This window comes from Euprymna scolopes, chromosome 11 (assembly GCF_053919585.1).
Source record: "Euprymna scolopes isolate OS-2025 chromosome 11, ASM5391958v1, whole genome shotgun sequence".
In the NCBI taxonomy this organism is placed as follows: Eukaryota; Metazoa; Mollusca; class Cephalopoda; order Sepiida; family Sepiolidae; genus Euprymna; species Euprymna scolopes.
Window position 1 is genome coordinate 151,435,470 of NC_136492.1, and position 490,683 is coordinate 151,926,152.

Below are 490,683 nucleotides of genomic sequence, written 5' to 3' on the forward strand. Positions count from 1 at the left end.
ACATACAAGCCTTAATGTATTTTAAAGGTTTTAACGGTATAAATGATCAAAAGAGTCTGCAGAATTAGTACTGTGTGTGAAATTTAGTTACGAACGTACAAACATAAGTGTATGTTAACGTTATAACGTACGTAAGATAAACAATTGATTTAATACGTGATTATTTACGTCAGGAAATAAACGTGTGTGAAAGGTGATAAAATACGCCTGGACAGAAATGTGTGTTTAGGTCATAACTTACCTATAAGAATAAATGTATGACATAGGTTATAACGTATGCAACGAAAAATTGCTGAAAGCTGATAATGTACAAACATCATGTATGTGAAAAATGAAAAACTACAGACACTAACGTGTGTAAACAATGATGACGCACATACAATCATGTGAACGAAGTGTGAGAACTATGTACGAACCGAAATATATAAAATGTGGTAACGTACGTGCAAGCATAAATATGTGTGAACGGGTATGATATACGTACGATCAGAAATATGTGTGAAAACCAATAATGTACGTAGAAATATAGTGTGTGAATAAGATAACGTTATTAGATAAATAAATATGTATGAAAGTTGATAATGTATGTACGAACAATTGTGTGTATGAAATGTGATTACGTATTACAAACATAAATGTATGTGAAAGGCGATAACTTTCTCATAATTAAAATGCATGTGAAAGGTGATAGTTGATATACAAACATGTATAAAAAAAGTCAGTGAAAAGTGATCACATACTTACAAATGCAAATGTGTCTGAAAGGTGATTATATACGTAAGAATATGAATGTATTAAAGGTGAAAACTTACGTACAAACATGACAGTATATAAATGATGATGACGTAACTTAAAATAAATATGTGTGAAAGGTGATAACGTACAGACGAACGACAATGTATGTGAAAAGTGATAATTTACATGCAAAAAATAGGAGTGAAATGTGATTCCGGTATACAGCATGAATGTGTGTGAAGAGTGATAAGATACGTACGAACATAAACATATAAAAAGATAATAACGTACGTACGGGTATAAATGTGTGAAAGGGCACAGCGTGTGTACAAACATAAAATAGTGTTAAACGTGATAACGTACGTACAGCTTTAAACGTGTCTTTAAAAGCGTTACGTATGTACGGACATATATTTGTGTGAAAGGAGTTTTAATACTTACAAAAACTGGGTGTGGAAAATTATAACATACGTAAACATATAAATGTGTGCCAAAGGAAATATTGTAGCTATATAAATGTCTGGAAGATTATAACTTACGTTCAAATATCTATCTATCTTACGGTTATGTTATATTCCCGTGGATGTGTGTATATATTCTGTACATATATACCCGTGTATGTAACGAGAGTTTATTGTGTTGAAAAAGCAGTACATATTAGTGACGACGAGGGTTCATATTGGAGACACATATAACGAGGACTAAGAACAGCGGGATCATAATGCCATTTATAACAGATTGAGAAAGATGCAAATTCGTTATTAAAGAAATGCGTAATACAGTTCTTTTACATCAGAGGTGAGATACTTCACTTATGATGGAGGAGGAACATTACTTGGAAGGGCTTATACAAGAGTTTGTTTATAGATGAATATACAAAACACATTTACATTTCGGTTGGTGAAATGCCGACACGAAAACAAACAGTTACAAAACATTAGATGGTTTCTTTATTCCTCAGCAAGCCGATTGATGATGTCAGGAATTTAAACTTGTATTGCTACATGGTTTCTCTTCTACCATTCGCCTCTAAGGGCATTACCTCCTTAACTGACCCTTTCTCTCTCTGGCTGTGTGTGACTCTCTGATTATATCCGATTATCTGATCCTTACTTCGAATCCCATTTCAATATATTAAGAATCTACTTAGTTCATGACTTCAGAAATGTGATGTTAACCAACGTGACTAAATTTCACGTGGATTTTACACATGTCTATACAAACACATTTTTGGCAAACAAAGAATTCCCAATATTAATTGTTCAATACCTAACATATTTTTAATCATATCTTATAAACTCACATTGTCCATGCTTTTAACTGACATGAATAATATTCAAGAATAATATTCAAGAATAATATTTTAACTGACATGAATAATATTCATGAATAATATTCAATTATTTCAAGAAGAATAAGCAATCGAATGCATTCCTAAGATTTCAATTATCCATTTTTAACACTTGCCTACTGGGTTCGATTCTAGCCTTTTCCTAATATCATTTCCACTTATCTAGTCTGGCTGCGTACGTGCATGAGAAAGAGACCCCCCTTCTTATGTAACAATTGGATATGCGTTTGTTCATTTTAAATGTATTTACACATGATCGCCTGGTTTTCAAAATGTCGCAAAGCAACTTATCCGATATATGGTCACATATAACTGCAAATAAGGGACAGAATAAACACATTTGTCTTTGCCAAACAAAGGAAAACATACCTTGAACAAAAGGGGCGAATACTATTCTAAGGGATTACATGTGGCTAGTTATGAAACACGCTTAGCCCAACTTTGATCTTGTTGACGGAAAGTTGCAACGAAAATTCAACAATGAAGAAAAGACTACGGGTTTCTTTTCGGAAAACTTTATTCCAGCATCTTGGAAAGTGTAATCGCTATTCTGCCTACATCTTGATTATAGATCATGTTTTATTCAATTTTCACCCCAAACAAGGCACAGTGCCACTTTGAAGTAAGGGGTTACTATCAGGAACATAAGTTGCAGGGATATTATGAAGGATGGTAAGTAGCAAGATGTCTGTTGACATTACACTTGAACTTCTGCATGTCAGTACAGTTTGGAAAGCAGAATCCCGGAGGAGAGTTCCAAAGTCACGCAGTTTTGGGGAAGAAACTATTGGAGTAAAAGACCTTCTTACACCTAGAGATCTATACTGTGAATGGGTGGGATTAAGCTGCTTGTTGGATTTGTCGGGGGTATTAACATCGAAGAGGTACAAGTGCTTGTAGTTCGTCAGAACATTCACCATTAAAGTACTTGTAGAACAGGCAGAGGTATGCAACATTTCTCGATAGGAGAGGCTGAAGGACGTATCAGGTTGGCGACTCTGTTTTGAACACTGTTCAGGAGTGAGAGACAAGCAGCAGATGCACCAGCTCAAATGTGACAACAGTACTCATATATATATATATATATATATATATATATATATATATATATATATATATATATTAATCCTCATGCAATCTTTCGACTAAACGATTTTAATCTATTTATCATTATTTAATATTTTAAAATTTATTATCATTCTAATTAAATATGTTTCCATACCGTTACTAAAAAAACAACTGTGAAGGGAGATAATCCAATTACGTTGTTAATTGCTAATAGTTAATTCTGTTGGAAAAGAGATCAACATTTGTAATTGTCTGTATTAATGCTGGAGTCCCTCAGAGGTCCATACTGGGCCCAACTCTCTTCCTGATCTACATCAATGATCTCCCAAAACACATACTAAAATCTTTCGTTGATATCTATGCTGATGACACGACCATCTATGGCAACACATCAAAGGCCGTAAATGATGATGTTCTCTCTGATTCTCTCTCCTTTTATCTTCAGCGCGTGATACAGTGGGGAAAGAGGTGGTTGGTTACCTTTAATGCATCTACGACCAAGCTCCTATCTCTACATCATAAACGCTCTGATCCCCATCTGGCATCAATTGAAATGGATGGCTCTCGTCTAAGGGAGGCCCCAGGCTTTGATAAACTCCTGGGTTTGACCTTTACACCTGATCTTAAATGGAACACATACATCAAGTCTGTGGCCAAGGTCTCTGGGAAAATGGTGGGATCCTTCTACCGCTCCAGAAGATATCTCACTAATGATGCAATTCTCTATCTATATAAGAACCAAGCACGTCCAAAGATGGAGTACTGCTGCCACATCTGGGCGGGGGCTGCAAAAAACAGCCTATCCTGCCTTGACATAGTACAAAATAGACTCCGTGGCTTGGTGGGGGATGCCCTTTTCTCTACCCTGCAACCTCTCTCCCACAGAAGAGACGTAGCGAGCCTGTCATTGTTCTATCGTTATTTCCATGGCAGGTGCTCGTCTGAGCTCCATTCTCTGGTCCACCTTCGCCAATCTTTCTAAAAAAACACCCGACTAGCTGAAACCACCGTCAATAATTTTCCCCACTCCCTATCTGTGCCTAAATCAAAACGTAGATACCATGAACAAAGCTTCTTTCTTAGAACTGCACGCCTGTGGAACTCTGTTCCGTTTGCCTGTTTCCCTCCCGACTTCAACCTGGATGTCTTCAAGTCCAACACAAAGTCCTGATGAACCGCCCCCCTAAGCAATGGCACCTTACCAATTCTCCAATACTATTGCTACACTATCCCTTTGATTACTGTACACACAATAACCCTTATCCCTGAGTAGCCATTGGGCCTTGATAGTGTGAACTCCATGTAAAAAAATTTTTTTAAAAAATGAGGTGTTTTCATTTATTGAGATTGTCGGACTGACTTCCTCATCTTGGTTGTTATAGTCACAACGTTTCGGCCGTTTTGCCCTCCGTTTTATTTTTAATATTTAATTTTTAATCAGTTAATATGCGTGTCACGTTGGTACAGTGGTAACATCTCCAGCTTTGGATACTACAGCTTTACTTCCGGTTACGATTCTAGCATTTTTTTTTTACTTTTGGAATCACGACTCAATAATAATAAATACGAAATGTGGACGAATTATAATATAATAGTGACATATGGCCGAGTGGTCCTAGACGTTGTAGCAAAGTTTACAGTTGCCCAAAGGTGCTGAGTTCCATCCTGAACGAAGGCAGTGAAAAGTAACATTCAAAACAGAGAATCAGCAACTATGTCCCAGAGCCTAGCTGGAGTCCGAACACGGTACCCCCATAATAATAATTAAGGGTTGGGTTCGAGACCCCTAACAAACGGTTCCCCAGTTCGATACAAAACATCTGATTAAGGCCGGGGCAAAACGGCCGAAACGTTGTGAGTATAACAACCAAGATGAGGAAGTCAGTCCGACAATCTCAATAAAAGGTCAATATTAGTTCCCATAACAGCTAAAGGGAGATAATTAAGGCCGTTTGATGTTTTCGGTCTAGTGATTACTAGAAAGCGTCTATGATTTAATAATTTAATTAAACATACCCAGAAATTGCTACGATAGCTTATTTAACAAATTGAAAATATAAATTATATTTTTAATCTTAAAAGCTGTTTTTTTTGCCCATGGATTTAACCTACACCTGTTATTTATCCAATAACAACTTGGGTTACTCATGTCTTCAAAGCCAAAACTACAATTCTTGTTTTGTATTATTGGGTATCTAAACAAAATAGTATATATCCTCTAATTATTATTCTGACAGCAAAACCACCCAATAGCTACAAATGTGTTTCACTCCGATGAGAAGATATCTACCCCTGCATTTATGGGTAAAAACCTTTAGAACAAAGGGTCAAGTAAATAAATAAACCAGCATGGATTCTACACACTTTAGATGCCAGATGACAAAACAAATTAAATTTATTTTCCGTTCACAAATTGCTAATTTAATTTTTTTAATAGTAATTGCTAGTTTATTGTTGTTTTATTGATTTGAAGAGGGTATCACTTATTTCTCCATCAATACTGCTACAACTAAATAAAAAAAATGCTCACCGTTATAGAACAAATTTTCCATTCTTAGATGAATTATTTATATTTATTTGATTATTCATATTTTTACCCAGTTTAGAATAATAGAAACTATATTTGCTTATTAGATTTGGACCCTTCATTTACATTACATCATTCCCAGCTATTTAACTCTACATTAGAATTTAATCCTTGCATCTGAGGATCCTTATTGTTGTAAAAAGTTATACCACAGTTACATTTAAGACGTGATAGCAGAAACCTATTCCTGTGAAAACATCCCTGTATGACATCTAGTCTTTTATTCCAAATTTGCTCTTTAGAAGTCACTATGTAAAAAGCTTCCAATAAACATATATTACACCTTTTTGATTTCCCAGGGTTATACTTCTTCCCCTATCCACTACCGACCATTTTAATTTAAAATCCTCATTATTTCTATTAAGTTCCCTAACCCAATCAGTTGTATCCCTCTTTTTATTTTTAACGCTAATTCTTGTACCCTCCCCCTGCTATCGTTAACGCCATCTCTATTAGTTTCCATCTCAGGTTCCTTTTTAAAGGATACTACGTGGTTTCTATATCTATCCTTAAACACGGTTTCCGTGGTCCCAATATATATATCCTTAATATTGCCGGTTTTTATCTCGCATTTATACACTATTTCCGAGGTTAGAAATTTCCAACCCAACGGACACTTCCTAGGTATTCTGCAATTACATTTTCTGTCTAAGGTACTTTGATTTGATGCTAGTTCTAGCTGATTATAGTGTTAGTTAAGTTACTAGATGTTGAGAAAGATAATTCTACCGAGTTTCTATTTATTATTTTGCTTAATTTATTCTCCGGGGGAAAGTTTTTATCTGTTATTCCATAGAATTCCCTAGGTATATTATTTTTTATATGCTCGCTGAATAGTGGATTGAACCAAACTGTCTCTTGCATCTATTTCTCTTATTAATGGTAACACTATCATCCTTACCTGTTCTACTGTTATTATTACCCCCACCGTTATTATTCTTTTGATCACTTTCAACGTTTCCCTTATTGCTCTTCTAGCTCTCATTGCCATGTTATACGAGATTGTGCATTTAGGTTTTTGTTCTTACTATTATTGGTCCTATTATACTCAATTTTTCCGTTGAATCCCGATCTCATAAGGGCATCATTGTAATAGTCTTTGTTTTTATCAAAAAGACTCTCATTCTTAGAAAGTTCTGAAACTCTTTTGGAAATGTTGGGGATCAACGCCTTCTTCATACATTCCGGATGATTCGATCGGTAATCTATGTAGAATATTTTCTGGTTGGGTTTGTGATATAGTTCATATATGTTATCGTTTAAGTTGGTTTTGTGAAAATTTTCAAACACCATAATGTTTGAAATTGTCGATCTGGCATGGAAACAATTGTAACGTAAAATGAAATACACTTTTTGTTGCTATTAACACCTTTTTTGGAGTCTTGATTTTGCATATACAGCATATATATATATATATATATATATATATATATATATATATATATATAGTTATAAAACTCAAATGAGCTTCTAACGGGTATTTTAACCCAACATCTGGTTTACGACTTCCGGTTGCGTATGCGTACATAATCATAAACCCATAACGTAATACGGAAATGAATAATGTAAAAGAAAAGCAGAAAGTATTAACAAATGTTTATTTGGATAATTTAAATGCAAAAAAAAATTGGACGCTGAAAACGTCCACAGTGAAGTAATATGTTTTATTGTCGCGTTGATTATTTATTTGTAACGCAAATAAAAATATTTTTAGAAATAATTATTTAACGCGACAATAAAACGTATTGTTTTACTGTGCACGTTTTTAGCGTCCCTATTTTTTCGCGTTTGAATTATCCAAATAAACAATTGTTAATACTTTCTGGATTTTTTTACATCGTTCATTTCCGTATTACGTTTAAGTTATTTTAACGCAATTTTCTTATAAATAAATCTTCTTTAACCCGTTGAAAACCATAAGAGCATTTTACAACGGCGATTTACGTACAGCCTTCTTTTTTTTAAAGTTATCCTCCATTTTTTTTATATAGTTTCTTCTAAAACGTATTGTTTTACTGTGCACTTTTTCAGCGTCCCAATTGTTTTAAAGCGTTTAAATTAAGAGATATCAAAATTTATATTATACTTTATATATTTATTTCAGTGCACATTTTCCTATAAGTATGACAAACCACTTATAATTCAATAGCTGTAAGTTTTTTTTTCAAAAAATAAACAATTATAAACAGAACGACTCATAGAAATCTATCTATATGCTTTTTTCATTTTAATATACTTTAATAGAATTGTTTCTGTTATGTCACAAAATCTATTTTCTTTATGTCACAAGTGTCACGCTCATTCCATAGCTAATATAACATACTGGCCCAAAGGGTCACTGGTATTCAAGTATATATATATATATATATATATATATATATATATATATATATATACATATATATATATATATATATATATATTAGTTTCGTATTTGCTCATTAGTGGCAAGTGATGTTTACAAATTATCGATTGTTTTAATACTTAGATTTAAGACAATTTAATTGAATATGAGAAAAAAGAAAAAGACAGCATTATATATATATATATATTAATCCTCAATCGTGTATGTGTGTATGTGTGTGTGTGTGTGTGTGTGTGTGTGTGTGTGTGTGTGTGTGTGTGTGTGTGTGTGTGTGTGACACAGAACGGAGTTCTTCATAACCGGAAACGTCTTTTGCCAATCCATCAGGGGCGAACGATTGCATTTTGATTTTTATAAAGACATCGATAATTGAATTTGAAATTATTTAAGTGGGGCGTATTTTACTAGAACAGTAGGTTGTGTTAATGTGTGGTTGGGGAGTTTTACTGAATATCGAGTTTTCTTAAGCTAATTTTTGTGTGCCGAGAAAAGGGTTTGCAAATGAATTCGTTAACACATTAGTCGCGTGTTAGAACAAATTGAAAGGTTAGGGAGAGTTATAACGAATTGAATGTGGCAGGAAAGCAGGAAAAAGAACTGGAGTCAGAACAGTACGATGAGAAATAAAACGCTAAGCGTTTATAGACTCAAATATACATATTCACAACGAGACATATAACTATATGCATACATATACATATGAACACATATATACATAAATAAACATCGAACACAAAGATATATATATATATTTAAGTAAATAATATTCAAAAATTAAACTTATAAAATTAGCTTATTACTTAATGAATTATATCATATAATCCCTCCCTAACCCTTCACCTTTTTTCTGACACGCGAATTATGTGTCAAGGAATACATTAGCAAACCCTTTTGCGACACACAAAAATTTGCTTATAAACAGACACTGGTAATGAAACGCGATGTTCAGTTTAACTCCAACCCACCCAGTATCACAACCTACTATTCTGGTAAAATACGCCCCACTTTAATAATTGCAAATTTATATTGTCTATAAACCCAGCTGTGGTAATTCTTGAACGATTTTCGAAACAGATTGTAATACGGCATATCTCCATTTTCATTCTTGTTTTTTTTTTAGATCTCGCAACTTTTAAAGTTTTTTTTAAGAGCTCAGTTTTTTTTCCTTTTTTTATTCTATAGTATCGAATAGTCTGCTGAAGTCTTATTGACTGAAACAGGTGGCTGTTTTAGCGATCAAATATAATTGTTTACCTTCGATAAATAGTAATAATATATATATATATATATATATAGTAATTTATAAAATATATATGGCGATTAAGCTACACTGAATATTCGGCGTTTCATCCAACTATAGGATTCGTCAGGCTTATGCCCGAATTCTGTCGTTGCTGTTTTAGAACTAGGTTAGTGGGTTTAGGTGGTCGTTCTCCTTTTTTTTTATACATATAAATATACCTATGTGCACACAACAATGCACATACATATACATATATATACATATATATATATGCATACATACACATATATGTATGTGATCTTTTATGTATATTCATGTTTATTTAATTTATTTATTTGTTTTTATCCTATTGTTATTGTTAGTTTTAAAGCTATTTTGTATCGCTATCCTAGAGTAAGTTTTATTTTGTGAACACAGTTGTTTGCTATTTCCCGCATACAGTTTAATAGATTTTGAGGTTCTTTAAAGTACAGGATAGAAAATTTTTCATGGAGGCATAATTTACATGGGTCGTCTAAATGTCTGCATGTGGTAGCTTGTCTCATTATTTCTTGTTATTTCATATATTAAATTTATGCGAATAAATGAAGTAGTTATACTTAGCTCCTAAAACAGTCGAGCACTTTCAAAAGAATTTATTTCACCACATTAAAAATAGATATGGAAAGAGTTAATTTCGAAACATCGCTAAAAAACATCCCCACACCCAGCAAGCATAGCTATATTATTAAATTAATCCAAAAAACAGATGAACTAATACGCCGAATGCGATGGCGAGCAAATTTCTTCCTTAAAAATGAAAACGTAAACAAAAAAGAATCCTATGGTTTTAAAACCCTTAAAAATGCAAAAACAGTAGACCTCTTGATAAACTTTGAAAATGACCTTTTAAAGGTAATTAAAAACCTAGAATTCCACAATCAACCTAACAATTTCTAACGGAAACTACACAAAATCGTTAGAAACATAAACAACTCTAATAAAATCTTTGTAAAAGCAGATAAAACAAGAAACTTTTATAAAATAGATAAGCAAGAATATAACAAACTAATCACAGAAAACATTACAAAAAACTACAAAAAACTAGACACAAACAAATGCGATTACATAGATATACTAAATACTGAAAGTAAACAAATCACCGATAAACAAAAAATTAGCGATAAAGTTGGCAAATTGAAACCTAGAGAGTCATACATTCTGCTTAAAGACCACAAATGGGACTTTAATAATAATCCCAGCACCCGCCTGATAAACCCAACTAAACCAGAAATAGGTAGAATTAGCAAAACTATACTTTCTAGAGTAAACAAACAAATCAAACAGGACCTAGAACTAAACCAGTGGGCAAATACTACCGAAGCAATCACCTGGTTTAAAAATATAGAAAACAAAGATAAATGTACGTTCATACAGTTTGACATCATAGACTTTTATCCCTCGATATCCGAAGAACTTTTTAACATTGCCCTAGAATTTGCCGAGGTATACACTGATATATCCTCAGAAGAAATCAACATAATTACAAAATGTAGAAAATCAGTTCTAATAAATAACAATAACCAATGGATAAAAAATAAAATGAAAAATTCATTCGATTTGGCGATGGGTGCCAGAGACTCTGCAGAGGCATCAGATCTTGTGGGATTATTCATTCTATATACCCTATATAAATTATGCGTCCATGAAAATTTTCTATCCTGTACGTTAAAGAACCTCAAAATCTATTAAACTGTAGGCGGGAAATAGCAAACAACTGTGTTCACAAAATAAAACTTACTCTAGGATAGCGATACAAAATAGCTTTAACACTAACAATAACAATAGGAAAAAACAAATAAATAAATTAAATAAACATGAATATACATAAACGATCACATACATATATGTATATGTATGTATATATATATATGTATATGTATATATGTATATGTATGTGCATTGTTGTGTGCACATAGGTATATTTATATGTATAAAAAAAAGGAGAACGACCACCTAAACCCACTAACCTAGTTCTAAAACAGATCCTTTGTTTGATAAAATGCATGCCCATTGGCTGGTAGGAAGGGGCGCGGTGGATACTAGAAAGCTGATTGGCCGACTAGAAATCCTCAACATATATAAAAACAAGAAGCAACGACAGAATTCGCGCATAAGCCTGACGAATCCTATAGTTGGATGAAACGCAGAATATTCAGTGTAGCTTAATCGCCATATATATTTTATAAATTACTAACTAGCTCTACCTACGTATTGAGCACTTTTGAAGTAAATACTTAAAGTTTACGCATAAATCTATACTTTCATATATTAAATTTATGCGAATAAATGAAGTAGTTATATATATATATATATATATATATATATATATATATATATAATTATTAACTCATACTGTGAGTTTTTTCTATGATTTTGAATAGATTTCTTCCATTTCCGGGAAATATATATGGGTATTTACTTTGTTTTTACTTCTCTTTTTTCATTGATCTGGGAACCCTAATATCTACCTTGTGCATGAAACATTTTGGACTAATATTGCGCTACTATGAAACTAGTTTAAAACCCGCTTTTATATGCATTAATATGCATTTGACGTATAAAGAACGTTGATTCACGTTTCTCCGGCGAGAATATCCCTGTTCGTGGACGCGAATCTTGGTTACTTCTTCGGATTATTCCTCCGTTGCGTTTCAAGATTAAATAATGACATTTAAATATTTCCTCCGCGAGTACACTGGATATTTGTGTCTCTCATTTTATTCTGGGATACACCTTATTCCAAATGGCCTTCCTTCCAAGAACTGGAGTTTATTTACTTTTCAATATTTTTCTAGTTTTTCATTTTTTACTCTTTTCTGGATTATTTGTACTTTAATTGCCATGATTTATTTAAATTGTGGAACTTTTATTGCGATATTTTTTCATAATTTATCATAATATTATTAGTTTTTATATTCAAGTTAATTTGATAGTTTAATTATATTCTTGGTATTTTATGCTCTTATATACTGTTTAGTATATTATTTTAGCGATTAGTTTTCTTTTCTGAATTTTCTTTCTTTTAACCCTATTACATTGCCTCCCCCTAAATGTGTTTCTAATTTTCATGTGAGAAATTTTTCCATTTCCAATCTGTACTTTTGTATAATGCCATCCTTTTCTTATCTTCTTTTTGTACAATGTCGGCTTTTTTTCTAGCGAGAACCATTTAGCATTAAAATATCATGGCTTAAAGACGTTTCTCCGTTATTCCTTTTACTAGAATACTCACTGTCTTGATAATGTAATGAAGTTTCTATGTAACTTTACGCTATATTTTTAGTAACGTATCTCGAATCCACTTATTAATACTACTATCTGCGCTGGAAAACAAAAAAAATTATTTTATTCGCTGAACTGGAAATCACTAAAGTATACCAAAAAGTGAAGAATAAAACTTCTAAGGATTTATATCATTTTGATATTTTTTCGTTTCATATAAATAAACAATCGTTTACTGATATTGTCTGTTCATATAACATTAGCGAAAACACCTCTTTTATTTAAAACATAGTCTATAGTTATCTTTATTTATTAGATGAGAGATGATTGTTTGTATTAATTGAATTATCAGAAATAATTTTTGTCATCTTGAGTATCATTTCATAATGTTTCGATCGATACTCTCTCCAACCTTATTCAGGAGTGTGTCGTCATGTTTAGCAATTGAAACGGAATGAGATATAGCTCTACACGTCTGATGCATCATATTTAGTTTAATGTAATTACAAATTTACTAATAATTATCCAGTCAACCTATTCTTTTTAAACACACAAACAATTTACCGGCCAAATAACTTCAGTTTAGAAACTTTCCAGCATAAAAAATATTGTGTGTCTTACCTTTCAGCGTTAAGAAGCAGGAAACAAACGTGATGTTTTCTCTAGGATCGAACTATAGCATACAGAGGTAATATTTGCGAGAATATATTATTTTATTGTATGTTGCCTGAAGCACTATCAATTTGGAGACAGTATATGCATGTATTAGTTTTTCTATTTTGAGGTACCTCTTTGACAAACCTAATTTCCACACGCGTTTGTTTTGCGTTTATCATCGATGAGACAATTCTATAGGAACAAATTATGTTTTTATCATGAGTTTTGATGGCGGACAACAATCTTCCCAGTCGTTACCACCTAAATTTGACAGAATGTTTATTTATTTCCTGTTGCCTGGGGAGGTTTCGTTGTAAAAATAATAGTTTTTGAATTATTTTATACTATTTGAAGTACCTCCATTTCTGAAGAAACAAACTTCTGTCTAATATATTTCCAGAGACAAACAAGTAATAATTACATAGAAGGATTCGAGCATAAAAAGGAATATGGTAGAGATTAAGTTTAGAAAAGTAAAAGAACTAGTTGTAAAAACTGGAAAAGAAAAAGAAAAGCTATTATAGTAAAAAATATAATAAATTTATAACTTAAAATATTGTAGCGTAAAGAATCTTTTAAAAAATTCAACGTAACATCTCCATATAAAATATATTTTGATTGGATAAAATTACCGTAGGTTTGAAACAGCAAATTCCACATACAAATTTATTATTTCTAGACTATTAACCACTATCTTATGTAATGTTGGAACGACATTGTAGACATATTTAGTCGTTATAATAAAATCCTACATTTCCTCCTAGAAGTCACCTTATCATAATCGTAGGATCGTTAGAGGAAGTAAACTCATAAACAAAAAATTAAATACTGATAATATTGCTACCTAATTGACCTAAGGAAACGTTTTGCTCCCCATTCGGAGGATCAGACTTCCCAGGGATTTGAGGAGGACCGGATAACTATGCTGAGATAGCTTTAATAGATCCCGGGCATCGGCGGATATCCCAAGACTTGAATTGAAATAAATAGATATATTTTGCTTTATTGTTTGAAAATCGGAGATATATTGTTGTTTGAGAGGTGAACAATAGGAAATGTGAGAATGTTAGAATAATCGATTGTACTTGTCGACCCAGAGAATCCTTCAGACTATAGCTGTCTGAATGAGGGGGCGTGGCCTTTTGAGGTGATGGGAATTGAGTGTTGATTTTGGTCTCCAGATTTCAAAGCTCTAGACTATAGTCGAGCTGCACACAAGTAATCCGCACCTGCGTGTCGTAATTTGATTGGCTTAGGAGACTTTCCACTCCGACCCCCCCCACACTATATAATGTTAACACACTCGAAGATTAAGCAGATTCCCGTTTGATTCCAAGGGACACAGATTGCGTGTAAACTCGCCGTTCCAACACAACTCTCCCCCGATCCGTCTGAGTGTCGTCTGTGAAGACTAAAGATTTGAGACTTTTAAAACTTGCTAAGAACAAAACATATTGTAAAAAGTCCGTCATATAATTTGTGAAATAAGCCTTCATTAGAATAAAATTCAAGCGTCTGTTGTCTTTCTTGCCTGCGTGAGTTTTTTTATTCGTGATCAGCATACCAAGAATCTGATATTACCACATCTCAGAGATTTAACGACACGAGCCGGGGGGTGACCTTAGAGACAGAGAGAGGTGGTCAAAATATTACACTAACCTATGCACGCCAATATGTACGGGTACCATTGTTTATTTTTCGTTTTCTTAACGGTTTGGCGAAGTTTACACAAGGGTAATTTTTTACGTTTTCTCCATCTTCGCACTTTTCTTTCAAATCTTTCAGCTCTAGATATATCTAAGGCTTTTGACAGAGTATGGCATGAAGGTCTCTCAGGAAAATTATGTCATACGGTATCACTGGAAGAATACTCAACATAATTAAATCCTTCTTAGATAAGAGAAAAATCCATGTTGTCCTTCACGGTCGTACATCTAAACAGTATGATATAAATGCGCGAGTGCCTCAAGAGTCTATCCTTGGACTTCTAATGTTCCTAATATTCATAAATGACCTCCCTGACAAAATTGTCTGTGAGATGGGTATATATGCTGATGACACCACGCTCTATAACAGACACGACAGGAAAACAAATAAGCAAATATCTAAAGAAATGGCAGACACATTAGAGGTTGACTTCCGATCTGTAGTGGAATGGGGGCACAAATACATGGTCACATTCAATGCTGCCAAGACAAAACTGGTTTCCTTCAACAATTACAAGAAACGTTCTTTACAACTAATAGCAATGACCAAAGACTCTTTATCTGAGAGTACATCTTTTAAACTCCTCGGCGTAACGTTCACATGAAACATGAGTTGGAACGTATTACCAGGACCGCTGCGGAGAAGGTAGTTTTTTTCTACCGTGCTAGAAAGCTACTAACGCCCGAAAGTATTCTGTACCTCTATAAGGCCATCATTCGTCCATGTATGGTGTATTGTCATATTTGGGCTGGTACATCTGCTTCCTGTTTTTCGCTCTAAGACAAGGATCAAAAGAGAGTCGCCAACCTAATAGGTTTCGAACTGTCATCTAAGCTTCAGCCTCTGTCCCATCGACGAAATGTTGCATTTCTCTGCCTGTTCTACAAGTACTTTAACGGTGAATGCTCCGACGAACTGCAAGCATTTGTACCCCCTCGACGTAAATACGCACGAGAAATTCGACGAGCAGGTAAATCCCACTAATTCACAGTAGAGATCCCTAGATGTAAGAGAGCCTTCTATTCCAGTAGTTTCTTCACCAGAACCGCTAAACTTTGTAATTCCCTTCCGGGTCCCTGCTTCTTCAACTGTACTGACATGCAGTAGTTCCAGTGTAACGTGAACCGACATCTTCCTGGCTAACCGCCTACATAGTACCCCTGTAGGTTATGTCCCTGATAGTAGCCCTCTAAATCCAAGTGGCAATGTAATAATAAAAAATGTTTGAAACGACTTTTACATGTTTTAGACTATGCTGATAAAGAAAATCTATTTTATATTTGGCAGACACAAGTAGTTTTCCAAATATAAAGACATGTATTATGCACATTAAATCAGTGACCGCTTGATTTGTACGCACGCGCGAGTAACAAATCTATTTCCACCAGATTGATACTGCACCCCCCACCCAATTTTTGTTGGTTTATAGTATTTTTGAGTGGGTATCCTCACAACGATTATCAATATTAAATTTGGGGCACATATTTTTACAATCTCCCTCACAAAATGGGGCGTCTATTTCCGTAGCCATTCTTAACATAGAGAGGTTGGGGTGTCTATTCCGAAAGCCGCTCTTAACATGGAGTGTCAATTCTGAAAGCCGGACAACATGAGAATGTCCGGATCTCTTTCGAAAGCCGTTCTTAACATGAGGATGTTGGGGATTGAGCAATAATAACAATAAACCTCCTTTATTGTTTACGGGGGGTTTACGAAGCCTATTTATATACAGTCTTAATGCAACAATATTTTAAGTTATAAATTTATTATATTTTTACTATAGCGTTTTCTCTTTTTCTTTTTTAATTTTAACAACTAGTCCCTTTACTTTTCTAGGCTTAATCTCAACCATATTACTCAGATTTTTCTATGTAATTAACGATTTTCGATGCTTTCCTTCGGAATAATATTTTTGTGTGTTCAATATTATACGCATTCTTAACAATCTATAAAAAATCATTACCAACTTCTTCGATTGACTAAATAAAAATCAAATAAAATACGCAATTAAGTAAATAAACAGAAAGAACGGACAAAAAGAGAGAATTATGATTATAGGGCGACATCGTAAGCGAAATATTATAAGCCCTAGCACAGCAAAGAGCATCACTTTTGTAAACTCTCTCTATAAAATCCAATGGCATGCGAGCGACATTCTCGCTGTTTTATAAAGGTGTCGACAGCGAAAATTTTGCTATGGTAACCAACAGCCAATCAGAAGAAATCGTCTCTAAAACGTCAATGTTGAAAAAGTTGCTATGTTTATTAACATCTAATTAGACAAAACATTCTCTCACGTTTCTTACTAATTCTGAGGACTTTTGAACACCAGTAGTTTTATTATAACTTTCGTTTTAATAAACATGAATTGACAATTTAATTTTTAAATATAGCGGAGAAGGCGACCTCTGAATTGTAAAAATTATTTGAAATTTGGTCACAAAATGATTGAGCTGTGAAGATTTGAAGCCGTTCTAAATGCGTAAAACTAACACTTTACCATATTTTCAACAACGGTAGTGTTTATATGATACATATAAAAAAAAACTGATACAGCGAATACTGATTCACGCAATCTAGTCATACAAATAGGCGCTTCTCCTGCTCTACCCTTCTTTATTGCAATTAGACTAATTGTTGCCAAGTCTCGATGGAACCTACAATCATTTGGGTGAGACTATGCGACTCCAACCCCTTGACTACAGGGCGGTCGTTGTTTTAAAATTACATCTAAATACTTAATATAAATACAGACAACGGATAAGCGTATGCTCCATTTAATTAGAATGAACAATGCAGTTTTACTATCAGTAATTTGCAATGTCACTAGCCACAATGCTTTGCGCAAAATAGGAAATTATATAGGCATTTAAGTAGACTGTGTCGCTCTATAATAGTTCTCTACTGGGACTAACACCCGCAGCAGGTTACGATTAATCTTATTGAGCCGATGACTTAGTTAATATTTTAAACAGGGAAAAATATAATTCATTAGTCCCTACTTACTGGCTTGTCCATTAAAACAACAAAAGCCTTAACGAATTTTGCTTCCTTGATTGCTGCAAAACTGCTTATGTAGTACCAGTTTTCAAGAATTCTGGCGAAATAACTCACTAATTATCTCCCCATTAGCCCCATTCCGCCTTTTGTCAAAATATTTGAGTCAATATTTAATCAAACTCTAGTCCATTATCTTACAGCTGCTAAATTTCTTACCGACAAACAATATGGATTTAGAAATATTCGTTCCACAGCAGATATTCTAACTTTGAACGTATATACCATTCACTGGACAAAACAAGGGAGGGAAGAGCGGTAGCCCTAGATGTATCTAAGACATTTGACAGAGTATGTCACGATTGCCTTCTCTGGCAAATCAGATTATATGGTATCACTGGAAAACTACTGTACATAATTAAATTCTTCTTAAGTAAGAGAAGAATCCAGGTTGTCTTCGACGTTCGTACATCTAAACAATATGATATAAATGCAGGAGTATCTCAGCTCTCTAGCCTTGGATGTTTATTATTTCTAATATCCATAAATGTCCTTTCTGATAAATTGTCTCTGAGATGGGTATATTTGCTGATGACACCACGCTCTATAATAGGTACAGAGGAAACAAATGAGCACATATCTAAGGAAATGGCACAAACACTAGAGGAAGACCTCCTGTCTGTAGTGGAATGGGGACAAAATGGATGGTCACATTCAAAGCTATCAGGACTGAACTTATTTCCTTCAATATCTACAATAAACCTTTTCTGCCACCAATAGCAATGGCCAAAGACACATAACCTTAAAGTATTTCTTTTTATCTCCTCGGCCTAACATGAGTTAGAACAGATACATTGAGAGCATTGTCAAGGCCGCTGCGAAGAAAGTGAGCTCTCTCTACTATGCTGGTAAACTACTTACGCCTAAAAGTATTCTGTACCTCTATACGGCCACCATTCGCCCATGTATGGAGTATTATTGTCACATTAAGACTGGTGCATCTGTTACTTATATCTCATTACTGGACAGGATTAAAAAAGAATCGCCAACCTGATAGATCCTGAAATGTCATCTAAGCTTCAACTTCTTTCCTATCGACGAAATGCTGCATCCCTCTGCCTGTTCTACAATTATTTTAATGATGAATGCTCTGACGAACTACAATCACTTGTGTCCCCTCGACATTTATACCCCCTACAAACCTGACTAGCAACTAAATCCAACCTCTACATATTAGAAGTGTTTAGGTATAAGAAAGCCTTCTACTCCAATAGTTTATTCCCTACAACTGCCTTTGGAACTCCCTTTCGTGATTCTGCTTTTCCAAATGTACTGACATACATAAGTTCGAGTGTAATGAGAACAGACATCTTGCTGCTTATTTCCCTTCATAATATCCCTGCAACTTATGTCCCTGATAGTTACCCCGTTCTTCAAAGTGACACTGCCTTGTTTAGGGTGAAAATTAAAAAAAAAGAAAGCATACTACACTTTGAATCTTACCCTGTGGTTCGTATACTTTGCGTCAGCTCAATTTTCTAGTATGTCCCCTCACAGGAAAATATGCGTAAGATAGATTTTTGTACGTGAAATTTCCAGCTATAAACTAAAGGTAACTTTAAATGGATTAAAAATGAAATAAATGCCTTACTCTTTAAGAATATTTCCTTAATAGACCGAAGACTCAAGAAAAATAAGTACTGTATCAGAACACTAAATCTACTAGAAATCATAGGCTTACATACTCGTGTCTTAATTAATATATAATAAATTGTGAAATATAAAACTTTTAGTGAGAGAAATCAATTTTTTTTTAAATTCAATTTTCACCCCAAACAAGGCACAGTGCCACTTTGAAGCAGGGGACTACTATTAGGGACTTAATTAGCGGGGTATTATGAAGGGAAATGAGTAGAAAGATGTTTGTTAACATTACACTTGCACTTCTGCACATCATTGCAGTTGGGAAAGCAGAATCCCGGAAGGGAGTTCCAAAGACCCGCAGTTCTGGGGAAGAAACTATTGGAGTAAAAGGCTTTCTTGCACCTAGGGATCTCTACTGTAAAGGGATGAGACTTAGTAGCTTGTCGGGTTTGTCGGGGGTAGTTACGTCGGGGAGGTACAAGTGTTTGCAGTTCGTCAGAGCATTCACCATTAAAGTATTTTTAGAACAGGCAGAGGGATGCAACATCTCGTCGATGGGACAGAGGCTGAAGCCTAGATGACAGTTCAGGACCTGTCAGGTTGGCGACTCTCTTTTGAACCCTGCCCAGGAACGAGAGACAAGCAGCAGATGCACCAGCCCAGATGTGACAACAGTACTCCATACATGGGCGAATGGTTGCCTTATAGAGGTATAGGATACTCTCAGGCGTACGTAGTTTTCTAGCACGGTAGAGGGAGCCAACCTTCCTTGCAGCAGCCTTGACAATGCTCTCAATGTATCTATTCCAGTTCATATTCCCTGTAAACGTTAGGCCGAGGAGTTTAAAAGAAGTACTTTCAAGCAATGTGTTCTTGGCCATTGCTATTGGTGGTAGAGAAGGTTTCTTGTAGTTATTGAAGGAAACAAGCTTAGTCTTAGCAGCATTGAATGTGACCAACCATTTTGTCCCCATTCTACTACGGATTGAAGGTCATCTAGAGTTTCTGCCATTTCCTTGGATATGTGTTCATTTGTTTTCCCCTCATATCTGTTATAGAGGGTGGTGTCATCGGCAAATATACCCATCTCCGAAACAATTTTATCAGGGAGGTCATTTATGAATATCAGGAATAATAGAGGCCCAAGGATAGACCCCTGAGGTACTCCCGCATTTATGTCATATTGTTTGGATGTACGACCATCTTTGATTTTTCTATTACTTAAGAAGGATTTAATTACATTATGAATTCTTCCAGTGATTCCATATGATCTAATTTTCCTTAGAAGACCATCGTGCCATACCCTGTCAAAAGCCTTAGATATATCAAGGGCCACCGCTCTACCCTCCCCTGTTTTATCCAATGAACGGTATATACGTTCAGAAACTACAGTTAAGATATCTGCTGTTGAACGGGCTTGCCTGAATCCATATTGTTTGTCAGTCAGGAGTTTAGCAGCTGTTAGGTGCTGGATTAGGGCTTGATTAACTAAGGACTCAAATATTTTGGCGAAAAGCGGGAGGAGGCTAATGGGGCGATAATTTAGTGGGTCAGTTCTTTCACCAGAATTCTTGAAGACTGGTACCACAGAGGCGGTTTTCCAGCAGTCGGGAAAACAAGATTCGTTAAGGCATTTATGGTAAAGTTTGGACAGAACTGGAGCAACCTCGGCAGAGCATTTTTTTAATAGCACAGCCGGGATGAGATCTGGTCCACATGCTTTTGAGGTGTCTAGGTTTTTTATAATAGCATGTACCTGAGAAGGGGTGATTTTCAAATCGTCTAGTGTGGCGTCTGTTCGCAGAGGAACATCAGGGAGTGAGTGGTGTACCGAGTTCAGTGTGGAGTTTGAGGCAAACCGACTGGCAAGCAGATTAGCCTTGTCAGTTACCGTGCAAGCAACCTCATGATTGTTTGATAGTGGGGGGAATAGTTGACTGTCCATTATTTACTACGCTGTTGTAGATTTTCCAAAAATCCCGGGTTCCTAATTTCTGTGCTTCGATGCGTTTTGTGGTGGTTTCAGAGTAATCTGTCTTAGCTGTCTCTATCACTCTCTTACAATTATTTCTAGCTTCTATAAACTTCTGTTTATTTGAGCTGGACTTATGTCGGTTGAATCTGCGGAACGCATGCTGCCTTTGACAAATGGCAGCTGCACAAGCAGAAGTAAACCATTGGGGAGAGTGGGGCTTGCTATAGAATTTCCGTGCAGGAACATGTGCTTTGGTCTTTAAGATTTTAAGGAATTGTTCCAAATCATTTGCCAATTAAGAAGACCAAAATAGGACAAGAAATTAGTTTCGAAGATTATCTATACTTTATCTCATGATATATCCTATTTAATAATAGCAATTTATTCTTTCATAGATGTTTTCATTAGACAGTTTACAATTTTATAGAATAAACACTTACATAACAAAAGAATGAAAAAATCGCAGGTGTAAGATATTAGTATGACAGGTTATCTTTATTTCTTACGGGATTTGTGTATGATTACATATAAATCACACAAAAAGAGGTGCATCTAAGCATTTATAAGGCAAATATAACCTGATTTCGCTAAGCACAAAATGATAAAATGCTTACAAGGTAATTACCGACGTAGAATATAGAACAAGCAAGCCGGGTTCGAATCCTGTCGATACCCCTTTTCACTAATTAATTAATTATCAAGTCCAAAATTAACTAGAAGATAAAATTACTAAGAATGATAAATTGTCAGTTTTATTATAAAAATACTATCAGAGAGAATGGAATATAATGAATTGAATGAAAAATGTACGGCTAGTATTTTCTCCTATTGAGAACGACAACACTGTAGCATGTAAGCTTAGTGGTTATGTTTTACATCGATGGGAAATATTCGGATATTTTTTACATTTATCTACACAAAGGCAGAAAGGATTTATTTTGTGGTGATATAGCGATTAGTCCTTGTTGTATATTTCTTAAAGTAACATTATTGGGAAATGTGTGATGAACTTAATATACTCAATAAGTAGTAGGTTATATACGTAGATTATAGATGAATACATGTATTACACGGCCATGTTTGAAAATAAATTATGATACGCTTAAAAATTAGGCTTAACTAGGTTTATCCGCTTTGCAAATACAGAGTATAGATCTATAAAAATATAAGGACAAAAACATAGGTTTTCCCTAGATATTTTCATAAAACCAAGTATATAATAAAGTTTCGTAAATTGTTAGTGAGTGAGTTATGTTTCGAAAATAGTATTTTAGTTTTTCTAATATAAAATACTTCAGTTTTATTTATGCTTTTATATATCTATAATATTGTACATCTCAAATGTTTAAGGACTTAAAAACAGAAAGCTGGGAAATAGTAATTAATTATAAAATTATACATATAGAAAAAAAATCTCACAACAGAGGATCAGCTTTTTTCTTTTGCATTAAACTTAATCAAACGCAATAGTCCACGTTATCTTTCATCTGCTATCCGAAAATTATAATTATATTTTAATTTATTTATAGTGAATTATACAATATATGCATATATATATATACATATATATATATATATAGAGAGAGAGAGAGAGAGAGAGAGAAAGAGAGAGAGACTTGGAAGTTTTTATAATTTTTTATCATTCGTTAGAAAACTATTTAGTCGGTAAGTCATTTAATAACCTGCAATCACTACATCAACTTACTCTCTCAAATTCACTATAGTACCAATGTAAATTAAGGGATTATCAGTTGTTTACCATGAAATACTGTTTCGGGGATTTAAAAACATATATTACATCAGTATATTACATCATGGCTCCCCAGTAATGTTGATCAAATACCACCTCCCTTAATCTTAAGAAGAAGGAGAAAAAGACATGTTACAAATATTAGATATAGTTTCCTATTCTTAATTAATTTATCTAACCTATTCATGTTATAAAAATGGATTTCTTACCTGTGAGATTCATCTGTTTCCAAATTCAGAATGGATATGTTTTTTTTAAATTTACCAGTCTTATATTTATAATATTAGGATTAATAATTAGACTACTTATCACCACTATTATGATTAGTATTTTGGATATTTACATTCTTATTTATTGCAAATTTAATATATATAAAGGTTAAACATATTTATAAATATATACATTTTTTAAAATACATTTTATACATTACTAATATAGTTTTGAAATTCCTTTATTAATATATTCTGGTTAATTTTATACGATTCAAAAACATCACGATAACGAACAAATGCTTTATTTAACTGTTTACGTATTTTAGTTTTATCCCTCTCTTGTTTTATCATCCTTATTACTAAGCTAGAATTTATTAATTTTAAATTAACGCGAGCTATTCTCAAAAACTCTGACATAATGGTTCCATAAAACATAAAAACAGGGCAGTTACTATCTTTATGCGGCATACGAACTAGTTGAAAGGGAAAAGAGTTTCTTTTATCAAATATTTTATAAAGAAAAATATCATCCTCAATTTTATATCTAAATCCAGAAATTTAGTCTGTTGTTCTCTATGTTCACAATTCACTTCTAATTCCTTTGGATATATAAAATGTTTATTTTTTTTCGAATTAATCGGTATCGTTTATGCATATAAGATCATCTATCAATCTCCTACACCCATGACAATTATATGCTTTAGATATATCATTTTTTATTTGAGATTATATATATATATATATATATATATATATATATATATATACATATATATATATACTCGAGTCTATGTAAATACAGATTTGTCCAAAATGGTGCAGGATCCAATCCCATTGGGATACCTATCGTTTGAAGTAATATTTTATTTCCTATTTGAAAATAACATTCTTTAATAAGATGACTTATAAGTATTTTAAAAAATACCTTATGATGTATATGGTTAGAAAAGAAGAAGAACAAAAAAAAAAAGAAAAAAAGAAACTACCGGGCGTATCTGCATCGCTCTTTGGGAAAGAAGAAGGAAAGGATGGCCAGCGCATTTGTATACGAGAAGGGCATCTTGGGAAGGCAGGGCATGATGGGAGGAAGCTATTTTTTTCCTGTCTCTCCCTTTTTTTTCTAGATAGAAGGATATAAAAGCTGGGAAAAATTCCCTGAAGCAGAAAAGAGTTTCATATTGCTGGCGTTCAGATTGTGCGGTGTGACATTGGTGGCGAGAAGCCAGGTGTGGTCGATTGGAAAAGAAGAGGGCAGAAACGTGCTGTTGTCGAGAAAGTGACTCACTCCTTCCCGAACCCCAGAACCGAATCCTGATTATAACCCTATACCTTTAGAAACACTAGTTTTGCTATTTTTATTTTTACACCAGAAAGCGTTAGAGTTTGAAAAATCTATATATTTACCATTGCCACCTTCAAAAGCTAAATCCACAGTATCATTGTTTTATAAGTTTTTCATGCGGAATTTTAGTATATAGCGTACTAAAATAATAAGTCGCTATAGATTTTGCTTTTATTCTGAAGTGTATTTTATTTAATTTTTCTTTTACTGATTGTGAATTATTTACCACCCAAAATAGATAAATATTACTATAGAATTTTCTTTTCTGTTGGAAATTATTTATTTGATGTATAATCAATTTAAATATTTTAGCTATAGCTTTACTTAAAGGTTTAGTAATGCACGTCTTTGAACCTACAATAAACCTAGCGCTAACTGGATTATTGTGCATTTTACCTATCCGATACATACATGAAAGTTCTTTGTTGTTTTCTTCTAACTTAAATACTACTTTGTGTCCCAATATTATTTTTCAACAAAGGTTTTTCATTACGGATAATTTAGTGGTTTTTATCGGAGACGTCATTAAATAGTAAGTTCAGCAAACAATAACCACTTAATTATGAAGGCAATGACGCATTTATCATTGTTACTCTGCCGGTGAGGGGACAAAATACAATCTGTTGTTTTTTTACTAAGCTTTCTTTGATATAATTTTCTGAGCTCCCGATATCAAACAGAGCATTTTTAGATCTCCCGTTAATTTTCACTTTTACAATAGATTTTGAAAGGCAGTCAGGGGAGGCGATTAAAGTTATAGTTGTATTATGACCAGTGGCTTTGTATCGGGTTTTAGAAGACTTGCATACCTTGAAGAAATGACCAATTGTTCCACATTTATGACAACGAGTATATGTGGCAGGGCATGAAACTCGTAGGTGCTTAGATAATGCAGAAAAAGTAGGTGTACTTTTTAAAAGCAGCAGTGACCGATTGTACTTGAAGCTTTGTCGGATTATGTCATGAGGAGGGGCATTAGAAACAGCTGGGTTTAACGCGGCGCCCACCGTATCTGGCTGTAAATAAGAATTACACTGCTGTATATCACATTCGCCAGTATAGGTTTGCTCGTAAGCTTTTTTTTTTTTTTTTTTTTTTTTACACAGTGATCACCACTTATCAAGGCCCGGAAGCCACTCAGGGATAAGGGTTATTGCAAGTACATCACGTTAGTGAGGAGATTTTATGAAGTGTTTAATTAGGGGGGCGGTTCATTAGGAATTTGTTAACATTAGACTTGAAGACATCCAAGTTGTAGTCCGGAGGGAAGCAGGCAGACGGAACAGAGTTCCACAGGCGTGCAGTTCTAAGAAAGAAGCTTTGCTCATGAAATCCGCGTTTTGATTTAGGCACAGATATAGAGTGGGGGAAATTTTTCACAGTGGATTCAGCTAGACGGGTGTTTTTCGTGAAAGTTTTTGCGAGGGGGGACCAGGGATTGGAGTTCAGACGAGCACCTGCCATGAAAATAACGATAAAACAAGGATAGGCTCGCAACGTCTCTTCTGTGGGAGAGGGGTTGCAGGGTAGAGAAAAGGGCATCCCCCACTAAACCACGAAGTCTATTTTGTACTCTGTCAAGGCATGATAGGCTGTTTTTGGCAGCTCCTGCCCAGATATGGCAACAGTATTCCATCCTTGGCCGTACTTGGCTTTTATATAGATAGAGAATTGCATCAGTAGTGAGATATCTTCTGGAGCGGTAGAAGGATCTCACCATCTTTCCTACGACCTTGGCAACAGACGTGATGTACGTGTTCCATTTCAGATCAGGAGTAAAGGTCAAACCCAGAAGCTTGTCAAAACACGGGGCCTCACCCAGACGAGAGCCATCCATCACAATTGATGCCAGCTGGGGATCAGAGCGTTGATGATGTAAGGATAGGAGTTTGATTTTAGCTATACTAAATGTAAGGGTCTTATTCTCAAGAAGATGCTCTTACCTGGGCATAAGCCGGTAAGCTATACTAAATGTAAGGGTCTTATTCTCAAGAAGATGCTCTTACCTGGGCATAAGCCGGTAATGAAGGCGTCTGAAATTTGTTGCTTTTAGGCCTCATGCTGTTATTTGGCAGAAGTTGCAAGTTTGCAAAGTATCTGAAGGCTCTTAAGGAAATGGTTCAATCTTTCGCCTAATCCTTATCGGAGAGTTGCAAGTAGGTGTCTAAAAAATATCTCATTTTGGGGCTTAAAATATGTAGCGTTAAGTACATCGATTGCTTCTTAGTAGGTAACGCCATCCGAGATAATTTCGCTGACTGCGTGAGAACGGTAGTTGGTTCGGAGCTCAGTCTTTCTGAATATAGAACATCGATAAAATTTATAAATGTTTCCTGTCAATGTTTTCAGCACTTTGTTGGATCGCTTTCTGGATCTGTTGTAAATCGCTCCGGCCGCATAAATTATTCCATTCTTTATTGAATAAACTGATATGAATACAGCACAGGAGATTCCGTCTAATAATTGTTTATTCAATTAAGAATCACACTACTCGTTTACTTGACAAGTGAAAATGTACGGCTTTTATATCTTGGATCATCAAAGAGGAAATAATCCATAGTCGCAACAATTACGTTATTGTTTTAGCACAGACCGAACATTTAAGAAGTACACTCCGTTTTTGTACTTGGGCTGTTCAAGGACCATTTTAATTTTATAAGATTTTCTAAGTTAAAGTAATTTTTATGCTATCTTCTCTTTTAGTTAATTGTTAGGTAAAAAGTTCAGAACAGTACAATGTTAAAAAGAGGGTTTAAAATAATAACTTTATTTTTAATTAGTGCCGGTCAACTGCAGAAACACCGAAATGTAATTGCATAAAATAACCGACAACATAGTTATATAGGGGGTCTCATTAAAAGAGAGTCTTAGAGATAAAGAGATGTTGTTGTAAGAGACTTAGAGAGATTGTTCGTTTATAAAGATTCCTATATATTAAATGTTCATTCCTTAATTGTGTTATGGAAGAAGAAGACGGGGAAGCTCTTTGAGTGAAGGGGATAGTGTTCACTGTTCAGACATTGTGTAGACATGATATATTGATTCACATTGTGGATATGAGATGTCGAGACGTGTATATAATGACATTTTATAACACAGATATATATTACAATTTTCACTTTACCTTTTTGTAAGAATCACAAACACAAAGATGAGCTGTATCACAAAACACATGATGAATTTATTTCTTCACGACCGGCCGTGGTTTCCATCATCAATAATTCAAAGCTTCACATTTTAGTTTCAAAGAGATCGTCTCGCTTCCTAGACGTTCGAATTCCCAGACCCTCTCTGAGTTTCTCACTGACTGTCTCTAACTGACCAACTTTCACTTCCTATATTGAGAAATCCATGCATGTCCGGCCAACGTGACTAAAATTCACGTGCCCTCAACATGCGTGGACTTGCACGTTTCCAACATTCTGATTTCCCAATAACCTATTTTTCTTTTGTTGTTTTCACAAAAGAATTCAACCTACATATCTATTTTATTTAACCCCTATTTTATTATCCAGATTCTTTCTGACAATTGAATAGTTTATTTATTATTTATTTCATCAGAATTAACAATTTACTGGACATTCCATTTAAAGCTATTGTTCTTTAAAACTTATGCCCAGGGTTCGATTTCTGCTTTCTCTCATTTTATTTTCATTTTAACCTATCTCTCTATTTTTATACTTACATGAAAAGGGAACACCCCTTATCATGTAACAATAGTCCCCACAATTTATGTGCAAATAATATGTTTAAACGGTACGTCTACAGTTTAGTTATTATTTAGCACACACATTTTTACTGCAGAAATAGAAAATAATACATCAAAACCAAGCGTGTTATTGCCCTATTTGTAAATATGCATGCGGAACTAAACTTTGGTCCTTTTGCAGTTAACGAAAACAAAAAAACAGTTCATTTTTATAAGTAATGTGGGATAACAAAAAAGCTAACTTAATTACTTTCTTAAATGGACGCTAAACAAATTAAAGATAATATATCTTATGTACACCGTAACTAGTAGATTACTGCGGTGTTAGTCCGTAGCGCCATCAAGTTAAGTGATGTTCTTACTTTCAACGTGCTTATGTCTGTACGTACGTGATAGATCGAGGAAAATAATTCAAGGTAAAACAGAATATTGTACTGTGATAATTTATACGTATTACATTGTAAATTAGTAGTTGTACGTATAGTATTTCGTTTCTTTTAATAAGGGAAACTTTATCAAAGTTGCCAGGTATGTTTTTGTGCGCATATTCTACAAGATAACACTTGTGTATGAAAAGAAATTACTAGTGGTGGTCGATTAAGTTTCAAGTGAATTTTAGCAGTGTGAAAAGAGACAGAAAATACATTTTGGGGCGTTATATCTAAAGACCTAGATAATAGTGATTGAAAATATATCCGACTCGAAAAAAAGAATTATATTATGTCACAGCATTTACCCTGAAAATGTTGTTTTATCCTCTGTAACTGCCTAATAAATTCCGCATCGTTGCTCAACAACAGTTTTTACATTCTGCCTATATTTGTGGTTAAGATCTAGTATGTATAGGTCTAGTATGTGTGTAGTATCTCTTCAGATATTGAACCTTATCTGTTCTGCTGTCAGTCAGTGAAGTAAAAATCATTCTTAACTGAAATATTTTTTCTACTTGATAAAAATAATATTTTCCTCATATTACGAGTGTTAATAACCATCCTCTGATAGGGAGCAGTTACAGTGCAACTTAAGAAAAAATAGAGATTTCACAATCGTGAATTTCAATTTCGACCCGGCATTATTTACAAGAAGAAATTACTAATTAGAAACGATACATTGAAAAGAAGATATGTTACTACGATTTCATTTTTTTTCATTTAGTATATTTTCCTAGATTACTGTGACAGAAATGTTCTAGATTGAAGCATTTTGTAAGGAAACGGATTTCACCCACATTTAAAGTTATCATTGTGCCCTACTGTGTCCTCGTTGGAAGGCAAGTAGAATGAATTTATCAGATTTATTCACATCAAAATCCACATGCACACGCATTTACACGGACAAATAACCACACGTCGTTTCTCGTGTGTTAATAAAAGAGTGCGAAACCGCCTATACAATACACTAAGAAGAAAAACAATTGCCGTAAAAGTTTTCTTATAAATACGCGGCTTGTTTATCAAAGCCTGATCGAATAATGACCTTATCTGTTCATTATAGAGCCAAGGTTCCCATACAATTGATAACAGCTCCATTAAATTCGAAACAATAAAGAATATTTGCGCCATGACGTTTTTATTTATTTGTTGTTTTCTTGAAAGGGTTTGAAAGAAAGGCTCAATTCAGCAATTTGTAGAAACAAAAAATATTGAATAGAAGAGCAAATACAATAAATAAAGTATAAAAATCGAACATAATCGCTGAAACAAAAATCCATTCAGTTTTTATAGGGAATGGAATTTTTATAGTGAATGGAATAATATTACTTGCAACACTCCTCTCGCATCGTTTCTTCTTTAGATTTAATTTAATCATGATAAAATTCCGCAATTTTCGTTTTTTGCTTGAGCGCCGTTGTTTTTACTCTGTTGGGGTATTTCTAGATCAAATGTGTGGAAAATGTTATCAATCACGCCAAAGTCGCCTGGTGTGTTGTCATTGACTTGCTGATTTGATAAGGATTTATAGGATAAATAACAGTATGCATGATTAGCACGGGTATCATTCGCTTAGGGGAAAAAAGAGAGAGAAAAGTCTTTAATCCGAAACCTTATCGACACGAGACACAAGCGTGTCTTATGCAAATTGAGACAGGGTCGGGTTTGACAATATAAGAAGACACAATTTCTACAGTCGGGGACGATTTGGGGGGGGGTCTTTTTTTGGCACGACGTCGGCATAGGGTGCTTGGCAATCTGGTGTCAGTTGAAGAAAGCTTGCTTGCAATAACGTCGAAAAGAGAATAGAATATTTGTTATGTGTGCTTCTGTGACACTATTTTAGTACCACTGATCGTGTGGTTCCCCACCGCCTAGCCGAGGTGTGAATTAGTTGCGCGGAGAGATACACTGCAAAAGAGAACTATAATGCAAATTCACGTTTCCCTTTCTCTTCGTTCCTGCCAGCCATGGTATGATACTATCGCTTTCCCGGGAAGAGTTACTTGGTTGAAAAACGTCCTAGGAACACAACCAGTTCCCCGGGAGTTTGAAACAATATCGAAACGATAGGCACATGTTGGAAACATCAACCAAAACGGGTCGAAGTGTCGTCGGCTATAACCGGCTGGCATGGGTCGCTTCTTGTCTTCATTACGTCGTTACAGGCATCTTCCCATCAAACTTATACAAAAATATAAACAAATGCATTTTTATAAAAATATATATAATTTATTTAAGATTTAACAACGAGGATCATATTTTTATAAAGACCAGTTGAAACCAGACGCATGCTATGTCGTTCGCCGACTCCAGAATGCAAGCGTCAACTGTTTACAATAATAGAATAATATTTAATTCTCTCTTTCAATTAAGAAAGAGAGAGAAGGGGTGTGAAAGAGAGAAAGAGAGAGAGAAAGGGGGTGAGAGACATTCATACATAACTTTTAAACATTGTTTTGTTTTTGTATCCATGAGTTTGACCTTTCAAATTCTAAGGTCTTATATCGTTTTGCCTTGGTTCAATATTACAAACAAACTGTCATTCTTTGCTTGAGTCATAACAGAACATTTTGAAAATCACAAACACCTGCTTACTACATCTGCACCTCACAAGTACAAGCCAAGTAAGGCACAAGGTTTATTAATGTAGAAGCCCCCAGATCCCTCAAAAGGAGCAACGCCATTGTGCCACAATGGAATAAGGATGCATATTTTATCTCTCTGTAAAGCAGAGAAGGGGTTTCCCTCTCTCCTTTAGCGCTAGTTAAAAAGAAGGTAGGTAATTAGCTTAAAGTTTCATAATTAAAAATGTAATTGTTAGTTGTTCTTATTTTTTTATAAATTATAAAATATTTGGTATATAATGTATAAAATAAAATAGTTAAAATTTCACACACACACACACACACACACACACATACATATATATATATATATATATATATATATATATATATATATATATATATATATATACGAGGGGCGTGCAATAAGTAATGCGCCTGATCCACTTCCCATAGCAGTAGAGCAACGAAACTTCGCACAGTTATTAGGCTTTCTCTACATAGGAACCAGCCAGAGTTATGCATTCTTTTTTTTATTACATTTTCACCCCAAACAAGGCAAATTGCCACTTTAGTGTAGGGGGCTACTATCAGGGGCAACAACTACTGGGGTACTATGTAGGGATTTGGGCAGCAAGGTGTCGGTTCTCCCATCGTTTGATGCAGCCCCGGAGACCGTTTTTGTACAAAACCCCAGGTTGGTCCTCCAATCACGACGTGACTTCAGAAATCAAGGTTGCATCATCTGGGAAACGCTATCCTTTCAAAAAAAACTTAATGGGTGGGAAGAGGTGAAAGTCAAAGGGTGCGAGGTCAGGAGAGTAGGGAGGATTTCCTAACCACACGCCTGTGCTTCTGATCTGGCGACATGCGAGTTGTGGACTGGAGCGTTGTCCTGCAAGAGGGGGTACCTTTGCTGATCTTGCCCCGCCTCTTGATTTTGATAGCTTCCCTTAATTTGAGGCCAGACGCGAACGCAGACCCCCCAATTTTATTATACCATCCATATTTAAGTGAAAACATATTTATCAAAGTATTATTAGGTACATCTTTATCAAAAACGTTTTTTTTTTTAATTTTTAAATTTTTTTATTTCAATAGTTTTTGGACCAGGGGCGTACGCAGACCCCACAATTTTAATGATTCATCATTATACCAGCTCAAACATACCCATTCATCTGTCTTGATACATCTTCTACCATTATATGTGATCAGTTTCTATAATAGTCAATCATATAGGAGCCTATTCGTGACCAGACACACACACAGACGTTCAGTTTATATTATATTATATTATATTATATGTATATATATATATATATGTATATATATATATATATATATATATATATATATAAAGTTATACGACACATGCTACATTAGTATTTTTAAGAATAAATTAGTTTTTTATCATTCTTTTGAATTTCAAGACTCAGAATTTGTTTATATTAGACATCTGAAGTAATCCTTGTTTAATCATCTATATATTAGATTCATTATTTCTTATATAATACTATGTTCAACATGTATATAACAACGTACGTTCACATATACACAAACCACATGTATACATGCAGACATACAAATATATCTTACTATATTAAGAATAATATTTCCGTTGGTACTTTTCTGAATAAATTTATTGTAACTTGCTCATAAAAATTTATGGAGGATTTAGAACTACATATCTATAGTATATCTGATGTTATACGAAGTTACTTATGCATATCCATAGCTACCCATACAATATTGCCTGCATATATATATATATATATATATATATATATATATATGCATGTATGTATTAATTTAAAGTAATGATGGATTTTTAAAGCATGAAAACAATGTTGTGTTATATATGTAATATTTCGATTTTTTATAATTCAAGTGGCAACCGCTTCGTTCACAAAATGTATAGAACATAGAACAAATGAAAAATCTATCAAATATTTATTAGTAAAATATATTAAAAAAGAGTATTAACGATATCAGGTTTTAATTAAGTTAACATTATTTAAGTAAAATTAATTAAATGAAATTAAATATATTCAACACGAATTAATAAAACTAGGGACAGCGGGGATAGAAAATGTACTATTCTATGTTTTTTTGGTATCAACAGCTATGGGCAATCCTAAAAATAAAAGTTCTAAACATTTCTTTTTACAATGCTGGTAAAAATATAACAATCTGTGACGGTGTAAACCTCATCGCCCGTTATGGATTGCCTTATATGCATATATTTGAACATTAAAAAAACTTTTCATTTGTATTATACCATTCTTCATTGCATTGGATTTTACAATTATGCACTAAATTTTTCATTAAGCCTTACTCCATCATGGAATATCCATTTGGAACTTTGGCCTTTTATAAACTATTTATACAATTTTTTTCTGGTTCAATCTAAGTGCTAAATAAAAATAATATCACACGATATGGACATTCTTTTGCTAAAAATACTTCCTCTGATAATATAAGGGATTAATTGAAAATACATGGATACAGGAAGAACTTGGAATTTTTGTATCCATTGTCGAATAAAACATTTGTCATGATGTTTTTTGAATTTGCTGAATATCATTCCAAATGTCCATTTATATATATATATATATATATATATATATATATATATATTTATATATATATATATATATATATATATATATATAGATGGGAATACATAATTTATGATAGTAAAGTATAGACCAGATTGTTACATAATGAATTTAGCAGAAGTAACTATAACTGTAATTACGGTTACTGTGTTTTATAAGAATAGAGATGGTTCGGCCATACACTAAGGCCTTAAAAACAAATGTGTTTGTTCGTCCAGGTCCAGGGCAGATTTGTTCTCCATTCTGAAAAAGGTGCAGCCTTTATTTCATTTGACAATTCTAGAAATCATTCATGTCTATTCCATTTAGGATTTAAGGTGGTTTCTATTAAAGTATTTACCAACTTTTTTTTCATTCACTTTTTTTGTATCCCGAAAAATATTTCTATTTAAAATAATTTTTAATTGCAATTATATCTGGATGTAGTTTTGTTGAGCGAGGTACAAGACGATCAGTTAGCTGTTTCACTTTTTATTATTAAATACATTACGTTAAAATTTAATCTATACTTTGCTTTAATATATATATGTACTTATAAAAAAAGTTTTTAAATTTTTTTTTCATAATATTATTTTGTATTCCTGCACGTCACCAATTGAAAACAAATAAAGAAAAGTTATAACCTTTTATACTTTTCGTATTCTTTTTTATACATTTCCATTCATATATATATATATATATATATATATATATATATATATATAGATGAATGTCTGTGTGTGTGTGTCTGGCCACAAATAGGCCCCTATATGGTTGATTATTTTAAAAAAAACTGATTACATATAATGATAGAAGATGTATCAAGGATCAGGGATGGGTATGTTTGATGTGGTAGAACGGTGGTTCATAAAATTGTGGTGTCTGCGTTCGCGCCTGGCTCCCAAAATATGGAAATAAAAAATTTAAAAAAAAACGTTTACAACGGTTTTTGATATATATGTAATAAGAATATTTTGATAAGTATATTTCAACTTAAATAAGGATGGCATAATAAAATTGTAGGGTCTGCGTTCGCGCCTGTACTCTATTGAAATATGGAACAAACTTTAACGAATTTTTTTCATATCTATTTGCGTAAGTGTACTTTGATAATTATATTTCAGTTTGAAGCAATATGGTATAATAAAATTATTGGGTGTTCGTTCCCGCCTGACTTCCATAGAGTGTAAATATGTCACAAAGTTTAACAATGGGTTTTAAAAGGGGTAAGGGTCCACACTAATACCTTAACTTTAATCTTAATTCACGTCAGCTTTTAGTTATTTTTTTAAGTTGAATCATATTATGTCGAATAAATTCACCTCATAAATTCACGTCCTAATTAAAGTTAAAGCCAAAAAAAATGTCGGAACTTTAGACAATTCTCGACACAAATTTTGCATAACTTTGTTTTTTCCTTCTCCACTTGCACGTGGCACTCTTTCGAAAATAGATAAATAATAAAAAATAAGAACGTTACTTGTTATCGTGTCAAAAGAAGGAAAAATCCTGCTCACGTGCTTACGTGTCTTTGTAAAAATATTTATATAACCTTTTAATTTTATTTATATACCTGTTTAAGCTTTTTTGTCAGTGTACTAGATTGAATTCCGTTGATTACAACCCTTTCTGCGTGTTCTTTACAGTACAATAGTACAACCCTGAATCCGACGGCGCATTCTACACCGTTCAATACTGTAAATCTGAAACGAAGCTGTTCTGCTTGAAAAGGGCGTCATTTGCTTCTTATCTATATTTATATCGATGTTTTTCTTTAAAAAACTAAAGTAATTACGTGTTTACTTTTTCAACATCCCATTTTGCTGTTTCGGATTATTTTACTAAAGTAAGTAAAGCTTCCTTATTATTCAAAACTGTTTTTGTTTCTTTGTTTTTCGATATTTCGTCGATATTATTTAGTAAAAGTGTTTAGCAGAAAAGCCAACAAACGACTATCCGAAAAAATAAATATACAAGAAATAAATGTTACCATACTCAATAAAATTTCAGTTCATGTTTTTTGTTGTTTGAAATAGTTTTTAATGCTCTTTACTTGAAATAATTTAAGCGAACCGAAATTAAAACGAAATTTTAGGCGATAACTACTTAAATGTATTTTTATATAAACTATACATGCCATAATCGAATATTCCTCAAGCAAAAAATAACGGAAAACATTAAAATATATTTATAAATATTCCTTACGTTGACGGAACACTCTCAAATTGTTAAAACAGAATGCTCGGGTACCTATTCCTCAAATTGAAAACACGGCTCTCCATTTCAAAGTCGCTGCCATTTTGATTTTTTTAACCGGTTCGTGAATTAAAAACAGATTTTTTTTCAAACTATTAAAAAATACAAACCAATGAACTTTTCTACCATAACAGTAACTTTTATTGACTATGGTAACATTTATTTCTTGTATATTTGTATTATTATATATATAACATTTTCTCTTTGTAAGGAAAAACATTTTGCTGGTCATTCCTGGCTACGAATGGAAACAAAGTTATATAAAAAAATATATACATTCGCCAAAATTATCTTTATTTTCATCATATTTTTCTTAGGGAAAAATTTTTGAATATCCAAACCTATATATATATATATATATATATATATATATATATATATATATATATATATATATATATATATAAACGCCGAGGCTCCTCCAGTCTGTAACCGAATATGGATACGATACCCACCATAGGAGTGTATGCGCGTGGATTTTGTTTTTGTGGCCGGAGGTGCGCAATCTACAACCGCACATCTCCTGAGTCGACATTATTAAGTACCAGTGGCAAATGGAGTGTATGTTTAAAACGACTGGAAACAAATGCCGAGATAAACGGAGAGCATATACAGTGCTTAGAGTTCGGTATGCGTTCATGCACTTGTCTTTATAATGTTCATTAATAAACTGATCATTACAACTTTTGTTATAAGCTCGGCGTCAAAGAGAAACACTTAGTTTAATTGTGATTTAATTTAGTTTCTTGGAAAATAGTATATTTGTGATTTTTTACACTATTAGGTAGCCATCACTAATAAATATTTAAAGAATTGCATTTATTGATTGAAAAACTGTAAAAGAGAAATAAAAAATGCAAGAGAGCTATATGCTCAATCCGTTAAATCCAAAGTAGCTGTTCTGACAAATAGCAAATAGGATCCTAAACAGAAACGTACGTTCTATCACAACCATTATCAATGGACCAGAGGTCATCTCGGCAGCATCCGACAAGGCCAAACTATTTGCCAAAAACTTTGCGGCAAATTCAACCCTGTGTGACGAAGGCCATCAACTCCCCATATTCCTTCCTATAACAGACAACACGCTATGCAACATACAAATATCTGTGCGTGAGATCGCCAAGCTAATCAAGAACCTTGACTCCGACGGTATTCCAACTATAGTGTTAAAAACATTACAACCAGAACTTGCCCCCATACTTACAAAACTGTTTAAGCGTTGCTTAAGAAGTGCTTTCCAACAACCTGGAAAATCTCATCAGCATGCCCTGTATTTAAGAATTCAGGTGATAAGTCATCCCCCTTTCAGTACAGACCAATAAGTCTCCTGTGTTTCATGAGTATGTTGCTGGAATCCACAATAAATAGAGAAGTAGTCAACCACCCTAGCAGAAATAACCTTCTTAGCGACACTCAATATGGTTTCCGTTCTGCTAGATCTACAGCAGATGTACTAACGGTTATATCTCATAGGATTCGCGAATCTCTTGACAAAGGCTTCATTTCTAGGGCAATTGCTCTCGACATATCAAAGGCCTTCGATAAGGTTTGGCATAAAGGCCTAATACATAAGATTTTCAGCTACGGTATAACTGGAAATGTTTTCTCGATCATTAAATCATTTCTCTCAGATGAGCTCATAAAAATAGTGGTTGATGGGAAGAAATCAGAGGCCCACAGTATTAATGCTGAAGTCCCTCAGAGGTCCATACTGGGCCCAACTCTCTTCCTGATCTACATCGATGATCTCCCAAAACACATACTAAAGTCTTTCGTTGACATCTATGCTGATGACACAACCATCTATGGCACCACATTAAAGGCCGTTCTCTCTGATTCTCTCTCCTCTGATCATGAGCGGGTGCTACAGTGGGGAAAGAGGTGGTTGGTTACCTCTAATGTATCTCAGACCAAGCTCCTATATCTACATCATAAACGCTCTGATCCCCATCTGGCATCAATTGAAATGGATGGCTCTCGTCTAAGGGAGGCCCCAGGTGTTGTGTTTGACCTTTACTCCTGATCTTAAATGGAACACATACATCAAGTATGTGGCCAAGGTCATTGGAAAGATGGTGGGATCCTTCTACCGCTGCAGAAGATATCTCACTAATGGTGCAATTCTCTATCTATATAAGAGCCAAGTACATCCAGAGATGGAGTACTGCTGCCATATCTGGACGGGAGCTGCTAAAAACAGCCTATCCTGCCTTGACATAGTACAAAATAGACTTTGTGGCTTGGTGGGGGATGCCCTTTTCTCTACCCTGCAACCTCTCTCCCACAGAAGAGACGTTGCGAGCCTGTCGTTGTTCTATCGTTTTTTCCATGGCAAGTGCTCGTCTGAGCTACATTCTCTGGTCCCCCCTCGCCAATCTTTTTGAAAAAAACACCTAGCTGAAACCACCGTCAATAATTTTCCCCCACTCCCTATCTGTGCCTAAATCAAAACGTATATTCCATGAACAAAGCTTCTTTCTTAGATCTGCACGCCTGTGGAACTTTGTTCCGTTTGCCTGTTTCCTTCCCGACTTCAACCTGGATGTCTTCAATTCCAACACAAACAAATTCCTGATGAACAGCCGCCCTAAGTAATGACCCCTTACTAATTCTCCAATACTATTTCTACAATATCCCTTTGATTACTGTACACACAATAACCATTATCCCCGAGTGGCCATTAAGCCTTGATAAGTGGTGAACTCCATGTAAAAAAACTTAAAGAGCTTTTAGAGGTAAAGTATGATCCCATCTCTATTTGAAATTACTGATATCTTTTAATAATTCATAATTCAAAAATTGTTCATAATTATTAGAAAGTAAATAATAGAGATTTCCTTAAAATATACTTCCTCATAAGCTTGAGAAATTTTTGGAATTCAAACAATGGAATGAAATTTGATGAAAATAAATATCAATATTCTAGACATAAATGTATATAACATTATTATTTTAATACTGATTTTTTCATACAGAGTGCATAGAAACTGAGTCGAACTGTTAAGTTAGATAAAATAATGTATCCGGTATTCTGGTAGTATATTCTATAATATATTGAGTGGTGATATGTATAAGTGTGTGCTTATGTTTCTCCTGATGTGTGTGCGTGTGTCCTTATTTTCTGAAGGTTTATTCGCGTGCGAGTGCGGACGTGATACGGGCGCCGAAAGTATCCACCAATTTCCTCACCTCTTATTAATCAGTGTCTGTCTCGCCAATTCTTTGTGACATTTCAAACCAATTTTACAACGATTAAAGAAAGTTAAAATTAATAATTTATAATCATAGAAACCAAATAAAAAACATATCGCTGTGAAGGGCAAGGATGGATGATATATAGATTTTTCTTTCTTTGTAATATGTTGAAATAACACATTATGTGTAAATGAAAATTGATAAAATATATTATTTGGCTTAATCGGACTCATCTTGTGCGTCATTCTCCCAACGTTGCAGTCGGCGTAACTGTGTGCCCTTTACAAGTACATTAATGGAATGTGCTGCACTTAACTGTTAACACTTGTCTCTTCGATGTACATACTCTCACTATCTAGAATAAACATTACCCCTACATTGTTGCGGTTCCTAAATCCCGAAAGCATTCTACTCTGATAGTTTCCTATCTCAAAATGCAAAGCTTTGGAATTTCCTACCTGTTTCCTGCCTCCAATATTGCAATAACCCGCTTAAGTTGAAACGTAATGTGGACCGATATTTCATTGCTCAGTTTTCCACAGTGTTAATTCAGATACGATCCTAAATAATAGTCCCTTACGTTGCATGTGGTAATAGCATTGTTCGGTACAATTCCAGTTATTTCGAGCTGAAAGCTGTACAGAACTTAAAACAGAATGCTTTATTATTTAATGCATGGCGATAACTTGATCTCGTACAGCATCTAATCAAAGTATTAAATTATAATAATTTCTAAGTGATGTTTAAACCTCTGCATGGTGGTTACTATGAATATAATGCCGAATTTCTTAAGACTTCTACAGTTATTTCTGGATAACAAGAAGGAAAGTAAAATCTGTGATTTATTAATGTTTTCCGTCCTAAGTGCCGTATAGATGGGCGAGTTAGTTCGAGTAGGCATAACAAAACTTTATCAGAATACGACCACATATGCGAACAGTCGTTCAAATAATATATATATATATATATATATATATATATATATATATACATATATATATGCTTTTTAAATGTTTTATTATTATTATTATTATTATTATTATTATTATTATTATTATTATTATTATAATAACTCATTAAGGTTTCAAACAGGCCATCCTCAAAACCTTCCTTTCAGAACAACCTGTGGTTTTCCTTCGAGTCTGAGTGGCACCAAGTTTACCCATATTTCCAGTAAGCACCACTACTTTTGATAAGCTTTGCAAATAAGTTGGCATTATCGCAATAGCCGTTAAACATTGATTTCTCATTAGTAGAGACTGTTGGCTTTCAGTTGAATTTGAGTGGCCGTCAGGCTCACTAAGAATGCAATTTATTTCACACTCATTCTTTGGAGGTCTGAGTGTTTACTCCCCTCAGTTTTTCCCATCCTCCTTAAATTTCTCGATTATTTCATGTGGCGGGGGTGAGAAAGCAAACGAGCGGGGGATTAATTTACCATTGTGCAGTTTCCGTTTTCATGCTCCATCTAATATTTCTTGGTGTTGATCTTTCTATGTGGCCTTTTAACGTTTGTATCTTATGTACATTACTCTTCGCATGCCAGGGCTTTCCTTAATATTTCAGTCGCTTACACTATCGCCATCTGTTGTATTTTCACAGCCATCTCCATGTTGCGATTTCTGTAATTTAATGTTCGAAGTCATTGTTATTATTATAATTATTATTATTATTATTATTATTATCATCATCATCATCATCATCATCATCATCATCATCATCATCATGCATATACCCATGTACCATGATTGCTCCAATATATGGCGAATATATTTTCAGTGTTTGCTTCAACATTGCTGCTTAAATAAATATAACTTGTTCGTAATAGTCTGAAAATACCTCCATGTTAATTTACCTATAAAACATTTTCCTGCTTAATTCCAGTCGAACATCATCAGATCACACACACACACACACACAGACATACACGCAAACACATATATATACATACATATATATATATGTATGTGTGTATGCGTATGTATGTGCCTCTCTATACATACATATAATAAAATTCAAATAGTATTGTACATGCATATATATATATATATATATATATATATATATATATACAACGTTCGAATACGTTTATACAAAACGGAAACAAATATTTCTTTTCAAAATGTTCTTTACAAAAGAGAGTTTTATAAATAAAATATATACTAATATTAAAACAGCCTACATTAATTAATTTTTGTTCTTTTCCAAGCGTACATCATTTGGAGCAGTCTGCTTCGGAATACATTTAAAATTGATATAATTTTTATTTTAAATACTTTAAAAAAAAAATATATATATATATTATTATTATTATCATTATTATTATTATTATTATTATTATTATTATTTTTATTAAAAATTAGAAATCGATTTATTCCAGGTAGTATTTAATAAACACGTGAATGTAGTACGCTTAATATGTGATTGTTTAGATAGCGTTTATCATTCAAACAACGCATCACCTAGAAATATGTGTTCGTCGAAAAAACAGGTGGAAGTGTGTTTTTCCTACGGGTAAATACGATTATAGTAAAGGAGAAATGTTTTTAAAATAATAAAATTTAGATTTTATTAGTTAACAAAATCATAAGAATAATAGAATAATAAAAAAAAAAAATCTTACTGGTTATAAAGTATATAGGCACTCTTTTGAACATAAAAAAAACATTGGATTCATTACTCAACAATAGACTTTTTCACCGCTATATATATATATATATATATATATATATATATATATATATATATATATATATATATTATTGATTATGTTTTTGAACTTATTTTGTTATTTCATATTGTTATTTTTAATTGTTTAATTATTTAGATCATCGTAATAATTTTTTGAAGACATTGAAATAATTTTTAACGTGTTTCGGACGTTTTGTGATTCGTCGTCTTCCAAAAGTATTCAATATGTAAAATATTTTAAGTGTATTTAAAATGTATAAAAGCATTTTTCTGGACTTTTGTTGACAGGTTTTCAAGAGGTGGACATATCCGTATGTGTACAGATATTCCCACCTCTCTCTCTACATATATATGTATGTGTGCGTCTGCTTGTGTGTGCGTGTGTGTGTGTGCGTGTGTGTGTGTGTGTGTGTGTGTGTTTGCATGTAGAAAATTACTTTTACACATCGGTTCTCGTCAGATCACACACGTTAAGCAACAGTAAACCTGTCTAGTGCACGCCGGGGGACAATTTCGGAGTTCTAAGCGCTGTAACGTGGTCTTCGCTTATCATGGCATTGTTTTCAGTTGTCATGAACCTTCACTTTCCTTTTGTTTTTAACAATGCCGACTTAGAAGCGTGTGGTTAAAGATGTCGCAAGATTGTCGAGAAAAAATCCATGCGCGGACACCCTTATAGGATTTATCCATAGTCTGTCAAGAATGAAGGAAGTTACTATGCATAAAACGCAGGCATACACATAAATGTTATAAGCATATATATATATATACATATATATATATATATATATATATATATATATATATATATATACATATATATATATTATGACGCATTTTTTAGCGTTTGTTTTCACAGAACCGAATACGTGACTAAAGATAGGTAAAAAAAACATTGAGGATAAATTCATAGAAAATAAGCTCCACATCAACTCTCGGTCGGAAATCTTCGTCCGAAAAACGCTTTATGTTGGCGATTCCATAAGCGGATTAAACGCGGTAGCTTGTTTGGCATAATTGATCGTCATAATAAATAAAACGAACAATGTAAGCAGGAATTAGAACATATATACATAAATAGTAGTTAAAAATATATAAAAGAAAATGACGAAAACTTATAATAGTATGAATACGTAACCACTATTTAAAAAAAAATACATAGTAATACAAAAAATTAATAATAAAAGCTATAATTTACACTTTAATAACAAAATCCGAATGAAAAAAATCAAATCAAAAACGAAAAAAACTAAACCACTCGACATGATAAAATAATATGCAAAAAAGTTTGAGAAAGATAGAATGGAAGAAAACAACAGAATAATAGAGGAATATACATATATATATATATATATATATATACATACATATATATATATATATATATATATATATATATATATATATATATATATATATATATATATATATATATCGGAGGTCGCCCAGCTTTGTCCGGTCCAAAAATATGCTTAAATATGATATTTTCATCCGTTCAGATTTCGTATATCCTATTATAGAGCCGTGATTTCAAACGTAAAAAAAGTACTTGGGCGCTATCAGCTAGAATTGAAACCGAAAGCAACCCTATAACATTCAAAATTGGTGACGTTACCACTGCACTAATGTGGCACGCATATATACTGATTAAATATTAAAAAAAAATAGGATGAATATACAAAATGAATAACGATTTTTAAAAAACTTTTGCCCTACTTTTTATTCTTAAAAACTATTTTATCCGGCTAAGGACCTATCTAAGAACTGTCCATAAAAAAATCCAATCATTTGAAGCCCCTAACCCTGCTGTGCGACGTTTAGTTTCAGTAGAGATAGAGTTTTAAAATATGGAGGCAGACAGAGGGCAGACAGAGATATAGCCTTTTATATATTAGATATTTTTTAAAGTTGCTTTTCACGATGTCACCGTCGCAAATCATATCATAATGACGTCATTTCTGGGAAAGTTTTCATTTTAAAATGAAGTTAAAAACTATATTGTGTTGATTAATGTTATGTGTTTAACTACAAATAAAGAAGGGAGATACTTCGATTATCATTACTCGAGAGGAGCCGTTGCTTATATTTAGTGCATTTAGTAGCACTCTTCAAACCTACTGTTTTCTATTTTATTCACTAATAACTTAAATAACTTTTCTTTTAAAGGATGGATTAGAAAATTGATTTTACTAGTAATCTGGAGGTTTACTTTCCTACAAGGTGCCCAATATTCTAAATATAGTCAGAATACAAATTGGTTTATATTCTAGATAGATCAGAATATACAAAAATAGAGTTTTTTCTTAATCCTCAGAAAACGAGGAGTGTCTATTCTGTAAGGGTATACGTCCACATACATATGTGTTTATACGTACGTTCTCGCCTTTCACGTACATTTATATTCTTACGGAACATTAAAAACTTTTGCATACATTTACCTTCGTACGTATGTCATCACCTTTATCACACGTTTGTTTGTACGTCCGTTATCACCGGCAATCGAGAATCACGTCACTCTGTCTAAAAACATGTAAGATATTAGCTGCTCCACAGTCGAGAGTCAAAATAATGAAAATAGTATTCTCTTGCTATAGCCCTAGTTATTACCTTGCACACATTTACGATCGCAGTAAGTTATAACCTTTAACACGTATTTATGTTTGTACAGACGTTATAACTTTTCACTAACCATATTGTGTGTATATAAATTATCACCTTTCACATGCACTTTTGTTCGTACAAGCGTTATCATCTCTAACTCATGTTTATGATCATATATACCATATCTCCTTTACATATCTTTATATGTTTGTACATGATCTTTTACACATGTATATCCGTACCTACCTTATCACTTTTCACACACATTCATGTTTGTACATACGTTATCACCTTTCACACATTTATGTTTGTACATACGTCTCATGTTTCAAACATCTATGTACGTACGTACGTTTTCACCGTTCACGGCTATTTTTTTTCTATGTACATTATCACCTTTCAGATATCATGTTCGTACGTGGGCCATCACCTTTCGCACACATTTGTTGAGTTTTTTTTCACGTAATTTATCAACTTTCACATAGCTTTCTGTTAGTAAATTATCAGCGTCCATACATATGTTTGTATTAATATGCAGTTTGTCACTTTTCATACACAATTCCAATCGTCTATACGGTATCACCTTTCACATACATTTTCGTTTGTACATACGTAATCGTATTTTACATAGTTTATATATTCCTACGTATTTTACATATTCGTACGTACGTTATCACCTTTCACATGAACATATGTATTAAACGTATGTTATCAGCTTTGACACATATTTTGTGCTAATTTGCCTATTGTTTTAAATTAACGTTTATTAAATCACATTTGTTTTTTTTTTCTGTTTTGTCATTTAGATGATTAGTTTCATTTCATTATTCCGGGCAGTTTTATTTGTGTATATTTCTACATACTGCATAAATGCATGTCAGTTAAGCTGCAGTTAGAGTAAATATATATCTTTATATCGAAATTGTCTCTACTAAAAACTTTGTCAAGTTCTGGTCTACATATTTGAATGTTGATATATTGGGTATTCAGGCCTACAGAATAATATAGATTAGATTTAAACCAATAAATTTGGACTATTAAAAAATCAACATAGAAAAATTCGAAACTTGACATGCGTAGTTCAACGTAATATTTAAGCTCTACATATGCGCAATTATACATTTCTACGTTTAACACCGTCACTTTTAATGTTTTGATTGGTTGGTTGGTTGTTTTTGTTTTACGGTATTTCAACCCTTTTCAGGTTATTTAATGCCGAATCCAGTGATTTTGAAGAACAATTTTTTTAATAGATTATATATATATATATATATATATATATATATATATATATATATATATATATATATATATATATATATATATATTTTAAGTAGGTTTCTATTTAACCCATAGTTTGGAGCCTAACAGGTACTACCAGTCTGGGTCAGAGTGGACTTATGAGCAATGGCAATTAAAGGGTTGCTCCACACTCCCCAAAGCCCGCAAGCTGGGGTCTCACCATCGGATATAGTTTAAGGCCATATCCAGGACCTTAATGTTTTGATATGCATATGGTTCAGATGGTAACGAAGAACGCTGGAGAGCTATGATTAGAGATGATAACGCATGTATGAACAAAAGAGATATGTTATGGCTTCGAGTCTAACTGATCGCACTCAAATAATATATTTTTTAAACTTTTGAAACCACTACTATATATTGGGTACAATATAATTATTTCTAACAATAGGCTCTATCATAATAAATACGAAATATGCATCATATCATATTTTAGCGTATTTTACAACAACAAAAAAAACGCAGGGCGGTAAGCTAGTAATTTATAAACAAAATGTAAAATTGATCTACATAGGATATGTGAATGGTGATAATCATATAAGCGAAAATAATATTACCAATCATATTTATATGAGCAATTTTGTATATTCCTCCTTAATTAATAGGAAATCCTACCCAGGAAAAAATTCGGCCCATAAGAATAAAAACAAAAAATCTTATATTGAGGGTTGATTTTTTATTTACTTGGGAGTTACTATTTGTCAAGGCCTGAAGACAACTCGAGGATTAGTGTTAATGGATGTAAGATGGTAGTTTAGTAATCGTATATTGTATAAATTGGGAAGAATTTGATTATTTATGAAGACGGTTCAACAAGAAATTGTTTACATTGGATTTGAAGGCTACTACGTTGTATTCAAGTCGGAAGTAGGCCAGCGGAACAGTGTTCCACAGACGAGCAGTTCTGAAAAAAGTTAATTACATTGGTCAATCTGCTTATTTCTATAGTCTGTAAATTTCATCTAATTTTATTTAAAATGTTTCCCTATTTACAAGTGCGTTTGCGTGTTTGCAGATATTAGGTATTTCAATTGAAAACCAAAATGAGGAAAATTCCGGATTTAGATAACTGTCATCATTGTACACCCTTGTGGGATGTGTTCGTCTCCACGCCACACTAAACACATATTTTTATGCTTACTATATTTCCCTACACGATTCCTACTCTGTTTCATCTGCAACCGTCCTAGATATGATAGAAACCTTCACCAAGTAGTGAATCACCAAAAGCGGATCTTTTGGAAATAAAGTCGGCATTTATTTACCTGTACTTAATGTCCATTCTCACTTATAATAGTTGCAGATGTTTTGATTTCATCCATGGGTTAAATATACACTTTACAGCTTTTTCATTCTGAAAACCTAGACCGGCACAAAAAAAAAGTCAATTGTATATATAAAAAAAACAAAAAAAAAAAACATGTGTACCGTTTTGTTTTAAATGACTAAACTATGCTTGATATGCAGGTAAAGTCAAAAATGAAACTAATTCTTACAACAATCAATATGAATGAAAAATTACAGAAAACGACAGAACATAAAAACAACCAGAGATAAAAGAGGAGATTACCATTTTATGCGTTCCGAACGAAGTCCTTGAAGTTTTCCCGCATATGGAAAGATCGATTTCTGAACAGCAAATAAAACTGGCCCGTTATTCCGATCGAGGGATTTGAATTTTACTTTTTACCAAATATTACCACAATATTTTTGACGTTTTCGTTATATATATATATATATATATATATATATATATATATATATATATATATATATATGTGTGTGTGTGTGTGTGTGTGTGTGAAGTTTTTCTTTTTTTTTCTTTCTTGTACTTTATTTTTTAACTATTTTCACAGTTAACTTTATTTTGTTTATGTATCTGTTTTGCTATTATCTGTATATTGTTATTCCTTTTTGATTTGTTTTGTTTCATTCGTTTTTTTGTTATTGAAATAATAAGTATTTCAAGTTTTGTTATTATGTTTTGTTTATTAATTTATATTATTATGATTGTTCTTTATACTGGGTCTTTTATTTGCTCTTTTTTATGTATATATTTTCCAGTTATGTTTTTCTTTCTTGGCTTTTATTTCTTTGGGTGTTGTTTCACGGAAAATATCCCGACGCTATCCGGCTGTTTAAAACAGGCAGTTATTTATTTTTGAAAACATGAACAGTATCGCTAACGATCAAAAAGTCTCTGGTTTATTATTTATCGGAATTTGTTGAACGCTTTTAATATCACTTTTAAAGGTTATTTAATTATCTTTGACATAAAAATCATCAGCGTTTTTTTAAGAAACAATTATGAAAAATACCTTGATTATATGTATCAAAATGTATTATTTCCTATTAAATAATTCATAGTTTGGTTGTTTTATCTTTGCGCCTTCATCTTAGTATTCAGAGCCGTGTTGTGTATGTGTGTGCGCGTACGTTGTGTCGCTCAACTCTTAAACTGAACCGCTTTCATCATCTGTGTGCAGAAGCGCCCGGTTCATGCTACCTGCTTATACAATTCTCCGCTGCTATAGACTCTCGCAGATTCTGATGATCCTGCTGCTCCTGCTGCTACAATTCCTAAACTCGGCGCGCCAATTCGTTTATTTTCAAGGGAAAACTAGTCAAAAAGGCCGTGAGTCACATACATAAGTAAATGTGCCAAAGCAGATCTACACGGGGATATATCCGTGGGTGTGGCTATCGTATTAATATTTACAGTAGTATTCCCATTAGTTTGCCAAATTAACATTGACATACCACTTTGCTTGTATATTTCGCCAGATTTAAAAGTACAGATGAGTTCCCCTGCTAAAGTGAAGTAAAATTGTGTTCTATCTGTCACGCTTATATTTGAAATTGCACTTTTAAAAACAGCTACACTTCACTGATATTATGAAACAGCATTTCCTACCATTTGTCACACTGGAGATAATATACCCTATAATCTAAAGGATAAAACATATTTTTCGTCGAACTTAAGTTCATAACAATTTTCCTCGGTCCGCAAGGATTACGTTCGAAATACATTTTACTCGATCGGTCGGGTTAAATTAATTAAATAGATTTTTCCCCTGTTTGTCGGGATTAAATTTAAAATTCATTTTTGTTGATCACTTCGAGCTTAAGTTTGAAATACAATTTTCGTCAGTTCATTAGACTTACGTTTGAATTTTATATTCATATATTCGTTGGGCTTAATTTATCAATACAATCTTCCTTGGTATGATGGCTTTAAATTTGAAATTTGTTCTGTCGGAACGTATACTTTAAACTTATTTACTTTTCGTTGGTTGGTCGAGCTGTAGTTTAAAAGTTATTTTCGTCAATCCGTTTAGGTAAATTTAGAAGAAAAAAAACAGTATTTTATGTCTGCCAGACTTAAGTTTTAATACTATTACCGATTCGTCGAGCTCAATTTTGAAATACAATTTCGTCGTCCGTCGGCCTTTAGTATGAAATGCAATTTGTGTCAGGTGATAACGCCAATGATTTAAATACAACTCGAGGTGCATCTCGTTTGGCGCTGGGTAGGTGCATCGTGTTTATGTTGCAAATAACTGTTTCGTCAAGTATTCTTTAAAATGCATTCGAATGATATGTCTGTATGTCTGTAACGCTGAGCACGGAATTATATTAATGTCAGTTTACCAGGCTTAAGTTTTGAATAGGAATTTCGTTTGTCAATCACAGCTGAGGTTTAAATAGCATTTTGAAGTTATTAATCTTTGTACGGACCTCTCTGTATATATTGTTCCTTTGTTGCTATCTAATATTATTTTAATCAGATCTCCCACTCTTACTGGAAATATTTTTAGATACATAAACATGTTTTATTTAGAGTAATGTCAAGCGAAAATCGATTCGCCATGCTTAAAAAAGAATTTGAAATCATCTCCATTGTAGGATGCTTTGTTAAACGTACAAAATATTTAAACACTGACATTCGTATCTCTCTGAAAGATAGAGAGCTCAGTTTATATAAAACGCATTAAAATAAATTTCCCTACTCAATCCTCATAGCATGAACGTATGAAAATGGTGTATTAATGTGAGTATTCTGTTTCTCTTATGAATTGCTTGAACATCTTATAACAAAGCGTTTTCTTCAATTATATTTAGTTTAGGAATTCTGAGTTGAATTAAGTTGTACATTTTACGTTTAAAACGCTAACAAATTTATTTCAAACGATTAAACGATATAAGTTTGATAGGATACTTAATTCTAATACGTTTTATATACATATATTGTTTCCTTTTTTTGTATACAAGTAAACCAGTGCTAACTTATTTACTTTAACCAACTCATTGTACTTTTCAGACATATGTCCAATAACTATAATCCTGACTTAAGTCGACTTTTGCAGGATGGACATAACTTTTCCAAAATTACACTGTGCAACAGATTTGAATTGAAAAAAAAAGTACAAGACATATAAGACCTGTTTCGGTGTAAGAAAAGTATGCTGATTCCAAATCTGACATTTATTTCTCTGGATTAGGTACCATTCTCATGTATTTTATTATTCATTATTTTGAAAAAAAAACACCGAATTCACCAGTTTAAACAACATTTGTCCTCTTAACTCTCTTGTGTAGAGTGTCATCATCCTTTTTTAAATTCCAGCAGTAGTCGGCCAACATACCAGTGTTCCATTTTCCTTTAAAACGTTTTTCTATTAATGAAATATCTTGATGGAACCTTTCGCCATGTTCATCACTCACATGGCCAAGATTCTCAGCAAAAAAATCCAAATGAGAGTGGAGCACATGAACTTTTAGAGACATGTTACATCCCATATCATGAAAATGATGCAATAGATCATTCACAACTTGCACATAGTCTTCTGAACGATGTTTTCCCAGGAAGTTATCACAAACTTTCTTGAATGACTCAAAGGGACATTTTTCTTTTCTCGTGAGATGTGTGTTAAAAGTTTCATCAAGAACAATTTTTCGAATTTGGGGACCTATGAAGATACCTTCTTTTATTTTAGCTCGACTTAATGAAGGAAACTTTTCTGCAAGATATGCAAATGCCAAGAGATCCTTGTCTAGTGCTTTCACAAACTGCTTGAACAAACCGAGTTTAATATGCAAAGGTGGTAAATGGATTCTATCACTTTGCAGAAGTGGTTTATGTTTGATGTTATGTTTTCCTTACTCAATTTCATCTCTAGCAGGCCAGTGCTTGCGTACATAGTGTTCAGCTCTTGCTCTAGAGTCCCATAAGCACAAGAAGCAACAAAATTTAGTATAGCCTGGCTGAAGGCCAGTGAGCATGGCTATAACCTTGAAATCTGCACAAACATGCCATTTATGGACTTCATAATGTATGTTTGCTAAAATTGTTTTTTAAATTTTCATATAATTCTTTCATGGTTGTGATGTAAGCTATAGGAACAGATGGCAGGGTGTTCCCATTGTGAAGCAAAACAGCTTTTATGCTTTCCTTGGATGCATCTAAGAAAAGTCGCCAGTTGGTGTTATCATATTGTATTTCCAGCTGTTCAAAAAGTCCAACAATGGCATTGCAGAAGCATAAATCATCTGCCAAAGTGAACAAAACATGCAAGTTTTGTGCACGTTTTCTGTACAATGTTATTTTCACACCTTTTCTAAGAAGATTTCGTTCTTTAAGCCTTGATGCAAGAAGTTCATGTTTGTCTTTGGTTAAATAAAGATCTCTGCATAAGTCATTTAGAGCATCTTGAGAAAATAGTATTGGTTTATAATTGCTTTCTGAATTAGAAAATTCTACTGTTTCATCACTGTAATGTTCATCCCCACTGCTTGAACTCCACATTTCCTGATCAGGGGTTTTAGTACAGGTAATTCTTTTGAGTGCTCAACTGGGCGCATTGCTGATTGCAAATTTGTGTAAACAATGTGTTTCTTTTTTTCTTTTTTTGCTGTTGTACAGCCCGTATAGCCTTGCTGACAAAAATAGCAATCATTAGAATGATCTTTCTGCTCTCGCCAAATCATTGGCACACCAAACTTCATGTGAACATTCTTTTTTGCATACCATGCGCTCAATGTTTTCACACATGTAAGGCAACAGGCATGAGGAGCCCATGACTTGTCTTGGTCTCCTATATCAAAATGAAAGTACGCCTTGTACAATTTCTTGATATGGCTGGTAATGCTGCGCCTTTCTTTAGCAAATGTTAATTTGCCACATATGTAGCAGAATTTGCTTGGATCATTTTTTGCACTGTCTTGAAGTCATCGTCAAAGCCTATACTGCATCTGAAGAATAAAGACAAGAAAAAAAGTAAATTGTTTTATAAAGAAAAATAAGGATTCCATAATGTGAACATTTAAGCCATTATAAACGCCTACTAGCAAGTTATTAGATTCTTTCATACATAAAGTAAGGGGTTGATAAAATTTCATTTCTATTTTTTGCATTTAATTTAGTAAATCTTTAGAAAAGAATGTATAAAATGCCCCTTTATGTTTAAAACATTAAAATACACAAAAATCCGGTCTTTATTGTAGTTTTTAGTTAAAAAATACTTTATTAAATGGATATCTATTTTTAACCCTCAGATTTTTTCCCGTGCCCTACAAATAAGGTTCTGAGGCAGGTTTTAGCTTCTTTTCCTTGATTTTTTTAGCCTACATTAAAAAATGTCTTTCTTGACGAATACCATGGCTTTTCGGAAGGTGGGGAACACCAAACCATGTGCTACAGCATTATGTTTTTACTTTTGAAAAAATTAGCCCTTGGTCTAGAAAATATTATGCTAACCAAGCTAGCTCTGTCATCTAGCTCTCTTAAATCTGGAAAAATAGCTCATTTCGGCTGACTTTAGCAAATAAATGATTCAAATAAATGATTTAACAAATAATGTACATAATATGTGTATATTAAACTGTGTTTTTCTCTTAAGAGTTATAATTTAATACACATAATATGTGACTGCAAAGTCGTCAGTAACCCATTTTTGACGTTTTTACTGAAATTTACGACTGTGGCAATTTTGCACAAATTATACCTAATTCAACAAAAAGAAAGCCAAAAATAAAATTTCCACGTTACTAGGTATACAAAAATTGCTGCAGATATCCTGTACTTTTTTTAGTGTTGTACAGTGTTATTGGAATGAAGTTCATTTGGTCAAATTGTAATCATAAAAGCTGGGAACAAGACCCTACCGGAAAACATACAATTTGATGAAAATATTGAGATCAAATTACCTAGAAGAGCAGGAAAAGCAAATAGTTTAGCAAGGAAAGTGAGGGATTCGATTAAGCATAGCGGATACATGTTTGGCATATAGTAGGATGCCCCATCCCTAAATTAAACAAACTGATAAGAAAATCATATATATATATATATATATATATACTAAACAGACGCAATTTTTAATTTTGCTCAAATGTCAAGCATATACATCTATGTGTTCATAAAAGAGAAATAATTTATTTTTATTTTTACCTAAAAAGGGGATGGGCATGTGAAAAAAGGAGTCATTTCTTAAATATGATTATGCAGCTTTGTTCAAAAACATATACATATAAATGAATATACATATTAATATACATGCAATATGTACCGTTTTTTGTTTGTTAATTAAAACAATGCAAAAAATAGGACATTTTTGATAAGAGCACTAATGTTCATAAAATAAAAGCCAATTATAATTTATGCACGCCTTAAAATACACAATGCAAAAAGTATTTGTCAAAAAAAATGCAAAGAAAATGTTTGCACAAAAGACTTATTTATTTTTATTATTTCAGTATAAGTATTAGTTACGCATTAGCATGTTAAAGTGTTAATACAAACAAAATGGATGCAGCTTTACGTCTTTCTCGGGACTTTTAGTTAATTCTGGCTCTAAAATTGTAATTAGGATATTTTTAAGAAAGAGTGCTTCCTGGGTCGTGTGTGTGATCGCGATAAATTCTGCTTCACACGTAGAGATACAATCCGTTGCTTTTTAGATTTCCATGAAAGAATAGGCCTATTTTCTGATAGTCTGAAACACTATCGAAATATACTTTTTCGATCTTCGTTGTTTCCCCAATCTAAATCTGAAAATCCTTCAAATTTTAGGGGATTTGATTTTCTAAATACTAACTTCTGTTCTTTAGTCCCTTTTAAATAACGAAGGATTTTTTTAGCTATGTTTAAATTCTTCATTGTCGGTTTTGATAATTTTTGTGACAGTTTCGTTAAAGCACCTGTTTCGTGTATAAGTACTATGTCCGGAGGCGTTTGGGGAGATTTGATTCAATGAGTAGACATCTTGCTATTTCAAAAAGTGTCTGCCATGCTCTTTCCGCAGTCCTGTTTTAATGTGGCGATCTAGGGGTCGATTTTTCATTCTTGATATGATGGTTACTAAGTAAAAGTTTAAAGTCTTTATTAGAGAATTCCGTACCGTTGTCAGAGCGAATACACTTTACTTCATCGCAGTGAACCATATCTTTTAGTTGCTAGCAGGGTATCAGATTTGTTCTTTAAAAAGTAAACCATTATAAGCCTAAATAGTAATCTACGAAATTCAACACATCTATAATGTTCTCTGGCCATCGGTTCCACGGGACCATTCAAGTCACAATGCACGAGTGAAGGAATTTTCTTTGCCTTCTTGTCTGGTATCTTGTTTTGATAGTTTGTCATTTTTCCTGCGTACATTCATTCCATTAACTACAGTCGGAAATTTTTTGATATCAGGAACATTGCAGTGTCCAAGATTTTTATGCTATGTCTGTAAATCATGGCAGGCGGTTTTCGATGGGATTAAGCTATTTAAATAATATAGTCTTCCATTTTCTTTAATGTCGAATACAGTTCCATTCGGGTACACCAGTTTTAATTTATTGGGGCTAAAGTTTATATTTGCACCTTGTTTAATGGCAGCTTGCACAGAAAATATATTTTGTTTAAATTTCGGGATTGGAAGAGCATTTTCTAAAATACAGAAATATACTTCATCTTTATTGTTCCTTAACGAGATTTTAACATCACCTCTTTTCAAAACGATATCATTTACTCGACTGCCGTCAGCAAGTTCTACAAAATGATTTTATGGCTAAAAGTTGGGATCAAAATTGATAAAATCAGATTCCTTTGTAATCACATGTGCCGTTGCACCACAATCGACAAGAAAATTATTGTTTGCATAAGCTTTAAACGTACATGAAAATAAGAATGTATGTTCGCTAACGAAGCTGTCCACATTTTTAATGGAGTCACCCTTTAGAGTCCTGTATCTACATTGAAAACTCTTTGGATTAGGTCATCCACAATAATAGCAAATGAGTTTTGTACTTTTCTTAGGAAAAAATTGTTTTTGGCAAAGTTACGATTTGCATTCCCGGTATTGGTAAAATTTAATGTTTGATGTTTTTATGTGAGCATTTTAAAATTTCATGACATTGTATATTCGTTTTTTTTCTGGCCATTTTTTACAGTTTCCTCGTAACTTCTTAGTGCTTGCTTGAATTGACTAAAAGTCATGGGTATTATTCTGGGGTATCACGGTGGTAAATGGCTTAAAATCACTCGGTAAACCCTTGATGACCAATGGCTAATAGCTTCAGACATTTTTAAAGAATTTGCAGTAGTTTCGGCTCTTATAATACAATCGGTAATGGTTTCGGCTTCAATTTGTTTTAGAGGTCAGTTCAGTATATAAAGAAATAATTTGGGGGTTTCCTTTCGATAAATAATACTCACAATATGTTCAATGCTTTACAGCTATCGTCCAGGGTTTCTCTCCTTACCAGTGATAGACTTTGGTCATCTAAGCACTGTATTAAGCCCTCAAAAACAGTTGTGTTCTTTCCAATGTGGTCGGGGTCGTTTTTGGTTTAAGGTTGTGTTTGAAGTACTTTGTGTAGCTTTTTAATTCGTAGAAATCCTAGAAGTTTCACTTGCCAAAATTTGAATATTGATTCGGATGCATCGAAATAAAGACGCACGTTGGGTCCATAATCTCAGGAAGTGTAAGCCATGTTTAGTTTGGGAACAGTTTCCAATGGTTCGTTGTTCTAAACAAGTCCTGGGAAGTGACTGGTTCGCAGTAGACAGTTCTCGAGTTGGAATACACAGAGCAAAATGTTCTTGCCGTGTTGACACGAAAAAACATATGCGAAATTGCTACAGAAAGATTTAATATTTATGGAGAAATTCTGGTTTCTGAATGAATCGTAGCAGAAGGTTTTTTGGGGTTTTTTTTACACAGTGATCACCACTTATCAAGGCCCGGAAGCCACTCAGGGATAAGGGTCATTGCAAGTACATTACTTTAGTGTGGAGATGTGATTAAGTGTTTACTTCACGGGGCGGTTCATTCGGAATTTGTTAACGTTGGACTTGAAGACATCCAAGTTGTAGTCCGATGGGAAGCAGGCAGACGGAACATAGTTCCACAGGCGTGCAGTTCTAAGATAAAAGCTTTGTTCATGGAATCCACGTTTTGATTTAGGCACAGATATAGAGTGGGGGAAATTTTTCACAGTGGATTCAGCTAGACAGGTGTTTTTCGTGAACGATTGGCGAGGGGGGGCCAGAGATTGGAGTTCAGACGAGCACCTGCCATGGAAATAACGATAAAACAAGGATAGGCTCGCAACGTCTCTGCTGTGGGAGAGAGGTTGCAGGGTAGAGAAAAGAGAATCCCCCACTAAGCCACGAAGTCTATTTTGTACTCTGTTAAGGCAGGATAGGCTGTTTTTAGCAGCTCCTGCCCAGATATGGCAACAGTATTCCATCCTTGGACGTATTTGGCTTTTATATAGATAGAGAATTGCATCAGTAGTGAGATATCTTCTGGAGCGGTAGAAGGATCCCACCATCTTTCCAGCGATCTTGGCAACAGACTTGATGTACGTGTTCCATTTCAGATCAAGAGTAAAGGTCAAACCCAGAAGCTTGTCAAAACACGGGGCCTCACCCAGACGAGAGCCATCCATCACAATTGATGCCAGATGGGGATCAGAGCGTTGATGATGTAAGGATAAGAGTTTATGTTTTGGATGAATTAAAGGTAACCAGCCACATCTTCCCCCACTGAACCACGTGCTCGAGATCAGAGGAGAGAGAATCAGAGAGAACTTTGTCATTTACAGCCTTTGATGTGTTGCCGTAGATGGTCGTGTCATCAGCATAGATGTCAACGAATGATTTGTATGTGTTTAGGGAGGTCATTGATGTAGATCAGGAAGAGTGTTGGGCCCAGGATTGACCCCTGAGGGACTCCAGCATTTATATTGTAGGCCTCCGATTTCTGCCCATCAACCACTATTTTTATGAGCTCATCTGAGAGAAATGATTTAATGATTGAGAAAACGTTTCCAGTTATACCGTAGCTGTAAATCTTGTGAAGTAGACCCTTATGCCATACCTTGTCGAAGGCCTTTGGTATGTCAAGAGCAATTGCCCTAGAAAGGAAGCCTTTGTCAAGAGATTCACTAATCCTGTGGGATATAACCGTCAGTACATCTGCGGTAGATCTTGCAGAGCGGACACCATATTGTGTGTCACTAAGAAGGTTGTTTCTGCTGAGGTGGTTGACTATTTCTCTATTTAATATGGATTCCAGCAACTTACTCATAACACACAGGAGACTTATTGGTCTGTACTGAGAAGGAGATGACATCACCTGAATTCTTAAATACAGGGCAAACTGATGAGGTCTTCCAGGGAGTCGGAGAGCACTTCTTCTTAAGGCAGCGCTTAAATAGTTTCGTAAGTATGGGAGCAAGTTCTGATTGAAGCTTTTTTAACACTATAATTGGGATTCCATCAAGGCTAGTTGCTTTACTGGAATCAAGGTTCTTGATTAGCTTGGCGACTACATGCACCGATATTTGCATGTTACCTAGCTTGTTCTGTGTTATAGGAGGAAATATGGGGAGTTGATGACCTTCGTCGCATAGGGTAGAATTAGCTGCAAAGTTCTTTGCAAATAGTTTGGCCTTGTCTGACGCTGACGAGATGACCTCTGGTCGATTGATAATGGTTGGGATAGAACCCACACTTCTGTTCAAGATCCTATTTGTTATTTGCCAAAACTGGTGGGAACCAAGCCGCTGATCAGCTACCTTGGATTTAACAGACTGGGCATATAGCTCTCTTGCATTTCTTATTACTCTTTTACAGTGGATTCGTCAATTCCTAGCTCGTTACTTCTTGACAGAGAAAGACCATCTTTTCTTTGCTTTATTGTTAATTATTTATCTAGTTTCATGTAATTCTTTAATGCTTTTGTTTTTGTTATTTCATTTAATATGTTTTAAAATTTGTTTTTATTTGATATTTTTATATATACATTCATACAAACATACATATATACATGTGGAGATGTGATCAAGATGTATTATATATCTTCTGTGGGAACAGAGGTGCCTCTTCAGATCAGCCCTACTGTTACACAGTTTATTGCAGATGTCACACTTTAGCTGAGATTGAGGAGCGCCAACCGGTACTGCTTTACTATTGACATGCACATGACTCTTCAGACCCTCACTTGATTTGCATACCATAGAGTAAATATAACATCTGTGCTCCGGGGTGTTTTCCCCGTCAAAGAAAGACTGATTTCCATACGATAGCTTGCAGATAGTAAGACCGGCATAGGATAAATCATTTTACCGCTTCAATCACACTCTGACAGACCTGACATCTCTGTCATTTTTGCATGCTCATATGTTTTCTTCTCAAAACTATCACAGCCATGGTAAACCATGGACACCACTTTTTATGCACTTGGAAGCAATCTCCCAGCTAGATACGTAAAGCACGAGAGTCTTCCGATTATCCTTGATGTTGTTCTTAAAGTATTTCCTTGGTTTATGTTGTGGACGCTTTCCTTATATAATTTCACTATAAACAGTCGCTTCGGCATCTCTCGTCATCCATCCTTATCAGATGTCCAGCCTACCCAACCTGGTGTCGTCTCGCTAGATGGTACGTCCGCTCGCATGAAGACATCCGTGCACTCTCTCTATGACTTTTATGTCTACAGTAAGTTGTCTAGGCTTCAAAAGCGTAAAGCAAAGATTGTAAAATACAAGATTGATAGATACTGATCTTTGTACGAAGTGTTATACTTCTGTCGGACCATACTCGCTTCTCTAAGCCACCAAAAGCCTTAGTTGCACGTTGTATCCTATAGTTGACCTCAGCATCCAGGATGCCGTCTCTAGCAAGAGTGCTACCCAAATACACGAATGCTTCAACTACGGCAAGCCTCTGGTTGTTGACAAAAATATTTGGTTCCACATAAAAACTACCGGGTGGAGGTATGAACCTCACCTTAGTCTTCTAAAGGCTAATAGTAAGCCTCAAAAGCACAGACCCCTGACTACAGATCCATGATACGCTACATATCTCGCTCGCCATGGCCCCAAGATCAGCGTCATCTGTATAGAGCAATTCACGAACCATGTGCTGAAAGATTCTTGTAGAAGCATCAAAAAGACGAAGATTAAAGACTTTAGGTGTAGTTCTGAAACGCAAATAAACACACAGAAAGCAATCTTTAAATGCATAGGAAAACATAGTTGCAAAATAAATAGAAAAAGTGTAAGTGCTGGTATAACACCCTGCTTTACGCCCTTGTAAACTGAGATCGGTTCTGATAGACATCCAGTGACATTTAGGTGAGCCTTCATATTAGTGTGCAGCTCCCTGAGTAATCGCAGTAACAGCGGTGGGCATCCCAATTTTCCCAGAATTATCCATGGGGCATTTCTGTTCATCGTCTCAAATGCTTGGGTCAATTAACCTGATAAAGCGGAACACAGCGGTCAGTATATTTCTCCTGCAACTGCCGGGTAGACAGGATCATGTCCATGGTTCCTCTCCTCGGACGAAAGCCACTTTGACTTTCTGGAATGACAGATGGACAAATATACTTCAACAATCTATTGAGTAAAAATTTGAAAAATTCATTGCCAACTGCTTTCAATAAACCTATCAAACAATAACTCTGACAGTCGACCTTGGACCCCTTTCCCTTGTACAATAATATAAGAATGCATCAACCCAGTCCTGATGAAGAATTTCATGAACAAGCTTATCAAGACACAGAAATACCATAAAGTCCTTGGGCATTCCCAATATTTACTTCCTTGATTTTTTACATAGGCATCACAACTTAGCAAGGCCCAGAGGCCCCTCAAGGATAAGAGTTAAAGAGTCACAGTAGTTAATTGGACAATATAGTAAACGTTAGTAATGCAAATTCGGTAAATTTGTTAACTCAAGTGGAACGGCTCATCAAGAACTTGTTTACGTTGGAGTTGAAGACAACCATATTTGTATTCAGCTGGAAAGCAGGTAAACGGAAGACAGTTCTACAGGCGTGCAGTTCTAAGAAAGAAACTTTATTCATAGAATGTATGTTTAGAATTAGGCACAGATAAAGGATGGGGAAATAATTGTTAATGTTATCAGCTAGACGAGTGTTTTCTTGAAAGTTTGACGAGGGGGAACCATAGATTGGATCTCAGGCGAGCTCTTACCATGAAAATGACGATAAAGCTGAGAGAGAGCCGCGACATCTCTTCTGTGCGAAAGAGGTTGCAGGGAAGAAAAAAGCGCATACCCTACTAGCTACGAAATCTATTTTGAAATCTGTCAACGCAGGATATGTCCTTTCTTGCAGCTCGTATCCGGATGTGGATACAGTACTCAATCTTTGGACGTATCTGGCTCTTATACATATATAGAAAATTGCATCAAAAGAGAGATCAGGAGTAAAAGTCGAGCCCAGAAGCTAATCAAAGCATGAAGCCTCTCTAAGACGAGAGCCATTCATTTCAATTGATGCCAGATGGGCATCAGAGTGTTCATGATGTAAAGATAGAAGTTTTGTTTTAGATGCATTAAAAGTAACCAGCCACCTTTTATCCTCGTTGTACCACGCGCTCAAGATCAGAGGCGACAGAATCAGAGAAAACTTGGTCGTTTACGGTCTTAGATGTGCTACCATAGATCGTAGTGTAATCTACGAATGATGTAAAGATATTGTTTGGAAGATCATTAATGTAGAGGTCCTGGATATGACCTTAAACTATATCCAGTGGTGAGGCCCCAGCTTGCAGGCTTTGGGGAGTGTGGAGCCACCCTTTAATTGGCATTGCTCCCAGGTCCAGTCTGACCCGAACTGGTAGTACCTGTTAGGGTCCCAACTATAGGTTAAATAGAAACCCACTTGAAAACAACAAATATATTCTATTAAAAAAGTGTTCTTCAAAATCTTTGGATTCGGCATTAAATAACCTCAAAACAAAAACAACAAAAACCAACCAAATTAATGTAGATTAGGGAGGAAGTTGAATCCAGGATAGACCCCCGAAGGCCTCCAGCATAAATACTGTGAGCTTTTAATTTCGGCCCATCTACCACTACTCTTATGAACCAAGCAAAGAGAAATGATTTAATAATTGAAAAGACATTTACAGCTATACCGTAGCTGGAGATCTTGTGAAGTAAACTTTTATGACATACCCTATCAAAGGCATTTGATATGCCAAAAGTTATTTCCTTAGAAAAAAAGCCTTCCTCGAGAGATTCGCTAATCTTATGAGATATAACTGTAATTGCATCTGCTGTAGATCTAGCAGAACGGAAACTATGTTGCATGTCACTAAGAAGGTTATTTTTGCTGAGGTGGTTAACAACGTCTCTATTTAACAGATTCCTGCAATTTAATCACGACGCACAGAAGTCTTATTGGCCTTTACTGAGGTGGAAATGACCAATCACCTGAATTCTTTTATACAGGGAATACTGATGAGATTTTCCATAGTGTTTGGAAGCATTCTCCTTATGACAACACTTAAACAGCTTTGTAATATGGGCGCTAGTTCTGGTTAAAGTGTTTTTAGCACTATAAGTGGAATGACGTCAAGGGCAGTTGCTTTATTAGAATCAAGGTTTTTGATTAGCTAGGCAACATTACGTACAGATATTTGTACGTCGCATATAATGTTTCCTGATACAGTAGGAAATATTGGGGTTGGCAGCCTCGATGGCAAAGAGTAGAATTAACTCCAAAGTTCTTGGCAAAGAGTTTGGCTTTGATGTTGACGAGATTACCTCAGGTCAATTGATGATTGTGAACATTGAAGTCCCCAGAGACGTGAATGTTAGCTGAAGGATAAGCAGACAGGACGTGGTCAATTTTCTCAAATATGCTTTTAAAGATGGTAACTCCGCTGTTGTGGCGGCGATATACATATATGGCATTGCTTAAAGGCGCGGTTCATCAGGGATTTGTTTATGTTGAACTTGAAGACATCTAGGTTGTAGTCAGGTGAGAAACAGGCAAACGGAGCAGAGTTCCACGGGACTGGTATTTCTAAGAAAGAAGCGTTGTTCATGGAATCTACGTTTTGGTTTTGGCACAGATAAAGATAAATTCGAATTTTATGGTGAAACTATGCGTTTCTGGGACTATTTCGTTCTGTCTGCTTCTCGTGCTTTAGAATTTTTTCTTAAAAATAGCATACTTGCTGTTTTAAACAATTTTAAGAATAAGTATTTTTCACTCTCTTCGTAACTTCTGCTTAAGCTTATTATTAATCGTGGAATGTTTATGTGGTGGAATATTTCTATTAAAAGCTCTATACGTCTGGCAGTCGGTCGATCTGTTTAGAAGTCTTAAAGTTTAGATATTAAATCGATCGTTAAAATTACTTTATTAATTCAGTATCTACTTTATACTTGCGTCGGCAGAAGTCGTTGCATGCAGATTGAGTCAACTTCTTTCTAAATTTTAAGCTATTAGAAGATATGAAATTCAAAGCGTTGTCCACTCACGTGTATATTTGCGTCAAGGGAAATGCCAAATTTCATGTTTACAGAGAGTTTCTTATTTTTTTCGATGATTACTATTGTCGTCATTCCACATACAGGATATGTTATTCACAAACTGTTCCACATGTCGTACTTACCAGGCTCTACTTTGCTAAACCTGGCTGATTTCACAAGCATCCGTGTAAAAACGTCGTTCTGTAGGTGTCAATTAATTTATTCTATTGATTAGATACATCCAAACATTACTATAGGAATATACCTTCGTTTTTTCTCGATTTTCCGATCTGTAACATTTAAGTTTTAAACATGTCTACAAATAAACGCGCTTACTAAATAACTTTCTTTTTAAAATACTCATTTTTATTTTGTTTACGTATGTTTAGAAATGTTCAATTGCGATGGAAATATAAAAAGTAGAAAAGACGCATTATAATTTGGTTCGAATTAAAACGTTTGAAAACAGGCATTACTTCATGAAATAAATATCCAAATCTGTTCTAATTAAATTAAGCCTATTTCCTCAATAATTAATTAATATATCTGTTAATAAAAATGTTAATCGAACTCGTCTGCACATCCGGTCCTATTTGTTACTTCTATCTCAAAACATCTTGCTTCGTCCCAGTTCCCTGTACTTTCTATCTCTCTCAGTATTTTATCCTCTTACTAAAAATAAAGCTATCATTTCCTCTCTCTTGAGTTATCGAAACATTTTTACCCTCACTATCTACCTTTATTTTACTGTTTCGTTCTACGTATCAAATATGCTCTTTCTCGTTCTCTCGCGACCTTCAAAAATAAACACACACACACACACACACACACACACACACACATACATATATATATATATAATGGGTTAAGAAATTCCAACGAAAGAAAGATGTATATTAAAATAAGGGAGTAGTCACCAACAATGTGTATTTTTTAACATTATTTTATTATTCCGTGTCTTGGTTTTTCATTGAGAATTATGTTTGGATCATTGTAATAATGTTTTTAAGTCTTTGAAATTGTTTTTACGCACATTTCAGACGGTCTGTTATGCGTCCTCGTAAGAGATAATCTCTGACGAGGACGCATCACAGACCGTCTGAAACGCGCGTAAAAACGATTTCAGTGACTTAAAAACATCATTACAATGATCCAAACATAATTCTCAATGAAAAACTAAGACACGGAATAATAAAATAACGTTAAAAAATACACATTGTTGGTGACTACTCCCTTATTTAAATATATATATATATATATATATATATATATATATATATATACACTAAAAATGAGACTCCTTCGGTAAATACGATGAGTCTTGGTTAGATTCTTTGAATCAAAACAGTGAGACTGTGCACAGCCATTGGTATAAACGTAAACCACAATAAAAATATAAGTAGTTTCATTTGTTATATCCTTGTTTATCTCATCACTCTCTCATTTTCTAGCTTTCGGTTTTATCTATATTTTCTCTCAATTTATAGATAAAAGAGTGATTTACTGTAGTAATATCATTCATTAGTTATAATGTACAAGTTTAGTTTTGTTTTATAGTTTGTTCTATTGGATTTCATCCGAAGCTATATATATATTATTCCTTATTGGAATTTTAATTTTTTTTTTTAATTTTTTTTTTTTTTTCATCCGAAGCTGTTTCCTTTTTTCTTTTACACTGTGTCTATATGTGTGTTTCTCGTTTTTTCTTTTTCTCTTACTTGCTATATGTGTTTTATTTATTTATTTATTATTTTTCCTTTACAGTAGTTTTACTTGATCAATGAATTTCTTTTTTCCATTCTTTGTGCACGAGTGTGTGTCTTGTAACGTTGTATTATCTCCTCTCTTTTTCTAGTTCCTTCCCTTTCCTTACTGTTTTTTTTATTCTAACTACTACGGACCACAATATTTTTTAAACGTTGTGTATAGTCTTTTTTTTTCAATTTTAATTCCACCAATGATCACCTCCATTCTTTCACTTTGCGTTGTCTGTGCGGCGGTTCAGGTTCATTACACGCATATGCATGGACATTCAGGGTTTCGATACTTATCGATGTATAGCGCATCAAACCGGACACCGTTTTTTTTTGTTTGTTTTTTGTTTCTTAGAGAAAAAAAAGATCCAATGCTGTCCACATACTTTTATATACAGGAGTTGGAAACGTTGGTAGATATATTTGTGTGTGTATAAATAGCTAAATATATCTTTATATTGATCTCCAATAGTATTCTTAACGTTTATATAACATTTAAGGGCCTGTTCACAAGACATATACAGATTGCAAAACATTTAAATGGGCAATACCTTTTCGCCCGATAGGTTTCATTCAGCCTGCTCTTGGTTTATCTGTTGGGACGATCGGACCTGGAATAAAATCTTCAACTTCTCCAATGACAAAGACTAGGACAGACATTATGGATAGACTAATATTTATACTTCTTTATACCGGTCGTCCCTTTTTCCTGGAAGTTTAAAACGCCGTTATTATTCATATATCTAATCTGTTGAGTTCTACCCGACTATTAGTCCTTCGGAGAAACTAACTTCTTTTGTCAGTTCCAAAATCCCAACTAAACTCACTCAGTCTTCACATCTCATTAACATATCTACGTTATCTTACTTGGCCTCTACGTTATACTGCTATTTTAAAATTATTGTTATTAACTTAATCGTTCTAAAACCCATTATCTTTTACTATTTCTCTAAGAATTATCGTTCAGGTTTATATCTATATAAGTGTTATATAGTTATTATTATTATTTTTAGACGAAAGTACCACTTGTGCGCGTATGTTATGTGAGTTCTTATTTAGTGTTCTTGTTTGTAAAGATAAACGTCTTAAGACTGTTCCTGGAAGTAACAGATCTTTGAAGTTCATGTGTGTGATCATGTTGTGAGATATTAACAGGTGTATATAAAGAGAGAGAGAGTGTACATATAAATAAACTTTGAGATGTGATTCGCTATCTAGATAGACAGACCGATAATTGAGAAGTTTGCATTTATGCCGATGGATTGACAGATTGGCATTTATGCTTTGACAGTTCGCATGAACGGGAGTGTTTGTATAACATAAATAGACACATATACTTTCTAACACATATATTTTTAGATGATGAATTTCAAATAGATTGTACACATAAATAGACAATACCTTTTTCATGTAATGATGGACACAGGAGACGGAGTTATAAAAACACATTAACATTTATTCTTCTTCCACTTGAACCGGTTGGTGGTTTTGGTGGAATTCAAAGGTTCACATATTAAGTTTCAAAATGTGATCGACTCGCTTCTAGACGATTGAAACCCATGTCTGTCGATCTCAAACTCCCTCTGAGTTTCTCACTAACTAACTCCTAACTAACTCTCACTTCCTATATTGAGAAATCCATGCATGTCCAACCAACGTGACCAAACTCATGTGCCACCAACATGCGCGACTTGCACGTTTCCGACATTCTGATTTCCGAATAACCTATTTTTCTTTTGTTGTTTTTACAAAGGAATTCAACCTGCATATCTAATTCATTTAACCCATATTTTATTATCCACATGCTTTTAACAATGAATAGTTTATTTATTATTTATTTCATCAGAATTAACCATTTACTGGACATTCCATTTAAACCTATTGTTCTTTAAAACTTATATCCAAGGTTCGATTTCTGCTTTCTCTCATTTTATTTTCATTTTAATTAATCTCTCTATTTTTATACTTACATGAAAAGGGGACAGCCCTTATCATGTAACATAAGCATTTATTTTAACGAGAATTTAATTTCAAACAATCGATTTATCCTAGACTAGCAAAGTTATCTGGAATCGTTAGGTATTGCTTATGCTACAATAAATAGAAATTTGATTGCACTAATATGGATTCATAATGTTACATGTATTATGCCTGATATCATTATTATGGAAATGGCCCTAGACAAGGCTTAAAGGCACTTGATCTTAGGAGCTTACAAGAACAAAATATTATCAAAAATGGAGATGTCTACTCATTTAAGTTATGAAAAAATCTATAGGAAAAACAAAAAAAAAACAATCAACAGTAATACAGTTTAACAATCTTCCAGTTCTCGAAAAGAAACTACTGGAATAAAAGCTATACAAAAATTGGGTATTAAAATTCTGAATTAATCGAGATCAATAGGCCAATCTCATAATTAGGGAATTTTTAGCAATAAAAGCGATTTTTATATTTTTTAATTCAATTCATAGAGTTGTCTTTGTTTAACTGCTTTTTGTATTGTTTAGTAAGGTTCTAAAACGGTTATTTTGTAGCGATGTATATTTTCCTATTTGTAGTTCAAGAGACTAAATATTACTTTGGTCGATTTTTTTATACAAAATGTTAAGCGTATTACACGAGGTATGAATATAAACACCGACGATTTTGATCTTATGAGTTACCTGAGATCCAAATAGAATTTGGGGACTTAATCTTTCTTTATCGTCTGTTTTCTTCTTTTTTTATTTATTTTTTTTTTTTTTTAGTATTTGTTCTGTATTTTCGGTGAGATAAAAAATATCACCAACATGTAAAAAACGCATTTTAAAGATTTATTAGAAAATGTGTTTTTAAATGTTTCTATATAAATGTCAGCCCGAAAACTGAGCATATCGGATTTCTGTCAATTTGCGTAAAATATCTCTTTGTAAATGAAAAGAAAGTTAGTTTAATGATGCTAATAATTAGTAAACTTATTTTTTCTTCAACTAGCATGGGTGCCCGGCGTTGACTGGGAGTTTGGAGGTGAGTGTTGAGTAAAAAAAGTGGTAGTAGGAAGGAAGACTCGAATCCGTGCCATGAAGGAGGAAAAGAATAGGAAAAACGTGACGTCTTTGCTGTTATGACCACCGCCAAACTGGAAGTGACGTAGGTTTTAATTTAGGCTAGACAATCGAAAATGAGGGGATGACTTTCGAAAATCTCGGTGAAAAAAGTGACCACTCCCTATAGAAAAGTACACAGTTGAGTGGGAAGAAATTAATGCTTTTAGCCAATTTTTCAGTATTTGTCGTCTGAAGGGTCGAGCTTAAACCGGTACTAATCTTTTTAAAATCTGTCGCCTCTGTCGAAAGTTTTGGGCAGACATGAAAACAAAATGCATACATTTATATATTGGTAGCTTCAAATTCCGACCTAAACCGATTAAAAAGCTTGTCCTATCTCTGGATACCCTCTATGTAAAATTTCAAATATTTAGACAAGAAATTGTATGAGTAACTTGGTAGAAACCGCAGAGGTAAAGTTTTTTTTTAAAATTTTGACCCCTATTATGAACTCTTAACATTTATTGTTTTCGGCTCAAAACAAATTATTAAGTTAGACCCATGTCCAAGGTACCTATATCTAAAAATTCAATTATTTATACCCAAAATTAGCGAAGGAGTTTGGAAGAGTTCTCAAAGGTCAAATCCTTAAATTTTGACCCTTTAACAGCCAAATTTCTAGTCGAAAACTGATTACAAAGATTTTCTCAATCTCACTACCCTGTATATAAAATTTCGAGTCTGTAGACTGAAATTTGACAGAGTCATTGCGTAGGGAAATGTACACAGAAACACAGACGCACTGTCACACAAACACACAGACAGACACGTTCACCTTTATAGATATACTAGCCTTTCAGATGGCGTTTCCCGGGTGTATGGACGTGTATGTTGAGCAAAAAAAAATGGTACTAGGAAGGCAGACTCGAACCCGTACCGTGAAGGAGAAAAAGAACAGAAAAATGTAACGACTTTGCTGTTACGCCCTCCGTCAAACCGGGAATGACGTAGGTTTTAATTAAGGCTAGACAATCGAAACGAGGGGATGACTGTCGAAAATATAGACGAAAAAATAGGACCCCTCCATGTAGAAAAGTGTCCAGTTGAGGGTGAAGAATTTAATGTTTTTAGCAAATTTTTCGGTAATTTTCGTCTGAAGGGTTGAGCCTCAAACTATATTGATCTTGTGAAAATCCGTTGCATCTACCGAAAGTTTTAGGCAGACATGCAAACATACATACATACATTTATATATTGATAGCTAATTTTTTTTACACAAACCGATTAAAAAGCTTGTCCTATATCTGAATACCCTTTATAAAAAATTTCAAATTTTTAGACCAGAAATTGTCCGAGTAATTTGGTACAGACCGCAGAGGTCAATTTTTTTTTATTTGACCCCACTCCCACATTTATGACCCCTTAACATTTATTGTTTTGGGCTAATATCAAGTTATTAAGTTAGATCCATGTCCAACAAAACTATAACTAAAATTTCAATTGTTTATAACAACAATAGGCGGAGGAGTTTGGTAGAGTTCTCAAAGGTTACATCGTGGAATTTTGACCCCTAAACACTCACATTTCTGGCCGAAAACTGATTACAAAGATATTTCAAATATCACTACCCTGTATATCAAATTTCGAGTTTGTAGACTAAAAATTGACAGAGTTATTGCGTAGGAAATGTACATAGACACACAGACAGACGGACACACACAGGCAGACAGACACATTCACTTTTATAGATATACTAGCATGGGTGCTCGGCGTTGCCCGGGTATTTGGAGGTGTATGCTGAGCAAAAAATAAATAAATAAATAAAAAAACGGTCATTTTTTTTTTAATTTGACCCCTATTACGACCCCTTAAAATTTATTGTTTTGGGTTCAAATCGAGTTATTTAGTTAGATCCATGTCCAATGAACCTATATTTAAATTTCAAGTTTTTAGACCCAAAATTTTCGTAGGAGATTGGTAGAGTTCTCAAAGGTCAAATAGTTGAAATTTGACCCCTTAACAGCAAAATTTCACGCCGAAATCCGATCACATATATTTTCTTTAATCTCAATACACTGTATATCAATTTTAGAGTCTGTAGACTAAAAATTGACAGAGTTATTGCGTAGGGAAATGTACAAAGACAGACACACAGACACACAGGCACGTTCACTGTAATAGATATACTAGCATGGGTGTCCGGCTTTTCCCGGGAGTTTGGAGGTGTATGTTTAGCTAAAAAAACAATAAATAAAAACAAGCGGTCAATTTTTTAAACTTTAACCCCTATTATAACTCCTTTAAATGTATTGTTTTGGGCTCAAATCAAGTTATTAAGTTAGATCCATATCCAAGGAACCTATATCTAAAATTAAAAGTTTATAGACCCCAAATTATCGGAGGAATTTGGTAGAGCTCTCAAAGGTCAAATTGTTGAACTTTGATCCTTTAAAAGTCAACTTTCTGGCCGAAAACCGATCACATCGATTTCCTCAAATTTCAGTACCCTGTATATAAAACTTGGAGTCTGCAGACTGAAAATTAACAGAGTTATTGCGAAGGAAAATATACATAGTCACACAGACAGACACACAGACACGTTCACTTTTAGAGATATACTGGCATTTCAGCCCGACGTTGCCCGGGTGTTTGGAGGTGTATGCTCAGAAAAAACAACTGTCAATTTTTTAAATATTGTTTTGGGTTCAAATCCAGTTATTAAGTTAAATCCATGCCCAAGGAACTTATATCTAAAATTTCCAGTGTTTAGACCCCGAAATTGTAAGAGGAGTTTGGTAGAGTTCTCAAAGGTCAAATCTTTGAATGTTAACCCATTTACAGCCAAATTTCTGGCCGAAAACCAATCACATAGATTTTTCCAAATCTCAGTACCCTGCATATCAAATTCCAGGTCTGTAGACTGAAAATTGACAGAGTTATTGCGAAGGAAAATGTACACAGACAGACAGACAGACCCACACACACGCAGAACCGTTCAGTTTTATAGATAAACAAGCATTTAAGCCCGGCGTTGCCCGGGTGTTTGGAGGTATATGCTGAGCAAAAAAAAAACGGTCAATTTTTTAAACTTTGACCCCTATTATGACCCCTTTTAAATTTATTATTTTTGATTCAAATCGAGTTATTAAGGTAGATCCATGTCCAAGGTACCTATATCTAAAATTTCAAGGGTTTAGACAACAAATTGTAAGAGGAGTTTGTTAGAGTTCTCAAACGTCAAATCTTTGTATTTTGACACCTTAACAGCCAAATTTCTGGCTGAAAATCGATCACATAGATTTTCGGAAATCTCAATACCCTGTATATAAAATTTCAAGTCTGCAGTCTGAGAATTGGCAGAGTTATTGCAAAAAAAATGTACACAGACACTCAGACACACAGACACGTTCAATTTTAAAGATATATAGACTAGCATGGGTTGCAGGCGCTGCCCGGGTGTTTGGAGGTGTATGTTGAGCAAAAAACCCAAAAAAAACAAACAAACGAAAAAGGGTCATTGTTTTTTAATTTGACCCCTATTATGACCCCTTTAAATTTATTATATTAGGCTCAAATCAAGTTATTAAGTTAGATCCATGTCCAAGTAACCTATATCTAAAATTTCAAGTGTGTAGACCCCAAGTTCTTGGAGGAGTTTGGTAGAGTTCTCAAAGGTCGAATCGTTGAACTTTGAGCCCTTAACAGCCAAATTTATGGCCGAAAATCGTTTACATAAACTTTCTTAAATCTCAGTACACTGTATATGAAATTTCGAGTCTGTAGACTGAAAATTAACAGAGTTATTGCGAAAGAAAATGTACACAGACACACAGACACAGACATAGGCACACAGACACGTCCACTTAAATCGATATACTAGCATGAGTGCCTGGCGTTGCCCGGGTATCAGGTATTTGGAAGTGTATGCAGAGCATAAAAAACAAACAAAAAACAAAAACGGTAATTTTTTTAAATTTGCCCCCTATTATGACTCCTTGACATTTATTGTTTTAGGTGCAAATCCAGTTATTAAGTCAGATCCCTGTCCAATGAACCTATATCTAAAATTTACAGTGTTTGGACCGAAAATTGGGGGAGTAGTTTGATAGAATAATCAAAGGTAAAATCTTCGAATTTTTACCGCTTAACAACCAAATTTCTGGCCGAAAACCGATCACATAGATTTTGCCAAATCTCAGTACTCTGTATATCAAATTTCGAGTCTGTAGACAAAAAATTGACAGAGTTATTGCGTAGGGAAATGTACACAGACAGACAGATACACAGACACACAGACAGACACACAGACGCGTTCATTTTTATAGATATACTAGCATCGGTGCCCGGCGTTGCCCGGGTATTTGGAGATGTATGTTTAGCAAAAAAAAAAAAGTGGTCATTTTTTTTACATTTGACCCCTATTATGACCTCTTAAAATTTATTGCTTTGGGTTCAAATCGAGTTATTAAGTTAGATCCATGTCCAAGTAATCTATATCTAAAATATCAAGTATTTTGACCCAAAATTGTCGGAGGAATTTGGTAGAGATCTGAAAATTCAAATCGTTGAACTTTGACCCCTTAATCGCAAATGTTATGGCCGACAACGGATCACATCGATTTTTTCTAAATTTCAGTACCCTGTATATCAAATTTTAAGTCTGTAGACTAAAAATTGACAGAGTTATTGCGTAGGGAAATGTAGACACACAGGCACTTAGATACACAGATATACAGGTACACACACAGACAGACATTTTCACTTTTATAGATAGATAGATAGATAGATAGATAGATAGATAGATAGATAGATAGATAGATAGACTAGTATTTCAGCCCGGCGTTGCCCAGGTGTTTGGAGTGGTGTTGAGCAAAAAACAAAAGTTTCATGTCTGGCACCAAACACTCTAGAAGGCGTATGGCAAGTAATTTTTTTAAACAAAAATATATACGTACTAGCATTTCAGCCCGGCGTTGCCCAGGTGTTTGGAGGTGTATGTTTAGCAAAAAAAAAAGGTCTATTTTTTTAATTTGACCCCTATTATGACCCCTTAACATTTATTGTTTTGGGATCAAATCAAGTTATTAAGTTAGATCCATGTCCAAGGAATCTATAAAACTTCAAGTGTTTAGACCCAAAATTGTCGGAGGAGATTGGTAGAGATCTCAAAAGTCAAATTGTTGAACATTGACCTCTTAACAGGCAAATTGCTGGGCGAAAACGGATTAAAAAGATTTTCCTGAATATCAAATTTGGAGTCTGTAGACTAAAAATTGACAGAGTTATTGCGCAGGGAAATGTAGACACACACACTTAGATACACAGATATACAGATACACACACACACACACACACACACACATTTTCACTTTTATAGATAGATCGATAGATAGATACATAGATAGATAAATAGACAGACTATACAGACACAGACAGACCCCCTCCCGTTTTTTAAAATAATTTTACAAGGTGGTCACCACATATCAGGGCCGGGAAGCCACTCATGGATAAGGGTACAGTACGTTAGTGTGGAGATTTAATAAAGTGTTTACTTAAGGGGGCGGTTCATTAGGAATTTGTTTACGTTGGACTTGAAGACATCCAGGTTGTAGTCAGTTGGGATACAGGCAAATGAAACATAGTTCCACAGGCATGCAGTTCTTTTTTTTATTACATTTTCACCCAAAAAACAAGGCACATTGCCACTTTGATGTAGGTGGGTACTATCAGGGGCAGCAGCTACTGGGGCACTATGTTGGGATTTTGGCAGCAAGATGTCGGTTCACGTTACACTTGAACTTCTGCATGTCAGTACAGTTGGGGAAGCAGGGACCTGGAATGGAATTCCGGAGTCTAGCGGTTCTGGGGAAGAAACTATTGGAGTAGAAATATCTTCTAGATCTAGAGATCTCTACTTTGTGGAGGTGGGATTTAGCTGCTTGTCAGGTTTGTCGAGGGTGTCTACGTCGTAGGGGCACAAGTGTCTGCAGTTCGTCAGAGCATTCACCATTAAAATACTTGTAGGACAGGCAGAGGGATGCAACGTTTCGTCGATGGGACAGAGGCTGAAGCTTAGATGCCAGTTCAGGGCCTATCAGATTTGCGACTCTTTTGAACCTTGTCAAGGAGCGAGAGACTAGCAGCAGATGCACCAGCCCAAATGTGACAACAATACTCCATACATGGGCAAATGGTGGCTTTATAGAGGTACAGGATACTTTCAGGTGTCAGTAGTTTTCTAGCACGGTATAGAGAGCCTATCTTCTTCGCAGCGGCCCTGGCAATGTTTTCAATATAGCTGTTCCAACTCATCTTTCCTGCGAACGTTAGGCAAAGCAGTTTGAAAGATGTACTCTCAGACAGGGAGTCACTGGTCATTGCTATTGGTGGCAGTGAAGATTTCTTGTAATTATTGAAGGAAAGCAGTTTAGTCTTGGCAGCATTGAATGTGATCATCCATTTTTGTCCCCATTCCACTACAGATTGGAGGTCATCCTCTAGTGTTTCTGCCATTTCTTTAGTTATGAATGTACGGAATCTATCCTAGTCCGCCATGGAGTATCGGTATATAGTACGGTGGAGGGATACGTCTGGGGACTTACTTATTACATTTCATTTTTATCTTAACTGATACGACGGAGTGGTCGGAGGGTCCTAGAGGAGAAAGAACGGAACATGAACATAGTTCAGGGGAAGTTTAGAGAAAAAGTTATTGAAGGCTTGCATACTGACCTGTAGTATCGGGCACACGGGTGGGCTCGCGAACAATCTAAGTGACGACATAAGCAACGGCAAAATCATGACAGATCTGCCCCTCATCATCTGTCTTATTTGAGTGGGTCAGCCATTCCACGTTATGGACGTTGAAGTCACCACAGATGTGAATGTAAGCCGAGGGATGTGCAGACAGGATATGGTCTATTTTCTCAGATATACTCTTAAAGATAGTCTCTCCGCTGTTATGGGGCCGATAGAGGGCAAATATAAATGCAGTGGTGTAAGCAAGTACAACCCGTAAGGACATATAAGGTAAATTAGAATCTCTAGAGATATCCCTGCCACAGGGGAAGCCATCTTTAATGAAGGCACATATTCAATGTGCATGGCGATCTTGGGGGTCATATTTAGATGTTAATTTAGAGTATCCTTTTATTATGAACTCATCTATGGAAGTGGTCTGTGACCTTGAAACGTGGTCTTACACGACCTTGAACCTCTGATCGCGGCCCAGTTATGATCTGCACCCTGGTCGGTACAGTTATGATATGTCGACTGGGCAACCAGGTCTGCCAACCGTTAGTACGTCGCGTCACCCAGTGAGTTCTTCGTTAAGGCGTTGGGGATTCTTCTCGGATGCTCGGTCCTCAAGGCCTGTTCTCCGTGGATCGTCTAGTTATTCTTTGTGTCTGTTTACGGATACGGTGTCACAAATGGCAAATAAAGAAATATACACATATAGGGATCAACGCACATCAGCAACAAAACTCCGGAGGTTGGTTAATATAATATATATTTCGGAAATTCATAAAAGAAGTATTTACAGCATATACATATAGTTGACAATTAATTCAAGCAAGCAGTTAGTTCTACAACTGAGCTTCTGTTGTTGAAATACCTGGTCGGTATCGCGGACTTTGCGTAATTATCGTTAAGTGATCGACACGTTATAAGCGTTGAGTTATCAGGCAACAAGCGAGGGGGAGAGAGAGGAGAGGTGATTCTGCCGAGACGGAACAACTCGACTTAGCTCTCTTTGACTCTGATTCCCAATCTCAGACGCGGACTCTCACTTAATCTCTGATTTTTCATTTCTTTTATAATACAATTATGGAATGATGACGACACCCATGTTCGTCATCGACCAATCAAATTGCTTGATTATAATTCGACGGGGCCTTTTCTCATTGGTTGATTATACTTCGACAGGGCCCTTTTTCATTGGTCCATTTCCAAAATTGGATTGACTCCTCCTTTAATTAACGCCCAACTTACACGTTGTATTATTTAACTCCTCCCTGGCTTACTAATGGAATTTTTCAATATCCAGGAAAATTATTTTTCCTTTGACTTAAAGTAAATCACGCGATTTTATTTGTTTTAAAATTATCTATTGATCTCATTTTTCGCTTCGATAATTCAAACGAATTTTAGTTTATCTTTGAATTAAGTTCTTCCATTATATCAGGCATTTTGATTACGTCAAAAGGTCAAGAATGCATTTGTCGCTTTGAACTTATCGGACAACACATTTTCCCATCCGAGCAAAAATATTTCATAACTTCAATTTTCATTCGACCTGATTCACCAAATGACAATTCTCGATACGTCATAAAAATATGTATTATTGTTTTGAAATTTCGGACAATTCATTATTTTCCTATTCTTTGTTCTAAAACACAATGCCGAGTCACTGCGTGTGTTTCTCGCAGATCAAAAACAACCCGACTTTTTAACTGTCAAATTCACAGATCAAACTTGTCTCATAGTTTTGCCAATTGCGGGTGTGCAATCCCCAATTCTCTAATTATGATTTCGGCTATTTCAGATCAAACGCCTGTGTATTTTGGCCAAAATATTTTATGCATTCTTTTTCGCTTTTGAAGTTTAGAATGTGATTTAACTTTTCGCTACAAAGGCACTTTTGCCGCCGCCATCTCAACAACAGACTTAGCTCAGAATTTATTGACAAAAAAAATTAATAATAATTTTTATTCCTTCAAAACGCGATCATCGTCCGGGAACAAAAAATTATTTTTAACCAAAAGAAACGTCACGTCAACCCTGATGCGGCCTCTCTTCAGGGCCACAGTCGGCCCTATTCCAGTTTCGCTTAGAAAGAATATATCCGATTTCGTCTCCTGTAATTGGGTTTTGACCTCTGGAAGGTTGGAACGTAGACCCCTGATGTTGAAGAAGGAGTCATGGTAATAGGGGTCTACGTTGGAAGATGGGGTTCTAGATTTATTCGAGTTTTTTTTCTGGAGATATTTCATGTTGAGGTTTTGGGATTTGTGGAACAGGTCGGCATACTTGGTTAGAGCAGGATAGAGAGAGAAACTAAGAAAGAAAAGAACATGATTTTTTTATGTAGCACATGATAAGGTAAAGCCGTAACAATTACCCACTAGTATGGCATCGAGTGACTCCACCAGACACTACTGCATTGTCCAAAACTATTCACCAAATGGCAATACAGCAGCCCCAGTACTTTGCACCTGCTGATAGGACAGCCTCCTTAGTGGTTAATCCAAGGATCAGGTCCCTGACTATCAGACGAAACGTTTACCTCCAGCACCCTTACTAGTGAGATGGCCACAAGGATAGACATAGAGACATAAACATTTCTGACATCTCAGACTACTGTTCACCAAGTACTACAGACCTGGAAAGCAGCTTTTTCTTCACCCCTTTCGTAAGAAAAATCACTCATTTGAATGAGGGCTGAGGGACAAAGAAGGAGAAGCGAGAGTTACTGGAGCTGCCAATAACACATTTTTTTACACAGTGGTCACCACTTATCAAGGCCCGGAAGCCACTCAGGGATAAGGGTTATTGCTAGTGCGTACATTACGTTAGTGTGGAGATTTGATGAAGTGTTTACTTAAGGGGGCGGTTCATTAGGAATTTGTTAACGTTGGACTTGAACAAATCCAAGTTGTAGTCAGGTGGGAAGCAGGAAGACGGAACAGAGTTCCACAGGCGTGCAGTTCTAAGAAAAAAAGCTTTGTTCATGGAATCCACGTTTTTATTTAGGCACAGATATAGAGTGTGGGAATTTTTTCACAGTGGATTCGGCTAGACGGGTGTTTTTCGTGAAAGATTGGCGAGGGGGACCAGAGATTGGAGTTCAGACGAGCACCTGCCATTGAAATAACGATAAAACAAGGATAGGCTCGCAACGTCTCTTTTGTGGGAGAGAGGTTGCAGGGTAGAGGAAAGTGAATCCCCCACTAAGCCACAAAGTCTATTTTGTACTCTGTCAAGGCAGGATAGGCTGTTTTTAGCACCCCCTGCCCAGATATGGCAACAGTAATCCCACACTAATCCACTGCATTATCTACTCTCCATTAAAAAAAGGGAATAGATACGAGGGACTTATTAATATCTACTTAGTATAAGTCCAGTACTCAATTATTAATTCAGGACGCTGTTTGAAGATAATCTACCCTCCCATATTAATGTGGGGATGTTTTTGGCATTATCTATCTCGAGTTTGAATCATTCGAGCTTCACCTTATAATTAAAATCCAATAATGAACTTTTATCAATTTGTGAAGTCTGCTTAATTTTGAATTAATTTACATTTCAGTTTAGATAATAGTTCAAGGTTTTAATTTGGAAGGTTCCCGTTTTCATTGGGGACTTTTTTCTTTTCGTTTTACATGTAACAAGACAATATCAATATGTAACTTTAAGCTAAGTACATTTTTATGCTCACTTTCTTAAAAAGCCAAACAAACCTTACCCTCTTTTTTCGTGTGCGCTAATATCATTCTATATAATTTTATTTTTAACTCTCAGACACATCTTAACCATTCTTAATTCACTTATTTGAAAACAATTTCCTGACTAATTTTTCTTTATTTTTACCATGTCACATCGAGGTAGTAGTGGGGAGGGGAAATCCCTATAAGCTTATTTAGATGACAGAAGAACTTTATTTAAGTACGATACTTAATATTAACAGCCATGGTAAGACGCAAAAAAAAATATAAGTAAAAGATTAGAAAAATTAAAAAATAAGTGCCCCCCCCCCCAATTTAACTTCACTATATTCGTAACTGAAATATGCGGTATCTTAGCTGTGGTACTAGGGCTATTTTTCCTGAGTGGATGTTATGCTCTGTGCCTGATCTTTATGTCTGCCTATAAATACATAATACGAATTCCGAATCGCCATGAACTAGTTCTTCGTGTAACTGGAAAAAACACCTAACGGCTAGCTACGAAATCCCAATATACATTTTACCTCCAATCCGACTACCTCTGTCTAACCTGCATGCGCAAAAAACAAAAAAAAATTTTTTTCTTCAAACTAAACCTTACCTGAAACTCTAAATCTTAATGGAGATCTGTTACTTGTAAGTAAATAACCCATGTCTCTTGAAGGCTAACAATCTGATCCTTCTCACCAAGCCGCCACTTAACTCTTACATTGCACAGCACTGGAGTGGAATCTTTAACTTCCAGCCCCTAACCCTCACATGCTAACTGCTTAGTCATCACTAAACATCACTGGGCAAAGCGGGGAGGGCAGAGCGGTAGATCTAGATATATCTAAGACATTTGACAGGGTATGGCATGAGGGTCTCCTCAGGAAAATTAGATCATACGGTATCACTGGTAGAATACTTAACATAATTAAATCTTTCTTAGATAAGAGAAAAATCCAGGTTGCCCTCGACGATCGTACATCTAAACAATATGATATAAATGCGGGAGTGCCCCAGGGGTCTATCCTTGGACTTCTACTGTTCCTGATATTCATAAATGACCTCCCCGACAAAATTGCCTCAGAGATGGGTATATATGACCTCCCATCTGTAGTATAATGGGCATAAAAATTGATGGTCACGTTCAATGCTGCCAAGACTAAACTAGTTTCATTCAATAATTACAAGAAACCTTCTCCACCACCTGTAGAAATGGCCAACGACTCTTTATCTGAGAGTACATCTTTCAACCTCCTTGGCCTAACGTTCACAGGAAACATGAGTAGGAACAATTACATTGAAGGCATTGCCAGAGCCACTGCAAGGAAGGTGAGCTCTCTCTATCGTGCTAGAAAACTAACCCGAAAGTATCCTGTACCTCTATAAGGCCACCATTCGTCATGTATGGAGTATTGCTGTCATATTTGGGCTGGTGCATCGGCAACTAGTCTCTTGCTCCTTGACAAGGTTCAAAAGAGAGTCGCAAATCTGATAGACCCTGAACTGGCATCTAAGCTTAAGCCTCCGTCCCATCGACGAAACGTTGCATCCCTCTGCCTTTTCTACAAGTATTTTAATGGTGAATGCTCTAACGAACTGCAAGCACTTGTGCCCCCACGACGTGAACACCCTCGACAGACCCGGCAGGCTGGAAAATCCCACCCCACACAGTAGAGATCCCTAAATGTAAACGATCTTTATACTGCAGTAGTCTCTTCCCCAGAACCGCTAGACTTTGGAATTCCATTCCCAGTCCCTGCTTCTCCAACTCTACTGACGTGCAGACGTTCAAGTGCAACGTGAACTGACATCTTGCTACCCAAATTCCTTCATAATATCCCAGTAGTTGTTGCCCCTGATAGTAGCCCCCTACATCAAAGTGGCAATGTGTCTTATTTGGGGTGAAAATGTAATAAAAAAAAACCTTCGTCAGAGGCGACGGAGTTTCACAAGATCAGTATACTTTGGAACATAACACTTTCGACGACAAATACCGAAAACATTGCTAAAAACATTAAATTCTTCCCCCTCAATTGGGCACTTTTCTACAGGGAGGGTCGTTATTTTCGCCGATATTTTCGAAAGTCATCCTCTTTATTCGATTGTCTAGCATTAATTTGTACCTATGTCACTTCCGGTTTGACGGTGGTCGTAACAGCAAGGACATCAGGTTATTTTCCAGTTATTTTCCTCCCTCACGGTACGGGTTCGAGCATACCTTTCTACTACGACTTTTTTTTTTGTTTTTGCTCAACACACACCTCTAAACACCCGGGAAATTCCGGGCACCCATGCTAGTATATGTATGAAAGTGAAAGTGTCTGGCTGTGTGTTTTCCTGTGTGTCTTTCTGTGTACATTTCTCTACACAGTAACTCTGTCAATTCTCAGTCTACAGACTCGAAATTTTATATACAGGGTATGGAAATTTAGGAAAATCTTTTTAAGTCGTTTTTTGCCAGAAATGTGGGTGTTAAGGGGTCGAAATTCAACGATTTGACCTTTGAGAACTCTACCAAACTCCTTCGCCAATTTTGGGTCTAAGCAATTTAAATTTTAGGTATAGGTTCCTTGGACATGGATTAAACTTAATAACTTGCTTTTAACCCAAAACAATAAATGTTAAGAGGTCATAATAAGGGTCAAAGTTGTAAAAATTGACCTTTTTTTTTGCTTAATATACACCTTCAAACCCCTGGTCAACGGATTTTTACAAAATGAGTATCGTTTTAAATTTCCACTTTTTAGACGACAAATATCGAACAATCAGCTAAAAAATATGTTGTTCTCCGACTGGACACTTTTCTACAGGGGGTCGCTTTTTTCGCCGATATTTTCGAAAGTCATCCTCTCCTTTCTATTGTCTAGCCTTCATTACAACCTACGTCACTTTTTTTTGTTTATTCATTTTTACCCCAAACAAGGCACATTGGCAATTTGTTATAGTGGGCTACTATAAGGGATATAAGCCACAGGGTTACTATGCCCTATCAAAAGCCTTAGATATCTCTAGAGCTACCGCTCTACACTCCCCTGCTTTGTCAATTGAATGGTTTATGCGCTCTGAGATTTAAGTTATGATGTCTACTGTGGAACGGGCTTGAATAAATACATATTGTTGGTAAGTCATAAGTTTAGCATCTGTAAGGTGATGGACTAGACCTTGATAAATTATGGACTCAAATATTTTGGCGAAAAATGGGAGAAGGCTAATGGGGCGGTAATTTACTGGGTCGGGTCTTTCGCCAGAATTCTTTAAAACTGGTACCACAGAAGCAGTTTTCCAGCAGTCAGGAAAGCGAGATTTATTAAGGCATTTGTTGTAAAGTTTGGAGAGAACTGGAGCTACTTTTTGGGAGCACTGTTTTAATAGCACAGTTGGGATGAGATCAGGCTTTTTTTTTTTACACAGTGATCACCACTTCTCAAGGCCGGAAACCACTCGGGGATAAGGGTTATTACAAGCACATTACTTTAGTGTGGAGATTTGATGAAGCGTTTATTTAAAGGGGCGGTTCATTAGGAATTTGTTAACGTTGGACTTGAATACATCCAGGTTGTAGTCCGGTGGGAAGCAGGCAAACGGAGCAGAGTTCCACAGGCGTGCAGTTCTAAGAATGAAGCTTGTTCATGGAATCCGCGTTTTGATTTAGGCACAGATATAGAGTAGGGGAAATTTTTCACAGTGGATTCAGCTAGACGGGTGTTTTTCGTGAAAGATCGGCGAGGGGGGGGCAGACATTGGAGTTCAGACGAGCACCTTCAAGGGAAATAACGATAAAACAAGGATAGGCTCGCAACGTCTCTTCTGTGGGAGAGAGGTTGCATGGTAGAGAAAAGGGCATCCCCCACTAAGCCACGAAGTCTATTTTGTACTCTGTCAAGGCAGGATAGGCTGTTTTTAGAAGCTCTTGCCCAGATATGGCAACAGTATTCCATCCTTGGACGTACTTGGCTTTTATATAAATAGAGAATTGCATCAGTAGTGAGATATCTTCTAGAGCGGTAGAAGGATCCCACCATTTTCCCAGCGTCCTTGGCAACATCTTGATGTATGTGTTTCATTTCAGATCAGGAGTAAAGGTCAAACCCAGAAGCCTGTCAAAACATGGGGCCTCACTCAGACGAGAGCCATCCATCACAATTGATGCCAGATGGGGATCAGAGCGTTGATGATGTAAGGATAGGAGTTTGGTTTTGGATGCATTAAAGGTAACCAGCCACATCTTCCCCCACTGAACCATGCGCTCGAGATCAGAGGAGAGAGAATCAGAGAGAACTTTGTCATTTACAGCCTTTGATGTGTTGCCGTAGATGGTCGTGTCATCAGCATAGATGTCAACGAATGATTAAAGTATGTGTTTAGGGAGGTTATTGATGTAGATCAGGAAGAGAGTTGGGCCCAGGATTGACCCCTGAGGGACTCCAGCATTTATATTGCAAGCCTCCGATTTTTGTCCATTTACCACTACTCTTATGAGCCTAGCGGAGAGAAATGATTTAATGATTGAGAAAACATTCCCCGTTATACCGTAGCTGGAAATCTTGTGAAGTAGACCCTTATGCCATCTCTTGTCGAAGGCCTTAGATATGTCAAGAGCAATTGCACTAGAAAGGAGGAAGCCTTTGTCAAGATATTCACTAATTCTGTGGGATATAACCGTCAGCACATCTTCTGTAGATCTTGCAGAGCGGAAACTATATTGTGTGTCACTAAGAATGTTATTCCTGCTGAGATGGTATGACTATTTCTCTATTTAATATGGATTCCAGCAACTTACTCATAACACACATTAGACTTATTGGTCTGTACTTAGAGGGAGATGACTTATCACCTGAATTCTTAAATACAGGGCAAACTGATGAGGGAGTCGGAAAGCACTTCTCTTTAAGGCAGTGCTTAAATAGTTTTGTAAGTATGGGAGCAAGTTCTGGTTGAAGCTTTTTTAACACTATAATTGGGATGCCATCAGGGGCAGTTGCTTTACTGGAATCTTGGTTCTTGATTAGCTTGGCGACCTCATGCACGGATATTTGTATGTTACCTAGCTTGTTCTGTGTTACAGGAGGAAATATGGGGAGTTGATGGCCTTCGTCGCATAGGGTAGAATGAGCTGCAAAGTTATTTGCAAATAGTTTGGCCTTGTCTGACGCTGACGAGATGACCTCTGGTCAATTGATAGTCCACATGCTTTTGTAAGTGTCAACATTTCTTACAATAGCATGCACCTGAGAAGGGGTGATTTTCAGATCGTATAGTGTGGTGTTCGTCCGCAAAGGAAAGTCAAGGAAGGGTTGGTTAGCAGGGTCCAGTGTAGAGTTGGAGGCAAACAGACTGGCAAGCATGTTAGCCTTCTCGGTTGCTGAGCAAACAACATCATGATTGCTGGATGTTGGGGGAATTGTTGATTGCTCATTATTTACTACACTGTTGTAGATTTTCCAGAAGTCACGGGTTTCTAACTTCTCTGCTTCGATACGTTTTTTGGTGGTCTCATTAAATTCTCTCTTAGCCGTCGCTATTTCTTTCTTACAGTTATTTGTGGCTTCTGTATACTTCTGTCTATTTGAACAGGACTTATTTCCGTTAAATATGCGGTACACATGCTGCCTTTTCGCGATAGCAGCTGCACAAGTAGAAGTAAACCATTGGGGAGAGTGGGGCTTGCTATAAAATTTCCGCGTGGGAACATGTGCTTCAATTGCTGTTTTGAACCATTCAGTGGTCTCAATTGCGCACTGTTCAGCAGGAAGTGAAAAGATATTTTGCAATGGGGCGTATCTGATGAGATACCTGATGGCTTCGCAGTCAGCCTTTTTATAATATTACGTTGTCTTGAGCAATGGCTCTTCCGTTTTTGGCTCTTAAGTTTAGGGCGATTTCAACTATTACCACTACATGATCAGCATTCCCAAGTGGGCTGTGGGCATTCGTAACACAATCATCGGGAACTTTTGTCAGAAACAGATCTAAAAGTGATGCGTGTTGTTCTTGCTTGTCAGAGAAACGAGTTGGAAATGTAACCATCTGTGATAGGGAATGGTATATAGAGAAGCTATGTGTTGTGCTACCAGCTGCGTCTTTGTAAGTAGAAGATCCAAGCCATCCGTTGTGGTGGACATTGAAGTCACCAAATACATGTACTCGTGCGCTTGTGTCGAGGGAAAGTGCTGTATCTATGCTTTCAGAGACTTTGTTTATTATGGTGCAGTCCTGGGTCGAGGGAGAGCGGTAGAGAAAATAAAACTAATGTTGTGTGTCATGATTAGTCTAAAGCACATAAAGACTTGACCTTCAGATTCTAGTTTTGTTTCTCTAGTCAAGAGGAGGGTGTTTCGAATATAGACTCCAAACCCGTGCATATGTCTGTCAGAGTCCTTACGGCAGAGTGGGAGATATCCAGGCTGGTTAAAGTAGTTAGAGGGAATGGAGGAGTGTAGGTTAGTCTCACTTAGTGCTAATATATACGGGGTGTTTTTTGGGAGAAATGCTTCAACATCATTTAAATTAGTTCTAAGCCCACGGATGTTCGTAAATGCAAGTTTCAATGGAGGAGGCAATTTGTTTTTGTTTGAGTTTTATCCTGGTTTAAGCGTAATTTTAGATTGTACTATCATCATTTTTTAAGAGTAAGGGCGCTGAACAAGTTATTATGCAGAATACCAGACATGCAACACAAGTAGACCTTCGGGGCACCTTCCACCTACTAGGATTGTTGCCTCAGGAAAGCCCACCGGGGATGAGTTCAGGGTCCCTTTCCATGCGCGACATGACACTACAAACGATATTATTCACCTATTGATAGAGCAGCCGCTCTAAGCGCTACCAAAGAGTAAGGGTCTTGTACTACCAGTCGCAAACCGCAGTCAGGAACTATCAATCTGGTACACTCTGTGGAGAAATGCGTGACTTACCTGGATAGACCACGTGCGGGTCGGTCACCAAAAATAAATGAAAAGAAAGAAAAGAAATGGTCAAGACTCTTATTTATAGAGTAGTGATCACGTGAGTTAGAAGAATATGCAAATAGAGGTGAACGATTTTGCGATATAAAAAGCCTGTGTTGTTAAGAGGAGGGGCAGACTGTTGGCAGAAGTCAGTGCTGTCAGACGTGCTTTAGAGTTTTGTTATTATATGCTGTGTTCGATTGTTGGGAGAGAGAAAAGAGAAGAGGAGGAACCAAGAAGACATTCTGCAGATACTTGACTTTGTGTTGGTTTTAAGCTATTTCGGCGCTTGGTGTGCGGTTACTAACAATGGACAGATTCGACATTCGCTTAATACCCGAGTTCGACGGATCTACCACGTGACCGGCTGTCGTTGAATGGATTGAAAAGGCAGAGAAAATCTGTAAACTGTGCAAAATTAAAGAACCAGCCACAGTTATCCCTTTGAGGCTAACCGGAGGGGCCTATGCAGTCTACCAACAACTCGGGGATGAACCAGACTGGGATGAAATCAAGCAGAGCCTGTATACAGCGTTTGGTACAGATCCATTTGTTGCGTGGCAACAGTTCACGAGCCGGACACTTCAACCCAAGGAAACAGTCGACGTGTACCTAGCCGACCTGCGAAAATTATCTGTACCGTTTGGTGGGGTCAACGATAAAATATTAAGCTGTGCTTTTTTGGTAGGCCTACCCGAGGAGGTCAGTAAACTGTTGCGGGCATCATCAAGAATCGATGAATTGTCAACTGATGAGTTATTGGCCCGAGCTCGAAACATCTGTAAGGAACAGGAACCAATTGCAGCAGCAGCTCGTTTTCGACATGGAGGCAATGTGGACTCTCTTCCAGATAGTAATAAGCATGCCACCCCAGTGTGCTATAAATGTGGGGAGGCCAATCATTTTGCTAAAGAGTGCCGGAGTGATAGGAGAGGTGTATATCCACAATCAAAGAGACCAGTGCAATGCTATCGCTGCAATAAGTTTGGGCACATATCTCGCAACTGTTCGGGAAACGAAGTTGGGGGCAAGGTACTATCGCTACCCTTGCCCCCTGCCAACCAATAAACACAGGATTGCCTGTCATTAGCGTTAAACTTGATGATGTGCAGTGTTCAGCACTTATAGACACGGGGTGTTCCCGGTCTATAGTTAGTGCCCATTGCTGTCCGGTGTGGCGGAGGAACCCAGTTGGCGTTATGACCATCAATGGCTTATCACGGGTATGTTGTGGTGAAGGGACAGTCACAATCTGCACTGAGAAGGGTGACACAGCTAAAGTTGACGTTCTGGTGATGCAGGAGAAACCCCTTGGCTACGACATGTTGCTTGGAATTGATGCAATACAAGCACTAGGAGGCGTTACAATCACAGCAGCTAGAGGTATCAGGCTTGGAGAAGGGAAAGACGTCTGTGCAGCCATGTCGATTGAAGAAAAGGACTTCTGTGCTACATTTGATGACAACGAAAGGGTGTGGACTGCAAAGTGGAAATGGGCCATGGGCCAGGAACCAGATCGGCTGTGCAACACGATTCCAGAGTATGCAGTTTCTACCAAGAATAGGGCCGCATATGAAGAAGAACTTCAGATGTGGATTGACAACGGTTGGTTAATACCATACCCCCAGGAACGTCTGGGACCACCCAAGGGATTAATTCCGTTCATGGCTGTTGAACAACCTACCAAAGAAAAAATTCGTCCCGTAATGGATTACCGAGAGTTGAATCGGCATGTTGATGCGTTTACCGGAAACGCAGATGTGTGCGCTGCTAAACTGAGAGAGTGGCGTCAAAAAGGGAGCAATGTAGCACTTCTGGATCTAAAGAGGGCCTACCTGCAGATACGTGTCCATGAGTCATTATGGCCGTTTTAGACAGTACTACTCAAGGGAAAACTATATTGTTTGACACGTTTGGGTTTTGGCCTAAACGTAGCACCCTTGATTATGACAACCATTATTAAAACTGTTTTGATGCAGGATGAGACCACAGCAAAAGCTGCTTCAGCCTACATAGATGACATCTATGTTAATGAGGACATAATGTCTGCGGATGCAGTTCGAATAAAACTGAAAGCGTTTGGGTTAATAAGCAAAGACCCTAAGCGCCTAAAGGATGGAGTGCCCGTGCTAGGCCTCGAGGTCTGGGAGGAGGGCAATACGTCGCGATGGAAACGAGGGAGCCCACTTCCAAAGTTACCCAATGTATTAACAAGACGTACCGTGTTTTCTATCTGTGGTAAATTGGTAGGACATCTACCTGTCTGTGGATGGCTCCGATCGGCAACAGGAGTGGTGAAAAGACGAGTGACTACAGTAACAAAAGGATGGGACGATGTTGCGGATGATGATTCTCTCCAACAAATGATGGCTGAAATGTTGTCCAGAGTGCATAGGAATGACCCTGCCCGGGGTGAGTGGCAAGTGTCTGGAAACGAACTAAATGCATGGGTTGACGCAAGTTCGTTGGCTACAGGTGTCGTGTTGGAGCAACTAGGTGTTGTTGTGGAAGATGCATGCTGGCTTCGTCCGAAAAATGATGCCCAACATATAAATTTGGCAGAACTTGATGCCACGTTAAAAGGTCTTAATCTCGCATTGCAATGGCAGACGAATGTTGTGCATCTCCACACTGACTCATTGTGTGTTTACACATGGTTAACCGACACCTTGACTGGAAAGGCTCGAGTTAAGACTAGAGCTGCAAGTGAAATGCTAGTACGAAGGAGACTAGCAATAATTAAGCGTCTAGTTGACGAATACAGCTTGCAGGTAGACATTACGTTAGTCTCGTCGATGCAGAATTTGGCTGATAGCTTGACTCGAGTACCAAAGAGGTGGATCGATGCAATGAGGCAGGGATCCGATCTTCAACAACAAACATGCGCGACTGTAACGGATCAATTAACACCTGACCAGATCCGTATGATACACCAGCAGATTGGACATCCTGGAATTCAGAGGACTGCATATTTTGTCCGAAGAGTATGCCCTGCAACTACAAAAGCATCAGTGAAAGCAGCCATACGTTCGTGTGAAGAGTGTCAGAGAATTGATCCGGCACCATCCCAATGGCAAAAAGGGAAGCTCGAGGTGGAGGGCAACTGGCAGCGAGTAGGGATGGACATAACACATTATGGGGGCAAACATTTTTTGACCATGACGGATTGTGGCCCGACGCGTTTCACAATATGGCGCCTGTTGACACGACAGGATGCAGCCAGCATTATACAACAGTTGAGAGCCGTCTTTTTTGAACGTGGTGCCCCGATTGAAATTCTGACTGATAATGCCGCCACATTTCGATGTCAAGAATTTCAGAAATTCGTGCACGAATGGGGGATTAAAATGCATTATCGGTGTGCATATTATCCCGAGGGTAATGGTATAGCAGAACGGTGTCACCGCACCATCAAAAGAATTGCAGCCAGGACGCAGTGCTCTATTCCAGAAGCTGTGTACTGGTATAATATAACACCCAAGGACAATGCAACACCAGCAACTGCACCAGCCAATGGGATTTACCAATATGAACAGCGTGTGAAAGGAGTTGATGCCATACCATCAGTGGTGAGTGTTGTCAATACACCATATCAGGTGGGAGACCTTGTTTGGATAAAACCCCCAAATGCTGGGTGCACTACGAAATTTTTCCGGGGAAAAATAGATGAAATCATAAGTCCTCAGACCATGTTGATTGGTGGCATACCACGTCACGTAAAAGATATCCGCCCTTGTTATACCTCTTCTGATTCTGAGGACGATGAGGAGGATCACACACCGTTCAGAGATGATCCTGATCACTTACTGCCCCTTCAGGTGAGCATAGAAACACCACCAACAGAACCAGATGAGGGAATGATGGGACATACTGATGACAATAGTGAGGAGAGCGATGGACACAAGGAAGTAATGCCTCATCGAAATACTCGACAGAGACGAATACTGCCCACCCCCCGTGATTGCGAAACCCAGCGAGAAGGGATGATGGAGCATACCGAGGAGATGACGCCTCCGATTCTTCGGAGAAGTACCCGACAAAGACGGATACTGCCCCCCTGCCCTGATTGTGAGACACCGCCTATGGAACCACGAGACGGGATAATGGAACAGACTGGTAGTAATGATGGTGGTAATGAAGAAAACAGCAATGAGGAAGTGCTTCTTCGAAGGAGTACCCGCCAACGACGATTGCCCGCATGTCCTGTTTGTGATCATGAGATCAGGGGGGAGTGTGGAGAAATGCGTGACTTACCTGGATAGACCACGTGCGGGTCGGTCACCAAAAATAAATGAAAAGAAAGAAAAGAAATGGTCAAGACTCTTATTTATAGAGTAGTGATCACGTGAGTTAGAAGAATATGCAAATAGAGGTGAACGATTTTGCGATATAAAAAGCCTGTGTTGTTAAGAGGAGGGGCAGACTGTTGGCAGAAGTCAGTGCTGTCAGACGTGCTTTAGAGTTTTGTTATTATATGCTGTGTTCGATTGTTGGGAGAGAGAAAAGAGAAGAGGAGGAACCAAGAAGACATTCTGCAGATACTTGACTTTGTGTTGGTTTTAAGGAAAGCCCACCGGGGATGAGTTCAGGGTCCCTTTCCATGCGCGACATGACACTACAAACGATATTATTCACCTATTGATAGAGCAGCCGCTCTAAGCGCTACCAAAGAGTAAGGGTCTTGTACTACCAGTCGCAAACCGCAGTCAGGAACTATCAATCTGGTACACTCAACCCATCAGATGATGGTCAATCCAATCTACTTGTACTGGCATTATGGAAAGCAAGCACTCTCGCGTGACCAGTTTAGAGGGATGGGATGTGTCGGAAGAAGGGGAAAACGGCGTTTATTGCCCTAGTCAGGAACCAAGATCGACCACTGAGTGTTTCTATCGAATCCCTGTGGTTCAACCTCTCTGTCTGGCTAATAGGCAAAGAAAGAATCAGAGCGATAGCCAGTGCCTATCTACTTCTTAAGCAGTTTAGGTTTGCATACCGGTAATAGGTTTGAGTCACTAGCTCTAGGAAGGTTGTCATCCAAGACTGGAGAGACCTCCCTTCCCTTAGGTTTAGCTTCAGACTTTTCCTTCTCCTAGACGGATGAACTGGGAAGATCTACGGGTCCATCACTACCGAGAGGGTTTGTCCCGCGCCTGGGTCCTAATCCAGGTATTTTAGCGACCCCGTGTTGTTAGTTAATATTGCTTGGTTAGTATGTAAATGTTATATATCTACTGAAAAATTACACTCCTCAAAGTGATTAAGAGACATTAGTATTTCATTGTTATTGGAGGAGGGAGTGAGTAAAAGTTCATGCAGTGGAAGCAGTTGTATTTGCAAGCGGTTTGTCGGAAGCAGTTAGTATATGGTTTAATATTTTTCCTTTAAATTTAGAAAACATACTTTTCTTATTTTTATGTTGGCTTAGGGATAGGATAACGCATTACAGAATGGTTTGATATTAAGAATTTACTAAAAGTGTGTTGCCCAGGCTCTGGGTATTTTAGATGGCACGAGGATTGAGATGTATCTTCAATGTAGATACAAGTCACGTCACTTCTTATATGGAGTACAATACAGTAGAGGTATAATTGGAAGTAAAATTATAAGCTATGTTGTTTTCAGTATGTATAATAAAATAGATATATGGGCAGATTTCCAGCAGATGCGAATATATTTAGGTTGTAGGTATTAAGTTATTTTCCACTTCTAATGAAGATGTCTTCAGCTTTCGTTTAAAAATCATGAAGTTGTATTTTACATTGCAGGATATCGGTTCTGTTTTTTTGTATTTATCATTGTAAAACTAAGGATGCGACAGCTATTGCTATGTAATGTAGATAGCTGTAAATCTAAGTACAGACAAGTGAATAAATGGTAAGAATAAACTAATGTATACCTTAGATTCGTATACATTAATGTTCTCATAGTTTAAAACACAAGCCGATATTCTAAGTCGAATATGTGGGAGCCATTTCTAGTCTCACACAAATACACGCGTTCACATCTCAAGCTATATTACTTGTTATATACATACGCGCACACAAATATACCCGCACACGTCCACACACATACATATATTCACGTTCGCGTACATACACTCACATTCACGTTTATACCCTTACGTACACACATGTACTCATACACGCGCACACGTACGCACACAAGGGCAACGTCATTTCCCTTTTCAAAGGAAATCCATACATGCACAAAAGACCACCGGAAACAAGTATAAAAGCAAGACCAATAAGCAGCATTTTCTTTTTCGGACGAGCTTCCGAGGTGAGTGGTGAGCGCACAAAGCGCCGCCGTTTCGGCAGGCTACCATGTGGGGCAAATAGCTGACAGACCGTACGTACACCTTATATGCTTCTCGCTCCTGGCCTGGATTTACTTTTACTCATTCTCTCTCTATACTACAATAGACTTTCCTCCTCACCAGCTAACAGCGAGACACGCGCACCAAACTGGATTGACTTTCTCTCTTTCTCTCTCTCTATGACAATAGGCTTTCCTTATCACCAGCTAATAGCGAGAGACGCACACTAAACTGGATTGACTTTTTCTCATTTTCTCTCTATATATACTACAATAGACTTTCCTCCTCGCCAGTAAACAGCGAGAGAAGCACGCCAAACTAAACATGTGTAGTACCCTTTTGTTCCAGTTGTTTCTTCACGAAATAAATCCTAGTTCGTTTAATTCAATTTAACAACTAGTTCGTCTCTTTGTCAATTCAATTCATTTACACTAATTTGCACCACCTCAACAAATTGGTGACTGACGTGAAACGAACACGCATGGTGACCCTACTTTTTTGGAAAGGAGTTGTTTTGAGCGAGACGCGCGTTTTGTTTAATAAAAAAAAAATAAAACGAACTTTTCAACAAAGAAAAAGAAGTGAACTTCTACCGACAAAACCCTCAGCGAATTACAATGACGAAATCCCTCGTCAGACTCGACAGAAAAATAAACACGGAGCTGTCGACTTCATACCGAATTTAAAAAAAAATCGAGCTCGACAAACATTTTTCACGGTTTCCTGATATTACCCTGCAACAAACGCGAGGAGCAAAATCACATAGGGCTATGCAATTTTCTCCCGCACAGCAGACGCAACAACAAAGAAATAATTACAGGACATCCCTATCAACACATAGGAAGTAGCTGAATTAACAATGAGTTGAGATGCACCACGCACACGGATAAACTCACAACTTGAAGTTTCGTTGACACCGGCAACTGGAAACCCATTCAACACGAAGGAATGCACAACAAACGCCCGTACAGACAATGTACACGCACTACCACAGACTCACATGCGAAGACAATGGCAACTGGAAACTCGTTCAACACAAACGAATTTTTTCCAATATTTGTTAAATGTTCATTTTCAAATCTAGACATGCCGACAACATAACATAAAAGTTTACAGTAACAATCTGTTTGTACATTTTCTCCATAAAATACCTCGTCAAATTAACAATTTTACATGTATTAATAGACACTTATCATTCATTTAAATTTTTTCACCTCCTCCCCTAAATAAAAACTTGAAAATCCAACTATAACATATTCAGTTCACTTTGTTTTTGTAGAAAACTACAACAAAAAAGTGTTCTGTAATAAACACTGGAACACAACATTTTTATGTCATCACAGGACATCCACATAAACCCAACGTTCAATATTGTCTTTTATTTAAATAAAAACAAACAGAAAGCTGAAAAATTCAACAGTAACCACAAGAATTACTTTCAATTATTTATTTGCATTTTAACAATCTGTTGTAGTAGGATAAACCTAATTAGCATACGTGTAGTGTCAACTATATAAATATTGTTGGTACTGTAAAGACGGAAGAGACCCAACGAGAGACTTAGCAAGAGACTCAGAGAGACACGAGATCGACAACATCTCAGGGGTCGGTCTCCCCACGATTATACCAATGGATTCTATGTAAATATTGTATATACTTTCTTGCTTTCAATAAATCTGTTCTACTCTACTTTAATGTTGTAGTTATTTATTCCATATATTTAGTCGAGCTTAAACAATGGCGACGAAAGATTCAGAACTTTATGATATTTAGAAGTCGTAAAATGACGACTAATAATTAAGGATTTTTCATACGGAAAAAATTAAAATATGCCGTTACACTAACAACCGTGAATTTAAATTGAAAAAAGCCATCTGCAACGATACACGTTAAAACTGGTTCGATAACTAAAACATACATGAAATTGAAGTACGCACACTTACATCGTGTGAGCTTGAAAATGTAACGAACTTTTAAAAATGTGATTTCTGTTTGTGGCATTCTATAGTGACGAATTTACCTCTGATAATAAATTAAAATTGGAAGTGTTCTTGTTAAAATACGAGAACAGAAGTACAATGAACAAATAAAGAACGGACAATGAACAATTTTTAAATAGAATTTATAAAAACTCGTTTTGTTTTCGTTGCAAGTAAAACAATTAATAATGGCAGAGAGATAATAAAAATTTTCACCGACAGACTCTGTTCACAAAATATAAAAGAATATTAAAAGTTGATTATCACGGATTTATGGATGTCAAATCATGTCATGAAATAATAGAGACGTAAGTGTGTTCAATTTTTTCAACTGATATTATATTTGTGGTTTACACAAATTAAAAGTATATTCAGTGTGACATACACATTACTACCTAAACATGAATGAATACTCCAAAATGTTAACAGAATTATTCAAATCACAACAAGAAAGTCAACAGCGTCAAAATGAACAGCTGACCTTAATTATAAGAGAACAACAGATAACACGGCAAAATATCAAGAAAAACAAAATGAACATATTGCTTTAATGTTGCAGAAATAAGATGACAGAGAGCAAAAATAGTTTTAAAAACAATTTTTAGAAAAACAGGAAGGACGTTTCGCACTCCTGCAATTAGAGAAGGAAAAATATATTTAAAAATTCCACAAAGAGCAAAGGTAATTTCAAACCGAATTACATAAAGAAGCAATTTCAAGTTCCGAAGAAATGTAGAACAAGCATTTAGAAATTCAAAGCTTTACCCTTAAGAAAGTACGCAACAATCACGCAAATGAAGGAAACTCTACATATTCTAATAACACCATATGTAATTCGCTGGAAATTTTTCAACTACGTACCAGAAGAAGAGAAAACTTTTGGATCATATTATACACGTTATAAGGATATTTTCTCCACAGACAGTGAAAGCTGTTCGAACTCAAGAAAAGTATATTCCTAAGAAAACTAGGCTCAGCGGAACATAGCAAATTTGTAGATTTTATTCTAGCGATGAAAACAAATGAGTTGGAATTATCTGAGGCAGTTATATTGCTTAAGGAGCTTTTTTGACCAAATATGTCGATTTGGTATAAGCGATGGTTATGCATGAATGCCTTTAAATCCGATGATCAGGATTACTTAACATATGCATCTATAGTAAATAGACACTGTGACAAGTTTAGATTGGCAGAGATTACGGTTGACGATTTCAAGCGCTTAATTTTTGCTCAAGTAATAATTCCGAAATAAGACGTAGAGTTTAGTCTAAACTCGAATCTGAACAGAACCTTACCTTGCAGAAATTTACAAAGGATAGCCAGCAAGTTGTAAGTTGAAGGAAAGAGTCTCGAAAATTCGAAGAAGCTTACATTGCTTGTATTTAAAAATTTAAAAAAAACAGTCAAAATACCCATCAGCCAGAAATTAGGGTAAAAATTCGGCGTATTATAAAAATAGAAAATAAATAAATAAATAAAAAGAATAAGGATGAACAAAATGTCTCATCATATAATTGCAGACGTTGCAACGAAAGACACTAGGAAGTAAATTGCTCATTTAGAAATAAGACATGTTTCGTTTACAAAAAGATGGACACAAAATTTGTGTTGAAAAACAAGAAAAATCAATAGCCCAATTAGACAAACAAGTTCGAATATCAAATAACACAGAAATTTGAGGAAATATGTGACGACTAAAACATTGCGACAACATATCAAATTTCAGCTCCATTCAGGATCAGGACTGACAACAATAATGAACTAAAATCATGGACATTTTTAAAGAAATCTACTTTAATGAAGTCAACGAAACTCGCGCGCACGGTAACTGGCAAGGTTGCACTTCCCATGAAGCTAAACGGGATCGTTAAAAATATAAAGGTTTATTCTGAAAATGGAGGAAACTTATTGGGTACGGATTTCATCGAAACATTCAAATAGTGGGATAAACCTTTTTAACTTGTTCTGCAGAAAATAAAAAGTAACTCGCAAACAAGACAGGACATTAAATAAGAATTAAAAATAAATTTTCGGAAATTTTCTCATTTTGTCTTGGAGGATGTAGCAAGATTGAAGCCAAATTTGAGCTCAAGGAAAATACTATGCCAATTTTAAAAAAGAAACGTAACGTTCCGTTCGAAGGAGTAGAAAAAAAATAACGAAGAACTTGATAGATTGGAAAAATTGAGAATTATATCAAAAGTAGAAACTAATTCATCTGCTGCCTCGATTGTGTGCATTAAAAAGAAATCAAACCAAATCATAGTCTGCGTTAATTTTTCGACAGGTTTGAACTCGGTGATTAAGGATTACTATTACCCGTTGCCGAGTCTAGAGGAGATTTTCAACAAGTTAAATGTCGGATATATATTTTCAGAAATCGATTTATTGGACGCCTACTTCCACATTTCCGTCGAAGAGGAATGTTCGAAGTTACAATGGATAAATACTCATAGAGTTATTAAAATTCAACGGGCTTCTGTTTGGCAATAAGGTGGCACCTGCCATTTCCAATAAGCGATGAACGTCATGTTGAATGCACCTACTAAGACGATATCATAGTAAGGAGCGCAACAGTCAACAAACATCTATAACATCTCATTCACGTATTCCCAAAAAATCCAAACTTTAGATTTAAGTCAAAGTGTGAATGTGGTTTGGGGAAAATTAAATATTTTGGATTCATAATCAACAAAAATAGCAGACTTCCAGATCCGGACAGGTCCATTGCAATTAGAGACATGCCAACGCTCACTAACGGGGCGACACTACAAAGTTTTCTCGGGCTCGCTAATTACTATCTAGTGTTCATTAAAGGAATGCACAATCTAAGAGCTCCGTTGAAGGCATGGGAATGGACAGTAGAATATCAGAAAGCCTTTGAAGAAATCAAGAAAATGCTTAAAACCAACATCTTTTTAACCCATTAAAATCCAAAACTAGATACTGTAGTGGCAAGTCACGCCAGTTCATACGGTGTAAGAGAGTGTATCCAACACATAATCCCAGATGGTTCAAGGAAACCGATTGCAAACATATCTGGAACACTAGTTCTAGCAGAGAGAAATTATTCACAGATCGAGAAAGAGGCTCTGAATATGATTTTCGCCATAATGAAATGTCATAAATACATCTACAACAGGAACTTTATGCTAAATATGGATTATAAAACTCTGATCACAATCTTTGGGTCGAATAAAGGTGTATCCTTTATACGGTAAATCAATTGTTGAGACGGGGCACCATTCTTCTCAATTATTACTTTCACATAAAGCATCTATCATCTAAAAACATAAGTCATGCGGACAGTGTATCAAACCTCATACCGAATCAAGGAAGAAAATTCGAAAAATCAATTATTACAATAATCAGATCAGATTATGAGGTAAAAAGCATGATAAACGACATTGTAAGGGAACTACCACTTACACTAACTTAAATAAAAAATGAAGCCGAAAATAATTATTTCATTTTAGACATAAAAACAAAGTTTTAACAAATAGTCAAAAGTGCAGAAGATCTATTGAATATGTGACGGAGTTTTATTATATAGTGAGAAAGTAGTAGTTCCGAAAAGGTTGCAGAAAAGAATACTGCGGGATTTTCACATGGGTCACCTAGGTATCAATAGAACAAAATGCTTAATGTGAAGCTTTGTATATTGGAAAGGCATGTATGTGGATATCGCAGACATGAGTCATTGATGTGAAGTGTGTGCGATAGCAGCAAAGGAAATACCAATAGTACACAAGCCAGGGAACAAGACGGATTATCCGTGGATTATACATTGATTTCGCTGGTCCAGTAAAACAATATTACTACTTAATAGTAGTAAATAGTTTAACAAAATCTCTAGAAGTGCTACGTCGCAAGAAGTCTAGGACCAATACCATAACAACCTTTCTACATGATATATTTGCTCGGTTCGGTGTGCCAGAGTGTAGTGTGTATGACAATGGGACGCATTTCATTTCTGGAGAGTTTAAGGATTTCTGTGAGTTATACCAATTTAACCACATAACAAGGCCGTCGTATCATCTGAGGTCCATTAGGCTCGCGGAAAGATTTGTCGACACCTTAAAGCGCGCTTTGAAAAAGTCTCAGGAGTTCCAACGGACAAGGCGCTTCAGCAGTTCTTATAAGTGTACAGGATGAGGCTGAACAAGAGAATACCCACAAATATATCACTTGCTGAAATAATGCTCGCCAGAAAAGTTAAGTCAGTGAAAAACTCTTGCTGAAACAGAATATAGTAAAGAATGTGAGGCGTACATCTAGAAAAGGGATTCATCTCCAGAGAGAAAGTATTTTTCAAGTGCTACAAAAATAATGTTGCGTTCTGGGAGCAAGGCATAGTGGATAAGAAAATCGGTGACCTGATTGGCATAATGAAAGGGCCGTACATTACTCATAAAAGGCATCAGAACCAACTAAAAACGTTACTTACAAGAGCATGAAGAGAGTATACCGGATGAAGAGGAAGATCCTATAGAATGAATTTATTGAACTTTTTAAGTGAAACCTCCGCAAAATACTTCTGAACCGAGAAGATCTGGTAGGAAAGAAATGTTCACGGACCCAGTGGACGTGAATCTTAAACGTAAACGATTCAAAAATACCACTGATTACATATTCATATAAAGTATGTTAATAGGACCCACGACAAAAATACCCAATAATCATCATTCCATATATTAACCCATTTGAAATCCAAAAGGGCCTCCAAGGCTTTGGAGGGGGTGTTGGGGTAGGATCCACCTAATTAGCATACGTGGAGTGTCAACTATATAAATATGGTCAGTACCGTAAAGACGGAAGAGACCCAACGAGAGACTCAGCGAGAAACTCAGAGAGACACGGATCAAGAGTCGACAGCCATCCAGCCGATACCTTCTTCAGAGACGGGTCCCATGACTATATCAATGGACTCTCTGTAAATAGTGTATATACTTTCCTGCGTTCAATATATCTGTTCTACTTTACTTTTGTGTTGTAGTTATTAATTCAATGTGTTCAGTCGAGCTTCAACACAATCACAAGTGTATTCATTTCCAACAATAATAACACGCTGTAAAAGTACATTTTAAGCAGATAGTTACCGTTAAGAATTTAGTTGACAGATGAAATTAAAAAATCTTGGCATTTGATACAATTTTCCAAAATAATAACGATTCTAACAGGAATGCCATTGTGTTTTATCAATAAAATTACGCAAATGAATTCGTTCAAATTTTTATCATGCGTGATTTGATTTGGTTGTTTTCGTGTTTATTTTTCTTATTTTTTCTTTAGTATATTTTCTATATATGTATTATTTTTCGCTGTGTGAGCGTAGGCTTTATTCATTTATTGTCTTTGTCAAATCTGTAAAAAATGTTTTTCGGAAACACTCAAATATACGAACGTGAATAAACTAACGGCAACATTTCCCGACAATATCAACTGTAAACAGAAATTAAATGGGCAGACTTGAAAAAAATCTTTAAGTTAGATTTTTTGCTTCAGTGGAAAGTGCTCTGACGAACTCTAAGCGCTAGTACCCCCTTCGACGTAGATACGCAAGACAAATACGACAAGCAGCAGAAAACAACCCATGTATTGCATTAATATATAGATACTGTATAGCCTTCTACTCAAACAGCTTCTTCCGCCGAACTGGTAGATTTTGAAATTTCCTCCCGGACCCCTACTTCCCTGACTGTACTTACATGCAGAAGTTCAAGTGTAATTTGATCATATATCTTCCTGCCCAACTCCTTACATAGTATTCCTACAAATCTTGTCCCAAAAACGTCGACCCTTATAACTTCGTAGCAATGTGTGGGATGAAATTACAAAACAATATATATGAGAAAAATCCGTCAGAAACCAACTCTCCTTCAGAACAAGTGAAATCAAAAGAAGATTTGTTTCATTCTCCTACGAAAAATATGAAACAACTAAAAAAATCTGCCTAGCCTCGCTTTCCGTTGTGTATTCTATTGTTTAAAGATGTCATTATCGCTTCAAAATCCGTCTAAATTGTGAAATGTTGGTAATAAGTGTTCATACTGCAGAACGAAAAAAAAAAGAAAGAAATGTCGGGTTAAATCCGCGAGAAAAGACAATAATGACAGCAAAATATGAAAATCTACGTACAGGAAGAATCTTGAAATAAATATCAAATTAAAATAACACTGGATTTGACTTTTCCATAATAAACTTGCTTACATAAAAAAGCTTTAATAAATCAGCCATTCTAAAATTAACAAAATAGTCGGATCGCTTACAGATGCAGATATTAAATTAGAGAGTGAAAGCATTGCCAATATAACCTTAAACGAAACAAACAAATAATGGAAAACGTAAGTGTTATGAACACAAACAATACATAATTGGCATAGTATATAGGAGTTATCAATAAATACTATTTTTTCAAGAAAATTAAATGTCTGACGACCGAGCCGGAAAGACTAGAAAATGGAAAGAATTAAACATTTTTGGTGTTTTATTCCGAGCGGGCATTTACCATCCTAAAATATGTCAGCCAATTTGCAACTGAAAAAGAATGTTCAATCAGTAAGAATAATGTGCATTTTGGTTTGTTGGAACGAATAAATGAAAAATTGGACGGATTGGTAAGGAGCAGTATTTTAAATAAACTAGATTACATCAAATAGAAATAAAATCTAAAGACATTCACGGTATGCCGAGCCTCAAATAAGTCTAAATAAACACTCGCATACCACTATCCTGTTTCAAGACCCCAAAAATGTATTACCAAAGTAAAATAAAGAGCATCTGGGAAACAAGACATACATTGCAGAAGTTAAGGACACATGTAATGAACATAATTTTATGATGAATATATTCTCTCGACAAAAACATATTATGATTATTGGATTTTCAAGATTGGTTTCGGAACATAAACAGTCATTACAAGTTTTATTGATTACTTTGGTACCATATTTTGAGGAAATAAAACGTCTGTGTGCAAAACAATAAGAGAACTATCTGTTTAATTACTATGAAATAAAACAAAAAGTACTCAACAAGTGTTATGTATCCTTTAAAAAACACTACAGATAAATATGAAAATAACAGAGACGGGCCCATATGCTTCAGACAATATTTCTTTGTAAAACGAGGTAGTTATCTCAAGCGAGAAAGTCGTGATTCTAAAATATTTACAGTTGAAAATCCTGAAGGATTTTATGTCGACCATCCGGGGATAAGTATTATAAATGTGTACTGAGAAACGTATATTGATGTAAACTGGATAAGGGCGTTGATAATACCGTAAATGCACGATAAAAAGTATACTATATGTAAGAATACCCAAAACCGATAGTCTAGTGTCAGGAATTCCTGTAGACATTGTGAAACTACTAGAGGATTTCTTGTTTTCTATAATACTAGATAGTCTGTCACCTACCAAACAGCTTTACAAAATGATCAGGTGTTTAGTTGTAAAACATCTACTAAAGAGGAAACTATGGATTTATATATAACGGATGTATAAAAGTACGAATCCAAAAGTCATAATTACATTTTCCATTGATCTATTTGAAATACGAAAATATGAACTGACATGAGTGATATTTTGACCAAGTAAATTAAGTTGAGGTATAGGAAAATGATACTGCGGAAATTATAGTGCTACATACGCAATAGGGAAAGACATTGAAGGAAATTGACGATTACTGTTTACAAAGGGATCAACTGTCTATATTAATACTTTCAAAAGGACTATATTGAGAATCAGTCGAGACAAAACTGATAGAAACAAAAGGAAATTATAAAACTTTGTTCCACATTACAAATATATAGCGTGAACGCAGAGAGAGAGAGAGAAAGAGAGAGAGAGAGAGAGAGAGAGAGAGAGATGATAACAACTGTTTAATCACATCTCATAGCACATTTCAATTTAACCTGTATAAAGATATGGTATTGTCATGGAACTGAGAATACTCCGTGTCTTTCTTTTTAATCATAAATTGCCACATTAGTATTTTCTAATCTACACAGTTTGCTACACTTCATATGGTGTTCAGCAAGTTCGCCTCGACTGAACTAGAATTTCTGTTTTTAAACTACCAAGTCCTCATACTATTAAGTTTACTCGCCAAATATTCGAGATTTAAACTTATCTCGTACCCTTTCAGTTTTGGTACAGGTAGAATTGGTTTAATATTTACTGTTGAAGTTCCACAGTAGACTCATTAATGTGCAATATGTTGATGCTGGCATTCTGTAGATGGTCAGCGTATATGGAGACGCTCTGATATTATTGTAGCTTTTTTTGTTAAAACTGCAAAAATTATCTAAGATAGAAGTGACGCCCGGCGTAGCCCGGTCGTGAACTACGCTTTAATATGATTACGTATATATTAATATAGTGTTAATGTTCTATCGATTTTTATATATTACAAAGTTGCGATTTAAAAAAAATATAACAATATATCCATACAACATGGCGCATCAGCTTAAATCGAAACCAACACTTATAAAATATATATATATATATATATATATATATAAGGTTCTTTCAACCATAATCGAAACCGAAACCAAAACTTATGATGAATGCTTGATAAAATTATTTATAAAAAAATTAGAATACTGGTGTGCCATGAGCTATAATTTAAACACAACCGAAATTCATAAAGAATGCTTACTAAAATTATTTATAAAAAATAAATAGTGCTATAATCGAAATCAAAAATCGAAACCAAAACTTTTGAAGAATACTTCAAAAAAATTATTTATTACATGAGATGAACGTCTATAACTATTAAATGATAGTCACCGGGATGTAAGTGTGGCAAAAATAAATAAATTACGCACACACTATCCTATTAATATATAGATTTACTTTGTTAAAATATATTTCTAAAACATCACTACATAAATAAATATGAATTGTAATTTACGGCGCATTATTTCCAATTCACGTTTCTCAACTCTTCTCTATTTTCTATCAAGCATACTTTCTCTCTATGTTACTCGCTCTCTGTCTCTTTATTTCAGGTTTAGTGAAAATGTACTGACGTCAAAACGTGATCAGATATTTTTGCATGCAATTTTTCGAAATGTTTTATGCTATTGGTTTTTATCCGGAAGATTATTTTGTTAAGGACTAATTTTGGAGATAAGGAAAATATAAATGTCGATCAAAATATATAAAAACTATTTTATCTTTTAGCTATTCCAAGAGCCTATAAATATAACCTTAAATTCGTATTTTGAAATCTAAGCCAAATATTAGCAAAACTATTTTAGTGTAAGAATATATATCTACACATGAATGGCTTGCAACTATATATATATATATATATATATATATATATGTATATATATGAGAACAAAGAATTAATAAAACATATTAAAACACTCTAAGAAGTTAACTGAAACCTGCATATTTATTTTTCAAGGAGACACAAATTAAGGAGAGTGTCCTTAATCCGCGGAATAAAATTAATAAATAATACTTAACTCAATAAGCATTTCAATTAATTAAATGTATCCAATAACTTATACATTTATATTTCTATATATGTGTTTACTTATACTTAGCTATATTCATCTACATACACACTTCCGTAAATATATATTTATTTTTGGACAGTTCTCAGTTTTTGTTTTCTCGCGCAGCTTCTGGATGTCAGCCAATTTCTACCCCGTTACTGCTCTTTTGTCTCTTTAAATCATTTTATTTATTTATATTTATTACAACTTTAAATACCCTTCCCAATCTATTAGATATTGACTTTTCCACATTCGATTCGCAGCCCCTAACTTAGAAACAATATATAATTTATGACTACTCATTCCACGCAATGGATTTGCTTCATTCTTGTGAGTCCTGCTGATAATTTAATTTCAAAGTCATTGCTTGTCTCTATCATTTGACTCCTTTTTTCTGCCTTAAATCTTGCACCACCTCAACGTTATTTTGTATAAATCGTTGTGACATTGCTTTTTCTATTCTAAAAATAAATCAGTGACCGCTCATCGTTTCTGTTTCTGTATTCGTATTCAGAAACGCGGCATCGGCAGAAGCGCTTGGAATCTCCCCATTTTTCATTCTACGCATAATTCATCTATCTTTTTATAATAATATATTAAACTTACGTATTTCTGCGTGTACCCGTTTGTAAATTATTTATCGGAATTTTGCGTTTTTGATGACATCGAAATATCTTCCAGTAACGCGATTCTTTTGGATTTTTACTTCTTGATATTGAAATTTTACCTTTTCTTAAATTTTACTGTGATTAGATATTTCACTCTTCGCTGGACAATCTACCAAAGCCCACTGCTCGAAATTATTTGCATTACTTGATTGTGAATATAAAGATAAATATGAGTAATGAAGTGAAATGATTAATCGAAATTAAGTGCTTATGGAATTGGTTTATGAAAAGCATTTATTTAAATTGGATTTAAAGATCATATTGTCATCTAATAAGAAAATGTTCTGTAGTAATATATTCCCCAGGCATTGTATCTTGCTAGACCGATTTTGTTTTAAAATTGAATCACGAACATTTTTTGCGTTTGCATGTACATTTGGTATACTTAATGTACGTTATTTAGGTGCATTGACTAAATGTTTTATTCATATTTTCGTCGTCTCATGACAGGAATGACAAATAATCGTACAATATAAATATATTTCCTCCTACATGATGAAACATAAGATAACTAGTCCCGAGTTTTCCGTAATATGAATAAGAAGACCACTAGTTTCTAAGCAAAAAGTAAAACTTATCAATAGTATTTTAATATGCAGAAAATATTCGTTTTCGTTGTCTGTATTTATTCCTTTATTAGGTAATTGTCAAATGTTCGGATAAATATTTTACTGCTAGAACCATTTGTTTTTCATTGTCTGTAAACTTCTTATTCAGCATCCATCATAAACTAAGGTAATTATAAATTTATCTGAAGTAATATAGTAAGTGTATGTTAAATCGTAAACTTAGTCAGTTTTCGGTAATTTCAATCTTTCATTGGTTGAGAATGTCTTATAAGCAAATACAAATAGTAATTTGATTGAAATAAGTATTTTAAAATACTGAAACTGTTTTTGATATTTCTAATATTAATTTGTTTGTAAATTCTGGTTTGACTAAGAATATAAATTTGTTTGAAATACGTATTTTACAATGATAAAACTGTTTTTCTGTGTTATGACTTATCTTTCTCCGTTTGATAATTCCTCTTAGACGGGAAATATAAGTTTGCCCCAAATAAGTATTTTAACTTGCTGAAAATATTTGTTTTTATTATCTGTTTTTTTTTCGTTTTTTTGAGAGTTCATTTCTTACTGAGACAATTATAAATCTTATTGAATTATTTATTCTAAATTTTTGCAGAGAAAAAAATGGAAATTTGAGTCTAATATAGTCTTCATATCATCAACGCATTCTCATAGCGATTTTAAATTAAATATGTAACTGTGTTGCTAATAAATCTAGTAGAAATCAACTAATAGTTAGATTTAAACGGATTTTTCTATAATTATTACCATACTATCGGAATTGGCTAGTCGTAGTATCCGTTTAAATATAATATCATGATTTATGCATATTTCATATTTATTATCATTATATTATATTAGAGACAATGCATTGTAATGATTTATAAATTAACAAAAAGACTCGTGCGCCACCACTAAGAATCGAAACCAAACCGTTTAGCTTACGATTTCCTTTTTCCTTTTACGTTTATGTGTGGCACTATATCTCACTGACACGGTTGTTAACACACTCTTCAACATGGCCAGGTAGTGATTTAGTCATAAGCGCGGGGATACACAGAAAGCCCCATAATTCCTTTTCTTGATCGACCTGTTTCTGTCTGGACCGTCATGAGCTGAGCACACATATTTCTGCCTCTCCGTAAATGGGAAGGGGAAGGGGTGCCTCTTCCATCACCACTAGTTAGGTTAGCTAGTTTAGTTTTAAAGAAGTAATGGCGAAAAATCAATTGTAGGATATGTAAATTGCATATTGTATTGCAATATATATTTTTGTAACATAAATATTTAAGATTATATATTTTTGCAATTTTGTCGCGTGTCGTTTTCTTTCTTGTGTCTGTTATAAATGTCTTCATTAAACAACGAAGCGGTCCGGAGGACGAAGAAAAAAGATTCCAACCAGAATGCCACCAGGGTGAAGTCATCTTGAGAGAATGACGAAGCCACACACCCACATCCAACATCACAGGTATGCTTTTCTTCTTGATACACAGACCCCAATGACTGGCCCATCTTCACATCTTCATGAGGCAGTTTCTAAGACATTTAATGCAACAGGTGACGCCGGTCGCACGCAAGTGACCGGCTGAGAGTGTTATAAATGTTGCCTTTAGACGAAGGATTGACTCTTAAAAATAGTCCACGGCATAACCAAAAATAATAGCCACCGACATCTCGACTCATTTTTGTTGATGTTTCCATGTGCTTATCTGTGGATATCGTTTATTCCCCCGGGGAGCTGGTTGCGTTCCCAGAACATTTCTCAACCAAGTCACTTTCGCCGGGGAAGCGATAGTAGCATAAATGACTGTACTATGAAGACATGTTTACGGCAAAGCTAAAAATTGAAATATGAACTAATAGCTATTACGTTACGCATGCATATTCATAATACCGTTATTCGACATTAACCTGCTAAATTTCATTTTCTTTTTAAATTTTCACACTTTTGCGCCGATTTCCTCGGCTAAAACGAAAATATAAAGTTTCGCATGGAGGAAAATAATCTATGTATGAAGTTTCATGTCTGTAGATCAAAAACTGACAGAGGAGTTTGGTAGGCAAAATTTTGAAACAAAAATATGTACGCATACATAAATATATATGGAAAAGGTTTTGTGATTACTATAAACTTTTACGCAAATATTACGCACGTATATATCATATACAATATCTGCAGGAATATAATGACACGTAATATTTCACTAAATATCATTACCCCATAAGAAAACAGAAAAAAACTAATAGTGAATCAATTAAAATGAATTTTTAAATACATGTGAAAATAAGGTAGATATTTTGTAGATAAATGCAATTCAACGACACATATATAACAAAGTTGTATTTACTTTTTAAATAAATAGAAACGGGGTTTTTAATATGAATTTCAATGCACAAAAAAAAATTTATAAGAGTATAGATTAACTTTTCGATGAATTCATATTTAAAATACAGTGTCGTAAAATATTTATGTGGAAATATTTTTGGTAAGTGAATCCTATATCTTTAATATCACAAATTGCGAACAAAGTGTATCATAATTGTATTGAAATGTTAATATTTTATTAAGCTGAAGACTGTAAAAGCCCACATAATATTTATCTTTTTATGTTTAATCAAGCAGTTATTTTGTTCTTTACCGTGAATTCTTAAAAAATAAAATGAATTTACTATTATGTTTGTGAAAGTAATAATGTTATCTCTATTATATATCTGGTATATTTAAAAAAAAAAGCAATTTAAAGCAATTTTACAACGAAAAATCATTTAAATAAAGTTTTATCTCTGATCATGTATATTTACGTAAGCTGATATTTGTGCTTGACTTCAAATGATAAATATATATATATATATATATATATATATATATATATATATATATATATATGTATATATATATATATATATATATATATATATATATACTGCATGTCAAATTATTAACGAGATAATATTTTTTAAAATTTTCATGGATTTTTATTCACTCGTTCCTTAAATATTTAAATAAATATATATATATATATATATATATATATATATATATATATATATATATATATATATATATACGCGCATATTTGTTTCCTTGGTATTTTGCTCGCTGGTCACTAGAATCTGCAAGTTGGTACTCACATGCCTTGTCGTTTATGCCGGAAAGAAAGTAATCTGTGTGACAATATAGTAATCTAAAGATTATAATTTAGAAATACAGCAATAGGAAAAAACAATTGTGTTTAACGTTCTAACGAAATAAATAAATAAATAGAGATGTGTAACAGAGACGGGAGTAAGTGTCAGTAGAAGAGGGTCTACGCGACAATGTATTCTCGGGTGTCTGTGGATGAATAAATTGTAGGGAAACGTGCGACTTACCTAACTAGCACGTTGGCATAATTCAACGGGTCGGTCGTGGAATGAAATGAATAAAGAAGAAGGAAACAAAAATGGCTACCTTATCTCTTTATATCCCTGCAATGTGACCACCCGATATGCAGATGAGATTCTCCTGGTTGGAGATAAAAGAGTGTTGATTTTTTAGAGGGGCATTTATTTTGAAGTTGGATTTCGAATAAATAAGTTGAATTAGCAGAAGTTCGTTTGGAGTTGAGAGAAGGTGCGTTACGTATACAGAAGTTTGGAAGTTGGAAGTTTGGACAACAGTGTGAACCTTACCCAGGAAATTATTGGTGTGACGGGCGGTAGAAATAACACTCAAGTTATTGAATTATAAGCTATTTCGGCTCTCAGTGTGCAGTGACTCGAAAGGCATAAAATGGACGGATTCGACTTTTGCTTGATACCTGAGTTTGATGGATCTACCACTGGACCGTCTCTCGTCGAATGAGTGGAAAAGGCTGAGAAGATCTGTACACTGTGCAGACTTAAAGAACCAGCCACAGTCATTCCTTTGAGGTTAACCGGGGGGCCTATGCAGTCTATCAGCAAATCGGGGATGAACCAGAGTGGGATACAATCAAACACAGTCTGTATACAACGTTTGATACAGATCCTTTTGTTACATGGCAACAGTTTACGAGCCGGCGACTTCACCCCAAGGAAACAGTTGATGTGTACCTAGCCGACCTACGAAAATTGTCGGTACCATTTGGTGGGGTTAACGATAAGATATTAAGATGTGCCTTTTTAGTAGGCTTACCTGAGGAGGTCAGCAAACTGTTGTGGGCATCGTCACGAATTAATGAATTGACAACAGACGAGTTATTAGCCCGAGCTCAAAACATCTGTAAGGAACAGGAGCCAATTGCAGTAGCAACTAGTATTCAACATGCAACAGTCAAACCCCATGGAAGCAATGTAGATTCTCTCCCAGGTAGTAATAAGCGTGTAGGCTCAGTGTGCTATAAATGTGGGTAATCCAATCATTTTGCTAAGGATTGCCAGAGTGAAAGGAGGCGTGTATATACACGAGCACAAAGAACAGTACAATGCTATTGCTGCAATAAGTATGAGCACATATCTCGCAACTGTTCGAAAAATGACGTTGGGGCAAAGTGCTATCGCCACCCTTGCCCCTTGTCAACCAATAAACACAGGATTACTGGTCATTGGCGTTAAAATTAACGATATGCAGTGTTCAGTACTCATAGACACGGAGTGTTTCCGGTCTATAGTTACTGCATATTACTGTCAGATGTGGCGGGAGCAACCAGTCGGTATTATGACGATTAATGGTTTATCCCGAGCATGTTGTGGTGAAGGGACAGTCACGATCTGTACTGAGAAGGGTGACACAGCCAAAGTTGATGTTCTGGTGATGCAAGAAAACCCCCTTGGTTATGACATGTTGATTGGAATTGATGCAATACAAGCACTAGGAGGCGTCATAATCACAGCGACTGGAGGTGTAATGCTTGGAGAAGGAAAAGAAGTCTGTGCAGTCATGTATATTGAAGAAAAGGACTTTTGTGCTACGTTTGACGATAACTAAAAGGCGTGGACTGCAAAGTGGAAATGGACTATGAGCCAGACACCAGATCGGCTGTGCAACACCATTCCAGAGTATGCAGTTTACACAAAGAATAGAGCCGCATATGAAGAAGAACTTCAGAGGTGGATTGATAACGGATGGTTAATACTGTACCCACAGGAACGTATGGGACCACCCAAAGGATTAATTCCGCTCATGGCTGTTGAACAACCTACTAAAGACAAAATTCGGCCCATAATGGATTACCGAGAATTGAATCAACGTGTTGATGCTTTCATTGGTAACGCAGATGTGTGCTGTGCTAATCTAAGAGAGTGGCGTCAGAAAAGGAGTAATGTATCACTGCTGGATTTGAAGAGAGCCTACCTGCAGATACGTGTCCATGAGTCATTATGGCCATTTCAGACAGTGATAATCAAGGCAAAACGATATTGTTTGACACGTTTAGGTTTTGGCCTAAACGTACCACCTTTAATAATGACAACTATTATTAAAAATGTTTTGAAAAGGATGAGACCACAGCAAAAGCTGCTTCAGCTTAGATTGACGACATCTACGTTAATGAGGATATAATGTCTACAGATGTGGTTCGGGCAAAACTGGAATCGTTTTGGTTAATAAGCAAAGACCCTAAGCGCCTAAAGGACGGTCTACCCGTGTTAGGCCTAGAGGTCTTTGAGAAGGGCAATACTCTGCGATGGAAGCGAGGGAGCGCGATTCCAGAGTTACCCAATGTATTGACAAGACGCATTGTGTTTTCTATTTGCGGTAAATTAGTAGGACATCTACCTGTCTGTGGATGGCTCCGATCGGCAACAGGAGTGTTAAAAAGACGAGTAACTGCAGTAACCAAAGGATGGGACGACATGGTGGATGATGATTCTCTCCAGCAAATGATGCCTGAAATGTTGTCCAGAGTACATAGAAACGACCCTGCCCAGGGTGAGTGGCAAGTATCTGGAAACGAACTGAATGCATGGGTTGACGCAAGTTCACTGGCTACAGCTGTCGTGTTGGAACAGTTGGGTGCTGTTTTTGAAGATGCGTGCTGGCTTCGTCCGAAAAATGATGCCCAGCATATAAATTTGGCAGAACTTGATGGCACGTTAAAAGGGCTTAATCTTGCATTGCAATGGCAGGCTAAGGTTGTGCATCTCCACACTGACTCATTGTGTGTTTACGACTGGTTGACCGACACTTTGACTGGAAAGGCTCGAGTTAAGACTAGAGCTGCAAGTGAGATATTAGTACGAAGGAGACTGGCAATAATAAAGCGTATAGTTGACGAATACAGCTTGCAGGTGGACATTACCTAAGTTTCGTCGATGCAACATTTGACTGATAGCTTGACTAGAGTACCAAAGAGGTGGATTGATGTAATGAGGCAGGAATCTGATCCTCCACAACAGACATGCGTGACCGTAACAGATCAATTAACACCTGACCAGATCCGTACAATACATCAGCAGAGTGGACATCCCGGAATTCGGAGGGCAACATATTTTGTACGAAGAATGTGTCCTTCCACTACAAGAGCATCAATCAAGGCAGCTATACGCTCGTGTGAAGAATGTCAGCGAATTGATCCGGCACCGTCCCAATGGCAAAAAGGGAAGCTTGAGGTGAAGGAAATCTGGTATCGAGTAGGAATAGATGTAACGCATTATGAGGGCAAGCATTTTTTGACCTTGACAGATTGTGATCCGACACGTTTCACGATATGGCGCCTGTTGACACGACAGGATGCATCTAGCATTATACGACAGTTGACAACTGTCTTTTTTTAACGTGGTGCCCCGCTGGAAATTCTGACTGATAACACCACTACGTTTCGAGGTCAAGAATTTCAGAAATTTACGCAGGGATGGGGGATTAGAATGCGTTACCGATGTGCATATTTTCTAGAAGGTAACGGTATAGCGGAGCGGTGTCACCGCACCATTAAAAGAATTGCGGCTAGGACACAGTGGCCTATCCAGAAGCTGTGTACTGGTATAATGTGACACCAAAGGACACTACAACACCAGAAACTGCACCAGCTAATGGGATTTACCGCGTATAAAAGGAATTAATGTCACACCATCAATGGTTAGCGTTGTCAATTCACCATATCAAGTGGGAGACCGTGTTTGGATACCCCCCCCCAAATGTTGGGTGCACTGTAAAATTTTGCAGAGGATAAATAGACCATCCTCAGACCAAGTTAATTAATAGTGTACCACGTCATGTAAAAGATATTCACCCCTGTTATACCTCTTCTGATTCTGATGATAATGAGGAAGATCACATACAGTTCAGAGATGATCCTGATCGCCTACTGCCACTACAGGTGAGCATAGACACACTACCTACAGAACAAGATGAGGGAATGATGGAACATACTAGTGGCAATAGTGATGAGAACGATGGACATGAGGAAGTAATACCACCAGTTCCTCATCGAAGTACCCGAGAAAGACGAACACTGCACGCCTGTCGTGATTGTGAAACACCGCCTATAGCACCACGAGAAGGGATTATGGAACACTGAGGAAAATGGAACGGAGGAAGTGATGCCTCCAATTCTTCGAAGGAGTACCCAGCAAAGACGGATACTGCCCCCTTGCCCTGATTGTGAAACACCGCATAGGGAACCACAAGAGGGATAATGGAACAGACTGGTGGCAATAACGGTGGTAATTAGGAAGATGGCAATGAGGAAGTGCTTCCCCGATTCTCCGAAGAAGTACCCGACAAAGACGACTGCCCCCCCTGCCCTGTGTGTGATTATGAGATCAGGGGGGAGTGTAGGGACACGTGCGACTTACCTAACTAGCACGTTGGCATAATTCAACGGGTCGGTCGTGGAAGGAAATGAATGAAGAAGAAAGAAATTAAAATGGCTTCCTTATCTCTTTATATCCCAGCAATGTGACTACCCAATATGAAAATGAGATGCTCCTGGTTGGAGATAAAAGAGAGTTGATCTTTTAGAGGGACGTTCATTTTGAAGTTGGATTTCGAATAAATAAGTTGAATTAGCAGAAGTTCGTTTGAAGTTGAGAGAAGGTGCGTTACGTATACAGAAGTTTGGATGTTGGAAGTTTGGACAACAGTGTGAACCTTACCCAGGAAATTATTGGTGTGACGGGCGGAAGAAATAACACTCAAGTTATTGAATTATATAAATATAATAGCATTATCAATGATTTAATTTAATGTCGGAAACGCCCAGAAATACAAAGTTAATGTAAATAATGAAGAAATAATAAATCTAGAGCAATTTTTTTGTAAAAGATGAATAGTTATGTAAAAAATGGCGGTGTGTTTGTAAGTAGCGAACCGCCCGTTTAATGGTGGAAGATACGAATATCAGAATATGAGAATGTCTACCGTACAGCCAATCAACTTGTGTCGGTTTTCGGAAAGGGAAAAATTATTATCTATATATAGAAATATGTTATAGTTATGGTATGTGTCAATTAATTTGTTAAGAGCAGTTATAACCGAGCCGAGTAGGATTATGTAGAAATGGTGCTGATGTATAATGAGAATGATGGAAACACAGAATAGATAGAGAGAAAAAGTAAGAACTACTTCCTTTAAAGCTGGTCAGATTGTGATTGTAGCGCTCCTCGGAACTAACATAAAAGTTTATTATAAGGCCTAAATGTGTATATCATGTGGTTCTAAAGTAACATAAGATAGTGGCTAATAGTGTAGACATAATAAATTTGTATATAACATCTGTTGTTGTAAACCTATAGTATTTTGATCTATGCGGGGAAAACTGCGACGTTTTTATTATATATAGGGAGGATACCTGACAAAATTGCATCCCAAACAAATGTCACGATCAAACCAGACAACCATATCAACAAGCTTTCATTTAGAAATATTCCTGGGCCTAGAAGTAACTTTGATCATGTAAGATTTTATCTCCCTGTAAACTCCCCAAATATATTAGCATCAAGTGAAACTAACCTCCACTCCGCAATCCTATCAAACTACTTTTTTCTTTTTTTTTACACAGTGATCACCACTTATCAAGGCCCGGAAGCCACTCAGGGATATGGTTATTGCAAGTACATTACGTTAGTGTGGAGATTTGATGAAGTGTTTACTTAAGGGGGCGGTTCATTAGGAATTTGTTAACATTGGACTTGAACACATCCAGGTTGTAGTCCGGTGGGAAGCAGGCAGACGGAACAGAGTTCCACAGGCGTGCAGTTCTAAGAAAGAAGCTTTGTTCATGGAATCCGCGTTTTGATTTAGGCAGAGATAAAGAGTGGGGGAAACTTTTGACAGTGGATTCAGCTAGACGGGTGTTTTTCGTGAAAGATTGGCGAGTGGGGACCAGAGATTGGAGTTCAGACGAGCACCTGCAATGGAAATAACGATAAAACAAGGATAGGCTCGCAACGTCTCTTCTGTGGGAGAGAGATTGCAGGGTAGAGAAAAGGGCATCCCCCACTAAGCCACGAAGTCTATTTTGTACTCTGTCAAGGCAGGATAGGCTGTTTTTAGCAGCTCCTTCCCAGATATGGCAACAGTATTCCATCCTTGGACGTATTCGGCTTTTATATAGATAGAGAATTGCATCAGTAGTGAGATATCTTCTGGAGCGGTAGAAGGATCCCACCATCTTTCCAGCGACCTTGGCAACAGACTTGATGTACGTGTTCCATTTCAGATCAGGAGTAAAGATCAAACCCAGAAGCTTGTCAAAACACGGGGCCTTACCCAGACGAGAGCCATCCATCACAATTGATGCCAGCTGGGGATCGGAGCTTTAAAATGAAAGGATACCAGCGTCTCTGTTGTCAGAATTCGGACAGCTATATGCTCTGACTTGGAACTTATATGCGTAGAGAGCTTCCTATTGACTATGAGCAAACTCTTGAATCAGATTATCAGCCCTTCACATGCTTTCACATAATCTTTTAACACTGCGTTAGTTATTTAAATTTTCTCTACCGTTCTCAATCGAATCCAGATTGTACCCTAATCGATCATATCTCTGATGATATAGATACAACAGTGTCCAAAAATACTAATGCCAAAGATTTGGTGATTTTAATGTCCACCATTCATACTGGCTCTTCAAGTTACACAGATGCAGGTAGACGCGATCTCATAGTTTCTCTATAGATCATACCCTTACACAGACAATTATGTTTCCGTCCAGTCTCTAAAATCGTAAAGATCATCAAGCTAAATATATTGATCTATTCTTTACTACAGTATTTGAGAGTTATGTGACAAAAGCCTATGATCAACACAGAAACACAGAAAACTTTGCGATATCGGTCGACGTTCAATTTAAATCTCAATGCTAAGATGAAGGAGACGTTGTTCAAAATAAAACAATATTATTTTTAAAAAAGGCTGACTTTGAGGCCGTGAGAAAACATAGATGTTTTATCAGCAATATCTGTCCTCTTTCTACTGAACAATGTACCAATTACATAACCAAATAAGTAATCAGTGATTTCTCCGTTATCCAAAAAACAGAATGTTGCATGCATGCGTGGACACCCAGAAGATTGAGCTGTTTGCCCAGTGATTTGCGTCCAACTTTACATTAAAAACAACAAGCCACTCTCTCTGAAATTTCCTGATGCAGACTGAAGCTATACTTGATGATCTGAAAGCTACTACTCTTCATGTACACGATATCATAAAACACACACTTCTAAGGTGTGTGCATATGATTTCACCGCTGCTATACTAATTAACTATTCTTATTAAGAAATGCCTAGTTAAACTGACCTCCGTACATTCGAAACCTTACAACAAATGAATGCATATACAACAGACAGGGTAATGCGGGGCAAGGCCAGGGCTGTAGCGTTGGATATATCCAAAGCATCTGAGTAAGTTTGGCATGAGAGGCTTGTAATGGAAGTTAAACCCGTCGATATTACTGAACGAATACTTTGTAAATTAGATGCGTCATACAAACGATGCCAGTAGATATTGATCTTGGTGTATGTACATCAAGGTAGCATAATATTATTGCCAAAACCTCTCAGGGGTCGATCCTTGTACTTTTATTTTTATTTATTTATTTATTTATTTTTGTTATTAATAAATGAACTACCTGATAATATTATGCCTGGTATAGATATATTTGGCGATATTACAACTCTTTATGCTAGGTACGAAAGTTTAAATGGCGAAACTCTTAGAAAACAACATGTAGCCTGTAGTAGGATGAGACTGTAAATGGGTTGTAATATTTAATGCTACTAAGACTAAGCGGTTGGCCTTTAACAGTAACAAGAAAAATTTTCAACCTTCGATACCCATAACTAATCATACATTCTGTAAAGTTCTTCTGCTTAACATTTACACGAACAAATATTGATACCAACTATTGAGAGTTGTAATATCGGCAAATATACCAATCTCAAATATGTTATTTTCAAGGTGGTCGTTTATGAATATATTTTCGAATTCCCGATATGACACCTGTTAGTTTTAGCGCTGTGGTACCCGACAACAGGATACTGTTCAGCAGCATGGACTCGTTGCAAAGGCCAATGTCGAGCTCAACAACGCATGCAGGACGATGATCATCAACCTGAAACCGACTAATCGGCCATATGTCTTTAGAATGTCCGAAATCGTTCCACCGCAGATCCGTCTTGAGGAGATAGCATGGAAAACGGACAATAAGCAGAGCAAAGACAATGGTTATCGCCTATTAGAACACCGTTTATTTCTATTTCTATTTGTTTCAACGTTGTGTCTGTGGTAACTCAGTTCTTTCTTTATTCTTGGAAGAATAAAATTGGTTACGAGCACCAACTAGTGTTATGTTATGTTGTTGGCTATCAACAAGGCATATGTTATATATATTTTACTATTTGAAAACGTACATGTGTATATATTGCTTTTGTGACATATTTGGGTGTGTGATGTGTATATACTTGAGCAGTCGTAGTGTTGATGCGTGCGTATGTCGCCATACCTTTTACAATTTTAAACTGCGTCGTTGTCCTCTATCTTTTGGTCTACCTAGGAATTTCATCTGTTCTCTGTGGTCGAAAACGTTTCCAAAAATACAAGGCGAGAATTGATTTTACATAGTTTTTTTTTCTTCCCATCTATCAATTGCAAAATAATAGAATAGAATATCTGGCCTCGTGGTTTTCTCTTAGTCTCTATTTTTAGACACATCGGATTATAGGTTAACGGATCGTCTCCCCCTCTCAAGTGGGAAGGGAGGGAATTCGTTAACCTATAAGCTATGTCGGGCGTATGAATTCCAACTCAACCGATATATGCAGCAAACCGGAACACGTGACAAACGACACATCACCGGTCAGCTGTTCAGAGCTTTCGATGCAACTTAACCAGTTTACCGAGTTTGACTTGTTTTGATGTTTTAATATGTTTGATAACCTTCTCAAAACATAGATTCACATCTTTTGTTTACCTCTTCCAGTAACTTAGTAGGAAAGGTAGATAGATAGATATACAAGGACACAGATAAATAGCTAGCTAGAGAGCTTGATAAGTAGATATATAGATGGAGACACAGAAATTAAATAAACTTCTTTCTTAGAACTGCACGCATGTGGAACTCTGTTCCGTCTGCCCGCTTCCCATCGGACTACAACTTGGATGTCTTCAAGTCCAACGTTAACAAATTCCTAATTAACCGCCCTCTTAAGTAAACAATTCATCAAATCTCCACACTAACGTAATGTACTTGGAATAACCCTTATCCCTGAGTGGCTTCCGGGCCTTGATAAGTGGTGATTACTGTGTAAAAAAAAACTGATAGATTATTTACTTTTCTTCTCGCCAATTACATAACAGTAACACTTAAGCAGGCTCAGTGAAGGTAGCCAAAACACGGAACAACCTTCACAATAGCGACGATGTACATGGTATTGATGTCCCTGCTGCGCCGACTTGCAGACTATTGTAGACTATTCTCACGGACTGTTTGTGCTTGTTTTACAAGTGTTTTAACGGAAGGTGTCTTGATGAACTTATTGAATTTGTGCCTCGTCGATGTCCAAAACCATGGACAAACTCATTTCACAACAGAATCACACTCTTTTAGAATAAAGGTTCATTGATGCTGGAAAGCCTTAAACTTAAATACTTTGTCTCCTAGAACTGTGGAATTTGGGAATATAAGATAAGTTTTCGATAACTCATGAGGGCAACTGAATTTTCAAATACTTGTGTTTCCAGAACTGGAAATAAGGATTCGAAAACACAAGTTTGACGCAATATATATATATATATATATATATATATATATATATATATATATGTGTGTGTGTATATATATATATATATATATATTATGATAGGTCGATTTTACACTTTAAAAAATCAACTTGACTAGACCAAGGAAATTATATATTGGTATAATAAATACTTATATCAAAATAATTCTCTTACTTTCACCGTTATTGGAGGAAGTGACATTAAGATTCATCTACATAGACGAATTGAAAAATCTTTGCTTTTATATATTTACTCATATAAATTATTTAGAAAAATTATTAATTTCAATACTAAAACTAAAAAATGTTATTTGTTTCATTAAAATAACACGAATAAGGTAAAACAGATAACCGATAACTAGAATTAAGATTTTCCCCGACTAAAAGCGACAACTGCCCTTTCAACACTTTGAGAATATGAGGGCGAATCTGGCAACTTCAATTTAATTCAATTCATTACTAAATGTAAAAGTACATTTTCAGAAAATGTTATTGTACATGTCAGTTCGCAACCCCCACTTTGTCAAAGGTGAATTAACTCAGATCAATGATTGACATAGTTTATTTGTGTTATTCTTTTAAAAATATGTATTTTCTGTCGATTCCTCAGCCCTGAAAGAATATAAAAATGACTTTGCTGCGCTTATTTAAAAATGTACGCTGTTCTATTTTGATGATGAAATTCGAACAGAAATTTTAAATGTCTCGATAAGTCGACACGAGCAATTTAATCAATATTATATTCATGACATAACTTGTTTTTTCCCTCGCATCTAGCTATCTGATTTTACCATGGCATACATTACAGTTTTGGGCAGTTAAACAAAAGCACTATGCTGTAATATTTGTTAAGTAATATGTTGAATATAAGCTGGTTGTTTTTATTCCATTGATCATATTGAAAATATGCAGCGGTTTGTTATGAAACTTATTATCCCTTTTTATTTCAAACCAGCTAACTGCATATACTTCTACTATGAATCTAAATAGGTTGTTATATTTGCCAGATATTTCTTGTGGATAATCACCTCATGTCTATAAAAACATTAGTTTGATGACCAAAGTTTACTATCTTGTTTGCTATATACGTCCAATTTTCCAGACAGCAAATGTTTCGTCAATTATCATCTAGAAATGTCAAACGCATATTCGAAGAAATGTTTGTGGTCAGAGGTTATTTCACTCATTTCCTTAGTAGTAAAATACACATCCTGAGGACAACCAACAGGCGTAAATACTACTTGGGGAAAATTATTATAATCATTACCAAATAATATAACTAGAGGACCAACAAAACTTGTAGGGTATTTTGTGTTTCCATCGAGGACAGAACTTTGGATTTAAAAAAATAAAAAGCAATAGCCATAAAATAAAAATGTACAATCTCTTTTTGTAAAGTAATAACGTTACTATTTATTTGCCTCCCCAAGAGGTAAAATTTAGAAAAGGTCAGTTTTTTTTCATGTGGATAAAAGCTGAGTCGCTGCATTGCGGAGATTCTTTTAAATGTCTTAGACTAGAAGGATCTACCGTGGACAGAATTTTGAATTTTAAACAATGAAAAACAATAACATTGAAATATTTACAAACTTACAACAGAATTTAATACAAAGATTTTTTTTTAAATTAAGTCCATTTAAAATCAAGAAAAATAGATGTAATTAAAATATATATCTTGTATATAAACAAGAAACTGAATAATTCCACGTGTAAGGCGCTGCGGATTAAAGTAACAGTTATTAAAAAGTGTCTTCATTTACTGACGTTTCCACAAGGTAAAGTCAGATGCAAAGTCTCTTTTAATGTAGCAAAAAGCGAAAGAGAAACTTTGGATATTCCTTTTCATTTGAGGATGACATCCAAGTTATTATTAAATATGTATATAAAATAATTTTTTTCATTAATTTTTTTAATGAAGTATATTTCATTTGTTTTGCATTATTTAATTACGTGCTTTAATTCTCAATATTTAACGAAATAAACAATATCAAAAGGAGACAATTACGTTTCTCTGATGACTGCCTTCCTCAATTAAAATTCGTGTTTTGGAAATAAATATTTTATAGTATATAATTTTTTTTAATGATTACTTGATTTATTGAAGAACAGCATTAATATTTATCATAAAAATATAGTATTGCATATATTTACTTAATTTATTTGCTTCAATGCCTTGCCTCAATTTTATAGTCTGGAACCGTTCGGTAACACGCAGTATCCTAAACTATTTCACAATTTAAAGTTATTTCCTCAAATATTGGCAAAATTAAACGGAAAAATATATAATGTAGTCATTTTTCCAGTAATTTGCGACTTCCCACTACCTTGTTCTGTTTCCATTCCCATATTGACCTACTCTCATATGCATATACGTTGATGCACAAGGTTTTTAATCATACTGACAAAATGTCCAAAGTTTCCCTAAAACCGTAGGTATAGATGGACAGTATTTGACATCAATTTTTCTAATAAACATTCTGAGGAGCAATACCTATACATAGATTTGTTGAGTTATGCTATAACATAAAGAAATTAGCAATAAAAAAATGCTAGCGAAGACATTTTCCATGCATCTGATTACTACATTTTCATATTAATATACAGTTGAAATAACCGATTAGGAATGCTTTTACCTCCCAGATTTTTCACCGTTGTTGTATTTGGTAAAAAGAAAAACACATCGAATATAATGTAAAATTTCCGGAAAACATTTCTAGGTGGTTATTTTTTATTATGTCCAAATATAAATACAACGAAAGTAAACAATGAATTTTAAATATTACTAATGTTGATGTAATACTTATAAATGGGTTAGTTGAACTTCATAATACCAGTCTTATAATAAGGTTATGAATAATAAATATAATTAGAACAAATTATCTCATTTAACATAAATATTTGTACGTAACGTGATTCGCCGACATGTTGAAAGGCATAGACAATCATATGAAGACGTGCATTGGATGGGTGAGAACAAATATCAGATGGCATAATTGTCAGCATAATCAAGTTAATAGCCCTTCAGATTTATGACAGAATATTATTACAGGCCTACATCAATTCAATATATCAATTTCCCTTCATTCCTTTCATTGTTATACATACATCTAAATGTGTGTATATATATATATATATATATATATATATATATATATATATATATATATATATATATATATATAGTATTTATGAAGCATATTTTATTTACACAATTCTTGTTTAAAATGATAAGATTTTACATTATTTTCCTTTTCGTTTAGAATTTTCCAGATATGCTTTGCTTTAAAAATAAAAATTATATATATATATATATATATATATATATATATATATATATATATATATATATATATATATATAGTTAATGTAGTTTTAATATCTATTATGTGAATAGAGTATACACCTTTTGAAATAACGGTTGTCGTTTAATGTTGAGCAACGTTGCGATTAGTCAGTAACAGACGGTTTACTAATCGGATAACCGACATTTTATCTAGTGGGATGACTAAAACTGTTATATACTTACTTTAAATAAGAATACAGCAAGAAACACGGGTTATGGGTGAAAGACAAAGAGGTTTATTTACAAGGGAATACATGTGAAACATGAGTTACTCGACCTTTTATTTTCTTCCTATCTTTTTTCCTTCTTTCTCAGTCACGTGAAATGGTCAATATATCTATAGTTCATTTCATCTCTGAAGGGATGTTAGGTTATTTCATTACATCACCTTCCTCCCAAGCTAAATTCCTCCATAGAATTTTGCTTCTGCCATTTTTTTCTTTTTAAACTTTCTCCAAATCATTCGATCATTTCCCTTTTCCTTTCACTTCTCCTCACATTTGTGTTTGCCGATTTTTTTTACTTTTTGAGAGTGATTGGATTTCTGAGTTACTGGTACTTCCTTGTTCGGAGGTTGTATATGGAAAGTGTCATATAGCACTTCCATTGGTAACTCTTGGTTTCTGACTGTTTCTATGTATCGGGGTCTCAATTGGTTAATATTTTTTTTGTGGAAAAAAGTCTGCCCTTTTATAATCTAAACCATTCACCCCATTCTTCTTGAGATTATGCCTTCTTCCCAAAAACTCTTCCCTGCCCGGTAATTTTTGAAGAAAACTTTATCCCCGTCATTGTAAGTCTTGTACCTTACATTATCCTTGATACGTTTTTTTTTTTTTTACTTTTTCTCTTGGGATTCACCGGTCGAACACCGAACGTACCTTCCTGGCAAACATAATTTCAGATGGGGATAATTTAGCATCTGGATTTTGATTTGGTGTTATCCTATATATTGCTAATGATTTTTTAATTTATTTTCTTCCGTGTCGATGTCATTATTCTTTTATAAAGCTCGTTTAAAAGTATCGAAAATATTTCCGCCTGTCCGTTTGATCGAGGGCTAAAAGTTGGTGTTGTAATGTGTTCAATGTCTAGTGCCTCACAGTAGTGCTTGAATTCTTGACCTGTGAACATAGTGCCATTATCACAAACAATTGTTTTCGGAACTCCGAACCGACTAAATATCCCGTCCAGCGTTTTTATTGTGTTTGCCGCTGTAGGGTGTTTGTATTTAAAAATTTTCGGCCATTTTTACATACTATCTACGATTACTAGGGAATAATATCCCTTCAGAGGTCCTGCGTAATCGATATGGATGCGTGTCCAGGGTACGTCTGTTTTAGGCCAAAGTTGCGTCCATATGGGGGAGATATTGCGGCTAGTGAGCAACCTTTACATAATTTCACCATTTTCTCAATGTCCTGATCCATTTCAGCCAGTATGTGAATCCTCTCATTAGGGCCTTCATTCTGGAGATTCCAGGATGTCCCATGTGGAATTCTTTTAGGATTTTCTTTTGTAAAACTTGCGATATTACCACTCTGTCTGCGTACATCAGAGTTTCATCAGAAATAGAAAATGGAAACATCTTTAATCTTTTTCTATTCTTTTCGTCTTGCCCCACTTGTTTTTTATCTTATTAATATATTTATCTATTTTCGCTGCTTTCTTTATTTCCGCAAGTGTAACAGGAAGTTCCCTAACAGTATTTATTAATATATCTGTTAGTTCATTTTCTTCTTTTAGTGCTGCTATAACAGTTTCTTCAAATTCAGTTTTACTGGGGATCAATCTCGACAAACCATATGCATGTGCAATTTTACTAGATGCTAGGTGTTTCATTTTGAAATCATAATTGAGCAAAATAATACCCCATCTCTGTAATCTATTTGCCATATGAGTAGGAATCCTTTTTTTCGAACCAAAAATCTATAGTAATGGTTTATGGTATGTTTCCAAGACGAAAGATCTTCCATGAATGAATCTATGAAACTTTCTCACGGCATAAACAATCGCCAGACCCTCTTTTTCGCTCTGACTGTACTTTCTTTCAGCGGGTAATAAAAACCTCGGGGCGTGAGAAATTGGTTTAGTAGATCCATCTTCTATTCTGTGTAGAAGCACCGCTCCTAAACCGTATTCGCTCGCTACGATTAAATCCTTTTTCGGATCGTACTGTGCTAACGCTAGATCCGAAAACAAACATCTTTAACTTTTTGGAATGCTTCCTCACATTCTTTTGTCCAGAGTCATTTTTTATTCTTCTTCAATAATTCATTTAATGGTGCTCTTAGTTTTTGCATATTTGGGATATAAGAATTATAGTAGTTTGCTAGATCCAAGCATGACTGTAACTTCATTACATTGTCTAGTCTAGGCATGTCTCTAATTGCTTTTGTCCTATTTGGGTTAGGTCTTCTACCTTTCCAATTAATTATTTGTCCCAAATATTCACTCTTGTTCATACCAAAATGACATTTTTCGAGAACCACTATAAATCTGTAGTCTTCCATTTTCTCGAATACCTTCCGAATATGGTTTTTATGTTCTTCAACATTTTTTCTTCTTTTCTAAATGCCGTCTCAATAATACATTGCAAAATCTAAGCCTGCTAGCATGGCATCCATAATTTGTTGGAATAAATTTGGTGCTACTTTCAACCCAAACAGTAATCGTTTTAGAGAAAATAATCCTTTATGAGTATTCATTGTCAGGTATTTAGAACAATCTTCGTGGACTTTGACCTGCAAATATGCTTCTGAAAAGTAAATTTTTGTGAAAATTTTTCCTCCATTAAACTTAGGAAATATTTCCTCATGGGTAAGGAGTGAATAGTTATGATCCTTTAAGGAATCATTCAGTCCCGTCGAAAAATCTCCACATACTCTGATTTTTTTTTCATTTTTCATATAAACTGTGGGTGATGCCCATTCAGAGTAGTCCACTTTTTTATGACTCGGATTTCTTCAAGTCTGCTAATTCTTTCTCGATTGTTTCTAATACCGAATACAGGATCTTCCTTTTGGGTATAAGCACCGGTTTCGCTCATCTTTCGGTTCAAATTTCACTTCCGTTTTAGTGAAGCAACCCACACCTTCAGAAAATACATCTTTAAAATCCTTCTTCAAATCCCCAACAAATTTTCCTGGCAGTTTAAGACTTTCAGATCCTGTCACATTTACTCTTTTGCAAAATGAGTTTATTGGTTTCTCCAATAAATTGAAAAGTATCATCAAATCTATACCGAATAGATTATAATTTGTTCCAGATATCACATACATTTTAGTTTTTAACGTCTTTTAATTCAGGGTCACTTTGGTATAAAATTCACCCTTCTCTTTTTTACAAGGTAGTAACCACTTATCAAGGCCCGGAAGCCACTCGGGGATAAGTGTTATTGTGTGTACAGTACGTTAGTTTTGGAGATTTGATGAAGTGCCTTACTTAAGGGGACGGTTCATCAGGAACTTGTTTACATTGGACTTGAACACATCCAGGTTGTAGTCAGGTGGAAATTAGGCAACCGGAACAGAGTTCTACAGGCGTGCACTTCTAAGAAAGAAGCTTTGTTCATGGAATCTACGTTTGGATTTTGGCACAGATAAGGAGTGGGGAAAATTTTTGACAGTGGTTTCAGCAGGGCAGGTGTTTATCGTGAAAGATTGGCGAGGGGGGACCAGAGATTGGAGTTCAGAGGAGCACCTGCCATAGTAGTAACGATAAAACAAAGACAGGCTCGCAACGTCTCTCCTGTGAGAGAGAGGTCGCAGGGAAGGAAAAGGGGCATCATAAACTAGGCCAGGAAGCCTATTTTGTACTCTGTCAAGGCAGGATAGGCTGTTTTTAGCAGCTCCCGCACAGATGTGGCAGCAGTACTCTATCCTTGGGCGTACTTGGCTTTTATACAGATAGAGAATTGCATCAGGGGTGATATATCTTCTGAAGCGGTAGAAGGATCCCACCATTTTTCCAGCGACTTCAGCAACTGACGATGTACGTGTTCCATTTCAGCTCAGGAGTAAAGGTCGATCACAGATGCTTATCAAAAAATGGAGCTTCCTATACGAGAGCCACCAATTTCAATTGATGCCAGATGTGGGTCAGAGCGTTGATGATGTAAATATAGGAGCTTGGTTTTAGATGCATTAAAAGTAACCAGCCACCTCCTCCCCCAATGAACCACGCGCTCAAGATCAAAGGAGAGAGAATCTGAGAGAACTTTGTTAGTTACGGCTTTTGATGGTTTGCCATAGATGGTCGTGTCATCAGCATAGATGTCAATGAATGATTTAAGTATGTGTTTTGGGAGATCATTGATGTATATCAGGAAGAGAGTTTGGCCTAGGATGGACCCCTGAGGGACTCCAGAATTAGTATTGAGGGACTATGTTTTCTGCCATCAACCACTACTCTTATGATCCTATCGGAGAGAAATGATTTAATGATCGAGAAAACATTTCCAGTTATACTATAGCTGGAAATCTTGTGAAGTAGACCCTTATGCCATACCTTATCGATATGTTAAGAGGAATCGTCCTAGAGAGGAAACCTTTGTCGAGAGATTCGCTAATCCTATGAGAATAACAGTTAGCACATCTGATGTAGATCTGGGAGAACGGAAACCATATAGCATGTCACTAAGAAGGTTATTTCTGCTGAGGTGGTTGACTACTTCTCTATTTAATATGGATTTCAGCATCTTACTCATGACACACACGAGACTTATTGGTACATTCCTCTGGCAATTTTCTTTGTTGTTTCATCAATTAAGGATATGTCACTTCAAGTATCCAAGAGACAGTTTACTTTCCGGCCATTTATTCTAAATTCAATATATTTCCTTTTTTTACCATACATGGACTCTTTTTTAGAATCAATGGTCTTTATTTTAGGCTTACAGTATTTCTCCTTTTTGCGTATTGTTGACTTGTGACCTTTACGCTCGCACTTATAGCCTATTTTGCTTTTGAAGTAGCACTCTTTTGTGAAGTGATTCTTTCCTCCACACGTCTTACCCTATTTTTTTTAAATAGTGGTCACCTTGCTTTACCCTTTGTATTTTGTCAACATTTTTCTCTTCGATACTAGTATTATGCTGTTTTAAATTTAACAGTTTCTTGCATTCCTCAGTAACTTTCTGTAAGGTTATTTCTGTGTCTTGGTTCATAATGGATAATATCCTAGAACGAATCTCTTTATTCTTCGTGGATGTTAACCCTTCCACAAATATAAAGCATTTAAACATGTCCTCTTTTAGGTCTTTCAACTTAAATAACTCGCATTGGGCATTTACCCTCCCAGCATAGGCGATAAAATCTTCATCATCTTGTTGCCAAATATTTAAAAACCTATAGTGAGTATAAAATAAGCTCTCCCGTTCCCCGAAAATGTTCGATAACATTTCTATATTCTCTTCAAAAGAAATATCTTCGGGTTTCCTTGGGAGTATTAAATTGGTATTTTCATGGGAACCCAATTTTAGCAACAGTAAAATAATTTTTCTTCATCCGACCGGGCTTGACATCGTTTGGAAAAATTTTTTTCGTATCTACGATAATATGCTGGAAACGTTAAGCCATTAGTTGGTTCATATAAAAATTCTGTCAGCGAATTTGCAATTCTTTCCGGAGTGAACCAACAATCCTTTATTTTCTTCTTGTTTTATTAATCTTATTTTTAATACTTCATTTTGTCTGAACTGTTCTTTTTGTAAAAATGGTATCTGGCTTTGTTGAGCTGCCAGTGCTAATTGTATAGTCTTTGTAAACTCGGCTAATTTTTCCATGTTGAAGAATCTTTTTTAAAACACAGTAATAAAACAAAAGGTTAACAATACTTGCACAAAGCATTAAATAAATTCACTGAATAGTTTGTTGTTTTCAAACCACAAAAAAAAATGCTTGCACAAAGCATTAAATAAATTCACTGAATAGTTTGTTGTTTTCAAACCACAAAAAGATTATTTTGTAGATTAGATTTTTTGCAACACACACTAAATTGACACTGAACTAACAGCACGCAACTATTCTTTTCCGCCGTATTTTTTTCTTCTTATAAAACAAACAAAATTTGAAATGGACAACTTTCAAAAATTGTTCTTTTCAATGCTTCCTAAAATGTCACGTGTGGGTATGTGTAAAAGACAAAGGGGTTTATTTACAAGGGATACATGTGAAATAAGAATTACTAGACCTCTTTTCTTATTCTCTTTCTGTTTTTTTTTTCGTCTCCCTAAGTCACGTGAGAGGATCAATATATCTATAGTTCATTTAATCTATAAAGGATTAGGTTATCCCATTACATCAAAAACTTAGGAGGCCTCTTCTTTACAACTGGCTTCTGTTTCGACCCAGTCTTACTACTGAATCAAGCGGCATAGGTCGATAAATTATGATGCTTCTTCACGCAAACAAATGTATTTAAAAAAATCCTACCAAATTTTCTTATTATTCAATTCTCACTTAAAAACAAGACACAGTGCCAATTTGAAGTAGGGGGCTACTATCGGGGACATTAGTTGCAGGGAGTATTATGAAGCGAGATGAGTTGCAAGATGTATGTTCACATTACACTTGAACTCCCGCATGTCAGTATAGTTGGGAAAGCCGAATCCCGGAACCGAGTTCAAAGTTTAGCAGTTACGGAGAAGAAACCATTGCAGTAGGAGGCTTTCTTACATCTAGGATCTCTACTGTGAAAGGGTGGGATTTAGCTGCTTGTCGGGTTTGTCGCGGGTGTTCACGTCTAGGGGGTACAAGTGATTGTTATTCGTCAGAGCATTCAACATTAAAGTACTTGTAGAACAGGCAGAGGGATGCAACATTCCGTCGATGGAACAGAGGCTGAAGCCTAGATGACAGTTCAGGACCTATCAGGTTAGCAGCTCTTTTTTAACCCTGTCAAGAAGTGAGAGACAAGTAGAAGATGCACCAGTCCAAATGTGACAACAGTACTCCATACATGGGCGAATGATGGTCTTGTAGAGGTACAGAATACTTTTAGGCGTAAGTAGTTTTCTAGCACGGTGGAGAGAGCCCGCCTTCTCCGCAGCAACTTTGGCAATGCTCTCAATGTATCTATTCCAGTTTATATTCCCTGTAAACGTTAGGCTGAGGAGTTTAAAGGAAGTATTTTCTAGTAATGTATTATTGGCCATTGATATTGGTGATAGAGAAGGTTTCTTGTAATTATTGAAGGAAACAAGCTTAGTCCTGCATCATTGAATTTTGTTCCCATTACACTACAGATTTGAGTTTATCCTCTAGTGTTTCTGCCATTTCCTTAGATATGTGTTCATTTGTTTTCCCCTCGTGCCCACTATTCTCTTAACTAGGAGAGGAAAAATAAACTGGGAAAATAGCGAATTCATCAAATTAGCCTAAGATATCTTCATGAGACGAATGCGTTTGGCGGTCATTATTTTGAACGTTTGCATTTTGAACATGCATCCAAATTGTACAAATGTAAACCTAGGCCGATATGTAAAAATGAAGATCGTTTAATAACCAATCAAAAATCTCACCGCTTCAGCATTTGAGAGTAATGGGACTGAAACGAAACAAAAGGTGAAAAATAATGATATATATATATATATATATATATATATATATATATATATATATATATAATACATTCGTAATTGACGATACTGGTTCTGTAGCTGGCTATGAGAGGAAAACAATATACTTTTTTGTATGAATCAGCTTACATTGTATACGAATTCTGGCTGCCACTAAAGCATCAATTCTATGCGGATGTTGCTATAACGCAAAATGTGTTGTAATACCTATCGGAGAGGTAGGGGAGTACTGAAAATCGGAGAGATAGGGGGATACTGAAAATCTAGACGGGCTTAATGTCGCTACTTCTTATTTTCTATGTTCCTAACAGACAAGTATTACTGTATAAATTTTAGTCAATAATAATAAGAAGGAGACTGGAACCTGAAAATCAACCAGTCATCATGACACGTGCGAATACGTAAATAGAATAATAAGAAAATCGTGAGTAAAATTTGCATGATTTTATTTGTTAAGGATATATTAAAATCTAGCAACCTTCGTTTCACAAACAATTTAAATAACTGCCATTGATGTCTTCTTCTGAAGCAGAGACAGACGACAGATGTACAAGAATTAATAAACTGGGCGCACCTCGGGAGACAAATCTCTTGATCGTAGAATTGCTAATAACTTTGAATTTTGCTTCGATTGACCTCCGACAAACTATGTAAACGAATCAGCAAACTTCTTTAAAGTCCATACAAAACGTCATCTGATTCCGAAATAAGTAATTAATAAAATTTCCTTAAATTGGTTTTCATTATTTTTAGACAATCTTAACTTCTAAATGGATACAATTATTAAGAAAAGAGACGAGAAAAATTTAATATTTATTTCTGTTCTAGATCAATTTAATTTCTATATCTTTTTAATTTACAGTTTATCTCGTATTGTCCGTTCTATTGTATGAAAAAATGTGTCACGCCAGAGAGTGAACAGGATCACTAGATAGAGAAAAACTGAATTCGTTGTAGAACTACCTATCTCCCTTTAACAAAGTAAGCATCGACAAAAGTATCTAAGTTTATGTATCCAATCCCATGGAAAGAATTAATGTTTTTTTTTTATAAAACTTTGATAATTGTTAATCCGATTAAGCGAACCATTTGCAAGACTGATTTTGGTATAAAAGAGGAAACGCAGCAGTTGAGATCTCGTAGAAATGGTGAGATTGATCCAACTTTTTAGGTCAAATAAGACAGTCGTAAAACAAATAGAAACAGGCCTCTGCAAAAAATTCACATAAACTGCTAATGTCATAAACGAAGTCCCATGGTCACAAACGCACAGTACTGATTTTTACGAATTATGCCTATATTTTGTTTCAAGTCTAAAATAAATTACAGTAAGGTTCATAACGCTGGTTCAAAAGTTACTGTATTTTACATTCCATGAGACAAAACTGATTTTCTATTTAAACACTTGCAATTAAGTATAAGTATATTTCAAAAGAAAATTGTGTACTTTTATACTTTTAAAGTGTATTTAATTACTAATAAACACGTACTGTTATTTCTGTTAAGAGTTGACCAAATCTCAAATGAGTTTTTAAGAATCTTTAATAATTTTTCTGTAAAATACAACTTACATAATTTTGCCTTATTCTTTTACCTGCATATTTTCTCATTATAGTAATTATCACGTAAATATGATATAATATAGATATAAAGTGAATTTTCGATGGGAAAGCTGAAAGATAATGGTTCTTTTGTAGTTTTTACACTTGTTTAAACAATATTTTTACGTGAAATTTGTCCAGTTTATTCTCTTAATAATAAATGATTGGTTTCACAGTATCACTTATGTATTTGAGAATTTTTGAACACTCGTAAGTATGTAAACGTACTAAACATCATGTATATCTTTTAAATAAATTAAATCCAATTAAACATTTTTTATATATTAAAAGTATTTTATTTTTATGTCTGCCATTTTATAATGATGCTTTAAATAAAGTAATTTCTCGTTCAAATGTATGAGTCAAGATACACAAATATGTTTACTAAAAATCTGTAAACTAAAACTGTTTATATATTCATTCCCAAATAGTTTTAAAAGTTTTGCATCAACAATTTTTTCATGCTAGATCAAGTGGTTAAATAGTTTTTAGCATTTATCTAGAATATGAACCATGTTGAAATTATTACGTTATTATTTTGAAACCAATTTTTTCTAAAATATTTAACAGATATTTCTATAAGTTTTATTTAAAAAGAATAATTATGCATTATTAACTTTTTATTTAAATTATTTTGGGAGTTTACATTGATTTCATTTAAAACATTATTCATTGTTCGCTTACGCATTTTACTATTACTTATCGTTCAATTTTTATTTGTCTGTTTATATATTATTTTTATTCCTTACATGCATGATTCGTGCTTGTGGCATTATACTTTATTCCAAAATATTATTCGTAATTTTATAAACAGAATTCTTGATTTTCGTTTAAATTGTATTGAATAAAGTCTAGTTGAATTGTGTTTTCGTTTTTACTGAATTTACTACGTGATTATTTAATGAATTTAATCTTAAAAATCTATATAACTACACAATATTGCTTTGCAGAAACAACGCACTTTTTTCTTTTTAAATTTATTATCGTATTTTTTACTTCATATTGTATAAGTTCAGTTATCCGCCTGATAGTCAGGGACCCGAACCTTGGATTAACCACTAACGAGGCTTTCCTATCAGCAGGCGCAAAGTACTGGGACTGCTGTGTTGCCATTTGGTGAGTGGATCTGGACCATGCAGTAGTATCTGGTGGGGCCTCTCGATGTCATACTAGTGGGTAATTGTTACGGCTTTACCTTTTCGTGTGCCACAAAAAAATATTTTCCTGTCTTTTTCTCTCTTACTTTCCCTCTCTGTACTGCTCTGACCAAGTATGCCGCTCTATTCCACAAATCCCAAAACCTCAACATGAAATATCTCCAGAATAAAAACTCGATTAAACCTAGAACCCCATCTTCCAACGTAGACCCCTACTACCAGGTCTCCTTCTCCAACATCAAGAGTCTGCGTTCCAACCTTCCAGAGGTTGAACCCCAATTATAGGAGACGAAACCGGACATATTATATAAAAGCCAAGTACGTCCAAGGATGGAATACTGTTGCCATATCTGGGCAGGAGCTGCTAAAATTAGCCTATCCTGCCTTGACAGAGTACAAAATAGACTTCGTGGCTTAGTGGGAGATGCCCTTTTCTATACCCTGCAACCTCTCTCCCACAGAATAGACGTTGCGAGCCTAACTCCAATCTCTGGTCCCCCCTCGGCAATCTTTCACGAAAAACACCCGTCTAGCTGAATCCACTGTGAAAAATTTCCCCCACTCTATATCTGTGCCTAAATCAAAACGCGGATTCCATGAACAAAGCTTCTTTCTTAGAACTGCACGCCTGTGGAACTCTGTTCCGTCTGCCTGCTTCCCTCCGGACTACAACTTCGATGTCTTCAAGTCCAATGTCAACAAATTCCTAATGAACCGCCCCCTTAAGTAAACACTTCAGCAAATCTCCTCACTAACGTAATGTACTTGCAATAACCCTTATCTCTGAGTGGCTTCCGGGCCTTGATAAGTGGTTATCACTGTGCAAAAAAAATAATAAAAAACAATAAACTAAAGATAGTATTCTCAGAATAGTGCCATTGCCTTAGATTTGTGTACAATGGTTTTAGGTTTATGCTTATCATCAATCGTTGTATTATTGACAAATATACCCATCTTAAACATTATGTTATGAAGGAAAGAATTTATTAATATGAAAATATGTGAGGCTCTCATACTATGGTCTTTGGATGCACGTCCATTGAGTACAAACTTGCATTTTATCTTGTCTTTAAAGATCTTATTATAATTGACATTTGACCAGTAATATCGTATGATTTTTTTCATCTGGCTTGGATTCTCTACGTACACAGACACAGCTGGTAGCACAACATATATCTTCTCTATATCTCATTCCCTATCACAGATAGTTATGTTTCCAACCCGTTTCCTAGACCAGCAACAACAACATGCATCACTTCTAGATCTGTTTCTAACCACAGTTCCCGATGATTGTGTTACGAATGCCCACAGCCCTTTGGGAACGCTGATCATGCAGTGATAATGGTTGACATCGCCTTTAACTCTAGAGCCAAAACTGAAGAGACATCGCTCAAAACAACGAGATATTATAAAAAGTCTGACTCGGAAGTCATCGGGGATCTCATCAGAGATGCCCCATGGCGAAATATCTTTTCTCTTTCTGCTGAAAAGTGCACACAAATAAGACATCTGAATTGTTCTAAACGGCAATTGAAGCACATGTTCCTACGCGGAAATTTTATAGCAATCCCAACTCTCCCCAATGGTTTACTTCTACTTATGCAGCTGCAATTGCAAAAACTCAGCATGCGTAGCGCAGATTTAACCGATATAAGTCTAGTTAAAACAGACAGAAGTATACAGAAGCAAGAAGTAACTGTCAGAATGAAATAGCGACATCTAAGAGAGAATTTACTGAAATACCAAAAAACGCATCAAAGCACAGAAATAAGGAACCCGTGACTTCTGGAAAATCTACAACAGTGTAGTAAATAATTCACTATCAATAATTCCCCCACAATCCTACAATCAAGAGGTTGTTTGCTCAGCAACCGAGAAGGCCAACCTGCTTGCCAGTCGGTTTGCTTCCAACTCCATACTTGACCCTGCTTACCACCTCTTCCCTGACTTTCCTTTGCGGAAAGACGCCACACTAGACGATCTGATAATCCCCCCTTCTCAGATGCATGCTATCATAAAAAATCTTGTCACTTCAAAAGCATGTGGACCTGCTCTTATCCCGGCTCTGTTATTAAAAAAGTGCACTGTCGGAGTAGCTCCAGTTTTCCCCAAACTTTACAGCAAATCTTTCTTTCCTAACTGCTGGAAAACTGCTTCTGTGGTACCAGGTTTCAAGAATTCTGGCGAAAGAACTGACCCTGTAAATTATCGCCCCATTAGCCTCCTCCCACTTTTCGCCAAAATATTTGAGTCCATAATAAACCAAGCTCTGGTCCATCACCTTACAGATGCTGAACCTATGACCGACCAACGATATGGATTTAGGTAAGCCACAGCAGACATCCAAACTGTAATCTCTGAACGTATATACCATTCACTGGACAAAGCAGGGGAGAGTAGAGCGGTAGCTCTAGATATATATGTCTTTTGATAGGGTATGGAATGAATGGCTTCTCAGGAAAATCAGATCATACAGTATCACTAGACGAATGCTTAACATAATTATATCCTTTTTAGATAAGAGAACCCCCCAGGTTGTCCTCGGCGGTCGTATATCTAAACAATATGACATAAATGCGGGAGTGCCTCATGGATCTATCCTTGGACCTCTATTATTCCTAATATTCATAAATTATCTCCCTGACAAAATTGTCTGTGAGATGTGTATATATACTGATGACACCACGCTCTATAACAGGCACGACAAAAAATTAAAAGGGAACACATATCTAAGGAAACGGCAGAAACACTAAAGGATGACCTCCAATCCGCAGTGGAATGGGGACAAAAATGACTGTTCACATTTAATGGTGCCAAAACTAAACTTGATTCCTTCAATAATTACAAGAAACCTTCTCTGCCACAAATAGCAATGCTCAAAGACTCTTTATCTGAAAGTAATTCTTTTAAACTGCTCGGTCTACCGTTCGCATGAAATATGAGTTGGAACAATTACATTGAGAGAATCGCTGCGAAAAAGGTAGGTTCTCTCTACCGTGCTAGAAAGTTACTAACGCCCGAAAGTATCTTGTACCTCTATAGGGACACCATTCACCCATGTATGAAATATTGCTGTAATATTTGAGCTGGTGCATCTGCTTATAGTCTCTTGCTTCTAGACAAGGTGTTACTTTGTCGTACTATAAAATGAGCGTTTGTTGTATATTGGTTGAAATTGTAATGGAGATGAAACGTGTCTATTTATAAAAGATTGTGTGTTTGATTATCTTATCAGAGTTAATGTCGTTTGTGTGTGATCATCTAGTGATCTTTCTATTACATATGTTCATATGCTGTTAAGTGTGAATATGTGTGACATGTCATTTGAACATACCTTCTGCCATTTTGTTGGTCCATCTGGAAATTCTCGTCTGAGAGGGAGACTTGATATCTGTTTTTGGGACGAAGATTTATTTCATACCAAGATAAGAATTTAGTTCTATAGTTTCTTCCACTTTCCAAGATGTCTTGCAGAAGGTGGAAAGTGAATTTGGCCTGTGTTGTTTTTTTCTTCTAGATCTTATTTCTACCACGCCAGCGTTAGTTCCCCACCCCCAGCGAAGGGGAGGAGACAACGGCGAAGCCGTCTGCTCTCTTCCATATCTCAACCAAATCTCCACGATTCAGCTAACCTGATCACATGACTCACACGCAATCAAATCTGCTGATCTTAACTTCCGGTCAAAGTGTCTACACTATAATTCACACATCTCCCTCTTCCTCTCTCTCTCTCTCTTTCTCTCTAACATTCCTTCCCCCATTATTTATTAAAATGTATGACGAAGACATATATTTTTTTTTACTACCCACTTTTTCTAAGGGAATCCTAAGCTCACCCCACTGGCAAAGGAACTGTCATACCATTATTCAATAAACCATAATTCAAATAAAGAAAATTACATCAACAAATAATACCATGTGGCGCGAATCCTTGCGCCCTCGAAGGTCAACAACTCTGTGACCCCATGGCCTCCATCTCGCATCTTAGGATCATGCAGAGATCACTATATCTTTTGTCACGCTATAACGCGTTTCCACAAGCACATGCCTCATACGAGATAAAAGATTTTTCTTATAATATTATGAGAGCATTTTCCTATGGCTCCCGCCGAATTACGCATCCGGAGAAAAATCCCACGAAAAAACGACACAAAAAAATTCTACAACCATTTCGAAAATTAGAATAAATATTAACTGAACCTTTGACTCTTCCAAACTTAAGAACAAGTTGACCCCTTATTCAACTCAGTAGTGTATCTTTTTTCTCCTCCACTGCTTAAATCTTATTTCTTTCTATTTTCTAACATTTTATCATTATTATTACTATCATTATTAATTAATTAACAACATGTTCTTACTTATAAATTAATCATCATCTCAATAATCCCCACAAGTAAAAATTAACTCCTCCTCCATTCTGCGAAAAAAATACATGTCCAAGAACAAGAAAAAAACCTGCACAATTCTGATGTGAGAAAACATCAATCGCATGCAAATAAAAATTGAAAAAAAATTCTTATAATCATTCACAAAGTCTCATCTCACCAATAAAAAGTTACAAATAACAAAACATAGATTCGTGGAAACCCAAAATTGTCCACGTCAGCAAATTTTGAGGTCGGTTACATCACTTTTACCACCTCACAGAATCTCAAAAATATTTTTTTTTAAATCACAGTCGTTTACAAAAAAATACATAGACATTTACAATTAAAATACATAGTCGTTTCCAAAAACAAAAAAAAAACGACTCACTTATAACTTTCAGACAATCCTCCATAAAACAAAATTCAACACAAAATAACAATCGATGAAAACTAAAATTGTCCATGTCACCCAACACTGGGGTTTTCTGAAAAAGAAAAAAAAAATATCACCTTTTACTTATCCGAGTGATGTTTATCATGGCCTCTTCTGCTATTTTCTCTTCTGCCACTTACGCCACGTCAGGGGAACTCAATTTGCTCCCTGATGTTGGACAGAAATATATTTCGCTCTGCTATATCGGAAAAACTTTTTGCCAGGTCGGTAACTGCGACTGCCTTTCAAGGCATATAGCCCAGCGAAAAATATCGGGACTTCCACCTATGGATTTTTCCATGTTGATCCTACTCGAAATCACAGAATCCCATCACCCAAAGACAACGCTTGTGTTTTTTCTCTTTTTTTTCTTAATCTAAATAAAACGTGCATTTTAACATTTCATTAAACAGTTTACATACAATGAATAACATTTTTCCACACCAGAAAAAAAAAATTCTTACGAAAAAAAAAACGTACAATTAGAGAAAAAACAATTTCACATTAGCAAGAAATGTCCCTGTCTTCTTAACAGAACAAAAAACATACACATTGTTTTTCCTAAAAGTACGCAAAGCTTTTACAATTTAACCACATTTTAACTGTATATAATTGGTTAACCTATAAATTCATAACAAATATTTGATTGGCGTCTTTCTCGTAATTGTGATAAGTCTCTTCATTCACACTCTGTAACTAAAGTTTATATTTCTTTTCTATTTCTTTTTTTTCTTTCCGTTTTACACATTGACTGCATATTCAAAATTAACAATTTATTATCAGTATGTAGATTGATATATATTTCTTTTTCAATTTCCTTTTTATTTTTCTACACCGTAACATAGCATTTTTTCTTTCTGTTTTCCTATTTAAAATCAACAATTCGTTATTGTATGTCGATTCAGCTATCTGTTTTTTTCCTTATTTCTCTTAATTTAGCATAATATATAACTATACATAATTTTAATGTGTTTTTTCCGTTGCGTCTATTTTTTTTCACCGTTGTTCAATGAAAGGACCCTACGTTGTTTTCTTTTTGTCTTTAATTTTCTTTATCTTTTCATTTTTATGTGTAGTGTACAATATTTTTTTCTTTTCGTTGCTTCTATATAATATTTTTTATGGTAACCACCAGGTTCGAAGTTTTTTTCCACACTCTTGTCTGAGTGTTCTGGTTCAAGAACGACACAAAATGTGTGTTGTTAAATATACGGCGCAAACATATGTTTTTTGTGTCTCCCGTCTTAAATAATTTATTCGGCCGGACCCTTTTTCACGGCCCATATGGTATCGTTCAGGGATGTGGGTAAAGTAACCTCATGTTCGTTAACAGCTGTCTGCCAGCCATCTCATGCCAATTCCAATATCAAGGCGCCTCCCGTGTTATCTAAAAAAAAAAATTGCCGACATCTCATCCGACAGATCTCTGACTTCTAAAGTTCTTACGTATCAGCGGCATATATTCTATCTTTTTTTCCTCCTACTTCAGATTCACTACATAGTGGTCACGTCACCACTACACGCCCGCTCTTGCGTTGGAAGTTCTGTTACTCCAAAGATTGGGCATTTTCAATCAGCCGAAGCTCACAAGCGGCCCTATCTGCAAGCTTAATCTATGTGGGTGCACCCTCGTTGCAGCTACAACAAGCCTTTTAAGCCCATAGGCCTGCAGTACTCCCATCTTTATTGTATGCGAAGAATATGATCTTTCAACCGTAACACCGGTCAACTTAATCAAGCTACATACAGACGGCGAAAATAGCATTTCTCATAATCGAAAAGCCTATTAAAAAATCCCCATTGCAGGGTCCTGTGAATCTCTTCCAAAAAAAATAGTTTACCGCCTACGTAAATTTAATCCTGTCCCCTTTTTAAAATCCTAATTTTACTAGACCGACCATTTTATCTTAATCTAATCTTCTGATTATTTTATTTCTTTTTTTATTTTAATTACTATTTTGCAGACCCCTGGAAAACAACAATTATACATTATATAATACAATATCAAATCATCAAAACGCATTTTTTCTAACAATGAACATTAACTTCTAAGTAATTACATAAAACAACCTTCTTCAGTCCTTAAAATAAATGTTCAAAAATGCCGTTAAAACTGTTCACGATTTACAGAAACAGGGCATTGCTTCTGACCTGAAAAGAGCATCAATTCTTTTTCTTTTTTCTTTTCTTTTTTTTAACCCGTTCAAAACAACGATGGCCATTTCCTCTATAAACTTCTGAAACGGTGTAAATATTTTAAATCATGATTGACACATTCAAAACAATTTCATCTGTGCATGTTCCCATTACATTTTCTTCATTTTGTCTCATCGGTCCATTGCTTTAAACAGAATGACGTAATTCTTTGTTTTTCCTTTCTAATTTTTACATTAAGTGATATTTTTCTTCGGTTCATAACGAGCTAATTCCTAATACAATAAACATTTTTTAACTATTTTCTATATATGAAGTTTTACATATGTGTGTCTGTATGTCTTTCTTTTCTTTCTTCGTAAAAAGGTTGTACGTGTGTATTGCTTTTTTCTATTGTTCTTTCTTTTTTCTTATTTTCCAGACATTTTATTGTGTTTCATGTGCTTTTCTTGTCTTTTTTTTTCTTGACACGTAATCTCATTCCAATTTCAGGACCTACTTCCACGTTGTATTTTTCACCCAAGGTTCGATATCGCATCGTCGATGCGAACTAGTCAACGGACACCAAATGAGTGTTTTTTACGTTGTCGTATCATAAAATGGGCGTTTGTTGTATATTGGTTGAAATGAGAATGATATGATATATTAAACATGACTCACACGCAATCAAATCAGCTGATCTTAACTTCCGGTCAAAGTGTCTACACTATAATTCACGCATCTCTCTCTCTCTCTCTCTCTCTCTCTCTCTCTCTCTCTCTCTCTCTCTAACAAAGGTTCAAAAGAGAGTCGTCAACCTGATAGGTCCTGAACTGTCATCTAAGATTCAACCTCTATCCTATCCCTATGCCTAATCTACAAGTATTTTAACGGTACCCCCTCGACGTAAATACGTCCGACAAACCCGACAAGCAGCTGAATTCCACCCCTGTACAGAAGAGATCCCTAGATGTAAGAGAGCCTTCTAATCCAGTAGTTTCTTTCCCAGAACCGCTAGACTTTGGAATTCCACTCCGGGTCCCTGCTTCTACAACTGTATTACATGCAAAAGTTCAAGTGTTCCGTGAACCGATATCTTACTGCCTTGGGGTGAAAATGTAATAAATAAATAAATAAGAACTCATATATATATATATATATATATATATATATATATATATATATATATATATATATATATATATATATTAGCAAATATACCCGTCGTTTACTGGGTTCATAAACAGCCTACAGAAAATGGACTCTGATTTATTAAAGTATGATAGGCTATGAAAAGGAAGGGTTGTAAAGAGATAGCTTCGAATTTGGGGGTATTCAAACCAAAGCAAAATATGATGAAATTAAACTAAAATAGATAAACCAAAAAATTTATTATACCATACATATTCACACTGAAACACGTATCACAATATTCTGTGGATCTATATTAAAAAACCTTGCTAAACTTTGTGACATATTTCAATTCTATTGGAGGTAAGGCGCGAACGAACACCCAATAATTTTATTATACCATATTTCTTCAAACTGAAACATAATTATCAAAGTATACTTACGCAGATAGATATGAAAAGTCTTTATTAAAGTTTGTGTCTATTTGCATTCTATAAAGGCCAGGCGCGAACGCAGATCCCATGATTTTATTATACCATCCGTATTTAAGTTAAAACATACTTATCAAAGTATTATTATGTACATCTATATCAAAAACTCTTGTAAACGTTTTTTTTTATTTTTTTATTTTTTATTTCCATACTTTGTGGACCAGGCGCGTACTCAGACCCCACAATTTTAATGGATCATCATTATTCCAGATACATTCCTGTGTCTCGATACATCTATCATTATATGGGATCAGATTTCTATAATAGTCAACCATATAGGAGTCTATTCATGACCAGACAACACACAGACGTTCAACTTTATATTATAATATATATATATATATATATATACATATATATATATATATATAAATAAGGGAGTAGTCACCAACAATGTGTATTTTTTAACATTATTTTACTATTCCGTGTCTTGGTTTTTCATTGAGAATTATGTTTGGATCATTGTAATAATGTTTTTTAGTCATTGAAATCGTTTTTACGCGCGTTTCAGACGTTCTGTGAAGCGTCTTTGTCAGAAATTATTTTCAAATGTCTCTACACACAACACAAACAACCCAGAACTATTCACACAGATAACAAAAAAACCTTATCCTCCTCAATCAGAACGACAAACTAAACAACATACTTAAAACAACAAAAATAATAAAAAGCAAACGCCAACCCAAAAACTTGAAACACATTCTAACTTCCTCAAAACTCGTCCCACATACTACAAAAGGGGTTACAAAATGCAACAAACCGCGATGTGGAGTATGTGACATAATAATAGAAGGTAACACATACACATTCAAAAACCCAGCACAAACATTCAAAATAAAAAAGGATCTAAATTGCACCTCCAGAAATGTAGTATATGCACTAAGATGCACAACATTCAACAAATCCTACATAGGCGCCACCAAAAATTTCAGCAATAGAGTGGCCTTACCTAAGAGCAACATCAAAATTGCAGATAACAGACACTTCTATGCTTTAAAACACGTACACACATGCAGTGGAAACAGCTTCAAAATAATGCCAATCTTCCAAACAGACAATTATTTTTATTTACTTACACAGGAAAAAAACTTCATCACCAGATTCACTCCTGAACTGAACAGAGCCTAATATCATCACACAAAAACATGAAATGCAAGGTACACTCGCATGCATATCCATACACATACACACATACACACCCACACATAAATCAGAACCGACACATTAAAACACACACACGTGCGCGCATACAACCACACACAGACATAACACCCCTATCTCTAATACAACACACTGAACAATACCAACCCTACTTAACTTCGAAACCAACAACACTAGAAAACACCTAGAACCATAGTATAATATCTGTTCCAACACCTCGCTCCCTCCTCAGTCAGTGGAGGAGAACCCCCTCATGACTGAAACAACTATCATCCCTTCTATCATCCCCCTCCCATACTTATACCCCCTCCAATTGCCCCCCCTCTGGGGAACAATATCTTCCCACACTAGGAACCGATCCTGGGTCTGGCCATACCCACATGGGGAGACAAATAAATAGAAACATTAAAAAATCACCTATACATATTTTAAATACACAAAAAAAAAAATCACAATATAAAAATCCAAGAATCCAAAAAATAAATATCAAAATAGAATGAAAGCACCCCTACCCTTATTTCAGAAGAGCTGGTCCCCCCTCCTCACACATACACATTAGTAACGACCTCGGATCACAGTCACCTTCCTAAGGAAGCAAATAACCTCATAATACTATTAAACAGTATAGACATTCTCAAACCAATAAAAGCAAACACAAACACGCACACACACGCACACAAGCGCGCACACACACACAAACACACACACACACACACCCTACCCCACCCTAAAGGAAATGAAAAAACACTAGCAGAAAGAGAGAGTGACTACAAAAATTGCCATTTTTACATCTCCAACACATTTTAAAATAATTTTTGACGAGGACGCTTCACAGAACGTCTGAAACGCGCGTAAAAACGATTTCAATGACTTAAAAACATTATTACAATGATCCAAACATAATTCTCAATGAAAAACCAAGACACGGAATAATAAAATAATGTTAAAAATACACATTGTTGGTGACTGTTCCCTTATTTACATATACATCTTTTTTTCGTGGGAATTTCTTAACCCATTATATATATATATATATATATATATATATATATATATAAGTGAAAGTGTCTGTGTATCTGTGTGTCTGTGTGTCTGTGTACATTTCCCTACGCAATAACTCTGTCAATTTTGAGTCTACAGACTCGAAATTTGATATACAGGTTACTGAGATTTGGGAAAATCGATGTGATAGGTTTTTGGCCAGAAATTTTGCGATTAAGTGGTCAAAGTTCAACGATTTGACCTTTGAAAACTCTACCAAACTCCTCCGACAATTTTGGGTCTACTCACTTGAAATTTTAGATATAGGTTCCTTGGACATGGATCTAACTTAACTGGATTTGAGTCCAAAACAATAAATTTTAAGGGGGCATAATAGGGTTAAAGTTTTTTTAAAAATTGACCTCTGCGGTCTCTTTCAAATTACTCAGACAATTTCTGGTCTAAATATTGTAAATTTTACATAAAGGGTATTCAGAGATAGGGCAAGCTTTTTCATCAGTTTGGGTCGAAAATCTTTAGTTACCAATATATAAATGCATGTATGTATGTCTGTTTGCACGTCTGCCTTAAACTTTAAATAGAAGCGACAGATTTTAAAGTACGATCTTTCATACGACAAATATCGAAAAATTAGCTAGAAACATTAATATCTTCCCCTTCAACTGGGCACTTTTCTACAGGGGGGGTCTTTTTTTAGCCGATATTTTTGAAAGCTATCCTCTCCTTTAGAACGTCTAGCCCAACTTTTAAAAAATGTCGCTTCCGGTTTGGCGGTGGTCGTAACAGCAAAAATGTTAGGTTTTTACCCCATTCTTTTCCTCCTTTGCGGTACGGGTTCGAGACTGCCTTCCTACTACCACTTTTTAAAATTTTTTTTGATCAACATACACATCCAAACACCCGGGCAACGCTGGGCGTCCATGCTAGTATATATATATAAAAGTGAAAGTGTATGTGTGTGTATGTGTATCTGTGTGTCTGTGTACATTTTCCTTACGCAATAACCGCATGGATTTATTGGAAATACGCAGAGATAAATACAAAGCAAAACACACATGGAACAATTATCTTTTTTTACAAGCGACCCACCATATATTAAGACTCCGAGACTCCTCAATGATAAGGATTAATGAATTACGGTGGTTAATAGCATAAAATAGTTTGCATTTGAATTATTTAGGGGGCCAGCTCAACACAAACGTGTTTACATTGGACTTGAAGGAAATCGTATTGTAATAAGATCGCTGGAATAGTGCCACAGGCGGGCAGATTAAGGAAAAAGCTTTGTTTATCTTTTTTTTTTACACTTTGGTCACCACTTATCAAGGCCCGGAAGACACTCAGGGATAAGGGTCCTTGCAAGTACAGTACGTTAGTGTGGAGATTTAATGAAGTGTTTACTTAAGGGGGCGGTTCATTAGGAATTTGTTAATGTTGGACTTGAAGACATCAAGGTTGTAGTCAGGTGGGAAGCAGGCAGACGGAACAGAGTTCCACAGGCGTGCAGCTCTAAGAAAGAAGCTTTGTTCATGGAATCTACGTTTTGATTTAGGCACAGATATTCCATGCCCATCGCGATCTTGGGGGGGTAGATTTAACTGTTAAGTTAGAGTATCCGTTAATTATGAACTAATCTAGGGAAGTAGTCGGCCCTATTCTAGTTTCGCTTAGAAATAATATGTCCGGTTTCGTCTCCTGTAATTGGGTTTCAACCTCTGGATTGTTGGAACGTAGACCCTTGATGTTGGAGAAGGAGACATGGTAGTAGGGGTCTACGTTGGAAGATGGGGTTCTAGGTTTATTCGAGTTTTCTTTTTTTCTGGAGATATTTCATGTTGAGGTTTGGGGATTTGTGGAACAGGTCGGCATACTTGGTTAGAGCAGGATAGAGAGGGAAAGTAAGAGAGAAAAAGACAGGAATTTTTTTTGTAGCACATGAAAAGGTAAAGCCATAACAATTACCCACTAGTATGGCATCGAGAGGCCCCACCAGAGACTACTGCATGGTCTAGAATCCATTCACGAAATAGCAATACAGCAGTCCCAGTACTTTGCGTCTGCTGATAGGACAGCCTCCTTAGTGGTTAATCCAAGGTTCGGGTCCCTGACTATCAGGCGGATAACGTCAGCCCAGATAAAACGTTTACCTCCAGCACCCTTACTAGTGACATGGCCACAAGGATAGACATAAAGACAGAAAAATTTCCGACATTTTATTTATTTTTTTTATTTTATTTTATTTATTTATTGTTATTTTTTTAAGCCAAACAAATCTAACCCTTTTTTTTTCTCGTTTGTGCTCATATCATTCTATGTAATTTTATTTTTATTTCTCACACATCTTGACCATTCTTGATTCACTTATTTTAAAACAATTTCCTGGCAATTTTTTCTTTTTTTTTTACCATGTCACATCGACGTAGTAGTGGGGAGGGAGAATCCCTATTTAGCTTATTTAGATGACAGAAGAACTTTTTTAAAACCTCAATTCTCTATCCAAGCACTGAATTTAGGCATATCTACTCTCATTGAAATAGATTAATTTAAATATGAAGTCGACCGCTTGAAATATAAACACCCGAATTGTTAACCATGTGCCGCTAAAAATGCTTCGTAGGCGATAAAAGAACAGACGCACGGACTTTCCTAACTGGTAAATATCTCCGGCAAGAAATTGTCGATTTCAGATTGCGTATTGCTTCTATATTTCTTTTCAGCCTAATCGCTCAGTTTTTAATTTAATTCATGCCTGGCCAAGTAACTGTTGTAAAATCTAAATGTGACGACGTTCAAAATCTATTCAAAATATATAAGCAGAATATTGGTTTCTTTCCTTCTCCTTAAAAAAAAGAGAAAGCTCCTACTAGACTCCAAATGTAAAGTGAACCCCCCACTCCAATGACTGCGGACAGAAAGGGTAGAATTCCTTAGCGTTATTTGGACGGTGGCCGAAGAGAGCCACACACCTCGAAGATGTAATTTTAGCTAAGTACATTTCTTCTTTGCACACTTTATTTTATTTTATATTCTTTATTTTATTTTATTTTATTTTATTTATTTATTTTTTAAGCCAAACAAATCTAACCCTTTTTTTCGTTTGTGCTCATATCATTCTATGTAATTTTATTTTTATTTCTCACACATCTTGACCATTCTTGATTCACTTATTTTAAAACAATTTCCTGGCAAATTTTTCTTTCTTTTTACCATGTCACATCGACGTAGTAGTGGGGAGGGGGAATCCCTATTTAGCTTATTTAGATGACAGAAGAACTTTATTTAAGTACGATACTTAATATTAACAGCCATAGTAAGGTGCAAAAAAAAAGTGCCGCCCAATTTAACTTTCACTATTCGTAACTGAAATATGCAGTATCTTAGCTGTGATACTAGGGCTATTCTTCCTGAGTGGATGCTATGCTCTGTGCGTGACCTTAATGTCTGCCTATAAATACAAAATACGAATTTCCGATTCGCCATGAACTAGTTCTTGTAACTGGAAAAAACACCTAACTGCTAGCTACGAAATCCCAATATACATTTAACCTCCAAGACGATTACTTCTGTCTTACCTGCATGCGCAAAAAAAAAACCTTACCTGTCACTCTAAATCCTTATGTAGATCTCTTTTCTTGTAAATGAATAACCCCTGTCTCTTGAAGGCTAACAATTTGCTCCTTCCCACCAAACCGCCACTTAACTCCTACATTTCACACCGTTTGTAATGGAATCCTTAACTTCCAGCCCTTAACCCTCACACGCTAACTGCTTAGTCATCACTAAACATCTATACAATTCTACCCTTTAGACATGCATTGGAGTTCATTCCTATTCCAGTTAGGTATTTAACAGCCAAAGTATGTACTCGGAAGCAAAGCACACCGCACTGCATTACACAACTATATCTCCTCTTAGATAGCTTTGCAACGCTAATACGAAACTGAACCAATGCTCCTTGCTATGCTAAATGTCCATAACTCTTACTTGAAAGCTGATCTTCTCTTAATAATAGAAACTCACTTTGTACCTTCAACTTTATTCGCACCTACTAAAACCTGTCCATATATCTATTTACCAAATTACACATGACTCAAAACTTACTGTTTTATCCGTACTATATTCCACTCGCATCTCGTGCCCTGCTGTCATCTAAAATATAGTTTGGGCACAACTCGTAGTTCAAATCTTAACACCTACTCACACTTAAATGTTATCCTAGACCCAAGCTAACATGAATAAATAAAACAAAATATACATATATAAAGGGAAAGCCTCAAACCACATTATCTCCTCCTAACAAGCCTCGTTACAATAATAGTTGCTTACACTGCATGCGCTCTACTCAACCCCTTTATCCAGTAACAATGAAATAACAATGTCCCTAATTCACTTTGAGGAGTGTAACTATTTAGCAGATATATAACCTCTACAAACTAACCCAGTAACATTAACTAACCGAGCGGGGTCGCAGAAATACCTGGATTAGAACCCAGGCGCGGAAGACCACTCTCGCAGTGGTGACGGACCCAGTAGATCTTTCCAGATCATCCGTCTAGGAGAAGGAAAACTCTGAAACTAAACCAAAAGGGAGGGAGGCCTCTTCAGTCTTGGATGACAACCTTCCTAGAGCTGGTGACTCAAACAAATTACCGGTTTGCAAACCTAAATTGCTTAAGGAGTAGATAGGTTCTGTCTATCGCCCGGCTTCCATACTCCTTCTTTGCCTATTAGTCAGGCGCAGAGATACTATCACAGTGATTCGACAGAAACACCCAGTGGTAGATCTTGTTTCTTGTCTAGGGCAATGAACGCCGTTTCCCCACTCCCGACACACCCCACCCCTAAAGCTGGGCACTTGAGAATGCTTGAGTACCATATATGCCTGAGCAATTAGATTGGGTTGAGCTTCCTCTGATGGGTTGAGGGTACCGGATTGACAGTTACTGGCTGCTGTTTCCGACTGGTAGTACAGGAGCCCTAACTCTTTGGTAGCGCTTAGAGCGGCTGCTCCATCAACAGTTGTATAATATCGGGATGTTTGCAGTGCCATAGCGCGCATAGAAAGGGGCCCTGCACTCATCCCCGGTGAGCTTTCCTGAGGCCACAGTCCTAGTTGATGGAGGGTCAGCTGATGGTCTACTTGTAATGCATGTGTGATACTCTGCATAACCTCCTGTTCGGCTTCCCAAAACTTAACTGAAACTCGTTAAAAAATATGATGACAGTACAATCTAAAAATAAGCTTAAACGAGGCTTAGGGTCAAACAAATCCAACTTGCCTTCTACCTTGAGGCTTGCATTCACAAATATCCGTGGGCTTAGAACTAATTTAAATCATGTTGAAGCATTTCTCCAAAAAAAACACCCCGTATATCTTAGCACTAAGTGAGACTAACCTACACTTCTCCATCCCCTCTAACTACTTTAACATGCCTGGATATCTCACACTCTGCCGTAAGGATTCTGACAGACATATGCACGGACTTGGAGTTTACATTCGTAATACCCTTCCCTTGACTAGAGAAACAAACCTAGAAACGGATGATCAAGCCTTTATGTGCTTTAGACTAATCATGCAACACAACAACCCAGACTGCACCATAATAAACAAAGTATCTGACAGCATAGACACAGCACTCTCCTTCGACACTAGCGCCCAAGTACATGTATTTGATGGCTTTAATGTCCATCACAAAAACTGGCTTGGATTCTCTACTTACACAGATGCAGCGGGCAGCGCAACTCATAGCTTCTCTGTATCTCACTCCCTATCGCAAATTGTTACTTTTCCAACCCGTTTCCCTGATCAGGAAGAACAACACGCATCACTTTTAGATCTGTTTTTGACCACAGTTCCTGATGATTGTGTAACGAAAGCCGACAGCCCACTTGGGAACGCTGATCATGCAGTGATAATGGTTGAAATCGCCCTAAACTCTAGAGCCAAAACTGAAGAGCCAGTGCTCAAAACAACGAGATATTATAAAAAGGCGGACTGGGAAGCCATCAGAAATCTTATCAGAGACGCCCCATGGAGAAATATTTTTTCTCTTCCTGCTGAACAGTGTGCAAGCGAGACCACTGAATGGTTCAAAACTGCAATCGAAGCGCATGTTCCCATGCGGAAATTCTATAGCAAGCCCCACTCTCCCCAATGGTTTACTTCGACCTGCGCAACTGCCATTGCTCAAAGGCAGCATGCATTCCGCAGGTTTAACCGACATAAGTCCAGTTCAAACAGACAGAAGTATATAGAAGCTAGAAGTAACGTTAAGAAAGAAATAGCGACAGATGAGAGGGAATTTTCGGAAACCACTAAAAAACGCATCGAAGCAAAAAAACTAGGAACTCGTGACTTCTGGAAAATCTACAACAGTGTAGTAAATAATGGGCAATCAACAATTCCCCCACTAACCAACAATCACGAGGTTGTTTGCTCAGCAACCGAAAAGGCTAACATGCTTGCCAGTCGGTTCGCCTCAAACTCTACACTGGACCCTCCCAACCACCCTCTACCTCAATTTCCTATGCGGACAGACGCCACGCTAGACGATCTGAAAATCACCCCTGCTCAGGTGCATGTTATCATAAAAAAACCTTGACACTTCAAAAGCATGTGGACTCGATCTTATCCCAGCTGTGCTATTAAAAAGTGCTCAGCCGAAGTAGCTCCAGTTCTCTCCAAACTCTACAACAAATGTCTTAATGAATCTTGCTTTCCGGGCTGTTGGAAAACTGCTTCTGTGGTACCAGTATTCAAGAATTCTGGCGAAAGAACTGACCCATTAAATTATCGCCCTATTAGCCTCCTCCCACTTTTTGCCAAAATAGTTGAGACCTTAATCAACCATGCTCTAGTCCGTCACCTTACAGATACTAAGCTTTTGACAGACAAACAATATGGATTTAGACAAGCCCGTTCCACGGCAGACATCCTCACTGTAATCTCTGAACGCATATACCATTCACTGGACAAAGCGGGGGAAGGCAGAGCGGTAGCTCTAGATATATCTAAGGCTTTTGACAGGGTATGGCATGAGGGTCTCCTCAGGAAGATTAGATCATACGGTATCACTGGTAGAATACTTAACATTATTAAATCCTTCTTAGATAAGAGAAAAATCCAGGTTGTCCTCGACGGTCGTACATCTAAACAATATGATATAAATACCGGAGTGCCCCAGTGATCTATCCTTGGACCTCTGCTGTTCCTGATATTCATAAATGACCTCCCCGACAAAATTGCCTCTGAGATGGGTATATATGCTGATGACACCACACTCTATAGCAGGCACGACAGGAAAACAAATGAACATATATCTAAAGTAATGGCAGAAACACTAGAGGATGACCTCCAATTAGTAGTGCAATGGAGACAAAAATGGATGGTAACGTTCAATGCCGCCAAGACTAAACTGGTTTCATTCAATAATTACAAGAAACCTTCTCTACCACCTATAACAATGGCCAACGACTCTTTATCTGAGAGTACGTCTTTCAAGCTTCTTGGCCTTACGTTCACAGGAAACATGAGTTGGAACAATTACATCGAGGGCATTGCCAGGGCCGCTGCAAGGAAGGTGGGCTCTCTCTACCGTGCTAGAAAACTTCTAACACCCGAAAGTATCCTGTACCTCTATAAGGCAACCATTCGCCCATGTATAGAGTATTGCTGTCATATTTGGGCTGGTGCATCGGCTACTAGTCTCTGACTCCTTGACAGGTTTCAAAAGAGAGTCGCAAATCTGATAGGCCCTAAACTGGCATCTACGCTTCAGCCTCTGTCCCATCGACGAAACGTTGCATCCCTTGCCTGTTCTACAAGTATTTTAATGGTGAATGCTCTGAAGAACTGCAAGCACTTGTGCCCCCACGACGTGAACACCCTCGACAGACCCGACAAGCTGCAAAATCCCACCCCCACACTGTAGAGATCCCTAGATGTAAAAGATCTTTCTACTCCGGTAGGTTCTTCCCCAGAACTGCTAGACTTTGGAATTCCATTCCAGGTCACTGCTTCCCCAACTGTACTGACATGCATAAGTTCAAGTGCAACGTGAACCAACATCTTGCTTCCCAAATCCCTACATAGTACCCCAGTAGTTGTTTCCCCTGATAGTAGCCCCCTACACCAAAGTGGCAATGTGCCTTGTTTGGGGTGAAAATGTAATTAAAAAAAACATCTCAGACTACTGTTCACCAAGTACTACCGACCTTTACAGCAGCTTTTTCTTCATCCTTTGTTAGAAAAATCACTCATTTGAATGAGGACTGATGGACAAAAAAGGAGAAGCGAGAGTTACTGGAGCTGCCGATAACACATCCGCTGTATTATCTGCTCTCCATATCTGCGTTTAGATTTAGGCACATATAGGACACATGAGGAAAATTGTTCATGGTGGTTATAGCTAGACGAGTGTTACTTATAAAAGTTTTGCAAAGGTGGGGAGAAAGATTGGAGCTCAGACGAACACTTGCCATGAAAATAACGATAGAAGTTCAGCACTGTAACAACTTCTCTTCTTTTTTAAATAAGTTGCAGGGAAGAGATAAGTGAATCACCTTTTGAAGCTGTTTTTTACGCTATCAACGCGAGATAGCGCACGTTAGTAGCTCCTATTTAGTTGTGGAAACACTACTTCGTTTTAGGACGTACTTTTCTCTTATACAGATAGAGAATTGTATCGGCAGTGAGATGACTACTTAGGCGGTGGAATGATGCTACTATTTTTCCAGGGATCTTCGCAACATATTTGATGAGTGTTCTATTTCAGATCAGGAGTGAGGTTAGCCACAGAAGCTTGTCAATACATCATGCTGCCTCAAGATGAGACCCATTCATTCTAATTGGAAAAAATAGAGATCAGAGCGATTATGATAAATGATATCACTTGCGTTTTAAAGACGTTAAATTGGTGATTGTAATTATAATTTTTAAGCGTTTTAAGTTTTAAGAGTTTTGTTTTGGGAAAAATAAAGTAGGTTGAATTTGTTTCGAGTAATGTTGTTGCTAATTAGTAATTGAATAAAGTAAGAATGGGTGCTCAGGCGCGAACAATGGTTGTCGATAGTGCCTGAAAGAGTCGGATGGATCGTTGCAAGCGGTCAGTGAGAGACAGATTGTTTTGGGGACGTATGCGCCTGCGGACGGACAGGTGTCACGGTTTCTCGAGTGGAAACTTAAGGAGAATCCTTGATAGTCCTGGAAGGACCTGCAGTCATCACTAATAAAAGAGTTCCCTGGTGATAAGACTGATTTGGGTGCGGTCAGGGTGTTATTCACTCGGGCAGCGTGTTAGAGATGAGATGACCGAATTAGCGGCGAGTATATTGATTTTGACGGTGATAGCCCTTTCTTACTTTGGAAAAGCATTGGTGGATGGAGATATTAGGGCAGATGTCGCCAAAAGCATTCCGCTGAAATTGCAGAAGGCTCTAGATTTTTACTTGGATCCTGGGAATTTTGTGAAAGGTCGCCAACGCGCTAAAAAGTTCCAAACTATTATTGAACTAAACGTTAACCCCAGATCAAGCTAGGAAATTGTCCAAGAGGAAATAATGTGGAAAATGTAAGTAGAAGGCGAGTTATCGCCTTTGGTTAAAACTGAACTTTTGTCTAACTAATGAATTATACAAAGATACATATATATTTTGTTATTGCATGGACATATAAAAACATTTGCCTGATTAGTGAGTGTTACATCAACTTCAATTATTTTGCATATGGACTGATAATCGAAAAAAAATATCCAGTACAAACATGTTGACGTTGCTAAGCGATAGTGGTATCGATAGACGTTGTCCGTCAACGACTAAGACGTTATGAGGCTGGCTTAGGACAATTCAGTGACGAGTGAAAAACGTATAGACGGGTTTGACTGAACCATTTCCTTTGGAAGCTGGGTATGCTAAGGAGGGTCAATGTGACACAATCGCTAGTGATGGTCGAAAATTGCATGTTAAAATAGAGCTGTACTAAAGTTTTTTTTTTTTTTATTATGTGAACAATGCCGGGGAAACCCCGCTTGTATTGCTGATTCCATTTGTTGGTGTCAGGTACTCAAACTAAAAGGAGAAGATAACTTCAGCGGAGCGAATTAGATATAAATTAAAATATCTTGATATTAATAATGTTTCGCTTATCAAATCATGTATTTCGAGTAATGGTAGTGAATTATTGTAATAGGTTTTTTATCAAGGCAGATGTGATTGGGAGGTCTACGGACCACCGGTGAACACTTCTGTCTTCATTCTATTACACATAGATTGTGGTGACATCTGCATAAATGTCTACTCTACGAATGGTCTCAGAATGTGATTTGGTACATCATTGATGAAGATCAAGAGGAGTGTTTGGCCCAGGATATGATCCTGAGGGCCGCCAACGTTGATACTTTGAGCTACTGGTTTCTGCCCATCTACGACTACTCCAATAAGCCCATCCGAGAAAAAGAACTTAATAAGTGAGAGAACATTTTCAGCTATTCCATAGCTGGAAATTTTGTGAAGTAGATTTTTATGGTAGTTATTGATATTGTGGAACAGCAATCTTGTAGTATGAAGAAAATTTTAAAATCTGTGAAACAGTCTTCGTTTGCCTGCTTTCCAGCTGACTACAATGTGGTTGTCTTCAAGTCCGACGTAAACAAGTTCTTGATGAGCCGTTTCACTTATGTAAACAAATCTACCGAATTTTCATTACAAACAATTACTATATTGTCCAATTGACTATTGTACACGTTTTAACCGTCATTCTCGGGTGTCCTCTAGGCCTTGATCAGTGATTATGTCTATGTAAAAATAAACTACACAGTATATTACTGAATAAATATTACGATCAAGATTAATAAATATTTTATATTAGCTTTTTAAATTGGTTTTAATAAACTATGTAAAACAATTCCTAATAATAACCACTTTTGCAACAGATACAATTTGAATTTAAATTCAAGTGGAATTAGAAACTATAGAGTATTAGACAAATTATCACGAGAAAAGTTTACAGTGGATTTGTTTATGTAAAACAAATCTAACGTCATAAAATTATACAAAACACTTAATAAGATCTCTAATATAATTAGAGTGATAGTTTCAGGTGTATTTAAGAGGAAAATACACTCTTAATGAGTGTGCAAGTAACTGAGTAGAAATTTGACTAAATGCAATTACATAGGGGGTTCAAAGGAACACTTAACTTTTTCAGTTCTTATAATTTAATGTTTGATACGATGACAAGTACAATATAGAGAGAAAATTCGAAACTGTGATCATGTATTTAAAGTTGATAAACACAGATATCAACGATAAACATATAATTTGAGGACCGGGGATATAACGTGAATGACACATAGAGATAAAAGTTTCTCAGCTTGTGTTGGTTTCATAAAATTGCCCCAACCTCGTGCCTATCATATTTATATTGTGCAACGTTTTGCATCAATAGAGGTTTCAATAAAGAAACTGGAATGTCTGGAGAATGCGAACGCTTAGGAGTATTCAGTCTCATCAAACAATACTAGATATGTGTCTACGCTGTCTAGATCAAAATCGACACACATTCCATTAACGATTATATCGATTTGTTTGCATTATATTATATCAAACAAGCACACACATATATATATGCACATACACACACACATATATATATAAATATATATATATATATATAAATATATATATATATATTTATATATAAATATATATATATATATATATATACACACATATAACTTTTTTAAGTTAACACAATATTTATATAAAACTGAATAGCGTATAAAATGTCTATAGCTCTATAGCTATATAAAATATAACTTTTGGTAGGAAACATCGGTTCCCGGGTTTAGTTGCGGGACAGGATAAGAGATTTTTTTCGACATAAACATTGATGTTTTTTAACTGATATATTACTTTTTCGACTATTCAGATATGCTGTATGCTGTAAAACTAACGCATATAAATATATTATTTGCGTTATTTGTTATGTCAGAAAAATGTTTTATATATTTAAATAAAATATATATTGGCGCAACACTACTGAAATTAAGTTCATGCATATTTAAGAGATGAAAAGTTAATATACACTCCGATATATCTTCATTTATTTAGTATGGCTATAGAGAGAGGGTTTTCTTATAAATACGTATTCACTTATATTTTGCTATTTAAACAAATAAGGACAATATATTCTTTGTTTTTATTTTAATCATTTTCACACCACCCCCTAAAAAAACATATGTGACGGGACACCGGACAATGTTTATGTAGCTAATCATTTTCTGAAAACAAATTAGTACAATTTACAGATATGTGTCGCCTTTGTTGGAACAAACGATACTGGCTCCGTGGAACAATAAAAAAAACTAACGTTCCCATATAGAAAAATGCATAGCAACGTAATATGAGAATTTAAAAGAATAGAATCTAAATAACTCAAATTGAGTCTTTTTTCAGTTGTTGGAGTTTTTTTTTTTTAATGGCTGTTTAATATAGGTATTGATCTTGTATTAATAAAATCTTCGAATGAGCATAAATGTATTTCAATTATTAAAACCTTTCTACCATAACGGATCCTGGACATGGGTTCGAAAGACAATAGATCCCCCCCTGTAGGGGTAGTTGCGCGTACAATTGTAAGGAAAGGGTTACGCAACCCGAACCAAACTAATTTGCACTGATTTAGTCCAGTGGCAATCAGATGTCCATAATGACGGGAAACAATGCTGAGATATGCCAAGAGCACATACAGCACCTGCAATTCCCAAACGTCTACCCATTTTTGTACTGACCAGGCTCAATGTTGCTTAACTTCAATTATCTAATGAGAACGGTGTGTCAACGTGATATTGCTGTAAATATCCTGTGTATATCTCTTTACTTATTGCTCGAGTTAAATATTATACAATCCACATTTTGCTCGTTCAGGGGGCGTTACTCTGCATGAAAATAGGTTTTTCACACTGAATTTCGAAGTATTCGGATGACATGATCTTTCAACAACTTCTTGTATATTGTTCTATTAACTCTGGTGTTTAGACGGACCAGATCAGTCGTTCCTTCCCAAGAAACCATCCGAAACACCATTACTTTACCCCACAAAACTTAACCGTTTTCTTCGTGTATTTCTTATCAAATCTTTCGCCATAAATCTCCTTATAAATTTCTTCCTGTCAGATTCACATACATTAAACTTACTTTCATGAGAAAATAATACATTTCGTAACTCATCATCCGTCCACAACACATGTTCTTGAGCAAATCTGAGTTTCTTGTTCTTCTTGTTTGTCAACGGTTTCTTAGCTGGTGGTCTCGCAAACAGACCAATTTCATTCAGGCGTTTTGATACTGTTTTACGAGACGCTTTGGTGTCACGATAGGCGTGTAGTTCACAAGAAATGCTGGCAGCTGTCTGAAACGTATCGTTCAGTGCCATATTCTTAATCAATCGATCTTGTCGCGGATAAATTATTCGAGGTCTGCAATTTTTCTTTGGTGATAGAATTTTCCCAGTATTCTTGAAATCATTTATAACTCTCTCAACGGTACTTTTTGAGAGCCTCAAGTCGTCAGCTATCTTCCGTATTGAATGGTTTTCCCCATGAAGTTTAATAATCGATTCTGTGACGGAAGCATCAATTTTAGGTGTAAAAATGATGGTGGAACCGGCTGTAATTAAAACAAAGTGACGTAATCAACTTATTTGTCAAGTGAAAAAACTGACTACACATTCAGAATTAATTATTTTCCTTGATTTGTCTCACAGTTTTGGTCACTTTAATTTTAATTTTTTTCATAGGCGTCACCGCTTATCAAGGTCGAGAGGCCACTCAAGGATAAGTGTTAAAGAGTGTACAGTAGTAAAAAGGACAATATAGTAATCGATAGTAATGGAAGTTCGGTAAATTTGTTAACTTTAGTGTAACGGCTCATCAGAAACTTGTTCACGTTGGACATGAAGACAACTATATTATAGACATCTAGAAAGCAGGAAAACGGAAGACAATTCCACAGGCGTGCAGTTCTAAGAAAAAAGCTTTGATCATGGAATCTACGTTTAGGTTTGGGCACAGATAAAGAGTGAGGGGAATTATTGGTAGTGTTTTCAGCTAGACGAGTGTTTCTTGTGAAAGTTTGGCGAGGGGGGACCATAGATTGCAGCTCAGTCGAACACTTTCCATGAAAAATAACGATAAAGCAGAGACAAACTCGCAACATCTCTTCTGTGAGAAATAGGTTGCAGCGAAGAGAAAAGGACATCTCCTACGAGGCCACGAAGTCTATTTTGAACTCTATCAAGGCAAGACAAGTCCTTCCTAGCAGCTCCTGCCCGGATGTGGCAACAGTATTCCATCCTTGGACGTACCTGGCTCTTATAAAGATAGTGAATTGCATCAGCAGTGAGATATCTACTAGATCGATAGAAGGATCCAAACATTTTTCCAGTGGCCTTGGCAACAGATTTGATGTACGTATTCCAATTAAGATCAGGAGAAAAGGTCAAGCCCAGAAGCTTGTCAAAACTTGAGCCCTCCCCAAGACGAGAGCCATTCATTTTAATTGATGCCAGATGGGGATTAGATCGTTGATGATGTAAAGATAGAAGCTTGGTTTTAGATGCATTAAAAGTATCCAGCCACTCCTTTCCCCATTGTACAAAGTAATCAAGATCAGAGGAGAGAGAATCAGAGAGAACTTGGTCGTTTACTGTCTTAGACATGCTACCATAAATGGTAGTGTCATCAGCAAAAATGTCTACAAATGATGTAAGGATGTGATTTGGAAGATTATTAATGTAGATCAGGAAAAGAGTTGGGCCTAGGCTGGATCCCTGAGGTACTCCAGCATTAATACTGTGAGCTAATTTTTGCCCATCAACTACTAATCTTATGAACCTATCAGAGAAAAGTGGTTTAATAACTGAGAAGACATTTCCAGCTATACCATAGCTGGAGATCTTGTGAAGTAAACCTTTTATGCCATACCATATGAAAGGCCTTTGATATGCCAAGAGCAATTGCCCTAGAAGGGTTGCCTCTGTCGGGAGATTAGCTAATCCTATGAGATATAACTGTAAGCACATCTGCTGTAGATATAGCAGAACGGAAACCGGAGGGTCTCACAAAGAAGGTAATTTTTGCTGAGATGGTTGATTACTTCTGTATTTAACACATATTCCAGCAACTTACTCATGATACACAGGAGATTATTGGCCTGTTCTGAGTTTTTAAATACAGGGACTATTGATGAGATTTTCCAGGGTGATGAGAAGCAATTCTCCTTAAGACAACGTTTAAATAGGTTTGTAAGTATGGGCGCTAGTTCAGGTTGAAGTTTTTGAGTACTATAAATGGAATACCGTCAGCGCCGGTTGCTTTACTGGAATCAAGGTTTTTGATTAGCTTGGCAACATCACGTACAGATATCTGTATATCAGATAGCGTGTTTTCTGATAAGGAGGAAATATTGGGGGTTGGCGGCCTTGGTCGCAAAGGGTTGAATTAGCTGCAAAGTTCTTGGCAAAAAGTTTTGATTTGTTTGATGCTAACGAGATTAACTCAGGTCTATTGATGATAGTTGGGAGAGAGCACGCGCTTCTGTTCAGGATTTTGTTTGCTATTTGCCAAAACTTGTGGGAACTAAGCTGCTGTTCAGCTATTTTGGACTTGACGGACTGAGCATACAACTCTCTTACGTTCTTTATTACTTCCTTACAATGGTTTCCGGCAGTCCTGAAAGCGGCTTTAGTTTCCATACATCTATTACGTTGGAAGCAGTGAAAAAAGTGATTTCTGTGCGCAATAGCAGCAGCACATTCTGGAGAACACCATGGCTGGCTGTTAAGTTTTTGCTGGAACTTTTTCCAGGGTATGAAACGGTCTATACCTACAATTAACCATTTCGTAAGGTCTGATACTATAGAGGACACATCCTTTTTAAACATGGAACGCAGAGGTAGAGCCGATATAAATGTACGTAAGATATCCCAGTCAGCCTTAGTGTATCGATATTCTGTACGATGGAGAAGTACGTCTGAGGACTTATTACATTTCATTTTTATCTTAATTGTTATAACTGAGTGGTCGGATGATTCAAGAGGAGACAGAACGGAAACTGAACATAGTTCAGGGCAAGTTGTGAGAAAAAGGTCTAGAAGACTGGCATACTGGCCTCATTGTCGGACACATGGGTGGGTTCGTGAACAATCTTAGTGAGGTCATAAGCAATGGAGAAATCATGACAGAACCTCCCCTCATCATCGGTTTTGTTTGAGTGTGTCAACCATTCCACATTGTGAACATTGAAGTCTCCACATGCGTGAATGTTAGCTGAAGGATAAGCTGATAGAACTTGGTCAATTTTCTAAGATATGCTTTTAAAGATAGTAACTCCGCTGTTATGGGGGCGATAGAGAGTAAATATAAATGCAGTAGTGTGAGCTAGTGCAACCCGGAAGCATATATAGGGTAAGTTAGGATCTTCTATGGAAATGTCCCTACCACATGGAAAGGCATCTTTAATATATGCACAATGCCCATGGCGATCTTGGGGGTCAGATTTAGAAGTTAAGTTAGAGTATCCTTTAATTGCGCACTCTTCTAATGTCCAATGCCAGTTTCACTTAAAAATAAAAGGTCTGGTTTAGTCTCCTGTAATTGGGTTTCAACCTCTGGAAGATTAGAACGTAGACTCCTGATGTTGGAGAAGGAGACATGGTAGAAGGGGTCTACGTTGGAAATTGGAAAACCGGGTTTAATCGTGTATTTTTTCTTGAAACTTGTCATGATGAAATTTTGGAATTTGTGGACTAGGTCGTCAGATTTACTTAGAGCAGGACAGAGAGGGGAAACTAAGAGAGAAAAAGAAACGAAGAATTTTTTTTGTAGCTAATGATAAGGTAAAGCCGTAACAATTACCCAATAGTATGGCATCGAGAGGTCCCACACGAAGCTACTGCCTGGTCCAGAATCCTTTCAAGAAATGGCAATACAGCAGCCCCAGTACTTTGCACCAGCTGATAGGACAGTCTCCTTAGTGGTTAATCCAAGGTTCGGGTCCCTGTCTATCAGGCGGATAACGTAAGCCCAGATAAAACGTTTATCTCCAGCATCCTTACTAGTGACATGGCTACAAGAATAGACATAGAAACAGAACATTTCCACTATCTCAGTCGACTGCTCACGCAAATTACTGCCAACCTAAATACAGCTTTTCTTCTCCCTTTGTCAGAAAAATCACTCATTAAAAAAATGAGGACTGGAGGACAAATAAAGAGAAGCGAGACTAATTGAAATACTCATAAGTTTTTCCTATCTTTATAATGAAGTGCAATTAATACATAGGTATCAACATAAGAGATATGTTAAATGTGTATTAGTTTAGTTGTAATCCCCAGAATGTTCTTCACAAATTATTAAAAGAAACTGTCCTTTATATATATATATATATATATATATATATAGCAAAACTGATAATTAGTAAAAACCTGCAGAGAGTACTCAATACTATTACAGAGCAAATATATGTTTAATTTTTTTATTACCGTTTTATCTGTTTGGTTACATATGTTTCGGATGTTGGACCATGTTTACGATCCAACAGGCTTGTCAGACCTTATAGAAATGGTTGTTAGTATTTAGAAGAAGTGTTTTAGAGGAAATACGAGAAAAAGGGGGGTAAGAGATAATAAGGGGAAGAAGGACATGTATCGACAATATTTAAGTTCCGAAGTTTCAAATACATTAGATTGTAATGTGTGTGGGGTAGCAGATTCAGGTAGGCGTGGGGGGAGATATATGGATATATAGAGGGTGGAAAAATGGGGATTAAGAAGAGGAGAGGGAGAGACATTTCAATTTTTAGGTTTTTAAAGTGTTGGCTGCTCTTGTATTGTATGTATTGGTTTTTAAAGTTTTGACTGCTCTTGTATATATATATATATATATATATATATATATATATATATATATATATATATATATATATATATATATATATATATATACGTATAGGTATATGAAATAGATGATTATTTATTTATTTCATTTCCGTATTACGTTTAAGTTATTTTAACGCAATTTTCTTACAAATAAATCTACTATTTTAAAATATATTGTTTTACAGTGCACGTTTTCAATGACCCAATTTTAAAAAGTTTCTTGACGTTTAAATTAAAAGATATTTCAAAAGTTGATCTTAACTGTAAGTATTATGGTATCTGTTCAGTGCACATTTACCTATAAGTATGGCAAACCACTTATAATTCAATGGCTGTAAGTTTGGGGGTTTTCAAGAATAAACAATTATAAACAGAACGACTCATAGAAATCTATCTATATTCTTTTTTCATTTTAATATACTTTCGTAGAAATGTTTCTGTTATCTAATAAAAAACTATTTTCTTTACGTCACAAGTGTCATGCTCATACATTAATTCCATAGCGAATATAACGTACTGACCCCTTAGGAGATATTTTGCAACTATTCTGTATTACAACTATACTGTCGCAATTTTCTTACAAATAAATCAACTTTGACCTGTTGACAATGTATATTTTTTACTGTGTACGTTTTCAGCGGCCTAATTTTTTTTTTGCGTTTTAAATTATCCAAATAAACAATTGTTAATACTTTCAGCATTTTTCTACATCGTTCACTTCCGTATTACGTTTAAGTTATTTTACGCAATTTTCTTACAAATAAATCTATTATTTTACAATGTATTGTTTTACTGTGCACGTTTTCAGCGACCCAATTCTTTTTTTTCACGTGACAATATTAATGTTTTTAACCAATTTTTCGATATTTGTCGTCTGAAGGGTCAAGCTTCAAAATGATAGTGATCTTTTGGAAATCTGTGGCCTCTGTCCAATATATAAATAGATTTATATATTGGTAACAAAAATTTTTCGACCCAAACCGATTAAAAAGCTTGCCCTATCTCTGAATACTTTTTATGTAAAATTTCAAATGTTTAGACCAGAAATTGTCTGAGTAATTTGGTAGAGACCGCACAGGTTAATTTTTTTTAAACTTTGATCCCTATTATGACTCCTTAACATTTATTGTTTTGGACTCAAATCAAGTTATTAAGTTAGATCCATGTCGAAGGAACCTATATCTAAAATTTCAATTGTTTATACAAAAAATTGTCGGAGGAGTTTGGTAGATTTCTCAAAGGTCAAATCGTTGAACTTTGGCTCCTTAACAGTCAAATTTCTGGCCAAAAACCGATGACAAAGATTTTTCCAAATCGCAATATCCTGTATATCATGTTTTGAGTCTGTGGACTGAAAATTGACAGTTATTGCCTAGGGAAATGTACACAGACAGACACACACATACACACACACAGACACGTTCACTTTTATAGATATACTAGCATTCTAGCCCGGCGTTGCCCGAGTATTTTGAGGTGTATGTTGAGCAAAAAAGTGGTAATAGAAAGGCAGACTCAAACCTGTACCGTGAAGGAGGAAAAGAAGGGCGGAAAACGTGACGTCTTTGCTGTTACGACGACCGCCAAACCGGGAGTGACGTAGGTTTTTATTAAGGCTAGACAATTGAAAAGAGGGCATTACTTTCGACAATATCGGTGAAAAATGCGACCCCCTGTAGAAAAGTGCCCAGTTGAGGTTGAAGGAATTAATGTTTTTAGCCAATTTTTCGGTATTTTTCGTCTGAATGGTCAAGCTTCAAACTATACTGATATTTTGAATATCCGTCGCCTCTGTCCAAAGTTTTTGGCTGACATGCAACCATACATACATGCATTTATATATTGGTAGCGGAAATTTTCGACCCAAACCGATTAAAATGCTTGCCCCATCTCTGCATATTCTTTATGTAAAATTCCAAATGTTTAGACCAGAAATTGTCTGAGTAATTTGGTAGAGACCGCAGAGGTCAATTATTTTTTAATTTAGCCCCTATTATGACCCCTTAACATTTATTGTTTTGGGCTCAAATAAAGTTATTAAGTTAGATCCATGTCCAAGAAAGCTATATCTAAAATTTCAAATGTTTATACCCAAAATTGTCGGAGGAGTTCGGTAGATTTTTCAAAACTAAAATCGTTGAAGTTTGGCCCCTTAACAGCCAAATTTCGGTCGAAAACAGATTGCAAAGATTTTCCCAAATCTTAGTATGGTGTATATCTAAATTCGAGGCTGTAGACTGAAAATTGGCAGAGTTATTTCCTAGGGAAATATACACAGACATACCGACAAACACACACACACGTTCACTTTTATAGATAGATAGATAGATAGATAGATAGATAGATAGATAGATAGATATAAAATTGATTTTAACTAACATATAATGTTCCCATTCAGTCTGCTCAGTCGGCAATAAAAATGATATTTTAAACGGAAATCTTATAAAGCGACGCATATGACTTTTATTGTTATGTGACAAAACACATCTTAAAACTTGCGTTAATGGCATTATTTCTGTCAAAAGAATGGTCATTAACCTTTCAAAACGCATTGCATGGAAATATATCAGTTCACACTCAAATGGACACACGAGCCAATGTATACATTGTACTATTGAGAATGCAAGATAAATATTAACAAACAATTATACCGTACAAATAGAACCGTCTAATCCTAAGCAACCAGAGTAAATATTTCCAGCCCGATTCCCTTGTTTCTTTCCAAGAAGAAATGCTTTAACCACATAAGTTTACATCGCCTCACATATTCAGAGTTATTCATACTATAACATCTGTTTAGATTATTTGAGAAGCACACTTAATAAGAAGTTGTTTTTTTAACTTGCTTAGCTTCTAAAACTAATCTATATATCTATAAAAGTCAAAGTGTGTCTGCCTGTCTTTGTACATTTCCCTATACAATATCTCTGTCAATTTTCAGGCTACAAACTCGAAATTTAATATACAGGTTACTGAGATTTGGGAAATATATACACATATACACACACACGCATATATATATATATATATATATATATATATATATATATATAACTACTTCATTTATTCGCATAAATTTAATATACGAAAGTATAGATTTATGCGTAAACTTTAAGTATTTACTTCAAAAGTGCGCAATACGTAGGTAGAGCTAGTTAGTAATTTATAAAATATATATGGAGATTAATCGCCATATATATTTTATAAATTACTATATATATATATATATATATATATATATATATATATATATATATATATATATATATATATATATATATTACATTCTTTCTACTGATGTCAATGGAGAAATGTAAAATGATTTGAGAAAACTGTTAGATTTTCTGTTATTAAAGAACCCATTTCACTCTAAGTAATTAAGGAAATTAAATTGAGTTTAGCCATGCTTTAACGTTAGCAAGTAAACTATAAGACAACTAGTTAATTCAATACGAAGTAAAATTAGTGTACTACGTAAGTAAAAATAGAAAAGAAATAATTTAACAGGGGTCTACAGCGCATTGTCTGAATTGTTGTTTAATAATATAATCATGAAATACTGTATTCCAACACTGAGCACTCTGCTTTAGACCATATGCTGACTTGTTAAGTCGCCATACGATATTTTTATTTTTCATTATGAATCCGTCTGGAGGGGTAATATAAATTTCACAGTCTATTGGGGCATTCAAATAAGCATTTTTTACGTCCATTTGATGGATGTTTAGGTCATTTTGCGATGTGATTTACAGTAAAATTCTGATTGTCGTTAGGTTTGTGGTCGGTGAAAATTGCTCCATCAATATTAAACCTTTTCTGTAGCAATTTCGCCTGTTTTTCCGTCTCGACAAGGTAAGTATATTTTGTTCTGTGGAACTGTCTACTGCAAACCAGTCACCTCTCAAGACTTGTTTAGAACAACGAACCATCGGAAATTGTTCTGTCTACTGCAAACCAGTCACCTCTCAAACTTGTTTAGGACAACGAACCATCGGAAACTGTTCTGAAACTAAACAAGCGTTGAGAGGTGACTGGTTTGCAGTAGACAGAACAGTTTCTGATGGTTCGTTGTCTAAACAAGTCTTGAGAGGTGACTGGTTTGCAGTAGACAATTCCACAGAGCAAAAATATTCTTACCGTGTCGAGACGGAAAACAGAAAAGATTTAATATTTATGGAGCAATTCTGGTTTCTGATTGGTTGGTAACAGAACGTGAATTAATTCGATTTGTCAGTTCCTAGCAGCATCGTTTATAAATAGAATCGCCCGACTGTGTGGGATCATACCCCATTACACATCTTGTGTGATGGGATGTGTCTCCTAGCGGTTTCGGCTGCAGGGAGACAGGGTAGTAGTATTCGTCAAGGATTCGTCACTTGACACTCAGCCCAACAGGTGAGGGGCCGGGAACCGGCCCAGCACCTGTTGGACTGAGGTACACCGCCTGGGTAACACCTAGGAGGTCCACCCTCCCAGGCCATGCCACCGGGCTTTCCGGTGGGGCAAGTTTATTGCTTGCTGCCTGAGGCGCCCCGACCGGGGAATGCCGACGGGGTTATTCAGGCAATTTTTAAAATTGCAGGAGTGCCCCTTCTTTAGGGGAGCCTGCGGGGTTCCCACTATCCGGCCTTGTGCCACATTTTGCTGATGTGGGCAGCAAATAAATATCTACCCCATTACATATCTTGTGTGATGGGATGTGTCTCCTAGCGGTTTCGGCTGCAGGGAGACAGGGTAGTAGTATTCGTCAAGGATTCGTCACTTGACACTCAGCCCAACAGGTGAGGGGCCGGGAACCGGCCCAGCACATGTTGGACTGTGGTACGCCGCCTGGGTACTAACTAGGAGGTCCACCCTCCCAGGCCTTGCCACCGGGCTTTCCAGTGGGGCAATTTAATTGCTTGTCGTCTGAGGCGCCCCTACCGGGGAATGCCGACGGGGGTGCCCATGCAATTTTTGATGAGGCAAGAGTGCCCTTCCTTTAGGGGAGCTTGCCTATTTCCACCTTCCGGCCTTGCGTCACATTTTGATGTGGTGGACACCAAATAAACAGCTACCCGATTATACATCAGTCCTTTCTGTCAGCTTGGTTCGTATTTTGCGCTCTGTTATTTCTATTGTTATTATACGTTATCTTTTATTGTTAAATTTCTTACTATATTTGTTAATCCTTGTTATTGCTTTTTGAATCCAAACTTCTTCTTCTATTGGAGTTGGAATTATCACTCGTCGACAATGGCGTCAGCCAGTTATTCGACGCCGGAGGATGACACCAAGAAAAATATGGAGCAACCAAAAGGAAAGTCAGAATGGGCTAAGCCACCTACTGTCACTATTAACGTGGCAGAATTCATTGCTAAAGCCAAAGAATGTACGGAGTTTGTTACCGAAAAGGAAATTATACTCGAGCAATCAAGAATCGAGGAATTCTCGAAAAAAAAAAAACAATCCTGTTATTCGTCATTGATCGAAAAACAAACAACTTAATAAGATCCACCAAAGAACAAGTCACAAAACTGATAACAACCGTTTATATGAGACCAGAAATGATCACAAAATGCAAAGTGTACAACACTTGGAGCGCATTGTTCAAAACACCTGAAGACTGCCTAACTTTATCCAAAAAAGAAATCATCACAAAAGACTTTATTCTCAGAATGAAGTACATGGGTCGCAGAAAGACCACAGTTTCAATTTTCGAAGTCCCCGGTGTTATGCCGGGAGAATTCCTATGTGCCTTTTTTCTTCAATACGGAGACATAACCAACGTAACAGGACAAATTTAACGGAGCATGGTCCTTTGACATCCTGTTACATGAGAACGCGTTTTTAAAAATACCTTACTACCTGGAAGCAGGCCTGTAAAAACTAAACTTCGTGGCTTAGTGGGGGATGCCCTTTTCTCTACCCTGCAACCTCTCTCCCACAGAAGAGACGTTGCGAGCCTGTCCTTGTTTTATCGTTATTTCCATGGCAGATGCTCGTCTGAACTCCAATCTCTGGTCCCCCCTCGCCAATCTTTCACGAAAAACACCCGTCTAGCTGAATCCACTGTGAAAAATTTCCCCCACTCTATATCTGTGCCTAAATCAAAACGCAGATTCCATGAACAAAGCTTCTTTCTTAGAACTGCACGCCTGTGGAACTCTGTTCCGTCTGCCTGCTTCCCTCCGGACTACAACTTGGATGTCTTCAAGTCCAATGTTAACAAATTCCTAATGAACCGCCCCCTTAAGTAAACATTTCAGCAAATCTCCTCACTAACGTAATGTACTTGCAATAACCCTTATCCCTGAGTGGCTTCCGGGCCTTGATAAGTGGTGATCACTGTGTAAAAAAAAAAAGCATCGTGGTAGCAGGTCGTAGACGGGCATGTAGGATATGTGGGGAGGTAGGGCACCTTACTTTTACTTGCCCTTCCAGAAAGCCGACTGAAGCAAACCCTAAAAATAGGGTTCCGGAACACATTAAACCTCCCAAGATAGGAGAAGTCATCAGAGACGACACCGAACCCTCACCTTTCCCACAAAAAGATACAGAAGCAAAGATACTAACTCCCGACGAGTTTGAGACCAACTTTAATACCCCTAATAAATCCCCTCAAAAAGATGGTTTGACACTTGTACAGAAAAATAATTCTTTCCCCAAAAAAACTTATGCAAAATCCTTAACAGAAGCTGAAAAACTCGAAGCAATCTCTAGTAACGACCCAGGAGGGAAAAAATTTAAAGAACTAATTAACCTAAAAAAAAAAACTTGACAAAGAGAAATCTAAAGAGAATAAGTCTCAGTTCCCAGATTCACTATTCCCCGAATCCTGTTTATTAACTAAACCTACCTCCTCCTCTAAAGAAAATCACTCCCCAGTGGTAAAAACACCGGCCCCTGTTAATTTCCCAACAACAGACCCTCAAAAAACTATGACAATATTAAGATTCTTAAAGAAAAAACAAACATCTCCCAAACCTTCTCCTTTGACTACCCCCTGTAATACGCCCCAAAATACACACCCTGCCTCCCCAAAGAAATCGGGCATGCCGCCGCCATCTCACCCGCCTACCCCGTCCCACGTTCCGAGAAAAAATACAAAGGAATCCTTCCGTCGAAAGAGAAACACGCAAAAAAATATTGTTTTTACACCGGAAAGGACGTTTGTAAAATAACACCTGATAGAGAACTCGTAATGAAGTCACATAATAAGAAAGAGTATAGGGCCGTCCATTCTTTCAAAATATTAGGAAAGAAAGATATCACCATTCTTGAAAATTTCCCTAAAGGTAAAAGACTTTTGACTGTGGTGAGAAACAGAGAAGATGCTAAAGGCGTATGGACAATGATGGAGGAGGCGAATAGTGCTTTTAACTTTTACCCTCCCCCAGCCTTCTTTAATGACAACGACTTAAAACAAATTAAAAATCAATGTGTTGAACGAGTCCCCATCAAACTTCATCCCTCACTATAAAGGGTGATCAAATTAACTTTCCCTTTGGACATCGATTAGCTAGTATAAATATCCTAGGGTTGAGGGACGCCTCTCGTAAACTTCGAGTTGCACGCGACCTTCAACGCCTCGGTTGTGGATATTGGGTATTTACAGGAGACTCACTTTATTCCAAGTGTTCTCCTTAGAGACTTTCAGCTCTATTTAGCACATTATTATATCCACGCAAGGCGGGTTACCTGGCTAGTTAAGCGCACTCTTGATGCGTCATGTGACCCTATTTATGCAGATCCGGAGGGAGGATTGCTCGTTCTGGATGTTACCGTAAAGGATGTGGCATTTCGTTTTATTGGGGTTTATGCGCCCAATAACCGTACTGAGCTAGTTTCCTTTTTTCGGCGGATCGAGCCCTTCGTGAATTCGTCTTGTCGGTTAGTTTTAGCGGGAGACTGGAACGCGGTCCTGGATCACGAGCTAGATCGATGGGTTAATACCACAAGAGCTACTAACCAGAACCGAGATGCTAAGGCGTTTCGAGACTTTGTCGACAAGTTTGATCTTATCGATAAATTTCGAAACGAAAAACCCGGGGATTTAGCATGGACTTGGACAGGTAGACGCGGCTCTGATCCGGTGCAACTTTCGAGTTACATCGATCGGTTCTTAGTTAGGAGAGTCGACCTAGGGATTTTGACTGTCCAAGTTTTCATAATATACTTTATTCGGACCCTAGGCTTGTCCGGGTTCCAATAAACTTAGATAGTGTTAAACCTGGGATGGCTAGTTACTGGAAGTTCAACACGTCGTTGTTCGATGTGAAGGACTTCCGGGAACAGCTTCTACTAACAATACAGAGGGAATTGACGGGGGCTATTATCGGGAATAAGTGGTGAGGTAACCTATAAAAAAGTTATTAGGTCCTTTGCTGCTGATTTTAGTCGCCGGCTCAACCTTAGTTCTAGAGCAGCGAAAGCGGCACTAGAAGATAGATTAGAAAGGGTGGTGGAGGAGGGGGACAGTGCTAGTTATACTATAGTTAAAGCGGAACTAGACTCCTTGGATAACAGGGAAGACCAGGAATTACTTGTAAGGGTTCGATTAAAAAGAGCGCCAAACGAGGCAACAAATATGGCCGCGTCACTTCGTGCGGAGGAGTTTCGACGTTCTGCTGATCGACACATCACCAGTGTCACATTGCCTGACGGATGAACCGTAACTTCGAATGACGGAATTTTGGAGGGTCGAACTCATTTTCAGGAACGTTTTAACAAGGAGCCCGGTCTGACTATTGAACAGTTTTATACCTATTTAGCCGGCTTTTCCCGACTTGAGGCGGCCGAAGCGCCGGGGTGTGAAGGTAGCATAAAAGAGGAAGAAGTCATTGAGGCCTTGAAACAGGTCGGGCTAGACAGGACCCCTGGGATTGATGATCTACTCTCCGAAATGTATTTGAGGCTGTCGCCCATTTTTATTCCTTTGCTGCCGTACTTTTTAACTCCTGGTTTAGAAACGGGTGCATACGTCAGTATTTTACCAGGAGGATCATTAAATTGTTACGCAAAGATAAAAATGGAGGGGATGGGATAGGTAATTTCTGGCCCTTAACGATGTTAAATACAGAGTTAAAGATTTTGGCCAAGATCTTAGCAACTCGTCTGCAGATTGTCTTACACCGGCTAATAAGTCCTGAAGAGACTTGCTCTGTTAAGGGCCGGACGATTCAAGATAATTTGCAAACGATACGCTTGATTGTAGAAGAAGTCGACACAGAAGCCGCGCTGATACATTTAGATCAGTCCAAAGCATTCGACAGAGTAGACCATCATTATCTAGAAGCTGTTCTTCGCTCGGCTGGGTTTGTATGTGCTGGCACTTGAGTCATATTTGCGCCAGCTTCGGGGGAATGCGGTCCTTCGCGGAATTACTTTGCCAGGTGGCTCTACCCCGGTAAAGTATACCACCTATGCCGACGACGTGACCGTGCTTGTAACGAGCAATGCCGAGATTAGAGTCGTCGATATAAAACAAGTCGGTATACCAAGGTCACAGGGGCCATAATTAACTACGTTAAGTCTATAGGCTTACGTATCGGTGCCTGGAAATGTATGCCCTTCAGGGACCCTTTGGTTGGACTGATAGGCCTTGAAAGCTACTCGGCGCTTGGTTTGGCCCCCGACCTCCAGCTGGAGAAAAATTGGTCGGAGGTATTGGAAGCGGTCAAGGTCGCATCTCATTTGTGGGCCTTGAGAAACCTGTCTTTGAAGGGTCGGGCGGAGGTATGCAATTCTCATATCTAACCCCTGATCCTATACCGTCTATCAGTACTTCCACTCCCGGAGGCCACACTAGTTGATCTGGTGCGTGCTCTTTTCGCGTTCTTATGGCGCGGAAATCAAGCCATGGTTACCTGGGAGGTCTGTTACCTGCATCCGTTTGAAGGCGGTCTGGGTATGCCTATTGTGGAAATACGCAGACACACTATTAGGCTAATAGACCTAGATCGAATGTGTACACCTAGTGAGGGAAAGGGTGTCTTCTGGATAGAAGACACTAAGAAAGCCATTCAGGCTTTGGAGAGTGTGCATTTGGCTGAGGGGGAGGCACACCAGTTGCCCCGAAACGAGTGCCCTTTCTATCGCGAGTGTCGGCACGCCTTGAGATTCCTTCTACGAGTGAAAGAAAGCCTCTCTGACACCCAGCTGTTGTCTCGCAAGGCGCTATATCGGGCCTTAGTGAGGGGATCCGTTTGCGATGAAAAGATTGAGGAGTTCGGTTTTACGAAGGAGGAGCGCCGCTTAATATCGCCTTGGGCGCCTGGATCGAGCTGCTTCGATAATTACGAGGAATCACACCTGGCTGGTAATTCGAAATGCCTTCTGGGTCGGCAAAAGACTCTACGCAGCGGGTTTTATGGAGACACCTAATTGTGTCCGATGCGGAAATTGGGAGGAAGACCTTTATCATGCTTTCTTCCACTGTGCCATCGTTCGACCGCTGTGTGAGTTAGTTGAAGGCTTCACGGTTCGCATGCTGAGCGGGAGTTTTGTTGTGCTGGATTCGGTTTCCCCGTGCTGCAACTGGTCACCGACCATGAAGAAAGAAGAATGCTACGTTTTGCTGTGTTTGCTAGCAGTTATGAGAGGCGTGATTTGGACGTGGCGACAGAAGGAGGTTTACGGAGATGAGACCTTCACTGCTTCCCAGCTTGTTCTCATTTTCAAATATCGACTGAAAATGCGAATGGGGCTGGAGAAGGTGAAACTCGCTCCGGCAAATTTCAACGACAGGTGGGTGAAAGTTTTGCGACTGTGTAGATTGAATGAAGCTATTCTTGAGTTCTATTTTTGAGTTTGCTTAGATTTCAAGGATTTTGGGTGACCTGAACAAACATAGACATGCATCGGACCACCTAGAATAGGCTACTTAGGCATTTTTTTTCGAATTTTTACTTAGCTAGAATATGCATGTCTCAATTCCTTTTTATTTTCTCCGGTCCCATCGCCCCCCCCCGTTTTTTTTTAATACCCCTCTTTTGGTTCGATAATCCCCACTCCCGGTCCCATTAGATGACGGATAGACTGTTTTGTCAGTGATGTAGGCCATTTTTGTGGTGTTTTCAATAAAGTCAGTTTTCAAGGGACCTACATCTTTTCAACTGAAAAAACTTTCTACCTGCCACTATTAGTAGTGAGGTGGTTCTTTTTACTAACCCATTTTTGCATTGTAAATTTCTTTCATTCGTTTTTGTATATAAAATGTTTATCCCCCCCACATCATATATATATATATATATATTTGTAATTTTCGGGTTTTTAAATAGGATGTCCACAGAGTGATTCTGGTATTTTGGTGAAAGAGTCTAGTTAAGTTAACGTTATGTTAGTTAGGTCAACATTAACCCCTACCCATTTTTCGGCCTTGTGCCACATTTTTATTCTGCAAATATTATTTTGCAAAATAAAATAAATATTTACCCCATTATACATCCAAAATATTGCGAAAGTATACTTACGCCAGTAGATATGAAAAGTCTTTATTAAAGTTTGTGCCTATTTCCATTCTATGGAGGCCAGGCGCGAACGCAGACCCCACAATTTTATTATACCATCCCTAGTTAAGTTAAAACATACTTATCAAGGTATTATTATAAGAAATTGGTTACTGAAAAACAGTTATTGATAAACTAAGAGCCTGTTCATCGACTGTTGTAACTATCAGAAAGGGAAACTTGATTCGATATGCCCAATTAACCGCATAAATGGCGTTACAATTTTTTTTTGTTTTAACAGACAGTACTGGTGTTGTGTATGAGTTTTTAATTTATACAAGAGAAAATATCCCAGTGAATAGTTCATAAGTGTTTGACATTAGTCCTTGCTCAAATTTTGTGTTGCACCTGGTAGAATACATTTCCAATGACACAAATTTTAAGTTGTATTCTGACAATTGGTTTAAATTACTGAAATCCATTTATCATTTTGCCTTACAACATATCTGGTGTTGTAGCATTATACAAATAGAAGACTCCAGGGACCGTCAGTCAAAAGTGAAAAATAATTTTCTGTATCAGGTCATGAATATTTTAAGGAGTTTGAGACTCAAGTTAAAAAGCTACTCGCTTTCAGTTAAGAAATGTAAACGATTTAATAAAAAGCAAACCCGCTATGGCGATATAAATATTCAGAACATAGTGCACATATATAATTAGCACATTGGTGGAGGGGATATTCATGATCAAATTATGGCCTACTAGAGAGTGACCTCCGTTCAAGAAAGTATTATCTTTGTTTAATGTTGCACATGATAGACATGTGTGTAATAAACATCTGGATTAGCTACAGACATTCATAGGAAAAAATAAACGTCAAGGCATCAATTAAATTATTCAAGTGAATTCAAGTTAAGATTATAAACTTCATTTGATTGTAGCGAAAGTAATGTAAAAACGGGACTTACAAAGGCGACGTTGTTTCTGTCTATCCTCTCACGTGACGGAATCAAGAAAGGAAATAGAAAAGAGAAATTGTCATCTATAGACGCCATACCAATATATATATATATATATATATATATATATATATATATATATATATATTAGTAATTAGCATATGACTACTATGGCTGCTGTAAAAAGGAATTGAGGAGAAATCACAAGGAAGTCCTCTTTTGGGGGACCATTGGGAGAATTAAAGAGAGAGAGAGAGAGAGAGAGAGGGCAGTTGGTGAGCATTCCCGTTAAAGTCAAGAGTTTGCAAGAATGAGTTTGGACGAATAATTATTATTAATATTTTTATTTTTCAACGCTTGGCTTATATCAAGCTATTTCGGCGCATAACCTTTATTTATTTATTGATCGATTGTTCTATTTCGTTTTCTGACGCTGTCTGGACATGAAAAAAGCACAGCTCAGCAGTGATAGATTAAAGCATTTTTACAGCGATTGGTCCAGCGGTGGATTGGATAATAATGTTTCGACTTGTTGCAAAACTACAGCAAATAGATTATGTGGCAATCGTTCAACCGTTATATTTTGAGGGAGATGCGTACTATTTTTTCAGAAAATAGAATTATTATTATACATTACACGATTTAGAAACCTCTGCTTACTATGATAATGAATGTACCAATCTAGTATAGCATATGAGAATCTAATTATGAAATGATATTCAGAAATAAATTTTATTAAAACGAACTTTTTCGCACATAACATCACCCTAACTAAATATATATAGTATTTCTTTAATTTCTTTTGTTTCCTTCCTCATCTATTTTGGACCGGGATTTATCTCATAATAATTTCTATTTTTTATGAATGCTATCCTATTTTTAAGATGAGCAATATTTGTTACTCGATTCGCTGTTTATACCCCTAGGAATGTTTCTTTGATCATATCATTTCTCTAACTTTGATAAAATTCTTTTTATTCATTTTGATGTTTATTGAAAATGGATAAAAATGCGTTAATAAAATAGGCCGGTTTTCTACTGACAATTGACTTGTTCGTGTTTGAATATATTGTTTTTGCATTTTTATGGCTTTCGACAGTTGAATCCTGTTTGATCAATAAGTTCAGTTAGTCCTAGCAACTTTGGCTGAGTATAATATCTATAGATCTGGTGAACAGTTTCATTACATGTAAAAACATTCATTTTTTAGCGCGACTAACTATCGAGCTATGTAGTCCTAAATTGTTTAAAATCTGTAACCATCCAAAGAATATGGAGAATCCCCATTGAGGCCTAAAACATTGTACAAAGAGGATACTTTGTCAACGGAGAAAGGTGGAGGAATAAAACCGATCATTCTTTAATAAGTTGCATAAACAAAATATTCTGGTATTTTTTATTTATGTATGGATGTCCGAATCTACGCGAAACTATTGTAGGAGTTACAGTGATTGTTTTGATTTGACACGTGAAAACATAAAAACAGACTTAATCATTGGATCATATAGATTCATAGGACTACTGTTATTACCAAAACATTGTGAAAATAACACTCAATATGAAAATAGTACACTGCTGAATCCAAATAATACAAATAACTAATCCTAATCTAAAAAAATCAGCAACGTTAATCATTGGAATTTAAAATAATGTTCTGTACGGTAGCAAAAAAAAAATTGTAACACTCTATTCATTAATTTCTCCACTCACTCTACATCACCTCTAGAAGATTTTAAAGTATATCTTTACAGCAAAGTTTCCTATATATATATATATATATATATATATATATATATATATATATATATATATATATATACTAACAAAAGTACCCGTCGTTGGCTGGGTTCAAAAACAAGAACAGCGTACAGAAAATAGACTCTGCTATATGAAAGTATGATAGGTTATGAAAGAAAGGGTTGTAATCAGATAGCTTCGAATTTGGGGGTAGCAAAACCAAAACAAAATATGATGAAAGTAAAAAGAAAATAGATAAACCCTATAATTTTTTATACCATACTTGTTCACACTGAAACACTTATCACAATATTCTGTGGATTTATATCAAAAAAACCTTGTTAAACTTTGTGACATACTTCTATTCTAGGGAGGTCAGGCGTGAACGAACACCCAATAATTTTATTATACCATATTTCTTCAAACTGAAAAATAATTATCAAATTATACTTACGCAGATACATATAAAAAGTCTTTATTAAAGTTTGTACCTATTTCCATTCTATGGAGGCCAGGTGCGAACGCAGACCCCACAATTTTATTATACCATCTCTTTTTTAAGTTAAAACATACTTATCAAAGTATTATTATGCACATCTATATCAAAAACACTTGTAAACGTTTTTGTTGATTTTTAATTTTTTTTATTTCCATACTTTGTGGACCAGGCGCGAACGCAGACCCCACAATTTTAATGAACCACTGTTCTGCAAGATCAAACATACCCATTCCTGTGTCTCGATACATCTTCAATCATTATATGTAATCAGTTTTTTTAAAATAGTTCACCATATAGGAGCCTATTCGTGACCAGACACACACACACACAAATACATATATATATATACATATATATACAGATGTTCAGCTTTATATTATATATGTATATATATATATATATATATATATATATATATATATATAAGTGAACCTGTCTATGTGTCTGTGTGTCTGTGTACATTTTCCTCCGCAATAACTCTGTTAATTTTCAGTCTACAGATTCGAAATTTGATATACAGGGTACTGAGATTTGTGAAAATTGATGTGATCAGTTTTCGGCCATATATATATATATATATATATATATATATATATATATATATATATATATATATATATATATTTGAGATGTGGTAGAGTAAGTAAACATTTATCATCCGAATATTTTTTTAATTTGTAAACTGCAAATGGGCATATAACATTTACTCAGCAGTGTGACCTTCTATGATTATATTAACTTGGACAAATACATAAAAGATACTGTCAAGCCTTTTAAATATAAATTAGGCTCTCTCTATAAAATAGAGAAATTATCGCATCTGTAAGTATCCTATATATCTACAAAACCATATCCCAGCCAATCGATCAAGCACTACTCTCTCATTGTTCGACAGGGCACATTTTATCTAATAGGTCTACACACAGCAACCCCTTTTCTATCGCTGAAATTTTTCACCTTGTGCATTTTTACAAGTACTTCAATGAAATCTTCTCCGATGAAGTTTGTGCACCTGTGTCTTTTTGACATAAATATTCTCAATAAATCCGACAATCAACCAAATCTTATCAATTTCAAGGTCATCGAATATATGAAAGCTTTCTACTCTTATAGTATGTTTTCGAACTGTATGCCTATTGAATTTTCCTTCTGCTCTTTGTTTTTTACAACAGACAAAAAATAAATTTTATGTGAGAAAATACCACTATGAATTTTACCCATCATTCTCAGTAGCCTGTTACGTCTGAATGGCAATGTGTCTTGTAACTAGTAAGTACTTAAAATATTTTTATTATTATTTCGCAAACGCAACGAGAGCTGTGTTATTACGATTGTCCGTGCTGTGTAAAAATTAAACACGATGATTTTGTTTTGCAATCATTATTTATTGTTTTTGTATTTTAAGCAGTTGCTCACTATTAGTCAAGAAATGATACAAGATAAATAAAATTGCTAGAGTTGAAATGGTAATAAGTTTCAATTTTGTACGGTGTTCATTCTTTCTCTTAACTTGGAAGCTAATTAAAGTTAAATCTTTCTACTGATTGGGAAAACAATCCGTTGTCTTTTTTTTTAATAAATATAAATGCGTTCATGTCGTCATGTCAAGAATCATTATTCCAATTTTGATTAAAATTAATTACATAATCTTGATACTAAAGAATGTATAAAATTAATAATTTTAGCTTAAGGGGTTTTCAGAATAAATTGTCATACAAGGAATCTTACTTTTTAGGTATATAATGATAAATGCAAATCTAACTTAAATTATCAAATAGAGAGCTGTACCAATATCGTGTCTAATAAAAAAAATTTAAATACTAATCGAACCCTACAATTATTGAAATATTTATTATTTAATGTTTAATACGTATTGTAACAGGTATCTTAATCAGCATGCCTTTGATCTCGATAAATTCTAATTTACTTTTGTTTGGAGGAATAGTGTAGACTTAATTTAAAATGGCATTGGGCATCACTGTCTTTTTCCAGCTTATTGTTGTGGGCTTTCACTAGTTAACAACATATGACCTCTTCTTAACTGTATAATTACATGAATAGATACAAACTCAGTATGTGACGAATGTACTTTCCATAGTATGTCATCTTGGAAGTATGTGCTACGACTATAACTCTCTGTATGTTCGGTTTTCGTTTAATACAAATTACATTTTCCAAAGCATATCGATGTCCGTGTTATCATTCAATGCCACAAAAACTTGGTGACAATGAACTCGACTCACAAAAGTGATACTCACAAAACAAGCGACGAATAACTCAAAATAAAAAAGACCATCAACGAAAATATTCAGTTTGAGCACGAATGAAAAAAAGAATAAAATTACACCAGTAAAAACACACTGTAAGAACGCAGTAGCATTCTCAACAAATAAGAGAAACCAATTAAAAATGTCAACAAATACGAAAAACAGAAAAGATCGTTTTGTCGGATACCAACAAAAGTTTACAGAACTGTACTTGTAGGTATCCTTATTTATAACTAAAGGGAATAAAACGGTAAACATATTTTTCTTCAGCTAACGGAAAAAAGTAAACTGTAGCAAGTATTAGCGATAAACTGTAATCGGTAAAATTACAGCTCTTTTGCACAAGTTAGAAATTTTCGCTCTTGAGTAAAAATTGTATACGATTTGTATGATTGTATAGAGCTTATTTTAAGTATATTACAACAACATCGACAGTAACAGAAACTAGGGAAACCATAGATGCTTTAACAACAGAAAATGAAGGAAAAGCTATCCCAGCAATAATATGAACTATAAAAACCAACAGATGATAGATGTAAGATGGTGAAGAAAGGCAACAATAATCACAAAAACAGCAGAAAAACATAGAAGAACGTCTACAAAAACTTATAAGCTTAAGCAATAAAACTACCACGGACAGTAACACAGCATTTTCACAATACATTATATGAAACACCATAGAGATATTTATCTACATTCTCATCTAAGACCAAACATTCATCGCTTTTTTAAATGGTATGAAAACTTTATAACGCCTATTGCGAGGATTTACCTGATCCGACAAAAATCGTCTGCTTTTACAAAAGCTAGGAACTTTTGAACACATTAGGTTTGTGGACTACATACTGCTTATAAAGACTATGGATCTGGAATTCGCGGAAACCATTAAGTTACTATCAGAACTTTTAGTCAAAGCACATCATTGTTTCATAAACAAATAGAGATGTTTTATTTTTGCTAGGCGGGACCAGAAAAGTGATTCAACATTTGCCTGTTTCAGAATAAGAATTGTCAAATGTGTGGCAACTTTATCATGAAATGTCGCATTGTCGAATTCGATGAAAAGAAAAAAAAGAAAATCAGACAGAGAAAATTTAACGAAAGGACGGCAAAAATTTACGAAAATATGTAATAGTCAATATTATTACTAAGACCATGAAATTAAAGTTGGAGACTGAGGCAGACCTTTCAATTATACATTTACATAGAATGAACAAACGTAACAAACCGACTTTCAATGTAAACATTAGTCAGCTAGCACAGTGACTTGCAATAAGATCATTTTATTGGAGAATTATATCTATCAATAAAATTGAAGGTAGCTATTAAAAATTGGAGGCGAATATTCTACAAAAATCTGAAAACATATTCGGGTTTTACTAGCTCCAGTGTTATAAACTTGGAATTAATCAGCCAACACTTAAGATCAGCGAATATATGAGCTGAGGAAAGCTAAAGAAACGAAGGAAGTGAGGCAAATAATTTCCGTCTACACGATGTGGTACGGTCACGAAAAATTATTTCGACTTTATCCGACAATATCTTGAACAACTCCTCCGAAACCCCGGCCACCTTCCTTTAAACGAGCACGTACGACCCCGAACAAGTCCGTCGATACGACATGACGATCTCGAACAATTCCTTCGAAACGACACGATACGATCCCGAATAACGCAATCGAAACGACACGATACCTACCGAATAACGCAATCAGAACGACACGGTACGATCCCGAATAACGCAATCAGAACGACACGGTACGATCCCGAACAACTCCGTAAAAACGAGACGGTACAATCCCGAAAAACGCAATCGAAACGGCACTGTACGATACCGAATAACGCAATTAGAGCGATAATGTACGAACCCGAATTTAAAAAAAAATCGAAACGACACGGTACGATCCGAACAACGTCTTCGAAACGACCCGGTACGATCTCGAATAACACAATCAGAACAACACAATGCGATCCTGAAAAATACAATCAGAATTACACAGTACGATTCCGAATAACACGCTCGAAACGACACGGCACGATCCTGAACAACTCTGTAGAAGCGACCCGGTAACAGTGCAACATCTGCAGTTACTTCCTGGACGAATTTGGCGTCGCCTTTTATAGTCTTTGGACGATCTCATATTCGCCGTAGCTAGATTGACTAAGGCACTGACACACCACTTTTAAGCACTTCCGCGCATGGCCGTCAAACTTTTCTTTGATCTTCAGATCACACAAATAGTAATAGTAGGTAGGCCATTTTTTCCTGGTGCTTCGCTTGGATAACACAGGTTAAGAAACTTTCTTCAATAGTGCTTTTGTCTGTCGTATCATGTCATTACTCTTACTCTAGATTCCTGCAATCTTTTAGCATTACTCTTTTATGAGATTTCCTTATGTGATCCTCTGTAGAGCACTGGGGCAATTTCTGAGAAGGTAATGTCATACTTCAGGGCAATTATTTTGGCACATTGGACGCGCATGTTATATGTGGTATGCTATTTCATTAACTAACCCTGAGTGTTGGCTATTGATCTTTGTCATTGTACCCATTCTGAACTACGTATTGCATCTTCCCTGCAGATTCCTTACTCAAAGAGTATCTGCCTTCTTATACGGTCAAGCGACTGCATTGTCGGGCACCACCTCTTTATCGATAACCTTTACATGTAACCTATTACGTTCGCGTGTGCAGTCGTAGCCGTCTTGTCGTCTTTAAGCTTAACGCTGTGCCAATACAGTGCCTCCAAAATAGTGCACCGTATTCTTACCGAAGTACGTGTTATTGTGCGATAGGATATCAATTATTCCGTTTCTCGGTGGTAAGTGGGCGCACTGAAATAGTATGTGTACGCGAGCACAGTAAATCTCTTTCCGTAAAACCTCGCGTTTTTGATCGTAAAAATGCAATTTTTGTCCCTCTTTCAAAGATCACACTTTCCAACTGCTTGATAATGCGAGCAGAATCTTGTCCTTGTAACTGCTTCCAGGTAGCAAAACGCTAAAAGCCACAGTCTATCAACGTACGACGCTGTGAAAGGATTCCTTTTCAAGTTACCCTTGTCACGTAAGAATGAATCCTCGGTCAGGGAACTGAAGTGTGACTTCTGATCTCGCCCAAGTCAAGTATTCTGATTAAAAGTGACCAGATATGATCTTTTCATGCAGCAGAACCTCGTTGGTAGCACTGGCTAGTTTTCACTTCGCGGCCGGGTGCTTGTCAATTTTTCTCGCGTCAGGGTTTATATGCCGTCGCTTCATCTGTCGGTTGTATGCTAAGAAAAAGAAACAGTAATTCACAATCTGCCCTCCGTTTCTTACTAGTCTACTGATTAAATTTTAAACATGTATATATGTATATATATATATTAGAATTCAGGTGAAAGAACTGACCCACTAAATTATCGCCCTATTAGCCTCCTCCCGCTTTTCGCCAAAATATTTGAGTCCTTAGTTAATCAAGCCCTAGTCCAGCACCTAACAGCTGCTAAACTCCTGACTGACAAACAATATGGATTCAGGCAAGCCCGTTCAACAGCAGATATCTTAACTGTAGTTTCTGAACGTATATACCGTTCATTGGATAAAACAGGGGAGGGTAGAGCGGTGGCCCTTGATATATCTAAGGCTTTTGACAGGGTATGGCACGATGGTCTTCTAAGGAAAATTAGATCATATGGAATCACTGGAAGAATTCATAATGTAATTAAATCCTTCTTAAGTAATAGAAAAATCAAAGTTGTCCTCGACGGACATACATCCAAACAATATGACATAAATGCGGGAGTACCTCAGGGGTCTATCCTTGGACCTCTATTATTCCTGATATTCATAAACAACCTCCCTGATAATATTGTTTCGGAGGTGGGTATATTTGCCGATGACACCACTCTCTATAACAGATATGAGGGGAAAACAAATGAACACATATCCAAGGAAATGGCAGAAACACTAGAGGACGACCTCCAATCCGTAGTGGAATGGGGACAAAAATGGTTGGTCACATTCAATGCTGCTAAGAGTAAGCTTGTTTCCTTCAATAACTACAAGAAACCTTCTCTATCACCAATAGCAATGGCCAAGAACACATTACCTGAAAGTACTTCTTTTAAACTCCTCGGCCTAACGTTTACAGGGAATATCAACTGGAATAGATACATTGAGAGCATTGCCAAGGCTGCTGCAAGGAAGGTTGGCTCCCTCTACCGTGCTAGAAAACTACTTACGCCTGCCAGTATCCTCTACCTCTATAAGGCAACCATTCGCCCATGTATGGAGTACTGTTGTCACATCTTGGCTGGTGCATCTGCTGCTTGTCTCTCGCTCCTGGACAGGGTTCAAAAAAGAGTCGCCAACCTGATAGGTCCTGAACTGTCATCTAGGCTTCAGCCTCTGTCCCATCGACGAGATGTTGCATCCCTCTGCCTGTTCTACAAATACTTTAATGGTGAATGCTCTGACGAACTGCAAACACTTGTACCTCCCCGACGTAACTACCCCCGACAAACCCGACAAGCTACTAAGTCTCATCCCTTTACAGTAGAGATCCCTAGGTGCAAGAAAGCCTTTTACTCCAATAGTTTCTTCCCCAGAACTGCGGGTCTTTGGAACTCCCTTCCGGGATTCTGCTTTCCCAACTGCAATGATATGCAGAAGTTCAAGTGTAATGTTAACAAACATCTTTCTACTCTTCTCCCTTCATAATGACCCCGCTAATTAATTCCCTAATAGTAGCCCCCTGCTTCAAAGTGGCACTGTGCCTTGTTTGGGGTGAAAATTGAATAATATATATATATATATATATTTATTTATATGTATAATTGTCTTTTACAGTAAAATAGTAATGAGTCCATAGCAAGTCGACATATAATCTTTACGCTTTCTCTCTCCCTTGTATTAGTGAGATGTCAGCGAAATGGATCGTCGTGGAGAGGGAAGGAACGATAATTCTGCTTTCATGCTCGATCAATCTAAAATCTCAGAAAAATCCTCTCTCTCTCTATCTTATCTCATTATTTCTGCCGTTCCTTGGTCTGCACTAAGTCACCGCCGCACCGCACTATGCCGCGGTGAGGTGTAGCGGGGTGGTTCCTTCAACCACTCTACCACGACATGGCATGTTCCAATTGGTTTCCTGTGTTAACTAGGGATTCCCACACTAGTTGCACCTGCAAGCCTGGCGCGCGGTTTCTAATGCCTCCGGGGTCACGCTCGTGATCCTTGGGTCAGGTGAGCTGTTATTGAGGTGTAAACATTCATTCTCCAAAACATGACTCGTTACTTAATTGCACCGGCTCAGAGAATATGTTTTCGCTCAACTTTTAAAATGACATTATTGGTTATGGATTAAACAAAGGCATCTATTGAATGATTTTTTTTTACTCAGCAGGGATTTTTGCTATCGCCCGGACACACCAATATTTAATAAAGAATCATGCCTTCCTTTTTTCTCTAGTGAATTTTAAGTTTTCGCCCCTTTTGGGATGAGCCCAACCGCCCACTTGGACGGTCATGTCACAATACAGTTGAGTGCTGAATTTCGGTTATATCTATAGCAACGCTGCTCCAGTTTCCTATGACATCAAGCATAGCTAGCTACCAATGCATTGGGCTGGATATTCGGAGTTGAACTATTTGCAATCGCCAATTACTGTCCATACTTTGGTTTTAGCTTTTACTTGGTTGATTACACCGGGATGTCCACTAGACCGATGAATCGCCTGTACTGAAGAAACCGTATGTTATGCAGCCACGGCACACCCAGGTTCTCTGGGTTATTTCATTTTACGGATTTCAGTTAACCATAGCTCTGATACCCGACTAAGTTGGTCAGCTTGATTATCGTGATTTAATGAGCCCCACATTCAGTGCATATTCCGACGGTAATTCTCCTAGCGTACTGAGCCGACGCCTTATTAAAATTTCAGGGCTTGCTTTTGTGTGCACTCTCGTCTGTACGGACACTGTATCAGTCATCCACCGATATACACATGCATACTCTATTGTAAATTAATGTTTTGGCTTTCAACTATAATGCAAGTTTGACAACTCGCAGTATAGCATCAAGATGAGTCAAGTTTATATGCTTGCCTTCATCCGCCAAGGAAGCATTGCTTTCAACACATACGAGCGTTCTAAATACACTTTAACATTAACTTTTAAACAACTTCCATAATATATAGATTTTCCAGCAATATTTTATACTTACAATCAAACAAATAATTATAACCAAGCATCTCAATTTAACACTTAATATAAAAGCCTGATTAATTGTACCATTAAATTAATAAATGTACATAGTGTCTAAAAATATACTATTTGGTAGTAATCTCTCTATCAACAAAATGCTATAATCAGTTTCAGATCGTATACTCGAGACGTGCCTTCAAACTTTTTTTAGTTTTCTCCAATTTGAGTAACCACATTTGTGCACTTATGGCGTCGACTTCTTTATATCCATGTATAAAGAACCTGGTCAAATATGGAACGAATAACAAGATAAGAATTAAACAAAAATGAAAAATGTGACAACTGTTTTCTCAGATAAAACGAAAAATTTATATAGAATGGAAAAAGAACAAAGAAACAGCTTGTACTAAACTCCACAACGGAAAAATACCAATTATCGGAAAAGTATACTTATAAATCTATCAACCAAGAGGCTACAGAAGTAGCGACAAAGTTAGGCATAGAATATAGAGTTAATAGGTTAGCAAAGACAAATGTGTTCATAATTTTAAAAGACCACAAGGGTGATTATATTAATAAGCCAACTTGCAGGCTAATAAACCCGGCTAAAAGCCAGATCGGCCTAGCTAGCAAGTCTATAATTAGATAAATAGTAAAAGAGATAAAAGGAAAATCAAACCTTAATTTGTGGCCAGACACAAGCGCGGTACTGGACTGGTTTAAAAGCATAACTGAGCCACACAGATGTAAATTCACACAACTGGATATCGTGGATTTTTACACCTCAGTTACTAAGTAAACTCTGGAGAAATCATTACTTTTTGCATCAAAATATAAAAAGATAAGTGAGCTGGATGAAGAAATCATTATGCAAGCAAGGAAAACGCTCTTATTTTTTAAGGAAAAACATGGGTCAAAAAATCATATCCAGAAGACCTCTTATGAAAAACAAATTTCCAGGCCAATTTTTTGGGGTTATATAGAGATGATGGACACTGCCTATCGCGAAATTGCAATGGACGTACACTAGACAGGCTTAGAAAAGATTTAGCTGATTTTTTTTAAGGAACTAGGTTTTACAATAGGTATAAAGACAAATTTATATAAAGTATTTTTTAGATGCAACTCTAGATCTGGAGACAAAAATACATAAACCCTTCCATAAACTAAATGAAAAACTCATGTACATAAATAAGGGTACATGCCACCCACGCACAGTGTTTAAAAATATGTTAGCTAATATTAGCAAAAGAATATCAAGACTTTCTTCGAATGCTGAAAAATTCGATCAAGCAGCGCCATATAATAATGAGGCACTACATAAAAGTGTATTCAGTGAAAATAGAAAATTCCAACAGACCCAAGATCAAAATGAAAATAAAAAAAACAATAGGAGACGAAATATAATTTGGTTCTTACCTGAGTTCTCACTTAGTATAAAAAACTAGAGCAGGACATCTTTGTCTTTGACATCTAGATAAGCATTTTCCAGAAAAGTACAGACTTCACAAACTCTTTAATAGAAATACTGTGAAAGTAAGTTACTCGACAGCACCATCGATCAAGTCTATAATATCTAAGGAACCAGAAAAGAGAGTTAACGCAGGCTGCTCCAGCAGGATCAAAAATAAGTGCACATTGGAGGTCAACTGTAAAGCTGAATCCCTTGTTTACGAAGCTACAATAATGGACCAATCGACAGGCATACGGGAAAATATATAGCTATGACCCAAGGCCTATTTAAACAAAGATATTATGCGCATATGAGCTCGTTATTATTTATCTATTTTCGAAAGAGTGGCACGTGCAAATGGAGAAGAACAAAAAACAGAGTTATGGAAAATTTGTGTCGAGAATTGTCTAAAGTTCCGACTTTTTTTTTTTTTTTTGCTTTCACTTTAATGAGAACGTGAATTTTTCAGGTGAATTTATTCGACACAATATGATTTAACTAAAAAATAAAAAAGATTAATATTTAGGTGGTATTGTGGACTCTCACTCCTTTAAAAAAAAACCTTGTACAACTGTGTGACATATTTACATTCTATGGAGGTCAGGCGCGAACGAACACCCAATAATTTTATTATACTATATTTCTTCAAATTGAAACATAATTTTCATAGTATACTTACGCAAATAGATCTGAAAAGTATTTGTTAAAGTTTGTGCCATATTTTCATGGAGTACAGGCGAGAATGCAGACCCCACAATTTTATTATACCATCCCTATTTAAATTGAAACATCCTTATCAAAGTAGTCTTATGTACATCTATATCAAACCCCCTTATAAACGTTTTTTTTTCATTTTTTATTTCCATACTTTGGGGGCCAGGCGCGAACGCAGACCCCACAATTTTTATTAACCACCGTTATGCCAGATCAAACATACCAATTCCTGATCCTCGATACATCTTCTATCATTATATGTAATCAGTTTCTTTTAAATAGTCAATCATATAGGAGCCTATTCGTGACCACACACACACACACACACACACACACACACACACAGCTTATATTATAGAAGAGTTATATATATATATATATATATATATATATATATATATATGTGTGTGTGTGAGTGTGTGTGTGTGTGTTGGAAAAAATATATAATTAATTTTGGGGGAATATATATATATATGCATATATATATATATATATATATATATATAACTCATCTTCTATAATATAAACTGAAAGTCTCTGTGTGTGTGTGTGTGTGTGTGTGTGTGTGTGTGTGTGTGTGTCTGGTCATGAATAGGCTCCCATATGGTTGACTATTTTAAAAAACTGATTACAGATAATGATAGAAGATGTATCGAGGATCAGGAACATATATATATATATATATATATATATATATATATATATATATATATACAAGTTTGGTTTTGCTAATTGTCGGATGTTTCGGTGTATTTACGTCAAAGGGGATGCAAGGCCTTTTAGTTCGCCAGAGCCATTAAAATTATTGTAGAACAGGCAAAAGACGCAACATTTCGTCGATGAGACAAAGTTTAAAGCCTGGATGACAGTTCATGGCCAGTCAGGTTGGTGATTGTCTTTTGAATCTTTTCAAGGGGCCAGAGACAAGTAGCAAATGCACTAGTCAAGATGTGACAACAAAACTCCATACATGTGCGAATTGTGACCTTGTAGAAGTACAGGATACTTTAAGGCGTAAGTAACTTTCTGGCGCGTTAGAGAGAGCCTACTTTTCTCGCAGCAGCCCTGGCAATACTCTCAATGTATCTGTTCCAACTCACCAAGAACAAAGTTAGACCGGTACTGGATTTCAGAGAATTAAACAGGCATGCAGCCTGCAACATTGGAAAGAAGATTGACGTATGCTGAGAGGTTATGAGGCAATGAAGGAGGATGAGGCGGGTCACTAAGATTGTCGATCTAAAGTCGGCTTATCTCCAGATCCATGTAGATGAAACACTCTGGCAACACCAATTGGTCCGGGGCAAGGGGAAGATGTATTGCCTGAAGAGGTTAGGCTTTGGGTTGAGTTCAGCCCCCAAATTTATGACTGCCGTGCTGAAGACGGGGTTAAGTAAAGACTGTACAGTGGACAAGGCCACTAGTTCGTACATTGACGACATTCTCGTGGAGAAAGCAGAGGTGACAGCGAAGAAAGTGAGAGGCTATGTCGAGAGGTATGGGTTGACTGCAACACCGGCAGAGTCCCTGAAAGGAGGAGCGACGTTGGAATTATATTAGTTGAGTTATATTACAGCAGAATAATGTAGGAAAATTGATGTTTGCACAGTATAAATGATTTCCCTGAAGTCAAGGATGACCTTACCAAGCGAGATTTTTCCCGGTGTGTGGAAGATTGGTTTGCCATTACCATTTGGCCAGATGGTTGCCGACTGCATGCAGCTTTATTAAAAAGCAAGTTGGCGCGGACAGCTGGGAAGATGCAATTGACCAAGAAGCCAGGCGCATGATAAAAGAGTTCACTGTAGAAGTGAAATGCTTAGACCTAGTAAGAGGGAAATGGCACATAAATGGAGCTCTTAAAAGGTAATATGGAATAATTCTAGCAGCCTGGCATTAGAGGCTCTGTAAGAAATAAGATGAATAATCACTGAAAATGTTGCGTGGCTACGAAGTAAGGATAATAGTTTAAACATCAATGTTGCATCCATAGTGTAAACATCAATGGATCTCGATGTTATAAAGAATCACTTTGTAACGTGATCTACAAACAGTAGACCTGCGACCAGACTCAGCAATTGTGGTGTATATGGTTAGAAAAAAACGTACCGGGCGTATCTGCATCGCTCTTTGGGAAGGAAAAAAGAAAGGATGACTAGTTCTTTTATATACACAAAGGGCATCTTGGGAAAGCAGGGCATGATGGAAGAAGCTATTTTTCCCTATCTCTTCCTTTTTTTCTAGATAGGAGGATATAAAAGCCGGGAAAAATTTCCTGACAGTTGCAAAAAGAAAAGAGTTGTGAACATCTACTCTTGAAAAGTATGTCGTGTTGCTGACATTCGGATTGTGCGGTGTGACATTGGTGGCGAAAGACCAGGTGTGGTCGATTAGAAAAAGAAGAGGGAAGAAACGTGCTGTTGTCGAGCGAGTGGCACAATCCTTCCCGAACCCCAAGACTCAATCCTGATTATAACCCTAGATCAAATCAGAAGTGTCAGGACGTAAGCGAATCAAAGGCGGAAGCTGAAAAGCTTAGCAAGCCTCGACTTAGAGCACTAGGCGACCTTAATTAGGGAAGTCGGTCTAAAGGTAAAGGTTGATTCAATCACAATGTGGTAGAATATATTAAGTGTTTCAATAATATGTTTCTTTTTGGAAGAAAGAATCGTGTAAGACTGGCTGAAACGAAATATCAGTGCCACATCAATCTGTTGTCATGCACGAATGGCGACATCATTTAGCCATAGTAGAGATAGCGGAATAAGAGCAAGTGGAGATCAAAGTGGGTAAGGAGGGGTGGATGCAACCAACCAATCCTCATTGTACAACCCGATGGATATTAGGGACAGTATCTGCAGTACTCCTCCGGTACACATTCGCAGTTGATGGATTTCCACGTCACAACTTAGTGTTATGTAAAAAGGGACAGACCCCAGTAAGTAAAAGAGCAAACTAGATAAGTTGAAAATGATGTTTGGAAAAGGTTGGAATCGAACCAAGTAAGAAAAGTTTAAAAAAAAGAATACACATTGAAATCCTAGGAATGCAGAACGATTGTTATTGTTCTTGAAAATAAATATTTTTTATGTAATAGATAAATATTTAATAAATAAATATTTTTTTATGTCATAGATAAATATTTAATTTAGGAATGCATTCGAGTGTTCATTCTTTTAGAAATAATTGGATATTAAATGTGTAAGTTAAAAGAATAGAAAATACGTGTTTAGAAATAATGATTAACAAAATAGGTTAAAAACGATACAATTAATTTAGGAATTTCTTTGTTACTAGACGTGTGAACGCATGTGTAAAGCGCACATGTAATTTGAAACGTGAGGGAGTCACATTGTTTTACCGCGCCTCTGAGTTAATCAAGTAAGGAGATTTCTAATATATTGAGGCAGGGTTCGAAGGAAGACACAGCAGAGTGCGACTTAGTCGAATCCGCCACATTAGGAGCTGAAGCTCTCTTGGGGGCGAGAGGGGGCGAAAAGACCATGTAGTTGTAAAGGCTTGAATCCGTGACGATTGTCCTCTCCAGCTGATATGAATAAAGAATCGTCTGTATTTGTAAACTGTTGTCTTCGTTTGTCGTCATTCTACCAAAAGGAAAAGATAAATGTGTTTTGTCTATCATCATGTAAACGAACTTTCTGTAACTCCCTCAAAGTATAATGTGTCCCCACCATTATCATTAAGTAATGAGTCTCCCCTCTATTGATGTAAAAAGCATTGTACACATCACATCACTCAGTCTCTGTCATAAATGGTCTTGTTATAAAATGTATCCCATCATCTATAAACAGAAGAATCTACACACTCGACGATATATACACTCCTCAATATATGTACACCCCACACACACACAATAAGATACGATTCCCGTTATGAACCTCCACTACACAACACTTAGACATAGGCAGAGTTTACTTTCCTGCAGAATCGAAAGTCAATGAAGTCCCTCAAGAAGAACCCCTGCGGCGGTTTCATCGCGAACGAACACGCCTGTCTTGTATGATGAAATACTAGACTAATAATAGGTCTTTAAGGTCATGATGCCTGTGATAAAATACTGTGACAGGAAATTGACACACACCAGTTATTCTGAAGCCTCTAGTGTTTTTTGAAGGCAAAAAGAAAAAAAATGATTGCTACTTCTCTTTATATATGTGCTATCGTGTTACCTGGTATGCAAATGGAATGCTTCTGTTTTTTAATAAAAAGGCTTCTTTTTAAGAGACTTGTGCAATTGTGATTTGGATGTTAAAGTAGCAAGTTTTGAATGCAGTTAAAAGTTTCGGAGTAGTGAGTTTTGACAGCATTGCGTCATTTTAACCCGGTTACTTAGGAAGTGTGGAATAGTTAATTATTTGCTATTAAATTTAAAAAGGGAATAGTGTGACAAGCATGCGCGGAAGCGCTCAGAAATTTTATGTCGCTGTTTTAGGAATGCCTATCTACAGCGAAAGTGAGTTCGTGCAAGGGCTATAAATGGTCGAGGCCAAAATTATTCGAAGAGTAACGGCCGAGGTTGTTCTAGTAACATGTCGTGTTGAGTCGTTCTGGATCGTGTTGTCTCGAATCTGCGGAAGTGTTCGGGTTCTGATTAACGAAGTTGTTTAGGATCGTGTATGGAATCGACGGAGGTGTTGGAATTTGAATCGACAGCTTTGTTCAGGATCGTATCGAGTCGCGTGGACAAAATTGTTCGGGACTGCGCCGGAGCATGTGGACTGAATTGTTCAAGATTATCTTAAGTCGTGTGTAGGACATTGTTCGTTTTCCGTTTATTAACCAGCTTAATTTACGGTTGTCGGAGTCGTTCTTTTGCATGTGACAATAAGTTTTATTTTGTCTCCCTTGTCGCGTGAATCAACTAATTCCTGTTTAATTTGAGCGTTATAAAAGTTATCTGTGATTTGATTGGCTCCGCCCTTTAGGTTCCTCTGCAACCTCCCTCTTTTAGACGCGATGTTGCCAGTCTCACACTAAAATAAATATTATTATGACATATATTTTGTATAACTATCTAATCTAGCCCCTTCTACTTTTTTCGACTTATTTTGACTCTTTTGTTTAAATATCTTTATCAATTTCCTGTACTTAAAACGTTGCAATACAGAGGTTTATCTCCGTACCTTTTTTTCCAATAACTGAAAGCTTGTGGAACTTTTTTTTCTGTTGCCATTTTCCTCTTCACTATATCAACACTTAGGGCAGTAGGCATCTCATATATTTGTCATATTTTTTATTCTTGTTACTACTGATTAACACGACAAAGATGGAAATATGGATTATACAAACAATTATGACATGTGAAGCAAGGCAATCACGTTTTTTTAGAAAGGGTAAACGATTTGAAAACTAAAACGAATGAAATAAATTAATTCCGGGGCAATAGGAATATTTGAAGATTATGACACTTATGCAAAATGACTGAAAAATATGTAAACTGACGAGTGGAGATAAAACTAATAGATAAATAATTGCTGAATATTTGTTGGAAAAAAATAATAAACACCACGGAATATTTGTTTGAAAATATAATAAACACGAAGAAATAAATGCATTCTTGGTTTGAAAGATTCACGATTTTAACTGAAACATTATCACCTAAGAATGCGTATACACTAATGAATATGCCAGATTGTATAACAAATCAAAAATTACCAAAAGTATGAAGTAGACTATTCTATACAGAATGATTGCATCCCTCAAAAATCGGTGGAAAATACTAACGGCAAATCTGAATTAACTTGTTTACTAATTGAAAAACAGTTTAATTTCTCTAGATAATGCTTGGAAATGACTCCCCGTCGCCCACAAAGGCAATGATATAAATATAGTATGGATGGTGGTATAATCAGCTGTGAGTTGCGGAGCGAACCAAAAAATCTGAATATAGGATTTATGATCGTAAACCCAATATATTTGGGAATTTTACGTTAGTTTACGACGTTTTGCAGTTTGCAGCAATTGATGACTTTTTCCTGGCTCGCAGCGGATCGGGAGTCGTTTTAACCGAAAAATTACTGAAATCATAAAACGACCGAAAAAGATAACTCGACAGCCAGCTATCAACAAAGTTTTGCGTTCTTTACCATACACACCAAGACAGAAAGTACATACATAGCCAAGACGCGACTAGAGCACTTTATGTGTTACGTGGGAGACACAATAAGGTATATGAGAACGAAAGGGAGTAATAGAATGGAATATTTGGTAAAAACAAACTATAAGGAATGTTATTCTATTGTAGAGAAAACAACTAACCATAATGACTATAATACTACTCCAAAGTTTTCATGCTATATAGAGCGTTCTGCAACGTCCGCATTCTTATGTCATGTGAAGGAAAACAGTTTGCGAACAGTCGAAAGAAAAGATATTAGAATATCTCAAAATCAATTTTTAACGCAACAACAAAGAAGTCATTTTAACTGTTTTATTTGCTGTTTCATGCATACACAAATACACATATATATATATATATATATATATATATATATATATTATTGTTTATTTTTATTTTCATGTATCTATACAAACTTAGAGGTATAAGTGGTAAACAAACAGGCTAAAAAGTGCTCAATACGTAAGTAGAGCTAAATATGTTTTTTTTTTTTTTGTTTTTTTACAACTTTAAAATATTAACTTAGTTCATCACAATTGTTTCCGCAGGCAGAGGAATTTAATGTCTGTTTCTTCAGATGGTAAATTTCAAAATGAGAATGGAAGAGGATATGTTTGGGGGGGGCGTGTGGATATTACGACTAAAAGAGAACTATACATAGAGATAAATATAATTATAAAAAATCAATTATATAAAGGAAGAAGAGATAGAAAAAAGGGAAAAGGAAAAGAAGGAAACAAAAAACGTATATATATGTACCATGGACATAATCAGTTGAACATAAAAGTGATAGGTGTGAGTTAACGTATTTGAAATGACATAAAAACGACTTTTGGGAATTTTAATATTTAAAAGGAGAGGAATATTGTTTGGGGTCGTATTGTATGTGGAAGGAGTGGGTTTTGTAAATCAATGGGCTTAGAGGTATACACACAAAAACTAAAAATTAGTGATATTTATAAAAACTAACTAAAATAAAAAAAGTACAATATATTATGAATAATACAATATAGAACGGTATTAAATGATATAAAAGATGTAAAATATGAGGAACGTAGAAGCAATTGATGATTGTATGTAAATGTTTGTATTTTGTTTGTTAGTCATAAACTAAAGTGGGTAAGTACTAATATTAAAGTGTGTTGTAAGTAGATTAAGAGGGTTATTTTAGATGGACTTTTCAAGAGTGTTAAATTGCTACATATCTTGAGTTGTAGTATTTACAAATAGTTAATGTTTAAACTTCAAAAGTTTAATGATTTATCTTGAAAATCATTAGTAAAGAATTTTCTGTATAAATATAGGCAATAGAAGGAGTTTAAAGATAAACATTTACTCATTTTTTTAGGAATGTCTCAATTAGTAATAAGTAATTGTGAGATAAAATGTATAAGAATAACAGAGGGAGTCTCCAAAAAAATTAAAGCGTGAAATAATATAATGAAATGATGTGTAGCTCAGTAATACCGGCGCTTAGATGTAGGGATGTTTGGTTATACTGTGATATGAATAATAAAATATAGAGCGATGTAAAAGATGAGGAGCAATTTATGGTGTAGTGGTCTATGGTTGTAAAATATTTTATCGTAACAAGCTACAATGGGTAGAGAAATAATGTTAAAGAGTACAATTATTAGAATGAATTAGTTATATTGCATGAACTTTAGTCAAGCGTAAAGATGCTGAGGATGTGAGATTTGTAGTGTCTACAAATAATTGACGTTTCACTTCTTATGTATGATAATTAATCTATATCTTTGATATTAATAATAAAGAATTTTTCGTATAGACAGATGAAACAGGGTGAGTTTAAAGATTTATAGGTACTAGATTTTGTAAAAAGTATTAGTTTAATAGTAGGTGTACGTTTATTTTGAATAAGGTTTAGATGGTGGGTAGTTACCGAGGTTTTGTTGGGGTTGTTGGGGTTGTTGGAGTTATTAAAGTGGCATTTATGAACCTTAAATCGGTATCTAAATGAAGTTTCAGCGAGTCCGATGTAGTACTTTTTATCATTGTTTTTTTCTATAGGGGAGATTGCACCTTTGTAGACTACTTCTGTCTTAGCCATTGCTGTTTTAGTTGACATTCTGATTTATTTATGCAGTTAGTTTTTGTATTATTGTTATTATTGTGATTATTGTTGTTGTTAAGTATTCTATTATCATGTTTTTAATTATTCTTTCTAGGTTGTCACTTCAACTGTAGCTGAGTTTTATTGTGTTTTTATTAAATATTATTTGAAAAATGTTATTTAGGGAGAAGTGATTGTTAATAAATTTGAAGAATTTTTTCCTGGTTTAGTCTTAATTATTGTCTTAAAATTTATTACACCCACTTTAAATACAATTATTAAATCTAAACTATGTAATTCTTATTTAACTTCACATCATTTTATAACGTCACTTTTATAGTTTAGTTAGTTTTCATAAATATCCTCATTCTTTTTTAGGTTTTTGTCTGTATGTCTCTCAACCCACTAATTTTTGATTTTTCCCTCAGCCACATCAAATACTCATCCAACAAAATAACCCATTTTTTAAAAGTCGAACCACCGAAATTCTCTCATTTTCCCTTATTAATTACTTATATTCTTTTTGCTTATTAATTACCTATATTCTTCTAACTATTCTTAATTTTAACTTGAATCACCCAGTCGTCGCAAACACTATATAAATAATAGGACGTATTTTAAATGTAATTAACTTGATGTATGTAAAGTATCTACCATATAATAGCTTTCCTATTCAAAACTTCTAGAGCTTTTGTATAAGTTATATAAGATGTAGGTTAAAATGCAATTATCTAGACGTATATTTCATTGTAGCATTGAAAAAATTCCCGAAAAAATGTTCACTTTATATAAACCCCTACTACACCAAGCTACGTAGGCCTTGTTGACGCGTTTTTATATAATTTCAAATACGTAAACCCCCACGCCTATCACTTTTATATTTATCTGATTTTGTTTCTGGTATATTTCTATGCTACGTTGTTTCCTTCTTTTTGTTGTTATAAACTCTGCCTTTGTCTAAGTGTTGTTTCTTTATATAAATATGTTTTAGGATTATACTTACTCTCTTAATATATATATATATATATATATATATATATATATTTATTTATTTCCTTGTTTCGTAATATCTAAAAATGTCGATATAAATCACATCCTCTTACATTCCCATTTTGAAATTTAGCATCTGAAGAAACAGATATGGAATTCCTCTCTCTGTTGAAACAATTGTAATGGACTAAGTTAATATTTTGAAGTTGTAAACTAAATATTTTGTGTATATATATATATATATATATATATATATATATATATTACCTAGTGTGTACCGCTCTGAATATATATATATATATATATATAGTAATTTATAAAATATATATGTCGATTAAGCTACACTGAATATTCAGCGTTTCATCTATTCCAGAATTCCTCAGGCTTATGCGTGAATTCTGTGGTTGTTTATCGTTTTTATATGGTCCTCTTCTATTGAGGATTTAGTTAGTCAATCAGCTTTCTAGTATCTACCGCACCCCTTCCTATCAGCCAATGGGCATGCATTTTATCGAACAAAGGATCTGTTTTAAAACTAGGTTAGTGGTTTTAGGCAGACATTATTTTCTTTTTTTTTGTTAGTTTATATATGAATATACATATGTGTACACACATATATGCACACATATATATATACATATATATATATATATACATGAATATATGTGTGATGGTTTCTGTATATTAATGTTTATTTAATTTATTTATTTGTTTATTTTCTATTGTTTTTGTTAGTTTTAAGACGATTTTGTATCGCTATCCTAGAGTAAATTTTATTTTGTGAACACAGTTATTTGCTATTTCTCTTCTACAGTTAAATAGATGCTGGGGTTCTTTAAAGTACAGGATAGCAAATTTTTCATGAAGGCATAAGCTTGTCTTATTATTTTACATTCAACTACCGGCGAATGTCCGCTTTCTTTGAGTTCCCAGTATTTATTCACTAGTGTTGTTTTTATACGGTGTTTTTTATTGCTGAATGTACTTTTGTGATCATAGTATCGGGTTTTGAAATCTAAAGAAGTCATGTCTACGTAATATTTCTTGTTATTCGGGTTTTCTTTCGCAAACATTGTTGCCTTTTGTTAAACATTTATTTTGAAGTGGGCAAATGTGCGGTGTCTACAGTTGCATTTATCTTGTTCGTTATTAGTATTTTTATTTATAGTATGGTTGTTCTTGTCCGGGGTTGGTTTGTTGTTATTATTATTATTATTATTATTATTGTTATTATCTAGATCTATTGTTATTATCTAGATCTAAAAAATAGTGGATACAAAAATATCGATATCAAATATAAGCAACAAAACACCAATAACTATAATAAAATAAAAATAGAAGAGAAAGAACTATAATTTGGTATACGGCCCCATATAACCAAATGCTAAAAAACAAAACTTGGCAAGAAATTTCTAGATCTTATTGAAAAACACTTTCCCGCAACCAACCCCTTACACAAAATCTTCAATAAAAATAACTTAAAGTTATCCTACAGTTGTTGCGAAAATTTAGAGATGATAATTAAATCACATAATAACAAAATACTAAATAAAAACAATGTAAACAACAAAAAATAAACAATAAAAAAGTAAACACCATGAGAAAAATAAAACTAACACTAGCAGAAATAATAATAATAATAATAATAATAATAATAATAATAATTATTATTATTATTATTATTATTATTATTATTATTATTATTATTATTTCTGCTAGTGTTAGTTTTATTTTTCTCATGGTGTTTACTTTTTTATTGTTTATTTTTTGTTGTTTACATTGTTTTTATTTAGTATTTTGTTATTATGTGATTTAATTATCATCTCTAAATTTTCGCAACAACTGTAGGATAACTTTAAGTTATTTTTATTGAAGATTTTGTGTAAGGGGTTGGTTGCGGGAAAGTGTTTTTCAATAAGATCTAGAAATTTCTTGCCAAGTTTTGTTTTTTAGCATTTGGTTATATGGGGCCGTATACCAAATTATAGTTCTTTCTCTTCTATTTTTATTTTATTATAGTTATTGGTGTTTTGTTGCTTATATTTGATATCGATATTTTTGTATCCACTATTTTTTAGATCTGTTTCGTAGATATTGGTTGACCTGGTAAATGCATTTTCATCGCTTGAGTTATTACTGAGCCTACTTACGATCGAGTTAGGAATGTATTTTATAATTGATGGTGGGTGATTGGACTTAGGGTTTACGTAAATTGGAGTAGCGTTATCTTTTAAGTAGGGTTCATGTGTGTTTTTATCTAAGTTTAACGTGACGTCCAGGAAGTTTGTTATTTTTATGTTAGCTGATACGTCTGCTTTTAGGCCCTTTTTTCATTTCCTTGTGTATGATTTTCTTAAAATTTTCTCCCTTAACTTTGTTGAAGTTTTTTTATTATAGCTAGTCCGTCATCACTATATAGGCCGATATCCGTAGTATCGAATATGCTTGTGAGGGTATATAGAATGATGCCTCTGCAGAATCCCTGGCACCCATCGGCAAATCAAACGAACTTTTCATTTTAGTTTTTATCCATTGGTTATTGTTATTTATTAGAACTGATTTACTACATTGTTTAATGATGTTGATTTCTTCCGAGGATATATCAGTGTATGCCTCGGCAAATTCTAGGGCAATGTTAAAAAGTTCTCCGGATATTGAGGGATAAAAGTCTATGATGTCAAACTGTATAAACGTACATTTATCTTTGTTTTCTATATTTTTAAACCAGGTGATTGCTTCGGTAGTATTTGCCCACTGGTTTAGTTCTAGGTCTTGTTTGATCTGTTTGTTTACTCTATAAAGTATTGTTTTGCTAATTCTACCTATTTCTGGTTTAGTTGGGTTTATCAGGCGGGTGATGGGATTATTATTAAAGTCCCATTTGTGGTCTTTAAGCAGAATGTAGGCCCCTCTAGGTGTCAATTTGCAAACGTTATCGCTAATACTTAATTTATCAGTAATTTGTTTACTTTCAGTATTTATTATATCTATGTAGTCGCATTCGTTTGTGTTTTGTTTTTGTAGTTTTTTGTAATGTTTTCTGTGATTAGTTTGTTATATTCTTGCTTATCTATTTTATAAAAGTTTCTAGTTTTATCTGCTTTTACAAACAAATACATAAATTAAATAAACATGAATATACATACACAATCACACATATATGTATATATATATGTGCATATATGTGTGTACAGATATGTATATTTATATATAAACGAACAAAAAAAAGAAAGAAACTGTCTGCCTTAAACAACTAACCTAGTTTTAAAACATATCCTTTGTTCGATAAAACGCATGACCATTGGCTGATAGGAAGGGGCGCGGTGGATACTAGAAAGCTGATTGACTAACTAAATCCTCAATAGAAGAGGACCATATAAAAACGATAAACAACCACAGAATTCGCGCATAAGCCCGAGGAATCCTAGAATGGACGAAACGCCGAATAATCAGTGTAGCTTAATCGCCATATATATTTTATAAATGACTAACTAGCTGTTGGAAAACTGCTTCTGTTGTACCAGTATTCAATAATTCTGGCGAAAGGCTTCACCCATCAAATTATCGCCCCATTAGCCTCCTCCAACTTTTTGCCAAAATATTTGAGACCATAATTAACCATGCTCTAGTCCATCATCTTACAGATGCTAAACTACTGACTGACAAACAATATGGATTTAGACAAGCCCGTTCCACAGCAGACATCCTAACTGTGATCTCTGAACGTATATACCATTCACTGGACAAAGCGGGGGAGGGCAGCGCGGTAGCTCTAGATATATCTAAGGCTTTTGACAGGGTATGGCATGAGGGTCTCCTCAGGAAAATCAGATCATACGGTATCACTGGTAGAATACTTAACATAATTCAATCCTTCTTAGATAAGAGAAAAATCCAGGTTGTCCTCGACGGTCGTACATCAAAACAATATGATATAAATGCGGGGGGGGCCCAGGGTTCTATCCTTGGACCTCTATTGTTCCTGATATTCATAAATGACCTCCCCGACAAAATTGCCTCTGAGATGGGTATATATGCTGATGACACTACACTCTATGGCAGGCACGACAGGAAGACGAATGAACACATTTCTAAAGAAATGGCAGAAACACTAGAGGAAGACCTCCAATCTGTAGTGGCATGGGGACAAAAGTGATTGGTCGCGTTCAATGCTGCCAAGACTAAACTAGATCATTCAATAATTACAAGAAACCCTCTCTACCACCCATAGCAATGGCCAACGACTCTTTATCTGAGGGTCCATCTTTCAAACTCCTTGGCCTAACGTTCACAGGAAACATGAGGTGGAACAATTACATTGAAGGCATTGCCAGGGCCGCTGCAAGAAAGGTGGTCTCTCTCTACCGTGCTAGAAAACTACTAACACCCGAAAGTATCCTGTACCTCTATAAGGCCACCATTCTCCCATGTATGGAGTATTCCTGCCACATCTGGGCTGGTGCATCTGCTACTAGTCTCTCGCTCCTTGACAAGGTTCAAAAGAGAGTCGCAAACCTGATAGGCCCTGAACTGGCATCTAAGCTTCAGACTCTGTCCCATCGACGAAATGTTGCATCCCTCTGCCTTTTCTACAAGTATTTTAGTGATGAATGCTCTGACGAACTGCAATCATTTGTGCCCCCACGACGTGAGCACCCTCGACAAACCCGACAGGCTGCTAAATCCCACCCCGCACTGTAGAGATCCCTAGGTGTAAAATATCTTTTTACTCCAATAGTTTCTTCCCCAGAACCGCTAGACTCTGGAATTCCATTCCAGGTCCCTGCTTCCCCAACAGCACTGACGTGCAGAAGTTCAAGTGTAACGTGAACCGACATCTTGCTGCCCAAATCCCTAGATAGTACCCCAGTAGTTGTTGCCCCTGATAGTAGCCCCCTACACCAAAGTGGCAATTTGCCTTGTTTGGGGTGAAAATGTAAAAAAAAAAAAGCTCTATCTACGTATTGAGCACTTTTGAAGTAAATACTTAGTTTACGCATAAATCTATACTTTCGTATATTAATTTATGTGAGTAAATGAAGGAGTTATATATATATATATATATATATATATATATATATATATGTGTGTGTGTGTGTGTGTGTGTGTGTGTGTATATATATATATTTAAAACGGAACACACAGGGCAAAACCATCGAATGTCACTTACCTCCCTGAATTTGTTTTACTTTGCCTATATTCTTTTCCTTTGTGCGTATTAAAATCATTGCTTTCCATATTGTTTTACGTAGGAAACTGTTTCTTAATTTTCTTGCTTGAACATAATTGTCACGGTTACCAAATATGACGACAAAGTATACAAGAGATAAGGGTTGATGTCATATACTCGTGCAAATTACGGGTACTGTATATAAAAATAAGAAATGGCTGAACGGAAAATGCTCAATAAGCTGGAGGAATTAATTAAATAAACTGCCAAGTTAAATTAATTATGCTATACAAATTTCATTGACTGAAACTGACGAGGCCGGAAACGTGTACATATAATCATTTAAGACTGCATTAATGATGTGATAAAAGACCGGAAATATAGGCGATATTGGATTATCTTACATAGATGCCGTTATCCTACATTTGCTATATCTAGCCGCCATTTATAGACGGTTTCCCTGCAGCAAATGTTTATCTTTTTGAAAAATCTACATAAAATTGTTTTAGGCATAATTTACTGATAAAAACATTTTTAGAATAATTTTTTACATGAAAATCGAATAGCAGGTAAAAATCAAATATATCCCTGATTAATGTATACCATCAAATATTTAAATACAAAAATGACATTTAAATTTAATTATACAATTGACTAAAATAAAAGTAAAACTTTGTTTGTAACAAATTGGTACGAAAGGAATAATTCACTAATGGAAGATCGCCAAAATACATAATACAAAGTTGATAAAGATTGATTACCATAACTGTAAATATATATCCAAATAACCAAAACAATGTACAGTAAAAAATCATCAAGAAGTTGAGAAAAGCACTGCGAAACGAAATCGGTAAAGACACGGAACAAATCGACTTGGTTCGAAAAAGTTGTATAAAATCCAAAGTAGAAAAAACATGTGAAAAGAAAAATTGCAAACTCTATGTGTCAAGACATGAAACAAAAAAATCATGTAAATAAAATCAGCGAACAAACTTTAAAAAATTATTACTAAAGCAGATCCGATGCTGTGAGAAAGGTGATCCACTCGGAACTGTGTCACTTTCTTTATGTTGTAGAAACATAAAAATGATACATTTTTTTACACAGTGGTCACCACTTATCAAGGCCCGGAAGCCATTCAGGGATAAGGGTTAATTCAAGTACGTACATTACGTTAGTGTGGAGATTTGATGAAGTGTTTACTTAAGGGGGCGGTTCATTAGGAATTTGTTAACGTTGGACTTGAACACATCCGATTGCGCGAGACCAATTAGATTTTAAATTTTTTGATTATGTCTTAGAGTGAAAGATTAGTTATAGATGCTCCAGGCTAGATGTTGAAACAGTACACTACACATAAGCGAATTGTTTTGTCATTATATAAAATTCTCTCTAGTATGAGTAATTTTCTTGCACTGTGGAGCCCAATCTTTTCAACAGCCTTGGATACATCCTTAATCCATTAGTTCTAATCCATGTTACCTGAGAATGTACGGGCGAGGAGTTTGAAAGATGGGCTTTCAGAAAGGATTTTATTTGTCATGTCGATCGATAATTGTAACATTCTTTGTTGTTCTTTACAGAAAGAACTTAGTCATAGTAAAATTAAAGTATAACATCCACTTACCTCACCTTCCACTCTCTACTAAAAGTTTGCTTGCGAAGGTTCATGCAATTGCCTTGTATATGTGTACATAAGTCTACTATAATGCATAGTATCATCAGTAAAATTACCCAACTGAGGCATCACTATCAGGGAGATCATTTATGAATATCAGAAATAATAAACGTGTAAAGATCGATTCCTGTGGCATACCTGTATTAATATATTTTGATTCATAAGACGCCCATTCAGAACAGACTGGATCCTTATCTTGTCTAGGAAAAAGTTGATTATGTTTGGTAATCGTCCAGAAATCCCATGGGATTTATGTTTCCTGAGAAACACTTTATGTTATACTTTGCAAAAGAAGTTGGATATATCAGGGACTACAGCTGTAGCTTCATTTGTCTTATTCGGTACATGGTATATGCATTCAGTTATGAGAGTTAAAATATCTGCAGTAGGACAGGCTTGCTAAAATCTATATTGTTGGTCAGAAAGCGGTTTAGCATTTTCAAGATAACAGACCAGTGCTTGATAGATAAATTGCTCAATGATTTTCGCGAACAGAGGACAAGAGATTAATGATGCGATAATTGACTGGGTCAGTTCTTCCACAAGAATCCTTTAATTCTGGTACAATAGAGGCAATTTGGTAATTATTGGGGTAGTAACACTCCGAAAAATATTTGTTGAAAAGTTTGGAGACGATAGCGGCTAGTTCAGTGGAGCATCTCCTAATTTGTATAGCAAAAATGAGATCAGTCCCACACGTCAAGGAAGTGTCTAGGTTTTTACGATATCACAGACATGAGGTGTGATTTCTAGATCTACAAGTGTAACTTCTGATTGAGAGTAGCTTGAGAGTTTTAAGTTGAACTTGAATGCAAACCTTTGTGTAATCGGGACAGCTGCATTTTTTTGCTATGCAAGAAACTTCATGGTGTTTATTTAGTGGATGACACTTTCAATAAAGTTAGAGTATTTAGAGTGGCAACTCTCCATATATCTAAACACTATGCTAGCTTTGGAGGTATCTGGTTCTTATGCTGATAAAGGATTTTATCAAGAGTTAGATACTTCTATGGGTTGTAGAATCATCTGCTTTACTACCGTGTGTATTTGTTTCGTGTTTTAACGACGATGAGAGCTGTACAAGTATTGATACAAGTAGGTTATAAGGATAAGGTTGCGATGGTCTTCTATATGGAAATACTGTGGTTGTGATGTTATTCTATATGGAACTAAAGATGTAGTTGTCTTGGGGGCATACTTGTCTTTGTGTCAGATTACGTGCAAAAGCAACACTTTCGAATTTAGTTTAACTTATTATTAAACCCATAGCCCCAAATGATACATCAGACAGAAGTATATAGAAGCCAGAAATAATTGTAAGAGAGTAATAGCGACAGCTAAGACAGATTACACTGAAACTACCAGGAAACGCATTGAAGCACAGAAATTAGGAACCCGTGATTTTTGGAAAATCTACAACAGTGTAGTAAATAATGTGCAGTCAACGATTCCTCCACTGTCAAACAATCATGAGTTTGCTTGCACGACAACCGACAATGCAAATCTGCTTGCCCGTCGGTATTCCTCAAACTCAACACTGGACCCGGTACACCACTCCCTCCACAACTTTCCTTTGCGGACAGACGCCACACTAGACGATTTGAAAAGCACCCCTTCTCAGGTGCATGGTATCATAAAAAACCTAGACACCTCAAAAGCATGTGGACCAGATCTCATCCCGGCTATGCTAATAAAATATTCTCTGCTGAGATTACTTCAGTTCTCTCTAAACTTTACAATAAATGCCTTAATGAATCTTGTTTTCCCGACTATTGGAAAACCGCTTCTGTGGTACCAGTCTTCAATAATTCTGGTGAAAGAACTGATCCACTAAATTATCCCCCTATTAGCCTCCTCCCACTTTTCGCCAAAATATTTGAGTTCTTAGTTAATCAACAAACAATATGGATTCAGGCAAGCCCGTTCAACAGCAGATATCTTAACTGTAGTTTCTGAACGTATATACCGTTCACTGGACAAAACAGGGAAGGTAGGGCGGTAGCCATTGATATATCTAAGGCTTTTGACAGGGTATGGCACGATGGTCCTCTAAGGAAAATTAGATCGTATGGTATCACTGGAAGAATACACAATGTAATTAAATCTTTCTTAAGTAAGAGAAAAATCCAAGTTGTCCTCGACTGACGTACATCCAAACAATATGATATAAATGCGGGAGTACCCCAGGTTTCTATCCTTGGACCTTTATTGTTCCTGATATTCATAAATGACCTCCTTGATAAAATTTTTTCGGAGATGGGTATATTTGCCGATGACACCACCCTCTATAAAAGGCGTGAGGGGAAAACAAATGAACACATATCTAAGGAAATGGCAGAAACACGAGAGGATGACCTCCTATCTGTAATGGAATGGGGACAAAAATAGATGGTCACATTCAATGCTGCCAAGACTAATCTTGTTTCCTTCAATAACAACAATAAACCTTTTCTACCACCAATAGCAATGGCTAAGAATACACTGCCTGAAAGTATTTCCTTTAAACTCCGCGGCCTAACGTTTACAGGAAACATGAACTGGACTATATACATTGAGAGCATTGTCAAGGCTGTTGCAAAGAAGGTGGGCTCTCTCTACCGTGCTAGAAAATTATTTACGCCTGAAAGTATTAATGATTTTCTGTTTCTATAATTCGCGAAATATTTCGACATATTAAAGCCAGGCATTACTTTTAACAAACGGCGTATGTGTCTGCAACTGCGTATTATGTTTTGGCGTTGGGTCAGTGCTAGACATGCGTTGTTGTGTTGCCGTGTGCTAATCGTCTATTAAATTCTCTACCTATTCACTTGGAATAAAATCATGACTGAGTTAACATACGATAATCACTAGACGGAAGCGTATTAGATAAATACCAGCGTCATACTCTTGTAACTTGCGCTGACGGAAAAAACTCACAGTGAAATCAGTCAATTGAGCCATAACATAATGCATAGAATTAAGTTACAACAAATCAGTAATATTCTGAAATGTAAATCTCACCTGTCTGTTTAAATATATGTATGTATGTATGTATGTATGTATGTATGCATGTATTGATAGATGGATTGATAGATATTCGTATGTCTGCCTTAAACTTTCGATAGAGGCAACGGATTTTTACGAGATCGGTATCATTTTGAAGCCCGATCGTTCGGACGACAGATATCGAAAAGTTGGCTAAAACATTAATTCCGTCACCCTCAACTGGGCACTTTTCTACAGGAAGGGGTCGCTTTTGTTCGCCGATGTTTTCGAAAATTATCCTCTCTTTTCGATTGCCTAGCCTTAATTTAAGCCTACGTCACTTACGGTTTGGTGATGGGTGAAGCAGCAAAGTTATCACTTTTTTTTCACGTTTTTCCTTCTTCTTCACGAGTTTAAGCTTGCCTGCCTACTACCATTTTTTCTCAACACACACCTCCAAATACCCAGGCAACGCCGGGCACCCAGGCTAGTCTATAATATAAAGCTCACCTGTCTTTAAATGTATGTATGTATGTATGTATGTCTGATTAAATCTTTACATAGAGGCGACGGATTTTCACGAGATCGGTATCGTTTTGAAGCGCGACCCTTCGGGCGACAAATATTTAAAAATTGTCGAAAACCATTAATTCCTTCACTCTCAACTGGGAAATTTCTACAAGTAGGGGGTAGCTTTTTTCACCGATATTTTCGAAGGTCAGCCCCTCTTTTCGATTTACCAGCCTTAAATTAACCCTAGATCACTCCCGGTTTGGCAAGTGGCGAAACAGAATAGACATCACGTTTTTTCACTTTTTTTTCTCTTTCGCGGTACTACCACTTTATTTTTTTTGTTCAACACACACCTCTAAACACTAGGCAAAAGATATATCGCGCCTGCCTGTTTAAATGTATATATGTATGCATGTATTTTTATGTATGTTTGGATGTATGCATGAATGTTTGTATGATTGCCTAAAACGTTTGGCAGAGGCGACAGATTTTCACGTGATTTGTATTGTTTCGAAGCTCGACCATTTGAACGACAAATATTAAAAAATTGGCTAAAAACATTACTTCCTTCGCTCTTAACTGGAAAATTTCTACAAGGAGGGGTCGCTTTTTTCGCCTATATTTTCGAAAGTCATCCCCTCTGTTCGATTGCCTAGACTTTATGTAAACCTATTCCACTTCTGGTTTTGGCGATAGACGCAACGGCAAAGACATCACGTTTTTCCTTAAATTCACTTTGTTTTCATCCTTCGCTGTAAGGGTTCCAGCCTGCCTACCTACTACCACGTTTTTTTTTGTTTTTTTTTTGTTTTGTTTTGTTTTTTGTTTTTTGTTTTTGCTAAAAACACACCTCAAAACACCCGGGGAACGCCGAGAATACAGGCTAGTAATATTTAAAAGATAAATCTGTGCCAATGTAGTTAATGTCTGTGATTTAATCTGCCTCGTTACTGTTTAAACAGTATTTTAGTTTGTCTGTCACATTTAAGTTTCAAATAGTACATAAATTAATTTTAATAATATTTCTTCGTTTGCTTTATTTAATACATACAATCATGATTTTTTTTCTTTTCCTTTTTTCATTTAATTTATTAAATGATCAAAATTGTTTCTTTCCATATACTATTAGCGAGTAAATTTTACGCGACATAAAGTAGGACTAACGAAACAGAAAAAATATATCTTAACGACAAAGATATACGCCAAAAATCCGATTTCCTTACAAATAAAGATTGTATTTAAAATTTAAAGTAAGAGAATGGCAGATTGATAGAACTATATGTAAATATGGCATATGAAAGGCGAGGGAATGGAAAAGAAAACTGATAGAGATGATATTGTATGACAAGATGGCGGATATAAATAGGCACTTGTAGAAATTATAGTGTATGACGCACAGATTAAAATAAGCGTGTAAGGATACGGTTGTATACAAGATTGCCGAAACTAGAGAACCCCTTATGTATAGATTATAGTGTATTGCAGTCCTTCCGACTTAGAAAAACTCTTGTTAAGATGAAGTATGACAGATTGGCGAGCTGAACATCCCTTTCTACAGTTTATAAGGTCTGAATGATAAGATAATGTAGAGAGACATTTTTAGATATTATATGGCATGACTGATTGGCGAAAATCATATGTAAATTGCAGTGAGACAGACTGACGAACATGTAGATCGATGGGCATAGATGTGATTTGTGGCGTATGCAATAAGGTTCACTAAATTTGTATTCTAGCGATATAAATACAATATCAAACAGTCATCACATTTTTAAAACATCTTCAACGCGTATTAAAATGACGATTAGACATAAATGTGGAACGTTATTAACCTAATAGCAGAGTATAAAGGCTGAAAAATGTTAAATACAGTTGAATCCAATAAATGCAGGGGTGATTCCAAGATTATCATTTCCAACAATGAATAAAATAGGAACTCTCGTTAAATCAGTTGAAAATTATTTTTTTTAATGATAAAAAGAATATCTATTAACAAATGAGTGTTCGCTTAAAATACCTTTGCAAACGATAAAATGGTGTATGTTGCATTCAAATCCAATAAGTTACTAAAAACATTTCCACAATACTGCTGCTTGGGAATTAATGAATCCGTACTTTCCTGTCAACTATACGTAAAATAGTAAACTTTTGCTTAATTGATCGCACACAACGCTTAGACTCTAATAACGACTTCGCTAAATACAATAATTATTTCATTTTAAATGAAGACCAAAAACTGCAAAGAATGTAGACGTAAATCTATGGACATAAAATAAACATTTTAAATATTCTTCTTCATTGTTGGGTTAACGTCATGCAACTATTTCCTGCATAAGATTCATTTACTAGATTTTATTTTTTTTTATTTTTTATAGCTTGATTTATGAAGAATATCTCATGAGTGACGATAGTGACTGTTTAGTTGCTACTTCTTAAATCTTAAAGAATAAGTATTCTCCTTTTCTGGAACACAATATATCTAAGATAATTGAGATGATTAAACTAGATGTAAGGAAATATTTTTTTTAACAGAAGCGCTATTAAGGTTATTCTATTAGTTTTGTTACTTTTAGTATACCGTTGTGGTAAGGAAAGGGGCACGTATAAGTGTAAGAGTTGAATGGAGATATAGTAACCGGCAAAGTGTTACAACTGTTGACTAAAGGAATACTATTCGGCATGTCTAAGATGTCTTCTAATGCACACAAATAAAACCTAGTAAGTGAGTGTTAAGGATATTAGTCATCTGATAAGAACTTATTTTAGAATTATATAATGCTGTATAGTGTGAGTTATTAAAAGGGATATAGATCTGATAACCAGATATGAATATTAAGCATTAATAGTATAAGCATATGTGAAGATATGAACACGTTAAAAAATTGATAGCTATTCTACAAATGTAAAATAATTGTGGAAACAGAGTCAGTGCTTAAACGAATGTCAACATAGGTGAACGCGACAAAGATGGACTTGAAAAGAAAGTATAAAACGTAAAACAGATGTCATATCGATGATGATGATGATGATGATGATGAATTAATCGCACATTTTTCATTTCGCTGATTACATATTAGTGAAAGTTTCAGTTCTACTTTAATATTTTTAATTTACTATTAAATATGTTGCTCTCATAGCTTAGCACTTCATTGTGATAAGCTCTGTGCACAAATATAACGTTTGCAAATGTTTGTTTTAAGGATAATGTAAGTAGGATAAAGCGATTGCGGGTATCATGATATTTGAGCATCATATATAACGAGTGTTGTTATTTGAATACTCCTATTAAGCACCGTTGCTTAGCAACTAATGTATATTTACAGTTATGTCCTTTCACTACATACAATAATCGTGACATTCTCTCTTTGAACATATAGTTCGTCATTTATTTTCATCTTATTTATTTTCGTTCTTTCATTTGTGTTTTCGTGTAGTTGCTGTTTAGTAAATTGAAGACTAGATTTACGTGCAATCAAGATATAGTATACTATTCTTCACTGGCTATGATATCTTTGTCTGGCCCGTATTTTCATATGCCGAATGGAAGATATTTATATGCGTGGACGCTTTCATAAAGTTTCAATTACTAACGCGTTTGTCCGAAGAAACTTCATATTATTTTTTAAAGCTCCAACAAAAAGTCGTGTCATTGTACCTGTAGATACATTTATTACTATGTCTGAATGTGAATGGTTCTGTAATTTTAAATAAATATTTCAAATTAAGTTGACAATTATCTACTAATAGTTTTATTAAATAATCTTTTTGACAAGGTAAACACGTGTTCGTTCGTTTTTAGCTTCTGCTAGTGACTTCATTTCGATGCTTTTTTAACCCTCGACAAGCCATTTTTTCGCTGTATTTTCATTACAGCAATTTGCTGTGGCTACGGCACACCAATGTTAATGATTTTGAGCTGCATCGATAATATGGCGTTTCATATCAATTGATGCTGTTTTATATTTACCCTGTTTCACGTCTTTCTTTACTCCTTGTTTTCTCATGATTGTAAAAAATTGTTTAAAAAATTAAAAACTTGATATTAAATTTATTGGCTTGGTTTTAAATTGAATGCGGTATTCCTTTTTATTTAAATGCGTTGGTTTTTAAAGTGATTGTTTTATTTTTTATTGAATATTTTAGTTTTTAAATTGACTGACTTATTTTTATTTTTTCTTGCCTTTTTTAAATTTAATATAAAAGAAAATGGTATAGAAGTACCGTGATCCGAAACCCGTACTTATGTGATCGACGTCCGGTGATGTTCCACTGATCCAAGAACCTTTTTCGGCAAGATGCTAGTAATTAAGCTTATTGAATTATCTTTAAGGAAACCCATCTAAATCCTTTTAAAAAGTTTCTTAACCGTAAAGTTTAATAATTAATAAAAACATTAAACAGCATGTATTATTAGTAAGTGTTTGTCTTAATGTAGTTGAGTTCAATTTATTTTATAATTAAGTGTTTTAATTACGTTGATATCTGTACGCGACAATACGTACGTCACAAGATAGTATAGCTGACCTATATCCTTAGAATGAGAGATATACCAAAGGGATTTTAATGAAACGGAAGAGTAATGTGTATACTACATCAGTGATATCAAAAAACATTTCTGGAACAATTATAAGATGTTTAATAGTCACGTCAAAAGTTTTGAATGCAGTGTATTTAAATTAAGTTAAGGCGCTTGTGCTGTTCGGCTGCTGTAAAATATAATGTATGCTCTTTTTCATTTGCTTAATAGCTTAGGTGCATTTTTCGTATCTTTTAATATCGTAATTCGTTTCCTTATGTATGTTGCTTTGTGTATATATATATATATATATATATATATATATATATATATATATATATATATATATAAGATGAAGAAGAAACACAAGTACATGAACCCAACAATGGGAAAAATCAATAATACCTTTAAAAATATTAAAGACAATCCGAACTTCATGATTCCAGCAGACAAAACAATGAATGTACAGCATGGATTTTGGAACCTACAACAACCTAATTATGAAGGAACTCAATAAAAACTATAGAGTAGCAAGCAATGAAGGACTGAATATTATAAATTCTGAAACCTTAAAAATAAGTGAAAAAATGAACATGCGGGATAGATAGAGGGATATACACCACTGTGCCCACCTTTTACCCTAAAAGATCATAAACCAGAATTCAACAATAATCCTAGCATTATACTGATTTCTCCATGTATTTCAGATTTGGAAAACATTAGCAAAAAAAATACTAGACGAAATCCTACCTAAATTAAAAAAACAAAATTTACCATAACCTGTGGAAATCATCGAAAGAGGTAATTGAATGGTTCGGCACACTACCCCAATGAATAGAAAATTCCTTATGTTTTATATATATTCATATCACCCCTCTATCTCACCAAATCTCTTCGAGGAAACACTAGAACTAGCTAGAAAACTAACAATGATAACAAATTTAGAATTAGACATTATAAGACCAGCAAGAAGAACTCTAATTAAATACGATAACAAACTATGGACCAGAAAGAACAGAAACCTCAACTTTGACGTCACAATGGGGAACGGATAGTGCACAAGTAGCAGACCTTTATATACTAAATGAAGTATATAAAAAGATTCCAGGACTAAGAGGAGGACTATACTGGGATGATGCATTATTATATTTTACTTGAACTCAACAAATAGTTTATTTGAAAAAGCAAACAAAAATTAAACAATTCTTCAGTAAACTGAACCCAGATATAATAATAGACCCAAATCACATATGTGTAAACTTCTTAGACATAACTCTGAATCTAGACAACAGCTCCTATGAACCTTGCCATAAACCCAACCAAACGCTATTCTACATAGTCCAACCATCTGAATAGTATGAAAAAAGCACTTATACCTAGCATATCAAAGAGAATATCCAAAATATCACTGACTTATGAAAATGAAGAATTATTCAATAAAAACAAGAACTATTATAACCAAGCCGTAGCTAGATCAGGATATAAAGAACAAATTAAATTTGTTAAGGAAACTCAAAACAATAACAGGTATAGAAAGAACAATAAACAATGCAAATGTAATATCGATGAGGAAATATAAAAAGGAAAAAAAGAGCAAAAGCAAATGAAAAATAAAACATACAATAAACACGAAAAAGAAAAATGAAAAGATAGACCATAATAAAACTGAAAGAGAAGTTAAAAAGAAAAATAGAAGCGAGAGCCAGATGTGCTTCAATCCACCGTTCGGCCACCATATAAAAAATAACATCCCAAGGGAATTTTACCAAATTATAGAAAATAATTTCCCGTAAGATAGTAAACTAAGTAAGATAATTAATAACAACACTGTTAAGCTATCCTTCTCAATGTCTGCTAACTTAACAAATACAATAATTGGCTCAAATAACACAAAATTTAACAATTTTTTTGAAAATCAGAGATAGGACAGAAAATGAATCTAACAATGTAAAAGAATGTAACTGCTGGGACCCTAATGAATGTCCAATGAGGGGTAACTGTTTAACTTCAAACGTAGTATACAAATGTGAAGTTATAACAAATAATGAAACTAAAGTATATCTGAGGAGTACCGGACTTGCTTTAAGGAGAGATATCGTAATCACCTAGTATCGTTTAAAAATGAAACCGATAAAGAAAAGAACACCACAAATAACGAAAACAACAACAATGTGAATTAAAATGAAAACAACGGTAGAAAATAATCATAACAATAGTAACAACCACAACTTAAATAACGAAAATAGAAACAGAACCAATAGTAATAACGAAAACAACCAAAAAAAACGAAGAAAAACTAAACCCCTTTAGCAGTATGGATTAAGGAATTAAAGGAAAATAAAACTGAATATAAATTAAGATGGTCAATAATTGATAAGGGGAAAAATATAAACCTAGCAAATCGAAAGGATGCAACCTATTTATATTAGAATCTTATTATATACTAATATGAAAAGGAAAATTTTATTAAACAAAATGCTAGATGTAATCCACGAAACAGAAACAGATATTTAATTTCACGCACTAGAGCAGATTAGGAAAAAATGCAAGGGATGTAATCCTAGATATAAAAAATGATACCACGAGAGTGACCTCCCCTGCATCGGGTAATATAATATGAATTCAAACACAAAACAAAAAACAATATTAAAATAAACACGCATAATATAGGAATAAAATTATATAAAATTATATGATAATTGGAAAAAAACAAATAGGAAAAAAAGGGAAAATTAAAACAAAAATAAATAATTAATAAATAAAAATACGAAAGTACGGGTTAAAATGAAAAACTATCTTTACATAACGCTAAAAGATGGAGGAAGTGAGGAAGCATGGCTGTGGAAATCCTTTTGCCCGAATACGATGTCCAGCATGTAAAAAATATACCTTTTGTTGTAAAAATTTAATGGATAAACATCTGAAGAAGTTGGTGGGGACAGGATTTTTTATGAAAACATAAATCGTAAAATTGCCAACTCTTCAATGAAACAGCTCTAATGGAAAACATCCAGAAAATAAACGAATGTTATAAAAAGGAAAACGTGAGTCTTTGAATTTTCAACAAAATCTTGCACTATATATATATAAATATATATAAATATATATATATATATATATGTATATATACATATATATATATATGTATATATATATATATATATATATATATATATATATATATATATATATATATATATATATATATATATGAGTCTCTGCTTTATTTACAGACTTAATTATTGGATAAATCTAGAAATGGTATGTTATGCTAATATGGAATTCAGTGGTGAACTTCAGTTTTCTTCGACGGGTACCAGAAAATTGAGTACACACCTCACATTTTCTCAAATATTTAAGTATATCTCTTCATGTGACAACACTGAAAAAATGATTTTTGCACCATGGAAAGTTTTCTGTCTGCAGGATATATAACCGAGTTAATTTATTTTCCCCTTAAAATTACTTAAAATATAGCCATTAAAGGCTAAATTCTTGGCCACATAAGTGAGTACACGTCTAAGAAACTACATTCTTAAAATTTAGTACAATCCCAAAAACTACACTCCCAAATGTCTAAATTAAGTACTGCTATTTTCCACTCCAAAATGTCACGTGACTCATGAGCATAACTATGCAGTGTGTTTATAGGGAGTAGATTTACTAAAATTTTAATTGCAGCTCTCACACTTTCTCTTACCAGTTACTGAAAGTTTCAACATGGTACAACAAAACAAAAAACTCTCTGAAGATGTTTAAAAAACCTATTGTTTCGCTACATAATGATGATTAAGCGTACAAGAAGATTGCTAACACCTTGAAACTTAGCTACAGCACAATGGTTAAGATCATCCAGCATTTTAAAAGAGCAGGGTCCCGTCAGAACAGACCTCGGGTACCTCGTCCAAAGAAGCTGAGCAGACGTGCTGAGCATCACATCCAAATGCTTTCTTTTAAAGATCGGCGTAGGAAAACAGTTAACTTTCCTGCAGAGATTAAAGCGGTTGGGGCTCAGTACTCAGACTATATGCCACACACTACATCAGATTCATGCGCATGACTGTCACCCAAGGAGGAAGCCTCTTCTGAAGGCAAAACACAAGAAAGCGCACAAACGTTTTGCTGAAAGACGTGTTAACAAAACCCATAGATTACTGAGACCATGTCCTATGGTCTGAGGAGACAAAATTTAATTTGTTTAGTTCTGATTGCCGTAAGAATGTGTGGTGGCGACCAAGTGAGGAATACAAAGATAAGTGTGTCATGCCTACAGTAAAGAATGGTGGTGGGAATGTCATAGTCTGGGGCTACATGAGTGCTGCAGGTATTGGAAAATTACATTTGATAGCGGGAAACATGAACTCCAACATGCACTGTCAAATACTGCAGCAGGACATGATCCCTTGCCTTCGGAAACTGGGCCACAGAGCAGTATTCCGCATGACACTGACCCAAAAAACACATCCAAGACAACTACTGCTTTACTGAAGACGCTCATGTTAAAGGTGATGAACTGATCAAGAATGTCTCCAATTAAAGATCTCTGGGGCATCCTTAAGCAGAAGGTGGATGGGCGCAAAGTCTCAAATATTCGCCAGCTCTGCGATGTTGTAATTGAAGAGTGGAAGAGCATTTCAGTGGCTATATGTGAAGCTCTGGTAAACTCCATACCTAGGAAAGTAAAGACAGTTTTGGATAATGATGGCGAGCACACAAAATATTGAGAGTTAACCTGTTGTATTTTCATATTGACAACTTTTCGTAAGGGGTGTAATCACTTCTGTTGGCAGTGATTTAGCTTTTAATGGCTATATTTTGTTATATTTTGAGTTGAAAATAAATTAGTTCTGTTATATGTGCTGCACGAAGACTACTTTTTATTGTGTCAAAATCTCATTTTTCAGTGTTGTCTTTCCATGAAGAGATATACTTAAATATTTGGAGAAATGTAAGGCATGTGATACACGATATATATGTATATATAAATATATATATATATATATATATATATTTATATATATATGTGTGTGGGGGTGTATATATAGTGTTACACCTTATTTCAGCCTTACTAGGTGACGTAACGAAATATATAAAAAAGAAATTTCCCAAGTACCATAGTAATGTCTTTATATGGAAAAGAGAATCAGTCTCGAAGAGATCAATAAAATTAAATATACTGGACAAAGAAATTGTATAAGAAATAAGGAAGCCAAATACTGATAAAAATTAACAAACTTTTTTATATAAAATAGATAAAATTCAAGAATAGAAAAGAAAAGCATAATTATATAATTAAGTGAAATAGTCATATGTCATTCAAATTTTACCAAAATTATATATATATATATATATATATATATATATATATATATATATATATATTACCAACATGTAACAGTTTATTCATATATAAAACAAATCGTCTGCTTTGTTGAAATGGTTGAAAAGTTATATGAGAGAGATACAAGAAAGATAAAATGTTTTTTTTAGAAGGTGGTCACCACTTATCAACGCCTGGAAGTCACTACGTTAGTGTGGATATTTTGGAGTGTCTACTTAAGGGGCGGTCAATCAGGAATTTGTTTACGTTGGACTTGAAGACATCCAAGTTGTAGTAAGGAGGGAAGCAGGCAGACGGAACAGAGTTCCACAGGCGTGCAGTTCTATGAGAGAAGCTTTGTTCATGGAATCTACGTTTTGTATTTAGGCATAGATAAAGAGTGGGGAAAGTTTTTGACAATGGATTCAGCTAGACGGGTGTTTTTTGTGAAAGATTGGCGAGTGGAGACCAGAGATTGGAGTTCAGACGAGCACCCGCCATGGAAATAACGATAAAGCAATGATAGGCTTGCAACGTCTCTTCTGTGGGAGAGAGGTTGCAGGGAAGAGAAAAGGGCATCCGCCACTAAGCCACGAAGTCTATTTTGTACTCTATCAAGGCAGGATAGGCTGTTTTTAGCAGCTCCTGTCCAGATATGGCAGCAGTACTCATTCCTTGGACGTACTTGGCTTTTATATAGATAGAGAATTGCATCAGTAGTGAGATATCTTCTGGAGCGGTAGAAGGATCCCACCATCTTTCCAACGACCTTGACAAAAGACCTGATGTACGTGTTCCATTTCAGATCAGGAGTGAAGGTCAAGCCCAGAAGCTTGTCAAAACATGGAGTTTCTCCTAGACGAGAGCCATCCATTTCAATTCATGCCAGATGGGGATCAGAGCGTTGATGATTTAAAGATAGAAGTTTGGTTTTAGATGCATTAAAAGTAACCAGCCACGTCTTCCCCCACTGAACTACTCGTTCGAGATCAGAGGAGAGAGAATCAGAGAGAGCTTTGATGTTGCTGTAGATGGTCGTGTCATCAGCATAGATGTCAACGAATGATTTAAGTATGTGTTTAGGGAGGTCATTGATGTAAATCAGGAAGAGAGTTGGGCCCAGGATGGACCCTTGAGAGACTCCAGCATTAATACTGCAAGCCTCTGATTTTTGTCCATCGACCACTACTCGTATGAGCCTGTCAGAGAGAAATTATTTAATGATAGAGAGAATATTTCCGGTTATACCGTAGCTGGAGATCTTGTGAGGTAGGCCTTTATGCCATACCTTATCGAAGGCCTTTGATATGTCAAGAGCAATTGCCCTGGAAAGGCAGCCTTTGTCAAGAGATTCACTAATCCTATGAGATATAACCGTTAGCACATCTGCGGTAGATCTTCCAGAACGGAAACCATATTACGTGTCACTAAGAAGGTTATTTCTGTCGAGGTGGTTGACTTTTGATGAATAACTCACGGATTTTCTTTTAAAATGTTTCTGCAGTTAAATGGGTATGTAAACAGCAACTACAGCAACTAAATAAATAAAATAAACAAAAGTTTAGCTAGAATTCGTCACTGTCAACTTTCTCCCGTAACTTTCAGCACGTGGTCTCCCCATCAGCTCTGCAGACAGGCATTTTATAAAAAACTGACTACATTCAATTTGCATATGTGTGCAGTGTGCGATGAGACTACACAATATAAATTCACGGCCGCCATCTTTAATCTCGCCCTCTCCCAGATACTATCTGAAAGTAAGTCGCATAGCCACATAATGCACACACACGTGAGCGCTTTCTTCTTTGCTTATTACATTCAACTCTACACTCCCCCCTGTCTCTAGATAACACATGTGGCATTGTGGATGTGGTCGTTTGTTGCGGGCACTCCTATGAAGGGGGATTGGCTAGACTACTTCATCTTTATTTGATCTCTCAGAAGAGGCTTCGAAACTATTTGTATCAGCGTTAGGGTAAGCACTCATGTCTCAGGTTGGACTTCTCCATTTTCATCTGATCTCTCAGTAGGGGGTAGTGGAACTATTGGCATTAGCGATGGGATTCACAGTCATATCATCACGTGGAATAGGTCGGATCCAGAGGTGATCGTTAGCTGATTCACCATTACCGCTACTCACCAACTGGTTCGTATTTAGGGCGGGCCACATATCCTTCACATGGCGTGGGATACCATCGACTAGCACGGCTGATTCACTGATGATGCCAGTGATTCGTCCTCTTTGAAAGCTGATGGTAGATCGGTTATTGGGAGGCTTCACCCAGACAGTGTCCCCTAACTCATACGGCCCTCGGGTATCCTGTGGATAAGGCAGATGCACGTAATGTCCTTGATGCGCGTTTGATAGTAATAATGTTGCATTATATCTATATCTCGCCTCTGCGATCGTGCATTGTTTTCTTGCCGCAATCCTCTTCACCCTTCGGTGGCAACGCTCTGCTATGGCATTGTCTCTCGGCAAATATGCACATCGGTGTCTGAGCTGGATCCCCGCCCGTCTACGAAACGCCTGAACTCCCCACTGCGGATCGTTGTCCATGAGGATTTCGTCAGCCGGCCCCCTTTCTTAAAATATGGACTCTAATTCACTATGACACTGGGCGCCAGATTGCGAACTTTGTCGGTCCACAATCGATCAGGGTGAGGAAGTGCTGACTGCCGTAGTGAGTTATGTCGATACACAGTCGGCTCCAAGTCATGTCTAATCCCAGCCTATATTTCCGCCATCTGGCCGGGGCAGGGTCGATTGACTGGCATGTTTAGCATTCTTTGACTACCACGTTCACTGCACTTTCGGACACTGACAGATTGAAAAACTGCTACAAAATAACGTCCGTCTCACTCCAGTGTGCCCACCGAGGTGGTGTATCTTCCTGATTCCGTCAGCCACCTCAATAAATGCGGCACATTATAATGGTACTGGCTCGGCTCCCTTCTTTATGGTGTCATACCGTCTCTGTGACACCCAAGTGGGTCTATCAGCAAGGTTGCAATTTGAAGTGACCTTGTTGCATAGTGATGGGGTCATATATTGGAGAGATGACGGGGATGTATAACGGGTACATGTAATACAGGATTGACGATGATGAGAGAGGAAAAAATTTATTACAGAGTGAGAGAGAATTCATTATTGAATGAATTGTGTTCTTTTACACAGAGGGGAGTTAATCATTACTTATGATGGAGGAGGACACATTATTGGAAGGGGGTTATACAATGTTTATAATAAGATGATTAGCACATTACATTCAGTTGTTGAAAGATAACACGAAGACAACAGTTACAAAAATCGATGATGTCATTTATTTCATCTAACCGGTCGAAATGATGATGCCGTCAGGAATTCAACTTCGTTTCTACATTGTTAAATGTCATCCCTTCGCTTCTAAAGTGACCCTCCTCTGAACATGTCAACTCTTTCCGACCGACTTTGCTGACTGCTCGAACCTGTCTACCCGACTCCTAGATCTGACTAAAAACTGGCTCATATATTGAGAAATTCCCTTTCTGCTATGACGTCAGATGTGTGCTTTCAAACGTGACCAACTCACGTGGCTCAGCACACGTTCTCCAAACACACTTTCGACAACAAAGAATTCTCAACTAACCTATTTTTAACCTAACCTATTTTTTCAATATATTTTTAATTTTATTGTTCATTCTGACCTTTTTAATTCAGTTTTTATAAAAGAATGAACAATTAAAATTCTTTTTACAATACAAACAATATCTAACTATTTCCAAAACAATAGCTAAATTCTAACATTCCAATTTCTGAGTCTATGATTAAATCTTGCTTACAATCTCATCCTAATCTTATTTTTCACATATCTAATGTTTTTCTTATTTATAGGAAAAGGGACGGTCTTTTATTGTAACAACCAGTTCCGCATTCACATATAATAAGCAACTCAAAAATAATAAAAGTATGGCTATAATGGCGTTAAATAAAATAGTGACCTCATCAGAAATACGAATTCAACATTAGATGTTGATAAGCTTGATTTTATAATAAAATATTTAATTGCTTTGTTTACTCTCTCTTATGATACATTAACACCTATGTAATAGGATCACAAATGCTTTTAGAAAATGAGTGCGGAATAACCTGCGATTTAATATATATATATATATATATATATATATATATATATATATATATATATATGTATATATATATATATTCAGTGCAGAAATTCCCCTCCGGACTAAATTATTATCCGCCATCTTATGCTATTGTAGAACGCCGTTTCATATATATTTATTTGTTGTAATAAAATCCTACAATCCATCCTGAAGTGCCATCAACACTATTGTCAAGACCTACAGAGGAAGTAGTTCATATTTTCCCCTCTATTATAAAAGTCCTTTCAGGGGTCTAACTTAACACCGGGAAATATTATATACATTACACATGTACCGTCCAGTTGTAACTGACTCAGGAACTAATACACATAGCATTACCTTTCCTTTCCCCGTTAAAAAAATAATAATTTCTCCGAAAAACATGCGCAAATCTCATTTACTAAGAGTAAACAAATCACCTATTCCGGAATACGACTATTCGTAAATAAACGAACACCCTACTCTTTTTACAAAAAATGTCCGCGCGCTTATGACCCTGCAATTCTTTTAACGTGAAATAGACCAATATTATCTTCTTCTGCACAACAGCAAACACAGTTAAACACACACGCACACACACGCACGCACGCACACGCACGAACACATCTACACAGAGAGCTACGGAGACAGAGACAGAGAGAGAGAAAGAAAGAGATCGATCGAGAGAGAGAGAGAGAGAGAGAGAGAGAGAGAGAGACAGACAGACAGACAGACAGACAGAGATAAAACAAGATTTTAAACGCCCGGACATTGTTCAGAAATCAAACACACGCACACACAGCGATAATTATTATAGTAAAAAAGAATAAATATATATATATATATATATATATATATAATGAAAATTACAATTAAATTTACCAAAATGATCCAAGATGGTAAAATTAAAGTAAATCATAAATATTAAAGAATCAATGTTTATATAATTATCTCAGCCAGATATAAACGCTCTGTTAACTGTTTGCTCATATATATATATATATATATATATATATATATATATATATATATATATATATATATATATAAAATGTATATGGCGATTAAGCTACACTGAATATTCCGCTTTTCATCCACCAATTCATACCATCTAAACAATTCCAACAAAAACCTAACAGACAGCCATGGTTCTCCCCAGAATGTGCTGCTGCCATCGCGCACAGAAATCACTTTTTCCATAGCTACCAACGTAATAGATGCACTGAGAATAAAGCTGCTTTCAGGACTGCCAGCAACCACTGTAAAAGAGTAATAAAAAATGCAAGAGAGCTATATGCCCAGTCTGTTAAATCCAAGGTAGCTGATCAGCGGCTTGGTTCCCACTAGTTTTGGCAAATAACAAATACGATCCTGAACAGAAGTGTGCGTTCTATCCCAACAATTATCAATGGACCAGAGGTCATCTCCTCAGCGTCAGACAAGGCCAAACTGTTTGCAAAGAACTTTGCAGCTAATTCTACCCTATGCGACGCAGGCCATCGACTCCCCATATTTCCTCCTATAACACAGAACAAGCAAGGTAACATACACATATCCGTGCATGAGGTCGCCAAACTAATCAAGAACCTAGATTCCAGTAAAGCAACTGGCCCTGATGGCATCGACATTATAGTGTTAAAGAAGCTTCAACCAGAACTTGCTTCCATACTTACGAAACTATTTAAGCGCTGCCTTAAGGAGAAGTGCTTTCCGACTCCCTGGAAGACCTCATCAGTTTGCCCTGTATTAAGAATTCAGGTGATAAGTCATCTCCCTCTCAGTACAGACCAATAAGTCTCCTGTGTGTTATGAGTAAGTTGCTGGAATCCATATTAAATAGAGAAATAGTCAACCACCTCAGCAGGAATAACCTTCTTAGTGACACACAATAGTTTCCACTCTGTAAGATCTACCGCAGATGTGCTAACGGTTATATCCCACATGATTAGTGAATCTCTTGACAAAGTCTTCCTTTCTATGGCAATTGATCTTGACATATCAAAGGCCTCCGACAAGGTATGGCACAAGGGTCTACTTCAAAATATTACCAGCTACGGTATAAGAGGAAATGTTTTCTCAATCATTAAATCATTTCTCTCCGATAGGCTCATAAGAGTAGTGGTAGATAGATAAAAATCGGAGGCCTGCAATATAAATGCTGGAGTCCCTCAGGGGTCAATCCTGGGCCCAACTCTCTTCCTGATCTACATCAATGACCTCCCTAAACACATACTTAAATCATTCGTTGACATCTATGCTGATGACACGACCATCTACGGCAACACATCAAAGGCTGTAAATGACAAAGTTCTCTCTGATTCTCTCTCCTCTGATCTCGAGCGCGTGGTTCAGTGGGAGATGTGGCTGGTTACCTTTAATGCATCTAAAACCACACTCCTATCCTTACATCATCAACGCTCTGATCCCCATCTAGCATCAATTGTGATGGATGGCTTTTGTCTGGGAGAGGCCCTGTGTTTTGACAAGCTTCTGGGTTTTATCTTTACTCCTGATCTGAAGTGGAACACATACATCAAGTCTGTTGCCAAGGTCGCTGGAAAGATGGTGGGATCCTTCTACCGCTCCAGAAGATATCTCAATACTGATCCAATTCTCTATCTATTATAAAAGCCAAGTACGTCCAAGGATGGAATACTGTTGCCATATCTGGGCAGGAGCTGCTAAAAACAGCCTATCCTGCCTTTACAGAGTACAAAATAGACTTCATGGCTTAGTGTGAGATGCCCTTTTCTCTACCCTGCAACCTCTCTCCCCCAGAAGAGACGTTGCGAGCCTATCCTTGTTTTATCGTTATTTCCATGGCGGGTGCTCGTCTGAACTCAAATCTCTGCCCCCCACGAAAAACACTCGTCTAGCTGAATCCACTGTGAAAAATTTCCCCCACTCTATATCTGTGCCTAAATCAAAACGTGGATTCCATGAATAAAGCTTATTTCTTAGAACTGCACGCCTGTGGAACTCTGTTCCGTCTGCCTGCTTCCCTCCGGACTACAACTTTAATGTCTTCAAGTCCAACGTTAACAAATTCCTAATGAACCGCCCCCTTAAGTAAACACTTTATCAAATCTCCACACTAATGTAATGTACTTGCAATAACTCTTATTCCTCAGTGGCTTCCGAGCCTTGATAAGTGGTGATCACTGTGTAAAAAAAAACTAGGATTCTTCAGGCTTATGCGCATAAGCCTGAAGAATCCTAGAGTGGATGAAACGCGGAATATTCAGTGTAGCTTAATCGCCATATACATTTTATTACTAACTAGCTCTACCTACGTATTGAGCACTTTTGAAGTAAATACTTAAAGTTTACGCAAAAATCTATACTTTCGTATATCAATTTTATGTGAGTAAATTAAGTAGTTATATATATATATATATATATATATATATATATATATAGAGAGAGAGAGAGAGACAGAGTCAGAGACAGAGACAGAGACAGAGACAGAGAGAGAGAGGAAATGAAAGACTGGCCGAGTGTAGCAGAATTAACAATAACTGAAATGAAGGGGAATAGAGAGCGTACTTCGGATACGTCTGTTGTGTTTCAGGCTGAGAAGAAGAGAGATTTCCAAGATATCCTCCATGGTTTTTTATTAGCATTGACCTCATGCAATTCTCGTAGAATCGGGTCTACTCTCACGTGATTATGCAAATGGACAATTCCCCGCCGCTATACAGGTAGGGCGCTAGACCCTCTAAACCACCCCCTACCTCAATTTCATATGCGGGCAGACGCCACGCTAGACGATCTGAAAATCACCCCTGCTCAGGTGCATGCTATCATAAAAAACCTTGACACTTCCAAAGCATGTGGACCCGACCTCATCCCAGCTGTGCTATTAAAAACGTGCTCAGCCGAAGTAGCTCCAGTTCTCTCCAAACTCTACAACAAATGCCTTGATGAAACTTGCTTTCCGAGCTGTTGGAAAACTGCTTCTGTAGTACCAGTATTCAAGAATTCTGGCGAAAGAAGTGACCCATTAAATTATCGCCCTATTAGCCTCCTCCCACTTTTTGCCAAAATATTTGAGACCTTAATTAACCATGCTCTAGTCCAGCACCTTACAGATGCTAAACTTCTGACCGACCATCAATATGGATTTAGACAAGCCCGTTCCACGGCAGACATCCTCACTGTAATCTCTGAACGCATATGCAATTCACTGGACAAAGCGGGAGAGGGCAGAGCGGTAGCTCTAGATATATCTAAGGCTTTTGACAGGGTATGGCATGAGGGTCTCCTCAGGAAGATTAGATCTTACGGTATCACTGGTAGAATACTTAACATAAGTAAATCCTTCTTAGATAAGAGAAAAATCCAGGTTGTCCTCGACGGTCGTACATCTAAACAATATGATATAAATGCGGGAGTGCCCCAAGGATCTATCCTTGGACCTCTGCTGTTCATGATATTCATAAATGACCTCCCCGACAAGATTGCCTCTGAGATGGGTATATATGCTGATGACACCACAGTCTATAGCAGGCACGACAGGAAAACAAACGAACATATATCTAAAGTAATGGCAGAAACACTAGAGGATGACCTCCAATCAGTAGTGGAATGGGGACAAAAATGGATGGTAACGTTCAATGCCACGAAGACAAAACTGGTTTCATTCAATAATTACAAGAAACCTTCTCTACCACCTATAGCAATGGCCAACGACTCTTTATCTGAGAGTACGTCTCTCAAGCTCCTTGGCCTAACGTTCACAGGAAACATGAGTTGGAACAATTACATCGAGGGCATTGCCAGGGCCGCTGCAAGGAAGGTGGGCTCTCTCTACCGTGCTAGAAAACTTTTAACACCCGAAAGTATCCTGTACCTCTATAAGGCCACTATTCGCCTATGTATGGAGTATTGCTGTCATATTTGGGTCGGTGCATCGGCTACTAGTCTCTCGCTCCTTGACAGGGTTCAAAAGAGAGTCGCAAATCTGATAGGCCCTAAACTGGCATCTAAACTTCAGCCTCTGTCCCATCGTCGAAACGTTGCATCCCTCTGCCTGTTCTACAAGTATTATAATGTTGAATGCTCTGAAGAACTGCAAGCACTTGTGCCCCCACGACCTGAACACCCTCGACAGACCCGACAAGCTGCAAAATCCCACCCCCACACTGTAGAGATCCCTAGATGTAAAAGATCTTTCTACTCCAGTAGTTTCTTCCCCAGAACTGCTAGACTTTGGAATTCCATTCCAGGTCACTGCTTCCCCAACTGTACTGACATGCATAAGTTCAAGTGCAACGTGAACCAACATCTCGCTGCCCTAATCCCTACATAGTACCCCAGTAGATATTTCCCCTGATAGTAGCCCCCTACACCAAAGTGGCAATTTGCTTTGTTTGAGGTGAAAATGTAATAAAAAAATAAATAAATAAATAAAAACATTGTGTGTAGGTGGTTATGGCGATTGGATTGTTCTTTGTGACGAATACGTGTCTGCGAGAAGCGAGTTTTTTTTTTACTGCTCCTTTTTTCTCTACGGCTATTACAGTCAAGAAATGCCTCTCTTCTAGAGATGGGCGATACTTACTGTTTTTTGCCCACTACATTTTCCTTTAACGAGACAGAGAGCAATTGAGACAGATATAGAGAAAGATCGATAGATAGAGAGGGGGAGAGAGGGAGAGAGAGAGCTTTGATCTCATTTTATTCACGCCTTATGTCACCTTTAAATCTCGTTATTTTGAATGCCTAATGTCATACGTTCGCAATGGCCCACTCGATTTACATGTCTTTTTATTTTTTTCTACATCTACTTTGTCTTCTGGCGTCATATGTTCGCGCCTCGCTAATTCAGGTATTTTTTCTCCTTTTTTGCGCTCGAATCGGTAATCGCTGCTATTTGTATTTTTTCATAGGGTTTCACTTAATTTTTATAATTTTTTCTTTCTGGAGGTTTCACACAGAGATTAACTATTATAAAATGTTTCCTTTTTTATTTTTACATACAAATATGTACTAATGCAAAATACCATTGACGTTTAAAAGTATTTGCGCCGACTTTGGTCTATTATAACTAATGTTGAATGTTTTGTTTTTAATTTTTTACGCAAATAGGATACAAAGCTAAATAAATTATTTTTGATTATTACATTCCCGGCTACACACCCACACTCATACAATAGTGCGTTTATTCCAAAAGCTGTTCTTAACATAGGTAGGTTGCGGGTGTCAATTTAGAATGCCGTTCTTAACATGAGGAGGTTGGTATTTGGCTACAACAACAAAACCAACTGGGGTGGGGGTTGCTACCACCGGCAACACAGGATAACAGGTTCTGCTAGTATATATATATGAGCTGTGAAACAGCGAAACAGTTCTGTATGTGGATGACTATATATATATATATATATATATATATATATATATGTGTGTGTGTGTGTGTGTGTGTGTCTATGTTTGTGTATGTATATAAGTATATTATTTTATATATAAGATATATATATATATATATATATATATTTGTTGTTGTTTGTTTGTTGTTTTGGGGGGGCACGCGACTTTTTGCTTATTTATTTTAGAAAGTCGCCCATAATTTGTTTGGACGTATATATAACATTTATTTATTTATTTATTTTTATCATTTTAAAACAGTAATCTACGTACACGCGTGTTTCGAGTTAATTAATTCTCATCAGCGTATCTCAACTGTTTCTAGGGATCGAACTTCAGACCATGTTTCCACTGTCCGACGCTTTAACCGTTAGGCCACGAACCCTAGATAAATTTACTGTTTATTTTTGTCGCTTAAGCGCCGGACTGTGGAAACATGGTCTGAAGTTCGATCCCTAGAAACAGTTGAGCTACGCTGATGAGAGTTACTTGACTCGAAACACGCGTGTACGTAGATTACTGTTTTTAAACTAATAAAAATACATAAAAAAATGTTATATATACGTTCAAATATATTATGGGCGACTTTCTAAAATAACGCCAAACTTTCACAAGAAACACTCGTCTAGCTGAAAACACTATCAATAATTCCCCCACTCTTCATCTGTGCCTAAACCTAAACGTAGATTCCATGAACAAAGCTTCTTTCTTAGAACTGCACGCCTGTGGAATTGTCTTCTGTTTTCCTGCTTTCCGGCTGACTACAATATGATTGTCATCAAGTCTAACGTAAACAAGTTCTTGATGAGCCGTTCCATATAAGTTAACAAATTTACCGAATTGATTACTATATTGTCAAATTTCTACTGTACACTCTTTAACCCTTATCCTCGAGTGGCCTCTTGGCTTTGATAATGTGGTGATGCCTGTGTAAAAAAAAAATACTCGCGATCTTTATATCACATAAAAGGAATCAAGTCGCCCTAATCATTGTTATGTTCTTATGCAAAACTATTTAAACAATAATATCGGTGTTTCAGAAGTTAACAGTTTTAAATAAGCAAAACTTTTTCTCAAAAATTTACAATAAAAACAACATTTTAAAAATAATGGACATTTTTTTAATAATATATACAGAAATTTGTACATTTTATACACTATAAATAGAACGTTTTTATAATTTGAAACAATATAAACCTGTTCTTATTTTTATTTTAAACAATATCAATAGAACTTTTTACAAGGGGAATAGGGGGAAGGAATTAAGACATATCTAATGCAATGGTAGAAAATCTAGACTAAAATCTTCATTCAGTAGTGGAATAGGCTCAAAAATGGATGGTAACGTTCAATGCTGCCAAGACTAAGCTTGTTTCCTTTAATAATTACAAGAAACATTCTCAACCATCAAGAACTATGGCTAAAGACACATTACTAAAACCTACTCTGTTCAAACTCCTCGGCTTAACATTCACAGAAAGAGATACATTGAGAGCATTGCCAAGGCTACTGCGAAGAAGGTGGGCTTTCTATACCGTGCTAAAAAATTATTTACGCCTGAAAGTATCCTGTACCTCTACAAAGATCACAATTCGCTCATGTACAGATGATGGTTGTCACAGGTTTCGGCTATCCCAGCGATACTGAAATGCATAAGTTTAAGTGTAATGGGAACAGGCATTAACTCCATACATAGTATCCCTGCAACTTATGTTACTGATAGTAGCCACTTACATCAAGATGGCACTTTGCCTCATTCGTGGCGAAAATGTAATAAAAAAAATTACATAAACTACGAGATGAGAAATATCGTGATATTAGCGAGACTGAAAATTGTCTAACTTATCGCAACTTTTCTTTGTATATCACTTTCTTGTACAATATATTACTTTTACTTAACCATATTGTTCATATGCTCCATTTAGACCTACTTTTAGGGTCACATCAACTGATGAGGAGGTTTCGAAAACTCAGGAGTGAAAACCGAACTTCCAAGTATTGCAAGGCTCCCACAACAACTGGCAATTAGGATTCGATAACGTACGTTTAAAATATCTTCACAACAACTTTATTCGCACTAACATACTGATATTCTAAATGATTCATTTAAACAACACTGACCTTACGACGAATATAGTGTTCCAAAAACGAATCATTCAGAGAACCACAACTTTTAAGGATTAGGAAGCAATTCCGGAAGTTGCATTGAAGTCTACAAGATTCTAAAGAGTTATTTCCAGGCATTACCAACTATCATTTCACTGCACCAACTAAAAAAAGATAATTTAAGATATAAAATCTATGAATAAAAAGTCATTCTAACTAAAATGTATCTCGGTTTTTCATTTTTCTCCTTAAATTTCTTCTCTATATTTTTTTTCATTCTGTAAAGAGAGGAAAGGTGAACCTTAATTGAGATAAGTGTATTTTTACCTGAAGACATATATTGTGTTGAGCGTTTAGAAAAAGTAGGTTATGTGGAAAATAGTAAACCGTTTTAGACGTTCAAAACTATATAATGTTTTTATATCCTCTTCTTAAAGACAATTGAGCATAAATGGAACATACAAAATCTACTTTCACAAATCTGTAGAGATTTCAAATTGATTTGCATGAAAAACAAAGAAAACAGGCTGAAATGGTTAAATAGCAGCTATTACATCATAAGCAGAGTGAAAAACAATATAAAAGTAAAAAAAAGATTACAAATATTGGCACTGAGACAGCAAAAAACAAAAAGTCTATGCTACTGGACCAAAAAGAAAAAAATCAGAGATATTGCTAAAATCTTAAAAATAAAAAACTAAGACATAGCGTGCTCTGGAACACTATAGAGAATTTTCATTACGCTACAAATTAATACCACGTTTTCGTCACGTTCTTTATAAGGTATGAATAAATGTATAACATAGATTGTACCAATTAAGTGGATTCTAATAATGTTCGTTTATTGCTTGAGAAATCGGGAACCACAGAACACAACAAATCAGTGGATTACTTTTTACCGCGAAAAACGTGTGATATAATATATTCTGAAACCGTAAAATTTCTTATAGAACTATTTAGCTCGAAAATATCGTTTTTCTTATACGTTGGAAATGCCTGAATGTAACCTAGAAATATGACAAGGACCATTTAACACTTGCATCAATAGTCCACAAACGTTACGACCATTTAAAACTAAGGGAACTAAGTGCTGAGAATTTGATATGCCTGATATACGTACAACGATTGGTTTTGGAAATAAACTCTGAGACTCGCCGCAAAGTTCTAACATAAATACGAAAAGAAACAAGCATTGCATTATAAAAGTTGACCGTATATTAAATACGAGTGATTAGCGAACAATATGGTGTCGCGTACGTGTGAAAATATATAAAAATCGAAACATTTTTCTTCAGAATAAAAAAGGATATTATCACCCCCGCAGAGAGAAAAAAATCTTTAAATCAAAATATTCACCACGTTTCCTATGTTATCACTGCGAGGGACTGCATTGGGTTACAAAATGCCTATACAGTACAAAAAAATTCCTTAATTTGCGACAGAATTAGGCATAATTGTTCCTGTGGAGAAATGCGTGACTTACCTGGATAGACCACGTGCGGGTCGGTCACCAAAAATAAATAAAAAGAAAGAAAAGAAATGGTCAAGACTCTTATTTATAGAGTAGTGATCACGTGAGTTAGAAGAATATGCAAATAGAGGTGAACGATTTTGCGATATAAAAAGCCTGTGTTGTTAAGAGGAGGGGCAGACTGTTGGCAGAAGTCAGTGCTGTCAGACGTGCTTTAGAGTTTTGTTATTATATGCTGTGTTCGATTGTTGGGAGAGAGAAAAGAGAAGAGGAGGAACCAAGAAGACATTCTGCAGATACTTGACTTTGTGTTGGTTTTAAGCTATTTCGGCGCTTGGTGTGCAGTCTACCAACAAATGGATCTGTACCAAACGCTGTATATAGGCTCTGCTTGATTTCATCCCAGTCTGGTTCATCATGCAGAATTTGGCTGATAGCTTGACTCGAGTACCAAAGAGGTGGATCGATGCAATGAGGCAGGGATCCGATCTTCAACAACAAACATGCGCGACTGTAACGGATCAATTAACACCTGACCAGATCCGTATGATACACCAGCAGATTGGACATCCTGGAATTCAGAGGACTGCATATTTTGTCCGAAGAGTATGCCCTGCAACTACAAAAGCATCAGTGAAAGCAGCCATACGTTCGTGTGAAGAGTGTCAGAGAATTGATCCGGCACCATCCCAATGGCAAAAAGGGAAGCTCGAGGTGGAGGGCAACTGGCAGCGAGTAGGGATGGACATAACACATTATGGGGGCAAACATTTTTTGACCATGACGGATTGTGGCCCGACGCGTTTCACAATATGGCGCCTGTTGACACGACAGGATGCAGCCAGCATTATACAACAGTTGAGAGCCGTCTTTTTTGAACGTGGTGCCCCGATTGAAATTCTGACTGATAATGCCGCCACATTTCGATGTCAAGAATTTCAGAAATTCGTGCACGAATGGGGGATTAAAATGCATTATCGGTGTGCATATTATCCCGAGGGTAATGGTATAGCAGAACGGTGTCACCGCACCATCAAAAGAATTGCAGCCAGGACGCAGTGCTCTATTCCAGAAGCTGTGTACTGGTATAATATAACACCCAAGGACAATGCAGCACCAGCAACTGCACCAGCCAATGGGATTTACCAATATGAACAGCGTGTGAAAGGAGTTGATGCCATACCATCAGTGGTGAGTGTTGTCAATACACCATATCAGGTGGGAGACCTTGTTTGGATAAAAACCCCAAATGCTGGGTGCACTACGAAATTTTTCCGGGGAAAAATAGATGAAATCATAAGTCCTCAGACCATGTTGATTGGTGGCATACCACGTCAGGTAAAAGATATCCGCCCTTGTTATACCTCTTCTGATTCTGAGGACGATGAGGAGGATCACACACCGTTCAGAGATGATCCTGATCACTTACTGCCCCTTCAGGTGAGCATAGAAACACCACCAACAGAACCAGATGAGGGAATGATGGGACATACTGATGACAATAGTGAGGAGAGCGATGGACACAAGGAAGTAATGCCTCATCGAAATACTCGACAGAGACGAATACTGCCCACCCCCCGTGATTGCGAAACCCAGCGAGAAGGGATGATGGAGCATACCGAGGAGATGACGCCTCCGATTCTTCGGAGAAGTACCCGACAAAGACGGATACTGCCCCCCTGCCCTGATTGTGAGACACCGCCTATGGAACCACGAGACGGGATAATGGAACAGACTGGTAGTAATGATGGTGGTAATGAAGAAAACAGCAATGAGGAAGTGCTTCTTCGAAGGAGTACCCGCCAACGACGATTGCCCGCATGTCCTGTTTGTGATCATGAGATCAGGGGGGAGTGTGGAGAAATGCGTGACTTACCTGGATAGACCACGTGCGGGTCGGTCACCAAAAATAAATAAAAAGAAAGAAAAGAAATGGTCAAGACTCTTATTTATAGAGTAGTGATCACGTGAGTTAGAAGAATATGCAAATAGAGGTGAACGATTTTGCGATATAAAAAGCCTGTGTTGTTAAGAGGAGGGGCAGACTGTTGGCAGAAGTCAGTGCTGTCAGACGTGCTTTAGAGTTTTGTTATTATATGCTGTGTTCGATTGTTGGGAGAGAGAAAAGAGAAGAGGAGGAACCAAGAAGACATTCTGCAGATACTTGACTTTGTGTTGGTTTTAGTTCCTATTGTAGAACAAATAACAAAAGTAAAGATCAAGTACGACACATTATAACTCATGGAAAAGAAGATAACAATTGACAGACATGTGTGCTAGCGAAAATATTAATTAAAATCAAAACGATTCAGTAATATTCAGTATCAGATTTATCGATAATAAATTTGCATACAGTAAGAAGATTAAATAAACCTACCATGCTAAAGTCTTGTGAAATATCCAGAACAGTAACTGAGTAAAATATGGATTTTGAAAGTGAAATAGTCACTAATGTTATTTTTAACTGTAGGACAAAGAAATTAAATATCTTCGTGTTAATAAACACGGAAAACTTGTATGGTGATTTTATGCAACAATTCAAGTTGTTTTATTTGCTCATGAATACGTTTTATCAAAAAATAGAAACTGTAACGACTAACAACGAAAATCTTATTAAAAGAAAGTTTCCCTGGAGTTTTCTCACCAGTAGCAAGCAAGGATGATATAGCACCATTCCCCCCCCCCAAAAAAAAACAGAATGTGTCTGACTGAGTCTAAAAACATCTTGCACAGGGGGATAGAGTCACGGCCATCGAGAGTGAGAAGAAGCCCTGTTAACTGAAAAATGCCACCAGGCAATGTAGATAAAATTTGTAAGACTGTCAGTATTATGTGAGGGCCATTTGAAAAAAAGCAATAAAACATTTTTAAAAAGAAAAAGGAGCACAGTTCGATTATTACAAAAACTGAACTTTATTTATATAATTCAATAACTCGAGTGTTATTTCTTCCGCCCGTCACACGAATAATTTCCTGGGTAAGGTTGACACTGTTATCCAAACTTCCAACTTCCAAACTTCTGTATACGTAACGCACCTTCTCTCAACTGCAAACGAACTTCTGCTAATTCAACTTATTTCTTCGAAATCCAACTTCAAAATGAACGTCCCTCTAAAATCAACCCTCTTTTATCTCCAACCAGGAGCATCTCATTTGCATATTGGGTGGTCACATTGCAGGCATATAAAGAGATAAGGCAGCCATTTTTGTTTCTTTCTTCTGGATTCATTTCATTCCACGACCGACCCGTTGAATTATGCACACGTGCTAGTTAGGTAAGTCGCACGTTTCCCTACAATTTAATATAAAATATAAATATTATCTATGTAAAATTAAGTAATTTTAAAACAATATACAATTTAATACTGAAGAAACTAAATTATAAATTTAGGAAACAAAGAATTAAAAGACATATTAAACACCAACGATGAATAATTTTAAAAGTGAAAACCATCAATAAATCATTTTAAGAATGAAAACAAACGATAAAATAAAAAAAATTGAAATAAAACAATTATTTAAATACAAACAAGCAATAAAAGTTACTAGTGCAGAAATATTTTTTGGATTTTTGGAACTTTAGAGATTATTGGGACTAATGTTCTCATCTTGAGTGTTTATTTCACAACGTTTTATCATCGAACTTAGAGTTCTCCTTTATTACATCCTCAGGTCGAAAATGATGGTCACATACCTAAAAACATAATTAAAGAAAACATTCATACCATAATGTAAACTATTGTTAAAATATAAGAAAAGATAGTAAACAAACATTTACAATAATAATAATCACAGTGTAGTATCAGTTCTGATGCTACTCTTTTTTGTTCAGTCCTCGGTCAGTGGAGGAGAAATTCTTCATGACTGAGACAATTTTATTTTTGTTCCTATCCAGAGTGCCCCTTTTTGGGAGCTAGATTTTCCCACATTAAAAACCGACATTGTGTCTAACTGCGCCCTCATGGGGAGGCAAGTAAATAAATTTGAAAAAAAAAATTTTTGATAAATATTCTCATGTAAAAATTATTTGTTTGTAATTCTAAAAAGAAACAATCAATTTTATTATATAACGTTCAGTCACAGTTAATTTCATTAATAGCCACGGTGTGAATAATTTTCAAACCGACTTTAGAAAAAAAATATAGAACTTAAAAATATTTGGAAATACTCAATATAAGGTTTTATTCATTATTTAAAAGACATTATGACAATTATTCTCATGTAAAAATTATTTGTTTATAATTTTAAAAACTAAAACGAGAATAAATTAAATTTTCAATCTTCCTGATAGACGTTTTAGTCTTATAAGAAAATAAACAGTTAAAAATATTAACATAATATTTGCTGTATTAGCAATAAATAGTATTGTTTCTTTAATTTATATTAACAATGTTATCAAACGTTATGAAAGTATTTTAATCTATATAATATTTATTTTTTTATTACATTTTCACCCCAAATAAGGCACATTGTCACTTTATTGTAGGGGGCTACTATCAGGGACATAAGCATTAGGGATACTGTGTAGGGAGTTGGACAGCAAGATGTCGGTTCACGTTACACTTGAACTTATGCATATCAGCACAGTTGGGAAAGCAGGGGCCCGGAAGGGAATTCAAAAGTCTAGCTGTTCTGGGGAAGAAACTACTGGAGTACAAGGCTCTCTTACATCTAAGGATCTCTACTGTAAAGGGGTGGGATTTAGCTGCTTTTCGGGTTTGTCGGGGGTATTTACGTTGAAGAGGCACAAGTGCTTGCAGTTCGTCAGAGCATTCACCGTTAAAGTACTTGGAGAACAGACAGAAGGATGCAACATTTCGTCGATGGGACAGAGCCTTAAGTTTAGATGACAGATCAGGACCTATTAGATTGGCGACTCTTTTTTGAACATTGTCTAGGAGCGAGAGACTAGTAGCAGATGCACCAGCCCAAATATGACAGCAATACTCCATACATGGGCGAATAGTGGTCTTGTAGAGGTATAGGATACTTTCGGGCGTTAGAAGATTTATAGCACGGCAGAGAGAACCTACCTTCTTCGCAGCAGTCTTGGTAATACTCTCAATGTAATTATTCCAACTTATGTTTCCTGTGAACGTTAGGCCGATGAGCTTAAAAGATGTACTTTCAGATAAAGAGTCTTTGGCCGTTGATATTGGTGGTAGAGAAGATTTCTTGTAATTATTGAAGGAAACAAGTTTAGTCTTGGCAGCATTGAATGTGACCATCTATTTTTGTCCCCATTCCATTACAGATCGGAGGTCATCCTCTAGTGTTTCGGCCATTTCTTGAGATATGTACTCATTTGTTTTCCTGTCATGTCTTTTATAGAGCGTGGTGTCATTAGCATATATACCCATCTCACAGACAATTTTGATAGGGAGGTCATTTATGAATATTAGGAATAACAGATGTCCAAGGATAGACCCTTGAGGCACTCCCACATTTATATCATATTGTTTTGATGTAAGACCGTCGAGGACAATATGGCTTTTTCTTTTATCTAAGAAGGATTTAATTATGTTAAGTATTCTTCCAGTGACCTCGTATGATCTGATTTTCTTGAAAACACCTTCATGTCATACCCTGTCAAAAGCCTTAGATATATCTAAAGCTACCGCTCTACCCTCCCCTGCTTTATCCAGTGAATGGTATATACGTTCTGAGATTACAGTTAAGATGTCTGCTGTGGAACGGGCTTGTCTAAATCCATATTGTTGGTCAGTCAGAAGTTTAACATCTCTAAGGTGATGGACTAGAGCTTGGTTAATTTGGTCTCAAATATTTCGCAAAAAATGGGAGGAGGCTAATGGGGCAATAATATACTGGGTCAGTTTTTTCGCGAGAATTCTTGAAAACTGGTACTACAGAAGCAGTTTTCCAGCAGGTAGGAAAACAAGATTCATTAAGGCATTCGTTGTAAAGTTTGGAGAGAACTGGAGCTACTTTGGCAGCGCACTTTTCGAATAGCACAGTAAGAATGAGATCAGTTTCACATGCTTGTGTAGTGTAAAGATTTCTTATGAAACTTGAGAAGGGGTTGATTTTCAGATCGTCTAATGTGGCGTCTGTCCGCAAAGGAAAGTCATGGAGGGGGTGATTAGCAGGGCTCAGTGTGGAGTTGGAGACAAACTGCCTGAAAAGCATGTTAGTCTTCTCAGTTGCAGAGAGAACAACCTCATGATTGTTGGATAGTGGGGGAATTGTTGATTGCCAATTATTTACTACACTGTTGTAGAGTTTCCAGAAGTCACGGGTTTCTAATTTTTTTACGTCGCTGCATTTATTGGTGGTTTCAGTAAATTCTCATTGGCTGTCGCTATTTATTTCTTACAGTTACTTCTGGCTTCTATATACTTTTGTCTGTTTGATCTGAACTTATGTCGGTTAAATTTGCGGTATGCATGCTGCCTTTGTTCGATGGCAGCTGCATAAATAGATGTAAACCTTTGGGGAGAGTGAGGCTTGCTATAAAATTTGCACGTGGGAATAAGTGCTTAAATTTCCGTTTAGAACAATTCAGTGGTCTCATTTGCGCAATGTTCAGCAGGAAGTAAAAAGATATTTTTCCATGGGGCGTCCCTGATGAGATCCCTGATGTTTTGAGCAGTGGCTCTTCAGTTTTGTCTCTAGAGTTTAGGGCGATTTCAACCATTACCACTGCACGAGCAGCGTTCCCAAGTGGGCTGCAGGCATTTGTTACACAATCATAGGGAACTGTGGTCAGAAACAGATCTAGAAGTGATGCATGTTGTTCTTACTGGTCTGGGAAACGTGTTGGAAACGTAACCATCTGTGATAGGGAATGATATATAGAGAATTTATGTGTTTGGTACCAGCTGCGTCTGCGTAAGTAAAGAATCCAAGCCAGTTGCTGTGGTGGACGTTGAAGTCACCAAATACATGCACTTGCGCACTAGTGTCGTGGAAAGTGCTGTGTCTATGCTATCAGAGACTTCGTTTATTAGGGTACAGTCCTGGGTAAAGGGAGAGTGGTAGAGAAAATAAAAGTAGCTAATGTTATGTTGCATGTTATGTCTAAAGCACATAAAGGCTTGATCGTCCGATTCTAGTTTAGCTTCTTTAGTCAAGGGGAGGGTGTTTCGAATGTAAACTCCAAGCCCGTGCATATGTCTGTCAGAGTCCTTAGTGCAGAGTGGGATATATCCATGCATGTTAAAGTAGTTAGAGGGGATAGAGGAGTGTAGGTTAGTCTCACTTAGTGCTAGGATATCCGGGGTGTTTGTTAGGAGAAATGCCTCAGCATCATTTAAATTAGTTTCCACGGGTGTTCGTAAATGCAAGCCTCAAGGGAGAAGGAATGTTGGTTTTGTTTGGGTTTTGGCCTGGTTTTAGCGTGATTTTTTAATATACTGTCATTTTTATTTTTAAGAGTTTCAGTTTAGGTAAGGCGTGCTGAGCAAGTGGTTATGCAGAATACCAGACATGCAACACAAGCAGACCATCAGCTGTCCCTCCATCTACTAGTATTGTGGCCTCAAGATAGCCCACCGAGGATGAGTGCCGGGTCTCTTTCTATGCTCGACATGGCACTACAAACATCCCGATATTATACAACTGTTGATGGAGCAGCCGCTCTAAGCACTACCAACGAGTTAGGGCCCCTGTACTACCAGTCGGGAACAGCAGCCAGGAACTTTCTATTCGTTACCCTCAACCCAACAGACGATGGTCACAAGCACTCCTAAGTGCTGGCATTACGGCATTCAAGCACTCCTAAGTACACAGTTTAAATATTAACAATGTTATCAAACGTTATGAAAGTACTTGAATACAGTTCTAATTAAATACACGTTTAATTATTAGCAGATACCATTACTTACTTTACTATATTTGGTTAGAATAAAATTTTTCCTTCTAATGGCGCGTATCCAAATTGAGAAAATTTAGGAAAAGAAAATATATGTACTTTGGGACCTTTTGAATAATTTCCCCGGCTATTTGGAACAACGCAAGAATACACCATATTAAACAGCAAACTGAAAACTAGACGAAACTGCTGCTGATAGCCTAGACCATATACCTACTAGTGGATATGATATCTCTCATGTGCATCGGCCTTCTTTACTCTTGATAGCCACGATAGAGTACAATGTAAAATATACTTATACCGCACAACAGAAGAGATACAGAGAAGGTCAACACCCCTCTGACAACAGACACAGGCAGCTACCCTGTGCTCAGAGAAGAACTGGAATAAGCAATCAAGTCCCTGAAGAAAGGGAAATCAGCAGGCATTGATGACATCCTAGAAGAACGATTGCATACAGAGGGTGAGGTTATGATCGTTGCGCTTCATGCAATCTGCCAAATCTGGGAGACAGCAGACTGGCCAACAAAAGAAATTCAGTCTTAATGATCATCCGACCAAGGCAACATACAACAGTGCAACGACTGCCGCACTATTAACTATTATGCCATTTTAACAAAGTGATGCTCAGGATCGTATTGAATAGGTTAAGACCACAAACCAAAGAAATTATAGCTGAAAATTAGGCAAGATTTAGAGCAGAACCAAACACAACTTTTCAACCTCAGAATTCTATGTGAGAGACAACACCAACAAGAATTTTACTACGTATTCCTAGATTTAAGAAGACGACAGAGGGTGGCATACGACACACTGGACGACCATAAAGTACTACAACGCTAACCTCATACGCGTCATACAGAACCTCTTCAACAAGACTAACACTGTTGTCTACCTTAACAGGGATATTGGAAACTGGTTCTGAACCACAGTTTGAGTGCGATAGGTATGTTTGCTCTCGCCGACACTCTTCAGTGTTTTTTCCTGTAAGAATTATTACAGATTCACTTCAAAACCATCAGAAACAGTAGCATCAGTAGCAGAACAAACACAAATGTGCGTTTTGCTGATGATATAGATGGACTCGCAGGCTCAGAACAAGATCTAGAGAACCTGGTAAAGCAACTAAACAGATCCTCTACAGCTTACGACATGAAAACTAGTGCAAATCAAACAAAACTGATGGCAAATAGTGACAAGGAAATCACAACTGCCATCACCACCAACAGAGAAAAGTTTGAAAACGTGAATAATTTCAAATATCTTGAAGTAATAGTTTAAGATAAAGGGTCTTAACCTGAAGCATTGGCCAGAATTGCAATGATAGCTGAAACACTGGCTAAATTGAACATGATTTGGAAGGACAAGACAACAAAGCCCAAGTCAAAGATAAAACTCATGGGTTCCCTTGTCGACTCAGTTTCCCTGTATGCTTGTAAAACATGGACCCTTACAGCAGAATTAGAGAAGAGGATTCAGTCCTCAAAAATAAGATGCATCAGAAAATAGCTTAGCGTCTCTTACAAGTACCACATAACCAATGTGGAAAGCGAGGAAAACAGAAGAGATAGAATGAAATCACAGAATGGACATAATTAAAGCTGATCGAAAGGGTCCAACGTGAGGAGGAGAGGAAAGAATAGATAGGTCTTGTTGACATGCATCTGTAGCACCCCAATATCAAGTGAAGGTGAAGGTGAATTTATAATTTAGTTTACACAAACAAGTTTTCATAAATAATCATTTTTATATCTTCCGATAGATAAAGCAAGTATTTTATTGTTTATAGTCGACAAGGTAATGTTCTTTTTAGTTGTCCCTTGCCACGTTTTGAACTACTGCGAGAGATACGCCTGTTGTGAATAGTTGGTTCGTCTTTGTACCAAGAAAAGGTATGATATTTTCAAAACTGCCGTTTTTCGTATAGTTCTAGCAAATAAATTATACGGCATATGAATTGTTCTTTTGTTTATTTATATTTGCACTTATTTATATCATTGTTTACATTATAATATGTTTATATGTACGCATGTATATATATATATTTTTTTCACTTTGTTTTTATATAAGCAGTAATGTGTTGCTAAACAGTCATGAGCATGTTTCAGCCATCTCATATTTAGTAACTAGAGATCTCTTGAGGCAATCAGGCCTATATGAAAGCAAAGTTAGCTATGAAAAATCAAAATTCATCTTACAGTAAAAAGATTTTTTTTAAATAGGGGGTGAGGTCCAACTGTGCTTAAAACAAGATTAAGTGAGTGTAGATGTTCCTTTGTGTTGGGGTGAGAGAATAAGACAGGTAGGGTTGAGGTTTAAGAAGTCAGCTTGGAGACGGCAAAATATGGGAGAGAGCTGTTATCTTCGCAAGTGTATGCCAATCTTTAAATCTAAATTAATGTGTGTATATTAGGTAAGTTAATGGGTGAGTATAACTTTTTATTAGAATTTTGGTATCTTCGTTCGAGAAGATTTAGATTTCACTGTCCATTATCGCTACACTTCTATTGAACTCATAAGGATCCGTTAAGGGAGGGATAAGGAAAAGAAAATGACAGAAACGTAAGAGAAAAGGGCAGAGAAGGAGAGAGGAGAAGAGACAAAGGAGGATAAGAGAAAAGGAAGGAGAAGATGAAGGAGAAGGAAGAAGAGGAAAAGGGGTAGATAAAAGAAAAAGGACGGAGAAAATAGGGGAAGCCCATAATTTGTTTATTGGTGGTAGTTGTAAACTATTTGTTGTTCGTTTTCTCTCGCTCTATCATATCCGTTTACTCCTACCACCTTCAATATTATTTACTATTATATTCGATATTTTTATAGTTGTTTATCTATTTGTATATGTATTAATACGCTATTCATAGTTTTAACAATTTGGATATAATACTAATGGAAAAATGTATATCTTTACTAAGCCTTTTATGTTCAGATATAATCATTTGTTATGACAGCGATAATAATCATAAAAACCGGAGGGTAGTCGCGGATTGTGCCGGGTTATTTGCTACGGTGTTGATAATAACTAACAATTTTTTTTTTATTATTCAGTTTTCACCCCAAACAAGGCACAGTGCCACTTTGAAGCAGGGGGATACTATTAGGGAATTAATTAGCGGGGTCATTATGAAGGGAGAAGAGTAGAAAGATGTTTGTTAACATTACACTTGAACTTCTGCATATCATTGCAGTTGGGAAAGCAGAATCCCGGAAGGGAGTTCCAAAGACCCGCAGTTCTGGGGAAGAAACTATTGGAGTAAAAGGCTTTCTTGCACCTAGGGATCTCCACTGTAAAGGGATGAGACTTAGTAGCTTGTCGGGTTTGTCGGGGGTAGTTACGTCGGGGAGGTACAAGTGTTTGCAGTTCGTCAGAGCATTCACCATTAAAGTATTTGTAGAACAGGCAGAGGGATGCAACATCTCGTCGATGGGACAGAGGTTGAAGCCTAGATGACAGTTCAGGACCTATCAGGTTTGCGACTCTTTTTTGAACCCTGTCCAGGAGCGAGAGACAAGCAGCAGATGCACCAGCCCAGATGTGACAACAGTACTCCATACATGGGCGAATGGTTGCCTTATAGAGGTATAGGATACTGGCAGGCGTAAGTAGTTTTCTAGCACGGTAGAGGGAGCCAACCTTCCTTGCAGCAGCCTTGGCAATGCTCTCAATGTATCTATTCCAGTTCATATTCCCTGTAAACGTTAGGCCGAGGAGTTTAAAAGAAGTACTTTCAGGCAATGTGTTCTTGGCCATTGCTATTGGTGGTAGAGAAGGTTTCTTGTAGTTATTGAAGGAAACAAGCTTAGTCTTAGCAGCATTGAATGAGACCAACCATTTTTGTCCCTATTCCACTACGGATTGGAGGTCATCCTCTAGTGTTTCTGCCATTTTCTTGGATATGTGTTCATTTGTTTTCCCCTCATATCTGTTATAGAGAGTGGTGTCATCTGCAAATATACCCATCTCCGAAACAATATTATCAGGGAGGTCGTTTATGAATATCAGGAACAATAGAGGTCCAAGGATAGACCCCTGAGGCACTCCCGCATTTATGTCATATTGTTTGGATGTACGTCCGTCGAGGACAACTTTGATTTTTCTATTACTTAAGAAGGATTTAATTACGTTATGAATTCTTCCAGTGATTCCATATGATCTAATTTTCCTTAGAAGACCATCGTGCCATACCCTGTCAAAAGCCTTAGATATATCAAGGGCCACCGCTCTACCCTCCCCTGTTTTATCCAATGAACGGTATATACGTTCAGAAACTACAGTTAAGATATCTGCTGTTGAACGGGCTTGCCTGAATCCATATTGTTTTTCAGTCAAGAGTTTAGCAGCTGTTAGGTGCTGGACTAGGGCTTTATTAACTAAGGACTCAAATATTTTGGCGAAAAGCGGGAGGAGGCTAATGGGGCGATAATTTAGTGGGTCAGTTCTTTCACCAGAATTCTTGAAGACTGGTACCACAGAGGCGGTTTTCCAGCAGTCGGGAAAACAAGATTCGTTAAGGCATTTATTGTAAAGTTTGGACAGAACTGGAGCAACCTCGGCAGAGCATTTTTTTAATAGCACAGCCGGGATGAGATCTGGTCCACATGCTTTAGAGGTGTCTAGGTTTTTTATAATAGCATGTACCTGAGAAGGGGTGATTTTCAAGTCGTCAAGTGTGGCGTCTGTTCGCAGAGGAAAATCAGGGAGTGAGTGGTGTACCGAGTTCAGTGTGGAGTTTGAGGCAAACCGACTGGCAAGCAGATTAGCCTTGTCAGTTGCCGTGCAAGCAACCTCATGATTGTTTGTTAGTGGGGGAATAATTGACTGTCCATTATTAACTACGCTGTTGTAGATTTTCCAAAAATCCCGGGTTCCTAATTTCTGTGCTTCGATGCGCTTTCTGGTGGTTTCAGAGTAATCTGACTTAGCTGTGTCTATCACTCTCTTACAATTATTTCTAGCTTCTATAAACTTCTGTTTATTTGAGCTGGACTAATGTCGGTTGAATCTGCGGAACGCATGCTGCCTTTGACAAATGGCAGCTGCACAAGCAGAAGTAAGCCATTGGGGGGAGTGGGGCTTGCTATAGTATTTCCGTGCGGGAACATGTGCTTCAATAGCAGTTTTGAACCATTCAGTTGTCTCATTTGCACACTGTTCCGCTGGAAGAGTAAAGATATTTTGCCATGGGGCATCTCTGATGAGCTCCCTGATGGCTTCCCAATCAGCCTTTTTGTAATACCTCGTTGTTTTGAGTAGTGGGTCTTCAGTTTTAGGGCGAGAATTTAGGCTGATTTCTACCATTATCACAGCGTGATCAGCATTCCCGAGTGGGCTATGGGCATTTGTTGTACAGTCATTGGGAACTGTTATCAGAAAGAGATCTAGAAGTGAGGCATGTTGATCGTGCTGGTCTGGGAAACGTGTCGGAAATGTAACCATCTGAGATAGGGAATGAGATATAGAGAAGCTATATGTGGCGCTACCAGCTACGTCTGTGTGATTTGAGAATCCTAGCCAGTTACTGTGGTGGACATTGAAGTCACCAAATACATGTATTTGTGCGCTAGTATCGAGGGAGAGTGCTATATCTATGGTGTCTGAGACTTTGTTTATTAGGGTACAGTCTTGGTTTGAGGGAGAGCGGTAGAGAAAATATAAGTAGCTAATATTGTGTTGCATATTTAGTCTGAAGCACATAAAGGCCTGGCCCTCTGATTCCAGTTTTATTTCTCTAGTTAGGGGGAGGGTGTTTCGAATATAGACTCCAAGTCCATGCATATGTCTGTCCGAGTCCTTACGGTAGAGTGGGAGATAACCAGGCATGTTAAAGTGGTTAGAGGGTATGGAGGAGTGAAGGTTAGTTTCACTTAATGCTAAGATATCCGGGGTGTTTACAAGGAGAAATGACTCAACATCATCTAAGTTAGTTCTAAGCCCGCGGATATTAGTAAATGCAAGCCTCAAGGGAGGAGGCAGGTTGGTTTTCTTTGAGTTTGGTCCTGGTTTAAACGTAACTTTTGCTTGAGCTGTCATTTCATTTTATTTTATTTAAAAGTTTCAGTTAGGGTGGATGAGTGAGGGGGTGCTGGACAAGTAGTTGTGCAGAATACCAGACATGCAATACAAGTAGACCATCAGCTGTCCTCACCCACAGGATTGTGGCCTCAGGAAAGCCCACCGGGGATGAGTGCAGGGTCCCTTTCCATGCGCGACATGGCACTACAAACATCCCGATATTTTACAACTGTTGATGGAGCAGCCGCTCTAAGTGCTACCAAAGAGTTAGGGCTCCTGTACTATCAGTCGGAAACAGCAGCCAGGAACTGTCAATCTGGTACCCTCAATCCATTAGGCAAAGCCAGCCCAGTCCAACTGCACTGACATATATGGCACTGACGCACCCCACTGTGTCCAGTTTAGGGGGATGGGATGTGGCAGGAGTGGGGAAAAGCGGCGTTCATTACCCTAGTCAGGAAACAAGGTCAACCACTGGGTGATTCAAGCGAGTCCCTGTGATAGTACCTCTACGCCTGGCCAATAGGCAAAGAAGGAGTATGAAAGCCGAGCGATAGACAGAGTCTATCTCCTCCTTAAGCAGTTTAGGTTTGCCAACCGGTGATTTGTTTGAGTCACCAGCTCTAGGAAGGTTGTCGTCCAGGACTGAAGAGACCTCCCTCCCCTAGGTTTAGTTTCAGAGTTTTCCTTCTCCTAGACGGATGGCCTGGGAAGACCTACGGGCCCATCAGCTCCGAGGGGGTTCGCCCCGCGCCTGGGTCCTAATCCAGGTATTTCTGCGACCCCGCATGGGTAGTTAATATTTATTGGTTATTTAGGTTAATATCCCCTGGAAAAATCGGGCATTTAGGTTAGCTTCTACAGAAGATTTTCACTCCTCAAGTGTGGTTTAAAAAGGGCATTATTATGCTGTCCATTTTCATTTTTACTTTATTGAATAATATGTTAAGTAATCACCGTGGGTAGATGTAAACAGGTATTATTTGGAGATAGTCTTTAAATTTACGTCATATAACGTTGTGCATCCGTTATTGTTTATATTAAGACAGTACTTAGTGGTTGCGGGGTATAAAAGATATGCCAAGATTAATATTAGCAGATTTAAAAACATTTATTAAATCGTTTTATTGTATTACGTTTTTGAATTTTTGAGATAAGGATATGTTATATGTATTATTATTCATCGGACTACTGTTCTCATCTTGAGTGTGATTTTTACGTTTCAGTCGATGTAACCTTTTACCTTCTTCAGGTGTATCTTGTCGAACTTGAGAATGTTTCTGTCGCACTCGGGAATTTGGACGGAATTTCGAGCGGAACCCGTTATTTACTTTATAGGGGTAGCGTGATATTGTTTCGTCAGTCATGACTGGATAAAGGTCCTAAGTAATTCGCAAATGTATTTTTTCCGTCGCCCACACTGAGGATTGAACCTTCAACCTTCAGGAGAATATCAATTTTACAATTGATTTTTCAAACACTGCGCCACGAGTCTCTGCACAGTGGTTAGAGTACTTAGACCCCCCCTCGTCTCCTTATAAAAAGTTCTATTGATATTGTTTAAAATAAAATAAGAATAGGTTTAGGTTACTTGATAATTGTGATATCTTATTGTTTGGGTATAGCTGTATCAGATGTAATCACATATCTACAGTATCAGAGTTACAGAATGGACCGCAAGCAACACGCACACATATAGGCTGAATTTAGTTTGATATTTATGTTACGGGTAAACACTGTTAACAAATTTTTTAAAAAAAGTTTTGGGAATATAACATACATGTACATGGTAAATATTAATCCTTAGTGGATGGATTGAGAAGAACATTTAAATATTTAGAGTGTGTGGAGGAATTGTTTGTAAGTGATGAGTGTGACCAAATAGAATGATTTTCGTGTGTTGTCTCGACAAATACGATGTAGATTTGGATTTAGTGACTTAAACTTTAAAGTGATTTAGGTGAACAGACGTTTCTGTAAGATATTACATGTAGGTAATTTTGGAATCGTATTAATTAAGATTTAGGAGAGAGTAGTTAGTAAAGGAGAAATGAGGTTTGATTAGTAATGCCTACAAGTTATTGATGTTTCTGTTTTTTATTTTTTTCATTTAAGAGTTTATCCCTATCCTTAAATTTCGTTATAAAGACCTTTCCATTTAAACAAAGAAAGCAAGGTAATTTTAGTAATTGGCTAGTTATTTTTGTTGTTTTTTTAAGATTTCCCAGTTAAATATTGTCGTTAAGTTTTTCTTGTTAGTTTGTTGTAATATCCTGCTAATGATGTTTTATCATTATAATTGGAGTTTAGGAAGGAACTTTTATGGCCTGTATATCTCTGTTTAAAAGTATTGCTAGTTTGACTGGTGTAGAATTTGTTGATAGTGGGGCCCCCCTTAGCTCTAAAACTAGCTAGATAAATTACAGAGGTTGTAAGGCAGTGTTGTTTAAGGGGGCATTTACATTCATCCATACAGTTGCGTGTTTATATTATTTTATTCTCCTGATAATATTCTGTGTCACTGGTTAAAAGTTTGTTATTATCTTTTTTATTATTTTTTCTAAGTTATTTCTGCAACTATAGCTTAATTTAATACTGTTTTTATTAAATATTTTGTGGAGTATGTTGTTGGAGGGATGTAGCTTAATTAAATTGATGAATTTTCTACCAAGATTGGTTTTAACCATTTGATTGAAACCAAATAATTTTTCTTTTGCAGGTTTTTCTAGATGTGGGTGTTTTACTTGAGGGCTCTGTATATTCTAACTTAGTTTCTTTTATAACCACTGTTTACTAGGGCCTTGTTGTGAAAATCTTTATATTTATTGAAAATTTCTAGATTCACACTGTATAATATGCTAATTAATTGATCTAATGCCGCAAGGGTGTGTTCTGTTCTTGCTCCTATCAGTGTGCTCCGATGCACTTGCTGCATTGTGTAACCTTAACTTTAATACTTTCACACAAGCCGTCAATCAGTAACACTTGTCTACGTCACTTATGAAGTTCACATATGCTGTTGATATTAATATTGTAGGGGTTTTTTTTCTCGGACTGCTTAACTTGTTAATTCCTTCCGCACCTTCTGTGGCCCGCTTGTATAATAATATGGAGAAACTTAAATATAATGTCAATAAGCAACTCCTTGCTCAACTCTGCAGTAGGGGTTTCCTTATTTTTCTGGCGTAAGTATAGAAATATTCCAATAGTTGATGTGAATTAAATATTCTATATCATGTGTTAATTTCTCCATATGATCTGTGTAAGTTACATATGAGCTTTATAACAGACAAAAATAAATATGATGAATATAATGTATTATTAACTCTTAAATGACAAAATACAAAATAGTCTATGGAAGTTTTAATAACCAAAAAAAACAACAGAATTTAAAATTAAATATATGGACATCAATTAACTGTATATTAAATAAATTTTGTTTTTCAATATGACTGATGCGTTTAATAATAATGAAGCAGTTTGGTTAATGTTTTTTTATGGGACCATCTTTTATAAACTATTACGTGTAATCATATTCATGCAGATATTCTACATGATTTATACTGGCGTAATATTTACATAAAAGGTTATAATAAACACAAATCTCTTTCTATATACATTTATGTAAACGTATGTATATTTGTTTACAAAATTTGCCTAACAAACTCCTCTGTCAATTTTTTTGTTTACAGACATGAAGCTTAATATGTATGGTATTTAAGCCCATGCAAAACTTTATATATTGGTTTTAGCCTGGGGAACATCGGCGCAAAGGTGTGAAAATTAAAGAAATGCAATTTGCCAGGTGAAGGTCGAAAGACGGCATTACAGATATGCATGTGAAACATATTAGGTATTGGATTCTGTTTTAATTTTGAGCCGTAGAGCAAACATGTCTTCATAGCTTAGGCATTAAAGTCAAAGGAACAAGTAAATCGTAAGCTAAACTTTTTGGTTTCAATTCTTGTTCAAAACCCACGAGTCATTTTTTTAAAATTTTTAAATGATTACTATATATTGGGCCAAATGTAATACGAAATCTGCATTAATAAAAAATATTATATATATATATATATATATATATATATATATATATATATATATATATATATATATATCGTCTTTGTACCTTTACAACGTTTTGAGTTAAGTAATATAGGACCTTATTTTTTGAACGGATTTTCTCTCTCTCTCTCTCTCTCTTTCTCTCTTCCTCATCCTCTCCTTCTTTACATATATATATATATATATATATATATATATATATATATATATATATATATATATATATATATATATATATACATGCGTATGTATTTGCCAATGTTGCTATATGAGCAACTTTGAAAATGTTGCAAATAATGTTTCATTTTAAATATCAGTCTGTGTGTGTTAAACTTGATTAAACACATTATTTTAGCAAATCGAGGAGACATGTCATTAATATATAAATAAAAAAAATCTGAGTTATAAAGACAGGATGCCGAGAACATGTCTGCTTAATTTCCGGTATATCATTTTTTCTTCTTTCTAATTTATTTACACACATTTGTAACCTTTTTTTTGAAAATATTTCTAAAGAAAAGTATGAATCAGAACATATTTTCTGAAAAGTCTTGGAAATTTTTGTTGGTCTTCATTGTGGTTTTTATATAGAAAATACAAGAAAACCAACACTTTAAGAAGAAGTCACGTTTTAAAAATCATCCTAAATGGAAAATGATGATTATATCTCTATAAGGTTTTAGATTATGCAATCACTTTTACTTTAGTAAGATCCACACTAAAAGTTATGCAGAAATAAGGAGTATTACATACATGTTTGAATAAGCAAATCCACACGACAGCTGGTCAAATTAAACCATTCTTTATTTTGATTTTGCTTTATCACATAATGTTGGCACATGCAATCATGTTTTCTCAAGATTACCTGCGTTGTACTAAATAGATGTTAAATCAAAAGAATTCCTTACTCAATATTATATGGAAGAAAAACAAAAACATAAAACCATTTTCAGCACATACGAAATTTTTCTCACATACTGCTGTGGTCGCAAATCGCGACCTTTAACGATTAGTCTTCTTAACGGATGACCTGAGAAGATATATGGGTCCATCAGTACCGTGCGAGTTCGCCCGTGCATGGGTCCTAAACCAGGTATTTCTGCGACCTCGCATGAGTAGTTAATATTAATCGGGTATTTAGGTTATATATCTACTGAAATCTTACGATTTGCACAAATAAAAACTATATTGCTTAAAAGATTGAACGTTAGTAGTAGAAAATATTAACGTTGCACCCGTATGTTTTCCTATCGCTTTAGCCCTGCGTGATAGTAGTTATTGTTAGATAGTTTTATAATAACTACAATAGGTCTGGCATTGTAACACTTTTATAATCCTGATTGACGAATTTGCTAAATCTACGTTCCAAATTTGACTCATTTCTGCACTATATAAGGTTGCAATTAATTAGAAAATTAAAGCGATAGAAATTTGTTTTTTTCTCTCATCTGTCTCTCTTTGTACTCATCTGTTTACTAACGCATATATATTAGAACTTCTAGATACGAATTTAATTCGTTTCGGCTAATTTTTCGTATCTTGAAATTTTTGTATAATACACGTACATCATTTAATCGCTTGCAAGCTTAATGAAAACACTCATTTAATTTTATAATAAAGGGAAAAGCAGAATGAAATGAAAGCCAAATAGTAATTAACCCAACTGTTAATACTTCCACGTGCTTTTTTTTATTTTCCTTCAGCATCCGAATATATAATTCTATTAAAAACTCGACTGAAAGAGTTGAGATGATGTTCTAATAATTTATTTTTATCATTTCTCACATTTAAGTGCAAGCAAGGGCGCGAAGAAAAAGAATACAAAGTGAAATAGATTATTTATTTTGTTACAGTTAATCTGCGATTACTAAGAAAAGTTCTCCTTATAAAAAATTTTGAAAGTGTACGATAAAAATTAAAACAGAAATTCTTTCTTCAAACAATAAATATAGTAAATAATGGGCAATAAACTATTCCCCTACTATCCAACAGCCAAGAATTTGTTTGTATGGCAACCGAGAAAGCTAGCATGCTTGTCCGTCTGTTTGCCTCAAACTACTTATGACCCAGCAAATGACTCCTTCCCTGATTTTTCTTTGCGGACAGAAACCATACTAGATAATCTGAAAATTCCCTTTCTCAAGTACATAATATCATAAAAAATTAGACACTGCAAATACATATGAACCTGATCTCATCTTAGCTGTACTATTAAAAAAATGCTCGGCTGATGTTGCTCCAGTTCTCTCCAAACTCTTCAACAAAAGCCTTAACGAATCATGATTTCTTGACTGCTGGATAACTGCTTGTATGGTACAAGTTTACAAGAATTCTGTTAAAAGAACTGACCAATTACATAATCGCCCCATTAGCCTCTTCTTTTTTTGCCAAAATATTTGAGTTCATTATTAATCAAGTTCTAGGTCACACTCTTACATTTGCTAAACTTCTGTCCGACTATCAATATGGATTTTTTTTTACATCGAGGTCACCACTTATCAAGGCCCGGAAGCCACTCGGGGATAAGGGTTATTGTGTGTCAATGGGATAGTATCGTAGTAATCATTAGTATTGGAGATTTGATAGAGTGTCTTACTTAAAGGGACGGTTTGTAAGGAATGTGTTTATGTTGGACTTGAAGACATCCAAGTTGTAGTCAAGTGAGAAACAGGCAAACGGTAGAGAGTTCCACAAGTGTGCACTTCTAAGAAAGAAGCTCTGCTCATGGAATCTACTTTGGATTTAGGCACAGATAAAAAGTGGGGAAAATTAATGACAGTAGTTTCAGCGAGACGGGTGTTTTTCGTGAAAAATTGACAAGAGATTGGAGCTCAGACAAGCACTTACCATGGAAATATCGATAAAACAAAGACAGGATCACACAGGCCCTCGTACTCCAATCGACATAAATACCCCCAACAAACCCTACAACCAGCAAAGCTCCACCCTTACACAGTAGAGTTCCCTAAATATAAGAAAAACGTTTTAGTTCTCCAGAACAGCTAAACTTTAGAATTCTGATCCGGGATTCTGCTTCCCTAACTGTACTGACATGCGGAAATTCAAGTGTAATGTGAGCTGAAAGCTTGGTGCTTCACTTCCTACGTAGTATCCCTGCAGCTTATGTCTTTGATAGTAGCTTCCTACATTAAAGTATCACTGTGCTTTGTTTTGGGGTGAAAAGGTAATAAAAAGAAATATTCTTCTAGACGTGGAAAAATTGTAACGCATACATTATTTGGTACTCCTGCAGTATTTTACCCACCGATTTCACGATCTTAGCCGAGCGTTGACGAACGCTTTCGGCGTTAACGCCGACGAAAGCCGAGAATTCGGAGCTACGGTGCAAGAACGCTAAAAGTATGTGAATAGCAACAACATTACAAGGAAAAGATATTACACACACACACACACAACAAAATGGATAAAATAAATACAAAAAATTTGGATAAAATAAATCACAAACACTTACCGTAAGTTTTTTTAAAGTAGAATAAATTTATTTTGTTGAATATTTTTTTTTTTGGTTCATTTTGTTTTCCGATAGCTTTTTTTTGGGGGGGGGGTAAGCAACAGGAATAAACACTTCAATGTTTTTTTTTTGTGTGTTTTTAACAAAACGTTATTAAACAGTAACAACAATGTTTGTTTTTTTTGTTTGTTTTTTTTCAGTAATGTTTGTAAGGGGGGGGGACAACAATTACTGTTTATCTTTAGTTCCGACTGGAAGATTTTCTACTGACTGTAGAGAGGCAAAGTAGGGAGCAAAGGGTTTTCAGAGGATGTGGAAAGAAGCTCCTTCCCAAACCGGGTAGCCTTCCGCGATTTGATTTATTATGGAGACAAAAGGGTTGTGTCCAAATTTTTGTCTCCACATAAATTCGCATAAATATGTTTCCAACAGCTCCCGTTTTTTTTTTTTTTATATCGCTAAATTAAATAGCTGAAATGAAAGGCTGTGTATTTTTACTTTGAACAATAAAATAACTGAAATGAAACGCTATGTGTGTAATTTCAATGAAAATTATTCGTCTGCTGCGCGTTCGTTTGAAGCGCCCTGATTGGCTGATAGAGTATCGTACCGCTCGCCATGTTCCGGCGTTTTCCGACGGATGTCGATCAACGCTCGGCTAAGATCGTGAAATCGGTGGGTAAAATACTGCAGGAGTACCCATTATTTTATCAATGTTTAAAATAGTTTTTATTTATAGGGAGTATAGTAGAAAAATACAGTCAAGTCGAAGAAAAAATGTTTTTCATTTGAAAGCCGATACAAGTATTTCTGGAAAATTACTAAATTTTAACATCGAATAAAACCTCGATATTTTATAAGATTTTCGAATAATTAGATGCCTGAAAAATAATTTTTCTGTCACTCGTATATTTCGCATCCTTAAAATGTTTTCTTCTGCAGTGATAAATTTTTTTCCTAACACATTTAATAAGCGGAAAATTTCATAGATAGACTCTTTCGTATCTCGGAAAGCATAGTAATGTCCTTTTTAATCACTTCGAGGAGTGTAATTTTTCAGTAGATATATAACCTAAATACCCGATTAATATTAACTACTCATGCGAGGTCGCAGAAATACCTGGTTCAGGACGCATGCACGGGCGAACTCGCACGGTGCTGATGGACCCATATATCTTCTCAGGTCATCCGTCTAAGAGAAGGACAACTCTGAAGCTAAACCTAGGAGAGGGAGGCCTCTTCAGTCCCAACGACAAACTTCCTAGAGCTGGTGACTCGGCCTAACGTTTACAGGGAATATGAACTGGAATAGATACACTGAGAGCATTCCCAAGGCTGCTGCAAAGAAGGTGGGTTCTCTCTACCGTACTAGAAAACTACTTACGCCTGAAAGGATCCCGTAATCCTATAAGGCCACCATTCGCTCATGTATGGAGTATTGTTGTCACATTGGGGCTGGTGCATCTGCTGCTTATCTTTAACTCCTGGACAGGGTTCAAAAGAGAGTCGCCAACCTGATAGGTCTTGAACTGTAATCTAAGCTTCAGCCTCTGTCCCACGACGAAATGTTGCATCCCCCTGCCTGTTCTAAAAGTACTTTAATGGTGAATGCTTTGACGAACTACAAGCAGGTGTGTCCACTCGACGTAACTACCCCTGACAAACACAGAAGCAGCTATGTCCCAACCCTTCACAATAGAGATCCCTAGGTGTAAGAAAGCATTTTACTCCAATAGTTTCTTCCCCAGAACTACTAGACTTTGGAACTTCCTTCCGGGATTCTGTTTTCTCAACTGTACTGACATGCAAAGGTTCAAGTTTAATGTGAATAAACATTTTGCTACTCATCTCCGTTCATAATGCCCCTGCAACTTAAGGACCCAATACTAGGCCCCTATATGAAAGTGGAACGGTGCCTTATTTTGGGTGAAAATGTAATTAAAAATAAATAAAAATATCTAAGGGATCCACACACTTTTTTCTCTAATAATCTAGGTCGGCTCTATCTGATGTATACCAACGCTTATATATCTAGTATACTAGGGTGTATTCATACATTTTACAACATTTTAGTGAAAATGGTGCTCGGATTTTTTATTCATTAACCATTGCATTGATTGTTCAATATATCCAGAAGTTGTATTCACTATTTAATTGTACTTATTATTTCTTAGAATAACTAAAAAACGTACAGTAAATCGTAAACCAAAATAAAATATTTAAACATCTGGTTAAAAAAAAACTTATTCAAAACCTTTGCTGTTTAGAAAAGGTCTAACTGTTGTATAAAATATCATGAAAAGCTACGATCCTATAAAGCATGCTGTTTGATATATTGATGTCTTGAAGTAATGATACAATTCGGTCATTGTGTTGTGTCTTACTATGAACTGTAGCGATTGCCGATTGGCGGATAACCATAAAAATATCAATCTTTTCGTAAATGCGTCCTCTCATCTGTGAAAATCTTGGTCACAGTTCAGTTTCTCATAATAATTTAATTTAGCATAACGTTTTAGAAACGTCCATCTAATACTATAGAAACATATGTCCGTCGCTAGATGTGACAAGCTTTTATTTAAAGTAGAGTGTACTTACTCTGTCATACAGAAGTTTACCATAGAATTTTCAGCAGTTTTTTGTTTTTTTTTTGCAGTCAACTATAAAATTATAAATACACAGATTGAATGGATATATCTAATTTTATATATGTTATATATTTTAGAGTAGCAGGGCCTACAAAAATTCCATGGAATTACAATAATATTCAATGACAAAATATGTTTGGATATTGTTTTTAAATAGCACAAAATTAGTTTGTTGCAAACAAAAACTAATAATACGCAGAAAATATAAGTTTAGTAACACTTCTATGAAAATAGTGACAATTATCATTTAAATATAGAACTGACCAAAATAAGAAAATTAACAATTTGTAATAAATACTCTGAAAGTAATAATGTGTTACATAATTCAATAAAATAATAAAATCACATTGTAAAGAATTCTTCTTTAATTTACTCTTTCAGTCTATTACCCCATGTAAGAAAAAAAATTTTCGGAGCCGTGTCGGATCGTGTGGACAGAATTTTGCGAGAGTGTGTTGGATCGTGTGGGCGGAATTCATTTAGACCGTGTCGTGTTGTGTCAATAAAAGTGTTTGGTACTGTCGGGTCTTATCGACGATAATTTTCGTGTTGAATTGTATAGAGGAATGCCTTCGTTTTACATTTATTGTTCAGTTTACTTGACGATTGTCGCAGTCATACTGCCACATGTGATAAAATTTTCTCCGTCTCTCTTCCTTTTGTGAAGTAACAAGCTATTTCAGCCATTATGACCATTGACCCAAAGCTTATACCAGTGTTTCATGGCAGTTGCTCCAGACAGTCAATAGTGGAATACCCAGGAAAAGCTGAGTTTATATGTTAATTGAATGAATTGAAATGTACTCGTCATCCTAATGTGCTTGTAAGGCGGCACGTAATGATGAATACCAGTGTAAGACTCCGCTTCAGGTCAGCAGATAAGGCCTCTGACCCTATCGAAACCGGAATGGGCGTGATCGTCCTCTTTCAGGAGTACTCTACAGGGTTCTCTCGTGTCGTAGGCTTCGTTGTCGGTTCCTGATGTCGGCGTCCGCTGAAAATCAATTAGCTTCTCATGCAGATCAAAGGAAAACAAACTCAGAGGGTGCTAGTCTACTAAAAGTTAATTCACGAAAATTACAGGTGCTTTACATATATACAATTGTTCAGTTCGATTACACCAGAAAACAATCCAAAATCTTATTCTTCGTTCTCCACGATGGCGACCATGATGGAAAGGGGGATGGGTGGCATTTTCTTGGGTGTGTGTATTTATCTCGAGATTCAGCTCTGATCTGATCTCCTCTGTGCCGGGCATTTGCTTATATTGGAAGGTGATGTGTAGGGTAAGCTGTTTCCCGGGCCAATCTGAATCCAACACGTTATTCAGGGAATTCCCGAATCCTTGTGTGTGTGCAAACCTAACAGAACTTTCATAGGCCTGCGAATCTGTGATCAAAACTCAAATTTATTCACACGCTCAAAAGGTTAACACTTTGACCTCTCGCACACAGAAAGCCAGACATCCTGAGCACAGGTTCGTCAGGCCAAGAACGAATGTATGATTTCATTCTAACTTTAATCTGACATCTCTTGTCACTTTTCTCACATGATAAAATATATATCTGTTTGACAAAACACAATAAATTCATTCCTTCAGATAGGTTACCTGCCGAGGGTCGGAGGCGTCACCTTTTCGATTAGACAATTTCCGGTCGGATCCATAATCGAAAACTATCCAAGAAACATTACAGCGGTATACACCCCCTCCCACTGTTACATTAAAAAGGGCTGTCCCCTTTCCATCTAAATAAGAAGCATATTAGATAAGTGAAAATGAGATTAGGATAAGCCTAGAATCAAACCCTGTAGGCAAAGTTAAGAAATGGAATGTTAGAAATAAGGTTTATTGTTAATTCTTTCAGAAATCTGAATATTAAATATGTCAGTAAAAGAATGAACAATGCAAATTAAATTATATTGTTTGAAATAGGTTAGATTAGAATTAAGGATTCTTTTGTTTGTCAAAAGGATGTTGGACAAACATATGTTAAGCAATGTGAAATTAGTTTGAAAAACACACTTCTGACCTCATATACAAAAGACATTTTTCCATAATAGGATACTATGGGTTCGGATTTTAGTCAGTCAGCAAGAGCGCCAGTCAGGCAGTTGAGAGTTGAGAGTCAGAGAGTTGAGAGTCAGTTAGTTGGTCAGTTGAACCCTTGGAAATGAAAGGAGAACATTTAGAATATGTAGATCAAAATTTGAATTCCTGACGAAGTAAAATATCGAAAAAAAAAAGCCTAGGTAAAGTAAATCCCAGAATTTATCACAAACCTGGATTTATTTTTCTTACATTAGAAGAAGATAGGACTTTATTTAAGTAATATACTTAATATCTACAATTACAATAAGCTCGCTTGTATTGAAAATGTGGCTTCCTTGCTATCTATAGCTAACTACTGAATATAGCTTGTCTTACTTTCAATTATATTTGTACCTGAAATATGCAGTGATCTTAGATACGTCACTAAGACTATTTTTTAACTGATTTTTTTATACAAGGAAAGTACCGGAGACCACTCGAGGATAAGGGTTATTGCGTGTACAGTAATCAATGGGATAATATCGTAGTAATCGCTCGTATTGGAGATCTGATAAAGTGTCTTACTTAAGGAGGCGGTTCATCAGTAACTTGTTTATGTTGGACTTGAAGACATCCAAGTTGTAGTCATGTGGTAAACAGGCAAACGGAGGAGTATTCCACAGGCGTGCACTTTTAAGAAAAAAGCTTTTTTCATGAAATCTGTTTTGATTTAAGCACAGATTTTTTTTTAATTACATTTTCACCCCAAAAAAGGCACATTGCCACTTTGGTGTAGGGGGCTACTATCAAGGGCAACAACTACTGGGGTACCATGTAGGGATTTGGGCAGCAAGATGTGTGTTCACGTTGCACTTGAACTTCTGCACGTCAGTACAGTTGGAGAAGCAGGGACCTGGAATGGAAGCCGATTAGAGACTAGTAGCCGATGCACCAGCCCAAATATGACAGCAATACTCCATACATGGGCGAATGGTTGCCGTATATAGGTACAGGATACTTTCGGGTGTTAGTAGTTTTCTAGCACGGTAGAGAGAGCCCACCTTCCTTGCAGCGGCCCTGGCAATGCCCTCGATGTAATTTTTTCAACTCATGTTTCCTGTGAACGTTTGGCCAAGGAGCTTGAAAGACGTACTCTTGGATAAAGAGTCGTTGGCCATTGCTATAGGTGGTAGAGAAGGTTTCTTGTAATTATTGAATGAAACAAGTTTAGTCTTGGCAGCATTGAACGTGACAATCCATTTTTGTCCCCATTCCACTACAGATTGGAGGTCATCATCTAGTGTTTCTGCCATTTCTTTACCTACTATATGTGTTTATTTGTTTTCCTGTCGTGCCTGTTATAGAGTGTGGTGTCATCAGCATATATACCCATCTTAGAGGAAATTTTGTCAGGGAGGTAATTTATGAATATCAGGAACAGTAGAGGTCCAAGGATAGACCCCTGGGGCACTCCCACATTTATATCATATTGTTTAGATGTACGACCGTCGAGGACAACCTGGATTTTTCTCTTATCTAAGAAGGATTTAAATATGTTAAGTATTCTACCAGTGATACCGTATGATCTAATTTTCCTGAGGATACCCTCGTGCCATACCCTGTCAAAAGCCTTAGATATATCTAGAGCTACCACTCTGCCCTCCCCCGTTTTGTCCAGTGAATGGTATATACGTTCAGAGATTACAGTGAGGATGTCTGCTGTGGAAAGGGCTCGTCTAAATCCGTATTTTAGTCAGTCAGAAGTTTAGCATCTGTAAGGTGATAGACTAGAGCATGGTTAATTAAGGTCTCAAATATTTTGGCGAAAAGTGGGAGGAGGCTAATGGGGCGATAATTTAAAGGATCAGTTCTTTTGCCAGAATTCTTGCATACTGGTACTACAGAAGCAGTTTTCCAACAGCCCGGAAAGCAAGATTCATCAAGGCATTTGTTGTAGAGTTTGGAGAGAACTGGAGCTACTTCGGCTGAGCACATTTTCATAGCACAGCTGGGATGAGATCGGGTCCACATGCTTTTGAAGTGTCAAGGTTTATTATGATAGCATGCACCTGAGCAGGGGTGATTTTCAGATCGTCTAGCATGGCGTCTGTCCGCATAGAAAATTCAGGTAGGGGGTGGTTGGAAGGGTCCAGTGTGGAGTTTGAGGCAAACCGACTGGCACGCATGTTAGCCTTTTCGGTTGCTGAGCAAACAACCTCGTGAGATAAAGATTGGGGAAAATTACTGACAGAAGTTTCAGCTAGACGGGTGTTTTTTGTGAAAGATTAGCGAGGTGGACCCGAGATTGTAGCTCAGACGAGCATTTGCCATGGAAATAACGATAAACCAACGACAGGCTCGCAATGTCCCTTCAGTGGGAGAGGTTGCAGAGAAGAGAAAAGGGCACCCCCACTATGCTACATACACAATACTTTGGGCCTGACCTAATTGACTGTCTTAATTACGAATTCCGATGCGCCATGTACTAATAGTTTCCTTCATTACAGTACAAATACCCCTGCTAGCTTGCTACATATATCCAATATATACTTTACCTTCCAGACAACTGCCTTTGCCTGATTTGCATATTAAATTAAAAAAAATGTTTTTCTTTCTCTAAGTAAACTTTAATTGACATTCTAAATTCTAATAAATAATTCTACTGTTTTCGGTAAGATTAATCCTCCCCTTAAAACGAACAATCTGCTCTACTCTCCAATCTGCCACTAACACTCATAAATTACACACTCCTTTGGAGGGGGATCCTTAGCTTTCAGCCCTTAACCTTCGCATTCTGACCGATTGGAATTCATTATCACTAAACATCTATCCATTTCTACTTCTAAGGCATGCATTAGTTTATTCTTATCCAGGTGGATAACTACTAGCTATAGTCTGTACTTAGATTTACACCTATCTGCATTACATAGCAATAGCTGTCTCTTCCTTAGATTTGCAATGATAAATACAAAAACTGAACCGATACTCTGTAATGCAAAACACAACTTCCTGATTCCGAAACGAAAGCTGAAGATATCTGCATTAGAAAACATATTTAATACCTACAACTTCCATATATTCGCATCTACTGGAAATCTGCCCATATATCTATTTACTTTATTATGCATACTGAATATGCCATGGCTTATAATGTTCTTCAAATTATACCTGTACTGTATTGTACACCATATCAAAAATGACGTTACTTGTATCTACATTGAATATACATCTTAACCCTCCTGCCATCTAAAATATCCAAAGCGTGGGCAACAAAAATGTTTAGTTAATTCTTAATATCAAGCCACCCTGTACTGCATTATCCTATTCCTAAGCTCCTACCCCAAATTTTAATTATAAATTTAGTGGAAAAATATTAAACCATATATTAATTCCTTCCAACAAACCTGTTGCAAATATAGCTGCTTCCAATACATGAACTTTACTCACTCCCTACTCCAGTAACAATGAAATAGCAATGTCTCATAATAACTTTTAGGAGTGTAATTTTTCAGGAGATATATAACATTTACAAACTAACTCAGTAAAATTAACTACCCACGCGGAGTCGCAGAAATACCTGGTGCGGGGCCAACCTTCTCGGGGCTGATGGACCAGTAGATCTTCCCAGATTATCCGACTAGGAGAAAGCAAACTCTGAAGCTAAACCTAAGGATGACAACCTTCCTAGAGCTGATGACTCAAAGAAATTACCGGTCTGAAAACCTACACTGCTTATGGAGTAGATAGGCACTGTCTATCGCCCGGCTTCCATACTCCTTTGCCTATTAGCCAGGCATAGAGGTCGAATACAGGGATTCGACAGAAACACTCAATGGGCGATCTTGTTTCCTGACTAAGGCAATGAACGCCGTTTTCCCTACTCCGACACATCCGTATATCTCCCACTCTGCCATAAGGACTCTGACAGACATATGCGCAGGCTTGGAGTCTATATTCGTAACACCCTCCCTTTGACTAGAGAAACAAAACTAGAATCAGATGATAAAGCCTTTATGTGCTTTAGACTTGACATGCAACATAATATTATTTACTTTTATTTTCTTTACTGCTCTCCCTCGACCGAGGACTGTACCCTAATAAACAAAGTCTCTAACAGTATAGATACAGTAATTTCCATCGACACCAGCGCACAAGTGCATATATATGGTGACTCTAATGCCCAACACAGCAACTGGCTTGGATTCTCTACTTCCACAGATGTAGCTCATTCCCTATCACAGATGGTTACGTTTCCAACCTGCTTCCAAAACCAGCAAGAACAGCACGCATCACTTCTAGATCTGTTCCTGACCACAGTTCCCGATGATTGTATAACAAATGCCCACATCCCTCTTGGAAATGCTGATCATGCAGTGATAATGGTTGAAATCACCCTTAACTCTTGAGCTAAAACTGAGGAACCATTGCTCAAAACAACGAGATATTATAAAAAGGCTGACTGGGAAGCCATCAGAGATCTCCTCAGAGACGCCCCATAGCGAAATATCTTTTCACTTCCTGCTGAACAGTGCGCAACTGAGACCACTGCATGGTTCAAAACGGCTATTGAAGTACATGTTTCAACGCGGAAATTTATAGCAAGCCACACTCTCCCCAATGGTTTACTTCTACTAGTTCAGCTGCTATTGCACAAAGGCAGCATGCATACCGCAGATTTAACCAACATAAGTCCAGTTCAAACAAACAGAAGTATATAGAAGCTAGAAGTAACTGTAAGAAAGAAATAGAGACAGCTAAGAGAGAATTTACTGAAACCACCAAAAAACGCAACGAAGCACAGAAATTAGGAACCTGTGACTTCTGAAAATCTACAACAGTGTAGTAAATAATGGGCAATCAACAATTCCCCCACAATCCAACAATCATGTGGTTGTTTGCTCAGCAACCGAGAAGGCTAACATGCTTGCCAGTCGGTTTGCCTCCATCTCCACACTGGACCCTACTAACCACCCCTCCCTGACATTCCTTTGTGGACAGGCGCTACACTAAACGATCTGAAAAGCACCTCTTCCCAGGAGCATGCTATTATGAAAAATCTTGGCACTTCAAAAACATGTCAAGCTGATCTCATCCCGGCTATACTATTAAAAAAGTGATCCGCCAAAGTAGCTCCAGTTCTCTACAAACTCTACAGCAAATGCCTTAATGAATCTTGCTTTCCGGTTTGTTGGAAAACTGCTTCTGTGGTACCAGTTTTCAAGAAAGAACTGACCCAGTAAATTATAGCCCCATTACCCTCCTCCCTCTTTTCGCCAAAATATTTGAGTCCACAATTAACTAAGCTCTAGTCTATCACCTTACAGATGCTAAACTTCTGATCGACCAACAATATGGATTTAGGTAACCCCTTTCGACAGCAGACATCCTAACTGTAATCTCTGAACGTATATACTATTCACTAGACAAAGCAGGGTAGGGTAGAGCGGAAGGTCTAGATATCTCTGAGGCTTTTGACAGGGTATGGCATGAAAGTCTTCTAAGGAAAATCAGATCATACGGTACCACTGGAAGAATACTTAACATATTTAAATCCTTCTTAGATAAGAGAAAAATCCAGGTTGTCCTCGACGGTCATAGATCTAAACAATATGATATAAATGCAGGAGTGCCTCAAGGGTCTATCCTTGGACCTCTATTATTCCTAATATTCATAAATATCTCCCTGTCAAAATTGTCTGTTAGATGGGTATATATGCTGATGACACCATGCTCTATAAAAGACACAATAGGAAAACAAGTGAACACATATCTAAGAAAATGGCAGAAACATTAGAGGATGACTTCAAATCTGTAGTGGAATGGGGACAAAAATGGATTGTCACATTCAATGCTGCCAAGACTAATCTTGTTTCCTTCAATAACTACAAGAAACCTTCTCTACCACCAATAGCAATGGCCAAAGACTCTTTATCTGAAAGTACATCTTTCAAACTCCTCGGCCTAATGTTTACACGAAACATGAGTTGGAACAATTACATAGATAGCATTGCTAAGATTGCTGCGAAGAAGATAGGCTCTCTCTACCGTGTTAGAAAGCTACTAATGCCCGGAAGTATCCTGTACCTCTATAAGGCCACCATTCGTCCATGTATGGAGTATTGTTGTCATATTTGGGCTGGTGTATCTGCTACTAGTCTCTCACTCCTAGACAAGGTTCAAAAGAGTGTCGCCAACATGATAAGTCCTGAACTGTCGGTCCTGGATATGACCTTAAACTATATCCAGTGGTTAGGCCCCAACTTGCGGGCTTTGAGGAGTGTGGAGCCACCCTTTAATTGCCATTGCTCCCAGGTCCACTCTGACCCGGAGTGGTAGTACTTGGTAAGGTCCAAACTATGGGTTAAATAGAAACCGACTTGAAAACAACAAATATATTCTATTAAAAAATCTTTCTTCAAAATCTTTTGATTCGGCATTACATAACCCGAAACGGGTTGATATGCCACAAAACAAAAACAACCAATCAACGTGAACTGTCATTTAATCTTCAGCCACTGTCCCATCGACGAAATGTTGCATTTCTCTGCCTGTTCTACAAGTACTTTAACGATGAATGCTCCAACGAACTGTGAGCACTTGTAACAGCTTGACGTAAATACCCCCGACAAACCCGAAAAGCAGCTAAATCCCACCCCTTCACAGTAGAGATCCCTAGATGTAAGAAAGCCTTCTACTCCAGTAGTTTCTTCCCCAGAACTGCTAAACTTTCAAATTCCCTTCTGGGTCCCTGCTTCCCCAACTGTACTGACAGGCAGAAGTTTGAGTGTAACATGAACCGACACCTTGCTGCCCAACTCCTCACATAGAACTCTTGTAGATTATGTCCCCGACAGTAGCCCCCTACGTCAAAGTGGCACTGTGCCTTGTTTGGGGTAAAAATGTAATTAATATTTTTTTAATGATATTGTAAAGATATATATGCGTCATTTTATCATTCAAACACCACCATGTTTGAATATATGGTTAAGTGACAGTTTTAGTCATTTAGGACTGCTTTTAAGCTTCACCGTTCACTCATTTTTACTTTCAAATTCATCTATTCATTCTTGAATGTTATATTAAAGTAAAATTTAAAAGGAGAAAGTGTGCATCAAAATCTAACTTAAAAAGTTTTTAGCAGATCCCCACCCCCATCAGAGTGTATTAATTATTGGATTAACTTTTTCTTATAGATATTCGAGCCTAAACTAAGTAAGGTTCGTTCTGATATTACGGTCTATGTTTCTGACGTTTTTAATGAGGATTGATAATTCGACTATTTTGCATTATTCCGAAGTGTTCCCATTCTGAGTTTTATTTGCATAGTGTTTCCACTGATATATCATCCGACCAACTTTCGATATATTATATCGAATACGGCAATCTTTTTGTCAAACTCTGAAATCTGTACGAAATATCGACCAAAATACTTCTTTTATCCACGCGGGTAGGATATTATTGTTTCGTAATTCCAAACCATATAGTAGGAGATAAAAGGAGGAAGTGAAGGTGTTTATTACATTATTCTTTCACAGGATAATGTCCAGCTAATCCTTATTGCATTTATATAAAAGTGATCAATAGAACATCGAGTTGGTTATTAGGTATTAAACGTTTTTTCTTTAGCCAAACATTTTTAAGCTACCAATTCCAAACATTCGGGCACATGTAAAAATTAGCAAGATTTTGTCAGGCCAAATCTTACCCCTAAGATCATCATGGGCATAAAATATGTACCAACATTAAAGATGTCTTTCCATGTGGAAGGGAAATCTCAAGAAAAGATTCTAAATCGCCTTATATGTGCTTTCATTACTGCGGGGTTTTTCCCTCTATCGCCTCGACAACAGCGGAGTTACTATCTTTAAGAGCATATCTGAGAAAATTGACCACATTTTGTGTGCTAATTCACGTCTATGAAGACTTCAATGTTCACAATAAAAGAAGACAAATAATGAGGGGACTTTCTGTCACTATTTCTTCATTACTTATGACCTAACTCAGATTGTTTATGAACACACTCGTGCGACCGACACTGACGGTCAGTATGCAAGTCTCCTTAACCTGATTTCCACAACTTGTTTTGAGCTATGTTCATTCTCCATTCTGTCTCTCCTGGGATCTCCTGACGACTCGTTTTTTTCTGTTAATTTAAAAACAAAATTTAATAAGTCCTTTGATGTACATTTGCATCGTACAGTATATCGATACTATAACTGGCTGAAATAGCTTCGGTTCTTTTATATCAGATCTACTCTGCATTCCATGTTTAAAAAGAAGGTATCTTCTATATTATCAGATCTTATGGAATGTATTATTGTAGATATATACCACCTCATACCCTTCAAAAGTTTCCATTCCTTAATGTAATAAAGTACTCACCGTAATTAATGTTCTGAGACTGAAGCCGCCTTCAGGACTGTAAGCAAGCACTGTAAAAGAGTAATAAAGAATACGAGAGAGTTGTATACTCAGTCTTTCAAGTAGTTGAGCAGCGGCTGGTTCCCACCAATTTTGGCAAATTACAAACAGGGTCCTTAATACAAGCGTGTGCTCGAGTTTTACTATCATCACTGGCCTTGAATTAATCTCTACAGCATCGGACAAAGCAAAACACTTTACCAAGAACTTTGCAGTTAATTTTACCCTATGCGATCAAAGCCGCCAACCCTCTATATTTCTTCCTGTTTTTAAAAATACGCTATACAACATACAAATATTTGTTCGTAATGTTTCCAAAAAATATCCAAAACCTCGATTCCAAAAAATAACTGACGGCATCCCTATTTCAGTGCTGACAAAATGGCAACCAGAACTAGCTTTCATAAGTTCAAAGCTTTTTAAGCGTTGTCTTAAGCTGAATTGCTTCCTTTCCTGTGTGCCATGAGTAAATTGCTAGAATATGTGTTAAATAGAAAATTAGGCACCTCAGCAAAAAATAACCTCTTTGATGACATGCGATAGGGTTTCCGTTCTGGTAGAGTTACATCAGATGTGCTCAAATTAATATCTCATAGGATTAGCGAATCTATCGACGAGGCTTCTTTTCTAGGGCAATTGTCCTTGACATATCACGTGCGTTTGATAGCGTGTGGCATAAAGGTCTACTCCAAAGAAATATCCAGCGACCGTCTAGCTGGAAATGTCTTTTCAATTATAAAATTTTTTTCTCTCTGAGAAGAAGTGGTTTATGGACAGAGATCAGACGCTTACATTCTTGATGCCGGAGTCCCTCAGGGTTCAATCCTAGGCCCATCTCTCTTTCTAATCAACATCAATGATTTCCCAAATCATATCCTAAGATTATTCGTAAACATTTATGCTGACGAGACTACCATTAAAAGCCCTGATACTCTCTCCTTTGATCTTGAGCACATAGTGCAAATGGGAAATAGGTGGCTGGTTAATTTTAGTGCATCTAACACCAAGCTGCTATCTGTATACCATCAACGCTCTAATAACTGTCTGTCATCAGTTGAAATGCATGGTTCTTGTCTTGCGGAAGCTCAATATTTTGACTTTTACTCCTGATCTGAGAAGAAGCAGATACCACAAATCAGTTGCCAAGGCTGCTAAAAACATTTTTGGTCGTTCTACACTGCAGTAGATATCTCACTGCTGATACAATTCTCTACCTGTATAAGAGCCAAATACGTCCAAGGATGGAGTACTGTTGTCACACCTGGGTAGGAGCTGCTAGAAACATCTTATATAGCCTTAACAGTTCGAAATAGTCTTCGTAGCTTAGTGGAGGAATCCCTTTTCTCTTCCCTGCAACCTCTTTTCCATAGAAGAGATTTTGCAAGCCTGTCTCTGTTTTATCGTTATTTTGATGGCAAGTGATCGTCTGAGCTCCAATCCATGGTACCCTCTGGCCTGACTTTCACAAAAAATAGTCGTCTATTTAAACCACTATCAATAATGTCTCCAACTCTTTATCTGTGCCTAAACTCGAACGTAGATTGCATGAACAAAGCGTCATTCTTAGAACTTCACACCTGTGGAACGCTCTTCTGTTTGCCTGCTTTCAAACTGACTACAATATTGTCGTCCTAAAGTCAAACGTGATAAAGTTATTGATTAGCCGTCCTCTTAAGTAATCCAAATGACCAAATTTTTATTTACTCAATATTACTACGATATTTTCCCATTGACTACTGTACACTTATTAACCTTTATCCTAGAGTGGCCTCCGGGTCTTGATATGCGGTGAATTATTTGTACAAAATAAATAACTAAAGATAAATTTTAAAAAGAAAGATATCTGGATTCATTTTAGTTCTCAAGATATGTCCACAAGCGTAGTTGTTAACATGAAGAATATGAAAAAGAATGTATTACTGAATATTTATATATTAGCATAAAAATCATTTATTTTCTTAGCTAATTTAAACATCGAGATTATATAACTTATTTAGTTTTCCTACTTTTCATATAATTTTCGAATTTTTCGGTGCACCGAATTTAAAAATTAGTCAAAGGACAAAACATATTAAGATCTAATGTGAACAGAAAAAAAGAAGACATTTTAATAAAAATCATAAATGTTCGATGCATTTTTCATTTAGAGGAACGGAAGTTAGAGAAACCAGGTACAAAAAGGACTATGTCATATCATCCGAAATCTGTGGGAAGTACTGGTCTCCTGAGGATAGCTATTGCCAAATCATTGAGAAACTAATGGACGAGAAAAAAAGGAAAGAAGAATAGGAAGAACAGTGTAGTAAATAATAGGCAGTCAACGATTCCACCACTATCAAACAATCATGAGGCTGTTTGCACGGCAAACGGGAAGGCAAACCTGCTTGCTAGTTGACACACCATTCCCTCCCTGACTTTCCTTTGCGGATAGACGCTACACAAGATGATTTGAAAATCACTCCTTATCAGGTACATAGTACCATAAAAAAAACTTAGACACCTGAAAAGCATGTGGACCCGATCTCATTCTGGCTGTGCTATTAAAAAAAGGCTCTGCTTTGGTTGCTCCAGTTCTCTCCAAAGTTTACAACAAATGCTTCAACGAAAACTGCTTCTGTGGTACCAGTTTCCAGGAATTCTTGTGAAAGAACTGACCCATTAAATTATCGCCCCATTAGCCTTCTCCCGCTTTTCGCCAAAATATTTAATTAATCAAGCTCTAGTCCATCACCTTAAAGCTGCTAAACTCCTGACTGACAATCAATATGGATTTAGGCAACCTCGTTCCACAACAGTTATCTTAACTGTAATCTCTGAATGTATAAACTGTTCACTGGACAAAACAGGGGAGGGTAGAGTGGTAGCCCTCGATATATCTAAGGCTTTTGATAGGGTATGGCACGATGATCTTTTAAAAAAAATTAGATCATATGGTATCACTGGAGCAATTTATAATGTAATTAAATCCTTCTTAAGTAAGAGAAAATTCGAGGTTGTCCTCGACGGTCGTACATCTAACGATAATGGTGTAAATGCGAGAGTACCTCGGGGTCTATCCTTGGACCTTTATTATTCTTGATATTCATAAATGACATCCATGATAAAATTGTTTCTGAGATGGGTATATTTGCTGATGACACCACACTTTATAGCTGGTACGAGGGGAAAACAAATGAAAACATATCTAAGGAAATAGAAGAAACACTAGAGGATTACTCCCAGTCTGTAGTGGAATAGGGACAAAAATGGATGGTCACATTCAATGCTGCAAAGACTAAACTTGTTTCCTTCAATAATTACAAGACATTTTCTCTACCACCAATAGCACGCGCCAAGAATACATTACCAGAAAGTACTTCCTTTAAACTGCTCGACCTAACGTTTACAGGGAACACGAACGGGAATAGATACATTGAGAGCATTGCCATGTGCTATGCTAGAAATCTACTTATGCCTAAAAGTATCCTGTACCTCTATAAGGCCACCATTCGCCCGTGTCTGGAGTACTGTTGTCACATTTTGGCTGGTGTATCTACTACTTGTCTCTCACTTCTTGACAGGGTTCAAAAGAGAGCCGCCAACCTGATAGGTCCTGAACTGTCATCTAAGCTTCAGCCTCTGTCCCATCGACAAAATGTTGCATCCCTCTGCCTGTTCTACAAGTACTTTAATGGTGAATGTTCTGACGAACTATAAACACGTGTATTCCCTCGACGTGAACACCTCGACAAAACCGACAAGCAGCTAAATCCCACCCCTTCACAGTAAAGATCCCTAGGTGTAAGAAAGCCGTCTACTCCAATAGTTTCTCCCCCAGAACTGCTAGACTTTGGAACTCCTTTCAGGGATTCTACTTTCCCAACTGTACTGACATGTAAAAGTTCAAGAATTTGAGTTCTCTAGCCAGTTCCGTGTATTTGCTCCGCTTTTTAGTTTCCTTGATCTTCACTCTGTGGCTGCTGGAACGGCAAAATCTAGAATTTGATATGACTTTTCCTTCTTGTAAACTATTATGACATCTGGTCTTCTTGCTTGGATGGGTTTATCAGTTTTTCCCACAGGATCTTGTGACTTTGATTTTCTAGTACTGCTGTCAGTTTGTGTTTTTACCATACGTCCGTGTTTTAAAGATGCAAGTATTTGCATAATTGCCAATGTACTGCATTCTCCACTTGATCGTCTCTATTTTCATACCCTTTTTAGATAGTTTGGTATATTCACATATTATATGGTTTAATGTTTCGTCTTTTTGTCCTCAGAGTCTGCATTTTCTGTTTCCTTGTGTCTTGTCGATCCTTGCTTTAATGTGGTTGCTTCTAATTTTGTTATTTTGTGCAGCTGTTACTAGTGATTCTGTTTCTCTGTTAGTTTTCTTTTTTGTAGCCATTTTCAAGTATTTTCGTTGGTCTCTCCTTTTGTCATCCTTATGAATCGTCTATGTAGCTGTTTCTCTTTCTATTTTCTTTTCCTTGTCTTATTCATCATCTTTTTTATCTATCTTGTTTGCTTCTTTTTTTTCTTCTTCTTCTTCTTCTTCTTCTTCTTATTATTATTATTATTATTTTGTTGTTATTGTTGTTGTTGTTGTTGCATATTGAAGGAAACAGCTCCCAGTAAATAGAGAAACGAAGTAAGTAGGATTGAAAATAATATTTATTAAATGAGAATGCTTTTATCGAATTCAGTGATCAAAATTTAAAAATTACATCTTGCTATTAAGATACGATTATAGAAATGCAGAGAATTGTCCATAATATTGAAATAACTATACAATTAGTATAATCAGAGTTAGGACAATGGAAATTAAGCCATATATTTTTGTTGTGATGAACGCGTTGGAGGCATATGTAATATGTAAAATCCACGTGAAAAACATTCACATGTTTGAGCACATTCTGAAGTCACAAAGAAATGGTAGATCAATATATTCCAGAACATTCGGGTTATAAATGAGTCAGATCAGAGTCGAGTTAAGGATTTAGGTTCGGAAGGGTAAGAGGAGGAGAGTTAGCCCAAGCCCCTTTAGGAAGTAAGGCAGAAAATGGAAAACAAAATGTAGGAATCTAACGTCAAATACCTGACCATTCTAATCAGCGGCTGGTATAAATGTCTTAATTTTAATTGTGAGCGTTTGTCCTCGTTGTCTTTTCAACCGCAAGGTAATGCTGTTTGTCCTCGTCTGTGAAAAGAACATTATAATAACCCCCTTTCAATGTGTTTCATACCCTCATAAATAATGTATTCACCCCTTTGTTTAAAAAATCATCCATTACATACATCTTCACATTTATATCCCAGTTTATTAATGATATGAACTAAACAAGAAATTGTCTTATCGTCGTTCTCCGTCATATGTCTCGTCCCCATAATGTAAATCCCTGTACACAACGGAGATCGATTTGCACCTTAATATTCAAAAAAGGCAATTTAGTGCCGCCGTCCACCATAGACTTCTGCATCGGATCGTGAAAGAACTTGCGTTACCACAAACAAAAATAAGACCACGTGAAAAATAGGGTATTTAAATAAACAGAAAAAATGCTAGGCGAATCATACAAAAAGACAAAAGTTCCAAATTAAATTAAATGACTTGAAAATAATATTAAGTAGCAGCAAAGACAATGGATAAATGAGCACATACACTCACATACGGAAAAATGAAAATAAGAAGGGAACGATATGGCGCAAAATAAAAAGAGAGAGTCGTAGAAAAAAGAATATAAATCAAACGAGTTAGGAAATACAGTCGAGAAAGTAAACACGAAATCAACAATAGTGCATTTGCGTATTTCATTGATAAATAGACCGGCATTCGGTTTATAAATAGTTATTGTTTGGGGTAAGGGTTTTTTGATTTTGTTTTAAAATGTCAATAAAAATTGACAGTGTCTAAAGTTTGCACATTTAAAAGACTATGAAATTGTACAAACGATTTATTTACTTTTGGTGAGAAGGAACTCTACGTAAACTTTTGTTGCTTTTCGTGTAATTGGAATTGAAAATGCACTTTTAACAAATATTGTTGAAAAAATTTGTTTTCTATGTGTAGTGCATTATATTTTTGTTACCAGGAATTCAATGCCGAGATGAAATAAATAGTAAATTTAAAAACATGCTAGTATGATATTATTATATGTAGCAGAAGTAGTTTTTAATTGAAAATACATTATAGAAAAGTGCATTTAAATTTGAGTTGAAAGAAAATCATTACTAAAAAAATATTTTTTGCATCGAACAATGAAACAATGAAAACAGTCGAGAAATGGAATTGAGAAGGAAAGAAATGGAAGGCTTTAAATAAAATGTGATGACATGGTATTTGAATAATGATTTATACAAGAAGCAATATAGAAGACGAATGCATTAACTATGAAATGAACTAAGCCTATTTTAATTGATAGAAAAAATGCGAGACTATATCAGGTGATAAAAACGAAGGAATTGTTATCTGCTATTGCAATTGAAGAGGAAAATTTATAAAGAAGTCTTAAATGAGAATGTGAACATCAATCGAGTTGATGGAGTTGACAGAGTGTCCAAAGTACCAGTAAAACTAAATTTCTAAACGAAAATAATCTAACTTACGGCAATAAGACTATTCCACCAGAAACAATCATGAAACATGATTACACATGGGATGACAAAAAATATTGATAGTTGCATATTGTTAGACAACAGGCTCAGAGCTGACGAAATTAGAACAGCCAAAGAAACTCCGATTTGTTCATAGGGCAATACCTTAATCTGTCAATACCAAAGTAAATGATGTCTTTCTATTTTTATCAGTAAGTAATGTAGATAAATGCATAAAACTTATTAAATATGTTGCTAATAATATGTTAATGCTACTCAAAATAAAAAGTGGAAAGAAGTAATGAAAGTGATCTGGTGGCGGAAATGTTTAAATAGACAAACAAACAACTTAGAATGTTTTGTTTTTTTTACACAGTGATCACCACTTATCAAGGCCCGGAAGCCACTCAGGGATAAGGGTTATTGCAAGTACATTATGTTAGTGTGGAGATTTGATGAAGTGTTTACTTAAGGGGGCGGTTCATTAGGAATTTGTTAACATTGGACTTGAAGACATCCAAGTTGTAGTTCGGTGGGAAGCAGGCAGACGGAACAGAGTTCCACAGATGTGCAGTTCTAAGAAAGAAGCTTTGTTCATGGAATCCGCGTTTTGATTTAGGCACAGATATAGAGTGGGGGAAATTTTTCACAGTGGATTCAGCTAGACGGGTGTTTTTCGTGACAGATTGGCGAGGGGGGCCCAGAGATTGGAGTTCAGACGAGCATCTGCCATGGAAATAACGATAAAACAAGGACAGGCTCGCAACGTCTCTTCTGTGGGAGAGAGGTTGCAGGGTAGAGAAAAGGGCATCCCACACTAAGCCACAAAGTCTATTTTGTACTCTGTCAAGGCAGGATGGACTGTTTTTAGCAGCTCCTGTCCAGATATGGCAACAGTATTCCATCCTTGGACGTACTTGGCTTTTATATAGATAGAGAATTGCATCAGTAGTGAGATATCTTCTGGAGCGGTAGAAGGATCCCACCATCTTTCCAGCGACCTTGGCAACAGACTTGATGTACGTGTTCCATTTCAGATCAGGAGTAAAGGTCAAACCCAGAAGCTTGTCAAAACACGGAGCCTCACCCAGACGAGAGCCATCCATCACAATTGATGCCAGCTGGGGATCAGAGCGTTGATGATGTAAGGATAGGAGTTTGGTTTTGGATGCATTAAAGGTAACCAGCCACATCTTCCCCCACTGAACCAAGCACTCGAGATCAGAGGAGAGAGAATCAGAGAGAACTTTGTCATTTACAGCCTTTGATGTGTTGCCGTAGATGGTCGTGTCATCAGCATAGATGTCAACGAATGATTTAAGTATGTATTTAGGGAGGTCATTGATGTAGATCAGGAAGAGAGTTGGGCCCAGGATTGACCCCTGAGGGACTCCAGCATTTATATTGCAGGCCTCCGATTTTTGTCCATCTACCACTACTCTTATGAGCCTATCGGAGAGAAATGATTTAATGATTGAGAAAACATTTCCCGTTATACTGTAGCTGGAAATCTTGTGAAGTAGACCCTTATGCCATACCTTGTCAAAGGCCTTTGATATGTCAGGATCAATTGCCCTAGAAAGGAAGCCTTTGTCAAGAGATTCACTAATCCTGTGGGATATAACCGTCAGCACATCTGCGGTAGATCTTGCAGAGCAGAAACCGTATTGTGTGTCACTAAGAAGGTTATTCCTGCTGAGGTGGTTGACTATTTCTCTATTTAGTATGGATTCCAGCAACTTACTCATAACACACAGGAGACTTATAGGTCTGTATTGAGAGGGAGATGACTTATCACCTGAATTCTTAAATATAGGGCAAACTGAAGAGGTCTTCCAGGTAGTCGGAAAGCACTTCTCCTTAAGGCAGCGCTTAAATAGTTTCGTAAGTATGGGAGCAAGTTCTGGTTGAAGCTTTTTTAACACTATAATTGGGATGCCATCAGGGCCAGTTGCTTTACTGGAATCTAGGTTTTTGATTAGCTTGGCAACCTCATGCACGGATATTTGTATGTTACCTAGCTTGTTCTGTGTTATAGGAGGAAATATGGGGAGTTGATGGCCTTCGTCGCATAGGGTAGAATTAGCTGCAAAGTTCTTTGCAAATAGTTTGGCCTTGTTTGACGCTGAGGAGATGACCTCTGGTCCATTGATAATGGTTGGGATAGAACGCACATTTTTGTTCAGGATCCTATTTGTTATTTGCCAAAACTGGTGGGATCCAAGCCGCTGATCAGCTACCTTGGATTTAACAGACTGGGCATATAGCTCTCTTGCATTTTTTATTACTCTTTTACAGTGGTTGCTGGCAGACTTGAAAGCAGCTTTAGTCTCAGTGCATCTATTACGTTGGTAGCTATGGAAAAAGTGATTTCTGTGCGCGATAGCAGCAGCACACTCTGGGGAGAACCATGGGTGGCTGTTAGGTTTTTCTTGATATTTTTTAGATGGTATGAATTGGTCTCTGCCTACAATTAACCATTCGGTCAGATCTGATACTATAGAGGACACATACTTTTTAAACATGGAGTGCAGAGGTAAATCAGATATGAATGTACGGAAGCTATCCCAGTCAGCCATAGAGTATCGGTATACAGTATGGTGGAGGGGTACGTCTGGGGGCTTCTTACATTTCGTTTTTATCTTAACTGATACGACGGAGTGGTCGGAGGATCCTAGAGGAGAATGAACGGAACATGAACATAGCTCAGGGGAAGTTGAGAGAAAAAGGTCTAAGAGGCTTGCATATTAATCGGGTGTATTGGGCACACGGGTGGGTTCGCGAACAATCTGAGTGAGGTCATAAGCAATGGCAAAATCATGACAAAACCTTCCCTCATCATCTGTCTTATTTGAATGGGTCAGCCATTCCACGTTATGGACGTTGAAATCACCACATATGTGGATGTTAGCCGAGGGATGTGAAGACAGTATGTGGTCAATTTTCTCAGATATGCTCTTAAAGATAGTAACTCTGCTGTTGTGGGGCCTATAGAGGGCAAATATAAATGCAGTGGTGTTAGCAAGTGCAACCCTGAAGCACATATAGGGTAAATTAGGAAATTCTCTAGAGATATCCCTGCCACACGGGAAGCCATCCTTAATGTAGGCACATATTCCATGTCCATGGCGATCTTGGGGGTCAGATTTAGCTGTTAAATTTGAGTATCCGTTAATTATGAACTCGTCTAGGGAAGTGGTCGGCCCGATTCCAGTTTCACTTAGAAATAATATGTCCGGTTTCGTCTCCTGTAATTTGGTTTCACCCTCTGGAAGGTTGGAACGTAGACCCCTGATGTTGGAGAAGGAGACCTGGTAGTAGGGGTCTACGTTGGAAGATGGGGTTCTAGGTTTAATCGAGTTTTTATTCTGGAGATATTTCATGTTGAGGTTTGGGGATTTGTGGAATAGGTCGGCATACTTGTTTAGAGCAGTACAGAGAGGGAAAGAAAGAGAGAAAAAGAGAGGTAATTTTTTTGTAGCACACGAAAAGGTAAAGCTGTAACAATTACCCACTAGTATGGCATCGAGAGGCCCCACCAGATACTACTGCATGGTCCAGATCCACTCACCAAATGGCAATACAGCAGTCCCAGTACGTTGCGCCTGTTGATAGGACAGCCTCCTTAGTGGTTAATCCAAGGTTCAGGTCCTGACTATCAGGCGGATAACGTCAGCCCAGACAAACGTTTACCTCCAGCACCCTTACTAGTGACATGGCCACAAGGACAAACATAGAGACAGAAAAATTTCCGACATCTCAGACTACTGGTCACCAAGTACTACCGACTGTTATATAATTATTCAGAGAGAGAGTCTTTGAGTCTTATTAGTCTTAGAGAGAGTTTTAGAGAGAGATGTTGAAAGAGAGACTGTTCGTTCCGTGTTCGTGTTATGAAGAATGTCGTTGTTTCTGTTATGAAGCGATTCATATATTAAAATGTTCATTACTTAGACCTGTAGAAGAAGAAAGCTCTTAGACGGAGGAGATAGTGTTCAGACAAGTCTTAGTGTAGATATGAGATGTAGAGTTCACATTGTCGATATGAGATGTCGAGACGTGTATGAAAAGACATTTTATAACACTGGACATATAGACATATAATAACAATTCAATTTACCTTTTTGTAGAATCACAACACAAGACCACGTTTTACAAAAACACATGATGGTTTTATTACTTCACGCCCGGCCGTGGTTTTCTCATCAAGAATTCAAAGCTTCACATATTAAGTTTCAAAATGTGATCGTCTCCCTTCTAGACGATTGGAACCCATGTCTGGACCCAGACTATCGCCTGACTCTGACTCCCTCTCAGTTTCTCACTGACTAACCCTCCCTAACTAACTAACTCTCACTTCCTATATTGAGAAATCCATACATCTCCGGCCAATGTGACTAAACTCACGTGCCACCACATACGCGACTTGCACGTTTCCGACATTCTGATTTCCCAATAACCTATTTTTCTTGTGTTGTTTCCACAAAGGAATTCAACCTACATATCTAATTCATTTAACCCATATTTTATTATCCACATTCTTTCTAACAATTGAATAGTTTATTTATTATTTATTTCATCAGAATTAACAATTTACTGGACATTCTATTTAAACCTATTGCTCTTTAAAACTTATATCCAAGGTTCGATTTCTGCTTCCTCTCATTTTATTTTCATTGTAAGTAATCTCTCTATTTTTATACTTACATGAAAAGGGGACAACACTTATAATGTAACACGGCCTTTAAGCAGCTTTTTCTTCACCCTTTGTCAGAAAAATCACTCATTGAATGAGGACTGAATGACAAAATAGGAGAAGCGAGAGTTTCTGGAGCTCCCGATAATACATCCACTGTATTATGTACTCTCCATTAAAAAAAATGGGGAGGGAGGAGGGGAATGGGGACAAGTTATTTATATGTAAGTAGTAAGTCCGGTGCTAAGTTAACAGTTCAGAACACTTTTGATGATAATCTCCCCTCCCATATTGATGGGTGGAAGTTTGTCGTTATCTATCGAGTTTGAATCATTAGAGTTTCACCTTATAAGTAATTAAAATCCAATAATTTACTATTATCAATTTGTAAAGTCGGTTAATATTAATTTACATTCGAGTTTAGATAATTATTCAAGGTTTTACTTTAGGAGGTTCGTTTTCATGGGTAACTTTTTCTTTGCACTGTATTATATTTCGAATGTACTTGATCATAAGGCTAACTATATTAGATGGTTTGATTGGCCAGCAAGGAAGCAAACATTTTCAATACAGGCAAGCTTGCAGTAATAGTATATATTAAGTATACTACTTAAATAAAGTCCTAAGTTTATCTACTCTAATAGAGAATACTTTCCGGCATTTTTTATCGTTAGTTTCCGGCATTTTGTTTGTTTTTATCGTTTACTTTATAGCAAGGGGGTGACGGATAAGACAGGAGAATACAGACAAATTACATAAATAAAACAAGAAAAACAAGTTTAAAAACAAGGTAACATAAAAACATTTAGGGTTAGTTTTTAAAAAACACTTAACGTTTTTGCCATAGTGTTCCGTCCGCCGTCTTTTTGTCAACTGGTAGCTGGCATATCATGTCATTCTAGAGCGTAAGAAGATTTCTATTTCCGGATAACTTGGTCGAGTGCCTATCTATTTATAGAATAAAAGTCGTTACGTTCGGATGTGTAAAATATTTAAGTTACATTTTTTTTATTGTTAAAAAAGTTCTAACTTTTTTTTTTTTAATAAAGTCCTAACTTTATCTACTCTAATAGAGAATAATGTCCGGCATTTTTTTTTCTTTTTTTATCGTTAGTTTCCGGCATTTTGTTTGTTTTTATCGTTTACTTTGTAGCAAGGGGGTGACGGATAAGACAGGAAAATACAGACAAAATACATAAATAAAACAAGAAAAACAAATTTAAAAACACGGTAACATAAAAAAACATTTAGGATTAGTTTTAAAAAAATACTTAACGTTTTTGCCATAGTGTTCCGTTACTGTTACTAGAAAGAGAGAGAGAGAGAGAGAGAGAGAGGGGGATGAGAAATAGAGAAGAGAGAGGGAAGAGAGATAGACCGGCGTTATTTGGAGAGGAACTATACAGTATATTTTTCTACATACTAAATTAAGAGATAATGACAACTGGAATTGGTTTGTCAGTAGATATCTTCAAAAGTAAACTCAAGGCATGTAAATGGCAGCTAACTAAAATTCGACTTGTCAAACACTACATCGACAAACTGCAGAATCACCGATGTACAGATTATGTAATAAAAGTGAAGAAACATTGTGATTTTATATCAGAATGTTCTATTCTAGCTTGACATGATGAACATGGAGAAATGTAAAAACACCTTAAATGCTGAAATCAATCCACTTAACTAGCGACATCCAAATAACTGCATGTATTTTGAATAGTAATAAAACCTGAAATTTAAAAAAATCATAAGATCCAACAGGAAACTCTAATAAACAGTTACATTAAATTACATATGCTGTTTACATTCATAAACGTTCTATGCCAAAATATATGTTCCGTGTGCATATTCGGATCTGTTTCTATTTTGATGTTTCTATTTTGATGTTGATTTTAGACAGAAATAAAAGAAGTAAATTGACATCTCTTATTATGAATAAAAGTAAAAACTGCTAACAGAATATCTTTATATGAGCCCAAGATAATCTATATTATTTTCAACAACTCACTCAACAGTGAAAAATGTAATCCCGATGTCTGCTGCGATTTGCAGATCATAAAGTCCACTTTCAAAATAATCTATGATAAAGCTCCTCTGAGATTAAGGATTTGATGCTGGTTAAAATTGTAAACCATACGAAACCAACACTTTGTTCAGCAACTCTCAGTCATTTAAATAACCAGCTGAGAGATTCCAAAGCGTTTAGTATTCTCAAAGAGCCTGTAAACATAATAACTCTTAACATCTATGTCAAGCTAAATGAACTAGAGAAAAACTTAATTTTTTACACTTACCCAAATCAAATCTTTACTCTAACTTAAACTTTAACTCAGCCCTAACCTAACGCTAATCGAATGGGTCTTTTTTAATTTGAAAAGCCGTAACACTACAAAAAATAAAACTCAGAAGACTATTTGAAAATCATATGTGCATTGTTTATGTCAAAACAAAAAAACAGTAACTTTCTTATAGCAAAATCCAGTAATCTTCTTCCGTCTGGAAATAAATGAATTGTCATAAAAATCATATAGTGAGTACTTTTCTATTATTATCTTTTCATCTTACAATGTCGGCAAAGGTTGATTTTGCTTTGTTTGAAAGTGTTATCAGTAGCGAGTCGTCTTTATCCAGTGCCATAATTAATTGCGAATATATGAAAGTCATGTCATTATCTGAAGCAGAAATAAATGAAAATTCGTGTAAAAGTGCAAATTTCGAAATTTACTACGACAAAGGAAGAAAATTGAAACATGTATTTATTATTTCTGTGGGCTGTCTATTTACTTGTTTCATATATCTTCGGAAAATGTGAAATCATTATTGTCTTTATTTTATTTTGCTGTTTTAGATGTGCTTTTTCTGTATGATGTAATTTCTTTAATGTTAATCGTGTCATTTTGTCTCGCATGATTATCTCGCTTGGAATTTTACGTTGAATAATAGCGTTAAGTTTATGAATATCTTTGTATTGAGCTGCAAGAATAGCTCGTTCACTCAGTCAAGTGGAATTCGTATGATTAATTTGAATATCTGCAAAACCCTTTTAAACCAACTCTTCTTTTGGTGCAATAAATTTACAGAAGTTAAGAGTCAAAGGATTTCGCCCTTTACTTGGATCAGCTGGCACTTTTCCGTACCCAATTTCCCACAAGTGATGCAAACATTTCTGTGCGGATCCAGCAGTCTGCAACACGCATATTTTGAGTTAAGTTTAATGTTTTCACATGGCACCAATAAGTAGAGTATTTGAGTCAAGCATTTATTTTATCTACTGTTGTTCATTGAAGAATTACAGGTAACATTTGTATGAAATCTCCTGCAAGCAATATTAATGCATTCCCAAATGGTTTGACATTGCCAAACAAATCTTGCAAGGATCAACCAAGAGCCTCAAGTGATTTTTCATGTTCCATTGTGCATTCATCCCAAACAATAAGTTTGCATTTCTGCAATATTTATACCCATACTGGATGTTTTGGAGATGTCGAACAAAATATTTTTGAAAAATTGAATGTTTCAAAGTAGAATAAATAGTTCTTCTACTTGGTAACAAGGCCGCAGGTATTCCACATGCAGCAAGGACTAAGGCTATGTCATTTTGTCACCAAATGACTGCCAAAATTAATTTACTTAGAAGGGTTTTACCAGTTACTCCTGGTGCTGTTCAAGGTAGCAGTAATTTCCAAATAATTTCTATTCTCACAGTAAGTAAATTAGGTGACTAAAATAGGATTTATCCATGGCTTGACAATGCCTTATTCACTGTAATTAATTGAGGAGACTAAAATAGGATGAGGGATTAAAGATGGACAGACAGAGAGGAAGATATATAGATAGAAAAGAAAAAGATAGAGGGAAATAGAGAAAGAGAAGGAGATAGAGAGAGAAAGGGGGAGAGTTAGAAAGAGAGGGAGCGAGGCAGAGGAAATGAGAGAGGGGAGAGAGATAGAGAAAGTTAGAGAGAAAAGGGGCTCAAAAAGAGATTGAGAGGGTGATATATAGAGAAAGAGCGATTGAGAGATAAAGGGAGAGGAGAGGGAGAGATGGATGGAGAAAGATATTAAGAGAGGAATAGAGAGAGAGAGAGAAAGTGAACTACACACCACCGTATTTTTTCCTCGATGAGTAGAGGAGAAATCCTTCGAGACTGAGCCAATTTTTATTTTTGTTATTACCAGAGTTCCCTTTTTTTCGGGAGCTAGATTTTTCAAACATTAGAAACCGATCGGGTTATCTATACTTTCACCTAACAATATAATAAATAAAGGTAAAACTAAAATTTAAATTTTAAACTTAAATTTAACGTGAAAATACTACTTTAAAAAATAGTACGGTAACATAAGTCGATAAGCGCCACTTTATTTTAAATATTTATTTTCAAAAGGACTGTTTGAATAAATCCACAATGAATTAAATTTTAAGTGTTGTGTAATTATTTTCTCAGCAATCGGCTCGGCTTTCACCGGCGCATGACGTAAACAGCGGGATAAAGTCGAGCGTTGCCGATGAAATAATAACAATGTTAAAAAACTAAAGTAAAAGTTTAAATGTAAAAACGTCAACAGAAAAAAAAACAGGAAAACCAAAAAAAAAACAAAAAAAAAATACCGTTCATTTGTATTTCTTATTAAATATTTGTAGAAAATGTCATTTTTATTTCAAATAAATAAATTTTAAGCAATTTCGCCAGAAATAATAGCAACCTCGTTAATTTTTACGACTTGTCCCAGCGTATTATAAACACCCAAACCTCCGTATGTTAAAAACGGCTTTCGGAATAAACACCCCGCAACCTCTCCATGTAAAGAACTGCTTTCGAGGTTTGGAGGGGTTTTAATCCGAAAGCCGTTTTTAACATGGGGTGTTTTGGGCGAGGTTTTTTTTACAAGGAAGTCACCACTTATCAAGGCACGGGGGCCACTCGGAGATAAGGGTTATTGCGTGTACAGTAATCAATGGGATAATATCGTAGTAATCGCTAGTAATGAAGATCTGATAACTAGTCTTACTTAAGGGGCGGTTAAACAGGAACTTGTTTATGTCGGACTTGAAGACGTGTAAGTTGTAGTCAGGTGGGAAACAGGCAAACGGAAGGGAGTTCCACAGGCGTGCTCTTCTAAGAAAGAAGCTTTGTTCATAGAATCTACGTTTGGATTTAGAATGGGGAAAATAACTGACAGTGATTTCAGCGAGATGGGTGTTTTTCGTGAAAGATTGGTGAAGGGGGACCAGAGATTGGAGCTCAGACAAGCACTTTCCATGGAAATAACGATAACGGTTCGCAACAACTCTTCTGTGGGAGAGAGGTTGCAGGCAAGAGAAATGGGCATCCTCCACTAGGCTACGAAGTCTATTTTGTATTCTGTCAAGGCAGGATAGGCTGTTTTTAGCATATCCTGCCCAGATATGGCAGCAGTACCCAATCCTTAGACGTACTTGGCTGTTATATAGATAGAGAATTGCATCAGCACTGAGATATCTACTGGAGCAGTAGAAGGATCCCACCATTTTTCCAGCGACCTTGGCAACAGATTTGATGTACGTGTTCCATTTCAGATCAGGAGTAAAGGTCAATCCCATAAGTTTGTCAAAACATTGAGCCTTCCCAAGACGAGAGCCATCCATTTCAATTGATGCCAGTTGGGGATCAGAGCGTTGATGATGTAAAGGTAGAAGCTTGGTTTTTAGATGCATTAAAAGTAACCAGGCACATCTTCTCCCATTGTACCACGCGCTCAAGATCAGGGGAGAGAGAATCAGAGAGAACTTTGTCATTTACAGCCTTTAATGTGTTGCCATAGATGGTCGTGTTATTAGGATATGTGTCAACGAATGATTACAGTATGTGTTTTAGGAGATCATTGATGTAGATCAGGAAGAGAGCTGGGCCCAGGATGGACCCTTGAGGGACACCATCATTAATACTGTGGGCTTCTGATTTCTGCCCATCAACCACTACTCTTATGAGCCTATCAGAGAGAAATGATTAATAATTGAGAAAACATTTCCAGTTATACCGTAGCGGAGGTCTTGTGAAGTAGGTCTTTATTGAAGGCCATTGATATGTCAAGATCAATTGCCCCAGAAAGGAAGACTTTGTCAAGAGATTTACTAATCATATGAGATATAACCGTTAGCACATCTGCTGTAGATCTAGCAGGCAGACACCATATTGCATGACATTAAGAAGGTTGTTTCTGTTGAGGTGGTTGACTACTTCTTTATTTAATATCGCTTCCAGCAACTTACTCATGACACACAGGAGACTGATTTGTCTTTACTGAGAGGGAGGTGACCTGTCATCTGAATTCTTAAATACAGGGCATACTGATGAGGTTTTCCATGGTGCTGGGAAGTAATTTTCCTTAAGACAACGCTTAAATTGTTGTGTAATTATGGAGGCAAATTCTGGTTGAAGGTTTTTCAACACTATAATTGGAATGCCGTCAGGGCCAGTTGCTTTACTGGAATCAAGGTTCTTGATTAGCTTGGCGACCTCACACACAGATATTTGTATGTTGCGTAGCGTGTTGTCTGTTATAGGAGGAAATACGGGGAGTTGATGGCCTTCGTCGCATAGGGTAGAATTAGCTGCAAAGTTCTTGGCAAATAGTTTGGCTTTGCGTGATGATGACAAGATGGCCTCAGATCCATCTGTTCAGGATTCTGTTTGCTATTTGCTAAAACTGGTGATAATCAAGCCGTTTCTCAGCTACTTTAGATTTAACGGACTGAGCATATAGCTCTCTTGCATTTTTATTACTCTTTTACGGTAGTTGCTGGCAGTCCTGAAAGCAGCTTTAGTCTCAGTATATCTATTACATTTGTAGCTATGGAAAAAGTGATTTCTGTGCGCGATGGCAGAAGCACATTCTGGAGAGAACCATGGCTGGCTGTTAGGTTTTTGTTGGAATTTTTTGGATGGTATGAATCGGTCTAGACTTACAATTAACAATTCGGTCAGGTCTGATACTATAGAGGACACACCCTTTTAAACATGGAATGCAGAGGTAGATTAGATATAAATGTACGGAAGCTATGCAAGTCATCCATAGAGTATCGATACACAGTACGGTGGAGAGGTACGTCTGAAGACTTGTTGCATTTCATTTTTATCTTAACTGATACAACCGAGTGTTTGGAAGATCCCAGAGGAGATAGAATGAAACATGAATATAGCTCAGGGGAATTTGTGAGAAAAAGGTCTAGAAGGTGTTGTGAGTTTTAGAGCGCTAGTGCGCATGCGCACCAGATGTTTACAAATAGAACGAAATTGGCGCTTTTCCCAGCTTAGTCGTTCGTTACCGACCATGTTGTTGTACCTGCTGAATTTTATGTTTAATAAAACCTTTCTAATATCTTAAAAGGTCTTTATTTTTCATTACAATTTATTCAACATAAAATTAAAAATTAACAGCAACAATGGATGCTATACTGAGACCTGGTAAATTCGAAGGATCGTCAGATACAACCGCTGACGAATGGAATCATTGGTTTTTTACCCTCATTAACTGCATCGACTCTCTCACAGTCGCTCATCCTCAAAATCCTCCGAATAAGTTAGGTATTCTGATTAATTTCATTTCACCGAAGGTCTATTCTTTTATATCTCACTGTTCAACTTTCGAGAGGGCTATTAGCATCCTTCAAGCAACCTATGTAAAACCGGTAAATTCTGTGTTTGCTCGTCACCTTCTCGCCACTAGGAAACAAAATCAAGGTGAATCTATTGATCAGTTTCTCCTAAAACTAAAGAATCTTTCTAAGGATTGTAAATTTGAAGATGTTACTGCCTCTCAACATGCGGAGCTAGCGATACGTGACGCATTTATCACAGGTCTCACTTCCTCAACTATTAGGCAGAGATTACTTGAAAGTTTTGAAATTAACCTAGATCATGCCGTAGCAACTGCACGAAGTCTAGAAATGGCCCAACATAACGCAGCAGCTTATGACACATCAATTGTAGCAAAGGCATCTATTCATGCAGATGAATCTGAAAATAACTCTAGTTTGGAACTAACTAATGAATGTGCTGCTGTTTCCAGAAATAATCAGGCGACTCACTTTGCCAGATGCCAATTCTGTGGACGAGAAAATCATTCTCGAAATATTTGCCCAGCTCGGAATGCTGACTGCCTTAAATGTGGAAAGAGGGGCCACTTCTCTAAAGTCTGCCGATCTAAAATAAAACAAACAACTTATAATACCAGGACTAGTTCTGCATATATTGCCCTCACTGCGTCATCCCAATGCACTCCATGCACACAATATTCTGTAGTAAATGCAACAATTAATAGTACCTGTTTGAAAGCTATGGTAGACAGTGGAAGCACTCATAACTTTATACGAATGAACATCGTGAGATCACTCGGCCTTAGTATATTACCTTCTAATGATACGGTAAGCATGGCTTCCTCGAATCTCACGAGCAAAACCTTAGGACACTGTGTTGCGTCCATCGCTGTTAATGGACAAATTTACACTAATATGCGTCTATCTATCCTTCCCAACTTGTGTGCTCCAATTATACTAGGACAAGAGTTCATGCAATTGCATAACCGGGTGGAATTCCGTTATAATGGAAAGATACCATCTTTACAGATTTGTAACGTCACTCAGATGAAAATCGAGCCACCGTCTCTTTTTGCTAATTTAGCAAAGAACTGTAAACCCATCGCAACAAAAAGCAGAAACTACTCAGCATCGGACTGCGAATTTATCCGGAATGAGATATAAAAATTATTAAAAGAAGGTATCATAATCAAATCCAATTCCCCATGGAGAGCCCAAGTACTAGTAACTAGAAATTAAAGACATAAGCGTCGCATGGTCGTTGACGATTCTGCAACTATAAATCGGTTTACACTTTTGGATGCTTTTCCGCTTCCCAAAATTTCGGATATCATACGCCAACTATCACAGTACAAAATTTTCAATAAGTTGGACCTGAAGTCTGCATATTATCAATGCCCTATACGTAGAGACGAGAGAATTTACACAGCATTTGAAGCTGACGGAGGACTATACGAGTTTTCTAGGTTACCTTTTGGGCTAACGAACTCAGTAGCTGTGTTTCAACGTATTATGCATAATCTGATTTAAGAACATGAACTCCAAGGTACATTTGCCTACATTGATGACATTGTCATCGGAGGAAAAACTAATAAAGAATTAAACGAAAATATGGAAGCTTTTAGAAAGGTTATCAACCGTCTTAACTTGCAACTAAACCCTGTAAAATGTGAATATGGTATAACCAAACTAAAGTTTCTAGGGCACTTATTGGAAAATGGAACAATCAGTCCTGATCCAGACAGACTTACACCACTAAAAGAATTACCGATTCCGAACTGCAGTAAGTCACTCAGGCGGGCTCTAGGTCTCTTCTCATACTATTCACCATGGATAGAGAATTTCTCAGATCGGAGTTCACCTTTATTAAACATTACGTCCTTTCCTATCACTGAGAAACTCAAAAATCAATTTCAAGCCATGAAAGATGAAATTTGCAAGGCTTCGGTTGCAGCCATTGAGGATGAAGTTCCTTTTACGATAGAAACTGATGCATCTGCGACAGCATAAGCAGCCTGTCTTTCCTAGAATGGACGTCCAGTAGCATATTTTTCCAGAACCCTAATGCAGTCAGAGCGTCAACATTCAGCAGTGGAACATGAATCGGCAGCCATTGTAGAATCTGTGCGTAAATGGCGTGACCTCTTACTCGGTCGACACTTTACCATTATTACTGACCAACAGGCTGCATCATTTATGTTCAACACGCAGACACCACATCGTATTAAAAACGATAAGCTGCTTCGGTGGAGACTTGAACTTTCAAACTATTTTTATGAGATAGTATATAGACCAGGTTCTCTTAATAACTCTGCAGATACCCTTTCTCGATCATGCTCTGCTTCGCGCTCATTATCACTAAAGAACCTGCACGCAGCACTTTGTCATCCTGGAGTAGCGACACTCTATTACTTTGTGAGGCAGAAAAATCTACCATTCTCCATGGAAGATGCTAAGCGCACCTGCGCTGAATGTCAAATATGTGCTGAACTAAAACCAAGGTTCTTCAAACCTCCATCAGGTCGATTAATCCATTCTCTATCCCCCTTTGAACGTCTTTCAATAGATTTCATGGGACCGAAACCATCTACGAATAATCTCAAATACCTACTCGTGATTGTAGATGAATATTCACGCTATCCTTTTGTCTATCCATGTCAGGACATATCAACAAAAACTGTTATAAATTGTCTCCAGAATTTATTTACCTTTTTTAGCTGCCCAGATTCCATCCATAGTGATCGAGGTAGTCAGTTTATTTCATGTGAACAAAAATAGTTTCTCTGGCATGGAGTTGTGATTACTCACTCAACTCCATACCATCCAATCGGCAATGGACAATGCGAGAGAGTAAATGGCACAATTTGGAAAACGATCAAACTTGCACTCAAAACCAGGCAATTGGACGAACGTCACTGGCATGAAGTACTCGACATAGCTTTGCACTCTATTCGATCGCTACTTTGTACAGCAACTAACTCAACCCCACACGAGAGAATGTTTAACTTTTCCAGAAGGTCGGGCACCGGATATACCTTACCCGAGTGGCTGCAAGGAGGACCGGCACTCCTTAGGAAGTTTGTCCGTCAACACAAGTCAGATCCCCTAGTGGAACCAGTAGATATAATATCTGCAACTCCCAACTTTGCAAGAATTCGTTTCCCTGACGGCCGGCAGTCAACAGTCTCAATAGAAGACCTAGCCCCCACTCCTGTCACTGACCCCTCCTCTACAAACTTGGAATCTCCTGTCTCCCCTGATCATGGTACATCACCAGATTCTACTACTCCATCAAACATCCGCGAACCAGAGTTGATTGATCAACAGGAGACCCCAAAGAATAATACCTCACCAAATGGAGAATCTTTCTCTCCAGTCAACAAAACAAAGTGTTTAGAAATAGAAGAGCAGCAACAACAGTCTGACTCGAGGAAGGGCGTTTTCAAATTTCTTCCAGATGCAACAAAAAGGGGAAGGAAGATCACCTGCAACCCGAAATATAAATAAAATGTGGTGGAGAGTGTTGTGAGTTTTAGAGCGCTAGTGCGCATGCGCACCAGATGTTTACAAATAGAACGAAATTGGCGCCTTTTCCCAGCTTCGTCGTTCGTTACCGACCATGTTGTTGTACCTGCTGAATTTTATGTTGAATAAAACCTTTCTAATACCTTAAAGGTCTTTATTTTTCATTACAGAAGGCTTGCATACTGACCGATAGTATCGGGCTCACGGGGAGGTTAGTGAAAAATCTGAGTGAGGTCATAGGCAATGGAGAAATCATGACAGAACTCCCCTCATCATCTGTCTTGTTTGAATGGGTTAGCTATTCCACATTGTGAACATTGAAGTCACCACAGATGTGAATGTTAGCCGAAGGATGAGCAGACAGGATGTGGTCCATTTTCTCAGAGAAGCTCTTAAAGATAGTAACTTCGCTGTCGTGGAGGCGATGGAAGGTAAATATAAATGCAGTGGTGTAAGCAACTGCAACCCGGAAGCACATATAAGGAAAATTAGGGTCTTCTCTGGAGATATCCCTACCACATGGAAAGCCATCTTAAATTTAGGCACATATTCCATGCCCATGGCGATCTTGGAGGTCAGATTTAAATGTTAAGTTAGAGTATCCATTAATTATGAACTCATCTAGGTGTTACATGATAAGGGCTGTCCCCTGTTCATGTAAGTATAAAAATAGAGAGATTAGTTAAAATGGAAATAAGAGAAAGCAGAAATCGAACCCTGGACATAAGTTTTAAAGAACAATAGGTTTAAATGGAATGTCCAGTAAATTGTTAATTCGGATGAAATAAATAATAAATAAACTATTCAATTGTTAAAAGAATGTGGATAATAAGATATGAGTTAAATAAATTAGATATGTAGGTTAAATTCCTTTGTGGAAACAACACAAGGAAAATAGGTTATTGGGAAATCAATGTCGAAAACGTGCAAAGTCGCGCATGTTGAGACACGTGAATTTTGCTCACGTGGCCGGGATGCATGGAGTTCTCAATATAGCAGGTGGGAGTTAGTTGGTCGAGAGAGAGTCGGAGAGAGTCGGAGAGAGTCAGAGACAGTCAGTGAGAAAACTCAGAGACAGGCGGACGTCTGAAGCGAGACGTTACTTCAGAAACTAAAATGTGAAACTTTGAGTTCTTAATGAGGAAGTCACGACCGGTCGTCAGAAAATAAATTCACCATGTGTTTTGGATAAAGCTCATCTTTGTGTTGTGATTTCTACAAAAAGGTAAATTGTATCGTTATTATATGTCTGTGTTATAAAATGTCATTACAACAACATCTCTCTCTCTCTCTAAGATACAACATCATATGTAATAAGACAAGAACTCTCACTAAGACTCATATCATTACTAATAAGAACTCTCACAAGAAAAAGCATCACTTATAATAGTCTCTCTCTAAGACTCTTTAATGAAACAACTATATAACATAGGGAAGTTGTCGGTCCTATGCCAGTTTCTCTTATGAACAATATGTCCGATTTCGTTTCCTGCAATTGGGTTTCAACCTCTGGAAGGTTGGCACGTAGACCCCTCATGTTAAAGAAGGAGACATGGTAGTAGGGGTCTATTTGGAGGATGGGGTTCTAAGTTAGCGAGTTTATAATACGCTGGGGCAAGTCGTTAAAATTAATCAGCAACTTTCTTATATTTTTATAGTTTAGAAAAGGTGAAACAAACTTTTTTGTGTATTTTTCCCAAGTATTTATGTAAATTAAATAAAATTTGAGATGTCGTTAGATGCCGTGAAAGAAACTAAACAATTTAAACGTAATGTTTGATTGAGGAAACGCCTTAACATAAACAAATGAATTTCGAATTAAAAAATTAGGAAGATAAGCAAATGAATTTAAATTTTAAAAAGTAGGGGATTTTTTTTTACTTATCGATTAAACAGAAAATGAAACTTGTAATTCGAATTTCGTCAAATCGTGGTGTATTAATTGACCGGAAGTAAAACTGAGAAGAGTCTCGCAGTATCGACTCACGAAAATATTTGCATCATATTTAATTTTATAATTTGCAATTTTTATTTATTTTAATAACATAAAAACCTTCCTCGACTCTAAGGATAGGCTGTCTGAAAATTTCGATTAAATTGGTAATGTGGAAATATCGTTTCATTAATAACTAACGAACCAAGAATTAGATTTATATATATATATATATATATATATATATATATATATATATATATATATATATATGATATCTACATACAACCAACTTAAACTTACAACTGATCCATAGCAAGAAAGTGTCACCCCTTTGTCAGAAATATTGTTCCAGAAATCTGAGGATTATAAGACAAAATAAGGACTAGTATTTCAAGTTTTCCAAAAGTTAACCTGTTTGCGATCTTCGGACTTACTTATTCGTATTTTACATTAAAAGTTTAAAAAAGTCGAGACGTAACAAAGCTGCAGAAATTAAAGCCTAAACTACTCGAACAGAATGTGCTCTGATTAACTAATAGCACCTGTGCCCCCTCGACATACATACTCCTAACTAACCTGAAAATCAATAAAAATCCACCTTTACAATTGAAATTTCTAGATGCTGGAAATTTATCTACTTAAACACTTTCCTCTCTCGGACTACTATACTTTTGAATTCTTTATTTCCTGTTTACCTACTGTACTAACCTCCAGAAGTTTAAACGTAATGTGAACAGTCATTTCCCTACTCATCCTCACAATTACTTTCCAAATGACAAAATGCATTGTTGGGGGGGGGGAGAGAAAGAGTATAAAAACATGACTAATATTTTGCTACATTCTCTTTCGAATGATTTTATAAAACTCTTGCACAAAAATACATTTTTGGCACAGATTTCATTTGGAAATCTTTAAATAAAGGTTGCTAATTATTAATATAAACAGGGTTTTAATAATAATAAAAATATAAGATTCTCACTAATGAGAGATTAATAATGTCATTCATTTAAAATGATCCATTCGAAATTTATTAACTGGATTACGAGAGAAAAGATTTATATTAAGAATAAATCTATCCTATAAAATGTTCGTTGTAAAATTTTATTTACAACAAGCATCTATATCTTGTCATTGAATAAGTAAGCGTACGATGCTTGGAAAACGATTATCGAAAAATGATTAAAGTTTACCAATTTTCCGAGCTTAAGAGAAATTGAAGCAAAATACATGGTCTAAGAAAAATAAGGGAATCTGTCTATTTACAATAAAATATGGGCGTTTTAGGGTATGAGCTCTTGTTAATAAACTTCGTTTAATACATGATATAAACAGTAAAGAAATCAATTTCATGTTTGGATTGTTTGTTAGATTATAAGTTTAATAAGTTAATAAATTATTTATATTTTTAAATTACGTGTACAGTTAGTCTTGATAGTATTATTCTATGGAGTTTTTAAATTTATGGAGTTTTTAAATTTATTAGTTTTATAGTTAGGTTCGAGATCACTCATATACGTTGAAATGTATATAACATGTGTTTAAATACATTAGAAATCTAAATTTAGAAAATCTATAAGTTGAATCTTTTGTCAAGTTCGAAAATTTAAAATTATTTAGGAACGACACACATCGCAATGAAAATAATATCTTTCTTGTCAAGTTCGAAAATTTAAAATTATTTAGGAACGACACACATCGCAATGAAAAAAATATCTTTCTTGTGAAAGATGCTGGAATAACTAATTTCAGTTATACTGAACCAATAAGAGGAGATAAGTGGTTTTAATGAACTTGCATTATATCCGAGAGATCCGAGAATGCAGCCATGAATAACTGGAAGAAATTCACAAAGCGAAAATCAGCACATATTCCATTAAGATCACTTTGAATAGCTGCAATTATCTTAGCCAGTAGCAAAAGTCTTTTTTTACGCAAGTGAATAGCGGAAAAAGTAAATTTTAATATGAGGGCCTAGTATAATTATGTAGCCTTTTCCCTTATCACTATGCGTAAGATAGCACAAGATTGCAGGTGTTGTTCGATCCTCTTAGCTTATAAAACGGTTTAAGAAATATATAATGTTGATTTTAGCTTGTGAAGAAACGAATGCGCTGTCAAGCCAATCTGAGATGCCTGAACACTAGTATATGTTACAATATTTTTTACTACAATGGGGTTAATATTTATTTTCACAATTTTACAGCGTAAAAAATAGACAAATTTGGCACGAGGCCGAACACGGGGGGGGGACGGTTTTCTCTGTCTAATGCTAACTAATCTAACGGAATAATAGAGGTCCAAGGATAAACCCTTGAGGCAATCCCGCATTTATATCATATTGTTTACATGTACGACCGTCCAGGACAACCTGGATATTTTTCTTATCCAAGAAGGATTTAATTATGTTAAGTATTCTTCCAGTGATACAGTATGATCTGATTTTCCTGAGAAGAACTTCATACAATATACTGTCAAAAGCCTTATATATATATATATATATATATATATATATATATAGAGAGAGAGAGAGAGAGAGAGAGAGAGAGTTACCGCTCTATCCTCCCCTGCTTACAGCGGAATCAGATTTGATCAATTTGGATCCCAACTTAAAGCCTCAAAATCATTTTGTAGAACTGGCTGACGACAGTCAAATAACCGATATCGTTTTTAAAAGAGGCTATGCTAAAATCTCGCTAAGGAACAATAAAGGTGAACTATGTCTTTGTATTCTAGAAAACTCTCTTCTAATCCTGAATTTTAAACAAAATATATTTTCTGTACAACCTGCCATTAAACAAGATTTAAATATAAACTTTAGCCTCAATAAATCAAAACTGGTGTACCCGAATGGAACTGTATTCGACATTAAAGAAAATGGAACACTATATTATTTAAATAGCGTAGTCCCATCGAAAACCGCTTACCATGATCTACAGACAGGGCATAAAATTCTTGGACACTGCAATATTCCTGATATTAAAAAGTTGCCGACTATAGTTGATGGAATGAAAATACAAAAATACAAAAACTTCAATTGCGACGTCTGTGTGTGAAAATGATAAACTATCAAAACAAGATACCAGACAAGAAGGCCAAGAAAATCCTATTAATGGTCATTGCGACTTGAACGGTCTCGTGGAACCGATGTCCAGAGAACATTATAGATATATGTTGAATTTCGTAAATGACCATTCAGGTTTAATAATGGTTTACTTTTTAAAGAACAAATCTGATACCCTGCTAGCAACTAAAAAATATTTAGCTTACATGGCTCCCTACGGTGAAGTAAAGGGTATTCGCTCTGACAACAGTACGGAATTCACTAATAAAGACTTTGAACTTTTACTAATTAACCATCGTATCAAGCATAGAAAATCAGCTCCTAGATCGCCACACCAAAACGGGACTACGGAACGAGCATGGCGGACACTTTTTGAAATGGCAAGATGTTTACTCATTAAATCAAAACTCCCCAAAAACCATTGGACGCACGCACTTATGGCGGCTGCCTATATATGCAACAGGTGCTTTAATAAAACACTATCTAAAACCCCATATGAAGCTTTCTGTGGTAAAAAAAAAAACAAATATAAGCCGAATGCATATATTTAGTGCAACTTGCTTCGCATATATAGATAAAAAGAGAAAAATAAATATTAAAATCGATAGAGGTATATTTCTTGGATACGATAAAAAAATTCTAGCTAATTTAGTATTTTTTCCAGAGAAAAATAAAATAAAAAGAATCCGATGTGTAAAATTCACAGACACGTTTAATTTTAAAGACGAACCCCCGTCATATGAAGAGGATGAAATTATATTTCCTCAAATTATTAAAACAAACGAAGATGACGGAGACTAGAGTATCGATGATGATGATGATGATGATGATGATGATGATGATGATGATGATGATGATGATGATGATGATGAAGTCGAAAGATATCCCAAAAGAAATAGAAGGCGACCCGATTTTTTGTGGTCGACAATATAAAAGATTATCAAATCGATTATTGCTATTCCATGGAAAATACGCCAAAAAGCTTTAACGAAGCAATTAATTCAGAATATTGTGATGGATGAAAAATAGCCATGAAAAAAAAAATAGATGCTTTAACCGAAAATAATACCAATATGGTAGTACCTCTCCCAAAAGATAAACATGTTATTTCTACAAGATGGGTCTTTATAAAAACGACTATAGCATCAGGCGCTGAACAGTACAAAGCTAGATTTGTTTCTAAAGGATACTCTCAGATTTACGGTATAGAATATTTTTCTACGTTTTCACCGACCACAAACCTAACGACAATCAGAATTTTACTGCAAATCGAATCGTTATATGCCATAAAATTTGGAATGGGAGAGTGCAAGAAACGCTCTACACCGCTCGAAAATGATATTAATAAAAATATACACACAGAATCTGGAATAATAGACGGCAAATTATACCGAGAAATCATAGGCAGTCTTGTATATTTAATGACTGCGACCAAACCCGACGTATGCTATACAGTAAAAAAACTGTCATAAAATTATCAAGACCGACAATGAAGGATTTAAACAGAGCTAAACAAGTCCGTCTTTATTTAAAAGGAACTAAAGAACAGAAGTTAGTATTTAGAAAATCAAAAAATACCCTAAAATTAGAAGGATTTTCAGTAATCAGATTGTGGAAAAGACGAGGATCGGAAAAGTATATCTGGATATTGTTTCAGACTATCAGAAAATGGGACTATTATTTCATGGAAATTGTATCTCTCTCTACGTGTGAAGCACAATTTATCGCGATCACAAACACGACTAAGGAAGCACTCTACCTTAAAAATATCCTAAAGACTATTTTAGAGCCAGAATTAACTAAAAGCCCCGTAATAATTAATTGTGATTGTCTAGCCAGTATAGTCTTGGCACAAAACACGATAATCAACCAAAGATCTGAGCATATAGATATAAACTACCATTTCATAAAAAACGAGGTGAAGAAGGAATCCATTATTTTTAATTGCATATCATCAGAAAAGAATATTGCTGATGTATTCACGAAACCCGCAACAAAAATAAAATTAAAGCGTTTTGCTTCAAAATTGTTGGTGGATTCGACTGAATAATTTTACACGGGTCTGTATGTATATAAATTTCTATATATTAAAAAAATAGTCCTGGGTAAGACGTTAAAATGCATCCATTTTGTTTGTATTAACACTTTATCCTACATTACCCTAAAATACTGAAGTTAAAAAACAAATGAAATAAAATAAAAATAAAAAATTTTAAGTCACTTTTTTGTCACACCTTTTCTTTGTTAATTTCCTTTTTGACAAATATTTTTTGTATCATTTTTTGGCAAACATTTTCCGTGCGAATTTTTTTTTCGACAAATACTTTTTGCATGCTTATTTTAAGGCACGCATAAATTACAATTGACTTTTATTTTTTGTGCACATTAGTTTTCTTTCTTATTTATTAAAAGTATCCTATTCTTGCATTGTGTTAATTAACAAAAAAACACACTCTTTTTACACGGGTACATATTGTATGTATGTTTATAAATATGTATATTTACTTACATGTATATATATGTATGTTTTTTTAACAAAACCGCATAATCAAATTTAAGAAATGGCTTCTTTTTCACATACCATTCCCTTTTAATGCAAAAATATATTCCATTTTTCTGTTTAACATTTGAACACAATTAAAAATGGCGTTTTTTTTACATGCTAAAGTTTTAAGATCCAAATGATTTCTAATTTTGCTATGTATAAATAAATAAAAATATATATTTATTTTTTAGCAGAATGAGCCAAAGGAGCTTCCTCATTATAAAACAATAGGGAAGATGTTACAATATTTTTTACTACAATGGGGTATGCAACCGAAAAAATTAGGAGATTCTATTTATAAACGATTTTGCTAGGAACTGAGGAATCGAATTAATTCACGTTCTACTACCAACCAAGACCGCTCAGAAATGATATCCAGAAAAATCGGGAAAAAAAAACAATAACACTGCCTTGTTCAATCAGACGTGCTTGAGTAATGACTTGCTGGTAAAATATACAAACATATATCTATATAAGCATTCTAAGAGTAAATAAGTTCGCCTTATATTTCAATTATTTATATCTTTTTATCCTTTTTAAATGCTGGAGTCCATCAGGGGTCAATCCTGGGCCCAACTCTCTTCCTGATCTACATCAATGACCTCCCTAAAAACATACTTAAATCATTCGTTGACATCTATGCTGATGACACGACCATCTACGGCAACACATCAAAGGCTGTAAATGACAAAGCTCTCTCTGATTCTCTCTCCTCTGATCTCGAGCGCGCGGTTCAGTGGGGGAAGACGTGGCTGGTTACCTTTAATGCATCCAAAACCAAACTCCTATCCTTACATCATCAACGCTCTGATCCCCAGCTGGCATCATTGTGATGGATGGCTCTCGTCTGGGTGCGGCCCCGTGTTTTGACAAGCTTCTCGGTTTGACCTTTACTCCTGATCTGAAATGGAACACGTACATCAAGTCTGTTGCCAAGGTCGCTGGAAAGATGGTGGGATCCTTCTACCGGCCAAAAGATATCTCACTACTGATGCAATTCTCTATCTATATAAAAGCCAAGTACGTCCAAGGATGGAATACTGTTGCCATATCTTGGCAGGAGCTGCTAAAAACAGCCTATACTGCCTTGACAGAATACAAAATAGACTTCGTGGCTTAGTGGGGGATGCCCTTTTTCTTTACCCTGCAACCTCTCGCCCACAGAAGAGACGTTGCGAGCCTATCCTTGTTTTATCGTTATTTCTATGGCAGGTGCTCGTCTGAACTCCAATCTCTGGTCTCCCCTCGCCAATCTTTCACGAAAAACACCCGTCTAACTGAATCCACTGTGAAAAATTTCCCCCAATCTATATCTGTGCCTAAATCAAAACGCGGATTCCATGAACAAAGCTTCTTTCTTTGAACTGCACGCCTGTGGAACTCTGTTCCGTCTGCCTGCTTCCCTCCGGACTACAACTTCGATGTCTTCAAGTCCAATGTTAACAAATTTCTAATGAACCGCCCCCTTAAGTAAACACTTCATCAAATCTCCACACTAACGTAATGTACTTGCAATAACCCTTATCCCTGAGTGGCTTCCGGGCCTTGATAAGTGGTGATCCCTGCTTATAAACAAATATCCTAAATTCCTCTAGCAGAATTTTCAACTTACTTCCTCATAAAATCATAGGATAATCTTTAAATTAGGTCTATGGATAAACCTACCAGGAATAAACTTACAGATTTTACTAATTTGAAAACAGTTTCATTGATTGAATCTTGTTATCATTTAACTACATTTCCATACTTGAATATCAATATGAATATCCTTTTTTGCATTTGTGTACACCCACACACACACGAATTTAATCAAACATATCAAAACACTCATGCGCACGTACCACGCCCACACAAACACGTACGCGCACACACATGCACACACACCCTATCTTTCCCTCTACCGTTAACTCTCTCTTTCTCTGTTACAGACACAGACCCATATACACGAGCACATGCGCACACGCACATGCCCGCACACATGTAAAAAGAAAAGAAGAAAAAAATCACAAATTTTAACCCATACACACGCGCAACACACGACTACTCACCTTCACACACGCTCATACACGCACTGATACACACACATAAAAAATCACAAAAATAAATAAATATAACCATCACTTAGCTACTACTAACACTGATGTCGCTAAATAGACTTACCACTGATTTCAGAAAATAAACCTTTAGCAAGACCCATTGCAGACATCTAGTTTCAATTTCACGAGCACACCTATGCTGTGCCAGCCGGACTATAATGATATACAAAAGAAATTTCTATAAACCTATCACTATGAAAAAACTTTAAACTAAAATACTTCATACAAAAAAACGTTTAACTACAAGTCATTGAACTAAAAAATCATCTCAAAAGAACTAATATAAGCTTTAAACGAATTATGTAAACATTTACAAATATTAAAAAATAATAAAAATCTCAAAAATCCATCAATGTTGGCAGCTACACTATTTTATGTATATATATATATATATATATATATATATATATATATATATATATATATATATATATATTACATATATACTTCAGAATAAAATTATCTAACAATCAACTGGTATGGAAACCTGTGATTATAGGTCTTACTTAATATTATTGGCATTAATGTTCTATAAGGACTATCCCATTTAAATAAAGATTGCTCGATATACAAGATAGAGCAAATAAATCAAATTTTAGTAATTCAATAAAAGTAAAAATTTATGACGTGAAATGGTTAAATTTCAAATTAAAAAAATGTTAATTATTCTATGTAAGACAAAGAATGCATTGGGAATATTATAACTCCTAATCCTATAGGATTTCGATGTCTACCATCTCTTCAGAGGAGAAAATATTAGCAAATGATTATAATGGTTTATACCTCATTTGCTAAAGTCAGTAAGACATGGAAAATCACAATTAAAAGTTTTTTTAAGTATTTAAATAGCATAGAGTAATAGAAGTCAATGAAAAGGATATAGAAATTCACATCTTAATTGCATGGTAGAATCCGAAGTGAGTGTCTTTGATAGCAGTGGGGTAATGTGATCTAATCTGTATTTTGAGTAATCCACATTACAAGGTAATTGTACGAAGTAGGCATTTTCCTGGAAATTTTCTTTGTTTACATAATGAGCCCGGTAAATAAATAATTATATAAGTCCGGTGTATCTGTTTAATAATAAACATATAATTTGATATATTTAATATTTATATATAATTATAGAACATGAGCTTAAAATTCCACTCCAAAATAACCTCAAATTGTGAATGAAATAAAATTAAACCGCTTTCTATAGAAATGAAGAGAAACTGAACTGATATGAAAAATGAAAAAAATCGAGAAAATGAAAAATGAAAAGAATAAATAAATAAATAATATAATAAAAGAATAAATAAATCTATAATATAAAGCTGAATGTGTGTGTATGTGTGTATGTGTGTGTGTGTGTATGTGTGTGTATGTATGTGTGTGTGTGTGTGTGGTCACGAATAGGCTCCTATACAGTTGACTATTTATAAAAAACTGAGTACATATAATGATAGAAGATGTATCGAGACACAGGAATGGGTATGTTTGATCTAGCAGAACGGTGGTTCATTAAAATTGTGGGGTCTGCGTTCGCGCCTGGTCCACAAAGTATGGAAATAAAAACTTTAAAAATTAAAAAAAAAACGTTTACTAGTGTTTTTGATATAGATGTGCATGATAATACATTGATAAGTATGTTTTAACTTAAATAGGGATGGTGTGAAAAAATTGTGGGGTCTGCGTTCGCGCCTGGCCTCCTTAGAATGGAAATAGGCACAAGCTTTAATAAAGTCTTTTCATATCTATCTGCGTAAGTATACTCTGATAATTATGTTTCAGTTTGAAGAAATATGGTATAATAAAATTATGGAGTGTTCGTTCGCACCTGGTCTCCATAGAATGAAAATATGTCACAAAGTTTAACAAGTTTTTTTTTTTTTTTAATATAGATCCACAGAATATTGTGATAAATATTTCATTGTGTACAGGTATGGTATAATAAATTATGAGGTTTATCTACTTTTTTTTTTTTTTTTTACTTTCATCATATTTTGCTTTGGTTTTGATACCCCCAAATTCAACCCAAATTTACAACCCTTCCTTTTCATAATGTATCATACTTTCATAAATCAGAGTCCATTTTCTGTAGGCTGTTTTTGAACCCAGTCAACGACGGGTACTTTTGCTAGTAAATATATAAAATAAAATGCTTATGCATAATAAATTAGCGAATAGAAGAGGAGATAAAAAGAGGAAAGGAAGGGAAAAAGATTAAGGAACAGGGAGAGATAGAAAATAATAATGAAAAAAATTAGAAGGGGGGGAGAAAAGAAGAAAAGTGTTCGAGGAAGATGAACTAAAAAAACGCAATCATTAAACTTTTACAAGATAAACTGACGGGCCACGAAATCAGGTCAGGTCGGCTCGTCTAGACAGACCCAAAGTGTATGAAAGAAACACAAAAGGAAAGAAAGAAAGCAAAAAACGCAAAAATCAGCCAATGTCATGCAGAGACTACCCACTTAAACTTAAATTAATTAAAAATTAACTTAAATTTTACTGTAAATAAATATACAGTAAAATTCTCGCTAATTTTATACGTATAGATTATAACCTTTATATGACAATATTAAACCGAAATAATAAATAAATAAATAAATAATAATAATAATAATAATAATAATAATAATAATAAATAAGTGATATTAATAATAATGATAATATTAGCCAACATAAAATGAAATAACATTGATTTTCCGTAAACCTGTAAATGTGTAAAAACATAAGACTAAATACATATTACTTTTTAACAAAAAACTAAATTATAAGTCATGTTGATTTTTTCCTTTAAATAGTTTTAGAGCCTTCCATTTAACCTATATACTAATATATTCCTATTTCCATATTAAATAGCAACTCACCATACACGCATTTACTTACTATAATTTAAATCCCAGCACATAACTGACACTTCTAGGATTTTATTTGAATACTATTTTCAATTTGTTTTTAGCTACTCTTAATTAAGAAGTTTATAAATATTTTTTATTTTTATTTTTCTTACCCACAAGTAGCGAAAGTATTTTCCCGGTGCACATATATGAATATGAACCCATAATGCTAAAAAAATGCGTCATCTTGATAATATAGCAACCTTGGTTTATAGGCGTAGTTCCGTTGCCCTGTTCTCTTAGTCTTACTAATTTAGCAGTTTTAATTTTATTTTAGCAGTTACATCAATTTTAGCAGTTACATTGATTATTATTATTATTATTTATTTATTTATTTATGTATTTTTTTCGGTTAATATTGCCATATAAAGGATATTATATATACGTATAAAATTAGCGAGAATTTTACTGCATATTATAGATGAATTTTTTTTTTTTTTTTTTTACACAGCGATCACAACTTATCAAGGCCCGGAAGCCACTCAGGGATAAGGGTTATTGCAAGTACATTACGTTAGTGTGGAGATTTGATGAAGTGTTTACTTAAGGGGGCGGTTCATTAGAAATTTGTTAACATTGGACTTGAAGACATCGAAGTTGTAGTCCGGAGGGAAGCAGGCAGACGGAACAGAGTTCCACAGGCGTGCAGTTCTAAGAAAGAAGCTTTGTTCATGGAATCCGCGTTTTGATTTAGGCACAGATATAGAGTGGGGGTAATTTTTCACAGTGGATTCAGTTAGATGGGTGTTGTTCGTGAAAGATTGGCGAGGGGGGACCAGAGATTGGAGTTCAGACGAGCATCTGCCATGGAAATAACGATAAAACAAGGACAGGCTCGCAACGTCTCTTCTGTGGGAGAGAGGTTGCAGGGTAGAGAAAAGGGCATCTCCCACTAAACCACGAAGTCTATTTTGTATTCTGTCAAGGCAGGATAGGCTGTTTTTAGCAGCTCCTGCCAAGATATAGCAACAGTATTCCATCCTTGGACGTACTTGGCTTTTATATAGATAGAGAATTGCATCAGTAGTGAGATATCTTCTGGAGCGGTAGAAGGATCCCACCATCTTTCCAGCGACCTTGGCAACAGACTTAATGTACGTGTTTCATTTCAGATCAGGAGTAAAGGTCAAACCCAGAAGCTTGTCAAAACACTGAGCCTCACCCAGACGAGAGCCATCCATCACAATTGATGCCAGCTGGGGATCAGAGCGTTGATGATGCAAGGATAGGAGTTTGGTTTTGAATGCATTAAAGGAAACCAGCCACATCTTCCCCCACTGAACCACGCGCTCGAGATCAGAGGAGAGAGAATCAGAGAGAGCTTTGTCATTTACAGCCTTTGATGTGTTGCCATAGATGATTGTGTCATCAGTAATTTATTTAATTTATTTTTAGTTAATTTGAGTTTAACTTATTTCTTATTTAAGCAGGAAGTCTTTACATGACATGGTGTGATTTTTGCTTTTTTGCTTTCTTTCTTTCCTTCTCTGTTTTTTTCACGCATTATCAGTTTTTCTTGTAAAAGTTTAATGATGTCCCTGATGAATATAAGTGACTCAATGACCTACCTCTGTATCACTCACACATTAATAGTATACTACTTGATGTACATTCATACAAGGACAACCTGGATTGTTCTCCTGTCTATAAAGGACCTAATTATGTTATATACTGGGTGATATGGTGGTGACGTCTATTTTATTAGCACCAAGCCTGTATTTTTACTATCCGAGATTTTTTAATATCTCGATAGATATAGAGATAGTTCTTTTGACATTTATGCATATATGTTTGTTGTAAGTCGTCTAGTGAATGGAATGACCGTTGTTCATTTATCAATGAATAACGAGACGCTTTGTTATAAAACAACTTGGTTTATTTAATAAACATTCATATACACATAATACGGCGGTGGAGGTGGTGGTGGAAATAGTGTAGGTAGATAATACTACGGACATCAATTCCTGGAAGACCCCGGGGGCGTTCGCAAGTCCGAACGGCATTACATTTAAATGGAACAACACCTTCTGGCAGGTGAATGCAGTTTTTTCCTTATCGTTCTCATTCAATTTAACCTGCCAGTACCCTGACTTCAAATCTAACTTTGAGAAGTACTTTGCCGACCCAAGCGAGTCTAAAATATCATCAATAACTGGTAACGCTCGGGAATACTTCTTTGTTATTTTATTTAGTGCCCTAAAATCTACACAGAACCTTTTAGTTTCGTCTTTCTTGTCTACTAAACTATCGGAAAACTTCACAGGCTGTTTGATCTTTCGATTACTCCAGCCGGCATCATTTCCCCTATTGCAGACTCTACTTCTTTTCTTTGCTTAAGCGGTGTCCGGTACGGGCATTTCCGTATGGGCTCATGCGTTCCAGTATCAATACGCATCTCTACCGTATCGGTACTGCCCAAGTTCTTATCTCCCGTAACGAACAAGTCCTTATTCCGCTTAAGCACCTTATTGATCTCTAACTTGAATTCTTCGGGCACTTTTATCCCTTTCAAGTTTTCTTCAGAGATCTTATCACTATGTTTCTTTGGCAGAGATCTTATCACTATGTTTTCTTATCACTATGTTTCTTTGGCATCTTATCACTATGTTTCTTTTAATCTCCATTATTTTACCAGCCGCTCTACGCCTAGCTGTCTTACACCCTCTTCTTAAGGTAACCGTCTGGTTGGTGTTGTTCATTATTAAAAGCGGAAAACTTTTTGATCCTATAATTTTTACTACGGTATTCACTACTGAAATACCACTAAGATCACTAAGAAATCCTCTATCTATTTGCTCCACCTCATACTCTAGGCCTTGACCGTTTTTAATACCCGAACGAGCTGTGCACGTATGCAAGAGCTGGGGTTTTAATGTTATTTTCCCCCCAGTCTTACTATAGGTTCTTCTAACGCTATATATTCATTTCCTATTTTTATCGCCCCTAAGTCAAAGTACATCCTAACCCCATATTTCCTAAGCCAGTCCCGGCCTAGTATTATATTTCTATTGAGGTTTTTCGCCACAACGAAATCATGGTGGATGAATTGACTTCCTATCCTTATCCTTAATCGGGCGATGCCTTCTACGATTAATGGGGACCCATTAGCTGTCCTTAAATTCGTTGATTTACTATGTAGCTCAGGTCTCTGTATAAGTGTTTTAAAAACGCTACTTTTTATGACAGAAACCTCTGCGCCTGTATCTACTAAAGCCCTGGGTCTATTTCTATCTATTCTAATAGAAACGGAATTTGAAGCGCCCATGTTACCGATTACATGCGTTGGTATACCTTCGCTTCGTCCGTCGGGCGTTGTACGAACGGTGCGCCTCCGTTTCCCTGCCTATGGTGTCTGCAATCTCTCCATATGTGGCCCACCTTACCACAATTGAAACACCTTATACCCTGTCTAGTTTTTTCCTTTTCTCTAGTTTTATATACAGGCCCCCTATTCTCTAATCTTTTCCACCTATCCTGTTTTGGGAATTTTGCTGGACCTACAGCTTCGACTCTAACCTGTCATCTCGCATGACAAACCTCCATGGGTTCATCATCGTATTCACGGTTTGCGTTGAGCCGAATTTTCCATCTTACTTCTGCTAAAGCTTTCTCATAAGCTGCATGGAGATCCGTAGGTTCATCCCTCATTACGGCCATTTTCACGTCCTTATCTCTGAGGCCTTCTATAAAAAATCCTAGAACTTGTTTTTTTACTAATTCATTACTTGCCTCTATGGCACTGTATGCTCCTTCTGCTAGTCTCACTATTCTCTGCATATAGTCTTGAATACGTTCGTCTCTACCTTGTCTTATATTAGCTAATTCTATTATGTTCTTGTTAGGATTTGCGACTATTCCATAATAATCTTCTAAGGCCCGTTTCAATTATAGCCAAGTTAACCTTTCATTATTTGCCATTAATCCGTTAATGAAGAGTCCAACCTGGCCCATAGTAGTCAATAGTGCTGCCTGGCATTTTTCTTCGTCCCCAGCACCGACTATTCTAAAATATGTTTTTAACTCTTGCAACCACACCCTATATCTACCCTCTCTTTTATTTTCTAAAGTTCTTTAGAAGGGACTTACCTCGTAAAGTTTTTGAGATGGCCCCCACAGCGTTCCTAAGTTTCATCGTTAAGCCCTGTATGAAATTTGAAAAGATTTGCTGTTCCATCATTTTTTTTCAACTTAACCAAAAAAACAAACAAAAACAACGTCAGATGAGAAAACAAAAGTACAACAAAAAAAAAATTTTAAGACCAAAAAGAAAAAAAACAAAATTATTATCTTTTTTTTTCTGTTTGATTAATTTTGTCAAACAATCACGAATTTATTTCTTTTCTTTTTCTTTCACTTTACCGAACGATTGAAATGTGTGTGTTTTTTTTAAATTTGTTATGTATATATGTATATATATATAACTTTAGAGCAGAAACAAGCAAAGAAAGAATCGAATTCGACTTACCTCGTTTGTATTTTGTTCATGTTTTTTTTTTCTTTCTTGTTCCCCTATTTTTTTTTTAATTTGACAGTCTTGTTTTCTGGATTTTGAGAGTTTTTTTTTTTTCAATAATTTGTCCGTGGTAATAAGTTGTTTTTTTTAAAGGACCCTTCTTTTTTCGTTGTGTTTTAGTGGTATTGTTCGTTTTTGTGGTTCCTCTTTTTTTCTTTTATTTTATTCTTGTAGAATAAAAATTGATCACGGCACCAAATCGTATATATGTTATATACTGGGTGGTATGGCGGTGACGTCTATTTTATTAGCACCAAGCCTGTATTTTAACTATCCGAGATTTTTGAATAGAGATAGTTCGTTTGACATTTATGCATATATGTTTGTTGTAAGTCGTCTAGTGAATGGAATGACCGCTGTTCATTTATCAATGAATAACGAGACGCTTTGTTATAAAACAACTTGGTTTATTTAATAAACATTCATATACACATAATACGGCGGTGGAGGTGGTGGTGGAGATAGTGTAGGTGGAGATGGTGTGGTTGCGACCGTGACAGGCAGTTGAGCGTCGTCTGTCCTCCCCTCTCTGCTGTCACTCTCTGACTGACTCGTTCTTTTGTTTATCATTTGACTTTTATGAATTTTCGACCTTGTAATCCGTTAACCAATTTAAGTCATCGACCCACATACTGACCCTCTCGCTGTTTACTTTTGGTCTTACTTGCGACCGAATTACGTCATCTTATTCCCGGGTTTCATTTTTGTCGGTCAGGGTTTAAGTTCATTCGAACTTTGCTCCATTCAACGGTCTGATCCATAAACCGACTTGCGTCATAGGACCAGGTCATCCAATTCCAGGTTCCATTTTTGATGGCCCGGATTTCAAGTTCATTCGCACCACTCTTCTCTCTATAACAATTATATTTTGTATTCATCCAGTTATACTGTGGGATTTCATTTGCATTAAGAACCTTTTATGCCAAACCATTTATGCCAAACGTTGTCAAGTGCTACAGATCTGGCTTCCTCTGCATTATCTCTTGTATAATACAAAGTGATGGAATAGGTTGGTAATTTGGTGGTTCAGTTTTTTCACTATTATTCTTGTACACTGGTACCACTGAGGCTAGGTGCGTGTGTATTAATTAAGCAGTACCTGTATCCATACGTGCATGTACATTCTAGATGAGTGCGTTGATATACATGTGAGTTCGTTTGTCTCTAACGTAATAAAACTGAAACGATTTTACCCTCTTAAAAAAACAAACATTATCAGAATACATACACAGATACCATACATAAATTCAGTATTCCACACTTCCTGCCAATACTTGGTGCATGTTTTCCAGCTATTATCATTCGATTTTCTCTATTTCTCTTATATTCTAAACTATATTTGGTCGAAATTACTCTCCTCAAATAGTCAAACATTGATAAGTTGGGAAGTGATTTCACACTTTTTAAAATATCTATACGAACGTTTCAAGCGGAGAGCGGTAACTTCGCTTAATTAAGTCTATATACCAGTGTTTGTTTTCATTTCGTATGTTTAACCATTATCTATTGTACCAACGATATGTAAATATTAATAGCTTCATTACACTCTGACAATTAAACTCAGAGCAATTTGATTGGCTGCTCCTGGCATATAACGTAATAATGGAATGCATTTAAAAATGTTTAGTGATAGCGCACCCAAACCAAATATGGCGTCAATCATTATGTGCCGCATAAACACATTCTCGTATATAAAAACGATAGTGCATTTTATTTATATAATTTTATACTTACATATATTCACGTACTCTAAGAAACACCAAATAACCATAAAACATCTCTAGCTAGCCTAATGATTAGTTCGTTTACTTCAACGATCACGAACATATATGTTCCGGAATGGATATAAAAATCATTAAAAAACGCTCTATCGTGCTCCAAGTTATTACGTCTTCATCTTCGCAACCTACTTCACTTCACCGCCGCCGTTGTAATGTATTTCTTTTCGCTGCCGGCCACATTTTAAATACTTAAATACTTGCTCCTTGTTTTTGTGCTTTTTAAATTGCAAATAGATTTTTAATAATGTGTACATTGTTATATTTCTGTGGAGTAATAAGCGTCAGTCGATATTTTCGGCTTTTAATAATAATAAATAAGCAAACAACTAAATCGTTTCTTTTTCTTTCAAGATTTTCATAACCATCAATATTTTTCTTTACTGTCGATTTATAACAAAAATATCAAAAGTAAAATATAGTTGTAAATGTAACAAGCTTAAATATTATGTTAAAAAGTGCTTTACTTGCTGTTCGATTTTTGACAATTATCGAGGCTAAATTATGGATCGTTTTACACCATATTAGTTAATTTCGTTATTTAATGACAGGGTATAAACTACTCATATGTTTAATTAAAAAAAATATTTTAACCTTGAGTATAAGTAAACTCTTATTACAATTATAACGTTCTGGTGAAAGAAAATATATGTGATAGCTTCTTTTTACTTTATTCTTAACCTGATAAATATTTACATATTTCGGTTACCTAAATTTTTACTTTGGTATATCAATATTTTTCATGATAATTATAAGCTAGGTCCAATATATATATATATATATATATATATATATATATATATATATATATATATATATATATATATATATATATATATTGGACCTAGCTTATAATTATCATGAAAAATATTGATATACCAAAGTAAAAATTTAGGTAACCGAAATATGTAAATATTTATCAGGTTAAGAATAAAGTAAAAAGATATATATATTGAACCTAGCTTATAATTACCCTGCATCGGGTAATATAATACGAATTCAAACACCAGGAAGAAAAAAAAAACAATATTAAAATAAACACGCATAAATATGAGAATAAAATTATATAAAATTATATGATAATTGGCAAAAACAAATAGGTAAAAAGAAAAATTAAAACAAAAATAAATAATTAAAAATAAAAAATGAAAAATACGTAAGTATGGGTTAAAACGGAAAACTATCTTTACATAACGCCAAAAGATGGAGGAAGAGAGGAAGCATTGCTATGGAAATCCTTTTACCTGAATACGACGTCCAGCATGTTAAAAATATACCTATTGTTGTAAAAATCTAATGGATAAACATCTGAAGAAGTTGGTGGGGACAGGATATTTTTATTTAAACATAAATCGTAAAATTGCCACTCATCAATGAAACAGCTGTAATGGAAAAAATCCAGGAAATAAACGAAAGTTATAAAAAAGAAAACGTGAGTGTTTGAATTTTCAACAAAATTTTCCACTATATATATATATATATATATATATATATATATATATATATATATATATATATATAAGAAAACGTGAGTGTTTGAATTTTACACAAAATTTTACACTATATATATATATATATATATATATATATATATATACTATAAAATTTTGTTGAAAATTCAAACACTCACGTTTTCTTTTTTATAACTTTCGTTTATTTCCTGGATTTTTTCCATTACAGCTGTTTAATTGATAAGTGGAAATCTTCCGGTTCGTTGACTGTCATGGCTCTTGTGAGCTGTGACGTTGTTTGGCTGTGGAATTTATTATTATATATATATATATATGTGTGTGTGTGTGTGTGTGTGTGTGTGTGTGTGTGTGTGTGTGTGTGTGTGTGTGTGTGTGTGTGTGTGTGTAAAAGAGATTTAGAAGGCTGTCACAATGCGAGGAATGAATTATAGTCGCTATTGGTAAGAGGAGACGAGAACAAGTGGCGATTTACAAATCAATAAGTACATACGTATATATATATATATGTATATATATATATATATATTATTATTATTATTAATATATATATATATTTATTTAGTTGTATGGTAAAATGTCTTACTTGTAATGCCTATGCGACGTATTCCATTATTCATTTCGGAAAAATTTTCCCTTTTCAAATGGTGTGCGTAATCGACCTGTTACGCACACCATTTGAAAAGGGAAAATTTTTCCGAAATTAATAATGGAATACGTCGCATAGGCATTACAAGTAAGACATTTTACCATACAACTGAATAAATATATATATATATATATATATATATATATATATATATATATATACGCATGTACTTATTGATTTGTAAATCGCCACTTGTTCTCGTCTCCTCTTACCGACAGCGACTATAATTCATTCCTCGCATTGTGACAGCCTTCTAAATCTCTTTTACACACCTATCCCACACAATGCTTCAAGCAAACTACATATCAATCATATATATATATATATATATATATATATATATATATATATATATATATATATCATATATATATATATAATATCTTCGAAAAATATAATGTTCTAGAATGTCTAATGTTCGATTTTTTTACTTATTTCACACTTCCGACACTATAGTTTTCATCATTTCAAATTGTTTTAATTGCAATTTGACCCTAGGCAAGACTCAGTGCAACTTTCATGCTAGTTGATGTATTATCTGGAACATACTTTGCAGGGGTACTATGTAGGGAGTTGAGCAGCAAGATGTCTGTATGAATTGCATTACATTATAACGGGGATATGTATAACTATGGTGATGACACTGCTGGTGCGAAGACAGTTATATATATATATATATATATATATTACAGTTCTTTTAACACACATGAGAGGAGTGGGAGGAGATACTTCACTTATGACGATGGTGGTGAGGGCACATAACTTTTGGAAGGGTTTACATAAAGTTCGTTATAGGATGATAAACCACATTTACGTTTTTTGGTTGGTATAAATGACGACACGAGACAAACAGTTACAAATTATTAATGGTGATTGCTTTATTCATCTAACCGGTCGATCGATGAAGTCAGGAATTCAGCTTGGATCTACATGGTAATCTTCTACCCCTCGCCTCTAAGGGGCTCTCACTCCACTGACTATCTCTCATTAACTGTTGACCTTCAACTGACGACTGATCAACTTACCGCCTGACACCGAACCCATAGAATCCTATATTGAGAAATGTCCTTTGCTAATCACACCAAAAGTGTGTTATCAAACGTGACTAATTTTCACGTGGCTTTATATATGTTTGTCCAAACACACTTTTAGCAAAGGAAAGAATCCTCAATTATAATTCTAACCTATCTTTTAAATAATACATTTTTAATTTGCATTATCCATTCTTTTACTGACATAATTAATATTCAGATTTCTAAAAGAATTAACAATAGACTTGATTTCTAACAGTACATTTCTTAACCTTGCCTACAGGGTTCGATTCTAGGCTTATCCTAATCTCATTTTCACTTATTTAGTATTCTTCTTATTTATATGAGAAGGGGAAACCCTTTCCATGTAATAGGAAGAGAGAGCCCAACTTTTCGCACCAGCCTCGGCAATGCCCTAAATGTATTTGCTCCAACTCATGTTCTCTTTAAACGTTAAGGCAAGGAGTTTGAACGAATTACTTTCAGGTAATGTATAATTTGCTATGGCTATTAGTGGTTGAGCAAGTTCCTTGCAGCTATTAAAGGAAACAAGCTTAGTTTTGGCAGTATTGAATGCGACTATCAATTTTCCCCCATTTCACTGAAGACCGTAGGTCTTTCTCTTGGGTTTCCGCCATATCCTTAGACATGTGTGTCCTCGTTTTCTTTTCTTGCCTTTTTTACATGGAGGTCACCACTTATCAAGGCCCGAAGGCCACTCAGGGATAAGGGTTATTGTGTGTACAGTAATCAATGAGATAGTATTGTAGTAATCATTAGTATTGGAGATTTGATGAAGTGTCTTACTTAAGAGGACGGTTTGTAAGGAATTTGTTTATGTTGGACTTGAAGACATCCAAGTTGTAGTCAGGTGGGAAACAGGCAAACAGAAGAGAGTTCCACAGTCGTGCACGTCTGAGAAAAAAGCTATGCTCGTGGAATCTACGTTCAGATTTAGGCACGGATAAAGAGTGGGGAAAATTATTGACAGTAGTTTCAGCCGGATGGGTGTTTCTTGTGAAAGATTTGCGAGGGGTGACCAGAGATTGGAGTTCAGACAAGCACTTGCCATGGCAATAACGATAAAACAAAGACAGGCTCGCAACGTCTCTTCTGTGAGACAGAGGCTGCATCCCCCACTAAGCTACGAAGTCTATTTTGTACTCTGTCAAGGCAGGATAGGCTATTTTTAGCAGCTCCTGCCCAGATGTTGCAGAACTCCATCCTTGGACGTACTTGACTTTTATACAGATATAGACTTCCATCAGTAGTTAGATATCTCTTGGAGCGGTAGAAGGATCCCACCATTTTCCCGGCGTCCTTGGCAATAGACTTGATTACGTGTTCCATTTTAGATCAGGAGTAAAGGTCAATCCCAAAAGCTTGTCAAAACATGGAGCCTTCCCAAGAAGAGAGCCATCCATTTTAATAGATGCCAAATGGGGATCAGAGCGTTGATGATGTAAAGATAGAAGCTTGGTTTTAGATGCATTAAAAGTGACCAGCCACCTCTTCCCCCACTGTACCACGCGCTACAGATCAGAAGAGAGAGAATTAGAGATAACTTTGTCATTTACGGGCTTTGATGTGTTGCCATAGGTGGTCTTGCCATCAGCATAGATGTCAACGAATGGTTTAAGCATGCGTTTTGGGAGATCATTGATGTAGATCAGGAAGAGAGTTGGGCCGAGATTGGACCCCTGAGGGACTCCAGCATTAATATTGTGGGACTCTGATTTCTGCCCATCAACCACTACTCTTATGAACCTATCGGAGAGAAATGATTTAATGATTGAGAAAACATTACCAGTGATATCATAGCTGGAAATCTTGTGAAGTAGGCCCGTGTGCCATACTTTGTCAAGCGATTCACTAATCCTATGAGATATAACCGTTAGCACATCTGCTGCGGAGTGGAAACCATATTGCATGTCACTAAGAAGGTTATTTCTGCTGAGGTGGTTGACTACTTCTTTATTTAATATGGATTCCAACAACTTACTCATGACACACAGGAGACATATTTTTCTTTACTGAAAGGGAGATGACTTTTCACCTGAATTCTTAAATACAGGGCATACTGATGAGGTTTTCCAGGGTGTTGGAAAGCACTTCTCCTTAAGGCAACGCTTAAACAGTTTTGTAAGTACGGGGGCAAGTTCTGGTTGGAGCTTTTTCAGCACTATAACTGGAACGCCGTCAGGGTCAGTTGATGTACTGGTGTGGAAGGTTCTTAATTAGCTTGTCGACCTCACGCACAGATATTTGTATGTTGCATAGCGTGTTATCTGTTATAGTAGGAAATACGGAGAGTTGATGGCCTTCGTCGCATAGAGTAGAATTAGCTGCAAAGTTCTTGGCAAATAGTTTGGCCTTGTCTGATGCTGACGAGATAACCTCAGGTCCATTGATGATGGTTGGGATAGAACGCACGGTTCTGTTCAGGATCCTGTTTGGTATTTGCCAAAACTGGTGGGAATTTAACAGACTGAGCATATAGCTTTCTTTCATTTTTGCATATTTTGCCTGTAATATATCATTGTGCCATCAGCTAATATACCCATCTCACAGACAATTTTATCAGGGAGGTAATTTATGAATATCAGAAATAGTAAAGTTCCAAGGATCGACCTGTGAGTTATACCGGGATTCCTATCATAATATATTATATTGTTTTTACGTACGCCCATCGAGAAAAAAATGGACTATTTTCTGATTAGAAAATTTCCTTATGTTAACTATTAATCCAGTAATTCAATAGGACCTGATTTTCATGCGGAGATTTTCGTGTAATACCTTGGTAAAGGCCTTGTGTTACACGAATGACCCGGTCTGATCCGGGTTGACATGCTAGTATATATATATGTGTATAGGTGTATATACATATATGTATGTTCATGAATTAAAATGTGGCACGCGTCTGCCGATGAAATGTCAGAAATCGACAAGCTAAACGGGAATTGTTTCAATATTTCTCACAAATGTAAACAGACCTTGTTATTCTTATGAAAAATGTAACAGAAAGGAATCTGGTTACGTGGATGTTTCGAAAAGATTGACAGGAAAAATTCACATAAGGAAAAAGATTGCAATTGGAGATTTGATTGTCAACCGAGTAGAAGCCACGATAATTCTCTCTGTCGCTCTCCCACTCTCTGCCTCTCTATCTACCATAAGCAAGAACAACAGGAGAAATAAAAAACGGACTGTTGCTTACACCAATGGTTGTTGTGTTTTGAATTCTTAGAAAAAGGGTTTATAATATAACAACTCAATTTTGGTTGCCGTGACCTCTGCTTTTAAAGAAAAAAGCAAGATCGAACCAGCACCACAGACAACGTGAAATGGGTCCTTAAAAGAAAAACAAACAGAAGAAAACAAAAAAAAAAAGAAAACAAAAAAAGAACAAAGCGAGGTAAGTGACGTTCGATATTTTCCTGTGTGTTTCTGCTCTAAAAACATATATAGGAATATAAAAACTAACACAGACACAAACAAGCTTATATATGTATATATGTGGATGACACGTATTTTGTATGCATTGAGTAACAAGAAAAAAAAAAACCCTCGTTAAAAATTCATGATTGTTTTTTTTTTTTTACTGTTTCGTTAAAAACTTGATTGTGATTTTTTCCAGTGTTACATTGATTTCTTTCGTTTAATTGTATACTGTTGAATACGTAGGTTAAGAAAATAAATAAAATAAGCATAAAAAAATGGAGCAGGAAAGTTTTAGAAGTTTCATTCAGGGTTTGACAACGGAGTTAAGGAATGCTGTTAGTTCGGTGTCGAACACAATTAGGGGAGAATCCCTGCTTAAAAACATAAAACCATTAGAGAGGAGAGAAAATGGCGGATACAAAAGATGGAGGGACGACTTAAAGAGATATTTTAGGGTGGTAGGAGCAAGGATGAAGAGAACTGTCAAGCAGCTCTTCTAACAACAAGGGGCTTGGTTGGACAATACATTAGTACCCTGGTAGTTAGCAATGCGTATATAACATGGGAAGGGTTGAAGAGCTCCTTAGAAGAATACTATGGAATTGTCACAAACCCCAACGCGCATATAGTTGAGTTAGTTAATGTAAGACAGGGTAGTTCGGAGGGTATCCAAAACTATATGCAGAGGATATTAAAGCTACTAGAAGGAGCCTATAGTGGGATAGATTCAAAAAATGAGATAGTTACCAAACAGGTAGTAGGGTTTTTTATAGAAGGCCTTCGAGACCGAGATGTAAAGATGGTAGTAATGAGGCACGAGCCGAGGGATCTTCAGGCGGCTTATCAAAAAGCCGTAAGAGAAGTACAATGGAAGATCCGGCTTGATACAAGCCATGAATATGAAGACGAACCCATGGAGGTTTGTCACACTAGACGGCGAATTCAAGTTAACGTCATGGGTCCAGCTAAATTCCCAAAACACGACGATAGATGGAAAAACGGGAACCAAGTAAGAAATAGGGGCCCAGCATATACAATAGGGAAAGTGAAAGAGCTAGACATAGTGTAAGGTGTTTCTATTGTGGTAGAGAAGGTCACATGTGGAGACAATATAGAGAACGTATCCAGGGAAACGGAGGCGCCCCGTTCGTAGGACGCCCGACGAACGGAAGAGGAAATTACCGACGCACATAATCGGTAGAATGGACGCAACAAACTCCATTACGGTTAGATTAGAAGGGAAAAATTATAGAGCTCTAGTGGATACGGGAGCAGAAGTTTCGGTAGTGAAGAGTAGTGTTTTTAATGCATTGAGACAGGGTCCTGAGTTAAGAAAAAAAGCAGTCAATTTAAGGACAGCAAATGGGTCTCCATAAAGTGTGGAAGGTATCGCACGATTAAGAATAGGAATAGGAAGCCAGTCCACACAGCATGCATTTTTTGTGGTCGAAAATCTCACCAGAAGTGTAATATTAGGCCGTGATTGGCTTAGGCAAAATGGGGTGAGAATGTATTTTGATTTAGGAGCCATAAGGTTAGGAAGTAAGTATATAGCTTTAGAGGAAGATGCTCATATTTCAACGATAGTTAGACTGGCCGAGAAAATAACGTTAAAACCACAGCATCTACATACATGCAACGCGCGTGCAGGTTTTAATAACGGTCAGGGATTGGAATATGAGATAGAGCAAATAAGCAACGGATTTGTTAGTAAACTGAGAGGAATTTTAGTGGCTAATGCTATAGTAAAAATTGATAAGTCTAGTAAGATTCCATTGCTTATAATGAATAATACAAACCAGACAGTCACTTTAAAAAGGGGCTGTCCGATAGCTAAGTGTAGTTTGGCTGGTCGCATTACTGAGATTACCATGCCAGATAAACAAAATAATAAGATCTTGGGTGAAAACTTGGAAGGAATAAATGTACCTGAGGAATTCAAGTTAGAGATCGCTAGGTTGCTAAAGCGGAATAGGGATTTGTTCGTTACGGAGGACAAGGATTTGGACAGAACCAATACAGTAGAGATGCGTATCGACACAGGTACGCATGAGCCCATACGTAAATGCCCGTATCGAACACCGCTAAAGCAAAGAAAGATGGTACATTCAGCAGTAGATGAAATGATGCGGGCAGGAGTAATAGAAAGATCAAATAGTCCGTGGAGTTTTCCTATAGTATTAGTAGAAAAGAAAGATGGTAGTAAGAGATTTTGTGTAGACTTTAGAGCATTAAATAAAGTCAAGAGGAAGTATACCCGAGCATTACCAGTAATTGACGATATTTTAGCATCGCTTGGGTCAGCAAAATACTTCTCGAAATTAGATTTACAATCAGGGTACTGGCAGGTTAAGTTGAATGAGAACGATAAGGAGAAAACAGTGTTCACCTGCCACCGGGGTTTATTTCATTTTAATGTGATGCCGTTCGGACTAGCGAATGCTCCTGGGGTCTTCCAAGAATTAATGTCCAAAGTTTTACAGAGACAGGATGAATTTGCATTACCGTATTTGGATGACATACTAATATTCTCTAATACGAAGGAAGACCATTTAATGCACATAGATAAGGTGTTAGGTAGCTTACGCAAACATAATCTCAGGTTAAAAGCCACAAAGTGTGAGTTCTTTAGAAAAGAAATACAGTATCTGGGGTTCAAGGTTAGTGAGAGGGCTATACAGCCAGACCTGGACAAAGTCAAATCTATAAAATCGATTTCGACTCCAACCACTGTGAGACAAGTAAGGGCTTTCATCGGTATGACGTCATACTATCGGCGATTTATACAAAATTTTTCCGATATCGCTGAGCCGTTAGTTCGGTTGACGAGGAAGTATGCGCGTTTTCAATGGGATGACGCATACCAGTCTGCCTTTGATACCCTAAAAACGAAGCTCGCAGACATGGTAATACTGGCATATCCCGATCCTGATAGGGACTATAGACTGTATACAGACGTCTCCGATCATTCGATTGGAGCATGTTTGTCACATATGGTCTATGATCAGAGAGCGGGTAAAGAGGTAGAAAAGCCAATTTATTTTTTATCTCATCGGCTGAGTAACACCCAGACCAGATGGTCAAAAATAGAGAAGGAAGCATATGCGATACACTATGCCCTTAATAAGTTAAACCACTACTTGCATAGTGCAACGTTCACCATCTATACAGATCATAGACCCCTAGAATATCTGTTAAACTCACCGATACAAAATAGGAAGATAAAAATATGGGCTTTAAGTATGGCTGAATATAATTGTACCATACAATACCTGAAGGGAAAAAATAATGTTTTGCGGATCTCTTGTCAGGACAGTGATGATCCTCCGGTAGAGATAGATAGTAGAAACTATCTAGTGAGTGCGATAAACTCGAATCTCTTCGAGCCGAAAGAGTATGCTTCATATAAGAATGCTGAGGACTCATCGGCTAAGCACAAACGACCTACGTTATCGGGTATAGATCTAATTAGGGAACAGGAGTTAGATAAAGATATATTCGAATTGAAAATGCGAATAAAGAATGGTAAAGCGTCCAAAGTAGAACAGAAGGCATATATAGTAATGGACAAAGTCTTGTATTATTTGTCGCAACCTGACAACGAACCATTGATTAGATTATATATACCGTCACACCTTAGGAAAAGGGTGTTAGTACAATATCACGACGATAATGGTCACATGGGCGTGGAAAAGACGTATAACGCCATTAAACAAAAATATTTCTGGCCTGGTTTATTTAAAGAGATAAACGAATACATAGGTAAATGTATTCCATGCCAGACCAGAAATTTGAAGAAACAACAACCTCAAATGCAGGAGTGCGATCTGCCCCACTTTCCTTTTGCAAAGTTGGCATTAGATGTTTCTGGGCCCTACCCAAAGACACTTTCGGGTAACCAGTACATAGTAACTTTCATAGATATGTATAGTGGTAGGCCGGAGGCTTTTGCGGTCCCCAATAAGAAGGCAGAAACTGTGGTGCATCTGTTAATTGACGAGATTTTTCCAAGATTCGGGGCACCACTTCAGCTTTTAACAGATAATTGGCCCGAAAATATAAATAAGGTAATGAAGACGGCATTGGAGGACCTTAATGTAGATCATGTGACCACATCGTTTTATCACCTGCAGAGTAATGGAAAAGTTGAAAGATTGCACAGAACGATGCATGACGTGTTAGCAAAGAAGATAGGAGACAACAAACAGTCATGGGACATTTATATAAATCAAATGTTAGCGGCTGTCAAGTTTCATGTGAGCGAAACAACAAAGTTCTCACCATATTATTTACTTTAAAACAGGGACGTTATTCTGCCACTAGATAATATATTGAGACCACGTAGAGTATACTATGGTGATGAACATCACGAGATCACTCTACAGGAAATGCATCGCACATTTACGTTAGTTAGAAATAATATTAAAAAAGCTAGGAAAAAGATGATAAAACGTTCAGAGAGAAAAACAAAATCAGTAGAATTTAAGATTGGTGACTTAGTTTATTACAAAAACCATCAAAAAAAGGGGAAAACTAGACGTACGTTGGAATCCGTATTATGTAGTTATAGAAAAAACAGGTCCTGTCTCTTATAGAATTGGGAATCAATTAACGGGCTCTGTGACTAAGGCGCATACAGAACATCTCAGGGCAACATCTATTGAGGAGTGGGAGATCCCCCACTACAGAGAGGCCGTTAAGGAAAACTGCATTGGCCGCTCCCGAGGTATCAAGTGATTCAGAGAGTTAGTCAGAACCAGAAGATACTGATTTTCCGATGCAGAAGTGTCGACATCGGCGGGAGAATTCCGATGAAGAATCTGACGTCCCGTTGATGGAGCGCCGTATCTTGCAACGTATGTCGGCAGATAGTGTAAATGGCCTAACGGCGAGATTCGAAAATGTTGCGGACGTAAGTGTCTATGAAGATAGTAAATTTCGTCCGGCAAAAGGAATCAAAATCGACATAGAAATGAATAGGAATAGTGCATAAGCTATGAGGAAGAATAGTGGACGAAAGAACGGGGGATGTTAAGGATGGATTAAAGAAATATTATGTTTATAAAGGAGGATGTAGGGTGGATGAAAACGGGGAGCTGTAAAGCAACCAGGCACCGCTAGAAAAGAAAATAAGTTGGTCCTCAAAATGGGACACGCCACCTTCTCACCATCCTAATTAAAAAAAAAATAATAATAATTAAATGAAAAGAAAATAAATAACCCTTTCCTCCGTGTATCAGACGTTGGATGACACTTTGGGAAGATAGTAGCTGCTTCTCATTTCAATCAGAGTATGTTGAAATTTTAAAGAGAGTTTAAAGAAAAGAAATAAAACTAGAGCAGAAGCATACTATCGGGTGTCATTTACCGATGTTAATTTTAAATTACGATGCGGTTACCGGCGATGATCAAAGATCATGCATCGGAAAGAGACAATTAAAAGGATTAATGACATTTAAAGTAATATAAAAATTTGGAAATATAAAAATGTATTGTATGTGGACTCGAAGAAGAAGAGTCAGAGAAAACAGAATGAAAGATAAGTGTTTTCTATGGAAAGACTTGGAAAAGAGTCATATAAAAAAAGTGGATAAGAGAGATAATTTACTTTGTTCTGTTAGTAATAAAAAAGAGGAAGAAAAAAAGAAGAAAAAAAACGATGTCTCGTATAAATGTTGAAATACTTTGTCCATGTTATTGTTAAAAATTGTTAAGAGTTTGTTGAAAAATGTTACATTGTTGATAAATGTTATATTGTTGATAAATGTTATATTGTTTGTTATATTGTTGATAAATGTTATATTGTAAGCTATGGTGGAGGAGAGAGGGGAGTGAAATGTATGATGTTATGTATACATTTTTTAAATACAAAGGGAGGAATGTTACACGAATGACCCGGTCGTAGCCGGGTTGACATGCTAGTATATATATATGTGTATGTTCATGAATTAAAATGTGGCACGCGTCTGCCGATGAAATGTCAGAAATCGACAAGCTAAACGGGAATTGTTTCAATATTTCTCACAAATATAAACAGACCTTGTTATTGTTATGAAAAATATAACAGAAAAGAATCGGGTTACGTGGAAGTTTGGAAAAGATTGACAGGAAAAATTCACAGAAGGAAAAAGATTGCAGTTGGAGATTTGATTGTCAACCGAGTAGAAGCCACGATAATTCTCTCTGTCGCTCTCCCACTCTCTCTCTCTCTCTCTCTCTCTCTCTCTCTCTCTCTCTCTCTCTATCTATCTATCTATCTATCTATCATAAGCAAGAACAACAGGAGAAATAAAAAACGGACTGTTGCTTACACCAATGGATGTTGTTTTGGAATTCTTAGAAAAAGGGTTTATAATATAACACTTGGATATATGTAGGGCTACTGTCCTAGCCTCTTCTGCTTTATCCAGTGCATGATATATATATTCAGAGATTACAGTAAGGATATGTGCAGTAGAACAGGCTTTCTTAAATCTATACTTTTGATCAGACAGAAGTTTAGCAAATGTGAAGTGGTGGGCTAGAGCTTGATTAATTATGGACCCAAATATTTTGGCGAAAAGAGGGAGAATGCTAATGGAGCAAAAATTTAATGAGTCAGTTTGTTACCAAGAATTCTTGTAAACTGGTACCACAGAAGCAGTTTTCTAGCAGTCAGAAAATCGAGATTCGTTAAGGCATTTATTGAAAAGTTTGCAAAGATCCAGAGCGACCACAGCGGAGAGTTTTTTAATAGTACAGCCAGGATGAGTTTAGCTCCACATACATTTGACGTGTCTAGGTTTTTTCTGATATGATTTACTTGAGAAGTGGGGATATTCAGATCCTTTCCTGTGGTTTCACTCTGGAGAAAAAAATCTAGGAGGGAGTGGTTTGCTAGGTCAAAAGTAGAGTTTTCGACAAACCGATAGGCAAATAATTTAGCCTCCTGGATTGCCATTTAAACAACTTCAAGAGCGTTGGATTATGATGGATAGTTTATTTTCCATTATTTACTTATTTAGTACATATATTTCTCTAGATTTTCCAGAAGTCACGAGTTCCCAATTTCTGCACTTCAATGCGTTTTCTGGGAGTTTCAGTGTATTCTTACTTGGCCCCCTTCCCAACGTTAGCCCCTACCTTTAATCAATTAATGCTACAATGCGTACTGCTAAAGGACCTCCGCAAGCTGAGCAAAAAAAAAATTATGAAAAATAATCCATCTAAAAATATATGAATCGCTTTTCGCGCTAAATTGGGTGCACTACAATTAATTTACTACTTTGCTCAGTGATACTAATAATAATTTTCAATTTGTCTCATTCAAATAGCGGCCTCTTGACTCTTATTTCTCAATTAAGAAATCCTTCCTGACTGAGGTAAAATTCTATTTCTTTCCAAAAGTGGATTTAATCGCTGAAATTAATGCCTTTAATTATTTCCAACTGAATTCAACTAACATCTGTTCAAATTCATGAGAGAAATCCTTCCAGACCGAGGAGGAAGAGAAAAAAATAATTTTCCAAAAATCAATTCAATTCTCAAATTAATATCTCTGCCAATCATGTTAGAATAATACTCTCATTCCCTTCAATTTCTCTTTCTTCAATTATTATTACATCTATCTATTTTTTTTTATTATTATTTTTAGATTGACTCGTCCAAACTTGAAATTCGTAATTTCACAATTAGGAATGCCTGTTCCATATCATCTAAAAAAAAAACGAAGTCTCAGCTAATAATAGTGTCTAAATTTGTGATCATAGCGTAGTATCTGTTAACTGTGGCAAGCGGGGTCAATGGTCAAAATATTATTATTATTATTAATTGATTTGAGCGACGGATGGTCGTTAGATCAGTTATTATGATTAGAAGAATAAACAATTAAATTGGGGAAGAAATGATTGACGTGTGAATCGCAAAAGGAATGTGAAAATAGAAAATAGATGTAAGCATTATTTTGGTTTTTTGAATAAACAAATAACTAGTTGTGGACATTAGGTTGGTCTGAGACACGTAATTAGGTGACGTAAGAGAACACGTGATGTAGTTAGTTTTGGAAAGATTCAGAGAGTTGAGAATTGACCACCAGATCGGACAGACATCTAGACAGGGGTGGACAGACAGCTAGGGAGCGAGCTGTAAGAATAGAACATGTAGACGAACTGCAGATCCTGTGAAAACCATTTGAGACAACTGTAATAAATTTATATTATAAAAATATAAAGAGTTGTTTTATGGTTTCACAAATAAGAACAAAGGTCTCAATTGGGTGGTGCTGGTTGTTTCATGGTTCGTCACGGAGCAGCGGAAAGATACAGAAGAACTCTTCAAGAAAAAGGTATGAAGCATATATTATTTTTTTTACATACGAACTGTAAAAATATCCCGTGCGATAAGTCTGATACTACATGATTGAGGTTACACGTTAATATCATGTCCTCCTGGCTACGATTTATACGTTTATTATCTGTCTGTTAAAAGAACAATATCTCACATCCACTAGATAACTCATGACACATTTTAATATATCATCTCCTCCAATATAAATCAATATACAACATAAATATTAACTGATAAGTTTTTTCGATCCCTAAGTGTCCTGCCTTCTGTTGCGGACCAGGATATAATAATACCCTAACTCGCTACAAGAGAAAATAATGAAACGAATGGAATTGAAGGAAACAAAGACTCGATTGATGGATAAGATAAACGTGTCGTTTATTTACTGTTGAAAGAAATGAAAGTTTTAGATATAACATGTGTTCAAGTCCGCGCGGGTGTAACCATCGTTTGTTGTGGGACTGGTGTTGTAGAAAGAAAAGGAAATGTGTGTTCGTCTCACTATCGTTTGTTAGCGCATGGGAATAGAAGTGAGTAGTAAAAATGAGAATGATAGTCCAGCGTGTAGACAAAGAAAAGGATAGAGGGTTAAAATCAGTTAAACTGCGCGCCATGTTAGCCGTCAGCTACACGGTGGTGTTCTCAGGGACAAGTTGTATATATATATAGAGAGAGAAGTAGTGTATGAAGAGTACGTAGAGTCTGTTAGCTTTTTGTCTCACATAATAGCAAGTGGTGTGAGGCACGCGGTCGGTCCGTACCGACCAGCTCGAAAGCTGGTCCTAAAAAAAGGAAGAAGCCGCTTATTGCTCTTTCTTTTATAGGTGTTTCCGGTAGTCTTTTGCGCATGTGGATTTCCTTTGAAAGGGGAAGTGACGTTGTCCATGCGTGCGTGTAGGTGAGTGCATGTGTGTACATTAGCGTGTGTGTATATACACGTGAGTGTGAGTGTATGTACGCGAACGTGAATATATGTGCGTGTGTGGACGTGCACACGTATGTTTGTGTGCGCGTATGTATGCGACAAGTAATATAGCTTGAAATGTGAACGTGTTTTTGTGTGAGAAAAGGATCGTTCACTTCTCATGGGCTTGTTCCAGGACTTCTCTCCGGAATTGGGTTGGTACCACCATTTTTAATCCCATTTCTCCGTCCCCACCAGCGATATAATACAGCCAGTCGTAGTAGAGGGTGTACTTTTGGGTTTGACCTTCCTCCACCTGGGCGCTTAACCCTGCTAATTCTTTATCTTCTTGACCTGCCTCGATCATTTCGACCCGATGTGGGTCGTCTATAGGTTCAGCTTCAGTTACATCTGTTTCATTTCAGTCCGGTCTTTCCTTTACGGTGTGGGTATGACGTTACAAAGAACAAAAAGGAGCACATAAAACTTCAGCTCACTGCAGCAGCGCCGTTCGTCAGTACTTTCTGTAGACTCGTTTTCACATCTGTCTCATCTGCTTCAGTGGTCTGTTTTTATAAAAGACAGAGTCTTCTAAATTTGCATATCTGCAGATAAGGACGTCTTTATTTTCAGTTGATGTTGGTATACCCTCTCATATACTTCCGTCAAATGCGCAAAGTGCTCCTAAGGTGTTCGTGAGAAGATTAGAATATCGTCCAAGTATGCCACTGCAAACCCCTCCAACCCCCGTAAGACTATCGACATCAATTGTGAGAAGACCCCCCTGGTGCATTACAGAAGCCAAACGGCATAACACCGAAGTTAAATAGTCCCGCATGACATGCAAACGCCTCTTTCTCTTGATCCTATCTATCGAAGGCTACTTGCCAGACACCTGATCCTAAGTCTAGGGTGGTAAAGCACCTCGCTTTACCAAACAGTCATCTATTAGGAGCAGAGGCACTGCTAAGGGTTTGGTAATAGCATTCAGCTTCCGGTAATCCACACAAAATCTGTGTCCCCCCGTCTTTCTTTTCCACGATCACCACGGGGAAACTCACCAGTGAAGTGAGGAGGTGGAGTGTTCAATTATCCCCGCCCCCAACATCTTAGACACTGCCTCCTCTACAATTTTTCTTTTATGAATCGGGGTTCGGGAGGGTTTCAATCTTCATCGTTACTGTGCTTGTACATTTCAATTCCCGATTGCTGGAAGCGATAATATCTCGATTGTGCTCTAGCAGTTTTATTACCTCCCTTTGGTACTCAGGCTGCGCTATCACTTCCACTGTTTTTATCCTTGATCGTTCCCTCCAAGTCGATGTCTGCTCTCTATCTCAGGTCCCTATTCTGTAAACTCTCTTAACAGGATAGGCTTGTCCCACCTGGTTCCACGTTAATCCTCTTTGCTTCTCTGACTTTACTACTATGGCAGTTCGCACACACACACACACACACACACCTCTTTTCTTCTTTCTCTCTCTCTCTCTTTCTCGCTCTCCCTCTCTCTCTCTTTTGCTAATAAACAGGACAAGCTACGCACAGATGAACAAGCAGAGATAAAAAAAAAACAATCAATTTCTCTTACCGTCACTCACTGTTGCTACTGTCTTTGTTTCTCTTTGTCTTCCTCTTCTTCGTCGCGCTGTTTGTCATGCGCACGTGTTTTCAAAAGAAGAGGGGGAAAAGTTCTTTTTCTTTCTTTTTCCCCTCTCTTTCACTGTCTCTGTGTTTTACGTTTCTCTTTGTTTTTCTGTCTTTGATTTTGTTTTTCGGGGCTTTCTTTTGTTTTTCTTTTCTCAATCGTCTCCGAGAGTCTTTTTTTTGTTGTTATTTTTTTTTTCTGTCTTTGAGGTGGTTTTTCGGTTTTCTTTTCTTTTCTCAGCCGTCTCCGAGATTTTTTTCTTTTTTCTTCTGTCTTTGATTTTGTTTTTCGGTTTTTGTTTTTCTCTTTTTCCTTGTCTCAACGTTTCCCTCCGTCTGTCTATCTCTTTCTATTATTAAAGTTTTTTGTGTTCGTCTTTGAAAAATATTTTTTTTTGTTTTTTGTTCTTTTTCTGTGGCAACAAACACAGGGTTATCCTAAGTCACTGGCAACCACTTGTGGTCTGACTCTCGTGCTTAGGTCAAGCAATTGACCCTTAACTTCCTTCGAAAACTGCGGCTCGTGATGTCTAGTTGTTCGGGAGTTCTCCACATTGAATACTAAACGCCTCTGTGTAGAATTCTACTGAAAGCAAAAAGCGAAGCTGCATACGCCAGAAAGACAGACAAATCAGGTTTCTATCTACTAAAAATTAATTTCACAAGAATTACAGTTCTTTTTACATATATACAACTTCCAATTACTAATACATTTTTTTAAGTTTCACAAGTCTCGTTAGGATGGCGAAGAGAGGGAGAGGGGGGACAAACGTCGAGAGCTGTTCTTCTCTCGAGATTTCGGCGACAAAAATCTGTCTGTTTTCGAGCAGGTATTGGCTTTTATTGAAAGGTCACGGGTCGAGGTTGACGATCAACCCAACCAATCAAAGCAAACTGGTATCTGGGGAAACCCAGACCCGAATTCCGTGTTGTAGAGAATAGGAACGGATATTAAGACGGGACACACAAAAGAGTGACACCGTCGTCTGATTAGTAGTATATATAGAGCACGATAGTCGACTCGGAAACCTTACATGGCGCTGCGAACAGGATTTATTTTTCAACATAATTTCTTTTGCACGATTTTTGGAGTATAATGGCGTCAGGACAACACAAGGACGGCCAATACATGCAGTTGATTCAACAACTAATAAATCTGCAAAGAGAAAACAATGAGCTTCGCGGAGGGAGTGCCTCGAGTCGGTCTAACACCAAGAAACCAGACCGGCCACGTATCGAACATGGATTCACCAACGCGGACTGGGCGCTTTTCATCGACTCGTGGGCCCGATACAAACAAATGTGCGGCCTTACCGACCCCGTGGAAATCCGCAATGAACTAAGGGCAGCCTGCTCAAATGAGGTAAATAGACTTTTATTTGACTTAGTTGGGCCTGGAACCCTAAATTCTGTCACAGAGGAACAACTCTTAAGGCATATACAGTTCATTGCGGTGAAAGGTCTACACCCGGAGGGGCATAGACATAAATTTCATAACATCAGACAACAGACAGGGGAGGGACCCGCACAGTTCTTGGCAAAGCTTCGGTCCCAGGCACGGTTTTGCAATTTCACGGTTCTGTGCCCCAACGAGAACTGCCGGCAAGCCGTAAACTATTTGGAGGGCATGGTAGCTGGCCAACTCGTAGCTGGTCTGGCAAATGCGGAGTACCAGTGTAAATTGCTGGCCGAAGCAAATATTCTAACCACTGTGGAGCAGAAGCTTCACAGGCTGGTTAGTTTAGAAACTACAGAGACGTCTGCTCCTCAGTTGCAACGAGGCTCAGAGGGACACTCGACTTTTGGCCTACTAACAACCGAGAAAAAACCATCTCGGAAGGAGCAGCCGCTCAAAACCCGTCAGAATAGTCCTTGTGAAGGGTGTGGGAGGACCTCACACCCCAGTGGGTTAAAAGGGCAGAAGAACTCCCCGGCGAGGGGGCTAAAATGTTTTAATTGTGGCGTCACAGGCCACTTACAAAGAGTGTGCCGGAAACAGGAGAGGTCGACGGCAGAGTCAACAAACGATGCCACACGTCAATCGAATATTTTCGGCAGCAGAATGGAGGGGGCACCGGCATGTTACAATCAAAAAGGTAGAATAGCAGCAGTGCCACACCTTGCATGGAGCAGTGGTGGGTTCAGGAGAAGTCCCCCTGAGCCACCACCCTCATTAATGGTCGATATGTCCCTGATACCAGAGTCCCAGGCTAAATTCGGGTGCGCTTTGGATAAGGGAGTAAGCCGTCGAAAACACCGCATCCAGGCCATTGCAGATACCGGTGCCCAGACGTGTTCGAGTGGCCCCGAAATATTGAAAATATTAGGGTGCACCAGCAGGATCCTGATACCTACAACCCACAGGATACGGGGAATCACAGACGAACCCCTAGATATCAAGGGGTGGTCCTGACTCAGATTAAGCTCGGTCAGAAGGAAACGCGACAAGTGGTCTACGTTTCAGAAAACACGTCAGGATTCTACTTGTCAGAATCGGCCCTCAAAGGCCTAGGAGTAATCAATCGCGACTTCCCGCATCGAGTATCAAAGGCCGATTTATCGGCTTCAGAAAGTGGGACAGCACCGTGTGTATGTCCGAAAAGAGAATCCGTCCCGGACAAGCCAGCGAGGATCCCGTTTACCCCCACTGGAGATAATAGGGAACGGTTAGAGAAGTGGTTACGTGAACACTTTAAGTCCAGCGCATTCAACACCTGCCCCCATCAACCGTTACAAGTCATGGTAGGGAGGCCGCTGGATATAACTTTTACCCCGGGGGCGAAACCATCGGCCATACACACACCCATTCCAGTCCCTCATCACTGGAAGAAAAGGGTAAAGGATGATTTGGAACGAGATGTTGCGTTGGGTATTATCGAACCGGTACCAGCAGGCACACCTACGATCTGGTGTTCGAGGATGGTAGTCGCTCCAAAGAAAGACGGGTCACCAAGAAGGACGGTAGACCTACAAAAACTGAATGCAGCAACGATGAGAGAGACTCATCACACACCGTCCCCTTTTAATCAGGTGTCCGTGGTGCCTGCCCAAACCAAAAAGACTGTCTTGGACGCATGGAATGGGTACCATAGTCTGCCACTCTCCCCAAAAGCCCGGGACGCGACCACGTTCATAACGGAATGGGGTCGTTATCGGTATCTCAGGGCTCCCCAGGGTTTTCACGCATCCGGGGACGGGTACACGCGCCGGTTCGATGACATCACAGTTGACATGCCTCGAAAGACCCGGTGCATAGACGACACACTCCTATGGGACAGATCCTTAGAATTGGCTTTCTGGCATACTGTGGACTATATTACCCATTGTGGTAAAAGTGGGATAGTCTTTAACCCTGACAAATTTCAATTTGCTGACGATGAAGTTGAATTTGCCGGCTTTGTGATAACCTCGGACGGCGTGAAGCCAACTAAAAAAATGACGGAGGCTATTCTCAATTTCCCGACCCCAACGAGCATTACTGGTATCAGGTCCTGGTTTGGTTTAGTTAACCAGGTGTCGTATACATTTGCACAGGCTGATATAATGGCCCCTTTTCGAGAGTTGCTGCGGACAAAGAACCGTAAATTTTACTGGGATGACACATTGAATAGACTTTTCGAAGAGTCGAAGAGGAATATCGTTCAGAAAATCGAAGAAGGGGTGAAAACCTTCGATATGAACAGAGCGACCTACCTTTCAACCGACTTCAGTAAGGTTGGCATTGGGTATTTTCTGTTCCAGAAGCATTGCCAATGCCCAACGGAATTAGGTCCCAACTGTGGTAAGGACCACTGGAAGATTATTTTGGCCGGGTCTCGCTTCACGAAAGATGCAGAATCTCGTTATTCCCCTATAGAGGGGGAGGCTCTAGCGCTGATTTATGGCTTGGAGTCTTGTAGGATGTTCATCCTGGGATCCCCAGACCTATTGGTCACCGTGGACCACCAGCCCCTAGTGAAAATTTTCTCGGATCAGATCCTGGAGAATATAAAAAATCCCCGCCTGTTCTCATTCAAGGAGCGGTCGTTGATGTACAGGTTCCAGATTAAGCATGTTCCAGGGAAACTCAACGCAGCACTGGACTGCACATCCCGATACCCGGCGCCGTCAAGACACAGCAGACTAAAGGGCACTGACACTTCCCAGCAAATCGAGGGGAGTATACAAGCATCCATCATAGCTGCATACGCACACGACCCCAAGTTCCGAGCGATCACCTGGGATAGGATAGTCGCAGCTGCAGCCACCGATGATGAGTGCCGAACGTTGGCGTCATACATTCAAGACGGGTTCCCAAGGTCACGCCACGAACTACCACCAGAAATCCGGCAATTCTAGCCGATGGCAGACCAACTATATTGTCTGGAAGGGGTACCCATAAAAGGGGACAAAATTTTGATACCAAAACGGCTTAGAGCCGAGGTGTTAGAGGCATTACACTCCGCCCATCAAGGGGCGAATGGTACGTTGGCTAACGCCAGACAACGGTTATTTTGGCCTGGTTTAGACGCCAGCATCCGACAAACAAGGGCGCAATGTCGGAGTTGCAATTCGATCGCCTCATCCCAGCCTAGGGAACCACTAATGCCACCCATAAACCAGGAGTTCGCATTTCAAAAGACAGTCACTGACTTGCTAGATATGCACGGGAAAAGTTACATGGTATACGCGGACCAGTATACCGCTTGGATTGAGGTCGCACCACTACCATCAGGAAGGGCTGCAGCGGTGTGTAACGCCCTGAGGGTTTGGTTTTGCACGTATGGTGCGCCGGAGGAAATATCATCCGATGGAGGGCCACCATTCGATTCACTAGAATACAAATCGTTTCTAGTAGACAGGGGCATAAAAAGGCGCATATCATCTGCACATTACCCCCAGAGTAATGGCCGAGCTGAACTGGCCGTAAAAACGGCCAAAAGAATGCTGATGGACTGCGTTGATGGCTACGGACACCTACATCATGATCGGGCAGCACGGGCGATGATGACTCATAGGAATACGCCCAGTCAGGACCTTGGATTGTCGCCGGCGGAAATACTATATGGTCGAACAGTAAGGGGCCATCTCCCCGCACTTCGCAAAAAATACTGCATCCACAAGCGTTGGACGGAGACCAGAGATTTGAGAGAGAGGGCGATGGCGAAAAGGCACGTACTTAACAAAGAACAGTACGACATACACAGCCGCCCCCTCCAACAGCTCCGAGTCGGCGAGTCTGTACAGGTGCAGAATCAGGAGGGACCAAATCCACGACGATGGGCGAAAAATGGGAGAGTCGTCGAGACAATGGGTAACAGGCAGTACAGGATACGGTTGGATGGTAGCGGCAGGATCACATTACGCAATCGCCGTTTCCTCAAGAAAATCAAACCGGTCATGGATACGCCGGAGTATCCACCCACTCAACAACCCCGTCAACCATCTCCCCAAACACCAAGAAGGGAGGACAGCAAACCACCGTGCAACATGCATGAGATGATGGAGGTGGAAGAAGCTGATTGTGACACATCAGAAACAGATATGGAGGTGGACCAAGATCCGATCAACCACAAGCCAATGCAGATGAGTCCGGTCCCACGACGCAGCATGAGGGTAACACGAGCACCAAGGCCACTTTCCCCTCAAATGCAAGGACCAACTCACTACTACACGGAATTCTCCAGTCACATGACCACAAAACGATGGTAGTGTGGTCACATGGTGGGGGGAGGGCATGTAGAGAATAGGAATGACCATTAAGACGGGACACACAAAAGAGTGACACCGTCGTCTGATTAGTAGTATATATAGAGCACGCACGCACCAAAAAAAGAACGACGACTACAACGATAGTTGACTCGGAAACCTTACACGTGTGTGCAATTCTGTAATATTACTAGGGTTTTTTTTTAAATCTGAGACCAAAATGAGATCATCTTCACACGACCCGGGTGCCAATACCCACCATTCAGAAAGTCTTCGTCTGAAAACAGGTGTCCTCGAGTTTAACCAATACAATTCTCATTCAACAATAAAATATATATCTGGCTTTAACAATAAAAGAACTATATATCTATATATTTTAATTCAAGTATTTTTGATATTTGCCGTTGTCCGGGATTCAATTAGACAATCTTAGCATATTTACCCGATCGTTCTCAGGTCCCAGGGGGGGGGGATCTTAACCTCCTCAATGGGGAGCAAATCGCTCCCTCAAGTTAATCATGTTACAACGACACCACGTTCATATCTTCCTTCTACTGACCCTATGACAGCATAATTACTATCATTGAGAGTATCTCAGGGAAAACTGGCCACATTGTCTGCTCATTCCTCTGCGAACATTCACATCTGAAGAGAAGTCAATATTCACAATGCTGAATAGCTGAACAACTCAAAAAAGATGGATGACGAGGGGAGTTGCTTTCATGATTTCTCGATTGCTTATTGATTAAAACTAATTGTTCGCGAACCAATCAGTATGCCTGTCACTGACGAACAGTTTTCACATCTCCTTGACTTTTTTCTTGCAGATCTCCCAGAATTGTGTTCATCATCCGTTCTATCTCCATTAGGCTGTTCTGATCACTCGGTTGTCCCTGTTGATATAAAAACAAAATGTAATGTCCTCATTTGTTTCTGTCCGCCGTACTGTATATCGATACTGCATAACTCATAATGATAAATTTCGAACATTTATAGCAGGTATACTTTTGTGTTTCAAGTTTAAAAAGAAGGTGTCCGCTATAGTGTCTAACTTGAAGGAGACGTAAAGTGTCGGTATATACCGCCTCACAACCTCCTGGAAATACCAGCAAAAGCCTAATAGCTATCTGAGGTTCACTCTAGGATGTGCTGCTGCTATTGCACAGAGAAACCAACAATTCTATTGCTTTCAACGAAACAGATATTATGAAACTAAAGCAACCTTTAGGACTACTAGCAACCACTGTAAAAGAGTAATAAGAAATGCAAGAGATTTGTATGTGCTGTACGTTAAGTTTAAAGAAGCTGAGCAGCCGCTTGATTTTCTAGAAACAGGATCCTGAAAATAAATGTCCTCTACCCCAGCCCTCATTAATGTGTCCTATGTAATTTCATCAGCATCTCATAAAGCAAGATTTTTGCCAAGAACTTTGCAGCAAATTCTATTCTTTCCAACTATGGCCGCCTATACGCTATGCAACATAGAAACATCTGTGCATGATATTGCCAAGCGTATCAAAGATCCTGATTTCAGTAAAGCAACTGACACCGATAGCATGCCAATCAAAGTGCTCAAAAACATCAGATTGTATAAGCTGTTAAACGTTGCCTTAACAAGAAATATTTCTCAACATACTGGAAACTCCATCAGTCTGCCCGTATTTAAAAATGTTGGATGTCGGTCATCGTTGTCTCAGTACAGACCTATCGACTCCTGTGTGCAATGAGTAAGTTGTTGGAATCCGTTATAAATAGAGAAGATGGTCGTGTCATCAGCATAGATGTCAACGAATGATTTAAGTATGTGTTTTGGGAGATCATTGATGTATATCAGGAAGACCATAATGACCTCCCTAAACACATACTTAAATCATTCGTTGACATCTATGCGGATGACACGACTATCTACGGCAACACATCAAAGGCTGTAAATGACAAAGTTCTCTCTGATTCTCTCTCCTCTGATCTCGAGCGCGTGGTTCAGTAGGGGAGGGGGTGGCTGGTTACTTTTAATGCATCTAAAACCAAGCTACTATCTTTATATCATCAAACCTCTGATCCCCATCTGGCATCAATTGAGATGGATGGCTCTCGTCTGGGTGAGGTCCGTGTTTTGACAAGCTTCTGGGTTTGACCTTTACTCCTGATCTGAAATGACACACGTACATCAAATCTGTTGCCAAGGTCGCTGGAAAAATTGCGGGATCCTTCTACCGCTCTAGAAGATATTTCACTATTGATGCAATTCGCTATCGGTATAAAAGCCAAGTACGTCCAAGGATGGAGTACTGCTGCCATATCTGGGCAGGAGCTGCTAAAAACAGCCTATCCTACCTTGACAGAGTACAAAATAGACTTCGTGGAGGATGCCCTTTTCTCTACCCTGCAACCTCTCTCCCACAGAAGAGATGTTGGCCTGGTTTCTTGCCGATTATAATACGGTAGCCTTCAAGTGCAATGTAAACAAGTTCTTGTTGAGCCGTTCCCTTCAATTATCGAAAGTCTACTAACTCAACACCATTAACGATTACTAAACTACCACGCAACTTTCATTAACCCTTGTCCTCGAGTGGTCTTCGAGCCTTGATAAGTGATGACTTCCTTGTAAAAAGCGGTGCTGTGAATAGGTGTTACTTTTATGTACACATAATGTAGATTTGGGTCTTCGTTGGAGATATCCATGCTGCAGTTGAAGGCATCTTTAATGTAAGCACATATTATATGTCCGTTGCGGTCATGGTGGTTAGGGTTGGAGGTTAAAAAATCTTTGATAGAGAAATCGCTTAAGGCAATACTTCAGTCAAAGTCAATCCAGCAAAGGCACAGAAAACCAGGTCTTGTCTTCCGTAATTAGTAATTACACCAAGTTGAACAAATAAACAAATAGACGGGTATGTCTATTTGTTTATTTGTTTTCCTTTTCTTTATTTTTGTGATTCCGGTCTTTTCCGCATTGCCTTTGGTTTTTAAAACTTCCATATATATATGGATAGATAGATAGATAGATAGATAAATAGATGACAAAACATACATTGATACGGCCAGTATGTAAAATGGAATTATTCAAATGGTTATCCATTGATACATTTTATACATACTATTTATAACATATCCTTATTTTCACAAATTACACATTTTGTAAAATATATCACAATATTCTGACGAGTTTTCTAAAAAGTGAATAGGTTTTATTCATGGGAGATGTGAAAGCCTGACAAATCTTTCATAAAACAATTTGTATCATTTTTATTAAAGATGTGTGTCATGTTTGGACACATTTTCAAAATATATGCAGCATTCTTAAGTAAAGAAATATATTGGATTCTGAGACGTATTCAAAAGGAAAATTTCAGAATTTTATTTCTTAAAGAAATATGTTAAATTCGCACTCATTTTCTTAAATATATATGACATGTATTCTAGACTGGAAGGAATTTTTGTCATTGCAGAAATATACACAAATCGGTGATGTATTCTAAAGAAAATTGCAGCATTTTTTATTTAAAGAGATATGTGGGATCCTAATACGTATACTAAAAGTAAAAAACAATTTATTATTAAAGAGTATTACATAGTTAGCCAGGTCTTCAAAATGTAACATTTTATAATGGACCAAACGTTGTACGTAAAGATTCACAAAGAAAAAACTTTGACACGAACTTCTTAGGTGAAAATATAAGGTAATCATTTCGTTCTATTACACACGTAAATCACCGACACGTATTTACAACACGATACTATATGTTCTCCCTTTTTCTTTTTCCTGTCAGGTTGCAGCCCTTTATTTTTAGCTACAAGTATCCTCTGTGTTGCAGTAATTCTATATAGAAACCAAAGGTCGGCTGACTCGCTTTGCAAAGAAAGTGATAATATTTTTGTTATTAAAGAAGTATATCAAATTCTGACACGCATTTTAAAAAAGGATAGCATTTTTATTATTAATAAATATTCGAAATTTATGCGCATCTTTTAGATGTAAATGTCAACAATGTTGTTATGAAAAGAATGCGTCAAATTCTGAAACGTCTTCTAAATGAGAATAGCAGTATTTTTATTAAAGAAATATATCAAATTTCGACACGTTTTCTAAATAGAAACTTTCAGCACTTTTTTATTAGAATAATGTGTCAAATTATGGCTTGTCTTCTAAGGGAAAATGGTAGCATTTTAGTAAATAAGTATGTGAAATATAAACGCGTCATTTAAACGAAAGTGACGTCATTGTTGATATTAAAAACATATATCAAAAAGGAAAAAATAATATCATCTTAAAAACACATGTTAAATTCTTATACGTCTAAAATGAACATGATATTTTTTTATTTAAAGAAATGCTAAGGTCAGACACTAATTAAAAAGAAACTTATAACATCTTTATTAATAACGGAATATTTTGAATTTTGACACGTTTTTTAAAAGAAAATTCAAGCATTTTGCAATTAAATAACTATATAAAATTTAGACGTCTTTTTGATGAAAATTGTAGCATATTTGTTATCAAAATAAATATCAAGCTCTGTAACGTCTTCCAAAAGTGAATGGCAACATATTTGTTATTTAAAAAATATATAGAATATTAAGATCTCTTCTGGGATATTGTGGCAAAATGTTTCTATTTACAAAATTGGGCAAATGCTTACACATCTTTCAAAAAAACAAATATTTTTATTTTTAGGAGATTATGTCAAGTTTTCAAATCATTTTTTAAATATGAGAACATTTTATGTTATTAAAGAAATATTAAAAAATCAGACACATATCTTAAATATGGCAACACTTTTGTTATTAAATATGTGTCAATCCTGACACGTCTTATAAGAGAAAATCGACAACATTTCTTATTAAAGTAAATAGAGCAAATTCTGACGCGTCTCCTAAAAGATAGGCACTGTTTTATTAAGGAAGTCTATAAAATGTATATATGTATTCTAAAAGGAAATGACAAAACTTGGTTAGTGCGGAAGTATATTAAAATCAAACATGTCTTCTAAAAGAGAATTACTATAGTATTGCAATTAAAGAAATATTTCTCACGAAGTTACATCTTCTAAAAAAAAGTATTCTTGTTTTTAAAGGAATGTGTTAAATTCTTGTGGAAAACTGAAAACAGGTGTGTTATTTAAGAAATAGGAAATTCTTACATGTGCTATAAATTTATATGTCAGTCCTTTATTTAAAAATAAATCAAATTCAGACACGTGTACTACACAAAAATAATATTTTGTCATTAAAGAAGTGTGTGAAATTCTGAGACGTTTTCTGAAGGAACATGTCCTCATTTTTAATTATCAAATTTTAAGGGGTAATCAACGAAAAATGGCAACATTATTTTTAATTACTAAATTCATATCTTCACATCATTTTAGCGTTTTTGCTTTATTTTTAGGAAACAAATATATAAAATTCTGGCACATTTTCCAACAGTAAATGCCATATACATATTTAAAAAATATATACAATTCTGACAAGTCTAATAAAACCAAAGTGTAAATTTATTAAAGTTACCTATCAACTTTTACACCTCATCTGCAATAAAATAGTTGTCTCAAAGAATATGACAGTTCCTTAACTTACTAATATTAACGGACAACTTCTCAAGTTAAAGTACACGATTGTTGACTGTAATAATCCCATGCATGCGTGGCGCCAGATAAACGGATATGCCTTGCGTTACGCTGGTTCTTTTGTTACATTGTTGCATTAAAGACGTTGAAATAAAGATCCTTTTAACTTGGTTGCCTGCCCGGTCTAACTTTCCGATTTCTGTTACTATATCTACAATCTCCTTCAATCTTTTAATCTACAACTTCGACTCCCTCGATAGATCTATTGGCTTATATTGTTGTTTCGAAACTCCAATTACATGATCTTTGATGTTTGCCAATGAGGTAAAGGTTATTGTTTATTGTTTCAAATTCTTGGCAAATATAATTTTTTTCTGTTCCGACACTGGCATTTAAACATTTCTTTTCTTAATCTGTGATAACTGCATATATAATCTAGCTAATCTACTCGATTCTTCGTTATGACAGAGCCCTAATCTTTACACAATTTATATAAAAGAAATCGATTTTATAGTATTATTTATTACGCTCTTTATTTTATTTTTTCTATAAATAAAATGTGATATTTTTTATTGTTGTACCCTCCACAGCAACATCACCATCACATCCTACTTTGTGGGTCATTATGCACGAAAACCCCTTGACGTTAGGAAAATTAGAAGTTGTAAAAGGTCATTACCTGACAAAACACACTTCGTTAAATTATTAAAACTAACTGATGAGCCAGTATATATAAAACCTTTTAACGGCGAAATATTCCCCATTAAATTTTATTGTAATCAAACAGTTTTGGGAATATAATTACATCAATTCTTAAATGAGTAGGATATTACAAAAATTTCCATTTATTTTACTTATTTAGTAGGTTTTAAACGTGATAAAAAGATTAAAAAATAACTCACTTGCAAAAATGATATTATGTATAAAAAATAAACGATTATAGTTCTTTCGACTTTTAGAAATATTTCGGCATAAACAAAAAATAATAAAAATCATCAGTAATAAATACTAGTTTAGCACTGGACATATATGCCCTGATTTAACTGATGTTTGTAGAGAGTGTAGATGTCAAACAGAAATTTTAACTTTGTTATTCTTATTGAATTTACTATAGAATATTTTAAAACATAATTTTGAAAATCAACACCTACGTTCGTATCATGAAGAAATACATATTTTCATTGTTTTCTGTAAAACAACTTCTAAGAAAATCATAAATTTAGTAAAATATATTAGACTTGTTTCTATGGACATTATTATGCTTAAAACGTATTTAATTTTGTAAAATGCTTAACATTTTCTGATAATTATATTTCTGATGATTATATTTATATAATCAATTACTCATTATAAGCAAATTGACATATGAATTTTGAAATATCTAAATATCTTAAATTCATGATGAGTAATATGACTTTTCTATTTTTATTCTTTGTATTTACATTTGATTTTATGGAAATAACTCAATCTTAGTAAGCTAATATGAAACAAAGTTGTTAATTAAGTAATTGTTGTAAATTACTAAGAACTTATAAAAAAATGTTCTCAATAATTCCTAATTTAGTGCTGTCTAATGTCCACTACAGATCCTGAATCTTTGCTGCATGTTTGATAGACCTAGTATAAGTGACATTATGATTATATATATAAACGCAATTAAAGACTAAATTATATTTACAAAAAGTTATTGTTCGACATGCTACTAAAAAAGAAATATAATGATTTCCTTTTTTAAAGAATGTATTCTTTCATCATAGGAAATATATTAGCAAAACATTATAGCGAAGCTATGAATTTACTGGTACTGCCAGAAATTGAAACTGCATTATATGCAAAAAGAAACTATGTAAAAAGTTAATGAAATTGAAAAAAGAAATGCTAGATAAAGAAAAGTGAAAAAAATGTTTTTGAATAAAATGAAAGGATATGCAGTAGTTAGGTAGTTGCAAAATGCGAAATAGTCATTAGATACAATATGTGAAATAGTCATTAGATATAATATGTATATGATTTTTCAATCATAAACACATAACAAGATTATATCTTTAATCACACGTTTCTCAACTATTTCAATCCAGGCTAGTTTTATAAAGCAATAAAATGTATTTACAATTACACCGATATATGAAATGACGCGGTATAGTATTTTGTTTAATATTTGTATTTATGGTATGGCTACCAGTCGTGGTTTTTCTTTAGATGTGCTTAAAATGTACCATTCCTTGCGCGTAAAAAATTTATTATATTTTTCCTAATATTTTTTGTTAGGTCTTTTAGATTGAAATAAAAACAAAGACATTTACTGAAAGTGAAACAAAAATTAAAGCAAAAAAGACTTCCTGGTAATATCAGTTTTTATGTCTAGTACAAGGAATTGGCATAGCTATTCCCGAAGAAATGTATGCAACAAATATATATAAAAAAAAAGGCATGCAACAAATGATGAAAATTTAAAATTTGGAATTTGTCCTCTGTTGTAATTAAAATCGCTTATTTTTTGGCTCACGGAAGAAAAATGATAGAACACAACCTGAAATGAAAGAAGCGTAGTCTTTAGTAAATTACTACCATGATAGTATCGACAGCAATTATGCAAATTATTTTGAAAGGTGGGATATGATCATTATGGCAATAATTCATACAAATGTTTAGGCAATAACAAGTTTCCTCAATCTCACTCTGATCGCTTTAATAGGACTGCATAACCTGCACTTTGTCGTAAGGATTCAGATATGTATGTGAACAGACTTGGGGTAATACACTCTCTTTGTCTAGAGAATACAACTTTAAATCAGATAAACTTGAAATGCCCGAGATGGGGAGAGTATCTATTTGAAGGTAGGTCGTTGCTCTAGGGTACATGGAGATGTGCTGACACACTATGTAGGTATGGATGTTAGCATTGAGAGGGTCACTGCTGTCACGCATACGCCCAGAGAGCAACTGATATTTTCAGAATATTGTAGCGTTTGTGTTTGCTTTTGTTTCTCTGCCATTTTTTTATTTTTATATTTGTGACCCAATGTGAGAGACACAACAACACGGCCATAATAAGAAAAGAATACGAAGGAAAAAAAATTCATGGCACATAGGGTTGGATTGGCATTTGTTACCGCGCAGGTAGCACGTGGTCTCACAATAGCCTACTCAGTAACGCTGGTCACTTTGTTATGTTGGTAGACACCACTCTTAACTCTTCGCCACAAACCCAGCAGTCATTGATAAAAATGACAGGATACTTCAAAAATGATTATTGGGAACCAATCAGAGATTATACTAAAGATATCCAATGGAGCAATAACAATGTGCAAATGAGACAAGTGAATGGTGCAACGCAGGCATTAAAGGAAATGCCTCTACACAGAAGATCTGTAGATATGGTACACTTCAATCTGTGCAATAGCCATTGCGCAAGAAAGATATGCATTATGCCGATTCATTAGTCCCATTCGGCAAAAATTTATAGATGCTGGAAATCATTGTAATAGTGAAAAAGCTGTAACCAAAATAAGACATAACGAAATGACCAAAATCGCATCAAGTCGCAAAAGATAAGAACTCACGATTTCAAAAAAGCAATAAAGAATTTACTTACCATACATTAACTAGGCAATCACTCGCCCAGCAACCGCTAAGGCTGAACTGCTTGCATCTGATATTAACTGAAACATTATGTCACACATAGTAGGCAAAACAAGCAAGATCTGTTGAGCAGTCAGACTGTCGATAATGACGGATAGTTTTTTAACAGAAAGAAACACCATTTAAATATATTGAAAAAAAAAAAGAAAAATAACGAACACAATTCACACTAAAAATTAAATCAATTAAATATTAATTTAAGAGAAATAATTTTTTTTAAAAGTTTGTACGTTCCCCTACGTTAAAAGATAACATCGGATTTTTATCATAAATTCCTAATACTAAAATCTAGTTATTTATTTTTATTGTGAATACTTTAAAACACTTTTTACATATTTATTCAAATAGTAAAAAATAGAAATCAATCAATAAATGCCAATTATATATATATGTATATATATATATATATATATATATATATATATATATACTAGCATTTCAGCTTGGAGTTCTCGGGTGTTTGGTAGTGTGTGTTGAGCAAAAATAAAAAGTGGTAGGAGGAAGGCAGGCTCGAAGCCGTATCGCGAAAGACGAAAAGAATGGGAAATACTTGACTTCTTTGCTGTTACGACCACTGCCAAATTAGAAGTGACGCAGGTGTAAATTAAGGCTAGACAATCGAAAAGATGGGATGACTTTCGAAAATATCGATGAAAAAAGCGACCCTTTGCTGTAGAAAAGTGCCGAATTGAGGGTGAATAAATTAATGTTTTTAGCCAAGTATGTCCAAGGATGGAATACTGCTGCCATATCTGGGCAGGAGCTGCTAAAAATAGCCTATCCTGCCTTGACAGAGTACAAAATAGACTTCGTGGCTTAGTGGGGGATACCCTTTTCTCTACCCTGCAACCTCTCTCCTATCCTTGTTTTATCGTTATTTCCATGGCAGGTGCTCGTCTGAACTCCAATTTCTGGTGTCCCCTCGCCAATCTTTCACGAAAAACACCCGTCTAGCTGAATCCACTATGAAAAATTTCCCCCACTCTTTATCTGTGCCTAAATCAAAACGTGGATTCCATGAACAAAGCTTCTTTCTTAGAACTGCACCCCTGTGAATCTCTGTTCCGTCTGCCTGCTTCCCACCTGACTACAACCTGGATGTCTTCAAGTCCAACGTTAACAAATTCCTAATGAACCGCCCCCTTAAGTAAACAGTTCATCAAATCTCCACACTAACGTAATGTACTTGCAATAACCCTTATCCCTGAGTGGCTTCCGGGCCTTGATAAGTGGTGACCACTGTGGGAAAAAAGCCAATTTTTCGGTACTTGTCGTCTGAAAGGGCGAGCTTCAAAACTATACTGTAAAAAATTCATCGCCTCTGTTGAAAAGTTTTAGGCAGATATGCAAACATACATACATACATTTGTGGTGACTTCAATGTGGCATGGCTGACCCACTCTAACAAGACAGGCGTTGAGGGGAGGTTCTGTCAAGATTTTGCGATTGCCTATGACCTCACCCACATTGTTCACAAACTCACCCGAGTGCCCGATACTTCCGGTCAGTATGCAAGCCTTCTAGACCTTTTTCTCACAACGTCCCCTGAGCTATGTTCAAGTTCCGTTCTGTCTCCTCTGGGATCTTCCGACAACTCGGTTGTATAAGTTAAGATAAAAACGAAATGCAATAAGTCTTCAGATGTACCTCTCCACCATACTGTATACTCTACCGATACTCTACCGCTGAATGGGATAGCTTCCGTCACACTTGTATCCGATCTACCCCTGCATTCTATGTTTAAAAAGGATGTGTCCTTCATAGTATCAGACCTAACCGAATGGCTAATTGTAGGCATAGACCGATTAATACCATAAAAAAAATTACAAGAAAAACCTAACAGCCAGTCATGGTTCTCCCCTGAATGTGCTGCTGCCATTGCGCATAGAAATCACTTTTTCCATAGCTACCAACGTAATATATGCACTTAGACTAAAGCTGCCTTCATGACTGCCAGCAACCACTGCAAAAGAGTAATAAAAAATGCAAGAGATCTATATGGTCAGTCCGTTAAATCCAAAGTATCTGAGCAGCGGCTTAGTTCCCACCAGTTTTAGCAAATAGAAAACAGAATCCTGAACAGAAGCGTGCTTTCTATCCCAACCATCATCAATGGACTTTAGGTACTCTCGTCAGCATCAAATAAGGTCAAACTATTTGCCAAGAGCTTTTCAGCTAATTCTACACCATGCGACGAAGGCCATCAACTCCCCGTATTTCCTCCTATAACAGACAACACGCAATGCAACATACAAATATCTGTGCGTGAGGTCGCCAAGATAATCAAGAACCTTGATTCCAGTAAAGCAACTGGTCCTGACGGCATTCTAATCATTGTGCTGAAAAAGCTTCAACCAGAATGTGCCCACATACTTACAAAACATTTTAAGTGTTGCCTTGTTGAGAAGTGCTTACCAACATCCTGGAAAACCTCATCAGTATGCCCTGTATTTAAGAATTCAGATGATAAGTCATTTTCCTCTCGTACTTACCAATAAATCTCCTGCGTGTCATGAGTAAGCTGCTGGAATCCATATTAAATAGAGAAGTAGTCAACCAACTCAGCAGAAATAACCTTCTTAGTGATATGCAATATGGTTTTCCTTCTGTCAGATCTACAGCAGATGTGCTAACTGTTATATCTCATAGGATGAGCGAATCTCTTGACAAAGGCTTTCTCTCTAGAGCAATTGCTCTTGACATATCAAAGGCCTTCGATAAGGTATGGCATAAGGGGCTACTTCACAAGATTTCCAGCTACGGTATAACTGGATATGATTTCTCGATCATTAACTCATTTCTCTCCGATAGGATCATAAGAGTAGTGGTTGATGAGCAGAAATCAGAGACCCTCAATATTAATGCTGGAGTCCCTCAGGAATCCGTCCTGGGTCCAACTGTCTTCCTGATACACATCAATGATCTCCCAAAACACATACTTAAATCATTCGTTGATATCTATGCTGATGACACGACCATCTTTTGCAACACATCAAAGGTTGTAAATGACAAAGGTCTCTCATTCTCTCTCCTCTGATCTTGAATGCGTGGTACAGTGGGGGAAGAGGTGGCTAGTTCCTTTTAATGCATCTAAAACCAAGCTCTTATCTTTATGTCATCAACGCTTTGATCCGCATCTGGTATCAATTGAAATTGGTGGCTCTCGTCTAGGGGAAACTATGTTTTGATAAGCTTCTGGGATTGACCTTTACTCCTGACCTGAAATGGAACACGTACATAAAGTCAGTTGCCAAGGTCGCTGGAAAAATGGTAGGATCTTTCTACTGCTCCAGAAGATATCTCACCCCTGATGCAATTCTTTATATGTATAAAAGCCAAGTGCGTCCAAGGATAGAGTACTGCTGCCACATCTGGGCAGGAGCTGCTAAAAACAGCCTATCCTGCCTTGACAGAGTACAAAATAGGCTTCGTAGCCTAGTGGGAGATGACCTTTTCTCTTCCCTGCAACCTCTCTCCAACATGATACGAGCCTGCCTTTGTTTTATAATTACTAACATGGCAGGTGCTCGTCTGAACTCCAATCTATGGTTCTCCCTCGCCAATCTTTTACGATAAACACCCGCCTAGCTGAAAACAACTGTCCAAAATCTTCCCCACTCCTTATCTGTGCCAAAATCAAGACGTGGATTCCACGAACAGAGCTTCTTTCTTAGAAGTGCACGCCCGTGGAACTCCGTTCTGGTTGCCTGTTTCCCACCTAACTACAACCTGGAAGTCCAATGTAGATAGGTTCTTGATGAACCGCCCCCTTAAGTAAAACACTTTATCAAATCTCGAACACTAACGTACTGTACTCACAATAACCCTTATCCCCGAGTTGCTTCCGGGCCTGGATAAGTGGTGATTACCTTGTAAAAAAGAAATACTGAAATTAAGAGAGAAGAGTTGTGTTTGTTGAAAATTGAAAATAATTACGTATATAAATGAATATGTTTTGAAAGCTGAAAACAACGAATTATCTTTTAAAATATAAACAAATTTATTTGTTTATATCAGATATATTTCAATGCTAGACATCCTTGTCAATGAAGTGTCTGTTTTTTCCGTTTTTTTTTCTTTTTTTATTTTTCTTGACCGCATGGTTGAATTCTGCTTGCGAGAGGTGGTAGTAGTAAAATAGAATAAAAACAGTTATCAGAAGGCGTGTCGCGTCAGCCGCACAAATTGAAATTAAGAGAGAAAAGGGTTTTTTCTTCTCTCTTTCCTCCATTTAAAGCGTTGTGTCAATTGAAAATAATTACCTATATAAATTAATACGTTTTGAACGCTGAAAACCACGCATTTTCTTTTTAAAGTATAAACAAATTTATTTCCTTATATCAGATATATTTCGATATTTAAAATAAAATAAATGAAAACAATGTTTACATGGTAGTTGTTATACTTTCATTAAAGAAAACAATAAAATGGTGTTATAATTCTTGCTCACATGATTACATTATTTTCCTATTTAAATTTTTTCCATTTGTTTTATATATATATATATATATATATATATATATATATATATATATATATATTCAGTAAAAAGGTAAAAATAAAGTCCGCACTTGTAATTTTTAAAAAAACTGAAAATTTAAGCTAAATTTAATGCAACTGCTTAAACAACCTATACCTCATTTGATTCGCCTTTTATTCCTCTATGATTTACCTGTTCATATTTGACATTTAATTGAAATATTCTAGTGTCCACGGCAATTAAATAAAATAACTTCAAATTGAGGAGACAAAAAGAAAGTCCTCAGCAACAAATTCGCTAATAACCTGATTAAATTATTGCCCCAAATCAGTTAAAATATCCACCAACAGGCAATAAAGCATCTCTAATCGTAATTGTTGTTTATCCAGGTTATACAACCTAACATTTAGTCCATATTCCACGACTTTCTCTTAGTGATAATCAGGAACTTATTAATCTCCACCTTTCTGGTTTATCCAATCGGGAAATCAGCCGCAGATTACAATCTAATGAGAAAACGGTATAAAAGACTATGCAAAAGCACCAAAACACCGGCAGTATCCGTGATGCCCCTAAATCTGGTCTGACTAGGGTTACTTCTAACAGAGAAGGCAATGCTATCAAGATGCGCAGCCTAAGAAACAGATTTCAAACGGCTACCTAAATCCAACAACAGTGCAGTCTTGTTAGAAAGTGCTCTCTTTCTACTGTCAAGAACAGATAAAAGCCATTCAATTTGCGAGGATATGTTGCAAGACATAAGCCAATTATTTCTGTACAGAATAGAAAGCGTTGCCTGGACTTCGTCAGATGCAATGAAGATCATGACTCTACATATTAGTCAAAAGTGCTTTTTAGCTACGAAAGCAAGTTCAATAGGCTAGGCAGTTATAGTAGGTAGTACGTCCGTTGGAGGAAAGACGAAGAATCTAATCGTAGGTGCTCAGTTTTAACGCTGCAAGGTGGTGGACGTTCAGTTTTTTTTTGTGGAGCATTATTTGTACCAATGATCTAGGGCCTATAGTTTTCTTGCAAGGTCGAATTAATTCGACCAAGTACATTAATATGTTGACTGAGCATTTTCATCCTACTTTGGTCGGAATTTGGATGATAATCCTATCTTCATGCAGAAAAATGCTTCCATTCACACAGCTGGCAATGTCAAGACATTCCTAGAAGAGCATGATCTTCCGTGTTTGGATTGGCATGCGCAATCTCCAGACCTCAATCCTATCGGAAACCTATGGCATTACATCAAGCAACAGATAAGCAATGATAACATTTCAAATATGGAAGAACTTTAAACAAAAATTAATGAAAAGTTTGATGCCCTTTCCTTGGAGTATTGCTGCAGTCTAATTCAAGAAATTCCCAAAAGATGTCAGGCTGTCAAATTGCAGAAGGGCTCTGCTACTATATATTAACTAGTCCATTGTGTTCCTCTTGTATTTGTTTGGCATTAACGTCCTAAAGTTACCTTTAAATAACAATTTTCAATTTGCGCGGACTTTCTTTTGGCCGCCTCAATTTGAAGTTATTTTTTTTAAATTGACGTGAATACTAGAATATTTCAATTAAAACACAAATATGAACAAGAAAATTATAGAAGAATAAAATGAGGTATAATTTGTTTAAAGAGTTTTCTTAAATTTGGCTTAAATTTGCAGTTTTTGAAAAACGTCAATGCGGACTTTCTTTTGGCCGCCTCAATTTGAAGTTATTTTTTTTTAAATTGACGTGAATACTAGAATTTGTCAATTAAAACACAAATATGAACAAGAAAATTATAGAAGAATAAAATGAGGTATAATTTGTTTAAAGAGTTTTCTTAAATTTGGCTTAAATTTGCAGTTTTTGAAAAACGTCAATGCGGACTTTCTTTTCGCCGCCTGTGTATTGTTTACTAATTTACTTTGGGGGGTATATGAAGCTTCCTCCCGGTGCCCCGTAATTGGTCCCCAAAGAAAGTGGGCAATAATTCGATTTGATTGAAAAATAGGCGATTTCACCGAATTTGATGACAATAAATATGTGGAAATGTGAAACATTTATTGATCATCATTCAGTCCTGGTCAATGTCGGATCTTACTTCTATTACTATATATATATATATATATATATATATATATATATATATATATATATATATATATATATATATATATCAACCAAGAAGGCTAACATGCTTGCTACTCGGTTTGCCTCCAACTTCACATTGGACCCTAGACGATCTGAAAATTACCTCTATTGAGGTGCATGCTATTATAAAAAATGTTGACACTTTAAAAGCATGTGGACCTGATCTCATCTCGGCTGTGCTATTAAAAAAATGCTCTGCCGAAGTCGCTCCAGTTCTCTCCAAACTTTACAACAAATTCCTTAATAAATCTTGTTTTGCTGACTGCTGGAAAACTGCTTCTGTGGTACCAGCTTTCAAGAATTCTGGCGAAAGAACTAACCCAGTAAATTATCGCCCCATTAGCCTCCTCCCACTTTTCGCAAAATATTTGGGTCCATAATTAACCAAGCTCTAGTCCATCACCTTACAGATACTAAACTTCTGACTGACCAAAGTATAAATTTTCAACTTTACCCGATAGATATATGTGAAAATCTGGGGATTTAGCAGATGTGGCATTAAACGAAAAAGCGTCAAAAATTAAAATACATAACGAATAAATGTCACCAAAGAAAATATAAGATACTCTTCTACCTACCTGGATAGTTTTGTATGTTTTAGCATATTTTAACGCTTATATACGGTTTGATAAAGAAGTAGTGGAGACTTAGTAAGTTAAACCGACATCAACATGACCTATTACGAAGCTTCCAGTTGTCTCAACTATTGCTTACTAGCCACTACCTGAATGTGACGTCGTAAATCAGTTAATCGGCTTTGCCTCTCGATGGTAGCGCACTGACTCAATGTTAGAGCGCACAAAGAACTTCATTTATAAGTTCTTAACTGAACTAAATTATATTTTTATTTCTTTAATGTTGTGTGTTTCATTACATTGTTAACTCTGTTAACACAAACAGGCTCCTTCAGTTTTGACAGACTATGGATATCCACGTAAAGATGTCTGCGCATGAAATTTTTGTGGCAGGGGTGTGCAATCTTCAACCGCACCTCTCCGTAGTCGACATTGTAAAATACCAGTGGCAAGTGAAGTTGTTACATGATAAGGGCTGTCCCCTTTTCATGTAAGTATAAACATGGAGAATTTAGTTTAAAATGAAAATGAAATAGCAATAGACAAATTCGAACCTCGTAATTTAGTTTAGAAATAGATTACGTGTGAGAATTTAAAAATGTAAAACAAACATTTGTTTAGAATATAGATAAATATTTCAAGGAAAGAATGTGAACTATCAAGTTTGTTATGAAATTTTAAATTGAAAGAATGCAGCTTATAAGATAATGTTTTTAACATATTGAATATAGGTTAAAATTCCTTTTGTAGAAATAGGAAAAGTTTTGGACACGTATGTCCATAACACGTGAAAGAAGGCACATGTTTTAACATGTGTATGACGCCACGGAAAATAGAAAGTTCTAGGAATAGAGAAAAAACTTTAGAGTAAGTCAGTCAGTGAGAAAACTCAGAGAGAGTCAGACGTCTAGAAACGAGACGTCACTTCAAGAAAGAAATGTGAGACTTTGAATTCTGTGTGATGGAAACACGGCCGTGTGACGAAATAAACCATCAAGTGTTTTTTGTTAAGCTCGTCTTGTGTCTTATGATTCTTACAAAAAGGTAAAGTGGAATTGTATTATATATTTGTGTTATATGTCTTTACATACACGTCTCAACATCATAATGTCCGAACTGTCTGAACACTATCCCTTCACTCCAAGATTTTTTTCTTCTACACAATTAAGGAATGAACTTTTAATATATAAGAATCTCTTATAACATGAACAATATCTCTCTAAGTCTCTTATAAACGAACAATCTCTCTCGGAGTCTTTCGACATCCCTCACTGTAATAAGACTCCTTCTAAGCATCTCTTTCTAAGACTCATCTTTTAATAAAACTCTCTCAATGAAACCCCTATATAACAAACAGTATTTTGGTGCCCGTGGGCCAGTTTGCATCAGCGATGCAGAAACCGAACCTGGGGTCGATACCACGAAAAAAAATTAAAAACACAACGTTTTAAAAGGGTCCAACATAATTTAAAAAATAAATAAATAAATAATACCACGGAAAAAAAACTACACGATCACAGAAATGCGAAAAAAAAAGAACAAAAAAAATTGAATACACACGCACACAGAGAACAAAAGATACAAGAAATATTAAAAAGAAAAAGAAGAAAAGGCCGATATGCCGTAAAAGAAATCCGTAGTAATGAATGGAAATATAGTACACAAGTCATCATGCGTAATTCATTGATAAATGAATTGGTTTGATAAAAAAACACACACACACATACACGCAAATGCAGAGATTGGGGGTCACCCATTATTGTTTTGAAAATTGTATGGAGTGTCAATTAGAAATTTGTGGCAATATGAAATCGTTTGGACGAATTGTTGAATTTAATCTGTCAATCAAATAGGAATTTTTCAAAGGTCGCATGTAGTCTTTGAAACAGCGTGTAAATTCTATTTGGAAATGCATTTTTGTGTTCATAGTTGCACTTTTCGGCTTTTTATTTTTTTTGTGTGTTTCATTTGTTTTGTTTTTAAAAAAAAGGGACAATTGTTTTGGACAGACTGTTGAATTGTTGTTTGTTACAGAGGATTTTTTTGTTGTTGTTGAAAAAAGTTATAACTGTTGCAAGATGTTTAAATGTATTCAGGTATTTTTTTAAAATGTTTTTATGATGTTGAACAAATATTGTAAATTGTCTTATGTATGTGACATGTTATTGATTTTCACAGCAAGAATTATAAGTCAGCAGTAAAAATACATTAGATTTTAACAGTCTAGGAGAAAATAAAACTAGTTAAGACGTATGGTTGGCTTACGGATTCAGTTAGAATTTTAGAAGGGGGACAAGAATTAAAATTACGTAAACGGGTATTTGGAGAGTTTTTAGATGTGATACGCCGTAAGAAAGATGTTTTGTTTTAGCATTTGGTTTTGTTGTCTTTTTTTTTAGAGATCCTAAAAATTTTTCTCCAAGAAAAGTGACTTGGTAGGGATTGATAAGCACGAGATGTGCCCCTATACGAAAAATTTGGGAACCTGGTTAATTAAGTGCTTAAAATAAGCTGGTTGCACGTAACGACTCCAAGCAAAGTGGTAAGTCTTGGCTTAATTAATAAACAGGCGTTGGAAAGAATACGAAAATTCTTAAGGGGACCAGTAAACTGAGGATAGGTAGTCCCGAGGCAATCACATATAGCTTAATGAAGTAAGAGACATGCAAAAATATGCCGTAGATTACGTAAGAAAGATATAACCCTGTATTTTTTAGAGATGCATGAATGTGGGATATATCTGCTGGATCTTAGAAGCTGTGAGAGAAAAGAAAAATCACAAAAAAATCGGGCTATTAGATAGTATTTAGAGCGCTATTAAGGTGTTGGGCGCGAAATGTGTTAGTTAGTTAGGGGTGATATTTCTAAATCCTCGTCGAAGTTTCAAGAATCCAAGCAAGGAAATACGAGTGAATCCGTATGAGAGAAAAAAAGGTATATCTTAAACTTCTGAAGCCAACCACAAAGATTTAAGTATATGAGCTTTGGTATGTCCCGTATAAGATAGTTATAGAAAAAAAACAAAGCCATACTTGATAAGACTAACCATGCGGAAAGAGAGATCAGGACACTAGGGACGCAGGAAGTCGTCCATTTCGAGAAAGGTGAAAACCTCTAGTTTGCGGCATATGGGTGGCTGGAAAATAGCTGATGTGAATCATAGGTAAAGAACCTACACCCAAAAAGTAAATGCAACGAAGATCAGAAAGGTTCTGATCTTATAAATAAATAAATAATTGTGAAGACGGCCGTGAAGGGCTGACTGAAAGAGATCTTTTTTTCGTTTGTTTTTTAGCCTGATCTTTCTAGCCGTGCGGTTGTGTAGATGTAAAAATAAAAAAATGTACTAAGTTTAAAAATGCATACATTTTTTTGTGAAATATGGAAGGGAGGGATGTTACATGATAAGGGCTGTCCCCTTTTCATGTAAGTATAAACATGGAGAATTTAGTTTAAAATGAAAATGAAATAGCAATAGACAAATTCGAACCTCGTAATTTAGTTTAGAAACAGATTACGTGTGAGAATTTAAAAATGTAAAACAAACATTTGTTTAGAATATAGATAATATTTCAAGGAAAGAATGTGAACTATCAAGTTTGTTATGAAATTTTAAATTGAAAGAATGCAGCTTATAAGATAATGTTTTTAACATATTGAATATAGGTTAAAATTCCTTTTGTAGAAATAGGAAAAGTTTTGGACACGTATGTCCATAACACGTGAAGGAAGGCACATGTTTTAACATGTGTATGACGTCACGGAAAATAGAAAGTTCTAGGAATAGAGAAAAAACTTTAGAGTAAGTCAGTCAGTGAGAAAACTCAGAGAGAGTCAGACGTCTAGAAACGAGACGTCACTTCAAGAAAAAATGTGAGACTTTGAATTCTGTGTGATGGAAACACGGTCGTGTGACGAAATAAACCATCAAGTGTTTTTGTAAAGCTCGTCTTGTGTCTTATGATTCTTACAAAAAGATAAAGTGGAATAGTATTATATATTTGTGTTATATGTCTTTACATACACGTCTCAACATCATAATGTCCGAACTGTCTGAACACTATCCCTTCACTCCAAGATTTTTTTCTTCTACACAATTAAGGAATGAACTTTTAATATATAAGAATCTCTTATAACATGAACAATATCTCTCTAAGTCTCTTATAAACGAACAATCTCTCTCTCGGAGTCTTTCGACATCCCTCACTGTAATAAGACTCCTTCTAAGCATCTCTTTCTAAGACTCATCTTTTAATAAAACTCTCGCAATGAAACCCCTATATGTAACAAAGTGTGTGTACAGGACGACTGGAAACCAATGTCGAGATAAGCGGAGAGCATATATAGTGCCTAGAATTCCCAATTGGTCATCCCTCAGGTACTTAACAGGCTCAGCGTTGCTTGACATCGGTGATTTGACGAGAACCGGTGTGTCAACGCAATTATGCCGTATATAAACTTAGTTATGAATTTAGTAGCACAACCATTGGTTACTGATAATTTTCTCGTTATTTTTGTGTCGATTGAATGTATTTATACTGCTGGAATTATTGAAAAATCTATAGCTAAATGTTTGCCATTTTTGTTTAAGAATTAGCAGATGATTTGACTGTTTATTTATATATAATGGAATATTGATTGGTTTATCATAAGGTGTGTATGCTTCATTATTTCAAGTTGAAGGCTTTATTTTATGTTTAAAACTTGACACATTCAGGATTCAATTTTTATCTTTATCAAAACTTATTTTTTAATTTTTTAATTGTTTTGTTTTCAGATTGACTTTTCTATTTTATATTTTAGACCATTATCATTTAAAATACTAATAATTATATCATATATGTCGCTGTTGTATTTTCAAATAAATTATTATTTCTTTTTATCATAAGTATGTCACGAATATTAAGAACTCTAAAACATGTTTTAAACCGTAAAGTTGTCTTTGTAAAATATCCAAATTATGTATTTATTTGTCTCAAAATGATTCCTATTAACAGTAGTGTTTTCCTTATATATGTATTCACTTCAGGAAGAGTAATATAAGCAGAAGTATCTTACCAATAAAGCCAGTTCCAGCAGCAACAAAGAAAAGTCCGTGATAGCCGATTTTTGGGAAGAGGAATTGTAACATAAATGAAGCAGACATAGTCGAAGCAGCCTAAAAAAAATGAAAACAATGTTTACATGGTAGTTGTTATACTTTCATTAAAGAAAACAATAAAATGGTGTTATAATTCTTGCTCACATGATTACATTATTTTCCTATTTAAAATGCTTTCCATTTGTTTTATTATATATATATATATATATATATATATATATATATATATATATACCGCCGATAAAAAGAAGCTCCACACATGTAATTTAAAGAAAACTGAAAATTTAAGCTAAATTTAATGCAACTGCTTAAATAGCCTATACCTCATTTGATTCGCCTTTTATTCCTCTATGATTTTACCTGTTCATATTTGACTTTTAATTGAATTATTCTAGTGTTCACGGCCACTTAAAAAAATAACTACAAATTGAGGAGACAAAAAGAAAGTCCGCAGCAACAAATTCGCTAATAACCTAATTAAATCAGTTAAAATATCCACCAACGGGCAATAAAGCATCCCTAATCGTAATTGTTATTGATCAAGGTTATACAACCTAATATTTAGTCCATATTCCACGACTTTCTCCTAGTGATAATCAGGAACTTATTAATCTCCACCTTTCTGGTTTATCCAATCGGGAAATCAGCCGCAGATTACAATCTAATGAGAAAACGGTATAAAAGACTATGCAAAAGCACCAAAACACCGGCAGTATCCGTGATGCCCCTAAATCTGGTCTGACTAGGGTTACTTCTAACAGAGAAGGCAATGCTATCAAGATGCGCAGCCTAAGAAACAGATTTCAAACGGCTACCCAAATCCAACGACAGTGCAGTCTAGTTAGAAAGTGCCTTCTTTCTACTGTCAAGAACAGATTAAAGCCATTCAATTTGCGAGGATATGTTGCAAGACATAAGCCAATTATTTCTGTACAGAATAGAAAGCGTTGCCTGGACTTCGTCAGATGCAATGAAGATCATGACTCTACATATTAGTCAAAAGTGCTTTTTAGCTACGAAAGCAAGTTCAATAGGCTAGGCAGTTATGGTAGGTAGTACGTCCGTTGGAGGAAAGACGAAGAATCTAATCGTAGGTGCTCAGTTTCAACGCTGCAAGGTGGTGGACGTTCAGTTTTTTTTGTGGAGCATTATTTGTACCAATGATCTAGGGCCTATAGTTTTCTTGCAAGGTCGAATTAATTCGACCAAGTACATTAATATGTTGACTGAGCATTTTCATCCTACTTTGGTCGGAATTTGGATGATAATCCTATCTTCATGCAGAAAAATGCTTCCATTCACACAGCTGGCAATGTCAAGACATTCCTAGAAGAGCATGATCTTCCGTGTTTGGATTGGCATGCGCAATCTCCAGACCTCAATCCTATCGGAAACCTATGGCATTACATCAAGCAACAGATAAGCAATGATAACATTTCAAATTTGGAAGAACTTTGAACAAAAATTAATGAAAAGTTTGATGCCCTTTCCTTGGAGTATTGCTGCAGTCTAATTCAAGAAATTCCCAAAAGATTGCAGGCTGTCAAATTGCAGAAGAGCTCTGCTACTATATATTAACTAGTCCATTCTGTTCTTGTTGTATTTGTTTGGCATTAATGTCCTAAAGTTACATTTAAATAACAATTTTCAATTGTTCGGACTTTCTTTTTGCCTGCTCAAATTGAAGTTATTTTTTTAAATTGACGTGAACACAAAAATATTTTTATTAAAAATCAAATATGAACTAGTAAAATCATAGAGGAATTAAAGGCGAATTAAATGAGGTATAGTTTGTTTAAACAGTTACATTTAATTTAGCTTAAATTTGCAGTTTTTGAAAAATTACACGTGCAGACTTTTTGCCGGATATATATATACATATATACATATATATATATATATATATATATATATATATATATATATATATATATATATATATATTGTGGTGTTTTATCATGGAACGGAATACAGAGCAAACCCTCTTTACTAGGCTTTACCGAACTAATTTTACGGCCAATAATGAACGTAAGAGCAAATAGTAAACGTAAGAGCAAATAGTAAAGAGCAGATAGCAGCAGTAAACTCAAAAGCTGTTAGCAACGAAATGTTGAAGAAGAAAAAACTCGGCCCTTTTAAAAAAGAAAAGGAACGTGTGCAAAATCACGTACCATAGAAACTTTTATTTTAACGGAAATATAACAATCTATCCCCCCACTCACTTGTAAAAGAGATTGTAAGGTGTAGATTTTTTTTTTTCAAAGTACAGAGTTATCTTTGCAAGTAGCGATGTGTTTTATTTATAAGTCCAGTCGCTGGACTGGTGTACTGATTCGGTTAGACCGGCGTGGAAGCAGTTCAATATTCAAAGGACTGGCAGGTCTCTGCGAATTCTCTATATTTTCTGTATTAGGTGTATTGCCAACTGGACTTGTTTCAATCAAATGGGCCGGATCTGCATTTGCAATGTCGGGTCGAGTATTCTCAGCAGAACCCTGAGGTCCATCAGAGCGCGGAAAACGAGCCAAATGTCTTTGCGCCACTGAATCCCCCCGGCCAACATTATGCCGTATTCTCGCATGCGTAGGTTGGGTCTCGAGGAGTTCCACTACCTCGACGATCGGGTCGTACTTGCTCCTGTTGCCAAACCGTTTCAATAGTATCTCCCCAGGTTCGCACAGCCAAACAGGTAAGGCAGTAGCAGTAGAAGAGCGTCTTTCAAATTTGAACAATCGTTCGTGGGGAGTTGCATTCGTACTAGTGCATAGTAAGGATCGAATAGAATTTAAAACATCAGGCAGAACGTCCTGCCAAGCACTAAGGGGTAACTGTTTAGATTCCAGGGCCAATAATATTGAGTGCCAAATAACGCCATTATAGCGCTCGCACTGACTGTTTCCTCTTGGGTTGTATGCAGTAGTGTTACTGCACCCAACCCCAAGTCGCGTCAGGAAATTTCTGAACTCCTCCGACACGAACGATGTTCCTCTCTCAGAATGGATGAAAGCGGGGAGTCCAAAAATAGAAAAAATATTCGTCAGGCACTTGATTGCAGTCTGCGAAGAACAATCACGACAAGGGAACGCAAAGGGAAATCGACTGTACTCATCCACGATAGTAAATAGATAACGACATCCTTTTGAAGATGTCGGGACAGACCCCTTGAAGTCTACGGAGAGGAGCTGAAAGCGAGCAGTAGTGCGGATCAGTGTATTGTTAGTAGTATATATATATATATATATATATATATATATATATATATATATATATATATATATATATATATATATCTTCTTTTTTTAAAAAACAGTAATCTACACAACATAGCGGAGTGGATTAGGAGTAGAGCTCCGAAATACGCGTGTCCGTAGATTACTGGGTTTTTTTTTTTAAATAATATATAAATAAAGAAAAATACGTCCAACTAAAAAATGGGCGACTTTCTAAGAAAAACGCCGGTTCTCTGAGGTGGAGGCATAAACATTAATATCGTTTAAAAAATCAAAACAAACCCACTTAAACAGATAAACGATAAAAACGAAGCAGTGGATTAGTTCGTTGAACTGCAATACATAAGATTCAAGGTTCGAATCCTACCAACAGTCAAGCTACGCTGATGAGGAGTAGGACTCCGAAACACTCATGCCCGTAGACTAGTTTGTTTATTTTTAAATAATAAAAAATTAAAAATAAATATAAAAAATAAGTTTTAAAAATTAACAAAAAAATAATAAATAAAAATACGTCCAAATAAAAAATGGGCGACTTTCTAAGAAAAACACCGGTTCTCCGAGACGGAGCTATAAACGTTAATATCGTTTAAAAAATCAAAGCAAAACCACTTATATATATATATATATATATATATATATATATATATATATATATATATATATATGTGTGTGTGTGTGTGTGTGTGTGTGTGTGTGTGTGTGTGCGTGTGTGTGTGTGCGTGCGTGCGTGCGTTTGGCCTATTGCCTTGAATGGTTATTACTGTAAAAATGCAATTGAATAAAGCCTTGATAATTTTTTCCTGTTTGTTTTCGTTACACTACACTTATCAATGTTTTCAAGTAACATACAAGTACAATTACAAAAAGTTCGCAGAACAAGTTATTTTAATGTACTATTTATTTAATAAAGCTTAAATATTATACCAAATTTTTATAACCGAAACTCACTAATCAACTGAAAATAATGATCCTAACAATCCTGACTAAGGTACTATTTTTATATAGCTTTTCCATTAGGCTCATCATCAAACGAGATCATCCTTACCTGCATGACCTCTACTATTCGCAGAATGGGTGTTTTTGCCTGTTGTGCAAGCTATCTTAATTTTTTTTAGCTATGCTGATGACACTATATACTTATTTTCTACCCAGATAAGCTGCCACTTTTCCCAGAGTCTGCCTCTCCACTTTAAATCTGAATTCGTCCATAACTTTTTAGTCGGAGCATGTAGATAGGAGAGGATCACTCACAATCCATACCTTTCTCCTCAAACCACGCAATAGAATCATTATAATAGTTTGTACTTTTCATATAAACAAAAAACATACGTCAAGATTGTTTTCATTTATATAAATTATTGTATATTCTTCACATTTTAAAATAAAAATTTGACTTTTTTTTAATGTTTCAAACTGTTAGATGTATGCTGAAATATTATATGAGATATATAATTCCTATACTGAAATTATAAATTGTTCAAATGTATTTAAACGATAGAATATCTCTGTTTGATCCGTGTAGCTAAAGCAATCGCTTTCATTTTAGGGTTCGCAGCTCACACTGGACGGTACTCTTGCAAAATTTGACCCGAATTCTCGTGATTTCCCGTCAAGCATGGATCGAGCGAGACCGGCAATTATCGGTGTCAGCCGAGCGGGAGCGTCTAACTTATTAGAAAGTTCAAGAGTTTGGCTTTGTCTGATGCTGACGAGATTACCTCAGGTCCATTGATAATAGTAGGGATAGAGCATACGCTTCTGTTCAGGATCCTGTTCGCTATTTGCCAAAACTGGTGGGAACCAAGTCGCTACTCAGCTACTTTTGACTTGACAGACTGAGCATACAACACTCTTGCGTTCTTTATTATTATTTTACAGTGGCTGCTGGCAGTCCTGAAAGCGGCTTTAGTCTCAGTACATCTATTACTTTGGAAGCAATGAAAAAAGTAATTTCTGTACGTAATGGCAGCAAAGTTCTCTCTAATTCTCTCTCCTCTGATATTGAGCACGTGGTACAATGGGGGAAGAGGTGGCTGGTCACTTTTAATGCATCCAAAACCAAGCTTCTATCTTTACATCATCAATGCCCTGAACCCCATCTGGCATCAACTGAAATGGATGGCTCTCGTCTTGGAGAGGCTCCATGTTTTGACAAGCTTCTGGGTTTGACCTTTACTCCTGATCGGAAATGGAACACGTACATCAAATCTGTTTCCAGGGACGCTGGGAAAATGGTGGGATCCTTCTACCGCTCCAGAAGATATCTCACTACGCAGACCCCACAATTTTATTATTCCATCCCTATTTAAGTTAAAACATACTTATCAAAGTATTCTTATGTGTATCTATATCAAAAACATTTGCAAACGTTTTTTTTTTTTAATTTTTAATTTTTTTATTTCCATACTTCCATCTAAGGTGATAGAGTGAATAAAATTTAATTTAATTGATTCGAGTAATGAATTAGCATAGTGCCTAGGTTCCAGAAAGGGTTTAAAAAAGACACTGTTCCAGGTGCTTAAAAGGATTAGAATCTATTATAGATGTGAACGAAGAGAATTAGGCAACATATGTTAATTCAAGCGATTAAAAATATTATGGGAGATTGTTATAAAAGTTAAAACATTAGAAACATTTAAAGTTTAAAGTCCTGGTTAAAATCATAAGACCACTTAAGAAAGTAAGCGCTTACACATATACTCGAGTTTTTAATCAAACATTGGCTGAACCATTGCCAAAAGGGAAAATATGATGGAAAAAATGAAATCTGCTTAAGTCGAAACGTTAACCCTGATCTAATACTTATTTTTTAAAAAACATACATTTTCACATGGTCAAAATGATAAGACCTCTGATAATTTATCTAACAAGAGGCAATTATAAATTACCTAAAAAGGGTCTCAGTATTTAGTATAGCCTCCATTATTACGAATTACTTCAAAAATTCTCTTCGGCATGCTTGCGACTAAGGTTTTTATCAGTTGCAAAGGAATTTTATCCCATGTACTGAAAACTGAATCAGAAAGCTCCTTTATCGAATCATACTGGGTTCCATCCTTGAACACTTCTTTTGCCATACATCCCCAAATATTTTCAATGAGATTGAGGTCCGGAGAACATGCTGGATGATCTAACAATTCTATATTGAAGAAAAGTATTCTCGTGCTTGTCGAGAAGTGTGTATCACAGCGTTGTCTTTCTTCCACACAGACGTGGACATTCAGTCCTGATAGAAGCATTTTTAAGCATTGAAATGTACTTCAATGATGTTTGCCGGCATTTCACTACTTGCAACTTTAGGGTCCCAGCTGACGAGAAAGCACCCCAGATCATTAAAGACCCTCCTCCACTATGCCGAGTTGAAAAGGTCTCTTTGGGCAAATTTTATCGTGCCAATAATGTTGAAATCCATCTGGGCCATCTAGATTTAACTTTTTCTCATCGGAGAAAATTACATTTTCCCACTTCTCTTAATCCCAAGTCTGGTATTTGGCGGCATATTTAAGTCGGTTAGTTTTGTGCTGTTCAAGAAGACGTGGTTTCTGCAGTCGCTTTAAATGATTGAAACCCTTCATTTTCAGATGCGTTCTGATGGTTTTAGGACTACATTCTGCTGCTGTTTGGCTTTTCAATCGACCTGAGCTCATACTGGAGTTTTTTTTTAACTTCTTTTGATACGGCAATCCAGTGATGGTGTTATTTTTTGGGGGTCGACCTGGACTCTTTTTGTGCCCATATTTATCTGGATTTCTTAAAAAATTTGTGATGACCGTTTTGCGACGATTCACTTCGTTTGCAATGGATCTATGGGAGAGTCCACCCCTATTAAGCTCAAAGATCATTCGTCTCTCAAACTCTGATAATTGTTTCCCTTTTGCCATTTATAATTTAGTAAGATGTTTTTTATCCATTAACAAGTTGCTTTTAGTAACATAGAAAGCTTTTCGTATTATTTTTTTCAAAACTAGCCGATTTTATTAAAGTGGTCTTATCATTTTGACCAGGTGAAAATGTTTGAGTTTTTTTTTTAAATAATTATTAGATCAGGGTTAAGGTTTCGACTGAAGTAGATTTCATTTTTTTTCCATCATATTTTCCCTTTATTTTATTTTCAACCATTTGTTTGATTAAAAATTCGATAATATGCGTAAACGCTTACTTTCTTAAGTGGTCTTATGATTTTGACCAGGACTGTATATATATATATATATATATATATATATATATATGTGCGTGTGTGTGTGTGTGTGTGTGTGTGTGCATGAAGAGAAAAAGTCGTACGTACCGAGAGAAGTCTATTAGAGTGAAAAATTAGGTGACGTTTAATGTAGAGGCACTTAGGAAACAGAGTACTCTTTAGCATCGTAATAGTTCCTCTGTCTCAATGTCGCTCAAAAGAAACAATGTTTACTCGAGCATTTAATATGTTTAATGTTTTGGAGTTGTTTCTATTAGTCGACAAAAAGTACTACAGTAAGTTATTTTTAAAAATGTATTTAAATAAAATTTAATACCATTAAATAGTTATTTCATACTATTAATAAAAACATTGTCAAAATCGAAATTTAAAAATTTCATGTTATTTTGTTTTTAGTATTTAAAATTGTAAAACAAGTATCTTTTAAATGATAATTTTAAAAGTCAGTTTTTTTAATAATTAATAAAACTTTTCAGTCGGTATTTCGAAAGAGTGTAATTTATAGATACGGAACGTTCACATTAACACACACAGGCATACATGTATATATATATATATATATATATATATATATATATATATATATATATATATATATATATATACATAAGTGTGGGTGTGTGCATATATACATGTACACATATATACGCGCATTATACATATATACATATATATACACATATATACACATGTACACACATATATTCATATGTATGTATATATACACACACACACATATATATATATACATATTTAAAATCTTTAAAAAATGTGAGATAGATGAAGGACCTTGCGGGGAGGTGTTTGCAAGTTTGAGGCAGATCAAAGCCAGTATGAGCGGCTGAAGCGCGATATCCGGAAAGGGAGGGTGAAGGAGCCGTGGATGGGCGGGGGCACCAAATTGGTCTGGAGTGTGAGGTGTGCGGAAGATTATGTCTGAGCAGAGTTGGGCTGATGAGCCACCAGACTACTCATCGGCGCAGTGGGCCACAAAGAAGTCTTGTGTTGCCAGAGCTAACCTGTGTCAATTGCGGGCGGACGTACAAAACAGCAGGTGGTTTTAAGCGGCATTTGATTATACAGAGAAGAGAACATCAAGAACGTGCTGCTAGTGGCGCACATGTCTGCACAATGTGTGCCAAGTAATGCCAGAGTTTGGCAGGGCTAAAAAGCCACCTTCGTGCGGCTCATAACTGAATGTGTTCGTGTTTCTGTATACCTTTTTTGTGCTATATCAAGTAATGGCAATGTTCGAAAACGAATTTGTTGCCATCATATATGCATATATATACACATATATATGCATATATAAGCATAGTTATACATATAAATACACATATATGTACACCCATATATACAAACACACACACATGTATATATATATATAACTACTTCATTTACTCACATAAATTTAATATACGAAAGTTATACATATAAATACACATATATGTACACACACATATACAAACACACACACATGTATATATATATAACTACTTCATTTACTCACATAAATTTAATATACGAAAGTATAGATTTATGCGTAAACTTTAAGTATTTACTTCAAAAGTGCTCAATATGTAGGTAGAGCTAGTTAGTAATTAATAAAATATATATGGCGATTAAGCTACACTGAATATTCTGCGTTTTATCCACTATAGGATTCGTCAGGCTTATGTATTATATATATATATATATATATATATATATATATATATATATATATATATAAGAAATTTATTACTGTGAGTTCAGAATGAGTTTACATATTGTTTCAACTAGAGGAAGATCCCCAAAGAGAGGAAATGTCCAACTAGCATTGTCAGAATTCATAGATGGACTAAGTTATAAAATCAAATAAGAATGGAAAAATCGTAGATGAAGGGGAGTTAGAAAAGAAGGAGGAGTGGAGGGGAGAGGATGTTGGAATTTAAAATAGTATGAGTGTATACGATAAGAGAGGGGTTTATAATTAAATATTGATTGTGTTAATTCTTATAAACGTTTTTTTAGTTTATAACGGTTTAAAATAAAAAGACGCTATTCATATTCATAACGGCATAAGTAACAGTTAATTTAAAGGATCACCATGGCAACAGATTGGAGAGTTAATGTTAGTGGGCATGGTGTGGTGGGAAGAGGAAGGAACGGGTTGAAAATGGGGTTTAAATTGATTTAGCCGGGCGGGGAGAGATTGAAAGATATTTTTTTTTAAAAAGAAAAGAAAAAGAAACGGAAAAACAGAATGATAAATTAATGAATTATACGTTACAGGTTTATTTTGATAGTATAATGATACGTGAGAATATCAGTAAGTAAATAAAATAAATTAAAAATAAATTAAAAATTAAAATATTAATAAATAATTGTTAATGATAAGTAAATAAAACACACACGCGCGCATACACTTGTACAACGGACGGAGGCACATCAATGGGGGGGAGAACACATGCCTAAGTATATAAAAAAAACAGATACGTAAATATAAAAAATATAAATATACATATATACATACATATACATGCACACATATATATATATAAAATACACATACATACACGCAAATACATATATATACATACATACATACATACATACATACATGTATGTATATATAAATAAATAAATTAGCCGGGCAGGTAGAAATTATACGTTACGGGTTTATTTTAATAAAATAAAATAGGTGAAAATTTCAGTAAGTAATTTAAATAATAGATTAATAAAATTAAGGAAAAATTATGATAATAAATAACACACATAAACAGATACAGACACACGCATACATATGTACAGCATATGCATATACGGTAAATAAATATATATATATATATATATATATGTGTGTGTGTGTGTGTGTGTGTGTGTGTGTGTGTGTGTGTGTGTGTGTGTACAAGGTGATTGGAAAGTAACTCCTTTTTTAATATATACAATTTATTTCGGAAATATAATTTACAAAATTAATGAATATGAGAAAATGTATAATCATGGACTTTTATTTTAAATTCAATAAAGGCAGCTTTATTTCCTCACCAGCTGTTTCACGTGTCGCATTAACAGATTTCACAAAAAAAATTGCGGAATTAAAGTCATGACCTCATGTATTCGCCCATCAAGTTCTAAATTTCTTGGTTTGGATGAGGAGACTTGCTCTTTCAGCCACCTCCTGATAAAAAAATGTCACAGGGTGCAAAGTCAGAACTTTGGTCGACCATTCGTACGAAACATAATGACTCATCTACTTTCAATAGAATTGGGTATTCAACCAGTCAGGAATAACAATAACAATCTGTAGATGTATTTCACTATGTTTAAAGAGAAAATTTGGTCATTTATTTGTTCTTGAAACAATACTGAATATTTGATTTCAATGCAATATGGAGCTTTCTCAAACTTTGTCGTTCGCGAATGGCTAAAACCCCATTTTTATAGAAAACAAATAGGTTTTTGTGGTTCGCATAACTTTAAATAAAATTTCAGGCATTATAGTTCCTTCTCATATTCATTAATTGTATAAATTATATTAAAAAATAATTGTATGTATTTTAAAATTAGAAGTTACCTTTGATCACCCTACATATACAAATACATATATACACACACACATGCACATATATATACATCTGGCATCAATTGAAATGTATGGCTCTCGTCTAGGAGAAGCCCCATTTTTTGACAAGCTTGACCTTTACTCCTGATCTGAAATGGAACACGTACATCAAGTCTGTTGCCAAGGTCGTTGGAAAGATGGTGGGATCCTTCTACCGCTCCAGAAGATATCTCACTACTGATGCAATTCTCTATCTATGTAAAACCCAAGTACGTCCAAGGATGGAATACTGCTGCCATATCTGGGCAGCAGCTGCTAAAAACAGCCTATCCTGCCCTGACAGAGTACAAAATAGACTTCGTGGCTTAGTGGGGGATGCCCTTTTCTCTCCCTTGTAACTTCTCTCCAACAGAAGAGACGTTGTGAGCCTATTTTTGTTTTATCGTTATTTCCATGGCAGGTGCTCGTCTGAGCTCCAATCTCTGGCCCCCCTTGCTAATCTTTTACGAAAAACACTCGTCTAGCTGAAACCACTGTCAAAAATTTTCCCCACTCATTATCTGTGCCTAAATCAAAGCGTAGATTCCATGAACAGGGCTTCTTTCTTAGAACTACACGCCTTTGGAACTCTGCTCCGTCTGCCTGCTTCCCACCTGACTACAATATGGATGTCTTCAAGTCCAACGTAAACAAATTCCTGATAAACCGCCCCCTTAAGTAGACACTTTATTAAATCTCCACACTAACGTACTGTACATGCAATAACCCTTATCCCTGAGTGGCTTCCGGGCCTTGATAAGTGGTGACCTCCTTGTAAAAAAATGTATATAAACACATATATACACATATATTTACGCATATATATACTCATATATATGCATACATACATATATACACATATATATTTACATATATACACATATATACATACATATACATATATATATACACATACACACATATATCTATGTATATAATTGCTATTGTTTTATTTCTTCTTTTTATTTGAAACAATATGTTAAAAAATATTTCAAATTATTCACAATCAAACTAATAAGCAAATTTTGGTTTTTGGAATCCATGATAAACTGCGATGTGGATATCATAACGCAGGAAAAACGTTGAACTTTTTTTTTTAGAATTTATCCTTGTTTTTCTTTTTTATTAATATTGAAAAAAAAGTTTAAGTATAAATCGTGTTTCTTATGTTTATCTTTTTCAATATATATTTTGAAGTTTTTCAACTTATTTTCAAAAAGCTCTCATTCATTATCGTCAGTCTGACCGTTCGATAGATCTTGTTTGCTTTGTCTATTTTGCGTGACCTCATTTTTCAGTTAACATACTTTGTCCCTCGGTGGTGCCGATAAGATACTCACAAGAGATGTGCATAGTAGTCCATAATTTGCCGTGTAATGCTTGGATCCAAAGCATTTCATTGATATTGGCGGGAAGACGGAGAAAGTTCCGGAGATTGAGAAAAATAGAAGACAGACGAAAATGGAGAAGACAACTTTTCCGCCCAGTTCGCTGATGTTAAACAAACTGAAGAGGCAGCTGATGCTCGCTGTCATAAACATCTCTGAAATCTGAATACAGAAACATGTCACAAAAATAAATAATTGAATCAAGTAAAATTTTTACGCCATCACGAATTTGAGATAAGCAAAAATATGTTATAATAACAAAAGTTTAAAACGTACGAAATTACGTAAGCAGGAAGATGTTTTGTGATATCTAAGGAGAGTGTTTTACAGATTGGGAGTTGAGTTCGGATCTAGAGGGTCGCTTGGCTACATGCCACTTGCCTTCGTAGGCAGTAAGACAGGCGGTCTTTCTAATGATGTAATCAATGACAGTGTGTAAACTGGCTCTTTCAGGAAAACAATGGGTCAGATCGACTCTGAATAAATACAGCCGAGGAAAGAAAGCTATTTACTAGAAATTTCTCTCAGAATTACTATTCATATGGAAGCATTTTTCGCAGATTTCCGGGCTTGTCCAAACCTCCAAAAAACAAAGGAACGGCAACAGAAGTTACGCAGACTATTTGCTATGAATCTCTTTATTGAACTGCATACTTTAATATGTTAAACATCTATATAGACACGCACTCTTGCAATGATAATGAAATATGTATTTTATACATATAATAAAAAACACTACTAGAAGCCATTACGCTGCGCGCATCACATACATACCTGAATTAGATTGCATATACATTTGTACACAGCATGATTGTATTTCACTTATATATTCAAAGAGATGGAGAGACGTTTCGAATGTATACACGTTTTCAGAATGCAATATAAAATCCGCTATTAGTTTCCATAATGCACATTTCATTTGTATTCTAGTATATTGTTGTTCAAATATCTGAATATTTTATATAATATTTTTTCTAAGTTTTTATCGATCTTTCTCTCGTAACGTGTATTTTTGAATTTCCTTCTACTTAGTTCACTGCCCCTATTATAGCAAAGGTGCATACAAAATTCCAGTTTGACAGACACCTTTCGTTATGCAGAAACAAACGTTTATTACTATGTCAATACAGTCTCATTTCGTGCATATACTCTTCAGAAGAAAATCAAAGATTATATGCTTAGGTAGAAAAAATGAATGGCAATATTATGCTGCAAGAATGAATGAGTTCATAGAAGACTCAAAATCTTGTGTTTGTACCGGGAGCTATCCTTGTTCATATTATTAAATCTTCTATGAACTTTTTTCTTCTTTCAGAATATTATCATGCATTTTTCTATCTAAGCAAATGATGTCTTATTTTTATGAAAGATATATGCACGAAACACAAAACAAAATAATAATTGTTTGTTTTTGCAGAACGAAACATGTCTTTTTTTTTAAATTTTTTTTATTTATTATATTTTCACCTCCAGACATTGCCACTTTGGTGAAGGGGGATACTATCAGGGGCAACAACTACTGGAGTACTATGTAGGGATTTGGGCAGCAAGATGTCGGTTCACGTTGCACTTGAACTTCTGCACGTCAGTACAGTTGGGAATGGAATTCCAAAGTCTAGCAGTTCTGGGGAAAAAACTACTGGATTAGAAAGATCTTTTACATCTAGGGATCTCTACAGTGTGGGGGTGGGATTTAGCAGTCTGTCGGGTTTATCGAGAGTGTTCACGTCGTGGGGGCACAAGTGATTGCAGTTCGTCAGAGCATTCACCATTAAAATACTTGTAGAACAGGCAGCGGGATGCAACGTTATACCACAATCAGCCGGTCACTGGGGTGTGACCGACAGACGTGTTATAGTAAATGTCTTAAAGCGGTCCCATGAAGACATGAAGATGGGCCAGTCATTAGGGTCTGAGTAACAAGAAGAAAATCATACCTGAGATGTTGGATCTGGGTGTGGCTCCTTTCTTTTCTCAAGATGATCTCTTCACCCTGATGGCATTCTGGTGGGAATCTTCATCTCTTTGTCCTCAGGGCCGCCTTTCGACTTCAGACATTTATGAAGGTCTTCATGGCAGACACAAGAAAAATGACACGCGACACAATTGTAATATACAAAGGTATAACTAACTATTTTATTTTACATTAGAGATACAATATATATTACAAAAAAAACAATTTGCAATTAATTTTTACAATAGGCTTTTCAAAGCTAACTAACCTACCCTAACTAGTGTTGAGGGAGGGGGTGGCCCCCCTCATTTACGGAGAGACAGTCTATGCGTCCTCACATCATGGTGGTCGTGCAGGAAAGAGACAGAAAGATAGTAAGGGGATTATGGGAAGGGGTTTCTCTGTATCTCTACGCTCATGGACAATTTACCACCCGTCCATGCTGCAGAGTGTGTTAGAAACAGTGGCACAAGGAAATAGTGCCACATCCCTCCCTATGCTATCCGAAATTTATGAGCATTCATAAATTTCAGAAGTCCCTAATTTTCCGTGAATGGTGCGTCAACCGGCCGTCAGCAATCAATGTCTCCATGCTCTACGTTCCATCAGGAACTCAGTGAAGCAAGTTATCTTTTCCACCAGGCTCATGGTAGGCTGGTATACTGCTTCAAATACCAGAGAGGGTAATCATCCTCGCCCTCCATCGAGGCAATGGCATCACGATTTCAGTTACTGGATTTACACTTTGTTAAGCAACCAGTATAATATTTTTTTAACAAAGCCGGATTTTACGTGAGTTCATCACGCCGACCTATACGTAGTTGACTAAGCCGGATTCTACGTGAGTTTATCACGCCGACCTATACGTATTTCACTAAGCCGGATTGTACGTGAGTTTATCATGCCGACCTATACGTATTTCACTAAGCCGGATTCTACGTGAGTTTATCACGCCGACCTATACGTATTTCACTAAGCCGGATTCTACGTGAGTCTATCACGCCGACCTATACGTATTTCACTAAGCCGGATTGTACGTGAGTTTATCACGCCGACCTATACGTATTTGACTAAGCCGGATTCTACGTGAGTTTATCACGCCGACCTATACGTATTTGACTAAGCCGGATTCTACGTGAGTTTATCACGCCGACCTATACGTATTTGACTAAGCCGGATTCTACGTGAGTTTATCACGCCGACTTATACGTATTTGACTAAGCCGGATTCTACGTGAGTTTATCACGCCGACCTATACGTATTTGACTAAGCCGGATTCTACGTGAGTTTATCACGCCGACCTATACATATTTCACTAAGCCGGATTCTACGTGAGTTTATCACGCCGACCTATACGTATTTCACTAAGCCGGATTCTACGTGAGTTTATCACGCCGACCTATACGTATTTGACTAAGCCGGATTCTACGTGAGTTTATCACGCCGACCTATACGTATTTGACTAAGCCGGATTCTACGTGAGTTTATCACGCCGACCTATACGTTTTTTAATTTAGTCTGCATAACATTATTTTCGTAACTGGATTTACGCTCCCTTCAGCAACCAGTATAATGTATTTTAACCAAGTCGGAGTTACGTGACCTCATCACGCCGACCTATATGTATTCCAAGTTATTACTTCAGTTACTGGACTTACGCTCTCTTCAGCAACCAGTATAATGTATTTTAGATAAGTCGGGGTTACGTGACCTCATCACGCCGACCTATATGGATTTAGTAAAACCTTGGTCTTCAGAGGTTCTAATCCAATTAATTCTGTTAGAGCAAGGAGTCTGCCGCCGAGCGACCAATAAAAACTATCCACCACGGAATATTTATTAATTATATAAAGAATTAACTAAGAAGGGCACTCAGCCTTCATGAGTTAGAATACTCAATTAGGGGGAAAAAATTTCCAAAAATAAACAATTCAGAAACCTGGTATACATTAAATCAATGAAATAGGGTGTTAACAATTTTTTTTCTTAAAAAGAAAACATTTTTAAAAAATCATTTCAGAGCACCTCGGTCACAATTAGAATTTGTTTACACAATGCAAACGCATTTCAGTTATTACATTCATAATTAACTTTTTCCCAAATTTCAGGGTACATTTAAAAAGTATATGTATTTTTTCAAAACTTGATTTACAAAAGATCATTAAAATTTAATTCCAAAATTTAAAAATTATTTTAAGTATTTTGGTTCATCGTTAAAATCAATTTATGTTAGTTAACTTCTTTCCAAAGTAATTCATTTATTATTATAAAAACCAATCTTCTCAAAAGGTCATAAACTTCGAATAGACCCATTTTTCATAATACAATTCAAAAATTATTCCAAACATTTGGTTCATTATTAAAATTAATCTTCCGAAAAGATCATAGACAATTCATTTTGAATCAATTCACCCTTCACAATGAGATTCAGAAACATCCCAAATTTTTCATTTCGTAATTATTATTTTTAAAATTCAGTGTACATTTAAAGTTATTTAATTGATTCTTAAAAAACATTTCTTCTTATAGGTCATTATCAAGGTCATTTCGAATTCAGAAACATTTCACGTTAATTAACTTTATTTTCCAAAGTAATTATTTTATCATTTAAAAGCAATTCTTTTCCTAAACTCACTCACAAGGATTATTTCGAATTAATAAACTCCCGCCACACCTGGGAGTCACATTAGTTAACGACCAGTTCTGTATAGTTAACAGCTCGAAAAAATTAAAGTTTCAATTAAAGAGAGATCTTTCTAGACTGAGGAAATCTTTTTTTTTCTTAATAATTAATTCAATTTTATGTATATACTCCTCAGTCAATATTTCAGGGACCCCTATCATACGGTCCAATTTCAAATAAACCTTCAATTAAAGAATTTGCTCGAATAATTCTTCCTTAAAATCATCTAGAATTCAGGAAAATTTCTTTCGTTAGTCAAATAATATTTCCTTATAAATTATTAAAAATTCAGAGAATATTCGAAATGTAATAGCGTAATTTTTCTTGAAAAAAAACTATGAACATTTCAGAGAACTCTTAACAAATTAACGTAATCATGTAACAGTTGGCTTTTCCAAACACTCGAAGATTTCAAAAAAGTACTTTAAGTGCTGTTTGAATAATTGTCTCAGTTTTTATTTTTAATAAAAACCAATTGAAGACATCATTTAATGTAATTTAACGAAGCATAAATATTTTCTTCTTTAGACTTGGTAGAAAATTAAAAAAAAACTCAAGTTAATTCGTTATTATATGCCCTCCTGCAATCAGCCATGGGGGTTTAGCTATACACTCATTAAAACGCAAGAGTAGAGAGAGAGAATGTTGGGGAAAGAAGGGGATAGAGACAGAGCGATGCCATTACACACCCTACCACCCTCATAACACTATTACGTAATCTCACAAAAAAAACTCTTCGATTTTAAAAGTCACTCTCTCGTCCCCAAAAAAGCTTGCAGAGGGTGAAAGAATGGTAGACAACACGAGAGGTGGAGAAAGAGAGGAAGAGAAACAGAGGCAGGTCGGATTGTTCCACCACCCATCCCTCAACACCCTCACAAACACCATGACGAGGTCATCTTCGCTTCCTTCCTATGTGCGGCCATTGTTTCAAACAAATGAGTGACAGGTAGACATTAAACATTTCTACGAGTTTAAAACAAATAACTAAATAGAAAAACAATCTTATTTTGAACAATTTTTTAAAAGGCATTCTCACACAAAAAAAAAACGTTCACATTATGTAATCCAAATTTTTAGCAATCCATTTTTTCTTTCCTTTTTTTTAAACAGACAAATCAAAATTAATAAAAAAAAAACATAATCAAATCAAAAAACCACATATGTTTCGGCATTAACTGCTAATCTAACCCGAAAAAAAAAACACATCAACTGTTCATGGAATAAAATGTAATGTAAAAGTTCTATTTTTTTCAAATCTGAATCTAACACTTGCAAAGTCAAAAGCAATTTTTTAAAAAGTCCTATATCTTTATAAACCTGAAATAAAGATCAGATAAAAAATGTTAGGTATCCTTTATTTTCTTTCCTTTTTTTTTTTTTTAAATTTATTTTTCGAGCTTCGTGTTTGAAGGATTTTTTTCTTTTTTTTTCTTTCATGTAATAACAAGATGCATAGATATACACACATATCGATATATATCCGGAGAGAGACAGAAAGAGAGAAAGCGTGAGAGAGAAAGAGATATTGCATATTTTAGAGACAATTTCTTTTTGTCTCTGTTTTTTTTTTTTTTGTGTAGGACACATTTCTTACTTTTTTTTCGAAGGGTTACTTTCAATACTCTTTTTTTTTTTAAATCGATCTTTTGTAAACTGTTTTTTTTTTTTTTTGTAGGTGCAAGACAATTTTTTGTTCAGGTTCTGAATTTTCTTTTTGAGTGCGTTTTTTTTTTTTTTGTGCGCGTGTGTACTGGTCTGCCATTTTTTTAAAATTTTGCCAGAAATAATAGTTTTTTCCGTTTTTAAAGACCGTGGACCATTTTTTTTTATTCGATTCGTCTAGTGGTCATTATTTTTGGTTGTGCCGTGGGTTTAAGAGTCGAAATTATTTCCATGCTGGGAAACAATATGTCTTGGTCATAGTGCATCATTTATACTGCGACACAGATGCGTTGAGATCCGTCTGGTAATTAACCAGGGTCAATCCTGCGTCTTAAGGCAACATTTATACCACAATCAGCCGGTCACTGGGGTGTGACCGACAGACGTGTTATAGTAAATGTCTTAAAGCGGTCCCATGAAGACATGAAGATGGGCCAGTCATTAGGGTCTGAGTAACAAGAAGAAAATCATACCTGAGATGTTGGATCTGGGTGTGGCTCCTTTCTTTTCTCAAGATGATCTCTTCACCCTGATGGCATTCTGGTGGGAATCTTCATCTCTTTGTCCTCAGGGCCGCCTTTCGACTTCAGACATTTATGAAGGTCTTCATGGCAGACACAAGAAAAATGACACGCGACACAATTGTAATATACAAAGGTATAACTAACTATTTTATTTTACATTAGAGATACAATATATATTACAAAAAAAACAATTTGCAATTAATTTTTACAATAGGCTTTTCAAAGCTAACTAACCTACCCTAACTAGTGTTGAGGGAGGGGGTGGCCCCCCTCATTTACGGAGAGACAGTCTATGCGTCCTCACATCATGGTGGTCGTGCAGGAAAGAGACAGAAAGATAGTAAGGGGATTATGGGAAGGGGTTTCTCTGTATCTCTACGCTCATGGACAATTTACCACCCGTCCATGCTGCAGAGTGTGTTAGAAACAGTGGCACAAGGAAATAGATGGGACAGAGGCTGAAGCTTAGATGCCAGTTCAGGGCCTATCAGATTTGCGACTCTCTTTTGAACCTTGTCAAGGAGCGAGAGAATAGTAGCAGATGCACCAGCCCAAATATGACAGCAATACTCCATACATGGGCGAATGGTGGCCTTATAGAGATACTAGATATTTCGAGTGTTAGTAGTTTTCTAGCATGGTAGAGAGAGCCCACCTTCCTTGCAGCGGCTCTGGCGATGCCTTTAATGTAATTGTTCATACTCATGTTTTCTGTGAACGTTAGGCCAAGGAGTTTGAAAGATGTACTCTCAGATAAAGAGTCGTTGGCCATTACTATAGGTAGTAGAGAAGGTTTCTTTTAATTATTGAATGAAACTAGTTTAGTCTTGGCAGCATTTAACGTGATCATCCATTTTTGTCCCCATTCCACTACAGATTGGAGGTAATCATCTAGGGTTTTCTGCCATTTCTTTAGAAATGTGTTCATTCGTCTTCCTGTCGAGCCTGCCATAGAGTGTAGTGTCATCAGCATATATACCCATCTCAGAGACAATGTTGTCGGGGAGGTCATTTATGAATATAAGGAACAATAGAGGTCCAAGGATAGACATATATCAGATTGTTTCGATGTACGACCATCGAGGACAATCTGGATTTTCTCTTATCTAAAAAGGATTTAATTATGTTAAGTATTCTACCAGTGATACCGTATGATCTAATTTTCCTGAGGAGACCCTCATGCCATACCATGTCAAAAGCCTTAGATATATCTAGAGCTACCCCTCTGCTCTTCCCCGCTTTGTCCAGTGAATGGTATATACGTTCAGAGATTACAGTGTCTGCTGTGGAACGGGCTTGTCTTAATCCATATTGTTGGTCAGTCAGAAGTTTTAAAAAAAACTAAAATTTCTTGTCTTTTTCTCTCTTATTTTCCCTCTCTGTCCTGCTCCAACCAAGTCTACCGACCTGCTCCACAAACCCCAAAACCTCAATCATGACAAATCTCCAAAAAAGAAACACGAATAAACCTAGAACCCCATCCACCAACGTAGACCTCTACTACCAGGTCTCCTTCTCCAACATCAGAGGTCTACGTTCCAACCTTCCAGAGATTGAAACGCAATTACAGGAGACGAAACTGAACATATTATTTCTAAGTGAAACTGGCATAGGGCCAATCATAATTAAATGGTACTCCAACTTAACATCTAAATCTGACCCCCAAAATCGCCATGGACATGGAATATGTGCTGACATCAAAGATGGCTTTCCATATGGTAGGGATATCTCCAGAGAACACCCTAATTTACCTTATATGTGCTTTCAGGTTGAACTAGCTTATACCACTGCATTTATATTTGCCCTCTATCGCCCCCACAACAGTGGGGTTACTATCTTTAAGATCATATCTGAGAAAATTGACCACATCCTGTCTGCTCATCCTTCGGCTAACATTCACATTTGCGGAGACCTCAATGTCCATAATGTGGAATGTCTGACCCACTCAAATAAAACCGATGACGAGGGGAAGTTTTGTCATGATTTTGCCAGTTCCTATGACCTCACTCAGATTGTTCACGAACCCACCCGTGTGCCCGATACACCTGCTCAATATGTAAGCCTTCTAGACCTTTTCCTTACAAATTCCCCTGAGCTGTGTTCATGTTCCGTTCTACCTCCTCTGGGATCCTCTGACCACTCTGTTGTAGCAGTTAAGATAAAAATGAAATGTAATAAGTCTTCAGACGGACCTCTGCACCGTACTGTATATCGATACTCTATGGCTGACTGGGATAGCTTCCGTACATTCATATCTGACCTACCTCTGCATTTCATGTTAAAAAAGATTTGTCCTCTATAGTATCAGACCTGATCGAATGGTTAATTCTAGGCATAGACCGATTAATACCATCCAAAAAATTCCAACAAAAATCTAGCAGCCAGGTATGGTTCTCCCCTGAATGTGCTGCTTCCATCGTGCACAGAAATCACTTTTTCCATAGCTACCAACGTAATAGATGTACTGAGACTAAAGCTGCTTTCAAGACTGCCAGCAACCACTGTAAAAGAGTAATAAAAAATGCAAGAGAGCTATATGCCCAGTCTGTTAAATCCAAAGTAGCTGAGCAGGGCTTGGTTCCTACCAGTTCTGGCAAATAGCAAACAGGATCTTGAACAGAAGCGTGCGTTCTATCCCAACTAACATCAATGGACCTGAGGTCATCTTGTCAGCATCAGACAAGGTCAGACTATTTGCCAAGAACTTTGCAGCTAATTCTACCCCATGCGACAGTGACCATCAACTCCCTGTATTTGCTCCTATAACAGACAACACGCTATGCAATATACAAATATCTGTGCATGAGGTCGCCAAGCTAAACAAGAACCTTGATTCCAGTAAAGCAACTGACCCTGATGACATTCCAGTTATAGTGCTGAAAAAGCTCCAACCAGAAGTTGCCCCCATACTTACAAAACTATTTAAGCGTTGCCTTAAGAAGAAGTGCTTTCCAATACGCTGGAAAACCTCATCAGTATGCCCTGTATTTAAGAATTCAGGTGAACATTTCTTCCTCTCAGTACAGACCAATAAGTCTCCTGTGTGTCATGAGTAAGTTGATGGAATCCATATTAAAGAAGTAGTCAACCACCTCAACAGAAACAACCTTCTTAGTGGCATGCAATATGGTTTCTGCTCGGCAAGATCTACAGCATATTTGCTAACGGTTATATCACATAGGATTAGTGAATCTTTTGACAAAGGTTTCCTTTCTAGGGCAATTGCTCTTGACATATCAAAGGTCTTCGACAAGGTATGGTATAAGGGCCTACTTCACAAGATTTCCAGCTACGGTATAACTGGAAATGTTTTCTCAATCATTAAATCATTTCTCTCCGATAGGTTCATAAGAGTAGTGGTTGATGGGCAGAAATCAGAGGTCCAGAGTATGAATGTTGGAGTCCCTCAGGGGTCCATTCTGGGCCCAACTCTCTTTCTGATCTACATCAATGATCTCCCAAAACACAAGCTTAAATCATTCGTTGACATCTATGCGGATGACACGACCATCTATGGCAACATAGCAAAGGCCATAAATGACAAAGTTCTCTCTAATTCTCTCTCCTCTGATCTTGAGCACATGGTACAGTGGGGGAAGAGGTGGCTGGTCACTTTTAATGCATCCAAAACCAAGCGTCTATCTTTACATCATCCACGGTCTGATCCCCATCTGGCAGCAATCGAAATGGATGGCTCTCGTCTTGGAGAGGCTCCATGTTTTGACAAGCTTCTGGGCTTGACCTTTACTCCTGATCGGAAATAGAACACGTACATCAAGTCTGTTGCCAGGGACGCTGGGAAAATGGTAGGATCCTTCTACCGCTCCAGAAGATTTCTCACTACTGATGCAATGCTCTATCTGTATAAAAGCCAAGTACGTCCAAGGATGGAGTACTGCTGCCACATCTGTGCAGGAGCTGCTAAAAACAGCCCATCCTGCGTTGACAGAGTACAAAATAGACTTCGTGGTTTAGTGGGGGATGCACTTTTCTCTTCTCTGCAACCTCTCTCCACAGAAGAGCCGTTGCGAGCCTGTCTTTGTTTTATCGTTATTTCCATGGCAGGTGCACATCTGAGCTTCAATCCCTCGTCCCCCCCTCGCCAATCTTTCACAAGAAACACCCGTCTGGTTAAAACTACTGTCAATAATTTTCCACACTCTATCTGTGCCTAAATCCAAACGTAGATTCCATGAGCAAAGCTTCTTTCTCAGAACTGCACGCCAGTGGAACTCTCTGCCACTTGCCTGTTTCCCACCTGACTACAACTTGGACGTCTTCAAGTTCAACATAAACAAACTGTTGATAAATCGCCCTCCATAAGTAAGACACTCTATCAAACCCCCCAATACTAATGATTACTACAACACTATCTCATTGATTATTGTACATGCAATAACCCTTATCCCTGAATGGCCTTCGGGCCTTGATAAGTGGTGACGCCCATTTAAAAAAAAAATCTGTAAGGTGATGGACTAGAGCATTCTTAATTAAGGTTTCAAATGTTTTGGCAAAAAGTGGGAGGAGGCTAATGGGGTTATAATTTAATGGGTCAGTTTTTTCACCAGAATTCTTGAATACTGGTACCACAGAAGCAGTTTTCCAACAGCACAGAAAGCAAGATTCATTAAGGCATTTGTTGTAGAGTTTGGAGAGAACTGGAGCTACTTCGGCTGAGCAGTTTTTTAATAGCACAGCTGGGATGAGATCGGGTCCACATGCTTTTGAAGTGTCAAGGTTTTTTATGATAGCATGCACCTGAGCAGGGGTGATTTTCAGATCGTCTAGTGTGGCGTCTGTCCGCATAGGAAATTCAGGTATGGGGTGGTTGGAGGGTCCAGTATGGAGTTAGAGACAAACCGACCGGCAAGCATGTTAGCTTTCTCGGTTGCTGAGCAAACAATCTCGTGATTTTTGGTTAGTGGGGGAATTGTTGATTGCCCATTATTTACTACACTGTTGTAGATTTTCCAGAAGTCACGAGTTCCTAGTTTATGTGCTTAGATACGTTTTTTAGTGGTTTCCGTGAATTCTCTTTTAGCTGTCGCTATTTCTTTCTTAACATTACTTCTAGCTTCTATGTACTTCTGTCTGTTTGAACTGGACTTATGTCGGTTTAATCTGCGGTATGCATGCTGACTTTGAGCAATGGCAGTAGCGCATGTTGAAGTAAACCATTGGAGAGAGCAGGAGTTGCTGTAAATTTTCCGCATGGGAGCATGCGCTTCGATACCAGTTTTGAACCAATCAGTAGTCTCGTTTGCGCACTCTTTAGCAGGAAGAGAAATAATATTTCCTCATGGGGCATCTATGATAAGATCTCTGATGGCTTCCCAATCAGCCTTTTTATAATATCTCGTTGGTTTGAGCACTGGCTCTTCAGTTTTGGCTCTAGAGTTTAGGGCGATTGCAACCATTATCACTGCCTCATCAGCGTTCTCAAGTGGACTGTCGGCATTCGTTATACAATCATCGGGAACTGTGCTCAAGAACAGATCTGAAAGTGATGCATGTTGTTCTTCCTAGTCAAGGAAACGGGTTGGAAACGTAACAGTTTGTGATAGGGAATGAGATCTCTAAAAATGTATCGAAATTTAACCATACTGGGAGAGTTGTTTTGCATGAAAGTAAATATTGGGATCTAGGAATGTAACTACACTATTATTCTTTTATATATGCTTTTTTGTTGTATTTAACATACATTTAGCGTCTAAAAAAGATGGCTATACATAAAGAATGAAACATAATTAAAAATAACATTTTACCAAAAACACTTATATATATATATATATATATATATATATATATATATATATATATATATATATATATATATATAAGCGGTCTTAATTTTATTTTAATTCTAATTTATTAACAATTTGAAATTATTTTGTAGTGGAATTTGAAACTCATATTCTATAATTATGAAAAGATATTAAATATATCAACTTATATGTTTATTAATAAACAGATCCATCGGGTCTACATATATATAAAAAGAAATTTACCGGACCAATTATATAAACATTTTCTAATATTTTCTCATCTGAAGAGATGGTAGACATCAAAATCCTATAGGATAAGGAGTTATAATATTTCAATCGTATTCCTTGTCTTACATAGAATAATAAAAATCTTTTGATTTGAAATTCAAACATTTCACGTCATGAATTTTTAAATCAATTGAATGACTAAAATGTATATATATATATATATATATATATATATATATATATATATATATATATATATATATATATATACACACACATATATACATACACACAGTGCCGACAAAAAAGATTCAGGAAGGAAATTTTTTCTAAAACTGCAAATGTAAGCTAAATTTAATGTAACTGTTTAAACAACATATACCTTATTTTTGCCTTTTATTCCTCTATACTTTTACCTATTCATATTTGACTTTTAATTGAAATATTCTAGTGTTGGCGTCAATTTTTAAAAAATGCAAATTGAGGAGACAAAAAGAAAGTCCGCAACGACAAAATCGCTTAAAACCAGCTTAAATTATCGCTCCTAAATCAGTTTAAAATACCCACCAACAGGCAACAAAGCATCTCTAATCGTAAATGTTGTTGTCCCAGCTTATACAACATAACATTTAGTCCACATATCATGACTTTCTCTTAGTGATCGTCTGGAGCTCATTAATCATCCCTTTCTGGTTTATTGCAGATTGAAATGTAATCAGAAAACGGTAGAAAAGACTGTGCAAAAGCACCAAAACACCGGCAGTGTTCGTGATGCTCCTAAATCTGGTCGGATTAGGGTTACTTCTAACAGGGAAGGCAATGCTATCCAGATCTACAGCCAAAGAAACAGATTTGAAACAGCTCGCAAATCCAACAATAGTACAATCTTGTTAAAAAGTGCTTTCTTTCAACTGTCAAGACATATTAAAGGAATTTAATTTGCGAGGATATGTTGCCAGACGTAAGCCAATGATTTCTCTAAAGAACAGAAAGCGCCGTTTGGACTTTATCAGATGCAATGGAGATCATGACTCTTCATATTAGTCAAAAGTGCTTTTTAGTGACAAAGGCAAGTTCAATAGGCTAGGCAGTTATGGTAGATAGAATTTCCGTCGGAGGAAAGACGAAGAATTTAATTGTAGGTGCTCAGTTTCAACGCTACAAGATGGTGGAAGTTCAGTTTTCGTGTGGGGCATTATTTGTACCAATGGTTCAGGGGCTATAGTTCACTTGCAAGGTCGAATTAATTCGACCAAGTACATTAATATGTTGACATTTTCTACCCTTCTTTGATCGGAATTTGGATAATGATCCCATCTTCATGCAGGATAATGGTCTGATCACACAGCTGGCAATGTCAAGAGGTTCCTGGAAGCGCATGATCTTCCGTGTTTGGATTGGCCTGCACAATCTTTAGACCTCAATCCTACCGAAAACGTATGGCATTACATCAAGCAGAAGCTACACAATTATGAAATATAAAATTTGGAAGAACTTTGAACAAAGATTTACAGAAAAGTGGGATGCTCTTTCCCCGGAGTATTGCTGCAGTCTAATTCAAGGAATTCCCAAAAGATTGCAGGCTGTCAAATTGCAGAAGGGCTATGCTACTATATATTTACTAGTCCATTACGTTCCTGTTGTATTTGTATTGCATTAAAGTCCTAAAGTTATATTTAAATAACAATCTTTCATTGTTCGGATTTTTTTTTTCCTGCTCAATTTGAAGTTATTTTTTTAAATTGACGTAAACACTAGAATATTTCAATTAAAAGTCAAATATGAATAGGTAAAATTATAGAAGAATAAAAGGCGAATCAAATGAGATATAGTTGTTTTAAACAGTTACATTAAATTTAGCTTAAATTTGCAGTCTTTGAAAAAAATTGAGAAAAAATATATATCACGACAATATCTAAGCTCATCCTCTGTTGTACAATTTCTGTATTCTGTATATAAGGGACGTTATGCAGTTTACACTTTTTAACCTTCCCTAATCCTTTCTATTTTATAATAATTTCTAACGTAAATTTTCATGAGCTGTATCGTGATTTTTTCCCTATTTTCGAAACATATTCCCTTCAGAACAATAAATTCTGGATTTTGACTTACTGATGTCTCGACATAGGAGCGTTTATCTTTTCGATTTCTATCCTAAATTAAGAAAACTTTTTAGTTAGAGATTTTTCTTTTTATGCGCATGTTAAAATCGGACACGTTTGTCTGAGTTTGTAATTATGTGTCCTCTTTTGCCGGTGTCAATGTTGTTACATTTCAATTATTCTGTTTGTCAAGCTTAAGATTTAAATATACTGTCAGATGTATCTCCGTTGGTCACTCTGTTGTGCTATACTTATGAGTAATTGCGCAAAACAAATAAAGTGTTCAGGATTACATTGGCTCTTAAAGTTTAACTTTTTTATTGGAGTTAAAGCTATACTATGGCTCTTTTCCTCCTGAATTATCATTTGCTTAAACTGTTTATTTTATATTGGTCGAGGATTTTTATTTCTGTTGCATGTTTGACAACATCATATCTTTGTCAGTTAATCATACCTTTATCAGTTTTAAAATAAATATTTAATTTAGTTTACTTGAAGGATGAATTAATTGAACAAAAAAGAATAAGAAACATAGCTTACTTGAAAAGAGGTGCGATCAGCAAGCAGACCCCATATGACACGACCAAAAACACTGATAATGGAAGCAAAGGCTCCTACCATTGAAAGAAAGTAATCATCATGAATAAAGGTCTGTCCATAAGGCTGGAAACGAAGAAAATAACGAACTGAAGAAACAAGAAACTAAAAATACTATTGTAGAACCATCCGTCCCTCTTGATATGTCTACCTTAATGCGGTTTAGTGATTTTTTATTCGTCTTCATCTTTTCTAATTATTCTGGCTAAGTCGTCTTGGCGACTGCTGAGAGTGCAAGCACTGGTTCACGAGTATAAAAATTTAAACTCACAAAAACACAACATCTGATATAGTGTGTATATATAGTTCTCTCGCTGCAGAAACGTTAACGTCGACATCTTATAAAATTTTAGTGTATTTACTCTGAGACAATCTAAATATTCTGGTTGTCGAAGATATCACTTTTGTTCGGTTGAAGTAAGTACATCCGCAGCCTCTTCAGTCTGATTCGCGCTGCAACTTCTGTAGTAAGAACGCAGTGTGATTTGTAATGGTTATCAAGAGACTTCTTGTCAGCCAGGTGTTAAATAGTAATGGGAGACGCATAACAGAGACGCCACATATAATGGGTTACACGGCGAAGACGACGATGATGAGACAATTGCTTGGAGAGTTATTTTTATGATAGGAAGCTGAGAGAGATGTGAGGAAAGATACATATAATAGACAGTTCTTTTAAACACAGGAAAGACGATACATTATTGATTGGGACGAACAGTTAACACTTTTATAAGGGGTTTCCTATAAAGTTCTTAGACGAAGACAACAACGCATTACCTTGCAGTTGAAATAACGACGAAGACAAAGGCTTGCAACAACATGCAGATATTTATTCCAGCTGGTGATGAGAATGTCCGAAAGGGACTTAGGCTAACTCAACTTTCCTCTCTAAACTGCTATCTCTCCCAATTCTGACTGCTCTAAACTTAACTCAACTTATTAAAAACCCTAACTAAACTGAATATATTGATCTATCTGTTGTTGTGACGTCAGAACGTGCTCAAACAGTGAATTATTTTTCACGTGGATTTTGTCAAACACTTTTTTGGCAACACAAAGACATTCTTTAATTGTCCTATTCTACTTCACTGATGTAACTTTGTTTTTTTTTATAGTTTTTTAACTACAATGACAAATTCTATACATTCCTAAAATCACATCTAAATAGCAATATATATTCTTTTTAACTTTTACTCACTGTGTTCGATTCTAGCTGACTGGCAGGACGTATCGACTGTCACGTGTTCCGGGTTGATGGAACAAAGTGTTAAGTTGGATTGAAGACTTCAAGGACAGAAGATGATCTTAAATGGGTCTCCTCTCGAGGGGGGATGTCTCAGACGTGACACGTAGAAGAACCACCAAGCCAAGATCGGCGATTACTCCTCTCTTGGACGTAATGTGAGGGAGTGAAATAAAATATGTATGAAACCAATCATCATCTTTGGTCGTTGAAAACGTCTTGTTATAAAAGATTTTCAGCTCTCATCCAAAAGAACGGGTTCAAAATTCCGCAGGACATAGACGGCCGCCAGCAGAAAACAGGTATGTCGTCAAATGCATATGTTATATGTGAATACATGTCTTCAACACACGTCTTCATCAACACACCTTAACGAGGCTACTCCGGGCCATAAAATAGAGTGTTATATATATATATATATATATATATATATATATATATATATATATATATATATATATGTGTGTGTGTGTGTGTGTGGTTATGTATAGATAGATAGATAGATAGATAGATAGATAGATAGATAGATAGATAAGAATCCAAATAGTGTAGAACAAACAGACATTTTAGTGAAACGTTTATACATTCAAACACCCCGGTTCAACAAGTATGTAAACATCACAAATGCAAATAGGTCTCAAAGACACTATATACACATGTACGTTTAAATAGTAAAATATATACCCTTTTGGGGTTATACACACATTCCCCTATTTTGATAACCCGCTATACAACAAACACGATATGAGCGAGTTCGAAAATAGATATAGTGAAAAGGTCAGATTCACCTAGATAACACCGGACATCTTTAAATATTCAATATTACTACAATACTTAACGTCAGCATCATACAAAGAAATAAGAACCCGGTTACTAGCAAAAATGGAGCAGAATCAAAATATTATTCCTCAAAATTTAACAGGAAAATGCCAAAAAGATTTAAAACTTCAGAGTAGACAACAAAATCAAAAAGCATCATATACCAAATATTCACTCGATAAGGAACAAGGTACAAATAACAAAAAATTGTTTTACAATTAATCCGAATTACGGCTGTTAAGAATTAGATAGATATCATTACTGCCCATTTAAAATAAAACTAACATTCTTGTAAATTCAAATTGTATAAAATACCCCATTGCAGCTGTGAAGCAAAAATATAAACACTGCGAAGAGAATACAAATAAAAAGCTAACACATCGTATGGAACACGTTTGAAGAGACAACAACTGAGAAAATTCAAAAGAAAATATCTCAATATTGATCTCAATAATTAAGAACATTAAATTCCATATAAACACAGAGTTGGATATAACCATAAACGTAGACAGTATGTTCCCGCCATGTGTCCCAGAGCTTCAGGACCAGCAAGATTCACTTCTGGACCTATTTCTGACAACAGTTCCTGAGGATTGTGTAACAAATACCTGTTGCCCACTCGGGAATGCTGATCACGCTGTGATAATGATAGACATCACTCTAAACTCTCGCCCCAAAGTTGAAGAGCCATTGCTCAAAACGACAAGGCACTACAATAAGGCTGACTGGGAAGCCATCAGAGATCACATCAGAGATGCTGGATGAGGAAATACATTTTCTCTTTCTGCCGAACAGTGCGCAAATGACACAACTGAATCGTTCAAAGCGGCAATCAAAGCACATTTTCTCACAGGTAAGTTCATATTTTAAGAAACCCGTTGCATCACTTAGTAAATAAAAGTGTTATATGGAGTTGGATAAACGACTATCGAAATGGATTCGATGAACAAAAAACTGAGTTAACGTAAAACTCAGTGTGATGCATTACATTCGGAGTAAAAAAAATATACGCTGTAAGTGACACACATAATTTTGATTTGAGAGCGGTTTTACTTACAGAAAGAAGATGCTGGTAAACTAATATCGATCCAATATGATTTAAGGAATCAACTCCCGATGGCAAAGGATCATTTACAAATAGAGAAGTACGAATTGGGCATAATATTTGCGAAAACAAACTTTTATAAATACTTGCACTATAGTGAATTAATATAACAAAAGGAATATCGATCATTTTAAGCAATATTCAGTTTAGAAAAGTAAGTACCAACGCACACTACGAATCATTTGTATATATGGGCAACGATGTTGCTAAACTATTCTTTCAAAATGAAACATTTTTCGTCAAAACAGTAATCACTAATGACGGTTTATCCGCATTAATATCAAAAAATTGTAAACCATTATATGGAAGGGCCAATGCGTCTTTAACGTTCGACCTGAACGCAAATTTCATTCTATATAATACAGTAAAAGGACTGCCAGTTACTTTTAGGGAATAAAATTCAAAATATAATCAAATAGTTAGTAGATGAAACAAGAAAGCACTTAAGGTATCTAAAAATTAAAGGGAACAGTATATTCTCATTATGTAATAACATATTGATTGACGGAGATCGAGTAGTCGTACCCGCAGTGTTAAGATAATTTTTTTTAAATTCTCATATTGTACGTCTGGGAATTTAGAAAATGAATGCACTGTTGCGGAGTTTCCTGTACTGATCAGAGGTAGATAAAGATATTTCAAATACGATGAAAACAGGTCAAAGATACATCGGCAAAACTGCAGATTCACGGATGTGCAGACTGTGTCATGAAAGAGAAGAAACATTAGTGCATATTATATTGGAATTACTTAAGCTTTCACTACAACAATATGGAAATGAAACAAAAATGTAGTAGGCAAAAAAAAAAAAAATAATAAATAAATGTTCTGTCAGCAACAGTACAACTTCAAAATAGTCAATATCGCCCACCTCCAGAAGAGAGGGAATTCCTGTCCGTGATAACCGTGGTAAAAGAAGACACACTCCAATCGCCAGAAACACCCACACACACAGTTTGCAGGACACTGCCGACTCGTCTCTAGCCTCCTGCTTTTATAGTGGCCGGGAATTATCCATTTGCATAATCACATGAGACAGAAACGTGATTTTCCGAGAGTTGCATGGGGTAAATGCTAATAAAAAACCCCGGACGCCATCTTGGAATTCTCTTTTTCCCCCCAACTGGTGACACAACAGACATACCCGAGGTAAGCTCTTTTTCCCCTCATTTTAGTTATTGCTGCTTCTGCTACACTCCCCCCTGATCTCATGATCACAAATGGGGCAGGGGGGCAGTCGTCTCTGTCTGGTACTTCTCCGAAGAACTGGAGGCAGCACTTCCTCCCTGCCATCCTCCTCATCGCCATTATTGCCACCAGTCTGCTCCATAGGCGGTGTTTCACAATCAGGGCAGGGGGGCAGTATTCGTTTCTGTCGGGTACTCCTTCGTAGAGGCAAGACGGGTGGTCCTTCCTCCGCTTTTTCAGTATGTACATTATATGGCTCAAAATCCTCTTCGTCGTCCTGCATCATACTCTCTGTCTTTTCAGAAGACATCATACTGTCTGAGTCTCCCTCTTCCTCCGATGTAACAACATAATGGCGAGGGCGCAAATCCTTCACGTGACGAGGCACACCGTCCACCAAAATTGACTGAGGGCTGATCACCTTGGTCACCTCACCCTTGCCGAACCTCGTGGTACATCGATTTTGCGGTCTTTTGACCCATACGCGATGGTAAAAGCTATTCTTGGGACCTGGGGACGCAGTTGCGAGATTGGTCTCCTTTACTCGAACTTCGTATTGATAAATCCTATTGGCAGGCGCAGTGGAGGGAGATGTGTCGTCTCTTGGTGTGATGTTATACCAGTAGACAGCCTCCTGTATGGGACAACACATTCTAGCCGCTATTCGTTTCACTGTACGATGACATCGCTCCGCTATGCCATTCCCGGCTGGAGCGTATGCACAGCGGAATCGCAAGTGAACTCCCCATTTACATGCAAATGCTTGGAACATATTGCTGCAGAAAGCTGTGTCATTGTCTAAAAGGAGTTCATGCGGCGCGCCACGTTCGAGGAACACTGCCTCCAACTGATGAATCACGCTTGCCGATTCCTGCCTTGCCAATTTCCTCCAAATGGAGAAACGCGATGGACCACAGTCTGTTAAAGTTAAAAAATGGAAGGTGCCATAATGCGTGATATCCATTCCAATTCTCTGCCAATTCTCGTTAACTTCCAGCTTTCCCTTTTCCCACCTGACTGGCGCTGGATCAATGGACTGACATTCCTCGCATTTCTGTATGACCGTTCTGACAGTTGCTTTTGTCGTGGTTGGACATCTTCTCCTGACAAAGTAGGTAGTGCGTCGCACCCCCGGATGTCCACTATCTTTGTGAATAGCCATGATTTGACTCTCATCCAGCTCGTCTGTGTGGACCGCGCCTATCACTGGGTCAAGACCGTTTTTCTTTTTCATTGCCTCAAACCACCGCTGTGGCACTCGTGTCAGTCGGTCAGCAATGTTTCGTGCTGATGGAACCAGCGTCACATCCACTGTCAGCCCGTACTCTTTCACGAGCTCCTTAAGAGTGCTTAATCGCCTCCTAATAAGCATCTCGCTTGCTGCTTTGGTGCGTACTCGCGCCTTTCCAGTTAGCGTGTCCGAGACCCAATGGTATACGCAAACAGAATCTGTCTTTATGTGTAGCACCTTGCTCTGCCACTGGAGAGCCAAATTGATGCCTTTCAATACGGCATCCAGTTCAGCCAAGTTGATATGTTGAGAGTCATCTTCAGGTCGCAGCCAACATGCATCTTCCAGCACAGTTTCACACATCTCCAAGGCTGCCCCAATTGCTAGGGAGCTAGCATCGACCCATACATTCAGCTCTTTGCCGTCCACACACCAATTTCCCTGTGCCGGATCATTCTGCTGTGCAGATTTTAAGGTTTCGAACATCATACGATGTAGTACGGCGTCCCTTGCTTCATCATCCCAGTGGCTTGCCATGCACCACCAACACATCGACTCTGGCAGACACACCTTCATCAGTGGATACAGAGACCGTTCCAACACCGCAGCACGCATGGGACATTCCACCAATTGTGTTGACATTTACGTTTGTTTTTCTCCAAGACCGGCACCGGTCTGCATGTAAAATTGTCCTGGAGCATCCTGTATCAATAAGCGCCAAACATCGCGTCCCGTCAACATGGATGCTTATCCGCACCTTCGCCATATTCGGGCCGAAATAGCTTGAAACAAAAATGTAGTAGGCAAAAAAACAAAATAAATAAATAAATGTTCTGTCAGCAACAGTACAACTTCAAAATAGTCAATATCGCCCACTTCCAGAAGAGAGGAAATTCCTGTCCGTGATAACCGTGGTAAAAGAAGACACACTCCAATCGCCAGAAACACCCACACACACAGTTTGCAGGACACTGCCGACTCGTCTCTAGCCTCCTGCTTTTATAGTGGCCGGGAATTATCCATTTGCATAATCACATGAGACAGAAACGTGATTTTCCGAGAGTTGCATGGGTAAATGCTAATAAAAACCCCCGGACGCCATCTTGGAATTCTCTTTTTCCCCCCAACTGGTGACACAACAGACATACCCGAGGTAAGCTCTTTTTCCCTCATTTTAGTTATTGCTGCTTCTGCTACAGGAAACACAATAAAGCCACTAAGGTCCCAAACTAAAATATATGCAAGCTCTATGAAGTAAACCCCTGCTAGAAGTGGTATGAATATAAATGGGAATTGATACAGGAAACGGTAATGTCCAACGTCTTTTTAACATATGCATACAAACTGATAAGGTCCTTGAACCTTCTAAATCGAGCATAATTTTTTAAACGAAAACAAAAGATTCTGTTCAGTCATTGGCATAGCCTGCACTTTCGATACCAGAGCGTAAAAGAAAGAATATGAAAATATTAATAACTATCCAAATCTAAAATGAGAAATTAGTTAGACTATGGAAATATACAGACGGCAAGGATATTCCAATTTTAATTAGGACTCTTAGGGGCCATAAAGAAAAGTCACCATGAATGACATAGTCAGATTGACAAGATATTTTGTATTCTATTTTTCAAAACGCTGTTCTCTTAAGAACAGCAAAATAGTTAAGGTACAGCTTGAATGTATAAAATAAAATGAATTTACCTGATGTTCAAGGAAAAATCCGAGAAAAACCCTCCAAAATTTAAGGCTAATATATTATAATAATAATAATAATAATAATAATAATAATAATAATAATAATAATAATGATAATAGAGAGCACCAGGTCATGATGGAATACATAGCTATTTGCTTCACAGAAATTCACAACACTTTATGAAAGGCTAGTTCAGCACATGAAAATATGTGCCCAAAAAGCACATGTATCAGAATGGATGACTAAAAGTAGGACCACACTGGTACAATAAGACTCGGAAAAAGGAAATATCCCCAGCAACTATAGGACTATAATATGTTTACCTACAATGTGAAAAATACTAACTACACAACTGAGAGAACAAATTTATCATTTCGCTCATAACAACGAACTCCAAGACGAACAGAAAGGTGCTAAAATAGAAAAAGAGGAAAACACAACCTATCATATATAGACCAAAAGATTCTGAAGGATGTAAAAAGTAGGAAAAAGAACTTAGCCATGGCATGGATAGATTACAAGAAAGTGTATAACAGGATCTCGCAAGCATGGTAATAGAATGCCTAAGGATATATAAAATACCATACGACAACCAATTTGATGGACAATATAATAAGAACATGAAGAATTAAACTGACAGATGGAAAACACATAATTGAGAAGGATCTTCCAAAGTGATCCCCGTTACCACTACTGTTCATCATTGCTATGATGTCCTTGAACAATATTCTAAGAAAATGCCAAACTGGATACAAGTTCAATAATACAGATGAAAGAATGAACCATCTAATGTACATGGATGCTCTGAAAATGTCTGCAAAAACAAAGACAGAACTAGAGACACAATAAATACAACCAGGATATCCAAACGGACTTGTGTATGCAAAAGTGCGCACTGCTGATCATGGGCAGGGGGAACTACAAGCAACAGAAGTTTTAGTACACCACGAAAACAACATAAATCAAAAGAAAAATTGAAAAAAAAAGAAACAATTCAGAACAACAAGAATGCGCCTCGAAACTACACTATGCAGTTTAAAGAAACTAATTTAAGGAATAAACACGTGGGCAGTGTCACAGGTAAGATATCCTTGACCGTTTATGAGTTAGACTAAAAAAGAATTGAGGAATCTCGATCCGAAGAACAGGAAACTCATCACAATATACAATGCACAACATCCAAGAGATTATACTAACAGACTCTATGTGAAAAGAAAAGACAGAGGAAGAGGGCTGGTCTATATAGAAGACAGCGTAAATAACATAAAAAGACAGGATAGAAAAAACAGAGACGAAATATAAGACCAGGAATGAAAAATGGGAAAGAGAAACAGCTACACAGATGATTCATAAGGACCACAAAAGATAAGACTAACGGAAACACTTGGAAATGGTAACAAAATAGAAACCTAACCAGGGAAACTGAATTACTAATAACCGTCGCATAAGATAAAGCAAGTCTTTTAAACTCTTCGGTTTTACGTTCACGGGGAACATGAGTTGAAACAGATACATTGAGAGTATTGCTAGGGCCACTGCGAGGAAGATGTGCTCTCGCTACCGTGCTAGACAGTTACTTACGCCTGAAAGTATCTGAAGGTCACCGGGGTCACGTCTGAAGTATTGGGGGCAGGTGCGGATAGCTATGGAATGAACACAGATATGGACAGTCCTAGGCGGTGGATCGATGAAATCCATGGGGAACTTACGATCAGAGTAAAACAGAGTTTGGGGTCGCATAAGGTTACAGGGGCGTTTCGAGCTCTAGAAGTGTAAGCCATGTTTAGTTTCAGAACAGTTTCCGATGGTTCGTTGTTCCACACAAGTCCTGAGAGGTGACTGGTTTGCAGTAGACAGTTCCACAGAGCAAAAGATTCTTACCGTGTCGAGACGAAAAAAAAATATGCGAAATTGCTACAGAAAAGGTTTAATATTTATGGAGCAATTCTGATTGGTTGGTAGCAGAACGTTAATGAATTCGATTCGTCAGTTCCTAGCAGCATCGTTTATAAATAGAATCGCCCGACTGTGTGGGATCATGCCCCATTATAAATAAAAAATATTGCAACACGAGCCTTGCTAGGGAATTTAAGAATCCCAAGCTTCCGAGGGGACGCCCGTGAGTTGGATGACTGGCTACAGGCAGTCGGGAAAAAACAAGTAGTTTACGGTTTAGGAGACTCGGAAATGGTTCTTCTTGCATATGAAGTCACATCTAGAAACGTGTCCAGATTTATCGGCAGGCAGGTCCAAGAGAACCCCCAGATGACCTGGCAGCAGCTAAGTCAGCATTGATAAAAGAATTTAGAAGCGAAAGGACGGCCATTGATGCCGTCCGAGAATTATTTAGGCTCCGACAACGAGCCGAGGAGGAAATCAATATTTTAGCTGAGAGATTGTCCGAATTAGCGATAAGAGCTTTCCCGGACCAGTCGGCCCGAGAAGGTGGGCCGATACGTTCTGTTGGCTAATGTAATGGGAGAGGCTCTTCTTGATCGAGATATAAGAGCCGACGTGTTGAAGGGTAACCCCATTAAGCTAAGTGAGGCGGTGGAACTTGCGAAAACTAGTTATCGGGTTGGGGGTGCATTAGGAATTCGACACTGTGGGACGAAGTTAAGGAGAACCCTTCCCCTGTGAGAAAGCCGAGGTCAAGACAGGCAATGAAGGTTTAGCCTCCCCGGGAGATAGTCGAGGAAGACTGGGAGAAGGAAGCTGATCCAAATTTTTGAGAGTGGGACATTCGTTATGGCCACTATAACCACGTGCCTGGGAAAATGGGATTAGTATGTTTTAGATGCGATTATAAGGGGCATCGGGCGGCAGAATGTCCGACCCAATGGGGAGGTAACACATGGGATTTGCAGCCATACTGCCGCAAATGTAATAAACATGGGCACGAGTCTAAATAGTGTACCAGCGCAGGTGACCGTCGCTTAAGAATTGGCCGATATGCTCGACCAGAGCAACGACTTCCAGCCGAGGGTAGATCAAGAGGGACGGACGGGATGCTCCGCCTCAAAGAATGAGTGGACGAGTCACTCGAGTACAATCTATCGTAAGACCGACTTCGAGAACCGCCAGTCGCCCAGGATATAAGGGCATCGGCGACCCAGAGGGTGTCAAGGCCCTTGTGCTGTTGATTCTGTTTTTGTTAGATGAAAGCATTTGAAACAGCAAAATAATCAATTTTTTACCTTTTGCATAATCTAACCGGACACTTAATATTGTACAAAAAAATTATATAAAAAAGTAAGATTAATCAAAATGTTTAGGGTTTAATGCAGAAGTACTTGATAGTCTGTATAAAAAATAATGCTTTGATAAGAAAACTTTCAAGATTCAATATATGTTTGAGGAATTATATTAAAAAGTTAGGTGTTGCATAATCAAGCTGCACTCACTGTATTTGTTTATTAATTAGTTATCTGATCTGGAAATGGGTGAACATAGTGTTACCTGCAGTGTATATGTAGAATTTCTTATAAAATGATTCATTTGTAGGTCACTAAAGGTTTAGGGCAGTTAACCAATAGGTTTTACAGAAGAATTGAACTGAATTTTTCTTTTTTATGGCAGGATGGGGTCAATACTGCCGCAAATGTAATAAACATGGGCACGAGTCTAAATAGTGTACCAGCGCAGGTGACCGTCGCTTAAGAATTGGCCGATATGCTCGACCAGAGCAACGACTTCCAGCCGAGGGTAGATCAAGAGGGACGGACGGGATGCTCCGCCTCAAAGAATGAGTGGACGAGTCACTCGAGTACAATCTATCGTAAGACCGACTTCGAGAACCGCCAGTCGCCCAGGATATAAGGGCATCGGCGACCCAGAGGGTGTCAAGGCCCTTGTGCTGTTGAACGTGTGGACAGGCCGGTCATATGGTCAGGATTTATCCGAAACTGCGCTGTTGAACTTGTGGGAATACTGACCACAGGAGGACAGAATGCCATTAGACGGGAAAGAGGTTCCCAGGGCAGGGAGGGGGGGCGGACGCCGCACCACAGAGGTTATCAATGTCCGGACGGACGGGCCGTCGATGGGCGAGTAGTATTTGTTACCAGTACCCATGCAGAGCTGGTTAAGAAGAAAAAAGACGCCACTTAAGTTGCGTCAAGTTCTGACGAAAACAAGAGACTTGACCTGTCCTGTGGAGGTGGGAGGTGAAATTTTCACAGCTCTGGTCAACACAGGAGCAGCTGTGTTTTTGATAGGTGTGGATGTTTATGAGAGGCTGCTTGATACGGAACCTTTGCAGCCCGTGGATGTGGAGTTGACTGAGACAGATGGTATGGACCTTAAACTCGAGGAGACGACCAACATACACCTCAGTGGACGAATGAAGATGTATTTCGCGAAGAATTTACGGAAAGAATTAACGCTCGGTAATGACTGGTTACAAAGTCAGGGAGCGAGAGTCAGTTTTGGACCACCTACACTGACTATTTTGCCGGTGACAAATCCCCTTGACCAAGGCTGGGCGAACGAAGGACACCGTTTGCAAGGCGTCCGAACCAAAATTTCTCTTGGATGAGATGAGCTTCCATGATAAGGAAAGCCCGTTTAACGGCGAGAATTAAGGCTCGTCCGAACAGTGGGGAAATACGTTAGCTGATCCGGCAATAGTACGTTAAGAAAAAAGTAGAGATGTTTGACGAATAATAATAATGATACAGAGATATCCTAGCTTGAGCACCTCTCGGAAAATTGTACAAGTTTTTTGTTTGTTTGTTTTTTTAGTCGACGGTGAATAGCATAAATTTATTTTGTAGAGAGAAAATACAGCGAAACAAAGGTTTTGATTTTAAAATATTGTATAATTCTAACAAAGAAGGAAAGATAAAACAGTGTTCACATCCTTGTGAGTGGTCTGAGGAGAGGGAGAGAGAGACAGCTAGGCTCCACTGTGTGGGTGGAGGTAGTGGGGCGGGGTTCTGCATGAGTCGCTATCTGCTGACTAGGATAGTGTCAGTAGGAGGGGAAGCGAGTGGCGCTCGCACATGACATTCAGATACCTGATTACCGCCACCCCTTCGCGCACATTGGAGGGGGAAAATATGGAAATATTTTTTTCTTTTCATTTTTTTCTCTCTCTTTTTCCTCTGGCAGTGTACACCACGTGATCGGAACTTATTAATAAAGATTCGTTAATTATTTTTTTTTGTTGAAAACAAAAATGAGAATATTAATTTAATCAGTTCCTGAACTTTGACGAAACATTTTAGCTGCATTAATCTGTGTTTTTATGGAGCGATATCAATCGTTGTTATTGAGAATTTGAACTTTGAGAGTTGAATAAATTTTCTTGAAAATCTTTTTTCTTCTACTCCAGTCTGGGAGGATTTTATTTATCAAACTGAACAGATTTAGTGGGAGTTCAGTTGAGGATAATTAAAGCCATTAGTTTCCGATATTAAATGGACCTTTGGGAAGAATTAGAACTTTGACTCAGTCGGGAAGGATTTCTTTTGCGGAATATGAGTTAAGCGGCCGTAATTTTAATGGAGATTAATTGGAAATAATTATTAGTATCAATGAGTGAAGTGATAACTAAGTTAAGTGCACCCAATTTGGCGCGAAAGGTGATTTATATATATTTTTTTAGATTCATTAGTTTCATTGCGAGTAACTTATGCGCATGTTATTCGCGCTTGCAGATATTGATCAACAATAGAATTTCTTGTGGGGAATCAGAGTTTTGACAATCGCATTGAAGAGTTCAGCTAGCAAGGCCGTTAAATATTATGCATTTTAGTAATTAATTTTTTTCTGTTGTTGTTGGGATGAATTCTGGAACATTTCAACTGGACTGTTAGGATGGGTAGTGATTGTGGTTGGGCAGTCCCTTCGTGTAACTCAGTGTGTCTGAGAAGGGCTTGTTCGTGCGCACTCCCTGGGTGAGACGCTGGGGGCTTGGTTAACATTTTATAGTTTTTATAGATAGGAATGTGTTTGAATTATCGAAGAGGATTCGATAAATCGAGGAATCGTATTTTCTTTGGTGTTAAAAAAAATGGGAGGATGGCACCTCCGACCTTAAGATCCCAGTGGTAATTTAAAGATAAGGAAGAATGGTGACGACTCAATCGAGTTCTTTTATTGGGTGTGGTGACCGGGAACTATCTTGTTGGCGAATTGCTCTAATCGATGATGCCTGTTTTTGTATGATCTGCTGTCGCAATCTTGCTGAGAAATCGACGAAGGTGAAGGGTTCTTGGCCCTTGAGAAATTGTTTTGCTTTGATATATGACCACGTTGGTCGGTCGCGGTTGTTCCTTAAGTGGGCTACCTTTTGCCGGGAAATTACGAGTAGATGTATGACATATACTAGTTATTAGCGTAAATGTATTTTTTTTGATCAGTGCTCTTTGTACAATACTGCGAGGCATACAATTCTTTGACATATTGTAGCCACTGACATGAAACTGTTTTTATTTTTGGTCAGCGATCTTTGTACGGTGATTTTATGTGCGTTGCTATTGATATAACGTGTTCTTTCTTTTATCAGAATCTTTGACGATATACGGCATAATCAAGGAATTAGTATTGGGAGATTATTCTTGTACTTATTCTTGTGAGATGATTCTATACGCGTTGCTATTGATATAGTGTGTTCTTTCTTTTATCAGAATCTTTGACGACATGCGGCATAACCGAGGAATGAACCTTGGAATTTGTTCTCATTCTTGTTTGATGTTGTTGGCCGACCGTAGTCGCCTTCTTTCTTAAGCGGAGTAGCCACACACGCGGCGTAACTAAGGGAAGAGGGTCCCTGGTAGTTATTTGTTCTTTCATTTTTTTTCTCATCGTTCCATTGTTGGTAATGCGTCATCGATTGGGCGTGGCCGTGTTTCTTTATATACCTTATTGTTGGGCAGCCATCACAGTTGCTAAACGCACCCGGCCCCCATATGTTGTTATTGATGTATCAGTTGGACGATTGAGTCGCTGTCGATCCATTTCTTCCTGTCTTTGTAGGGGATGAGGACGATCATGGTGTTGTTCCTGTTAGGACTACTACAGACATCTACTGCGCTGCTAGTGAGGAGGGGTGCCATTTTCAGGAAAACTAGCGAGGTAATAATTACACAGTCGAACCGATTGGTGACACTAATGAATGATTCCCGGTCCTATAGGGACTTAATTAGCACCCATAGAAAAGGAATTGAGCAGTTTGATATATTAAGGAGAAAATTAATTAGTACCTATGAACAGGTGGGGCAATATATGCAGGTACTGAATCCCTTAGAGGACAAGACGCGCATTTTAAGGCGCCAGTGGACCGATCAAAGGAACCATTATCAGAGAAGTAGGAACCTGGAACCAGGCCTAGGAGAGCGTTTATACCAATAATAGGGAAAGCTTTAGAGGCATTATTTTGAGTAGTTACAGAAGAGCACCTCGAGTTAATAAGGACCCGAATAGAGTAGTTAGAGCGAGGTCAAAAAACGTTGACACAAGTTACCAGGGGGGGGTATCAATATTAAATATCACGAGAGAAGAAAAAAGCTTCAACCAGAACTTGCTCCCATACTTACGAAACTGTTTAAGCGCTGCCTTAAGGAGAAGTGCTTTCCGACTCCCTGGAAGACCTCATCAGTTTTCCCTGTATTTAAGAATTCAGGTGATAAGTCATCTCCCTCTCAGTACAGACCAATAAGTCTCCTGTGTGTTATGAGTAAGTTGCTGGAATCCATATTAAATAGAGAAATAGTCAACCACCTCAGCAGGAATAACCTTCTTAGTGACACACAATATGGTTTCCACTCTGCAAGATCTACCGCAGATGTGCTGACGGTTATATCCCACAGGATTAGTGAATCTCTTGACAAAGGCTTCCTTTCTAGGGCAATTGCTCTTGACATATCAAAGGCCTTCGACAAGGTATGGCATAAGGGTCTACTTCACAAGATTTCCAGCTACGGTATAACTGGAAATGTTTTCTCAATCATTAAATCATTTCTCTCCGATAGGTTCATAAAAGTAGTGGTAGATGGACAAAAATCGGAGGCTTGCAATATAAATGCTGGAGTCCCTCAGGGGTCAATCCTAGGCCAAACTCTCTTCCTGATCTACATCAATGACCTCCCTAAACACATACTTAAATCATTCGTTGACATCTATGCTGATGACACGACCATTTACGGCAACACATCAAAGGCTGTAAATGACAAAGTTCTCTCTGATTCTCTCTCCTCTGATCTCGAGCGCGTGGTTCAGTGGGGGAAGATGTGGCTGGTTACCTTTAATACATCCAAAACCAAACTCCTATCCTTACATCATCAACGCTCTGATCCCCATCTGGCATCAATTGTGATGGATGGATCTCGTCTGGGTGAGGTCCCGTGTTTTGACAAGCTTCTGGGTTTGACATTTACTCCTGATCTGAAATGGAACACGTACATCAAGTCTGTTGCCAAGGTCGCTGGAAAGATGGTGGGATCCTTCTACCGCTCCAGAAGATATCTCACTACTGATGCAATTCTCTATCTATATAAAAGCCAAGTACGTCCAAGGATGGAATACTGTTGCTATATCTGGACAGGAGCTGCTAAAAACAGCCTATCCTGCCTTGACAGAGTACAAATTAGACTTCGTGGCTTAGTGGGGGATGCCCTTTTCTCTACCCTGCAATCTCTCTCCCACAGAAGAGACGTTGCGAGCCTATCCTTGTTTCATCGTTATTTCCATGGCAGGTGCTCGTCTGAACTTCAATCTCTGCCCCCCCTCGCCAATCTTTCACGAAAAACACCCGTCTAGCTGAATCCACTGTGAAAAATTTCCCCCACTCTTTATCTGTGCCTAAATCAAAACGCGGATTCCATGAACAAAGCTTCTTTCTTAGAACTGCACGCCTGTGGAACTCTGTTCCGTCTGCCTGCTTCCCACCGGACTACAACTTGGATGTCTTCAAGTCCAATGTTAACAAATTCCTAATGAACCGCCCCCTTATGTAAACACTTCATCAAATCTCCATACTAATGTAATGTACTTGCAATAACCCTTATCCCTGAGTTGCTTCCGGGCCTTGATAAGTGGTGATAACTGTGTAAAAAAAAAAGTGCAGGAAAATAGGGAAGGTCTTAATGATATAATCAGTCAATTGGAAACCTTGCATGAGGAATTGTGGAATGTGGCTGGTCGAATTAAAACGATAGGTGAAGCATTTTACAAAGATATTTACAATTAATGCATATGCTGCGACGGTTACAACGAACCGAGCAGTCATTGGTTGAGTGGACAAATTGGAGGCCCTAGCGTTAGGACATTTGTATAGGGGACAAATCATTGGTATAGGGGACAAATTGGAGGCCCTAGCGTTAGGACATTTGCCCCCCAGTGTAATGAGCCTGCATCAGCTGCGAAATGTCTTAGAAGAGATGAGGCAAAAATTACCATCGCGTCTACGACTTCCAGTTAACCCCGAGGAAGGGTTGTGGGAATATTATAACACCCTGGGGTGTAGCGTGCGGTTAGAAGCTGAACAAATATTAGCGTTTGTGTCTGTACCTCTCTGGGATCGAGGAACCAAGTACGAGGTATATCAAGTTATTACCCCACCCATTCCCTATCCACTGGACACACCCAAGTTGTGGTTGGTAGCCAGTTACAGAAGGGAGACAGAATAAGTAGCGTTTAATATGGTAAGAGATAGATTCATGCTGTTGAATCAGCGAGAGGCAGGAAAATGCCGAAATAATGGTTTTGAAATTTGTCGGTCACAGAGTCCGTTGTATGTCATTGGAGATCATGAGTTGTGTGTGCTGGGATTATTTCAGGGGGATGAGAGAGTGATAAATCGCATCTGCAAGGTTGAGGTGGCAAGTGAATGTCTTTTGCCACTGGCTATGAGAGTAGCTGAGGACATATGGTTGGTATCCATCCAACAGAAGATGGAATTGCCCAAGGTGTGCGGAAACACGGCTGCTAGGATAATCAAAGTGAGACCACCTTTAACTATGGTAGAACTAGACAGGGGATGTGAAGTCCGTGGAAAGGGCATAGGGTTACCTGAGTATTATCAGGTTGAGGAACGGTATTTATTAAAAGCACCTGAGGTAGAGTGGGCAAATATCCAATTGAATAACCTTACTAACCTTGGGGAGCCTCTGATCCATCGTCCACCGCCACATACTCGACTTAGGTTACCAAAAGTTCTGGAAGGAGTTAGACGAATAAATTTGAGTGAATTGCAGGCCCGACTAAACGGTCTGGAGAATACAGAATCAAGGGATAGACTTCATAAGGTAGTTGTTACAAGAGCGGGAATGAGCACGCTAGTAATGATAATTGTGCTGTTGTTAGCGATTTATGGTGTATGAAAAGGATAAATGAGAGAAGGAAGCGAGGCGATTAGCATCTCTGGGCTGATTGCACAGATGGCAAGGGAGACCCTGGTTCGAACCCGCCTGTGATTCTGGAAAATGCGACTGCTGCTGACGAAACCGAAGGGTATCCCGAAAACCTCCCTGGCGCTGAGAGACAGAGGAACTGAAGACTTGAAGATTTCTTTTCTTTTCTCTCTGTTTTATAATATTTTTATATGACGCTGAACTGTCAATCGTCAAAAGGAGATCCCAACGGTGGCTTGAATGACCGTCTATTGAGGTGAGGAGACATCCTCAATTGAAAAAAAATTCTTACGAGATGCTTACAAGACCTGAATTGTGAAATCATAGGGTGAAATTTCAACTACGACTGCTTAAGATGAGAAACATTCCCCTAGCCTAATAAAAAGCGGATCCTTTGAGTACCCTGATTAAAGCTGTATACCCTCTATTTGCAAGACTGTGCTATTATTAACAAAGTGGAAAAAATCTTGTGAATTATGAGTGAAACTCTGTGGGAAAATATTTTGAATTATTACTGAATTTCTGAAAAAAATGGTAAAAGGGGAATAACTCTTATAAAACCCTTGAAAAATATTGAGTAACTTTTCTTTTGTTGGAAAGAAACAAAACTTTTGTTAAACAGGGGAAATAACTCTTATGAATTGAAAAAAACAATTACAATTTTGCATTTTATTGAGTGACATTTATAAATGGTGATTTTATTTTTAGTTATTATTGCTAATTGATAAAAAAATGAACAAACAAAAAACTTGCATGTGAAAAGAAAAAGAGACTTAATTACCTGATGAACACGTGAACTATGAACCGCATTTTATTATCCCTTATGAACTTATGAACTTTTGAGTTTCTGAAACCAGTGAACTGACTTTCTTGTGGACTTTTATATGGAAAAGGGGGAGAACCCTGATTGAAGGGTGGTTATTAAACTGTGTATATGTTATCTTTTTTCGGCAGGTAAATTGACGATGGGGAGAGGGAGGTGTGAAAAAAATCTGATGGCGAACTGTGGAAAGGATGGAGCGGTGTATTGAGGAATTAGATTCCATTGGTTTTATCGAAGCAATGCAGTCTAAGGGGCCGAATGTAACGTGATCGACCTGAGGGAGCGATTTTCCCCTCATTGAGGAGCTTCAGACTTCCCAGGGATCTGAAGAAGGCCGGGTAACTATGCTAAGATTGTTTAATTAATCCCGGACGACGGCGGATATCACAAAGGCTTGAAATTGAAATATATAAATATATTTTGCTTTATTGTTTGAAAAATCAGATATATATTTTGTGTTATTGTCAAACTCAGAGAGATAATTGTTATTGAAAAATCGACAACAGGGAATGTTAGAATAATGGCGTTGACATTGTCTGACCTGAAGAACACCGGCCAGGGGTTCTGAATGACAAGGTTTAACCTTTAAGATCATGGGAATTAAATGTTGATTTTGGTCCAAGATTGCAAAGCTAGTGATATGGCTGAATTGCACACCCGCAATTTCGCCGTTAGGGTTTTCCCAGATGCGTGGCGTGATTCGATTGGCTTAGGAGATCGTCTCCCCCACGCCTGACCTTACTATATAATGCTAGTATCGCGCGAAACTAGTCAGATACTTGGCAGATTCGAGATTGACGCAGAATCTCGAGATAACAATATCGCTACCTGAAGACGTGACCAACCCCCATCCTCCATCCGCCTGAGTGCCGTCTCCGAAGAGAAGAGAGATTTGAGACTTTGAAAAACGTGCTAAGAACTGAAACAATATATTGTAAAAAGACTGTAAATATTTTTTTGTGAATTTAACTCTAGTAGAATAGAATTTCAGGTGTCTGTTTTTCTTCCTTGCCTGAGCGAGCTTTGCTATTCGTTTTCAGCATACCAGGAATCTGATGTGACCGTCTCTTAGGGAATCAGACATCACGAGCCGAAGTTTTCATAAACGATCAGGGTCCTTGCATAACGTCCCAAGAGAGGTGGGCCAAAATTCTGTACCTCTACAAAGCTACCATTTGCCCATGTATTTTTGCCACATTAGGGCTGGTGCACCTATTACTAGTCTTTCGCTTTTGAACAGAGTTCAAAAGAGAGTCTTCAACCTGATAGGTCCTGAACTGTTATCCATCCTAACCCTAAAACTGTCCCATCGACGAAATGGTGCATCCGTCTGCCTGTTTTACAAGTATTTTAATGGTGGATGCTCTGACGAACTACAAGCCCTTGTACCCGCTCGATGTAAATACCCTCGACAAACTCAAGAAGCGGCCAAGACCCACCTCTACACAGTAGAGATCCCTAGATGTAAGAAGGCATTCTACTCTAATAGTTTCTTTCCCAGAACTGCTAGACTCTGGAACTCCCTTTCGGATTTATTTTTTTCCAACTGACATGCAGAAGTTCAAGTGTATTGTGAATAGACATCTCTACATAGCATTCATGCAACTACTGTCCCCGATAGTAGCCCCTACATGAAATTGGCACTGTGCCTTGTTTGGGGTAAAAATGGAATAAAAAATATTAGAACCAACCACATCAAAGCCAGGATCGACAAGACACGAGAAAACAGCAAATGCAAACTCTGCGGACAAAGAGACGAAATAATTAACCACAAAATAAGTGAATGCAGCAAACTAACAAAAAAAAAAGAATATAAAATAGACCTGATTATGTGGGGAAGGTAACACATTGGCAGTTATGCAGACAATTGCATCTTTAACACTTAGGTAAATGGTACAAGCACAAACCAGAAGCCATACGGGAACATTAAAGTAACAAGATTCTATAGGACATAGATAAACAAACAGATAAACCCATTCAAGCAAGACGACCATACATCATAATAGTTCTAACAGCAGACCACATACTAAAGATCAAGGCTGAGAAGCGGAGCAAATGTACAGAACTGGCCAGAGAGCTCAAAGGAATCTGGAAAATGAAGAAAGTCAAGACAACAACACTAATAATAGGAGCGCTAAGAACAATACCGAAAAACTTTGACGACAGAATGGGAGAGATTAGAATAAGAGAAATGGCTGAGAATATACAACGGATAACAATAATGAAAACTGCAGAAAAATATAGGAAAACCCTTTAATGATCAGACTAACACCACACTTGAACTACAGCTACAAACTGGACACAAAAATGGCTACAGATGTAAAATGCAAAGGAACATCACCTGTATCAAGAAAACTGAAACTGTATAATTGTAAGGTACCCACTGCGGCCCTGCGTCTCGATCATTCATCTCTTGTGTGTGTGTGTGTGTGTGTGTGTGTGTGTGTGTGTGTGTGTGTGTGTGTGTGTGTGTGTGTGTGTGTGTGTGTGTGTGACCATAAACTGGCACCATACCAAATAAGTGACTAGAGTGGAGGACGATGGAAAGACCGAGGAGAGAAAACATGCCAGGCTTTCGCTGGATGGGTACAAAGAGTACTGGGACCTTTGGGAGGCTTATTGCCACCTAAACCCGAGTGAAGATTAGGGCCGCTGGCAAAGAAAAATCTAGGGTAAGCAGTTGTTGCGATAACGCAAATTCGTTTGCACAGGTTATCGAAAAAAGTGGCGAGTACTGAAAATCTTGGTAGACTTGTTGTCACTCGGACTTAAGAGAACACCACAAATTGTTCTCAAAGAGAAATCTGTGATGAGGGCCTGGTTGACTACTCTTAGTGAGTAAATAATAAATTAATGTAGACACAAAGTAGTCCCTTACTTTTTTCACGTGTATGTTTTAGCGCATATATAAACTGGTATTGATACTTATATAGCAGCAAAATGCATTTCCTACTGAAGATAAATACATAAAAATAACTTAGCCGCAAAAAAAAAAAACTTGCGATTGTTAACCAACCTTGTATAAAGTTATAATCACCACCGATGCGTAATTATTGCAGAACATAATGAACCATAGATGGTAAAATAATTTCGTTTTCAACATCTGCATCGTCGTCATATCAATAGATCTAGTAAGTAAAACAAAAAAAAATGATATTTAGTGTATCAAGATTAGTAACGAGTACATAAAAGTTAAAAAGCAATGATTTTCAATCTAAGGGTAAAATAATCATACGTAAAAGGTCCATTAAACGTAAACAAGTTAGACTTGTGATCACGTTGTAAAATGTGACATCATGTGAAGATATATATTTTACATATATTGTTATACATTTATACCTGCAATAACATTTCTAATCCAAAATTTTGAAACTATTGTTTACAAATAAATTTAATTTTGAATTTAGTAGCAATGTTAACCGTTAAGACAATTTTTATGCCAGAGCATTTTCCCATAAAATAATGTAATCCAACAATTTATACCCGGTAATCTAATCTTAGAATATATATATATATATATATATATATATATATATATATATATATATATATATATATGTATATATATATATGTATATATATATATATATATATATAAAGGCCTCCTCCTCCTCCTCCTCCTCCTCCTATATCTATGTGTTTGTATACCCCTGAGTTATGTTACACTGGATTTTTTAACTACATGGAATTAAACTTTTTTCAAATATATATAGTTGAAATTAGTTCATTTAAACTTTAATTCTGACAATGATGTACTATGGACACCATATTTGTGTAATTACATCCCCCATTTCAAATGTGAAATAAATAAAGGCTGATTTCACAATTCTTTTTGATGACTAACAATAAAATTAATTATTTTTAATTAGAAAATTTAAGCCTTATACCTGCGAAAATTTATTTCATTTTAGATACGATCTAAGTATTATTTTCTTAGACTATTGATTTTTTTGGTGCGTACTGTATATCTTGTTATAAATACGATTTCGTAATAATTTTTAGATAAATTTGGTAAAAATGATTTCTTTTTTTTAAGTTGATTTGCATAAATGATATGTCATTGGTTTTAACAAGGCTATAAAGTTCTAAAATATATCTTTAGTTTTAGAGAGAGAGACAGAGAGAGAGACACAGAGAGAGAGACAGAGAGAGAGACAGAGAGAGATGCGCGTATGTTTGTATTTACTAGCTAATCAAATAGGTTTTGTAGAAAAATGCAAAAGTACTGATGAATTAATGAATTGATTTGAGAAGCTTAGAGTTTACGATGATGATGAGGTTTGGTATTTAATAAAATATGGGTTTATATAGAGCTCAAAATACTCACATTTTTGGTGTTGAATTTCTAGAATTGATTTATTAAAAACAAATGATGTCATAATTTTTGTTAGTTTTAAAATGATTATATACGTTGTATATATATATATATATATATATATATATATATATATACATATATATATATATATATATATATATATATACTTTTTGCGTTTTATTTTTTATTACCGTATCTTTCTGTTAAGCTACATTATTGTTTCAGCTACCCGGCCGTTTTTTTGTTTTTTTTTTTTTGCTGTCTATAGCTTCCTCAGACTATTACAGAAATGTTCGTTATGACGGGATGAAAGAGTGAATGATGTCAGGGGAGGGGTGCGAGAAGAGCGGGAAAAAAGAGGAAGGGAACAAGGGGGAAAGGTGGGAGGGAGCTCATGTTTTAGTTTTGGAGTTTAAGGACCTCATGTGGTTTTGGGGGAGGCTCTGGGAAGTTCATTTCTGGTGTGGCTGAGGGCATAGGGATACATGGAGGGGGAGGGGGATATGTGGGGTTGGAGGAGGGGGATTTACTTTAAATTCGAGTCTTAATGTTTAAGTTTTTGGCGTCTCGTTGGTGAGATGATTTCTTGATAAGTATGTCTTGACCTGTTGGGTGTTCGCTTAGGTTCGGAGGCGGGGGGGAGCTATGATTCGGTTTATTTATTTGGTTTTTATTTGTTGTTAAGTGCTTGGAGAGGGTTAGCTAGCGACCGTGCGCGCGAGCACATACATGCGCACGTACACGCATATATACTTAAAGAAACGTTCACATGTACACATCATCTCCGCTCTGGCGTGCAAATATATGCACATATGCGCGCATGCATGCATAGACACCCGTGCCGAATAAATTAAACATTCTCAACTCTAAACGAGAGATAACTTGCGGTTGCATGCACAAAAGAAAATTCAAATATGGAAATACAAATAGCCCCTCCGAAAAAAAAAAAAAAACACCGTCAGACAAGGACTTATATTAAGCACCTCTACGGTTAACCACGCAGAAACTTAACACCCTCCATTGCGGATCCTTGCCCCTAGCAAACGGCTAACACCCCCAATTTCTCTTTTTCTTCCCCCCCCACCGCTGTCCTCGCCACAAAGACTTTAATCTTTTAATATAAACTATTAGCACACTCTGAATATATAACGCTTATATAACCTTAATACAGCAAAATCACATTAAATCATTCTCCCCCTTCCAAGATCGAACTAACGCTACAACTATTTTTTATTGATAGTCCTTTAGACAGAAATCTCTAACCAAATTTCAATTTGCCAAGTCTAACATTTAACATCGCCTATTAAACTGCACCCCAATAAGTAATTAGTGCTGGTTATACCAAGACTCTGTCCTCATCAATTTAAAGCCAAAGCTTAATGAAAAGCAACTTAGAAAACACTCTTCCCCGGGCCTCAAACCTCAAAGCAAAAATAAGAACCCTATGATTTCTCCCCCGTCCTTTCCACTTGCAACACTCTCTACAAATAGAACTAATTTAAACCCCTCCATACTATATAATTAACACATATAAACTTATGCAATTAAAATAAACATTACTAACTCATTCAATCTAGAAACATTTATGTTTAAATTTACTAAAAATTCTTTACGACAATGGCAACCGCCTTTCATTTCCTTTAAATTCTCCTCCCCCACCCCACGCACATCCCCATACTCCCATCCCCCATCTAAAATTCCTGACTGTCAGTTAAGGTCCGTCCCACGCGCATACTTGGCGTACATTTTCAACTTCCTTCCACCCAGCTATTTTGTCGTTACTACTAACTAGACTCTGACCTTCATTCGAGTTGAAAGGATCTGAACACCCTTATAGCTGACCGCTTCGACCCAATTATTAAACCCGCCTGATTCTGTAAAACATGCACTCCCCATACGCAAAGGACGAATAAAGATTACAATTTATCAACACTAACCAAGGAATACCCACGGAATCATATAACAAGGTATATACAAGACAAACGCGGAAACACCATACCCAATCTTGGAACCAACTAAACAACAATCTTTTCATCATCTTTTTCAGGACAGAGGTAATGTCTCTTTCCTACATATCTCTTGATAAAACAAGCTCTCGTTGTGAATTAGCAAACCTTTCTCACTACGATTAATAACACAATTCACTGAAACGCCACACAGGAAAGAATTTTTTCTCGTTATAAATGAGCATAAATGTATTCTGATGCCTATATCTTGCGTGTTTATAAACAACCTATATCACTTGTCCTTGCATTCAGGAAATTCAGGATTATAATATTGATAATATTTTCATGTCCTAGAGATATGTATCCTCCGGGATATTGTCTACCGAGCTCTCTGCTCTGCTGACTAAGCTCATATATACATTATTCCTTTATGCCTCACTATTGTATGCATGTACCCTAATTATTCAACTCTGTCCCAATTTGACTAAATTTCAGTTTAGTTATTTATTTCTTCATTTTATTTTATTCTTCCTTCAATATCCATTACTTTTATTTTATTTGTTATTTTTAATTCTATTTTTATTGTTTATCCCTTAATTTTATTTACCTTTTCACTATTATTATTATTAAAAATATAATAATAATAATATATTCCCCCTATAATCCAACCACACCAATCGTCCACATCCTAATTATTTTTGTCTTTTTATCCACCTCTATGAACTTTGCTACTCTATCTTTATACCTCTGCCTTATACGCTAACCCCTCCTTGTACATCTAATAACAGAGCAACCCTAGGATTATTACTACATATTTATTATTATAGCCTTACAACTACCCACTCAGACCCACCCCATAACTTACTACTTTAACTCACATCTGGCCCTTCCCTCACCACAATGAATTAAAACCCTGGTGCACGACGCCCCATGTAATCCACTCCACAGCCTTCATTAACCCCCATAACATCACGCTATACCATAGTCTTCTTATAAGTAATGTTGTGATATCCGTCACTTTTGTTCAATCCAGCTTTGAATACACCCTTTCGCCTTAAGTCATCATCATAACATTTCTCCTGAAATTATACACCGTCTAAAAGTGATGTTATCATCTTGGATGAATCTGTTAATAAAATATCACTGCATAGAAAATATGCTTCTTACATACCGATAAAATAGAATTACCACCCATCCACATTATACCTCCCCCTGAGCCTTAAAACATATACTACCTACATTTAAGACTATGATAGAGACCCTATACACCTTTTTGCATTACACTCAATATAATACGCTCCTCTTTTATCTTAGAATTCGATACAACTCCCCCAACATCATCTATAATTTTATTGAATTATTTCGTTCCTGATAAATCCCACGCTAGACATCGCATTCCCATTATGTTACCTAGCATCTTCTCTACTCTTCTGATGAGAACCATTAGGCTTCGAAATGCCTTGACATAAAGATATATATATATATATATATATATATATATATATATATATATATATATATATATATATATATATATATACTAGCAAAAGTACCCGTCGTTGACTGGTTTCAAAAACAGCCTACAGAAAATGGACTCTGATTTCTAAAAGTATGATAGGTATGAAAGGAAGAGTTGTAAAGAGATAGCTTCGAATTTGAGGGTATCAAAACCAAAGCAAAATATGATGAAAGTAAAAATAAAATAGATAACCCCCATAATTTATTATACCATACCTGTTCACACTGAAACACTTACCATAATATTCTGTGGATCTATATTAAAAAACCTTGTTAAACTTTGTGACATATTTCCATTCTATGGAGGTCAGGTGCGAACGAACACCCCATAATTTTATTATACCATATTTCTTTAAGCTGAAACATAATTATCAAAGTATACTTACGCAGATAGATATGAAAAGTCTGTATTAAAGTTTGTGCCTATTTCGATTTACTTGGCTTTTTTTCACAGTATATCAACCCTTTCTTGGGTTATTTAATATCGAATTAATATTCATCCGGAAATAACGTATAGATACTATTTTATCGAATAAAATATAATTCCAACTGTTATCATGGGAAATTGAAAACAGACTTTGTTTTGCTTGTTTCTCGAATTTATAATTTTATCTGATTTCGATTCCGTTCAGGATTTTTTTGGTAAGTTTAATAATCTCGATGGTTAATATTACTTTCTTCTCGTATTTCAAACATTGCAACACCGCTCTGGTGTAATTCAAAGGTCGAAAAACCGCTCTGGTTCTTTCAGTTCGTCTCAACACCGCTCTGGTGTAATTCAGTTCGATGCAACACCGCTCTGGTGCTTTCAAAGCCTAACACCGCTCTGGTGCTTTTTAGTTCCAACACCGCTTTGGTGCTTTTAGTATCCTGCCAGTCTCTGGTGTTTTTTTTCTTTCCCAGCTTCTGCTGGTTTCACTCTTTTTTAAATGGTGCGCTCAATGTTTTAGCCAATTGAATCCCGCGTGACACAGCAAGAAATAGTAGCACCAGATACACCGAGAGAGGGGGAGAAAATAAGCGGGAAAAGAGAGAAGAAAATGCACTAATTAGAGGGGGAAAGGAAGAGGATGGAGAGAGTAGAAAGACACTAATAGCGGGGAAAAAGAAGGGGAGGTAAATAGAGAAAAAGGAAAATGAAATGTCTACACTAGTGCAATGATTGAACAAATTATTTTGTTTTTGTTTAGAAAAAAAATATGTCAGGTTTGAAATGTTCAAGGACTCTATCATTTTGCATGCGTATGTTCAAAAGAAGTTTTACATTAGTGATTTTTTTCTGTATTAATCCCGATTTGTGTACATACCACTTTTCATTAGGGTCCAATTCATAGAGCTTGCATATATTCTTGTTTAGGACTTGAGTTACTTTGTCGTGTCCCCATTTTTTATATTGGTGTTGAAGTAGAATAGGTCATTCTGATATAATATGCGCTAACGTTTCTTCCTTCTCATTCCACAGTGTGTATATCCATGGTTTTGTAGATTTTCAATGCATCTTTTGCCTGTTTTCATCGAATTTACAATATCGCTATATATTCCCGGCCAGTATACGAAACTCCGCTTAACTGCCTTCATTTTCAATATTCCCGAACATCTCGTGTAAGAATTTCTTAAAAAGTATCTTTGTTAACACCACTTGATCTCCGTGCATCAATATGCCATTACATAATTAAAATATACTGCTCGCTTTAATTTTCTTATACTCTTACTACTTTGGCTTAACATCATTTTCAGCAAACTCATAGTCTGGAGTTTTCATACAGGATTTTTCTTTAACAACAGCCCGTTATGTTCCCTGGGGTGTTAGTGACAACAAGGCTTTTCAAATGTGCAATACTCTCAACCTCTTACGCTAACTTTTGCAAATGAATTTGCGTTATCACAGTAGTTCTTTTCATTAGTATCGCATTGTCAGTAACCATTTGTCTGCACTGTAATTTGGGTTGTAATAAGCCATCATAAAGTCCTAGTCCTCTTTGGCTTATCCAGTGAAGGTATAGTTAGTGGTTTCTCTACTCGGTTTCTCTAACATCTCTGGCTCTTCGCAACTATTTGGTGCGGTAACAGTTGATGCCGACATTTTTTTGGCGGGATAGGGGAGTGATTACAATTATACATTTTCGTTTTCCTGATTCCATGTTGTATTTTTTATTTAACTTCCGAGGAGGTATCTACCTGCGTGGCACAATGGCTAGCCCCTTTTTAAAGCAGCCGGGGGCTTCTACATTAATAACCCCTATATCTAGCTTCTAAACTTGTGCCTGACTTTGTGATGAAGTTAAAAACGTTTCATGCAGGTATTTTGTGGGTTTGGGAACGTTAGAGCGTGTCGGTTGGACTTGAATGACAGGTGTTATGAAACTTTTAGCAGTGTCAAAATCATTCAAGAAAGGCCAGACTTACGCACGGATATCTGAAGTTGAAAAACAAAGCATTGTATGAAACGCATATTTCTCTCTCTCGTTCTTTCTCTCTCTCTTTCTCTATTTCTTTCACTCCCCTTCTCTCTCTCTTTTAATGAAGATAGAGAGAATAAAATAAAATTTCATTGTTGTAAAACAGTTGAGGCTTTGCGCGCTATACGCGATGGATCGACTAAATGTGCTCCTGGTTGTTAAATCTTAAATAAACTCTATATATATATTTATAAAAATGCATTTGTCGCTATTTTTCTACAAATATTCGATTTCAGCATACCATTAATGCTGACGTTGGAAAGATGCCTGTAATGACCACACAAGATGCGACCGATGCCACACAGTTATAACTGATGACATATTGACCCGTTTTTGTTGATGTTTCCAACATGTGTCTATCGTTTAGATATCGTTGGATATCATTTATTCCCTGGGGAGCTGGTTGCGTTCACAAGATGTTCCTGCACCAAGTAACCTTCCTGGGGAGGCGATAGTGTCACATTATTGCCGTAAATCCAGGATTGTTTCTAGCATAGGAACAAGCACGACCCTCTGGAAAAATCCACAGACACAAGAAAAGAAAAATCAACCACTAGACAAATACAAAATCCACGGACGCAAAACCAAAAAAAAAAAAGAAACACAAGATTAATCAAAGTCCATGGAAGCACAACAACGAAGAACTCAACTCAAAAACAGCCACTTCAATCTAGCATCTACAAAGAAAAAACAAGACACAAGAACACTTAAGAAAAACTAAGGTAGGTGAATATTTACTCTGCTCTGTTTGTTACTCTGCAATTTTTTAGTTTTAATAATTTGTAAAAATTATTTTATGGATAGAGGTTTTTGTTTAAACGTCGGCTATTTAAAATATATATGTAGATAAACATGGCTCAAACTAACTTACAACAATTTAACAGAGTCGAATCTTTACTGGATTAGTGAATCTCTTGACAAAGGCTTCCTTTCTAGGGCAATTGCTCTTGACATATCAAAGGCCTTCGACAAAGTATGGCATAAGGGTCTACTTCACAAGATTTCCAGCTATGGTATAACTGGAAATATTTTCTCAATCATTAAATCATTTCTCCCTGATAGGCTCATAAGAGTAGTGGTAGATGGACAAAAATCGGAGGCTTGCAATATAAATGCTGGAGTCCCTCAGGGGTCAATCCTGGGCCAAACTCTCTTCCTGATCTACATCAATGACCTCCCTAAACACATACTTAAATCATTCGTTGACATATATGCTGATGACACGACCATCTACGGCAACACACCAAAGGCTGTAAATGACAAAGTTCTCTCTGATTCTCTCTCCTCTGATCTCGAGCGCGTGGTTCAGTGGGGGAATATGTGGCTGGTTACCTTTAATGCATCCAAAACCAAACTCCTATCCTTACATCACCAACGCTCTGATCCCAATCTGGCATCAGTCGTGATGGATGGCTCTCGTCTGGGTGAGGCCCCGTGTTTTGACAAGCTTCTGGGTTTGACCTTTACTCCTGATCTGAAATGGAACACGTACATCAAGTCTGTTGCCTAGGTCGCTGGAAAGATGGTGGGATCCTTCTACCGCTCCCGAAGATATCTCACTACTGATGCAATTCTCTATCTATATAAAAGCCAAGTACGTCCAAGGATGGAATACTGTTGCCATATCTGGGCAGGAGCTGCTAAAAACAGCCTATCCTGCCTTGACAGAGTATAAAATAGACTTTGTGGCTTAGTGGGGGATGCCCTTTTCTCTACCCTGTAACCTCTCTCCCACAGAAGAGACGTTGCGAGCCTATCCTTGTTTTATCGTTATTTTCATGGCAGGTGCTCGTCTGAACTCCAATATCTGGTCCCCCCTCGCCAATCTTTCACGAACAACACCCGTCTAACTGAATCCACTGAGAAAAATTTCCCCCACTCTATATCTGTGCCTAAATCAAAACGCGGATTCCATGAACAAAGCTTCTTTCTTAGAACTGCACGCCTTTGGAACTCTGTTCCGTCTGCCTGCTTCCCACTGGACTACAACTTGGATGTCTTCAAGTCCAACGTTAACAAATTCCTAATGAACCGCCCCCTTAAGTAAACACTTCATCAAATCTCCACGCTAACGTAATGTACTTGCAATAACTCTTATCCCTGAGTTGCTTCCGGGCCTTGATAAGTGGTGATCACTGTGTAAAAAAAACAAAAAAAAACAGCTTCTACAAGAAAACACTGCGAGGAGAAATAAGAAAAGGATTCGAGGAAGAATTGTAGAGGTGGATAGAAGAGGGAATTCTGAAACCGTGGACAGGGGAAGAAAAAGGAGTGCTACCATTACTGGCGGTTGTTCAACCCACCAAGAACTAAATTAGACCGGTACTGGATTTCAGAGAATTAAACAGACGCGTAGCCTGCCACACTGAAAACTAACTCAGTGGTTGAGAGATAAAGAACTTTAATGGAACATTCGAATATCTATGTATCTTATATAGACTTCAAGTGTTAGCGCCAGGTCATGGGCCCCTTGATTTCTGAGAACTTCGACTGAAGTAAAATAAAACAAGAAAGGGGATTGACGTATGCAAAGAGGTTATGAGGCAATGGAGGAGGATGGAGTGGGCCACTTAGATTGTCAACCTGAAGTCGGCTTATCTCCAGATCCATGTAGATGAAAAACTTTGGCAACAACAATGGGTCCGGTACAAGGGGAAGACGTATTGCCTGATGAGGTTAGGCTTTGGGCTGAGCTCAGCCCCCAAAATTATGACTGTCGTGCTGAATAGGATGCTGAGTAAATACTGTGCAGTGGACAAGGCCACTAGTTCGTACATTGACGACATTCTCGTGGAGAAAGCAGAGGGAACAGCAGAGAAAGTGAGAGGACATGTTGAGAGGTATGGGTTGACTGCAAAACCGGCAGAGTACCTGGATGGAGGAGAGGCGTTGGGGTTGAAACTATGCCGAGATGGCAATGGAAGCCTTGTCTTTAGACGAGGGAATTCAATAACCGGTAGGAACTGATCTGAAAAAACGAGAACTTTTCTCGGTCTGCGGGAGACTGGTGGGACACCATCTAATCGCCAGCTGGTTCAGGATAGTGTGCAGCTTTATTAAACGACAAACGAGCACTGATGGCTGGGAGGGTCACGAACATGCTACAAGAAATAATTGTGAGAGGTGATTTGGGGCGATGCCAGCAGCCTAGCATTGGGCATCATATTAAAGATGGCAGGTGTAACTGTGGAAGATGCGGTGTGGCTAAGAAAGAAAAACGACTATTCTCATATCAACGTAGTCGAACTGGACGTCGCTATCAAAGGAATAAATCTGGCCCTGAAGTGGGGGGTTGAAAATAATTGAAATCAAATCCAATTCTGCAATGGTAGTTTCATGGATCAGGTCGGCAGTGACTGGCGATAAGAGAGTTAGGACCAGAGGTGCTGCAGAAATGCTGATCAAGCGCAGGCTCGGAGCACTCGCAGATTTGATATCGGAATTCCAGTTGAAAATATCTGTAGTGCTGGTCTCATCGGAAAAGAACAAGGCGGATTCGATGACACGGGTAAAGAAAGCCTGGCTGCAAGAGGGAAAGGAGTTCTCCCCGGTATGCTGTGCAGGGGAGGAAGTTAAAGAATTACATGAAATGCACCACTTTGGTCGAGAAAGAACGTTATTCCTGGCAAGAGAGGTTTACCTGAAAACCACCGAGGAGGAGGTCAGGGACATAGTGGAGCACTGTCAGGATGTGCCAATTGATAGACCCCGGACCATACAGACACAAAGCAGAAGAGTTACACATTGAGGAGGACTGGAAGCGATTGCCCATTGATATGACTCATTATCACCATAAGCTGTATCTGTCGATGGTCGACTGTGGACCGAGGAAGTTTGCCATCTGGAGAGAGATCAGGACAGAAGCTGCATGGGCAATCAGAGGGGTCATCGAAGAAATATTTTTGGAGAGATGACCGGTTGAGGAACTGTTAATGGACAATGGCCCCGCTTTATGATCAGAAGCCTTTAAAGAGGTGGGTGACAAGTGGGGAGTAAGGCAATATTTTAGGGAAGTGTATCGGCCAAGTGGCAATGGGATAGTGGAGAGGAATCATCGCACCATAAAGGCTGCTGCGGAAAAAAAGCAACATTTCACACATGCAGGCGGTGTTTTGGTACAACATCTCACTGAAAACCAGAAAAGATGAGACAACTGTGCCTCATAGAGCCATCTTCGCACATGTGGTGGCATCCGTGCAACAAAACGGTAGGAATTGAGGGTGAAGAATTAAAGTGGGCGAGGAGGTGTGGGTGAAGCCCCCCAATGCAAAATGTACCACTCGCTGGGGGAGGGGGGGTCGTAACGGGAATGCAGTCGAAGAACAACATGATGGTGAATGGCGTTCCTTGGTATATCCTAGACCTGCTGGCCCTGTCAGTGGGGCATTAGAATACACCGACTGCCCCCCTGCAATGGGGGTCCTGGATATGACCTTAAACTATATCCAGTGGTGAGGCCCCAGCTTGTGGGCTTTGGGGAGTGTGGAGCCACCCTTTAATTACCATTGCTCCCAGGTCCACTCTGACCCGAAGTGATGTAGTACCTGTTAGGGTTCCAACTATGGGTTAAATAGAAACCGACTTGAAAACAACAAATATATTCTATTAAAAAAATTTTCTTCAAAATCTTTGGATTCGGCATTAAATAACCCAAAAAGGGTTGATATGCCGTAAAACAAAAACAACCAACCAACCAACCTAGACCTGCATCGTGTGACCCTGCTGGTGTGCAGTGATGGCAGTGAAGAGGAAGAAGTTGAGATTCACCAAGAAGCTAACGATGCAGCCCAACCCCAGAGGCCTCAAAGTGAGAGGAGGAGGCCAGCTTGGATGAAGGATTAGGAAGTGCCTTATTGAGCTCGAAGATCGGGGGGAGTATATGCGAAGGGAAAAAAGGTATCGTTAAAGGCTAGGTTATAGTTAGAAACAAAAACAAAAAAAATAAGTAATATACGACGTACCGGGCATATCTGCATCGCTCTTTGGGAAAGAAGTAGGTAAGGATGGCTACCTCATTTATATATGCGAAATGCATATTGGGAAGGCAGTCATGATGGGAGAAGCTATTTTTTTCTTGTCTCTTCCTTTTTGTTTTGTTTTTTTGATAGGAGGATATAAAAGCTGGGAAAAATTCCCAGCAAGACAGAAAAGAAAAGAGTCATGAAAATCTTCTATTGAAAAGTATGTCGTATTGCTGGCGTTCAGATTGTGCGGTGTGACATTGGTGGTGAGAGGCCAGGTGTGGTCGATTAGAAAGAAGAGGGCAGAAACGAGCTGTTGTCGAGCAAGTGACTCACTCCTTCCTGAACCTCAGAACCGAATCCTGATCGTAACATTAGAGTTTCTTCAACCTTTTCCATGTTTCTATGTTGATGATTGACAAATCGTAACCGAATCTAGCTATGAATCCACTATTTTGTCGAAGATGTTAACAGTTAGATATTTCCGAACAGTTCTCCGATAAAATGTCAAATCTAGCTCGTGTGACTCTTATTTGTCATGTCCTTTCTGCAATGTGCTGACTTGTGGAATTTTCAGACACACTCATTGCATACTTTATTTTTGGAAAAATAGTCTATAGGCTAATATTATTCGTCACAACTGCATGGACTTGAGAGCTATTTTGCTTTTGAGATTGGATGACTCTTTGATTGTGACGTCGGATATGACGTCACGAGAAGGAGTATGAATATAACTCACTGAGAGAAGTTTGGGACTCTTCAGCAAATAGAAGCTGAGTTACTAAACTACAGACAACGAATACAAACAGGAAAAAAAGGAAAAGTACTCGAAGTTAACAGAAACGAGTTACTTAATTACAAACAACGAACAGAAAAAAGTACTCGAAGTCAACAGCAACCAGTTACTTAATTACAAACAACGAACGGGAAAAAAGTACTCGAAGTCAACAGCATTCAGTTACTTAATTACAAACAACGAATGGAAAATCATACTCGAAGTCAACAGCAACGAGTTACTTAATTACAAACAACGAACGGGAAAAAAGTATTTGAAGTCAACAGCAACTAGTTACTAAACTACAAACAACGAATACGAACAGAAAAAAAGGAAAAAGTACTCGAGGTCAACAGCAACGAGTTACTTAACTACAAACAACGAACGAGGAAAAATACTCGAAGGCAACATTAACGAATTATTAAAAAAAAATTGTTCAAAGTCAACTGAAAATGTAAAAGTTGAAAACGACGAAAGAATAATTATTTCAGAAAATGGGACTCTCCATGACAACAATAAAACCCCTGGACTTGGAAGACTCAAACCAGGAGCAAGCATAAAAAGAGTGGAGTGAACACATCGAAGACACATTTACAGCGTTCGAAATAACAGACGATAAGCAACAACTATCACTCTTGCGATTTTATGGAGGAAAGAAACTAAAAGACATCATCCAAACCTTATCACCGGAGATATCACCAGGCCAAGTACAGCCTACATACAAAACAACAAAGACAGCCCTAGACAAATATTTTATACCGACAACAAATAAGGTCTTTGAGCGTCATAAATTCCGGATACTTAGTCAAGAAAATGAAGAGTCAACTCATGACTACTTCACCCGTCTATGCATGCAATGAGCAAAATGCAACTTCGGCGACTACAATCTTTTAATAGAAAAATGCACCTCAAGAAAATTGTGTCGTGCGGGTTTAGGGTTAGGGTTAGGGTGAGCGAAAAAGTGAGGAACAAGAAACGGAAGAAATGGACCTCCCGATCGCTTAAAGTAAGAATGACTTTCGGAATGGACACCCCAACCTACCCCTGTTAAGAACGGTTTTCGGATTAGACACCTCATTTTGTAAATGTAAATGTTGGGTACTTACGTATTTTTTTTTGTTACCATGCCGAAATAATAAATTTATTATTTTGAAAGCCATTTTGAACATGTTAGAGGAGTGTGTTTTTTACGTAATCTGTGCTTCCATCCTAACATTTAATAATCACATGATTATATCTTCAATAATAACGTTATTAAATTTTCCCTATAATAAGTTGTTGAAGCCTTTATAATATAGACAAATTGTTTATGTCACAATGTAGAACAAACTTATGTTTTCATCAAGCGAGATATCCGTGTTGACCTTTAAGATCCCATTTTAGTTATAACGTGTGCATTGGCTAAGAAAAATAAAACAGTAAAAAATAACTTTTTAGCTATATGCAATGTGGTTTCCGTTTTGCTCGATCTACAGCAGAGATGCTTACGGTCATATCTCATAGGATTAGTCTATCTAAGCAGATGCTTCCTTTCTACGGCAATTGCTCTTGACATATCAAAGGCCTTTGATGGGTATGGTATGAAGGTCTACTTCACAAAATCTCCAGTTATGGTATACCTGGAAATGTCTTTTCTATTATTATATCATTTCTCTCTGAAAGGTCCATAAGAGTAGTGGTTGATGGACAGAAATCAGAACTCATAGTAATAATGCTGGAGTCCCTTAGGTTTATTCTACATCAATAATCTTCCAAATAACATCCCTCGATCATTCATAGAGATTTATGCTGATGACACTACCATCTATGGTAACACATCAAAGGTTGTAAACGAACAAGTTCTCTCTGGCCCTCTCTCCTCTGTTCTTGAGCATGTGGTACAATGGGGGAAAAGGTAGATGGTTACTTTTAATATATCTAAAACCAAGCTTCTATCTTTACATCATCAACGTTCTGATCCCTATATACCCATTGAAATAGCTCTCATCTTGGGGAGGCTCAATGTTTTTACAAGTTTCTCTTGATCTGAAATGGAAAACGTACATTAAATCTGTTGTTAAGGTCGCTGGTAAAATGGTGGAATTCTTCTATCGATCCAGTAGATATTTCACTACTAATGCTATTCTCTACCTATATAAGAGCTAGGTACCTTCTATGATGGATTATTGTTGCCACATCTGGGCAGGAGCCCCTAAAAGCAGCTTATCCTGACTTGACAGAGTTTAAAATAGACTTCGTAGCCTAGTGGGGGATGCCTTTTTCTTTTCCCTACAACCGCTTTCTCACAGAGCCTATCTCTGCTTTATCGTTATTTTCATAGCAAGTGCTCGTTTGAGCTCCAATCTATGGTTCCCATCTAGCCAAACATTCACAAGAAACACTCGTCTAGTTGAAAACACAGTCAATACTTTTGTGACGCGATCGACCTGACGGAGCGTTTGCCCCTCATTGGGGACCACATAACTATGCTAAGATAGCTTTAATAGCTCCCGGGCAATGGCGGATATCCCAAAGACCTAAGGTAGAGATATATTTTATTTCATTGTCAAAATAGATATATTTGCTTTATTATTTGAAAACCAGAGATATATTGTTATTCGAAAATGACGATAGGAAATCTTGGAACAATAACATTGACATCGTCTTGCCCGACGAACTCAGTGCCGGGAGTTTTGACTGACAGCCGGTGACGCCTGTGGTCATGAGAATTAGATGTTGACTTTGAATCTCAGATTGCAAGCTAGCGACATGGCTGGATTGCACACCCACAATCTGAGTTTTTCCGTAAGTGCGTGGCGTGATTTGATTGGCTGAGGAAACTTTCCACCCCAAACACTCACATCCCTATTTAATGCTAGCGCCAAATTAGTCAGTTTCGAGAGAGTCTCCAGTTTCCAGCCAGAGAGTGTGTGCGAAACTCGAAGTAACAATACCGCTCTCTGAGACGTGACCGCCACACCCCTCCTCCGACCCGTCTGAGGCTATCTCCGAAGAGACGAGAGATTTTACACTTTTAAAAACTTACTAAGAACTGAACTATATATTTGTAAAAAAATCTTTAATATATTTTGTGAAGTAGTATAGATTCAAGCGTCTGTTGTCCTTCTTGCCTGCGTGAGTTTTGTTATTCGTTTTCAGTATACTAGATTCAATGTGACGGCCTCTAGAAGTACCAGATGACACGAGCTAAGTTTTCAAAGATAAGGGGTCCTTACGTAACTTCATAAGAGAAGGTGTTACACTTTCACTCACTCTTTATCTGTGCCTAGACCTAAATGTGGATTCCATGAACGGAGCTTCTTTCTTAGAACTGCACACCTGTGGAACTCTGTTCCATTTGCTTGCTTTCCACCTGACTACAATATGGTCGTCTTACAATCTAATGTAGACAAGTTCTTGATGAGCTGTTTCACTTAAGCAATCCAATTTACCAAATTTACACTTCTAACAATTACTATGATATTACACCTTTGATTACTGTACACTTTTTAACCCTTAACCTCGGGTTGCCTCTGGGCCTTGATAAGTGGTGATTTATTTGTCGTAGGTAAAGCGAAATTTTATCCTACAGTTGTCATTTAAACTTATTTTTTTATGCAAAATAAAAACAAAGACATAATCACGATATTTGAGGTTTGCGATACTAACGGGCGAACAACACATTTCCTAAACGTATGCACACGGATACATCAACATACATAAATAAAGTAAGATACACTAGAAGTTAATTAATATAGTAGAGAAAAGGAAAACAAAACAGAAAAGAAACCGGCTGTTTATCGGTAATGTTTTTTTTAAGTTAAAGTGTTCGTTTATTCAATAAGGTATCTATTCTCGAATAAGAGGGTTGAGAGATAGCAACCAATAAGAAGGGGTGTAAATGTGTAAGGGAGAAATCATTATTTTGTGTAAGGGAAATATAAAGTTAATGCTTAGTATAGGAGTTTATAATCCAGTAAAGAAAGGTGACTGAAGGGCATAGTAACAATGTGTATATATTTTCCAGATGTAGACTGATGGCAGGAAGAGAACTGTAGAAAGAGAGGGAAAAATTAGAACTACTTCCTCTGTAGATGATGGCAATTGTCATGATGCCATTTCTAGAATGCAATATAGGTTTTTAATATAACGAATAAATGTGTCTATAACGGCGGTCAAAAGTTAGAGAAGACGGCTGATAATAATTTAGACATAATAAATTTGTATGTGACATCTGTTCTTGCAAACCTAGGGTATTTTAGTCCAGAAGGGAATTTCTGTGCCTCTTTTATTATATATAGGGATTACTTCGTTTTTTCTTTCCTATCCATTTCCTGTCACTTCATACACATCTTCCACTACATTCTCTGTCTTTTACTCATCAGTCCGCACATCTCCATCATTTGCCTTGTCATTCCCAATTACTTCTGCGTTCACCTGTCATTTTATAGCTTCTAATTTCAGTTCTGATATCCATCCATTCTTCCGTATTAGTCTTGCCTGAAAGCACAGGCGCTGTTCTGTTGATTAAAACGATCCTCGTTATCTCTTTTTTCTAAACATACGTTTTCTGTACCCCTTCATAGTTTTTCCGTTTTCATCATAAGGGTTTCTTCTGAAGAAGCATTCCATAATTACTATGTTAACCACTTTACCCCCACTTCATTCTAGTAGTTGCAGGATGACGGCTGGGTGTTCCCTGCTGTTTCAAGGTACACCTGCCGGGCGTGGGCCCTTCACTTTGAGTACTACTCTCATTACCTTGGTTTGCCATTTAATTCATGAGAAGTTTAGTGAATTTAAGGTTACGCAACTACCAGTGATTTGGTTTGTCGATACACCATCTGAAATGTGAGTTTATCTTCTCCTAGATTGTTGGTCTTACCAGATAATCAAGCACCACTTAACCAGAGCTACTGGGTTCAACGAGCCAGTTATTCGCCTGGTGCACCCCCATCAGTAACACAGGTCTACTGGGCTTAGACATAAATTATTATTATTATTATTATTATTATTATTATTATTATTATTATTATCATAGAGATTCCAAGTATGAAGAGTAGTGATAGGCGGAAGGTTAAAAGCGAGGTAAAAATAGTTCAAGGAGTAATTCACAACATCATAAGAATGAACACATCGTTTACGGAACTTAACAGGCTTCTGTATGCAGCGTCATACGTTATTGCGAATCGTCTTGGCTTAATACAGAAGAAAAAGAGAGAAATGACAGATAAAAGGCCACACTGGCAGTAGCGGCTTGAAGAAAGTATTAAACGGTGGCGGAAAGACATTGGTAGAATCTAAGAAATAAGAAAAAGAGTTAAACTAGGGCAGAAAGCTAAGGACGAGTTTGAAAGGATGTATAGATTGCTGGAAAAGGGAGTCATGAGCGTTCTAACAATGTTGAAAGAGGAGATCCACACTGGTGGTATGAAAATTCGGAACTTTGTTGGAAAAAGTGTTGCTTTTACGAAACAATCAGTCTCAGCTGTATAAAGAATTAAATGGTAGTAAACAGGCGGGAAATGACAACACTCCAAATGCAAAAGATGCCAGGAAGTTCTGAGGTGGGATTTGGTCAGTCGAAGGGCGATATAATAAGAAGGCTAGCTGGTTGGGAGAGGTCTGAGAAAGGCTATCAGAAATACAGCAGATGAAGAACGTTGAGATAACCATCGATGACGTTAAGGCTGGCATACGAAGGATGACAAATTGGAAGGCATCTGGTCCAGGTGGAGTGATAGGCTTCTAGTTTAAACAGTTTCCGTGCCTTTATCCACCTATAGCTGCTACCCTGCAAAGGGTTGTAGAGTTGGGAGATGATTGGCTTGTGAAGGGAAGAACAATACTGATTAAGAAAGATCCTGCAAAGGGAACAGATGCCAATAATTATCGAACATTCGCGGAGAAAATTTATGAACACCTTGAGAGTAATGGTGTTTTTCCTGACGAACAGAAGGGTGCCGGAAAGGCTCGAGAGGTTCAAAGTGCAACTACTATTTGATAAAGCATTAATGCAAGATGCAAAGAAGAAGAGGAATCTGAGCGTAGAATGATCGATTACAGAAAGGCTTATGACATGGTTCCTAATTCATGGATACGTGAAACACTAATGATAATGAAGGTTGTTGAGAATGTGGTAGGGCTTTTGGAGACAAGTATGGCTCAATGGGAAACGGTGCTGACAGCAAACAGAGAGGAGATGGGTCAGGTTGGCATTAAACGTGGAATATTAAAAGGAGATTCGTTATCGCCACTTCTTTTTGTAATGATAATCCTCTTGAAGAAAGAAAAACTGGGGTATAACTTTGGATCTGGTGGCACACGCCTCAACCATCTACTGTTTATGGATGATTTGAAGAAATTATATTTTTATCTGTTGGTTTTGCCACTATTTCGTATGTGTTATTTTCAAATAAAGCTTTCAATTCGGATATCGTAGCTTGTTCCCATTCTTGGTGATTTTCTGAATTAATCGCCTCATTATAACTTTCCGGTGCGCTGTTCAACGAGTAACAGTAATCCACTGCGTAATCTTGTATCTTTTCAATTTGTAAGAAGTCTGGCATTTTTCGCTCCTTTGTTGGGAATCGACGTGTCTGGTTAATATTTTCGTCTGAAGTTCGACTGTAATTGTTGTCGTTATTAATATTTTCATTGAGATCGATTAAGATGCTAGGTAATATTTCACGTTTTTCATCCACTGGATCGCAATTTTTAAAATTTAATGTATCACCAATTTTACACATCTAACCCTTTTTATGGCATTTTGGGTTGGAAAGTAGATTATATATGCTGGACTGTTTTTATTGTAACATACAGAAATACCTTAATCAGAACCAAATAGATGCATTCTGTTCATTTTAGATTTTACACCGCAAAACCCTTCATACGGCGTTTTGCCTAATCTTTTATTGAACGATCTATTTCTGATATATGCTGCTACCATTAAAGCGTACGTCCATAAACTATGCGTTAATTTCGATTCGATAAATAGGCATCTTGTCATCTAAAAAAGGGTTCGCCATGCCCTTTCAGCGGTGCTATTTTGGAAGGGGGAATACGGCGCAGATTTCTCTGTTAAATACCGTGGTTACTTAATAGAAGTTCAAAGTCTTTACTACTAAATTCAGTCCCATTGTCTGAGCGAATACATTTTACTGAGCCGTACGGGGCAATATTAGCTAAATATTTCTTAGTGGCGAGGATAGTGTCGGATTTTTTTTTTAGAAAATAAACACGAATTAAACCGAAAAAATCACCAATAAAGTTCAAAACGTATCTTAGATTATTTCTCCCCCTCGGGCTGATCGGGCTGATCGGACCTGCTAAGTCACAGTGCACAAGTGAGAAAATTTTCGTAGCTTTTTTATCTGGCGTTCGGCTTATATATTTTGTCATTTTCCCCTGTGCACACGCCTCACAATTTGGGAGATCGTCTGAAGGTATTATTTTCATGTCTTCGACTACATTTGGTAATTTTTTAATATCAGCTGTATTGCAGTGTCCTAGAATTTTGTGCCCGCTTTCTACGTCGTGGAAGGCAGTTTTGGAGGGAACCATACTTTTTAAATAATATAGCCGGCCATTTTCTTTAATGTCAAATACAGTTTCATTGAGATATATCAATTTTGACTTGTTTTGCCCAAACTTTGTATTCGTGCCTTGTTAAATTGCAGCCTGCACGGAAAATATGTCTTGCTTAAATGTAGATATGAACAGAGCATTAATTTTAGAATACAGTTACAGATTTAGCCTTTATTATTTTTTAGGGATATTTTAGCATCGCCTCTTTTCAAGACTATATCATTTATTTGACTACCGTCGGCAAGTTCGACAAAATAATTTTTTGGATTAAAGTTTGAATCAAAATTAATCAAATCAGATTATTTGGGGATGACATGTGCTGTAGCACCACAGTCTACAAGAAGATGTTTACCGTTTGTGGTATTGTCAAAGTTACATGTGAATAGAAACGTATGTTCTTCTTCAAAGTTCTCAACGTTTTTTACTGAGTCCATTTTAGAGCGTTTATATCGACATTGGAAACTTCTGTGGGTGGGTCGTTCACAATTATAGCAGATAATTTTATTCTTTTTCTTTGGAAAATTACTTTTGGGGAACACGTTGCGGTGGTGTGCGTAATTTGGTGGTGTCTGTTTTCGAGAAGCATTTTTGAACTTCATAATATTGCTGGAGTTATTATTGTCCACTAGCATACGATTAGTCTCTTTGCCACTTTAAATTCGCTGAAATTTATGGATTTGTTTTTTTTTTGCGTTATAACAGTTGTAAATGGTTTAAAATCGGCTGGAAGTCCCTTGAGGGTCATTGATATCAACAAGCTATCGCTTATTATTTCACCTGAGAGTTTTAAGGCATCGGCGGTTGTTTCTGCCTTTATAACGTAGTCGGTAATTGTTTCATCCTCGTTACGTTTCAGAGACGTTAGTTCTGTATATAGTGATATAATTTTCGATTTCCCTTTTGATAAATAATGTTCTCTTAATATATTCAATGCTTTCCGTCCGTCATCGAATGCATCTCTTATAATCAGAGACAGACTTCTATCGTTTAAGCATTGAATCAGTTTTGGAAAAACAGTCGCGTTCTTTTCGAGAAATCTCTGTTGGAGATTGTATCACTTTATGTAGTTTTCGAATCCTCAGATATCCCAGAAATTTTACCTGCCACAATTCGAACTTAGATTTTGATCCGTCAAAGAAAAGACGACGACTGGGTCCATAACCTGTTTAGTGTTGCGAAATTATGTTGAACAAAGACGGCGGCGTAGTTCAGATCAGATCCTGACTGTAATTGGTAGTAACCAAGATGGCGGCCAAGAATCAAATGCGGTCCGTGACGTGTTTAGCGGCGAACTGATTGAATACAAAATTCGACAATTTTTATACTAACTTTGGAAGGTTTTCATTGGTTGTTTAGCACAGCCGGTGGTTATAAAATGATTGGCGAATTTATTCGTCTCGTACCCCCATTAGGAGTCAAAAATATTTTACAAAAATATTCGGTAGAAATGAAAAGGATATGGAGAGACTGGTAGAACTTGTGGGGACATACTCAGAAGACATTGGGATGGAGTTTGGGATTAGTAAATGTGCGGTGCTGGTGATGAAAAGGGGAGTAAAGGTTCATTCGAATGGAATAGTGCTGCCAAATGGAGAAATCATCAAAGAAATATAAGATAAAGGATATAAGTATTTGGGAGTGTTGGAGGGTGTAGTATCAAGTCGTCCGGAAGGACAATTGAAAAACCTACAAATCCCCGATGCTTTAGGTGGCCTTCAGACCTCTGCAATTGTAGGTACCAGCAACATCCTTAGGAAACCCCCTGATCTTTGAAGCTCCTGGTTTGAAGCTGAGATTAAGGGAAATCCTCTGAAATGAATCCCATCACTTTCCAGAGAGACGTCCATAAACGAAATCAGAATTATTATCGATGTTGCTGTTATTATAGTTATTATTGTTGTTAATTTTTTACTTGTTGGTGATGATTTTATTATTATTATTATTATTATTATTATTATTATTATTATTATTATTGCTAATATATTTACGAATAGTACTATTTGATGTTCTACATTCTTCATTTTTTGTTTTATTATTAGTTTGATTTATTCTTCTTATTATTATTATTAATAACAGTAGTAGTAGTAGTAGTATTTTATTAGTAATATTCTTTCCTGTTTTATTATGCTAACTACTTTTAATATTATTAATAATATTGTTAAAATTATTATCTTCTATATAATATTCTGCGTGTTCCTTTCTTTTAAGTCCTACGTTACGCTTTTAAAAGGATCAAATACATTTCTCAAATATTAATCTGCTTCAAAAACCAAAACCGCGAGATTCGGTTTTAGATAAGCAAATCTAGCAAATCTGGAGAAGAAAATAAAGTGATCTAAATTTAATGTAATTTCGTTTTCTAGTATAATTAAAATAATACATGATTATTGTTGTAATGGGCGGATAAAGAACTTGTAGTAATTTTAACGTGTAGGGATTATTTATCGAAGATAGAAGTTGGGGAAACGTTACAGAAAAAAGGGGACATCTGAAAGAAACATGAAAAAAGAAGTCTCAAAAAGGTGCTGGACTAAAAGAGCAAAGATTGTCTCTTACGATGTTATCTTACCATTTGTAATTCCTGATTATTTATAAGTACTTATTTACTTGGGTCAGTTTTATATTTACAAACAATAAACATTATTTTTATGAAAATGGTTATAAACTCATATATGTTAATAGCTTTTCTGTCCCCGAAAACTAACTTTACACTATTAAGAAAACATATCAGCTTTATCAAAACATATTTCTTATTCCGTAGGAATTCACTGGAGCTGCTAGTATTTTTTCTTACATTATTAATATAATTGTTGTTGTTAATTTATTAACATAATCCTTTCTATTTTATTTATTTTCTTAGTCAGTATTTTATTATTGTATTTATCACTATGGTTAGTTATATTGTTGCATTATGGGTATTGTTATCATTTGTATCAATATGATTTGTATTATATGTTTCTTAATATTACTATTATCATTAACGTTATTTTTTATTCTTACTACTACCAATAATATTATTACTGTTAGCAGTAAGGGTAGTCGTGTCGAATTTTTGTTATTGTTGATCTTTGTATTAATATTGTATACATCACTATTCTGTAATAGTACCTATTATTAATTCTATTTTACACGTAATCCGTCACGTAATCCTATTCCTGTGGCAATACTAGGGCATAGGTATACTAGTTACGAATAAAAACGAACAATTATGTTTAAAATTATATGACATTTTAGATTGTACACTTAAGTCTAGCTGAACAGATTTTTATATGCTAGAATATATCTGGTTAAAAAAGTATATTATATGCCGGTACATACATTTCCTTTTCTGTTAACTTTTCATCTGGTTTTGTCACTTTATCATTGATTTTTCCATTTTCTGCAGCACTTTCTTCGATATCTTCACCAATATGAAATACATCTAACTTTTGGTTGTTCATTCCCTGCAGAGAAAAAATATCATCAAAAAGGCAATATATTATATTATATATATATATATATGTGTGTGTGTTTGTATCTGTATCTGTATTAGCAGGACCCGTTTCACAGCAGTGCCCGTGTAATATAGGAGGGTGCTGACTAAAAAATATTATATAGTACTATTATAATGTACTAGCATGAAGACCCAACATTGCCAGGATAGCATAAAGATGAACGAATGTTCCACTCCATTATTTATCATTGAAATCGGTAAAATCGCAAATTTGTCAATCAAATCGATTGACTGCCTACTCAAGTTGGGGGCCTACTGCAGTGCACTGAGGGGAAGCTTCACATGCTACCTTGCTTCCATTGTCGTCTACATTGCCTTGTAGAAAACCTGCTGTTCATTTTAACAAAAATAGTTTTATATCATGGTTTGAATCAAAATTTAAAATGAAAAAAAAAATCAAACATCTTGGTTCAATTGTGTTCTAAACAAAAAATTCATTTCGAACGTGCCTCTGTCGTATCAAAGACCCTTCTGTTGACAGTATAAACCACGTTTTTCTGCTTGTCCGGGAATAAAACTTCTCAAATGCACTTATGGTGTTAGGCTTTATACAGTTGTTAACTTTAGTCCAAATCGGACTGCTCTTTCTTTTATCGGATTTTTTTCGATTTTCGATACTTATTGGAGTCATTCTGATACAAAGTCCATCCAAGAAAATTGCCAAATACATAAAGTATATTTTGTGTAATTAAAACAATTCAACTCAGTAGTTTCGAAGTCCATAAGAAATTATCCTCCACATAAACAAATAAAGTGCATTTCATATATAAGTGAATATTCTTTTATAATGTATATCTATATATCTATAAAAGTGGCATTGCTTGCGTGTGTCTGTCGGTGTGTGTGTACATTTCCCTACCAAACTACTCTGTTAATTTGCAGTCTACAGACTCGAGATTTGACATAAGGTGTACTGAGATATGGAAAAATATTTTTAATCGGTTTTCGGCCAGAAATTTGGTTGTCAAGGGGTCAAAGCTTAATGATTTGACCTTTGAAAACGCTACCAAACACCTCCGTCAATTTTGGGGCTAAATAATTGAAATTTTAGATGTAGATTACTTGGACATAGATCAAACTATTTAATTTGATATGAGCTCAAAAAATTAATTGTTAAGACGTCAAAATCGGGGTCGAAGTCAAAAGAAAATTCACCTCTGCAGTCTCTACTAAATTACTCAGCTAATTTTCGGTCTAAACATTTGAACTTTTACATGAAATGTATTCAGACATCTGGCAAGCTTTTTAATCGGTTTTTGCTCGAATATTTGGTTACCAAGGTGTCAAATTCAAAAGATTTTACCTTTGCGGTCTCTAGTAAGCTATTCACCTAATTTTGGGTCTAAAGTTTTGAATTTTTACATAAAGGGCATTCAGGCATCGCCAAGCTAATCAAGAACCTAGATTCCAGTAAAGCAACTGGCCCTGATGGCATCCCAATTATAGTGTTAAAAAAGCTTCAACCAGAACTTGCTCCCATACTTACGAAACTATTTAAGAGCTGCCTTAAGGAGAAGTGCTTTCCGACTACCTGGAAGACCTCATCAGTATGTCTTGTATTTAAGAATTCAGATGATAAGTCATCTCCCTCTCAGTACAGACCAATAAGTCTCCTGTGTGTTATGAGTAAGTTGCTGGAATCCATATTAAATAGAGAAATAGTCAACCACCTCAGCAGGAATAACCTTCTTAGTGACATACACTATGACTTCCGCTCTGCAAGATCTACCGCAGATGTGCTGACGGTTATATCCCACAGGATTAGTGAATCTCTTGACAAAGGCTTCCTTTCTAGGGCAATTGCTCTTCGACAAGGTATGGCATAAGGGTCTACTTCACAAGATTTCCAGCTATGGTATAACTGGAAATGTTTTCTCAATGATTAAATAATTTCTCTCCGATAGGCTCATAAGAGTAGTGGTAGATGGACAAAAATCGGAGGCCTGCAATATAAATGCTGGAGTTCCTCAGGGGTCAATCCTAGGTCAAACTCTCTTCTGATCTACATCAATGACCTCCCTAAACATATACTTAAATCATTCGTTGACATCTATGCTGATGACACGACCATCTACGGCAACACATCAAAGGCTGTAAATAAAAAAGTTCTCTCTGATTCTCTCTCCTCTGATCACGAGCGCGTGGTTCAGTGGGGGAAGATGTGGCTGGTTACCTTTAATGCATCCAAAACTAAACTCCTATCCTTACATCATCAACGCTCTGATCCCCATCTGGCATCAATTGTGATGGATGGCTCTCGTCTGGGTGAGGTCCCGTGTTTTGACAAGCTTCTGGGTTTGACCTTTACTCCTGATCTGAAACGGAACACGTACATCAACTCTGTTGCCAAGATCGCTGGAAAGATGGTGGGATCCTTCTACCGCTCCAGAAGATATCTCACTACTGATGCAATTCTCTATCTATATAAAAGCCAAGTACGTCCAAGGATGGAATACTCTTGCCATATCTGGGCAGGAGCTGCTAAAAACAGCCTATCCTGCCTTGACAGAGTACAAAATAGACTTCGTGGCTTAGTGGGGGATGCCCTTTTCTCTACCCTGCAGCCTCTCGCCCACAGAAGATACGTTGCGAGCCTATCCTTGTTTTATCGTTATTTTTATGACAGGTGCTCGTCTGAACTCCAATCTCTGGTCCCCTTTCGCCAATCTTTCACGAAAAACACCCGTCTAGCTGAATCCACTGAGAAAAATTTCCCCCACTCTATATCTGTGCCTAAATCAAAACGCGGATTCCATGAACAAAGCTTCTTTCTTAGAACTGCACGCCTGTGGAACTCTGTTCCGTCTGCCTGCTTCCCACTGGACTACAACTTGGATGTCTTCAAGTCCAATGTTAACAAATTCCTAATGAACCGTGATGGTGGTGATCACTGTGTAAAAAAAAAACAAGACAGATAGCGAGCTTCTTAATCAGATTTTGCGCGACAATTTGGCTTCGAAGATGTCAAGGTTGAAAGAGTTGACCTTTGCAGCCTATATCAAACTCCTCCACGAATTTTGGGTCTAAACACTTGAAGTTTTAGATGTAGGTTACCTGGATATGAGTCAAACATTTTAATATGCACATAAATTATGAACAGTACAAGCAAAGCCGAGCTGAACTGCTAGTATATATATATATATATATATATATATATATATATATATATATATATATAGATATATACACACACACACACATATATATATATATATATATATATATATATATATATATAGACTTGTTTGTAATATACTGAATTTTACTGGGTTCGTATAATTCAGAAAATTTTCATATACCAATGAATTTTAAGCAAAAAAGAGATGTCTTTAAATGTAAGCTACAAAATTATCATATTTCATAATTGGGTATTAATATACTGTATTAACAAAACCAAGATTTCAAAAAAGGAATTGGTAGCAACAAAAAGTGTATTTCATAGTAAGTTACAATTGTTTCAAAACCGGTTGGACAATTTAAAGCATTATGGCGTTTGAAAATTTTCATATAACCAGCCTTTCTTCAGACTTCTTGAATAAAAAACACTTTAACATTAGAACATTATTTAAAGAAATTTCCCTTAAAGGAAATAAAGCATGCGAAAACATCTATACTGGACGCATCCTTTGATGTCAGAAAGCCTTCTACTCAAATAGCTTCTCCCCTCGAATTGCTTGACTTTAGAATTCCCTGATTCCCTGACTGTACTAATAGGTAGACGTGCAAGAGTAATGTCAAGCTACACTTCCCTGCTCAACTCTCTACATAGTAGCCCTGTAAATTCGATCACAAATAGTAGCCTCTAACGTAAAAGTGTCATTGTGCCTTGTTTAGTGTAAAACTTACAGTAAAAAAATATTAATAATAATAAAAGGTATTAAATTAAAATAAATCACAAAATTTACTCCATTATAATGAATGTTGGTGTCTTCGTAAAAAGTCAGCTATCATCATATTCTGTTAATAATTGAAAACAATTAATTACTTTATGACTCTACGAAATCTGAAAAGTATCAATACATTATAATGCATTCCGGTGGTTTCAGTGTATTCGTAAATAATTCAGCCGTGATTACATTCACTTAATTGTTGAAAAATCAATTATTTTATGACTGTTCGAAATTGGAAAAGAAATTGAAATTTTTAAACTATCGAATAAAAATATAATTATAAAAAAATTAACTAAAATACATTTTTAATCGTTGATGAATATGATGTTGCCTAAAATAGTGTTAACTACTACTATATTCTTTCTAAATAAATCGATGTAACACATTTTATTTAAAATTAAATAATTTGTAACAAATAATAATTTGGAACGTTAAAAAATAGTGTTAAACAAAATATAAATAAGGGAGAGCCCGATTCTTTCCTAGAATAGTGAGTAATTATTTTATTATTTATTAAAATTTAAATACAATATTTTTACTCGTACCACAAGTATCTACACGTAGTTGAAATTTATAATAAAAAGGCTACACCTACAGAATTTGTTTCGTAATGTTACTTTTAATACGATAAACACTGTAAACTAACTGTAACCTAACTTGATTGTTTTGGTTTTTGTTTTTAGTTTGTTGGGTTTTTTTTTGCAAAATGTCGATAATCGATAAAGACTACATCTATAGATTTTGAACCATATTGTTCTTTTTGCCTTAAAGTGTAAGTTAAGGTTCGGATTAATTTGAAAAAAGTGGTTCTGGTTAGGTTTCTTTAGAAGCACGTCTCCTCCATTTTATTCTATTCATCATTAATGCTTAATTAAGCCTTTAAAATACATTCCAAATTACATTATGTTCCTCCTGAGTTTTACCGCAAATAGTTATATCATCTATATATGAAAAAGTTCTAGATAATTTGTTGTCAGAAATGAAAGAATTAATAAACCGTTGAAAAGCAGAAACCCTATTCACTATCTAGAACTTTTTCATCTACGGCATTGTAGAACTTTTTCATCTACGGCATTGTAACACATTTTATTTAAAATTAAATAATTTGTAACAAATAATAACCCTAACCCTAACCCTAACACACATGGGTATTCGTTTGAATTGGTACAAACGATTTCCAGCTTGAAAGGCCGTGTAGGGCCGATCTTCGGGACAAATTTCGATCTGGTAGTACGCTTTGGATAAGTCAATTCTACTAAATATACGATATTGGGCTATTTGGTTCACGAGATCCTCAATCCGAGGCAAAGGGTATGCATCAAGTAAGGTGAAACGATTAATAGTTTGGGAGAAATCAACTACTAATCGTTTCTTTTTATTAGGCGACGAAGTCACAACAATCTGAGCACGCCATGGTGAATAACTTGTTTCAGTTACATAATCCTCAAGCAGTTGTAGAATTTCCTTGTCAATGAATACAGTATGCTCCGCACGGTAATTTCGGGATTTAGTAGCAATAGGTTTGCAATCAGGGGTTAAGTTTCGAAACAATTTCACAGATTCACGGCTGATCTTGGTTAGGACTCAGATTTTTAGAATATCCTGAGGTCCACCAAAAGAAATAATGATACCCAGATGTAGTTTTAAAAAAGGCACTCCGAATATAATATCCATACAGAAATCAGGAAGCACTGTAAAGTCAATTTCTTTGTACTCGCAACCATTGAAGGAAATGTTCTGTGTGCAATATTCCGCTAGCTTGAGGGAAACGGCGAACGATGCCATGGAAATTACGGAATTACGTTTTGAAGTAGACAGCTTCATTTTGTTTTTAACAATAACGAGCACTGATAAAGTTATTAGAACTGCCGGTGTCTATGAGGGCAGTTAATTTTTTTCCTTTTAATTCAACAATTTTAGTAATGGGAAGGCACCTATCACCACCTTTAGCATGGTTACCATAATAGCAGAAGTAGAACGTGAAGGTGTCAGCATAGTAGAATGGCAAACTTTGGAGAAATTACCGAGTTTACCACAGTTTCGACCTACGTTATCGCAGCCAGGACAATGACGGCGATCATCCTTAAAGTGACGCCTCCCTCCACAGTTGTAACACTTGCCATGAGCAGGAAAAGCAGCAGAAAATTGTACAGAGTCACACTTCATACGAGAGCCAATAGAAACAGAAATTTTAGTAATAGTGGCCTCCTCGGCAGGATCAGTAGACACATTGTTAGTTCTAATAGAAGCAATAGTAATAACAGCGGCTGCTCCAATCGGTAATGTGTATGATTCAGCACGAGTGAGCTTGTTCTAAAGCCCTAGCACATTGGGTAGCCTCTTTGAGAGTTAGCGTATCAGTTTCAAGTAGTCTAGCACGTATTACTGAGGACCGAAGACCACGTATAAACGCATCACGGACAGATTCATCCCGGTAAGTAGTAGCAGTAACCTCTTTCAAGTAACAGTCAGCGGCAAGTCGATTCAAAACCTGAAGATATTGGTCGACAGACTTGTTTTCTTGTTGCAGACGCGTGGAAAGCAGATGTCTAGCATTTTTAACGCTTGGAGACTTGTCGTAAACACCTTTCAGTAATTCGACAGCGTGTTCAAATCCTGAACAAGCCCCGATAACAATAGCAACGGCGGGATCGATATTTAAATAAAGAACTTCGAGCTTAACGAAGCAATAGTTGATAAATAGTAATTAAAGTTATAATACCACAATCTCCAAACCTTGCTAGCCTGAGGGTTTGCCGAGGATACGTCAAATTTTTCCTGACGAATGATCTTCATGAGGGAAATAAAATTTTGTTCAATAAATTGTAGTGTTGTAAGTAAATGAAGACGTAAAATACAACCTCTTTCCAAGGTTTTATTGAACAAAATTCACAGCTACTAAAACAAGAGAGAAAGAACTCAGTCTTTTAAAGAAAAAGGAACACGTGCAAAATCACGTGGTAAGAAACTGAATTTGCATATCTTTTTTTAATTATTAAGAACAAAACAATTTAAATGAAAATATTTTAAACGGTAAGAACAAAACAATTTAAATGAAAATATAACAATCTCTTCCACTTGTAAAAGAGATTGTAAATAGTTTTGTTTTATAAATCCAGTCGCTGGGCTGGGCTGGTCTGCGAATTCTGTTAGATCGGCGTGGAGGTAGTTCGCTATTCGAAGGACCGGTGGTCTTCTGGGAAGGTTGATTCTCAGTGTTCTGACTATTATGGTCAAATTCATTTTCTGTATTAGACGTAGTACTAACAAGAATATATATATATATATATATATATATATATATATATATATATACATATATATGTGTGTATATATATATATATATATATATAGAGAGAGAGAGAGAGAGAGAGAGAGATTGATAAAGGAGTATATCTCCGAAATATATTTCTAAAGAAATAAATACTCGTTTATTTTATATTTCGCGTTGCAGTTATTTGGCTTCAAACGTATTCAATACGTATCTTATTTCATTTTCAAAGTTCACTCAATGCCTCTAATGGATATAAACAAAAAACTACCCAGATTCATTGAACATTCTTCGACTCGACATCATGGTGAAGAAAAAGAGGAAAAAATATATAGATTGACATAGGAGTATATCTCCGAAATATATTTCTAAAGACATAAACACTCGTTTATTTTATAAAAAATTTCGCGTTGCAGTTATTTGGCCTTAAACGTGTTCAATACGTATTTTATTTTATTTTATTTTATTAATTTAATAAAAATTAAATTCAATAACGGTCAGTAAATTTTACTTATTGTTAATATTAAGCTTATTCATCTTAGGGCGATACGCAAAATATGAAGCACGTGGGAGGAACATATGGTAAAAGTAAATATGAACATTCGGCTATATCTCAATAAATAATCATGGATATGGATTGACATTTTGTGGTAAGTGGAATGAAAATATACAGTACATATATATATATATATGTATATGTATGTGTGTGTGTTTGTGTGTGTGCGTGTGTGTATGCGTGTGTGTGTATGCGTGTGTGTGTCTGCATACATATATATATATGTAAAATTAAAATGAAACCTGCTTAAAAATGAAGATGATTTAACAACTTATCCAAATACTGCGATGAATTTAATTTATTAGATCTCAGTTTGAACAATTTTAAATGTCTAATGTTCGGATAGGGACTTACAACAGACATAGATGTAGAAACCAAAATGCGCGTTCTAAAATATTAGAAAATGAACCAAGTTTAACTCTACAAAAATAACCAGAAGACTGTCAGAACATAAAAATCATTCAAAAAGATTCCAAAGATATCGAATGTGGCATCTTGCATATAAAAACAGTAGTGAAACAACCTAAAACGCATTTGATAAATTAAACCCATGATAGGCGAAATTATTACGCATAGCCTGTTGTTAATATGGATTATCTCCCTTGATAATCCAAGACTATAAAAGCTGTGCATTTCCGCTTGTCGAGTAGACAAGTAATCGAATTCTTAATTGAATAATAAAGATTACTAGACGGAAACTTATCGTCCTGTTTTCATTAAAAATTAATATTTCTATCCATGTAACAGATATAGAGGTTTACATTGGGACATTTTTTTTGTTTTGTTTTTAATGTATTTCCATGGTCGTAATATCTTGCTTTTACTTTAATATTCGAGTTTTATTTGGCAAACTTATCCGACACGTGTAGACTGTTTGAATGATAAATTAGCAATCTTAAACTTTAAAGACCTCCAAAATGTATTAAACTGTACGAGTAAAGTAGCAAATGTATGTATACATGAAATAAACTTTATCTTAAAATAAGAACACACGAAAATGAATAAATAATAATAACAATAGCAATAACAAAAATGATAACCATAATTATAATTATAATCATAATCATTCATAAATAAATACATAAATAAATATACTGATATAAAATAAAATGTAAGTGAAAAGTATCCAGATCAAAACTAAGTCAGTTCCAAACAGAGAACAATGAAACAGGTGAATTAAAAATCAAATTATCTTTGCATGATAACCGCGCACCTATTGGCTACGATAAATGTGTGTGTGAATAACAAAAGATCTGATTGGCTGACTAGCAAACTCAGTACCACAGGAACTTATAAAAACATTTAACATCGACACCATGCAATAGCTTAACGAATCTTTACGGGGATGAAACGCAGAAAATTCGGTGTAATTTAATTGCTATATATATTTTCAAAACTGACCATTTATATGTATGCATATATATACGTATGTGTGTGTGTGTGTGTGTGTGTGTGTGTGTGTGTGTGTGTGTGTGTGTGTGTGTGTGTGTGTGTGTGGTTAAAAGAATCAAGTCTTACCTATTCTACACTTACACTGATAGATTGGTAACTATGCCGCGTTTTCAAGTAACAATAGCCGAGCTTGAATTCGGCATGCTGCAAAAACTGGCTACTCCAAATCTCGACGCTCTGCTGCTATAACACGTTCCCTAAATTTCGGCGGTCTGCTGTCAAAAGTCAACGCCAAGACTCTACACTCTGCTATCAAAACTCAACTCTTAAACTCGACACTCTGCTAGCTAAACACGACGTATTGTTGACAATACTTTCTACTCCAACAACCAAATCCAAAATCAACAGAGTTTCTGAAAAATCAGGCGTTTTTTATCAAACTGGAAGCGTCGTATTTCATATTAGGTGACAATTTCACAAAGCATATAAAGAGTAAAGGTGGTCAGTTTTACTTTTTATCTTCATGTTTTGTCTGCACGGAACTCTACACGCTGAACAAGAACAGGAAACACACCTTTTCCTCCCCTTTTCGTGGTAAAAGAATGCTTTCAGTTATCCACCTTTTCCCATCATTCTAAAATTCTGAGATTTTCTTAATTCCTTTATCCTCTATTTTACAAATATTCTGCTGATATTCAACTACGGTCCAATGTACATTTCCAAACTTTACCTCACCTTTCTTCATAGTTAAACTTTCCCTCTAATCGGTTACATCCATTCTAATTATGATGCCGATCCCGTCAATCAAGTGAATTATTAATATCGCCTCGTACTTTCTGTACATTGACTTTCCGGGCTCCGTTACATTTTATGTCCATTCTAATTCTTTCACGGTGTCACTCCTACCGCATTCACTCACGAGTATAGAATTGATTAAAGTAGTGATACAGCCAGTATCGACAAGTGCAAGCATTACCATATGGTGGATTACCACTTCTATTTTCGGAATAAGTCAATACTACGTCTTTATTCTGTTGCCATTTCTCTGATTCTGAAGGTAATATCTTGCAATGTGACCAAACTTTCCACAGTTGTAGTACTTTACTCTAGGTATCTCATTAATTGTTTTTTATAAAGTGCAGTCCTCGACATCTGAAACACTGAATGTTTGTTGATTCCTTAGTTTTCTGTATATTGCTTTGTGTACTGGCTATCACTGTTCGAGTCTCTTTAATATTTTGCTGATAAAAGCCGTAGAGTTGGTATTAGTTTACTAGTTTCCATTCTCTCTACATGATGTAATTGTTGTAGAGCTACAGATATATCGTCTTGGAATCCCGTAATGAAAGCAAGTTTAGTTGCATGACCCAACCTTGTCTCTAGGTATCCTACAAGTTCAGTCAATTTTTGTATGGTATTTGCGTAAACTCTCCAGTCTACTTTAATCGTTTTAGCTGCTTCAAAATGCACTTCGTTCAATGCCTTCGTTAGTCGCATTTCTATATATTTCGCATCTAATTGGTCTTCTCTCCTCATCTCATATTAGAGAGCCATCGCATCTTTATATAGAAAGAGAGTAATAAAACTCGCAGACCTTGCACTTTTTATAGATAAGCTACTAATTGTACATTTTTCATCCAAGTAACCATATCACCTTCTCTACTAAAAGTCAGTATCGCATACTTTCCTTATCTTAGTTGTCCTCATTCCATGATCTCTTTGTGTCGAAATTTTTAAGCGTTTAATCATAGAAGAGTAACTTATTTAGCATTTGGTAGCATTTCAGACAATGTATATATATATATATATATATATATATATATATATATAATTTAAAGGAGATTAGAACAATAGTCTAAAGAGCTGAGTGCATTTCAATGTAACAGTGAAATTACTAGTTTAATTAAAATACAGGAAAGAGAAAGTGCTCGTTGTAATTTAGATATATAATAAGCTCGATAGGTAAATATCCTAGAGCTAATTCAATATTAAGTAATGTGATTGATAATTTAAAATTTAAAAATCAAATTATAATTAAATTAAAAATCTGTTTCATAAGAAGGAACAACAACAAAATCAATTATTTGTACGATCGTTTCGGAAAAAGTGCTTTTTTATTGTGGTAGACATCAAGTTACGGACAATAATTATTACATATAGCTTTTTAATAAGCAAGGTCTCCTCGTCAGCAAATTTTGAAGGGTTTTTATTAAATTTAAAAGACACCATAAATAAACCTAGCATTAAAAGTAATGCAGATTCAATAAGGGGAAAAGCTATAGCAAACATATATATGAGTATTTTAACCATAGTTCCTGATTTCAAAAGGCGAAAAATTAAAAGATACATCTGTCTTACTATTTAATTTGCTCGATTTCGGGAAGATAAATATTCAATATTTGTCGCTCGCCGCATGTGGGTTAGTCTTTTTCCTATAACACCTTGGGGGAGGGGAAAAAGCGTTCAGCAGTAAATGAATACTATCCCGCAGTCAAACTTGACCTCATTAACTCATTAAAATGGGCACCTGCTAAATCCAAGTAATTAAATAAATTCAAACGTGATTCCGTTAGCATCTTGCGGTGGGGCAATGGTTAACGTCTCACCTTTTTTTCACATTTTAATATATAACTTTGCCTCAAGGATTCGAGTTCGATCCTCATACTTACTTTTTTAACCCTCCCCCCCCAAACACCCGGGCAACGCCGGGTACCCCTCGCTAGTCTATAAATATAAAAGCGAAAATGTATGTATGTATGTGTGTTCGCTTTTTCTGTGTGTCTACAAAAGGCTACTTTCAGAGAAACGGTCGGTCGGTTCACAACTTTTTAAAACTTTTTATATCACATATAAATCGTAATATCTCACAGTTAACAACGAAGTTCGCCTGTCTATTTAATTTGCTCGATTTCGGGAAGATAAATAGTCAATATTTGTCGCTCGCCGCATGTGAGTTAGTCTTTTTTCCTATAACATCTTGGGGGTGGGGGAAAAAAGCGTTCAGCAGTAAATGAAATCCCGCAGTCAAACTTGACCTCATTAACTCATTAAAACAAGCACCTGCTACATCCAAGTAATTAAATAAATTCAAACGCGCTTTCGTTCGCATGTCGCGGTGGGGCAATGGTTAACGTCGCACGGTTTATTTTGACAACTTTGCCTCAAGGGTTTGAGTTCGATCCTCATACTTACTTTTTTGCCCCCCCACACACACACATCCAAAATTCCGGGCAATGCCGGGTACCCCTCGCTAGTATATCTATAAAAGTGAACGTGTCTGTGTATCGGTGTGTCTGTTTGTCTGTGTGTCTGTGTATATTTTCCTTCGCAGTAACTCTGTTAATTTTCAGTCTACAGACTCGAAATTTTATTTGAGCCCAAAACAATAAACTTTAAGGGGACATAATAGGGGTCAAGATTTAAAAAATTGACCGCTTTTTTTTTTTTTTGCTCAGCATACACTTCCAAACACCAGGGAAACGTCGTGCACCCATGCTAGTATATCTATAAAAGTGAACGTGTCTGTGTGTGTGTGTGTCTGTCTGTGTACATTTTCATTCGCAATAACTCTGTTAATTTTCAATCTATAGACTCGAAATTTGATATACAGGGTACTAAGATTAGGGAAAATCTATATGATCCGTTTTTGGCTAGAAATGTGGCTGTTAAGGAGTCAAAGTTCCACGATTTGACCTTGGAGAACTCTCCCAAACACCTCCGAAAATTTGGGGTATAAACACTTGAAATATTAGACATAGGTTCCTTGGACGGATCTAACTTAATAACTTTTCATTGGAAGCTTATATTATTTTTAGTGGGGCGAAGTGTTAGGGAGAGTAGGTAATGGTAAGTGGTAGGAGGTGGGGTGAGACATTTGTGCATATTCATCCTAATATACATATGAACACACATATACAAACTCAACACGCACACACAATATACATATGTAATATACATACAGATACACATACACACATACATATATATATACATATATACACATATATATATATAAACAAATATATACATATACACATATACAACACACACTTAAACATACATACATCTCTATAAAAATAGATATCTCTTCAAGTAGAATCTAAGAATCATAAAGTTTGACCGGTCGCTTAATTGAGGTCAGGTCGTGTACAAGATATAGGGACTTGGTTCGGGGGGGAGGCAAGAAAGGAGGAGGAACAAGAATAATATAGATTTAAGAGCAAAAACCAAAATAAAACTAAAATAAAGAGATGGGCCAAAAACGTAAATGGAATAATTCTTTTTTTCCTGATTTTTCCTAGTTTAATCTCAAACCTCATTGTCAATTTAAATCGTATTTGTTCTGTCAACTCAAGTTATATGTACTGCCCATGAGGTGCTAATTATTATTAATTTTATATGTATCTATATTTCCCTTAGAAAGAGGATTGACATAAAGTTTAGAATATACTAATGTTTATTAGCTAATTGTGAAATTAATTCTAATATTATTGATGGAACGTTTTATCTTTATTTTATGGTCCTTACGGTAATAGTTCAATGCTAAGTAAGTTAAAACAAAGGTAATAAAGTAATGATAATACCTTACTGAAAAAAAAAGTTTAAAATTAGTATATCCATAACCTTATGCTATTTAATAATATTTAACCGGGGAAATTTTCTATAACTGCATTATTAATACATATACATGGAAAATCTTTGTAATCTGTTATCGGCCAGAAATGTAGCTGTTAATGGGTCAAAGTTCAACGATTTGACCTTTGCGAACTCTACCAAACTCCTCCGCCAGTTTTGGGTATAATCAATTGAAATTTTAGATATAGGTTCCTTGGACATGACTCTAACTTAATAACTTGGTTTGAGCCCAAAAAATAAATGTTAAGCGGTCATGATTGGGGTCAAAGTTTTAGAAATATGACCTGTGCGGTCTCTACCAAATTACTCAGATTATTTCTGGTCTAAACATTTGAAATTTTGCATAAAGATATTCAGAGATAGGGCAAGCTTTTTAATCAGTGTGGGTCGAAAATTTGAGCTACTCATATATAAATGTATGCATGTATATTTGTATGTCTGCCTAAAACTTTCGACAGAGACGACGGATTTTCACAAGATCAGTATCGTTTTGAAGCTCGATGGAGATAGCTAAAGAATATCTATTTATAAAAGAAAATATGCTGATGGAATAAGCTTGAACATTTAAGAGTTCTATTCTAACCCGTGAAATGTTAGTATAAAATTTAAACTTCTACAAAAATAGAATTATATATATTCAGATAAAAGATTCTCTGTGAAATGTCCAGGTGAACAATTCGTGAAAAATATAAACATAAAAGAATATTTTTCTTCTTACCAATGTCGTTGTTACGGGCGGGTTAGAAATTAGGAGGATACCAATTGTTTTCACCGTGATATATATTGCAGAAAGAAGCAGCATACATTTTGGTACGTTGTCAAGCACTTCCGTTTGTGAGAAGTAACTACAATGGAAAGAACACGTATTTAGTTTTTTGGTTCGTCATTCCTAAGTTAGTGCCATTTATAGATACATAGTTTACAACTAACACTCTTTTCAAATACCAAATTTAATGCTCACACAATATCATGTAAAACAAAAATGTCCGCTTGAAAAGACGGCAGTTGAATAACTTTAACACTACAAAATGTTAGAGGAAAATGCCTATCAAGATTTTTTTTTTAATTTAAAATGAAATTTACTGTAAAATACTTTTATTGATTGTGTTTCTTGACATAATTATAGTATACACTATAATAACATTTACACGCTGGTTATCATTAGATTATTCTTAGGAAAAATTCGTTGAGCCTACTCAGTACTACAATAAAGAATCATTTAGGAATATCAGGTGATGTATTAAGGAGAGTTCTCTATGTATTCCGATATTGTTTCCAGTTGTCTTTTGATTTCTATTTGTCACTAGAATGAAGGAATATCCATCTGGATATGTGTGATTGGTGATTGTGCAGCGCATGTTTCATAATTGACTGTGCGCAAGCACACTAAAATTGGTTATTTATTGTCTTTCGACACTAAACGAAATTCCATATGATATAACAAACACTGCTAAAAACATAATTTTGTACTATGGGGTTTAGGGTTGAGGGCAAAAGTACACAAATATTCTATTGTAGAGACCGCTCTCGATATCAGCAATGTTACCAAATTTCCTAAAACATTAATTAGTGAATTTTATGGACAATTTGTTAGGACACCGAAAATAAATGTTTCGTAAGAAATGAGAGTTCACAGTATTCTAAGAGTAGGTGAATAAATATGGTTATTATGGATAAAGGAAGCATAAAAATTCATATTTCTTGACATTTTAAAGGTTTGAAATCACTTTCTAGGTTTACATGTTCATGGAAAAATCAACATGCAAGCCATTTTGTAAAATAATAAATGTGTGAAAACAGGGGTAACTTCGTAACTTTTAATATAAAACAGCGATTTTGGAGCCTTTAAATTTCGGAAGTAGGAGTAATGTATTACTTAAATTAAAGTCCATATATAATGTCGCGTCTTCTCGCTGTATCTCTTCATCCTATGAGAGTGTTGGTGTTGCGGCTCATGAATGATCCGACGTAGTCTGCGATTATTCATTTGTCCTTTAACTTTGTGTTATTTATTATGGGCTAGGACTTATCACTGACCGGGGTTGCAGGATAATGAGAAGAATTATCAAGAAGCAATTAGAGCTTAAGAGAGAAAGAGAAATATACAATTGAAGCCTTTTCCACTGCTGTCCGTGTATAACTGATTCGTGTATTTTTAAATAATTTTGTCGATTGTGTGAAGTGAAGAGTAAGCGTAAGGTTTGGCTTTAAAAGAAAAGTTAAAGACACTATATTGCTGTTATTTAGAAAAAAGGTATGCAAAGAGGATGTTTGAAACAAAGGAATGTTTAGTAAAATATTTAAGTTAGAACAAAGAGATCTTGGAATTTGGCCTTGACTAGAATGTAGGTTTCCAAACAGTGAATAGCATGGGGTTGGAAACCTGACTAAATCAAGTATTCAAAATGTGTTTGGAAGTCACGTGTCAGGTCATGGAAGTAAACGACTTAATAGTATCTGTTAATTTAGATATATACGAGTTAGTTTCAGAGAAAAAAGTCCGGGATAGAAATCCAGGGGAGAAGTCGAGGAGAGACAGTGGGACAGAGGACGCAATCAAGCAATTGGGAGGAATAGCTGTGTCTAGTTTCGGTGAAGTAACTTTTCCACATTTCAGTAAGACCAATTTTGCTGCTACTACCATTAATGAGCCTGATTTCTCCGCAGGGTATGAACAAAACATTCGGAAGTGGACCACATAGTGGAAATGGGCTCGCAACCAACCTCCACACGTTGAGGCATAGACTTGCAGAGTAGTCAGCCCCAGCACAAATTCGTGAGGAATATGACCGTGAACTGCAGATGTGGTTCGAAAATGGGTGGCTGCTGCCATATCCTGAGGTGTGTGGCTGAATACGTGTTGCCACAGCGTTTGCAAAATGAAGGGCAAATATAATGACAACTGAATGAGCACGGATGATCGACGGCATTTATTTGAAGGTAGCCCAGGACGATCCAGTGAAATGGGACTGGTGTATTTGTGGAGAGGTGTTACAGTATGGATGAACTCTACTTCCATTGACACAGGCGTTGTTGTAGGAAGCAATGGTTTCGTGTTGGAAAAAGCAAGCTGGCTCGAGCAGTGCATGAGAGCAAGCATACAAATTTAGTTGAGCTTAATGCTGTGCTGCGAGGTGTCAACGTTCACAAAGAACATGAGTTGGAACAGATACTTAACTTACGGCTTAACGTTCACAAGGAACATGAGTTGGAACAGATACATTAAATGCATTGCTAAGGCTGCTGAGAATGAGGTGGCGATCTCTCTACCGTGCTGGAAAGTTACTTATGCCTAGAAGAATCCTGTGCCTCTAAGCGTGTCAATCGCTTTAGTGCAGATTAGATAAAATGAATATTTAACTAAATATATGTTACAACAAAATGAAAATTATATCATAAAACGACTGCTTTAAGGTTAGTTATTTTCAAAAATGTTATTCAAATTAATGTGATATTTACAAAGTTATGACATGATATTCTTTATCATAGAATTTCTACTGTCCATCACTTTATTGCAGGTCTCTTAAAATGTTGTTTTAAGGCAACAATACAATGCCTTATCTTGCGAACTTCACTTCTCGTTATATTTTCCTGTCAAAGAATAATAAACAAAAGCATATCCTAGGTATAAGCTTCATATAAATTAATTATTTATCGAAATATCTATCATTTTTTAAATAACTTAACACCACATTTTATCCCCCAAGGAATTCAATCGTTTGATTTTAAAAGAAGTTATGGCTCTAGCAACATCAACTATGTTCCTCCACAAGGCATCCTTTGAAGTAAATTGCTCTCCTCTCTGATAAACTCCTCTTTTTCATATTGACCAGTGATATTCAATCGGGGTTAAGGTCTGGAGAACACGGTGGTCAGGTCATGAGAGTTTCCCCAACGAATACCATTCAAGGAAGGCTGCAGTCGCTCCAAGCAGAATGGGATGGTACATTGTCATGTATAAAAATCATCTGAAAGCGACGTGACAATGGTAGATCATCTAGTCATGTCGACAAATTCTTATCCAAAGAGGCCGTGTACGCATTACTGATAGGCTTTACACCCTCTGGCACTGGGGATGGTCCAACCAACTTATCCCCAATGAGTCCCGTCCAAAACATGATGCATCCACATCCTTGTTGGCGATGAACTCTGTAACAAGTCGGAGTTCCGTTCGGGTTTCAAATTTTGGTCCATCTATCTGGACCGTCAAGAGTAGCACAGGCCTAATCCCTAAATAGGACGTGTTGGAAATTCTCTGTCCAAGCCATTCGTTTTTCCCTAATGTTGTTTGCTCAATGGAGGCATTGGAAGAGGTTTGATGTTCCTTGCAATCTCATTCAACACATTGTATCGGGCATGCTTGGATCTTTGAGCAATTCCAGCTTTTGCAAAACTGAAAGCACTGGTGCTGTTTGTGTTTTGGTTGACTTCCCTACGAATTTTCCTTCTGGTGCCCTTATTTTTCTGGGTTTGGTGTTTGGGTTATTCAAGAATGCAGCCAAGGTTTTTGGATCCTATTCCAGCTCCGTGGCTATATCTTTCATGGACAATCCTTCTATGGGTCCAGCAACTATCCTTTGCTTTTCAATAACCTTTAATCGCCTGATTTTTTGGCATTGTAAGAGATCTGCAATACAGCGATGCACAGTATAATTTTCTTAATAATATATAAAATGCTATAACTTCGTGAATATAGTATGAATTTGAATAATTTTTTGGGAAATAACTAATCTTAAAGCAGCCCTTTGATGGTAAAATTTTCATTTTTTTGTGATCCATATTTAGTGAAATATTGATACTTTACTAAACTGCAATGAAGCGATTGACACAGCTTAGAGGGCTATTCGCCCATGTATAGACTATTGTTGTCCCATTCGGGCTGGTGCATCTTCTACTAGCCCTTCACTTCTTGATAGGGTTCAAAAGAGAGTCGCCAACCTGATAGGTCCTGAACTGTCATCTAAGCTTCAACCTCTGTCCCATCGACGAAATGTTGCACCCCTCTGTCTGTTCCACAAGTATTTTAATGGTGAATGCTCTTACGAACTACAAGCACTTATACCCCCTCGAAAATAAATATCTCCGACAAACCCGACTAGCAGCTAAATCCCACTCCTACACAGTAGAGATCTCTATGTGTAAGAAAGCCTTCTATTCCAATTGTTTCTTCCTCAGAACTGCTGAACTTTGGAGCATGCAGAAGTCCAAATACAATATGAACAAATATCTTGCTGCTCATCTCCCTTCATAATGTCCCAGCAACTTATGTCCCCGATTGTAGCGCCCTACTTCAAAGTAATATTGTGCCTTGTTTGGGGGGGGGGAATTGAATAAAAAAAAATAGTGAAATATTAGACCTGCTCAGTTTCAACAAAGAATAAAACAAGTAATTACAATTAATACATAGAAACTGAACTGATGCTCATTATTATACAAACTTTCGGATTTTAAATGAAAGGCGAAGCTATCTTCCTTTGTTAGAAGTCTAAAGACAACAAACATACTTAACATCTAAAATTCCATATACTAGTATGTACTGAAAACATACCATTTACCCATTTATACTTAATTATACTTACAGAATGTACCATAATTTTTGCTATTTTCCAATACTGGACTGTATTCCAAATCAAATGTTGTTACTTGTATCTATATTGAGCATACATATTACTTTTCTGTTGTTTTAAACACTCAGAGTTTGGGCACTAAATTTTAATTCCTAATATCAAAATAATTATACTTTAACATGTTATCCTACTCCTAGATATTGCTAAGGCTTTTAACAGGGTAGGGCATGAAGATCTTCTCAGGAAAATCAGATCATATAGTATCACTAATTAATAATTGCTAATTAATAATTAATAATTAAATCCTTCCTAGATGATTAAAAAATCCAGGTTGTTCTCGACGGGCATGCACCTAAACAATATGATATAAATGCGGGTGTTCCTCAGAGGTCTATCCTTGGACCTTTATAATTCCTAATATTCATAAATGACGTCCCTGACAGAATTGTCTCTGAGATGTGTATATATGCTGATGACACCACGCTCTATAACAGGCCCAACAGGAAAACAATCGGATACATATCTAAGAAAATGGCAGAAATCCTAGAGAATGACCTCCAATCTGTAGTAGAATGGGGACAAAAATGGATGGTCACATTCAATGCTACCAAAACTAAGCTTGTTTCCTTCAATAATTACAAGAACCCTTCTCTACCACCAATAGCAATGGCCAAAGACTAATTATCTGAAAGTACTTCATTTAAACTCCTCGGCCTTACGTTCACAGGAAATATGAGTTGGAACAATTACATTGAGAGCATTGCCAAGACTGCTGCAGAGAAGGTAGGCTCTATCTTTACTGTGCTAGAAAGCTACTAATGCCTGAATGTATACTGTACCTCTATTAGGCCACCATACGCCCATGTATAAAGTATAGTTGTCATACTTGGGCTGGTGCATCTGCTACTAGTCTCTCGCTTCTAGACAAGGTTCAAAAGAGAGTTGTCAACCTGATAGGTCCTGGACTGTCGTCTAGGCTTCAGCCTCTGTCCTATCGACGAAATGTTTCATTCGTCCGTCTGTTCTAAAAGTATTTTAATGGTGAATTCTCCGACGGACTTGTACCCCCTTTGACGTAAATACCACAGACAACCCCGACAAGCAGCTAAACCCATCCCTACACAGTAGAGATCCTTAGATGTCAAAGAGCTTTCTACTCCAGTAATTTCTTCCCCAGAACTGCTAGACTTTGGAATTTCCTTCCGGATCCCTGCTTCCCCAACTGTACTGACATGCAGATGTTCAATGTAACGTGAATCGACATCTTGCTACACAACTCCCTACATAGTACCCCTGTAGCTTAGGTTCTTAATTGTAGCCCCTTACATCAAAGTGTCAATTTGCCTTGTTTGGGGTGAAAATGTAATAAAAAAGAACCCCTGGAATTTGCAACATTTTAGATCTTTTATTTATTCATATTTTTCTAGATTTTTGTCTATATGCTACGATAAGCTTGCTAATTGGTTCATTTTCCCGTCAATTCCCGTTTTGTATGCTTCATGCTCTACTTTCGTCATGAAGTATCTTTTATAGACAACTAGCAGTTCAGCCCGGCTTTGCTTGGGCTCTATGTACTGTTCATGACTTTATGATCACATGTATATTAAAAAGTTTTTAGACACGAAATTGGCGGGGAAGTTTGGTAGAGTTTTTAAAGATCAAATTGTTGAACTTTGATTCCTTGACAGACAAATTTCTGACCGAATACTGATTAAAAAGATTATCCCGAATCTCAATACTCCTTATGTATAATCTCGAGTCTGTAGACTGAAAATCCACAGAGTAGTTTAATAGGGAAATGTACACACACAGACACACACAGGCAATTTCACCTGTATAGATATATATTAATTTTTTACTGATTTTTTTAAATAGATTCATAGCTGAAGGCTTCCAACAAGAACATAAATAAAATAAATATTTTTCTTACTAATTTTGGTCTTCTGTCAATTTCGGTTGCAAGTTTTGTGGATTGATAAAAGCTGTTATTATTTGATTGAAGATGAACGCCCCAATGCCGAAACCGCTGATGATAACTCCAGATATAAAACCTTTACGATTCGGAAACCACTAAAATTAGAAACGAAAATTAATATAACGAAAGAAATTGATAACATTGTGAAAACATTATGTAAATCATTTACGATTTGTGGGCGAATAAAATGAAAAACGGGCATCAATATAACGAAACACATTTATAACCATAGGAAAATAGTATATATGAGCTTTAGATATCTGGAACAACGAAAATAAGAAACGAAAATTAATGCAATGGTACACATTGTAAACAATTAAAAAGAAAAGAATCAACTTCATTTTATTTAACGAAACAGAACGCTAGGAATCAATTTAAATACAGGTGTGCATGGTTTGATATCAAATAACGTCAAACGTTTAATTAAATGTTATTATTAGGACTATGACAACAGCATAATCTTTTTCTTGTTTTGATTCTCAAGTATATATCCGTGGTTCTCGGTGTACTAATTGTGGCTAACTGTGTCGGATATATACTCAAGAATAAAAACACTGAAAATAATATGCTGTTGTTAAAGCCCTAGTTATTATTATGATAAATATTTAACTACAGTAACAATATGATTTGTTTTGCGATGGATTATATTAGACAACTTCAGGAAATATCCATTGACTCATTCCATTGAAAAGGGGTTTCATTATCGTCATTAAAAGTCGCCGATGAATTGATGATGAGAAAAAATACGTTCCTGATAGACATGTAACATTTCATAAAAATTATTTTATTTCTACCTGGGATGCCAAAAATATCAAATAATATTTATTATGAAATGTTAACCTTTTTTGTAATTTTATAAATTGAAAATTTGGCAATTAATTTTTTTTACATTTCATGTTTGTTTTTTTTTGTTTTTCAGAATATATAGGATGCGGATTGATAATTGAGAGTATTTGAATTATTCAGACTTCTATTCTTATCTTCGTACTTTTCCACACTCATTTCGGCCGATGTAACTGCGAAGTTGGATATCGCATTGAACACCAACTCGAATCCATTCATTATCATTTAGAAATTCTAATTGAATATAATGTTATTCCTACTTAGTATTGTCTATAGAAATGATTACACCTTAAATCCTCAGAACAGATTGTAATCAAGGCAAGTATCCGTTGCGCCATGAGTAAACCTCGAAAATATAGCATAAATCTTACAATTCCCAAACATAATCTTATTTTCAGATGTTAAACACCAATCATTATATATATACATATATATATATATATATATATATATATACAAATATATATAAATATATATATATATATATACATATATATATATATAAACTGTCAATCGCTTTATTGCAGATTAGTAAAATATCAATATTTCACTAAATATACGTAACAAAAAATGAAAACTTTACCATCAAAAGGCTGCTTTAAGATTAGTTATTACACAAAATTTTATTCAAATTCATGCTTTATTCACGAAGTTTTGGCATTTTATTTATTATCAAGAAAATTATACTGTCCATCGCTGTATTGCAGATCTCTTACAATGCCAAAAAATCAGACGATTAAAGGTTATTGAAAAGCAAAGGATAGTTGGACTTGCAGAAGGATTTTCCATCTAAGATGTAGCCACGTAGCTAGAATAGAATCCAAAAGCTTTGGCAGCATTCTTGAATAACCCAAACACCAATTCAAGAAAAATAAGGACACCAGGAGAAAACTTTTAGATCGTGATATTCGAGAAATCCCTAAGGAATTCAACCGAAACACAAACTGCACCAGTGCTTTCAATTTTGCAAAAGCTGAAATCACTCAAAGATCCAGACATACCCGATACAATGTGTTGAATGAAATTGCAAGGAACATCAAATCTCTTACAGTGCCTGAATTAAGCAAACAACATTAGGGAAAAACGAATGGCTTGGGCAGAGAATTACATGAAAATGGGTTTCCAATAGGTCTTATTTAGGGATGAGGCCCATGATACTATTGGCGGTCCGGATAGATGGACCAAAATTTGAAACCCGAACAGAACTCCGACCATTTACAGAGTTCATTGCCAACAAGGAGGTGGAGGCATCATGTTTTGGGCGGGACTCATTCCGAATGACAGAGGATATAAAGCTTACCAGTAATGCGTACACGGCCTCTTTGGATAAGCATTTATCGACATGGCTAGATGATCTACCATTGTCACGTCGCTTTCAGATGATTTTTTTATAGATGACAACGTACCATTCCATTCTGCTTGGAGCGACTGCGGCCTTCCTTGAATCTATGGGATTCGTTGGGGAAACTCTCATGACCTAATCACCATGTTCTCCACACCTAAACTCCATTGGATATCACTGGTCAATATGAAAAAGGGGAGTTTATCAGGGAGGAGAGCAATTTACTTCAAAGGATGCCTTGTGGAGGAACATAATTGATATTGTAGAGCCATAACTTCTTTTAAAATCAAACAAGTGACTTTCTCTGGGGGACAAAAGTTTTGTTTTATTTTTTTATTCAATCTTCCCCCCAAACAGGGGCTACTATCAGGGACAATGTGCGGGGTCATTATGAAGGGAGATGTGTAGAAAGATGTTTGTTCACATTAGACTTGAACTTCTGCACATTAGTACACTTGGGAAAGCAGTATCCCGGAAGGGAGTTCCAAAGACTTGCAGTTCTGGGGAAGAAATTATTGTGAGTAAAAGCGTTTCTTACACCTAGGGATCTCTACTGTAAAGGGGTAGGACTTAGCTGCTTGTCAAGTCCGTCGGGGGTAGTTACGTCGAGGACGTACAAGTGCTTGCAGTTCGTCAGAGCAGTCACATTTAAAGTATTTGTAGAACAGGCAGAGGGATGCAACATTTCCTCGATGGGACAGAGGCTGAAGCTTAGATGACAGTTCAGAACCGATCTGGTTGGCGACTCTCTTTTGAACCGTTTCCAACAGTGGGAGATAAGCAGCAGATGTACCAGCCCAAATGTGACAGCAATACTCCATACATGGGCGAATGATGGCCTTATACAGGTACAGGATACTTTTAGGCGTAAATAATTTTCTGGCACTGTAGAGAGAGCCCACCTTCTTTGCAGCAGCCTTGGCAATGCTCTCAATGAATATATTCCAGTTCATGTTCCCTGTAAACGTAAGGCCGAGGAGTTTAAAGGAAGTTCTTTCGGGCAGTGTATTCTTAGCCATTGCTATTGTTGGCAGAAAAGGTTTCTTGTAGTTATTGAAGGAAACAAGTCTTGGCAGCATTGAATGTGACCATCCATTTTTGTCCCCATTCTACTACATATTGGAGGTTATCCTCTAGTGATTCTGCCATTTACTTAGATATGTGGTCATTTGTTTCCCCCTCATGCCTGTTATAGAGGGTGGTGTCATCGGCAAATATACCCATCTCCGTAACAATTTTATCAGGGAGGTCATTTATGAATATCAGGAAAAATAAAGGTCCAAGGATAGAAACCTGGGGTACTCCCGCATTTATATCATATTGTTTAGATGCACGACTGTCGAGAACAACTTGAATTTTTCTCTTACTTAAGAAGGATTTAATTATATTGTGTATTCTTCCAGTGATACCTTATGATCTAATTTTCCTTAGAAGACCATCGTACTGTACCCTGTCAAAAGCCTTAGAAAAATCGAGGGCTAGCACTCTACCCTCCTCTATTTTGTTGAGTGAACGGTATATACATTCAGAAACTACAGATAAGATATCTGCTGTTGAACGGGTTTGCCTGAATCCATATTTTTTATCGGTCAGAAGTTTAGCAGGTGTTAGGTGTTGGACTAGGGTTTGATTAACTAAGGACTCAAATATTTTGGTGAAATTGGGAGGAGGCTAATGGGGCGGTAATATAATTCACCAGAATTCTTGAAGACTGGTACCACAGAAGCGGTTTTTCAGGAGTCGGGAAAGCAAGATTCGTTAACGCATTTATTGTAAAGTTTGGAGAGAACTGGAGCAATCTCAGCAGGGCATTTTTTTATTAGCACAGCCGGGATGAGATCTAGTTCACATGCTTTTGAGGTGTCTAGGTTTTTTATGATACCATACACCTGAGAAAGGGTGATTTTCAAATCGTCTATTGTGGCGTCTGTCCGCAAAGGAAAGTTGGGGAGGGAGTGGTGTGCTGGGTCCAGTGTGGAGTTTGAGGCAAACCGATTGACAAGCAGATTTGCCTTGTCAGTTGCCGTGCAAGCAACCTCATGATTGTTTGATAGTGGGGGAATCGTTGACTGCCCATTATTTACTACATTTTGTAGATTTTCCAAAAATCACGGGTTCCTAATTTCTGTGCTTCGATGCGTTTCCTAGTGGTTTTTGTCTTAGCTGTCACTATTACTTTCTTACAATTATTTCTGGCTTCTATATACTTCTGTGTGTTTGAAGTGGACTTATGTCTGTTGAATCGTCAGAACGCATGTTGCCTTTGAGCAATAGAAGCAGCACAAGCAGAGGTAAACTATTGAGGAGAGTGGGGTTTGCTATAGAATTTCCGTGTGGGAACATGTACCTCAATTACAGTTTTTACCCATTAAGTGGTCTCATTTGCACACTGTTCAGCTGGGAGAGAAACGATATTTTTCCATGGGGCATCTCTGTTTTAAGTTTTAAGTTATTTTAGAAAAATGGTGGATATGTCGATAAATAATTAATTTATATAAGGCTTATACCTTTTTTTACACAGTGGTCACCACTTATCAAGGCCCGGAAGCCACTCAGGGATAAGGGTTATTGCAAGTACATTAGGTTAGTGTGGAAATTTGATGAAGTGTTTACTTAAACGGGGCGGTTCATTAGGAATTTGTTAACGTTGGACTTGAACACATCCAAGTTGTAGTCAGGAGGGAAGCAGGCAGACGGAACAGAGTTCCACAGGCGTGCAGTTATAAGAAAGAAGCTTTGTTCGTGGAATACATGTTTTGATTTAGGCACTGATAAAGAGTTGGGGAAATTTTTCACAGTGGATTCAGCTAGACGGGTGTTTTCGTGAAAGATTGGCGAGGGAGGACAAGAGATTGGAGTTCAGACGAGCACCTGCCATGGAAATAACGATAAAACAAGGATAGGCTCGCAACGTCTCTTCTGTGGGAGAGAGGTTGCAGGGTAGAGAAAAGGGCATCCCCCACTAAACCACGAAGTCTATTTTGTACTTTGTCAAGGCAGGATAGGCTATTGTTATCAGCTCTTGCCCAGATATGGCAGCAGCATTCCATCCTTTGACGTACTTGGCTTTTATATAGATAGAGAATTGCATCAGTAGTGAAATATCTTCTGGAGCGGTAGAAGGATCCCACCATCTTTCCAGCGACCTTGGAAACAGATTTGATGTACGTGTTCCATTTCAGATCAGGAGTAAAGGTCAAACCCAGAAGCTTGTCAAAACACGGGACCTCTCCCAGATAAGAGCCATCCATCCCAATTGATGCCAGATGGGGATCAGAGCGTTTATGATGTAAGGATAGGAGTTTGGTTTTGGATGCATTAAAGATAACCAGCCATGTCTTCCCCCACTTAACCACGCGCTCAAGATCAGAGGAGAGAGAATCAGAGAGAACTTTGTCATTTACAGCCTTTGACGTGTTGTCGTAGATGGTCGTGTCATCAGCATAGATGTCAACGAATAATTTAAGTATGTTTTAGAGAGATCATTGATGTAGATCAGGAAGAGAGTTGGGCCCAGGATTGACCCCTGAGGGACTCCAGCATTAATACTGCAGGCATCTGATTTTTGTCCATCGACCACTACTCTTATGAGCCTATTGGAGAGAAATGATTCAATGATTGAGATAGGATATGCTTGTGTTTATTATTCCTTGACAGAAAAATATAATAAGAAGTGAAGTTCTCAAGATAAGACATTGTATTGTTGCCTTAAAACAACATTTTAAGAGACCTGCAATAAAGCGATGGACAGTAGAAATTCTTTGATAAAAAATAAAATGTCATAACTTCGTGAATATCGTATGAATTTAAATTATTCTTTTGGAAATAACTAACCTTAAAGCAGTCGTTTGTTGATATAATTTTCATTTTGTTATTACGTATTTTTTACTTTAAAAAAAAGTGTACATATTTATTTAATGTATTTTTAAAAGTGTATATATAGACATTGAACAACCCAACATTCCCATACACACACATAGTTTCCTTCCCGATATGGGTAGGATTCTAACACTGTTTCCTTTTCATTTTCGTATGTTCTATGATCGCTTTCTTTTTTTTATTTTTTTCCTTTTAATATCCTGAAGATATCCTCTGCAATAGGGACGAAACGTTGATCATTGCATAAATTCATTCAGTTTTTCTTTTTTCAAAACAACATATATATATATATATATATATATATATAGTAATTTATAAAATATATATGGCGATTAAGCCACGCTGAATATTCTGCGTTTCATCCACTATAGGAGTCGTCAGGTTATGCGCGAATTCTGTGGTTGTTTCTCGTTTTTATATATGTTGAGGATTTTAGTTAGCCAATCAGCTTTCTAGTATCCACCACGCCCCTTCCCATCAGCCAATGGGCATGCATTTTATCGAACAAAGGATCTGTTTTAGAACTAGGTTAGTGGTTTAAAGTAGACGTTTTCCTCCTTTTTTTATATATATAAATATAAATATGTGTACACACATACATGCACACATACATATATATATATATACATATATATATGTGTGTATGATCGTTTATGTATATTCATGTTTATTTAATTTATTTATTTGCTTGTTTTCTATTGTTTTGTTAGTTTTAAATCTATTTAATATCGCTATCCTAGAGTAAGTTTTATTTTGTGAACACAGTTGTTTGCTATTTCTCGTCTACAGTTTAATAGATTTTGGGGTTCTTTAAAGTACAGGATAACAAATTTTTCATGGAGGCATAATTTACATGGGTCGTCTAAATGTCTGCATGTGTTAACTTGTCTTATTATTTTCCATTCGACTACCGGCGAATGTCCGCTATTCGCTAGTGTTGTATTTATACGGTGTTTTTTTTATTTTTGAATGTACTTTTGTGGTCATAGTATCGGGTTTTTGAAATCTAAGGAAGTCATGCCTACGTAATATTTCTTGTTATTCAGGTTTTCTTTCGCAAATATTGTTGCTTGATAAACTACGCTTTTTGTTAGACATTTATTTTGAACTGGGCAAAGTGTGCGGTGTCTACAGTTGCATTTATCTTGTTCGTTATTAGTATTTTCATTTATGGCATGGTTGTTCTTGTCCGGGGTTGGTTTATTATTATTATTATTATTAAATATTATTATTATTATTATTATTATTATTATTATTATTATTATTATTATTAATATTTCTGCTAGTGTTGTTTTATTTTTGTCATGGTGTCTACTTTTTTTTATTGTTTATTTTGTTGTTGTTTACATTGTTTTCATTTAGTATTTTGTTATTATGTGATTTAATTATCATCTCTAAATTTTCGCAACAACTGTAAGATAACTTCAAGATATTTTTATTGAAGATTTTGTGTAAGGGGTTGGTTGCGGGAAAGTGTTTTTCAATAAGATCTAGAAATTTCTTGCCAAGTTTTGTTTTTAACATTTGATTTTATGGAGCCGTATACCAAATTATAGTTCTTTTCTTCTATTTTTAATTTTATTATAGTTGTTGGTGTTTTGTTGCTTATATCTGATATCGATATTTTTGTCGCTTGAGTTATTACTGAGTCTACTTACGATCGAGTTAGGAATGTGTTTTATAATTGATGGTGGGTGGTTGGACTTAGGGTTTACGTAAATTGGAGTAGCGTTATCTTTTAAATATGGTTCATATGTGTTTTTATCTAAGTTTAACGTGACGTCTAGGAAGTTTGTTATTTTTATGTTAGCTGATACGTCTGCTTTTAGGCCTAATTTTTTCATTTCCTTGTGTATGATTTTCTTAAAGTTTTCTCCCTTCACTTTGTTGGAGTTTTTTATTATAGCTATACCGTCATCTCTATATAGGCCGATATCCGTAGTATCGAGTATGCTTGTGAGGGTATATAGAATGATGCCTCTGCAGAATCCCTTGCACCCTTCGCCAAATCAAACGAATTTTTCATTTTAGTTTTTATCCATTGATTATTGTTATTTATTAGAACTGATTTTCTACATATTTTAATGATGTTGATTTCTTCCGAGGATAAACAAACAAATCAAACAAGACCTAGAACTAAACCAGTGGGCAAATACCACCGAAGCAATCAACTGGTTTAAAAATATAGAAAACAAAGATAAATGTACGTTCATACAGTTTGACATCATAGACTTTTATCCCTCGATATCCGAAGAACTTTTTAACATTGCCCTAGAATTTGCCGAGGCATACACTGATATATCCTCGGAAGAAATCACATCATTAAAATATGTAGAAAATCAGTTCTAATAAATAGCAATAACCAATGGATAAAAACTGAAATGAAAAATTCGTTTGATTTGGCGATGGGTGCAAGAGATTCTGCAGAGGGATCAGATCTTGTGGGATTATTCATTCTATATACCCTCACAAGCATACTCGATACTACGGATATCGGCCTATATAGAGATGACGGTATAGCTATAATAAAAAACTCCAACAAAGTGAAGGGAGAAAACTTTAAGAAAATCATACACAAGGAAATGAAAAAATTAGGCCTAGAAGCAGACGTATCAGCTAACATAAAAATAACAAACTTCCTGGACGTCACGTTAAACTTAAATAAAAACACATATGAACCATATTTAAAAGATAACGCTACTCCAATTTACGTAAACCCTAAGTCCAACCACCCACCATCAATTATAAAACACATTCCTAACTCGATCGTAAGTAGACTCAGTAATAACTCAAGCGATGAAAATGCATTTAACAGGTCAACCAATATCTACGAAAACGCCCTAAAAAATAGTGGATAAAAAAATATCGATATCAAAGATAAAAACAAAACACCAACAACTATAATAAAATTAAAAATAGAAGAAAAGAACTATAATTTGGTATACGGCTCCATACAATCAAATGTTAAAAACAAAACTTGGCAAGAAATTTCTAGATCTTATTGAAAAACACTTTCCCGCAACCAACCCCTTACACAAAATCTTCAATAAAAATACCTTGAAGTTATCTTACAGTTGTTGTGAAAATTTAGAGATGATAATTAAATCACATAATAACAAAATACTAAATGAAATGAAAACAATGTAAACAACTACAAAATAAACAATAAAAAAGTAGACACCATGAAAAAAATAAAACCAACACTAGCAGAAATAATAATAATAATAATAATAATAATAATAATAATAATAATAATAATAATAATAATAATAATAATAGACCAACCCCGGACAGGAACAACCATGCCATAAATGAAAATACTAATAACGAACAAGATAAATGCAACTGTAGACACCGCACACTTTGCCCAGTTCAAAATAAATGTCTAACAAAAAGCGTAGTTTATCAAGCAACAATATTTGCGAAAGAAAACCCGAATAACAAGAAATATTACGTAGGCATGACTTTCTTAGATTTCAAAAACCCGATACTATGACCACAAAAGCACATTCAAGAATAAAACACACCGTATAAATACAACACTAGCGAATAAATACTGGGAACTCAAAGAAAGCGGACATTCGCCGGTAGTCGAATGGAAAATAATAAGACAAGCTACCACGTGCAGATATTTAGACGACCCATGTAAATTATGCCTCCATGAAAAATTTGCTATCCTGTACTTTAAAGAACCCCAAAATCTATTAAACTGTAGACGAGAAATAGCAAATAACTGTGTTCACAAAATAAAACTTACTCTAGGATAGCGATACAAAATAGCTTTAAAACTAACAAAAACAATAGAAAACAAACAAATAAATAAATTAAATAAACATGAATATACATAAACGATCACACATATATGTATATATATATGTATGTGTGCATGTATGTGTGTACACATATGTATATTTATATATATATAAAAAGGAGGAAAACGTCTACCTTAAACCACTAACCTAGTTCTAAAATAGATCCTTTGTTCGATAAAATGCATGCCCATTGGCTGATGGGAAGGGGCGCGGTGGATACTAGAAAGCTGATTGACTAACTAAAATCCTCAACATATATAAAAACGAGAAACAACCACAGAATTCGCGCATAACTTGACGACTCCTATAGTGGATGAAACGCAGAATATTCAGTGTAGCTTAATCGCCATATATATTTTATAAATTACTAACTAGCTCTACCTACGTATTGAGCACTTTTGAAGTAAATACTTACAGTTTACGCATAAGTCTATACTTTCGTATATTAATTTTATGTGAGTAAATGAAGTAGTTATATATATATATATATATATATATATATATATATATATATATATATATATATTTCCCCGAAAGGTGACGACAGGAAATGTGCAGAAGATTTTGTTGCTGCTGATGTTTTTATATACTGCGTGGTGTTTAACAAACCTTACAAATAATATCGAATTCATTGTTATTTCTTTCTCAGAAGTTTATGCTTTCATAAGCCAATACTTATTTGTACTCGAACAAAGTTTACACTTTATTTTAATTAACAGATAAATTTATTTTAGTGTGTACAAATTGAAAATATTTTCTTAAGTATTTTGCTATCTGCTATTACTTTAAATATTGGTTTATTTACTTTATGTTTTTATTTGTTATGTATATATAGTTATGTAAAATTAAATGTTATACTATTATTGCAGTTTATTGCTATTTTACATCTAGAGTTTACTATGTTTGAAGATTTTTAAAATTGTTAATATCAAACTTCTCATTAAAACAAAATCTCCACGGGTCGTCGACTTATCTATTGGTACTAGTCAAACGTATTATTTACGAGAATTCAACTTTTGTGTTCCCAGTAATGCTTCGGTATTGATGCTTTTAATCAATGATTCCTCGTATTGAATATTCTTTTATTGTTTCATTTTGATTTAAAACTTAAGGAAGTTATTTTGGTTTTATTGTGATTTCATAAACAATTTCCTAATAGTACAGAATTGATTTTAACCTGTCTTTATTGATGAAATTGTTTTTAACAGCATTAATTATGTTAATATGCATTAATTATGTTAATAAGGTAGTAAGTTCAAATATAAATATAACGAAATATTTACTCGCATAGCACACCCAAGAGGTATAAAGTATGACATTCCATCTGCGGCGCCTGGCAATACGGCATAAGTAAGCAGTGCATAGATGAAGCCTTCGTTGAGTGTGAAGTACGTCAGGGCAACACCACCACTGAAATATAAAACACAAGTTAAAAATATTTTTCTTATTTCATTGTTTATATTGTTTAACCTTTTCAACGTTTATAATTTTATGTTTCGACCTACTTCAGTTACATGATTAATTTATTTATGCTTTTTTTTGTTTAAAAATGATTTATGTGGATTGTGTCAGTAAGTTGCTGTCACTAGAGCACTTCACTTCCATGGACAGTTGATTTTGTTGCCAAAGAAAACACGAATATACACGTATCAATATTCAGCATATTTTAAAAAAGATCACATTACATAAATGAACTATAAATATAAGGAAGACCAGAGAATTCATCAGATGAAATGTAGTAGACATAGAAATAGAGAGACGTAAATTAGCAATGCTTCATTGAGTTCTGCATTGATTCATAAGAGTAGTAGTTGATGGGCAAAAAATCAGGAGCTCACAGTATTAATGCTGGAGTCTCTCAGGGGTCGATCCTTGGCCCAACTCTTTTCCTGATCTACATTAATAATCTTCCAAATCACATCCTTACATCATTCATAGACATTTATTCTGATGACACTACTATCTATGGTAGCACATCTAAGACTGTAAACGACCAAGTTCTCTCCTCTGATCTTGAGCACCTGTTACAATTGGGAAAGGAGTGGCTGGTTACTTTTAATGCATCTAAAACCGAGCTTTTATCTTTACATCATCAACACTCTGATCCCCATCTGGCATCAATTGAAATGAATGGCTCTCGTCTTGGGGAAGCCTCATGTTTTGATAAGCTTCTGAGCTTGACCTTTACTCCTGATCTTAAATGGAACACGTACATCAAATCTGTTGCCAAGGCCGCTGGAAAAATAGTGGGATCCTTCTATCGATCCAGTAGATATCTCACTGCTGATGCAATTCTCTATCTATATAAGAGCTAGGTACGTCCAAGGATGGAATACTGTTGCCATACTTGGGCAGGAGCTGCTAGAAAAGACTTGTCCTGCCTTGATAAAGTTCAAAATAGACTTCGTAGCCTCGGAGGAGATGTCCTTTTCTCTTCCCTTCAATCTCTATATCACAGAAGAGACGTTGCGAGCCTGTCTCTGCTTTATCGTTATTTTCATAGCAAGTGCTCTACTGAGTTTCAATCTATGGTCCCCCTCGACAAACTTTCGCAAGAAACACTCGTCTAGCTGAAAACACTATCAATAATTTCCCCCACTTTTTATCTCTGCTTAAACCTAAACATAGATTCCATGAACAAAGCTTCTTTCTTAGAACTGCACGCCTGTGGAATTGTCTTCCGTTTTCCTGCTTTTCAGCTGACTACAATATGGTTGTCTTCAAGTCCAACGTAAACAAGTTCTTGATGAGCCGTTCCACTTAAGTTAACAAATTTACCGAATTTCCATTACTAACGATGTTGTCCAAATGTACTACTGTACACTCTTAACCCTTATCCTCGAGTGGTCTCTGGGCCTTTGTAAATGGTTATGCCTATGTAAAAAGACCCTCGATCATACAGATGTAAAATACAGACCTGTCTACTAACCCAATGCCTCTTCATGCCCCAGAAAAGTAAAAACAGGAGGTTTTCGGGGTCCCTGAGGTTTGTCACAGCAGGGGAAGTATAATCAACTGATAGAGGATTAGAGGAATAAAATAAAATGCATATCCCTCCGACCTACTCTCTAATGAAAGTTTCCTTCATGGACATCCCTAGAAGAAACGAAGAAACATCCCTAGAAGAAACATAACAGGCGGCTATGGTTCTCTCCAGAATGTGCCGCTTCCATTCTTGTATTTTGCATGGTCACTTTTTCCACGTTCTCAAATGGGCTGGTGTAGTTCACTTTCAGCTCATTGAAGCATTGTGAATGAGAGCCCTTATCCTTCTCTGCACTGGTATTCGAGCATTATTTTCACTGTCCCACTCCTCATCTCTTTCTGGGATAATTTCTCTGTGACTTCTTTGTGGAAAGTAAAATGTCCCACATGGCGTACATTATTTGGCAGATGTAGGTCGCCGGAATGTTTACTTTTGTGAGGAACTTTAAGATGTCCTCCGTTTTCAGTCCTAGAATGCGATTCTCCTTGATTCCAAGAGTCATAATGGATAAATCGTTGTCCTCTATATCCCTCTAGTTATCATGAACAGGCAGTATATTGTAGTCCTGCGGGCTCATTTCTTCTCCGGAGTTTTTTTCCGAAGCAGACTTCCCTGATGATGTTGCTTTGCTTTGTTAGCTTTATAGAGAATCTTGGTGGTGCAAGTCGAGGGAAACACCATACTGGGTAAAATTTCTTTTCTTGCTTTTGGTGGAGTCACTCTGTGGGGAAGTGTTCTACATATTTCGGCTGGAGAGGGTGTTCATTTCTGGTACTAAGAAAATCTCTTCTAAGCGTGCATCTCCCACATTCCGAGAGCTTCTTCCAGGCAGAAAGCCCCTTCGTTTTGTATATCTGCTTCCCTTTACAGAGAGCCGTCCTTCTGTGCAGTAGCCTCTTTATAAGAGATCTTTTGAGGCTCCTCCCTTTGTGTTGCATTGAAATCCGGCAGTATGCCCCATCATACTTTGTTTTGACCTGCTCTTTGGGGAGCCGTCCTTTAGGGAGCAGCATATTTGTGAGAGCTCTTTCGAGGCTTTTAGCCCTAAGTTTGGTTAGTATCCGGGTGGTACAACGCGTCATTTTAAAATTTTCCTCCATTCTTTGGGAAGTTCTCTATTAGGGGAGTAGCCTCTTTCTTCAAGTCTTCCCTAGGTTGCTGTCCATTTCTAGGCAGTATGCTCAATCATCGATGAATTTTGCTCCCCTCTCTTTGGAGTCGTCCTTTAGAGGATCTGCAACCTCTGCAATCAAATCCACACTGAAGTATTTCTTCTCCTTCAGTTCATCTGGTTATTTTCCTTCATTTTTCCACCGCTGGTAAAAAAGTGTGTACTGCAAAAATCACGGTTTCAACCACTGCGGATTCGTTTTTAGACGAGGGCGCCGGTTTTCCCGCCAAAAAGAACTGGATCTGAAACTGGCAAGACGTGTAAATAGAACTTGAGAAATGAAGAGCTGAGAGATCTCTCCATACCTTCCAAGAAACCCAAGTAAAAACCTAACAGGCAGCTGTGGTTCTCTCCAGAATGTGCCGCTGCCATTGCACGCAGCAAACACTATTTCCACTTTCAATGAAATAGCTGTACTGAGACTAAAGTCGTCTATAGTACTGCCAACAACAACTAGAAAACAACGCAAGAAACTTGTATGCTCAGTCTGTCAAATTCAAAATAGCTGAGCAGCGGATGGTTCTCATGAATTTTGGCGAATAAAAAACAGGGTCCTAAACCAAGGCGTGTCCACATTCTCAACCATAATCAATGGATCTAAGGTAATCTCATCAGCATACAAAGCTACACTCTTTGCCAAGAATTTTGCAGCAAATTCTACCTTATGCGTTCAGAGCCACCTACCACTCGTATTGTGACCCAATCCCTTAAGCGGGGGAGAAAATGGTGCCATTAAAGGGTGAAATTGGCACCGAATTGAGGCTTTTGTTAAGTAAGCTGACGGATTTAATATATCTAATAAAAAAAGTAAAAATTTAATGATCGCAGGTTAAAGAATAGCAAAGACAAAACAAGTCATGTTTTATTAATTTTTTTATTGCAGACTATTATCCTCATCTTTTCTTAGTTGTTTCACAACGTTTCGGCCAACTATTCCTCTGGCCTTCGTCAGGTGGTAACCGCGACGGGATAGGAACTCTGAATCTCCTAACTGCATCCACTGCAATTACTGCCTTCTGTAGTTTTTGTCGTCTAACCACGTTTTGGCTAAGTAAGCCTCTGGCCGTTTTTGAGTAGGATTGAAACCACTATCTTCAGACAATTCTCACCTGGAACCGTTGCCGTTACCACCTGATGAAGGCCATAGAAATAGTTGGCCAAAACGTCGTGAAACAACTAAGAAAAGATGAGGATAATTGTCCGCAATAAATAAAATTAATAAATAATACTCATCTCAATAAAGAATTCCAATTGAATAATATAATCATGTTTTGTCTTCGCCTAAGGTCGGATATGGCCGAAGTCGTGTGAATAAATATGGATTACGCAATTTTTTGGCAAAGACTCCCTAATTTAAATGCAAGGATGTCTTGGTCAACTAACCATCAGAGAATGAATGCCAGATTTACAAATGATGTGCTGACGGCAATATCTTACAGAATTAATGAATCTCTCGATGCGGACTTCGTTTCTAGGACAATTGCGCTTGACATATCGAATGCTTTTGATAGAGTATGGCATAAAGATCTGCTACACGGAATAGCTGGAAATGTTTTCTCAATTATATAACCATGCCTCTTTGATAGGTTTATAGAAGTAGGAGTTCATGAGCAGGGATCAGAAGCTCACAGTAATAATGCTGTCGCCCTTCAGGGTCCCATCCTAGGCCCAACTCTCATCTTGATCTTTAATGATCTCCCAAATCATATTCTTAGATCATTCATATACATTTATGCAGACGACACTACCACTCATGGCAACACTTCAAAGGTCAGAAATTACCAATATCTTTCTGATTCTCTCTCCTCTTGTTGCACGTGGTGCAACGGAGGAAAAAATGGCTGGTTAATTTTAATGCATCTTAGACCAAGCTTCCCTCTTTCCATTATCAACGCTCTGATCCACATCTGGCCCCAATTGAAATAAACGGCTCTCGTCTTGGGGACGCTTTATGTTTAGACAAAGTTCCTTGTGTGTACTTCACTTCTGATCTGAATTGAAGCACATACATCAAATCCGTTGCCAAGATCGCTCCAGTAGATACCCCATTGCCGGTGCATTCCGTTACTTATATAAGGAGTCAAGTATGTCGTTAGATAGAGTACTGACACCACATGGTTACCAAACTGTTTAAGCGTTGCCTTAAGAAGTGCTTCCCAACACCCTGGAAAACCTCATCAGTATGCCATGTATTTAAGAATTCAGGTGATAAGTCTTCTCCCTCTCAATACAGACCAATAAGTCTCCTGAGTGTCATGAGCAAGTTGCTGGAATCCATATTAAATAGAGAAATAGTCAACCACCTCAGCATCAATAACCTTCTTAGTGACACGCAATATGGTTTCCGTTCTGCTAGATCTACAGCAGACGTGCTAACAGTTATATCACATAGAATTAGCGAATCTCTTGACAAAGGCTTCCTTTCAAGGGCAATTGCTCTTGACATATCAAAGGCCTTCGATAAGGTATGGCATAAAGGCCTACTTTACAAGATTTCAAGCTACGGTATAACTAGAAATGTTTTCTCTACCATTAAATCATTTCTCTCTGATAGGCTCATAAGAGTAGTGGTTGATGAGCAGAAATCAGAGGCCCACAGTATTAATGCTGGAGTCCCTCAGGGGTTCATCCTGGGCCCAACTCTCTTCTTGATCTACACCAATGATCTCCCAAAACACATACTAAAATTATTCGTTGACATCTATGCTAATGACATGACTATCTATGGCAACACATCAAAGGCCGTAAATGACAACGTTCTCTCTGATTCTCTCTCCTCAGATCTTGAGTGCATGGTTCAGTGGGGGGGGGAAGAGGTGGCTGGTTACTTTTAATGCATCTAAGACCAAGCTCCTATCATTACATCATAAACGCTCTGATCCCCATCTGGCATCAATTGAAATGAATGGCTCTCGTCTAGGGGAGGCCCCATGTTTTGATAAACTTCTGGATTTGACCTTTACTCCTGATCTGAAATGGAACACATACATCAAGTCTGTTGCCAAGGTCGATGGGAAAATGGTGGGATCCTTCTACCGCTCCAGAAGATATCTCACTACTGATGCAATTCTCTATCTATATAAAAGCCAAGTACATCCAAGGATGGAGTACTGCTGCCACATCTGGGCAGGAGCTGCTAAAAACAGCCTATCCTGCCTTGACAGAGTACAAAATAGACTTTGTGGCTTGGTGGGGGATGCCCTTTTCTCTTCCCTGCAACCTCTCTCCCATAGAAGAGACGTTGCGAGCCTGTCTCTGTTTTATCGTTATTTCCATGGCAAGTGCTCGTCTGAGCTCCATTCTCTGGTCCCCCTTCGCCAATCTTTCACAAAAAAACACCCGACTAGCTGAAACCACTGTCAATAATTTTCCCCACTCTTTATCTGTGCCTAAATCAAAACGTAGATTCCATGAACAAAGCTTCTTTCTTAGAACTGCACGGCTGTGGAACTCTCTGCCGCTTGCCTGTTTCCTCCACCCCCCCCCCCCGGAATTCAACTTGGATCTCTTCAAGTCCAACACAAACAAATTCCTGATGAACCGCCCCCTTAAGTAATGACACCTTATCAAATCCCAATACAAACTATTACTACGATACTATCCCATTGATTACTGTACACACAATAACCCTTATCCCCGAGTGGCTCCTGGGCCTTGATAAGTGGTGACTCCCATGTAAAAAAAAAATTTTTTTTAGAAACACATCTGGGCAAGAGCTGCTCGGAACACTTATACTCCTTTGGCAGAATTCAAAACCGACTTTGTAATCTAATAATTGATGCTCTTTTCTCTTCTCTAAAACCTCTTTCCCACAGAAAAGACGTTTGTCTCTGCTTTAGAGATATCTACTTTGTTCTACCACCCTTTCTTAAGTAGGATATTGAAAGCCACTGCTGTTACTCAACGCAGACGAAGGGCAAGAATATATTTGCTCTAAATTATGATTGTATTATATTTAGTTATGTAGAAGATATATCCATTTGGCCATCGCACCTTATCTGAAGTTTGGTATTAAAAGCCACTGATGTTTTTCAAAAAATACACAATGTGAACGATATATTTCTTATGATTATGATTGTATTTTATTTTGTAATATAGAAGATGCCCATCAGCTCATGGCCGCCCTGTCTTAAGTCGGATAGTGTAAACTACTGTTGCGATTCAAGGTATACACAAAGTCAGCAATATATATCTATGCATTATGATTGTATTTTTTGTCATACAGAAGATATCAACTTGGGCGAGGTCGCTCTGTTTTAAGACGGATATTAAAATCTACGGCTACTATTTAATGCATACATAAGCTCAACAATATATTTCTTATAAATTATGGTTGTATTTTATTCTGTAATATAGAAAATAGCTACTTATCATGGTCACACTATCTTAAGCCGGATATTGAAAGCCATCGCTGCTATTCGGTGCATACACAAGGTAAACAATATATTTGTTATGAATTATGATTATATTTTATTTTGTAATATAGAGGATATTCACTTGGTCATACTCACCTTTTCTTAAGTCGAATATTGAAAACTACTGCTGCTATTTAAGGCTTAGGCATTGACAGTTATTTTTTATCTGATGTAAACTCGTGTGAATTTTAGATACATTTATTTTAATTTGAGATTCGATTTTTTTTATTTGATATCTATATGTTTTAATTTTATTTTTATTTTTTTCGATTCCAAATCCACCTGTTTTTAATTGCGATTCCTTCTCTTTAATTTGATGTCCTTTAGGTTTAATTTAAATTTAGTAATCTTAATATGCTGTTATTTTAAATTCATTTTATAAACTTGAAGTTAAGCTATTCTATTTTGAATGTGGACCGCTTTAGATAAATTTTATATTAGTTTTGTCTCACTCACCTGAACAATAAACAACCAATCAGAATCGTAAAATGTGTTCCAATTATCCTTTCCATCATCCCACCAATGAATGCGAATAGTGCCTGGAAAATTGCATTACTGGAAACTATCCATGATGCTTTCTCATAGTTTAGAGTAGGAGAAAATCCTCTGGCCCTCAAATATGAGACGAAGTACGGAACCATGTTCCCTAAATGTAAAAAAAAAGAGGCTTATTCTAGAATTAAGTTTTCCAGTGGTGCTTCACAAGTGATTATTCTTCAGATTTCTTATATTCTTCACTTCTTTCAATAAAAAATTACTTCAGAACAGCAGTCTATCCTTAGATCATTGCTAATGATAGTCTTCTTTACAATTAGACAATAAACTTGCTTGGGATAGTTAGTCGGTATCATTTTTCGATGTAGTTTGTTTCGAAACGAAAGCCTGCGGTTCGGAGGCAGAGAATTATTGACTGATAAAGGTTGCAAAGCGTGTCTGTATGTGCGTGTGATGTTTGTGTAAAAGTGAAAGAAGCTACATAAAATCTAAAAGTGTATTTTCATGTAAACTTTACTGTAGAATACATTTGTAGTGGTCCCGAATCTCTAACCTTAGGGAGCTCTGGAGGCCGAATTTTATTTAAATTTAAAATATATTCTACGTTGATAAAATTTATTTTATATGTACGAAATACATCGGGGGACAAATTTGAAGTGATTCCGAATCACTAAGTTGTCCTCACGGTAACAAATATGTACCTGCTCTCACCACTAAGTGACTTACGGAAGATGACTTGAAACTTCACATACATATACTGATTTTAATGCAATTAAATCATATTAAATGTTTTCTAATATTTCGGCGTTTAGTGACTATCTTAAGTAGCAAAGTGGAATGAGGGGAAGAAAGTAGAAATAAAGAAGGTAATATGGTATTATAAGCATAGTTAAAACGTACATAGTAGTAATCCCACTTAATCTCGAGGAACGTTGGGTCTTCTTGTTAGTATTTTATTATTTCTATTTTCTCCATAGCTATACAAAAAGCTAATAGTATTACACTATTATATAGAATAATTATTCACAGAAAGCAGTAAATATATATACATATGAGTGTGTATATATTTTTGTGTATGGCTATGTCAAAAGCACTCAAAGAAATCTTAAGACTAAAACGGCAGAAACAACCTGGCAGTCATAGAAATAGAAGAATAGTTCATCTAAGAAATATGAAAACTACAAGATGGCAGAGTCTTTAGATGCGTCTATTTAAGCAGCTTGTTTCGCGACCAGAATACTATTTTAATCTAAACCGAAAAGACCCAGTAAAATGCTATTTCAATTATATGTGAAACAGACCAATGGAAATGCTATTTCAATCTTATGCGTTATAGACCTGCTTAAATACTATTTCAATCCTACGCATAACAGACCAACAAAAATGCTTTCCTTTTCAATCTTACGTATAAGAGACCCACTAACATGTTATTCCAATAATACATGTCCCCAAAAAACTATAATCTTATTTCAATCTTACGGGTAACAGACACATAGAGATCCTATTTCAATCTTATGTGTAACAAATTCTGAATATCTTTATTTTAATCTTTACGCACAAGAGACCCACTAAAATGCTATTTTAACATAAGCGTATCGGCCACAAGAAAATTATGCTTAAATTTTAAACGTTAAAAAAGACAAGAATACCTCCTCAATCAGTTTTATATAAATTTAATAATGTGTGCCTGCTTATATTTGTATGTACGGGATTCACTCCTAAACTAACCAAATGGCTATTACTGATTCTGGAATACAGTTGCTAGACATACGTTGTCATTTGAGCTGTATTTATTTTAATTTTCTTTGATTCGTGAATAGTGAATTTTTGACATAAGAGAAATAAAGCTGAAAAATTACTTTTAATTATAACAGTGGTGTTCATAGGGGTAAAGTTTATATTTTCAAAACATACATTATGCAAAGAAAAACAACAACTTACATCAGAAAATGTAAAAAAAAAGAATGGCACAATTACTCGATATAACCCCCTTAATGCAAATGTTCGTAACATCTTTAAACAGTGTGTAAAATCAACGCTGTTACTTTTTAAAATCTAACTTCTATTAACCACACATCGATGTACAAATTATAAAAATATCTACATAACATACGATAAAAGATAAATAATGAATACTACAAGAAAAGAAAAGTAAAAATAATAATAGAAATTAAAAGATAGAAAACAGGAATGATATATACGCAGATCATAGGAAACAACTAAAGAACAAAGTTAGCGGGTACTTACAAAACGGAAATAGAAATGTACAAAGAGAGATGATATAAACGTAAATAACAGAAATAAATGGGCAAACCTAAATTATTAACAACGTATAACTGAATAGCAGATATCAAATGGACCAAACAAAATGATTTATAATTAAATAACAGTATTTAATAGGGGTACAGAAATTAATGTATAGCATTAATGAACAGGAAAAAACAAATAATATACGCACAAATAACAGAACTAATATGATGAATTGAAATTAAGTGATAATTACAGGGTGAACAGAAAGTCCTTGGACCATTTTTAGTTTTAAAATTAAATGTTGTTAAAATCACCTTTTCTCTTTTCGAATAAAGTAAGTATTTACTCTAACTATTGATCTAATTATTTTCAACAAAAATATTAAAATAATTTTGTTTAAACTTTCAGAAAAATGAACAAACGAGAGGCCATAATTCAGCTTCATTGCGCGGGAAGGACAAACTCAGAGATTATTAAGCTCTTGAAAGTGGCTAAATCCACCGTGTACACCGTGAAACAAAAATGTAATAGGCAAAAAAAAAAAATGTTCTGTCAGCAACAGTACAACTTCAAAATAGTCAATATCGCCCACCTTCAGAAGAGAGGGAATTCCTGTCCGTGATAACCGTGGTAAAAGAAGACACACTCCAATCGCCAGAAACACCCACACACACAATTTGCAGGGCACTGCCAACTCGTCTCTAGCCTCCTGCTTTTATAGTGGCCGGGAATTATCCATTTGCATAATCACATGAGAAAGAAACGTGATTTTCCGAGAGTTGCATGGGGTAAACGCTAATAAAACCCCCCGGACGCCATCTTGGAATTCTCTTTTTTCCCCCAACCGGTGACACAACAGACGTACCCGAGGTAAGCTCTTTTTCCCCTCATTTTAGTTATTGCTACTTCTGATACACTCCTCCCTGATCTCATGATCACAAATGGGGCAGGGGGGCAGTCGTCTCTGTCTGGTACTTCTCCGAAGAACCGGGGCAGCACTTCCTCCCTGCCATCCTCCTCATCGCCATTATTGCCACCAGTCTGCTCCATAGGCGGTGTTTCACAATCAGGGCAGGGGGGCAGTATTCGTTTCTGTCGGGTACTCCTTCGTAGAGGCAAGACGGGTGGTCCTTCCTCCGCTTCTTCAGTATGTACATTATATGGCTCAAAATCCTCTTCGTCGTCCTGCATCATACTCTCTGTCTTTTCAGAAGACATCATACTGTCTGAGTCTCCCTCTTCCTCCGATGTAACAACATAATGGCGAGGGCGCAAATCCTTCACGTGACGAGGCACACCGTCCACCAAAATTGACTGAGGGCTGATCACCTTGGTCACCTCACCCTTGCCGAACCTCGTGGTACATCGATTTTGCGGTCTTTTGACCCATACGCGATCTCCAACCTGGTAAAAGCTGTTCTTGGGACCTGGGGATGCAGTTGCGAGATTAGTCTCCTTTACTCGAACTTCGTATTGATAAATCCTGTTGGCAGGCGCAGTGGAGGGAGATGTGTCGTCTCTTGGTGTGATGTTATACCAGTAGACAGCCTCCTGTATGGGACAACACATTCTAGCCACTATTCGTTTCACTGTACGGTGACATCGCTCCGCTATGCCATTCCCGGCTGGAGCGTATGCACAACGGAATCGCAAGTGAACTCCCCATTTACATGCAAATGCTTGGAACATATTGCTGCAGAAAGCTGTGTCATTGTCTAAAAGGAGTTCATGCGGCGCGCCACGCTCGAGGAACACTGCCTCCAACTGATGAATCACGCTTGCCGATTCCTGCCTTGCCAATTTCCTCCAAATGGAGAAACGCGATGGACCACAGTCTGTTAAAGTTAAAAAATGGAAGGTGCCATAATGCGTGATATCCATTCCAATTCTCTGCCAATTCTTGATAACTTCCAGCTTTCCCTTTTCCCACCTGACTGGCGCTGGGTCAATGGACTGACATTCCTCGCATTTCTGTATGACCGTTCTGACAGTTGCTTTTGTCGTGGTTGGACATCTTCTCCTGACAAAGTAGGTAGTGTGTCGCACCCCCGGATGTCCACTATCTTTGTGAATAGCCATGATTTGACTCTCATCCAGCTCGTCTGTGTGGACCGCGCCTATCACTGGGTCAAGACCGTTTTTCTTTTTCATTGCCTCAAACCACCACTGTGGCACTCGTGTCAGTCGGTCAGCAATGTTTTGTGCTGATGGAACCAGCGTCACATCCACTGTCAGCCCGTACTCTTTCACGAGCTCCTTAAGAGTGCTTAATCGCCTCCTAATAAGCATCTCGCTTGCTGCTTTGGTGCGTACTCGCGCCTTTCCAGTTAGCGTGTCCGAGACCCAATGGTATACGCAAACAGAATCTGTCTTTATGTGTAGCACCTTGCTCTGCCACTGGAGAGCCAAATTGATGCCTTTCAATACGGCATCCAGTTCAGCCAAGTTGATATGTTGAGAGTCATCTTCAGGTCGCAGCCAACATACATCTTCCAACACAGTTTCACACATCTCCAAGGCTGCCCCAATTGCTAGGGAGCTAGCATCGACCCATACATTCAGCTCTTTGCCGTCCACACACCAATTTCCCTGTGCCGGATCGTTCTGCTGCGCAGATTTTAAGGTTTCGAACATCATACGATGTAGTACGGCATCCCTTGCTTCATCATCCCAGTCCTTCGTTACCAAACTTACTCTCCTTCTGAGTATTCCGCAAGCCACACGAAGCCAACCGCACACCGGAAAGTGCCCGACAAGTCGACCACACAGGGAAAAGATTGTTCGTCGCGTAACAATACTGGGAGCCTCCGGAATTGCATTTCCTCGCTTCCACCGCAGTTCATTGCATTCCATCCTGACTGCCAATCCCAGCACCCGTGCACCGTCCTTCAACTGCTCCGGGTTCTTGCACTCCAACCCGAACTGCGCGAGGTGTTCTCTCACACGGGTCGCGGGCACCACGTCTTCATTGACAAAAATGTCATCAATGTAAGCAGATGCTGCGCGGCTTATAACTTCTTCCTGAGATAGTACTTCGCTGACAATTGCTCTCATTATCAAGGGAGCCACATTCAAACCAAACCCCAGACGGGTCAGACAGTATTTTTTCCCATCGATTTCCACAGTCTGGTATGGCCACACTGTCTCATGGACCCGGACGTGTAGTTATGCTCTTCTGAGGTCCAGTAGAGACACGTTAGCACCTTTTTGTCTCCACTCACGCAGCTTAGCCGCACAAACATCTGCGTTGACCGTAAATGCGTCTACGTAATGATTTAGCTCCCGGTAGTCCATCACCGGGCGCACTTTGGCTTTGTTCTGCTGTATCACAGCCATCAGGGGAATTAGACCTTTGGGGGGTCCCAATTTATCCTCTGGGTATGGCACGAGCCAACCATTATCTATCCAGGTGTGGAGCTCCTGCGTGTATTCTTCACGAATTTCTGCTGCCACTGGGTACTCTGACACTCGATTATGCAGCCTTTCAGGGGGGTGGTTCACAGACCATTTCCACGATACGGTCCACGTTCGGTTTTGATAGTCAAAGGTAGCAGTGAAATCTGGTTCATCGATAGAAATGGCTGCGCATTTAATACTTTTCCTGGCGCCCAGCCGCACTGATCCTGTAGGCTTGACAACAACACCTCCTAGAGCTTTTATGGCGTCGATCCCTAGAAGCAAATCAAATCCCAGTGGCTTGCCATGCACCACCAACACATCGACTCTTGCAGACACACCTTCATCAGTGGATACAGAGACCGTTCCAACACCGCAGCACGCATGGGACATTCCACCAACTGTGTTGACATTTACGTTTGTTTTTCTCCAAGACCGGCACCGGTCTGCATGTAAAATTGTCCTGGAGCATCCTGTATCAATAAGCACCAAACATCGTGTCCCGTCAACATGGATGCTTATCACCGGGAGCGTCGTGTTCACATCTTGGTTGGGAAGGAGACTGGCTCTTATGCGTCCTCCCCTTGCTCGTTTCCCGAGCAGTTCCGAGCCCAGTGTCCACTCTCACCGCAACGGTAACACCGTGTTCCACATTTTCGACAGTCCCTTGCAAGGTGGCCTTTAACATTGAATTTGAAACAGGTCACGTTAACAGGATTATTCTGGGCCCTGTTGTTGGGTGAGCGTGTGGCCGCAACCACATCCTGATTTTGTTTGCCAGTCGTCGTCAAAATTCTCGCTCTCGATATTAGCTCCCCCATGGTCAGGGCTTTGATGTTCGGCACCTGTTGAAGAGCAATTGAGATGGTGTCAGGGAATCCAGTGACAAAAGTTAATTTTGTGAGTCTCTCTAAGCTTTCTCCTGTGAATCCGGCCAATCCAACCAACTGCCTGATTTTGTTGGCGTACACATCCACACGTTCACCAGCCCATCTAACCATAGTTATTTTTCTATATGCTGCAAACGCGTCATCAGTAAATGCCTCCTTTAATCGAGCCTCAATCTGGTCTATTTTCTTTTGATCGTCCTCCTCCATTTCCATGTAGAGGGCCAGCGCATCGCCTTCCAGGTATAAAGGTAGCAGACTCGCTACGTCATCCACCTGCTGAAGTTGTGCGACAAGTCTCACTTTTTTCAGCCACGCTACAACGTCTCCCTCGCCAGAGAACGGCTTGATAATATCACTGCTTATCCGCACCTTCGCCATATTCGGGCCGAAATAGCTTGAAACAAAAATGTAGTAGGCAAAAAAAAAAAAATGTTCTGTCAGCAACAGAACAACTTCAAAATAGTCAATATCGCCAACCTCCAGAAGAGAGGGAATTCCTGTCCGTGATAACCGTGGTAAAAGAAGACACACTCCAATCGCCAGAAACACCCACACACACAATTTGCAGGACACTGCCGACTCGTCTCTAGCCTCCTGCTTTTATAGTGGCCGGGAATTATCCATTTGCATAATCACATGAGAAAGAAACGTGATTTTCCGAGAGTTGCATGGGGTAAACGCTAATAAAACCCCCCGGACGCCATCTTGGAATTCTCTTTTTCCCCCCAACCGGTGACACAACAGACGTAACCGAGGTAAGCTCTTTTTCCCCTCATTTTAGTTATTGCTACTTCTGCTACAGTTGTGAACAGATTTAAAGAACTTGGTACATCTGAAGACCGTCCTAGGAGTGAAAGACTTCGCACTGCTCGAACAATGAAAGTGATTAAAGTTGTCCGAGAGAGGGTAAGGAGGAACCTGAAGAGATCTGCAAGACAAATGGCTAAAGACATGAATGTGAGCGTGACCTCGATGAGAACCATCATAAAAAACGATCTCCAGTTGTCCCCCTACAAGATGAGAAAGAGACAGTACCTCACACCTGCCCAAAAGCACAAGTGACTTGAAAGAGCAAAGCTTCTTCTTGGAGAACTAAAGGCTGGCACGGCAGAGCGAGAGATCGTTTTTTCTGCTGAAAAAACGATCTCTCGCTCTGCCGTTCCAGCACACGGAGCACATGAGGTTATACTGAGTGTGTATCTCTTAGATACACACTCAGTATAACCTCATGAGGTTATACTGAGTGTGTATCTCTTAGATACACACTCAGTATAACCTCATGTGCTCCGTTGTTATTTGTATAAATAAAATAGTACATGCTTGTATGTGTGTGAGCTTATCAGTGTGAAAATAATTAACCGATATACCGTTAAACTACTGGCCAAATAACATTTAAGTTATTTGAAAATAGTAATCATTAAACTTGCGGACATATTTCTATTACTTTTGCGCATGCACAAATTAATTCATAGCATGAAATGATTTGATTTAAAATCTTTCTTATCTATCTCTTGATAGCTCAAACAGTAGGAAACGCAGTTTGGGTTTCAATTCTAGCCGAGGACACCATCATTTCATTAACCTTTGAAATCACTATTATATATTTGGTGCAATATGATATTCAGTAGAGAATTAGCTATGTAATAATAAATACGACATCTGCATGAAATAAAATACGGAGAGTAGATAATACAGTGGATGTGTTATCGGCAGCTCCAGTAACTCTCGCTTCTCCTATTTTGTCATTCAGTCCTCATTCAATGAGTGATTTTTCCGACAAAGGGTGAAGAAAAAGCTGCTTAAAGGTCGGTAGTACTTGGTGAGTCTGAGATGTCGAAAATTTTTCTGTCTCTGTCTGTCCTTGTGGCCATGTCACTAGTAAGGGTGCTGGAGGTAAACGTTTTGTCTGGGCTGACGTTATCCGCCTGATAGTCAGGGACTCGAACCTTGGATTAACCACTAAGGAGTCTGTCCTATCAGCAGGCGCAAAGTACTGGGACTGCTGTATTGCCATTTGGTGAGTGGATTTGGACCATGCAGTAGTCTCTGGCGGGGCCTCTCGATGCCATACTAGTGGGTAATTGTTACGGCTTTACCTTTTCGTGTGCTACAAAAAAATTTTCCTGTCTTTTTCTCTCTTACTTTCCCTCTCTGTACTGCTCTAACCAAGTATGCCGACCTATTCCACAAATCCCAAACCTCAACATGAAATATCTCCAGAATAAAAACTCGATTAAACCTAGAACTCCATCTTCCAACGTAGACCCTTACTACCAGGTTTCCTTCTCCAACATCAGGGGTCTACGTTCCAATCTTCCAGAGGTTGAAACCCAATTACAGGAGACGAAACCGGACATATTATTTCTAAGTGAAACTGGAATAGGACCGACCACTTCCCTAGATGAGGTCATAATTAACGGATACTCCAATTTAACAGCTAAATCTGACACCCAAGATCGCCATGGGCATGGAATATGTGCTTACATTAAGGATGGCTTCCCATGTGGCAGGGATATCTCTAGAGAAGATCCTAATTTACCCTATATGTGCTTCAGGGTTGCACTTGCTAACACCACTGCATTTATAATTTCCCTCTATAGGCCCCACAACAGCGGAGTTACTATCTTTAAGAGCGTATCTGAGAAAATAGACCACATACTGTCTTCACATCCCTCGGCTAACAACCACATCTGTGGTGACTTCAACGTCCATAACGTAGAATGGCTGACCCATTCAAATAAGACAGATGATGAGGGGAGGTTTTGTCATGATTTTGCCATTGCTTATGACCTCACTCAGATTGTTCACGAAACCACCCATGTGCCCGATACACTCGGTCAATATGCAAGCCTCTTAGACCTTTTTCTCTCAACTTACCCTGGGCTATGTTCATGTTCCGTTCATTCTCCTCTAGGATCCTCCGACCACTCCGTCGTATCAGTTAAGATAAAAACGAAATGTAAGAAGCCCCCAGACGTACCCCTCCACCGTACTGTATACCGATACTCTATGGCTGACTGGGATAGCTTCCGTACATTCATATCTGATTTACCTCTGCATTCCGTTTTTAAAAAGGAAGTGTCCTCTATAGTATCAGATCTGACCGAATGGTTAATTGTAGGCATAGACCAATTCATACCATCTAAAAAATTCCAACAAAAACCTAACAGCCAGCCATGGTTCTCCCCAGAATGTGCTGCTGCTATTGCGCACAGAAATCACTTTTTCCATAGCTACCAACGTAATAGATGTACTGAGACTAAAGCTGCTTTCAGGTCTGCCAGCAAGGACTGTAAAAGAGTAATAAAAAATGCAAGAGAGCTATATGCCCAGTCTGTTAAATCCAAGGTAGCTGATCAGCGGCTTGGATCCCACCAGTTTTGGCAAATAACAAATAGGATCCTGAACAGAAGTGTGCGTTCTATCCCAACCATTATCAATGGACCAGAGGTCATCTCCTCAGCGTCAGACAAGGCCAAACTATTTGCAAAGAACTTTGCAGCTAATTCTACTCAATGCAACGAAGGCCATGAACTCCCCATATTTCCTCCTATAACACAGAACAAGCTAGGTAACATACAAATATCCGTGCATGAGGTCGCCAAGCTAATAAAGAACCTAGATTCCAGTAAAGCTACTGGCCCTGATGGCATCCCAATTATTGTGTTAAAAAAGCTTCAACCAGAACTTGCTCCCATACTTACGAAACTATTTAAGCGCTGCCTTAAGGAGAAGTGCTTTCCGACTACCTGGAAGACCTCATCAGTTTGCCCTGTATTTAAGAATTCAGGTGATATGTCACCTCCCTCTCAGTACAGACCAATAAGTCTCCTGTGTGTTATGAGTAAGTTGCTGGATTCCATATTAAATAGAGAAATAGTCAACCACCTCAGCAGGAATAACCTTCTTAGTGACACACAATATGGTTTCCGCTCTGCAAGATCCACCGCAGATGTGCTGACGGTTATATCCTACAGGATTAGTGAATCTCTTGACAAAGGCTTCCTTTCTAGGGCAATTGCTCTTGACATATCAAAGGCCTTCGACAAGGTATGGCATAAGGGTCTACTTCACAAGATTTCCAGCTATGGTATAACTGGAAATGTTTTCTCAATCATTAAATCATTTCTCTCCGATAGGCTCATAAGAGTAGTGGTAGAGGGACAAAAATCGGAGGCCTGCAATATAAATGCTGGAGTCCCTCAGGGGTCAATCCTGGGCCCAACTCTCTTCCTGATCTACATCAATGACCTCCCTAAACACATACTTAAATTATTCGTTGACATCTATGCTGATGACACGACCATCTACGACAACACGTCAAAGGCTGTAAATGACAAAGTTCTCTCTGATTCTCTCTCCTCTGATCTCGAGCGCTTGGTTCAGTGGGGGAAGATGTGGCTGGTTACCTTTAATGCATCCAAAACCAAACTCCTATCCTTACATCATCAACGCTCTGATCCCCAGCTGGCATCAATTGTGATGGATGGCTCTCGTCTGGGTGAGGCCCCGTGTTTTGACAAGCCTCTAAGTTTGACCTTTACTCCTGATCTTAAATGGAACACGTACATTAAGTCTGTTGCCAAGGTCGCTAGAAAGATGGTGGGATCCTTCTACCGCTCCAGAAGATATCTCACTACTGATGCAATTCTCTATCTATATAAAAGCCAAGTACGTCCAAGGATGGGATATTGTTGCCATATCTGGGCAGGAGCGGCTAAAAACAGCCTATCATGCCTTGATAGAGTACAAAATAGACTTCGTGGCTTAGTGGGGATGCCCTTTTCTCTACCCTGCAACCTCTCTCCCACAGAAGAGACGTTGCGAGCCTATCCTTGTTTTATCGTTATTTTTATGGCAGGTGCTTGTCTGAACTCTAATCTCTGGGCCCCCCTCGCTAATCTTTCATGAAAAACACCCGTCTAGCTGAATCAACTGTGAAAAATTTCCCCCACTCTATATCTGTGCCTAAATTAAGACGCGGATTCCATGAACAAAGCTTCTTTCTTAGAACTGCACGCCTGTGGAACTCTGTTCCGTCTGCCTGCTTCCCTCCGGACTACAACTTGGATATCTTCAAGTCCAATGTTAACAAATTCCTAATGAACCGCCCCCTTAATTAAACACTTCATCAAACCTCCACACTAACGTACTGTACTTGCAATAACCCTTATCCCTGAGTGGCTTCCGGGCCTTGATAAGTGGTGATCACTGTGTAAAAAAAAACTATATATATATATATGTAAGCGTATTTTCCACTGACCAAGACTGTGCGCCCCCTCCCCCTAATTTTTAATAAAATATGTTTTATTTGATAAATAAATTGGTAATTTATAGTAACCCGAAGGAATTTTACCATTTTCATACTATTAGAAAATTTTTAGAGCTTTAGAAAACAATAAAGAAAACAGAAAAACAAAAGAACAAAACGAAGCACACAAGACATGCAGAGAAATATATATATATATGTTCTGCTTACCATAAGTGTCGACCGATCCCAGAACCAGGTGGATTAAAATACCGCCAAATACAGCAAAGATACCTCGAAGTTTAATCCATTTCCTCGGTGTGATAATCTTGATAACCTGCCTCGATTCAGAAGCCATGTTTGTATATTTTCTTCACAAACTGTTTTAGTCTCTCATAAAACCAATAACTAGTAAGCAATTAGTGTTTTGCGTGTTAATAATTGGTTGTATACAAACATTAACAGGTGGTTGCTATAATCATTGGTTTACTGCTAGAAATAATTTTTTTATGGCTTACAAATTATAAACAAAATGATAATTACCAACTTCAACTTTTGTTTTTGTTTTTTTATTGCATAGTACACACAACTGAATTCAGGGTATTTTATTACAAGGAATACTACCCGAGTCTTTATTTATAGTATCAGGTTTTTCTATTTCATTTGGGTTTAAGATTTCAGGTATTTGTTGTCTCCGATTCTATTGTTTCTGCTTCGACTGCTATCATAAATATTGTTCACGGGCCTTCACTACATTATATAATTACTGTGCGACAACACAACATATGTTTGCCTAAATTCTTCAAGGGCACAAACCACAACCCCAGGGAAAACAGCACGGGGACCAACTCCTTACTTGGACATCGCTCTGACTGATAACAAACTCTGATCTTAAAATGAACCAAGCCAAATTTAATGATCGGCTACATACTCAGTCAGCGATTTCTCTCTTATGGTATGTACCTTAGAATATTTAAAACATATCAAACAGTGATTTAACTGAGAGTGTGGAGGACTAGGATATATAAATCCTAATCCTGTTACAACAGAAAATAATGAAACGAATGGAATGAAGGAAACAAAGACTCAATTGCTGGATAAGATAAACGTGTCGTTTATTTACTGTTGAAAGAATGAATGTTTTAGAAACAACATGTGTTCATTTCCGCGCTGGTGCAACCATCGTTTGTTTGGGGACTGGTAATATAGAAAGAAAAAGGAAATGTGTGCTCATCTCACGTTCGGGTCACTATCGTTTGTTCGCGCGTGAGAAGAGAAGTGAGTAATGTAGTGGAGATGGGAATGATAGTCCAGCGTGTAGACAAAGATATGTTAGCAGTCAGCTACGCGGAGGTGTTCTCTGGCACAAATTGTGGAAGAGTTGTCTGGTTGATGGACCAAAGCAAAAGGGGGAAAAAGAGTGAGAAAGTCAATCCAGTTCATGGTGAGAGAAAGCGTATAAGATGTACGTACGGTCTGTTGGTTTTTTGCCCCATCTAGTAGCAAGTGGCGTGAGGCACGTCTGCCAAAACGGCGGCAGCTGGTCCGTAGACCACTCACCCTGGAAGGCGAGCTGGAAAAGGGCTGGAAACAGCTTGTCCCTTGCTTTTATAGGTGTTTCCGGTGGTCTTTTGTGCATGTGTGGATTTCTTTTGAAAGGGGAAGTGACGTTGTCTATGTGTGTACGTATGTGAGTACATGTGTGTATGTTAGCGTGTGTGTGTATACACATGAATGTGAGTGTATATACGCGAACGTGAATATATGTACGTATGTGGACGTGCGCGTGTATGTTTGTGTGCGCGTATGTATATGACAAGTAATATGGCTTGAAATGTGAACGTGTGTTTTTGTGTGAGACTAGAAAAGGCTCGCGCAAGAGAGAAAAACGTGCAGGCTGACTGGATACACCGCACACACATCCGTCCCTTTACATAGCTACTGCGTACACATTTCACATCAACCTGTCTATTACACAAAATCTCACCCAGGAATTTGTTCAGGTGTTTTGCTGTTACCTTTGAGAGAATAGGTACACTAATTTGGACTCACGAAATAGGAGAATTAGTTTCTTTGTCTACCGTAAACCTATGGCTGGATGAAGGTTATTAAGTGACGTAAAAAGCTATCCCTTTGATAGTGTTGAATCTACTATTAATAAGAAAGTTTCCAATTTATACAAACCTTAATAAAGTGTAGTCAATAGATGTCCTATTTACCTTCGTCTACCTTGGCTAACTGATATCAGTGACCGATTTGCTAAGTAAATCTCTTTGTATGTACACCGGTGTTATTTTGCCTCGAACCCACGTGTTGTTTTTTCAACTATACCTATGTTGTCGTCCATTCACAAAGATTTTCTCCCTCCCTATCCATAATTCTATTATTTATTTATTCAAATATAGCTGCAGCTCGCACCATGTTGAACGGACATCGCAAAGATTGGATTTTTGCTAAAAACAACATGTCCTATCAAAGATTCGTTAAGCAAATTCTTCACCTTCGGGTGTTCTGAGTAATACATATGGTTCTGCGATCTGCTAGCACCTCATAAATGATCGTGCGTGTGACACGAATTTTAGTACTGACATGTTCACGATCCTGAACTGGTCGCACTCGCCCTTTCATTTAAAAATCCTAGAAACCATTTATATTAAATCCTTGAAACCTTCTCATTGTGAGCAAACAAAAAATCTTTTAGGACTTAATTTAATTTCTATGTGGTTTTTCCCGGTTTATTTTTATTATGAATTTTCTCTTCCCCCCCCCCCCGCCATATTCGTGAAAATCTTTTTAATCGCAATTTTCCTAAATTTAGTTCAGTTGAGCGAGGAAAGAATCATGGTTAGCTACCCTTTTTTCATTTTTTTTATTTTTTAATCATCAGTTGAATTGGTATATATATATATATATATATATATATATATATATATATATATATATATATATATATATATATACATGAACAAATGATTGATAAAACATGTTAAAAGACATCTTGAAAAAGAGTTAAAAATATATTTAATTTTAAAAAAGGAAACACAAGATAAGTGGATAGTCATTAATCCGCGGAGTTTCGAAGAAATACTCTCCTTCTCATCAGAGGGCAGGAATTAGCAAAATGCAGGATCGGATTTTGCATATAAAAGTATTTAATGAAACTACAAGTAAGTCACAGATCTTACTTGGTTAAAAAAAGGGTGAGGTAAGGGGAACAGGAGGCAAAAGAAAAAGAAAAATAAAAATAAAAAGATTTCACATAAATGGACAGTCCGGTGAAGGGTAAAAATCCAAAAATGGTAAAATCCAAAACGGTAGAATTTAAAATTTCAATCCAATCGGTAAATTCCAAATGGTCCAAAGTAATCCAAAAGGCAGAGTTCGTTGGAAAAAGCGCAAATGGAATGAATTCCAAATCATTAAAAGAAAAGTACTGGAGAGAATATTTAAAAACACGTCTGTCAAGGCTGGATGAATAAAAAATTTTCGCCTTTTTTTACACTTTTTGGGGTGGATTGCTAACAATATAAGAAACATGCATTTTCTCTTTTTATTAGATTTTTCCATTGCACCAAATTGAGCCATTAGATCCATGTCTAAGGAACCTATATCTAAAATTTCAATTGTTTATACCCTAAATTGGCGGAGGACTTTGGTAGAGTTCTCAAAGGTCAAATCATTGAACTTTTATACCTTAACAGCCAAATTTCTGGCCGAAAACCGATTACAAATATTTTCCCAAATCTCCATACCCTATATATCAAATTTCGAGTCTGTAGACTGAAAATTGACAGAAATATTGTGTAGGGAAATGTACACACACACACACACACACACACAAACACAGACACTTTCACTTTTACAGATATACAAGCGTTGGTGCCCGGCGTTGCCCGAGTGTTTGGAGGTGTATGCTGAGCAAAAAAAAAGATCAATGTAATCACAGAGCAATATAATGAATGAATGACAAACGTCTATATTCCAAAGTTCATGATGTTGACTATCTTACAATTTATTCTTTCAATTCAGTTGACATTTACAATTCTTGACAGTATCTGTTTTGTAGCACAAAATCTATCATTTAATTATTATACCAATCAGTGAATCTATTTTGCCTTTAACTCAGAAGAAATAGCCACAATCAATTTGTTTTATTGACAAATTTCCATGTATCATCTATCTATCTATACTCCTATAAATTCAGTTTTGTTTTGTGTGTATCGATATTCATATTAAAACCGCTTTTTTCTATTTATTTAAAAAGAAAATAGAATTTTCTTATATCTTGGTTGTGGAATTGCGTTCACTAGCAAACGATCTAGCTAATTTGCATATTCTTTTAAACATTCATTTTAATTAATTCCCTATTAGTTGCTTCGGTTTTTTAATGGGATAATCATCTTTAGTTGACTATTTATTACCTGTAATTATATTCATGCAGATATTCTACATGATTTATACTTGCATAATATTTGCGAAAGAAGTTTATATTAAACACAAAATTGTTTCCATATATATTTATGTATACGTATATATTTTTGTTAAACAAATCTATCTATCTATCTATCTATACCTATACTCCTATAAATTCGTTTTTCTTTTGTGTGCATTGATATTCATATTAAAAACCCTCTTTTCTATTTATTTAAAAAGAACATACAATTTTCTTATATATGGGTCGATGAATTGCATTCATCTGCAAAAGATCTAGCTAATTTGCATATTCTTTTAAACATTCATTTAAATTAATTCCCTATTAGTTTTTTCGGTTTTCTTATGGGATGATCATCTTTAGTTAACTACTATCATGGGTGCCCGGCGTTGCCCGGGTATTTGGAGGTGTATGTTGAGCAAAAAAAAAAGCGGTGAATTTTTTTTAATTTGGCCCCTATTATGACCCGTTACCATTTATTGTTTTGGGCTCAAATCAAGTTATCAAGTTACATCCATGTCCAAGTGATCCATCTCTAAAATTTCAAGTGTTTAGACCCAAAATTATCGGAGGACTTTGGTACAGTTCTCAAAAATCAAATCGTGGAACTTTGACCCCTTAATCGCCAAATTTCTGGCCAAAAACCGATCACAACAATTTCCCAAAATCTCAATACCCTGTATATCAAATTTCGAGTCTGTGGAATAAAAATTGACAGAGTTATTGTGTAGAGTCAGACATACAGATACACAGACAGACAGATACACAGACACGTTCACATTTATATATATATAGATTACGTGTAATTTTATTCATGTAGATATTCTACTTGATTTAAACTTGCATAATATTTTCAAGCTTACAGTTAACATAAAATTGCTTCCATATATATTTATGTATACGTAAATATTTTTTGTTTAATCTATCTATTTATATATCTATAAAAGTGGACGTGTCTGTATGTGTGTGTCTGTGTACATTTCCCTACGCAATGACTCTGTCAATTTTTAGTCTACAGACTCGAAATTTGATATACAGGGTACTGAGATTTTGGAAAATCGATGTGATCGGTTTTTGGCCAGAAATTTGGCTGTTAAGGGGTCAAAGTTCAATGATTTGACCTTTGAGAACTCTACCAAACTCCTCCGACAATTTTGGGTCTACGCACTTTAAATTTAAGATATAGGTTCCTTGGACATGGATCTAACTTAATAACTTGATTTGAGCCCAAACAATAAATTTTAAGGGGTCATAATAGGGGTTAAGTTAAAAAAGTTGATCTCTGCAGTCTCTTCCAAATTACTCAGACAATTTCTGGTCTAAATATTTGAAATTTTACATAAAGGGTATTCAGAGATAGGGCAAGCTTTTTCATCAGTTTGGGTTGAAAATATTTAGTTATCAATATATAAATGTATGTATGTATGTCTGTTTGCATGTCTGCCTTAAACTTTCTATAGAGGCGACAGATTTTACCAAGATTAGTATCGTTTTAAAGTTCGACCTTTCATACGACAAATATCGAAAACTTGGTTAAAAACATTAATAGCTTCCCCTTCAACCAGGCACTTTTCTACAGGGAGGGGTTCACTTTTTTCGCCGATATTTTTTTAAGTTATCCTCTCCTTTAGATTGTCTAGCCTTAATTTTAAAAAATTTCGCTTCCGGTTTAGCAGTGGTTGTAACAGCATAAACGTTATGTTTTATCACGTTCTTTTCCTCCTTTGCGGTACGGGTTCGAGCCTGCCTTCCTACTACCACTTTTTTTTTTGCTCAACATACAAATCTAAACACCCGGAAAACGCCGGGCTGAAATGCTAGTATATCTATAAAAGTGAAAGTGTCTGTGTATGTGTGTGTGTGTGTGTCTGTGTATGTGTGCGTTTGTGTGTCTGTGTACATTTCCCTGCGCAATAACTCTGACAATTTTAAGTCTAAAGACTCGAAATTTGATATACAGGGTACTGAGATTTGGGAATATCTATGTGATCGAGTTTCGGCCAAAAATTCCGCTGTTAAAGGGTCAAAGTTCAACGATTTGATTTTTAAGAACTCTACCAAACTCCTCCGACAATTTGGGGTCTAAACACTTGAAATTTTAGATATAGGTTCCTTGAACATGGATCTAACTTAATAACTTGATGTCAGCCTAAAAGAATAAATTTTAAGGGGTCATAATAGGGGTAAAATTTTAAAAAAATGACCTTCTTTTTTTTTGCTCAGCATACACCTCCAAACACTTCTGTGGTACCAGTATTCAAGAATTCAAACACTTCTGTGGTACCAGTATTCACGAATTCTGGCGAAAGAACTGACCCATCAAATTATCGCCCCATTAGCCTCCTCCCACTTTTCGCCAAAATATTTGAGACCATAATTAACCATGCTCTAGTCCGGCACCTTACAGATGCTAAACTTCTGACTGATTTAGACAAGCCCGTTCCACAGCTGACATCCTCACTGTAATCTCTGAACGTATATACCATTCACTGGACAAAACAGGGGAGGGCAGAGTGGTAGCTCTAGATATATCTAAGGCTTTTGACAGGATGTGGCCCAATGGTCTCCTCAGGAAAATTGAATCATACGGTATCACTGGTAGAATACTTAACATAATTAAATCCTTCTTAGAGAAAAGAAAAAGCCAGGTTGTCCTCGACGGTCGTACATCTAAACAGTGTGATATAAATGCGGGAGTGCCTCAGGAGTCTATCTTTGTACCTCTATTGTTCCTCATATTTATTAATGACCTCCCCGACAAAACTGCCTCTGAGATGGGTATATATGCTGATGACACCACACTCTATAACAGGCATGACAGGAAAACAAATGAACACATATCTAAAGAAATGGCAAAAACACTAGAGGATGACATCCAATCTGTAGTGGAATGGGGACATAAATGGATGGTCACATTCAATGCTGCCAAGACTAAACTGGTTTCCTTCAATAATTACAAGAAACCTTCTCTGCCACCAATAGCAATGACCAGTGACTCCCTGTCTGAAAGTACATCTTTCAAACTGCTTGGCCTAACGTTCACAGGAAACATGAATTGGAACAGTTATATTGAAAACATTGCCAGGGCCGCTGCGAAAAGGTAGGCTCTCTTTACCGTGCTAGAAAACTACTGACACCTGAAAGTATCCTGTACCTCTATAAAGCCACCATTCGCCCATGTATGGAGTATTGTTGTCACATTTGGGCTCGTGCATCTGCTGCTAGTCTCTCGCTTCTAGACAAGGTTCAAAAGAGAGTCGCCAATCTGATAGGCCCTAAACTGGCATCTAAGCTTCAGCCTTTGCCCCATCGACGAAACGTTGTATCCCTCTGTCTGTTCTACAAGTATTTTAATGGTGAATGCTCTGACGAACTGCAGACAGTTGTGCCCCCAAGACGTAGACACCCTCGACAAACCCGACAGGCAGCTAAATCCCACCCCCACACAGTAGAGATCCCTAGATGTAAAAGATCTTTCTACTCCAGTAGTTTCTTCCACAGAACCGCTAGACTCTGGAATTCCATTCCAGGTCCCTGCTTCCCTAACTGTACTGACATGCAGAAGTTCAAGTGTAACGTGAACCGACATCTTGCTGCCCAAATCCAAACATAGTGTCCCAGTAGTTGCTGCCTCTGATAGTAACCCTCTACACCAAAGTGGCAATGCCTCAATACAGACCAATAAGTCTTCTCTGTGTTATGAGCAAGTTACTGGAATCAATATTAAATAGAGAAATAGTCAACCACCTCAGCAGGAATAACCTTCTTAGTGACACACAATATGGTTTCCGCTCTGCAAGATCTACCGCAGATGTGCTGACGGTTATATCCCACAGGATTAGTGAATCTCTTGACAAAGGCTTCCTTTCTAGGGCAATTGCTCTTGACATATCAAAGGCCTTTGACAAAGTATGGCATAAGGGTCTACTTCACAAGATTTCCAGCTATGGTATAACTGGAAATGTTTTCTCAATCATTAAATCATTTCTCTCTGATAGGCTCATAAGAGTAGTGGTAGATGGACAAAAATCCGAGGCCTGCAATATAAATGCTGGAGTCCCTCAGGGGTCAATCCTGGGCCCAACTCTCTTCCTGATCTACATCAATGACCTCCCTAAACACATACTTAAATTATTCGTTGACATCTATGCTGATGACACGACCATCTGCGGCAACACATCAAAGGCTGTAAATGACGAAGTTCTCTCGGATTCTCTCTCCTCTGATCTCGAGCGCGTGGTTCAGTGGGGGAAGATGTGGCTAGTTACCTTTAATGCATCCAAAACCAAACTCCTATCCTTACATCATCAACGCTCTGATCCCCAGCTGGCATCAATTGTGATGGATGGCTCTCGTCTGGGTGAGGCCCCGTGTTTTGACAAGCTTCTGGGTTTGACCTTTACTCCTGATCTGAAATGGAACACGTACATCAAGTCTGTTGCCAAGGTCGCAGGAAAGATGGTGGGATCCTTCTACCGCTCCAGAAGATATCTCACTACTGATGCAATTCTCTATCTATATAAAAGCCAAGTACGGCCAAGGATGGAATACTGTTGCCATATCTGGGCAGGAGCTGCCAAAAACAGCCTATCATGCCTTGACAGAGTACAAAATAGACTTCGTGGTTTAGTGGGGGATGCCCTTTTCTCTACCCTGCAACCCCTCTCCCACAGAAGAGACGTTGCGAGCCTATCCTTGTTTTATCGTTATTTTCATGGCAGGTGCTCGTCTGAACTCCAATCCCTGTTCCCCCCTCGCCAATCTTTCACAAAAAACACCCGTCTAGCTGAATCCACTGTGAAAAATTTCCCCCACTCTATATCTGTGCCTAAATCAAAACGCGGATTTCATGAGCAAAGCTTCTTTCTTAGAACTGCACGCCTGTGGAACTCTGTTCCGTCTGCCTGCTTCCCTCCGGACTACAACTTGGATGTCTACAAGTCTAATGTTAACAAATTCCTAATGAACCGCCCCCCTAATTAAACACGTCATAAAATCTCCTCACTAACGTGATGTACTTACAATAACCCTTATCCCTGAGTGGCTTCCGGGCCTTGATAAGTGGTGATCACTGTGTAAAAAAAAAAAAAAAAAAAAAAAATGTTATTAAAAAAATAAAAAAACACCCGGGCAACGCCGGGCACCCATGCTAGTATATCTATAAAAGTGAACCTGTCTGTGTGCCTGTGTGTCTGTCTTTCTGTCTGTCTGTCTGTCTGTCTGTTTGTGTGTCTGTGTACATTTCCCTACGCAATAACTCTGTCAATTTTTAGTCCACTGACTCGAAATTTGATATACAGGGTACTAAGATTTGGGAAAATCTACGTAATCGTGTCAACTTGATGGACAGATGCCTCATCAATGGCAGAAGGGGGGGCAACCAGGTCTAGGAGCTGTTTCCAGAGACTTCTGGCCATGTTTGAATTCACGATGCCAGCGTTTTACAAGGTCATATGATGGGGCATGATCTCCATAAGTTTCTTTCATTTCATCAAAAGTCTCCTGTGGTGTGCGTCATTTGAAATACACAAACCGGATCACTGCTCGACATTCAACAGTCTCCATTTCACACCTGAATCAGTTCAAACACCTGTAAAACAAAAACCACAATTTGTTCAGAGCTGTAATTTGCCAGATGACACGTAGAGATATAAATCATTGCGCATGCAAAATTTCAGCTATATCAGATAACTGGAAGTGGGTCAGGGGCATTACTTATTGTACGCCCCTCGTATAATCTTTGTCTGATTTTATTGGTGTCGTTTTTTTTTTTTGATGTAATTATATATAATTTACTTATGTAATTAAACCAATGACATGATGCATATGTGAGACATCTTCACTTGAAGTGAATGGAATTTAGGTGACACAATTTGCGTTTAAACAAGCTCAACCAGTTTTCCTGAAATATACATAAGTATTTATTAAAAAGAAATATATGTAAACAAGATTTTCAATTCCCTATGAAAATATCTTATTTTATAACCAGTGATTATTTTGTCAAGGGGAAACGCCAACCAATTGTAATCCCATAACAATATAAATTTACAATACGAGTTACTACAAAACACAAAATGAGACACATAATTACCATACTTTTTAATTTCTTCTTATTCGCTTTCTTCTTTCTCTTCTTTCTACTAATGGCGTTTTTTTTTTTAATTTAATTATGTATGTAAATTATAATAAAATCTTATAAAAGTAGAGCGATGCATACATGATTGTCTTGATTCTAAGGGTATAGGATTATATATACATGTGTTGAATAATTTGAAACGGACGTTAGATATATATAATGCTTATTCTGAACCAATTTCGTAGTATTCATTAAAGACTAGCAGGATGGGCCCGGCGTTTCCGGGTCATAAAAGAAATTGGGAAACAGAGTAGGTTACCTGATTGTAAAATCCGCTTTTAATTTTTAATTGGGGACAGGGCGTTGTTTGGGTGTCTTCAGCCGGAAGCAAAACCGTGTTATATATGGAAGGAGACAGATCCCAGTAATTAGATAAATAAAATTAATAAGTTCGAAAATAATATTTATTTATTAAAGTAAAAGGTTAGGGTTAGGGTTACACAGTTATATAAATGTTGTTATCAGTACAAGGGGCCGTTCTGTGTACTCTGTTATATGTCCTTATGTCCCCCCCCCCCCGCTATACAAAAACTGAAAGCAAAATTTTGTAAACAAAAAAAAATAGCATGGATATTGATCAACCAAAAATCCTATAAAAATAAATACCTGTGAGAGCTCGTATTTCAAGATTTCACATTGACAAAAAGTGGGAGAATATTTTCTTGGTAAGGCACAGCCTAAACGAACCATTCAATAATTATTTGATTAAAAATGTACAAAACGCAATTTCCCCATTCATTTTACATGAGACTGTGTAAGGAGAAAGCAGTCCACTCGTCAACCCTGTTATTACTGCACCAAGGTCGGTTAAATTTTCAGAGTTTGTCTGAAGTATGACGTTGAGGGGGAGACATCAGAGCTATTTTATTCTCCAGTCAAAATTTGAATTATATGCAATCTATATTTACCGTCTATCAATGACGAACCAAGCATGGTACTCGTCGATAATATGTATCAGTATTTGTCAAAGCTGTATACGATAGCGACCATACTGACCGATGCTAAACAACCCTATTTTACATGTATTATACATATAAACAGACCCCTGGGTGTGCACTATGTAACGCTCGTAGGCCCGAGGAATGCCGGGGGAACAAAAAGGAGACCTAAGAGTGAACAGAAACCAAACAATCAAGCAGGAAGAAACCAAACGTAGGATGAAGCTATTTTTAGAATTAATGTAAAGCCATGCAGCGATGTCACGTAGTGGACACTAGGGGCAGCTAAGAAGGAGAGGGAGAGAAAAAAGAAAAGGAGATTATTGGTTGGTCACTGGACGTGAGTAATGCTTCTCTGGGTTCTGTAAAAAAGCGTTGAAAGAAAAAGGGAGTCTGTGGGCTGTCTCTCGTACTGAGGTCAAGCATCTGACCTCTGATCTTCTTCGGAAACTGTAGCCCGTGATGTCTGAAACTGTAGCTCATGATGTCTAGTCGTCCGAGAGACCTCCACATTAAATTCTGAACGCCTCTGTGTAGAATTCTACTGAATGCGAAAAGCGAAGCTGCATACACCAGAAAGAAAAGACAGACAATTTAGGATTCTATCTACTAATAATTAATTTCACAAAAATTACAGTCTTTTTTATATTACACGTTCAGTTATTAAAAATTTTTAATTCACAAATCTCTCTTCTTCCTGATGGAACTCAGGCGGATGGAGAGGGGGTGGTCAGGCGTTTTTGGAGCGATGTTATTCTCTCGAGATTTCAATGCAGTCTGTTTAATTTTGAGCGGCATTGTCTTTTTATAGTAAGGTCGCAGGTCGGGGTGGATAATCCACCCAGCCAATCAGATTAAGCTACGTATCTAAATTGCGTGTGTACAGTTCAGCCATAGTCTAGAGTTTTGTGAATCTGAGACCAAAATGAAATCAAATTCACACGACCTCGTTTCCTCCTCTCATTCTTTTTTTTATACACCATACAAATGCAACCAACAACACACTTATTATTACTAGCGTGCTCACTCCCGCTCCTGTAATTGCTACCTTATGAAGCCTATCCCTAGATTCCGTATTCTCCAGACTGTTTAATCGGGCCTGAAATTCACTCATATCTATTCGCCTAACTCCTCCCATAGCGTTTGGTAGCCTAAGTCGGTGAACGACGGATTAGGGGATCCCAAAGGTTAGTAAGGTTATTCAATTGGACATTCGCCCACTTTACTGCAGGTGCCTTTAATAAATACCGTTCCTCAACCGGATAATACGCAGGTAGCCCTATGCCCTTTCCCCGGAGTTCAGATCTCCTATCCATAGTTAAAGACGGACTCACCTTAATTATCCCAGCAGCCATGTTACCACATACCTTGGACATTTCCATCTTTTGTTGTGTGGATACCAACCAGGTGCCTTCGGCTACTCTTACATCCAGTGGCAAAAGACCTTCATTTGCCACCTCAACCTTGCAGACGCGATTTATCACTCTCTCATCCCCCTGAAACAATCCCAACACACACAACTCATGATCTTCAGTTACATATAACGGACTTTTGACCGGCAAATTCCAAGACCATTGATTCGGCATTCTCCTGACTCTTGCTGATTCAATAGCATAAATCTACCCCTTGCCATATTAATCTTACTCCACCCTATAACTGGCTACCAACCCCAACTTGGGTGTGTCCAGTGGATAGGGAGGGGTGGAGTGATAACTTGATAAACCTCGTACTTAGTTCCTCGATCCCAAAGGGGTACAGACACAAACACTGATATTTTTTCAGCTTCTAACCGCGCACTACACCCCCAGGGTGTTATAATATTCCCACAACCCTTCCTCGGGGCTAACTGGAAGTTGTAGACGCGATGGTAATTTTTGTCTTATATCCTCCAAAATATTTCGCAGCTGATCCGGGCTTATTACACTGGGGGACAAATGTCCCAACGCTAGCGCATCCGATTGTGCCCCCACATGGATGATCCACTCGACCAATAACCGCTTTGTCCGTTGTAACCGTCACAGCATATGCATTAATTGTAAATATCTCTGTAGGAAAGCTTCCCCTCTCAAAAACTGTTTCAATTCGGCTAGACACATTCCACAATTCCTCATGCAAAGCTTCTAATTGGTCGATAATATCATTAAGGCCTTCCCTATTTTCTTGCATTTCTACTCTAGTGATATTTAATAAAACCAACCCCTCCTTGGTAATTTGTGTTAACGTTTTCTGCCCTTGCTGTAATTGCTCTATTCGTGTCCTTATTTAAGTCGAAGTGTTCTTCTGTAAGTACTCCGAATAATGCATCCAAGGCTTTGCCTATTATAGGTATAATCGCTCTCTTAGGCCTGGGTTCCAGGTTCCTAAATTTCTGATAATGCTTCCTTTGATCGGTCCACCAGCGCCTTAAAATGCGCGTCTCGTCCTCTAAGGGACTCAATATCTGCATATATTGCCCCACCTGTTCATATGTACTAACTAATTGTCTTCTTAACACATCAAACTGATCAATTCCCCTCCAATGAGTGCTAATTAAGTCCCTATAGGGCCGCAAATCATTCATTAATGTCACCAGTCGGTTCGACTGTGTGATTATTACCTTGCTAGTTTTCCTGGAAATGGCATCCCTTGTTACTAGAAACGCAGTAGATGTCCATAGCAATCCTAACAGGAACAACACCATGATCGTCTTCATCCCTGTAACAACAGGAAGAAATGACTCAGCCAACGACTCAGTCGCTCAACTGATGCACCAATAATAACGTATGGGGCCAGATACGTTTAACAACCGTTGTGGCCGCCCAATAACAAAATATAGAAAGAAATATCGATGACGTATTACCAACAATGGGATGACGAGAAAAGAAGAAAAAAAAGGAAATAAATTCTCAGGGACTCTCTTCCCTTAGTTACACTGTGTGTGGATACTCTGCCTAAGAATGAAGGCGACTATAGACAAACAAAAATAAGAACAATCTCCCAAGGGCTCATTCCTTGGCCATGCCGCATGTTATCAAAGGTCTCCAACCAGAAGAAAGAACACGCCACATCCACGACAACTTGCAAAGAGTTGCTATACAAAGCTCGCTGACAAAAAAATACATTTATGTCAATAGCTACATTCAAAGAATTGTATGTCTGTTACATGATATGGGCTGTTCCCTTTTCATGTAAGTAAAAAATTAAGGAATTAAATGAAAATGATGTCAGAATCAACCCCCTTTCCACACGGAGTAGAGTTTAGCTGTCCTTCTCTTTCTCCCCCTATACCACTCACATCGAAAGCATTGTTAACAGTTTTTGTTAGATTTACACAATATTAAAAATTCAACACCTTTATTTCACTGTATTTCTCTCAACAAAATTAAATCACGCTAACCGCAGTCAGCTAGGAAAAAAAAACCAACCTGTACAATTTTTCGAGAGATACCCATACACTTAAATGTTTTCTGCATTATTATTATTATTATTACTATTAATTTTTTTTTAAACAGACTATAGCCGGATCAGTTAACGTTTTCCCCAGTGTTCAGACGAGCCTTAATTCTCGCCGTTAAACAGGCTTTCCTTGTCATGGAAACCAACCTCATTCAAGAGAAAATTTGGTTCGGATGCCTTGGAAATGGTGTCCTTCGTTTGCCCAAGCTTAGTCAATGGAATTTTTACCAGTAAAATATTCAGGGTAGGTGGTTCAAAACTGACTCGCTCCCTAACTTTGTAACCAATTATTACCAAGCGTTAAGTCTCTCTGTAAATTCTTTGCGACATAAACCTTCATCCGTCCTCTTCGGTCACCTAGTCTGTATGGTACGTTGGTCATCCCCTCGAGTTTGAGTCAACTCCACATCAGCGGAATGCAGGGGTTCCATACCTAACAGCCTGTCATACACATCCACAAAGCAAATACACAGGTGTCGACCAGAGCTGTCAATGTTTAACCTCCCACCTCTGCAGGACAGGTCAAGCCTCCTACTTCCGTCAGAACTTGACGCACCTTAAGTGGTGTCTTTTTCTTCATTGACCAGCCTTGCATGCGTGCTGGTAACAAATAGTCCTCGCCCATCAATGGCCCGTCCATCCAGACATTGGTTACCGCTCTTGGGCAGAGTTCTCCTTGCTTTGGAAACCTCTTTTTCTTTTGAGGGTATGTCTTTCCCACATGTCCAACAGCAGTTTCAGACAGATTCTGGCCATATGACTGGCTTGTCAACACATGGAAAGTTGTACTCAAGTTACCTGTCCCCTCATTCTCGTTAGGGTTAGGGTTAGGGTAAGGGTTTGGGGTTAGGGGTTAGGGTTAGGGTTAGGGTAAGGGTTAGGGGTTAGGGTTTAGGGTTTGGGGTTAGGGTTAGGGGTTAGGGTTAGGGGTTAGGGTTTAGGGTTTGGGTTAGGGTTAGGGGTTAGGGTTAGGGGTTAGGGTTAGGGTTAGGGTTAGGGTAAGGGTTGGGGTTGGGGTTAGGGTTAGGGTTAGGGGTTAGGGTTAGGGTTAGGGGTTAGGGTTAGGGGTTAGGGTTAGGGTTAGGGTTAGGGTTAGGGTTAGGGTTAGGGTTAGGGTTAGGGTTAGGGTTAGGGTTAGGGTTAGGGTTAGGGTTAGGGTTAGGGTTAGGGTTAGGGGTTAGGGTTAGGGTTAGGGTTAGGGTTAGGGTTAGGGTTAGGGTTAGGGTTAGGGTTAGGGTTAGGGTTAGGGTTAGGGTTAGGGGTTAGGGTTAGGGTTAGGGTTAGGGTTAGGGTTTAGGGTTAGGGTTAGGGTTAGGGTTAGGGTTAGGGTTAGGGTTAGGGTTAGGGGTTAGGGTTAGGGTTAGGGTTAGGGTTAGGGTTAGGGTTAGGGTTAGGGTTAGGGTTAGGGTTAGGGTTAGGGTTTAGGGTTAGGGTTAGGGTTAGGGTTAGGGTTAGGGTTAGGGTTAGGGTAGGGTTAGGGTTAGGGTTAGTTAGGGTTAGGGTAGGGTGGGTTAGTGGGTTAGTGGGTTGAGTTAGGGTTAGGGTTAGGGTAGGGTTGGTGGAATA

At 36.6% G+C, this 490,683-nt stretch overlaps 1 protein-coding gene and 1 long non-coding RNA gene across 13 annotated transcripts in view; both read right to left on the minus strand.

Annotated features, from left to right (window-relative positions):
• Window positions 1–49,241, minus strand: part of LOC145288112 (uncharacterized) — a 483,797-nt gene extending 434,556 nt beyond the window's left edge. Inside the window, exon 1 of the long non-coding RNA XR_013869266.1 lies at window positions 47,820–49,241. This is a non-coding gene — a long non-coding RNA (uncharacterized LOC145288112). The remainder of the gene's footprint in view (window positions 1–47,819) is intronic.
• Window positions 49,242–231,349: 182,108 nt separating this feature from the next.
• LOC145288114 (apicoplast pyruvate carrier 1-like) lies at window positions 231,350–474,615 on the minus strand. Of its 12 annotated transcripts, none has more exons than XM_080136174.1 (12): window positions 474,408–474,611; window positions 462,354–462,543; window positions 454,609–454,735; window positions 443,405–443,544; window positions 436,626–436,752; window positions 421,989–422,113; window positions 398,144–398,255; window positions 376,611–376,733; window positions 361,102–361,311; window positions 348,702–348,801; window positions 262,871–262,920; window positions 231,352–231,725 (listed from the first exon to the last, which is right to left on the minus strand). In XM_080136174.1, the coding sequence occupies exons 1-12, from the start codon at window positions 474,532–474,534 to the stop codon at window positions 231,705–231,707; spliced, it is 1,452 nt and encodes a 483-aa protein (XP_079992300.1). In that variant the 5' UTR covers window positions 474,535–474,611; the 3' UTR covers window positions 231,352–231,704. The 12 variants fall into 12 exon arrangements, with proteins under 12 accessions (XP_079992307.1, XP_079992300.1, XP_079992303.1 ...); XM_080136172.1 differs by lacking the exons at window positions 231,352–231,725; window positions 262,871–262,920 and adding exons at window positions 335,144–335,337; window positions 340,319–340,335 and having other exon boundaries at window positions 474,408–474,612; XM_080136173.1 differs by lacking the exons at window positions 231,352–231,725; window positions 262,871–262,920 and adding exons at window positions 335,144–335,337; window positions 336,403–336,469.
• Window positions 474,616–490,683: the final 16,068 nt, after the last annotated feature.

Bases quoted from the DNA above. Each gene is read 5' to 3' on its own strand.
- LOC145288114 (XM_080136172.1), bottom strand. From the start codon at position 474,534: ATGGCTTCTGAATCGAGGCAGGTTATCAAGATTATCACACCGAGGAAA. The intron at 422,114-436,625 runs GTAAGAAGAAAA...TTTTCTCTGCAG, and splicing joins CGCCCGTAACAACGACATTG to GGAATGAACAACCAAAAGTT. The intron at 398,256-421,988 runs GTATGTACCGGC...TTTACTTACTAG, and splicing joins AAGTTAACAGAAAAGGAAAT to ATCTATTGATATGACGACGA.